This window comes from Gobio gobio, assembly GCF_949357685.1.
Source record: "Gobio gobio genome assembly, chromosome: 19".
Classification (NCBI taxonomy): Eukaryota; Metazoa; Chordata; class Actinopteri; order Cypriniformes; family Gobionidae; genus Gobio; species Gobio gobio.
Window position 1 is genome coordinate 12,720,826 of NC_137112.1, and position 576,716 is coordinate 13,297,541.

At 41.2% G+C, this 576,716-nt stretch overlaps 6 protein-coding genes and 1 long non-coding RNA gene across 11 annotated transcripts in view; 5 read left to right on the forward strand and 2 right to left on the reverse strand.

Moving 5' to 3' along the window:
• Window positions 1-10,389: 10,389 nt before the first annotated feature.
• On the forward strand, window positions 10,390-318,362 carry lrp1aa (low density lipoprotein receptor-related protein 1Aa). 4 transcript variants are annotated; one of them, XM_079844459.1, is made up of 89 exons: window positions 10,390-10,828; window positions 51,771-51,893; window positions 88,485-88,622; window positions 101,234-101,353; window positions 104,219-104,347; window positions 104,501-104,761; window positions 143,620-143,782; window positions 143,929-144,151; window positions 145,212-145,401; window positions 145,537-145,680; window positions 146,128-146,364; window positions 146,448-146,628; window positions 147,570-147,792; window positions 147,951-148,140; window positions 148,257-148,382; window positions 152,743-152,883; window positions 152,972-153,097; window positions 157,527-157,643; window positions 158,595-158,675; window positions 160,943-161,110; window positions 162,877-163,059; window positions 163,779-163,976; window positions 168,179-168,424; window positions 169,839-170,036; window positions 172,749-172,956; window positions 173,989-174,153; window positions 176,702-176,946; window positions 179,494-179,625; window positions 181,364-181,591; window positions 185,238-185,412; window positions 202,017-202,111; window positions 203,532-203,681; window positions 203,762-203,902; window positions 205,839-205,964; window positions 207,787-207,918; window positions 210,594-210,728; window positions 210,819-210,948; window positions 211,032-211,158; window positions 214,846-214,997; window positions 215,212-215,336; window positions 216,997-217,371; window positions 225,572-225,761; window positions 225,923-226,127; window positions 231,365-231,557; window positions 236,159-236,284; window positions 238,627-238,755; window positions 238,844-238,963; window positions 241,340-241,453; window positions 241,736-241,885; window positions 244,753-244,875; window positions 245,274-245,390; window positions 247,433-247,561; window positions 247,654-247,776; window positions 257,873-258,013; window positions 258,336-258,526; window positions 259,906-260,089; window positions 261,967-262,052; window positions 262,141-262,260; window positions 262,354-262,541; window positions 264,043-264,248; window positions 264,392-264,580; window positions 267,416-267,564; window positions 267,689-267,782; window positions 267,865-267,981; window positions 269,418-269,537; window positions 271,368-271,490; window positions 271,650-271,775; window positions 276,896-277,012; window positions 278,241-278,347; window positions 278,446-278,578; window positions 279,534-279,656; window positions 281,352-281,474; window positions 283,914-284,051; window positions 284,163-284,294; window positions 287,711-287,830; window positions 288,745-289,016; window positions 290,971-291,149; window positions 291,282-291,388; window positions 291,478-291,597; window positions 295,529-295,705; window positions 295,871-296,011; window positions 301,210-301,380; window positions 302,252-302,413; window positions 304,150-304,333; window positions 305,199-305,297; window positions 307,740-307,810; window positions 307,981-308,074; window positions 313,966-314,110; window positions 316,899-318,362. In XM_079844459.1, exons 1-89 carry the CDS (start codon window positions 10,735-10,737, stop codon window positions 317,037-317,039), a joined length of 13,650 nt encoding a protein of 4,549 aa, XP_079700585.1. In that variant the 5' UTR covers window positions 10,390-10,734; the 3' UTR covers window positions 317,040-318,362. The 4 variants fall into 4 exon arrangements, with proteins under 4 accessions (XP_079700585.1, XP_079700586.1, XP_079700587.1 ...); XM_079844460.1 differs by having other exon boundaries at window positions 258,339-258,526; XM_079844461.1 differs by having other exon boundaries at window positions 172,752-172,956.
• A 5,273-nt stretch (window positions 318,363-323,635) lies between these two features.
• LOC307143158 (uncharacterized protein) lies at window positions 323,636-348,573 on the forward strand. Its single transcript, XM_079844467.1, has 7 exons — window positions 323,636-323,723; window positions 325,162-325,329; window positions 325,452-325,490; window positions 335,599-335,667; window positions 340,239-342,234; window positions 343,070-343,138; window positions 346,753-348,573. Exons 2-7 carry the CDS (start codon window positions 325,297-325,299, stop codon window positions 346,974-346,976), a joined length of 2,430 nt encoding a protein of 809 aa, XP_079700593.1. The 5' UTR covers window positions 323,636-323,723; window positions 325,162-325,296; the 3' UTR covers window positions 346,977-348,573.
• A 9,551-nt stretch (window positions 348,574-358,124) lies between these two features.
• On the forward strand, window positions 358,125-455,032 carry rbms2a (RNA binding motif, single stranded interacting protein 2a). The gene is made up of 14 exons (XM_079844473.1): window positions 358,125-358,402; window positions 395,909-396,069; window positions 429,358-429,416; window positions 429,526-429,617; window positions 438,783-438,940; window positions 440,964-441,043; window positions 441,158-441,267; window positions 441,378-441,421; window positions 441,557-441,650; window positions 444,414-444,464; window positions 444,566-444,676; window positions 445,403-445,480; window positions 445,571-445,658; window positions 452,972-455,032. Exons 1-13 carry the CDS (start codon window positions 358,331-358,333, stop codon window positions 445,649-445,651), a joined length of 1,191 nt encoding a protein of 396 aa, XP_079700599.1. The 5' UTR covers window positions 358,125-358,330; the 3' UTR covers window positions 445,652-445,658; window positions 452,972-455,032.
• A 10,042-nt stretch (window positions 455,033-465,074) lies between these two features.
• faim2b (Fas apoptotic inhibitory molecule 2b) lies at window positions 465,075-481,210 on the reverse strand. Of its 2 annotated transcripts, XR_013818573.1 has the most exons (13): window positions 481,042-481,210; window positions 479,890-479,953; window positions 479,738-479,814; window positions 479,583-479,647; window positions 477,044-477,097; window positions 476,915-476,965; window positions 476,756-476,795; window positions 471,348-471,385; window positions 471,148-471,235; window positions 470,322-470,417; window positions 468,924-468,977; window positions 468,319-468,804; window positions 465,075-465,714 (listed from the first exon to the last, which is right to left on the reverse strand). XR_013818573.1 is itself a non-coding variant. In XM_079844514.1 (12 exons), the coding sequence occupies exons 1-12, from the start codon at window positions 481,054-481,056 to the stop codon at window positions 468,655-468,657; spliced, it is 792 nt and encodes a 263-aa protein (XP_079700640.1). In that variant the 5' UTR covers window positions 481,057-481,210; the 3' UTR covers window positions 467,002-468,654. The 2 variants fall into 2 exon arrangements, 1 of the variants encoding a protein (XP_079700640.1); XM_079844514.1 differs by lacking the exon at window positions 465,075-465,714 and having other exon boundaries at window positions 467,002-468,804.
• On the forward strand, window positions 465,974-468,045 carry LOC307143187. The gene is made up of 5 exons (XR_013818574.1): window positions 465,974-466,227; window positions 466,846-466,912; window positions 467,015-467,075; window positions 467,164-467,258; window positions 467,441-468,045. It is a non-coding gene; the product is annotated as an uncharacterized lncRNA (long non-coding RNA).
• A 13,035-nt stretch (window positions 481,211-494,245) lies between the features above and the next one.
• Window positions 494,246-505,681, reverse strand: nr1d4b (nuclear receptor subfamily 1, group D, member 4b). Its single transcript, XM_079844785.1, has 8 exons — window positions 505,134-505,681; window positions 500,158-500,484; window positions 499,979-500,067; window positions 499,702-499,846; window positions 497,021-497,586; window positions 496,737-496,922; window positions 495,620-495,830; window positions 494,246-495,364 (listed from the first exon to the last, which is right to left on the reverse strand). Exons 1-8 carry the CDS (start codon window positions 505,147-505,149, stop codon window positions 495,168-495,170), a joined length of 1,737 nt encoding a protein of 578 aa, XP_079700911.1. The 5' UTR covers window positions 505,150-505,681; the 3' UTR covers window positions 494,246-495,167.
• Window positions 505,682-567,291: 61,610 nt separating this feature from the next.
• The window catches only part of rargb (retinoic acid receptor, gamma b), a 100,116-nt gene continuing 90,691 nt past the window's right edge, over window positions 567,292-576,716 (forward strand). Inside the window, exon 1 of the mRNA XM_079844471.1 lies at window positions 567,292-567,464. The gene's annotated coding sequence lies outside the window, so the exon portion shown is untranslated. The remainder of the gene's footprint in view (window positions 567,465-576,716) is intronic.

The window sequence follows — 576,716 nt, forward strand, 5'->3', positions numbered from 1 at the left end:
ACAGGGCTGACGGAGACGGATGTCCCGGGTGGAGAGCCAGACCTTTTGCCCTGGTTGATACCTCGGAGTCGCAGATCTTCTAGCGTCGGCCTGACTCTTGTGTCTCAGAACAGCCCTTTGGAGATGAACATGAGCTGAGTCCCAGACCCTCTCGCTCTCCTGGAACCAATGATGGACTGCTGGAACATCTGAAGGCTCACCTGACCAGGGAAACAGGGGCGGCTGGAAGCCGAGTATGCACTGAAACGGCGTGAGACCAGTAGTAGACTGTTGAAGGGAATTCTGTGCATACTCGGCCCAGGGTAGATACCTGCTCCAGCAGTCTTGATGGTCATGGCAGTAGGATCGAAGATACCGTCCGACCTCTTGTATCTTCCGCTCAGTCTGGCCATTGGACTGGGGATGGTATCCTGACGTCAAGCTGACTGTGACTCCCAGAAGGTTGAAGAAGGCTCTCCATACCCTGGATATAAACTGAGGTCCGCGATCGGAGACGATATCTTCTGGTAACCCAAAGTGACGAAAGACTTGGTTAAATAATGCTTCTGCCGTTTCGAAGGCAGTGGGTAGACCTGGCATAGGGATGAGTTTACAGGCCTTCGAGAAACGGTCAACAACCACCAGAATACATGTTTGAGATTGAGAAGAAGGGAGATCGGTAACAAAGTCTATCCCCAGATGGGACCACGGCCTGGTTGGAATAGGCAAGGGTACTAATTTACCTTCTGGGAGCCGACGAGGGACCTTGGCCATGGCACAGACTGAGCAGCCCTTAACGTACTGGGACACATCCTGGCTCATACTGGGCCACCAGTACCGACGTTGAAGGAGCGAGAGGGTCTGTTGACTGCCTGGGTGTCCAGAGCCCAGCGAAGTATGGACCGAGTCCATGAGGGACGGACGTAGACGCGTGGGAACATAAGTCCGTCCCACTGGCCCTCCCGGCGGAGCAGGTTCGGTTCGGGTGGCGTCGGCTATATGGTCATCTATACCCCACTGGATGGGACTAACAATCAAGGCTGGAGGGAGGACAGGTTCTGGTTCTGGAGTGAAGGTTTCGGGTTGATGTATACGAGATAGTGAATCAGCCTTGACATTTTTGTCCCCTGGACGGTATGTTACCTTGAAGTTGAATCTTGTAAAGAAAAGGGACCAGCGAGCTTGACGAGTGTTGAGTCTTTTGGCCTCTCGAAGGTATTCCAGATTTCGGTGGTCTGTGATGACTATAAAGGGATGTTTCGCTCCCTCCAGCCAGTGTCTCCATTCCTCCAGAGCTAGCTTGATAGCCAGCAGTTCCCTGTTGCCGATATCATAATTCTGCTCCGCCGGGGACATCTTCTTGGAGAAGAAGGCACATGGATGGAGTCGAGGAGGCTTCCCCTGCTGTTGAGAGAGGATCGCTCCTACCCCAGTGTTGGACGCATCCACTTCGACGGTGAAAGGAAGATCTGGATTGGGATGCACAAGGGTAGGAGCGGAACTGAATGATTGCTTCAACACATCAAACGCTTGGGTGGCTTCAGAGGTCCAGGACAGAGACTTGGCCCCTTTTTTCAGGAGTGAGGTGATAGGAGCACTGATTTGACTGTAACCTTGAATGAATCTACGGTAGAAGTTTGCGAAGCCCAGGAATCGTTGCAGCTCTTTGATGGTGATGGGTAATGGCCAGTTGGCAACGGCATCCACCTTCCTCTGGTCCATGGTGACTCCCTGAGGAGTGATCACATACCCTAGGAAGTGGAGGGTTTCTTGATGGAACTCACATTTCTCAAGTTTTAGATACAGCTGATGATCCCGAAGACGTTGGAGAACTGACTTGACATGATGGCGGTGCTCAGACAGGCTGGTAGAATATATAAGGACATCATCGATGTAGATTATAACGAACTGGTTCAGATAATCTTTAAATATCTCATTCATAAACCCCTGGAAGACCGCTGGAGCATTGGACAGCCCGAAGGGCATGACGCGGTACTCATAGTGGCCTGCAGGAGTGATGAATCCGGTCTTCCACTCATCTCCCTTTCTAATTCTAATTAAATTATAGGCACTACGGAGATCAAGTTTAGTGAATACCTTTGCACCACGAAGCTGTTCCAAGGCGGCTGGGACCAGAGGAAGAGGATACCTATACTTGACGGTGGAATTATTGAGGGTCCGGTAATCTATACAGGGGCGCAAGCCTCCGTCCTTCTTACCGACGAAAAAGAAGCTTGAAGCAGCAGGGGAAGTAGAAGGTCGGATGTATCCTTGGTGAAGTGCCTCCTCGATGTACTCCTCCATGGCCTTCTGTTCTGGGATGGACAGTGGGTAGATTTTACCACGCGGTAGGACCGCCCCAGGCAGTAGGTCAATCGCACAGTCCCATGGCCGATGTGGTGGAAGTTTCGTGGCCAGCTGCTTATCGAAGACATCCTGGAACGCCCGGTAACTGTGAGGAATCTCATGATGGTCGTTAATAGCTGGGCTTTCAATGGAGGTGGTACACATGGAAATCTTTTGGACGGGTAATGAGTGATGGTGAGACACCCTTTTAACCTGAGATAAACAGCGTGAAAAGCAGTTACTTCCCCATTGACGAACCTCTCCCGTAGACCAGTTGATATCTGGAGAATGAAGTTCCAACCACGGGCGTCCCAGGATGATATCTGCCGTAGAACCCTCCAACACCAGAAAAGACAATTCCTCTTGATGAAGACAACCAACTTTCATTGTTACAGAGGGGCTGCGGTGACATATCCTCCCACGACCGAGCGGTCTGCCGAGGATGGAATGCACTTGAAGAGACTGCGGGATGGATTCATGGTGGACTTGTAGCTTTTGAAGAGTGGAACGGGAGATAAAGTTACCAGCGGACCCAGAGTCGATTAGCGCTTGTGCTGGAAGAGAGTGCTGACGATGTGAGATCTGAACAGTAGTGTATTTCAGTTGAGAAATGGGTGATGGAAGATGTACTGTACTCACCGCTGGTCGTGGGGGACGAACTGGACAAGAGACTAGCAGGTGGCCAGCGGATCCACAGTATAGACACAGGTTGTTAGAGATACGTCTCTGGCGTTCAACTGCTGATAAATGTGCAGAACTGAGGTCCATGGGTTCTGGTGTTAGAGGGTTGACTGTGGTGGAAGGACGAGGAGGAGGCAGTGCAGGTTGAGCGAGCAGACAGGCAGTGCGGCGTTGGTCCACTCTGATGGAACGCTGAATGAGACTTTCCAAACCAATGGCATCATCATGAATGGTGAGTTGTAACCGGATCTCATGATCTAACCCTTGCCGGTAGGCGGTGATTAAAGCCGGCTCATTCCATCCACTAGAGGCTGCTAGGGTTCGAAACTGAAGGGCATATGAAGAAACAGATGACTTGCCTTGTCGTAGATGAAATAATTGATCATGAACTGATAAAGCATTAGCGACTGGAGAAAATACAACCCGGAAGTGACTAATAAAGTTGTTCAGGGTCTCAGTCACAGCTCCTTTCGCTTCCCAAAGCGATTGTGCCCAAAGCAATGCTCTTCCAGTGAGAAGGGAAATGAAGAAAGCTACCTTAGATCTCTCGGAGGCGAATTGTGATGCGTTCATCTCCATGAACAGCTCGCACTGCAGGAGAAATCCGCTGCACTCCCCCTCCTCGCCAGAGAAGGGCGCTGGCCGGGCCATGGGACTGACAGAGGCAGACGAAGAAGAATTGATGGCGGGTGATGAAGTGACAGGTGAGGATCCAGTGGTGAAGATCGGCGTGGAAGCTTCTCCGTCGCCGTGACCAGATGGTTCGTGCATGTTTGGTCAGGTCTTCTGTCAGGGTTGCTGAATGACACAAACAGGTAAGTTGAAAGGATATTTATTTAACACAAACATATAATGGTCACGGCAGACATGAAGAAGTGATGAGATAAACTGGAGCGGTAACTGATGAAGTGTTCTGAATGAGTCTCTTATCTGATGCAGGATGGAAGTCGGGATGGTGAAAGTTCAAGGCTGGTGATCTGAAGAAGGCAGGCTGGTTGAGGAAGGATCGTCGGATGAAGGAACACAGGTAAGTCTTCTGAAGGTAAGGATCGAGTGAGTGACACTGCATGAAAAGTGGGATTTTCGACCTCGTAAACGCCTGTATACTCCTGGAAATCTCCCTAATTTTCGGCAGTTTTCGACAATTTAGAGGCAGCGAACGTCGCGTTCGTCTGTGCCACAAATTGTCGTAAATGAACCATGACGTAGGTGGAGAGCCCCCGCTGAGAGAGCCCGCGGAGGTGCGACACCTCTAATTTGCATATGAATAGCAGCGAAACCAGAGAGTCAACGGCCAGACTTGAAATTACTCACTCACTATTGGCTGAAGCCACTACATTTAAAAAAGAAAAATCCCTCGTGATTGGTTGGCAGATCACTGCAAACCAATCATTATTGGCCCCCCTGGCTCATTATAAATGTAAACCCCAATAATAATAATAAATATATAATTTATGTTGTAATAATTTGTTTTATATTAATGTTATTGTGCTATGAAGTATTCATACCATCAAGGAATATATGGGAAAATTATACGGACCGTGCCGTTTATTCAAACAAGGGGCTTCATTTATAAGCATACAGCTGTTCATTCAAAGAAAGGGCTTCATTTATAAAACACAGCGGTTTACTCAAAGAAAGAGCTTTATTGTTAAACACACAACTATGTACAGTGCAGCAGTAATGTCTCGTAATGTAAAGTTCGTCGAGCTCCAGGCTGCGAGAGGGCGGTGGCCGCACAATCCATCCAGACACCCCATCAACAAAGCCGTCTTCCTCGTCAAACATGAGTTCAATGGTCGCGCACTTCCAAATGTCCACCTCATCCAGCACACTCTCGCTTCCAGCAACTGTAATACAATCCATAAAGACAATAAGCAACCTGAAAAATACTCACATTGACAAAAAACGGATCTAATATAATAAATCTTACCCTTTTTCTTCTTGATCGACTCCGAGCTAAACTCTTCGCAGTTTCCGCCTGCTATGTAAGTTCAGGTTGTTTGTATCTGAAGCTCCGGCGTGTCGATTCATAATACGTCTTACAGGCAGCTGGAAAACAATTACATGAAACTGGTATTAATAAAAACAGTCACGGTAAAATTAAACAAGGAATGAGAAACACATTAGAAGTTACTTACACACAATTTCGTCATGATCAGCGGTTAAATCTGGACTCGCGGAAATCGCTCCAAGCAGATAAGAGCTCACGGCTTCGTTATGAGGCGAGGATAGTCTGTGTAAACAAAATGTGCAGTTTTAAGCTCGGATCTATTAACGCATCCATTTCCTTATACAGCTGAATAAAAGCATATTCTTTAAATCGTAACGTTACATTACCCATGCTGTGGTTCATAACGCCTGCAGTTTGCCTCAGAGTTGTGAAGACGAAGACAGCCTCCTGAAAATGAGTCCAAAAAGTTCGTCGCGTCCATGCAGAGATTGAGTTGAAGACGGTGTCCTGTCATTGTTGATCACGAAAAAGGAAAGCAGCAAAAAACATTTAAAAAATAGTTTAAAGCTCGTCTTCTACGCGTCATGGCCATGACCTCGACCTCGCACCTCATTGGACTAGGGCTCTGATATGGAACGCGCCCGGGGCCAAATCTCTTTATACGAAACGCGTGACTTATGATCGTTTCAACCTTCAACACGCCCTGTTTTCCGCTTCACGCACAGTTTTAACATGTTAAGAAGACACATTTGAACGTGTTTCTTAACGCGCACATTCTGTACATGTCGAAGTGTAATATTTTTTTTTTTAAAGCAGACTTACCTTTATATATAGCCTAGGCTACATACATATTAATATAAGATATTAATTAATTGCTTAACTGACTACTGTGCTAGAGTAAAGTAGCCTAATGTTACAATGTATATTAAGTAAATGCTTAATATTATACAATTATTATAATTTATCTATATGGGTTATTGTTTGTTTTTTAAAGTTAGGCTATATATAATTTCTAAAAGTATAGGCTAATTTACACAGCACATATTTATAACTGAAAACACACACAACTTTATTCACTTTCACATAATAATGTTTTTTGTAATTTGGTATTTAGTTTGTTGTATAGTTTGTTTATACTGTTCTGTCTCTGTTTTGTTTCCAGGAACATCTGATGAGTGCTATAATAAAATGACTTCATTATATTTAAAATATGTTTTGATATTCATTTTATTTATATTATTAATATTTTATTTACCCATAAACGTGTCTTTAGGAAGCCATAAGTTATAGAGACAAGAATAACTTTTGCCATTTAAATGCCACATTCATTTACTGAGGACCCATACAGCCAATGATCATGTGTGAAAACACATACATAAATTGATCACTTAGAAATCAAAACTAAGGTTTGAGAAAGAAAGAATATGCATACAACAAAATATATTGTTTCATAGCAGCTTCAGTAACAAGTTCAAAACAAATTCTGCTGTAAACCGGCTCTAACAAGCCAATATAGTGTCAATATTCAGCTCAAGTGACTTCAGTGTTGATTCAGTTCAGTTGATTTCAGTTCAACTGTAAATTCCTCAGTTGTGCATTGTGTGTAGTTAGATATATGCAAAAACAACATTGTTGGAAATAGTTAAAATAGTTTTGCACAAAGTGTTGCTTTTGCAAGCGATGTCTGATGTTTTGCATGTTGTGTGTTTTGTGTGTAGAGTTACAAGAAATGGAGCCATATTTTCAGAAATTGTGTGTAAGCAATTAGATAAAACTGTAAATGAATCCAGTTTATTTTAGTTCAGGACTCATAGTCCAGGTGTTAGTAATCTGTGCTTAATCTTTGTTCCAGGCAACAATTTTTTAACTCGCGATTTACTAGATTAGGCCTACTCTTGGCATAATTTAAACCCTGTCCAGGAAACCACCTCTTGAAAATCTGCATTGATAATTCATAAAATGTGGTGTGAGCTCAATTTAAATGACAATTACAGAAAAACACAATCTGACTCAACTATAAACACACAAACTTGTACTTTTCACATTTATGATTAATAGCCATTAAAAAAATCATTCACAGTGCAGGGTGGAAAAATTAATTTTGGTATGTAAATTGTATGCTTTACTTGATTTATTTGTGTGCTTTGGTTCATTGTCTTGTTGCATCACATAACCTCTCTAAAGGTTGAAGACATGAACTGCTGTCCTGTATTTTTTTTTTTTTTTTACATAACATTGGTTATTGCTAATGACATACAGAGTAATTAATCTACACTGTAAGCCCGGACAAGTTGAATCTACTTAAAAAATTGGAGCAAACTGGTTGCCCTAAAAATTTAGTAATGTGAACTAAAACGAGTACATTTAACTTAAATTTAAGTTAACATTTTAACTTAAACTTTAAACTTGTTTTAGTTAAAAAAATTCAGAACCTAGATAAAACTCCCCCTGCTGCTACTCTGATTTGCATTTGTGTAGCTCACAGCATGTTCATTTACATGATAAAGCCTCCCCTAGAATTAAGGGGAGGGGGGTCATGGGGGGACAACTGCCAAGCAAGGCCCACGTCAATTTCCGACAATTTACGGCAGTTTTCGGTGTTGCCTGCAAATTGCCGTGCACAGTCGTAAACCTGAAGTTTCACGGCAATCTACAGTGTCACATACTGACGAAAATCCCACTTTTCATGCAGTGTGAGTCAGTATGGCGATGTAGTATCGACGAGACCTGACAATGACTGTAGGAACTGAAGGTGCTTATAACAGGAAGTGTAGTGATGGGGAATTAGGGACAGGTGATGAACACAGGTGCGATGAATCAGAACTCGGGTGAAGCGGAGCGGATGGGCGGAGTGTAGAGGTCTGACGCTGATGCATCTGTGACAATTTGATTGTGTTCATTACTTGCTCTGCAGTAAATCACTTAGCAATTTCAGGTTTTGCAGATTATAATTATTATTGTTTCGTTTTCTGTCTGAGGTAACTATGAGTGAAACATCACTTCATCATTGTGTATCAGACATTGCCATCTTGTGGAACAAAGCTGAATTGCACTTATTTCGTCATTATAGATTCATTTATTTTTGTGCAGAAAAAAGTACACTCTTACACATCTCGGGGTGTTAGCGACCCTACACTAGCCTAGAAATCTAGATGCACCCTAGCGGCAGAAAATCTAATTTGCCGTGAGTGTAGTATAGCAACTCTCGGTAGACCTGCGAGCTGGAAAAACCAAACTCTGGTCAGACCAATCACATTGTGTATAAAGTCAGTGGGCAGGCTTAACATAATGATGGCACGTCACGGCAGAATTGCGGCGGTTCCGCGTGCTGCTCGTAAACAAAGAAGCTGGCGAACGGCGGTCTTTCGAATCGGCTTTGGCCGCAACTCTGGAAGACTTTGAGTTAAGCTTTTCATTGAGAAAAGAACGGCACTGAAGTCATTCTTAAGAAAGGAAGATGTGTTCAGAGTTTTGCCGACCAGATACGGCGAAAGTTTAATCCATCAACTAGCTCTGCTTCACGTTGCTCTCTGGTTGATTGTAGCGCTATCCAATTGCGTGCAGAGGGAATTTGAAAGACAACCGTTTGTCCCGCCCCTCGGATTGAGCCCTGTCAATGGTGAGTTCCCAGACCCAACATCTTTTTGTGGGTCTGGCTTGTCAGGCTAACCCTATACAATTTTTTACAAAAAACGAATGGAAAAACAGGCATTCTTTTATCATTTTTTTCTTCTTGTTACATTGTTTATAATGAATTGATTGAGGGATACTAAGAAGGTTGATTTCTAACTTTTAAAAAAATAACGAGGAGGGGGGTAGTGAATGATGTGGATCGCTAAAGACCCAAGGTATGCATTTAAGGGTTAAATATGTTACTATGTTTCTCGTTGGGAAGCTTATATGGAAGCATTAAGGATTGTAAATGCCCTGAATTAGTCCGTCTTTGCAACCTTTTGTTAGAAAAAACTCTTTAGAAAAATGGAAAAGGGAGGCCTACTGGTGGTTTTCTGTCTGTTTACAGACATTTCGTTTTACCCTAAAACACAATGCAATGTGTAGACTAATTCAAAATACGAGTAAAACACCTGTGGAAAAATCTAAACCTAGAATTATTTATAACACAGTACATTAAGCCCAATGTCTCTGTCCTCAGTAGCCTATCCAGAATTTTGTTTTCTTGACCATCTGTTAGTGTGTTAGACTGAAAGTTGTTCTTTTCTTGCGCAGTTGGTCACAGTGAGATTCTTGGATAAACTCATTTAGTTACACAACAGGATTTGAGCTGAGCTCTGACTGCACGGTAAGCAGTTCTGCCCTCTTGGAGAAAATGAATAATTGTTGCGAATGCTGCCAGCTAAGTGTTTCCTTTTTTGTTATAAGTATTTTCTATTTGTGAGCGTTGAGCAGAATAAAGGCTGATTCTCAACCCATGCACATGTTTATTCCTGTGTTTATTTGTGTCTAACTTTTAGTTTAGATGTTTCTAAACTCCCCCACACATCCTGGGGAAACAAGCAGCTCAGATATGCCTCACATTTTGTTTCACACTGTTGTCTATGTGCTATTAATTATTCTTTAAATCCTCAAAACACTGATCAGAACAGGAACTAAACAGTAAGTGAGAATGAACTGTATAGTAAGAGGATGCTAGAGTCCTGCTTCTGTGTTTTGCAATGTACATGTTCCTAATTTAACTAAATACTATCCCCAGTTCAATATAAACATCACAGGTCGTTTGTATTTCCACATTAGATGTAATGACGTCGTTAAAACACTCAAAGTAGTCAGTTTCGCAATAACTTCTAATTCTTCTAATGCATTGTAGGTGTCGTATTTCTCGGGTCGACTACGTTGCTGATTGGTTGATACACTTTGCCGACATCACATCAGCCAATCACGAAGCTCCGCGCTTCTCCATCGATTAACACGGAGATGGAGCTCTCCTCCTGACGTCACACAGCAGCCAGCGGGGCTCATGTTGGGAAGTCCGACTCGTTCACGCGAATCGGTTCTTTTGAACAGTTTATTTCATTTGACCAGTTCATCGGTTCTATTACGTCCCGTGACATTTTACACGCTGTATACACGTTGACAAACATCTATTTATTCATTTCAAGCTTCAATAATTATGTCACTTATCAGTTATTGGCTTATTTTGTGCCAGACTTATTACTGTTATTGTATCACAGAAGCTCAGACATACAGGCCTACACATTAAATGCAATACATACACAACATAAATATCTGGGCAACACGAATATGTACATATATACATAGACTATATATAGCGTATACTATAAATATAATATTGATGAATACAATATTTCCCTATACAGTCAAACTCAGTCGACTCGCAACTCGCGGTTCACGCACAAGTGATCCGGTTCACGAGTCGAACATCACTAGTTCAGGATTGGACCACACATTTCGCCCAATCTGTGTTACCAGCAGCAACAGAGCGAATCGGGCTCACATTCAGAGGTGTCATTGGCACAGAGCGGAGCGCTGGCTGTCATCCTCAACAAAGGAATGGTTTGAACGCACTGTCTCCGTGTTGATGCCGTGTATCAGACATATATCATCCATAGGTTTTGCCATGCATTCAAGGAATACGTGAATCGTGCGTGCCAGAAGAAGCCTTTTGCGCCAGTGTGCGCATTTGGAGAGGCGCATCAGCCGTGATCAGACTGCAGTTCTGCTGGATCATCGGACCTTGCTTTTGCATTTTATTTGCTCTTTTGTTTCTGGATTTTTTTTTCTTTCTGTGAAATATAATGTTGCGCATCGCAGCTGGCAGGCTGCTTGTCGGATTGTTCTTTTTGGGGTTTTTACACAGTTTGGAGGTGGTGCCAGCAAGGGCAATAGATGGTGAGTGCATGAGGATGGCTTGGCTTTTCATTTGGTACATGTATCATCACACAACACCCACAATTCAGCAACTGTTGCCATGCATTTATCCATCAAATCATGCGTTGATGCACAGTTAATTGCTATGTAAGCCGAATGCAAAATGTCTAAACGCAGAAATAAAGGAACGGTTATGTGTGAGGTCTAATAATGCATTAGATAACGGTTTACCTTGAAGTAGCAACTCACGCATCACATAACCAGCTCAGGAGTGCAGATACATTGATAATCTGTGGATGAACCATCACAGCGCACATGCCCAGAATACAACATGACACAGGCAACTTTTCCACATCAGCTCTGCGTGTTGCACCAAACAACATGCATGTTACTGACAGTTATGCGAATAGGATATTTTGTTGAGGGGAATGAAGTAGATTGCTTGTTTAGTTGTGTTATGTTGAATCAGAACAGCTCTTATGAGTAGGCTGTGTGCATCTGCAGTCCAGAAGGCCCTTTCCATCACTAACCTATAGATGGATTTGGAAAGGAAGGAGTGCTGATCTTGGAATGAAATGCATGATGTGCACCTTCACTGAAAGCTTTGCAGTCTGTCTTTTGCACATTATTGTTTACATGTATGCAGTCTGTAATGAAGCTCAAAAGTTGAAGTGCTTTGAGTGGACAAATGAGCTTCAAACTCTAAGCTTTGTGATCTGGATATGAACCATGAATTGTATCACACTGTCATCTTGTCAAGGTTTACATTCAGCGCTGTACAGATTCTGGTCTGAAGTCAACATACTGTATTGTATAATGTGCGTGTGTGTGCGCAGTAAATGCAACAAGCCATCTACTAAGTAAACTGCTTTGAGTGCAAGTACATCCTAACTCTGGAAACAACTACACACTTGTTTACTTAGCTCTGCAAATGAGGACGTAGCACAGACTCTTTGTTTTTATATAAAGCTCCTGATAATTACGACAGACTATCCATGAAACAAAAGGAATACTTTACTCTTTTTCACAATTTAGAAAAATAACACAGTTAATGAATTCTTTTGACATTGAGGACTAGTGTTGTCAAAGTACTGACTTGGTTCCAAGTACTGAAATGTTAAAAATGTGACGATATCAGCGTTTCCCCCTAGCATTCTGAGCGCCGTTGAACAGATTCTTAAACACCTCTAAATGGCCATCGTGTTCACAAGCTCAACATATATGTCTGTGATTGGCTACAATGATCAATGCTACAAAAACATGTTGTAAATAGACATATTTGACGCTCTTCACCGAGCACTTACACAGACACACACGGGAGCGTTTGAAAGCAGGTGTCCATCAGCGTATATACGTTATACAAACGTTCCCATGTCTGCTCTGTGAAGAGTGCCGATCATTGTAGCCAATCACAGACATATATGTTGAGTGTGTGAAGACGATGGCCAATCAGAGGTGTTTAAGAATCGACTGCTCTAATGCTGCATTCACATGGGGCGTCGGCATCAACACGTCTCACTTACTTTGAATGGGTGACGTGTTGTCATGCATTGCCGAACTGAATTGTGGGTTCCGTTGCGTCACGTCACTGGCATTGCTTGCGGCAAGCTCCAACGCTGGCGTCAACGCATATCGCCTATGCAAGTGTAACGGAGGCCAGCTAGTAGTTGCTGTGCGAGTAAATCTCACTCCTTTGATCTCAAGAGATGCTCTAGGGACTGACGCTAGAGGTTGCAGCCTTTAGCCTCCTTGTTAGAGTGTCCGACTCTCATGCTGGCGGACCCGGGTTCGAGTCCCGCTTGAAGCGGGCGGTTTGAACAGGAGGAGTTACATTGGTGCCGTGACCCGGATGGGAGTGAGGTTTAGGGGGGTGAGTGTAACGGAGGTCAGCTAGTAGTTGCTGTGCGAATAAACCTCACTACTCTGATCTCAAGAGATGCTCTAGCGACTGATGTTAGAGGTTGCAGCCTTTAGCCTCCTTGTTAGAGCGTCCGACTCTCATGCTGGTGGACTCGGGTTCGAGTCCCGCTTGGAGCGGGCGATTTGAACAGGAGGGGTTACACAAAAACCCTAGTGCATCCGCTAACCAATTGCGTTCATGCAACACCGGAAAAGTATTGAAAGTATTGAGTACTGATTGGCTGTTGTCACTGACGGTTGCGTCAGCACTAGGGATGGCTCGATACTACATTTTTGGCTTCGGTACGGTACCACAATCTAATACCGAAGTACCGATATTAAATCGATACCATACAGGGTCTGAATTTTGGCGCGGGTATTGCACATAATTTTACTCACTCGCGCAAGTTTGGGGTTTTATGAAGCGGGAAATTGTTTATTCTTAAATTAATCAACAAAGATGAATCACATCAAATCAGGCATTTGTTAACTATTTTGTAAGAAGTAATTTCAGCAATACTGCGCGTCTCCCTTCTCTAGCTCTCAAAATTAGCAAATTGCTTCAGGCTTTAAAAGACATCATACCTACACTAAAGCAATCTGCGCGCTCAGATTCAACACTTTCACTGTCGTTTCGGGAGCTGACGGAAATCACTTGCCCACGTCTTTTTAAACCTTGCCAATTTGAACATGCAAGCGATTTTATGGAATTTCATAATACATGGTATGGGAGCTCTTTGAGAGTTTTCTTTGTGCTCATACCGACAACAAACACACAAGCCTAAAGCTTGCGCATTCCAAATTAAGTTGTTTTTCCTTAGTCAAATACACACAAAATTATGTCAAAAATGTCCATCTTTAGTAAGTAGTCACATAAACACAGTTGGTTATGTCTTTCGCAAATGAAAATAGTGCAATAGTATGCATGCAAATATTATGAAATCTAAACATCACTGGTTGAAACGAACGCTGGAGATTGCATGATATTTAAACAATACGATCTTATGTGTGTTGACGAGTGTTAAAAGAAAATAAATGTCTAACTTAATTAGATCGTTTGAATTATGCTCTCACCTGTCGATCTCTTAATGTCTTATACAAGACAGGAATGGCAAGTGACAGATGCTTGGTAAGGTTTGATTGTTGACAGTTTTATAAGCAAAGTACTTCCAAATTTCACGTCTAATCCTCTCTTTAATAATTAGTTTTGGGCGTGTTTCAACTGCTGTATTCATTTTGTTCCTCTATGGCGCCACATTTGCTGGTTTCACGTCAGTTTGGGTAGTGCACTGCCATCTAGCGGTGAACTTCGGAACAGCAGCATATACCGAAATGAGCAAAATCATGATATTGTACCGTTTTAAATAAAATATATACCGGTATTTTCCCAGTACCGGTATACCGCGAATCCCTAGTCAGCACCAGCTTCAGACACGCCCTCTGCGTTGACGCCGACGCCTAAACAGTCTAAACAGCGTTTAAAATGCTAGAGGAAAAATGCTGGTATCGTCACATTTTTTGAATTTCAGTACTGACTTGGTATCCTCAATACAAAATTATTATTGAGGATATACCAAGGGCGGTAAGGCGAATCAAACTGTAAATGCAGGACTGAATGTAATTGTTGCCATTTATCAAGTGATATAATAATGTATCAATACTGCTTAGCTAAAAAAGTTGAAACTGTTAAAGCATGAAATAATAGCCTGGCGTGGCCATACTCAATTCTAGTCAGAATATGAGTCTGGTACCGCTCCATTGAGCTTTGATTATGGGGCGTGTTTCAACCGAGCAAGGAAAGACCTCAATTGGATAGACCCACAACCAATCAGAGCAACGGAGCGACGCGTAACGTTAGTTGTCAAATGTCAACAGAACTCAACTGCACTGTGTTACCAAGTCCGTGTTTTTCTCCATGTCCGCGGGTTGAAGCGACCCCAATTATGTGATTATATAAACCCAGGAATGCGAATTTTAGCAGGCAACCTTGCCAAAATAACATATTTTGCCAACCAAACGCCATTTTTTTCTGGAGAACCCCCCGGAAAGTTATTGTTTTGGGCTATAGTTTTGAGTAGCAATTGTGCGCGACATTGCAAAAACACTTGGAAACCCTGTCTGCACGCACGCTGGATTAAGTAACGTTACAAGAAAAAGATGCGTGTAAACGATCTTTGCCAGTAATAAAATAATTTAAGGATACACAGAGTACTTACCAACACGATCATCGTTTCTGAGAGAAATAGTAAAGGTGAACGCATATACGAACAAGTTCTCCGTTTAGGATGAGAGCAAATTCAACCCAAGAGCCTTCGATGACGTGGATGATTACGTTACTGTTGATCATCTGTCCATCATCGTCTAAAGCCCGCCCTGACAATTTCATTGGTCCGAACAGTTTCTGTTCGGGCATAATTCCTCCTCTATGGAGCGAGTCCAGACCGAATTGCCCGAGCAAAAAAAATTGTGGGCGGGGCTAAATTCGGCTGGCATCCAGGCTAATGAAATAAGGTAATAAACCACGAATCAGTGGATTTGAGTTTGATGTGGGTATATTGTCAGAAATAAAATAATAATTAAAATGTGCCATTTATATTAATGCGATTCAGAAATGAATACTAATGTTGTCCACCAGAGACTATGAAAATTGTTCAATAAATTGACTTGTAGTAAAAATAGAAAATCAATTAATTATAGCTTCACAAAGTTTAATAAAGCCCAATATAATACGATTGCAAAAACTGTGATCTCCAAAATACTTATAGACCATTCATTTTTTTAAATCTTATTTTAAAGATGCAGTCCGTAACTACTAACTTTTTGCACTCTAGTGGTTAATAAACAGAACTGCATGAATCTTGTGGAAGAACATTGCAGCCGGAACTACTTCTCTCTGTTTATGTCTATGGTGAGTCACGCAGGGACTGTGCTCCTCCGCAGCACTTCCTACCAGATCGGTCTGAAATAGTCCCAATATAAACACTTATTATAAGTGTACCATAATGATTCAGGGTAAGACAAAAACACAGTTTGGGAAATGGATTCATGTTGTAAAAGTTACGGACAGTAGTTTTATATTTTAATGATATTGACAACATATTTGTCAAGTAGCAGATATGACTGAATTTATGTCCAAGAAGAGACACTATATTATTTGTCTATTTTAATATAGTACATATAATAATACTTCCATAAAGAGACACTTATTTTATTTGAAAAGAGACATGTCCATTGTGCTTGGACCCCGATGATCGCCTGAAGGTAAACTGCATTGTTTCATTAACCTTCTGTGTCGTTTCCCACAATGCTTTGGTGACAGGACTTTGAAATAGCAAACAGGGAGAACAATAAAAGGCATGACTAACATCGCATCCAGCTTGCAAACTCCATCCAAGCTCCATGATACTTATTTATTTCTTCATTTGAACGCCTTGTGAAAGGATTTTTTGGATAAAACGGATTTTAAATTTATCTCGGACGAGATATTGCGCCCACTTGAAAGTCGAGAATGGTCCAATCACACAAGGCCAAAATATATAAAAACAATATTGATTCGCTAAAATCAAAAGTGGGAGGGTCTGAGGACAATCTGAAACAAGCCAATTAGAGCGCAGCCCACATACGTAAAAAAAAAAAAATACATGCCTAATAGTTCCACTCCACTTTTAGACACGTGCACTCACAAACTTCCCTAAGCACTTACCCCATTTTGAAGTGGGCGAGAGAAGTTTATATGGATAGACCATCGTCCCTTCGATTTTGACCGAGGGAGCGAGTCTACTCCGATGTACAATTCAAGCAGCTCTGTATCCCAAAATTCAACTTGATTGTGACATCACAGCAGATCATGCTTAACTGTATGATATATTATTTATGTTGAGAATTAAGCACATAATAGTGTATAATATATTAATTATGTTGAGATTTTATCGCATAACACTTGTAAATACCTAATGTTCACAGTCAAAGTTTATACAATTTACTTTTTTTTTTCGTTTGTGTAATTTTATTTTTCTCCAACATCCTATGTCTATAGGATTTAACATATTTTCTCAAACAACTTATATGCATATAGAATGGCACATAAAACAAATTCATAAGTAAAAAAGTTTAAATAATAAATCAGTGGTGAATTCCAAGTTATTAAGGGTGTTCCATTTAAACCTTATGCTCGAGTTCCGCCAGTAGTGGGCACTCGTGCAACGTAAGCAATGACGCACATCCGAGTGAACGAGAAGGAGGGAAGTTAGCGAGGGAAGGGCATAACAATTTGGACTGGAACGCAACCATAGACACCCATTCGAATAATGTTATTTCGTAATTATTTTGCGATTTATATTTAAAGGGATAGTTCACCCAAAAATGAAAATTAGCCCATAATTTAATCACCCTCATGTCATCCTAGGTGTATATGAAATTCTTCTTTCAGACGAATAAAATCTTATATATCAGAGTTATATTACAAAAGTCCAGGCTAATCCAAGCATTAGAATTGGATTCATAGTTGCTCTGTTTTTGAAGTCCATAAAAAGTGCATCTGTCCTTCAAATAACGTGCTCCACACGGCTCCGGGTGTTAATAAGGCCTTCTGAAGCGAATCGACGCGTTTGTGATAGAAACACATAATTGTTTATTTCCCACCGACTGCGAGAGTGTGGGCGGGCTTTTGATATCACGGCTCTACTTCCTGGAAGGTAGTGAAGACATGTCGTCCATATTTTTTTACGGTCTATGGTTGAAGTAGCCTTCTTCTCTGGCTAACTTGAGGGGGCGGTGCCCCAGCGCCCCCTATTCATTGCCACTCAAGTATCTTCACACACATACTAACCTAAATACATTCTTATCTGCTTGGTTACATTGCCTTGTGATAGTTTTATTTCCCTGTTTCTCACAGACTGCAGTGTGCAGTTCAAATCGCTATGATAATAACACATCATTTTCTCACAATGGCTTTTACCGCAGTATAGAATATGCATTCTCAGGGAGCTGAAAGACTTCATGTTCAGTTCTGTCGCTGGCTGAGCTCATCAATGGTGTTAATTAAGGGGCCCCTAACAGAGAACTGCACAGAAGGTCGCTGTTTTCTCCTGGGTCTTTTGAGGTGACACACACTGTCGTCTCCCTCTTAAAGCAACCTCTTTATATAAAACAAGGAATTAAAATCCCATTTTGTTTTTGCCAGAATATGGTCCTACATAAAGCATGCCCTGAGATGACATGATGATGATCAATTGTCACCATGCTTGGTCATAAGTGTTAATTTCCCCATGTGTCAAAATCTGTCAACAGCCTTAGATAATAAACAGATAATATATTTTGAAAGAATTTTGAGTGCAAACATTTGGCATTTGGGTGAAGTTGGACTGTGTAATGTTAAAATACTATATCCCAGTTTAACTATAAGAAAGTCCTCTGAAAAGTGAAACACTGTGACTCTGTAAGACTGTCTAAACATCCTGAACAGCTCAACACCAACATTGGCTCAACCATGAGTTTGGGCCAGGACCATCTGTTTGAGTCTCAGCAGATGGGGGACTTTTTGAAAATAGTTTTTGCAGATACATTTGGTGATGTTAGTGGTGCAGAAATTGCACATCATTTGGTGATTTCAGCAATTTAGTGTACAGCACTGTTGCTCTTATTAAAATAGTTTCATATATATTTTGCCATTATACAGGCCATCCAGCCATATACTCTCAGGGAAAATGGCATTGGTCCACCAGAACTGCTCATTTTACCTGACCAATGTGACTTTATAGTGGTTGTTTTGATTGTAATTGAGATGCAAAACTGACAGTTCTGTCATCATGTAAAGACTGTTCACACGGACGATAACTATAATGACAACCACACTAATGGAGGATAACTTTATGTTTAGTATGCGAGCTCTGCAGTTTTGTCGTCTGCCGCTTTAAATGCTCAAGCCTTTAAAAGTCGGATAGATTCTGATTGGTTGTTATACCCATACCCCCCCCGTGGTGGAAATCAAGGGCCCTATTTTAACGATGTGAGCACATGGTCTGAAGCTCATGGCGCTGGTGCACTTAAGGCGTGTCCGAATCCACTTTTGCTAGTTCAAAGACTGAAAAAACTGTCGGCGCGCCTGGCCCAAAAAGGGTTGTCCCTAGTCTCTTAATGAGTCATGAGTGTGTTTTGGGTATAACATGCAATAAACCAATCAGAGTCTCATCTCCCATTCCCTTTAAAAGCCAGTTGCGCTCGCACCATGGTTGATTCGCTATTATTTCTTTGCAGAAAGACTGAACGCTTCTCCAGAGAAGAATCCTTTTATTTTTAATATTTTAAAATGTGTGTGTGCTGCTGCGCGTACCTGTGTGTGTAATAAGCAGAGTGTACGCACGATGTGCACGCGCCTATAGGCACATATTACTAACACACCCTTTAAATAACACAAAAAATACTGCGCCATTGACTTGCGAGCAGGTTTTTGTTGGTCAATGGCGCAGTCATTTCAGTCCCTCAAAATAGCAACGCGCCAACAATGCGCCTGAACACACCTGGTTTTCAGACCAGCACGCCCATGGGAGAACAGATGGGCGCGAGTGCAATTACTATTTAAAAAACATGGCGCTGGACGTGAAAATGATAACTGCGTCTGACTGAAACTAGCAAAAAACACTCTCTGTGTTTGCAACTGGGTGTATGATAGGGCCCCAAGTTTTTAATGTTGTTTATATTCCTATGTGGTGTTTTTATTATGCTTTAAGACTCACCATGTGTAAATTCATAAGTCAACACCATTGCTGAGTAATCACAGTTGTTCTCTGAGTCACAAATATGTTGCAGCCAATCCTATGACACGGGGGGGGGGGGGGGCGGAGATTTAGCATATCATTAACTGTGCTACGAAGCAGGGGATTCTCAAGTATATTTATTCTGTTGATATGAAAACTCAGGTACATTTAGCAATATAGCGGGGTAATTATGTTTATGATGTATATTATGATGTGAATATGAACAATATGCCTTTCTACACTGACGTTCCGCATTTCTAAGGATGCTGATTTTTAGAAGGCAAACTGAAACGGTGAACGGGAACATGGTTTGTGTAACATTAGCAACACATTATTAGCTGTTTGCTAACGTAATCAAGCAATTTTAAAAGGCTAATCATATTAATTACCGTTATGTGTCCGACGTTGTAAAGAGCGATAAACGCATGACCATTTTAGACGGGCCTGTATTCATTCTTCCACTTCTTCTTCTGAATCAGTTTCTGGTTCAATCATATATGGCTGAATTAAGCCAGCATTTCCACTTGCCATTGTGCAGCGTTTACTACAGTAAAGTGGGCGAGTAGATCTCTGAGCTCGTACGAGTGAGTGGAGGCAGGGATCATTTGCATATTCATGGGTCCTCGTATACTAAATGAAGCAAGGGTGTAGAGTTACATTCAAGCAATTTTAAGGCGTGAAGAAATTGTTTTCATAGGAAAAAACTTTAAATATGTCATTTTGGTGATCAAAGATGAGTTTTAAGGGATAAAATGATTTACCACAGGGGGACTTTAATGTTTTTTATTGTTTATCAGCTGGAAAAAAAACACTCTGAAAGTGATTCCAATGATATCGTTCTTTTGTGTCATAATCATTATAGTTGTGTTGTAGATTCTGCTATGCTTTGAAACGTTATCTTCTTGGTGTGAACTGGCCTTTACTCACCCTCACCCTTGTATGGCTTTTTGTATTACAATTACAATGAATGGCGACTAAATCCTGAAAAGTGGTCCATACGACCCATGTGCTGTATTCCAAATCTTCTGAAGCCAAACGATAGCTTTGTGTGAGAAACCGACCAAGTGAGTAGATAAAGACACAATTTTACTGTTGTGCTTGGGTTGAACAAGCTTCTTCTCGAGTCCATTCAGCCAGTATTGTGTGCAACCAATGTCTTTATATTCCCTGACAGGTAACCTACCCCCTGAGGGTTTGACATTTCAAGAGTTTGAACTGATGGGAAACTCTTAAGGAGAGCTGAAGAGATATGAGACACGTACTGTATAGCACAGGGAAGACAGCGAGAGAGAGAGGAGGAAATAAACAGTGTGTTCCCCACCCCCAACCTCACGTCTCCTTCACTCAACTGTGAAACACATCTGGATAGGGAAAGGTCATTTGTTTGGAAGTATGCATGAGGAGAGGGTGGGAATGAGGGTGGATATTCTCTCAAACACTCTTTACACATTGATCCCGCTTTGTTTTGAACAAGATGTTTGGTGGAAAAACTTGTGTCAGCTTTCCCAGACATTTGAAATATCAACGACAGAAAGGAAGTAACATGGATTGAAGAGGGGTGTATTTTAGGAAGTTAGCCTAATATAAGATGACAGGAGAAAGACTGAGCTGCTCTTCCCCCTCTTTTATCCATCCGCCCCCTTGGCTATGTGGATAATGTTGCATGATGTGCTTGTGCTTTAATGATCTTAACTAGGTAATTTGTTTCACTTTGTGATTAGGGTGCGTTGTTTGTTCTAACGGTTTAAAGCTTGCCCAAAAATGGAAAATCTGTCATCACTTACTCAATTTGCATGACTGTTTTTCTTCCGCAGAAACTTAAAAGGAGAAATTTTGAAGAATGCTCAGTTTGATCTTTTTCGTACAACAACAACAACAACATTAGCAGTGACCAGGGGCTGTGAATCTCCAAAAAGGACAAAAAGCACTATAAAATTATGAGAAAAAAATATGGGTTCCCATATACACTCACCTAAAGGATTATTAGGAACACCATACTAATACTGTGTTTGACCCCCTTTCGCCTTCAGAACTGCCTTAATTCTGCATTGATTCAACAACGTGCTGAAAGCATTCTTTAAAAATTTTGGCCCATATTGATAGGATAGCATCTTGCAGTTGATGGAGATTTGTGGGATGCACATCCAGGGCACAAAGCTCCTGTTCCACCACATCCCAAAGATGCTCTATTGGGTTGAGATCTGGTGACTGTGGGGGCCATTTTAGTACAGCGAACTCATTGTCATGTTCAAGAAACCAATTTGAAATGATTCGAGCTTTGTGACATGGTGCATTATCCTGCTGGAAGTGGCCATCAGAGGATGGGTACATGGTGGTCATAAAGGGATGGCCATGGTCAGAAACAATGCTCATGTAGGCTGTGGCATTTAAACGATGCCCAATTGGCACTAAGGGGCCTAAAGTGTGCCAAGAAAACATCCCCCACACCATTACACCACCACCACCAGCCTGCACATTGGTAATAAGGCATGATGGACTCTACCATCTGAATGTCTCAACAGAAATCGAGACTCATCAGACCAAGGAACATTTTTCCAGTCTTCAACTGTCCAATTTTGGTGAGCTTGTGCAAATTGTAGCCTCTTTTTCCTATTTGTAGTGGAGATGAGTGGTACCCGATGGGGTCTTCTGCTGTTGTAGCCCATCCGCCTCAAGGTTGTGCGTGTTATGGCTTCACAAATGCTTTGCTGCATACCTCGGTTGTAACGAGTGGTTATTTCAGTCAAAGTTGCTCTTCTCTCAGCTTGAATCAGTCATACTGGATGTTTTTCCCTTTTCACACCATTCTTTGTAAACCCTAGAAATGGTTGTGCGTGAAAATCTCAGTAACTGAGCAGATTGTGAAATATTCAGACCAGCCCGTCTGGCACCAACAACCATGCCACGCTCAAAATTGCTTAAATCACCTTTCTTTCCCATTCTGACATTCAGTTTGGAGTTCAGGAGATTGTCTTGACCAGGACCACACCCCTAAATGCATTGAAGCAACTGCCATGCGATTGGTTGATTAGATAATTGCATTAATGAGAAATTGAACAGGTGTTCCTAATAATCCTTTAGGTGAGTGTACATGTTCATAAACGCTACTGCGGAGGGTGAGAAATGCAGAAACATTCTTCAAAATATCTTCTTTTGTGTTCCTCTTACAAAAGGAAGTCATAGTGATAGGCAGTGTTTGGGGTAACGCATTACAAGTAACTTGTTATGTAATCAGATTACTTTTTTCAAGTAACTAGTAAAGTAACGCATTACTTTTAAATTTACAACAAAATATCTGTTACTTTTTCACATAAGTAACGCAAGTTACTTTGTTTTCCCTTTTATTGACTGACAGCTCTCTTGTCCTCATGTTAAGTGAAATTGTGAGTAAATACAGAGACATTGTGAGTAAATATGATGGTTATTGTAGTTCTAGACTAAATGTGAGCATGCATTTACTCATCTCACTTGCACAAAAAAACATCCAGTATTCAGAATACTACGCAAACCTCAAATAATTAAATATGAAAAAAAAAAAATAATAATTTTTTTAATGCATTTAATCTCACTTTATTGAACAATGTACTTGCTTCTGACTTTCGATGATTCAGTTAAACCATAAGCAAAAGTTTCTTTAGATTTTTTTGTTTTTATTGGTGAGGTGTGATGGCAGCGCAGTTCAAAGGTTTGTTTGAGCGGCGCCCTCTTCTATCCACGCGTGATTTCGCATTTCACGCTTTGTTATTTTTATTTTGACGTGAAAGGGTCTTTACATTTGCCCAAAAATAAAACTTTTTTTATATATATATAAAAAAACAAGCCCAGCCCAGGGGAGCAACATAACATATTACTTTTCTTAAAAAGTAACTAAGTAATGCAATTAGTTACTTTTTAATGAAGTAACGCAATATTGTAATGCATTACTTTTCAAAGTAACTTTCCCCAATAGCGGAGGACGATCCTCCCAAAATGTTATATCTGAATCACAATCTTCCCAATTTTACTACTGGACTGGAACAAGCCATTTACTTTTCTGTTTGCACCATTTAAAACACAGTATTGCATTAAACAATGAGTTGTCAAAAGACCCTGAGTTAAACGTTAAAACACAGCATAGTCTTCACTATATTAATTAAATATACATTGATTCTTATTAAAACTATTAAAGTTATTCAGTCAAGAGCAGTGAATGACTTAGTATTTGTCTTTTGTTTAACATTAATTAGGGATGCACATAGACTGTAAAAAAATATGGACGTAGTGTCCACTGTAGTGTACACCTATCGGTTTCCGAAAATGGGCAAAGAGGCGGGATGTGGGTGGAGCTGAGGTGCCTGGTTGCTGAAACCACTCCCGCCTACCTCGACCGTAGCGGCAATCCACCTGTCACTCAGAACTTTAAGGCTTAATATTATTTAAATGGATGAGCACTCCACCCCCTTCACAGTTGTTATTAAGGGCCAAATTAGCTGTATAGACCAAAACCACCAAAACTGAGACACTTCAGATGCGCACTGTTCAACATGATGGTTATGAATTGCTTGAAATATGATTGGAATAGCTTCAAAAAAGGAAAATCCAGTTAAGTGCAACATGTGCTGCGCAAGTCTGTCATATAGGCTACATAAAATTATAATGGGGACATTAAAATTGTGTGCTTGTGTGCTTGGGACAGGGCTTTTAATTGTGAGACTTTTGTTTTTGTAATCAGGATTTAGATTTTGCAATCAGGGTTATATCCAAATTTGGATTTAGATTTATCGGCTAATATATCGGTTATCAGCTTTCAAATATAAAGAGTTATGCGAGACTCTGTCTCTGTGAGACTTCAGTGTAAACACCCACTGCTGTGATTGGCTGCTGTGAGACTTCAGCGTAAACGCCCACTGCTGTGATTGGCTGCTGTGAGACTTCAGTGTAAACGCCCACTGCTGTGATTGGCTGCTGTGAGACTTCAGTGGAAACGCCCACTGCTGTGATTGGCTGCTGTGAGACTTCAGTGTAAACACCCACTGCTGTGATTGGCTGCTGTGAGACTTCAGTGTAAACACCCACTGCTGTGATTGGCTGCTGTGAGACTTCAGTGTAAAAACCCACTGCTGTGAATGGCTGCTGTGAGACTTCAGCGTAAACGCCCACTGCTGGGATTGGCTGCTGTGAGACTTCAGTGTAAACACCATAGACTGTAAAAAAATATGGATGTAGTGTCCGTGACGTCCCCCATAGGATTCTGATGAGCCGTTCTGAAGCGCAAAGTATGGACGAGATGGCCGTTGCCATCTTGGCAGCGCGTCAGCGCGTGTCACTCCCAGATAACAGAATATGGGCAAAAAGGTGGGACGTGGGTGGAGCTGAGGTGACGCGATGACTAACAGACAGCAGATAAATGGCTATCCACCTGTCACTCGAAGTGGCCACGCCCTTAATTATGCAGAACTTTAATGCTTTATATAATGTAAACAAATGAGTTATAAAAAAAAATTCACTCCATTCCATACTTTGCGCTTCAGAACGGCTCATCAGAATCCTATGGGTGACGTCACGGACACTACGTCCATATTTTTTTACAGTCTATGGTGTAAACGCCCACTGCTGTGATTGGCTGACATCTTAGCATACGAAATATCTAAGTATTACATATGGAACTCTCTCCAAAATATTTAGCACGTTTTTACTATTATAGCTCTCAAGGTTAACTAATCCTGAAAAGTGTTGATTATAGCATTATATTTAGATCTAGGGCATTATATTCAGATCGTGGCATGAAAGGTTGCAGTGATGATTGCCGATGACTGACATGTAGAGCGCATGAATGTAGTGATCTCATCATTGCAACCCGATTTCTGCACATTAACGAATGCTTTCATCATAACTAACAGTGCAAACACAATGTAAATATAAGATATGTTGATTATAACGGGAGTTTTGCCGCAAGCCCAGAACTCAGTCACTGATAAACTCACGCTGTTGGATTGACAGCTCCATCGATCGCAAAGGGAGCGTTCTTTGATTGCTTTCTATCTATAATTTCACAGTTTAAATAACAGATTATTTTCATTTTACTTAGAGAAACAAAGTTGAGCGTTTAGTCACTGGTTTGATTTACTGACAAATAGACAAAGAGCTTCTGACTGTACATGAATCATTACATATCAGAAATCACTGGTCACAGATCAGGCATTAGAATTAACACGGTTACTTGTGGCATTACTGTCGAGTCCATATCATAAAAGTTTGTTTGCAAAGCCTGATTTACCAAAGAATCCACAGCGAAATATGCGGAATACAAATAAATAATGCTCAATTGAGACATTCACATTGTTGAAAATAAATAAAATAAGCACATTCCTGGCATTAGGATCCTTTGGAAGGTAATGTTATTTTTAGTCTGTTTGTCTTTCCTCGTCATCTCACTAACACACTAGTGGGCGGGGCCAAAGTTGTGATGATGAAGTGGGCATTGATCTTCTTTTGCAGAGTCGGTCTTCCACCTGTCAATTATAGGCATTATTCCACAATGAGTTGTTCTCTGGGCTTGGTAACAATAAAAGCTGTTTTTGGACTAACAAGGAAGTTTTCAGTTCTGAAAATTACAGGATATTCTTATATTATTATGTAGGGCTGGGCGATAAAATGATAACGATATGTATCGCGATAGACAAATGCATTCGATAAAACGTTTGATAATTTTTTTTCTTCGTCGGAAGAAACCAGAGGTTGCGTAGCAAGTTTGGTTGCATGAACAAAGGCACTCGGTCTGGTAACCAAGCAACGTAGGGAGTGACAGGCTAACAGCCAATCAGGTAACTGTATCAGGTTTGGTTGCACCATATAATTCGCTGCGTCCCAATTCGCATACTATTTGACTAAATAGTATTCTGATAAAGAATTAGTATGTCCCAAATCGTAGTATGTTGAAAAGAGTATTCCAAAAATTCCCGGATGGTTTACTATTTCCGGTCAGAATTCCAAGTGCAGATCGATGCGCACTCTAACGGCTGATATTCCCCACAACCCATTGCGAGATGGACGAGGATTCGATTAGAACTACATACGCGGATAAAAAGTGTTAAAAAACTACAAACATGACAGTTATGCGAGTCTGACAGAGAGGGTTAGATAAAGGAGTTTGAGTGAGCAATTATCAGTATTTAACCTGGCGAAAATATATTTATTCAATATTATCCACATTATATTTCATCTGCAGCAGCATTGATGACTTTTGTAATGATACGTTTGGCCATTAACTTTTAAATGCATCATTATATTTAAACTGCAAACACATGAGGGGAGTCTCTGCATTAAAGACCCACAAATGGCAGATCAACGTGAGACTACACTTCTCTCCGATACGGTAGGAAATTAAATTGAATGTGGAGGATTTGTGATGATGATTGACAGGGCAGCTTAAACGGTGACAGGATGCATGTTACTAAGCAACAGAGTCTGTTAAAGATGACGAAGTAGTATGTTTCAAAGCTTGCCTACTCTTCTGCTACACAGTCAAAAGTATGTACTTTTTCTTCACAAAAAGAGTACATACTTTTAGGTCGCAGTATAAGTAGGCGAATTGGGACGCACCCATTGTCTCATGTTGGATTCATTCTTCAGTAAACAGAACTGGCGTGGAGTGATAAGTGGAAAATGAGTGCCGCAGCGAGCGAGGAAATTGTTGATAAAACAGGAAAACAAGTCAGCTAGCCAGTATGGCAGTTTTTTGGATTTTATAAGTCTGACCGTAGTCAGACCAATGTTGTCTGCTAACTATGCAAGACAGTCTTGTTTATACTTTCGTTTAGCTCCGCAGGGCGAGCCTCCGCTGACAGCGCGCGCGCGCCTCATTCGTTTGGGGAGGCGTTTATACTTGACGAGCTCGCCGTTGTGCTATTCTTGACTTTGGCTGAATCCCTCAATCACTATTCCCTACTTTAGTCCACAATACAGTTCACTTGAAGGAGTGAATGAAAACAAGTGAGCGAATTTGGACAGCCGCTGTGTGTACATCAACTGTACACTCGTTATTGCGGTGCAAATTGGAATAGAATGCGTGCACTCAATAACATCCACTATCGTTTTGGACACCACTACAAATGGCTGTCCCCTCAAATAGTGCCCTATTTAAGGGCATAGGGGGCGATTTCGGATTTAGCCTTTGAAACTACATGGAGAGGTAATGTTACTCTGCATTAGTGCCTTATGACAAAGCATCTAAACGGTAACAGTTACAAAGAAATAATGGAGGCACTGCATCTTAATGTTAAGAGATAATTGTTAAGTGTTCATTGATATTTTAGACTTTGTAACTGAGGGGATTATATTCAGAGGAAGGTTATGTTTAAAGGTCCCATGGCATGGCATTTTTCTATTATTTTATAATGTTTCCTGAGCTGTACTTATATTGTTAGTATGACTTTTACATCATAAAATGTCATAATTTAGAAATAAAAGGCATTTTTTCTATACTGCTGTTTGCCCTGTGGCTGAATGCCCTGCTTCAAGAGGCGTGTCTGCTGTGAGACTTCAGTAAAAACACCCACTGATGTGATTGGCTGACATCTTTGCATTTTATATGAGCGGAGGGGGCGTGGTTTATCGAGGCACGAGCAGGCACGAGTCTGCCAGGGAGACGGATGGACCTGAGTTCACTTCACATCAGTTCTCAGCATGTCTGAACTGTTTTAGTTACAGCATATACTTTAGGTTATTAGTCTATTTCTAGTCGGAGGGACTGTCACTCATGTCAGAAAGTTAGTAACTTTAGTAAATTATGGATCAGCGCTGACTGGAGACGCGAACCGTTTAGAACGATTCAGTCCGATTTGGTGAACTGATTCGGTTCACTAAAAAGAACTGGTTCAAAAGAAAGATCGTTCGCGAACCGGACATCACTATCAGAGACTGAGCTCAGCGATTGCTAACAAAGTTATTTATAGTAACTACTGAGTTATGAGAGCGCTGTCAGTCAGCGCGAGTTTATTGTGCTTGTATCTGAGAGTTCTGAATAAACAGTCACACCGAGTCCGTCTCTTCATCATTGTTCTACCAACTTTGTAACACATGCAAAGTACCATTACAGCTGTCGAGATGAACGAGTTAAAAGTAAGTGTTGATAATAGCATTATTTTTAAAATAAAATAAAAGCGTCAGTGACGCGCGTTGAGTACACAGCGCAAACAAAGACACAACAGCAGTAATCGGATGTAATCCAGTTTATTGTGGGGCTAGGCTGGCTAGCCCGGATATGCTCAAGCTTACCCCCCTTCTGCTTAATCTCACGCCGCGTTTGGTGCCTCCGCTGTGGGCCAGATGCAGTACTGTGGGTCGGGGATGTTGAAGGCCGAGCTTCGGCGTGTGTGAGGTTTATCTCTGCTGATGTTGAGCAGAAACTCATGACTGTATGCACATTTTAGAACCGATAGACGCGACGAGGACGTACAAAAACACTGACTCACAAGATATAAAACACGAAAACACCGTTCTGTCTGGAGAGAGAGAAGCCGCATTGTGTGCACGAATAATAAATAATTAGCTACACATCAGAAATCACTGATCATAGATCAGAAGGAACTGAAAAAAGACTTCTGTTTTCATTTGTACATCCAAACACTGAGAAACTGCCAGCGTTCACTCGTTCACAAGCAATGATGCAATGATCTCTCGACGAGCGTTTGCATGGGCGTGCCAGATTCTCTGGGCGGAGGAAAGGGAGGAAACCGTGCCTGCTTGGACGTCAAACCAGGAGACTTCAGGATTGGCTAGTCTGGCCTGTCATTTTCTCAAAGGCAGAGAAAGACAGCCACAACTCGGTTTTACACCGATCAACATTTCTATCCACTTGGGGACAATATTCAGGCTAGGGGAACTCATATTAATGTTGAAAAACCTCATAAAATGAAAATTTCATGCCATGGGACCTTTAAAATAAAAATGTTTAAAGGTCCCATGGCATGGCATTTTTCTATTATTTTATAATGTTTCCTGAGGTGTACTTATATTGTTAGTATGATTTTTACATCATAAAATGTCATAATTTAGAAATAAAAAGCATTTTTTTCTATACTGCTGTTTGCCCTGTGGCTGAATGCCCTGCTTCAAGAGGCGTGTCTGCTGTGAGACTTTGGTAAAAACGCCCACTGTTGTGATTGGCTGATATCTTTGCATTTTAAATGAGCGGAGGGGGCGTGGTTTAACGAGGTCTACGAGGCACGAGCAGGCACGAGCTGCTGCCAGAGAGATGGATGGACCGGAGTTCACTTCACATCGGTTCTGTCAGTCTCAGTTCAGTGAACTGTTTTAGTTACAGCATATACTTCAGGTTATTAGTCTATTTCTAGTCGGAGGGACTGTCACTCATGTCAGAAAGTTAGTAACTTTAGTAAATTATGGATCAGCGCTGACTGGAGACGCGAACCGTTTAGAACGATTCAGTCCGATTTGGTGAACTGATTCGGTTCACTAAAAAGAACCGGTTCAAAAGAAAGATCGTTCGCGAACCGGACATCACTAATGTACCAGAGACTGAGCTCAGCGATTGCTAACTAAGTTATTTATAGTAACTACTGAGTTATGAGAGCGCTGTCAGTCAGCGCGAGTTTATTGTGTTTGTATTTGAGAGTTCTGAATAAACACGAGTCCCAGTCACGCCGAGTCCGTCTTCATCATTATTACCAACTTTGTAACACATGCAAAGTACCATTACAGCTGTCGAGATGAACGAGTTATGAGTAAGTGTTGATAATACCATTATTTTTAGATATGTTCCTATCATATGGAAAACGTCAGTGACGCGCATTGAGTACACAGCGCAAACAAAGACAACAGCAGTAATCGAATGTAATCCAGTTTATTGAGGGAATAGCTGGCTAGCCTAGCCCAGATCCCCTCACGATTACCCCCCTTCTGCTTAATCTGGCGCCGCGTTTGGTGCCTCCGCTGTGGGCCAGATGCAGTACTGGGGGTCGGGAATGTTGGAGGCCGACTGGCCAGTGCAGCCCGAGCCTCGGCGTGTGTGAGGTTTATCTCTAAAGATGTTACTCTGCTGATGTTGAGCAGAAACGACTGTATGCACATTGTAGAACAGATAGACGCGACGAGGACGTACAAAAACACTGACTCACAAGATAGAAAACACGAAAACACCGCTCTGTCGGGAGAGAGAGAAGCCGCAGCGTATGCACGAATAATAAATAATTAGCTACACATAAGAAATCACTGATCACAGATCAGAAGGAACTGAAAAAAGACTGTTTTCATTTGTACATCCAAACACTGAGAAACTGCCAGTGTTCACTCGTTCACAAGTAACGTTAATGATCTCGAGCGTTTGCATGGGCGTGCCAGATTCTCTGGGTGGAGGAAAGGGAGGTAACCGTTCCTGCTTGGACGTCAAACCAGGAGACTTCAGGAGTGGCTCGTCTGGCCTGTCATTTTCTCAAAGGCAGAGAAAGACAGCCAGAACTCGGGTTTACACCGATCAACATTTCTATCCACTTGGGGACAATATTCAGGCTAGGGGAACTCATATTAATGTTGAAATACCTCATAAAATGAAAATTTCATGCCATGGGACCTTTAAATGTAAAATATTTTTCTCCTGGTCCTTTTTTTAAATAGGTCATAAAAATATCAATAATTATCGATATCCACTGATATGAAACACTTTTATCGTGATACAGTTTTCAGCCATATCGCCCACCCCTATTATGATGATCTCTTATATGTCAAAAGCTCAAGGAAAGTTTGATTTCTCAGTTCATGACCCCTTTAACATTATTACAAGGACATAAAAGATCACAATCTCTGCGATTCGCTTGAAAAGTAGATGGCTGTGGACGTCTTCAAGATCTATCACGATATAAAATCGTGATGAACTTTCATTTTTGGGTGAACTATCCTGCTGAAAATGCCTAAGCTGGTCTCCTAGCTTTGGCCAAGCCAGTGTTTAGCTGCCTTTTGTCTCCCTGTCGGTCCAGTTGAAAAGTGCCCAAAATCTTTTTAAACCAGCCAACAGACCAGCCCGATTAGCCTGGGAGACCAACTAAGAGCAGCAAACCAGTTGAATCTGGTTTAAGATGTTTTTATTCATTAAAAAATGAGGCACTCTGTACTTGAGAAGTTCTGTGATGACCATCTCAGCCCATAGACATTGTTTGCCATCTTTAATGTGTTAGTGAGGGTGAAGACTGTTTTACCAGTGTTCATGACAACAGAGCTGTTCTTGGAGCTCGCAGGGCTGGAAACATTGAGCTCACAGGGCCATAGCTGTCACATTACTCAGACGCTCGCCCGGCCGCCAGCAGGCTCAGATGGAGGAAAACAGCACTGGAGGAAGAGCTGAGGGAACTTTCCTGCAGTGAGACGTAAAGAATTTGAGAATTGAATTTGTTGGTGCAGGGACAGTGCGTTTACATGCACGCGTTCTTAACCTGATTATGCATACGCTGACAATGCATGTGGTCATGTAAATGCGTTAACCCGGAGTAATGTCAAAAACGACTTAATCATAAATCAATTGACGCAGCTAGATTTTTGCACATTATGGCATGTTTAGAGCACCTTAAAGGGATAGTTCACCCAAAAATGAAAATATGTTTTTAATTTACTCCCCCTCAGGCCATCAAAGATGTATTGGGCCTTTTTTTCTTCAGTAGAACAGTAAAGAAGACTTTTGATTGAAACCGTGGTCCTTGATGATTCATATAATGCAAGTCAATGGCTTTGAGAGTCCAAAAACATATGTAGTATTCAGGCAAAACGAAATTATGAAAAGGTCTTATGAAGCGAAACAAACAACCGGTCTGTGCAAGAAACTGAGCATTATTTAAAACATTATGACCTGTAATCCACAGCCTCGGCAGACGGTCCTGAGCGTGACAGCTGACATTTTGGAATTCTCTTGGAGTTTTAATGCTTTATTTAACATCAGAATCAGAAATAGCTTTATTGCCAAGTATGTTTACCATTTGGACCATTTGCCAGTTGTAAAATTATCACAACTGACATAACATAGGCTATTACTCAAGAGTCAGGTACACAAATGATTACATTTTGAAATCGCTAACTGAGTCTAACCAACCTGATTTTATTAAAGGAGGGGGGTTGAAACACTCGGTTTCAGTTAATCTCATGTCAATCTTGAGTACCTACAGAGTAGTATTGCATCCTTAATATCTCTGAAAAGTCTTTAGTTTTATTATATTTATAAAAGAAAGATAGGCTGTACCGAGTCTTTCCGGAAAAAACAGAGCAGCTGGAGGCGTATCGTGCGGGCGGAGCTAAAGAATGACGAGTGCGGTAGCTATTGCGTTGAGAGCGTCTGGAAGCTGACATCCTTAAACTTGGAAAAAACGTTATCCTAATTAAACCATTGAGATCAACCAGATTTAGCCATACATATATGATCCAGAATCAGATCCAGAGGCTGAAATTGAACAGGAGCAGCAGCAACGACGACTACAGCAGGACGTCTCAATGGTTTGTACTGTAACTTATATACTTGCTTAGCGGCTTGTCGAGTTTTACAACATTTGTTTGTTTACTCGTGGTTTATGAGGACATGATTTGGTTTATGGACTATTGTATGCGATTTAATGTTAGCAGTAGCAAACAGAACGGTTTTGCACGTCAGACTAGTGCATGTTTACATAGAAAAACAATGGAATAGTAGCGCATTTGAATGAACGTGTCACAAAGACATTTGAAGCAGTTTTACTCACCGCCTGCTTCCAACACACGACCGTGAACCTTAATAACTGGGACAGCTCCATCTTTCAGCATTAGACGAGCTACAAATCCGGAGTTGAACTGTACCTTGTTTATAAACTATTGTTGGCGAAATTCAGGGAACAAACAAAAACACTTGCACAACTCTGTTGCTACTCCGGAAAAACAAACTCTATCCACTGTCCCGTGAATGCTGGGTTCTTTGTGAAGCTGTGCAGGGTTGTCTTGCCCTGACAACCAAAAACACACTTCTTTGGTGACATTGTTGATTTCCTGAAGTCCTGTGACTGCAGCGCAGCCGATGACTTCCCTAAAGCCGAGCACAGCGCGCTTCAACTCTTTCGCTGTCGTTTCGGGACAGCTGACAGAAATCACTTGCCCACATCTTTTTAAACCTTTTTAAAGCATTTCGTAATACATGGGATGGGAGCTCTTTAAGAGAGTTTTCTTTGCGCTCATACCAATAACAAACACACAAGCCTAAAGAGCTTGCGCATTCCAAATTAAGTTGTTTTTCCTTAGTCAAATACACACAAAATTATGTCAAAAATATCCATCTTTAGTGAGTAGTCACATAAACACAGTTGGTTATGTCTTTCGCGAATGTAAATAGAGCAATAGTATGCGTACACATATTATGAAATCTAAACGTCACTGGTAGAAATCGAACGCTGGAGATTTTGTTATATTTAAACGATACGATCTTATGTATGTGCGTTGAGCAATGTTAAAAGAAAATAAATGTCTAAATTATATTGTTTGAAATATGCACTCACCTGTCGATCTCTTAATGTCTTGTACAAGTCAGGATGGGCAAGTGAGCGATGCTTGGCAAGGTTTCATGGTTCTTCATCAAATTAATTCCAAATTTCACGTCTACTCTCTTTATTAATTCGTTGAGTGAGATTCAACTACTGTATTCATTTTGTTCTATGTTGCCACATTTGCTGGTTTCACGTCAGTTTGGGTAGTGCACTGCCACCTAGCGGTGAACTTAGGAACAGCAGCATAAACTGAAATGAGCAAAATCATGATATTGTATCGTTTTAAATAAAATATATACCGGTACCAGTATACCGCGCATCCCTACTAGGAAAACTTCGACAGATGTTTGTACCGGCTCATTCGTTCTTTTTTGTCGGACGTGCTACTTCGGCTTTTGCGTTTTGCGTTTTGCGTCATCAACCCGGAACTGAAGTTCGATTCAGTTCGATTAATGAACCGGCTCAACCGGTCACTTGCTGAGAACTGGCTCAAAAGAACGATTCGTTCAAGAACCGAACATCACTGTGTATTTGACCACTTTTGACTACTCTTATGGATTGTCCTAAATAAATGCTGTACTTGGATCGCTCAGAGCAGTGAATGACAGCAGGCATTGCACAGGACGCTTTCTCGCATTTTGAAGAGTTCAGTGCAGAGCATAACAACTTGCTTTCCCAGGATATTTGTTTGCATGTAAGCTAGGACAACAGGTTAATTCTGGTTTATTTGAGTTATCAGTCAGTGTATTGGTGTGCATGTAAATGTGCTCGGTGAAAGAAAAGTTTTCCTTTGGAAATGGCTTAAAACAGTGGAGGTGAGGGTAGAGGAAATGCAACTTTCTGGAGACGAGACACAAGCCTTCTGTTGGGTCGTGGTAGGGGGTATTGATTCCTCAAAGTACCTCTGATTGGAAAGAGCAAACACTCCGTAGTTGCTTTGGTAACATCTGGTTTACAGATGCTAGTTGTTCTTACCCTGTTGATTGTGGTGGATCTCTTTGTGGAAGGCATTCATTTTTCAACTAATTGAATGTTAAGTTGAAAAAATGCATCTTTGATTTCTTCAGAATGTTTGAAATGATCTCACAGTGGAGATATCCATTACAATTGCATTAGGATTCTGTCTCTACCTGAAGTTCAATGCTTAAATAAGTTGCATTTTCCATGAAATCTTGATAATTAAAATGTATGCCATTAAGCTAAAATAACTTCCAGTACAGAAACTGCCAGTGAATAGTTGTCATGCTTGACTAGACTATAATGTGAGTTTGAGACAGCCTGGATATATAGTATCACACTGCTCAAAATAAGTCTCAGATTCTACAGTGTTTATACGGTGGATATTAAATTATGTAAACTTTTGTAAAGCTTCAAAACGGAAAATCCTGGCCTGTTATGAACGCACAATTCCCTTTTCCAAAATAGTAAATTATACATGATAGACCCGCTCTGATGCAAGAGACGTGAACAGATCAATACAAACCGCCTACCTAAGGAATCTGTCACGACTCATGCACTTTCGAATGATTAACTTTATAAAAGAGTTCTCCATGTGGCGACATGTGTGATTATATAATGAACAAATTCTCAAATTCTTCTCTATATGAGTGTCAGTGTTTCTGAACTCCGTGAAACGCCTCATTGTAGTCTTGAGTTTTCTTCCGGGAACCAACACGTCACAGTTAGTTAGACCCTGTCCCAAATGACACCCTAAACCCTTGCAGTCTTCTTACGAGTCCGCACTTTCATGACGTAACTCCGCTTTGACTGTGGGGAAGAAGTCTGCTGCAGAGTTCACATCAGTGCGGGCTCTGCAAAAGTGCGCAACGAGGGCGTATATCGACTGCAAAGATCTAAAATGACAAATGGGACACCCTATGGTCTCGTGGACTTAACAGACACGCGCACGTGTAGCAATAAGAGCACATTGTGCTTTTCAGAAGGAGGGGCTTCATAGAGACAGGACTTGTCAGAAATGTCAGTTCTGCATCACAAACTCTTCCATTCTGTTGCTCGTTATCTATCTGCTTTAGAATGCGAGAAAGCGTCCTGTGCAAGGCCTGATGTCATTCAGTGTGGTTTGGCATGATGGGTTTCTTGTAGTACCAGCTGGTTCTGCGCTGACTTTAGACTCTTAAAAGGTGGTTCTCCAGTGGTAGGAAAATCAGGTCATCAATAAACTTTTTGTTTATATAAAATCAATTGTACTGAATGAATGCATTACATTTAGCCTGGCTCCGCCCTCCTACGTACTTCCGCTCAATTTTCATTTTCCTTCAGTACTACGTCTGGGACTGCGGTGTATGCTTAGGTTTTCCCCCGTACAATTTTTTACCGGTGTTCTGTCGATTTGCCTACCTTGTCAGATTTTGCTACCTTCCATTAAAACTGTAGGTAGCACGATTTGACAGCAAAAAATGCTGCCTATCAGATTGTGCTACCAGCATCATATTCATCTGATTTGAGGCTTTATTAATATCCATACCTACTCCTACCCTGAACCTACCCTTAAAACTATGTAAATATTTTAAATAAATAAATATTAAATATGGATGTAAAATGCTACCTATCAGATTGTGCTACCAGAATCATATTAATGTGATTTGCTTTATTAATATCCATTAATATCCATACCTACCCCTATCCCTACCATAAACCTACCCTTAAAATGTAAATATAACAAATAAAAATATTGATGTGGGCATGCGCAGTAAGCCTTGGTAGGACAATCTGACGGGTAGGATGAAATGTCAGGACACCGTCCGTCTCCCACCACCCGCGAGAAAAACCCAGGCTGAATTATCGACTGCTTTTGACAAACACCAAGGTCGTGTGGTAATGTAATTGCTGTCCGAATCCACATCTCTGAGTTTTCAAGAATATATCACTTCAAAACTCACTGTTTATATCCTTTATAGACCCTTTCAGAGCACTGTACGGTTGCGTGAGCTGTAATTTGCATTTCTAGACTTGTATTTCTTTAAATACTGGCAAGTGTTTACAAGAGCAAAATATTTCATCACCGCTCAAAAAATAAAAGAAGAAAAGCACGTAAACATTTGAATTGGGCTGTTATTCACGGCAGTATTTATTCTTATCATACCAAGCATATGACATTTTATTGACAGCATACAATCATGTTATGATTGCACGAGATATGCACCACGAGAGCAGCGCGTTCCGATCACAAAACTCTCCTCTCCACCATGAATAAATAACAATCCGAATTTTATTACTGACACTGAGGTGGTGTGCACAGTTAATGTGAGAATCAAAGGCGAACGGCGCGTGACATACGTCACGACCAAACGTTAGTGATTGGTTAGGCAGATCCAGAGTGACTCTTGGCAGATCCAATAGTTTTAAACTTCAACAGAGTGCCCGCCTTCAAGGAAGTAAACGCTTGTCAATGGAGAGTGGCCAGACTCTATGTACAAATGAAATGTACGAGAGTCTGGTAAAACCAGGCTACATTACATTTACATACAGATAAAAAAATTAAATAACATCATAGGAATACTTACAACATTTCCCAACCCAGAGTCAAAGTTAACAAGCCGTGAAATAGAAAGCTGTTCAGCAGGAAATGCAGCAAAATCTTGACGTAAAGACACCTGCATGTCATTTACAGTCGGTAATCTTCTGTCCCCTTTATGGACTGTATTTATTAAACATTAAAAATAAGAATCCATATTAGTATATGTAACAGCAGATTTCATGGTGTTCAATAAAAGTTAAGCTCTATCAACAGCATTAAAGGGATAGTTCACCCAAAAATGGAAATTACCCCATGATTTACAGAGTTATATAAAAAAAAGTCCTGGCTCTTCCAAGCTTTATAATGGCAGTGACTTGTTGGTTCATTTTTGAAGTCCATAAAAGTGCATCTTTCCATCATAAAACTGCTCCACACGGCTCCGGGGGGTTAATAACAGCCTTCTGAAGCGAATTGGTGCGTTTGTATAAGATGTATCCATATTTAAAACTTTATAGACTAAAAATAACTAGCTTCTGGTGGTCAGTGGTACGCAAGTTGATTTACAGCCAGGACTTATTTAATATAACTGAAAGAAGAATGTAATATACACCTGATGACTTGAGGGTGAGTTAATCATGAGGTAATTTTCATTTTTGGGTGAACTATCTCTTTAAGCATAAACTGGTCCACTGAAAGTTTTGATTTTTGGTACTGCACATATATTAATTCGGTAACACTTTACAATAAGGTTGTATTAGTTAACATTAGTTAATGCATTAGTTAACATGAACTAACCATGAACAACACCTCTGTTCAGCATTAGTTAATCTTTTTTAACGTTAGTTAACAGCTGTTCATGGTTTGTTAATGTTAGTTCACAGTGCATTAACTGATGTTAACAAGATTTTAATAATGCATTAGTAAACGTTGAAATTAACATGAACAAAAATAAATAAATGCTTTATAAGTGCAGTTCATTATTAGTTCATGTTAACTAATGTAGTTAACTAATGTTAACTAACGAAACTTATTGTGAAGTGTTACCATTAATTCTTCCATACAATTTTTGGTGTCTGAATATTCTGGCTGAAGTTTGCTCCACGTAAACAGTAAATTTCTGATATGCTTGCACATATAATTCAAAATGTTATCATGACAATGAAGTTCAAAGAGTGCTTGTAATGGTCAGTAAGTGATTTTATCAAACTTGCCATATGTTGAAAAACTATATTTTGAATTTGGCTCATAACACTGTGTATTTAATATGTATAATGTGCTCTTAAATGGCTTTAAAAAAATGTTTCTTCTTCAGAGAAACATTTTAGACATTAAAAAAGCCATGTGCAATGAACATGAGAGCGACAATCTAGAAGCATCTAATCTAATGATCCTTTGCAAACTTAATGCCCTAATAAAAAGCACATTAAATTAAATGTTAAATTTAATACTGCCATTGTGAATATATCATGACTATTCAATCGCCCAGCACTAAGGGACAGAGCTAAATAAAGAAGAAGTTTTCCAAAAGGCCAAACCATTCTCTTGATGATGTGTCTGCAATAATATATTTACTACCTGCTTTTATCAGTCTTAAAGGAACACTCCACTTTTTTGAAAATAGGCTCATTTTCCAACTCCCCTAGAGTTAAACAGTTGAGTTTTACAGTTTTCGAATCCATTCTGCTGATCTCCGGGTTTGGCGGTAGCTCTTTTAGCATAGCTTAGCATAGATCATTGAATCTGATTAGACCGTTAGCATCTTGCTCAAAAAAATTACCAAATAATTTCGATATTTTTCCTCCATTTGACTCTTCTGTAGTTACATTGTGTACTAAGACCGATATCGCGATATGGTCGATATGGCTAGGAACTATACTCTCATTTCTGCATAATAATCAAGGAACTTTGTGCCATACCATGGGTGCAGCGGCGCAATGATATTACGCAGCGACTGAAAATGAAGTGAAGTGAAATGTGGCCAAGTATGGTGACCCATACTTGGAATTTGTGCTCTGCATTTAACCCATCCAAGTGCACACACACCCAGAGCAGTGGGCAGCCATATTGCTGTGGCACCCGGGGAGCAGTTGGGGGTTCGGTGCCTTGCTCAAGGGTCTCACGTCAGTCGTGGTATTGAGGGTGGAGGAGAGCACTGGTTATTTACTCCACCTACTGACAATTTTTTTTCTGACAACAACGATTGGGCCAGGACTGCCCCTAAAATAAGCTAACTTTCTTCAACATAACCAATGTGACAACCTGCTTGTGCAGGAAGCATGCTGGGGACTATTTTCAGGCGCTGCGTAATATCATTTTGCCTGCTGCAGCCATGGTATGGCAGCAAATGATTACGCAGGAATGAGAGAATAGTTCCTAGCCATATCGGTCTAGAAAAAACGCAACTTTTCATTTTCCGTCGGTCTTAGTACACGATGTAACTACAGAAGTCAAGTTTTAAATAGGAAAAACAATATAAAGTATTTGGTCATTTTTTAGAGCGAGATGCTAACGGTCTAATCAGATTCAATGATCTATGCTAAGCTATGCTAAAAGTGCTACCGCCAGACCCGGAGATCGGCTGAATGGATTCGAAAACGGTAAAACTAAACTTTTTAACTCTATGGGAGTTGAAAAATGATCTATTTTCAAAAAAAGGTGGAGTGTTCCTTGAAATAAAAATACTTATGCCAAATTCTACAGAAATTGAATAGATTAAAATAGTGTTCTTTTAGATTTAAACTGACAAATTTGCATGTATCTTAATTTCTAGCAAAGATAATGTCAATATCAAATGCCGCCCACAATTACTGTTAAGAATCAATGGGGATTTTTCTTCAAGAGAAGATTATTTGCACCTTCTGGCATGAACCGTCTTCAACAGTGAAGAACTGTTTGCTTTCCACACCTACTCAGGCCGCCGGAAGACATTATTGCTATTTTATTTTGCCACAGAGTTGCAGCCCAGTGGATCTGATGTGTGTGCACGTACTTGCAATTCAATTGAGTTATTGTTTTGTGTTTTATAGCTTTCCTGTAGCTCAAACAGTAGAGCATGGCGCTAGCAACGCCAAGGTCATGGGTTCGATTCCCAGGGAAAGCAAGGATTGACAAAATGTAAAATGTGTACCTTGAATGCAATTTAAGTCGCTTTGGATAAAAGCGTCTGCCAAATGCATAAAAATGTAAAAAAAAATGTAATAACATTAAAAATGAACATATATCAGCCGATACCTATATGGTGGCGGTATAAGCAAAACCTTATCTGATAATATAGGCAACAACTATTAAGGTAGGATTTGTCAGTAATGTTTTAAGGTTCAATATTTATAGGTTCAATATTAAAAGTTTTAATGTAGAGTCAATTATGGTGACATAATCAAACTTGTGTTTATGTATTGTACACATACTAGGGCTGCAGCTATCGATTATTTTAGTAATCGAGTATTCTACAAATCATTCCATCGATTAATCGAGTAATCGGACAAGAAGTACTTTTTCTTTATTAAAGAGCAATACTAAATATACAAGAGAAAATAAGACAGGTATCTTAAAATGAACTATTTTTTTGTTTCCTGTTTAGAAAAAAAATTAGGGGTGCACCGATCCGATATTAGGATCGGATATCGGCCGCGATACTGACAAAATAGCTGGATCGGGGATCGGAAAAATTAACAGATCCACAAGCCGATCTAGGTGTTTTTTTTCGTCGCAGCAGAACCTACGTCATTCGTCAGCTTCACGTGTGTCGCATGCTAGAAGGGAGCGAGCCAGAGATTCGGCTGTGTGGAGGAGATATTTCACGCTTGCCACGCCAACTAGTTCGTCGCTGTTTCGAGGGTATTACTGCAAAGTAAGGGTCTTTCCTGCATTGACATTTTTTTGACGGCCAAAGCCTAATTTGATGAGTTATTGTGATTTACGAGTGATGTAGAACAGATGCTGCGCTTGTGACTGAGTGACAGAGAGAACGATCTGAGAGCTCCTCCCCCGCGCGCGCTCTCTGGGTCTTCAAAATAATCAGTGTTCGCTCTCATATTTCACATATTAATCCAAATCAAAAGCTCGGAAGACCAAAACCATGTTGCACGTGACACATTCGGACAATTTTGTCCTTGAATTATCACTGGGTGTGAATTGCGCTCAAAAAACATTGACTCTTCTCTGACCAGCTGACATAAAGCATACTTTCAATAAGCGGGAGACAAATAATATCCAGTTATGAAGTGTTTTCTGTGTGTTGACATCTTTCGCGATGTTCTAACTGACGGGATTCGCACACAACGCGTCTGCTAATGTCCGATTCGTGACCTAATGACTCCTTTGAACCGAATCATTTTAACGACTGGCCAGAACAACTGATCTGTCCAACACTGAACTCATGAACTCAGTTTATTAATTTACTCAGAACGCAACTGAAATGAGAACACAAGTGTGCTTACCCATTTTAGCAAGAGTGGGTAGTAAGAATTATTTTTAATTATCAACAGTATTTCATCTTACTTCTGTTGACAATGTGTAGTAAATTAAATAGGCCTAGCCTACAATCATTTAATCTGGAGTGAGGTGAAACCAGAACAAAGTTGTTATTAGCTAGCTGAAAATTTTTATTAAATTGCATATGGTAGAAAATTAGACTATTTGTTAATTTGTAATGCTACTTTATAATATTGATATGATTATATACCAAAACAATTATCTCTAGTGTAAAAAATGTTTGGTAACTGTCAGATTACTATTGTATGTTTGACCAATACACTGTTTTTTGTTTCCACTGCTACATTTTATTTATTTAAAGAAGTTTGATTACATTCTATTTTAGATTTGAATGCACAATTGTTTTTTAAATAAATAAGAATTCAACACCTTACATACATCTGTTATTTTGTCTTAGTTATGTTTAGTTAGTAAAGTCTGGTGCCTTTAGTCTCTTCAAGGAAGGTATAAGGTGGAAGATATACAGTTTATTATTAATTCAACAATATATCGGATCGGTATCGGGTATCGACAGATACACAAAGCCCAGGCATCGGTATCGGTATCGGGACTGAAAAAGTCGGATCGGTGCACCCCTAAAAAAAATTATGTTGTATTGCTGAAATTGCATACATTAATATCTGTGAAAACTAAACCAGTTTAGTGCATTCAATTGCCATATTATATTCCAAATGCAAATACAAATATATAAATAAAAAAATCATAAAAATATAAAAATCCATTTCAAATTACTTTAAAAAGGTAAACATAGTACAACCTAAAATTAAACCTACAACCTATAAATCAAAATCAAATCAAATCAAATCAAAATAATCGTAATATACATAATAAAAATGCATAAACATTGCATTTATGTTGTGCAACTTAACTTTCAAGTTTCAGCTTCAGCTCAGGCATGACATAAGCCTTTACTGTCTTCTGAAGGCTTTGTGGCTGCTTTTGTAAGAAGCAAAAAATATTGGACAGGAAGGTTACTTGGAATAAGAACAAGAGTAGAGATGGGCATACTAGAGATGCGCAGATCAGCTCTAACATCACCGCAAACGCTATTAAAAACAAATCATCCACCCGCACCATATGATTTTCTCTGATTTAGAAATCCGCAACCGATCGCCATGTTACAATTATTCAAACTCTCAGTGTTAAGCGCGATTCTATAGTAACATATTAGCTACACTGAAGTGGTTTGCTTTAAAAAAATCTTCTTTGGTCGACCACCTATACAGAGTAATTGCTGGAAGTGGAACGTGAGCAAAAGAGAGATGTGTGTTTGTATTTAATTCAGATAAAGTAGCCTAGCCTAAATCGCACATCTACATTTTGAGCTAATCATTCATCATAGTAACACAGCTTGTTTTATTAAGTAAGGAGCTATAAATATGATTAAAGTGTGAGATTTAAATTACGCAAATCATTGAAAGCACACAGCTCTGAAAGCAGGAGCGCAGTTTTTTTTTTCAAGTTACTCTAGGAATCATTTCAGCTCTATATATAACTAAAACAAGGAGTTCTTAAAGTGCCCCTATTATGCTTTTTGGGAGATTACCTTTCATGTAGTGTGTAATAGAGCTGTTTCTGACTGTAAAAGATTCAAAGATCAAAGTGCAGATAAATGGAGATTTTGTCTCCTAAAAGAAAGAAGCAATTCTGAACTGAAACAAGTCGTCAGTAATTGCATTCTCACTTCCTGCTGAACCTTATGTAGGTTTGTAACAGATTTGCATAGTGCCAGTCTATGGTCTTCATTGGCTGAACGTCTACTTTGCCCTTCAAACGCTGTAGTTGTAGCTGAGACTGGAAGAGTTTGGTTGGTGTTGTTCATGGGGAGAAGTCGCTGTTTTCTAATGAGCGTTTGGTTTCTGACACGAGCGACCAGTCACAACAGACTGGGCCATCTGACCAATCAGAGCAGAGCAGGCTCTTGGAAAGGCGGGGTTTAGAGAGACGAATCCCTGATCGAACCGTTTCAGACACAGTGAGAAAAGAGCTGATGCTGCAGTGGATATTATGAGAAAATACTATGAGAAGTGTTTTTTGATGTAAACCTATTGTAGGAGACTCCAAAACAAAATGACTGCATAATCGGGGCAGAAAAAGACTCATAGCAAGTAAAACCGGAAAAGTTGCAATCAGCTTTGTCAAGCAAACATTCTTTTTCTAATTAAAAACATTTATGTGAATGTCTATGAATTGCAGGCCTTTTTACTTCCTAATTTAATTTGGATAGGAATTCTGCGTCCTGTTTGCTCCCTTCAGGAATGAAACTGTAATTTAAAAGACATTCTCAGTTCTGAATGGCACACAATCCTGATTGATCGTGTGACATCCCCCCGCCCTGCGCTCCTCGAGTCTCCAACACTCCATTTGTTCTCTTCATACATTATTATTCGCTCCATTATTGTTCTTTTCTTTGGCTCAGATCTAATTTTCTATATTCGTAATGTAATTACAGTCGCATACCGTCTGCAAACTACAGCCTATTACTCACAGTATTATTCACTGTTCACCTACTGTAGAGACTCCAGATGAGCCAAACATTGCTCATCTTCAAGAATAATTCAGTGTTTCTTCTGTGATGAATGTCTTTGATTGTCTTTTATGAGGTTACTTTAATTTAGCTTAATTCTCTTTATTTTTCAGCAGTAGTTAGAGCATGTCTGTATTTGTATGTACTCTTTGCTTGCTTTCTACATTGCTTCATTAACCTCAAAATACTGCGACGTGCCAGCCCAATATTATGAGAAAAAAATAACTTTATATTTTGCATAAATTGTGCATTTTGGATTTTAGAAATGGTCTTGGTTTTAAATCACTTTTACATTTACTTTTATTAAAATCAATGTTTACCTAGTTAAAAATACTTGACGGTTATATACAATTTTTTTTTAATGTATTCATTTATATTTATTCATTTTATTCAATGTTTAACTTTTCACACAGTTACATGAAATAGGTAGGCTACACATTTAAAATGTGTTCAATAGCAACTCGGAACACATTTGAAATCAAAATCAAAACCATGAAAGTTGTGACATTATTTTCATGACAGTTAAAGGTGCACTATGTAACATTTTTTTCAGTAAAATATCCAAAAACCACTAGGCCAGTGTTATATATTTTGTTCAGTTGAGTACTTTCAATATCCCAAATGTTTCCAAATGTTTGTAAATCGTGAGAAAATTGCTAATTTAAACAAGAAACCGGGATGTGTGAGGAAGTCGCCTGTCAATTGCGTCATATCTGCGTTACCCTCGGTTTCCGTTTTTATTTTGCGGAAACGCTAGAGTAACGTCATAACTTCATTTTTAACACACTCAGATGTATCTAATATGATAAACAAAGCTGCGTTACCTCATACTCATGACCGGCGACTGTGGCATAATAAAAGTCCCGCCGGCGACTATGCCATAAGAACAGTCCCGCTGCTTGCGAGGCTGCTCCTGCTCTGCTTCATACTACAGTAACGTTAATAATCGCATCCATGAACATGATTTCTGCACGAGTCCTATCCCGATTCTTTTCCATTGGCTGTGAGGTGAAGACCACATGTCCCAAGATTCTGCGCTCAAACGTGGCGTCATCAAACTACGCCTTTGTTTTGAATAGGCGACCTCTAGTGGACGGAAAAGTTACATAGTGCAGCATTAAGGAAGAAAAAAATAGTTGAATCATTCAGTTTTTATATAATTTTTTTAATAAATTTAAGGTATCACAACAAATGCTACATAAACATTGTTTATTCATAAATGATTACATTGAAATATCATTGTCCTCCTTTGAATTTTATAGTTAAATGTATAGATAAATGAACCCAAACTTTTAGTTTGTTTTTCAGTTGGAAAAAAATTAAAGTTTTTGAGGAAAACATTCCAGGATTTTTCTTCATATAGTGGACTTCAATAGGGTCCAACTGGATGAAGGTCCACAATGGAGTTTCAGTGCAGCTTCAAAGAGCTCGGCACAATCCCAGACTAGGAATAAGGGTCTTATCTAGCCAAACGTTCGGTCATTTTCTAAGAAATATAAACATTCATATACTTTTTAACCAAGTAAGGCTCGTCTTGCATTAATACATAAAGTCGTGGACGCCCATTGCAAAGCTAGTGCTAGATGAGCATTTGTGATAAAAAAAGTATATAAACTACAAATCCTTTTGCTAGATAAGACCCTTATTCCTCAGCTGGGATCGTGGCGAGCTCTTTGAAGCTGCATTGAAACTGCAATTTGGACCTTCAACATGTTGGACTTCACTACATGGAGAAAAATCCTGGAATGTTTTCCTCAAAAACCTTAATTTATTTTCGACTGAAGACTGACTGAACATAAACATCTTGGATGACATGGGGTTGAGTAAATTATCAGGAAATTTTCATTCGAAAGTGAACTAATCCTTTAAGTTCTGTTCACACCAAGAACGATAACTATAAGCGTCCTCGACGACGCACAATCGTTCCGCTTATTATTTGCTCATGCTGCATTTTTGCCGTCTGCCGCTTTAAATGCTCGAGCTATTCAAAGCAGGATGAATTCTGATTGGCTGTCAATGTTTCTATCGGTCATCAGCTGGAAAAAAAAACATGATTACAACGATATTGTTGCTCTGTGTCATTATCATTATAGTTGTGCTATTCATTATAGTTTTGTGTGTACAGGCCTTTATAGTGTTATATTAACATTTGAACTATGTAAGAATATTCTAATGCTATATTTAAAAGAGATTTAAAGATAAACCAGTGTTGACAACTTTCACCTTTTTTGTTGAAGCTTTATTTAACCTCATTATTGAGTCAGACTCGCTACAGATGTGTCTAAGTGAAGTGTGGCAGATAACCTCCTAACCACTTCCTCTTCCTGGCCGGCAGTCGGACGGCTGCTGCTGGTTATAGTCTCTGATTTATGAAGCCATGTAAATGCTCCCGTTTATTCCACTGCCATAACAGCTGCAGTTGACTTCAGCAGTGCATATGCAGACTCCTCTAGGGCCGTAGTGTGCGGATCCAAGTAACGCAGTTATAGTATGGGCAAAGAATCTTAGAATCACTGAGGTAAAGTTAGCCAGATGAAAGAAAGAATTAACAGTAAATCTATTGATGGTGTTAAAAGAGCCGAGAGTCAGAACTGTGATAATAATAATAGTAAAATAGAATTTCAAGATGTTCTTTCATCGTTTATACTGTATGTCTTAATAGTAGTCTTTAGTTTTGCGATAGTATATGTGAATATGTCTGCACTTTTTCCTCACTGCAGAAAGCCACATAAAGACACCCTTCATGTCTTTGCAGCCCAGGAATGCTCTGAAATAACCACTGGTCAAACTTATTTAAGAAAATATATACAGTATAAAGAATAAATAAACACTGTGCCAGTGGTCACAGAATCACTGTTACCTCAGTGATTCCAACATTCTAGAATCTGTTGAAAAATGTTTGGATTCATTTTTATTTCCTGCCACCAACATTTGTGAATGTTAAAACTGTTGCACCGAGACTTGGGTGAAGATCCAAATGCAGCTTTATTGGGCAATCCAGAAGCATATCCATGTAACAGGCAATTGGTCAAAACACTGTGCAGATAATTCAGACAATAAACACCAGGGCTGAAAACACAGGGGATACCAGGACTAAAAATTGCAATGTAATCCCGTGCGAATCGGCCATGTCTGTAATATGTAAAGTAAAAATTCCCCCGCAAATTACCTACCATATAAACACTGAGGTCCTGTGATAATATTAGTCCCATGCGAATCGGCATCTCTGTGATTTGGCCGGGATTAGGCGGATCGTATATAATTTTTGCAAGGTTTTTGTTTCCTGTGCGCATTTTTATCTTTATCTTTCACGAAGAATGGAGCTAGGCTGCATAAAATGCGCACCGTTATGAATTCCGTGCGGCCGCGCGGATTATACTTTCACTTTAGAATGAGCACCAATTTGGGAGTAAATTGCTTGAATGCTGTGTTTGATATTATTCTTAATGAAAAACACAAAAACAGAAAAGGACAATGACAAACTTGCTTAAATGGGCGCTTTTACATTTAGGTTTTGAATCTTCTGCCGTATATTGTTATTATTGCTCAGATCAGTTTTTAATTGTAGTGCCTGTTCTCTAACTGAACTAAATTATTTTTATTACTATAAAACAATCAAAATGATATCATACGACTGTTTATAATTTCATACAGCTATATCTATAACGAAAAAACATTTACAAGTCTTGACATTATATCCGGGAGATAAGTCAGTAAATTTGAGTAAAATCACAGGCTTGCTTATCCCGTGCGAATGCGCCACGCAAAATTCAGATGTGGGGGAGTAATTTCTAAATCACACGAGGTCCCCAGATAATACTAATCCAGTGCGAATAGGGCTAAACACTGAACATACAAGACTTCACAAAGAATGCCTGAAAACACAGAGCTTATAAAGGCAGAGTTTAACAAGATAATGAGACACAGGTGGAAGTGAACAAACAATAATGAATCCCGGCTATGGGTTATGGGAATTGGAAGTTCATGGTGGGAAAGCAAGGGCGTCGGGACGAGTGCCCCTCTGGTGGAGATCATAGGCACCATGACTGGTGGATGTGACAAAAACATGTCAGAATGTTAGTTCATTTGTAATTCGGAGGCAAATTTCAAAGAAACAGTCGGAGGCTCCTTCCCCCCAGAGAGAAAAAAACCCCCAGACAAAAACATTACTATATCTCTGTTATATTTACAATGTGATCTTATATTTCGCTCTTAATAGTCTATTTATAAACACATTTTATCTCTTTAACCAGAACTATTGTTACAATCACAACCCTAAGCATTCAATCTTCGTCCTTCAGTCCCTCAAAATGAAAAGATACTAAAACTGCCAGTAGGTGGCTGCAAATCATTGTCTTAATGAGTGAGTCATTGAATCATTGAGTCAAATGATTGGTTCAAAACAGCTGATTCATTCAGGGACAAAGCCAGTGACTCTGTGTGCGTCTCAATCAGCTCCATAGGGCCCCGATAACACAGAACGCGTTTTTCAGGTTCGAAAACGCGAGGCGCGGCACACCGCACTGCCTTTTTTGGTTGCCGTTTTTCATTTAGAAAATAGCAGTGCAGTTTTTTTTATGTTGCTAGGAAACCCCCGAATCAGCTGTCCTGTCAGTCTAATCAAGGTAACGGTCGCCACAACGGAAGACCCGCCTCTCCATTCATTTGATCGGACAATAGAAAAAAAACGCGATTTCGCTCCGAGTTGATTTTTTTTAAACTTCATGCGCTCAGAGCGCTCCTTCTAAAACGCGAGGCGCAGCAGGCGGTTAGGGCGCCTAAGCAGCGTGCATAACGCTCTCTGCCATCAGAAATATATTCAAAAGATACGCCTCTCACTGCAAAAATGCTTTCTGTGTGATCGGGGCCTAGCTCAGTAGTCAGGGCACTGATCAGGACATAAGTCAAAGGGCTAACTCCCTGATCAGTGCCCTGACTACTGAGCTAGGGAGCTGATTGAGACGCACCCACAAGGTGCGTTCCATTTGACCTAAATGGATTGCGAAGTGGACTTCACAGGGTATTCCGCCATCTTAAGTGAGATTCCAATCCAAAGGGAGTGAAAATGTTGAATTTGAAGGGTACTGCGAAGGGCGTAGAGAAGAAGGAAACATCGATACATCACTTCACTGGAAGTGGAGAGTGAAAATCACCCAAGTGTCTCTGCGCGTCGCATCACCAGTCTGAACTAACGATGGAGCAGAGCCGTTGGAAGAGTATGGAGGAGTTTACGTATGTATTTGAATATTCATAATTATTATACAAACTACAGTATTCATGAATGGTTATGGCAATAACTGTTACATTCACATTTTATATTTGATGAATATGTAAACAAATTAAAAGTGTTGAGAAGCAGCTGAGGGCTGTCATTTTTTATATTTGACTTTATTTACCTCAGGAATGTTTACTGTGCAGCTGCGCGTGGGAAAGAAATCACATGAGATGAGACCGCTACAAATACCATTGATAAAGAATACATAAATACATAGTTATCCAAATCAAAATGTATTTTCATATTGAATGACAGGTGCAGCTTCAAATTTTTTCACAGTCAATTAAATATACAGGTATTTGTAAACTAATAAAACTAATAGACAATGTTTTGATTATATTTTTTTAGATACATACTGTGTGTTTTGTAAATGTTTATGCTTATTATATGGTTTAAAATTTGAAGCCTGTTCTAATGCGAGCCCCGAGAAACATAGCAAAGGCCGCTACTGATCATCAGACATTTGAACCATTTGCATAATATTCCCCATTTTCAAACTACAGTGGACTAGTTTGGAATATTGCCTAAAGGATTTATCCGTGCACATTTTTTTTTTAATTCATGTGCCTCGTAATATTTAATAAAAATAACTTGCAGCGACATCTTTTCTCTGATTATGTGTTTACTGGCACGAGGGCAGGGAAACGTGGAAGCAAGTGTTGTGGGGGAAGTTGTAGTTGATAGTCAGCTCTGAATTTTTTAGTGTGTGTGTCTAGAGGTGCGTTGCAGATAGCAGACTTGAGGCTTTTCGAGAGCTTTTGAGAAGGTGGTCTGGAATGAATTCGCACTTGATTCCAAATAGTCAACCAATGAAAAGCGGTCACATTTTTTGCACCTTCTTCAGCCAAACCAGAACAAGATGTCCTTTGATGGCCTCTAGACTCATTGCATCACTGGCACTGGTGTGGGAACACTGACCTGGATGTGCCGAGACATGCTGGTCTGACTCGAAACGCGTACAGTCAGGAGAGAGAGCGGGAAAGAGCTCAACCCTTTTCCAATGCCCTGGCTCCGGGAAATACTTTTACCATTGGTTTTCTCCATTAGGCATTTCAAACATTTCTTCATTAACAATTACTAAACCTTGAACCAAACCAACTCTGAGATGAATCATTATTTTACAATATATTGCAAAGATACACAACTGGGTGCTTGACATCTTTAATGTCAGTCTGGGTTTTCTAGAAATCTTAACTCAGGAATGTGGAGAAAATTCTCAAGCTTGCAGTTTGCTCAGTCTTCTGTCATGTTGCTGTGCACTTAAAGTAAACTGATTGCAGACTAAGTGCATTCTCCTCCCTGACTGTACTTATGAGAGCCGATTCTTGACATGTCAACAAATAATGTCTCATTTTTGCCTGGATTTGTATGGGGACTAGAAGAAAAAGGTCAATTGATTTGTTTTGTGTCAATTTGAAATCAGTTGTAAAATGCAAAATGGCTCTACGCTACCATTCAAGAAGATATTTTGAAGAATGCCGGTTAACCAAACAGTGGATGGGCCCCGTTGGCTTTCATAGTATGAAAAAAAAACACTGTTTGGTTAAACGACAATTCTTCAAAACATCTTCTTTTGTGTTCAGCAGAAGAAAGAAATTCATACAGGTTCGGTACAACTTGAATTTGAACTTGAATATCAATTTTTTGCCTGAAGTATCCCTTTAAGCATTCAACAGAATAAGAAAATTCAGAATAAGATAATCAGACTTTTATTATTTATTTGTTTATTTTGAACTGTATGGCACCAGAATGGAGCAGGAGTCAGACATTGGCCTTGTAGAGGAAATAGCCAGGCTGGGGAAAAACAGTCTGGCGGGCAGATAGGCTTGGCTCTGTGATAATTTTGTTTTGAAATAGACATCAGCAACTAGCGGTACACTGTCAAACACTGTCCAGACCACAAACATTCATACAGGCTATCTGTTTTCAGTAGATTTTGGACACACGTGTGTCACATATGCCTTTTCCCCCCTGACAAGTAATAATTTACCAGTGCTAATCGCTGAATGCATTGTTAACGTTATTTGTTTTGGCTCTTCTTTTTTGTAGCTCCAAAAACCTGCAGCCCCAAGCAGTTTGTTTGCAGGGATCAGGTGACGTGTATCTCCAAAGGATGGCGGTGTGACGGGGAGAAGGACTGCCCGGACGGATCGGACGAGGCCCCAGATGTCTGTATGTATCTCTGTTTCTCTGCCACCAGCTACGCCATGGTTTCCAATGGGTGCTCTGGTTTTTCATACAATCCAAAGACACTAAATTGTGCTATCCATTCAAGCTTTTGCCCTGCCACTCCGACATAAGATCTGTCATAAAACACAGGGCAAAATATGACATATATGTATGACTTACAGTTTTGTTGAAGGATATGAAATAGTTTCTGAGAAAATATTGAATAATATTTGGTGTAAAAAGCCCACGTGGTACTGTGGCCGTGGGAAAATGTGGCCTTTTATACTTAACTGTTTTTTTTTTCTTATCATAGAAATATGGTGATTTGAGATGAAGATTTGAATGAAATCTAAAAGCTGCGAGTCCCAGCACAGGCTGTGCGCAGCTGTTACGTGTTTCTGATAGGACGTATCACTGTTTGGCTTCTCGCAGTGGTCATTCTGTTTCCCAGATGACTTTGACCTGAAGCACATGTTCTTTCGCTCTGCTTGTTTAGTCTGATCAGTTCCAATGACATTGACTTCATGTGGCCTTGCTTATATCTGTTTATGGTGAGCTTTTATGAGGACACAGCGAGTATCTGTTTTCCTATTTTCTACATTCGGTGCAATGCAACACACCTAGATCACCATTATAATCAGCAAAACTGACATCAGTTGACAAACAACATCTTATTATCTACGTACCCACTTCAACTAGTTTTTTTTGCCCCAATCTGACAGAAATACAAGGGATTATTCCGACATATATAATATGTTTGAATTGGCTGTTTTTTAGTATATTATATAAATGAAATAGTTTGCATAAGCACGATTCTAAACACAGTTAGGCTGTGAAAGCGACTAGTGAGTAGATGTTAGGCGTGATGATGTTTAATGTTCTCAACAACCTCTATAGCCCCATTTAAACACGTATTCTACATTTTCAAGACAACTAAAAGGGGGTTTTACTGATTAATTAATAGCGTAATTTCCACTGAAATTGGGAGACAGGGCTGGACATATAGAACAGCCCTCCCCTTTTTTAAAATAGCCAATAGCGTTTAGTTTATATCACAGCTCAGAGCCATGAGCTTGGTAAAGCCGCAGTGTTCTCCTAATCTCTAACCGTTTCTCATCATAATCTCCTCCATATCTCTTTAATACAGCATTATGAGCAGAATTCAAAAGGGTCGGATACATTTTCTGGTCTCGTGTCTCTGGACCGACTCGATCACATGATCTGCTCTGTGCTCTCGTGTCTCTGGACCGACTCGATCACATGATCTGCTCTGTGCTATCGTGTCTCTGGACCGACTCGATCACATGATCTGCTCTGTGCTCTCGTGTCTCTGGACCGACTCGATCACATGATCTGCTCTGTGCTCTCGTGTCTCTGGACCGACTCGATCACATGATCTGCTCTGTGCTCTCGTGTCTCTGGACCGACTCGATCACATGATCTGCCCTGTGGTTTCGTGTCTCTGGACCGACTCGATCACATGATCCGCTCTATGCTCTCGCGTATCTGGACCGACTCAATCACATGATCCGCTCTGTGCTCTCGTGTCTCTGGACCGAATCGATCACATGATCTGCTCTGTGCTCTCGTGTCTCTGGACCGACTTGATCACATGATCCGCTCTGTGGTTTCGTGTATCTGGACCGACTCAATCACATGATCTGCTCTGTGCTCTCGTGTCTCTGGACCGACTCGATCACATGATCTGCTCTGTGCTCTCGTGTCTCTGGACCGACTCGATCACATGATCTGCTCTGTGCTCTCGTGTCTCTAGACCGACTCGATCACATGATCTGCCCTGTGGTTTCGTGTCTCTGGACCGACTCGATCACATGATCCGCCCTGTGCTTTCGTGTCTCTGGACCGACTCGATCACATGATCCGCTCTATGCTCTCGCGTATCTGGACCGACTCAATCACATGATCCGCTCTGTGCTCTCGTGTCTCTGGACCGAATCGATCACATGATCTGCTCTGTGCTCTCGTGTCTCTGGACCGACTTGATCACATGATCCGCTCTGTGGTTTCGTGTATCTGGACCGACTCAATCACATGATCTGCTCTGTGCTCTCGTGTCTCTGGACCGACTCGATCACATGATCTGCTCTGTGCTCTCGTGTCTCTGGACCGACTCGATCACATGATCTGCTCTGTGCTCTCGTGTCTCTAGACCGACTCGATCACATGATCTGCCCTGTGGTTTCGTGTCTCTGGACCGACTCGATCACATGATCCGCCCTGTGCTTTCGTGTCTCTGGACCGACTCGATCACATGATCCGCTCTATGCTCTCGCGTATCTGGACCGACTCAATCACATGATCCGCTCTGTGCTCTCGTGTCTCTGGACCAACTCGATCACATGATCTGCTCTGTGCTCTCGTGTCTCTGGACCGACTCGATCACATGATCTGCTCTGTGCTCTCGTGTCTCTGGACCGACTCGATCACATGATCCGCCCTGTGGTTTCGTGTCTCTGGACCGACTCGATCACATGATCCGCTCTATGCTCTCGCGTATCTGGACCGACTCAATCACATGATCTGCTCTGTGCTCTCATGTCTCTGGACCGACTCGATCACATGATCCGCCCTGTGCTCTCGCGTATCTGGACCGACTCGATCACATGATCCGCTCTGTGCTTTCATGTCTCTGGACCGACTCGATCACATGATCAGTTCTGTGCCTTCGTGTATCTGGACCGACTCGATCACATGATCCGCTCTGTGCTCTCGTGTCTCTGGACCGTCTCGATCACATGATCCGCTCTGTGCTATCGTGTCTCTGGACCGACTCGATCACATGATCCGCTCTGTGCTATCGTGTCTCTGGACCGACTCGATCACATGATCCGCTCTGTGCTCTCGTGTCTCTGGACCGACTCGATCACATGATCTGCTCTTTGCTTTCGTGTCTCTGGACCGACTCGATCACATGATCCGCTCTGTGCTATCGTGTCTCTGGACCGACTCGATCACATGATCCGCTCTGTGCTTTCGTGTCTCTGGACCGACTCGATCACATGATCCGCTCTGTGCTCTCGTGTCTCTGGACCGACTCGATCACATGATCTGCTCTTTGCTTTCGTGTCTCTGGACCGACTTGATCACATGATCTGCTCTGTGCTCTCGTGTCTCTGGACCGACTCGATCACATGATCTGCTCTTTGCTGTCGTGTCTCTGGACCGACTCGATCACATGATCCGCTCTGTGCTATCGTGTCTCTGGACCGACTTGATCACATGATCCGCTCTGTGCTCTTGTGTCTCTGGACCGACTCGATCACATGATCCGCTCTGTGGTCTCGTGTCTCTGGACCGACTTGATCACATGATCCGCTCTTTGATTTCGTGTGTCTGGACCGACTCGATCACATGATCCGCTCTTTGATTTCGTGTCTCTGGACCGACTTGATCACATGATCTGCTCTGTGCTTTCGTGTCTCAGGACTGACTCGATCACATGATCCGCTCTGTGCTTTCTTGTCTCTGGACCGACTCGATCACATGATCCGCTCTGTGCTTTCTTGTCTCTGGACCGACTCGATCACATGATCCGCTCTGTGCTTTCGTGTCTCTGGACCGACTCGATCACATGATCCGCTCTGTGCTTTCGTGTCTCTGGACCGACTCGATCACATGATCCGCTCTGTGCTTTCGTGTCTCAGGACTGACTCGATCACATGATCCGCTCTGTGCTCTCGTGTCTCTGGACCGACTCGATCACATGATCTGCTCTGTGCTTTCGTTTATCTGGACCGACTTGATTACATGATCCGCTCTGTGCTATCGTGTGTCTGGACCGACTCGATCACATGATCTGCTCTGTGCTTTCGTGTATCTGGACCGACTCAATCACATGATCCGCCCTGTGCTTTCGTGTCTCAGGACCGACTCGATCACATGATCTGCTCTGTGCTTTCGTGTATCTGGACCGACTCGATCACATGATCTGCTCTGTGCTTTCGTGTATCTGGACCGACTCAATCACATGATCCGCCCTGTGCTTTCGTGTCTCAGGACCGACTCGATCACATGATCCGCTCTGTGCTTTCGTGTATCTGGACCGACTTGATCACATGATCTGCTCTGTGCTCTTGTGTCTCTGGACCGACTTGATCACATGATCCGCTCTGTGCTCTCGTGTCTCTGGACCGACTTGATCACATGATCCGCTCTGTGCTCTCGTGTCTCTGGACCGACTTGATCACATGATCCGCTCTGTGCTTTCGTGTCTCAGGACTGACTCGATCACATAATCCACTCTGTGCTATTGTGTCTCTTGACCGGAGCTGCGACGGTTCACGTGACACTAACGTGAAACTAGACCTCATTCGCCCCAATGGGAAGCATATTTACACTGTTTAAATTGTTCCCTATTCCCAATATAGTGCCATACACCCTGTAGAAAATAGTAAATGTGTGAACATGTGACCGATTTCAACTACAGTTTCAGCGTCTGTTTATAGTGTAGGGGTCGGGGCTTCAGATTAAAGAGAGCATTTGATTGGACAGAAAATCTGATGAGAAGCTGAAGTGCAGAGTGATGTTGGCGGAAGTGAGAGACTGTAAGTTCTGAATGTTTATATCTTCTAAATACGAATTGTGTCATTGTTTTGGAGCACGCTAGCTTGTAGATAACAGTAAGGCTAACAGTAAGGCTATATTCATACTAAAAGCCAAAAAACTTCAAATTTTGATTTCATGGGGACTTTAATGTCAGAATAAAACGTGAAAATATCTTGAACTTGTGTTCTGCGCAGGATGGATTTTCAATCCCACAAGATGTTTTGCCGCTCCTGCCCGAAATATGTTATAACTTTCACATTTTGTCCCGTCCCTGCCCGCGAAAGCCCATAGGAAGTCTACATGGATTTTTCAGTCTGGTTTGGATATATGTCTTGTTCCAGTGTCTATAGGCTATTTTTTCCAATTTCCACACACACGACGCTTCATATCTCCAGTGACAGACTTCTGTGTGCTGCTGTTATTTATTTTGTGGGAGCCCACGAGTCATTTCTTCATTTTGGTGCTCAGTATCTTCCCTCGCGCATCAATTTAAAACTTGTCCCACACCGCACACTGTTGCAAACGGGGATGGCAGAACTCTATCACAAACCTTATTTTAGGCCTTTAACCGAATGATGGAACCAGAAGTGCTAAAATGCAACTGGTTTCCGGGTTTTGGCATGCTAAAATTCCTGCAGCTCTCTATAGTGCTCTCACACAACTATTGACACCTAGCATTAGAATGCGAGAAAGTGAAGATCAATTTAACAACAGCTTCTAATCTCAGGTTGGGGTGAAAGTTTTCGACTCGTGGTGTGTGTGAAGTACGCGAGTGTGAAGTATCTTTCCATTCGCACCCTTTCTGGCAGGGCCGCCTAATAGAAACGCGCTAAGCAAATAGTGTTCTGTCAGTTTATCATGAGGCGAGTGGGGGAAGGGGAGCAATGTAATTAGAATTAACTTGCTACTTTAAATCTGGCCCTGGAAAACAATGGCGCGGTTCATGAAGCAGCTTTAGTACTTAAGGAATGTTTGTACTCCTTCGTCACAACCAATTACATGCTTTGAAATAATTTATCTTTTTCTAAAGAGCTGGCGTGGCTTTCAGAAGTGTTGGGTAAGAGGCAGTACGCAGAGGCTGAATCCACTCCATAAGAGGAGGAGAGGCAGAGCTGCCTTCAGTCTGGAAGTCATTAAAACCCCGTCCAGAGGAATGGAGGAAAACGGCTGTTTTTTCATGACCTGCTTTTCTCGGCGCAAACTTCTCTCTCGCTTTCTCTCTGTCAACACATAGACAACTGACACCCTAGTCTTCGGCATTCTCTATTTTAGCTGCGCTACAGGCTTTTGACGCCCCTTTACGCTCTTTGCATTAAAATTAGACAGTCTTTTCTTAATACTTTGTGAGTCGATGTGACGGCTTACTCCCTGCTTTAGTAAAATGTTCCACTGATCTCAAAAGAATGCTGTCATCATTAGCTCAAACCAGTAGGATTTCCGTTCTTCCATTTAACACAAAAGATGTTTTAAAGAATCTCTGAGACGCTCTTTTCCATACACTGAACATTTGATGACCTGGCTGGTTACTGTCAAGCTATAAGCACAAAAAACATGATTAAAATACCATAAAAGTAGTGCATTCAACTTTTGCACTGTATTCCAAGTCTTTTGAAGCCACACGAGTAGCCGAGTTTTAGATTTTTAGTTGACTGGAAGTATTGCCCTTCGCCCATAGTTCTCAAATCTGATTCATAAATGTATGAATTCTAATCCCATTCTTAATCCATAGGGTTTAATATGGAGTCAGCCCACCCTTTTCAGCTAAAACAACTTCAACTCTTCTAGGAAGGCTTTCCACAAGTTTTAGTTTTGTTTATGGGAATTTTTAACCCTTCTTCTGGAAGTGCATTTGTGAGGTCAGGCGAGAAGGCCTGGCTCGCAGTTTCCGCTGTAATTCATCCCAAAGGTGTTCTATCGGGTTGTGGTCAGGACTCTGTGCAGGCCAGTCAAGGTTCTCCACTCCAAACTCACTCATCCATGTCTTTATGGACCTTGCTTTGTGCACTGGTGCACAGTCATGTTGGAACAGGAAGGGGTCATCCCCGAACTGTTCCCACAACATTGGGAGCATGAAATTGTCCAAAATGTCTTGGTATGCTGAAGCATTAAGAGTTCCTTTCACTGGAACTAAGGGGCCAAGCCCAACCCCTGAAAACAACCCCCACACATAATCCCCCCTCCACCAAACTTTACACTTGGCACAATGCAGTCAGGCAAGTACCGTTCTCCTGGCAACCGCCAAACCCAGACTCCTCCATCAGATTGCCAGACAGAGAAACGTGATTGGTCACTCCAGAGAACACGTCTCCACTGCTCTAGAGTCTTGTGGCGGCGTACTTTACACCACTGCATCCAGCGCTTTGCATTGCACTTGGTGATGTAAGGCTTGGATGAGCTGCTCGGGCATGTAAACTCATTCCATGAAGCTCTCTACGCACTGTTCTGTTTCTGAAGGCCACACAAAGTTTGGAGATCAGTAGCTATTGACTCTGCAGAAAGTTGTAGACTTCTGCGCTCTGTATGCCTCAGCATGCGCTGACCCCGCTCTGTGATTTTACGTGACCGACCACTTCGTGGCTGAGTTGCTGTTGTTCCCAATTGCTTCCACTTTGTAATAATCCCACTAACAGTTGAGCGTGGAATATTTAGTAGTGAGGAAATTTCACGAATGGATTTATTGCACAGGTGGCAACCTATCATCGTACCACGCTTGAGTTCACTGAGCTCCTGAGAGCGACCCATTCTTTCACAAATGTTTGTAGAAGCATCTGCATGCCTAATGCTTGACTTTATTCACCTGTGTCCATGGAAGTAATTGGAACACCTAAATTCAATGATTTGAAGGGGTGTCCCAATACTTTTGGCAATATAGTGTATTACTTAATCTATAAATGTTCATTAGTTGCTGATGCAGTAATCATTAATACATAGTTTAGTTCTTCATGAGTCATACATTAACTCGTGATTATCTGTGCATTAGTTAAACATTATTTAATAAATATTAGTGCACCCGTATTGTAAATTGTTACCGAAAAGTTTAATGAATGTTAAAGGTTCTTCATGGAACAATAGATGCCGATAAAGAACCTTTATTTTCCAGAGTGTTGGTGTCATTAATGTCACACAGAGGCAACGTCTTCATGGCATGCACAACATTTGGTGCATTTTATACTTTCTCATGCTTTCATTATTAGGAAAATGCAGCTCAGACATTCTTTGAATTTTGTGTTCTTGTTTAGAATAACACGTGAGTAGATGATGACAGATTTTAAATCACCCATATCATGCTTAAGTGGGATGTGTGGGGAAACGTGCTCTGTTTGTGGATTCCTCAGTGCAGATGTGTCAGATCATTGAAGATCTGCCCCATGAAAGAGGTTTATTTATTTACGTGGCTGGATTTCACTGTGTCTTTTGTGAAAGTGGCCATGGCTAGCAGTGAAGTCTGTCGCTGTGCCCACTGCAGCTGCTGTGGCTTTCCTCTGCGGACGCTACTACACAATAGACAGCTTTGTACCAGCTTCAATGAGATGAGAACAGTGATATGCCTTTAAGAAGAAAATAATTATCAGTCTTTTATCATCACATGTCAAAGGTGTGCATACTAAAACATGCAATTTGTTTGTTTGGTCTGGAAATATCTTTCCTGGGTAACACTTTATTTTACAGTGTCCTTGTTACATATGTTACATGTACTTATCATAGTAATAACATAACATGTAACTAACCCTAAACCAAATCCCAATCCATAATAATCCTATAGTAAGTACATGTAGTTAATTCATATTACTCAGTACTTAAATGTAAAATTACACTTTAACACAGACACCTTAAAATAAAGTGTAACCCTTTCTTGTATCTACTGCATTGATAAAAATGATTATGTAGTGAAGTAAATACTACAGAAAAAATTTAATAAAAAACAAAGTAAATTCTATATTAGTACTCAATTCAAGCTTGTATAAATTAAAGCATAAATATCAACGTTTCTGATACTGGTGTTCCCATCATGCACTGGGGCTTGAATAATTAACAAGATTTTCCAGCTTTATTTACATTGTTTTATCATTGCTTTTGTTGTTAGGTTTAGTAACTTGCCCTTTTGTGATATTTGGAGTTCATTTTCTACTCAAACCTACACATTAATACTCAAAAACTATCCATTGAATATTACGGTCACTGTGTATTGTGTACCAAGTATTGAGGTCTCTGTGTTCAGGTGCCGCATTATTACTATTAAGTAGAAATGGTGTCTACACAATATCTACTGTGTTATTTACTTAGATGTTTCACTTTAAAAGCGTGGTTTAATTCAGTGTTATATTGTTTGAGTAAGAACATTCAAGTTAAGTGTACAATTCCAAGTAGAAATTACTCAACCTTTTACTGGCCAAGTTAATATGATTTTCTTTGTTAATGTTACTTAACTTAGTTTCATGTGTGAAATTTACTTTAAAAATATGCGTGCAACATTTTGACAAAGAAAAATTATGTACATTTTACTTGTTTTTTTCAATGTGGCGAAGCCATCTTAATTTAGATCACTCAAAAGTATGTTAGTTTTGCCAATTTCCTAAAAGCAGAAAGATATACAATAGGGCTCGGTCATATATTGAGTATTTATCTAAAATATTACATATTGATGAACTAAAATCATGAATATCATGATTATCTTAATTAACTTTTAGTTTGGCCAGGTACTGAAGACTGTGCTGGTAGACCAATTTCTCATTCTGAGGTTTATATTTGTCAGTATAAACTTCTGTAATGTGCTTAAATGGAACATCAGTCCTTCTTGGGCGAACAAAAGGGCTCCATATTGTAAACTGACATTCCAACAGCATTTAATTAAATTATATAAAATTAAGAATTATAAGAAAACACTGACCTCTATATCTATAACTATACCTCTCTTCACCCCAGAGCTGCAGTCTATGTAGCACGTGTGTGTAAAAGTCATTTAGATCTGTCTCACGTTGAGAGGGTTGAAGGTCTGAGCTCTGATCTCACTGCAGAGCTTTGACCTGCTGGGCTGAGATGAGACGAGTCTGTTGTTTAACATCTGGCAGCTGGAAAAATGAACCGAGCATACAATATCAACTGTTTATTTTTAGAGGTTCAATTCTAGAAAATACTTAAACATTTATTCTCCTACTTGGTTAGCTGACTCATTCAAGAGTTTATATATGTGCTATTTAAATGCAGAATGAGTGAGCACACACAGCTTCAGCTGTAGTCTTTGTAAGAGGTGGCAAACCTGCTTCAAATCCACAATGCCTACATTTACATTTACATTTATGCATTTAGCAGACGCTTTTATCCAAAGCGACTTACAACTGAGGAGTACAGGAAGCGATCCATCATGAGGAGAGAGCAAAACACAGAAAGAGCCTGAAGCACTACGTTTTGGACATCGCACAGATCATCACACACTTGGGCAGGGAAGAAGTAGAGGAAAATAGAAGGAAAATAAGGACTTTTTAAAAAAAATTTTTTTAGATAAGGTTAAGTGCTCACAGAAGAGGTGAGTTTTCAGCTGTCGTTTGAATGCTGTCAGTGATTCTGCAATTTGGATGGAGGTGGGAAGATCGTTCCACCAACAGGGAACGGTGAATGTGAATGTTCTGGAGAGGGATTTTCTGCCTCTCTGTGATGGTACCACAAGCCGTTGCTCCTTAGCTGAGCGAAGGCTTCTGGTGGGGGTGTAGACTTGTAGGAGCGAGTCAAAGTATGCAGAAGCTGAGCTCGTGGTGGATCTGTAGGTGAGCGTAAGCGCCTTGAACTTGATGCGAGCAGCGAGTGGTAGCCAGTGCAGAGAGATGAAGAGTGGTGTGACGTGGGCCCTTTTGAGTTCGTTGAAGATAAGACGTGCTGCTGCATTCTGGATCATTTGGAGCGTTTTGATCGCACATGATGGAAGTCCAGCCAGAAGTGCATTGCAGTAGTCAAGCCTAGAAATGACCAGGGCCTGGACAAGAAGCTGGGTTGCATGTTCTGTTAGAAAAGGTCTGATCTTCCTGATGTTGTGGAGCGCAAACCTGTATGAGCGAGCAGCCTTTGAAATGTGGACAGCTGGTCGTCAAAGATTACGCCAAGGTTTCTGACCGACCCTGAAGGGGTGGTCCGAAATGAACCTAGCTGGATGGCGAAGTCATGTTGTATTGTCGGATTGGCTGGGAAGACGAGCAGTTCAGTCTTTGCCAGGTTGAGCTGCAGGTGATGTTTTTTCATCCATGCGGAGATGTCCGCCAGACAGCTGGAGATTCGTGCAGGTACTGTGGGGTCGTCTGGCTGGAATGAAAGGTAGAGCTGAGTGTCATCAGCATAGCAGTGGTATGAGAGTCCATGTGCCTGTATGATGGGTCCCAATTATGTAGTTTAAATGGAGAAGAGGAGAGGTCCAAGCACTGAGCCCTGAGGAACCCCTGTGGTCAGTTGATGTGCTTTGGATACCTCCCCTCTCCAGGCAATGTTGAAAGACCTACCTGTGATGTAGGACTCAAACCAGTGGAGTGGAATCCCTGTGATGCCCAGTGATGAAAGGGTGGACAGAAGAATCTGATGATTGACCGTGTCAAAGGCAGCAGATAGATCGAGGAGGACAAGAACTGATGATTTGGAATCAACTTTTGCAATCCGCAGGGCTTCAGTGACCGACAGTAATGCAGTCTCTGTGGAGTGGCCCCTTTTGAAACCTGATTGGTTGATGTCCAACTGATTATTCTGTGAGAAGGAAGGATGAAACCTGATTGAAAACAACTCGTTCAAGTGTTTTTGCTACGAATGGTAGGAGAGAGACAGGTCTGTAGTTATCTATTAGTGACGAGTTTAATGTGGGTTTCTTAAGCAGTGGAGTTATCCGAGCCTGCTTGAATATGGCCTAATTAAACAGGTGGATTATTTTTTTCCACAGATATGTGTTATTGTTCACCTCTAGGTTTAAATCTTGCAAGACCTGATCATTTACAGATACTGTAGCGTTTGTTCTAAGATGCAGGCTCACAACATGAGGAATTAAACTTTTTTTCTTTCTAAACTTTATTTTCAAAACTCAAAAAGAGTTTTACTCTAAGGGCCCTATTTTAACTATCTGAGCACATGGTCTAAAGCGCACAGCGCAAGTGCACTTAGGGCATGTCCGAATCCACTTTTGCTAGTTTAACAACGGAAAAAAATGGTCGGCGCGCCCGGCGCATGGTCTAAAAGGTTTCTCCCTATTCTCTTAATGAGTCATGGGTGTGTTTTGGGCGTAACGTGCAATAAACCAATCAAAGTCTCGTCTCCCATTCCCTTTAAAAGCCAGTTGCCCTCACGCCATGGCGGATACGCTATTTACATGGCAGAATTTGCGAGCTGAAAAGACTGAATGTTTCTCCCAGAGAGAATTTATTTTTAATATTTAAAAATGTTTGTGTGCTGCTGCGCATCCCTGTGTGTAATAAGCAGAGTGTATGTGTTTAGTGCACCGTTTATAGGCATATATTACTAACGCGCCCTTTAAATAACACAAAAAATACTGCGCTTTCAGTTCCTCAAAATAGCAACACGCCAACAATGCGCCTGAACACACCTGGTTTTCAGACCAGCACGCCCATGGGTGAACCGATGGGCGCGAGTGCATTTGCTATTAACTGCGTTGGGCTGAGTACACGTACAGCGCGTACTAAACACCCATTACCTCCATCGCAAGGATGACTTGAGCAGGACGTTTCTCAGTGATACGCTACTCGGTTAGGGTTAGACATTATGAGATGTTGTAACTGTAATTCCTCACCATCAGGAACAAGTGTACGTCCATAAACAAACCCATGTGTGTATTTATAATTTATTGCGGTTCACATGAGGGAACTATCAATAACAGTGCATAGGTTAGGGCGGTGCTCATGCGGGTACTATATCAAAACCAGCGCATACGTTAGCCCAGCACTAATGTGAAGGACTGATGTAACATTAAAGTTTGCTAAACAAATCTTGCTCCATCCTTTATCTTTACTCAAAGTAGTAAGAACAACTGACAATTAATAGACTCGGTTTTAGGTAATAGTGGCCCAGATATGATGAGCAGAAGTATTTCATTGAGACAGTAATAACGTGAGTTAGCCGGTTAGCTAGAGACCTACACAATAAAAAATGCAAAACTACATATTTTGAACACTCGGTAGACAATATACATCAAAAATTAATAATACTCACAGGTTGTGATTCTGAGGAGCAAGCTGGTCCAAATAAACTGAGTACTGACCCATCTTTCAAGAGCAATCGATTTTGCAAATCCCACGTTGAACTCTGAGATTTGAGAAGCAGTCGTCAGTAAAATTGTGTTTGAAGGCAGGACAAGTTGTTCAAGGGCGGACAATGTACAACAAAGGCAGGCATTATGTGAATATCTTTTCTAGTGATGTAAAACCGTCAAACAGTGGGATTCAGAAAAAAAACCTGACTCCTTGAGGCAGTTCAGAGTCGATTCTTTCTTTTGGGAGACAATAATTTTCGACTTTAGAACTTTGCGGAACATTTGCATTCACAAACAGCTGTATTACACACTGCATGAAAGGGAATATTCGAAAAACTATAATCTGTATTTTGAACTAAGCACACACACCTCCACAAGCCATGTGACATCTTGAGGTGTACACCAAGGCTCGGTTCTGGGTCCTTTATTACTTTTTTATTATGTACTTTTAATTCCATTAGCTGATGTAATTCTCATCAGATCTTCTCAAATCAGTTATTACCCTGCTGGACGGCACAGAGAACATAAATTTGTGGTTGAACTACAACATTATACAACCTAATTAATATTGAGTATTCTCAGAGAAACGTCTATTATACCTTATTTAGCGTCCTTGTCTCTGAAGCCCAAAAATCACATCAAGAATGTGGGAATCGTATTTGACAGCAACTTCTGTTTTAATAAACTCTATTAGCAATGTTTATAAAACAGCATATTATCATCTCTGAAGTATGCAACATTCTCTCCCCAACTGAAAGCGAAAAACTCATTCACACATTTTATACAAGACTGCTGCAGAAGTGTTTTGGCTTGCTTATCAAAGAGTTCAGCGCAGCTGCAAGAATGCTGACTCGTACTCGACTGAGGTATCCCATTAAATCAGTGGCTACATGTCACGCAGAATTGATTTCAAGATCCCTTATTGACTTTTAAATGTCTTTATGGTGTCATTCTGATGTACAATAGCAATATCATTTCTAAATACGTAATACTCCAGTTAGACGTACCTAAAACATAGCTTTTGTGAATCTTTGGTGAATAGCTTTAGACATTCTGGTAAAACTCTCAATTTGCACTTTTTTGGTCTATTTATTTTCACTCTTTGTTCAGATGATCATACATAGTATTTTGTATTATTATTGATTTTCAAATTAGGAATCATATTTAATTATGTGTCTGGGAAAAGGGTGACATAATAAAATCTATACATAAGGCAAAGTAGCAAAAATTAATTATTGTTTCAATATACGTCAACCCTTGCCGTAGATGAAAGAAAGTGTGTTATATCACCCTATAGCATGTATGTATTCACATTGTGCCTTCATAATTTACCTGATGTGCCATCAATCTTCATATCCTGAATAAGATATTGTACATAAAAAATGCTTACATTTAGTCCACAAGACAAAAAAATATTACTATTTATTAAAATGACCCTTTTCAAAAGTTGTTGAATACTGTGTGTTGTTCCCTGGATGATCCACGGCTGTTTTTGTGTTTTGTAATGGTTGTTCTTGAGTACCTTGTTTGTCCTCAGCAGTTAAACTGCCCAATGTTCTTCATAAAAATCCCCAAAATTCTCCAGTTTTCCAGCATCTTTTGCATATTTGAACCCTTGTCAGGAGTAACTGTATGATTTTGAGATCCATCTTTTCACACCGAGGACGATTGAGGGACTCAAAAACAACTATTAACCTGTTAAACTGCAACCCCACTTTGGGGCTCACAGCTGAAAACGACCTACCTGAATTAAAACAATTATAGCTCCTGAGAACAGTGTGCTACAGGCACAATTAAGGTATCTTTGGAAAGAAGACACTTGGGACTCTACTAAAAAGCAATCAGAGTTGATAATTCTCAAACAGATAAAAAATTATAATAGTTGAAATGCCTCAAAAATTATTTGCACTACACAGAATGTTGTATTATTTCATGTAAAAATATATGAAAATAGACCTGGAGGAATCCAGTTCAGTTATGGATTGAAAGCCACACGACTTATCAGTTTATATTTCAAGTTTGAGGAAGATATAATGAAAAATGTGGTTCCTGCAAGCTTTTTTCCAAGACTATGTCTGTTCCATTTCTCCCTCCGCCTGCTTGAGGCACATCCCCAGAAATGACATCTCCCAACTAAAACAATTGCAGTTGCTAAACAATTTGCACTACATGCACAATTTAGACATCTTTAAAAAGAAGACACTTTACAGTTTATTACCCAAACATTAAAGTAGAAAAAAACTTAGAAAGACAAACAGTTATAGAAGTTGAAGTGTCTTGAAGATGATTTGTGCTACAATGAACACTTTATTATTTGATGTAAAAATATATGAAAATAAGCCTGGATGAATCCAGTTAGTTAATGAATTGAAAGGCAAAAGTCTCATCAGTTTATATTTAAAATTTGACGAAGATATCATGAAAAATGGGGTTCCTGCATGCTTTTTTCTAAGAATATGTCCAGGTGCCAAGAAACCTACAGGAGACTTGATAACCTAATGTTATGAAGTGTACTGCAAGCTGTTTTAGCCATCATATATGATGCTTGAATGCTTTTTCAACTATAAAATAATAGGCAGAACCATAAGACTTTGTATTAGTGATTTATTTGTACAACAGAACTTATAAAAATATAATAAAAATGAAATATTAATAAAAAAGAGCTAAACTTCTTTGCAACTGAAAATACAACAAGTAATATAAGTATAATAACTATAAATATAACTAGTAATATAAATAACAATATAATATAAATATATAGCTATAAAAACACACACAATTTGCAAATGTAAAAAAAAAAAACATTTACTGGCCTTTTACTGGCGGATTCAGGTCTACAACAGCAAGTGCAGATCTTGAAGAATCTGAAAGCTTTCTTCTCTTTTCTGCTGGTTGGCTGGTGCTTGGATGCCATAGCTCATCTGAAGACTCAACCTGATGCCTGTAGAATGGCAAGGAAAGGAAAGAGAATTAGCACTGCATGTCCTATTTCTGTATAGTTTGCCCATTCAATCAACAATCACACTGTCATCATTCACTCTAATTACAGGCCATCCCATGAACAATGAAACTGATGGGCAGTCGGTTAGACAGCATTCATATTGACGGCGGCCCATACATTCTCACACAGCCCAAGCATCAATCTAACGGCCGGCTATACAGTGAGCATTCATATTGACGGCGGCCCATACATTCTCACACAGTCCTACAATCAATCTAACGGCCGGCTATACAGTGAGCATTCATATTGACGGCGGCCCATACATTCTCACACAGTCCTACAATCAATCTAACGGCCGGCTATACAGTGAGCATTCATATTGACGGCGGCCCATACATTCTCACACAGTCCTACAATCAATCTAACGGCCGGCTATACAGTGAGCATTCATATTGACGGCGGCCCATACATTCACACACAGTCCTACAATCAATATAATGGCCGGTGATACAGTGAGCATTCAACAATCACACAGATGGTCGGCCGTCCAGAACTTTTCTTTTTTCGTCAATTCGTTTTTTGTAGCATAGGGGAAAAAATGCATTTTATATATTATATATATATATATATATTTTTTTTTTCTGTGTGTGCTAGAAAAAATGCTAAATATCAGTATATATATAATCTATACTGGTATATTGTAATTTTTCTAGCACACAGGAAAAACATAAAATAAATACAGTCTCAATATATATATATATATATATATATATATATATATATATATATATATATATATATATATATATATATATATATATATATATATATATATATATATATATATATATATATATATATATATATAAACAATTACATGTGTTATATATATATGTTTTATTTACACACACATGGGGAAAAATTATTTATACTTTTTCCCCATGTGTGCTAGGAAAAATGCAAAATATCAGCATATGTATAATGCATACTGGTATATTGCATTTTTTCTAGCACACAGAAACAATAAAATAAATACATTCTCACACACATTCTCAATATACATAAACAACTACACATCAACTCACCGGTGTGTTATTGGATCAACTTCTCTGTCAACAAGCACCGTCATCGCTGTCTTGACTCTCCTCATTGGTTTTCCACACCGCTGCTTCGAGTGAGCTCAGATAAAGCATCTTCAGCACAATACAAACTTCTTTTGACGATCCATTGGATAATAAATTCCGTCCAGTTAGTAAGATTAGCAAACAGTTACTACAAAGAGACCGTCTGTACTAGCCCGTTAGCTTTAGCTGTCAGATGACGGGGAGGGGGGTGTGTGTGTGTGTGTGTGTGTCACAGTCACACAGACTTGTCTCAGCCTCTCGTGGGAGAGCGCGCCACATTCAAATGAATAAATATTCACGCCCATGTGACAAATACACACATGAGAGGTCTCGTTGGAATCGTGTGTTCATTGGCTACATTTTCTGTCAGTCATGACGATTCAATGCTTTTATTGGCTCCAGATAAACAGACAATATCATTGGATGAGCACATCATGACATCAGCCAAAACGAGTGCAATGGTTGGATATTTTTGACTATATCGCGGCTATCTTTGCATGTTTTTGAGTGGGGTTAGTTGTAGAATGTTCGTAACATTCTAAGCTTTAAACCCATGCCACTTTATGCTACCGGGAGACTGTTTTTGGTGCATTATTTTATTGCATAACAGTCTAGTATGATACTCCGCTCCGCAGAAATGCGATGTAAACAAAGGATTAACCATCAATATTACACCATTATCGTTTCGTTGGATTAAAAATGCTCTATGGGATGTTATTCAGTGGACCCTCACCTTTCCATTCATTCTGGAATTGTTTGCAGTGGATGCGTGTGTGGCTCGTAATTAGGACACAAAAGGTATGTGCTCTGTTTTTATTTATAAAATCGTTGATGTGTATTGCTTACATTGATGCAAAAATACAGCCGTTATAAGCTTTTCACTGAAAAACAGTGGTCTGTCCTCAATGCTTGAGGTTTAGACCTTTAGAATGATATATAGTTTGTCAAGATTAATGATGTTTTTTTACGTTAAATCTATTAACAAACATTACACTCGTGCTAAAAATAGCGCTTCAACCCGTGCACGCGCTCATGAACTTTAAGGAGTTAAAAAAGGTTAAAACATTCACTGATGCTTTAGAAGGAAACACGACGCATTACACCATGCCCTAACTACATGCGACACGATAAGATTCCAGCGACAAGCAATTTGCCTATCCACACCAGACACGACTACGAGATGCGACAAATCAATCAAAAACCACAGCCAATCAGAACAGGACTTTTGAACAGGATGATGTCCAAATTTTTCTTATATTGTTTAAATATCAATTTTTCATGTAGCACTGCCCTTCAGAAGCAACAGAAGATAAGAATGAAGTACAATTTACCTTGATCTTCAATTTCAAAAAGTTTTCACCCCCCTGGCTCTTAATGCATCGTGTTTCCTTCTAAACGTTCCTTTCTAACCTTTTTTAATAGTTGTGTTTGAGTCCCTCAGTCGTCCTCAGTGTGAAAAGATGGATCTCAAAATCATACAGTCACTCCTGACAAGGGTTCAAAAATGCAAAAAATGCTGGAAATCTGAAGAATTTTGGGGATTTTTCGGAAGAACATTGGGCAGTTTAACTGCTCAGGACAAACAAGGGACTCAAGAACAACCATCACAAAACAAAACAACAAAGCCATGAATCATCCAGGGAACAACACACAGTATTACAACACACATTTGGCCAGATTGTGCAAGATGGCGCCGCCGTGCTCGGTCGCCGTTCAGGTCGCTCCGCTAAGACTTTGCTTTTATTTATTATTCTACTCTCTTTTACTCTCTATTTTTTCCAACGGATCATCTGCTTTGATCTGTTACGACAGCAAAACACTTCTGGAAATTGGTTACCGCTACACTGACCTGTTTCAGGACACTTTCTCCAATCTTCCATCTGAGATTCGCCGGGACGCCGAGTTGAACAATGGCCACTCAGAGTCGACGGCGAAGATTCAAAAAACACCGCGGGAAACGCGCTGGGATCCGCAACAGACTGAGAAAAAGAGCATTCAGTCCTCCTCTCCCGAGCATTTTGCTCGCAAATGTCCAATCCTTGGAGAATAAGATGGACGATCTTAGAGCCAGGATAAGTTTTCAACGGGACATGAGAGACTGCAACATCTATTGTCTGTCCGAAACATGGCTCACGCCAGCGGTCCCGGATACAGCCGTGACGCCGTCCGAGAACTTCTCTGTTTTTCGGATGGACAGAACAGCCGAGGCCGGGAAATCTAAAGGCGGTGGAGTGTGTTTCATGATAAACAAGAAATGGTGCGATCCTAGGAACATCTCCATTCTTTCGCGATCCTGCTCGCCTCACTTGGAACATTTAACTATCATTTGCCGGCCTTTCTACCTACCGAGGGAGTTTTCCTCGGTCATCACCACTGCCGTTTATATTCCACCACAAGCAGACACGGGGCTGGCTTTATCTGCCCTCCATGATGTGACCAGCGGCTTCATAAACAAACACCCCGACGCTGCTTTCATCGTCGCGGGTGATTTTAACAAAGCAAACCTAAAGAAAGTATTGCCAAACTTTCACCAGCATGTCTCCTGTCCCACACGAGGAGCAAACACACTGGATCATTGCTACTCTCCGTTTAAGAACGCCTACAAAGCTCGTTCACAGCCAGCTTTTGGCAAATCGGACCATGCCGCCATTTTCCTCACACCGGAATATAAACAAAGGCTCGTTCAAGAGCCCCCGGTGAGGAGGGAAGTCAAACGCTGGTCATCCCATTCAGAGATCACGCTACAGGCAGCTCTTGATGACGTCGACTGGGACATGTTCCGCGCGAGTTCTGAAGACGTCAGCGAGTTCACAGAAGTGGCGCTCTGCTTTATTAACACACTGACAGAGCAAGCCACACAAACATTAACTATAACGTCCTTCCCTAATCAGAAACCGTGGGTGGACAGTTCAATTCGCACTGCAGTAAACTCGCGCACCACCGCTTACAATGCCGGTCTCCTAACGGGGGATATGAGGGAGTACAAAGCTTCATGTTACGCCCTCCGGCGCGCCGTTAAAGCCGCAAAACTCCGCTATAAAGACAGAGTGGAATCTCATTTCCAACTCAACGACTCCCGGCGGATGTGGCAGGGACTGAGATCCATCTGTGCTTTTGGAACTAAATCCTCTGCAGAGGTGAGAGCTGATCCGTTACTGGTGAACGAGTTAAACTCTTTCTACGCTCGCTTTGATGGTAATCGCGGCAGCGCGACTCCGGCGAGTGACGCGTCAGAGAGAGTCCCTCAGAGCAGCAACGGTCACGTGATCTCTGTCTCGGAGGACGAGGTTCGGAGGGCACTCAAACGTGTGGATGTCAGGAAAGCTGCTGGGCCGGATGGTATTTCAGGTCGTGTTCTGCGGTCCTGTGCTGATCAGCTCGCAGGGCTCTTTACATCCATATTTAACGAGTCCCTTGCTACATCTGTTGTCCCCACCTCCTTCAAACGATCCTCCATCATCCCTGTACCTAAGATCAGTAAACCCTCTTGCTTAAATGACTATCGTCCAGTGGCTCTCACATCTTTAGTCATGAAGGTCTTTGAGAGACTCATTAAAAACAACATTTGCTCCTCCATTCCTGACACTTTGGACCCTCTTCAGTTTGCCTATCGTCCCAATAGATCGACTGAAGATGCCATTTCTCACGTCCTTCACTCCTGCCTCACTCACATCGACAGCAAAAGTGGGAACTATGTCAGGTTGCTATTTATTGACTATAGCTCAGCCTTTAACACCATAGTTCCCATTAAGCTAACACACAAACTCCTGGATCTAGGCCTGAATTCTTCTCTCTGCCTCTGGATTGAAGATTTCCTCACTGGCAGACCCCAGGCGGTGAGAGTAGGCCAGTTCACCTCCACCTCCATCACCCTGAGTGTTGGAGCTCCACAGGGCTGTGTGCTGAGTCCCCTGCTCTACTCTCTCTACACCCATGACTGTTTGTCCACACACAGCTCCACCTCGATCATCAAGTTTGCTGATGATACTGTTGTCCTGGGTCTCATCTCCAACAACAATGAGACGGCATACTTGGACGAAGTGGAGCAACTGACATCATGGTGCCAGGACAACTGTCTCTCTCTGAATGTTAACAAGACCAAAGAACTGATTGTGGACTTCAGGAAGAGACAGCATCGGTCATACTCCCCTCTCATGATCAGCGGGACACCGGTAGAGAGAGTGAGCAGCTTCAAATACCTGGGTGTGAACATCTCCGAGGATCTGACCTGGACTACACACATCCAGACACAGGTGAAAAAAGCCAGGCAAAGACTGTACCACCTGCGCCAGCTGAGGAAATTCAGGGTTTCACCAGCCATCCTGAAAACTTTCTATCGAGGGGCGATAGAAAGTGTCCTGACTCAGTGCATCACAGCGTGGTACGGGAACAGCACCAGTCACGACTGCAAAGCCCTGCAAAGAGTGGTGCGCTTATCCGAGCGCATCTCAGGCTCAGCTCTCCCATCTCTGCAGGACATCTACACCAAACGCTGCAGAGGTAGAGCTACCAAAATCATCAGAGACATTAATCACCCTGCAAACTCTCACTTCACCCTGCTGCCATCTGGTAAGCGCTTCCGTAGCCTGATGGCAAAGACTGAAAGACTCAGGAGGAGTTTCTTCCCCCAGGCCATCAGACTCCTGAACTCAGTCACGTGACTTCACTTCACCCCCGCACACGCATAAACATACGGTTTTTTAACATTAACATCCACATACTGCAATTGCACTGCACTTTACTTTCCTATTGTTACTGCGTAACAACCTGTAATAAACCTAGCACATTATACTTCTTTATATATACATATATATATATTTTATGTTAACCACTTATTTTTAAGTCTACAGTTTATCTCACTTATCATATCCACATATTTTTTATATTTTTATTTATCTTATTTCCTATTTTTATCTTTTACTTGATTTATTTATAATTCTACTTATGTTAATACTTTTTATTCTAATTTTATTCTATTTCTATTTTAATTTCTTGTAACTGTTATTTGCACTGTCCATGGAGCGGACCTGTTTACATTTCACTGCCAGTTGTATATTGTGTATATAACTGTGTATGTGACAAATAAAACTCTTGAATCTTGAATTAAGTATTAATCAATGGTTCATACATTTTTGAATGGGGTCATTTGAATAAATTCAGCTATTTTTTAGGGAAAATGTCTTATTCAGGACAGTAGTAAATAAAAAATAACATGCATTTTGTATAATCTCTCATTTTGTTTAAATTATTCACTTTTCACAGATTCTGCAAGCGGTTCACATACTTTTTCTTGCAACAGTATGTTATATAGAATGGTATTTCAAAACAGACAAGGTTGTCTGAGGTGCATTCTGGGTTGTTAATGGCTTTGAGTGTCACGTCCTTGATCTCAAGAGAGATAAATAATCAAAATAAAGATCCATTCTGCTGGAAACTCTATGAGACCCATCAAAACAGACTCCTTCACTGAATGAGTTTCAGATTTATCCAGGGGTAAGAAGAATTTCAGAAGTAGCATGCCAGTTCACACTCTTCAAACACTCAGCAATGGTGGGATGTGGATGGTTTGCGTGATGTTGTGAGGCCTCGAGAGTTCACATCCGGTCCTCATTCATCATGTGCAATGAGTTCTTGTTATGGATCATTAATCTCAGCTGGAAAGCGCGGACATCTAAGGAGGGATTGAAGAGAAACAATTGCTAGAGAAACACATGTCTTTTGTTTGAATATTAGTTTGGCATGCCCAGAACACAAGCAACGAGCTCTGTTGTGCACCATAATTGTGTCGTTTGTGTTCTATAGGATGCGCAACTGCAACTGTGTTTATTTTGTCATCGCTTATGGAACCTAAATCAAATGTGCTCTTCTGACATCAGTTACAAATGCTTCATGCCTGTATTGAAAATTGTTTTTGGCCAAATAACTGCTGATGATTCGTCTTGTGTGTGGAAACCTTCTCATGTTATGTTTGGGCTGCTTTGTAGTTAATGAACAATTAAGGAGAGTAGTAAGACATGCATTGATCTTCTACATGCATGAATGCACCAGTGACCTGGAATGGCCCATTACTGTACTATTATATGCATGAGTTATAAGAAATGTCTGACATGCACAATTTGAGTTGTAGATTTCACTGATATGAGCCTCGGAGGCCAATATAACAGATGTTGTGATATAAGCAAAAATACATACATTTAGCTTAAAAATGCATCATTACTACTGCTCATACCTAAAGTTATTGAATATAAAGAAAGTAAGTAAATACATTTTATTTATATAGCACATTTAAACATAGCAGAACTATCCAAAGTGCTGAACAGAGTAATTATAAAATGAAATATAAATATAAAATATAAAATAGAATAAAAACAAAGTGAAGCTAGACCAAACAAACAGTCGGACAGAAATATAGTAATATTAAAATGCCAGAGAAAATAGATACGTTTTCAGTTTTGATTTAAAAATATTAATGGAAGGTGCAAGGCGAATGTCCAGGGCAGTTGGTTCCAAAGACGGGGGGCGGCAACAGAAAAAAGCTCTATCTCCCTTAGTTTTAAGACGAGAGCGAGGGATGGATAAAAGAGCCCTGTCAGAGGAGTTTGGAAATGACCCGCAGTTGATAAAAACTATTCTTAACAACAGAATTAATTTGTTTGGTTAAACATAATTCTGAATCCAAGATAACACCAAGGTTCCTAACCTGGAAGGAAACTGACGGGAAATGATTTCCCAACTCCTTAATAACACAACTCTTTAATTTTGGCGGACCAAAAACAATTGTTTCAGTTTTGTCATTATTAAGTTGAAGAAAATTATTTGATAACCATTCTTTAATGTCCCTGATACATTCCAACAAAGGTTGAATGGAATCTCTAGCTTTCAATGGCAGGTAAAGCTGTGTATCATCAGCGTAAAAATGAAATAAAACATTGTGCTTCTTAATAATATCCCCCAGAGGACGCATGTATAAATTAAAAAGAAGTGGACCCAAAATAGTTCCCTGAGGTACTCCACTAATAATAGGGGCAGAAGATGAAGAAAACTTACTCTACGGAAAAAGACCTATATAAACATAATACTCTAAGTATTAAAGGATTAGTTCACTTTAAAATGAAAATGTCCTGATCATTTACTCACCCCCATGACATCCAAGATGTCCGTGTCTTTGTTTCTTCAGTCGAAAAGAAATGACATTTTTGAGGAAAACATTTCAGGATTTTCTCCACATAATGGTCTTCAATGGCAACCGGTTGAAGGTCCAAATCAATGCAGTTTCAAAGGAAGGGCTTCAGAGGCTCTGCACGATCCCAGCCGAGGAATAGGGTCTTATCTAGCCAAACCATTGGTCATTTTGAAGAAAGAATAAACATTTATAACCTCATCTTGCTCATCCTGCTCTGCGGAACGCTACGGATTGCGCAATGACGTTGGAAAGGTCGCACTAGACGTAGACGGAAATACTGGCCCAAGCAAACGTGCCAAAACTAATACAAACGCCTTTACTAAAAAAACCTCCAACTTCAAAATCATCCGACATCGTTGTTTTACCCTTTTTTGCCAAAGGATGTTTGTATTAGTCTTCGCACGAGCGCATTGTAAACACAGGGGCGGTACTTCCGCCTACGTCTAGCCTGACCTTTCCGACGTGATTACACAATCCGGAATGGGTCGCAGAGCTGTACAAGATGAGCAATTTAGGTTAAGAAGTATCAAAATTTTTTAGAAAATGACTGATGGTTTGGCTAGATAAGACCCTATTCCTTGTCTGGGATCGTGCAGAGTCTCTAAAGCCCTTCCTTTGAAACTGCATTGATTTGGACCTTCAACCGTTGGTTGCCATTGAAGTCCATTATGTGGAGAAAAATCCTGGAATGTTTTCCTCAAAAAACGTAATTTCTTTCCACTGAAGAAAGAAAAACATGAACATCTTGGATGAGTAAATTATCAGGACATTTTAATTTTGAAGTGAACTCATCCTTTAAATTTTGATGTGTATCATCAATTTGTGGCTTGTTGAGAAGTGTTATTGTCAGACATGCATTTCTGACCTGGCAGATGAAAACAATTCCACTTGCATTGGAGCAGAGACTTGAGCCATATCTATATGGTAGTTTTTGCACACATTTTGTACTCTAACAGTGTGTATTACATTTAAAGAATGAATATTTTGCCAGATCTGTGGCTGCTACCCCGATAAGAATCAGCTTTGAATCTCTCAAATACTGGTGTTATCAGAAATATAATATTGTGACATAAGGGCAATGGTGCATCACACTATAGTTCATACGGGTCCATAAAGGTTGATTGAAGATAAACTAATTACTGGCACAAGTCACAAGCCATTGCATATTATAATTCTGTATATTACATTGAAACACTCCTGGCCCTGTGAAATAAGAATTTTTATCATATGTTTCGTGATTCATTATTTGGACGGCCAATTGTTGAGAAACTGTTGCACAACAATGCAATATATATATTTAGTAATTGCTGCTTTTTCACTATTTAAGAAAGTAGTAGACAGTACACATTGGGCAGTATGCAGGAAGTAGCTAGTATTGTGAATACAGCCGGTGTATTGTATGTCTGGCGGCTGTATGGTTTGTTTTCCAGTCAGAGATTTATTATATGGTTGACCGGTGCTGGGTTTGGGTGAACCACAGAGTGCAGAATAGAAACTACTCTAAATATGACTAAAAAAACTTCAGTGATAAACTCATTCACATTTGCTTTCACAGATTTTTGTTAGGTTTTATTTTAACTGTTTTTTTTTTAACCTCTTAAACTCCAAGGATTCTGATGAGGGTCTACTTTCTGGAGATATGCATCACATTGGCATTTTTTTTACACAAGGTAACAAATTTACACTAAATTACTCTGGGATCATTTCCGCCTTGATTTGGTCGACCCAAAATGAAAAGCTTCCCATACCCACATACAGTGGTCTAAATACACAATTTTGGCGTCATTTTACATGAAACCCTTTGAAGTTACACAAAACACTGCTAAAAGTGATACACATTTAAGTATATGTGATACACATTTAATAAATATGACAAAAGTTTTTGTCATATTTTATTACCATTTTCTAAACTATAGGTGTCTGAATACATTTTGGTTTGACTGTACATGCAGGTTTTTTCTTCTTTTATACAATATAATAAAACACATGTGACAATCCGGATATTTAAATACTCCTGTTATTAGAACACAATTCAGTTCAGTTAAAATCTGTCTTCACTAAATAGTTGACCCTTGCCCTAAATTGTAATACCTGGATTTTCCTCAAATGGAACTTCAAGCATCTGTTATCTATAAATAAGAGATATAATCTAGCATGTGAAAACTATACTGCACTAGCTTTCCACCTTCTGTCTATATATTTCAAAATCTCACTCTTTGCCTCATTTGTCTGAGCGGCGTGTGGTCTTGTCGCAAAGGCCCCAGGTCACATTCCCCATGTGATGTTTCTTATTCCAGAGTTTTCCATGTGGCTGAGGTTTTTTTTGACTGAGCGTTTCCCCTTCGACGTGCGTTTCCACCTCAAGATCCGCTGGAACGCCACATGTGATCATAATATTACAATAGGCTTATGGTCTCAGCACACGACTGTGCAAGGTGTCCACAATCCTGCACACTTACCGGACCCCTGGGACAGCAACAAAGCCAAAGGCTTTTGATTTCTAATGCTGGAGTTTTTAAGGTTTTTAATTTCTTCAAAATAGTTTGTAATATTATTCAAAGTTTCTTGCTCTAAATGACTTTTTTGTGAACCTTTGCACTGCTCTCTGACTGTTTTTGCTAAAGTATATATAAGATAATCATCTAAAGTTAAAGCACAGTAGTGAGTGTGTGAGGTGAATAAAATGTGTTTTGCTTCATGTATAAATTAAATTATGAATAATGAGGGTATGGAGATGCTTTCTGTGTGCTGTACTGTACATGAGTTTTGCAAGATATGTTTTCACTGGATTTGGTGGGGAAAAAATTCTATAGATTTCCAGGCCTGAGTGATCATGGAAATGAACAGAATCTTTAAAAAGTAACAGAAAAGCAATGGAATACAAAATTCTTTGAGTTATTCTCTGATCTAAAGGTTCTCATTGCTAGAAATTGCTTTGTGAGTGAGAGAGATGTAAAATATATATTTTCAATTTATTTTAATTTTAAAAACACTGCTTAAACTGTTTGAAAAGTCAAAAATATTGTGATGTCATAACCACAACAGTTTCAGAACAGGTCGTTTTTACAATTTACAAGTTTCAGAATGGTCTACATGTACAGTAGTGGCCATAAGTGATGTCCGGCCTTGGAATTGATATCTTCACTCTTTATTCAAATATTATTAAGAATATGTTAAAGATTTGGTAAGCATATTATTACGTAGTTGTGCTTTATTTGTGGAACATAATTTTTGGCCAGGATGTCATACAAAGAAACTATGAACTATGAAAACCAACAAAATATCAATAAGTGAAAATGTCAAAATTAACAAATCAAACGTCACTAATGAGTTTCCCAGATGCTTCCCAAATATTTCATTGTTCAGCCCTAAACTCATTGGTTGATTCAGAAGTTGACATGTTGGACTGCTCAAACAAACAGAGCAACATTAAAGGGTAACTTCAGTGATTTAGCATTAGGCTTTGTATCAGTAGAAACCCTGTAGAATATTCAAATTTTGGTACTTTCCCCCCTCATATCCCCCTGAGACGAGAGAATTATGCATTTTATTTCTGGAAAAAGTCCTCCGATGACGCAAATATCGTCATTTTGCGTCATCTGAGGATCTTTTGGCCAGAGGCTAAAGACCACAGCCACTAGATGGAGCTGTTCCGCATGTTTTCAACCCGCCTATAGGGGAGAGATCTCACGCACAGAATGTAAGACACAGACGGCCGTACGGACATTCATAACGGAGCAATGCAGAGCAAAGTGAGTGTTTCAATTTTTCAATGAATTCCTGTGATAGTTTAGCTTCCATATGCGATCTGAAAACGTGCCAGACTGGTGCTTAACGTTACCTCAGCTCTGCTCAGCTCTTCGTGATGAATGAAATCTGACTCTTGCTGCGTTTGTGTCGTGACTTTCGTTCGGCTCACTCACCCCTGTATTGAAAAGACACGTTCAGTTTTTAACTGTAGTGTTTATTCTCTAACTGAACAAAATTATTGTATTACTATGAAGATCGAAACGACGGTGTACGGAGTGGCCTCGTAGGGAAGCAAAGCAGTGCATTCTGGGAGTTGTTGTCTTTCATCCACATGAGACAAAAATACATTTTCTGTCTTTTCTCAGTCTAGAAGGCACCAAATAAAAAAAATAATTTTCTACTACATTAATGACCCAGTTTAAGTACACATTCAACTTCCCAGCGCTGAAGTACCCCATTAAAGATGTTAACCTACCATTATACCCTATAAGTTTTGCGACGCCTGCTTTACATGTACATGAACTTTAATGACATCCCATTCTTAATCCGTAGGGTTTAATATGGAGTTGGTCCACCCTTTGCAGCTATAACAGCTTCAACTCTTCTGGGAAGGCTTTCCACAGGGTTTAGGAGTGTGTTTATGGGAATGTTTGACCATTCTTCTTGAAGCGCATTTGTGAGGTCAGGCACAGATGTTGGACGAGAAGGCCTGGCTCGCAGTCTCCGCTCTAATTCATCCCAAAGGTGTTCTATCGTGTTGAGGTCAGGCCAGTCAAGTTCCTCCACACCAAACTCACTCATCCATGTCTTTATGGACCTTGCTTTGTGCACTGGTGCGCAGGCATGTTGGAACAGGAAGGGGGCATCCTCAAACTGTTCCCACAAAGTTGGGAGCATGAAATTGTCCAAAATGTCTTGGTATGCTGAAGCATTAAGAGTTCCTTTCGCTGGAACTAAGGGGCCAAACCCAACCCATGAAAAACAACCACATAATCTCACACTTGGCACAATGCAGTCAGGCAAGTACAGTTCTCCTGGCAACCGCCAAACCCAGACTCGTCCATCAGATTGCCAGACAGAGAAGCGTGATTGGTCACTCCAGAGAACACGTCTCCACTGCTCTAGAGTCCAGTGGTGGCGTGCTTTACACCACTGCATCCCACGCTTTGCATTGCACTTGCTGATGTAAGGCTTGGATGAGCTGCTCGGCCATGGAAACCAATTCCGTTATGCTCTCTACACACTGTTCCCTTTCGTTCTGTCACTACGACGTAACGTTAGTGACTAACGAATGGGGGTTTCGCTTAGAAGCCTATCAACTTCGAGTTTAGAGAAAACGCCCAATGGCGTGCCAATGCCATGGGGCATGCGGAATTTGCATACGTAACTCCGCCTCACCGCGTGAGTATATAAGGAAGTACGTGGCAATATCGCATTATGTTTCTGCTTTCGGAGCCAAGAGTACCTCTTCACTCCTACAGCCTTCTGAGACTTGTCAGCTTCTTCGAGACGAGCAGCTTTCCAGTCGGTGTTGGTGTGACGGCGCGTTCCAGTGATCGCATACTTTCTGCCTGCTGATCTGCGCAGTGGTCTGTTTGACAGCTGGTGTGTGTTTCCCTGGGCGCTTCGGCATCGACTGCAAAGTTTCCTCTCACAAAAGAGCTTGCACGTGACACGTCCTTTTCAGGATGTTTCGTCCGTGCACTTCTGGGTGCGGTAGATCTCTTCTGCCTTTCGACGGGCACGAGCGCTGCGTGACGTGTTTGGGCTTTCAGCACGCTCAGGCAGCGCTCGTGGATGACTCATGTTCTCTCTGCGGGAACATGGCCATCTCGGTGCTACGATCGAGACTCCGTGAACTCCGTGCTGATGCCGGAGCGAGAGTCCCCTCTGTCACCCCCCAATCTGCGGTCTCCCCCGGAGGCGGCACTTTGGCTGGTGGCCAGGGTGATCTGAGGGTGACGGTGTGGAACAAAGCTCCGACGCTAGTTCCTCGGCCCACACCCCCCTCTCATGCACCTGACCCGGCTAGTGCTCAGACGTCTACATCGGGGCCAGCTCCTGCTGTCCCGACTGTGGCGTTTGGCGCGGCGGAGGACGAAGAGATGTCTATCGCCGCATCACAAGGTGGGCTGGAGTCATCTGAGGATGATGATTTGGCTGTGCTGCCACCCTCGGTTGCGCCAGCATTGCCTGAGTCGGACCCAGAATTGACAGCCATGCTGTCTCAGGCCGCCGCAGCGCTTGGGTTGGAGTGGAACCCTCCGCCTCAGCCTGAGCGTTCGCGGTTGGACGATTGGTTTTTGGGGGCGGCTCCTCCATTACCTTTCTTCCCAGAGGTGCATGAAGAGATCGCGCGTTCCTGGAAGTCCCCGTTGTCTTCCCGCGAACGCTTGGCGAACTCTTCCGCCTTCACCTCCCTCGATGGAGCCGCGGCTCATGGGTACACTGGGGTCCCCCCAGTCGAACGTTCTGTTGCGATGCAACTGTGTCCTCAGAGCGCTTCGTCCTGGCGTGGTGACCCAAAGCACCCCTCCAAGGCCTGTATGTTTTCGTCATCCCTGGTGGCGAAGTCCTATAGAGCTGCGGGGCAGGCCGCTGCTTCTTTGCATCCCATGGCAACTCTTCAGGCTTACCAAGCCAAGTTGCTGTGTAATATGCACGAGGGGGGGGGGCTGACCCAGGGGGGCCGACACCTATGGCTCACCCTGGCCGATATGCGTGACGCTGAGCGAACCCGTTTCCTCAACGCCCCCATATCCCAGGATGGGCTATTCGGCGGGGCGGTCGAGAGATTCGCCCAACAGTTCTCGGCCGCTCAGAAGCAGACTGAGGCTATAAAACACATACTGCCCCGGCGGTCAGCTGCTGCCTCCACCCCACCGCCCGCACAGTTGCCTCAGCTTGCTTGCCGCCGGGGGCGCCCTCCTGCGGCTCCCTCTACCTCTGCGCCAACCAAGCGCAGAGGCAGCCGCAGGAAGGCGTCCCAGTCCGCTCCAGCCCCACAGCCCGCGAAAAAACGCCAGGCTAAGCGGCGCTCCTGATGCGGACGGCTCAGGGATGGGCAGTTCTTTCCAGGAGACGGCAGCAGGGCCGCTCCTTCCCCCGGTGGAGGGCCGGGGGAGAATTTTTTGTTCAGCTGCTGGCCCCTGGGTCAGCAGCACCCTAATGTGGTTAAAGAAAGAACTGACAACCCCATCCCTGAGCCCCCAGAGATCGGTGACGGCAGTGCGCGCCACCCTCGGGTCTCGCCACTCTCGTCCCTCTCTGTCGCCAGCCCCCTGGCAGAGCAGACCCCAGTGGAACGTGCGTCCTTCCCTGGTCTCCTCTGTCAGGGCGCAGCCGTTAACCGTGCCCCGACCCCGGGACGCCCAACAGCCTCCCCTGTCCGGGCCGGTAACGCTGCCTCGCTGCCCCACCCTGGGTACGTCTGCCGTCCGTATGACCCCGTTGGTGCAGTCTCTGGAAGCGTGGCTTCAGCTTCCGGGGCTGTCCCGCTGGGTTGCGCGGACCGTCAGGCTCGGCTACGCGATTCAGTTCGCGCAGGCTCCTCCCCGTTACAGGGTAGTCCGCTATACCATGACCGGGGCCCATGCCCCCGTCATGCGTGCGGAGATTGCCACTCTACTGGCGAAGGGTGCGATCGAGCCTGTCCCTCTGGCCGAAATTAAGTCGGGGTTCTACAGCCCCTACTTCATTGTACCCAAGAAAACCGGTGGGTTACGACCAATCCTGGACCTTCGCATCTTGAACCGATCCCTTCACCGGCTTCCGTTCAAGATGTTGACTGCGAAACGCCTTTTCGAATGCGTTCGTCCTCACGATTGGTTTGCAGCGATCGACCTGAAGGACGCCTACTTCCATGTCTCCATCCTTCCTCGACACAGACCGTTCCTACGGTTTGCTTTCGAGGGACGGGCATATCAGTACGCGGTTCTCCCATTCGGGCTATCTTTGTCCCCTTGCGTCTTCACGAAGATTGCCGAGGCAGCCCTTGCGCCCCTTCGGCAGCACGGGGTCCGCATCCTGAACTACCTCGACGACTGGCTCATACTGGGCCACTCTCGAGAGCAGGTTTGCGGACACAGAGATCTGGTTCTCCACCACTTAGCCCGTCTGGGCCTTCGGGTCAACTGGGAAAAGAGCAAACTTTGCCCCGTGCAGAGGATCTCTTTTCTCGGTATGGAGATCGACTCGGTCGCCATGTGCGCGCAGCTTACGAGCGAGCGCGCGCAGTCTCTGCTGACTTGCCTCCGTCAAATCGAGAGCAAGAGTGCGATTCCACTGAAACTATTTCAGAGGCTCCTGGGGCATATGGCATCTGCAGCCGCGGTAACGCCGCTCGGATTGCTTCATATGAGACTGCTTCAGCACTGGCTTCGCGATCGAGTCCCGAGATGGGCATGGCTGTCTGGCACGCTCCGATCCAAGTGACTCGGGCCTGCTTACAGACGCTCACCCCGTGGTCGAACCTCAGTTTTCTACGGGCCGGTGTGCCCTTAGAACGAGTTTCCAGGCATGTTGTCGTATCGACGGATGCCTCTGCCACGGGCTGGGGTGCCATGTGCAATGGACAAGCAGCCGCGGGCTCCTGGACAGGACCCCAGCGCCTCCTGCATGTCAATTGCCTCGAGTTGCTGGCAGTACGGTTCGCCCTGCACCGCTTCCGAGCGCTGCTGAAGGGTCAACATGTGCTTGTCCGGTCAGACAACACGGCCGTAGTAGCGTACATCAACCACCAGGGGGGTCTACGCTCCCGCCGTATGTCTCAACTCGCCCGCCATCTCATCCTATGGAGTCAGAAGCGCCTGAGGTCCCTTCGTGCTGTCCATATTCCGGGAGTCCTGAACCACGCAGCCGACGAGCTCTCGCGGTTTCAGCCTCTCCCGGGAGGGCACGAGGGCACGCTCGGCATGGATGCACTGGCGCACAGCTGGCCGCGGGGCCTACGCAAATATGCGTTCCCCCCAGTGAGCCTACTTGCACAGCTCCTGTGCAAGATCAGGGAGGACAAGGAGCAGGTCCTTTTGGTCGCCCCGTACTGGCACGGCCGGACCTGGTTCCCCGAACTCATACTCCTTGCGACAGCCCCTCCCTGGCCTATTCCTCTGAGACCGGACCTCCTTACTCAGAGACGGGGCACCCTATGGCACCCGCGTCCCAACCTCTGGAGCCTCCACGTGTGGCTCCTAGACGGGACGCGGCAGGTTTGAGTGGCCTGCCACCTACGGTGGTCGCCACCATCACTTCCGCTAGGGCAGAGTCCACTGGGCATGCCTATGCGTTGAAGTGGAACCTCTTCGTCACCTGGTGCTCTTCCCGCCAAGAAAACCCCTGGAAATGCCCGATCGGGTCCGTGCTTGAGTTTCTCCAAGAGGGGCTGGAGCGAAGGCTGTCTCCCTCCACCCTCAAAGTATATATGGCCGCAATATCTGCCCACCACAATCTCTTGGGGAACAAGAAGGTAAGTCAGCATGACCTGGTCATCAGGTTCCTGAGGGGAGCGAGGAGACTGAATCCTCCTCGCTCTCCTCTCGTACCCTCTTGGGACCTCGCAGTAGTGTTAAGTGCTCTGCAGAGGCCTCCCTTTGAGCCTTTGCGGTCGGTTGATATTAAGTTCCTGTCTATGAAGACGGCTCTGCTGACCGCATTGGCCTCAGTTAAGAGGGTCGGGGACCTGCAGGCATTTTCGGTTGATGAAGCGTGCCTGGAGTTCGGGCCGGCTAACTCTCACGTGATCCTGAGACCCCGGCCTGGATATGTGCCCAAGGTTCCCACCACTCCGTTTAAGGACCAGGTGGTGAACCTGCAAGCGCTGCCTTTGGAGGAGGCAGACCCCAGGAGGCAGACCCAGCCTTGGCATTGCTCTGTCCAGACCCTCATGTCCGGCCAGGTGCCCCATGTGCATGGTTCCCCTCCAGCGACCCCCACATGTGTATTTCACCGTAAGTCTCCGCAGTGAGCGGGTTTCTTCCCTTGGTGTGTCCCCGCCACCCCTAGGGTTAAAAATCCACCTTCGGCTGGTACCCTAGAGATCTTCCATATGCCGCCCTTAGCGGGTCATATGTGTCTCTTAAGTCCTCCCCACGGGTAGGCATCTTGGCATTCCCTCACTGGGATATGCTTCCCAGTGTACCTTGGTATTCCTGTGTTAAGTGGTAGTCCTTCGTCCGTACTAGTCTTACGACAGGGTACTCACACTTACGCAGGGCGCTGGAAGACAGCTGAGTGGCGGGATTATATTGGGACCCCCATTCGTTAGTCACTAACGTTACGTCGTAGTGACTGAACGAAAGGGAACGTCTCGGTTACGGCTGTAAACCTCGTTCCCTGAGGAGGGAACGGAGACGTAACGTCCCGTTGCCACATCAGCTGTGCTACCTGGAACGCAGGAGTTCAGTCTTGGCTCCTCAAGCAGGTAACATAATGCGATATTGCCACGTACTTCCTTATATACTCACACGGTGAGGCGGAGTTACGTATGCAAATTCCGCATGCCCCATGGCATTGGCACGCCATTGGGCGTTTTCTCTAAACTCGAAGTTGATAGGCTTCTAAGCGAAACCCCCATTCGTTAGTCACTAACGTTACGTCTCCGTTCCCTCCTCAGGGAACGAGGGTTACATCCGTAACCGAGACGTTCTTGAGCTAATCTGAAGGCCATGTGAAGTTTGGAGGTCTGTAGCTATTGACTCTGCAGAAAGTTGGCGACTTCTGCGCTCTGTGCACCTCAGCATGCGCTGACCCCGCTCTGTAGTTTTACGTGGCCTACCACTTTGCTGTTGTTGCTTCCACTTTGTTATAATACCAGTTGACCGTGGAATATTTAGTAGTGAGGAAATTTCACGAATGGACTTATTGCACAGGTGGCAACCTATCACGCTTGAATTCACTGAGCTCCTGAGAGCGCCCCATTCTTTCACAAATGTTTGTAGAAGCATCTGCATGCCTAGGTGCTTGATTTTATACACCTGTGGCCATGGAAGTGATTGGAACACCTGAATTCAATGATTTGGAGGGGCGTCCCAATACTTTTGGCAATATAGTGTAGTTGACTGAAACTGGGATATGAGAATGTATTTTAACAGCCAAAAAAACATACACGTCAGCTCCCACACACTTTGATAGAAACCCTGTGTCATAACGTAATAAAGCAGTGACTTGATGCTGCTCCGCTGATGTGTGTTTATACTGGCGCTGTATTGATGATCTCATCAGTAAACTAGACGTTCAGGGAACATTTATTGTTTCAAACTCTGCTGTGTTGCGTAACCTTTCAGCAAAAACACGTTTGCTCATTTCTGGTCAATAATTTGGAGACTTTTGGTCTTTTTTCACTCTACGCCCAGTGTTCTGTCCACTCCAGAGCGGATGAGAGCTCAGACACACAAACACAGCTCATCCAGTGACTCAAAGACAAACACATGACTGCACACTTATGGACACAGTCATAATAAAACCATAAACTGGGAGTCAAAACCAATTGTGTATGAAAACAAGAAACAAAATCACCACAGAATGATGCATATGTTACATGAGTTGAAAAAAAGTTATTTTTTAGAATTTTCCATGGACCACAGTTTCAAAATACCAAATGCCATGTGTCACCACAGTAAATTGTTGTATTCTTTAAAAATATTTTGCCTACACTGTGAACATGTGAATTCTTGTTCAAGGGCTGCTATATGGCAGGGCCATAACCACCATAGACAATAAGAGGGACACACCCCACCCCCACAAAAAAAAAATAGTAATAGCCAAATTGTTGTAATAGTAATATCTCACAATTCTGACTTTATATCTCACAATTTGACTATATATCACACAATTCTGACTTTATATCACACAATTCTGACTTTATATCTCACAATTCTGACTTTATATCTCACAATTTGATTTTATAACTCACAATTCTGACTTTGTATCTCACAATTCTGACTTTATATCTCACAATTTGATTATATATCACACAATTCTGACTTTATATCTCACAATTCTGACTTTGTATCTCACAATTCTGACTTTATATCTCACAATTCTGACTTTATATCGCACAATTCTGACTTTGTATCTCACAATTCTGACTTTATATCTCACAATTCTGACTTTATATCGCACAATTCTGACTTTATATCACACAATTCTGACTTTATGTCTCACAATTCTGACTTTATATTGCACAATTCTGACTTTATATCACACAATTCTGGCTTTATATCACACAATTCTGACTTTGTATCTCACAATTCTGACTTTATATCTCACAATTCTGACTTTATATCGCACAATTCTGACTTTATATCACACAATTCTGACTTTATGTCTCACAATTCTGACTTTATATCACACAATTCTGACTTTATCTCACAATTCTGACTTTGTATCTCTCTAGTCTGACTTTATATCACACAATTCTGACTTTATGACTCGCAATTCTGACTTTATATCTCACAATTCTGACTTTATATCTCACAATTCTGACTATATCACACAATTCTGACTTCATGTAGTTGACTTTCAATTCTGACAACTACAATTAGACCTAAAACTTATTTTACCATTCTTATATCTTTTTCTTTATTCCCATAAATCCTTGTAATTGAATTCCTTTAAAGAAAAAGACAAATTTCCTTCCCCCAAAACAAACTTTAATCCCGCCAATGTTCAAGACATGGTTACAGCCTTGCTATATGGTACAAAATGCTGTGTCTATCATTTCATATTACATGGAGATTTTGAAAGCACTGTAGGTTGTTGTGTCATCGTCTTAATGCTTTTGTCATCTGCTCTCTCTCAGGTCCTCATAACCGTGTGTCGCGGTGTCCTCCCAATGAACATCAGTGTCTGGGTTCAGACCTGTGTGTTCACATGAGCAAACTGTGTAACGGCATCCCAGACTGCACTGATGGAGGAGACGAGGGGGCGCACTGCAGAGGTAACAACTACATGACTTACAAACATCGCTCACTTATATATTGCTATATAGTTCTGGTTATCACAGATCAATATTACCATTATAAATTTAGTAATATAAAGTCTTTCCATAGAAATTAAGCTTGACACAAAAAAAAGTTGTATTGAATTGCATACAATATTGAGGCTTTCAGTGGATATATTTTGAATGCAAGTGTATTTTATCTTGTGGCCCTGACAGATTATTCACTTAAAGGTTTAGTTCACCTATTTACTCACCCTCGTGTTTTTCCAAACCCATTACATCTTTGGAATGGTTATTAAAGTATTTTCAATATTCTCAATTTTTTCCATCCATTGAGCCCACACAACCACAACTTTGACCTTCATAAAAAGATTGTAGAAGAAATGCAAATGAATCGAGCGGGTTAATCTAAATCGTCTGAAGAGATATGATAACTTTATGAAGAACAGATTGAATTTAGGCTTTTACTCACATATAAACTTTTATCAACGCACAGCACATCATATACTGTACGACAAACAGCAGCTCAAATGTGCTTGCAAAATTGTCAAAAGCTTGGACTTTCAATGAATAGACAAAAATTATGTTGCTGTGCCCCAATTCACCTTCTTATACTATGCCCTAAAAGTATGTACTCTTTTTGTGAAGAAATGGTACATACATTTGAGTGTGTAGCAGAAGAGTTTTGGGACATACTACAGCATCATAATTGTGTCTTAACCCTCTGGGGTACTTCATTTAGGGGTCACACTCAGGACTTTCGGGTCAAAAATGACCCGGAGGGCGGGATTAAGATAAAACATTTTTGAGTAAAATCTAATGCAATGTTCAGGTTTGACTGTATTATAAAGTAAAACTGGCACTTCAAATTACCATTAAATATATAATAACAGATTCTCAAAGACTATTTTTGTCAAGTTTTTTGTTTGTTTGTTTGGTTTAAATGGTAATTTGAAGGGCCAGTTTTACTTTATAATACAGTCAAACCTGAACATTCCGTTAGAAAGAGAACAAATGGAAAGCATTTTGTTACCCATTGTTTTATTTGACTCATTGATTTTATTTCACATATTTTCACATTTCTCTGTTACAGTTTCACCAGTCTCATATTTCCCTATGTGTGTTTGTGTGTTTGAGTGTGTCTATTTTGCAACCTTGATGGCTTACAGTCTCATGCTTGCATTGCTGTTCACTTTATTACATTGATGAATAATTGCTTTTATTTCACACATTTCCCAAAATTAGCTTTCGGAATGACACGCGTTCATTTGTGTGTGCGTGTGTTTTTGTGTATAAGTGTGTGTGTGTGTGTGTGTGTGTGTGTGTGTGTGTGTTTTTTTGTCTGTTTTGCACTATTGATATATATATATATATATATATATATATATATATATATATATATATATATATATATATATATATATATATATATATATATATATATATAATATATATATTTATTTATTTTTTTTTTTTTTTTTTTATTCTTTGTTCCTTGTAATCTAAAATCAGAGTAACTTCCCCTCCCTCTTGCAGCTCATCTCTACACTCTACATTGCCCTACATTTGTTCTTGTTTCAGAAGCGTATATATATGTTTTAGAGATTCACCCCTTCACTGTTTGAGTCCTTTTTTTCTGCATCCTGGCTGATTTGTAGATTGTATGCACAAAAAAACTCTGTATTTTCATATTTTTGCCAATTTCCCATTCCTTTGCCTATGGGGGTCATTTTTGAACCCAAGGTCCTGAGTGTGACTTTGGGTGTTCATATACCAAGTACCAATAAAGTCACCAAGTTTCGGACCATTCCGATGAAGCTACGATTTTTTTTTAAATTATAAAACGCTTTGGGTCATTTTTGACCCGAAGTACCCCAGAGGGTTAAACAGACAACTCTGTTACAAATGTCAATCACCTTTTCACAGTTAACGTCCTCGTATACACACTTTATTCCTACTGTATTGGAGGAAAAGAAAAAGCACGTTGATCTGCCAGATGTAGGTGTTTCATGCAGAGAGCGGTCCTCTTATTTTTGCATAATGATGAATTTAAAGTCGGCATGAAACAGAAATTGTGATAGTCTTTTCTTCCCTATTGTGCCGTATACCCGAGTGAAACGCTTCTGAAACAAGAACAAATGTAGGGCGATGTAGAGTGTAGAGATGAGCTGCAAGAGGGAGGGGAAGTTACTCTGATTTTAGATTATAAGGAACAAAGAATAAAAAAAAAAAAAAAAAAAAAAAAAAATATATATATATATATATATATATATATATATATATATATATATATATATATATATATATATATATATATATATATATATATATATATATATATATATATATATATATATATATATGTATATGTGTGTGTGCATGGATAAATCATTTATAATAAATACTGCAATTTTCCATAAAAAACTAGAAATGCCCATTTTGATTTCATGGTGACTTTTAGTTATTGGCCAAAAGTATCTTTATAAAAGTTCACAATGTTGTTGCAGATTAAATAAATACTTTTTATCATGCTCAATATTGATCATTAATCACTCAAGCTCCTTTATCTAAACCTCTCAGTCTCACACATGAATCTGCACTTTGAATTTCCACCAGACAAATACAAACAAAATACAGTGATGCTTGAAAGTTTGTGAGTCCTTAAGAATTTCTACATAAATCTGATCTACAAAGTTATCAGTTCTTTCTACCAATAGATAGAAGGAATTCAATTAAAAATAATACACAAATATGTGTATATTTTCTCTTATTTATCTCCCAAAATAATGCAGGAGTAAACATAATTTCTGGAGAAATATGTGAACCTCCAGGATTCTCTGCTCATTAAAAAACATAATTGGATTCAGGCGTTTCAGCTGTTTTCATGGTATAAATCTGGTGTGAGTTTAGCAGCTCTGCCCTACAGAAATAACATAAACCTGGATCATCTCTATCAAAATCTGGACCTCATCACGCCTGGTTTTGGAAACTGCCATGCCTTATAAAAAGTTATGGAAGTATTTGTGAAGAGATTGATATCCATCAGGTAGATAATGTACAAAGAGAAGAAATTCAACACTTCTGTTCCTCTAGCAAGGAGTGACCAGGCAGCAAAAATCACTCCATATGCACAACAACTAATATTCCAGGAGGTCACAAAGAACCGCGGGGTAACAAGGATCTAAAGACTTCTCTTGCACTGACTAAGATTCATATCCATGAGGCTATCAAACAAACACTGAACAAGAATGATGTGCACAGCAGGGATATGGCAGCAAGGAGGAAGACACTTCTGTCCAAGAAGAACACTGCTGTATATAAAGATTGCCAAAAACCACATTGGAAAATTGTATTTCTTAATAGATGAGTCCAAAGTTTCTTATTTAAACCAAAAGTTTGGTTTAAATAAGAAACATTCAATTTGGTAAAAACCGTTCATGTGTTCAATAATAGCAACCGCCTGTAAAGTAGGGTCATGGCTTACGGTTGTAGTCAAGACCACCTAAACCCAGACCAAAACAGCGTGTGCCGAGACCAAGACTGTGTGGGGTTGAGAACAAGACCAAGGCAGCGTGAGACCAAGTCAAGACCAAGACCAGACCAGCACTCCTTAAATTCATCTAAAAGATTCATATCTACTGCCTGAGAAATGTCTTTTATTTAATGAATAAATACAATTAGAATAGAAAGACACTATAGCGCCGTTACCAATCAAATCACTGACAATAAAATTCATGGCACAGAAGTTGCATCTGAATTGGTACAGTTACACCTGCATAAATAATGTTCTGATTAATTTAACATTAAAACATCAACATTATTGAACAGTCACAGAATCATTTATTCAATGCATTTATTAATTTATCATTTATTCAAATTTTGCTATGGAAGAAAAAATGGCCCAACATTCTTCCAAACTGTGTCATAGAGAGCCGCTGTCCTGCAGAGTTTAGCTCCAACCCTACTAAGCCACCATAGTATAAAACTCATGACTACCAGCATGCATTGCAGCATTTAGCATGTAACCATTGTTGAGATTCATATGCTGATTCTTGATGTATGTGTGTGTCTAAACTCCCAAAAATGTATTTACAAATCAAAATTCAGAATGTCTGATCAGTGGCAAGAAAGTATCGTTGTTGAATATTATCTATTAACATTACATAACCAGTTTTAGTCAGTAATGAGTTAAGTCAAACATTTTTCTTTATGATGATGAAAACTATATAACCTGATCATTTTGGCTAAATAATGTTTTTGGCTTCCTTTGCAACAAATTATGTGCGTTGTTAACACTGTTACAAAAAACACAACCTGACATAAAAAGTCAAGAGTCAAACTGCCCAACTAAATGAAACACTGATCACTATAATGGTGACCAAACAATAAAACCAACATATAAACCTCTTTTAATTCTCAATAAGAACTTCTATAGACATCTTTCAGGATTGGAGCCACACTCTACAGGATAGTGGCTCTAAGTAGAGAAAAACAATTGTATAATTGTACCCTAAGAACCAATTGTGTACCTTTTAAAGGTACAGGTATACATTTTGTTCCCCAAGGAATAAAATTGTACCCTCACAGTAAAAAAAAAAATTCCTGAGAGAGCAGGCGGGAATTTACCACCCTCCAAACAAGTCATGAAATGCATTTTAAGATCTTTATATTATGTTTAATATAAAATATAAAACTTTTATAATATAAAATATAAAACTTTTATATTACGTTTTTTTGCACAAAAAAGTTCAAATATATGTAAATATTAGATTTTCCATCCTCCTTTCACTCTCTGTCAACTCTACGTAAACTCTACGTAAACTCTGTAAACTCTACGTTTCTAGGCGAGTTACTTCTTCCATAAACGTAAGTAAGCGCCCACTGTTGTGGTTAATAAACTTAATCCACAACTACATAAATATATAAGTATTGCATAAACTACACTGTATTTATTCAACTTGACTATGCTTTCTTTACACAATATATTAATATTCAACTCAAGAAAACATGAATCCGTGTATACTGATTTGATTAGCAGCACTCAATGACACACTTGGTCTCTTAAAAGCGTTAAACCAGGGGTCTTAAACTCAACTTACCTGGGGGTCGCTGGAGATAGACTCTGGGTCAGGCTGGGCCGCATCAAGTAGCTATTACACAAAAAAAAGTGTTTCAAGTATTAAAAAAAAAAATAGGAGCACAACTGATCCAATCTTCTCAATCTTTATTATTAACAGTTCTTCAACATGAATGTTTCTTCTGAACATGAACTGTTCCTCTGAATTTTAAGATTCCTTTCTGAACATGAACGGTTCTTCATGAACTGTCCTTCTGAACATGAACGGTTCTTCAGAACATAGGCTTCTCTTGCCTACTCTATTTTTTTAAATATAGTCTATATAAATTAAATCATGATGTAATAATAAAATAATGAATGATTTTGATTTTATTTAAAATAATAGACTCATTCAAAGCATGGCCGTAACCAGGTCAAACAGAACAGTGAACACAATTCTAGGTCTAATTCTATTTGGGAAATAATCTTTTTGGGACTATTTGCAAACAATATTTGCATTCATTTGCGTCAAATATATTATTAGTCCTGAGATTCTTCGCATGAGTGAATAAATACATAGATCCGCTGTTTACATTTGAATTCCCTAGTGGTCTGGTAGTAGAACTTTTGTAAACCGTGTCAAAGGTTCTGTGTTCTAATCCGCTCTCATATCGTTTTTTTTTTCTTCTTCATTAAAATCAAAGATGTTCATCAATGATTATATATTAAGAGCATGGACATGTTTATGTGCATTTTGTTTTGGGATTTCACCAGAAAGAATAGAGTCTCTCTCCGCAACGGCATTAAGCGATAGATTGACACGCTCATCTGTGTGTGAAGACTGTGCACGATCCAAAAGAGAACGTAAACCCCGCCTACTTTGATTGGCCATCTCAATTATTTTGACATTGACGAGCGCTGTTAGACCACTTTCGTTTCAACTGTCTGATCAGCCTCACATTCTGTTCCTGTCAATCACGCAGTGTCAACCAGTTATACTGCATGAGGGAGGGCCGAGCTCACACACACACACACACACACACACACACACACACACACACACACACACACACACACACACACACACACACACACACACACACACACACACACACACACACAAACACAAAGTGAGACAGCTTGCATTTCTGAAAATAAAAGCGTGGCAAGCAAGGCACACGCACCGACTCAGCAAAAAGGTGCGTTTCAGAACAACGCGCGGGCCGCACTAAACTTTGATGTCAAGTAGGGGGCCACAAAATATCATCCCTGCGAGTTTGAGACCCATGCGATAAGCTTTTTTTTAAGAGAATCATTGTATGATTCACTCATCTGGTTTGTTCAAAAACACTATATGTTGATGCACAATGTTAATTCTTAAAGGGACAGTTCACCCACAAATTAAATGTTGTCATCTTTTACTCACCCTCATGTTGTTCCAAACCTGTATGAATTTCTTTCTTGTGCTGAACAGAAAAAAATGTCAGTAACCAAACAGTTGATGAGCCCCATTGACTTCCATAGTATGGGAGTCAGCGGGACATTTGACATATGTGGTTGACCGTATTCTTCAAAATACACTGATCAGGCATATGGCTGTTTTGGCAGCAAAAGGGTGACCAACACAAAACTAGGTCATAATGTTATGCCTGATCAGTGCATCTTCTTTTGTGTTCAGCAGAAGAAAGAAACTCATACAAGTTGGGAACAACTTGACAGAATTTTCATTTTTGGGTGAACTATCCTTTTAATCCTGCTTTGAATTTGTTTGGAATTATTTTGTTGTAGATCATAAATACATTAATGAATTGGCAATACTGTATCTGAAATGTACGTTACTCAATATTAACTTACTTTGAAAAAAAAAAAAAGAACAATATCACATTCGCAACATCAGCAACATGGACAGAAACATGGCTGCAACATCAGCACCCCTAAATACAAACGTTTTTTATGTAGGTTTTAAAAGACTTGGGTGAAGATGTGTTCTCGATGTAGGTCAAATAGTGTATACAAGGAAAGGAAAATTCTTTATGGGTTCTGATATGGGCTTTTTAAATGCAGTTAGCCTTCGATCTATTTTAACTTCACCCCATTTGCACACACTCACACACACACACACACTCTCTTTAGTCATGAATCCAGTGAGGTGACACAAACCCGTCTGGACATGAACACACAGGCGAGGTGATAGAGGACGAGAGGCCAGAACATAACACCCTACTGAAACCTGGAGTGATACAGACAGAAACTAAAAATACATATTCTAGGTTAATTACAATTGTAGGGTTAGATCACTCAATTAAATATTACTGCCATTTACAAGCAAATGACACTGGTGTCTTTTTACTGTTCACTAAAATCGTGTGACTTCAGAAATCTTGGAATATAAGACCACTGTATGGACCACATTTATTGTACAGTTTTTTTATATTTAGGTTGGCAGTAAAAATGACTCTTCAATAGCATGGAAAAGAGCAGCTACAATAAAGTGATATGAGTATGATTTTTTAAAAATATGTCTTTAAAACCCTACTTTTAAACAAATATGATGTTAAAAATTCATTAAAAACATTTTATTTTTTTATGTAACACATTTTACCACAGTCTACTCCAAGTTCCTGACTCTTCACACTGATGTGTCCAGCTTTACCAGAGGGATTGCTTCAGTTTTTATTAATGCTTGTTTATAGCGACTACATCCCTATACTCTCTCATCTCACACGTGTGTCTGAAAAGATACAAGGGCACTGGCTGAAATATCATTAAATAAAGATTCACACTTAAAAATTCATGGTGTTTCGTGAGTGTGCATTGATGAGAGAAGATTGCAGAGGGACTAGTGGTTTTATGCTGTGTACTGAATGCACACATGACCTGAATCATCATCATCATCGCAGAATGCTGTTTGTCCTGTGCGAATAAACATATTTCTGTCTGACGTCACTCACATACTGCCAAAAGTTTTGGGACACCCCTCCAAATCATTGAACTTCCATGGCAAAAGGTGCATAAAATCAAGCACTAGGCATGCAGACGCTTCTACATACATTTGTAAAAGAATGGGTCGCTCTCAGGAGCTCAGTGGATTCAAGCGTGGTACCGTGATAGGTTGCCACCTGTGCAATAAGTCCATTTGTGAAATTTCCTCACTACTAAATATTCCACGCTCAACTGTTAGTGGGATTATAACAAAGTGGAAGCAATTGGGAACAACAACAACTCAGCCACGAAGTGGTAGGCCACGTAAAATCACAGAGCGGGGTCAGCGCATGCTGAGGCACACAGAGCGCAGAAGTTGCCAAATTTCTGCAGAGTCAATAGCTACTGATCTCCAAACTTCGTGTGGCCTTCAGATTAGCTCAAGAACAGTGCGTAGAGAGCTTCAAGGAATGGGTTTCCATGGCCGAGCAGCTTATCCAAGCCTTACATCACCAAGTGCAATGCAAAGCGTGGGATGCAGTGATGTAAAGCACGCCGCCACTGGACTCTAGAGCAGTGGAGACGTGTTCTCTGGAGTGACCAATCACGCTTCTCTGTCTGGAAATCCAATGGACGAGTCTGGGTTTGGCGCTTGCCAGGAGAACAGTACTTGCCTGACTGCATTGTGCCAAGTGTAAAGTTTGGTGGAGGGGGGCTATGGTGTAGGGTTGGGATTGGTCCCTTAGTTCCAGTGAAAGGAACTCTTAATGCTTCAGCATACCAAGACATTTTGGACAATTTCATGCTCCCAACTAGTGGTAACACTTTGTGGATGGCCACTTTCTGTTCAAACATGACTGCGCACCAGTGCACAAAGCAAGGTCCAAAAAGACATGGATGAGCGAGTTTGGTGTGGAGGAACTTGACTGGCCTGACCTTAACCCGATAGAACACCTTTGGGATGAATTAGATCGGAGACTGTGATCCAGGCCTTCTCGTCTAACATCAGTGCCTGACCTCACAAATGTGCTTCTAGAAGAATGGTCGAAAATTCCCATAAACATACTCCTAAACCTTGTGGAAAGCCTTCCTAAAAGAGTTGAAGCTGTTTTAGCTGCAAAGGGTGGACCAACTCCATATTAAACCCTATCGATGAAGAATGGGATGTCATTAAAGTTCATGTGCATGTTAAAGGCAGGCGTCCCAAAACATTTGGCAATATAGTGTATGTACATTTCTCAGGAGCGTGACAGTAGCTTGGCTGTTTTTAAAGTTCCCAACAACTGCAAACTCTGAAATGCATTTTTACAACCCAATCGCATTAGATTGTTAATGTTGTTCCCTCATTATGAGTGGCTTTTAGCTTTGTAAACTGCGGTTGCATAGTAGCTTCTCAACGCTGTTCAATGACAAAAGCAGTCATTTCAAACCGCTTCCCTTATTGCAATGCATTTTCTCCAAATTTTGAATTGCTCATTCATCAAATTCATGACTTGGAAACATTCTGTTAGCTCTGCAGGGCTTCATGTATGAGGACATATGTCACTTTAGATACTCGATGCAGAGTCAGTCATTGAAACTGAAGACTATCCGATCTGACCTTATATCTTGAGGAACGATGAAACAGTCAACAGTTCACTGGTCAGCAGCAGGTGCATTAATCAAGAAAACTAGAGCAGACATTACCGACTCAGAGCTTGATGTTTTGAAGCCAACAAGGCACAGTATGTCACAGACAAATACAGCATACAGTAATAATCATTCTTCACATGATAGTTTCATAAAGTGAAACACAGTGTGACAGGATTTGTGAAAATAAATATTTGGTTGACCTTTATGCATTTGGCATATACTTTTATCCAAGATGGAAATGGATTCAAGATATACAGTTCTGAATATTCACTAGGAATCAAAATTATGGCATTGCTATTGCTGTTTGAGCAACAAGAAAATTTTTCATTTTTAGTGCCCTATTGAAAAAAACCCAGCATGTTCTGGTTAGGTATGTTTGGAAGCATGGTAGCTGGTTTATGCTGGTCCTTAGTTGGTCCTGAGCTGCTTTAAGCTGTTCCCGAGCTAGTTTCTTAGGACCAGCACATGACTAGCTTAAATCAGTTCATGACCAGCTATGGACCAGCTCAAACCAGCTGGCATGCTTCTAAAACATACCTAACCAGCATATGCTTGTTTTTTCAGCACAGTGTTTATAACAATATCGGGAGAACAGCTGATATAATACCTATATAAATATATGATTTAATAGTTTAATAATAGCAAATTAGATAATTGCTTAATAGAATGGAGATTTACTGTACACAACATTGGTGTCACCCAATATATGTACAAGAAAGGTGAAATGGACTGATTTAACTTTATTTTGAGATGTAGGCCTAATTTTTGTGAAAAGTGTTAGGCTCTGTCAGTTGTAACCCATCAGAGTACTTGTTACATATACACACTTTACCATATTGCGGTGAAATGTTAAGCTAAGGCAAAATCCGTGTCAAATTTTTCCTCAATCCTCTTAAGGATTAGCAACGAAGAACTTGCACATGCTCAACTTTGTATGCTTACATTCATCCACACACATATACAGTACCTACATGCAAATCAAAACACAAACACGTATACTTTCTGATCTGATCGTATACCGACACTGTCCCAAAACCTAGCGAGCTGTCTTGCTGCCTACTGCTCAGACAGTCTTCTAATGCAGCATCCCAACTGAAATGGAACCTAATAAGTGACTGTTCTGAAATGTTGTTCATCTTTGTGCTGTGCAAATAGAGCACTAGATTGGTCACATTTACATTACATTTACATTTATGCATTTGGCAGACGCTTTTATCCAAAGCGACTTACATTGCATACAAGGTACACATTTTACATTTGGTCAGTTCTTGCTTTCCCTGGGAATCGAACCCATGACCTTGGCGTTGCTAGCGCCCTGCTCTACTGTTTGAGCTACAGGAAAGCTGGTCACAACTTGCTGTTGTTTTCAACAGAGTTTAGCATTAGCATTTTGCTAAGCTAATGGTGAAATATTGTTCTCTGAACGGCTAATAGTTTCAGGTAAAAATCATTCCATGAACGATGTATAAATAATTTTTTTGTGCTAACTTTTTGTGAACATAATTAAAGACCTGATAACTCTGAATGAATGTTAACGTTACTGGAAGAACACAACATTCCCTGTTAGCTGGGAAGGCTGTCTACATAAAGAGCTGTTGTTAGCATATTAGCATAGTTGCTGCGAGTTGTTGAAGCAGGTCATAGGTATCTTTGGTCATGTCCTGCAGAGTTTAGCTCCAACCCAAATCAAACACACCTAAACAAGCGAATCAATGTCTTCAGGATTACTAGAAAGCTACAGGCAGGTGAGTTTGATCAGGGTTGGAGCAAAACTCTGCAGGACAGCCGCACTCCAGGACCAAAGTTGTCCATCCCTGATCTAGAGGCTCATTTGTTTCTGACTGTGTGCTCATATTTGTGGCGTCCCATGAGCTCCAGGACAGGTGTGTGTGTGTGTTTTTTGTGTGTGTGTGTGTGTGTGTGTGTGTGTGTGTTAACATCACTCCTGTTTAACGTCTGCTGAGGTACCAGGTGCTGTTATATTATTTTAGTCACTCTGTGTTTTTTTAAAAATCAGTTAAATGCCATTGCATGGAAAATAGCAGCCCAGGTTCAATGGAAAAACGTACCTGTGGCAACATTTCTGCAAAATGATATTACGTTTCAGGGCAGTTAAAGTGAAATGTCCAGTGTTCAGTTTTATCTGACAGAGATGAACGTGATTCTGTCAACGTTTTATTATGTTGTTTTTTTGTACGTATCACTGCAGTTCTGACTTGAAATGTCCGGTGAGTGGCGCTAAAAGGTTAAAGGGTTAGTTCACCCAAACATGAAAATTCAAAAGTCATTAATTCCTCACCCTCATGTGGTTTCAAACCCATACGACCTTCGTTCATTTTCAGAACACAAATTAAGATATTTTTGATGAAATCCCTCCATAGACAGCAAATGAATTAACACTTTCAAGGTCCAGAAAGGCAGTAAAAACAGCGTTAAAATAGTCCATGTGACTCCAGTGCTTTGTTATGAAGCGACAAGAATACTTTTTGTGTGCAAAAACAAACTAAAATAGCGACGTTATATCATCTGCTATACATCTTGGATTGACATTTGATTGAGCTTCGAGCAATGCTGTGGCTCAGTTTAGTTTGCTTTAAAGATCCAAGTTCACTTGACCAGGGTCAGATAAATGCATTTGAGATTGTTTTCATATATAGCAAGTTTTTGTATATTTTGAACTCTATGAAAGTGTCCTTTTGTGAAATACTGTATATTAGATGTTAGCTGGATTCTAGTGCCTAAAGCCTTACTTGTACTACATTTTAATTCTGGTATGTGATGAAGTTATGTTACTATATAGCTTGTGATATTTCATTTAGTATATGCTGTCATATTATACCGGTACATGTAATTTGCTTTTAGACTAGTTTTTTTTGCTGTTTTGAACTTTGCAGTCTTCATGAAATCTCTTTTAGCCAGCAGTGTGAGTGGTCAGTATGGTGATCATAGATTGCGTTGTTGTTTGACCTCTGTTTGTCCTCTGCTCTGATCTCTGTAGAACTGGCGCTCAACTGTACTCTCACTGGTTGCCAGGACAACTGTGCTGTCACACACACCGGCTCCATGTGCTACTGCAAGAGCGGCTATGAGATCAGCCAAGACGGAAAGACCTGTAAAGGTCGGTTGCATGTGCACACACACTCACACCGACAAAAACATTCCTTGCACATATAGAGAATGGATAATTATTTAAATGTTATTGGCAAAACCCTTTTTTTATAATTTTTTTTTTATAAACAGCATTCACACTAACTAGAATTATAGAATTTTTAATCAGGTATCATGTAAGGAAAAATTTACTGACAGCTATTTGTCACAAAGTATTTCTTAAGATATTTAATTGTTTATTTTAAGATACTGACAGTCTGGCTGTACAATAATATATTGTATATATTTAACATACAGTCCATCCGGAAAGTAATCACAACGCTTTACTTTTTCCTAATTTGCTATGTTGTTATCCTCCTCAAAATTTCACAAACAATACCCCATAATGACAACGTGAAAGAAGTTTGTTTGAAATTTGTTCATTTTCAATTTATTAAAAAGAAAAAATGGAAAAAATCACCTGTATATAAGTATTCATAGCTTTTGCCATGACACTCAAAATTGAGCTCAAGTGCATCCTGTTTCCAATAATTATTTTTGAGATGTTGAACATAGAGTCCACCTGTGGTAAATTCAGCCATGAACTCCAAAGAATTGTCTGTAGACCTACGAGACAGGATTGTATCGAGGCACAGATCTGGAGAAGGGTACCGAAAAATTTCTGCAGCATTGAAGGTCCCAATGAGCACAGTGGCCTCCATCAACTGTAAATGGAAGAAGTTTGGAACCAACAGGACTCTTTCTAGAGCTGGCCCGTCCGGCCAAACTGAGCGATCGGGGGAGAAGGGCCTTAGTCAGGGAGGTGACCAAGAACCCGATGGTCACTCTGACAAAGCTCTGCGTTTCTTTATGGAGGTAGGAGAACCTTCCAGAAGAACAACCATCTCTGCAGCACTCCACCAATCAGGCCTGTTAGGTAGAGTGTCCAGATGGCACATGACAGCTTGCCTGGAGTTTGCAAAAGCCACCTGAAGGACTCTCAGACCATAAATTAAATTCTGTTCTGTTCACTAAATTCTCTGGTCTGATTAAACAAAGATTGAACTCTTTGGCCTGAATGGCAAGCGTCATGTCTGGAGGAAACCAGGCACCGCTCATCGCTTGGCCAATACCATCCCTACAGTGAAGCATGGTGGTGGCAGCATCATGCTGTGGGGATGTTTTTCAGCGGCAGGAACTAGGAGACTTGTCAGGATCGAGGGAAATATGAATGCAGTATTGTACAGAGACATCCTTAATGAAAACCTGCTTTAGAGCATTCTGGACCTCAGACTGGGGCAAAGGTTCATCTTCCAACAGGACAACGACCCTAATCACACAGCCAAGATAACAAAGCAGTGGCTACGGGAGAACTCTGTGAATGTCCTTGAGTGTCCCAGCCAGAGGCCAGACTCTGGAGAGATCTGAAAATGGCTGTGAAGGAGGACACTCCCTATCCAACCTTATGGAGCTTGAGAGGTTCTGCAAAAAAGAATGGGAGAAAAAAAGAATGGGAGAAACTGCCCAAAAATAGGTGTGCCAAGCTTGTAGCATCATACTCAAAAAGACTTGAGGCTGTAATTGGTGCCAAAGGTGCTTTAACAATGTATTGCGCAAAGGCTGTGAATAAGGCTGTGATTTTTGTCATGTTTTATTTTTTAATAAATTTGCAAAGATTTTAAACAAACTTCTTCAACATTGTCATTATAGGGTATTGTTTGTAGAATTTTGAGGAAAATAATGAATTTAATCCATTTTGGAATAAGGCTGTAACAACAAAATGTGGAAAAAGTGAAGCGCTGTGAATACTTTCCAGATGCACTGGAATTACATAAATGTACAATTATTGTATTATTTATTATGAACTAATCTGAGCAAATTTCGTCATGCCACACTGTTTCAGGACATGGTGTGACATATCATTTTCCTCGTTTGCTTACACTCCATAAAAGGTTTAATTTGTTGATTTAACTACATTAGTTGACATGAACTAATAATAACAATACTTCTACTGCATGTATTGCCCACTTTGTTTGTCAGTATTTTTGTCTAATTTTTTCAGTAAAAATGACCAAATATCTTTTAAACACGATTTACTGGAATGAAAAAAATTACTTTTTATTAGCATGTAATTAGCATTTTTAGCCCATTGGCAAGTTTAACTTGTAATACTTGTACTACATTGTAAATCTAGTACTGTATGTATAAAAGCTTGTTTCCGCCACATAATTAAAAAAAACTATAAAAAAGTTAATTGTGGCTTTTTATCTCACAATTCTTGGGGGAAAAAGTCAGAATTGTGGGATATAATCTCACAATTGCAAGACCAAGATATAAGTCTCAATTCTGAGAAAAGTCAGTTCACAATTCCGACAGGTTTTCCTCAATTGCGAGATTACTGGACTTTATTTCTATGAAATGTGACTTTACATCTCGCAATTCTGAGGCAAAACATGTAAACTCTCAATTGTGAGAAGAAAAGTCAGAATTGTGAGATTTAAGTCATAAGCGGAAATAAGCTTCCATAAGTAGGCTATGGGATAAAGTTCTAGTAAAAAACAAAACGTATGAGATTTCCTATAGCATATGCTTTCATTTGTATTGATTAATATTTGTTTTTGTTGTTTCTCAATTCAGACTTTTTTCCCCCTCACAATTGTGTATACATCTCTGTATTGCAAGTTTGCTAGACTTCATAACATGCAATTCTTACAAATCTGAATTGTGAAATAAAAAGTCTATAAAAATAAAGAAACAAGGCAGAAACAAGCTTCCATAATTATATGAGACAGATATTATCTTAAATAATTTTGTTTCTCTTAAAGTCATGCTTAGATATTTGACTGTAAAACAAGACAAAACCCTGCTGTTGTGTCTATTGTGTGTGTGTGTTCAGATTTTGATGAGTGTACGGTGTACGGCACCTGCAGTCAGACGTGCACAAACACAGACGGCTCGTACACCTGCTCCTGTGTGGAAGGTTATCTAGTCCAACCAGACAATCGCTCCTGCAAGGCCAAGAACGGTAAGACAAACACAACAGTCCAAGATTAGATAAAATAAGGCTTCTCCATTTCCGTTCCCCTCACATGCATGTATCCGACTCAGTTTAATTCATTATTATTGGCTGAACTGTTATCATATTTGAGATGAAACGGATGTCTTCCTGTTGTTGCAGTGCCTGTGGATCGTCTCCCCGTGTTAGTGATTGCCAACTCTCAGAACATCCAGATCACGTCTCTAAGCGGCTCCAGCAGCCCGTCGCTTTACATTACCACAAAACAGACCACAGCCATGGACTTCCTGTACGCGCAGGAAACGGTGTGCTGGATCAATGTGGGCGACTCCCCCACGGGCACACATCTGAAGTGCGCTAAGATAACGGGACTCAAGAGCTTCACAGATGAGAGAGCCATCAACATCTCCCTCAGCTTACACCGTAAGTCACTCGGACGTCATTTCACATTGCAAATCACTTTTCTCACTTAGGGTTATTTTCAAGATTTTAAAATTGAGGACGTTCATGCAAATTAAAGGGCATATTGCAGGTAAAAAAAAATCTAAATGAATATATAATATGAAAAGGTACATAAGAGCACAAATTTTGTAGATAAAGAGGCCGTTTCGTTGGCCGCTTGTAAAAAACGCTTTTTCTTTCAACGTCGCGTCAGATTACGTCACGAGAGGGAGTCGCTTGCCGAGCTCTGCGTTGGCTCAGTGCAGAAAAGGTTGGCATTCAGTTGGAGTCTGTGTATTTTCGGTAGATTTTCTATTCCAATGTATCATTGTCATGGTAAATTATTGTGTCCAGCCTGTCAGGACATCGAGTCCACAGGTTTCCTATATTTAAAAAATTTAATTATGTGCTGGTAATATAAATATTTTATTCATGCCGTATGTACATTCAAGTTCACTCAAATACATAGCTACTCATAACGGCATACATCCTCACAGTCTCACAGTATCGGTGAATCGACACAAACTAAACCCACTAAACAGAATTATTGAATAAAGGATAACATGAAACACATACAATAACGCTATACTGTCTGTGGTCCAGTCGTCGGGATGACGGTCACGGATCCGTCAGAGATTCCGCTTGTAGAAACACTACACACTGGCTGCGTGGCATATCCGTTTTTATTCCGGCTCTCATGTTAACAGGTTAGAGCTTGTAAACTGCCTGCGTTACACGCTCGTCTCATAACACAAATGCAGCTTATTGAAATGAAAATCACTCTTACCATTTTCTCGAAAACCGTATGGCTACTAAACTGCAACATGGGATCTATTTACATAATCCATCCATCAAAGTTTAGGCTAATCCAGGTTTTTATGCAGAAAAAGGATTGCATCAACTGTGGATGGCTTCAAGTTTGTCCTCTGCTCGATGGTCCTGCCAGCAGCACTGAAGTTGCGCTGCCAGCCACATGTAGCCTAATATGCAATATGCACACACTTGTTGCACGCTGGTTGCGTGTTGTCACAGCTACATAAACAAATTATTTCCGCACACAGGAACACGGCTGTTAGGGTAATATATATTTTTTTATTTTAATCACAAAAACAAACCTTTGCATCAAGTTAAACAGGCCCATTGGCTACCTACATAATAAGCTGTTTTAAATTTCAAATGTTCAATGCCTTATCGCGCTGACGTGACGGAGCCCGACCCGAACCCGAACATAGTTTCTAAATATCTGTCCGAACCCGGCCCGGCCCATATCCATCCTCTAATATGGATGATAGTGCTGTTATAAAGACCACCTTATCCGAGACCAAGTCGAGACCAAGACTAATGTGTGTTGAGACCAAGACAAGACCAAGGCAGGACGAGACCAAGTCAAGACCAAGACCAGACCAGGACTCCTTAAATTCATAGAGATCCACATTACCACCTGAGAAAATGACTTATAACTTATAATAAATGACTTATAATAAATATAATTAGAATAAGACACTATATAGAGCTGTTACCAATCAAATTAAATCATTAACAACAAAATTCATCTGTGCGCTACAGAGGTGATACAGAAGATGCATCTGAATTGGTAAATTACAAATGCATAAATAATGTTAAGGATAATATTTAAAAAAAATGTATTGAATGTTTGTTAAAGGTCCCATGGCATGGCATTTTTCTATTATTTTATAATGTTTCCTGAGGTGTACTTATATTGTTAGTATGATTTTTACATCATAAAATGTCATAATTTAGAAATAAAAGGCATTTTGTCTATACTGCTGTTTGCCCTGTGGCTGACTGCCCTGTTTCAAGAGGCGTGTCTGCTGTGAGACTTCAGTAAAAACTCCCACTGTTGTGATTGGCTGACATCTTTGCATTTGAAATGAGCGGAGGGGGCGTGATTTAACGAGGTCTACGACGCACAAGCTGCTGCCAGAGAGACGGATGGACCTGAGTTCACTTCTCATCAGTTCTCTCAGCATGTCTCAGTTCAGGGTGAACTGTTGTAGTTACTAGAATATACTTCAGGTTATTAGTTTATTTCTAGTCGGAGGGGCTGTCACTCATGTCAGCAAGTTAGTAACTTTAGTAAATTATGGATCAGCGCTGACTCGAGACGCGAACCACGATTCAGTCCGATTTGGTGAACTGGTTCGGTTCACTAAAAAGAACCGATTCAAAAGAATGATTCGTTCGCGAACCGGACATCACGGAGACGGAGCGATTGCTAACAAAGTTATTTATAGTAACTACTGAGTTGTGAGAGCGCTGTCTGTCAGCGCGAGTTTATTGTGTTTGTATCTGAGAGTTCTGAATAAACACGAGTCCCAGTCACGCCGAGTCCGTCTTCATCATTATTCTACCAACTTTGTAACACATGCAATGTACCATTACAGCGAGATGAACGAGTTAGTAAGTTTGATTAAAGCATTATTTCTAGATATGTTCCAATCATATGAAAAGCGTCAGTGACGCGCATTGAGTAACTTACACAGCGCAAACAAAGACACAACAGCAGTAATCGAATGTAATCCAGTTTATTGTGGGGAAAGTTGGCTAGCCTAGCCGGATACCCTCACGCTTACCCCCCTTCTGCTTAATCTCACGCCGCGTTTGGTGCCTCCGCTGTGGGCCAGATGCAGTACTGGGGGTCGGGGATGTTGAAGGCCGAGCTTCGGCGTGCGTGAGGTTTATCTCTAAAGATGTGGCTCTGCCGATGTTGAGCAGAAACTCCAGACTGTATGCACATTTAAGAACAGATAGACGCGACGAAGACGTACAAAAACACTGACTCACAAGATAGAAAACACGAAAACACCGTTCTGTCGGGAGAGAGAGAAGCCGCAGTGTGTGCACGAATAATAAATAATTAGCTACACATAAGAAATCCCTGATCACAGATCAGAAGGAACTGAAAAAAGACTTCTGTTTTCATTTGTACATCCAAACACTGAGAAACTGCCAGCATTCACTCGTTCACAAGTAATGATCTCTCGAGCGCTTGCATGGGCGTGCCAGATTCTCTGGGTGGAGGAAAGGGAGGTAACCGTTCCTGCTTGGACGTCAAACCAGGAGACTTCAGGAGTGGCTCGTCTGGCCTGTCATTTTCTCAAAGGCAGAGAAAGACAGCCAGAACTCGGGTTTACACCGATCAACATTTCTATCCACTTGGGGACAATATTCAGGCTAGGGGAACTCATATTAATGTTGAAATACCTCATAAAATGAAAATGTCATGCCATGGGACCTTTAACGCAATATCATGTTTGCAGTCATGCTCAAATTTGTGAAAATAGCTCTCTTGCTCTTGTGGTATTGGTTAATTATATCCCGTTATAAATTCAGATCTCACACAAGAACTTTTTGCAACAATATCTTGAATTTTGTGAGCATTTGTATTCATTTTTGGTGACATTTTTGACACAATACCTAATTAATTTCTGTAATCGGCACAATAAATAAATCAAATTAGAAATAAGTTATTGATTGCATCTGAAACAGTAAGTTTTACATCCAATCACATGAATGATGTTGATGAATAAATCAGACAATGCACCTGCAATTTAGTAATATCCCAGCAGTTATGGTCTTGACCGGTCTTGAAACAAAATAAGACAGAGACAAGACAAGACCGAGTTCAAATGTGGTCGAGACCGATACAAGACCAAGACCGTCAAAAATTGGTCTTAAGACCGTTCTTGGGTCTCGAGTACCAAAACACTAATGGATGGACTCACTTTTTTGGGCTTCAAATTTTGGGCTGCCACTCACTGCCATTATAAAGCTTGGAAGAGCCAGGAAATGTTTTAATATAACTCAGATTGTATTGGTCTAAAAGAAGAATGTCATATACACCTAGGATGACTTGAGAGTCAGTAAATCATGGGGTAATTTACATTTTTGGGTGACCTATCCCTTTAAAAGAGAGATTTCTGTCCTTCCAATGAAAGTTAATTCTAACAAACCTTTCAAGTGCCAAAAAGTTCATAAAGATGTCGTAATAAATATATAATAAACATAATAAATTCACATATAAACATTGATCAATGCACATACTATACATAGAGAACATCAAATATGGTAAATGAAAGCTCAAACGTGCTTGATTGACACACCAGAACCGATGATATTTGATATTGCACGTCATGACCATATTTGATGTTCCACTTGATTCATATGGACTACTTTTAAATGCTTTTATATACTTTTTTGAGGCTTGAAAGTTTTGGTCGAATGGACTGGATCGGGTTTGGAAATACATGGGGGTGAGGAAATAATGACAGAATGTTCAAGTTGTTATTCACTGATGATCTTTCCCTCTGCCGTAGCTCTCAAATCTCATTAACGTACACAGATATTCCAATCAGCGCAAGGACATTTGCAATTATATTTAGGCAGCAACATATCGTTATACTAAATTGCAACAATATATATCGTGTATAATGACATCTGTTTTTTTGAAAATTACTGTGTGAGTTTACAGAATTTTGGTGTCAGTATTACATTAAACTGCTATATATAATGTTGAATATAATGAATAATAATGCAATGGGGGAACATTTATGGTCCTGATAATGCCAAATGTCTTATGTTGAAAAAAAAGTGACCTGCATTATTTTCAATATATTTAGTCTGTGACAGAGTGCAAGCATATTCATCTAAAATATTTCTGTGTTTTGAGCTTCAGAATCATGAATGCTTTTATTCTGGCATCACCATTGTCCTGTGCATTGTGTTACCAGCACCAAGTCCAAGCCTGTTTTTTTCCACCCCAATGTATTACCAAAATTTGCATTTTACAGTACAGTACATATTTTGTTAACCTTAGAGTATTGCAATAATAATGTATTGTGAGTTCAGTATCGGGATATCGAATAATGTGCCTATAGCTGCATATTACTAACACGTCCTTTAAATAACACAAAAAGTACTGCGTTTTCAGTTCCTCAAAACAGCAATGCGCCAACAATGCTCCTGAACAGCACGCCCATGGGTGAAAAGATGCATTTGCTATTTAAGCAACGTGGCGCTGGACGTGAAAATGAAAACTGCGTCGGGCTAAAACTAGCCTGCCGTCACATTGTGCTGAGTGTATGATAGGGCCCTTAGTGTAAATAGACACTCCTTTATGTTTATTCATTCAGCAGATGCTTTTATCCGAAGTGATTTACAATTGAGAAACATCACAAGCATTACGTTTATTTATGAGACAAATGCGAGAAACAATTAATTTTCTGTCTTATATTCCCATCCTTGCATAGCATTGTAAAATAGTTGAGTATAATTTTGTTTAAATAGGTAACTGCTGAACTTATTATATTTACCAGGGTTGTAACCACAGTAGACATTAGAGGACCTCCATATTCCCATAATATTTCTGTTATTGGTCAACACAAGTGTCACGTGCAGGATATGAGGACCCAAAAGCAGAAGGTGATTTGACAAAGTTTTAATTCAGTTCAGGGCAGAATTACTCAGGAAGCTACAAGGCATATAAATCCAACAGAAAGTTCATCAAACGTAAGGAACAGAGCCGCCCGGTCAGGAACGGCTATGGGAAACCCTCGGCGGCAGAGAGATAGGCTGGGTTCGAAGAGAGCAAGGAATGCCAAGCCGTAAACCACTCACGTAGCTGGAGACTTCGAATAGAGCAGATACGAGGTGATAACAAATCAGTCAGGAATGAACATGCACCGGACGGGACTAAGACGGGACAGTGATAGACAAATAGGTACGTAACATTAAGGCAATAATCCGACGAAGAACAAGAGAAAGGAAGGACAAGAAATAGAGAAGCCAATCAGAGAAAGTGGGCAACAGATGAGAACGATAGAGATAATGAACAAGACTGTGAGTACGAAAGAAATGAGGTGATGAGAGACAGCTGAAAACGATTGAGTAAATGAATGCTAATGTGTGTGCGTAACAGAATGTAATAATGAGTGTGACCAGAAGAGGGAGAAAAGAGAAAAGAAAGAAAGGAAAGAGCCAGGATCATGACAGTACCCTCTCCTCAAGAAGCGCCTCCTGGCGCAACAGAGGAGGACTGACGGGAGCGGTAGAAGTCCTCGATCAGCGAGCGGTCCAGGACGTCCCGGGACGGAATCCAACTCCTCTCCTCCGGACCGTATCCCTCCCAATCGACCAGGAATTGATGACCACGACCCCGAGGGCGAACATCGAGAAGTCTACGAACCCTATAGGTGGGGGCGCCCTCAACACGAACCGGAGAAGAAAGCGAACGAGGAGGAATACGGGTAACGGGCTTAATACATGACCCGTGAAAGACAGGATGAATGCGTCGGAGATTGGCAGACAATTTGAGTCTGACAGAGACAGGACTGAGGATCTTAAGGACCCGAAATGGTCCAATAAATTTAGGTGCCAGTTTACGCGAAGTGGACTGAAGAGGTAGGTTAAGGGTGGACAACCAAACCCTCTGCCCAACAGAATACCGAGGACTCTTAACTCGACGCCTATTAGCGGCGCGCTGTGTATGAGAACGAGACTTGCAAAGGGAAGACCTGACCGCTCTCCAAGTACGCTTAGCACGTCGAATAAAGACCTCAACAGACGGCATCCTAGCGTCCGTCTCTTGTGAGGGAAAAAGCGGAGGTTGGTAACCAAGGCAACACTGAAAAGGTGATAAACCCGTCGCAGAGGATGGGGCGGAATTATGCGCGTACTCTGCCCAGGGAAGCTGTTCTGACCAGGAAGCCGGATTGCGAAAAGCTAGACTACGAAGGATGCGCCCGACTATTTGATTGGCTCGTTCGGCCTGGCCATTGGTTTGAGGATGAAAACCGGAGGAGAGACTAGCCGAAGCCCCAATGAGACGACAAAACTCCTTCCAAAACAAAGAAGAGAATTGGGGACCTCTATCGGACACGATATCGGAGGGAAGACCATGAATCTTAAAAATCTTGTCGACGACTACTTGTGCGGTCTCTCTAGCGGACGGAAGCTTTGGTAAGGGGACAAAGTGAGCAGCTTTGGAAAAACGGTCCACGACAGTGAGTATCACGGTGTTCCCCTCAGAGGCAGGAAGACCCGTGATAAAATCCATGGCGATGTGCGACCATGGGCGAGACGGTAACGGAAGAGGACGCAGCAATCCCGCCGGAGGTGCATTACCAGACTTAGTCTGAGCGCAGACAGCACACGAAGCGACGTAACGCCGTATGTCGCGTTCACGAGAGGGCCACCAGAACCTCTGGCGGATGGCAGCGACGGTGCCCCTAACACCAGGATGAGCGAATAATTTAGAAGAGTGACCCCATTGAAGAACCGCGAGACGAGTAGATGGAGGAACGTACAGAAGACCTCTTGGACAGAGACGAGGAGTAATGGCATGAGCCAAAGATCGCTTAACCAAACGCTCTATTCCCCAGACAGCTGCGCCCACCACCATACCCTGAGGAAGAATCTCCTCGTTAGTAGGAACAACCTCTGGAGAATCGAACTGTCGCGAGAGAGCATCTGGCTTAAGGTTCTTAGAACCAGGACGGTAGGAGATGGAGAAATCAAAACGTGTAAAGAAAAGTGCCCACCGAGCCTGACGGGCATTGAGTCTCTTAGCAGAATGAATGTATTCCAAATTTCTATGATCAGTCCAGACAATGAACGGAATCGAAGCACCCTCAAGCCAGTGACGCCACTCACCGAGAGCGAGACGGATAGCCAATAATTCGCGGTTACCCACATCATAATTGCTTTCGGCGGGAGAGAGACGATGTGAAAAGTAAGCGCAAGGGTGAACCTTATCGTCAGAGGATGAGCGCTGGGAAAGAACGGCCCCCACGCCCACCTCTGACGCATCGACCTCTACTATGAATTGTCTGGAGACGTCTGGAGTTCTTAAAATAGGCGCCGTCGTAAAAAGGGATTTGAGGCGATCGAAAGCAATCTGAGCCACATCAGTCCAGGAGAAACGGACCTTGACGGATGTGAGCGCCGAAAGAGGAGCGGCGATCTGACTAAAATTGCGGATAAACCGACGGTAAAAATTAGCAAAACCCAAAAAACGTTGAAGGGCGACACGCGAGTCGGGTACCGGCCAATCGGTGACAGCACGAACCTTGGAAGGGTCCATGCTAACCCCCTCCGAGGAAATAACAGAACCGAGAAAAGAAATAGACTGAGCGTGGAAAGTGCACTTCTCTGCTTTAACAAACAATCGATTCTCTAGGAGACGTTGAAGAACTTGACGAACATGCTGAGTATGTACTTGGAGAGAGGGAGAGAAAATCAAAATATCGTCGAGATAAACAAAAACAAAAATGTTCAGCATGTCTCTAAGAACGTCGTTAATTAACGCCTGGAACACGGCAGGGGCGTTAACCAACCCGAACGGAAGAACGCGATATTCGAAATGCCCTAGCGGAGTATTAAACGCTGTCTTCCACTCGTCCCCCTCCCTTATGCGTACAAGGTGGTAAGCATTGCGGAGATCTAACTTAGAAAAAATCTTGGCCCCCTGCAGGATCTCGAAGGCAGATGACATCAGCGGCAAGGGATAGCGATTCTTGACCGTGATGTCATTCAAGCCTCGATAATCAATGCAGGGACGCAATGAACCATCCTTCTTTTTAACAAAGAAAAAACCCGCACCGGCAGGGGAGGAGGAAGGTACAATGGTACCGGCGTTAAGCGAATCAGATAAAAATCTCTCAAGTGCTTCGCGCTCGGGGGCGGACAGAGAATAAAGTCTCCCACGAGGGGGAGTGGTACCGGGAAGAAGGTCGATACTACAGTCATAAGGTCGATGCGGAGGAAGAGAAGTGGCCCTGGAACGACTGAAAACCGCCCGAAGATCATGGTACTCCTCCGGGACCCCAGACAAATCACCCGGCTCCTCCTGGAAAACAGAAATAGAAGAGACAGGAGAAACAGCAGACGACAAACAGTTAACATGACAAGACAAATTCCAAGAAAGAATGGAATCTCTGGACCAGTCAATCTGAGGGTTATGCTTTACTAACCAGGGATGTCCTAAAACAACAGGGTAATAAGGAGAATGGAAAACAAGAAAAGAAATTGTCTCTTGATGATTGCCTGATATGGTGAGACTCACCGGAACTGTGGCAAAGCGCACTCTAGAGATGATACTACCATCAAGAGCGTGTACAGGGGTGGAGTCTTTAAGTTCAATGAGGGGAATCCCCTGTTCACGAGCCCAAGTCTCATCAACAAAACTTCCCTCGGCTCCCGAATCGATCAACACCGGGCAGGAAACGGAATCTCCCAACCAGCGGATGAGAGCGGAGAAGGTAGTGCGTGTGCGTGGCGGAGGGTCTAAAGTAGAAGCGCTCACCAGTAACCCTCTCTCTACGGGTGAGCTCTGGCTTTTACCGGGCAGGTGGCGACTCGATGAGATGCAGACCCACAGTACATACATAGGCGTCCCAAGATGCGGCGCTGGCGCTCAGCAGCAGAGATTCGCAGACCACCCAGGCGAATGGCAGAGTCAATAAGAGGATCCAGTCGAGTCGGTAGTCCATGAGCAAGGATCTCGTCCTTAATCTCGCCATTAAGCCCCTCGAGAAAACGAGCTACCAGGGCTGACTCGTTCCAGTCACAGGAGGCAGATAAGGTGCGGAATTCAATTGAGAAATCGGCTGCTGAACCTCTCCCCTGGCGAAGCGTGGACAGGAGCCGGGAAGCCTCTGCTCCGAACACGGAGCGGTCAAAGACCCGCAGCATCTCTTCCTTGAAGCTGATATAACGACTAAGGCAGTTGGCCTCAGAATTCCATACTGCTGTTCCCCACTCCCGGGCGCGGCCAGTCAGCAGTGAGATGACAAAGGCGATGCGAGAGCCCTCGGACGCGTACGAGGAAGGCTGCAGAGAAAAGACCACCTCACATTGGGTCAAAAATGATCGGCATTCCCTTGGCTCACCGGAATAACACGACGGGTTGTTGACTCTGGGCTCTGGAACACCCTGACCACTGGAAGAAGAAAACTCAACACGGAGGTGATGAAGCTGTTGCGCAATCTCGGTCATGCGAGCTGCAAGGGAATCCATGGTCTCACGAGCAGCAGCCAGCTCCTCCTCATGACGGCCCAGAAAAGCTCCCTGAAGTCTGAGCGCTGCTTGAAGATGACTCTCCTTCGCTGGGTCCATTCCTCTTGGTCGGATTATTCTGTCACGTGCAGGATATGAGGACCCAAAAGCAGAAGGTGATTTGACAAAGTTTTAATTCAGTTCAGGGCAGAATTACTCAGGAAGCTACAAGGCATATAAATCCAACAGAAAGTTCATCAAACGTAAGGAACAGAGCCGCCCGGTCAGGAACGGCTATGGGAAACCCTCGGCGGCAGAGAGATAGGCTGGGTTCGAAGAGAGCAAGGAATGCCAAGCCGTAAACCACTCACGTAGCTGGAGACTTCGAATAGAGCAGATACGAGGTGATAACAAATCAGTCAGGAATGAACATGCACCGGACGGGACTAAGACGGGACAGTGATAGACAAATAGGTACGTAACATTAAGGCAATAATCCGACGAAGAACAAGAGAAAGGAAGGACAAGAAATAGAGAAGCCAATCAGAGAAAGTGGGCAACAGATGAGAACGATAGAGATAATGAACAAGACTGTGAGTACGAAAGAAATGAGGTGATGAGAGACAGCTGAAAACGATTGAGTAAATGAATGCTAATGTGTGTGCGTAACAGAATGTAATAATGAGTGTGACCAGAAGAGGGAGAAAAGAGAAAAGAAAGAAAGGAAAGAGCCAGGATCATGACAACAAGGGCTTTTCAAAGATTCTTTAACCCTAAAGCCCACTGTGTTCTATTTGATTTGTGTCATATTTGAATTTCTAAGGCCTCTAAATGATCAACATGATCAAAATGATCAAAATGTCCACCTTCTGGTCATGGTCTGTGTGTATTTTTGATATGAAGATTAAGATTACCTTAATTTTATCAAAGGGGTGATGAACTGAGAAATCAACTTTCCCTTGAGCTTTTGATATATAAAAGGTCATGGTAATATAAGAATATCCTGTAAGTTTCAGAGCTGAAAACTTCCTTGTTAGTCAAAGAAAAGCTTTTATAGACACCAGGCCCAGAAAACGATAGCGAGCGAGTGAGTGTGTGTGTCCGCGAGAATGTGTGTGTGTGTGTGTGTGATTTAATCATTGTGTTTGTTTGATATTTTTCGAGAAGACTCCAAAGCTCAGAATGCAAACTAAAACTTTAATAAAGCTTCTTAGAAACCAAAACAGGCAATGCAGGGAAACACTCCACCATAACACAACAGAGACTAGACAAAGACTGAAGGTGAGAGTGCAACTTAAGTAGTGAACAGAAACGAGATAAATAACAAGACACAGCTGGGACAAATTAACTAATGAGGGTAATCATGGAAACACAGAAATGGCGGCAAAAAGAACAAAGGAACATGTGACAAATCAAAACACAAGCAAAACGGACTAAACATGTGACAGTACTGTTATGCTGCATTCACACCAAACGCAAATAGAGTGTCGAAATCGCGTCTACCGCATCTAGTTGGACGGTTGAACATTTTGAATCCATTCGCGCGTCCACAGCGAATTGGACGCGCGTATAAATTGAGCGTTTGAAGCGAAATAAACGCGCGTTCAAGGCGCTCCAGGAGAAATATGTCATAGAACACCACTATGCCTCTATTCATTTTCATTAAAAATATATATTAAACATTAATAGCCACACAAATATGGTCTAGGCAACTCCTACATTATCTTCACTGCATGTATATTTTTTTTAAATAGGCGCTCTCTTTATAAATAAACCACAGATTTGAGCTTTAAACAACTATACATTCTCACCTGAAAAAGTCTTAAAACTACATTTTGTGACACAATAGTAGTATTTTTAAATTATACAGGGTTTCACTTTACCACATGACAGCAGCAAGCATTCGTTAATGCGGCGCAAATTGACGTCAAAGTTCAGACTCGGGCGCAGTGCGAAACACGTCTATTGCGCCGCAGGACCTCCAGACGCGTGTCAACGGCGCCTTTCCATTGACTTAACATTGAAATCACTCGCTCCTGATGCTCTATTCGCGTTTGGTGTGAACGCAGCATTATAAAGATCTCCTTTAGGTTTCATTTAGGTTTTTGGCCACATAAATATGAGCATCTGCACCAAATGGGCATCTGAATAAAACTGAAGTGTTTTTTTCCTTCATATTCTCACTATAACATAGTATATGAACCATAAAAGCCAAATATGATACTTAATAAAAATTCACATGCAACCTTTTTAAAAAAAAATATATATATTTTGTCTAAGGGTTCAATCAACTGTACCATTTAAAAATTTGTGAATATCATCTCATATGTTCGGCTTTACAGGGTTAACGTCTCGGTTACATATGGTAACCCTCGTTCCCTGAAGGAGGGAACGGAGACGTACGTCGGTAATACCGACGAATTGGGATCACTTCAGAGAGCCCCTATCAGCTTCGAGAACTTAAGAACAGGCCAATGAACAATTGGCGTGCGAGATTTGCATCTCGCGCTCCGCCCCACGCCGCGGGTATAAACAGGAAGCGAGAGCATCGCACTGACGTTTTTCACTGAGGAGCCGAACCAGTGACTCGGCCATGCAGTGATGGAAGGAACTGTGGCGACGGGACGTACGTCTCCGTTCCCTCCTTCAGGGAACGAGGGTTACCATACGTAACCGAGACGTTCCCTTTCAGTCAGTCACTACGACGTACGTCGGTAATACCGACGAATTGGGATCCCTATGGAAAGCGCCACAGTTACTACCACTACCAGCGCCCAGCGAGAGCCCCTCAGACCCCGTTCTGAAGCGGGCGGGGAGATTCACGCCAGGAGAGTCATACTGCTGTTCCGCAAGACCCATTCAGCAGACTGATTGGATAACGCTGGGAAAGCGTGCCCGAAGGACGCTGCGGGAGCCACATCATGCCCAGAGGGAGTTACCATGTGGAAAGAAACGTATGGGCTGGCCGTGGGCAGCTCAACATACGAAAGTCCCAGGGGTGGCCCCGGCCTAATGCAGGCGGGGGACGACACCGTACTGAGACGGCAGAGGAACTCTGCCAAGGGAAAGACACGAGCTCGCCGCAGGGAGCTGTACCGTGGAAAATACACGTATGGGACCGCCGTAGGGGTCACGACATACGGAACCCAATCTGACACAAGTTCCACCAATGCATACGAGTGCCAGACCTGGCGTCGGACGCTCCGCAACATCCGACTGCCGAGGGGTGCGGAGGACTCAACAGGGTTCGCCAATCCTGGGGAACTCGACTGGAGAAAATAAGCGCACGTATCCGTTCTAGGTGAAGGGAATGGCGCAGCAAGCCGACACTAGAACGGGCACTTCAGTGAAGCTGACTATGGGAAGCGAGCACACGAGAAGCCACCGGCTCTACACGTAGGCTATAAAACCTAGCGAACGTGTTAGGTGTCGCCCAGCCCGCAGCTCTACAAATGTCTGTCAGCGAGGCGCCACGAGCCAGCGCCCAGGAAGAAGCTACACCCCTGGTGGAGTGAGATCTAACCCCGAGCGGGCAGGGCACGTCTTGGAATTCATACGCCAAGACGATGGCATCCACTATCCAGTGGGCCATCCTCTGCTTGGAGACAGCCTTTCCCTTCTGCTGTCCTCCGTAACAGACGAAGAGCTGCTCTGAGGTCCTAAAGCTTTACGTTCTGTCAACATAGACGCGCAGAGCGCGAACTGGACAGAGAAAAGCCAGGGCTGGGTCTGCCTCCTCCGAAGGCAGCGCTTGCAGGCTCACCACTTGGTCCCGGAAGGGAGTAGTGGGAACCTTGGGCACGTATCCAGGCCGGGGTCTCAGGGTCACCTGAGAATCACCCGGCCCGAATTCCAGGCACGATTCGTCGACCGAAAATGCCTGCAGGTCCCCTACCCTCTTAACTGAGGCCAATGCAATCAGGAGGATTGTCTTTAGAGACAAGATCTTAAGCTCTACTGACTGTAAAGGCTCGAAGGGCGCCCTCTGCAGTGCGGTCAGCACCAGAGTCAAGTCCCAAGAGGGTATAGAGGAGGGGCGAGGAGGATTTAGTCTCCTCGCTCCCCTCAGGAACCTGACGATCAGATCATGCTTGCCTAAGGACTCACCATTAATGAGGTCTTGGCTTGCGGCGATAGCGGCAACATATACCTTGAGGGTGGAGGGAGACAGCCTTCGCTCCAACCCGTCTTGAAGGAAAGATAGCACAGATCCGATCGAACACTTCCGGGGGTCTTCTCGGCGAGAAGAGCACCAGTCGACGAACAGGTTCCACTTCAACGCATATAGCCGTCTCGTAGAGGGGGCTCTGGCGGAAGCGATGGTGTCGACTACCGCTTGCGGTAGGTCACCTAGAACCTCCGCGTCCCGTCCAGGGACCAGACATGGAGTTTACAGAGGTCTGGACGCGGGTGCCATAGGGTGCCCCGTCTCTGAGACAGGAGGTCCTGCCTCAGAGGAATGGGCCAAGGAGGTGCTGTTGCGAGGAGCACTAGTTCCGGGAACGACATGGGAGTGGTCCGTGCAGGGGTGTGGGTCTGACACACGACCTGCATCCGCTGAGGGGACGGGCGAGCGTGGGGAGGCACATTGTGTGCGTCCGCACAACCGACGCCCCCTGTTGGCGAGGAGAGAGGTGTCTGAGGGGTACGAGGCATGGTAGCGTCGCATACCGCCAGACGCGCTCTCTTGGCACCCAGAGATGTTGGAAACTGCTCTTTTATTGAAAATTTGGGTGCCACTGGCACTGAGGCCAGTGGCGGAACAGACATACAAATAGTGTTCCCCCGGCCCTCCACCGGGGGAAGGAGTGGTGCTGCAGCCATCTCCCGAAGAGCAGTTTCCTCCATCTCTGGGCGGCCCGTCTCAGGGTCTCTTCCGACGACGCTTGCCACCTGGCTTGGCAGCGGCCTGAGCGGGCTGGACGTTCTTCCCGCGACCGGCTCCACGCCCACGGCCGGTGGAAGGCTGCTGCTGGGCTGGGGCGGGAGCGGGGGCGGCCGCAGGAGGACGTCCTCGGCGACGGGCAGGCGGAGGTGCTGCAGCCGGCGGCTGGGTGGAGGCAGCAGCGGGCCGCCGGTGCAGGATATGTTTTATGGCCTCCGTCTGCTTCTGGGCGGCCGAGAATTGCTGGGTGAAATTCTCGACCGCGTCGCCGAACAACCCGGCCGACGATATGGGGGAGTCCAGGAACCGGTTCTTGTCAGTCTCCCTCATGTCAGCCAGGTTGAGCCAGAGATGCCGTTCCTGGACCACTAAGGTGGACATCGCCTGACCCACGGAACGGGCGGTATCTTTCGTCGCCCGGTGGGCGAGGTCCTCTGGGTCAGACCTACCCTCGTGCATGTCCATGAGGGCCTGGGCCTGGTGCACCTGGAGCAACGCCATGGCATGCAAGGCAGACGCGGCCTGTCCGCAGGACCTGTAGGCCTTCGCAGTCAGACTGGACGAAAGTCTACAGGCTTTGGACGGGAGACGAGGATCACCACGCCACTCGGAGGCGGTCGCCGGATGCAGCTGCATCGCGACGGCGCGTTCGACCAGCGGGATCCTCTCGTAACCCTTGGCCTGTCCACCGTCAAGGGTAGTGAGGAGGGAGGAGCCTCCAGGTCTGTTTCTGGCACTGAAGGGTGTCGTCCACGACCTGGAAAGCTCCTCATGCACCTCCGGGAAGAATGGCACTGGGGCGGGACGCTGAGAACCAGCGCGACCCCCCCCCAGGAACCAATCATCCAACCTAGAAGGTTCGGGACGTGGTGGAGGGTTCCACACAAGCCCGACCTTTTCGGCGGCCCGGGAAAGCATAGCCGTCAACTCGGGGTCCGACTCAACCGTTGCCACTCTCCCAGAGGGAGGCAGTACAGCTGAGTCCTCATCCTCCGAGGACTGGAACTCCCCCTCCGATGCTGCGATCGACATCTGCTCGTCCGCGGGCGCTCCGAAAGAGATGACTGGGCGCCCGTGGGCGGGACCAGCGATCTCTTCCGGTGGCACCACCGGCAGCGGTGCTTGTGAGGGTTCAGGGACCTGCGTAGGGACACTAGGCGGGTTTGTCCTGAACGTTATCCTCAGATCACCCCGGTCATCCGTCGAAGTAGGTCTATCCTGGTTAGGGATAGCTCTAGATCGAGGTATGGGGAGGGGGACTCCGCCTTCCCGGAGGTAGGTGAGTCTAGATCTAAGCACCGCAATAGTCATGTTCCCGCAGTGAGAACACGAGCTATTCACAAACGCTGCCTCAGCGTGCTCTAAGCCCAGGCACATGATGCAGTGAGTGTGGCCGTCAGCGGGCGAGAGGGAACGACCGCATCCAGAAACGCACGGGTGGAATGACATCTTGAGAAAGACGCAGTCACACCCGTGTTGCTCTTTTTGTGAGGAAACGCTCTTTTAGAGAGTGCTGAAGCACCCAGGGAAACCGCGGCAACACACAGGGGATAGTGCAGCCTGTGTTTGCACTCAAAAAATGGAACGCCCACCGAAACCAACAGGTTGCTGTGATAACAGCAGTTGTTCCTCTTTTGCAGGTTGAGTTCGCGGTCCCGCTGGAGAGTGCCGTCACACCAACACAACGATCCTCTTCGTTCTCTGATAGTCGCTGAATTTAATCAGGAAAGCAGTCTGTACTTCAAACGCCGGTTCTTTTAGAGAGTGCTGAAGCACCCAGGGAAACCGCGGCAACACACAGGGGATAGTGCAGCCTGTGTTTGCACTCAAAAAATGGAACGCCCACCGAAACCAACAGGTTGCTGTGATAACAGCAGTTGTTCCTCTTTTGCAGCTTGAGTTTGCGGTCCCGCTGGAGAGTGCCGTCACACCAACACAACGATCCTCTTCGTTCTCTGATAGTCGCTGAATTTAATCAGGAAAGCAGTCTGTACTTCAAACGCCGGTTCGGCTCCGAAGTGAATGACGTCAGTGCGATGCTCTCGCTTCCTGTTTATACCCGCGGCGCGGGGCGGAGCGCGAGATGCAAATCTCGCACGCCAATTGTTCATTGGCCTGTTCTTAAATTCTCGAAGCTGATAGGGGCTCTCTGAAGTGATCCCAATTCGTCTGTATTACCGACGTACGTCGTAGTGACCGACTGAAAGGGAACTGTTCGCCCAGTATCAGGTTATAGTACCATTTATCTTTACTAACCCTACATTTATGAACAGAGATGTTCATTACTGATCATCTCAGGAAGCTAAATATTTCATATTTTCCTTTTGTGCCTTCTCATAGTGTCGTTTTTTTGCACGTGCTGTTTGGATTCACTCTACAGTGATCTACTTTCCATGGGTGTTAATAGTACAATAAATGCATCATCGACATGCGTGGTGCAGTACTGCTTCAGCACATTTAGCGGCTGTCTAATCTGGATGTCATGTGGTTAATGAACACGCAGAATTGGCACAACTGTTTAGTTAATTCACCTTTGTGAGATGATGAAAAGTGAACTGAATGAAATTCTGGGGAAAAGATTAAAACGATTTTTAGAGGGAAGTGAACAAAACAAGTTTCAGTATTGTTTGGGAAATGACCAGAAACTAGGATTGACAGATTTTGCAAGGATTTACAACATCAGAAAGAGAGAAGCTGTTTCTCAAACCATATTGACAGCCTTTTAAACACTTTTTTGAGACGTTAAAGAGTATATGACATAGTAGATATATGAGTGGTAATGACTTTGAACCATTGTAATATAAAAACATACCGTAAGTTTTACAACTCAAAGCGATCAAAGAATGCAAGCAGCTCATGAAAAGCCAGTGTGAATTCTAAGGCAGCATTTCCTGATTCTTCCTGCAATCCCAGAATGCATTGCAACTTGCTCAGTGAAAAAATAAATCCATCTGTATAGAAGTACAGTCAAACCAAAATGTATTCAGACACCTTCAACATTTTCTCACATTATCACAGTTTATTCCTATAGTTTAGAAAATGGTACTAAAATATAACAAGAACTCAGAGTTAAACTGTGTCAGATCAAATTCCTCTTGATAATGTCAGATAACTTTGATAGAAAGGGATGTAATGGATTGCAATCAACCAATCAGCTGTCAGCTGTTACATTCAAGATACCAATTTAGGTCAATCAATGACCAAGCAGTGCTTCATTTTGTTTAGTCTGTGGTGTCAAAGGTCGCATTAGCAATTAAAGAAAAAACACTTCAGCAAAACATGGTCAGATCAAAGTGTCAGGATATTTTTGGTTCCAAAACAACAAAAAATCATTCTTTTACTCGTATTGTTTCTGTTTTGGTCCCTGCTTTCATGGTCATCTTTTATAGTTGGATCACTAGTTTAGACAGGAAATGTCTGTGTTAACCTGGAGTGCATATTTTGGGTCTTACAACAACGCTGGCACCCAGTAACCGTCCAGATGGACGTACTCTACGCAAGAATGCAGACATGAACGAGTGTTTGTGTTCACATACTTTGGTAGAGTGTGTTTCGGGCCTATCTTTGGGTTTAAGTGCTAGTTAGTTCGAATGCTGCAGTGACTTCCAGGTTCTTGGCAGTTTTAACATGTTTCTCAGACACACACTCACAGGTCACAGGTCACAGGGTTGACAGCGGGACTATGCCCTCACTAGGAAGCGATAAAGAGATCATTGGCTTCCTGTTGCCAGTTAAAGATAAAGCTCCCTGCCGCGTGTGTGAGGAAGAAAAACTAAAGGGAGAATAATAATGAAGAGATGAATACGGCAATCTCAAATAATGATCTTGAAATCTACTTGGAGGTCTCGAGGTAAACGCTTTTCTTTTAGAAAGAAGGAGTAATTGAATAACTTGAAATTGTATTTTTATTGCAGATTATTGCACCGTTTTCCATATCATTTTTTAAGGATATCTTTTCAAATGACATTCCTTTCCAGAGAGCTCATAAACCTGAAGCATTTCTGTAGAAATACTGTCTTGAACCCGGGTTCAGGTCTCTTTTAGCTGGCGGTCTCGGTCTCACAGGAAATGTGTTTGCCGTGATTCATGACCTCAGCGTGACATGCAGATGAGGCGACCAGATGTTTTCCACTCTTCTTCTTTTCTTCTCTTTTATTTTTAACGCAGTGAAGGGTAGTGCCGTATTCTCTTTTTATTTCAACAAACAGAAAGATACTATTGTAAAGTTCATGGAAATAGATGTTTTAATGCACGAAGAACGTTTACCTCAGGGCCGTAATTTAGAAATGGCCAAATTGTCCCCCCCCTCCTATATTTGATATTTTTGATGCTGTTCTGCTGTCCTCCATTACACACCGCTCCGTTTGTTGCTAGGATGACAAAAGTAAAATGTTACTTTTTAGATTGGTCTGCCTCAGCGGTCTAACAGCACTCATCACTGTCAGAATGAGTGAGATGGCCAATCAAATCAAAGAAGGCGGGGCTTAACTGTTAGTTCGAATTCCAACTTTAGTTATAGTAATGAAAGAGTGCATTGTAAGATGTAAGTAGCTAACCATTTAATATCTGACAACTGTTTTAAGATAAAATAGTTCAGTGACCAACAGTAATATCAAGTGATGCAAACTACTTGACATTTTTTAAGAAATTTCAGCTTTTTGAATTCAAATATGACATTATTTATGCAAATAGTAACTCAATTTGACTTGACAAGAAACGTTTAGCATTTTTCTATAGTAGGAAGATGAAAATAAGAGTGAATGTGTGCATATTAAAAAATATATATTATTTGCAAATCATTTACTTCATAACTACAATAGAACTGGAACTCCTTTTTCTTTATTTCCTTAAATCCATTTTAATCCTTTAATAATTTAATTCCTAAGACCAATACCCAGTTGCACTGGAACTGTGGTGTGATTTGCATAAATGTGAAAGCAACTTGGACTCGGGTACGTTTCGATATTAAAGTAACCTGCGAATGTGTTTTAGCCGATGGCGAGGTCACTAATTCAACAAAACCTACATACCCTATTGTGGTAAAAATCCATGCACTCCTTTTTTTAATCCCCATAAATCATAAGCAATTTCTCAGAATAAGCCATTTGCAGTTTCTATGCAATGTGATGTCACATTGCACAGGCCCCGCCCACGACTGCTGATGGACTCTATTCGCTTAGACCCCGTCCTCAGAGAGCTGTACACAGTCCGCCATGTTTATCTCCTCACCAGAGCATTAAACAGCAACATTCAAGAAAGAAATGTATTATTATTAAAGCTACTAAAGTTATTCAGTCAAGAGCAGTGAGTGATTTTCCCTTTTTTTTCTGATTCATATAAACAGCATATTTAGTAAAAGGTACTGTACATTACGCTGCTGTCACTTTAATACACAGATCTAATATACACATATGATTTCTTTCCCTGCTGTTTATGTTCACAGACACAACCGACTGTGTTTATGTGAACTTTGTGTGTTTTTGACAAAAGGTTGTGTGTATTTGACAGTTTAAGCACAATAAAATGTGAAAGAGAACTTTGTTTAATACTCACCGGACGCTCCGTCTGACATCAGCTTTCTGTATGCGGGCTTCAGGTGTGTGCGCTCAGAAAACCGTATATCATATACAGTATTTAGACTGACATGGCTTTAAAACGCCAGCAGATAATAAACTTTCATGATGATGAAGAACTACAAATGTCATGTGAGCACAGTGTTGTGCAAGTCACTTCCAAACTGTAATACATTATAGATAACTTGTTACTGTTATTTAAAAGTAATTATTTTCCTCACAGTATTACTGTCTCGGAATTGTAATGCGTTACATTACTCCTGTATTACTTTTGAGTTACTTTCACCAAAATAACTACAGAAGTAGAACTTAACATTCTAAAATGGCAAAATGGACTACTACATAGCATTTTACATCCAGTAGAAGGCGATATGATGTAGCATAATGACTGTGGGCTATCCAGGCTACTAACAATATAGCATACACTCTAAAAAAGGTTCTATATGGCACCAAAAATGGCTCTTCGTCGTAATCATAGAGGAACCACTCTAGGTGCTATATAGCACCATATCTTAACATGTTCTGTATATGGTAGCGGTGCTATATAGCATCTTAAAGGTCCCGTTTTTCGTGTTTTTTTGAAGCTTTGATTGTGTTTACAGTGTGCAATATAACATGTGTTCATGTTTCGTGTAAAAAAACACAGTATTTTTCACACAATTTACTTATCTGTATACTGCTGTTTTCACTGTCCTCAAAACGGCTTGAAAGATTTCCCTGTTCTATGAAGTCCCTCCTTCAGAAACACGTAACGAGTTCTGATTGTGCCAGCGGTTCCCGTGTTGTGATTCGAAAGCAGCTTAGGGCATGCAGAGCGCACGTTACCGGAAAGGTCACGCCTCTCACCATAACGGGGATGCATGCGCTCAATGATCTCTAAGTACAGCGTCCCTGGGAAAGCCAAACAAAGGTGACTTGACTCCGGGATGAAAATAACAGCGTCTCGACGACATGGCGACAAACAAGCTATACAAACGCAACCGAACGCAACACTTCCTCTTATCCACGCGGGAGCAACAAGACCACGCCCCCTTTTTCGCGTACTCTTGTGGGCGGAGGTTAGTCGACAAACTGCTCTACTGACGTAATTAAAGCAGGATGTACAGAGTTGTAGTCCCAACCAGCCGTTCGCTGTAGGCTTTGAAAGGGAACTTCTGTTAAATAAAATATCTCGCTTGGCATTGAACTTTGAGCTTTATAATTTTACAGGTATTATATATGCTCTAACAGCAACATTACACACTAACTAAAGTTTAAAAAATGGGATCACGAAGAACAGGACCTTTAAGCCCTATTCGGACGGGATTAGTTTAACATGGGGAGGTGGGGGTAAAGTAATTTTACCTCAGGACGTCTTTAATGTTAATGGCCAAATCGCACGGGATAAGACATCTCAGTAAAACTAGCAGAAGTGGAAGGGGTAACTCGCTTTACGCACCACAGTAACCTCCTTGTCGTATGACGATGCTTCTTATTATCACGTGAGAAAACACGCCAACAAGAAAAGCGCGAAACTGGAGCAGGGAGGAAACGCTGTGTTTAATCTCGGAATATTAAAAAAATCTTAAATAACATTTTTATATTATATGAATATTAAAAAATATTCTAATGTAATGCTAAAAGAAGTGTTGTGCCTCTAATAGATGCTTTCAATCTTCTTTTTGGTTTAAATGGTGTGCGGAAAATACAGGAGGTTTGCCACAGAGTTGTCCCACCACCTACAACGCAACCGAGTGCTGTTTGAAGCGGCTCCATGCTTGCCAACCGCGCCAAAAACTACTTTTAAACAGTAAATGATGGAATTTTACCGTACATTTTTACAGCGGGTCTATTCGAACGGGATTAGTATTACCCGAGGTCATTTTTCCGGACCTTTTTACAGAAGGTAAAAGTCTCTGTAATCTTTACTGACATTGTCCGTAATGATTACCGAGATGGCACATTCGGACGGGACTAAAATCACAGAGAACCTCTGGTAATAATTACTTTACCCCCACCTCCCCATGTTAAACTAATCCCGTCCGAATAGGGCTTTAGTCAAAGAACCGGTGAAGAACCTCTGAAGAACCGCTGAAGAACCACTGAAGCACCAAAATTGGTGCCAAATAGCACTTAAAAAGGTTCCCCTATGATTACGGGCCAAGAACCATTTTTGGTGCCATATAGAATCTTAGAGTGTATAATTGCTGGGTACCCATGCCTTCTCAAAAAAACTAGATGAGAAAATAATCGATATTGCAAAAAACAAACAAAAAACAATGTACATATTACAAAATGTGACATTAAAACATATTAGCTTGTGTCCCAAATGACGCTTTATACACTATGCACTTATACACTATGTACTTATACACTATGTACTCAACCGTGTAGTGTATGAACTTTACATGGTTATTTTGTCATTCAACATCGGAATCTGGTTGTGCCTCCCCTTCCACTATGTAATTAAAACTGCAACAGTTGAGTGCATGAAGTGTCCAAGATTCCACACTTCGTTTTTTTCCGTTAATTTAGTGCATCATCCGGGTTTTTAAAGTGCACTTTTTCTTTTTGGAATTTTCAGTGTGAACACACTACTTACACTATTTATACTTAAAAATGTTATAGAATAATGCATAAGTATGCGAATTTGGACGCACCTATAGAAGTAAAAATTTCCAATTGTCCAACAGCGACACCTGCAGGTGAAGTTACAGTGGGAGGCGCGCTTCCTCGCTCCCCATTGTCTTACAGTTTTTCTCAGTCGCTTTGGTACATTTCTCGAATCTTCCTCGACATTTGCAAAACATTAAGTCCATTTCTCAAAACAATTCGTACAAATAGCAAAACACCATGGATTACCTGCAAAAGCCAGTCTCTTGCTCAAAATCTTTAGTTCATCTCTCAAAAGTAAATATCTGTGTCAATGAACATGTCAGTGCCATCAGAATGACAAGTCCTTGTGTCATTGTGTATGAATAAGACAGTCAAATTGCTTAGTCATGTTGTCAATATAACTGTACTCTGGAGGGATGTTCTGATGTAAATATGGCTAAAATTTTGATGACAATTATTGTAAATTGTAGGTTACACCTTAGTGTATGTGGGAGTTTGAATGCAAGAGACTGGACAAGATTCACATTTATGCTTTTACTGTTTGAATTGTAATTTGTTGACAGACCATGTCATTGTGATACAGAAAGGAAAAGAGAGCACTGCATAGCACAAAGAGAAAAAAAAACAAAAGTAGAAATGTGAACGTCTAATGGAAATGTATAGAAATATGCTTGACATTTTATGACAACTTGTTCAACCATTTTGCATTTAAAGACTTATGCTATGAACTAATGCCTAAATGTTGTGTGGGGCGAGAACATTCAACAGAGACCCATTATAATACATTTTGATCAACATGACATAAGCAACTGATAATGTAGGAAACAGCAGAGAATTTTACATAATCATTTGCATGGATGCACACAAGCATTTGCAACTTGTTCAAAGAAATGAGAAACTGCTTTTTTGATGTGCACAAGTGACACAATGATGTGAAGATTGAACAGGTAGCTTTGAGAATTTCAATTCTGATCTGAGAAATGTACCAAAGCGACTGAGAAAAACTGTAAAACAGAACCCCTAATGCGTGCGGTGACTGAGTTTTGTGTGGGGTAATTGAAATGAATGGGGAAAAGTTATGTGAGAGGAGGCAATGGCTCCATGATTGGACTGTTCCAACTAAGACTGGTCCAGAGTTTAGGCACTAAATAGGAAAAGGATCTACCGCCAGCAGTTGATTTTGATATTCTAGGCATTATCAACTGGCCAGAATTTTGAGACCGCAATAGACGTGATGGAGTACAATGCGTTAAGAGCTCACTCGAGTACTAGGGATCTAAATAATTTAGTGCTTTGTAAGTAGTAAGCAAGATTTAAAAATGTATACGATCTTATCTCTGACAAACTCGAAGTAATGCGCATACGTCCATCTCGCAAATGTACAGTCTTCTTCTGCCATCTTCACCCATTAGCCGCTTTTCCACTGACCAGCGTGAGCACAGAGGCTTTTGTAATAAAGAGATTATAATCAAAGCCAAACAAATGTTTTTGTTTTGTTTTGTTGTTTTGGCAGAGTATCTGATGCACAAGCTGTACAGGCCCGCCCTCTTCTTGGTCCCCTTTAAAAGAAGTGTACTGATTTCGGGGAAAGTGACGTGTTGTTCCACTGAAAGGAGTTTTGTTTTTGACAGGGCTTTTGGCCATCTGAATCACTTAAACACACATGCTCATATATGTGGCCTGAATCTGCTAGGATGGATTGAGTTGAGTCAGTGAGATGCATAGACACTCCCCATTGAACAACATCTGTTTGGACTGCACTCTTCCAGAAGCCATTATCCATATGTCCATATGTGTCTGTGTTTATGTGTGTGTTTTATGAGTGGTTTGTGTAGGTTGCTGGGGTTTGCTGCAGCATATTTATATTCTGTTTTGTGGAACATTTTCCAGACATTGTGGTTGACATGAGGCGCGACCCAACCCCCCATCCGTCTGTGGCTCTGGAGCTTCATCATGAAAACATAGACATGTTCAGGTGGAGATGTGATGCTTAAACCACCTCTGTTTGCGATCTTTACATCATCACTATGTTATCTCTTAAAGAAATGTGTGTGTCTCTTAGTATCTTGAAAAATGTGGACTTAAATGTCATGTACATGTTCATCAGACAGCAAGAGTGTTACTGAGTTGCGACATTCCAGTAAAGTCATTTCTTGCACGTTCATTTGGTGCGTCTCAAAATAATAAATAGCGGAAAGACTGGATGTGCGATGAAGTAATGTGGGTTAAAGCAGAAGGGAGCGGCTCTGTGACATACAGTCTGCATGGTACTGAAGTTTCCGGAAAGCCTCTTAAACGGTCATGTGCTCGAATCGGCTCACGCTCAACCGCGTCCGCCACACATTTCTGGCTCCGCCAACATTCAGGGCATTGTTTTGTTTTTAATCTCTCTTCATCAAACCCTCATCCTTTTTCTCTGGCAATCTGCGCTTTGCTTGACCTATCTTGACAGAACTTCAAATCTGTGATTATTGATTGACTTATCTCTTTCTTTATTGGGTTTTATCTCTTTGATTTTAATGTGAACCGTTTGAATGGTGTCAGTAAGTCTTGCACTCTTTTTTGGCCCAAATGAGCTCTGAGGACCACATTTTATTCGTAATTTGGACACTATAAGGCTTTTGGAGTGTCACATCAGACTTCTGTTCATTATGTTGGTGTCTTTCTATTGCAATTGAAAGGAATTCAGCCTAACTTGCAGAGGTTAACTGCTATTAATGCTTTTATTTATGCTAATCATAGTATAATGCATTTTAATTGCTTCTTGTCTTCAGAGAAATTGCCTTCAGTGAGTGACTAATGGGCTTTGGGAAGACATAGGGACATTATATGTGTAAAAAAGGAAGCTAACAACACTTGACATTTTTTTTACTTCTCCTCCTAAGGTATTACCAACCTGCTAGGTGAACAGCCACCAGCTATTTCATATTTTTAGGCATTTTTTGCCTTTAGTTTTGTTAAGACAGAAACAAAAGGGGATCGAATTGGGACAGGATCTCAAACTCTGTTTACAGTGATTATACAATAGCGAAGGGCTGTTGTTTGGCACAGCTTTTATAAAACTGTTACTACATATACCTTGCAAGGTGCATAAATAAGACAAAAAATATATATTTTATTGATAACAAATTCATAATTATTCTGCCAAGCATTGTATTATTTACAATAGGCCAGAGGGTGGAATCAAATTTAGACCAAGGAACTTGTCAAAAAGATTGAGAACCGCTTGTCTAGTGCATTTTTACATATAATTAAACAAAAAAAAATAGCAGTTAAGTAGAACACAAAAACATGTTTTTTGAAGTGTGCTATTAGTATACTTCTTTTAAACTAAAAAGTCTTGCAGTCTACAAATTATTTTTTATGTACTTCTCCGAAATATACTTTATGCACTTCTCCGAAATATACTTAAGATTGCACTTAGGTATACTTGACTTATATTGGCAGAGAGGTCTAAGTACATTTGGCCTATACATGTACATGAAGATATGTAGGGGAGAGGGGGCCACAACCTGACGCTTTTTGACTTTCTCAGTTTGTGTAAATCCACTTGGGGTTCAGAGTATTTATTTTATTATTTTAATGTCCAGTACAATTATGCGGTTTTGTTTCATTAATACAGTGTATACTTTTTTCTTGATTTACCCCAAAATGATAGAAGTGAAGTGTGACAACATGCCCCATATGTGGGGCACATTGTAACATGTGAGGGGCACATTGTAACATGACCAAATGACAGCTTAAAATGTTATCTGGGATAATAAAAAAATATCAAGAAAAACTAAAATATTTTGTCAATAAAACACAATTATTAACTTTTATAAAATGTTTGAGTTTGACAACAAACACACCTCAAAACACAGCTATACGGCATAGCTTTTCCGAACATTGACTCAGTCTTTATTCACCCTTTCATAAATTCATAAAAGTATAGAATACAATATCATAGTTCTAATAGGGGCTCGTTGTAACACACCCCACCTGCGCAACTGGGATTTAAACCGTGGCTTGTGTCTTCTGCTGGTTAGATCAGCATTAAAGAACTATCTCAACTGTTAAATAACAGATACAGTATAAGATTACAATAATATCAGATTTGTCTTATTTTAAATAAACACAAAAAACAGAGATGGAAAAATGAACTTGTGTAAGAAATGTACTTTTGCTATGGTTAAATAAATGTTCAGTGATATCTTCCAAAGATTTTTTAATTGTGACGCATTTTTTTCTCTAAATAATGTTGATATGGCAGCTAGTAAATACACTTCAGTCAGGCCCACTTAAGTAAAAAAAAACATAGACTTTTTATTGGCATATTTTGCAAAAAATGCACATTTGGCGATATGGCTCTGTTCTAAATTCCCCATCCTTTTCATGAGCTCCATGAAAAGCCAAGAAAGGGAACAGCAGCAGATTCTGGGGACAACCTCCCATTTTTTAAACTGAGAGGGCAGCGAAATCCCCCATCTAGAACAGAGTATGCGTCAATGACAACAGAATGACACTGATTAAGTTAAACACAGTTTAAGGAGGAGCTGGGGAGGAGGTGGGTTGCAAAGCAGCGTGCAGCAGAAGCAGCCAAGCTGGCAGACTGAACTGAAGCTGCTCTTAAGTAAGGCGCCCTGTTTGAGAGTTGCCAATTGAGTGCTTAGGTGAGATGGGCAGGGTTGGAATGTTTCCAATCTGCTGATAGTGGAGCTTGACTACATGGCCTGCCTGAACTAACGCAGAATGCTTGATTTAAGTTTCGTCATCCTGGCATGCGTGGAAAGCTTTAAACCATGTGTGTTACAACTAACACACATGGTTGTGCCCCGCTCTCCCTTATATTGCTGAGCTAATTATTGATATAACGAACGTTTAAGTCATTATCTTTACTGCTTCTAAATACATGTGGTTAATGAAAACACTCTGTTGAGTCATTTACAGTTACTGTATGAATAGAAACAATATTATAGGCTATAACAACATAATTACATAACCACAGTGAATAACTGTACATGGTGAAGTTATATGCGAATGCCTTACAAAGCATTTCAGAAGAACGGTTTTGATATTTGTAATACATGTGTTGAGGTGTCTCGTCCGTCAGCTGATCCGATATTCGCTACTATAATGAAGATGAACGTAACTTTTAATATACTGGGGAGATTCCAGACCATAAACAAATATCCATTTAATTGGTAAGGACGTTTGCGTTGTAAGAATGTACAGAGAGACTTCAGATGTAGAAACACTGACTCGTTAGGTAATGTTTTCTCATTAAAATCAGAAGATTTCCTATTAATTCAATAGAATGTGAGGGAATTGTTGGGAATACCAATATGGAGTAGCGGTGGCTTCCCTTTTTATGACGTCATGAGCAATCCAGTCATTTATATAGATCAGCAGCCATGACCAAGACAAGCAACAGAACATTTTGTCAGTCGTTTGGGTTCTGTTTCTGTCATGCTGGGTAGTCCCGCCCACAGTGAAATCTCATTGGTGTAACGGTGCTTGCCCGTAATGTTAATAAGTCCAGTTGGGCGCCAGACAGTTTACATAAACTGACAAAAAAGGTTTAATTTTCCCTTGACAAAAAGCAGCACAATAAACGTCATAACACAATTTTTGGATCATTTAAGGCTGTTTTACTCTTTCAAAAATAAAATAGATCCATATCGTAAATAAATCCCAACAATAATAATAATAATAATAATAATTCAAGCACTCAATGTCCACAAAAACTTTAACCCTCAAAAAATTAGAAAAGAAATAAACTCGTTACAAGGTGATTAATTTCTCTCGTGCGTCTTTTCGCACGGCCAGCAACTCAGTAATAGGGTGATAGGCCCTTTAAAACCAACATAAATAGTCCAAAAATAGTCCACAATATAAGTAAATAAATAATGAGAATGAAATTAAATCGAACAATATGTTTGGTGTCCAGAAAAAGAATAATAATAGTTTGAAGGGACCGTGTGGAGTAGAAAGAAAAAAGGCAGGAATTAATGTCACGTCTGTGAGGGCGCGGGGAAGATTAGTTTATCCTTTTACCTTATCCTGTTTCGTTGGTCGGATAATTTGGAAGTTTCGTAGAAAGCAGGAGTTAATACTTGCAGGTTCACCCCGTTATTCCTCGATTCCTTTTTAGGCTGAAGCTTTGAAGTGATGACGGCGTCCCTGTTACAGCTCGCTCAGCGCCCTTACTTTGAATCCGTTCGACCATCCGCCTCGGCTGTTCCACAGCGCAGATTATCAGTCTTTAACCCCTCAAAAGTAATCCCGGGAATACCTTCACGACACGCTGATAAACTGACTCCTCACTTTCCTCCTTTACTTTTCCACGCTCTGCTTCCAACAACTTCCCCACCAGGCTCTCACTTCCGTTTTCCTCCTTCCTCTTTTCTGCTTTTCACTTTTCCCAACGAAATCAGCAAAACCACACCTCTTTTCGTTTCCGCCTTTAAACTTTCATTTGCACAAATTTTTATAACTTTTATGAAGTTGGAAAGATAGTTATTTGAACAGTCTGACTATTAGTTATTTTTGTTTCTTTTGAGCAGCGAACTGCTACATCCTCCCCCCATTGGAAAGTCAACCCCTGGTTGGTCTACTCCTGAAATCCTAAGAATTCCTCTTCATCTGACGAGTCCTGAAATATTTCCAGAATTTTTTGTTTTTCTCGTCTTTCCACCTCCTTAGCTGTTGGATAACATGGTTTCAGGTTACAAACATGTATAGTTCTACCATATTCCCCAGTGCTTTCCAAGACAACTTGATAGTTTACTGGCCCCAGCTGACGGATGATCCGGTAAGGTCCCTTCCATTTCTTACCAAGTTTAGCGGTAAAGTAATGCGGGGCACTTGATCTGGGAAAATTTCTTATCCACACCCTGTCTTGAAACTGGTAAGTCACTTCTCTTCTGTTTTTATTGTAGTTTCTTAATTGCCTGAAACATGCTTTTTTTTAACTGGCCTCTGCTTTAGCGCGAAGCTGATTGAGTCTGTCAATAGTTTCATAAAGTGGGGTATCTGGCAGCACAGGGATTGATAACTGAAGGATTCGATCCATTGGACTCTGGAGCTTCCTGCCTATTTGAAGTTCGGCCGGCGTCAGTCCTGTAGTTTCCTGTACTGCAGTGTTCAATGCGAATCTGAACTCAGGAAGGTAAGTATCCCACTTTTTATGATTGTCTTCAACGTATGCTGCAATCATACACTTTAAAGTACGATTAACCCGCTCAGTCATGTTTGTTTGGGGATGATACGCTGTAGTAAGTTTTGGGCTCATTTTCCATTGTTCACACAGCTCCTGGAAAAGGGACGATACAAACTGGGAACCTCGATCCGATAGAATGTAAGTTGGAACTCCCCATCTTGTGAGAATTTCAGGTCTAAAGATACGGGTAACAGCGGAAGCGGTTGCGGTTCTCATGGGGAAAATCTCCACCCAACGTGTATAGTAGTCTACTACTACCATGATGTATTCATGTTGTTGCGAACTGCGTGGAAACGGCCCCATAAGGTCTACTCCCAGTAGCTCATTTGGTTGGTTCACAATAGTCTGTTGCAGTTTCCCCGAGGGTTTTTTATTGTCACTTTTTAGGACTTGGCACTTCTCGCAGCATTTAATGAAGTGTTTTACTTCAGACCACATCTTAGGCCAGAATGCAACGTCATGAAGCCTTTTGTACGTTTTGAAGATGCCTAAATGACCAGACAGGGGATTCTCATGATAAGCTTTCAATATTTGGGATTTTAGCGAAGAAGGAACATAAATTCGGTAATGCGTTTGGTGATCATCAGCCTGGGTTTTCCTATACACTTTGTCTTCCAGGACTATATATTTTTCCATCATGATGGGATCAGATTTTGCTAAAGCACGGAAGACCTTTTCAATTTCAGGATCTTGGTGCTGCTCTACCCACACACATTCAGCAGTAAAAGGAAGGTCCTCTACTTTATCCTTGGTAGAAAACAAATTACATTCCCCAGTGGAAGGTATTCGGGAGAGAGCATCTGGCACCACATTGAGTTTGCCCTTCCTGAATTCTACAACAAAATCGAACTTTTGCAATCTTAAAGCCCATCTCAGTAGACGGCTTGTGGTTTTGTTAGAAGTTAGAACCCACTGTAAGGCAGAATGATCGGTGACTACTGTGAATATTTTTGGTTCCAGATAGTACTGCCATTTTTCTAGGGCCCATACCACCGCAAGGCACTCCTTTTCTGTTGCGGAATAGTTCACTTCAGACTTAGTCAATGTCCTGCTCGCGTATGCTATGACTTGTTCAGAGTCTGCTTTTAATTTTTGTGTAAGGACCGCACCAAGACCAGTTTCACTTGCGTCTGTATATACCGTGAATGGAAGATCTGGCTTGGGATGTCCTAAAACTGGAGAAGAGGTCAGATATGATTTTAATTGATCAAAGGCCTGTTGACACTCAGGTGACCAGATGAAAGGCTGTCCTTTTTTTTCAGATTGTTCAAAGGTACAGAAACTTTTGAGGAGTCAGGAACAAACGTGTGGTACCATCCAGACATTCCTAGAAATCTTTGAACCTCCTTGAGGTTCTTTGGTACAGGATACTGCTGAATGGAACGTACCTTCTCAGGATCTGCCGCAATGCCGTTGGTATTGACAATGTGCCCCAAAAATTTTATCTCCTCGCGACAGAAGGTGCTTTTCTTCAAATTAATAGTTAGTCCTGCTTGATGTAGTTTGCCAAACACCATCTGGAGGTCTGAAAAATGCTGAGTCACAGAGGGAGAATAAATTATTATGTCATCCAAGTAGACCAGGCAACACTGTCCCCGTGAGTCTCCCAGGACCAACTCCATTAACCTCTGGAATGTAGATGGTGCATTTTTAAGTCCAAAAGGCATTACATTAAAGTGATAAAGGCCTGAGGAAGTGGTGAAGGCAGTCATGAACTTACTTTCAGGGGCCATCTCCACTTGCCAGTATCCGCTATTTTAGTCAATAGTGGAAAAAATGGTTGACCCAGAAAGGGACTCAAGAATCTCTGTAATGGATGGAAGAGGGTAGGCATCACTTTCTGTGAGTGAATTGAGTTTCCTGTAATCCACACAAAACCTTTGGCCCCCATCTTTTTTAGGTACTAGCAAGACTGGGGAGGACCACCCAGAACGCGAAGGTTCGATGATACCTGCTGATAACATCTCTTCGAGCTGCTCTTTCACTATGGTCTGTTTTACAGAAGACATGCGATAAGGTTTTTGTTTTATAGGAATTTGGGCAGAGGTATATATGTGATGCTGTAAAACCTTGGTTCTACCAACTTCATGGGTACACACCTTGGGATTTGTCCGTAGGATGTCACACAGTTGTTGTTTTTCGGATGCCTGTAGGTTTGCAGAAGACACCGCCTTATCTATATAATCTTGAACCTCAAGGTGATTCTCCTGCTGGAACCCCGGGGGAGGAACTGAACTGATAAGGCCCAGATGGTGTTTTGTTTTACCCCCATCTTTGCTGTTCCTTACTGCCTGGCTTTTCGGTCCAGACACTGAGGCACTACCAGGTTGGAAAGGGTAAGTAATTAAAGGAGCATGTTTAAATCCATACACTTGGTCAACAACATTTATTTGTAGCTGGCTATGATAAATAAAATCAAGTCCCAATACAATTCCATAAGCCAAAGCCTTAGAAGGAAGCACAGCCACGGAAGAATTTACCACATTCCCATTTATTTCGATGTCTAAAGCGGCCCAGCCCAGAGGTGTCTCTGCTTCCCCATTGGCAAGATATAAGGGCCCATGGCACCAAGGTTTAAGATTTTGTTTTGAGCCATTTAACTCAGACCAAAGATTCTCATGCAACAACGTATAGCTAGCTCCTGTGTCTAGGATAGCTTTGCCATACCAATGTTTAATGTGTATGGGTACAACTAGCTGTTGTGGAATGTATGCTGGATTCAGAGGGGAAGACATAATTGAGCAAGAGTCCTTACGCTGGAAAGTATCACCCTTAAAGGACTGCTTAGAGGTCACAGCTGATGCAGTGGAATTATTAGGGTATCCACTAGTTTTGGACCTTGCTGATTTTTGTTTGTTATATTGACTGTTCATTTGAGTAAAGGTCTGAGAATTGTACTGAGGACATGACCCAGGGGAATGTGTGCCTCTGCAACGCCAACACAATGGGGTTTTATCTTCCTGAGGAATGTTGGGAGAATGCAACCCTTTCTGTATGGGACCTGCTCTCCTACCATGGAGATTATGCTCATACGCCACTTGTAATTCATGGTCCTTTTCCATCTGGTGACCCAAACGTACAAGTTCATCCACATCCTCCACTCTTCCACGGAGCTGACTGGCCAAATATGGTTTTATATGTTTCAAAATGAACTTAACAATGTCCTTTTCAGTGAGGGCTGGGTTCCATCTTGTACAAAGAGCTCGGTATGAATATGCAAAGTCTCGGATGGATTCATGTTCACCCTGTTTTTTAGTTCTGACACGCTCTGCAAGCTCGTCTTCATAGTCTTCAGCAAGAAAAGCGGATAAAAAAAGAAGCTTTGAACTCAGACCAAGATGCAACTTTGGAACGTGTTGTTTCCCACCAATCTCGAGCGGTGCCATGAAATACAGTACGAAAAGTAGCCAACAGATCAGTGTCAGACAAAGGGTGCAAAGCAAGGAAATCTTGACATTTCGATAAGTATAGTAGTGGATCAGGATCATCTCCCGACCTCCCATAGGTAGGAAAGATTAATTTAATATGATCAGTTTTGGGAACCGCTGTAAGAGCAGGAGCAGACATCAAAGGTGGAGTCTCTGATAGAGGTGGAAAAAACTGGAGTTGATTCTCTTTCTTCGTCTTTCCTTTTACCAGAATGAACCTCAGAGATTGTATCAAGTTTTTCACTTATTTCATTCACTTTTGTAGACAAACTCTTTAACGGTGAGGGGAATTCTGAAATACGGCTTACCATGTCCGTGTGTTTTTCGTGCACAGCTTTCTGGATATCTTTCACGTCCCGCTGCACTTCAACTTGCAACTGATCCACCATGAACCCAAGGTCAGCCACCAGAGAAACTTTCATTTTGTCTACTTCCTCTGACACTACAGTTTTGATTGCTTTCATTATTGTATCCATCTCACTGTCATCTTTGTCCTTTTTTGAAGTCACTACCTTATGTAGATTTCGTAAACTTTGCTCTGTATTTTCAGCTAGCTTGTTTATCTTAGACTCTACATGAAACCTACTTCTTTGTACTTGCTTACTTAAATCATTTAAAACTTTATCCTGTTTACCCAGATCCTGGTACAGCTTATTCAGGTTGCCCTGGACTTGCTCAGTAAGTTGACCCCATCCTCTACCAGGGGTAGGCAGCATCATAGGAAGTTCACATTGAATCTCTGAATCGAACTGAGACTTCCTCACGGACGGGAAATGCACCAGGAGGTTCATTTTGGGTTTCTAAAAGAGGGGATAAGGAAGCAGGGGTTGCCATGTCCATGTCTGCAGTTTGCACAAAGAGAGAAGGAGAGTGGTCACTGAGATTTTGGGTATGCATGTTCACATTATCCCTAGCATGAAGAAGAGGGACATGTAAAGGCGTGGATACGTCTGGAGGGGACATCAAAGGATATGAAAACGAATAGTGAGTAGACATGATAAATACAATGATAAAGCAACAATACTTCACAATTACCACAATGTCCCAGGACACATGTATCATCAATAAATTCCATTAACATTCAAGTCTGGGTTTCAAAATAAAACATTACATGTTAATTTTTTCTTTTAATCAATTTCAGTCCCTCAGTGCAATGCCGTGTCCTTTCCCAATAGTTCAGTTAAAGTTCTTAAGTTCATTAATTGTCCCAATCAAGCAAATCGTGAATTAGAGTTCAACCTTCTGAAAGTTCGTAGTCGGGCCCCTCGTTGGGCGCCACTCTGTAACGGTGCTTGCCTGTAATGTTAGTAAGTCCAGTTGGGCGCCAGACAGTTTACATAAACTGACAAAAAAGGTTTAATTTTCCCTTGACAAAAAGCAGCACAATAAACGTCATAACACGATTTTTGGATCATTTAAGGCTGTTTTACTCTTTCAAAAATAAAATAGATCCATATCGTAAATAAATCCCAACAATAATAATAATAATAATTCAAGCACTCAATGTCCACAAAAACTTTAACCCTCAAAAAATTAGAAAAGAAATAAACTCGTTACAAGGTGATTAATTTCTCTTGTGCGTCTTTTCGCACGGCCAGCAACTGAGTAATAGGGTGATAGGCCCTTTAAAACCAACATAAATAGTCCAAAAATAGTCCACAATATAAGTAAATAAATAATGAGAACGAAATTAAATCGAACAATATGTTTGGTGTCCACAAAAAAGAATAATAATAGTTTGAAGGGACCGTGTGGAGTAGAAAGAAAAAAGGCAGGAATTAATGTCACGTCTGTGAGGGCGCGGGGAAGATTAGTTTATCCTTTTACCTTATCCTGTTTCGTTGGTCGGATAATTTGGAAGTTTCGTAGAAAGCAGGAGTTAATACTTGCAGGTTCACCCCGTTATTCCTCGATTCCTTTTTAGGCTGAAGCTTTGAAGTGATGACGGCATCCCTGTTACAGCTCGCTCAGCGCCCTTACTTTGAATCCGTTCGACCATCCGCCTCGGCTGTTCCACACCGCAGATTATCAGTCTTTAACCCCTCAAAAGTAATCCCGGGAATACCTTCACGACACGCTGATAAACTGACTCCTCACTTTCCTCCTTTACTTTTCCACGCTCTGCTTCCAACAACTTCCCCACCAGGCTCTCACTTCCGTTTTCCTCCTTCCTCTTTTCTGCTTTTCACTTTTCCCAACGAAATCAGCAAAACCACACCTCTTTTCGTTTCCGCCTTTAAACTTTCGTTTGCACGAATTTTTATAACTTTTATGAAGTTGGAAAGATAGTTATTTGAACAGTCTGACTATTAGTTATTTTTGTTTCTTTTGAGCAGTGAACTGCTACATTGGTCCAAAATCCCACTCCAAACATCAAATAGGTTCTGAGTTCTGACTGTCTGTGTTTGTCACACAGCATTTTTGCTTTCAGTGTGGACAGAAATATTACATACTCCATAGCTGTAAACCTGGCTGGTTTCATAGCGCAAGACGGCAGACCACTTCCAGAGCTCATTTCTGAAATGTTAAGGTTGTTTGAGCTTTAAACAAGCTCCACTGTTAATAAATAGTGACCTTTGTTTGTTAGGCTCAATGTATTTTCATATTAAGCTGTCTCAGGAAATGAGAGCCATAAGAGCATTTGTTTTCCTTCAATGTAGAGGGAGACTGTGTCACAAATGGATTTTTTTACCCTCATTCCACTGAGACCTGCAATTTTACCAAGAAATACAATGAGGCTGAAGCCAGGTTCCTCAGCCCACTGTCTCTGTGGTTTTTCTTTGTGGCGTTCCTCTATTCTCGCATTGTTCAGACGGCAGCTGCTCTAAGACCCATTCGTCTTCCTCAACCGTCATTTGTACACTTGCTCTTTTCTCCAATCTTTGGTGTTTTTGATCTGTGTTTTTAATCACTAGCTTTCAATCCGGGCAGCTGGAAAAGTTTAGGCAGGACTCGGCTCTTAAATAAACAACACCTTTGGGGATACAGCCCTTGATTCCGGTAAACGTCTGGCCCTTGTACAATGGCCAACTTTCCTTTGTAGAAACAAGAGAGGCCAACACTGTCTCTGTCTCCTCCCCTGAGCCTTCTATCTCTCCATCTGTCTGGATTTTCCTGCATCTCCTGTACAATTTTGCCCAACAGTCACGGTTTCTATGCCTTCCTGTGCCACGTTTCTACAGCTACTCAATGTTCAAATGTGCAACGTCCCATTAAAAGTATGATTTGGTAAGACCTTGAAAATCTGGATGTCTGGAGTTAAAGGAGGAGCAGTTCAGATACGTTGAGATGTTTGACATTTTAAGGTCAGAATGAAGCGTATTGAAGAGGTGGGGGGCTGCAAAGGAGCAATAATCCACAGTTAGCCACAGCGATCGCAGCTGTTAAAACAACTTTTTTTGGAAATTGTGTAACATGCGCACATGCCTTCGGATAGTCCCCTGACTCAGCTGTTTCTTAGAGAAAGAGCGTCATTGTAGAAGTGAAAAAGAGAAACATGGATGTGAGACCACTGTATTATTATTAGCACTGTTTTAAAATAGAGTCAAAAGTCATCTAACCACAAACCTGCATGGTTTGGTACGTGGACAGTCAGCGCCAGTCAGGCACCATGTTTATTTGCATATAAATGAATGCATGCTTACCATTCTTTTATATTTACTTTCTTAATAAATGCCCCCTCATCAAGATTTGGTTGAGGGTAGAGTGTGAGTCAAGACCGAATTCACATGCTTCTGATGTTATAACAAGACCAAAGGCATCAAAATATGGTTTTGGTGTTCAAGTCTGAGTCCAAGACTATATTATCATGGTCTTTGTCTTGGACTTGGCAATGTGTCATACACCCGGCGCAATGCGATGCTAGTTCCAGCCCGATGCAGTTATCATTTTCATGTCCCTGCGATGCGTTGTTTAAATTGCAAATTCACTCGCGCCCTCAAAACTCTTGCTGGTCTGAAAACTAGGTGTGTTCAGGAGCATTGTTGGCGCATTGCTATTTTGAGGAACTGAAAACGACTGCGCCATTGACCAACAAAAACCCGGTCTAAAGTCAATAGCGCAGCATTTTTTGTGTTATTTAAAGGGCGTGTTAGTAATATGCGCCTAGAGGCGGGTCCAGAACATGTGTACAACCTGCTTATTACACACACAGGGCACACAACATTTTTAATATTAAAAATAAAAGGATTCCTCTCTGGAGAAGCGTTCAGTCTTTCCACTCGCAAAACACACCCATGACTCATTAAGAGACTAGGGACAACCCTTTTGGACCATGAGCCTGGCATGTCGATCGTTTTTTTCCGTTGTTAAAGGAACACTCCACTTTTTTTGAAAATAGGCTCATCTTACAAGTCCCCTAGAGTTAAATAGTTGAGTTTTACCGTTTTTGAATCCATTAAGCCGATCTTTGTATCTGGCGGTAGCACTTTTAGCATAGCTTAGCATACATCATTGATTCTGATCAGTCCATTAGCATCTCATTCAAAAAATGACCAAAGACACTTTCAATATTTTTCCTATTCAAAACTTGACTCTTCTACAGTTACATCGTGTGCTAAGACCAACTGAAAATTAAAAGTTGCGATTTTCTACACCTATATGGCTAGGAACTACTTTCTCATTCCTGCGTAATAGTCATGGATCTTCGCGGCCGTGCCATGGCCAGAAAATCGCAACTTTTCATTTTCAGTTTGTCTTAGCACACAATGTAACTGTAGAAGAGTCAAGTTTTAAATAGGAAAAATATTGAAAGTGTCTTTGGTCATTTTTTTTATGAGATGCTAATGGACTCAATGGAATGGAATCAATGATGTATGCTAGGCTATGCTAAAAGTGCTACCGCCAGATACAAAGATCGGCTGAATGGATTCAAAAACAGTAAAACTCAACTATTTAACTCTAGGGGAGTTGTAAAATGAGCCTATTTTCAAAAAAAGTGGAGTGTTCCTTTAAACTAGTAAAAGTGGATTCGGACACGCCCTAAGTGCACCTGAATGCATTTAAAATGTTCTTGATTGAATGCAATCGTGAATGATTTCAGTTTGTTCTGCAATGTAAAACTTATATGGACTTAACTGCGTAATAAATGAATAGTACGGGGCACATTCTGTTCTACATTTCTTTCCATCCTCTGTTCTTTACAGATGTAGAGCAGATGGCGATAGACTGGCTTACAGGAAACTTCTACTTTGTTGATGACGTGGATGATCGAATCTTTGTATGTGATAAAGACGGAACCACATGTGTGACACTGTTGGATCAAGAACTCTACAACCCTAAAGGCATCGCTCTGGATCCAACCAATGGGTATGAACATTGTCGAGCTCACACTTCCTCCATGTACAAAACTAGATAGCTGAACATTTTGCAGTTACTTTTAAATGGTCAAATGAGGTGTAAGAGTACTCATGTATAATGATTACTCTCTCCTTTCTCACCATTACCTTCAACAGAAAGGTTTTCTTCACCGACTACGGGCAGATCCCAAAGGTGGAACGCTGCGACATGGATGGGCAGAACCGAACAAAGTTGGTGGACAGTAAAATTGTCTTCCCACATGGTATCACCCTGGACTTGGTCAACAGGTTGGTCTACTGGGCTGATGCTTATCTGGACTACATCGAGGTCGTGGACTATGAGGGCAAAAACAGACACACCATCATTCAAGGACTGTTGGTAAGGAGCAAATACCAAAGTCAAAACTCAAGTCAAATCAAGGTTTATTTATAAAGCCATCCATCCATTCATCTATCCATTGTAACATCCATCTGTTTATCCATCCATCCATCCATCCACCCTAATGTCCATTGGTCCATCCATCCATTCATCTATCCTTCCATCCATCCATCCATTCACCATAACATTGATCTGTTTATTCATCCATGTTGATCTGTTTATCCATTCACCCATCCATTCTAATATTCATCCATCCATCCATCCAGCCATGCTAATGTCCATTGGTCCACACATCCATTGTAACGTCCATCTGTTTATCCATCATCTATCTATAAATCCATCCATCCATCCATCGTAACTTCCATCTGTCCATCCATCCACCATCTTAACTTCCATCCACCCTAATGTTCATTGGTCCATCCATTCATTGTAATGTCCATCCATCCATCCTTATGTCCATTGTTCCATCCATCCACCGTAACGCTGATCTGTTTATCCATTCACCCATCCATTCTAATATTCATCGATCCATCCATCGATCCATCATAAAATCCATTTGTCAATCCATCCATCCATCGTAACATCAATCCGTTAGCCACACATCCTTCCATCATAACTTCCATCTGTCCATCCATCCACCCCAATGTCCATTGGTCCATCATTCCATGCATCCATTGTAATGTCCATATGTTTATCCATTAATCCATCCATCTATTTTCCCTTTCAGCAGCTGTATTGAACCTAACATTGATCCCATTGCATTGTGAGAGTGACTAATAGTGGCTAGAATTATTTACTGTGATTAATGCTTTAGTAGATGGGAGAGACTGTGGTGTTTCATTAGTGCTACTGAGTTATTTTATTAAATCTGTTTCTGTAAATATATTAGCCTGATTTTTTTCTCTCTGCTTGAGTTATGGATAACATTTAGCTGCTCAGCCCAAGGCTAATCGGTGTGTTTATGTGCGTATCTTGCTCACTCAAGCTAACAGAGCAAGCACAACTTCCCAAATAATGGAACTAATTGAATAATAATTGAATTCTTTTTTTTCCCTCTCAGATAGAGCATCTTTATGGGCTCACAGTCTTTGAGAACTATCTATATGCCACAAACTCAGACAATGCCAACATGCAGCCTAAGACCAGTGTGATCCGCGTCAATCGATTCAACAGTTCAGATTATCAAGTGGTCACCCGTGTGGACAAGGGAGGAGCTCTACATGTTTACCACCAGAGACGCCAGCCCCCAGGTATTAAACTCTTTCTCATCTATTGCTCAGCTGTAAAGATTGAACCTGTATCATATATAACGGTTTAAAATGCAACCCCTGCTACACCACAGTCAAGCTCCAGCTCAGTCTAACTCTCCTGTTATTCTTCTTCAGTGCGGAGTCACGCCTGTGAGCCGGATAAGTTTGGGAAAGCTGGAGGTTGTTCAGACATCTGTTTGCTGGGCAACAGCCACAAGAGTCGGACGTGTCGCTGTCGGTCTGGCTTTAGCCTGGGCAACGATGGAAAATCATGCAAAAGTGAGTGACATCACAGCCAGTCAGATTCTACTTCATCTGTCAATTCTTCAAATCATTGACTTACAGTAGTTTTGCCTAGTTAAAATGAAAAGAAATTGATTGGCTCAGCTTCATTGAGCATTTGTTATTTCAAGCTCTCACACTTTTTCCCCCCAACAGTCTTAGTGATGTCTATGCATATTATCTAGACTGGAGGTTTGACCCACACTTTAGCTGAATCACTCAAAAAGATGAAGGTCTTGACCATTTAACCCAATATTGATTTCAAGCTGTTTTCTTTGAATATGCAATGAACTGTTAGTAGTATTGATTTGTGAACTGTGAGTGACCTCTGAACACATGACCTTGAAAAAGACAAGAGGAGGAGATTGGAATTGATTGTAAGAAACATGTTTGTACCGTCATCTCACTTTTCTCTATATTCAATCCCTGCTGTCTAATCCCCAGAGCCTGAGCATGAGTTATTCCTGGTTTATGGGAAGGGTCGTCCGGGTGTTATCCGTGGTATGGACATCAACCCTAAAGTTCAGGATGAATACATGATCCCCATCGAGAACCTGATGAACCCTCGAGCTCTGGACTTCCATGCACAGAGCAACTTCATCTACTTCGCTGATGCCACCAGCTATCTGATTGGCCGACAGAAGATCGATGGCACGGAAAGAGACATCATCCTTAAAGAAGGTGCTCAAAATGTTCATATTTATTTCCAATTCATCTTATTGCCGGTGTGTATTCTTCATGTGTATCCCTGTATGGTTTTCCAGGTATTCACACTGTTGAAGGAATCGCTGTGGACTGGATGGCCAATAATCTCTACTGGACAGATGATGGTCCCAAGAAGACCATTAGTGTTGCTCGGCTCGAGAAAGCTTCTCAGACCAAGAAGACTCTCATTGAGGGCAAGATGACCCATCCTCGAGCGATTGTGGTGGACCCTCGGAACGGGTGAGCTCTAGATTGAGTAGTATAGCAGTTGTTGGGTTATTTGTAGGTTAATAAATTAATGTCATTTTTTAATAAATTTAATTGGCCAAAATTGGAACAATTGGTACACTTTTGCATACTGCAGTTTTTTTTTTTTTTTTGAAAGACATCTCTTCCGCTTACCAAGGCTGCATATATTTGATAAAAAAACAGAAATACTTTCAAATATTATTACAATTTAAAATAACTGTTTTCTAAAATGCTGTAGCAAAGCTGTATTTTCAACATCATTACTCCAGTTTTCAGTGTCACATGATCCTTCAGTTTTAAGCAATTATTATTGGTGCTCATTAATAAATTATTTTCAAGATTCTTTGAAAGTTCAAAAGAACAGCATTTATTTGAAACATTATACATGTATTTAATGTCACTTTGATCAAATGAATGTGTCCTTGCAGAGTATTCATTATTTATTTAAAAAAAAATAATACTTACCTAAACTTTTGAATAGTAGTGTGTAATATGTGACCATTTAATAAGGCCAAGTGTAATAAAAATCACAGATCACAGGTTCCAAAAAAAATTAAGCAGCAAAAACGTTATTCAGCATTGATGATAGTAATAAGAAATGTTTCTTGAGCATCAAATCAGGATATTACAATGATTTCTGAATGAAGTAATGATGCTGAAAATTTAGTTTTGATCACAGGAATGAATTACATTTAAAAATATTTTCACATAGAATATAGTTGTTTGAAATTGTAATAATTTTTCACAGTATTGCGGTATTCCAAACTTTTGACTGGTAGTCTACAACCTCAAGAGGCTTGCTCAAAAAAAAACGCAGCAACAGCAATATGACAAAATACACTATTACTCAATAGATAAATCAATTTAGAAAAGAGGAGTAGATACATTTTTAGTCGGAACTATGCATTTTGAAAATGTTTTACCTCTTTAAGCTGGATGTACTGGACTGACTGGGAGGAGGACCCAAAGGAGAGCAAGCGAGGGAAGATTGAGAGGGCCTGGATGGACGGAACCAACCGGAACGTTCTGCTGACCTCTAAGACGGTTTTGTGGCCCAACGGCCTGAGTCTGGACATCCCTCAGGGCATCCTGTACTGGGTGGATGCTTATTACGACCGAATCGAGATGGTCTATCTCAACACCACTGCACGCAAGGTGCTGTCACACCACTGATCTAATAGATATGACGTTCACATATACACACACGTTTTTGCATTTAAGAACGGAAAACAAGAGATAACAGCTGCAAACACTAGAACAGACGATTTAGTTGCCAGTTGTCGATCATGTAACATCATATTCTTTCTGCTTAGACGGTTTATGACGGACAGGAACTGAACCATGCCTTCGGCCTGTGCCACTACAAAAACTTCCTGTTCTGGAATGAGTACCGCAGCGGCAGCATCTATAAACTGGACCAAAACACCAAAACGGTTACTTTGCTACGCAACGAACGGCCACCCATCTTTGAGATCCGCATGTATGATGCCCAACAGCAGCTAGGTAATTATAAAATGTTTTTTGCCCTGGTTTTTGTGTAAAACATTCCAGTATGAAATCCAGAATGGTTTGGTTATGGAATGTTCACCAGATGTCATTTTTACGTGTGTTAATCACAGGAAGTAATGCGTGTAGAGCGAATAACGGTGGCTGTAGTAGTCTGTGTTTAGCCACTCCCACTGGAAGGTCATGTGCCTGTGCTGAGGACCAATTACTGGACCCCACAGACAACATCAGCTGTAAAGGTAAGGCAAGCGTACACTACATACATATTTACAAACTAAATAATAATGCATTAATACAAATTAATTGTCGAAAACCAGTCATTACAGGGTTAGTTCGCCGAAAAATGAAAACAATCCCATAATTTACTCACTCTCAAGCCATCCTAGGTGTATATGACTTTCTTCATTCATTCACAATCGGAGTTATATTAAATAATATCCTGGCTCTTCCAAGCTTTATAATGGGAGTGAATGGTACCTGAGATTTTGAAGCCCAAAAAAATTGCATCCATCTCTCATAAAAGTAATGCATACGACTCCAGGGGGTTAATAAAGGCCTTCTGAAGCGCAGCCATGCATTTTTGTAAGAAAAATATCCATATTTATAAGTTTTTATACTATAATCACTTCCGTTACGTCCGTACACGAGTCTAGCTCCAGGGGATGAGTGACCTCTAACCCAACGCACTAAGTATTGACGTACATGGAAGTGCAGAGGATAGAGCAAAACAAAACACCGGTCACGAATGAGAAGTCTAAAACAAGAGTTTTTAAAGAAAAATGTGGGAGGAGCTTGTGTTTGAACCGCGAGAGGCGTCGACTCTCACCTGAGCTTACGCTACTCCTACATCCTACGGCATACGTCAGGTCCGAGGTCACTCCTCCCCCCAAAACTAGACTCGCGTACGGCCATTACGAGAAGCCAGTGATTATAGTTTATAAAGTTATAAATATGGATATTTTTCTTTCAATGTTGTTATTATCATGTGACCTGCCAGGGTCAGTTGCATCGCTTCACTGCCATTCACAAATCCTCTCCCGTGGCCTCATGGGTTAGTAAATTGTAAATCGTATGCACTCTTCAGAATCTCGCCACAAGTGGTAGGTTATAGGTACTTTTTGCAGAGTCTCGCGTAGCCAGACCTTTATGTAGCGTTCACACCGGACGCAAATTCATTCGCACGTGAAATTCGCTTCATTCGCGTGTGAAATTCACTTCACAACAGACGCAAATTTGCGTCATGGGAGGGGCTTCTGCCAGTCTGGTTGAGAAATGGCTGACATGGGCTGTTTACACGTTTTTTTTGTTAAAATCTACTGTTAATGTGTGACAAAACATAGTTTTAAGACTTTTCAGGCGATAATGTAGTTGTTTAAAGCTCAAATCTGTGATTTATTTATAAAAAGAGTGCCTATTTGAACATTTTATCTGCCGTTTTCTGAGTTGTGAGCTCCAGTGGATCAGTGGCGCTCCGCGCTCGTTAACCCCGGCGAGAGCAGCCTTTCCTCGGCTAGTCCTTCTGCCGTCTGCCGCTGGATCTGATGTCTCTGTGGTGTCTCGAGTTATAATTCGTCTTGTGTATATGTAACGGGCTATCTTTGGTCTCATGGATCTATAATTTGTTCCCTGGCAAATCGTTTAGGCTTAGGGCAAAGTGAAGTTTCATTACTTTTTTATTTTTAGGCTATAACTTTACGTTACAGTTGTAGCCGACTAGCACTGACTTTGAATCAGTTTGACTGAATTGTTTGCTTTATTTCATGTATAGCTTATTATACCTATATTTTACTTATACTTTTGTATTATTGATCATACATAAACTTGCATTTAACAAAAAGAGACTGGGTTGTGTTTAATGTCATTTAATGTTATCACAGTGATAATCATATTGTCTGAACCAGATATTAATTTACAGATTTTTTCCTCAATGTTGTCACTACTAGAGCAAGCTCCTGATTGGTTAACGCGGCGTGAATATCTGCCAAAGTTCACACGTCAAACGCTCAATTCGCTCAATTTGCGCCGTGTCATTTTGCGCGAATCGCGGCATTCGCGCCGCCTCGTTCACGCGAATCGCACCGCAGAATGTCTATTCGCGTCTTTGCATTGACTTAAGATATAAATCACTCGCGCAAATCGCATAATTCGCGTCCGGTGTGAAAACGCACCATTAGACTGACGGCAGAAGGTCTGGACTCGCAGCTTTCATTGGTCAAGGACCACCCAAGTCCTTTCATGTTTCACTGACATGTAAAGCAACCAATCACAGTTCGTTTTGCTCTGCGTAATGTTTAGGGGCATAAAAATGTAAAGTTGATGTCCCTGCAATAACAGACCGGCGTGCATCTTTAGATTATTCATTCAAGAACGTTGTTCACGTTTACTGCAACAATCGAGCGGCGAACTTCACATACTTTTGAAAATCCAGCGTTTAGTTGATCCTGGTAAGCGCTCATTGTCACAGTTGTAAACATGACAGCGTTCTTCTTCCATGAGGGAGTTTGGTGTCACAGCATTTGTTTCCAGGCAGACCGTTAAAGAAAGCAACACACACGTCTCCTGGACACAGGGACCACAGATGCAAATTAGCTATTTAGCTAACTCTGGCACAACATTTGTGTTGTGCATGGTCCCTGTTAAATAAATAAATAAACTAAACAATAAACATCCTGTAGAATTCAACCAATCAGATGACGACTTCGAAACTCCTGAAGTGTTTCCCAAAGCGTACCTTCCATAGGGGCAGCCATTGCTAACCAAGCCATCACCTGCTGTTAGCATCCCATTGACTCCCATTCATTTTGGCGTCACTTTGACAGCGAATAACTTTACATCTGAGGAGTTTAAAGACTCCATTTGACCATTGTTTATTTCTAAACAAACATGACAATGTATAAAAGGCTCCATTACCTTGTATCTTACACTATCGCCCCGTAGAAGCCGTTTTTGTAAAAAATAGGCTAACGATTGCGTCATAACCAAGCAACTCTGTTGCATAGTAGAGAAATTACCGTATAGACAGGAGGAGAAGCTCGCAGGAAATCTTTTACTGTCTATGAGGCAGTCAGGGGGACGTGGAGGCATAAAGTCCGATAAAGTCAAGCGAGAAGCATGGGGAGAAGCCCATAGAGAGCCAAAAGCAACAGGACAAAATATTTCAACAACGTGATTCAGTCTAACAACTGTCAGACTGGTTGCTCACGTCACATCTACGTCGTCAAGCTCAGTCTGAGGCTGCGCAGTATGCTCAGCCATCAGGAAGTGAGTGCTTCTAATTGACTTCACTTTTCCCCGTCGAAGCCTATGGGGTCGCTGTGTCCATTTCTTTTACTGTCTATGGTGTTTCCAGATAAGTGTGCCATATGCATCAGACTTTCAGCCAGCGGTCCGTGGGAGTAACGCCTGAGGCTTATGCTGCCTTCACGTGCTCTCAGAATTATCGTAAATACGAGTTTCCTAGGAAAAAATTCCACATGAACGCCCTCACATTTTGAAACTTGAATGCAATGAGCTCGTAATCACGACTTCAGAAGTCGGAATGACCAAATTTCCGATAGCACGTGAAGGCAGCATTAGACTACTTTTTGCCTACTCTTTAGCCACTGAACCATTGTCTTTGTTTTATGACGGGTGGCAAACCAGCGTTAAGGTTCAACACCGCCACCTACTGTATTGGAGTATTAACCAGACAGTTACTGGCACTGGATTATTTAGGATGTTGTTATAAGTGTAGTATTAACAAACATAGTTTGTCCATCAGAAGGTTAATTACTGCTGAAGAAATAACATGAAACTTCCATTCAGAGTGACCCAGGCTGCCAAATAAAGCAGGGTAAGAGTTCATTCAGTCCTGAGAGAAAACAACGCAAGAAAAGCCTTGCTGAGCAGAAGCAAATCTGTTTGTGCCAGCTGCTCGATCATACTGTCAGATAATGCACCATGTCTAGGCTTTAATCTGTGACTGACTGTTGATACAATCGGCTGAATTGAACATCAAGCGGTTTGGTTTTTGGGTCTGAATGTTTGAAACAGAAACCCCTCAGATGTTTTCTTTCACAGACGTTCAGCAGACTTATGCCGCGTTCCAGGCAACCCGTAACCCGTGTTTTTCCAACCTTCTACCCGTGAAAGTGGACTGAAACGGCAGTCAAACCTGTGACTTCCCACCCGTGAACTCGTAGTAGATCAATGTACTCCCAGTTACGAGTTTTGACGTCACATAGCCTGCGAAGCAACAATGGCAGCCCCCTACGGATGCAGTGTTTATGAAACAAATATACAAATAACGTAAAATAAAAGGTATAACAGCTTTTCTTGCCGTGTGCGCTGTTTTTCTCCTCCGTTTCCCTCAAACAAGCAAGGAGTAAGCACCTTTGGCAATAGAAATGATTGTAAATGAGCATACACCTCGCAAGGTCCGCCATGCTTTGTTTACATCTAACTACCACACAATTCCTTGCGCTCAGGCAGTTTGGCGTGACTTTGCCTGGAACACTACAAAGTCGTGAGTCGTGGTTTGAAGTTGTAATTTACGGGCTCAAAAACCTGCCTGGAACGCAGCATAATTTACATTGTGTGTGTGTGTGTGTTTCGTCACAGCGAACCCGTCGTACATTCCTCCTCCGCAGTGCCAGCCGGGAGAGTTCGCCTGTAAGAATAACCGCTGTATTCAAGACCGCTGGAAATGCGACGGAGATAATGACTGTCTGGACAACAGCGACGAGACCGCTGAACTGTGCCGTAAGAACACACTCACGTCTTGCTTTTAACAAGCTCTTTGCATGAAGCTACCACACACATGCAGCTGGTGTTGTTTGTCCATCTGTAGATCAGCACACATGCCCTGCGGATCGCTTCAAGTGTCAGAATAACCGCTGTATCCCCATGCGTTGGCTGTGTGATGGAGACAACGACTGCGGCAACGACGAAGACGAATCTAACACTACATGCTCAGGTACACACACACACACACACACACACACACACACACACACACTCATACAGAGTCAAGGTCTGTTTGCATTTAATCTGAATTTGCAGCACTATGACATTCTTCACACTTAGCCCAAAGATTCACTCTGTAAAGACTATGTTTTAAGAGTGTAGGTTGGCAAATTTGATGTTAACTGAGTGTTTCTAAGGTGTGTTTTGCCCTGTGGACATGTAGCAATTAAGCTCTTTTAAAACACACTTCCATTACTTTATTTAATTTTTCGATTAGCATTCCGTGGTCAAAATGATGGACAGATTAAGAAACATACAATGTGATCTATGAATGAAAAAAGTCCAACTTATCCATCATTGCTTTTATTTAGTGGTAGTTGTTTCTCCTTTCTTTGTTTTAGCTGTTTATTTGTTAGATTCTCTGTTGTCAATGGTGAATCTAGATCTAGGGACACCTGGTGTAAGATGCGTTTTGGTCGATAGGATCTCAATTTGACCAGGGAAACACATTCCCGTTTACACCAGGTGTTTTAATCCGTCTCTTTTGTCCACTTTCATCCACTTCTGTCCTGATTTCTTCGAGGGGATGGTCTATGGGCGGGTAAATGTATGGGCTTATTCAGATCTTTTCAATCTAATGGATGAAATAAGCTCACGCAATTTACATATGAACACGACCGGAGACAACAGAAAAACACGGAGAGCAGCTGCTTTCTTTTCTGCTCTGACAGCCACAAGACCAGGCCAAACACTGTGAGTGTGTGTTAGAAATCAGGAATGGTGAGAGAACATTGTGATTGGTATGTTTTTCATCTTCAAACCAAACTTGGTTCTTTAGCTGATGAAGTTGAAATCCCGTCTGACTAGCGTGCTTCTCATAAGTATGCGTTAGGTCGGTAGACGGTCTTTTGTGGCTGTTCGAACACATTTGACCCATAGACTGTAAAAAAAAATATGGACGTGGTGTCCGTGACGTCACCCATAGAATTCTGAAGAGATTCTTGATTTGATCGCATGAGCGTTTACACTACAAAAGCAATCCAGTCGAATGTGTTTTCCACTACCTCTGGAAGTGGTTGAAAGTGGACAAGCTCAAAATGTGTTAGACCCAGTTTACACCTGTATTTAGAGTCGTCCACTTGTGATCCGATCAACCAACATGCTTCTTAATACCAGGTGTAATTAGGGCCTATGATGAAGGCATGGTAAAAAAAAAAAATCCAAATCAGTTTAATGTGTTCTTCATTTTTTTTTTACAAAAATAACCACTGGTAAATAAAAGTACCCAAGTGAAAAATAGATAGGCCAAAAGTCCGGCCTATGATGTGTCCTAACTCCAATAAAAGTGCAAAATCTTTAAAGGGGTGGTTGATTTTCCCTTTTTACAAGATGTAAACTAAGTCTCTAATGTCTTCAGAGTGTGTATGTGAAGTTTTAGCTCAAAATACCCCACAGATAATTTTTTATAGCATGTTAAAATTGTCACTTTTTGAGGGTGAGCAAAACATGCCGTTTTTGTGTGTCCCTTTAAATGCAAATGAGCTGCTTATCAGGGGGCGGAGCTTCAAGAACTCCACTTAGCAGCTCTGATTACCTCATGCAGACAAGCAATGAAACTGTTCAGCCTTTTATGTTCAAACCAGAGTCAGACAATGATGGAGAGACTCAAGAAGAAATGACAACATTTAGAATGAGACGGGATGTTTCTGAATGGTTAGTTGATGAATTTATGTGGCTGGTGTGGAGTTAACTATCTTCGAGTCATTGATTAGCATATTCTGTCACGTATTATGTCACTTATTGTGTAGTAGGCTAGCTGGAGCCAATTACCTCCAGTCTTTGTGCCAAGCTAGGCTAGCGGTGGTGCGTCAGACAGAGTTATGGCACGCACGGAGATGAGAATGATATGTATGGATCTAACTCTGGGAGATATGGTGAATAAGCTAAAGTCCCAAAAAGTTGGTGTGTTCCTTGTAACCAGCAGCCATATCACCCTGCAGCCCAAGACTGGTTTCCCACTGAAGCTAAGCAGGGCTGAGCCTGGTTAGTACCTGGATGGGAGACCAACTGGGAAAATCAGGTAGCTGCTGGTAGATGTGTTAGTGAGGCCAGCAGGGGGTGCTCACCCTGTGGTCTGTGTGGGTCCTAACGCCCCAGTATAGTGATGGGGACACTATACTGTAACAAGCACTGTCCTTCGGATGAGACGTTAAACCGAGGACCTGACTCTATGTGGTCATTAGAAATCCCAGGATGTCCTTCGATAAAGAGTAGGGGTGTAACCCCGGCATCCTGGCCAAATTTGCCCATTGGCCCTCTCCATCATGGCCTCCTAATCATCCCCATATACAGATTGGCTGCATCACTCTGTCTCCTCTCCACCAACCAGCTGGTGTGTGGTGGGCGTTCTGGCGCAATATGGCTGCCGTCGCATCATCCAGGTGGATGCTGCACATTGGTGGTGGTTGAGGAGATTCCCTCCTTCTATATGTAAAGCACTTTGAGTGCCTAGAAAAGTGCTATATAAATGTAACAAATTATTATTAATTATTATTTAAAGCGAGTGTGACTGTGAGCGTGTCAGATAAGTCTTTTTTGAAGGGCACCATGCAGCCAATGAGTCTCACCTTGACAGTAAAGTACAATCCAAGAAGATTGTTGAATAAAGTGGAGGGAGTTTGTCAAATGACCAATCTGTAGGATTTGTGAGATACACAAGTGTAATAAAATGGATTTGTTAACCAAAAGATAGAAAAGAGTAACTAACAACTTCTAAATGAATACAATGAATGTATAAGGAAGTGATTGAGTTGAATGTTACTATGGCAGTTTCACATTCTCTTATGGACTGTTGTTTATCTGAACTGATAATGTGAAGAAACTTATTCTGAATTCAACAAATAAACGGATAGATTTTTTTTGTTATTAACTGAAATTAGCTATATAACATCTAAAGCAAATGAGAAAATCATATATTGACAACAATACACTCCACTGTTATATTTGCGTTTGAAAGTTCACTTTAGCCGATTCACATAAAAAGCTAAATTCAGATAAAATATAGGCAATAACACTCTGAGTGCAGAGATAAAAACGGTTAATTATGATTATTATTATTTAAAATGTTCATGAATTGTCTCTTCTACAACTTGAGGGTTTCATGAAAGGATTTGTTTTTGTGCTGACATATTTCCTACAGAAATCATAAAAGGTTTGCATTTCCTTCATGTGGTAGAATCATAAGATCCTACTTCCCACTTCTAAATTTATAATTATGACTGTGTATGTTTAAGTGCTCTGTTGTCAGAGACAGTAGGATACAAGTGTTTTTTGTCCAATGAATGTTCTTTTGCAATATGGCACAAATGATTACAGATATCCAAGTACTGTGCATTAAACAGGTACATTGATCAGGCATAACATTATGACCTAATTATTCCTAATATTGTGTTGATCCCCCTTTTGCTGCCAAAATGGCATGGACTCCACTAGACCCCTGAAGGTGTGCTGTGGTATCTGGAACCAAGATGTTAGCAGCAGATCCTTTAAGTCCTTTAAGTTGTGAGGTGGGGCCTCAATGGATCTGACTTGTTTGTTCAGCACATCCCACAGATGCTCGATTGGATTGAGATCTGGGGAATTTGGAGGCCAAGTCAACACCTCAAAACTCGTTGTTGTGCTCCTCAAACCATTCCTGAACCAACAAACTGCGATGCACTGTGTATTCTGACACCTTTCTATCAGAACCAGTATTAACCAGTATTAACAGCCTTAATATGCCCTAATGATAGACACAGGTACATGTCTGGTTATTGTCCAGATTGTCTAAAATAAAATAAAATGTTCTTTAAAAGTACTTGAAAGTCCTTGAATCTGGTGTTCATGAAAGAGTGGGAAGGGAACCCTGAATTCAGTTTACATTTCCAAACATTCATTTTGTCTTTAATTGTAATAGTCCAGTGATATTTTTGCATTCACAGTCCAACAACAGACGGTCCAAACAGAGATGTGATCTCACTGTGATTAAGTTTGTCTGGGATTGCATGAAGCAATGGAAAAAACTGACACCATGTCCGCCATATTGAAAAGGTCAAGATCCTCCATAATACAAATAGAGCAAAAGGCAGCAAGATTCCCTTCCAAGAATTCCAACCTGGTGGACACTATAAAAATAAATAAACCCTTATTATTGCACAATACGTATGACTCCACTTATAAAACATCAGTTTTTCATAACAAACTCCATATTAAGTGCTCTGCAAAATTAATACATGTTGAAGATGAACTGTTTCCACAGAAAAGCAGGTGGGGAATGGATTCCGAGAAGGACTGTAAATTTTGTACCTTTAAGAGTAAACTGGCTTACAGATGACCTGAAGACCATAATAATATATAATAATAACTATATGTAACAGTTCAGTTTTGCTTCTCTGTTGCAGCTCGGACGTGTCCTCCGAATCAGTACTCGTGTGCCAGTGGTCGCTGTATTCCCATCTCCTGGACATGTGACCTGGATGATGACTGCGGGGATCGCTCCGATGAGCCTGCGTCCTGCGGTAGAGGATGTTGCCAGCTTATTAAAATGAATGAATTCAGCCATTAATATGCATGCGATACTTTTAGAAAAACTAGTTCAGTGCTAGTTTGATCAGTTTCAACTTTGAAGGAAATGTTTTAGGACATTTTACAGGTTACATTTTGTAAATGTTTTAGACATTTAGGGCCCTATTTTAACGATGTGAGCACATGGTCTGAAGCTCATGGCGCAGTTGCACTTAGGGTGTGTCCGAATCCACTTTTGCTAGTTTAACGACGGGGAAAAACGGTCGCCGTGCCAGGCGAATGGTCCAAAAGGGTTGTACCTAGTCTCTTATTGAGTCATGGGTGTGTTTTGGGTGTAATGTGCTATAAACCAATCAGGTTAATTTTTAATATTTAAAAAAAAGTGTGTGCTGCTGCGCGTCCCTGTGTGTGTAGTAAGCAGAGTGTACGCACGTTGTGCACCCGTCTATAGGCGCATATTACTAACACACACTTTAACCCTCTGGGGCTCTTCGGTCATTTCTGACCCAAATGTTTTAAAATAAAAAATGTAAAAAATCATAGCTTCATCGAAATGGTTCGAAACTTGGTGACTTTATTGGTACTTGGTATTTGAACACCCCAAAAAATTGGGGACAGGATTTGAAAAGTCTAAGTGGTCGTAAAAAAAAGTGTCACACTCAGGACCTTCGGGTCACAATTGAATTCAAAGCTTTATTATATCACTATAGAATGTCTTTGTGTAAAACCTTTTTTTTTAAAATTATATTATATTCAGTGCGATGTGATACGACCACTTTAAAAACATTGAACTATGTAAAGCATATGCTGAAAAGTCATATATTCATATTTACATATAATCGGTTGAAACTTAAATGTTGCATTTAACTATTGATTATATGAGTTGAGTTTTGTTCATTTTCTATGTTATTATTGATGGTTTATGATGACGTTTGTGTCGTCAGCATACCCAACCTGTTTCCCGCTCAGTCAGTTCACCTGTAATAACGGACGCTGTATCAACATCAACTGGCGCTGTGATAACGGTGAGCTGCTGAAGTGTTTTTCTTCTCTGTTCTTTTTGTGTCCCTTGCACTTTTTCCCTCATTTGTCTTTGTTGATCATTTCATGTGTCTTTTGTGTAACGTCATGTCCTCTTCTTTTGACCATTTGCCCCTCCCCCTGTGTCACATGGGCTGTGTGTTGCAGAAAAGGATTGTGGGGACAGCTCTGATGAGTTCAATTGTCCGAACCCGACCGGTTAGTGCATAGATCAACATGCACCATAAAAAAATACTTGTGTTATAACATTATAATGACGTCTCAACAGGATTTCAGGAAATACCTGTAAAGCTGTTGAAAGGTCTAAAATATCTGCAGCAATTATTTCTAAAATATTGCCCCAAAATGATAAAATCAAAGCCCCTGCCCATCTCACTTTAACTAACATCACTATTAACATCCATAAGAAGAGATTTAGCAAATATTAACCAGTGTTCATTCCTAGTGGTGCATGTGTGATCTATGCAGTTTCTGTGATGTTTATTATTCATTTTCTATTGTTACAAAATTGTGTAAAATGTGTGTCTAAAGACAAGCTGCCACATTTACCATGTCATATTAATGTGTAATACTCATATTTCTGCCTAAATGTCATTTGTTTGTATATTTGTATTACAAATGAATTCTATTAAATCATAGCCTATAGCTCACATGGACATGGATATTCCATGTTGGCCCAGTATATCTAAGAAAAATGTTTCCCTGCTGCTTTAATATTGGTAAAGTAGTAAAGGGAGCTTATAACTTCTTTAAAGTGATTGAAATTTAGCTTTTAGTTTCAGTCAAAAGTTTGGACACACCTGTTCTTTCTTTACCGTTAATAATAGTCATCAACTAGCAATCAAAAACAATGTACTGTACTGTAATGTACTGTAAAACAATGCAAATTATAGTATGGAAATTTTGAAGAATGTTTTATTTTATTTTTCAAACTAAATGAAAATTAAAAATGTTAGCAACTATAGGTCAAATTAATCAAGTTTACATTTTTTATTTAATTTAATTTAACGAAAATGTTTTTTTTTTATGGTTTTAGCTAACGATAATAACCTTGACAATGTACACTATATTGACAAACGTTTTGGGACGCCTGCCTTTACATGCACATGAACTTTAATGACATCCCATTCTTAATCCGTAGTGTTTCATGTGGAGTTGGCCCACCCTTTGCAGCTACAACAGCTTCAACTCTTCTGGGAAGGCTTTCCACAAGGTTTAGGAGTGTGTTTATGGGAATTTTTGACCATTCTTCTAGAAGCGCAGGTCAGGCACTGATGTTGGACGAGAAGGCCTGGCGTGCAGTCTCCGCTCTAATTTTTTATGGACCTTGCTTTGTGCACTGGTGCACAGTCGTGTAGGAACAGGAAGGGGTCATCCCCAAACTGTTCCCACAAAGTTGGGAGCATGAAATTGTCCAAAATGTCTTGGTATACTGAAGCATTAAGAGTTCCTTTCACTGGAACTGAGGGGCCAAGACCAACCCCTGAAAAACAACCCACACACCATAATCCCCCCTACACCAAACTTTACACTCGGCACAATGCAGTCAGGCAAGTACCGTTCTCCTGGTAACCGCAAAACCCAGCTGCTCGGCCATAGAAACCCATTCCATGAAGCTCTCTATGCACTGTTCTTGAGCTAATCTGAAGGCCACACGAAGTTTGGAGGTCAGTAGCAGCAGAAAGTTGGTGACTTCTGCGCACTGTGTGCCTCAGCATGCGCTGACCCGCTCTGTGATTTTACATGGCCTACCACTTTGTGGCTGAGTTGCTGTTGTTCCCAATTGCTTCCACTTTGTTATAATACCACTAACAGTTGACCGTGGAATATTTAGTAGTGAGGAAATTTCACGAATGGACTTATTGCACAGGTGGCAACCTATCACGGTACCACACTTGAATTCACTGAGCTCCTGAGAGCGACCCATTCTTTCACAAATGTTTGTAGAAGCGTCTGCATGCCTAGGTGCTTGATTTTATACACCTATGGCCATAGAAGTGATTTGAACACCTGAATTCAATAGTTTGGAGGGGTGTCCCAATACTTTTGCCAATATAGTGTATATTTGTCTGCAAAACACATTTCATGGAAAATCCTTTATATCAACGGGTTTTGTTCTGATTGTAAGAAACATCGATTTATTCAAGTGTGTCCAATTCTTTGACTGGTGGTGAACTTTAAAATGTGGCTTACTTTATACATTATATTTTAGAGTATCATAGCATACATTTGACAATTTAACCTCTTCCAGACAATGACTGCGGTGATAACAGTGATGAAGCCGGCTGTAGCCATTCATGCTCCAGCGCTCAGTTTAAATGTAACAGTGGTCGCTGTATACCCGACTACTGGACCTGCGACGGAGATAACGACTGTGGTGACTACAGTGACGAGACCCACGCCAACTGCACTAACCAGGGTGAGTTTGTGACACTAATGCTTAGTTCCACATCACGCCTACCTAGGCAGCAAACTTATGCTGCCTTCTACGAAACCAGTTTGGACTAATTCTGAGGCAGCATTAATGTCTTTAAGTGGGAATACATAATAATATGAAAGCACTTGGATGTCTTAGCAGTGCCTGCTTTTGATTCAACTGTCAGGAAGTGAAAGATACACCAAGCCACTAGCACATTGTTTAGCAAAGGCCATCTCTTGTACAGGCACAAAGGAAATACACTAGTGAGAGAAGTCACAGAGACCAATGGTGACTAAAAGAGCGGGTGAGTTCATTAACCTAATGGTTTACGGGTTAACCAAAGCTCACCATAACCAAATAGAGCTCTACATAACTCATGGATCCAAAGTCAAATCACTCAAATTCTTTTCAATAGCAGTGTCAAAATTCCTCAATTATGAAACAAATTTGTGTCACAGAAAGAAATGAAAGAAGCCATTACTCCGAAAGAACCACGTGGAGGCACATCTTGAGCTAATTAATAAGGAATCCTTGTGTTTATATACACCACTGGCATTTTTGCCCAAATATAGACTTGTCTCTCTCTCCTGGGGATAAACGTGTTTGCCAGTGGCTAGAGTCAGATATGAGGCACATTACAGGGTGATGATGGATTTAAAAAGGATTATTACAAACAAATCCCAACAAAAATACACCACAATAACAGTTTTATCCGCCTTTGGAAAGCTAACAATGTTTACCTTTGTTAATTTAGCAGATTTTTTTATCCAAAATGACGAATATAACAGCATAAAGAGACAGTAACATGAAATTCTATATTGTTAGAAGTTTCAAAGCAGCTTCACAGTAATAAACAGGAAAATAAGTGAATGCAATAACATAATGCAGACTTCAACAAATATGAGACAAATTCTAATTCTGCTGTAGGGCAGCTCTACAAAGACAATAGTGTCCTTATTCAGATCAATTCAGTCCAATATTGATTCAATTCAGTGCAATAACTGAAAATTCATCAATTATTAAACAAGTTCAGTTTTGAAGCAGCTCTACAGAAGACAATAGTGTCATCATCCAGATCAACTCAGTCCAAGTTTTGTTCTCATCCGATAATATCAGTGTAGTCAAAAGCTAGTCAGTGGTAATAGCCTTTTAGGTAGCGCACCAACATATAGCACAGTTGTGCTTTGGCCATTCTGAGTTCGAGTCCCGGCTCATGGACATTTCCCGATCCCGTCACCCCCCCCCCCCCCCTCTCCAAATTCGCTTCCTGTCAACTAACTGTCCTGTCATAAAGGCAAGAACACCAAAAATAAATCTTAAAAAATTGAAAGTGAAAAGCTAAGACAGAGATGTAGGCGTGACACAGAAACGTATTAATAGAATGTCCTACTATTTCACTGTTGTTTATCATTTTACCAAAGTTCCTAGCTTACTTTTTGATGTTGCAAAAGTGTTGAATTGAGCTCTGCCTTCACAAATTTGGAGATGGAAGAGGTAGAGCTGCTTGTCATGGGTGTAGTATTAATAGGACAATCAGAAATTGAAAAGAGGAGGGGGCCAAGTACCGAACCCTGAGGTACACCCTCAGTTTTTGATGGAACTTTAACACTTCTCCCCTCCAGGATAAGCTGCCATATCTAAGATATTTTACAGAGTGTAAACTCTTAACAAGTAGTTTGAAACTGATGAAATTATAGATTGTCCACAAATGTTTTCTCCCAAATAAAAATAGACATTGCTATACACTCTTTTGTTCCTCTCGACAGCAACCCGTCCTCCCGGTGGCTGTCACACAGATGAGTTCCAGTGTCGTGTGGATGGGCTATGTATTCCCCTCCGCTGGAGGTGTGATGGAGACACTGACTGCATGGATCTGAGCGATGAGAAGAACTGCGAGGGTGTAACGCACATGTGTGATCCAGCAGTGAAGTTTGGCTGCAGGGACTCTGGTAATGATGCAGAACATATTTAGTGATCCATGAGCAGACAGTACGTTTACGAGCAAATGGGTCATAATCATCACAGACTGAAAAATGCAAAGTAACACAAGTTGAGGCAATAATGAAACTCTCATAAACGCCCTCTCTCACTTTCAAATAGTCTAAGAGAGGTATACAGTTCATATTAGTGAAAAGATTTGTTCAGATGTATTGTTTCAATCAATACAATCGACCATATCATTTGAGTCATCACTCAAAATTGCTTCCAGAGGTTAATTTTCCATGTCTTTATGTAGCGAAATATTTATTTAGTTGAATATTTGTTCCCACTTTATATTAAGTGTCTTTAACTACCATGTATTTATGTTAAAAAATGTTAGGTACAATGTACTTGTTTCATATTGTATTACAGAACACTTGTGCTGCTATTGAGGTGTGATATGGGTATGGTTAGGGACATGTTTGATGATATGGGATTAAGTGTGTGTAAAGGGGTAGGATCAAGATTGTTATATGTATATGTAAACACAGAAATTGATTATGTACTCATGTAATTACATGCAGGATACATGCAAATAAGTGCATAGCATCAAATGATTATTTTATGTTAATGCACTTAATATAAAGTGGGTCCAAGAAAAGGTCATCCTCCATTCATGTGGTCACAAGTAAATTCAATGTAGTTTTCCTCAGTTAACAAGAATGTATCCTGTGTGTTTTTTGTGTAGCGCGGTGTATCAGTAAGGCTTGGGTGTGTGATGGTGACAGTGACTGTGAAGATAACTCAGATGAAGATAACTGTGAGGCGCTGGTGTGTAAACTCTCCCATCACGTGTGTGCTAATGACACCAGCATTTGTCTGCCCGCCGAGAAACTCTGTGATGGCAAAGACGACTGTCCTGACGGCTCCGACGAGAAACTCTGTGGTAAGACATCAGATGATGTTCACTGAGTGCAGACTGGCTTCATGCTGTTTGGAAACTGACACTAGCAGAACACTGATGGAAATGCTCAAAATGAAAAAACAAAACAAATGCATCTGGAGCACAACTCCTTATTTAGGCTGTCATTTAAATATGTATATGTATTAATGCTGTCAATCGATTAAGAATAACTAACTAGTCACACATTTTTTCTGTAATTAATCACGATTAAAAACATCGGAGTTTTAAATATTTTTACATTGTAATAATTTCACAGTTACTCTCCAAATTAATGTAGAAACAACTTAAAGATAGTATATTTTAAATATTTGTTGTCATGGCATATTTTTATGAATGAAGGCCAGTATCACTGATACTAATACTGATATCTCTATGAAAACATTAATAATAGACATTCAACATTGCAGTATAATTGAAAGATATATCAATTTCAACATTTATTAGGCTTTAAAAAAATAACAACTTTTAATTTAAGTGAACTTAAAACAATCCTTACATAAACCCAATATAATAAATGTCATATTTACCTGTGGCCTTCTGTCTAACAGGTAGGTAATATACAGAAATTGAATAAAGTAATCAAACAGTCTGCACTGCATAAATAATACATTAAATATAGATTAATCCTGATTAAAGCAACACTTTTCTGTTCCCTTTGTTATTTGATTTGACAGACATCATTAGTGGCTGCTGTCACTTTAAGATCTGCCGCTGCCAAACATGAAGCAGCTCTGATGTTCTGTCACGCGCATCTCATTTTCTCACAACTCTTTAAGTTCATTTAAGACGTTATTTAACTCATTTAAGACTGCTCTTGTGAAGATACTTTACAAAACAGGCATTTTTGCATAATTATGTGTGTTATTGATTGTTCAAGCGAGAAAGAGAACTCGATACTGGTGCATCGTGTGTGTGTGTCAGGACCATAGACGGTAAACAAATATGGACGTAGTGTCTGTGACGTCACCCGTAGGTTTCTGAAGAGCATTTTTGAAGCCTAAAGTGGGCGGAGCCAGCTTTCGAAATCCCGGATAACTGAAAATGGGCAAAGAGATGGGATGTGGGTGGAGCTGAGGTAACGTGATGGCTTAGCCTGACAAGCCAAACCCACATCAAGATGTTGGGTCTGGGAACTCACCATTGGCAGGGCTCAATCCGAGGGGCGGGATAAACGGTTGTCTTTCAGATTCCCTCTGCACGCAATAGGATAGCGCTACAACCAACCAGAGCAACGAAGAAGGTGAAGCGGAGCTAGTTGATAGGTTAAACTTTTGCCGTATCCGGTTGGCAAAACTCCTAACACATCTTCCTTTCTTAAGAATGACTTTTGTGCCGTTCTTTGTTCTATTCTCAAAGAAAAGCTTAATTCCAAGTCTTCCAGAGTCACGGCCAAAGCCAATTTGAAAGACCGCTGTTCGGCAGCTTCTTTGTTTTCAAGTAGCACGCGGAACCGCCACAACTCTGCCGTCATTATGTTAAGCCCGCCAACCGACTCTATACACGATGTGATTGGCCTGACTAGAGTTTGGTTTTTCCAGCTCGCAAGCCAATGGAGAGTTGCTAGACGCCCTGGCTGCAAATTATATTTGCTGCCGCTAGGGTGCGTCTATATTTCTAGGCTAGTGATGGCTAACAGACAGCAGACAAACGACAATCCACCTGTCACTCAAGTGGCCACGCCCTTAATTATGCTGAACTTTAAGGCTTAATATAATTTAAACGGATGTGTTATATAAAAATTCACCCCTCACAGTTGTCATGAAGGGCAAAATTAGCTGTATAGACCAAAACCACAATTGTACCAGGCTGTAAACATGTTTTTTATCCCCACTGAAAAATTGGTCATTTTAACCCCCTGGTCCTCTTTGTTTAGGGGTCACACTTGGCTTGTTCATGGTCAAAAGTGACCTAAGCCTTAAAATGTAACTTTTCCCTCCCAGGAAAACTAATGTAATATATTTTTGTTCAATAATATTTTTTTGAATTTTGAGGGTTTTTATGATATTATGCAACATTTATACATTTTTATTAGCTTTTTTTCCTCATTGAAAATAATAATATATATTTTTAATTATTATTTTTCAATTAAACTAGTATTCCATGTTAAAATAGAGACATGGTATTTAAAATATATATTTTTTGAAGGTAGATTAGTGCCATCTGGTGGGAGATAAAAAAAAAAAACTTATGTTACCACTAGATTCCTATATAGTTCTATATAAAGTGGCTTATAAATTCTCTAGTGTTTTTAGACATAAATACTTAATTTTATTAAGTTGTGGTTTTGGATTTATACTTTCTCAAAGACTACTTTTTGTCAAGGTTTAGATTTTTTTTGTTTGAAATGTTGATTTCAAGTGTCAGTTTTTGCATTAATGTTACTACATTCAAACCTTAACAGAGAGGAGAATATTATGTTACACATAACATCAAAATTCAATAAAAATGTAACTAAAATGAACAGGTATGTTTTATCACAGCTTAATAAATCTGTGTCTGTTCTGATTTGAACCTCTTATTTGAGTCTTTTGGTACAATTTTACCATATTGTTACTGCCACGGCAGTTAATTTTATGTGCGTATAATATTGTGGTTTGTGTGTCTGTGTCTTAGTGTGTTTACATGATTGTCTGAGTGCGTCTGTCTCTGTTTTGCACTCTTGATGTTTTAGAGTGTAACCTCTTCCTTGCTGTTAGTTTTTTACTCAGTGGCGACTTTTCACAAAAGCCTTGGGTATGACATGATTCCTTCTCTGGCCATACAACAACAACATTCCCAAATCATCAAGTAATATCTAAACAAAAATCAGCCATACTACAATAATGGACGGAGTCCACGGACATGCACAGCACAGACTTAACAACAGTACAAAATCAATGCAAGTTCTGAAACAGCCCTATGAGCCTACAACGTGTCCTAAACACGTGAGAAAATGTATCTTTTCCATGTTTTTTTGTAGCCTATACTAACCAGCCGCAACGGCGATTCGTGACCATTCTATTTTACAAAGTTTTTTATTTATGCGGCATTGCGGCTGGATAGACATAGCCTACTGAAAACAACAATGAATATATTGTGCATTGTTGCTTTCAGTAGGCTATGTCTATAAAGGTCACAAAAAATTATATTTATATTTATATGCATCTGAAGCTAATTCACCTCAGATCTTGAAAATAAATTAAGAGGAATGAACAATGTTCAAACTGTCAACTCAAGGTGAACAAACAAGTGTATTCTATGATAAAAAAGATGGTTTCAGTGACTCATTATGTATTTTTATTTATGCTAAAATATATTTAGGAATTTCATTTCTAAAAAGCATTTGCATGAATAAGAGTATGATCATAATGAAAACTCTAGCCAAAGGATGACAGAAAAAAATTTGACAGCACTAATATATATGTATTGCATATAAAACATTTCAAAAACTAACATTAACAAAGGTTTATAAATGCTATAAGAATATGTTGTTCATTGTTAGTTCATGATAATTAATGCATTAACTAATGCTATCAAATGAGACCTTACTGTAAAATGTTACCCTAATGAATTTAATAACAGCAAATATACCATTAATAAGGTTCTATTGCCAAAAGTTCCTAGCTTATTTCTTGATGTTGCAAAAGTGTTGAATTACTATCTAGCTAGGAAGACAAGGAGCTCTGCCTTCACAAATTTGGAGATGGAAGTGTCGTTCAAGGTAGAGCTGCTTGTCATGGGTGTAGCATTAGTAGGACCATCAGTTTGCCTGGATATTGAAAAAAGGAAGGGGCCACGTACCGAACCCTGAGGTACACCCTCAGTTTTTGATGGAACTTTGACACTGTGTAACCTCTTAACAAGAGTTAATGAAACTGATGAAACTATAGATTGTTCACTAACATTAACAAAGGTTTATAAAAGCTGTAAGAATATACAGTATTGCTCATTGTTATTTGCTTACATTAGTTAATGCAATAATTAACATGAACTGAGACCTGTACATCATCACTGAAACTATAACAGCAAAGCAAAGACATTAAATCTCTATTTCTTTATTTTGTGTAATTATATGCATTAAAATTTTAACGTGAAGGCTTTTAAATGCCTTCAGTCTATATTGAATACATCATTACTGATGTAATGTAACGATCCCATATTGTGTTTTCTTCTTCTGTCCCCTATTTAACGGTCTCTCGGTTTAGATCTGTGTTCTCTGGACAATGGTGGCTGCAGTCATAACTGCACAGTGGCCCCGGGTGAGGGCATTCTGTGCTCGTGCCCGCTGGGAATGGAACTGGGCACTGACAACAAGACGTGTCAGATCCAGGGCTTCTGTGCCAAACACCTGAAGTGCAGCCAGCGCTGTGAACAGGACAAGTTCAATGTGAAGTGCTCGTGTTATGATGGCTGGGCCCTTGAACCCGACATGGAGAGCTGCAGGAGCACAGGTGAGATCCAAATCCTAGTGAGCTACATACATAAAAAATAAAAAATAGGCCTAAATTGAAAAGTTTTTTGAATAGCATATAAAATATGATATATACATGAAACATTTAAGACTTATAACTGAATGTGCTTTAAATAACCAGGTTTATATATTAATATTATTTATTTGTTTAATCTAATCTGAAAGTGAATATAGCTTGTTCCACAGCTAGCCATCATTCTACCTGAATACATTTTAATTGTTTTCACAATTAACAGATTGATGATTGTAAACAATTTGAATAAATGTATTTTGTGTCATGAAGTGTCCTTTCTTGTTTTGTGTTTTGTTGTGTTGTCATGTTTTGTTTTGTTTTGCCCTGTTTTGTTTTGTTCTTTGTTTTGTCCTGTCCTGTCTTGTCCAGTTTTGTTTTGTTCTGTTCTGTTCTGTTCTGGTCTGTTTTGTTCATTGTTTTGTTGTCTTGTTTTGTTCATTGTTTTGTTCTTTGTTTTGTTTTGTCCTGTCCTGTCCTGTTTTGTTTTGTTCTTTGTTTTGTTCTTTGTTTTATTCATTGTTTTTGTTCTTTGTTTTGTCCTGTCCTGTTTTGTTTTGTTCTTTGTTTTATTCATTGTTTTTGTACTTTGTTTTGTCCTGTCTTATTTTGTTCTTTGTTTTGTTGTTTTGTTTTGTTCATTGTTTTGCTCTTTGTTTTGTTCTTTGTTTTGTTCTTTGTTTTGTCCTGTTTTGTTTTGTTATGTCCTGTCTTATTTTGTTCTTTGTTTTGTTGTTTTGTTTTGTTGTCTTGTTTTGTTTTGTTTTGTTTTGTTGTCTTGTTTTGTTCATTGTTTTGCTCTTTAACCTAAAAGAGCACACCTTAAAGTTTTCCACAAACAGATGGAAAGAATCGGTAAAGGCCTGTAAAAAAAAAACTAGAACACAAATGAAAACTGTTGTGGTTCTCAGTGTTTGGCAAAAGATGACCGTTATGTGCACTAGACGAAAACTTCTATAAAGTCATTGCAACTTTTTTTTCCTTCAAAGACTAAAAATGTTAGTTTCAGTTTAAGAGTCGGTGTGTGACAGAAAGCATGCTGAAAATGATTGGGAAACTGTTTGGCAGGATAATTGGTGGTTTATTTTTGTAATGAAAGAATGCAATTGCGAGAAGGGGGAGAAGATTTATTGTGACAGGAAGTGGCATAGCAGCCCACTCAGCCAATCAAATGATGAATTATGTATTGCGGGACGCATTTCACATTCCTTTGAGAAATAAAAATCATTTAGATAAACAGAGGAAATGTCACACATGTATGTGATTGCCAATCTCACATAATTTTACAGACATATTAAAAAATGTCAGAGCATTTTCCCAGTTCAATACCTTAGGGAATCATGAGTTTTATGGCATTCCTTCAGTGAGTTCATTGTTTTTCCAGATCCATTTAAACCTTTCATCATCTTCTCCAACCGTCATGAGATCAGACGGATTGATCTTCACAAAGGAGAGTTCAGCGTGTTAGTGCCAGGCCTGAGGAACACCATTGCTCTCGACTTCCACCTCAACGAGAGCTCGCTCTATTGGACTGATGTTGTTGAGGACAAAATTTACCGTGGGAAGCTGTCAGAGAATGGTGGTAAGTTAACTATTGCTCATTTTTAACTAGTTACAAAAATGCATAACAATGCAGTACAGTGCATATATGCAATGAATACACCTCTTCTCTTCTACTTTCCTTGTGTGTTGTAGTGAATTAGTTCAGAGGGGAAATATTAATAATTATTCATAAGGATATTTTTCATGGCCACAGAAAAATAATTCTTCCTTGGTATTTACAGCGCTTCGAGCGCATAACAAGATAGATCATTTAAGTGACAATTTGCTTGCAGGCAGGGAGTCAGAACCAAACATATATTGTGCACACATTTTATTAACTAAATCACGGACAAGACTAAACTAACATAAAACATACATGCACATCACACTTACATGGTAAGAGGGAAACTGAGAGAATGAACAATCGGGTCAGAACAAAGGAATGAAACTATGGAAACACCTGAGAGAACCATCATTGACTACAAGATCCTTTGTCTGAACAAAGGGGTTTACAGTTTTACTAACTACACAGTGATTTGTATTTCGTACGTTACTTGCATTTAGCCTGAGCTGTATAAGAGTGTCCAAGGTAAAATTGCAGGAGAAAGTCTTGATAGTTCGGTCTGATGGTGTTGAAGTGGCAATTGATTTCTACTGCGTTGACTGAAGAAGAAACGATGAGCTTGCATGGTTATTTCAACTCCGTCGAGGTTGAGGAAGTTGCACATCGCTTGATGTGTGTGTAGGCCTTATCAGCCTGGCCTGAGAGCCAGCCAAAAGTTTGTGCCCATTTATACACTTAATGCAACAAACACACACTGCCTCCTACGAGGAAGTAACATACACGAAAGTGTAAGTCGTAAAACGAGCATTAATTTGATAGGAGACACGACATATATGAGGTTTCATGAACTAGTAGTTTGCTCATAAGATATGCATAAAGCAAAATACCATACCAGAGACCCTTTACAAAACAGTTATAATCGTACACACAATGTCCTGGAGTGCATGTTCATTTATAGAACAGTTTTTCTATAAATTAATGAAGGAAAGTCTGTTTTAAGGCATTGGGTCTCTCTTTTCTTTCAAGCCATAAACAAAGTCTTATCTGATGGTAGCCCTGGTAACGGAGACCTTTCCTGCTCTCTGCTACTAAGCATAAAGCATTCAAAGCATATTTGTTAAATGTAGCAAGCAATTATGTGTCTGATTTGTCGTTTCAGTGTTTATGCTCACTCAGCTACAACTACAGCGTTTGAGGGGCAAAGTAGACGTTGTTCAGCCAATTAAGGCCAGACACTGGCATTATGCAAATCTGTTACAAACCTACGTAGATTCAGCAGGAAGTGAGACTGGAATTACTGACGCCTCGTTTCAGTTCAGAATCGCTTCTTACTTTTGGGAGACAAAAACTCCATTTATCTGCACTTTGATCTTTGAAACTTTGCAGAGCTTTTACATTCATAAATGGCTCTATTACACACTACATGAAAGACGATATCTGGAAAAAGTATAATGGGTCACTTTCTGGATAATGGGATACTTTGTAGGTATCATTTTATTATTATGTCTTATAAATAAATATTTTAACAAAATTGCTCAACTGCTTATATTTGAAAAACATTTGTCTGCCAATTAAGCCACTTTATTAAGTAATGTAGTACAATCAACATCACTCTCCGTGATTGTTTTATGGTTGGTTACACACCATACTTCACCTTGATTTGGTGGACAAAAGTTTATTATTAATCATAATATGAATAATAGAATTTATAAAACAATATTTCATAATGTTAAACAGTGAAGCAGTTTTAGGTAACACTTTACAATAAGATTTCATTAGTTAACATTAGTTAATTAATTTAGTTATCATGAACTAAGAATTAACTGCACTTCCACATCGTTTATTAATCTTAATAAATTAATTTCAACATTTACTAATACATTATTAAAATCAAACGTTGTATTTGTTAACATTAGTCAATGCACTTTGAACTAACATGACCTAACTGTATTTTTATTAAAGGGTTAGTTCACCCAAAAATGAAAATTACCCCTAAGGTGTATATGACATTCTTCTTTCAGACGAACACAATCAGAGTTATATTAAATAATATCCTGGCTAATCCAAGCTTTATAATGGCAGTGAATGACAGCCCAAAAAGGCTAGATATTTTACTTTATAACATGTTAATATGGATATTTTTCTTACACAAATAATTGCTTCACTTCAGAAGGCCTTTATTAACCCCCGGAGCCGTGTGGAGTACGTTTATGATGGATAGATGCATTTTTTGGGCTTCAAAATTTGGACTGCCATTCACTGCCATTATAAAGCTTGGATTAGCCAGGATATTATTTAATTTAAATCCAATTGTGTTCGTCTGAAAGAAGAAAGTCATACACCTAGGAGGGCTTGAGGGTGAGTAAATGGGATAATTTTCATTTGTGGGTGAACTATCCTGTCCTGTCTAATGTTAACATCTAATGTTAAGAAATGAGACCAAAAATACTGATACAGGTTTGTTTTTTTGTTTTTTTACAATCCCAAAACGTTTAAACCACCTAGGTATACTTTACTTAATGCCCCACAACAATATATATCGTTTAATTAAGACAAACACAAAAAAGTGTCATGCCACTGACTATAATATGGACCTTTTGCAATTAACCAATAGTTAGGTAAAAACTATTTTCCCATACATATATTGTCTTTGTTCCTCCCACTTTCCTCCATTTTTATTTCACACAGCAGCACTGACCAGTTTTGACGTGGTGATCCAGTATGGATTAGCTACTCCTGAGGGTCTGGCAGTAGACTGGATCGCTGGAAACATCTACTGGGTGGAGAGTAATCTAGATCAGATCGAGGTTGCCAAACTGGACGGTACGATGCGCACCACTCTACTAGCTGGAGATGTGGAGCATCCGCGAGCCATCGCTCTGGACCCCAGAGAGGGGTAAGCAATCCATCATTACCACTTCTGAAACTTGTGTTGATCCCCATGTGCCTCGTAAGCAGAGTATTATAGTATTTAATAATATTTAAAAAGACAAAACATAAGCTAAAACAGCTAAAAAATAAAGATATAAGCTGGCGTTGTGTTTTTTTTGTTCTTTAACTGTCATTTTTATTTATGAATCAGGATTCTGTAAGGGATAATCTGTGCCTCCTGTTTGTTTGTGTATTTAAGCTCTGTGTTTCTTTCAGTTCATTGTCCGTTCTCATGACAGTATATTAGTTGTTCTGTTCAGGTTTTGAGTCCAGTGTTTTGAGTTTACTGCCAGTGCATAGGTCCAGCTTTGCTCATCTTTACTTCAACACCGACAGATTCTTGGAAAACATGAATATATGAGAGGATTTTAAAAAGTGCTGAAAAGTTATGAAAAACAATCTTTAAAAAATAGCTATTTGTGAGTAAATAAAAATAATAATAGTAGTAGTAGTAATAAACTATAATCATGACTTACTAAAAAAAATTTATAAATTCTTTTAAAGAAAAAGCGTAACACAAAAGAACATTCAGTTATTGGTATGGAGCTTCTGTAAAAATGCTATTTGTTTATTTTAATGAATTTATAATGATTTTTTTGCGTGTTCCCGGGGGAGGGTTTATGTAAATTTTAGGGTTTGTGACATCAACCAGTGAAAAAAGCTTGTTGTAGTCCCTACCAGCCGTTTGTTGTCATATCATAAATCATAACCACCCCTTTAATACAGAAGTCCCAGAATTACCTTCAAATATTGTCTTGAGAATGGGGTGCCTTGAAGTGAGAATCACTGCTTTAAAGGAATGGGTTACCCAAAGAATAAAAAAAAAAAATTAGACTCAACTTTATGTTGTTCCAAGTAAAATTTTCGAAGAATGTCCACGCTGCTCTTTTGCATACAGTAAAAGCGATCTCCATACAGAATGCTTTTTGTTTTTGAGACTAGGTGAACTTTAGTAAGCAGCATGGAAAAAGCCCTCATCTGTGCTCTGATTCTGTAGAATCCTATTCTGGACAGACTGGGATGCCAGCATGCCCAGGATAGAGGCTGCGTCCATGAGTGGACATGGCAGACGCACCATCCATAAGGAGACGGGCAGTGGAGGATGGCCCAACGGACTGACTGTGGACTACCTGGAGCGCCGCATTCTGTGGATAGATGCCAGGTAATGTTTAATGTGATACACTTTACCCATGTACTCTCTCAGAAAAAAAATATTGTCACTGGGGCAGTATCCTTTAAAGGACACCTTTGCATCTTATCTAGCCCTAAAAGGTGTATAAAATGGCTCATTTTCACAGAGCGGTGCAGTCCGGTTCAGTACGGTACAGTGCTATTCGGGACCATAAACCCTGATAAGGCTTGCGTAAAAAAAAAAAAAAAAAAAAAGAGTGTTTGAACCTGTTAAACAGCCAGAATTTGGCTGCGGATAAAAAAAAAAGAAAAAAAAAAATTAAGGCTTGCATTTCCATCGCCAACAATACCCTTATGATAGGCATGGTGTAGTGATCGACGTCATTATCGCGCAAAGAAGAAAGCGACACAGTAAACAAAAATGGACGACATACAGCAGATCTTGTTCTTGCTTCTCGGCATGTGGCTGTTGTCACAAGAAGACACACTTTGTTTGAGCCAAGGCTGCAGACTGCAAGGAAAAACACAGCCAAAAAAGCACGGCAAGTGACAATTCTCTGTCAACCAATCAACATTCTACAGGGAGTTTTAGCTCCACCCTTTAATACCGAACTGCTGTGCTAGGTACCCCAACGGAAGGGTGCCAAAAAAGTGGTATGGTACGGTTTGGAATTAGGGTACCATTCACAACTTCTGACAATATAAACTTCAAAAATTGCGTACGTAATGAACTCTACTGAAACGCCATTAGTAGTAATATGTACCCTTAAGGTACTAGTATGAACTTTTTAGGGGTAAATAAGCTACAAAGATGTCCTTTTAAGGGTACTACCCTGTTTTGCAATTTTTTTCTGAGACTCTAGGCATGCTCCTGGATCAATGGAAGTTGGTCCTAGAACAAACTATTCAGAGCCCTGACCCTTTCCCAATCCCTAACCCAAGGGTGTCAAATCCTGCTCCTGGAAGGAACTGTCTTGCAGAGTTTAGCTCTAACACACCTTCCTCAAAGTTTTTAGAAGACCTTGATAAGCTGGTTTAGCTGTGTTTAATGAGGTCTAAACCTAAACTCTGCTAGATAGTGGCCCTCCAAGCAGTGTCCTGACCCTATCCCAATCCCTAACCCAGGGGTGTCCAAAGAGTTTAGCTCCAACCTACCCTAATGCCTGCTACAGAGGGCTTTTTCCTGCAATCCTATAAGATCATTACAAATCACACTGTACGACGTGGATCTAATAAACTTTGGTACGACATGTATGTAGACTCTACAATGATGACACCTGTTGAATCGTAGGCTACGACGCAAAATAGTATAAAGGAATAAAATCAGCATACGCTAGTGGTAAACAAATAGATCAAGATGAATCCCACTTTGGCAACTGACCTATCGATAAGCCCCTCCCCTCGAACGCAGATGAGCCAATGGCAGTTGAGTTTCAGTTGCACGGGGACCGGAACTTGGACTTCTTTAGATTTCAGTGCCATAGAGAAACATTGGAAGATCCGAAGCTCTCATCGGTTTGATGGTGTTTATGCTACATAAATGGTTAAACGATGTGCCTGGGGTACTGTTACACTGATTCCAGGTGTCCTGAGAGGATTTTCTGTTTGTCATAATCTCATTAAGTTACAATTAAGGTTAGTGAATCCATGCTAACGTACAACCCTAAATAGCTAACTGTTCTCACTACATGTACAGTGTAGATCAAAAACATAAACAAAGGTCTACATTTCCTCTTCATAAATTGCTTAAATGTAAATTAATTTAAAGGGGTAGTTCACCCCAAAATTAAAATTCTATCATTTACTCACCCTCAAGTTGTTCCAAACCTGCATGAGTTTCTTTGTTCTGCTGAACACAAAAGAAGATATTTTGAAGAATGTTTGTAACCAAGCAGATAGAGCAACCATTGACTACCATAGTAGGGAAAAAAATACTATGGTAGTCAATGGTTGCTCTCTCTGCTTTGTTACAATCATTCTTCAAAATATCTTCTTTTGTGAACAGTGTTGATCCTGGATATTGTCATCTGCGATCGTGACGACCATAACATGAGGCTTCTCCCACTTGCATTATGATCTGTAAACCCCTGCTTCCAAATTAATCTTGTTACCCACCATATTTATTTAAAAATCTTTTATATATCCCGCCATGGCATATTGAAGTCCCACTTGAATACTCCTCGACGAGAGGTGGTCCTTCTGTGTCCAAAATTGATCAAAAACACCTTTGGTTTGGGACAAGATTTGGGACAAGGTTTTCACACTGACAGCTGTAATTGTAAGACAGTTAGTAACTGCGATTGTTTGTCCGAGTTAGCAACAGTGACTAACAATGTGTACTGGGCATTACACACTTTCCTGGAAGTCTCTAGTGATCCCGACAACCACACTGGTTCTGGTGTGTTTCAAGTCTTTTGGAATGAGCCCTAACAGGAGCAGATTTGGACACCCTTGCCCTAACCATTGACAATGAAATTTCATAAATTTGGTGACTAAAGTCTATCCAATATCATAGAATTTGTGCTTCCTATCAGAAATGAATGACCATAGAAATGGTTTATTTTTGACTTATGTCTCAGATCGGATGCAATCTATTCAGCCAAGTATGACGGGTCTGGACTGATCGAGGTGCTCAGGGGACACGAGTATCTCTCGCATCCGTTTGCTGTGACGATGTACGGCGGAGAGGTTTACTGGACAGACTGGCGCACAAACACGCTGGCCAAAGCCAACAAATGGACAGGAAACAATGTCACTGTGGTTCAGAGAACAAACACGCAACCTTTCGATCTGCAGGTATACCACCCATCTAGACAACCGCAAGGTAATCTTCAAACTTTATTTCAAAGTTACTCTGATGTCAATATTACTAATTCTTGTTTCAAAGCAGTGGTATATATCAAAGTACAATGGAGTAATAATCTAATTCCATCAATATAACTTTTTCTAAAGAGTTGATTTGAAATGCTTGAATCTAATGGATTCCAAAACTAGATTTTTTTCCCCTTAAACCAGTCAAATGTAAATCATGTCATGTCATGTCAATCACATTATTGTTATTTTTTTCTCAGCTCTGAGTTGAATACATGACGTCAAATTCATTGACAGGCGACTGCATGGTTGAGTTGACCAATGAAATGGCTGTAGGATGGGGTTTGCATTTAACTGGTTTGGGGGAACCACAGAGGAACGATATTGTTGTAATCACTTTTGAAGTGATTTTCTTTCCCCCAGCTGATGAACGACATTGGCTATGTTCACATGCAACCAAATAATCCTCTAGTAATCGGATTGATGGCTCAATCGGTTTGGAAGGGGTGGTTTATTCATTTTCTAATCCAATCGAGAGAATATGTAACCACTTGGTCGGATTGAAAACTGAAAATGGAAAGGACTGCGCATGTGAAATGGCTTAGAAATGGCATATGACGTGCAGAACGAGCTGCAGTTGTTTTTAAATATAATGATTTAAATATATGACTCGTTATCTCCTAATCAGGACCCGAAATAGATAAATATTAAAGGAACACGCCAACTTTTTTGGACTTTAGCTTATTCACCGCATCCCCCAGAGATAAGGCCATACATACCATTCTCATCTCCGTGCGTGCCATAACTCTGTCTGACGCACCCACCGCTAGCCTAGCTTAGCACAAAGACTGGAGGTAAATGGCTCCAGCTAGGCTACTGCTCAATAAGTGACAAAATAACGCCAACATTTTCCTATTTACATGTTGTGATGTGTATAGTTACATAGTGTACTAAGACCGGCGCTTTCAGGCGCTGCGTAATATCATTGCGCTGCTGCACCCATGGTATAGCAGCAAAGTTCCTTGATTATTACGCAGGAATGAGAGTATAGTTCCGAGCCATATCGGTTTAGAAAATCATAACTTTTCATTTCCCGTCGGTCTTAGTACACAACTATACACACATCACATGTAAATAGGAAAATGTTGCCGTTATTTTGTCACTTATTGAGCAGTAGGCTAGCTGGAGCCATATACCTCCAGTCTTTGTGCTAAGCTAGGCTAGCGTGGGTGCGTCAGACAGAGTTATGGCACGCACAGAGATGAGAATGGTATGTATGGACTTATCTAACTCTGGGGGATATGGTGAATAGGCCAAAGTCCCCAAAAATCGGCATGTTCCTTTAACTCTGCGCTTTAAAACAAAGAAAAGAAGCAATGTAGGAGAATAGTATGCTCAAACAGCGGGAAACTCTATATTTGTGCAGTGTGCGCATGTCAAAAATCAATTCTGATTTGAAGCTTTTGACATATTAACGCACACATGAACCCGATCAATTTATTTAGCGTTCATGTAAATACTACGGTCAGATTTACCCATCAGAATGAATTTGTTCTGATTGAAACAAAAGGTGTGCATGTAAACATAGCCATTGGCAGCCAACCAGAATCCACTTAAAAGACTTTAAAAAGCATTTAAAGCGACAGGTGACAAAAATGCAGCACATGCTTATTATAAACAGAATGATATTGTCTGTTGGTGTAGATACTGATATACTTATCATTATAGATATTGTTATAGTTATTGTTCTTGGTGTGATCGAGCCTTTAGACCAACAGAATTCCCCCAAATGTTGTCCCAATTAGTCAAACACAGTTCACTTAACATATTTAAGTGTCCTATAAAAATATTACATTTTACTAATTGAAAATCTGTGGGTGCCTTGATGATTTTTTTTGCTAAATGAGTGAATTAGTGTTCATTCTCTAATTCACTCATTTAGCCAATAAATTCATCAAGGCAACTACAAAATTTAAAAAAAAAAACATCAACAATAAAACCAACTGGACAATTTAAATCTGAATGCATAAAGTTGCATTGAGAGTCCATTGCATTGAAATTCAACATGGAGAGTCCTTTTGAGCTTTTAATAACGGCTTGTTGTCTGGACATCACCGATCATTTCATAAGTTTTCTTGCCGAGTTTTAATTGTTTGATTAGTTATTGAGTAAACTTTAAGACTGCGGGTCAAATTGAAGGAGGGGACAGTCGGCTTGATAGACACACATGTTGATGGTGTTTGGCGCCTAATAATGCAGCTTGTGAGTAAACTTGTCATGATAGTTTAGCTCACTTGCTTCATCTTATAGAGGCAGACATCTGTTTATTCATGTCTGACGGGAGCAGACAGAGGGGATGAATTGGTTTAGACATGCTTTCAGAAGTTCCTCTGTCTGTTTTAAACCTTTAACCTCTGTCTTACTTTTCATCATACTATCAAAATACCCCTATACACATACCAAGTAAACGCAGATTCCGATAATCACAAAATAGTCAAACGTTGGTCAGCACAATTAATTCACCTCCTGTTTATTTTGATCTGTCTTCTCTCTCTCCTAGCACCGAACCCGTGTGCTGCTAACGGTGGTTTGGGTCCATGTTCTCACCTGTGCTTGATCAACTATAATCAGACGTTCTCCTGCGCCTGTCCTCACCTCATGAGACTGAGTGAAGATAACCACACTTGCTACGGTACGAACTAGAGCTCGAGCCAACAACACAACGGACCTGAATCATTCACAACCTGACAGAGTCTCATCATGTATTCTTTAATGGGCTTAATAGGCTTGTTGTTAATGTTACCTGAAATTATAACTATTAAAAACTGTGTTTGTTTGTCAAGACCCACTGAAGTGCCTTGAAACATGCAGCATTATTCAATGTGTGGATGTAATTTCCACTGAAACAGGAAGACAGGACGAAACATATCAAACAGCTCCTCCCCTTTTTTAAAATAGCCAGTAGTGTTTTGTTTATATCACAGCTCGTCCAGAGCCGTTGAGCTAGGTAAAGCCGCAGTTTACTCCTAATCTCTAACTGTTTCTCCTCCTGATCTCCTGAATTCAAACATTTTCTGGTCTGTGCCGACTCGATCACATGATCCGCTCTGTGCTTTTGTGTCTCAGGACCGCCTCGATCACATGATCCGCTCTGTGCTATCGTGTCTCTGGACCGACTCGATCACATGATCCGCTCTGTGCTGTCGTGTCTCTGGACCGGAGCTGAGGCGGTTTGCGTGACACTAATGTGAAACCAGACTTAATTCGCCCCAATAGAAAGCATTGTTCCCTATCCCCTATATAGTGCACTATGTGCCTTTCACCCTGTAGAAAATAGTACATGTGTGAACAAGTGACCGATTTCAGCCACAGCTTCATATTCATATATTCATACTCCTAATTATAGTGTAGGGGGCGGGGCTTCATATTCTAGAGAGCATTTGATTGGACAGGAAATCTGATGAGAAGCTGAAGTGCAGAGTGATGTCATCAAAATCACTGATCCATATTGGCGGAAGTGAGAGACTAAATTTTGAACGCTTATATCGTTTTTGAAAATTTTGATTTCATGGGGACTTTAAAGTAAAGCTAAAATAAAATAAAGTACAACTATTAGATTAAATACTGAAACTTATATTAAAATGAAAACTGAAATATAAAATTTTTAATGAATTAAAATGATTAATAAATACTATAATAGTATATAAATAATGCTAAAAAAACGCTGAAAATGAGGATCTGAGGGATATAATTACCGTTTATTCAATAGATTTTTGTCCACTGGATTTTTGTTTTGGATATTCTTTCTACCATAGAGTGTAAAAAAAGATACTGGTTACACTTTATTTTGATGGTCCCATTTAGGAACCGGATTTATTAAACAGGGCAAATTAGCATAAGAGAGCAATCCCATAAAAGCGCCGATGGGAGTGGAAAGTACAGCTTGTGAGCTACTGATGTTAATTCAAATAACTTGCTTGCTATATTTCGATTCTTTAAATCTATTTTATACCATAGGTTAACTTTATATGGTTTAAAGTGCTTTTTGTGATCACCATTCGCTTTCATTATATAGTATGTAGAAGAGAAAGATAATAATATAATACATTTCAATTCATTTTTATAAATCATAATATTTGTTTAAATAGTGACATATTGACTTCTATGATACGTAAAATAAAGACAGTCATATGGGTTTGGAACAACATGACGGCGAGGTAATGATGACGGAATTGTAATTTTGGTGAAATATTACTTTAAATACAGTATGTTTTAAGCAGAAAAGGTACTGGCAATTTTTTTCCGTTAATGGATCGTCGCAAATTCATTTCCTTGGAGGATTTTTTTTTTCCTGTGACCTTTTTTACTGCTTTTACTGCCTGTCTCCTTTTTGGCTCTAGTCAGGACGGGTGTCTCTGTCTCTTTTCCAGAGTCGCGTCAGTTCCTGCTGTACGCCCGTCAGATTGAGATAAGAGGAGTGGACATCTATAATCCATACTACAACTACATCATCTCCTTCACCGTCCCTGACATCGACAACGTCACGGTTGTGGATTACGACGCTCTGGAGAAGCGTATCTATTGGTCGGATGTTCGGACTCAGACCATCAAAAGGGCCTTCATCAACGGCACAGGAATAGAGACAGTGGTGTCTGCAGGTACAGCATTCATCAGTTTGATTGGAATAAAAGCAGATGCACATGTACAGTTCTGGACAGTGTACAAGATACTTAACACTTAAAGGGTAACTAAACCCTAAAACAACTTTTTTGTTAATGATCTGCAAGACTGGGGCTTTATTAGTGCTTTTCATTGATTTGAGTAAATTTTGACATTTGGGTATAAAGTGTTTTCATTCTACAATATATGGTGTAAAAATGTCTTGAAGGTTGAAAGGTGGCTACTGCAGTTGAATTTCCTGTTGGATGTTGTAGGTCATTGTGACGTATGTTGGTTCTTCCAATGGATTTTTGGAAGAAATGTTTTCTCGCTTTGATCACATGAGAACGGCTTCCCTCCAGAATGAACTCTCATGATACATGAAGTAGAATCATTATGAATGAAACTTACTTGTCACTTGCTATCAACATTCTAATGAAGAAAATACGGTTAAATAATGCAGTTGTCAGGACACGTCGGGTGTTTCTTGCTATATTTTTGCCGCTTGTCGTGTGTACAGATACTTTTCATACATGAGACGCGCTTTCAAACCCTGACACGCAAGTGGTTGCCATGGTAACGAACAACAACACCGTAACGTGCTGGTGTATATAGGCTAATTTTTATTTGAGGAAATCTGTTTATAATAGGCTATTAGGTTTGAACTTATTGGTCCTGCGCTGCTTATTGATTCAGTTCATTTGAATGAAAATACATCGCATGGATCTGATCTATTTTTAGTGGCATTCGGTATAAGGATTTGACTGTTCATTGATTAGGTCAGTTCTCTTGCGCTGCTGCTTTGCTAGCATCGTCGGCATCAGAAGTTAACGCAGTTTGAGCCAACGGCTCGAATTGATAAGGCTCTGGCCCTGTGTCTACAGACAATTCACCCTCCTCCACTTCAGGTGAAGGTGGGGGAGAATGACCGCTCTGTTGCAAAGCTACTGGCGTCACTCCAGCCATTCTCCATCTTTGCGAGTCGGACAGCTGTCAATCAATCCGTCACTGCGGGTCTCAGGTGCACATCCCCCGCTCAGCCCCACCCTCAGTTCGTCCCCTCTGTCTCCGCTGGGATCTGCCCACTTTTCCAGCATTTTTCAAATATTGCAAGTGGGTGGAGTTAGCAGTCCCGCTGCTGGCCGTCTTGGTGCCCTAAGCGTAATTACTTTATTATGCCCGTGATGGCAGTGTTTGATACTTTGTAGAGCTGAGGTGGGGTTATTTTAAATATACTACCTTTCGAAAGGTTTGGGGTCGGTAAGATTTACGAAATGAATACTTTTATTGCATTACATTGATCAAAAGTGCCATAATGTTACAAAAGATGTCTATTCCAAAAAATGTCTGTTCTTTTGAACTTTTTATTCATCAAAGAATCCTGAAAGAAATCCACAAAAAATGAGCACAGGGCTTCAGACTGCGACTAAAACGGTCGCTATTGCGACCAAAAAAATTAATTGCGAGTGATATTTTACTCGCTTTTGAATATTATTATTATTAAATATTATAAAATCACTAGGTTTAAAGCTACACTATGTAACTTTTCCGTCCACTAGAGGTCGCCACGTTTGAGCACAGAATCTTGGGACTTGTGGTCTTCACCTCACAGCCGGTGGAAAAGAATCCGGATAGGACTCGGGCAGAAATCATGTTCATGGATGCGATTATTAACATTACTGTAGTCTGAAGCATAGCAGGACCGAGTGTTGTGGAGCTGAGCAAGGCCGCAGGAGCGATTGAAGAGCGGGACTGTTATTATGGTATAGTCGCCGGCGGGACTTATACTATGACGTGGTCGCCGGCGCCACTTCCTCTTTTCCAGTCATGAGTATGAGGTAACGCAACTCTGTTTATCGTATTAGATATATCTGAGTGTGTTGAAAAGGAAGTTATGACATTCGCTCAGCGACTGCTATGACACTTGTTCACACTGCAGTGAGAGTAAAACGTTTCTGCTAAATAAAACCGAGGGTAACGCAGATATGACGCAATCGACAGGCGACTCCCTCAAACGCATAGCTCACACGTCCCGGTTCCTTGGTTAATATAGCAATTTCTTACGATTTACAAATAGTTGGAAACATTTGGGAACTGAACAAAATATATAACACTGGCCTAGTGTTTTTGGATATTTTACTGCAAAAATCTTACATAGTTCACCTTTAAAAATAAATTGTGTCAAGGCGGAGTATCAAGTACTCACAAAAGTCTCATGAAAAACAACAACTTTTCTTGCGAATGGATTACACTGAAAGAATCAGCGCTCTCCCTTCATAAATCACTGAAGCTGTCTGTCAGTGCAGAGCAAGCTCTGATTTCAGCACACTTTAATGAATATAACTAAAGTGCACAATAAATCTTTAATTTACAGTGAGTTGGCGCTTTTTTTCACACGAAAGTGTCAAAACTGATGGTTTTTGCTGTGGAGAAACACTGAGGGATGAATCTTTTTTATGTCGTCTTACGTTTGAATAACTGAATTAATGCTAGGCCTGACTATTTAGGTGACTGTATTCTGATTATGAACTAAGTATTACACTATTGATGCTGTTAAAGCTACCTCAGGACATTGAAGATACCGACACTCCAACAAGTGACATTTGACCGGATGTTTTCCAGCTGGCTTATATCATTGCGGAAGTTCTTAAGAACGTTCCGTGTATGACCCTGTCCCAAATGGCACACTTCATGTGCACTTTTGGTCTTGTGGACTTACAATGGTCGCTGCGTGCGCGTGTCGGTTAAGTCCACGAGACCGCAGGGTGTCCCATTTGTGCTCGCGAGCGCCCCTTTGAGGTCGATATGCGCCCTCGATGCGCACTTCTGCCGAGCCCACACTGGTGCGGGTCACGCAGCAGACTTCTTCCCGGCAGTCAAAGCGGTATTACGTTGTGAAAGTGCGGACTCAGAGGAAGACCATGAGGGTTTAGGGTGCCATTTGGGACAGGGCCTATATCATGTAACGTTAATAGTCTAGGTCAAAAACAATAAACGAAGGTCTACAACGAAAATGGAAGATTAGAATAACAGTTCACTGTCTATGCTGTCATCATTGACTTTTGTGGAACACTAAAGAAAGATATTTTTATAAAAGTCTCAGTGTTTTTTGTCCATACAATGAAAGCCAGTGTCGTTTTGGACCCCAATGAATTTCGTGATATGGACACAGACAGTGATATCTTCTTTTGTGTTCTGCAGAAGAAAGAAAGTCAGACAGGTTTGGAATGACATAAGGGTGAGTAAATGATGACAGGAATTCATTTCTGGCTGAACTACCCTATCCTGAGTTCACACAAGGCTTTGGAATATCAGGATGCTGTTGTTGTTTAAATCTTGTTATTGTGTGTATGAGAATCATGGTCATTGTTTACAGTGCAGAACTGCTGTCGTGTTTACAGTCGAGCGTTTTCTGGAGAGTGCTGTTTAAGTAAAATTAGCACAGCCCTCAAAACCAAATTACAGACATGTTGGGTTTTATGATGAAATAATGACTCACACTTTACCATCCGTGTTTCTCTTCATCCAGATGTTTATCCCTGTGGAAATGCACTGAATGCCAATGTTTAGATTTCTGTGTCTGTCATCTGATTATATTGATTCAAACAATTAATATCTGGAAATGTTTATTTTGTGTGTGATCAGATATTCCCAACGCACATGGGCTGGCGGTTGACTGGGTTTCACGCAATCTCTTCTGGACCAGCTATGACGGCAATAAGAAACAGATCAACGTGGCCAGACTGGATGGCTCCTTCAAGAATGCTGTTATTCAGGGACTGGACAAGCCCCATTGCCTCGTTCTGCATCCTATACTGGGGTGAGCACACTCGTGCAACAAACAGTTGAGACATTTACACATGCTACCCTGCCCTCCTCCACGTTTTACTTCCTAAAGGCAGAAAAATAGATGCACAACAGGATGCAACCACATGTTTTCTCATTCGACATCATGATATAGAGTAAAGGCTTTAGGATATTTTCCATTTGCACTAGGATTTTTTTTTTTCATGAAAAAGAACAAAATACATATAATTTGCAGCAAAAACATGAAGAGACAACATACCAACTTTGTTATAAGAGGCTTTTTATGCAAGTTTTTAAAAGTAGCCCATATCAGACATTAGCTATGTTTTGTGCATGTTGTGCTATCGCATAAAAAAATGCTTTATTGTGATGCTCCCCAACAGACATTCTACTGACTACAAGTAACTTCAACTGCAAATACATGTCAACTTATTCTACTAACCAGTCTACTAATAATCTACTAACACTCTAATGAGAGTTAGTAGACATATACAGTGGGGAGAACAAGTATTTGATTCACTGCCGATTTTGCAGGTTTGCCCACTTACAAAGCATGTAGAAGTCTGTAATTTTTATCATAGGTACTCTTCAACTGTGAATGACGGAATCTAAAACAAAAGTCCAGAAAATCACATTGTATGATTTTTAAGTAATTCATTTGCATTTTATTGCATGACATAAGTATTTGCTACATCAGAAAAGCAGAACTTAATATTTGGTACAGAAACCTTTGTTTGCAATTACAGAGATCATACGTTTCCTGTAGTTCTTGACCAGGTTTGCACACACTGCAGCAGGGATTTTGGCCCACTCCTCCATAATACCTTCTCCAGATCCTTCAGGTTTCGGGGCTGTCGCTGGGCAATACGGACTTTCAGCTTCCTCCAAAGATTCTCTATTGGGTTCAGGTCTGGAGACTGGCTAGGCCACTCCAGGACTTTGAGATCCTTCTTACAGAGCCACTCCTTAGTTGCCCTGGCTGTTTGTTTCAGGTCGTTGTCATGCTGGACCCATCTTCAATGCTCTTACTGAGGGAAGGAGGTTGTTGGCCAAGCTCTCACGATACATGGCCCCATCCATCCTCCCCTCAATACGGTGCAGTCGTCCTGTCCCCTTTGGAGAAAATCATCCCCAAAGAATGATGTTACCACCTCCATGCTTCACTTTTGGGATGGTGTTCTTGGGGTTGTACTCATCCTTCTTCTTCCTCCAAACATGGCGAGTGGAGTTTAGACCAAAAAGTCTCATCAGACCACATCACCTTCTCCCATTCCTTCTCTGGATCCTCCAGATGGTCATTGGCAAACTTCAGACGGGCCTGGACATGCGCTGGCTTGAGCAGGGGGATCTTGCGTGCACTGCAGGATTTTAATCCATGACGGCTTAGTGTGTTACTAATGGTTTTCTTTGAGACTGTGGTCCCAGCTCTCTTCAGGTCATTGACCAGGTCCTGCCGTGTAGTTCAGGGCTGATCCCTCACCTTCCTCATGATCATTGATGCCCCACGAGGTGAGATCTTGGATGGTGCCCCAGACCGAGGGAGATTGACCGTCATCTTGAACTTCTTACATTTTCTAATAATTGCGGCAAAAGTTGTTGCCTTCTCACCAAGCTGCTTGCCTATTGTCCTGTAGGCCATCACAGCCTTGTGCAGGTCTACAATTTTATCCCTGATGTCCTTACACAGCTCGCTGTTCTTGGCCATTGTGGAGAGGTTGGAGTCTGTTTGATTGAGTGTGTGGACAGGTGTCTTTTATACAGGTAACAAGTTCAGACAGGTGCAGTTAATACAGGTAATGAGTGGAGAACATGAGGGCTTCTTAAAGAAAAACGTCTCGGGTTATGACTATAACCCTTGTTCCCCGAGAAGGGAACGAGACACTGCGTCATCGTGATGACACTTCGGGGAACGCCCCTCGCGTAAAGCGTCTGAAGAAACTGTAGAATCAGCCCAATCCGATTGGTGTTGCGTGATGACGTAGTATGTGACGGCATACCCGGAAGATACAAAGAGACGTCTGAACGTAACAGAGATAGCGTTCTTTGCGATGAAGCGAGCGCTCTGATGATTGGGTGGACACGAGACGCAGTGTCTTGTTCCCTTCTCGGGGAACAAGGGTTATAGTCATAACCCGAGACGTTCCCCTTCGAGGGAACTCGAACTGCGTCATCGTGATGACACTTCGGGGAACGAGTACCAACTATCCCGTACCAATCATACCCACCCCAGTGTGAAGCTGGAAACCAGGCACAACTAGGGGGCGAGCACTCTCGCGCCAGGCATCTCAGGGAGATGCAGACTATAAAAACGAATGAAGGTGTGAGGGGTGGCCCACCCCGCCGCCTCGCAGATCTCCTGCATAGAGGCTCCAGAAAGGAGGGCCACAGAGGAGGCCATGCTCCTAGTAGAATGGGCCCTCACGGCTAAAGGTGAAGGCAAGTTGCGCACCTGATAAGCCATGGCTATAGCCTGGACAATCCAATTACTGATCGTCTGCTTGGACGCAGGCAGCCCCTTCTTGGGTGAGCCAAAACACACCAACAACTGGTCTGACCTTCTCCACTGAGCAGACTTCTCCAAATAGATCCTCAATGCCCGCACGGGGCAGAGGAGGTGAAGTCGGCTCTCTTCCGCCGTCACGTGAGGTGGAGGATGGAATGCCTGGAGAACCACTGACCTTGCCCTGTTGGATAGCACCTTGGGCACGTAGCCCTGGCTGGGATGCAAGATGGCTTTAACCATGCCAGGGGCAAACCCCAGGCAAGTCGGCGTGACCGCCAAGGCCTGGAGGTCCCCCACTCTCCTCAGAGAAGTGATGGCAAGGAGAAAAGCCACCTTGAAGGTCAGTATTCTCGCCTCAGCCGACTCCAGCGGCTCAAAGGAGGCCTCAGCCAACCCCTCGAGCACCACTGCCAGGTCCCAGGTTGGGACCCTGGAATGAGCCGCAGGCCTCATCCTCCGAGCCCCACGGAGGAATCGTACAACCAGATGGTGCCTTCCCAATGTCCCATCACCTAAAGGTGCGTGGAAAGCCCCAATGGCAGCCACATACACCTTAAGTGTGGACGGGGAAAGACCGGCGGAGAAGCGGTCTTGAAGGAACTCCAGCACTGAAGCCACCGGGCAGTTAACTGGGTTCACCTCCCGCTCTCTACACCAAGTGGAAAATACAGTGGGGCCGGATGAGTGAGGCAGAACCACAGCGGGCAGTGGGACGTCTCTTGAGACGCGAATAGATCCACTTCCACCGGGCCCAACCGCTCGCACATAGCCTCCACCACCTCGGGGTGGAGTCGCCATTCCCCGGGCCTCAGCCCCTGCCTCGACAGGATGTCTGCTCCCTGATTTTGGTCCCCGGGGATGTACATCGCCCTGAGGGATGATAACTTCCCCTGGGACCACAGAAGGACCTGATGCGCCAGTCTGCAAAGAGGGCGCGACCTCAGGCCCCCCTGGTGGTTTAGATACGATACTGCCGACATGTTGTCGGATCGTATCAGGACATGGTGGCCGCGGAGGTCCGGGAGAAAGCTCCTCAGAGCCTTGTAGACCGCCAGCATTTCCAGGCAATTGATATGCCAGGAAGAATGCCAGGTCCCCCACAGACCCCTGGAAAAGCGGCCTTCCATGACCGCGCCCCAACCAGTGAGGGAAGCGTCTGTTGAAACGGACTTCCGGCAACACGATGCTCCCAACACTGGCCCTTGGGACAGGAACCAAGGTTTCTTCCACATGACGAGGGAACGAAGGCATCTGCGCGTTACCCTGATCATACGGAAAGGATTCCCCCTGGGGGAAAACCCCTTGGTTCTCAGCCACCACTGGAGGGGTCTCATGTAGAGCAGACCGAACTGAATTACGTTGGCTGCCGCTGCCATGAGACCCAGCAGTCTCTGAAACACAGTGCTTCACAGTGAGGCTGCGGCCCAGTTTCACTCTCGAGACCATCGCCAGTATGGACTCCACGCGTGCGGGGGACAGCCGTGCCCGCATCAGCGTCGAATCCCATACAACCCCCAGGAACGTAGTCCTCTGGGAGGGCGTCAACACGCTCTTCTTCGTGTTGAGTCTGAGACCCAAGCACCTTATGTGGGCTAGAACGACATCTCGATGTCGAACCGCCATATCGTACGACTGAGCCAAAATCAGCCAGTCGTCGATATAATTGAGTATACGGATGCCCTGGAGTCTCAACGGAGCCAGTGCTGCATCCATACACTTCGTGAAGGTGCGAGGGGAGAGAGCTAGGCAGAAAGGAAAAACCCGATACTGGTACGCTTCGCCCCCGAAAGCGAACCGCAGGAACTTCCTGTGAGCTGGAAGGATGGAGATATGGAAGTATGCGTCCTTCAGATCTATCGTGACGAACCAGTCCTCGAACTGGATCTGAGTCACGATGGCTGGAATTGTGAGCATCCTGAACCTGTATCTCCTCAGAGACCGGTTTAGATGGCTGAGATCTAGAATTGGACGCAACCCCCCATCCTTCTTGGGAACTATGAAGTACCGGCTGTAGAACCCGGACTCCCTGTCTGGTGGAGGAATACGTTCTATAGCCTCCTTGACCAGCAGAGAGCGTACTTCTTGCTCCATCACCCGCACCTGCTCGGGACCGACCACAGTCCGAACCACCCCGTTGAATTTCGTGGGGAGGGAAACCGAACTGCAGTCTGTAACCCCGTTCCACAGTACGCAGGGCCCACGCAGATATACCCGGAAGGCATGACCATGTGCCGAGATAATCTACTAAGGGAGCTAGCCTCTCGAGGCCAGCCTCGGGTGTTAATCGAGCCTCTTCCCCAACTCCCTGAAGCGGCTGACCGGCAGGGTGCCGTCGGGGAAGAGGTCCGCAGGGCGCACGCGACTGCTGAGCTGTCGCAAGTCCTAATGGAGGCGACTGGTTCAGTGCGCGCGCGCAGGGAATCGATGCGGCCCGAAGCGTCTTGGACGGCGGGAGCACAGCAACGATTCCCCGAGAGTCCCAGAGTGGGAACGACCTTGATCGCTCCACCCTGTGGGGGACGACTCTCAGTGGTCCTGCCGAAGCTAGGACCGCTTGGGAGCCTTCTTAGCCTGGATGACGTCCCTCAGGTCGCTCTTAGGCTGAGAAGGCTTCCTGCGAGAGCGCCGCCTCCTTTGCCAAGCTCCCTCAGGAGGGGCGCGGGAGGCGACACTCTGCCTCTGCACATCGCGGTGCGATGAGCTGGATGAGGGTCCGGGCTGCCCACCCGGGCCTACTCTAACTGCAGAGCCCGAGCGGCGAGGGAAGAACTTCTGGAAGGCGCCTGAAACCTCTCGACGACAGTATCCACTGCCCCGCCGAAGAGGCCAGAAGGCGAGATCGGGGCATCAAGGAGAAAATGTTTCTCCCTCTCCTTGATTCCCGACAGCGTCAGCCAGAGATGCCTCTCAACGCATACCATTCCAGCCATAGAGCAGCCCACAGCGCGAGCCGTCTCTTTGGAAATGCGGAGAGACAAATCCGTTGCCTTCCTGAGCTCAGTGACGTCATCCGGAGATGGTCCCTCGCCCTCATCCAGCTCTTTGAGGAGGTCGGCTTGGTATGCCTGCAGGACCGCCATGGTGTGCAGACAACCAGCAGCACGACCTGCCGCACTAAAAGCCCTGCCGACTAACTTGGACGTGTCGCGGCAAGGTTTAGTGGGCAGCGACGGAGCCTTCAGTGATGCAGCGGCCCCGGGTGAGAGGTGGCCCGCAAGCGCCTCTTCAACCTGTGGCAACGCTGCATAACCCAACTCAGCCGTCCCCAGCACATTAGCAAAATCAAGCACTGGGGGATCAGATAAACGTGCTGAGAAAGGTTTTCCCCACGATCTACACAACTCGTTATGCAGATCGGCGAAAAAAGGAAGGCCCCGCTGTGGAGGTTGAACTCGACGCCTGAAAAACCGTTCATCCAGCTTAGATGGCGGCTGGATGTCCACTATTTCTTGTGGCCAATCTAAACTCAGCTTGGCCACAGCGTGGGTGTTAAAAAGGCCCATTGGGACTTGTATTTTGAAAGTTGTGTCTGAGAGACTTGCTCTGGCAATCAGCCAATGTCAGAGCGCACTGTCTGAGCAGCAGACACTTTGCTCCGCCCATCTCCAGCAGGTGGCATTGATTAATGTTAGTGAATAGCTCAGCATGGCATGAGTGTTTCAAACAGACTCTGTGCTTGCTTCACCTTTGATGTGTGCGTATATAGTATGAAACCACACACATAGACAAACATATGGAACCAGCAATGTGCTGGAAATAAAGAGCAAAGAAATTGAACCCCTATTGCTTCTTCATGTCTCTAACCGGACATCAGTGGTGAACTAGTCCCCAACTGGCAACCCCAAACTGATTGAAATTAACAGTTTACTATATGGTCCTTCGAGCCGGAGCCAGAGTTTTCCACAGTTATGGAGAAGCAACCATCAGCTGAAGTCCTTGAGCGGCCCAGGAGACAATCATCTCTTCCAGCACACTTGCAGGATTATGACTTGACTGGTTATAACCTACCTGAACCCTTAACACCACCCAGCTATTCCCGAAATTCACCTTGTGCTCCATCAGCCGAAGAGGATGCCAGCATGGAGACCCCACAGGCAGCAGCATATCATGGTGATTATCACAGTCCACAACGATGGTTTACCACAGATCGGTGGGACCAGCATGTGGAAGCACTACGTGAGGAAAATGCTGATTTAAGGAAACTCCATAGTGACCTGATTACCACAGTTCAGCAGCTGAAGGAGGAAAGAGATGATTTCAAGCAGGTCAACAGTAAGTTCACGTCACAGATGTCTCAACTACAAGCAGAGGTAAAACAGTTGTTAAGTTGGCAAACTCAGCAGCCACAACTCCCTCAAAGATTAACTTCACTTCCTGTACCCGGTCCATCAAAGACCCTAGACCGCCCTAAACCAGTACCAGCCCCACGGAGGCCAAAAGTAACGGGCCCGGGGTCGAATCCAAGCGATGCACAAGCCTCTCATGATACATCACAATGTAGTAGCTCAGTGGAAAGTTGGGGAAGCTCTGAGGATTCAAGCAGTCAAGAAAGTATTTTCTCTTCTGTCGATGATGGCATGAGAAACCTGCACCTGAGCTCAACCAGGCAACAAAAGGTTAACCCCGGTCCACCAACTGGAAGAACGATTAGTAGGAGGCAGGATGGGGGACATGAAGCCAACATGGTTCCGAGAAGTCATGTCCGATCTCCGCCTCAACAATCTTCCTCCAGAAAACAGCATAAGCTATCATCTAAGAGTAGGAGAAGGCACCACCACTCTCCAAGTTCATTGGTTGACCAAGAAAGAGTATATCGTGGACCTACTCCTACGATTCCCGACCTGATTCACCCAAACCCCAGAGAGTTTGCAAGGCTTAAGATTGCTTTGGAAAACATTCTGCCAGCTGATACCACAGAGCGCTTCAAATTCCATATTCTGCTAGAACATCTGAAGCTTGAGGAAGCACAGCTAATTGCTGAATCATACAGCAGTTCACGTCATCCTTATACCCACACCATGGATGCCCTCAATAAGCAGTATGGCCAGCCACATCAATTGGCGTTACAGCGCATAGTGGAATTGATGGAGGGACCGAGCATCAACACTGGAGACATCAAAACTTTCCGGATGTTTGCTCTGAGGGTGAGATCCTTGGTGGGAATGTTGCGACAATTAGGTAAGCCTGGCAAAGTGGAATTAAGATGTGGATCTCATGTGTCCAGACTACTGAGTAAATTGCCACATGATCTGCGAAGCAGTTTCAGAAGATTCATCTATCCCTTGAATGTGAAGATTCCTAACCTCCTTGACTTCTCAGACTGGTTAGAATATGAAATCCAAGTGCAAGAAGATTCCACAAGATATACAAGCCGCTCCGGTAGAGGGTACTCAACCAGATCATCTTGGGACCCACCAAGGAAGGTAAACCCATTCCACAAAGGGACCGAAGTCCTACTCAGCACTGAGAAATACCCTTCTGCACCTCCATCACCTGTCACAGTTAAGACCACAATGGCAAATCCTTACTGTCCTTACTGTGATAACAACAAACACTCTTTGAATAACTGCGCCAATTTCTCTCAACTCTCCAAATCTCAGAGGCAAAATTGGATAAAGGGGCACAACAGATGCTGGCGCTGTGGACGGGGCCATAGATCATCAGAGTGTAACCTCAAGATGCGCTGCAAATCATGTAATGGCCGCCACTTGCTTGTTCTTCATGAGGTTAATGTAAGGAACAAGGACAAAGTAGTGGAAGGAGAGGATTCATCTGCAAACCCTATCATGGGGGAGGCCGCCAACGATGTATTATTCATTGACAAGCCCCTAGGAAGTCAGAAGGTACTGTTGAAAATGTGTAAAGTCATTCTGAGAAATGGAGATCGATCCATAAATGCTTATGCCATTCTTGATGATGGCTCAGAAAGGAGCATCTTGTTGCACGCTGCAGCTAACCAGCTGAAATTGAAAGGGAAGCCAGAGGACCTGCCCCTGCGCACAGTCAGGCAAGAGTTAAAGGTCCTGCATGGGGCGGCTGTTTCCTTCAACCTTTCACCAGCCTGTCAACCAAACAAGGTATATCCAATCAGTGGAGCTTTCACTGCATCAGAGCTGGGGCTTGGAGTACATTGTCATCCTGTTAAGGCTCTACGGGAAAGGTACCGTCACCTTAAAGGACTTCCCCTCCGAAACATTGAAGCAGCTCATCCAGTTTTGCTCATTGGATCAGACTGCCCTCATTTAATTACCCCAGTTGAACCGGTTCGCTTGGGACCACCAGGTGGTCCTGCTGCAATTAGAACTCTCCTTGGATGGACTTTACAAGGACCAGTTCAAGCTTTGCAACATCGCTTCACAGAGCAGCAATGTCTGTTCACAAGTTTGTCACCTTCTGCTACTTTGCATGAACAAGTCGAAAGACTCTGGCAAATGGATGTCCTTCCATGGAGGGATGCGAAGACGAGTACTCGATCAGTACAAGACCAGCAGTCACTAAAATTGCTGGAACAAAAAACGATCAGAGTTGAAGTCGATGGGATTCAGCGATATGCTACCCCACTGCTCAGAGTTAAAAATATGCCCCCTCTTCATGCACCTAAAGCAGCAGTAATGCCTCATCTTAGAAGCCTAGAGCGTCGCCTCAGTAAGTCTGTTGATCAAGCAGCTATCTACCAGGCTGAAATTAAACGACTGGAGCAGGCGGGTTACATTGCTGAACTACAGTCAGGAGCAGAAGACACTCCAGTGAGTTGGTATATCCCACACCATATGGTTGAACATAACGGGAAACATAGGGTGGTTTTCAATTGTTCATTCCAGTTCCAAGGAAACAATCTTAATGAACTGCTACTTCCAGGACCTACTCTGACTTCCTCGTTACTGGCTGTGCTACTAAGATTCAGAGAACATTCAATCGCCATCAGCAGCGACATTAAAGGAATGTTCCACCAGATAAGACTCCTTCCCGAAGATCGACCCCTTCTCCGTTTCTTATGGAGAGATCAAGAAAGAGAAGTGCAGCCCAGAGTCTATGAATGGCAAGTCCTTCCCTTTGGGACCACTAGTAGTCCATGTTGCGCTGTCTTTGCTTTGCAAAAGAATGTCCTGGACAACAGTCAGCCTGGTGAAAAGGTACATGATGCTGTACACAAGGCATTTTATGTCGACAACAACCTGCAAAGTCTGCCCTCTGTAGATGAAGCAAGGCACATGGTAGACCAGTTGCAGAGTGTCTTGGCAAAAGGAGGATTCGAACTTAGGCAATGGGCCAGTAATGCACCTTCCACCATCAGTCACTTACCAGTGGCATCCAGGTCTGACAGTGCTGAGCAATGGATCGCCATGGGTAATGTTTCAAATCATGAATCAGTGCTTGGACTCCAGTGGAACTGTCAAAATGATACCTTGTCATATAAGCTCCGTGCTATAGAGTGCCATAAAGTTACGATGCGTAACATCTATAAAGTGATCGCCAGCCAATATGATCCTCTTGGGTACATCATCCCATACATCACACGTGCCAAGGTAATAGTGCAGCGACTATGGGACAAAAAGAGAGATTGGGATGATCCCATGTTACCTGAGGATTTAGTGAATGCTTGGAACAGATGGGCAGAGGAGCTCGGTAATCTACAAACGATAGTTTTATCCAGATGCTATTGCAGTGCACCAAAGGATGATGTATCCAGCCAACGAGATATCCATATCTTCTGTGACGCGTCAGAGTCAGCTTATGGGTCGGTCGCTTATCTTCGAACAGAAGACCAGCAGGGAGAAGTGGAAGTCACATTCATTGTGGCCAGATCAAGAGTGGCTCCCAAAAAACGTCTGTCAATCCCTCGTCTAGAACTATCCGCAGCCCTAACAGGTGCCCAGTTGGCCAGGATCCTGCAGAATGAACTGACTTTGCCCATTCGACAAGTTTTCCTTTGGACTGATTCCACCACAGTTTTAACTTGGATTAAATCAGAATCCTGTCGTTTCAAGGTTTTCGTTGGTACACGAGTTACTGAGATTCAGGAGCTTACCAGCCACTGTGAATGGCGCTATGTGGACTCCGATAGTAACCCGGCAGATGATATCACCAGAGGTAAAAGGCTGGCAGAACTAGGGCCACAAAGTCGATGGAATACAGGGCCACCATTCATTCATCTCTCACCTGACCAGTGGCCGGTTACACCCACATCCTCTCTTATTGACAGTGATGAACTAAGAAACTCTACATTCTGTGGTCTGATGAATACTGCACGTCGCTTGTCCATACCAGATCCAAGCAAGTTTCTGACCTTTCAAGAGTTACTGACAGCCACTGCAGAATCTCTCAAGGAAAATGGGGCCAATCTCTCAGCTGAAGACTTTCGACGGGCTGAAATAGCTATCTTTCAGCAAGCTCAATGGGAAAGCTTTCCCTCCGATGTGACACAGCTGACAGCGGGAAAACAACTGCATAACCACAGTCGACTCCTTAGCCTCGCTCCTGAACTTGACTCTGCAAATCAACTCCTTAAGATAGGAGGGCGCCTTCGTCGTTGTGAAGAGATTGAGCCTGAGTTTATGCATCCTATTGTGCTTGACCCCCATCATCCTGTCACTTCGCTTCTCATTAAGGACTATGATGCAAAGCTGCTTCACCCAGGACCTGAGAGAGTACTAGCGGAAATGCGTAGAAAATACTGGATCCTTCGGGGTAGGGAAGCAATCCGACGTTATCAACGCAAAGATTGTCCAGAATGTCAGAAATTTCGTAAAAATCCACAGATACCCAGAATGGCCGATCTGCCTCCAGCCAGGCTACGTCTATTCAAACCGGCCTTTTATTCTACTGGCATTGACTGTTTTGGGCCATACTTGGTAAAGATTGGGCGCAGAAGTGAAAAGCGATGGGGTATTCTGTTCAAGTGCATGACTACACGTGCAGTGTACATTGACCTCCTGCCTAGACTTGATACAGACTCCTTCCTTATGGCCCTCAGGCGTTTTATAGCCCGACGTGGGAGACCTATGGAAATTTTATCTGATCAGGGTACCAATTTTAAAGGAGGGGAAAGGGAGCTGCAACAGACATTTGCTGAACTAGTTCCAGAGCTTCGGGAACAGCTTGCCAGCCAGCAGATTATCTTCCGCTTCAACCCACCTCATGCCCCACATTTTGGTGGGTGCTGGGAAAGGGAGATCCGGTCCCTGAAACAAGCTCTACAGGTCACTCTGGGAACTCAGCCGATACCAGAGGAAACTCTTCTCACTACACTCATTGAGATTGAAGGGATCTTAAATTCTAAACCCCTAGGGTATATCTCCTCTAATGCCTCTGATCCAGATCCTATCACTCCTAATTCGCTCCTTATGGGGCGGCCTGATTCGTCCCTTCCTCAAGTGATATACCCTCAAAGTGAACTATTGAGTCGACGTAGGTGGCGTCATAGCCAAGTCCTAGCAGATCACTTTTGGAAGCGGTTTATCAAGTTTTATTTGCCTGGTCTTCAGACTCGTAGCAAGTGGCAGGTAGAGTCACCCGATATAAAGGTGGGAACTACAGTTATGATTGTGGACCCTCAATTCACCAGGGCCCTGTGGCCCATTGGGCAGATCTCTCAAGTATTCCCTGGGGTGGATAACAGAATCAGGACTGTTGAAGTGAGAATTAAGGACAAGTTTTATGTGCGACCTGTGGCTAAGGTGATACAGCTACCTGAGATTCCAGACTAAAATTGGACTTTGACCTTTTTATAATGGGCAGATTTCCTCAGTCTTTAGAAATCTGGGGGCGGCTGTTAAAAAGGCCCATTGGGACTTGTATTTTGAAAGTTGTGTCTGAGAGACTTGCTCTGGCAATCAGCCAATGTCAGAGCGCACTGTCTGAGCAGCAGACACTTTGCTCCGCCCATCTCCAGCAGGTGGCATTGATTAATGTTAGTGAATAGCTCAGCATGGCATGAGTGTTTCAAACAGACTCTGTGCTTGCTTCACCTTTGATGTGTGCGTATATAGTATGAAACCACACACATAGACAAACATATGGAACCAGCAATGTGCTGGAAATAAAGAGCAAAGAAATTGAACCCCTATTGCTTCTTCATGTCTCTAACCGGACATCAGTGGTGAACTAGTCCCCAACTGGCAACCCCAAACTGATTGAAATTAACAGTTTACTATAGTGGGTTAAAACCTCCACCAGCTCCTCCATAGCGGGCGTATGGGGTGGCGAAAGCCCCATATCGTCCACATCGATCCTCAAAGCGTCTGACTCCTCAGAGTCAGACAGCCTGAGAACCGGATCCTCCGCCTCGCGGGAAGAAGCCGCATCGCGGGCTTCCACACGAGGCGGGAGGATATCAGGATCGTCAGAGGAGGATAGGGAAGATGCCTCAGCAGTCCCATATCCTCTTGATAAATCCCGCTGTGAGCCCCACGATCTACGGTGCCGCGCTGCCTCAACAGACGCAGGCCCAGAACCGCGGGGCTCACGAGGCTGACCGGTCTCCTCGAAGACGGCCAGCCGCGAGCGCAGCACCCTCAGCGGCAGCAGTTCACAATCACCACAGGCCGCCCTGCACGCCGAGACACTGCACACAAAGCTGATGTGTGTCCGTGCCCGTAATGTAACGCGGACACGGGTGCACACACAGCCTAAAACGCTCGCTCGCCATAATACACTTCTTGTTTCACACAACACCTTCATACTGAACAAACAGAGCGCTCACGCTGAAGAGCAAAAACGCTATCTCTGTTACGTTCAGACGTCTCTTTGTATCTTCCGGGTATGCCGTCACATACTACGTCATCACGCAACACCAATCGGATTGGGCTGCTTCTACAGTTTCTTCAGACGCTTTACGCGAGGGGCGTTCCCCGAAGTGTCATCACGATGACGCAGTTCGAGTTCCCTCGAAGGGGAACTAACAGGTCTGTGAGAGCCGGAATTCTTACTGGTTGGTAGGTGATCAAATACTTATGTCATGCAATAAAATGCTAAGTAATTATTAAAAAATCATACAATGTGATTTTCTGGATTTTTGTTTTAGATTCAGTCACTCACAGTTGAAGTGTACCTATGATAAAAATGACCAGACCAGGGCTAACATGCTTTGTAAGTAGGAAAACCTGCAAAATCGGCAGTGTATCAAATACTTGTTCTCCCCACTGTAGGTGCAACATTACTTATAGTCAACAGAATGTGTTAAAGGAACCATCCAAATTAAGTGAAACCAAAACACTGGATGGAAGAGCCAAAATGTGCATACATTCTGAAAATGCACATAAAAAACGTATGCGCTCAATTGAGCCAGATACATTTTTTCATCTGATAAAAAAACATGCACGTAAACTAAGGTGAAAACACATTTGCCGATCTGAAATCTGAAATACTGTTTGCTCTGAAATGCCTGAGCAAAGTCTGTCGTCTGAGTTGTTCCCTCCCAGAACTGACAGCGTTTGCCAACCAGCAGCATCTGCCTCAGAAAGCAAGAATGTTTGCAAATGTTTTATACAATAATACAATTTTGCGCACAAGTTAAATTCACAACTTTGGATGGAATCACCGCTATTGATCTGTGCATTTACATGCAAAAAAAAAAAAAACCTTTCATGTTGATCTTGGTTGAACAATCATTAAAGTCGTAATGAAGGCTTGATTTTGTCCGTGGGGAATTGATTGGATGACTGTGGTTTGCTATTGGTGGATCTCATGTGAGTGACAGGTTGCCCCGCCCCTCGTCATCAGAGAAGAGATGAACTGCAAGAGGGAGGGGAAGTCTGATTCAAGATTACGAGATATAATAATGATGTACATAGATAAATCGTTTATAATAAATACTGCAATATTCCATAAAAAAAATATGGTTTCATTATCGTCTTCCATGCTGGTGGAAATGAAGCGCATAATAAAATAAAATAATGGAGTGTGTTAGTGCATGGAAGTGAACGAGAACCATTCGCTCATTTAAAAGATTCATTCAAAATGATTTTTTCACTGATTCATTCACACCAGTACAGTACATTCACTTTGAAACCCAGAGTAAATAATTAAATAAAGATAAATCATGCGCTGGCTTGACTAAATAATCCAGACAAAGATGCTTGACACAGATGAACAATGAAATAACATTTAAAGGCACAATATGTAAGATTATTGGATTAAAATATACAAAAACCACTAGAGCAATGTTATATATTTTGTTGACCTGTGTACTTACATTATCCCAAATATTTCCAATAATGTTTAAATCCAGAGAAATAAGGACCGTGTGTCGCCTATTAATGACATCATAACCGCGTTACCCTCGATTTCCGGTTTTATTTTGTAGAAACCATGGAAACACTAAATACACTTTAATATATGATGTGTTTTTTTTAGACGGGTGAGCAACTGTTTGGATCATTCATGGACAGAAAACTAATCATTGTTATACTGCTCATCACGTTTAGTCTCATTGTTTAAATCTGTTTTTTCTTGATTTACCGCAAGTACCATGTTTTACCATGCCCAATATCGCTCTAGCTCACTGCAGTGTGCAACAAGTGTATCATAGTAGCTGCTGCGCGAGTAGCATTACAATATATCTTTCTTACACACTCAAATGTATCTAATATGATAAAACAGCGCTACCCCAAATACGCATGAGCGGAAGAAGCAGAAGCGTCGACTGTAGCAGAATAAAAGCTCCACTGCTCTCGAGCCGTGCGTCGCTCTTCTCTCGTTATCAATTGCTCCAGCACCTAGTTCAGCCTCACCCTGCTTCATACTACAGTAACGTTAAACAATCTTTAATACATTAGCTCATCCATGAATATGCTTTCTACCCGAGTCCCGTTGGATTATTTTCCACCGACTGAGGTGATGACCGCAACTCCCATGATTCAGCGAAATCAAGGCGTGTTTTGTGCTTTGTTTTGAATAAGCACTCTATAGGGGTAAAAATAACAACTGTGCCTTTAATAAACACCTGGAACTATACATAGAAAAAACAGCATGAAACTACAACACAAGACAAAGAACAAAAGACAGCTGAAGGTTTATATATACAGTGGCAATGTGGGATATCGATTCATCAGGTCAGCGTTTTGAATTGGAATTCTATGAAATATCATTGTATTACCTGGTCTCCCCTGTTTATTGTCGCAGTTATTTTCAATACAGCGAACACCCATGATTGTAAACTATCTAGTAATTGCTGACTCTATTACTCCAACTTTGAGCGAACTCTCTGCTCCTCACCGCGGGGCTTCTCAGGTGCTGCGAGCAAATCACTCCGCAGAAGTAGAGCAGTGCTGCGCCTCTTGAGAATATAGTCCCCAGTATGTATACGTTTATAAGATGGCTGTGTCTCATGTAACCTTGTTATTTGTACACATTGTGACTACACACATCACAACATGTAAATAGGAAAATGTTGGCGTTATTTTGTCACTTATTGAGCAGTAGGCTAGCTGGAGCCATATACCTCCAGTCTTTGTGCTAAGCTAGGCTAGCGGTGGGTGCGGCAGACAGAGTTATTGCACGCACGGAGATGAGAATGGTATGTATGGACTTATTGGGGAATACAGTTAATAAGCCAAAGTCCCAAAAAGTTGCCGTGTTCCTTTAATAAAACTCCTCGATCATGAACTCTGTTAATGTACTCCTATATCATGCGTCAGACAGAGTTATGGCACGTACGGAGATGAGAATGGTATGTATGGACTTATCTAACTCTGGCGAATACAGTTAATAAGCCAAAGTCCCAAAAAGTTGCCGTGTTCCTTTAAGAGACCCAAACTGAGCAAAAATATGCAATTTGGTGCAGAAGCTATTTATATTGACAAAAATTTAGAAGAAATTCTGATGTTTGTAATATAAATAGATCTTTAGCAGACTATTTGTATAAAATTCATATAAATATCAGTCGTCACTCTATATCTGCCAATAGTATGTCTTAGTAAGATGATATTTTAATGCTTAGTTTTATGATCAAAGCTCTGTAGTTTTATAACACAATACAATTCAATACAATGATGATTGAGAGATGAACAAATAAACCTTCTTCAAAAGCCTGATGATCATATTTATACTAACATTTGAAATATATGAATATTTAAGTTATTCTTTTCTCTTTTCTTGAAATGTTTCATTTCCAGAAAGCTGTACTGGACTGATGGCGATAACATCAGCATGGCCAACACTGACGGCACAAACCGTACGGTGATCTTCACCAATCAGAAAGCTCCAGTGGGTGAGTGTCAGCTGAGACAGAAGAGACTTTACTGAAGGTTTTTTCCCCCCTATGGTGTTCATACAGGCTCAAAAAGCTTGTAACATGATTGTGCTGTCTTGTAGAACCACATTAGGACTAATTCAACAGATACATTACCTTCAGGGGATGGCATGTGAATCACCCACCATATTGTAATTTCCTTTGTGTCCTTCTGAGCTAACAAGAACAATTTGCCGGTGTGAGAGAATCAGGGAGCTCAGTCTGCTGTTTGTAGAACCATCTTGTCTTACATTTTTTGATCATGTTCTTGCACTTTTTTAGTGTTTATTTTCAGTCTTTATTAAATAAAACAGTGAGATGAAAGGAAGCAATGTTAGTAGAAAGGGAAACAGGACCTCGAGCCGGGACTCGACCTCAGGTTGGCTCAAGACTATTACGCCATATGTCAGAGCAACATCCACCGGACTATGGCTCCGACATGTGCCGAATTCGGTGTTCAACGGAGTGGTCCAAGACCCTAGGACTTTTATCGCACTTGAACCACGAATACACACAAAAAAATTTACTGGATTCAAGGAGTTTTGTGGTTGAAATTTAAAAAAGTAACAAATCCTACCCTTGCGGGTCAATTTGACCCCCTTAGGAATAAAAGGAATGCGGGGAATGCTTCAGTATACACAGAAAAACCTAAAAATGCTCAAAATTCAAACAAAATGCTAAAACTTTTCCAAAAAATTATTTTATAATGTCTACATCTGAATGCATACTGAAGAAAAACTGACTTTAGGACCCAGCGGAACAGCTCATTTGCTCCATATGAAGAGTTCAGATCACCAGATCAAGCTCAATTTAAGATTGAACATTGGTCTGGGGAGTCTGCTTTGTATTTTCTACTGCACAAGAGGCGTGATAAACAAGCATAATTCAAATGACTCTGTATGCAATTGGATAGTCCTTCAACCAATCAGACCACAAGAGGTGTGATAAACGAGCATAATTCAAATGACTCTGTCTGCAATTGGATAGTCCTTCAACCAATCAGACCACAAGAGGCGTGATCAATGGGCAAGGACCCATCGCTTCTCTATCCGTCATCGTGTTAAAGCCAGGAGGATAAACCAGTCTGTGATTGGTTCCCGCAAAAGTGTAATGAATGTACAGGTCTTTATACACTACTGAATATATTTGATTGCATTTCTGTCAATAGTTCCTCATAAATTCTACACACTGCACCTTTAAGTTGATTCTAGATTTAATCATACATTTGCATGCAGTTTTAGATGTGAATATGTTTAAAGGCATGGTTAGTAAATGAGACGCTATGTGTCTGATGACCTTCTTCATGATAACTTGTTCTGTATATACCCGTAAAAGCACTCATTAGTTGCTCTGGAGCGGTTCTGAAAGCTTTGAGCGTTATCTGCGTTCTGTGCTGCAGGTCTGTCCATAGACTATGACACGGAGCAGCTGTACTGGATCAGCTCAGGAAACGGCACCATTAACCGTTGCAAGCTGGACGGGTCAGAACTGGAGGTGTTAGACGCGGTCAAAGGCAAACTCAACAAAGCCTCTGCGCTGGCTATCATGGGTAAATACAGCACTGCACTGCAGGATCTGTTCCTTTCTTGTCTTTTTCTGAAGAATAATGACATGATTGATGTTGTGTAGGTGATAAGCTGTGGTGGGCGGATCAGGGCACGGATCAGATCGGCACGGTTGATAAGCGTGATGGAGGAGACTGGAAGGTCTTGAGAAACAGCACATCTCCCATGATGCACATGAAGATCTACAATGAGACCGTGCAGACAGGTTAAAAAATCTTTTGCATGCAGTTTATAAGGAAACATTAAGTGACACCCAAAAAATAGAGTGCAATTGTCATGTTCCGGACGTAAAAACATAAAACAAAAAAGTAATTTTTTTAAAAAAATAATCCTAAAAAACTGAATTTCTGGTGAAAAACTACACTATATTGTCAAAAGTATTAGACACCCCTCCAAATCATTGAATTCAGGTGTTCCAATCACTTCCATGGCCACAGGTGTATAAAATCAAGCACTAGGCATGCAGACGCTTCTACAAACATTTGTGAAAGAATGGGTTGCTCTCAGGAACTCAGTGAATTCAAGCGTGGCACCGTGATAGGTTGCCACCTATGCAAAGTCCAGTTGTGAAATTTCCTTACTACTAAATATTCCACGGTAAAATGTTAGTGGTTTTATTACAAACTGGAAGCAATTGGGAACAACAGCAACTCAGCTTGTAAATTCAGAGAGCGGGGTCAGCGCATGCTGAGGCGCTCAGAGCACAGAACTTTCTGCAGAGTGCAGAATGCCAATGCCTGACTGCATTGTGCCAACTGTAAAGTTCGGTGAAGGGGGGTTATGGTTTATAGGGTTGTTTTTCAGGGGTTGGGCTTGTCCCCTTAGTTCAAGTGAAAGGAACTCTTAATGTTTCAGCATACCAAGACTTTTTGGACAATTTCATGCTCCCAACTTTGTGGGAACAGTTTGGGGATGACCTCTTCCTGTTCCAACATGACTGCATACCAGTGCACAAAGCAAGGTCCATAAAAACATGGATGAGCGAGTTTGGTGTGGAGGAACTTGACTGGCCTGTCATGTAAAGGCAGGCGTCCCAAAACTTTTAACAATGTAGTGTACATTACCTATTATGCTGTACAGAAGATTCCACCAATCAGAGAGTTGTGGTGAGCAAATTGTGCCAAAAGAGCTATTTAGCGCCGACCCACTTCCATGAAGCGCCAGCAACTGACGTAATTGAGTCAGTCTTGCAATGCTGGCAAAATACTATGTACGTAAAGGATAATCCATGGCTAGATGTGCATTAAACGATTTTAATGCACGACGTGGAGTGTATTCAAATGGTTTAATATACAGCTAGCCGTGGATTATCCCGCATATACCGTGCGGCATTGACAAGTTAAAGGTGTTATTGAAGTTTGTAGCATTCTGTCCATTTTAAATCAGACACAGATATAAAATAGTGCGTTAAGATCACATTTATTTGAATCAATGAATTACAGCATTTATTGGTATTGAATATTGAGAGATGCGCGTGTGAATTACCTGTGTCTATCCGCGTGAGCTGATTTACTTCAAAAACAGTGACATTAGGAATATGTAGCGATTCAGTAGCGAAGCTATTTTATTTATAAAAGTCGTGCGGCACCATTGATAAGTATTTGTATCTATGTATCATTTTGCAATAAATTTAAAATGTATTGTTTCTATTAATATAATCAACAATTTTATAATTTTTATTTTGATATTATATCATTGGCAATGCTACATGGAATTGTGGTTCTTTCCCTCATTTAAGCCATTAAGTTGTGATTCACCTCATTGCTACTTGTTTAGATTCACAGCTTAATATTTTAACAAAGACTTTAAAAAAAATCCCTATGGGAATAAAAGAATGGGGAAAAAATGAATCCGGAACAAACACTAATGCACTCTATTGAAATTTCCTGGCCAGTTTATTGTGTCAGTATGGCTTTTATGAATAAGGAGCAATCTACAATGAGACTTATTAGCATAGAAAAAAAGAGTGTTTGTGCTGAAAAGAATGTCCTTACCTTCATTTAAATACTGAAACGGTATCAGTGCAGATAACATCTGCGTAAACTGGATTGTGGGTGCTTTTTGAATAGATGCAGGCTTTTGTACTGAAATCGGCCCAATGGTGAATTGAGTTTTACTGTATGTCTGTGTTGTATCATCAGGTTCGAACATGTGCAGTAACAACAATGGTGACTGCTCTCAGCTGTGTCTGCCCACGTCTCCCTCCAGCCGTTCCTGCATGTGCACCGCAGGATACAGCCTGAGGAGCGGACAGCAGTCCTGTGAGGGTACGAATCAAACACACACACACACACACACACACACACACACACACACACACACACACACAGGTTTGTTTTGCTATCTAAGTGAGGACATTCCATACGCATAATGGTTTTTATACTGTACCTACCCATCACAGGAAACATTCTGCATTTTTACATTTTTATAAAACATTGTTTAGTATGTTTTTAAAGCTATTTTAAATATATGAACATATGAAATGTCCTCATATTTCATGTTTACGTCGTAATACCGGTGTAATACCTGTGTTATTATACAAATGTGTGTCCTCATAAATCTCAAACACACACACACACACACACACACACACACACACACACACACACACACACACACACACACACACACACACACACACACACACACACACACACACACACACACACACACACACACACACACACACACACCTGACATTCAAACTCTCAATTATGTGTGACTTCCTTTTGTGGAAAACGGCATGGAGGTACAATAGACCACAGTGTTTGCATATCCTTCAGAGAACATCTGGAAATACCAGAAGAAACATACATTTTATCATGAGAATATTCAAAGCTGTTTCCTTAGAAGGAACTAAGCCACTTTTGGCCTTATTGCAGACTTTTGGAAAATGAACTTCCTACTAACAGTATATATACATAATTCACAGGAGAATTCTGACATTATGAATCATTTTAACTTCAATTTCCTCAGCTTTTTTCATAACATTTTGTGGCAAAGCTAGCATTTTATAGCACTATAAACAATTAATACATACAATGATACTTTGTCAAAATGACTCGAAAAACACCTCTAAATTTTATCGAACTTATTTTCATAAAATAAATGGTTTGCTTGTTTACTTAGCATCAGTGACAATAAAAAGTATTCAAAAATAATTCAAATAGTTATTATGGATTTTTATACACTACCCTACCCCCAAAAAATTGGGTTCAGTAAAAATAAATTAATGTTTATATTCAGCAAAGAAGTTGTTGAAAAGTAAGAGTAAATATATTTATAATGTTACAAAAGCTTTTTATTTTAAATGAATGCTACTTTCTATTTCCTGAAAAAATGTATCACGTTTTCCACAAAAATATTAAGAATATTATGATTGATAGTTATCATAAATGTTTCTTGAGCATCAAATCAGCATATTAGAATGATTTCTGAAGGATCATGTGACACTGAAGACTGGAGTAATGATGCTGAATTCAGATTTGATCACAGGAATAAATTAAATTTGAACATATATATTCACTTAGACAGTTATTTAAATTGTAATAATATGTTACAATATTACTGTTTGTGCTGTATTTTTGATCAAATAAATGCAGTCTTCTTTCAAAAACATAAAAAAAATCGTATCGACCCCAAACTTTTGAACACCTGTGAATATTAGGATTAGTGTTGGAGAGAAAAACAAGTGTAAAACAACTAAATCTAAACATAAAGGAATTTGAAACGAAGCAAAAAATAAATAAAGGTATTGTAAAGAACATAAAATCCCTTAAAGGGTTAATTCACCCAAAAATGACAATTCTGTCATTAATTCCTTACCCTAAAACAATAAGACCTTTGTTTATATTCAGAACACAAATTAAGATATTTTTAATGAAATCCGAGAGCTCTCTGACTCCTCCATAGACAGCAATTTAATAAACTTTCAAGGTCCAGAAAGGCAGTAAAGACATCACTAAAATAGTCCATGTGACTCCAGTGGTTCAACCTTAATGGGGGTGAACTAACATTTTAATAACTACAAACGTGTAGAGATTAAAGTGTCTGTAGTTGAAGTGTGCTGATTTGTTGTGTTGATTTCAGGTGTGGGTTCATTCCTGCTGTACTCCGTTCATGAGGGCATTAGAGGAATCCCACTGGACCCTGCAGACAAGTCCGATGCCCTTGTACCGGTTTCAGGCACATCACTCGCCGTCGGGATTGATCTTCATGCCGGTGAGTCTCAACACTCCTAACTTATGTTTTCAGATATACACTCAATGGTCACATTATTAGGTCCACTAGTACCGGGTATCCATTTGCCTTCAGATCTGCTTTTCAATTCTTTGTGGCAGAGATTCAGCAAGGTGCTGGAAACATTCCTCAGAGATTTTGGTCCATTTTGTCATGATAGCATCACGCAGTTACTGCAGATTTGTCGTCTGCACATCCATGATGTGAATCTCCCGCTCAAGCTCATCCCAATGCTGCTCTATTGGATTGGGATCTGGTGACTGTGGAGGCCGTTTGAGTTTAGGGAACTCGTTGTAATGTTCAAGAAACCAGTTTGAGATGATTTGAGCTTTGTGACATGGTGCGTTATCCTGCTGAAAGTAGCCATCAAAAGGTGAGTAGGGAAGAGCAGGGCACAACCTAACGCTGGGTTATTTGTAAAAAACACTTGGTTTAACACTTTCCACACATGCCAGGATGACAAAACTTAGTGTATTTACTAGTTGCCATATCAACACTATAGAGAAAAAACTTTGGAAGATATCACTGAACATTTATTTAACCATAGCAAAAGTAAATTTCTTACTTGCGTTAATTTTTCATCTCTAAAATAAGACAAATCTGATATTATTGTAATCTTATATCTGTTATTTAACAGTTGAGATGGTTCTTTAATGCTGATCTAACCAGCAGAAGACACGAGCCGGGGGTTAAATCCCAGTTGCTCAGGTGGGGCATGTTGTCACACTGAGTTACAATTAGCTCCTATTAGAAATATGCTATTATATTCTATACTTTTATGAATTCTATTGAGAAACCATGAGAAAAGGGTGAATAAACACTTCCATTCTTTTGGGGTAAATCAAGAAAAAAGTATACACTGTATTAATGAAACAAAACCACATAATTGTACTGGACATGTGTGCAATTAATGTGGAGGAAAAAAAAAATACTCTGAACCCCAAGTGGATTTATACAAACTGAGAACGTCAAAAAGCATTAGGTTGTGTCCCCCTCTCCCCTACACTGTGGTCATAAAGGGATGGACATGGTCAGCAACAATACTCAGGTCGGCTGTGGTATTCAAACAATGTTCAATTGGTACTAAGAGGCACAAAGTGTGCCAAGAAAATACCCATTGTACATTACACCTGCATCATGAACCATTGATACACAGCAGGACGGATCTATGCTTTCATGCTGTTTACGCCAAATTCTGACCCTCCCATCTGAATGTCGCAGCAGAAAGCGAGACTCAACATTTTTCCAATCTTCTATTGTCCAGTTTTGGTGAGCCCATGTGAATTGCAGCCTCAGTTTGCTGTTCTCAGCTGACAGGAGCGTCACCGGTGTGTCTTCTACTGCTGTAGCTCGTCTGCTTCAAGGTTGGACGTGTTGTGCGTTCAGAGATGAGTGCTGAGACGAGTGCTTATTTGAGTTACTGTTGCCTTTCTATCAACTGGAACCAGTCTGGCCATTCTCTTCTGACCTCTGGCATCAACCAGGCATTTTTGCTCCCTGGACATTTTCTCTTTTTCTGACCATTCTCTGTAAACAATAGAGATGGTTGTGCATGCAAATCCCAGTAGATTAGCAGTTTCCAGGCAGGCACTAACAACCATGCCACATTTCAAAGTCACTTAAATCACCTTTCTTCCTCATTCTGATGCTCTTCAGCAGATCGTCTTCACCATGTCTAAATGCCTAAATGTATTGAGTTGCTGCCATGTGATTGTCTGATATTTGATATTAGTGTTAACAGGCAGATGAACAGGCGTACCAAATAAAGTGACTGGTGTGTGTGTTTATGTGTATATATATATATATATATATATATATATATATATATATATATATATATATATATATATATATATATATATATATATATATATATATATATATATATATATATATATATATATATATATATATATATATTCGAGCTGTCAAGCAATTTAATTTTATACATCTGAAAGCTGAATAAATAAGCTTTCCATTGATGTATGGCTTGTTAGGATAAGACAATATTTGAAAATCTGGACTCTGAGGGTGCAAAAAAATCGAAATATTGAGAAAATCGCCTTTAAAGTTGTCTAAATGAAGTCCTTAGCAATGCATGTTACTAATACTACTACTATTTTTTTATATATATTTACGGTAGGAAATTTACTAAATATCTTCAAGGAACATGATCTTTACTTAATATCCTAATGATTTTTGGCATAAAAGAAAAATCGATAATTTTGATGTATACATTTTATTGTTTTATTGTTTATTTGATTGTTAGACTTATGACTGGTTTTGTGCTCCAGGGTCACATATTATAAAATATTCTAAAATCCCCTTTGTTAAGCATAAAAAAAGCCATTAAGGTCAACATGAAACAAAAGTCGCAATAGTCTTTTCTTCCCTATTGTGAAGTATATCCGAGTGAAATGGCTTCTGGAACAATACCAAATGTACTAGGGCTTGATTTCGTCCTTGGGGAATTGATTGGATGGTTGTGGTTTGCTATTGGTGGATAATTAATTTGTAATAAATGCTGGTATATTCCATTACAAGAATTTTCAATTCTGATTTTTATAATGACTTTAAATGGAGAACTGTCAACTGTCCTGTAACTGTATTTAATCTATACTGTAATTCATATGTATTTTCTTTCTCTTGTCATGTAGATAATGACACGATCTACTGGGTTGACATGGGTTTGAGCACCATTAGCAGAGCTAAGAGAGATCAGACGTGGAGAGAGGACGTCATCACTAATGGCATCGGGCGCGTGGAGGGCATTGCTGTCGACTGGATCGCCGGTGTGCCTTTGACACTTTCACATGCATTCAGAGCATTATTACAATACTGATCCAAAAACAAAACTTGTTCCTGTCTGCTGTGTGCTGTAGGAAACATCTATTGGACCGACCAGGGCTTTGATGTGATTGAGGTGGCCAGATTAAATGGCTCGTTTCGATATGTGGTCATCTCCCAAGGACTGGACAAACCTCGGGCCATTACTGTACATCCTGCGAAAGGGTGAGATCTGCGTAACCCTGACTTCCTGTCTTTTATTGTGAGTTTCTGCTGCATGAATGAAGCATTGCTGGTTGTATTTGCAGGTATCTGTTTTGGACGGAGTGGGGTCAGTATCCACGCATAGAAAGATCTCGCCTGGACGGAACTAATCGAGCCGTGCTGGTGAACGTCAGCATCAGCTGGCCCAACGGCATTTCCATTGACTATCAGGTGCATATGGCACATTTATGTCTGAACACAGTTGTTTTGAACTAAGCACTAGGGGGTGTAACGATTCACTTCTTTCATCGATTACAAATCCTGTAAATGCATAGTCAAAATGCAAACAAAAATTAAGTTCAGCAACATCACATGAGCGATAAAGGCGATAGCGACAAGTTTCTACCGGTCTACCAGTACAGTTATGGTCAGAATTATTGGCACCCCTGGTAAATATGATCAAAGATGGCTGTGAAAATAAATCTGCATTTTTTTATCCATTTCATCTTTTTTTTGCAAAAAATTTTTTTTTGCACAAATCTAACCTTTCATTTAAGTAAAAGAATTGAAAGTGGGGGGGAAATCACACTATGAAATAAATGCTTTTCTCCAAAACACATTGGCCACAATTATTGGCACCCCTAGAATTTTTATGAGTAAAATATCTCTCAAGTATATTCCCATTAATATTAAAAATGTTTAGCACACCAGGGTGACTAGGAACATTAAATTGTTCAGCCATGATTTATACATGAGGACAAATATGAGGAAACACAAAGGTCAAATTCCCTTAATCATTCATTACAATAGTAAAACCAAAGTAATATAGTTCTGATGTGCAGCAAAATATTGTTGAGCTTCACAAAATAGAAAGTGGCTGTTGGAAAGTAGCTAAAGCATTGAAAATCCCCATTTCCATCATCAGGGTAATAATTAAGAAGTTCCAATCAACTATGTTACAAATTTGCCTGGAAGAGGATGTGTGTCTATATTGTCTTAATGCACGGCGAGGAGGAGAGTTTGAGTGGACAAAGGGTGCTTTCACACCTGCCTCATTTAGTTCGGTTGAATCGTACTAGAGTTCGTTTTACCCTTTGGTGCGGTTCGTTTGGTCGGGTGTGAAAGCAGCAATCGCACTCGGGTGCGCACCAAAAGCGGACCAAACAAACTCTGGAGCGGTTTGTTTGTGGTGAGAACGTGATCCGACCTCGAACAGACCCAACTGCAAAAAGTACTGATCATTTTTGGACTAAACCAGCTGCCGTAGTCAGCTGCACTGTGCATTATGGGATAAGTAGTAGTGAGTAGTGAGGAGGTGCGGAGCCTCATAGAAATTTAGTCTGATGACCATATTAGGTCCCAACTTTCGAAAACTCACAAGAACAGCGTGATCTTCTCATTGATCTTCTCATCCGCGTTTCATTATAAAAATGTATTGTTTGCATATTGTGGTGTATACAAACAATGTAATAGATTATTGACAGGGACAAAACCAGCCCACGCAGTGAATCCTCCTCACTCATCCAGAAACAAACTCCAACATATTCAGTTGTCGGACACGACTGGAACTTCAGACGGGGCCTGGTTCTGTTGTCAGATGAAACAAAAAAAGTGCTTTTTGTCAGGACCACTATCGTCAAAGATGATTGATCGACTATTAGCATACAGTTTGGATTGGAGGTGTGGTTCTGTTCTGGGCAAGAACTCCCTGTGCATCCATGAAGCCTAGCATGGATAAGAGCAGGAAGAGCAGCAACCCCCCTTAGGGTAAACAGAACAGAACCAACATAATGTATTGCAGATATCGATTATATCAATAAAATATTAAATGTTCAAAATAATTTGGGAATTTAGTCTGAGTTTATACACTCACCTAAAGGATTATTAGGAACACCTGTTCAATTTCTCATTAATGCAATTATCTAATCAACCAATCACATGGCAGTTGCTTCAATGCATTTAGGGGTGTGGTCCTGGTCAAGACAATCTCCTGAACTCCAAACTGAATGTCAGAATGGGAAAGAAAGGTGATTTAAGCAATTTTGAGTGTGGCATGGTTGTTGGTGCCAAACGGGCCGGTCTGAGTATTTCACAATCTGCTCAGTTACTGGGATTTTCATGCACAACCATTTCTAGGGTTTACAAAGAATGGTGTGAAAAGGGAAAAATATCCAGTATGCGGCAGTCCTGTGGGCGAAAATGCCTTGTTGATGCTAGAGGTCAGAGGAGAATGGGCCAACTGATTCAAGCTGATAGAAGAGCAACTTTGACTGAAATAACCACTCGTTACAACAGAGGTATGCAGCAAAGCATTTGTGAAGCCACAACATGCACAACCTTGAGGCGGATGGGCTACAACAGCAGAAGACCCCACCGGGTACCACTCATCTCCACTACAAATAGGAAAAAGAGGCTACAATTTGCACGAGCTCACTAAAATTGGACAGTTGAAGACTGGAAAAATATTGCCTGGTCTGATGAGTCTCGATTTCTGTTGAGACATTCAGATGGTAGAGTCAGAATTTGGTGTAAACAGAATGAGAACATGGATCCATCATGCCTTGTTACCACTGTGCAGGCTGGTGGTGGTGGTGTAATGGTGTGGGGGATGTTTTCTTGGCACACTTTAGGCCCTTAGTGCCAATTGGGCATTGTTTAAATGCCACGGCCTACCTGAGCATTGTTTCTGACCATGTCCATCCCTTTATGACCACCATGTACCCATCCTCTGATGGCTACTTCCAGCAGGATAATGCACCATGTCACAAATCTAGAAATCATTTCAAATTGGTTTCTTGAACATGACAATGAGTTCACTGTACTAAAATGGCCCCCACAGTCACCAGATCTCAACCCAATAGAGCATCTTTGGGATGTGGTGGAACGGGAGCTTCGTGCACTGGATGTGCATCCCACAAATCTCCATCAACTGCAAGATGCTATCCTATCAATATGGGCCAACATTTCTAAAGAATGCTTTCAGCACCTTGTTGAATCAATGCCACGTAGAATTAAGGCAGTTCTGAAGGTGAAAGGGGGTCAAACACAGTATTAGTATGGTGTTCCTAATAATCCTTTAGGTGAGTGTATATGTACGTATACTGTGATAGATGTTGTATTCCTATAGGTAGACGTGATCAGCTGACAGTCTATATCCTGACTGGATAAAAAGTCCCCCATGCCGCTGGATCTTTAATGTTGTGGGCCTATTTTTTTGCTGGGGGTCCTGGACATCTTGTTCAGATACATGGTATCATTGATTCTAGGAAATACAAACAGATAATAAATCGAAACCTGACGGCCTCTGCTAGAAATCTCATAATGGGCCGTGGATGGATCTTTCTATCAGGACAATGATCCAAAAAAAGCATCAAAATCAACACAATAATGTGTCATTGAGAACAAAATGAAGCTTCTGCCATGACTATCCCAGTTCCCTGACCTGAACCCTATAGAAAATGAGTGATGAACTGAAGAAAAGAGCTGGGAATCTGAAGGATCTAGAGAGATTCTGTGTGGAGGAATTATCTCTGATCTCCAAACTCACCAGGCATTATAGAAGAAGACTCAGAGGTGTTATCTTGGCAAAAAAGAGGTTGCACAAAGTATTTAATAATATAACGATGATAATTAAATTTACCCTATTTAAAGAATGAAAGATTAAAACAATGCAGATTTATTATTTATATATACACTATTTTCTCACTTTGTCCACCATCTTGAGTGGATTTTTTTATTTCACTTTTCTGCAAAGCATGCAGTGCTGACTTAATTTTCTCTTCCTTTATTCTGGGATTGTCTTATGTATGATAGAGAAGTCTGCCTTTAAATTAGACCAAAGTAACTTCCTAACAATAACACAATAACACGGACTGTACATGCAGTAAAAGTGCTGATCATTATCCATGTGTCCTATAGGATGATATGCTGTACTGGTGTGACGCACGTACGGATAAGATCGAGCGGATTAACTTGGAGACGGGGGAGAACAGAGAGGTGGTGTTGTCCAGCAACAACATGGACATGTTCTCTGTATCTGTGTTTGAGAGCTACATATACTGGAGTGACCGGTCAGTGCACCATATCTGTACACTTTAACCCATTAATTCCTCTTCACGTAAATCATCTTCCTCTCCACTTTTATTTTTTTTTACATAGAACCAACATGAAAATGTATCTACAAGATTAAACATTGAATTTTTAATATAAATATTTTATTTTTCAACCCTATTTAAAGAGCTTTTGAACTTTGTCCTAGCAGATCAGTATTTTTTCTTTCTTTAGGACTCATGCAAATGGTTCGATAAAGCGCGGCAGTAAAGACAATGCAACAGATTCAGTGAGTCTGAGGACAGGCATCGGCGTACAACTCAAAGACATCAAGGTTTTTAACAGAGCACGACAGCAAGGTGGGTGTTATATGACTTGGTTGTGACAGAAATGTGCTGTAACCAGAGTTTGACAGGAGCACCTGCCAACTGGCCAAATGTGTGTGTATTTCAGCAGTGGCCTGTAACCCAGTCACTCCTACAAGCCACTTTGGCGAGTTGATTTTATATATAATATATTCATTTTTCAATTGTAGTATTTTAAAAAGGTATCTGATAATAAACTAAGCGCAATGTACTGTTGTCAAAAAAGTTTTTTTCAAAACATATCGATAGTGAAATATCGGAAACGCTTCCAATACTCATTTTCCGCAGAATAGACACATACCAGCTGCGCTTTCTCTCTTTTTCATCTCTCTCCGACAGCGAGTGACACACAAACCCGCCTCCACTGACTCACTCGCTTAATTTACTCCGGATGAATATTGTTGGTGTTACAGGGCTTGAATTTCACCGGGGGATTGTGTGTATTGTGTATAATTGTACTCATTCCCACAGATTTTGTGTTTGTGCGCACATAAAGCCGCCTCTCAGCACTAAATTGAGTTATTGTTCGCTGCTTTTTGCTTATTACAGTCAAATACACACAAAATGCCGGTCACAGTCAGGTCTGTTTTAAGTGAACGTAAACTTTTGAGAAAGAAAAGGCATGTGTAACAGTATAATGGATTCATGTGTCAGGTCTTAAAGTGACAGCAGCCTAATATTCCTGCTGCCAAATTATGAGATAATATTAAAGGGATCCCATGGTGTCAAGACTTGTATATGGCGTAATATAACATAAATGTTGTCTCTTACTGAAATATGTTGTAGAAAACCCATGAAAGATCCAAGTTATTTTAAAAACCCTTTATATATTTGGACAATGGGCTGCGCCATTTTGTTTGCGTTCTAGGTTGATAACGTAGAATGGTTGCACTCTGCAATCCACTGGCGCTACCCGTAGCTATTTTTACCACAACACAACTCGAAAAATTTGTCAGAGTTAAATAAAACCAATTAATTGCTTTGTGATTGCATTTAAAACACACTCAAACACATGTGCACACAAACTCACACTCATAAGGTGGTCATCTTAACACCATGGGATCCCTTTAAACATATCTATATGGCTGTTTTTCCCCATGGTATCGATGGTAAAATTGTGGCCAGTGAAAATGCTGAGTGCCTAGTAACTTAGGTAACTTAAGTAAACCACTAGTGACAGTGGCTGATGAGCAAAAGTTAATGTCAAGCCCTGGCTGTAACACAATATAAATTAGCATGTACAGAACCATTTGGAATGTGGATGTTATTATTAATTTTATGGCTGCATTGCTGCATTCTTGATTCTGATTGGTTAATGCATGTTCCATGCACTCAGTTCCACTTTTAAAGGTTTAAAAGTAACGGCGGCTTTGGCGTTTTCGTTGCACATATAAATTCTTTTATGTAATTTTGATGTAAGGGTCAAAGACAAGGTCATGGAAAAAGATATTGACCTATCTAGTACTTTATTCAAAAATACATGTAAAAAAAATGCAATTCATTCATATATATACGTTTTTATAAGACATTTTTATCTTGAAATTAACATAATTTGCCACTAAAAAGTACATCTTAAAATAATAACAAGATGAACAAGATTCAGATTTCTTTAGTTGCAGCATTTCTTAATTGTTTCAAACAAATCTCTTCGCAGGAACTAATGTCTGCAAGAACAACAACGGCGGCTGCCAACAACTCTGTCTTTACCGCGGTAACGGACAGCGAACGTGTGCTTGCGCTCACGGAATGCTAGCCGAGGACGGTCAGAGTTGCCGTGACTATGACGGATACCTGCTGTATTCAGAACGTACCATACTAAAGAGTGTGCACTTATCAGACGAAAACAACCTCAACGCACCCATCAAACCGTTTGAAGACCCTGACCACATGAAAAACGTCATCGCGTTGACGTTCGATTACCGCGGAGGAGGCGGAAAAGGAGCCAATCGGATCTTCTACAGCGACATCCACTTTGGGAATATTCAACAGATCAATGACGACGGGTCAGATCGGAAGACGGTGGTTGAGAGTAAGTTTCAAATAATCTACTTTAAAGAGGCCTTTTACAAAGTCTCGATTTAGTTTTTGGGCTCTACTAGAATAGGTTTGCATTGCATGCTCTGTTTAGTTCCTGTGTGTTGTGATTGGTCACGCGCTTTGAATGTTTGTGGGAAATGTCCCGCCCCTTACCATAACCACTAGTTTCAACACACGACTAACTAACTCAACCAGGCCCCGCCCCTTTATTCTGCGTATGAATTTGAGTATGACGTGTTGGTTCCCGGAAGAAAACTCAAGACTTCAATGGAGGCGTTTCAGGGAGTTTCAGGGGAATACTGCTGTGCCCAAAACAAGTCCATGTGCTGTATGTGCAAAGGTGGTTAGATCACAGCGCCTTCTCGTTCAACTCTCCATTAGCAGCTCACAGCTGGAGAGAAAACAAGTCAAACCCTGAATCACCGCTCTAGCCGGCAGACAAACAATCAAACCGGACAGGGAAAGACTGAAGTCACAGAGAGCACAATAAACTCATTCTTTCATAAGTCTTTTGGCTTTCACGGCTAGAGAATTGATCAAAGAAAGATGTGTGTATTTGTTTATTCTTCTGTTGCCACAAACACCATATGAAGGAAGGATAATTATGATAATTGCAAACTCTTGACCAAAATGCCTCCTGAAAGAATGTTGGCTTCCTTTTGCTGAAGTGGAAAAGTTTGTCTGTCTGAAACTACAATCAAAACCAGATTCACTCTACATGCTTTAGCTTTATTTACTCTTATTTTAGGTAGAGATGTGGGTTTTAAACAATAGCGTTTGAGTTTTATAGATTCCTTTGTAGAGTCTAGCCCTCTATAAGTATATTTAGGGGGCAAGCACCAAAGGTGTAATAATAAACAATAATACCTATTGTAATCACTGGCATTCTTCTTCTTCTTCCGTTTCTTCTTCCGCTCTGTTAGTGTATGGTAGCCCATAGATCTGCTTGCAGGAAAGTTATGAAATTTGGCAAACAGACAGAGGACAGTCCAAACATTTGGAGTCTCTAACTCAATCTGTCTAGCGCCACCACCAGTCCAAAATTGCACTTATGTTTGTGCTAATAACTTTTGAACCATAAGGGCTAGAAACAAAATTATTCGAAAATGATTCGATCTGCTCTGATTGCTCTGTTTTTCACAAAAATTGAACCAGATCATCTTCAGACCATGGTGACAAAAAATTATGCAATTCAAGTCGATTCATAAAACCGCTCTTGAATAACTTGTGAACGAATTCAACGAAAGTGCCCGCTAAAATAAATGTGAGGCTATATCTCTGCAATGCTTTAGCGTATTCTGACCAAACTTTGTTTGTGTTATGACAACCATAACCTGAGGCTACCTGCAACATTTCGGCGCAGTGCCACCTAGTGGTCCGGAGATAAAAAATATGTTTTTTTGCTTATACCTTCTTAAAGGGGGGTGAAATGCTGTGCGCACCCGTAGACCAGAGCGAGAGAGCGAAAGATGTACACCCATCAAAGCGTTTTTGGTTGTCAAGGCAAGACAACCCTGTACAGCTTCCCAAAGAACCCAGCGTTAATGGGACAGTGGATAGAGTTTGTTTTTCCGGAGCAGCAACGGAGTTGTACAAGTGTTTTGTTTGTTCCCTGCATTTCGGCTGCATTTTATAAGCAAGGCCCAGTTCGACGCCGGATTTGTAGCTCGTCTAATGCTGAAAGATGGAGCAGTTCCAGCGATTAAGGTTCACGGTGACTTGTGTTTTGGAAGCAGGCGGTGAGTAAAACTGCTTTAAATGTCTTTTTGTTGTTAGCTATCGACTCGTTCATTCAAATGCGCTACTATTCCATTGTTTTTCTATGTAAACACGCACTAGTCTGACGTGCAAACCCGTTACACTTGCTACTGCTAACAATAAATCCCATATAATAGTCTATGAACCAAATTAAATCCTCATAAACCATGAGTAAACACACAAATGTTGTAAAACTTGCGCATGACAAGCCGCTAAGCAAGTAACATTATATAAATTACAGGTACAGTACAGACCATTGAGACGTCCTGCTGTAGTCGTCGTTGCTGCTGCTCCTGTTCAATTTCAGCCTCTGGATCTGATTCTGGATCATATATGTATGGCTAAATCTGATTGATCTCCATGGTTTATTTAGGGTAATGTTTTTTTCCACGTTTAAGGATGTCACAGCTCTCAGACACTCTCAACGCAATAGCTGCGCACGCTCGTGATTCTTTAGCTCCGCCCACACGATACGCCTCCAGCTGCTCGTTTTTTATGAACGCATTGACGTATCGTTACAAAAATTTGGTATGTGTCTTCGGCACCATGCCCTGACAGTTTCGGGGTAGCACCAACTTATGGTCAAAAGTTATAATAAAATGTCCAAAAATGCTTATAACTTTTGTTTAAATTAGACTATTATAATGAATCTGGTCTTAAAGGCCCACTGTCGTGCTTTGAAACATGCTGCATTATTCAATGTGAATTCCCGTGAAACAGGAAGACAGGGCGGGACATATCAAGCAGCTCCTCCCCCTTTTTAAAACAGCCAATAGTGTTTCATTTATATCACAGTTTGACTAGTGCCTTTCAGCTCAGTAAAGCTGCAGTTTCCTCCTAATCTCGAACCGTTTCTCATCATGATCTCCTCCATATCGCTTTTAAATACAGCATTTCGTGCAGAATTCAAATGGGTCCGATATGTTTTGTTGTCTGCGCTGACTCGCGCATGTGATCCGCTCTGAGCTCTCATGTCTCTGGACCGGAGCAGACTGTCTGTGTGCGCTGCCACGGTGCGCGTGAAACTAACATGAAACCAGACTTCATTCGCCTCAACTGATAGCATATTCACACTGTCTGAATTGTTCCCTATCCCCTATATAGGGCACTATGTGCCATTCACCATTTAGAAAATAGTACATGTGTGAGCAAGTGACTGATTTCAGCCGCAGCTTCAGCATCTATTTAAGGGGCAGGACTTCAGATTCTAGAGAGCATTTGATTGGACAGAAGATGTGATAAGATGCTGAAGTCCGCAGTGATGTCATTAAAATCCATGATCCATTTTAGCGGAAGTGAGAGACTGTATTTTTGTGAATGCTTATATCTCCTCAATGTGAATTTTGTCATTGTTTTGGAACACACCAGCTTATTCATAACCTTAAGGCTAACTTATTCATACTAAAAGCAAAAAAAAGTACATTTTAATTTCAGGGGGCTTTTAATAGATTCTTTGGGTCATGACGAGAACATAGATACCAATTTTGCCATATTTGGCTGAACTTCCTCCTGTCCACCATTTTGTTTTTCTTTTAAAACCTTTTCTAACTCTTTCTAGACCGTTTGTCCGATTTCCGCCAAAATCGAATCGCATCATCTTCAGACCATGCCAAAAAAAAGTTATGGATTTCGTGTCGATAGACGAAACTTTGAGGCATGGTGCCAAAATGACCCTTGAGTATCTGTATCTCTGCAATGCTTTGACTTATTGACACAAAATTTTGCATGTTATTGTCACCTCACTCTGACCACACCACATCAATTTTTTCACAGCGCCACCTATTGATCTAAACTGATAAACTTTTAAATAATTTTACCAATGACTATATATTTTTTTTTTTTCAGCCATTTTGCCTAAAACCATCTTAAAATGTTTTTTATTGATAATGGTTGCACTTGGTCTGATGCTGCCAGCCATGTTGGCATGACTTGTCTTGTTCTTTGTGCTTGGCCCCAATAAATGCTGCTTGCAGCTATATTATCCATTTGATTTTACTTTTTTTGTGGCAAAATTAAACTTAAAGTATAAATTTAAATGTTAAATTTAAAGTATATCAAGGACCCTAAAATGTAGTCATAGCATTTATTTACTAGTTATTTCCAGTCAATTGAATAAAAGACTCAATGTTACCATTAGCTAACTGGATAGACACCAAAACAATTACAAATTTATAAAAAACAAACAAAAAAAACAATAGCATCAGACAAATCCTTTACTACATATTTATATTTTTCTCTAAAGGTGGGATATTTGTATAGTAACATAGGGATGCTTTAGTTATGTAGTAGTCAAAATTTCATTGAAAAGGATAAAGTACCAAATTAATCTGGGCTTAAATATCAGCTAGGAATGTTGTATGTCAAATATTGTAACATGGTTACATTTATATAGAAAAACTATTTCATTTCATCAGCATGATCAGAGGTCTTCTTTTTTGCATTCATGTACTTTGATGCATTTATAATATTTTTATTTAAATTATTGATTTTTTTTTAAGTGCTAAATGCTTTTTTCATACCATGTGGTTTTCATTACACTGGCTAAGAATCGGTTATGTAATTAAAGCCAGGAGTAAATCTGGCATTAAAAACACATGTCAGTTCTTGAATCCTACACTCTGTCTTTGAACCGTCTATGGTAATGAATGAACAAACAAACAATTAAACATTTGCTTTCAAACCCCCCACACCCCACCCCCACCCCCCACAGTTATGTCCGGATATAATTGAATCATGACTAACACGCATATGTTGATATTACTTGTAAACATGTTGATAATTTGGTAAGTAACGTTATGAATACACCCTTTCTGTAATAACACACTAAAACACACACAATGAAGAACTAAATAATTCATGGCATTCTGTTGCAGTAGTGTCTTCGTTATTATTTCAAGAGATCAGGGGCCTCATTTATCAGCGGTGCGTACGCACAGATCTGTGCGTAGTGAGTGCGTAAGAACAGTTTCACGCAAAGTGTGGGATTTACCAACTTGTACTAATACGTAGTAATGTGTGTAAATGTAAGCACACCTCTGAGCATGCTTACGCAGATAACCTAGCGGTAGAATATCAATACTACACATAAAAAGCATTTAAGAGTGTCACAGTATGCATTAAGCTATCCACATATGTCCTGTATTTCCTTTAATTATAAAACACTAAATTTACATATACTGTATATGTTATTGGTTCATTCGTGATCAGACTCGGACTTGTAACGCCAGCTCGCAAAGTCCTGGGGCTATGTGCACGTGCGTGCGCGCGCGTGTGTGTGTGTACGGTTCACGGTTATATCCACTGATGATCGGGCCGACCAAACAATACAGAAATAACATTCCAGTCAATCGCCGGTTTTTGTGTTTGTTTGATAAAGATATTGTTCGAGACCTGTGAGCGTTTCCCCAGACGCTTTCAAAACAATCCCCACATGTACTGAGGGAGCTGAAGCTCATTAAATATGCAAATCTTATCAATCCTAGCTGTGGGCGTTTACTTCCAAGTCTTCAGTGCGGCACGGCCATCAAAACCAACCGTTTTTCAGAGAGCCTCAAAACCAAGGCAGAAAATAGCATATTTCTTATTCATTATGATGTTTTTGAATGTAAAAACCATGCGAACGTCATAAGTTGACCTCAGACAACAGTATAAAATTTTTTAAAAAGCCAGTTCATGACACCTTTAAATATCGGGCAAAATATTGGGAAAACGATACATCGGTCAATCTCTATTCTAAAGGGCCCCAAAACTGGCTCAGACCCCCTAGGGTTTAGAGCCATGCACGGGCCTCAAATCTAGGCCCTAGCACGGCCCGTGTCCGACAGCTTATCAAAATTCTCGGCCCGAATCCGACTGGAGCCCGTGTTTTTTATTTTGTTATTTTTTTTATTATTACACATTGTTGCAGCCATTAAAATAGTTCAGTTTTGTTTTTAAAGCTACACTGTGTGATATTTTCCCCCCTCTAGCGGTGAAAAGGTATATGACCATCCAGTGAATTTTTGTTTCTGTTCCTCTCAATTCCGATTTCGTTTTAACTTTTACGGTGGCCGTTTTAGTCCAAGATTAACATGGCTTCCAGTTCGACCTCGTCCACATTCGACACGGTGCCATCGAGTGTTAAAACGCAAAAGGCGAAGCATGAATTTACGGGTATGTCCCTCTTATGTGGCGTTCACACCAGACGCAATTCGCGCGAATAATTTGCGCTAATCGCACGAAGGTGGACGCTTGAACATTTTGAGTTTTCTCGCTTCATTCGCGTGTGACATTCACTGCACAACAGACGCAAATTCGCGTCATGGGAGGGGCTTCTGCCAGCCGGCTCGTCTCGTTGAGAAATGGCTGACATGGGCTGTGTTTACATGTCTTTTTTTGTTAAAATCTACTGTTAATGTGTGACAAAACATAGTTTTAAGACTTTTTCAGTCTATAATGTAGTTGTTTAAAGCTCAAATCTGTGGTTTATTTATATAAAGAGTGCCTATTTGAACATTTTATCTGCCGTTTTCTGAGTTGTGAGCTCCAGCGGATCAGCGGCGGTCAGTGCTTGTCAACGTCGGCGAGGGCAAAATTTCCTTGGCCAGTCCTTCTGCCGTCTGCCGCTGGCTCTGATGTCTCTGTGGTGTGTCTCGCGCTATAATTCGTCTTGTAACAGCCGATCTTTAGTCTCATGGATCTATAATTTGTTCCCTGGCAAATTGTTTAGGCTGAGGGCAAAGTGAAGTTTCATAACTTTTTTATTTTTAGGCTATAACTGTACGTTACAGTTGTAACGTTAGCCTACTAGCACTGACTTTGAATGTTTGACTGAATTGTTTGCTTTATTTAATGTGTAGCTTATTATACCTTTTACTTATACTTTTGTATCATTGATCATTCATAAACTTGCATTTAACAAAAAGAGACTGGGTTGTGTTTCATGTAATTTAATGTTATCACAGTGATAATCATATTGTCTGAACCAGATATTAATATACAGATTTTCTCCTCATTGTTGACACTACTAGAGCAAGCTCCTGATTGGTTAACGTGGCGCGAAATATCCGCCAAAGTTCAGATTTTTTAACTTGAGTGATTTGCGAGTTTCCCACGATTCGCGCGAATCGCGCGTTCAAAACGCTCAGTTCGCATCATTCGCGCCGCCTCATTCGCGCGAATCGCGCCGCAGAATGGCATTTCGCATCTCTGCATTGACTTAACATGTAAATCACTCGCGCGAATCGCGTCCGGTGTTAACGCACCATTAGGCTAATATACTTTCAAGATGGAGGGGCAACATAGCGACCGGCATTCGAACCCCTCACCCGTATGTATTTTCAATGGCATATTATAAACTTACGAGAATACTTTATTACTTGAAAGAAGTAAATGTACATTAATGAGCACATATATTTTTGAAAGAACTAAGTGTTTTTAGCTAAGAATAAACTAAAAAAGTTACACAGTGTAGCTTTAATGTCAAAGTAGTTATATTTCGTTTCGTTTCTTTATTAAGTTAATTTAGAAAAATGTTTGAAGCATTTTTTTGGTTTGTTAAATTAAAGTTTTTGTTTTTTAAAGTGACGACCAAGAGGCCGACAGTGAGTTAACCACATGTTTGATCAATTTAGCCTCTGCGTGTTGCATAGCACCGTACTCTAAACACTGCGAGCCAGTCTTGACAGTCGTGGTGTCATTGTCATGTTGTTTCCACCAGCGCAGCACATCATTGTTTCTTTTAATTAATGAATGTCTAAAATATAAAACAAAGGAAAAGGCTAAAAAAGGCCCGAAGCCCGGCTCGCTTTTGAGGTATGACGTGAAAATTGTCCTGAAGCCCGGTCCTAGGGGCTTAAAAAAGTCGGGGCCCGTCAGGCTCAGGCAGAAATGTAGGACTCTACTAGGGTTAAAGACACTCTAGACACTTTATTTCCACTTTTCAAATATTTTCTTCATTTTTATTGAAAATAAATGCCTTTCCGATCTGATATGTGATGGGAAAAAGGAGTAGAGCGAGTTCGGGTTGATTTGCGTCAACTTTCTGCCACGTGCCTTACCCCTACACTATTGCTGCTGTTGATAATCCAATCATCCGTAATTTTGTCTGGCCCAATCAGACGTCAGTGGGCGGAGTTAGTGTAAATAGCCTCTGCCAACAAGGTGGGTTAAGTGTAAACAGACACTCTGTACACAATATAAAATGCACTGGTGTGCTAGACTGTTGATTTAAAAATCTATTTGTCCTAGAATTCGAATTGAATCGAATTTTGGAATTTTTATTAAAAAAAAAAAATCAGTTGAACTATATTTAAAGTTTAAGGGAATCCAATGCTAAAAAGTTTTTTTACTACAATAAATGCATGTTTGTTATCTAAATATTGAGAAAAATGTTGTCTATTTTTTTCTACATTAACATAGCGGCTAAAATGTTTTAAAATGTTTTCTGTCTGCAGACGTTGGCTCAGTGGAAGGCTTGGCGTATCATAGAGCATTGGACACTTTATACTGGACCAGTTACACCACGTCCACCATCACCCGACACACTGTAGACCAGAGCCGCTGGGGAGCTTTCGAACGGGACATCGTAGTTACCATGTCAGGAGATGACCACCCGCGGGCATTCGTCCTGGATGAATGTCAGAAGTGAGATTTTTCTGTTCAATTTTCAACATTCAAAACAGTGTAGCAACAATATTCACAGTCATTAACTGTGGAAGGGACGTCATGTTGCATTCAGGATGGCATTAGTAAGTCATGAAGATGATATTGCACTCAATGTTTGTCATTCCTCTGCTGTTCACCAGCTTGATGTTTTGGACCAACTGGAACGAGCAGTCTCCCAGTATCATGCGTGCTCAGCTGTCTGGTGCCAATGTCCTTGTGATCATCGGCAGTGACATTCGCACTCCTAATGGACTCGCCATCGACCATCGTGCAGAGAAGCTCTATTTCTCTGATGCTACGCTTGATAAGATTGAGCGTTGCGAGTATGACGGTACCCACCGTTATGTAAGTTGGAACTTGCACCCATTAGTGTCCAATTTTGTTTAACTCACATCATTACTCAAAGCAAAATAGGGTTTCCACGGGTCTTATAAAGTCTTAATTTGACCATCTACAATTTAAGGCCTTAAATTGGAGTAGAAAGTCTTAAATTAGATATCATGGCTTTTAATTAAATGATTTCTGTGATGTGGAAAACGGGTACGGAATTGCAGAATCCATTCATAAAAATGGAATTTACTGTATAATGTGGAATGTCACAGGATTTGTAAACTTTTGGATGAATAAATCAGTGCACTTAAAGGGATATTTCACCCTAAAAAGTGATGTATTTGTTGTTAAATTTCACGATTTAAATTAATTAGACATGCTTTTTGACTAATAAAATGTAATTTAACCATTAAAACGGAGTAAAGCTAAAAAAAAAAGTATAAATAAAATGGATTTAATAGGGCCTTAAATTAGATTCTATGTACTGCTAAAAAAAAACAAAAAAAACATCAAGATACATTTACTTGACATGCAAAATGGTGAAATTTAGTCTTGTTTTCTGATAAATTGAACAAAATTAAGTGAGTTTGTGCTTAAAACAAGAACAAGTATCTGTTATTGGGTATGAAAATACTTTTTCATTTGAATTAAGTAGATTTTTCTGAACCCATTGCCAGATAGAGTAGAGCTATTCAAACTTTTTAAGCTTTTTTTTTTATTTTTATTTATTTATTATTAATTAAAAAGTAATGGAGATCTGTTGGAATTTGTATTTTCAAACTTTGAAGTGCCACTAATATAACTCATTGTGTGCTTCCTAGACATTTACATTTAGAGAAGATATTGGCGTGTTATGTTCCCTTCCATTTCCTTCAAATTTCTTTAATTGGTCTTAAAATGGTCTTAAATTTACATTAAAACCTGCAGAAACTCTGCAAGACATGACTGGAAAAACACTGACTGGTTTCGTGCTATTTGGCTTCTCATAACGTGTTGTTTCAGACTAGTAGGAAGAAAACATCCAAAATACACTTTTAAGTTACCGTATTTGATTGTAGTTTATCTGTTAGCATCTGTAGATTTCAATTGCAATACATATCCTTAAAGACCATGAGTTTTGAGGCAGAAATCATCAAACCTTACAGTTTTATTCCTAACTATATTCTGAAGGGTTTTACTCTGGGGAAAACTTGTAATACATGTTTAATGTAATAATGTAATAATACATGAACTGGGAAAGTATGGTGATATCGAATAGTTATCTGCTGCGACAGTTCTTTGAAAATAACTGACCTCGATATTGCCTATTTCAGATTTATGAATTCAATTGATTAGACATGCTTTTTGATTATTAAAATTAATTAAAATCCAGAAAAATATAAATTGAGAAAAATTATAACATTTTACGATAAGATGTTATTAGCAATAAAAATACTTCTGCAATTATTAATCTTAGTTGATGTAAATTCCCAGATTTAATAATAAATTTTTCGGACCCACTTTATATTAGGGGGCCTTAACTACTATGTACTTACATTTTAATTAATAATTTGATACAATGTGTACATGCATGTTTTTACATTGTACTTACATTTATTAAATATCTGCATGGAATTACATATGTAATTAATTTCTGTAGTTACATTTATAATTACACTGTTGACCCTTCCCTTACACCTAACCCTATCGTTAAACTTACCCATACCACCACACCTGTCCCTAAATTTACCCTTAAACTTACTCATACCATCACACCTGTCCCTAGCTTTACCCTTAAACTGACCCATACCACCACACCTTTTCCTAACTTTACCATTAAAATTATCCACACCACCACACCTGTTCCTAACTTTACCCTTAAACTGACCCATACCACCACACCTGTCCCTAACTTTACCCTTAAACTTACCCATACCACCACACCTGTCCCTAACTTTACCCTTAAACTGACCCATACCACCACACCTGTTCCTAGCTTTACCCTTAAACTTACCCATAACACCACACCTATCCCTAACTTTACCCTTAAACTGACCCATACCACCACACCTGTTCCTAGCTTTACCCTTAAACTTACCCATACCACCACACCTGTCCCTAACTTTACCCCTAAACTTACCCATACCACCACACCTGTCCCTAACTTTACCCTTAAACTGACCCATACCACCACACCTGTCCTTAACTTTACCCTTAAACTTACCCATACCACCACACCTGTCCCTAGCTTTACCCTTAAACTGACCCATACCACCACACCTGTCCCTAGCTTTACCCTTAAACTTACCCATACCACCACACCTGTCCCTAACTTTACCCTTAAACTGACCCATACCACCACACCTGTTCCTAGCTTTACCCTTAAACTGACCCGTACCACCACACCTTGTCCCTAACTTTACCCTTAAACTTACCCATACCACCACACCTGTCCCTAACTTTACCCTTAAACTGACCCATACCACCACACATGTCCCTAACTTTACCCTTAAACTTACCCATACCACCACACCTGTCCCTAACTTTACCCTTAAACTTACCCATACCACCACACCTGTCCCTAACTTTACCCTTAAACTGACCCATACCACCACACCTGTTCCTAGCTTTACCCTTAAACTGACCCATACCACCACACCTTTTCCTAACTTTACCATTAAAATTACCCACACCACCACACCTGTTCCTAACTTTACCCTTAAACTGACCCATACCACCACACCTGTCCCTAACTTTACCCTTAAACTTACCCATACCACCACACCTGTCCCTAACTTTACCCTTAAACTGACCCATACCACCACACCTGTTCCTAGCTTTACCCTTAAACTTACCCATAACACCACACCTATCCCTAACTTTACCCTTAAACTGACCCATACCACCACACCTGTTCCTAGCTTTACCCTTAAACTTACCCATACCACCACACCTGTCCCTAACTTTACCCCTAAACTTACCCATACCACCACACCTGTCCCTAACTTTACCCTTAAACTGACCCATACCACCACACCTGTCCTTAACTTTACCCTTAAACTTACCCATACCACCACACCTGTCCCTAACTTTACCCTTAAACTTACCCATACCACTACACCTGTCCCTAACTTTACCCTTAAACTTACCCATGCCACCACACCTGTCCCTAGCTTAACCCTTAAACTTACCCATACCACCACACCTGTCCCTAACTTTACCCTTAAACTGACCCATACCACCACACCTGTTCCTAGCTTTACCCTTAAACTGACCCGTACCACCACACCTTGTCCCTAACTTTACCCTTAAACTTACCCATACCACCACACCTGTCCCTAACTTTACCCTTAAACTGACCCATACCACCACACCTGTCCCTAACTTTACCCTTAAACTTACCCATACCACCACACCTGTCCCTAACTTTACCCTTAAACTTACCCATACCACCACACCTGTCCCTAACTTTACCCTTAAACTGACCCATACCACCACACCTGTTCCTAGCTTTACCCTTAAACTGACCCGTACCACCACACCTTGTCCCTAACTTTACCCTTAAACTTACCCATACCACCACACCTGTCCCTAACTTTACCCTTAAACTGACCCATACCACCACACCTGTTCCTAGCTTTACCCTTAAACTTACCCATACCACCACACCTGTTCCTAGCTTTACCCTTAAACTTACCCATACCACCACACCTGTCCCTAACTTTACCCTTAAACTTACCCATACCACCACACCTGTCCCTAACTTTACCCTTAAACTTACCCATACCACCACACCTGTCCCTAGCTTTACCCTTAAACTTACCCATACCACCACACCTATCCCTAACTTTACCCTTAAACTGACCCATACCACCACACCTGTTCCTAGCTTTACCCTTAAACTTACCCATACCACCACACCTGTCCCTAGCTTTACCCTTAAACTTACCCATACCACCACACCTATCCCTAACTTTACCCTTAAACTGACCCATACCACCACACCTGTTCCTAGCTTTACCCTTAAACTTACCCATACCACCACACCTATCCCTAACTTTACCCTTAAACTTACCCATACCACCACACCTGTCCCTAACTTTACCCTTAAACTGACCCATACCACCACACCTGTTCCTAGCTTTACCCTTAAACTGACCCGTACCACCACACCTTGTCCCTAACTTTACCCTTAAACTTACCCATACCACCACACCTGTCCCTAACTTTACCCTTAAACTGACCCATACCACCACACCTGTTCCTAGCTTTACCCTTAAACTTACCCATACCACCACACCTGTTCCTAGCTTTACCCTTAAACTTACCCATACCACCACACCTGTCCCTAACTTTACCCTTAAACTTACCCATACCACCACACCTGTCCCTAACTTTACCCTTAAACTTACCCATACCACCACACCTGTCCCTAGCTTTACCCTTAAACTTACCCATACCACCACACCTATCCCTAACTTTACCCTTAAACTGACCCATACCACCACACCTGTTCCTAGCTTTACCCTTAAACTTACCCATACCACCACACCTATCCCTAACTTTACCCTTAAACTTACCCATACCACCCCACCTATCCCTAACTTTACCCTTAAACTTACCCATACCACCACACCTGTCCCTAACTCTACCCTTAAACTTACCCTTACCACCACACCTGTCCCTAACTTTACCCTTAAACATACCCATACCACCACACCTGTCCCTAACTTTACCCTTAAACTTACCCACACCACCACACCTGTCCCTAACTTTACCCTTAAACTTACCCATACCACCACACCCCTCCCTAACTTTAACCTTAAACTTACCCATACCACCACACCTGTCCCTAACTTTACCCTTAAACTTACCCACACCACCACACCTGTCCCTAACTTTACCCTGAAACTTACCCATACCACCACACCTGTCCCTAACTTTACCCTTAAACTTACCCATGCCACCACACCTGTCCCTAACTTTACCCTTAAACTTACCCATACCACCTGTCCCTAACTTTACCCGTATCCCACCTCAATATCAGCCAAAGTGTTTTGCAATACAATATGAACACAATAAGTGCATTGTACTTATATTTTTATGGAAGTAATATACCTAATATAAAGTGGGACCCATTATTCAAATCAAAAGTTTCTCTAAGTATCTGTTGATATTATTTAATGGACCTGAGCTGACATGAAAAAAATAGCAAAATGGAAAACGTTAAAAATTTCTGAGTGGCTTCTCTATATGTGTTTTGACTCCTGTAGGTGGTTCTGAAGAATGAGCCAGTGCATCCCTTCGGTTTGGCCGTGTACGGTGACCACATCTTCTGGACGGACTGGGTGCGCAGAGCTGTCCTCAGAGCCGACAAATATGTTGGTGGAGACATGAAGGTGTTAAGAGCTGATATCCCGCAACAGCCCATGGGGATCGTCGCTGTGGCCAACGACACAAATAGCTGTGAGTGAACGAGCGTAATGGCAGCGCGGTCAAGAGCGCTTTAAATTAACTGTGTGAGAGAGCGATTGCCTTACAGTGTCCTGTCATCTCGACCGCGTAATTATGTGCCAAAAGTAATCTGCAATCGCCACAGAACCGAGAAGAACTCTATAACGCTCGGGAATGACACCATCACACACAATCAATATCTTTCATCATGCTTCTCTGAGTGTGATAGAAGCAATTCTCAAGCACTCAAACCTCCAAAGACAACATTTCTGAAGACCCCTATTTACTGTCCTCCAAACCAAAACGTTAAAAAATAGCAGATAATGATAGATTTTGAAAAAAGAAGTAAAAGTAAAACAGATTTACATATTAAAAGTATTAAGCGGACCTGTCCTAATAAATAACAGTGTGAACTACAGCAGTATTTTAGGGTTAGCCAATCATAACAGAGGTTGTTTACATACAGAGGTCTTAAAGGTACAGTAGTGAGAACCTCCCATTTAACTGAGTCACAGAGTGGATATAAAATGGCCAGGAAAAACAAAATTATTAGAAACATTGATTTCAATGAATTCCTTAATTACGAGTTGTGCGCCCTTTAGCCAATTAGATTCTTTCATCAAGTAGCAAAATATTCGTTAGCATAATCTACAAATAGTAGGACTTTAATAGTAGGACGCTTGTGCATGCCTATGCAAAGACATTTGTCTTTTTCAGTGTCTTTTTTTTTGTGTGTATTGTTGGAATTTCACTATTTCACCCTCATTTCCTTTGATAAATCTATTTTACACTAGTGACACACAATAGTACCTCATTTTTAATCCCAGAGCCATTTAACTATAAAATGATGCAGTCTTTGTTAATTGGCTTTCATTCTGTTGGCAAGGCTTCAGAATTAAAATTTGTACTATTTTTTTACCAGATGGTGCCATTTTTTTCAGATATGGCCTATAAAGCAAATACTCGCTTTATTCCTGTTTTATGCTTCTGCATATTATAGAGCCAATCGGATAAATTATGCAGCTATAATTGTATGGGTGTGTTGGCGTGGATGTCAGAGTGGGGCTTGTATGTGTGTGATAAAAAAAATTTTTTTTGTGCGTGTAATATTTAAATGAGAGAAAATCACAAATCCAAGCACTGTGTGAACCAGCGGAGCTTTGCTGGCATCCAATGGCAAAAATAATGCTTGTTGCGCCAAAACAAAATCTTACTGAAAGCGAATTTTTTTAAATATCAACCTCAAATTTGGAACTGTAACGTAGACTGACTCGGTTGGCTGTGTGAATCGATATGCGATGCTTTATTAAACAAAGTAGTGAAAACAAAAGGATGCTCAGAGCAAGTAGCGTGGTCAACAGACAATAATAGGGTCAATAGCAGCAGTAGCAGGCCTGATAGTTAACAAGTTCAAATCCGGAATCCTAAAGTCGTGGTCAAAAACAGGCAGAGAATCATACACGTGGCATAGACAAACAGAGAGTAGAAACGCTCGGTAGAGACAGGGTAAACTGGCAATACTTCGCAACATGATGAACAAACAGCATGGCTTATAACAGGTATGAACAGGAAGTGATGCAAGAGGAAAGGGCAGTATTCAATATTCAGGAGATGGCTCCCTCTGGCGGTTGGAGGAATGGATGGCAGATGTTACAGGAACACAGCTTATTTAGATTCATGGCTTTGATTTTCTAGCAGTTTTAGAGTTAAACAGGTTTCATACAATATATATTGTATATAAAATAATGTTCATAAATAATTTTCATAAACTTAAACCCCTATAACTTTTTTTTATCTACCAAGTGTCTTTAAAATGAGACCAAACTGAAGTCTGTGCTCCCAAGCTTAAAATTGTTATGACATTTTTGTCTTCTAAGGACCTCAAAGTAACTTTTTTTAAATTGACGCACAAGAGTTAAAAAAGGCATGTGATAGTTTATGAGCACCTGGAAGAAAATATACAGTTAACACTGTTAACACTTTATAATAACTCTCAGTAACATTTAAAAACATTATTACGTTACACTACCGCTCAAAGTTCTTTTAAAGAAATTGATCATTTTATGCAGCAAGGATTCATTAAATTGACCATAAGTGACAGTAAAGACACGTACTATAATGTTACACATAAATTCTGTTCTTTTAAACTTTCTATTCATCAAATAATCTTATAAAATAAAACGGTAACACCTTTTCATTAGTTAACATTAGTTAATGGATTAACTAACATGAACTAACCATGAGCAATACATTTGTTGCTGTATTTGTTCATCTTTGTTAACGTTAGTTCATAAAAATACAGCTGTTTATGGTTTGTTCATGTAACTTCACAGTGCATTAACTAATGTTAGCAAGATTTTAATTATGTATTTGTAAATGTTGAAATTAACAAAGATAAATAAATGCTTTATAAGTGCAGTTCATTTTTAGTTAATATTAACTGATGTAGTTAACTAATGTTAACTTATGAAACCTTATTGTAAAGTGTTACCAATAAAACAAATATGTAGCAGCACATCTGTTTTCAACATTGATAATAATCTTAAATGTTTCTTGAGGAGCAAATCATCACATTAGAATGATTTCTGAAGGATCATGTGACACTGAAGACTGGAGTAATGATGCTGAAAATTCAGCTTTGATCACAGAAATAAATTACATTTTAACTAGGGGTGTTTAACGATACACTCGTGTCACGATACGATATAAATTGCGATGCTGAACTCGTGATACATATTCTATCGCGAGTTCAGAATCGCAATTTATATCGTTATATCGTGATATTTTATACCAAAATAGAGTTTTTTAACTTTTTTATTTTTATGAAAATATTATTATTATTATTATTGTATTATTATCAGGGCCCACAAATATTCCCCCATTGCATTATTATACATTCTATTCAACATTATATATATGCGTTTAATGTAGTAATGTCACTGAAACTCCGTAAACTTTAATTTTTTTCTAACGCATTCCTCGTGCTTTCAGTGCTGGGAGCATTCTCTCCCGATGCTCGCTATGTCCCACCTCTCCCGCTATTAATGCACTATACATATAAGAATAAACCATCTAAAATGCTTTGAATAATCATACTACTAAAACCAAATGTGATCTGGTGATTTAAATGATGTTTGCGCTTTGAGGAGTGTGCGCTTCAGATGATCAATGCAATCCGTCACAGTTCTAATCACAAGAATAAAGCGTGTCAAAATGACCACTAAAACTGTAAATGTTTAGCTCATCCAAAAATGTTAATTCTGCATTTACTCACTCTCATGTTGTTTTCGCTGTCACGCAATCATTTGAACGTCCGCGTTTACTACAGTATGCACGTCGTTGTGAATCTGTTCATCATATAAAGCCATTGTGTCTCTTCAGAAGACTTGGATTTGGATTAGACACTCGATTAGTTATTTTTACGATTCCCTTATGACAACTTTTGGATCTTTTAAGTTTGAGGGGAATGGACTTTAAATGGAGGGACAGAAATCTCTCAGGTTTTATAAAGAATATCTTCATTTGTGTTTGGAAGTTAAAAGAAACGACATGAGGGTGAGTAGATGACAGAATTTACATTTTTGGGTGATTTATACCTTATAAATACAGTAAGTTGAGCCTTGGATAAAACAACTCTATATCGCAAATCAAATCGTTTACATCAACGATACATATCGTCACATTTTTAAATTGCGATATATCGATTAACAATATATCGTTACACCCACACATAGAAAACATATATTTTAAATTATAGTACAATTTCACAATATTACTGTTTTACTGTATTTTTGTTCAAATAAATGCAGCCTTGATGAACAAATTTTCTTCTTTCTTACAATATTGCCGACCCCAAATCTTTGAACGGGAGTGTATATAATGCACAACAGATCATTAGTTAAAGGGTTAGTTCACCCTAAAATGAAGTGTCTGTCATGAATACGTAAGACTTTCGTTAATCTTCAGAACACAAATTAAGATCTTTTTTAATAAAAGCCTAAATTAATCTGTTCATCATATAAATCGAACAAGAAAATTTGGACTAAACCACTCGATTCATATGGATTAGTTTCACGGTCTCTTTATGAACTAAGTGGTAGTTGTGTAGCTGTCATTGGAGGAACAGAAATCTCTCAGATTTCATCAAAAATATCTTCATTTGTGTTCTGAAGATGAACGAAGGTCTTACACGCTATGTAAATATCCCTTTAAAATACATACAAATTCTTTAATGTATTTATTAAATATAAATCCCATCTGCACACCTCTGAGAACTGAGTGTTTATATCTGTGTGCGGTGAATAGGAAGCAGTTTTTTGTAAATATGTGTGCAGATGGGTAGTGAATTTTAAATGGGTTATTTGTATCTGTTTGTGTGTTTCATGAAGGGGTGCATAATGAGTGCACATAATGCCTCTTGTGACCTCTCTGGATGGTAAATTCATGTGTGTGTGTGTGTGTGTGTGTGTGTGTGTGTGTGTGTGTGTGTGTGTGTGTGTGTGTGTGTGTGTGTGTGTGTGTGTGTGTGTGTGTGTGTGTGTGTGTGTGTGTGTGTGTGTGTGTGTGTGTGTGTGTGTGTGTGTGTGTGTGTGTGTGTGTGTGTGTGTGTGCAGGTGAGTTCTCGCCCTGCCGGGTGAATAATGGTGGCTGTCAGGATCTGTGCCTGCTCTCATCAGATGGACGGGTCAACTGTAGCTGCCGCGGAGAGAGGAAACTGCTGGAGGACAACACCTGCATCGGTGAGATACCGCCAGCCAATCACAGACTCCATACATCAAATGTCTGCATATGCAAGTTTTGTCATTAAAACACAGCGTTTATAGTTAACTGATTATATAGAGGTGAAAACAGTCATGCAGAGCCAGGCCTGCTCAAAAGCAAGTAAATTAGGAAGATCATTTGATATGTCATTCCAAACCCATAAGACTTCTGGGTAACGCTTTATATTAACTGCGTGCTATGAATCATTAGTTAAGCATTAGTAAATAGTTAATTCATAATTTATAAAGCATTAATAGACATTAATAATCAGTTTATAAATACAGCTATAAATGCTTTATTCTTGATTCATAAGCATATCTATAATGTGTTTAATAATTTTGATAAATGTATCATTTCTAAATTAAGTATTACATTATTTACAAAGCAGTTATTTAGGAGTCGTCAGGTATGTGGACGTCATGCAACAGTCGAGTCAGATTGCATAAAGTCTGATTTCTGTAACCTACTAGTATATCTGTTCTATTTTTGCAAAGATGTTGTTGAATTTTCTTATATTGTAATAAAACAGCCATTTAACAAATATATCAATATAATTAACCATTCAAAATTATATATTACGGCAAAGTGGCAACTTTACACATACATACCGTTATGAAACATTTAGTAGTTGTCAGTTTAACTCTTTCTGTGAGCTCATCTAACGTGAGGACGGTTTATGCCTCGTAAGAGATTTAAAGGCTCAGTTTTCTTCTGTTCTCTAATGTTTGAAAGTTAGTAATGAGTTAGTTTTGACTGCAAAATATTTTACATTATTATTGTTTTATACAAAAAAAATTTGTATATACACAAATAGTCCTCACTTTAGATGAGCTCCCAAAAAAGTTAACTGACAACTACTAAATGTTTTATAACTAACGACAATAATCATGAATTACAGTAGGAATAATGTTAATAAAGCATTGATTAATAAGTCTAAACAACAAGATGTATACATGTACATTTAAATAGTTTATTAATAATTTACTTACACTTTCTAAATGATCTTATGAACCACTGACGACTCCTAAATAACTGCTTTGTAAATTATAAAAGTAATGCTTAATTTAGAAATGATAAATTACTCTAAGGATCCTGATCAGAGTCGGGAATGACGTCATCAATTTAAAATTTCTGTGGAGGAGCTCTTACCTCATACGTGGTACTTTTTGAAAGCTTAGAATGTCTATTTTCTGGAGATATGCATCACTTTGGCTAAATTACTCTGGGACCATTTCCGCCTGGATTTGGCCTAGCCAAATTGAAAAGCTTCCCATACCCACATACAGTGGTCTAAGTACACAATTTTGATGTCATTTTACAGGAAACCCTGTTTCCAGCATATGTCAGCAAACACTGGAATAAATATTTTTGTAACACTGGGATATTGCATTTATACCACTGTATCTGGGGAGACTTGTATATTGGAGAGATTTGGGTAGGTCGGAAATTACATTAAAAAAGGTAATATTCCTCGCTTGAGATCTATTTGAATAAATCTTGCATACAACATGATACAGACAAGATCATTTTTCCAATGTTTGCTGACATATGCTGGAAACAGCCAAAAAGGTCTGCCTCTTCTTTGGGGGGTTTATTACAGCTCAGCCAACATATACTTAAATTGTTATCACTTTTAGCAGTGTTTTATGTAACTTCAAAAGGGTTTCCTGTAAAATAACACCAAAATTGTGTATTTAGACCACTGTATGTGGGTATGGGAAGCTTTTCATTTTGCGTAGGCTAAATCCTGACAGAAATCCCCATAAATGGTCCCAGAGCTAAGGAGGTTAAATAAAGTAAGAACATACAATTATTAAACACAATTTTTATTATAAAGTGTTACTGACTTCTGTTAATCTTCGAAACACAAATATTTTCAATGAAACCTGAGAGATGTATATCTCTATTGATAGTTCATCCCATCAAAGCTTTCAAGCTTGAAAAAAGTTCATAACGAGATTGCAAAAAATAATCCATGTGAATCAAGTCTTTGTAAGAGATACAATTACTTCATTTGATAAACAGATTTAATATAGGCTTGTGTTTGCATATAACCAGTGATCAGCACATACATGAGTGCATGATACACATCAAATATGGTAAACGGAATCTCAAACGTTGCTCAAGAACCAATGAAATGTATCGATTGTTCAAAACCCTCCCACACCACCAACTATATTCTAGATACTGTATAAACAAAGTTGTGATTATCATGCTTTATTGTATTATATTAAATGTTAATATTATATTGTATTACATGTTTGAAGGAATATATAGTGTTGTGTACTGTGTTGAATAGTTGTCATCTTGTGTCGTTCAGCTCAGAACACGTCATGCAGCAGTATGGATGACTTTGAGTGTGGGAATGGAGACTGCATCAAATACACATTCACCTGTGACGGCATGGCCCACTGCAAAGACAAGTCAGATGAGAAGCAGTCCTACTGCAGTGAGTGTGTGTTTGTGTGTGTTGGTATGAATGTTCACGGCGGTTGTGAAGTCCATGTGTCGCTCTAACAGCCTGTGTTTGTCTTCAGCTAACCGTGTGTGTAAGAAGGGCTATAAGCGCTGTGTGAACGGACGCTGTGTCGGCCACAGTTCTTGGTGTAATGGCCGGGATGATTGCGGTGATAACTCTGATGAACTCTTCTGTAATGGTAAGACCACTTGTTCATGTATACTATATATCTGGATCTCCCCATATGCATGAGATTCTCTCCGTCCATCTCTACACTGGCAGTTAAAAGTTTGGAATAATTAGGATTTTTAATGTTTTTGAAAGAAAACATTAAAACTTCTGCTCACCAAGGCTACATTTATTTGATCAAAAATACAGTAAAATTGTGAAATATTATTACAATTTAAAATATCTGATTTCTATGTGGCTATATAGTAAAGTGTCATTTATTCCTGTGATCAAAGCTGAGTTTTCAGCATCATTACTCCAGTCTTCAGTGTCACATGACCCTTCAGAAATATATGAAATATATGATGATTTGCTGCTCAAGAAATATTTCTGATTATTATCCATGTTGAAAACTGTTTTTGCTGCTGTGGAAGCCATTTAAAATGTTGGAGTAAGTAAGATTTACTGTCAAAAGTGACAGTAAAAACATTGACACTGTTACAAAAGATGCTGTTCTTTTGAGCTTTTTATTCATCAACAAATCCTGAAAAATAAAACGTATCACAGTTAACTAAAAAATATGAAGTGGCAAAAACTTTTGCCAACATTGATAATAATCTTTATTAATAATTGAGCATCAATTTAATTTATAATAATTGAGCATCAAATCAGCATATTAGAATGACTTTTGAACAATTGTCAAATCCAGCCTAAAACTTTTTAAATTAGGTTTTGCAATTTTGTTCCCCCTTTATTACAGCTCTGATGTTTTTGTGTTTTGAATTGTAAAGCCTTGTGGTTCAACTGATGCCGGTGTTACTTAAACGGTGTTAAAGTAAGAAATAATTAATTGATTGATTGAGTAATGATTGACAATTAGTGATGAACACCTGCTGTTTACAAGTTGAAGGGATTCACCATTATGTTGGTCAGTGTTTGCTTTAGTTTTAGTTTGACCCTTGATTTTTTTATATTAGATTGTGTCTGGCTGCTGTAACTAAGTTATTGCAGCCAGACAAAGCAAGAGAAAAGTTATCCAGGTGTTGTTGGTTATGTTTTGACGTAAATATAATCAGAGATTGGGCTGCGAATGGTCTTAGTTAACTACATGATGATTATGTCACTATCAAAACGCAACCACACCTGAATACATTTTCTCTGTGCTGTCTTTGAAACAAAAAATGTGTTTTATATGCTCACAGTTAAAGCAGCCATGAAAATAATGTTTTAAAAGTCAAAGTCAAAAGCTCAACTAAAGCAAACACTGATCCTTCAGTTAATCTACTTGTTAACAGCAGGTGTTCATCACTAATGGCCACTCATCACTCAATAACTCTAATAATGACACACGTTAGTTTAACACAGAAAGAATAAAACGCATACTGTAGTTACTTTTGCCCATTCATCTTAGAATTTTTGATCTTCATCATTGTCTTTTGTGTATCAGAATAATCCATTGTGTCATCGCGGCTCCATGTTTAGAGCACTAGAGTATATGAAATATGTCCATAAAAACTTTAAACACGCTCCGGTCTGTATCTGATCTATATGATCCACCAGGCGAGCATTGTTAAACTCATTGTGGTCTGTGTTACACACAGAAACCGCTCTCATGCGCGTGTCGCGTGTTATTTGAATTCTCCACTGTAATATGATCTCATGTGTAATACAGCGCAGTGATTGGGTCAAAAGAGCGCATTCTCATGAATAAATGCAGAAGACCGGCTGACGTAGAATCATGTCCGCAGCCAGTCACACACTCCAAAGGCACGCTTCTACCTCACATTCGTGACGTGGTAATTGGTCATTTTAAGTGTGCTTTTAGTGTTTTCAACAATATGCAGCCTGTACATATCTGTTCACATCTCAAAAAATGTGTTTTGAGGTTTCATGACCCTTTAAACCTGCTGTAAAAATAGAATGAAAAATGAAAAGACAACACTTAATTGGTGAAATGTCATATTTTGCCCCCAAGTCAAAGGAAATCACTAGGAATCATTAGAAATGAGAATTTATAATGACTCTTTTTTTTTTTTTTTTTTACTTTTGGTCAGTTTCATTGTCACTGGCCTGTGATGTCTGCATAGTTCTTTGACCATGACCAGATAAATGATTAGCAACGTGCAATATTTGTCATAATATTTATCAATCAATCAATCAATCAATCATTGCATTTCAGTTATTATTTGGGAAATATAATAAAAATCACCATTGAGACAACAAAAAATTAAAACATCATACATCGGCACATATGGCAGTTGGGAAGAAAATGTGCTAAAAGGAGGGAAATGTTCTAAATTGTCATGAAATAGGACCATTTCAATCTTTTTTTTATGTATAAATCTTTTTTTTGCATGTTTTCCACTTTTATGACTAGATTTTTTTGTGTGTGTGTGTTGTACGGTAGCAACCCTGTGCACGGCGGATCAGTTTCAGTGCAGAGACGGATCGTGTGTGTCAAACTCCAGCCGCTGTAATCAGGTGCTGGACTGTGAGGACGCCAGCGATGAAATGAACTGCTGTAAGTTCCTCAAGGGTTTGGCAGCAAACATTTATTCACATTCAGCATTTCAGACTTGGATTATTATCTAACTGTATCTGTGACGTGCTGTAGATTACAACACACAATCACTTAAAAAAGCACACATATTTACAGGAATGCACTTGGGCTACGCAGTGCAATAAACTGCAGTTAAACTTTTGTACAAGTTTATCCATAACCAAAATAAACATCAGCAAGCCTGAAATTTGCACATACTCTTCATTGATTTCTAAAGCCTATGTCTTATGTCTGGTTTTCCAGTGGCTTCTGATTGTTCCAGTTATTTCCGCCTGGGTGTGAAAGGCGTCACCTATCAGCGGTGTGAGTTCACCACTCTGTGTTACGCTCCATCATGGGTCTGTGACGGAGCTAATGACTGTGGAGACTATTCAGATGAGAGGAACTGCCCAGGTAATTCAGATGTGTGCAGCCTTTTAAAGTGTCTGTCCTGTTCATTTTTTCATGTCGTTTCCATTTTAAAGGTCCCGTTTTTCGTGTTTTTTTGAAGCTTTGATTGTGTTTACAGTGTGCAATATAACATGTGTTCATGTTTCATGTGTAAAAAAACACAGTATTTTTCACACAATTTACTTATCTGTATACTGCTGTTTTCACTGTCCTCAAAACGGCCTGAGAATTTCCCCGTTCTATGAAGTCCCTCCTTCAGAAATACGTAACGAGTTCTGATTGTGCCAGCGATTCCCGTGTTGTGATTCGACAGCAGCTTAGCTCACGTTGCCCGGAAAGGTCACGCCTCTTACCATAACGGGGAGATGAACGCGCTCAAACTACAGCCCCTGAAGGCCAAACAAAGGTGATTTGACTCTGGGATGAAAATAACAGCGTCTGAACGACATGGCGACAAACGCAACCGAACCGAACCGAACCGAACACGACACTTCCTCTTCTCCACGAGGGAAAAACAAGACCACGCCCCCTTTTTCGCGTATTCTTGTGGGCGGAGGTTAGTCGACAAACTGTTCTACTGACGTAATTAAAGCAGGATGTACATGGATGTAGTCCAAACCGGCCGTTCGCTGTAGGCTTTGAAAGGGAACTTCTGTCAAATAAAATATCTCGCTTGGCATTCCCTTACGAAAGGAAAATATATTTACCAATATATTACTTGAAATATATTATAATATATTGTTAATATATTGATGGTACATATATACAATATATGTAATATATTGCAGTATATTGCAAAATATACAAATGATTGCCGCTTTCAATATATTGCAATATATTGGAAAATATAAATATTAAATCCAATATATGGGAATATATCGCCTTATGTATTACATGATATTTTCCAATATACTGCAATATATTTTTGTTTCGTAAGGGTTGAACTTTGAGCTTTATAATTTTACAGGTATTATTTATGCTCTAACAGCAACATTACACACTAACTAAAGTTTGAAAAATGGGATCACGAAGAACAGGACCTTTAAGCTATGAAATTAAAATCTTAATAAGAAATGTTTGAGTTTTTATTCAAATCTCTAAAGCTTGATGGCAGACTTGAACACAGTTTAAAGTCCCCAATATACTCATGGCAAATTTATTTTTTGAGCCTGTGACTTAAATAATTTAAACACGGTTACAAAAAAGCACACACCGAGGCGTTGCGGCTAACAAGCCTTCATCAGGAATCACAATCTTTTTAAAGGTTCCATGGCATGGATTTTTTTTATTATTTTATAATGTTTCCTGAGGTGTACTTATATGGTTAGTATGGTTTTTACATAAAAAAAATTCTTAATTTAGAAATAAAAAGCATTTTTCTATACTGATGTTTGCCCTCTGGCTTGAATGCTCTGTTTCAAGGGGCGTGTCTGCTGTGAGACTTCAGTGAAAACGCCCACTGTTGTGATTGGCTGACATCTTTGCATTTGAAATGAGTATTAGATTATGTGGCGGAGGGGGCGTGGTTTAGTGAGATCTGCTGCAAGCGCTGCCAGAGAGAGAGAGACAGGCTGCATGTGGACCAAAGAGACAGAGCTGGATAAAGATTGCTGAGAAAGTTTTATTGTACCGAGTTGTTGAGAGCGCAAGTTTATTTTGTTTGTATCTGAGAGTTCTGAATAAACACCAGTTCCAGTCACGCGACCTGTTGTCTTCCTCCTTATTCTACGAACTTTGTAACATGTGGAACCCCTCTAAACTATGTTTTTTTACCATCACAGCCGTCGAGATGAACGAATCGTCAAAGTGTGGATTATAGCATTATTTTATGATCTATTTCCATCACATGAAAAGCTGCAGTGATGAGCATTGAGTACACATGCAGTCTTGTTGTTCGCGTGAATGCAGTGATCTCGTCATTGCAGCGCGTTTTCTCTCACAAAGTGTTTTCACCACAACTAACAGCCAACACGACATCGACATGAATACAGTAAGAGCTTTGTGCAGCATAATTGTGTAATTCATGATAACGGCAGTTTGAACAAGTGTGCAGATACACTCGCGACGTGTGATTGACAGATTCGAACATTATAAAGAGTGTTCTTTTAATACTAATAATCTAGTGTAATGATTTAAATAACAGATTTGTTTCATGCTACTAACAGAAACGATGTGAAGTTGATCGTTTGGTCACTGGATTGATTCACTGATGCATAAACAACAGTATTAAACGATTTCGAAAGAAGGTCTGCGTGAACTTGAATGATTAGCTACACATCAGAAATCACTGATCACAGATCAGGCATTAATGAACACTTTTACTCACTGTTTGTGGCGGTGCCGTCGAATCCATATGGTAAAAGTCTGTTTGTAAAGCCTGTGCTGACATTGCCAATTCTCCTAATTCTCTGGGCGGGCAAAGCAGAGGAAGGGGAGGTAACCTTTCCTTGTATGACGACATAACAGGGAAGATTCCAGATCGGCTCGTCTGAGCTCTCATTTTCTCAAAGGCAGAGAAAGACAGCCAGAACTCGGTTTACACCTATCAAAATTTCTAGCCACTTTGGGACCATATACAGGCTAGGGGAACTCATATTAATGTTAAAAAACCTCATAAAATTAAAATGTCATGCCATGGGACCTTTAAATTATTTAAGCCGTGAGTAAATAAAGGCTTTTTAGATCTCTTAATCATGAGTGCCTTGGCTTCATGTGTTTTTCATGGAATAAATGTATCCAAAAAGCACCAGGAGAAGAAGATTATATACCCAACTCTCTTATTTATGAATGCAAGGAAGTTAATTTTGGCCCTATTTTGTTCAAAATGACGTCACAACCTCTTAACTCACTTGTTGCTTTTTACTCATCAGATAAGAAAAAGAGAAAGTGTCCATCAAACTTCTTCGCTTGTCCCAATGGTCGCTGTATCCCCATGAGCTGGACCTGCGACAAGGAGAATGACTGCGACAGCGGAGCTGATGAGGCGTACTGCGGTGAGCTGCACCCACGTTCGCTTCTCTGCCACCCTGGCGACTTTCCATTGACATTTACTGTGCTTATACCAAGCTAATAAACACTACCCCACCTCACTGTACAATAACTCTTTCCCCTCCAGTGTTTTTTAAAGAAGTTGCCAGCATTTTTGATCATGTTCACAAAACTTTCACTGTCCCCAGAATATACACCGTTCATTTATAATAAATATATTACATATATATATATATTTTTTTTTTTCAATTTTGAATTTATGGTGACTTTAAGAACATATAAAGACACTTTCAGATCTGTCCAGTTCATGTGAGGTCAGTTTGACAGAATCTTTTGAATATACTCTGTCTATGAAGAATCTTTTGAATAATTCACTAAAGGATGGTTTAATGATTCTACTCAGATAAGTTCTGCACAGCGACGCAGTTTGAGTGCGGGAATCATCGCTGTATTTCCAGCAGCTGGGTGTGTGATGGAGCGGACGACTGTGGAGATGGAACAGATGAGGACAGCAGATGCAGTGAGTGCTGATCCTTAAAAACAGCATGAAATGAGACTTTAAAGTGCATGACTGACAAATCACAGAAAATAAAACTTTTATTAAAGTGCCTCTGTTATGCTATTTTAAAGGTTCCTAATTTTGTTCCTAACTGAACATTTGCAAAGACCCGCCCCCTTTAGTTACTCTTGCTATGTCCGACAAGCCATGGCACTCCCACCTCACACATTATGTTCTCGCGCAGTGAAAAACACATCCTTCGGATGAGAGATTAAACCGAGGTCCTGACTCTCTGTGCTCATTCAAAATCCCAGGATGTCCTTCGATAAAGAGTAGGGGTGTAACCCCGGCATCCTGGCCAAATTTGCCCATTGGCCCTCTCCATCATGGCCTCCTAATCATCCCCATATACAGATTGGCTGCATCACTCTGTCTCCTCTCCACCAATCAGCTGGTGTGTGGTGGGCGTTCTGGCGCAATATGGCTGCCATCGCATCATTCAGGTGGATGCTGCACATTGGTGTTGGTCGAGGAGCCCCCCCCCCCCCCCCCCCCTTCATGTAAAACACTTTGAGTACCCAGAAAAGCGCTATATAAATGTAAATATTAATAATTATTATTATTATCACGGAGAGAAAAGAGGATACTGACAATGTGCCGACAGACAGGACAGAGCAGGTTACTTTTAATATGAAACAAAGTCAAATTGTGGCATTTTTAAAAAGAAATTTAAACAATAAATACCGTTTTGTGGCTCTTTAATGTGTCTTGACAGATGTAGGACTCTGTATAAGGGAAAGAGGTCTATTTAGCTCAAATTAATTTCTAGGGAGTCACTTATTTTACGCCATTTTACGTCCAACGTTCATTTGAATGGGCTATAACTATCAACTCTGCAGCGGATATTAATATCCACACAATAGTGAAACACTACAATAGCCAAGTAACATAAATCAGCAGTTTAAGACATTAAATTCGTTAGCACATAACATAAGAACACTTATCTTTAAATACAAACACAACTTTATTGATTACTCTTACGCATAAAACTAATATCTAACACAAACACATGCACACACACATTCACACGCATTGCAGAAAGGCAGAAAGTGAGGAACAAATGAGTTCAAAGAGAGTAAAATTATGAAATCCCAAGTTTCTAGCAATATATGCATTTATAACACATGACCGGAACAAACCATTAATCGTTCATTTAACCGTCATATCATTTCTTAAGCAGGGTTATTCAATTTGATATCAATGCACCAGTTCAGTTAGAGTCTGGAGGTTACTTGCGTTTGTGTCTCGTATCGTCTTTGAAAGGGGATTCCCTTTTCCTTGGTCCTGGCTGCAGAGTGGTTTCCCAGGTTCTTTGATTCACTGACGGTCTTGTCGTGTCTTTGATCGACGTCTTGGGAAGCCAATCACGTGGCGTGTGGGTGGATGGATGGAAAGTCTCGTGGATGTTGTTTGAAGTTGAAGCGCGCTCTGCTGTAGGTTCATCGAGCGAAACTTTGCAGCAAAACTTAACTTAGAACATGAGACTCAACGGAATGAAGATGGCCCAGTCTGTTGTTATTGGTTGACCATGTCAGAAACCAAACGCTCATTATCATATCTGAATCTCAGCTCTGGATCTTCCTCAGATCTTGACACACAGAGATACGAACAGTAACGATGTTGTGGGTTTTACCGTCTCAATCAAAGTGGATTTGCTTTGGCAGCAGAAAACAGCGACTTCTTCACATGAACAACACCAACCAAACTCTTCCAGTCTCAGCTACAACTACAGCGTTTGAGGAGCAAAGTCAACGTTGTTCAGCCAATCAAGACCGTAGACTGGCATAATGCAAATCTGTTACAAACCTACGTAGATTCAGCAGGAAGTGAGAATAGAAATAATGACGACTCGTTTCAGTTCAGAATCGATTCTTTCTTTTAGGAAACATGAAAGGGAATATCTGAAAAAAAACTTAATAGGGGCACTTTAACATAATAAATGACATTTAATTATTTTTGAAATTGTTTTACATGTCTTTAAATCATGTGTATTTTTGACTCAGAGAATAAAACGTGCAGTGCGGACGCGTTCCAGTGTCCCGACTCACACAAGTGTGTCCCGCAGCGCTGGGTGTGTGACGGCGACAGAGACTGTCCGGACGGAGCCGACGAGAGTGTGAAGGCCGGCTGTGGTGAGTGGTCAAATACACCACTTGCTTTTGTCTGTGCAAATCACTCCTGCTAACCATTCTTGTGTCTATTATTGTTTATTTTTCTCGTTTAGTGTTCAATAACACATGTAAGGTTGGAGAGTTCATGTGCCAGAACAGACAGTGTATCCCCAAACACTTCGTGTGTGACCACGACAACGACTGCGGCGACGGATCTGACGAATCTCAGGAGTGCGGTACGTTCATGATTATTTCAAACAAGATAATTATGAGATGATTATCTTATAATTACCAAACAATGACATGAATAACGGCAAATCAATCATAAGATGTCACGATACTTGACTCTCACTTGAATTAAATCAATGCTTTAGTTAAACGAAGCAAAAATTAGCACAAAAAGTATTAGATATATCTGTTTTCATTTGTTCAGAGCATGTATATACATATTTGAAATTGAAGGTGTACTATGTAAAATTTTTGCAGTAAAATATCCAAAAACCACAAGGCCAGTGTTATATATTTTGTTCAGTTGAGTACTTTCAATATCCCAAATGTTTCCAACTATTTGTAAATCGTGAGAAAATTTCTAGTTTAAACAAGGAACCGGGACGTGTGAGGAAGTCGCCTGCTAATTGAGTCATATCTGCGTTACCCCTGGTTTCCGGTTTTATTTTGCAGAAACGCTTTACTCTTACTGCAGTGTGCAACGAGTGTCATAGCAGCCGCCGAGCGAACGCACAGAGTAACGTCATAACTTCATTTTCAACACACTCAGATGTATCTAATATGATAAACAGATCTGCGTTACCTGCAAAGCGGAAGTTGGCGACTGTGGCATAATAAAAGTCCCGCCGGCGACTATGCCATAATAAGGCTCCAGCGGCCTTGTTCAGCTCCCACAACACTCTGTCCTGCTCTGCTTCATACTACGTTAATAATCTCTTCAATGATCATGATTCCTATCCCGATTCTTTTCCACCGGCTGTGAGGTGAAGACTACATGTCCCAAGATTCTGTGCTCAAACGTGGCGTCATCAAACTACGCCTTTGTTTTGAATAGGCGACCTCTAGTGGACAGAAAAGTTACATAGTGCAGCTTTAAATGGGTTGTATTTTTAAAACATTGCAATGTTACTATACAGTGCATATCGCTTAAAGGTGTGCTCACACTAGACATTCATATGGAAATGAATGCAGGAGAGGGGAAGTGCAAGCACATGTGAAGAAATATCATTCAAGCCCTAGACCGTGACATCATATCCTCTTGGCAGGGTTATTATCGGTAACTAAACTAAAATTAAAACCATAGAAAATGTTTTTGCTTGCAATAAAATAAACAGTAACACTTTATTTTTCAGTGTCCTTGTTACATGTTATATATACTTAACATAGTTATAGTAAAGTATGCATAATTAACCTTCAACCTAACCTATAAAAAATATCTGTACTTACTATAGGGTTAGGTTAGGGTTGGTTTAGTTGCATGTAATTATGCACTGTAATTACTATAGTAACTACATGTAACGTGTAACAAGGACACTGTAAAATAAAGTGTTACCAAAGTATTTTATTTCAGCTTGTTGCTAAAGCAACATTCTCATTTTCGTTTAGTTTATACATGCAGAAAATATATAAATAAAACCAAATTCAAAATAGGGTAATGCATTATTATTTAAAGTCCATTATAGAGATAGACATCCTACTAACTATAGGTAACTTTGCAACTACATGTAAACTAACTCTCATTAGAGTATTAGTAGACTGTTAGGTTAGGGTTAATGGAAAATTTCCATACAATTGCCAGAGTACCTTCTGTGTGAGCGCAAACACGTCCCGGGATCGATCCCGGAATAGGGACTTAGTAACATTGCCGGGACCAGTCCCTGAACGCACCCTGTGTGAACAAAAGGCAGGATCAATGCCGTAAAGGGCTGTGCCATAGTAATAACACTGAAGATGAGATTGTTCGCCAGCTTAGTGGAACGGTGCGTGATGCACTAGTTTATGACCATTCAGGAAAAAGATGCAGAGAGAGAGAGAGAGAGAAATCGCAGATCATAAGCAAACTTAATACGCTGTACAGTCTATGTCACGTGTCTTTACGGGATCCTTACAGCATGTGTGAATGCACACACAGATTCCGGAAAATCACTGAACCAAAATCAAATGATCCCGGGACAAATCCCAGGACACATTGACATAGTTACTTATAGTCAGTAAAATGTCAGCATCTAAATAAAGTGTTAGTTAAAAAATGATGAATAAATGCCCAAATGATCAAATAAAACAAGGTTTATTAAATAAATCAAAAGCAGGCAATACACAGAACGAGCAAACAACACGAAACAGTGTGCCATGCACAAACAATATCAGGCAATGAGCGAGAGGATGTGAGGAACTTAAGCTGGGCATACACTGTGCGATTCTGACTCGTGCAACTCTTTTTTTTGGATCTGGGCGATTTTCAGCTTTATCGTGCGTCGTTTGTCGTGAGGTGTTCGTGCAGTGTACAGAGGGAAACGAGACGCAAAAAACCTCTCCCAATCGGCAATCGGATGGTCGGATGAATTTCTGGCATGTCACAAATTCAGGTCGCCCCTCGTGAGGTTATCGCACAGCTGAAGCAGAGCTACGAACTGATCGCCCTATTTGTCATCACTGCGCCTGTGCGAAAGCAGAAGTTGAACCATTTAATCTTTAATGCAGCAAGAAAGAAAAAACGAAAAGAGGAAGATCTTTAAGTTCTGTAGGCAGTTATCAAACAGCAGCAATTTTGCAAACTGTTGCATGCCTCCAGTTCGTGTTGGAAAATGGATAATCTAAGACTTTCAAACTACCGTGTAGCCTATCGAGTGCCTCTTTTATTGATTTAGCTACTTGAACATTAATTTACTTGTTTTTCTTTCACAAATTATATTATTTACTATTATTTAATATTTACTTAATCTTATTATCATGGGAAATGTGAACCGTTGTCTATCATTTGACACAAAATGTCAAGGGGCAATATAGATTTTTTATTTTTTTTCCATTTTAAATCATGAAGGGCGAGTCAGTGGATATCACGCAAAAACGCAATGTGCGCGAGAGTCGGTGAAGTCTCAAACCTAGTCAATTATTCACTACAGAAAGTCAAAGTAAAATCTGACAAGCTTTCGGCGCATATTCTCACAGAGACAAGAGATAAATCTGCTTTAACATATGCTGATAACGTATAGCTTATAACTGTCTGAATTTATATTCTTAATATTTCTCCTGTGGCTGATATTGTGAAAAAAATTTGAAGAGAAGTATAGGCCCATTTCGTTTTAAACAAGATGTTTTTTAAATAAAGCTGCTCTTACTTTCTGATGATAATAATACTGATATTATTGCAGTGTTCTGACATATTATAGACTGATAATCATTTTAATTATAGGCCTATAATTCCTTGTTTAATCGGCTTTAAAATTAATTAAAATGTATTCAAATAATGAGGAGTAAGCTAATCTATCTATTCTTTTATTATGCAGCGTGTCGGTTACGCATTGATGCGTTATGAAATTAACATGGGGGCAAATTAAATGTAATATCAATTTAATAATAAAAGTAGGCTTACCCTAATAATAATAATAATTTATATACATAAATTGTAAATGCTAAATCCTCTTGATATCGATAGCTGATGCATTTGATAAGCTATCTCTCTATTAAAGCCTGCATGGTCTATCGTCGCACTAGGCACGGGGGTTTTATCGCGCATATTTCACTCGTACAGTGTGAGCAGACAAGTCGTGTTTGACGATCGGACCGCACAGTGTGAGCACATAAGTGTGAGCTTTGGCTTTACATCGCATCGCACAGAAATCGCACAGTGTATACCTACAATGTTATATACACAATTGTGATGAACATAATGACTGACAGCTGTGATGATAAATGCGTGTCCATGGAAACTGATGAGTGGCGGGAAACTTGAACAAAAGAAACAGGAAACGAAACTAACTTAACATAATTGTGACAGTTATCAGATATTAAAAAGATAGTTCACCCAAAAATTCTGTCATTAATTCCTCACCCTCATGTCGTTCCAAACCCGCAAGACCTTCGTTCATCTTCAGAACACAAATGAAGATATTTTTGCACTGTTTTTACAACGTCAACAGCTTAAGAGACTGACACTGGCTAGAACGAAATTGTTGAATAATATAGTCGTTATTTTTGTTTGTTTTTGCACACAAAACTGCTCGGGTTATGTATATAACCCTTGTTCCCTGAGAAGGGGAACGAGCACTGCATCGGGACGACGCTTTGGGGATGCTCCCTTAGCATCAGCGAATCTGAAACCAGAATGCCAACTAGGCTAATCCGATTGGCGTGCGTGATGACGTCATCGTGACCGTATACCTGGAAGTATAAAAGGGTTGCTGGAGCGTAATGGCGGTAGTAATTGCTCTGAAGCATGCGCTCCAGGCGCGCCGAGGTGTGGCGTCGGGATGCAGTGCTCGTTCCCCTTCTCAGGGAACAAGGGTTATATACATAACCCGAGCAGTTCCCTTTCGAGGGAACTCGCACTGCATCGGGACGACGCTTTGGGAAACGAGTACCCACTAGGCCACACCGAAGGGTAGCGCCTGCCCTAGTGTGAAGCCGGAAACCGGGCACAGCTAGGACTGGAGCACCCTAGCACCAGGCGTCGTAGGGAGATCCAGGCTATAGAACCTGATAAAAGTGTGTGGGGTAGCCCACCCGGCCGCCTCGCAGATATCCTGCAAGGGGACCCCAGAAAGAAGGGCCACCGAAGAGGCCATGCCTCTGGTGAAATGAGCCCTCACGGCCACAGGTGAAGGCAAACTGCGCACCTGGTAGGCCATGGTAATCGCCTGGACAATCCAGTTACTGATTGTCTGAGTAGACGCAGGCAATCCCTTCTTAGGTGAGCCAAAACACCCCAACAGTTGTTGTGATCTCCTCCACTGTGCAGACTTCGCCAAATAAACTCTGAGCGCCCTAACCGGGCAGAGTAGGTGAAGTCTCCCCTCTTCCGCCGTCACATGAGGCGGAGGATGAAATGCCTGCAGGACCAATGACCTGACCACCCTTGATGGCACCTTAGGCACGTAGCCCGGCCTAGGGTGTAAGATGGCCTTTACTCCTCCCGGGACAAACTCCAGGCAGGTCGGCGTTACCGCCAAGGCCTGGAGATCTCCCACTCTCCTGAGAGAGGTAATGGCAAGGAGAAAAGCCACCTTAAGAGTCAGATCCTTTGGTCCAGCCGACTCCAATGGTTCGAAGGGGGCCTCAGCCATCCTTCGAGAACCACTGCCAGGTCCCAGGTTGGAACTCTGGTCCGAGCCGCAGGCCTCATCCTCCGAGCCCCACGGAGGAATTGTACAACCAGCTGGTACCTACCCAGAGGCCCATCACCCAGAGGAGTGTGGAAAGCCGAAATGGCAGCCACGTACACCTTGAATGTGGACGGGGTAAGCCCTGCAGAAAAACGATCTTGGAGGAACTCCAGCACTGAAGCCACTGGGCAGTTAACTGGGTCCACCTCACGTTCTCTGCACCAAGTGGAAAATACATTCCACTTGAGGCTGTACAGTCTCCTCGTAGACGGAGCCCTGGAGCTGAGTAAGGTCTCTATCACGTCTGCCGATAGGCCAGCCTCTATGAACCTGGTCCCCTCAGGGGCCAGACCCACAGGTTCCAAATCTCCGGGCGGGGGTAAAATATCGTACCCGCCGCCTGAGATAGGAGATCCCTCCTCAGAGGAATCTCCCACGGCTGACCTGCTAGCAGAGCTATGATATCCGAGAACCAAACTCGAGTCGGCCAACGGGGTGCTACCAGAAGTAGACTGACCCCCTGTCGACGGACCCTTTCCAGGACTCCCGGGAGCAGAGCAATCGGGGGAAATGCGTACAGACGCAGCCTCGGCCACGTCTGCACCATGGCATCCAGCCCCAGCGGAGCTGGATGCGTGAGGGAAAACCACAGTGGACAGTGGGACGTCTCTCGAGACGCAAACAGATCCACTTCCACTGGGCCGAACCTCTTGCATATGGCCTCCACCACCTCTGGGTGGAGTCGCCACTCCCCGGGCCTCAGCCCCTGCCTCAGCAGGATGTCTGCTCCCTGATTTTGGACCCCCGGGACATACATTGCCCTGATGGACAACAGTTTCCCTTGGGACCACAGGAGGATGTGATGCGCCAGTCTGCAAAGAGGGCGCAACCTCAAACCCCCCTGCCGTGCCCCAACCAGTGAGGGAGGCGTCTGTTGAAACGGATTTCCGGCAACAGGACGCTCCCAACACTGGCCCTTGGGACAGAAACCAAGGTTTCTTCCATATGACTAGGGAACGAAGGCCACTGCGCGTTACCCTGATCATACAGAATGGATTTCCCCTCAAGGAAAGCCACCTGGTTTACTTCCATATCAGGACATGGTGGCCGCGGAGGTCCGGGAAAAAGCTCCTCAGAGCTTTGTAGACCGCCAGCATTTCCAGGCAGTAGATGTGCCAGGAGAAATGCCTGGTCTCCCACAGACCTCTCGCACAGCGGCCGCCATGACCACGTCCCAGCCAGTGAGGGAGGCGTCTGTTGAAACGGATTCCCGGCAACAGAACGCTCCCAACACTGGCCCTTGGGACAGAAACCAAGGTTTCTTCCATATGACTAGGGAACGAAGGCCACTGCGCGTTACCCTGATCATACAGAATGGATTTCCCCTCAAGGAAAGCCACCTGGTTTACTTCCCATAACCACGTCCCAGCCAGTGAGGGAGGCGTCTGTTGAAACGGATTCCCGGCAACAGAACGCTCCCAACACTGGCCCCTGGGACAGAAACCAAGGTTTCTTCCATATGACTAGGGAACGAAGGCATCTGTGCGTTACCCTGATCATACAGAATGGTTTTCCCCCAGAGGAAAACCCCTTGATTCCCAGCTACCACTGTAAGGGTCTCATGCAGCAGGCCAAGAGATATTCTGTTGGACGCCGCCGCAATGAGCCCCAGCAGACCTTAAACTGCTTCACAGTGATGCTGTGGCTTAGCTTCATTTTAGAGACCAGGCCGCCTGGAAGAACCCGATATTGGTACGCTTTGCCCCAAAAAGCGAACCTCAGGAACTTCCTGTGACACAGAAGGATGGATACAGGGAAGTATGCGTCCTCTTCAGACCCATCGTGACAGACCAGTCCTCAGACTGGATCTGAATCACAATGGAGGAAATGCTAAGCATCTTGAATCTGAATCTCCTCAGAGAACGATTCAAGTACCTCCGGTCTAAAGTTGGATGCAACTCGCCATCCCTCTTAGGAACTATGAAGTACTGGCTGTAGAACCCGGACTCCCTGTCTGGCGGAGGAGCACATTCTGTGGCCTCCTTACCAACAGGGAGTGAACTTCCTGTTCCATTACCCGAACCTGCCCAGGGACCACTGCCGTCCAGACCACCCCACTGAACTTCAGGGGAAGGTAACCGGACTGCAGTCTGTATGCCCCTTCCTACAGTCGCAGGCCCCAAGCTGATATATTCGGAGGCATAACCATGCGCCGAGATAATCTGCTAAGGGAACCAGCCTCTCGAGGCCGGTCTCGGGTGTCAACCGAGCCTCCTCCCCGACCCCCTGAAGCGGCTTACCGGCAGGGCGAAATCGAGGAAGATTTTCGGTGTGCGTACGCGTTTGCTGGACCACCGCAAGTCTTGCTAGAGGCGGCTGGTGCAGCACGCGTGCACGGGGAAACGATGTGGCCCGAAGCGTACTAGACGGCGGGAACACAGCATCGATTCCCGAAAACTCCACAGGGGAGGCGACCTCGATCGCTCCTACCCGGGAGAGGGGGCTGGCCAGCAGGGGGCCTCATCTAAGGGAGCAGCTCAACAGGGCCACAACCCTAGAGCGGACACTGCGATTAGCAATTGCCTGAAACTGATGTGTCCCGCAGGCCACAAGGCGGCGAGAACGACATCAACTTCAGGAGGGCTCCATCTTAGATGAATATCCAGTTCACAAGTTAAACACGCTTGGGTGACAGAATTAAAGTATCCAACTTATCAAAGTCGGATAACATGACACTCAATTCCTCGGAATTAAATGCCATCATAATCACCAAACCCGTGCAACCTGATCTGAATAATAGGCTGAATAAAAAATATATCTAACTCCTCAAAGTCAGATAATATTTTAATTTAATTCCTCAGAATTAAATGCAGCCACAATAAGGTGAAACATAGTCTGAATGATAGGCTGAATATCTAACTCCTCAAAGTTAGATTATATTTAATTTTAATTCCTTAGAATTAAATGTAGCCGTATTTAATCAGACGACACTGTTTTATTTGTATTTATACGGACTCATAGACCCCGCGTTGCCTCAGCAACGTGGTTCAAGCCGTCATAATACAATTGGCTTTCATCCCTCGAGAAAAAAGCCAAACAGTGTCACACAATACAGTGAAACATGGTCTGAAATGACTGAATATCTAACTCCTCAGAGTCAGATAATATCTCATTTAAATCCTCAGACTTAAATGCAGCCATATCAGACAAATACTGATTTATTTTACTATACGGACTCGTCCGTTAAGCCAACCAGTATCTCATGCACACCGATCGCGTGTGTTCACATTAATTGCAGACCCATAACCTGCGCGCTGCCTTTTTTTTCTTTTTTTCCAGCAATCGCGTGGATGGAATCTTGCATATTTAAGAAGTGCTTATGACTTTGACTGCCTCGATGCTGAGTACGTCTAATTCCTCAGAATCAGACCTCTCACACATCGCGTCCTCCGCCCCGGGGGAAGAAGCCGCAGCGCGGGCTTCCACACGGGGAAGGAGAACATCTGAACTGTCAGATAAAGACTGGGAAGATGCCTCAGCAGTCCCAGTCCCGCTGACAGTCCATCCGTGAGCCCCATGACCAGCCTCGCCGCACCGCCTCGGCGGATGCGGGACCGATCCACGGGGCTCACGCCGAGAGCGGAGCACTCTGAACGTCAGCTTTCATAATGCTCACAAGCGGCTCCCTCGAGAGCCGCTCGAGCATGCTGAACGCCCAGGCAGTGCACACACAGCAGGTGTGTATCCGAGCCCGACATGTAGCGAGGGCAAGGATGCACACACTGCTTGAACTCTCTCACTTTTTCACACTTCATTTCAATCACACACTTTCACTGACATACAACAGTAAATAGACAGACAGTTTGACAGATAGCGCTTGCTGAAGAGCAATAACTACCGCCATTACGCTCCAGCAACCCTTTTATACTTCCGGGTATGCCGTCACGATGACGTCATCACGCACGCCAATCGGATTGGCCTAGTTGGCATTCTGGTTTCAGATTCGCTGATGCTAAGGGAGCATCCCCAAAGCGTCGTCCCGATGCAGTGCGAGTTCCCTCGAAAGGGAAAGTCGCTTCTCGTTGCTTAAAATTAAGGTTGAACCACTGAGTCACATGGACTATTTTAACATTGTTTTTACTGCCTTTCTGGACCTTTTAAGTGTAAATTAAAGGATAACTCCGGTGAAAAATTAACCTAGGGGTAATTAACACATGGTTACCGAGTAGATCGTTCTCTGGGATGCGTTTTCATGAAAATCGAATGTAAAGAGTTTTATCTCTAAAAACAGATTAGCTTATAACGCTAGTATATGGGGCATAGAATAAGTCAAATTAAATCGCTAGTTAATACCACTAACAAGGCTCAAAATAGCCTCACACTAACACCGTAGCATAATGAGGGTCCCTACATGCAAACCGAAGCATTGAGAACTTTGTAAGTGTACAAACAGTTTAATAAGAAGATACTTTATAAAGACAGTACATTACACGTCTACAGACAGGAGCCATCTTGGAAAACAGTCTCGACGAGTCGAGCCACGAACGCTGGTCAAGACTGTTTTCCAAGATGGCTCCTGGCCAGAAAGCTCTCAGATTTCATCAAAAATATCTTCATTTGTGTTCTGAAGATGAACGAAGGTCTTACGGGTTTGGAACGACATGAAGGTGAGGAATTAATGACAGCATTTTCATTTTTTGGGTGAACTATTCCTAAGCAGACAATCTACTAATACTCTAATGGCTGTTAGTCTTAGTTGTAGTTATAGAATGTCTAAAGTGTTACCCAAAATATTAACACAAATTATAATAGTATATCAATGATAGTAAAACAACACTGGTTGCGGGTCCGAAGTTAACAATGTTAGAGAGAGAGAATAAAACATCAGCAAAACTATTTTAATATTTTAGGTATTTATCCCATTTCTACAGAAATCATGTTTTAATACATTTGACTTCACTGTATTATTTGAGATCTCATCAGTCTGCATTCGTCTCTGTAGAGTATCCTGCCTGTAAGGCCAATGAGTTCCGCTGTGACAACGGCCGCTGCCTGATCCAGAAGTCCTGGGAGTGTGACGGAGAGTTTGACTGCCATGATCACTCAGACGAAGCTCCCAAAAACCCTCACTGTGACGGCTCTGGTATGAACTAAATGCTAATCCAGCTGGATATCTGTGTCCTTGTTCTAAATGACAAAGCCCGCAAACTACCCAACAGTCTATGTGGCGTCATGCCACCTAAGTGTGAATGAGGACTGACCAAGCCGAGAGATCGGGCCAAACCGGTCCTGAGTCAAAGAATAATGCCGGCACACTAATAAAATGTCAAAATACCTAAATAAATTGGGTATTTTTGGATAGGCTTTGGAAAACATGTCTTAATGGTTACAGTAGAAACCTCTCATGTGCTGGACCAGCCCAATCTGCACATGCATTTAACGATTCTTTCTTTTTTTCCTTCAAGTAGAAAAGAAATGTAATGACACGGCATATGCCTGTGGGAATGGTAAATGCATCAGTGAGATGCTACTGTGCAATCGCAACGATGACTGCGGCGACGGAACGGATGAGCTGAACTGCTTCATTAATGAATGTCTGAACAGTAAACTGAGCGGCTGCTCTCAGCTGTGTGAGGACCTGAAGATCGGATTCAAGGTAAAGATCATGCTTATGGCAGTTTATGATTTTTAGAAAATAAACTACCTTAAGGCAAGACACCCCAGGTGAACAGAGTAATAAAATTAACCGATATCACCATAATTCCTCAGTTTATTGGTCACAGTGAAATGTTATGTTTAAATATGCAAATAAGGAATAATCTAATTAAATGTGCATTAATTTGAATTTGGTCCAAAATTCTTGTTTAATTTTGATGACAGATTTTTAAGAATAAAATTTGATAAATCAGGTGAATGATATATGAACAAACCCTTATGTAAAAACCTTCAGAATATACACCACATTGCCACAAGTATTGGGACGCCCCTCCAAATCACTGAATTCAGGTGTTCCAATCACTTCCATGGCCACAGGTGTATAAAAATCAAGCCCTTAGGCATGCAGACGCTTCTACAAACATTTGTGAAAGATTGGGTCGCTCTCAGGAGCTCAGTGAATTCAAGCGTGGCACCGTGATAGGTTGCCACCTGTGCAAGTCCATTCATGAAATTTCCTCACTACTAAATATTCTACGGTCAACTGTTAGTGGTATTATAACAAAGTGGAAGCAATTGGGAACAACAGCAGCTCAGCCACGAAGTGGTAGGCCACGTAAAATCACAGAGTGGGGTCAGCCAATGCTGAGGCGCACAGTGTGCAGAAGTCGCCAACTTTCTGCAGAGTCAATAGCTACAGACCTCCAAACTTCGTGTGGCCTTCAGATTAACTGAAGAACAGTGCGTAGAGAGCTTCAAGGAATGGGTTTCCATGGCCGAGCAGCTCATCCAAGCCTTACATCACCAAGTGCAATGCAAAGCGTCGGATGCAGTGATGTAAAGCACGCCACCACTGGACTCTAGAGCAGTGGAGACGTGTTCTCTGGAGTGACCATTCAACGCTTCTCTATCTGGCAATCCCATGGACGAGTCTGAGTTTGGCGGTTGCCAGGAGAACAGTACTTGCCTGACTGCATTGTGCCAAGAGTAAAGTTTGGTTGAGGGGGGATTATGGTGTGGGGGTTGTTTCTCAGGGGTTGGGCTTGGCCCCTTAGTTCCAGTGAAAGGAACTCTTAATGCTTCAGCATACCAAGACAATTTTGGACAATTTCAAGCTCCCAACTTTGTGGGAACAGTTTGGGGATGACCCCTTCCTGTTCCAACATGACTGTGCACCTGTGCACAAAGCAAGGTCCATATAAGGAACTTGACTGGCTTTGGGATGAATTAGAGCCGAGACTGCGAGCCAGGCCTTCTCGTCCAACATCAGTGCCTGACCTCACAAATGTGCTTCTAGAAGAATTGTCAAAAATTCCCTTTTTATTTACTCTACACTGGCACAATCCGATACTTACTTTTCTTATGCGTTTCTCTCTCCAGTGCAGATGCCACCCTGGCTTTAGACTGAAGGATGATGGGAAGACCTGTGTAGATGTGGACGAGTGCACCACCACGTATCCCTGCACACAGCACTGCATCAACACATACGGCAGCTTCCGCTGTGTGTGTGTGGACGGCTTCCAGCTCAGCCCCTCTGACCCTACCATCTGCAAGTCCACCTCTGGTATGATTCACTGTCACTGTCGGTTGCAATAAAGATGAGATGAGAAGGATCTAATCACAGGCACTAATAGTTTATTCAACTTTAAAGGGGACCTATTATGCCCCTTTTACAAGATGTTATATAAGTCTCTGGTGTCTCCAGAATGTGTCTGTGAAGGTTCAACTCAAACTACCCCACACCCCACAGATCATTTATTATAAGATGTTGTAAATGGCCATTTTTGAGTGAAAACAAAAACAAGCTGTTTTCGTGCATGTATCTTTAAGCGCAAATGAGCTCCTGCTCTCCGCCCACCTTTCCAGAAGAGGGCGGAGCCTGTACAGCTCACGTATCAGATACTCCAAAAAACGAAAACATCTGTTTGGTTTTGATTATCATCTCTATCGCGTTCATGCTTACGTGACATTGCAGTTCTTCATCCTGAAAGTTTATTATCTGCATGCGTTTTAAAGCCATATCAGTCTAAATATATGATATATGGTTTTCTGAGCGCACACACCGGAAGTACGCGTACAGAAAGCTGGATGTCAGACGGAGCGTCCCGTGAAGTTTCTTTCACGTCTTATTGCGCTTAAACCGTCAAATAACACACAAGGTTATGTCAAAAACACAAAGTTCACATAAACACAGTCGGTTATGTCTATGTATATTAGATCTGTGTATTAAAGTGACAGCAGCGTAATATACAGTACATACTGCTATAGATGCTAATATGAATCAAACAACCAAAGAAAAACAGAAAATCACTCACTGCTCTTGACTGAATAACTTAAGTAGCTTTAATAAGAATACATTTATTTCTTGAATGCTGCTGTTAAATGATCTGGTGAGGAGATAAACATGGCGTACTGTGGGAGGAGCTAAGCTAATAGGGCAGAATCCGTCACGATTCGTGGGCGGGGCCTGTTACAGTGTGACGTCATATTGGAACACATTCCTGAATGGCTCATTTCGAGACACTGCTTCAGATTTATGGGGAAAATAACAAACAGAGAGGATGGATTTTTACCACAATAGGGTCGTTGAAAAGTGAATTTTGCATAATAGGTCCCCTTTAACACTAAATAAAACACTCAAGGCAAAACGACAATAGAACAACTGGTAATGTGATGTGACCAGACCATGAACCAAACAAACACAGGGGGTTTAAATATCATGGCATTCTAATCAACGGTATTGAACAAAATCATGATCAAATCAAAGAGAAACTATGGGAACACATACAAACACAGGAAACCGAACTAAAACACCCACCCAAAACAGACACAGATAATCCCTTACATTTGTGAGGTTCTAGACTTGGATCCCACATCGCGGTCCTAAGTGCTTATGTCTTAGTTGTGCTCGCCATAATTCACACAAGACAGGCATTGTGGATATTATAGTGGTGTCATCTCCTTGAAAGGGAACGTCTCAGGTTACGACTGTAACCATGGGTCCTTGAAAAGGGAACAAGATGCTGCCATACTTCCTGCATGCCTGTGATCGACTTGCTTCGGCCAGTCAGAAGCTGCCATTGTTTGGTCCAGGTGCTTATTGTAGAGCTTCCTGGTGCTCATATAGAGTTACGTTGTGACGTCCCACCACATCATTGGACTGATTACACACGTGTCAAGACCCAATCAGGCAGAAACATTCCCATAGCATTGCTATCTCTGATGCAGCGTGAGTTCCCTTTAAAGGGAACTACAGATGCCTAATAAAATACACACTTAAATGTGTATTTTTTGATGTTTTCTTTCCACAAGTGTTAAAGAAGACAAGTTATGAAATCAAAATAGCCTAAAATCTCAACACTTGCAAGTTTATTCATGCCTGCAGTCATGGGAGTTTCTTTTTTTACTTGAATATGTTTTCATTTTCATTTCACTGTATAGACGAGGAGCCGTTCCTCATCTTTGCCAACCGTTATTACTTGAGAAAGCTCAACTTGGACGGCTCAAACTACACACTCATAAAGCAGGTATGATTTGACACTAGCACTAGTCTTTCAAACTCTATACTGTAACATTTCATTCCAGTTGTTCCTCATGAATGCTCTTCATTTCCAGGGTCTGAACAATGCTGTTGCGTTAGACTTCGACTACAGGCAGCAGATGATCTATTGGACAGATGTCACGACTCAAGGCAGCATGATACGACGCATGCACATCAACGGCAGCAACGTTCAGGTGGTTTGAGTGAAGCTGCATCTTAATTCAACCGTTCTGTGATGTCAGCCAAGCGTTGGTTAAAACTAGACTTTCGTTTGGTTTCTTTGGCAGGTTCTCCATCGCACATCTCTCAGCAACCCTGATGGTCTGGCTGTTGATTGGGTCGCTGGTAACCTGTACTGGTGTGATAAGGGACGGGACACTATTGAGGTGTCGAAGCTGGACGGAGCATACAGGACTGTTCTGGTCAACACAGGACTGAGGGAACCCAGAGCCGTGGCTGTGGACGTCCGCAATGGGTAAACAGTGAAAATGCCCCTTTTATGTAATTATGTAGATAAATGGAGTTTTTGTCTCCTAAAAGAAAGAAGTGATCCTGAACTGAAACGAATTGTCAGTAATTCCAGTCTCACTTCCTGCTGAACCTACGTTGGTTTGTAACAGATTTGCATAATCCCATCTCTGGTCTTGATTGGCTGAACAACGTCTACTTTGCCCCTCAAGCGCTGTAGTTGTAGCTGAGACTGGAAGAGTTTGGTTGGTGTTGTTCATGTGGAGAAGACGCTGTTTTCTGCTGCCAAAGCAAATCCACTTTGATGAGATTAAGACGGTAAAATCCACGCCCATCGTTACTGTTCGTATCACTGTGTGTCAAGAGCTGAGGAAGATCTGGAGCTGAAATTCAGATATGACAATGAGCGTTTGGTTTCTGACACGATCGACCAATCACAACAGACTGGCCCATGTGATCAATCAGAGCAGAGCAGGCTCTCGGAAAGGCGGGGTTTAGAGAGACCAAATCCCTGATTGAACTGTTTCAGACACTTTGAGAAAAGAGCTGGGGCGTTGAAAAAAGGCATTGAAATGTGCTTAAGCAAATTTCCACACACTGGGATTTATAAAAAATAAACTATGTACACATATACGTAAATATATGTGTACCGTATGGATCATGTGTTTAGTCTTTTACTGGAGTAAGGAAAGCTCTCATTAACGGAGTTAAGCATTGAATTTCATGAATTCATTATCCAGAAGTGACAATTTTTTTATATTAATTTAAATATAAATATTTGCTCTGCACTACTTTTTTCCTGTGGCATGCTGTGTTTTAATGTTTTAACTATCGAGGATTGCTTGGCGCTTGTGTTCTAAATAGCAGAACTTGTGTTCTGAGAAAACATTTCTGTGCAAATAATGATCAATGATGCACACTTACTCCGTCTAAGCAGATGGTTTAGTAACATAGACGGTATAATGACAGACACTAGGGGTGTAACGGTACCCTCATGTCACGATTCGATACATATCACGATACTGAACTCACGATACAATATTATTGCGAAGGACAGGACAATGGTGACACCATAAAAATATTCATGATTCTGAAGCTGAAAATACAGAATTATTTTATCTAATCATGTGGGAATATGCATGGAAATGATATGCAGATGACGTTATTCATGGTAAAACTAGGCGTTGTAAGCCCGGGTTTTGCGCAGTTTCTGTTGTACGCATGGTTTTATAAATCTGAAAACTTTAAGGATGAAATGTACGATAAGTTTTATACATGATGCACCTGATGCTGCATATTATGAGAAAATCAAAGTGTTTTTGAGCTTGGACGCATGTAAACCTATTGGAGGAGGCTTCAAAACAAAGTCAGGAACCTGTAAAATAGCATAAAAGGGGCACTTTAACTCTTTTCTTTTTCCGTTATTTTGTTCTCCGCTTCCTATGTCTGCTAATATTCCCTAAAGGTTCATGAACTTGTGTCTTGACAATTATGTTTTTCTTTGTCAGGTACCTGTACTGGTCTGACTGGGGTGATAATCCTCATATCGGCCGCATTGGGATGGACGGCACCAACAGAAGTGTGATCATACAGGACAAGATAACCTGGCCCAACGGTCTCACGCTAGACTTCATCAATGATCGTATCTACTGGGCAGACGCCAGAGAGGACTACATTGAGTTTGCCAGCTTAGACGGATCCATTAGGCACACTGGTGAGGAAAAAACATACGCCATTTGCTAAAGAGTCTGCCGGTTAAACCATTTTTGGTATTCAAGTAGGCTAAATATTTTTGTGTAAGGTTGTTGTGTGTTTATTATGTTTGTGTAGTGAATAATCCTCATGTTTGTGCTGCAGTTTTGAGTCAGGACATCCCGCACATATTCGCCATGACAATTTTTGAAGAGTACATCTACTGGACAGACTGGGAGACCAAGTCTATCAACAGAGCTCACAAAACACAGGGAACCAACAAGACCATGCTGATCAGCACCCTACACAGACCCATGGACATCCACATCTACCACCCCTACAGACAACCAGAGGGTCAGGACACCCATATACACACACACACACACACACTCATCTCATCCAAATCACAGCAGCAAAAAGTGAAGTCAGTGAAAAGAAATCAAATTGATTGTTTGCACCATTTGGTTGGTGTATTTTCTTATGCAACTACAGTAAGATGCTTTAAATGCTTATTGGAACCATCTGCTACAGTAGCCACGCCCCAAACTCTGTTTGCTACAGTAGCCATTCTCCAAACTCTCAGCCTGCTACTGAAGCCACGCCCCAACCTTTCAGCCAGTTACAGTAGCCACGCCCCAAACTGCCAGCCTGCTACAGTAGCCACGCCCCAAACTCTCCACCTGCTATAGTAGCCAAGCCCCAAACTGCCAGCCTGCTACAGTAGCCACACCCCAAACTCTCCACCTGCTACAGTAGCCACACCCCAAACTCTCCACCTTCTCCACCTGCTACAGTAGCCACGCCCCAAACTCTCCACCTGCTACAGTAGCCACGCCCCAAACTGCCAGCCTGCTACAGTAGCCACACCCCAAACTCTCCACCTGCTACAGTAGCCACACCCCAAACTCTCCACCTTCTCCACCTGCTACAGTAGCCACGCCCCAAACTCTCCACCTGCTACAGTAGCCACGCCCCAAACTCTCAGCCAGTTACAGTAGCCACACCCCAAACTCTCCACCTGCTACAGTAGCCATGCCCCAAACTCTCCACCTGCTACAGTAGCCACACCCCAAACTCTCCACCTGCTACAGTAGCCACACCCCAAACTCTCCACCTGCTACAGTAGCCACACCCCAAACTCTCAGCCAGTTACAGTAGCCACGGCCCAAACTCTCCACCTGCTACAGTAGCCACGCCCCAAACTCTCAGCCAGTTAGAGTAACGACGCCCCAAACTGCCAGCCTGCTACAGTAGCCATGCCCCAAACTCTCCACCTGTTACAGTAGCCACGCCCCAAACTCTCCACCTGCTACAGTAGCCACGCCCCAAACTCTCCACCTGTTACAGTAGCCATGCCCCAAACTCTCCACCTGTTACAGTAGCCACGCCCCAAACTCTCCACCTGCTACAGTAGCCACGCCCCAAACTCTCAGCCTGCTACAGTAGCCACGCCCCAAACTCTCCACCTGCTACAGTAGCCACGCCCCAAACTCTCCACCTGCTACAGTAGCCACGCCCCCAAACTCTCCACCTGCTACAGTAGCCATGTCCCAAACTCTCCACTTGCTACAGTAGCCACACCCCAAACTCTCCACCTGGTACAGTAGCCACACCCCAAACTCTCAGCCTGCTACATTAGCCACACCCCAAACTCTCCGCCTGCTACAGTAGCCACACCCCAAACTCTCCACCTGCTATAGTAGCCACACCCCAAACTCTCCACCTGCTACAGTAGCCATGTCCCAAACTCTCCACCTGGTACAGTAGCCACACCCCAAACTCTCAGCCTGCTACATTAGCCACACCCCAAACTCTCCGCCTGCTACAGTAGCCACGCCCCAAACTCTCCACCTGCTACAGTAGCCATGTCCCAAACTCTCCGCCTGGTACAGTAGCCACACCCCAAACTCTCAGCCTGCTACATTAGCCACACCCCAAACTCTCCACCTGCTACAGTAGCCACGCCCCAAACTCTCCACCTGCTACAGTAGCCACGCCCCCAAACTCTCCACCTGCTACAGTAGCCATGTCCCAAACTCTCCACCTGCTACAGTAGCCACACCCCAAACTCTCCACCTGGTACAGTAGCCACACCCCAAACTCTCAGCCTGCTACATTAGCCACACCCCAAACTCTCCGCCTGCTACAGTAGCCACACCCCAAACTCTCAGCCTGCTACAGTAGCCACACCCCAAACTCTCCACCTGCTACAGTAGCCACACCCCAAACTCTCCACCTGTTACAGTAGCCACACCCCAAACTCTCCACCTGCTACAGTAGCCATGTCCCAAACTCTCCACCTGGTACAGTAGCCACACCCCAAACTCTCAGCCTGCTACATTAGCCACACCCCAAACTCTCCGCCTGCTACAGTAGCCTCATCCCAAACTCTCAGCCTGCTACACTAGCCACGCCCCAAACTCTCCACCTGCTACAGTAGCCACGCCCCCAAACTCTCCACCTGCTACAGTAGCCATGTCCCAAACTCTCCACCTGCTACAGTAGCCACACCCCAAACTCTCAGCCTGCTACATTAGCCACACCCCAAACTCTCCACCTGCTACAGTAGCCACACCCCAAACTCTCAGCCTGCTACATTAGCCACACCCCAAACTCTCCACCTGCTACAGTAGCCACACCCCAAACTCTCCACCTGCTACAGTAGCCATGTCCCAAACTCTCCACCTGCTACATTAGCCACACCCCAAACTCTCAGCCTGCTACATTAGCCACACCCCAAACTCTCCACCTGGTACAGTAGCCACACCCCAAACTCTCAGCCTGCTACATTAGCCACACCCCAAACTCTCCGCCTGCTACAGTAGCCTCATCCCAAACTCTCAGCCTGCTACAGTAGCCACGCCCCAAACTCTCAGCCTGCTACAGTAGCCACGCCCCAAACTCTCAGCCTGCTACAGTAGCCACGCCCCAGATTCCCCACCTGCTACAGTAGCCACGCCGCAAACTCTCAGCCTGCTACAGTAGCCACGCCCCACACCCCAAACTCCCACTATTGGTTGAGCTGGTGTCTGTTATGCTAAATATTTACACTTTTGGAGCAGATAAACTCATGAATAGCATACTAATAGTTCTCAGTAAACAATAAACTGGGTTAAGAGAATGTATTTTTTTTTTAAAAAAATTAATCTTCTATCGCCTGTAAAATGTTGTGTTCTCTTTCCATTGTAGTCACGAATCACCCATGTCAGACAGACAACGGCGGCTGCAGTAACTTGTGTCTGCTGTCTCCGGGTGGTGGTTATAAATGTGCCTGTCCAAATAACTTCTACCTGGCTGCTGATGGGAAACAGTGCATGTCTAATTGCACCGCCAGCCAGGTGAGGGCATGACACTTAACCCAGATCATGAGATTCGCTAAACCCAGTCTAAGACAGAATAACAAATACCATTTCTCAGAAACATGGACCTCAGTACCAAATGTACCTAAACATCTCTCCTCAGTTTGTCTGCAAGAATGACAAGTGCATCCCGTTCTGGTGGAAGTGTGACACTGAGGACGACTGTGGCGACCGATCCGACGAGCCTGCCGACTGCCGTGAGTGATGTGGATTTTAGGAGATACATTTGCACAGCCAAACCCATGATAACAGATGTGTAATAATTATTTCTTTCAACAGCTGAGTTTAAATGCAGACCGGGTCAGTTCCAGTGTGGCACTGGTATCTGTACTAACCCAGCGTACATCTGTGATGGAGACAATGACTGCCAGGATAACTCTGATGAGGCCAACTGCGGTATGTTTATGTACATTTTTTAAGTATCTTTTTTGTGAATATTTTTATTTTGGCAAATTTTCACTTTTACTTCACTACATCCAAAAGCAAATATCAAATGTCAACAAGTCGACAACTCATTCATCACTGATTCAATGATTCGGTCAGAGTGAGTCTACAGTTTGCAATTCAAAAGAACCTGATGAATCAGTTCACAAATCATGCTGATTAATTTGTCACAGACTGATCTGGTTGCCGCTGTCCTTGAGTCAACAACTCACTGATTCAATGATTCGGTCAGAGCGAGTCCACAGTTTACAATTCAAAAGAACCTGATGAATCAGTTCGCAAATCACGCTGATTAACTTGTCACGGACTGATCTGGTTGCTGCTGTCCTTGAGTCAACAACTCACTGATTCAATGATTCGGCCAGAGCGAGTCTACAGTTTACAATTCAAAAGAACCTGATGAATCAGTTCGCAAATCGCACTGAACAATTAATTTGTCAATCGGACTGATTCAATTGCCGCTGTTCTTGAGTCAACAACTCACTGATTCAATGATTCGTTCAGAGTGAGTCTACAGTATACAATTCAAATGAACCTGATGAATCAGTTTTTGCAAATCGCACTGAACAATTAATTTATCAATCAGACTGATTCAATTGCCGCCGCTGTTCTTGATTCAACAGCTCATTGATTCAATGATTCAGTCAGAGTGAGTATAGAGTTTACAATTCAAATGAATTTGATGAATCAGTTCGCAAATAGCGCTAAACAATTAATTTGTCAATCGAACTGATCCAGTTGGTGCTGTTCTTGATTCAACAACTCACTGATTCAATGATTCGGTCAGAGCGAGTCTACAGTATACAATTCAAATGAACCTGATGAATCAGTTTGCAAATCGCACTGAACAATTAATTTGTCAATCGGACTGATTCAGTTGCCGCTGTTCTTGATTCAACAGGTCACTGATTCAATTATTCAGTCAGAGTGAGTATAGAGTTTACGATTCAAATGAACCTGATGAATCAGTTCGCAAATCGCGCTTAACCATTAATTTGTCAATCGGACTGATCCAGTTGTCGCTGTTCTCGATTGAACAACTCACTGATTCAATGATATACAAATTTGTGACAAACAATATTAATACATATAATTGTGCTAGAGTGAATTTGACAAAAGAGATGATTATTCAGATTATTGGATTAGTGGAAGTATTCATTGCAAACAAGAGTCTGTTATCATATTGCTTTTGCTGCTGTTTTATAAAGGCTTGACTTTGCCTAAGAACATTATCTGTGGTAAGGTTACTGTAAGGCATTGCCACTCGAGACTTATTGCTTTCATTGGTATTGAGTTCACTTTTCACAGCTTTAGGCTGAACATATGACTGTACCTGTAGGTCAATAACCATGTCGATGTTATAAGTATGTGTTATTTGTGTTTTGCAGATATCCACGTGTGTTTGCCCAGTCAGTTTAAATGCACCAATCCCAGTCGCTGTATTCCAGGAATATTCCGTTGTAACGGCCAGGACAACTGTGGAGAAGGAGAGGATGAGAAAGACTGCCGTGAGTTTCTTTAAGAAAATGATAAAAATACTGCAGCTAAAAGAACAATAGGCATATAAAGTCTTTTGTGCTTTAATAATCGCATAAGGCCATGTCGTGATTTTTATTTTAATGTGATTCATTGTATAGCCACACATTATCAGGGTTGAGGTAAGGGATGAGACAAAGACTCAATCACAGGAGAAATGGGCTTTTTATTAATAATAAAATAAAACAAAAAGTACCCCGAGGGTGAAACAAGACTTGGACTTGAACTAGACACAAGGAGCAGGGAAACATGAAGCACATACGATGGGTAAAAAACGACAACGATCCAGCATAGAACTGCAAGCAGTGTTGCCAACTCTCGTGAGTCAAATAAGCAACCGCAGCTTCAAAAACAAGTCCAAAACAAGCCCTATATTATTTATTATCATCAATATAATTTATGATCAATTATTTTTTATCAATAAATGAGCCTGCAACATATTAAACTGAAACCTCTCGGAGTTTGAAAAGTAAAAACAGATGTGATTTGCACACACTGCAAACCGTGAAAAAGATAAGCCCTGCATCTCAATGTGCATATACTCTCTGCCCTAAATAGTATTGAAAATGACTGTCACATACTATTTAGGCATTGTTTGTAAAAATATATACGTCTATTTACGTCTACTAACTATCATTTTGTGCATTTATAACGTCACATGCCTAAACGTTGAAAGCTGTTTTTCTTCAATGAGGGGGAGAAGGAGGCGGGATGTATGAGGACGAATTACTACAGCACTTGTATCGTTGCACTGATTGGCTATTAGCTGTGAGAAGACAGTGTCAGTCAATGTATTGGATAAAACAGCGACCATAAATGTAAAGAAACAAAGCAACCACATTCTTTAAAATAAGCCCAAAAAAACGCAACTTGTGATTTTTTTTTTTTACATGACTTGCCAATAAAAAGAAGCCCAAAGTCGTATGTTATACGCGGACTTGACAACTATGACTGCAAACACAAGGAGAATAAACAGGGAAACAAACAAGGGAGGACAGGTGGGGCAAATGAACCAATAATCAGATAACAAGATGGGCAGGGTTAGACAATGGACAGGAGAGTACATGGCACAAGGAAACACATGACAAGCCATGTGCTCACACCAAACATGACAAACAAGCACATGGCCAGCAAAGTCAAATTACAAGCCCTGTACTCAAATTTACACAGAGACAAGACAAATACAGGAGTGTCAGGGCTCTGTCACAAAAACAAGAATAAACTAGTGACAGAACCCTGACACACACATACACACACACACACACACACACACACACTCACACACACATACATCACAGACACCACTGGAAGATGAATATCTGAGGCATTTCTAAAATGTTCTCTATCAAATATTAGAAGAATAATATTCAGCTGATGTTTTCACAACATTTATGATTTAGAATGTATGTGAATTTGATGTTATAAAGTACTGTTGAAACTTTAGGGTCAGTATGATTTTGTATTATTATTATTTATTAAAAGAAATGAATACTTTTATTCAGCATTAAATTGGTCAAAAGTGACAGTGAAGTCATTTATGTTACAAAATATTTCTATATTTAAATGCTGTTCTTTTGAGCTTTCTATTCATGGAAGAATCCAGAAAATAAAACTGTATCACGGTTTCCACACAAATATGAAGCAGCACAACTGCTTTCAACGTTGATGATTTCTGAAGGATCATGTGACACTGAAAAGTAATGATGCTGAACAGTTTTTCAGTGTATTTTAGTTGGTTTGGTCATGGCTTCACCATGCACAGGTGAGAGAATGTGAAGTATAACATGTTTATTTGTGTGTAGCGGAGGTGACGTGCGCACCGAACCAGTTCCAGTGTACCATAACCAAGCGCTGTATCCCGCGTGTGTGGGTGTGCGACCGTGATAACGACTGCGTCGATGGATCCGACGAACCCGCCAACTGCAGTAAGGGGACTCTCATCATATACAGTATCCATTTTTCCCATTATACTTTTCCAAGACTATTGATAGACAGAAGCAGGCATGTTTATAATCACAAAATAGCATCAGTCGGTCAGTATTATATCAATATTAGCGTCACCTCTTTCTGTTATTTCTCTGTAGCTCAGATGACGTGTGGTGTGGATGAATTCCGCTGTAAAGACTCCGGCCGATGCATCCCAGCGCGCTGGAAATGTGACGGAGAGGACGACTGCGGCGACTCCTCAGATGAGCCCAAAGAGGAGTGCGGTGCGTCTATAAGACTAGCAAATGTCATTAAACCGTAGTAGTTTTATTCATTAAAAATTCAGTGTATTAGTAAGATGTATAGTTGTTTTGGTCAAATTTAAAATATAACAAGTTTTAAAGGGATAGTTCACCCAAAAATGAAAATGAAACCCCATGATTTGGTGTATATGGCTTTATAATGGGAGTAAACGGGAGCCTAAAATTTGAAGCCCAAAAAAGTGCATCCATCCATTATAAAAGTAATCCACACAGACTGCCTTCCGTATTCAACTTATAAAAAACGCATAACTGGCACGACGATGACGTCGGACGTAGCGCAAGCGTTTTTAAATGCGAAAGGCATTACGCTGGCTTGCGGTGGCAGCGAAGGAGCAGTGCGTATGGAGAGCGGGAGCAGCGGCTTGTGTATTGCAAATACAGACGAATATTGTCCATTGTGTCACCTTTCCCGGTGTTCTCCCCCGACCCCTGTCTGTCTCGTGCTTTGATTTATGAGGGGCAGCATATCTGCTGCAAATGCGACCGTGTCCCCCTCTGTCCAAAACACATATGCATATAATATGCTGTATATAGGCCTAGGCATAGATATGTATATATATCTAGTATGTATATAGGCATGGGCGTCAGTTTGGTTTGAAATGTGCTGGGGACAGAGACGCATTCAGAAGTGCATTTTCAGAAGTGCTGGGTACATTTTTTTTTTCTCTTTCGCGCAGGTCATGTTTTGAAAGACTATGTCCTGCAGCTTACTAATGTAAATAAATAAAAATGTCAGATGAGAGTCATATTGCGGGTCTTATAGCCTATCTTACTCATGCCGACGAAAGCGCCCCGCGAATTCTTTAATATTTTTCATTTTTGCAATTTTTTTTACCACTTCATTATCAGAGTCCCACTGGAGCCCGTGTTTTTTTTATCCTCCCTATTAGTGCTGGGCGGTATACCGGTTCATACCGAATACCGGTATTTATTTATTTTATGATATGAATTTTGATGATACCGCAATACCGGTATATGCCGCTTAAACAACGTTCGGAACGCGGCGCAGCGGGGGACGCATTTCATTGATGCACTGTAGTAAGAGCAGTCAGAGCACAGTTGAGATCGCATTACAGCACAGCCTATGGCTGTATCCTATACTCATGTTATCACTTTATTTGAAGGAGTGAATGAAAACGTGCGTGAAGTTGTGTGTACATCGGCTGTACACTCGTTATTGCGGTGCAATGGGATAGAATGAGTGCACTCAATAACGTCCACTAGGGTTTTGGACACCACTACAAAGCGCTGTGCCCTCCAAATAATGCTATATTTGAGGTTATGGGAGCGGTGTCGGATTCAGCCCTTGATTATAGTTGAGAATTCAAACTACACGCGGCGCGCGAGAGAGAGCGGTTTCTGCACGGAGCGCTGCGATGAGTTTAACAACGCTCACCACATGGATCATAACACTGATATAGACCGGAGCGAGCACGTTTACATTTTTTTATGGACATATTTTTTAATAAACTCTAGTGCTCTAGACATGAACCAGAAGCGTGTATGCGCGCATATTTCATCACGTCTTATTAAAATGAAATGTGCACTGATTACACTGATACCGTATGTCTGATCACCAACGCGCTGACACGATGGATTATTCAAAAGACAATGATGTAAGTTAATAAATAAACTGAGAATTCAAAGAAGAATGAGCCAAAAAGTAACTGCTTTATTCTTTCTGTGTTAAACTGATGTGTGTCATTCGTTCAGAGAGTGCTCTTAAATGTATTGCTAATATCCGCGTTTCTCCTCGTTTTGGCAGTTTGTTGTTATATAGGGTTCTATTTTTAAAATGCTTAAGGTGCCCAACTCAACTTTTAATATTCAGGTGTCTGTAAGTATGATTCTGAGCGTGTTGCAGGTCTGTGTTTTATTGGTTGTTGTCTCCACAGCATCATTTTGTAAACCTGTAGACCTATTAACTCTAGTGTGGAATTTTTCTACAATATTCACTCGTCATGACAGTAAAACAGGGTATTCTAGTCAATCTCCTTCAGTATTTCCTCTTTAATCAGTAGAAAATGTGATTAACACCTTGTCATACATAGGGGAAAAAATACCGTCATATACCGTGAAACCGATATAATTTAGAAAAATACCGTGATATAAATTTTTAGTCATACCGCCCAGCACTACTCCCTATTACACATTAGTTACAGCCATTAAAATAGTTCAGTTTTGTTTTTAATGTCAAAGTAGATATATTTCGTTTTGTTTCTTTATTAAGTTAATTTAGAAAAATGTTTAAAGCATTTAATGTTTGTTAATCTAAAGTTTTTGCTTTTTAAAGTGACGACCAAGCGGCCAGCGGCCAGTGAGTTAACCCAACACTTTAGCCTCTGAAATCAACACTTGACTTGACTTGCTTATTAAATCCATAAAAAACACTTAAAGCATCGTTTAAACGTTTAGCCTATTATCACCACCATCACAGTAAAAAGGCATTTTTGACAAGATGAGGCAGGCAGATCGCAACGGCGCGCGCAAACAAAACGGGCTACACAATCGAAACAAATAATTAAAAATAAAAAACATGCTGGTTGTCGTACCTTAGGCTACACCTCTCCGCGAAATGAATATATATCCGATCTTCAATTCCCGTGCTATATGCACATTTAACGGAGTTCATGTCAACGAAATCAACCGATATGAGTATTTTATTCATCAGCTCTTTTCAACATCAAAGACCGCATTATGAGAACGAGCGACCTAAACACTGGTAAGAGCCTTTAGTCTCATTAATTTTAATTAAGATGATTGTGCTTTTGAGCATCTAAAACTTAGCTTATTTTCAGTTTCACTTGTGGCAGTTTGCGTGTTGGCTTGCTTTACTCATTTGCGGCGATGCGTGTTGCATAGCGCCGTCCTATAGCCTAAAAAAGCCCGAAGCCCGGCCCGCGTCTGAGGTAGGCTATGACTGGAAAATTGGCCCGAAGCCCGGCCCTAGGGCGTAAAAAAGTCGGGTCCCGTCGGGCTCGGGCAGAAATGTAGGGCTCTTCTTTGAGTAAGGCTGAAAGCGTCTTTCTTTTTAATACATTTCTTGAATGTCTCAATTACAGTAGGCCTAGCCTATAGATAATTATGATATTTGTGGCTGCACCGGGGTCCGTCATTAGGCTACGCTAAATCATGAGCGGTCCATGGCACCTGCTACCCATGGCTGTTAAGAACTGTATAGGCTACATCAATCCATTACAACAATTTCGTGTTATGGGCACTGCCACTGATACAGGCAGCGGAAGAGCCTATTTTACGGAGCTTGCTTCTGCTTTTCAAACGTTTTTACAACAAAAGATGTCGTTAAAACGACATAAGATCTCGTTATTATGAGAAAAGATGTAGGCTAGTTAAAACGACATAAGATATCGTTATTACGACACAATTGAGTGGAAAAAATAATATGTGTGTGTCAGCAATGCTTCACCGCAAAATTGAACTCGAGGTTTAAAAAAAAAAAAAAAAGTGGTGGGTACAAAAGGACTCATGACGAAATCTGGTGGGTACGCGTCCCCCCCGTCCCCCCCGAAATCGACGCCTATGTATATAGGTAGTTTACATGATTAAAGTAACCTTAAAGTTAAGATAAGCTTCTAGTTTTAATAATTTAAAGGGGCATTTGAAGTTTGGGCAAAAACTTCTGGCAGTGTTGTGTCTTGGTGTATTTTATTTAATTTTTTTCTCAGCGCCGGATGTCATATGGTGATTGTAAAACACACGGAACACTTCACTACATGATTTCATGGTGAATTTTTTATTTTTCATTTTAATCAGGTCAATTTTGATCAGAACAATGCACTGTGGGTTTAATTCAGCGTGAGCAACGATCCGAAAGGCACTGCTGCTTCTGCTCTGCTCCTGCTCCTCCGATTGTGTTCATCTGAAAGAAGAATGTCATACACCTCGGACAGGGGTGTCCAAAATTAATTGAGTTTTTGCTTGAAACAAACTAAATTATTTGCCAATGGGTTAGAAAAATAATCTTGTTTCTGTTTGGGACAGAGACAAGATTCCAAACAGATATATTTGCCGTTAGCAGATATATTTGCTTGTTTTAACCAAAAACTCTCTTCAATTTCATTTTATTTTCCAGAAAATAAGAAAAAATATCTAATGCCATTTAACTTATCTAGTAAATGCATCTTGATTTAAGAATACTAGAAACAAGACAAAAATACTAAATGAGAGATTCGCAGTTCGTACCGGAGACCTCTGCGCTGAACTCGAACACTTCTCACGGGCTGTTTAGTGGGCGGGCGCTGGATCGAGACACTCAGCAGGTAAACACGTTTTATTCAGAGTCAGAGCTCATGAGTTGCGCACATAGACAGTAAAAGAAATGTTGCGCAGAGCACAAGTGCCGCTGTTTCCCTGGCCTAAAAGTACTGCCACCTTGCGTTGACATCGTGAAACTGCACGATTTGTAAATTATCCGTGGCGGGCCACATATAATATATTTTAATAGACAAGCTGCGGGCCGTTTGAAATTCATCCCCGGGCCGCATTTGGCCAGCGGGCCGGACTTTGGACACCCCTGACCTAGGATGACTTCAGGATGAGTAAATCATGGGGTAATTTTCAATTTTGGGTGAACTAACCTTTTAAATATGATTAAAACTCATAGTAGTTTTCTTAGTTGAATTCAAAATTGAATTTAAAATTATTTTGGGCAAATTTAAAATTAAGCATTTTAAAAGTTTGGAATGTGATTAAAACAATATTTTTTGTTAATTAAATATTTTTTGGTTGATTAAAACTCAGTTTTATTTGTCAAATTCAGTTTATAATTTGTGTTTGAAGTTATTGTGGTCAATTTTAACATTTTAAAAAATTTTAGTTTTAAATGTGATTAAAACTCATAGTTTTATTAGTTAAATTCAGTTTATAATTTATTTTTTAATTATTTTTGTCAAATTTAAAATAGTAAAAACTAATTTTTGAATGTAATAAAAAAATAGTTTTATGCATTAACAATTATTTTGGTCAAATCTAATTTTTTGTCATTGTACATTTAAAGTGACTCACATTTAGTTAATATTAGACCATTTTTTACAGCATTCATTTTGTGATTATATATGCAGATGAGAGGACGTGTGAGCCGTATCAGTTCCGCTGTAAAAACAATCGCTGTGTTCCCGGCCGCTGGCAGTGTGACTATGACAATGATTGCGGGGACAACTCGGACGAGGACAAGTGTGGTAGGTTTCCACCGGCCACTGATGCGTGTGAACGTCAGGCACACGCCCAGAGACACGCTTCATGTTACATGACAGCAGGAACAGAACGCACCTCTCGGTTCTCCCTCAAATTCACACTGGTCGTTGTCATTCTCATTTATTTGTTCATGAGCACATTGTTAATGAACAAGGGGGCTTTTTTTTTTTCGTGCATGTTTCCGTTTCGTCCAGTCATTCACGTGTCTACATCTTGTGTTTATTCTTCATTTCACACTGCCACATTGATGTGGGTTAGAGGTAGGTTTCCATTTTCAAATGTCCTTCAGTCCTGGAACGTCTCCTTCAGTGGCTGATCGCTGGTGACAGGGAGGCTTGCATGTTCCTTTGTGTTTTACTAAATGTTAATATGCATGAAAAACCAAAGCTATCTATCGTTTTGGACTGTGATGTCCATGTGTTTGAAACTAAGTCAATGACAATACATTACTGAGCCTTTTCCAGTCTTAGCAGTGAGCCACTCTCAAACCCATTCCTGCAGTTTTTGAGCAGTTATGATTTGAATTTAATGTTTTGTTCCCCGCTGCTCCCAAACACCCAAACCTCCATCTGTCCCTGTGTCTCCGGTCATATCACCTACAATCCCCTGCTTCTACAGCCGAGTTGATGTGAAAATCCGCCATGTCCAGGCCATATTTGTAATGGCAATGAAGCACATTTCCCACCCTAAACTTCTCATTGTAATTTTTCCAGACCTTTAAGTTTGTTTGTAGTTACTAATAGTGGCGATCCTCATTCTCAGATTATTATTACTGTGATTTACTGATACATTTTAACTTAAAGGGGCCATGAACTGCATTGTTTTATTGTTTTATGATGCGTCCTGTGGTGCACTTCTAGTATGATTTTTATGCTCTCCCTGCTCTTATCCATGCTAGGCTGCATGAATGCACAGGGAGTTCTTGCCCAGAACAGAACCATACCGCCAATGCAAATGATGTGCTAACTTTCAATCATCTTTGATGAGAGTGGTCCTGATGGAAATGTGCTTTATTGTTATTAAATTATTGGAAAATAATTTTACCCCGACAACAGGCTTCATTTACTTAAATATCATTTATTATTTCTTTCGTTTGATTATGTAGTGAAATGTGACCTGGACATGTTTCATGTGATTCACCCTACTGTATACTAAAATATAACCAGATATGATAGAATAATGCTGTCCTTTTGTGTGGTGTGTGTGTGTCAGTGCCCAGGCAGTGCTCTGAGAGTGAGTTCTCCTGCACCAGCGGCCGCTGTATTGCTGGCAGATGGAAGTGTGATGGAGATCATGACTGCGCTGACGGATCTGATGAGGTACTTCAAAAACCATTCAGTGCAGGAAAACTTTCGTAAATGATGACCCTCATGAATAGCAAACACTCATTGCAGGATGTATTGTGTGTGTTTTGCAGCACGGCTGTGATGTGAAGTGTGATAATGACCAGTTTCAGTGTAAGAACGGTCACTGTATCCCGTTCCGCTGGAGGTGTGACGCTGATGCCGACTGCATGGATGGCAGTGACGAGGAGAACTGCGACACTGGAGGTTAAACACACACATGCAAAAACATGTTCAAGACCTTAAACTGAAACTCCCTCAATATTATGTTGCTTCCAACCTTTTGAAGAATCTTCTCACAGCTCTTTTCCATGTAATGACAATTTATTGTACCCATGTTTGTCAAGGTCCATCAAATAAGTCCATACAATTTGTGCACTATATTACATCTCCTAAAGCTTTGTGTAAGGAACAGAGCAAAAGGCTATTATTTGCTCAAATTCCTTGTATTTAGTCCACATTCTTGTACAGAATCAGTTGCCTGAACTGGTTCAAAAAAGTTCAACTTGAAATGTGCTGCGCAAGTTGTATGGAATACGTTTATCATTTTTTTTGGAAAGAGCAGCAAAACTTTATACAGATTTGAAAAGTTGTGAGAGCAAGTAAATAATGACAGAATTGTTCTTTATGGATGAACTGTTCCTTTAAACAACAGCATTACCCATAAATCAGTGCCTGCAGTATTAATTAGATGGATCAGACTGTCTGGAGAGAGTTTTAGTATTCAAGGAGGCTTTTCTGAAGATGCTCTGCCAAGCGTTTTATACACACACACACACACACACACACTTGATAATTGCTGTGTGGATGTGCTGGAATGAATACAGATGAGTTACTCTGAGTGTTTGTGTGTCTTTGGTCCTGGTATTCCCTACGTTATAGGGACCAAATGCCCCAACATATATTGTAAAATTTTGTACATTTTGACCTTGTGGGGATATTTTTTTGGTCCCCATGAGAAAACAAGCTTATAAATCATACAGAATGATCTTTAAAATATCTCTAAAATAGCAGAACATTTTCTGTGATGTGTAGGTTTAGGGGTAGGGGTATATAATATACAGTTTGTACGGTATAAAAATCATTACTGTCCCCATAAAACATGGAAACCTAACGTGTGTGTGTGTGTGTGTGTGTGTGTGTGTGTGTGTGTGTGTTTTAGTGGGTCGATTCTGCCCCCTGGATGAGTTTCAGTGTAATAACACTCTGTGTAAGCCGCTGGGCTGGATGTGTGACGGCGAGGACGACTGCGGAGACAACACAGACGAGAACCCAGACGTGTGCAGTGAGTAGTAGCACTTTATTTCCCCTCAGACTCTCTCTGGTATACTTCCCTGTGATACAAGCAAAAACAATTGGGCTGGACAATATGACCCAAGTCTTACATTGCGTATCATATTAAAAGTACTTTTGGGGGGAAATTAAAGCAGAGTTGGTTTATATATGAAATCCCCATCTACTAATGCCTATTTTTGTATAATTCAGTGAATTAATCACTTTACAAATCAAAGATATTTGGCGACGTTTGATTATTTCCTCTTTTTATTTGGAACTTGAGGGACGCAAAGTAAACAAATCTCAGATAATGGGCCGTTCACACCAAGAATGAAAACTATAACGAAAAAGATAATGATTTAGTTTTAAAAATCATTCTAAATGTATAGAAACGCTTAGAATAAACTAATATATACAATATGTATCACTATAGTTATCTTTATATTTATTGTTCTTGGTGTGAACAGACATTGGGCCCTATTTTAACGACTGCAACAATATATGGTGTGTTTGAGTTTTTCAAGCCTATAAAGTATATTATAATGCAGTGCTAATCGACATAGACTTCATCACTGTATAGAATACTATAAAATAATTAAAGGAACACGCCTACTTTTTGGGACTTAGCTTATTCACCGTATCCCCCAGAGTTAGAGAAGTCCATACATACCATTCTCATCTCCGTGCGTGCCATAACTCTGTCTGACGCACCCACCCCTAGCCTAGCTTAGCACAAAGACTGGAGGTAAACGGCTCCATCTAGCCTACTGCTCAATAAGTGACAAAATAACGCCAACATTTTCCTATTTGCATGTTGTGATGTGTATAGTTACATTGTGTACTAAAACCGACGGAAAATTAAAAGTTGCGATTTTCTAGACCGATATGGCTAGGAACTATACTCTCCTTTGTAGTAATCAAGGAACTTTGCTACCGTACCATGGGTGCAGCAGCGCAATGATATTATGCAGCACCTGAAAATAGGCTAACTTCTGTCAACATAACCAACGTGACAACTTGCTTGCACAGAGAGCGTGCTGGGGATTATTTTCAGGCGTTGCGTAATATCATTGCGCCACTGCACCCATGGTACAGTACAAAGTTCCTTGATTATTATGCAGGAATGAGAGAATAGTTCAGGCTAGCTGGAGCCATTTACCTCCAGTCTTTGTGCTAAGCTAGGCTAAAGGTGGGTGCGTCAGACAGAGTTATGGCACGCACGGAGATGAGAATGGTATGTATGGACTTATCTAACTTCGGCGGGATACGGTGAATAAGCTAAAGTACCAAAAAGTCGGCGTGTTCCTTTAATGATCTGCCTCATTCTGTGATAAGAAGCCACATCAGCTCACAAAACCTTTACCAAGTTTCGTACCATTTTGATTATATATTAACTTTTTTTTTTTTTTTTGGTCAAAAAACGAATACTTTTTTTAAAAAACTGGATGTTTTAAACATTCAGAGAACATTCAGAAATAAAATGTTCATAACTTAATGGGAATCTTAGCTTAACTTTCTTTTTTTAGCTGGTATGACACAGAACAGGCATATCATCTGTATACAGTGTGAATACTGCAACCTTTTAATATGTGCATGAGAAAACTTCACACATGTAATGCAGACGTGTGAAACAGGCCATGCTTATTTACAATGATCTGACTCTTCTCATCAAGAAAGATCACTGTGTTTTTACTCTGTGTTTCAGAGAGATTCCAATGTCCTCCCACCAGACAGTTCAGATGCCATAATGACAGAGTGTGTCTGCCAGTGTCGAAACAATGTGACGGTGTTGACAACTGCGGAGACAACAGTGATGAACTCAACTGCCGTGAGTAATTAGAAAATGTCATGCTTTTTTTTTGTGGTTTTTTTTCATTACATCATTATCATCATGAGCTTAACTCTTATGTGTTTCAGTGTCATTCTGTGCCATTTCTTGCTGAAAATGTCTATATATATATATATATATATATATATATATATATATATATATATATATATATATATATATATATATATATATATATATATATATATATATATATATATATATATATATATGTGTGTATGTATTTATTGCAATGAAATCTATTTTCTCACCTCACACCCAAAATACCAGGGCCATAATGGACAATGAGGGATCCCTTCCCCTAAATATGTGGTTACAGTTTTGCCAATAGTTACACTATATTGCCAAACGTATTAAGACACCACTGCAAGTCATTGAATTCAGGGGTTCCAAACACTTCCATGGCCACAGGTGTATAAAATCAAGCCCCTAGACATGCAGACGCTTCTACAAACATTTGTGAAATAATGGGTCGCTCTCAGGAGTTCAGTGGTTGTTTTTCAGGGGTTGGGATTGGCCCCTTAGTTCCAGTGAAAGGAACTCTTAATGCTTCAGCATACCAAGACATTTTGGACAATTTCATGCTCCCAACTTTGTGGGAACAGTTTGGGGATGACCCCTTCCTGTTCCTACATGACTGTGCGCCAGTGCACAAAGCAAGGTCCATAAAGACATGGATGAGTGAGTTTGGTGTGGAGGAACTTGACTGGCCTGACCTCAACCCGATAGAACACCTTTGGGATGAATTAGAGCGGAGACTGCGAGCCAGGCTTTCTCGTCCAACATCAGTGCCTGACCTCACAAATGCGCTTCTAGAAGAATGGTCAAAAATGTACATTTATATTTAGTCATTTAGCAGAGGCTTTTATCCAAAGCGACTTACAAATGAGTGCAATAGAAGCAACTAGGACAGTCAAGGGCAACAATATGCAAGTGCTGTAACAAGTCTCAAATAATCTAGAACAGAACACATAGGTTCTTTTTTAAATAGACAAACAAAAAATTAATAGAGTGATAAGTGCTATTCTTGCTAGGTCAGGTTCTGCTGGAAAAGATGTGTTTTTAGATGTTTCTTGAAAATGGCTACAGACTCGGCTGCTCGAATTGAGATTCCACCAAGTGGGAACGGTCCAGGAAAAGGTTTCATGCCTCTTTGGGATGGCACCACAAGGCGCTGTTCATTTACAGGACGTAAGCTCCTGGAGGGTGTGTAAGTTTGAACAAGCGAGTTTAGGTATATTGGTGCAGAGCCAGTGGTTGCTTTGTAGGCGAGCACCAGTGTCTTGAATTTGATGCGAGCGGCTATTGGTAGCCAGTGCAGACTGATGAAGAGAGGCGTGACGTGTGCTCTCTTTGGCTCACTAAAGACCAACCTCGCCGCTGCATTCTGGATCAGTTGCAAGGGTTTGATAGTGCATGCCGGAAGGCCCGCTATAAGAGCATTACAGTAGTCCAGTCTGGAGAGAACAAGAGCTTGCAAGAGCAGGAGTTGTGTGGCCTACTCTGATAGGAAGGGTCTAATCTTCCTAATGTTGTATAGTGCAAATCTGCAGGACCGGGTTGTTGCAGTAATGTGGTCAGTGAATTTTAGCTGATCATTAATCACAACTCCAAGGTTCCTGGCTGTCCTGGACGAAGTTATGGTTGATGATCCTAGCTGAATGGAGAGATTGTGGTGAAGTGCTGGGTTGGCTGGGACCACAAGCAGTTCTGTCTTTGCAAGGTTGAGTTGCAGGTGATGTTCCTTCATCCAGGCAAAAATTCCCATAAACACACTCCTGAACCTTTGTGAAAGCCTTCCCAGAAAAGTTGAAGCTCATAACCCATGGAATTCATCTTTTAAAGTATGTTTTGTACAATTAAACCCTTTTACATGATATGCTTTGGGGTTGAGTGTTACAGAATTTAAGATCAGTGCAATATGTCTTGCACCACACCACATACTTGACAGTGAATGTCTTTCATGTTTTTCAACTTTATGCCAAGGAAAAAAAAAGATTCCATAACAGAGTTGAAATATTGAGATTGATAAGGCCAACATAAGTGCAAACAATGAAATTAAAAGACTGTACGAGAAATGCTTGATGATTCAGTAGGGCGAAATGTCAACAGGGTTCAACAGAAAGTGAGTTTTTTTAAATGCATAATGACAATGAAAGCATGATATTTTAATTTCAATAAAAGCTCAATTTAGGTGCATCTTTTATAACCCATTTAAATGTATTGGGGACAAAACTGAATGATAATGTGATGAAATTAATGTTTTTCTTCAGCTTTACACTTTAGAAAGATTTAGATGTATCAAATTATGTCAGTAGGAAGCCATGAGGACACAAATGATGCAATTTCCAGAGAAGAAGGCAGTTAGCCATGTTAGTAAAGCTCTACTGAAGTGAATTTGTCTCTGTTTCCTGTCAGAAACTCCAGCGCCTGCGGTCTGTGGAAAGGGTGAGTTTACATGCAGCAGCGGAAAGTGTATAAGTATTAACCAGCGCTGCAATTTCTTCAATGACTGTGAGGACTATGGCTCTGATGAGATCAACTGCAATAAGAGAGGTGAGTTTATTTGTTTGTGTGTGTGTCAGTTTTTTTTTGTCTTGTAGACTAAAAGAACTAAAAGATTAAGGTTCCTTGAGTGTTTATCTGTGTTGCTGTGTCTCTGAACAGATTCGGGTCTGAATGAATGCCGTCACAACCGCAGTATGTGTGGAGATGAAGGTCATTGTGTGGTGAACGGAACCGACTCGTTCTGCTCCTGCAGACCCGGCTTCCAGAAAACACACCTGCAAACCTGCACAGGTACCGGTACAGCACACGGTCACACACAGTGAAAATGGGGGTGAACAAAACCACTGATTTTTATTTGTTAAACCTTGATGTTCCCATGGGTTAAACCACACTCTTCCATAGCTAATAAAACTTCAAAACGTTATGTTCTTTTAAAGGGGAGCTATTAAATCTTGGGTATCTCCAAAATCTGACATTTAAGCTCAAAATGCCCAACAGATCATTTATTATACAGTGTTCAGTGTTTCCCACAGATTAGAAACCAATTTGTGGTGGTGGTGGGTGGGGGCATGGGGCGGGTGGAGGGGATGGGTTCAGTGATTGCCACAAATATCGATTTCGATCTTGATTCAGTATCAATTCATATTTATATAGCCTACTGTACATATAAGGAGAAATAAGTTTAACTATTTTAAACTTTTCTTAAATAATATTTGCTCACATTCAAATAATATTCACTTTTGTGTGCTTATATAAGTATTATTCAAAATATTAGGATGTAAGTTATTAACTTTTTAAAATTTCACATTTAAAGAAATCTAGTGTTTGATCATGTATAAATATTTATTCAAATGCAAAACCTAAAAATTAGTAAGAAGATATGATCTGCAATACTTTGAGCAACTAGATACATATTATTTATTAGTACTGTATATTTATTAAAGAGCCATACAGGCCTCTTTGCATTGGAATTCTCTATTTTAACCTTAATTACTACACTAATTGTAATATAGATAATACAAAATATTTGAAGTGGTCATTAATGGACCACAATTATTGCACAAATAGTAGGCCTATTTAGTACCAAAAGATATCCTCAAAATATTCAATAAATATTATTAAACTAAAATATAGAACATATAGGCTATTTAATTGAAAAATAGTTAAGGTGTATGGTCACATTTGACCTACAATGAGTATGATGTGAACAATTAGTAAGGAATGAGGGCTAAATACAAGAAAAACATTGACATTAATGTAACAATTTTGGGTCTATCATCACTCTCCATAATAAAATGATCCTGTAAATGTGGTTGACGTAAAAATCAATGCACACTATGCTGTACTGTACCAAAACCTGCTGCAAACACCTGTACAGTGAAACTGTTGTGTATCCGCGGCTTAAGCCATTCAAATGTATTGACAGGGCGGGTTTGTTTATAACTATTGAGCGCTCCGTGAACCACGTGACCGCGCGCGCGCCGGGAGATGAGAGCAGGTCGCAACTCTGTTTTTCAATGCCTCTGGCTTTAACTGTTACACATTAGCGCCAAAACGCTATTTATTGTTTGCATTTCGTATTACATTTTAAAAGCTTAGACTTTAATATCAAAAGCAGGTTTGAGAAAGAGAAAGAGAGAGAGAGAGAGAGAGAGAGAGAGCGAGAGAGACGCATGAGTGACAGAGAGAGATGGAGGGAGAGCGGGGGAAGGAAATGAACAAACACGCTGCGTGTTTTAAATAGCGTTAAAAAGTTAATGAATAACGACACGCAATATGTGGCGGCCGGTGTTGATTCTGTGGCGCACCGCCACAAATTAGCCTATGTGTGGGAAACACTGGTGTTGTAAATGCCCGTTTTTGAGTGGAAGGAAAAACAAGCTGATTTCGTTCATGTGTCTTTAAATGCAAATGAGCTGCTGCTCCCCGCCCACCTTTCCAGAAGAGGGCGGAGCCTGTACAGCACATGCATCAGATACTCTGCCAAAAACATCTGTTTGGTTTTTTCAAAGGCTTACCTGTCTAAACTTCTGACACACACTCGAAGCACGCGCCCAAAGCTGGATGTCAGACGGCGCGTCCCGTGAATTTTAAAGTTCTCTTTCACGTCTTATTGCGCTTAAACTGTAAAATACACACAAAGTTCACATAAACACAGTGGGTTATGTCTGTGAACGTAAACAGCAGGGAAAGAAATAGAATGTGTGTATTAGATCTGTGTATTAAAGTGACAGCAGCGTAATATACAGTACTTACTGCTGTAGATGCTAATATGAATCAAACAACAAAAGAAAAACAGAAAATCACTCACTGCTCTTGACTGAATAACTTTAGTAGCTTTAATAAGAATACATTTCTTTCTTGAATGCTGCTCTGGTGAGGAGATAAACATGGCGGACTGTGGGAGGAGCTAAGCTAATAGGGCGGTCGTGGGCGGGGCCTGTTACAGTGTGACCTCACATTTGATCAGATTCCTGAAAGGCTCATTTCGAGACACTGTTTCAGATTTACGGGGAAAATAACAAACGGGGTGGATGGGTTTTTGCCACAATAGCTTGTTTGCAGTGACGTGGTTCTGAGGACGCGCAAAATTCAGATGGAGGGCAGGAAGTGAAAAACAGAATGGACGAGATGGAGTAAAGTCCGTACTATGCTGGTTTAGAAAGCTATATACAGAAAATTACAACATATGTTGGACGTTATCCTCATGTTATGAAAAGGAGCACTTTTTCTACCGAGTTTGAAGACTTGCCTGCCATCTTGACGGTAGATGTAGAGAATGTGAAGCTGCTATCACGCCGTGTTGAGTTCTGGTCTGGTTTGTTTATATCACGCTGCATTTCTGTTAGTGAGTTTAGGGTAGTATTTAGATTTTCTGTCATAATTGTGAAAAATGTCATCATTGTAGGTCATACATGATGCATCGAGAATTGCCAAAGGAACTCACGTCGTTCGTGTAATACACTTTTCCTCCTTTTCTACGTTTTAAAAAAGGGTGATGGTAAGATGGCAGAAAATCGCTTCCTGCCCTCCATCTGCATTTCGTGCCACAGCTGTGATGTCACGTGCAAACAACCTATAGAGTGGTTCACACTGCAAACATATGTTCAAAAACAATATAAAAGGAAATTTTGCATAATAGATTCCCTTTTGATTGCTAAAATCGGATTAAAACTTTCAGCCCAGGTAATGTTTTAAGAATGTTTCGTTAATGTTCCCATTAAGTTATGTAAACGTTATTTCGGAATGTTCGCTGAACATTTAAAAAAAAAGGTTTTCTTGGTTTTTAAACATTCCATTTTAGCATTCTGCAAACATTATGGGAACGTTACTTTTGAATGCTCTCTGAACATTCTCAAACAAGTAATAACATTTTAAAAAATCGTATACGAATGTCCAACTAAACATTTCAGAATTACATTTAATTCCAACTAAACATTTAAAAATTACATTTAATATTAATAAAACCACAATTATGACAACAAAAATAGAACACAGCTTTAATTAATCATCTAAAAATGAAAGAATTTGTATTCTTGCATTAATTACAAACCTTCTCCTGCGACGCCAAACCATACCAGCAGCTTCAAACCAGAATGAATGCATCGTATTATCATTTAGACGAGACAAATGAGAAATTCCCTTTATATATCTAATGTTTTTGTGTAATTGGTGTTCTCATAAAATGACGCCTTCTCTCTCAACAGATGTGAACGAGTGCAAGCGATTCGGGATCTGCTCTCACATCTGTAACAACACCAAAGGCTCCCACAAATGCAGCTGCTCCAAGAACTTCATCAGAGTCAACGACACCTGCAAGGCTGACAGTACGTTTCAAACTAATACTGCAGTCAAGACGAGACCAATGTATTTCACAACACACACGGTTTCAGAGCAGTTTCACAGTTTACATTCTGCAACAATATAAACATTCAAGCAGTTGAGATTTGCTTTAAAGTATATAGTGCTTTACCTGAGAACAATGTATTTATTCAGATAACGTTGGATGTACTACATCTATATAGAAAGTTGTGTGATAATAGTTTGCTTATTATGACAATTTAAACAATCATGTAGCCAAGATTTGCTGTATAGTATATATTTCTTTATGTAGTGTACTGTACTGGATGGATAATATAGTTTACATTTTGAGATGGTATAAACATTCATGCTAGTATTTTTCACCTTACAGCGTTGTATGTATTTAGATAAAGATACTTCTATATAGAGCTGTGATAATATAGTTTACATTTTGCGTCAGTATAGATGAATCATACAGTATTTTCCATGAACACAAACAATGCTGTCTTTTCAGTCTTTTCTGTGTCTCAAGCATGAAATTCAATTTCAATTCAATTCACATTTATTTGTATTGCGCTTTTCACAATACATATCGTTTCAAAGCTGCTTCACAGAAAATGCATGCGTCTACATTACAATTTAAAGTGATTTGTCCACGTTATGCAAGCACAGATTAGCAAACAATGTATTATTAATCAATATAATGATTAAATTAAGGCACAGAAATAAGTGAATTAAGAATACATGTTGTTAATGATTAGGGTATATAGAAATGAGCATGGAAATAAGAGCAGAAGAATTTTCTGTGTAAATAATTTGCATTGATGCAACATTCAAAGAGAAATTGAATCTAATCATTTCAAATCAAATGTGTTTAATTGCTGTTATTTGATTTCGGTATATGTCGTTGTGCTGTGACGCCCATTGTCTGTCTTTCTAGGCAGTGACAAACAAGCTCTGTACGTGGCAGATGATAATGAAATTCGAAGTTTGTATCCTGGGATGCAAAATTGGATATATGAACAGGCCTTCCAAGGAGATGCCAACGTACGAATCGACGCCATGGACCTGCACATCAAATCCAAACGGATCTTCTGGACCAACTGGCACACCGGCAGGATCTCATCTTTCGAGCAGCCGTCTGCTGGACCCGCCTCGCCAAACTCAAACCGCAACCGCAGACAAACGGACTCCAGAGTCACTGATCTAGAGGTCAGTGTGACCACGCGTGACATGACAATACCTCAGTCCATGTCCAGCCTCAGTTTCCTGTCAGTACTGATATATAACATCATCTTAACTCTCTATCTTCATATCAGGGTTATTATAGCTCACTAAAGCTTAAAAAACACTTCTTTTTTTAAAATAAAATGATAATAATAATTCAGCTAGATGCCAAGGCAACATTTTCTCATTTACATTTTGTTTAAGTAGATGTACTAAAATTAAACTAAAAATAAATTTAATTAAAAACTACATATATAAATTGTATTATAAATAAGTATTTATTCGTTTAAACATATATATAAATATATATACATACAGGGTTTGACATTAACTTTTTTGCTCACCAGCCACTGTGGCTAGTGGTTTTTCAAAGTTACTAGCCACTCAGCATTTTCACTGGCCACAATTTTGCTGTTTGTAGATTACATTTTATATGATTAAAGTTGACTTTGGCATGCTTAAATGACTTGATTTTGAGTCATTTTACTTGATTTAGAAGATTTAAAACCCTTTGAAACTTTCAAATGCAGAGTGACCACCCAAATCAAGACTACATTGTATATCAGCTGGTATGTGCAGGTGGGCAAGGGGTGGGCAATATGAGCATAGGCTAATATGAGAAATTTAATATGACATGAGTTATTTTTGTTAGGCTATATAAAAGAACAAAGAAGTGAATTAGCAAATTACAAAAACAATAGTAAATTTAAACAAATATTTTTTCAGATACAGTAGGTTTATTTAATATGTAAACATTTATTTAACATCTGTAGTTGTTTAATTAACATTAACGACAGACAGGTATTTCATTGGGCTGCTGAATGCATGGACGTAATATTCTGACACATATCCTGTTATTACCCACCTGTTTACGTACTCTTAAGCCATAACCGACTGTGTTCATGCGAGATACTCCACACGATGGACATTTTGACATCTGTGTGCGCGTGTATTTGACTATTCAGGCGCAAGGAGAACTGATCGTGCGTGCGACAGAGAGAGAGAGATTCCGCCTATTCCACTTTCACCAAATGCAAGTTAATCGATAAAGAATTGTAATTGAATTGTAATTTTGTGATACGACGGTCTTGGCATTTCATTTGGCTGTAGGCTGAAATTATATTCAACCCGCCAAAGTGGCTAGTGGGAGTGGCTGCCTTACCCGCCACAGCTGAAATCTACCCGCATTTGGCGGGCTGGCGGGTGTTAATGTCAACCCCTGTATACATATATATGTATATACACCAATCAAGCATAACATTATGACCTGAAGTGAATAACACTGATTATCTCTTCATCACGACACCTGTTAGTGGGTGGGATATATAAGGCAGCAAGTGAAGATTTTGCCCTCAAAGTTAATGTGTTAGAAGCAGGAAAAATGGGCAAGCGTAAGGATTTGAGTTAGTCTGAGAAGGGCCAAATTGTGATGGCTAGACGACTGGGTCAGAGCATCTCCAAAACTGCAGCTCTTGTGGGGTGTTCCCGGTCTGCAGTGGTCAGTATTTATTAAAAGTGCTCCAAGGAAGGAACAATGGTGAACCGGCAACAGGGTCATGGGCGGCCGAGGCTCATTGATGCACGTGGGGAGCGAAGGCTGGCCCGTGTGGTCCGATCAAACAGAACTACTGTAGCTCAAATTGTCCTAGAAGTTGATGCTGTTTCTGATAGAAAGGTGTCAGAATACACAGTGCATCACAGTTTGTTGCGTATGGGGCTGCATAGCCGCAGATAGTCAGAGTGCCCATGCTGACCCCTGTCCACCGCGAACAAAGCGCCAACAGTGGGCACGTGATTATCAGAGCTGGACCACGGAGCAATGGAAGAAGGTGGCCTGATCTGATGAATCACGTTTTCTTTAACATCACGTGGATGTAAGGAATTTGTTTTGGCAGCAAAATGGGGACCAACACGATATGATATCTTTGGTTTACTGTAGATCCCTGGTCTAAAGATGCCTCGTGGGATCGCTGTGGATTGGGTGGCCAACAACATCTACTGGACGGACTCCGGTCGGGACGTCATCGAGGTGGCACAGATGAACGGGCGCAATCGTAAGACCCTCATCTCAGGCATGATTGACGAACCCTATGCCATCGTGGTGGACCCGCAGAGAGGGTGAGAAGAGATGGACTACTGTCTTAAACACAAATCAATGCATTCTTTTGTGGTATTTACTAAATATACAGTTCATAATTAGTGTTAACACGTGTTTGGCCTTTAAATTATGTTAACAATTGATTTTCAAAGCACCATGTACTGGGCCGATTGGGGAAACCACCCTAAGATTGAGACGGCCGCTATGGACGGGACCATGAGAGAGACGCTGGTGCATGAAAACATCCAGTGGCCCACAGGTCAGTCATCATGTGAATCAAACTCCACACACACCATTTTAAGTACCTGTAACACCCGTAACATGAATTCTGTTGTGTCTGTTTGCCAGGTCTAGCTGTGGATTACTTCAATGAGCGTCTGTACTGGGCTGATGCTAAACTCTCGGTTATTGGGAGCGTCAGACTGAATGGAACCGATCCGGTCATAGCTGTCTCCAGCCTTAAAAACAGTTGAGTCATTCACGTCAACAGTTAGGGCCCTATTTTAACGATCTGAGCACATGGTCTGAAGCGCACGGCGCAGGAGCACTTAGGGCGTGTCCGAATCCACTTTTGCTAGTTTATCAACGGAAAAAATTGTTGGCACGCCAGGCTCATGGTCCACAAAGGTTGTACGTCTCTTAATGAGTTATGGGTGTGTTTTGGGCGTAACGTGCAATAAACTAATCAGAGTCTCATCTCCCATTCCCTTTAAAAGCCCTCCCATTCCCTTTATGGTTGCGCTTGCACCATGGTGGATTCACTATTTACATGGTGGAATTTGCAGGCAGAAAGACTGAACGTTTCTCCAGAGAGGAATCCTTTTATTTAATATTTAAAAATGTTTGTGTGCTGCTGCGCATCCCTGCGTGTGTAATAAGCAGAGTGTACGCGTGATGTTAACCCGCCTATAGGCGCATATTACTGACACACCCTTTAAATCACACAAAACATACTGCGCTATTGACTTACGAGCAGGCTTATTTCATGTAAACAGGATTAGATTGCATCTTTTTGAGTGGCGTTGATACTTTTTATCACTGATATTTTATAACAAGAGTTCCTTACTGAACCAGGGGCAATAGTAATTTTAAATAAAAACAATAATAATATAAAAATGTATTTGAAAATAATATTATAATGTTGTGTATAATACTATAGACACAGCCACTTGATTAAGATATTTATTTGTGATGGAATAATTAGTTTATAATTGTATTGGAGGTTTACACGCATGTTGTACACTTAATCTGAGCCGTGCATTAATTTGAGTGATGACTGATATTATGGGAGTGGCTTGATGCAGCACAGGAGATGCAGAAAACTTAATCTTGACCCTTACAAAAATGTTATAAAAATTAAATTACAACATTTAAATAAAAATATAAAGGGTGTACAAATACTACAAAATCGTGAATATAAATAATTGGGAATCCTCATCAAAACAGTGCACATTTCATTTATCTATTATAACTTTTATGTAGGTTTGGTCGTTTCCAGAAATTCGTGTTTTTTCTTTTTTAAATGTGTCAAGTTTTTTATTTCTTATCATATGTCATTACTTTGCTGTCTTGCCGCCAGCCAATCACTGCATTGCTGATCGTGGTTTCGAGTATCAATGTATCTGCCCTCTTTAGGGAACACAAGAATGCGCAGTAATCTTAGATAACTAAATCCAGATATTTTAATCCAATCCACAAATTGGATTAACCAGTTATCACGATTAGAGACCAGTTATCACGATTAAAAGATCCTGGATCTGTCAAATCATCTCAGATGTGTTAAGCGAGCTACGAAGAACGGACCCCAGTTTTTTGTTGGTCTATGGTGCAGTCGTTTTCAGTTCCTCAAAATAGCCACACGCCAACAATGCTCCTGAACACACCTGGTTTTCAGACCAGACGCCCATGGGGTAAACAGATGGGCTTGAGTGCATTTGCTATTTAAACAACGTGGCGATGGATGTGAAAATGATAACTGTGTCGGGCTGAAACCTGAAAAAAACACTTGTGTCGTGCCTGGCGTCACAGTGCGCCAGGTGTATGATAGGGCCAATTATGTCACATCTCTGTGACATGTACAGTCAAACCAAAAATGATTCAGACACTTGATCATGTTTTGCTAAAGTGTTTTTTCTTGAATTGCTAATGCGACCTTTTACAGCACAGACTGAACAAAATGAAGCACTGCTTGGTCATTGGTTGACCTAAATTGGTATTATCTAATTGTGTACTTAAAGCTGTAGTCTACGATGTTGAAAATCAGTCGAGAAAGCCTGAATTTTTAAAAAACTCATCCCGCCCCTCCACACGCACACCCCTCCCCTCTGTGCGTCACTCCAACAACAACGTCACTCAGTCAAGCAGGAGTAAACATCGGAACAGAGATGTACCATGTGCTTAGTCGCTTCAATCTAATGACCGCGCTAATGACACATCATATGTAAAGTTGACTTTCGACACTTGAACTTAGTTGCTTCATCAACAATTCAATGTCACCATTGTCGTAACAAAATAGCTCAGAGGCACACGTTTGAGTTCACGCCCACGCAAGATTAGCAACACATGCAATGTTCTATCGGCTCGAACAGAAAACCGCTAACGTTAGGACTATTGAAACAGTCAAGCACTTCAAGAAATATAATTACTTTGACCCGTGATAGGCGATGCTAAACGGCTAACATTCCAATGCCGACCGGCAGCATGAACATGTTGTCAGACTGATAAAAAGCTATTTATGTAATACACCACACCATAAAAGTATAAATAAATGCATACCTGCTCAACAAAAAGTCAGCGTCGGTTTTAAGTCCAAGGTTTCTCTGAAGCTTCCTCAAACGGGCAATGGTGGACCCTATATTGATTCGGCTTTGAGTCCGGCGTTCTTCACTTTTTTTTTAAATCTCTGCTCTTTCCTCAATTGACTTTCTCTTTCTTCCAACCTTGATTGTTGGGGCGAGCAGGGGCCGCTTTCTGATGTCTGTTTGTTGGTTTTTCTCCATTGCTGAGTTGACGCTGCCTACTTGCCCGCAAAATTTCATGTCGCAGGAGGGGGCGGGGTGGGGTGCGGTCGGGGGGAAACGTGAGTGGAGCAGGGATTGGATGAGAGCAGTTAACCAATGTAAGCTGTCCGGCCGGACAGCTTACATTGGTCAATTTCTCTGCGGGTGTACACCCAATAGAGTGAATAGATTTTTTTCATTCTTTTTTCTCTTCATATTGTTAGGATTGTACTGTAGAACCATAACCAGCATCTAAACGAGGTTATTAATAATGAACAATCTTTGAAATCGTAGACCATAGCTTTAAATGTAACAGCTGACTGCTGATTGGTTGATTTTAATCCATTACATCCCTTTCTATCAAAGCTATCTGACATTATCAAGATTAATTTGTTCTGACACAGTTTAACTTTGAGTTCTTGTCATATTTTATTACCATTTTCTAAAGTTTGACTGTATGTACATTCACATTAGTGGTGTCCAGTTTGCGAACGAATCATTCTTTTGAAATGATTGAATCCGTTTGCGGCTCAAGTCAGCACAGATCAAGTTACTCAATCAAACTCACTTTCAGATGTGCCTGACAGTCACTCCATCTCGAAATGAGCCAATATCCATAAGAATATGATCCTATTATGCAGGCTTTTACAATTAATTCATTCAATCCAGTTAGTCCAACAGTCCACTGAACTGAGAACAGTCTTTCTCGGGTTTCATAATGGAGCATGTATGTTTGTGTTCACACTTTGCATGTTTTGATTCGATTAATACGAGCTCTGGTGCGATTGCTCTGTTAGTGCGGTGTGAACGCTGCCACCTGGTGCGCACCAAACAAGCGGAGCAAGACCACTGAAAAGATGAGTCTCTGTCCGCTTCCAAACAAATTCTAGAGTGGTTCGAATTAAATATGAACGCATCACGGACCAAAGACATGTAAACGAACCAAAAAAGGACAGAATGCTCACACACATCGGGTTTTTCTCGTCATAGCCGCAAGTTTGCCCATCACAGTTTGGTACAGGCATCAGAACCGTGTCTCCTCGCAGCAGATCTTCATTTGTGTGTGTGACGGAGGGATTCCTGCCTCTGTTTTGACTCCTTTACACATTTTATAAGCTCTTCACAAGTTCTCAGCTGGTCAAAATACGACGACAACAACGAGCGCATTTAGCCCAGCGCACAGCATTGTTTTGGATGATCGGTAACTTCAGTCTCAAAATAGGCAATGCCGGCGGATCAGGTTGTGAACATATCCCAATGCCTTTAGGTTCGGTATCTTTTGGTTCAGTGATAAAAATGCCAGTCTGAAAGCTAATTGGACCAGGACTAAATGCTTAAATGCCAAGCGAACCGAACTACACGTGTGAACTAAGTGTGTTTCTCTCTCCGCACAAACACAGATTTGCACCACCCTTTCAGCATCGACATCTTTGAGGATTTCATATATGGTGTGACCTACCAAAACAACTTTGTCTTCCGCGTCAACAAGTTTGGCAAGAGTTCAGTGGAGCATCTGACCACAGGAATAAACCACGCGACAGATCTGGTCCTGTACCACCCGTACAAACAGCCAGAGAGTAAGTCTGTCAAACAACGGATTCTTACAAATGCAACCAGTCTCACAGCTTATTTTGAGTGGATTTGTTCCTTGATTGATGGATATTATTGGACATATGTATTTAAGGTCAGTTAAATCATTCAAAATAAATGTATCATGTAAACATTGCTGTTTTGAATTTTAGTGACCAACCCATGTGACAGGAAGAAGTGCGAGTGGTTGTGTCTGCTCAGCCCCAGCGGCCCGGTCTGCACGTGTCCCAATGGCAGAGTACTGGACAATGGCACCTGTGTGGAGGTGCCGACCCCGACACTGTCCCCTGTCTGTGAGTACAGTACAGCTGTGGCCTTGCAAAACAATTGAAAGGGGAAATGGATGCAGCAATTTCATGTGGTATTCTTTGAACGGTCACGTCTAATGGCATAGTCAGTGTGAGGCTATGATGCTCTATGACTGGCACAATATGTCTAATCTTTATTTCTATAGCATGTTATACAGTACAGATTGTTTCAAAGCAGCTTCACAGTAATTAACAGGAAAATAACAAAATCAATGGTGCAAAATTAATCAAATATAGGACAAAAGTGTCATTATTCAGCTCAAGTCAGTTCAATGTTGACACAGTCGCAATTCGTAGGCACATTTCAAAGAAACATTCGGAGGCTCCAGCCCCCAGAGGGAAAAAAAGACATTATATGCAATTATCTCCGTTATATTTACAATGTTATCTTATATTTCGCTCTTAACACTAGAAGTCCCAGGGAGCAGACATTTGGCTTTTCTACCTATAAAACCCGCAGGACAGCCGATGGGCTGGAAGGCTTTAGGCTAATATCCTTAATCAGCTGTGAACAGTTGCTTTTGTTATGTAAACAAGGTGGGGCCATGCTGAGCCACTTCAAGGAAACTTGTGTTTCACTTTGCCATCTTAAGCCCTATTCGGACGGGATTAGTTTAACATGGGGAGGTGGGGGTAAAGTAATTATTACCAGAGGTTCTCTGTGATTTTAGTCCCGTCCGAATGTGCCATCTCGGTAATCATTACGGACAATGTCAGTAAAGATTACGGAGACTTTTACCTTCTGTAAAAAGGTCCGGAAAAATGACCTTGGGTAAAACTAATCCCGTTCGAATAGACCCGGTGTAAAAATGTACGGTAAAATTCCATCATTTCCTGTTTAAAAGTAGTTTTGGCGCGTTTTGCAAGCATGGAAGCGCTTGAAGAAGCACTCGGTTTCGTTGTAGGTGGTGGGACCAGTCCCGCCGCTGGCCGCTTTGATGCCCTAAGCGCGATCACTTTATGATGCCCACAGTGGCGGCGTTCGCGAATTTTGCAGCCGCGGGAGGGTCGAGAGAGCATTTTCTTGTGGTGCTCCCCGGAGCACTTGGTGCCCTACGCGCAGCGCGTGATGCGCGTGGTGGTAGCGGCGTCACTGGGTGGGACAACTCTGTGGCAAACCTCCAGTATTTTCCGCATACAATTTAAAGCAACAATAAGATCGAAAGCACTTTTTAGAGGCACAACACTTCTTTTAGCTTTAGGTAAGTGTCTATTAACAATACAATCCAAACAGAATCGTTAGACTGGACCTAAATGTTTATGTTTATATATATATATATATATATATATATATATATATATATATATATATATATATATATATATACACACACACACACACACATATTGTGTGTTTGCTCACGTGAAAACAGGAAGCAACTCACATGACGACAAGGAGGTTACGTTGGTGCGTAAAGCGAGTTACCCCTCCCAATTCTGCTAGTTTTACTGAGATGTCTTATCCCGTGCGAATTGGCCATTAATATTACAGACGTCCTGAGGTAAAATTACTTTACCCCCACCTCCCCATGTTAAACTAATCCCGTCCGAATAGGGCTTTAGGGAGAAATCAACACACATGTTTTTTTTTTTCCTTTGTTGCTGAGATTTATTGATAAAAACAGTACAAAATAAAATTAATTAAAAAAAACAACCATTTGTACACATATTTACAAATAATATTAAAAAGTGAGTGAGTACATTCCAGCAATCACTCACAATCCTGGCACTGCCATGGTATCTCCCGTCTGCATTTACCACATGTGTATCTGTAGCAGTGAACACATCGCTCAATGGCATGATTGTTCTTGCATTGGTGTTTGGTGTTCCGGCTAAGAAGTTTATGCGCAAGTGACAGCGATGTGAAGAAATTGTCCGTGGTAACATTTCTGCCCTTGTCTAGGAATGGTTCCATCAGCCTCATTACTACATTTTCAGACAGTCTCTCTCCACTGGGACGACTAGGGTCCTTGCCAAGATATGGGAGGACATTACAAATGTACTTGGATTTTAGGTCGCAAGCCACCCAAAACTTGATCCCAAACTTGTCAGGTTTAGTTGCAATATACTGCAAGAAACAGCAGCAAGTCTTTGACAGGAAAAGCTGTTCATCAACGCTGATATGTAGACCAGGGTTGTAGGACGTGATGCAATTGGTGACAAATGATCCCCACACACTGGAAATTGCAGCAAACTTATCAGTCTTTGCTCGATCACTCCGGGTGGACCTGTCATCAAAGCGTAGGTGTCGCATGATGTCTTGGAAGCGGTTTCGCGGCATTGTTCCAATGATATGTGGGTTTCCCAGGTTTGCTGACCAGCAGTCACGTAGTGATGGAACCTTGGTAAGCCCCCGGAAGATGACAATTGCAATAAATGCCATTAGTTCAGGGAGGGCCATGAACCAATGAACATGCTCCGTTTCCTGTGCATGTTGAATAGTCCATTCTTGAATGCTATGAAGCATATCAAGAGTGATGAAACACAGGAAGCTCTGAAGGCGACTCGAGATACTTTTCCTGGCCTTAGCCGTTGGCTCTCCATCTGCAGCGTACGCTTTGATTGGGGTGAAAGGGAGACACGTCCCCACCTGTTCTTCACGCCACACTGTGCCATCTTTCGCTGTCTCTGTCAGGTCAGTCATAAATATTCCAAAGAAATATATTAAATTAAAGCTGCTAGCAGCGATGAAAGGGCCCTCGCACATGCACCGCCACCCGGTGGCCTCAGGAAAACAGTGAATAGTGGGCGACATGCATTTAAGCGGGTCAATATAGGAGAAATATGGCAAACTCACTTCAATGTGCCACACTTCCTTCTGCCAGCAGGTCGCGCTTCGACTATAACTGAATATTGCCATGTAGAGTCTTCAGGTCAGGACTATTATCAAACGTGAAGTTTGAGGCAGATCGGACATTGTATACCTGAGTTACAACAACTTCCTGTTTAATGGCGTAAATCACATACAGTAGCACTTATCCACGTGTTGCAAGATTTATTGTGTTACTAGCATGATTGGGATTTCATGGCATATTTAAAAGTGTTTCTGGGAATGAATTATAGTATAAAGCATGCCATTTCCTGTTGCCAGCAGGTGGCGCTATGACTAACTGAATATTGGCATGTAGATGTGCTTAGGTCAGGACTCTTATCAAACATGTGAAGTTTGGGGCAGTTCGGACATTGTATGCCTGACTTACAACAGCTTCCTGTGTCATGGCGAAACATTAGACTTTGTCAGGCCGCCACGGACACGCCCTTCAGGGAAACTTCAAGATCTTCACAATATAACATCACCAAGGCCTTTAGATTAGACTGACCAAATATGATGTTGATCTGATTAAATCTCAATGAGGAGTTAATCACAGCGTAAAACATGCCATTTCCTGTTGCCCACAGGTGGCGCTATGACTGTCTCTGAATATTGGCATGTTGATGTCTTTAGGCAAGGACTCTAATAAAACATGTGAAGTTTGGGGCAGATCAGACATTGTATGTCCGAGTTACAACAATGTCCTGTTTTATGGCGAAACAACTCAATTTCTGAGGCCGCCACGGACACGCCCTTCAGTGAAAACTCAAGATCTTCGCAATTTAACGTTGCAAAGGCCTTTAGATTAGACTGACCAAATATGATGTTGATCTGATTAATAGTCTATTCATAAACACATTCTATCTCTTTAACCAGAACTATTGTTACAATCACAACCCAAAACAAAAACAGCATTCAATATTTGTCCTTCAGTCCCTCCGCTAAAATGAAATGGTAATAAAACATCATTGTCTTAACGAGTGAGTCATTGAATCATTGAGTCAAACAATTAGTTCAAAACAGCTGATTCACTCAGGAACAAAGCCAGTGACTTTAGAACGATTCCTTCAAAACCTCACCCAAAAAGCTCTTAGATTTCATCAAAAATATCTTAATTTGTGTTCCGAAGGTAAACAAAAGTCTTACGGGTTTGGAACGACATGAGAGTGAGTAATTCATGACAGAATTTTCATTCTTGGGTGAACTATCCCTTTAATTCAGTAGTAACAAAACTGAAACTGAGACGTGCAATGGCTCTACTGTTTGGAAATATTTCAAATGTAAGTCGCCTAATAGCCTATTAACTAATTGTTTATTGAATTGTGTAAAATCAATATCACATTGGCAAATGTGCTGATATCTTGAAAAACTTTTGCTGGTGGGATATTGCTTATAAATATTAAAATTAAGAACATATACTGAGACTTTTTTGCACCATATCTTGTTTTTTGGAAGCATTTTATTCATTTTTGCCCCAAACCCCCCTTAATGTCTGACCCTAGTGTGTGTGTGCGCTGCGGGGCTCTTTTTCGAGTGTAAGCGGAGGCCGGTTCTGTTGCAAGGCCCGTTTCAAGAAACGAAACATATCAAAGGCCACTACTGATTGTGGTTCAATAATTGTAAAGTTCATAAAATCCAGTTTTAGCAGCTCTACAGAAGATGATAGTGTCGTTATTCATCTCGAGTGTGTGTAATAAGCAGAGTGTACACACGTTGTGCACCGTCTATAGGCTCATATTACTAACACACCCTTTAAATAACATAAAAAATACTGCGCTATTGACTTTAGACCAGGTTTTTGTTGGTCAATGGCGTGAAAAATGATAACTGTGTCGGGCTGAAACTAGCAAAAAAACTTGCATTGCACCGGGTGCATGATAGGGCCCATTGTCTGTCAATGACAAATCCACTATTTAATATACAGAGGGTGCAAAACTGCCTCCCTATACTATATTGCAGGCTAATACTGAAGAGTTATTCCACCAAAATTATCCAGATTTATTGTAATTTTGCTATATTGTTGCATGTTATTCCAAATAAAGAAGATGTTTTGGAAATGTTTTGGAAAATTATAACTCGTCTTCTGAAACTACTTTTCCACTGACGTTACTCTGTCCACGTGGTTTATTGGATTATGTTAACTTTAATTAAGGGTGTAATTGCTTTTAAAGGCATTGTTTTAGCAAACTAATTTCGTTCTGACTTAATTCTGGTATGTGATGCCCACTTTTCACCATCAAAAGAAATTACTTAAAATTTAGTCCCATTGTACATTTTATTCTGGTCCAGTTTTACTCAATTTAAGGAAATAAAATGCATTGTTGACTTAAAAGAGTTAATTTGTTTGATCTGTTTCTTCATCGTCCCTCAGCTCCGAGTGGCACCTGCAGTCTGCTGTGTCTCAATGGCGGTACTTGTGTCCTGAATGCCAGAAAACAGCCGAAGTGCCGCTGTCAGCCCAACTATGGAGGAGATAGATGTGAGCTAAACCAGTGTAGAGACTACTGCAAGAACGGAGGAACCTGCACCGCATCACCCACAGGTACGAGACCACAAAAACCCCTGTTATGATTTTTGGTATATAATCTTTCATATAGGGTGTAATAGAACTGTTTATGAATGTAAAAGGTCTGCAAAGTTTCAGAGATCAAAGTGCAGAGTTTTTAGTTCCAGTAATTCCAGTCTAATTTCCTGCTGAATCGTATGTAGGTTTGTCACAGATTTTCTCAGTGCCCATCTCTGGTCTTCATTGGCTGCTGTGAACAACGTTTACTTTGCCCTTCAAGCGCTGTAGTTGTAGCTGAGACTGGAAGAGTTTGGTTGGTGTTGATCATGTGGAGAAGACGCTGTTTTCTGCTGCCAAATCAAATCCACTTTGATGAGATTGAGACGGCAAAACTGACGCCATCGTTGCTGTTCGTATCACTGTGTGTCAAGAGCTGAGGAAGATCCGGAGCTGAAATTCAGATATGCTAATGAGCGTTTGGTTTCTGACACGGTCGACCAATCACAACAGACTGGGCCATCTGACCAATCAGAGTAGAGCAGACTCTCGGAAAGGCGGTGTTAAGAGAGGACAAATCCTTGATCAAACCGTTTCAGAGAAAAAAAGCTGATGCTGCAGTGGATATTATGAGAAAATCAAAGTGTTTTTTGACCTTGGATGCATGTAAACCTATTTTAGGAGACAGCAAAACAACATTAGGAACCTTTAAAATAGCATAATAGGGGCACTTAAAATATCTTCTCACATGTGTGATCATACAGTACACCGCATTCTGTAGAGACCTGGAGATATTGCTCACCCATCTCAGGTTAAATTGCATGGCTGGCTCACCACAATATATGATTAAAAGGTATATCATTGTGATATTTTTTAAAAAACAAAACTACCTTGTCTGTCATGTTTTCAGGAGCTCCGACTTGCCGTTGTCTGGCAGGCTTCACAGGACCCAACTGTAACCAGCGCACATGTGAGAACTACTGTAAGAACGGAGGAAACTGCACAGTTAACCGTGGAAACCAGCCCACCTGCAGCTGCGTGGCAGACTTCCTGGGAGACCAGTGCCAATATCGTAAGAACTACAGCCGCAGCGACTGGATGTGGAAATTAAATGAGTTTTCATGAGAAATCGAGATGTGTTTGGGTCACACTTCAGACTATTAATAGTTAGCTAGGTAGTTGTTAAGTTTAGGTATTGGGTAGGATTAAGGGATGTAGAATATGATAATGCAGAATAAGGTAGTACTAATAAACAACCAATATCCTAGTAATATATTTGCTAATAAGCAACTAGTTCATAGTGAGAATTAGACCCTAAACAAAGGTGTTACCCACGTTTGTCTCATATTATACTGCCTCAAAATATTAACTGATCACAAGTGATCAAGCCCTTTACATCTGGCTTTAACGTAAATCTCAAATGCATCTTGTTCATAGTTATTATAGTCAAGTAGCTATTTTAAATTAATTTTGCCATGTTTGACATGATCTGTATTTCAGGTGCTTTCTTCTAAATCTGTCACTGTATACGGCAAACTGAAGATGTTTTTGAAGACTGCGTTTGTTTAGGCTTTTCCAAACATTTCCATTGGACAGATGATTAATTTTAAACACACACACACTTTAAAAAAAAGTCTGTTAAAATGGACCCAATGTACTGGGGATTTTCTGTACACTCTTAAAACTAAAGGTTCTTTATTGGCATTGATGGTTTCATGAAGAACCTTTAACATCCATGGAAACTTTCCATTCCACAGAAGGTTCTTTAAAAATTCTTCACTTGTTACATTTATATAGCGCTTTATTAGGCATTCAAAGCTCTTTACATAGAAGGGGGGAATCTCCTCAACCATCAACAATGTGCAGCATCCACCTGGATGATGCGACGGCAGCCATATTGCGCCAGAATGCCCACCACACACCAGCTGATTGGTGGAGAGATAAAGCCAACCGTATATATATATATATGGGGATGATTAGGAGGCCATGATGGACAGGGGCAGATGGGCAAATGCCGGGGCTACACCCCTACTCTTTATCGAAGGACATCCTGGGATTTTTAATGACCACTGAGAGTCAGAACCTCGGTTTAACGTGACGGTGCTTGTTACAGTATAGTGTCCCCATCACTATACTGGGGTGTTAGGGCCCACACAGACCAGAGGGTGAGCACCCCCTGCTGGCCTCACTAACACCTCTACCAACAGCAACCTAGTTTTCCCAGTTGGTCTCCCATCCAGGTACTGACTAGGCTCAGCCCTGCTTAGCTTCAGTGGGAAACCAGTCTTGAGCTACAGGGTGATATGGCTGCTGGAAGAAAAACATGTTCTTTTAAGAGCTGTTCACTGAAAGGTTCATTGTTCTTCTCTGGCGTCACTGTGAAAACCCCTTTTGGTGTGTATTGGTTTTTCACAGGTGTTTTGCCCCTATTTTGACTCATTGAATTGTGGTTTAGGGTTAAGAGAAATGTCCGTAAACTTAAGGGATAATGTCCTGTCAGAAAATGACCAGTACCTTTTTCATTTTTTTCTACTGGTTTTTGGTGCACTTTATTTTAAGGTGTCCTTGTTATAGTGTAATTACACATTTAGGTACTGAGTAATAGAGTTAGGGTTGTGGGGTTTGGTTTAGGCTTAGTTGCATGGAATAAAGCGTTACTGATTTTATTCTTACAGTGCACATTGGTTAATTGACAGGTGAATACACTGTGGGATCGATGCATTAGTCTGAAGGAGATCCTCAAGTCATAATGAAGAGATTAATATAGTTGAAGTGGGATATTAAACAGTGTTCTCTACCCCTAACTAGGGACGTGTGATGGATTCTGTGATCATGGAGGGACATGCATGCAGTCCAGTGATGGGTCAAGACAATGCCGTTGCCCTCCACGCTTCATTGGAAACAACTGTGAAGTGGACAAATGTCACTATTGCCGTGAGGGCAAGTGTATTCCCACCAACATCTACCAGCCTCATGGAGACGTTACATGCAGGTACACAATCTCAAACTTTAGTATATGTATACAATTAGAACCTCCAAATGTTGGGGCTACATAGCATTAAAACTGGCCCTATACTTTCTTTCAGTTGACTCATTCGACATTTCACTAGAAATACAGTACCTTTTTGTGTGGCCATTCATAAAGCCTTTTATATTCACACCGCCCATGTAATGCATTGCACTTCACTCGTTTTTATATCATTGGACAGATTTGATGCTCAGAAAAACTAGTTACCGCTGGAACAAAATTATTTGCAAATAGTCCCAAAATGATTATTTCCCAGCTACTACTAGACCTAGATTTTTGTTCACTGTTCATTTTATTATGCTTTATAAAAATTACAAAATTGCCCAATGTTCAAGACATGGTTACGGCCTTGATGCACTGTGTATTCTGACACCTTTCTATCAGAACCAGTATTAACTTCTTGAGCAATTTGAGCTACAGTAGTTCTGTTTGATCGGACCACACGGGCCAGCCTTCACTTCCCACGTGCATCAATGAGCCTTGGCCGCCCATGACCCTGTCACCGGTTCACCACTGTTCCTTCTTTGGACCACTTTTGATAGATACTGACCACTACACCCCACAAGAGCTGTAGTTTTGAAGATGCTCTGACCCAGTTGTCAAGCCCTCACAATTTGGTCCTTGTCAAACTCGCTTAAATCCTTACGTTTGCCCATTTTACCTGCTTCCAACACATCAACTTTGAGGACAAAATGTTCACTTGCTGCCTAATATATCCCACCCACTAACAGGTGCCGTGACGAAGAGATAATCAGTGTTATTCATTTCACCTGGTCATAATGTTATGATCACCTGATCGGTGTAATGTGTTGTTCTGTATGTGATGTAGGTGTTCCAGTGGCAAAATCCAGCCAAGCTGTTATACGTGTGAAGGATACTGTGCTAATGGCCAGTGCTCTCTCAGCGCCATAAACCTCCCGCAGTGCAAGTAAGCAGTGTTCCCTTTCAGACGGTCACATTCTGTGTCACGTCGATGTACAGATGTATTGTGATATCCCAATACATCGGTACGTCAATATGACGTCTCCGTTCCCTCCTTCAGGGAGACATTATTTTATATATATATATATATATATATATATATATATATATATATATATATATATATATATATATATATATATATAATATATATATAGAGTGAGAGTCAAATGTGATGATTTCCATTTGCCATGAATTAAGCACTACTTTATGCGTCCACAGGGTTCCCACGCTTTTTGAAAGTTCTTGAATTTCAGACACATGGATTCAAGGCCTGGAAAGTATTTGAAACAAACATAGGTCCTTGAAAGTGCTTGAATTAAACATGAACTTAATTTTGTTAGAGTAGCATGGTGCTATTACAAAAATTGGCCTTCATGCACTGCCAAAGCCAGAACAAAACAGCATTACGGGAGGAAGCTATTTCAATATATTTCTGCTGTTCTATAAGCGCCATCTACTGTCAAAAGCCCTATTCGGACGGTAATTGTTTCTCTTGGGGTCGTAAGGTGTTTTCATAATTTACAGGGGCTAGTCTGTGATTTTATTGCCGTCTGAACCCAGAATGTCAGTGTTTTTCTCTCACCACTCGTGTAAAAATCCCCGGCCGAATGACCTACTGTTTTAGACAAACACCAAGGTCGTGTGGTCATTTAATTGCCGTCTGAATCCACATCTCTGAGTTTTCAAGGATATATCACTTCAAAATGTACTGTTTATATCCTTTTTGGCCACTGCAGGCCACCGTACGGCTGCGCTTTGCTGTAATTTGGATGCATTTTAAAGATCTAGCCTTTTATTACTGAAATGCTGGCAAGTATTTACAAGAGCGATATATTTCATCACTGCTCAAAAAAAAAGAAGAAAAGCATGTAAACATTTGAAATGGGCTGTTATTACGGCAGGAATTATATATATTAAATATAATATATGCAGGTCTTAAAAGCCTTCAAATTGATTTTTAAAAAGGTACATGTACAGGTGATTTAATAAATAATAATTGCCTAACAATTAACATGTCCATATCTTTTCATTTAATTGGAAAATTCATGTATACAACATTATCTCTATATTTTGATGTTTTAATTAAGTAATGATTTATAAAAAAGAAAACTAAAACGAGTGTGAAATAAATGTTAAAAGCAGGAATAAGAGCTGCAAACGGCATCTCTCGTTAGAACTCGCTCGCTCTTGTACATCAGCCTCTTTCCTCATTGGATTTTATAAAATTGGAAATTTTTCCTCATTGGAAATTGTATTTTAGTTGTCAGTATATGCCTTAGCGTTACTGCATTAATGATAGACACAGGTACAGTAGGTATTTGATATATTGGCAGTAACACACCCACCTTGATCATATTTATTGTGCTTATTTAAAATTAAAGGTGCTTTAAAAAGTCCTTGAATCTGGTGTTCATGAAAGTGGGAACCTTGGTCCAAAAATGCCTATTTACACTAAATGCAAATAGCCCGTCTTGTTGGCAGAGACTATTTACACTACCTCCACCCACTAATCACTAAAAAATCCCATCTGTGGGATCTTTGGCGTGGAGAGTAAGCCAGTTGGCATTCGTTTTTGATGTAACCGAGTCTTTTTCCGAATTCATTCTTCTCCCTTTTCCATGCATACATCGGCTCAGAGAGGCATTTATTTTAAACTAAAAATTAAGAAAATATTTGAAAAGTGGAAATCAAGTGCCTAACTGGTATTTAATATTGGTTGGATTGGAAGTGTAGGTGACAAGTAATGTCCCAATAAAGCGGCATCCATTTATGATTTTAATAAACATATACAGTCAAACCAAAAATAATTCAGACACCAGATATATACTTTTTTCTAGTGTGTGCAGGACACTATACCCAGAAATTCTTCACACAATAAAATTGATAAAAATTTGGGAGCAAAATGTTTTGATGAAGTGTTTTTTCTTTAATTGCTAATGCGACCTTTTACACCACAGACTGAAGAAAATGAAGCACTGCTTGGTCATTGCTTGACCTAAATTGGTATTATCTAATTGTGTACTTGAATTTAACAGCTGATTGGTTGATTGCAATCCATTACATCCCTTTCTATCAACGTTATCTGACATTGTCAAGATGAATTTGAGTTCTTGTCATATTTTATTACCATTTTCATATAGCGAATAAACTGTGATAATGTGAGAAAATGCTGAAGAAGTCTGAATAAATTTTGGTTTGACTGTACACTGAAAATGTTACTGTATACTGTTTTTTAATGTACTACAATACAATAAGGTGCAAATAGTATTTGACACTATTAAGCATTAATAGCATCTAACAACCATGTACACTTAGTACAAAGTAAATTCTGCTATTTGCAAATACATATAACAATGTAAATGTTCAATTTCTCTGCCTCATGTAGGTGTTCTCTTGGATGGGAGGGTCATCGCTGTGAGAATCCTGCCCCCAATGGAAATAATGAATCCAGTGGCCGTAAGTCCATTTTTTAATTCGACAGCTAGTACTTGTGTTAGGCCAATAGGTAGCAATACTGGTGAGGGTTTTATTAAATATTTCGATTTTTGATGTTTGTGTAATTTAAAATTCCCCCAAATCTCGATAATACTTAATATTAATAACATAATAATGTGTATTTCTTTTAGGAACAGCTTCAATAGTTATTCCATTGATTTTACTGATACTGCTGGTGTTGCTGATTGGAGGAGCAGTATTATGGTACAGAAAGCGAATGAGAGGGTGAGTATATTATAGCGAACTGCTTTTTCAAAAGATTTTCACCTCTCTAAAGTGTCATACTGTTTAGAATTTGAAATATAAGAAACTTCCCATCCCAAAAACACCTCTTTTCTCTCCTTCTTTCTTGGTAAACCGCATCTGCTCTTTTCCGTAGGCTTGGCAAATCCCACTCCAAACGACCGCGGTAACGGTCTTTGTCCATTATGTCTTTATTTTGTCTCTCTGCCATTCTGTCCATCTTTCTTGCTGGTTTGGAGAATTGTGGTGTTCTTGTTGTCTTCATGGTCTCACCCGATCTCTTTCTGTCAAACCACCTGACTAAACCTCGCAAGTGGTTTGTCCCTTGTTCAGAGGAGAAGGTGGTAATCTGTTACCGAGAATAAAGAAATAGATAAATTGTGTTAGACTGTGAGAACCAATCGTACTGTTTTCAACAGTCATAACCGTCCCGCTGTGATACAGTACAGTATGTTTCTCTAAGATTGGTTCTCTGCATTAGTCGAAACAGATCTGTTGAACATGTGCCATGTTCAAAACCCAGTGTTTATCAAGATAACGTGGGCGTTAAATGAGAAAATATCTTATCACAGCTTTGCATTTTAATATTTTTTACTAGGGCTGGGCAGTAAGACCCTAATCTTATGTCGTAATTGTTTTTGCTTAAAGGATTAGTTCACTTAAAAATGAAAATGTTGTGATATTTGACTCACCCCCATCTCATCCAAGGTGTTTGTGTCTTTCTTTCTTCGGTCGAAAAGAAATTAAGTTTTTTAAGGATAACATACATTTTTTCTCCACATAATGGTCTTCAATGGCAACCAAAATGTTGAAGGTCCAAATCAATGCAGTTTCAAAGGAAGGGCTTCAGAGGCTCTGCACGATCCCAGCCGAGGAATAGGGTCTTATCTAGCCAAACCATCTGTCATTTTCAAAGAAAATGTAAAATGTATATACTTTTTAACCTAAATTGTTCATCTTGCGCTGCTTACGCGCACACAAAATATATTCCAGCATTGCAAACTTTTATCGCAGCCTGTTCATTTTCAACATAAAATAATCAACCTAACATATAAAAAGTTACACAGCTCAGTTTAAATAGTCGAGTAGTAGAACTACAATTTGTGCCATTCAGCGTGAGAAGGGTTTTGTTGAAATGAGCTTTCTCCGCTGTGGTGTTTCCAAGCACATTTTTGCACATTAGAAGAGGATAATTTTTTTCCATCAATATTGGGACGTGAGAGAAGTACAAAGACTATAAATAAATAATGGTTTAGCATCGAAATATATTGCGTATATGGAAACATTTGGATTCGAATGAGAAATTTAGGCTACGTGAGCCCAACGCTGGTTACTTTCAGTTTCTCATTAAATTATTTCGTTTTGGTTTTATAGTTATATCCTACTTATATTTTTTAATTCTTGATCTGTTCTGAATGCCGTTAAATTCAAAGGATTTGTTGTGGAGTGAGGGGAACTAAAGTAACCTATAGTTATGTTTGTAGTGTTTATAATGTTTGTAGTACATTATAAAATGTTGCTTTATTTACCGGTATTAATTCTGAATGCAATCAAATGCGACTTACACGTGATTTACCAGTTTTTTCTCTCTCAAACACACACATATATATCCATCCATCCATCATCTTCCACTTATCCGGGGCTGGTTCGCGGGGGCAACAGTCTAAGCAGAGATTTCCCTCTCCCTAGCAACTTCCTCCAGCTCTTCCGGGGGAACCCCAAAGCGTTCCCTGGCCAGCCGGGAGACATAATCCCTCCAGCTAGGTCTTCCCCGGGGTCTCCTCCTGGTGGGACGTGCCGGAACACCTCCCTGGGAAGGCGTCTAGGAGGCATCCGAAATAGATGCCCGAGCCACCTCAGCTGGCTCCTCTCGATGTGGAGGAGCAACGGCTCTACTCTGAGCTCCTCCCGAGTCATCCGTCCATCCTCCCGAGTCCATCCGTCCATCCTCCTGAGTCGATATCTCTAAGGGAGTGCCCAGCCACCCTGCGGAGAAAGCTCATTTCGGCCGCCGGTATCCGGGATATGGTCCTTTCGGTCATGACCCACAGCTCATGACCATAGGTGAGAGTAGGAACGTAGATCGACGGGTAAATCGAGAGCTTCGCCTTACAGCTCAGCTCCTTCTTTACCACGACAGACCGGTACATCGACTGCATTACTGCAGAAGCTGCACCGATCCGTCTGTCAATCTCCCGTTCCATCCTTCCCTCACTCGTGAACAAGACCCCAAGATACCTGAACTCCCCACTTGAGGCAGGAACTCTCCACCAACCTGAAGTGGGCAATCCACCCTTTTCCGACTGAGAACCATGGCCTCGGACTTGGAGGTGCTGATTCTCATCCCAGCCGCTTCACACTCGGCTGCAAACTGTCCCAGTGCACGCTGAAGGTCCTGGTCTGAGGAGGCCAACACGACAACATCATCGGCAAAAAGCAGCGACGAAATGAACCGGTGACAAAGGGCAGCCCTGCCGGAGTCCAACATGCACCGGGAACAAGTCTGACTTTATGCCGGCAATGCGGACCAAGCTCCCAGAGCACCCTCCACAGGACGCCACGAGGAACACAATCGAATGCCTTCTCCAAATCCACAAAACGCATGTGGATTGGTTGGGCAAACTCCCATGAACCCTCCAGCACCCTGGAAAGGGTATAGAGCTGGTCCAGTGTTCCACGACTGGGACGAAAACCATACTGTTTCTCCTGAATCCGAGGTTCCACTATCGGCCGAATTCTCCTCTCCAGTTCCCTGTAGTTGGAACACACTCTCCGATCTTCCTTGAAAAGAGAGCATGAGCATACATTTCTGAGCATAATTATATATATATATATATATATATATATATATATATATATATATATATATATATATATATATATATATATATATATTTTATATATATATATATATATATATATATATATATATTAGTGCTGGGCAAATTAACACTTTAACACAGGCGATTCATTTTTTCAGCTTAACGCATTAAAAATATTTAACGCAAATAACGCAGCATCCGTTTTTATATCCATTTTTGCCTAGCGTTACATGATCACGCTCCTATTCATGTAAATGCTTCCAAGTGCGACAAGACACAAGAGAACGCGCTGTATGTCAATGTCCTGTCTGTGTGTGTGTGTGTGCGTGTGTGTGTGTGTGTGTGTGTGTGTGTCAGTGTCCTGTCTGTGTGGCTGCGTCTCATGTCAGCTAATTGAGGGACACTCTGACACACGCACAGACAGAATCGCGTCAGTCTCCTGCTCACATCGAGTTCTCTTTTGCTCTTGAACAAACAATAACAACAACACAGAGAGTCTTAAATTAGTTAAATAACATCTTAAATGAACTTAAAGAGTTGTGAGGAAATAAGATGTGCGGGACAGCGCATCAGATCCGCGTCATGTTTGTCAGCGGCCGTTCTTAAAGTGACAGTAGCACTGATGATGCCTGTCATTAATGTTCATCAAAGAACAACGGGAACAGAGAAAATTGTAGCTTTAAATGATGATTAATCTATATTTCATTTATTATGTATGCAGTTAAGAGAGGTGTTTGATAACTATTACATTTCTGTATATGTCTAACAGGGAAGGCTACAGGTAAAAATAACATTTATTATAAAGGGTTGATGTAAAGATTGTTTTAAGTTAACTTAAATTAAAAGTAGTTTTTTTTAAAGCTTAATAAATGTTGAGATTGGTAGCTTTCAGTTATACTGTAATGTAACGTCATTAATGTTTCATAGTGACATTAGTATCAGTGATACTGGCCTTCATTCATAAAAACATGACAATACAACACATATTTAAAATATGCTGTCTAAAATACAGAAAAAAATGCGATTAATTAGTTAATTTATTTAATCGATTCCCAGCACTAATATATATATATATATATATATATATATATATATATATATATATATATATATATATATATATATATATATATATATACAGATAGCTATATTTGTAGTGTATTTTGAAGCATGCTGCAAACGATTAATTGGTTAAAATCAAATATTTAAAATATAAAGCTATCAAATTAGTGCATAATCCACTTTGCTTTGCGAACGCATCAAGGATCAAAAGCAGATGTGTGGAAAAGTGATGAGCTGAATTTTTGCGCCATCTAGTGGTTTAATGGAGAATACAGTCAAATGGCCCATTGTATATAAGTATTCTTATGCTTGGCTTGACTTGTTTGAATGTAAATGGTTGTAGGCCTATATATGGGTCGCGACAACAAAAAACAAAAAAAACAGGGTCGCTCTTAAAAAAGTTTGAAAACCACCTAGCTAGACGTAGGCGGAAGTACCGCCCCAAGCGAACATGCAAGGACTAATACAAATTGCTCTTTACTAAAAAACACTCCATCTTTAACTTCAAAATCGTCCGACATCGTTGTTTGACATTTTTTTTGCTAAAGGACGTTTGTATTAGTCCGCTTTGTAAACACGGCGTGGTACATCTGTCTACGTCTAGTGTGATCTTTCTGACGTGATTGCTGGCGAGTCGCAGAGCAGCGCAAGATGTACAATTTAGGTTAAAAAGTATATACATTTTTATTTTTATTTTCGAAAATGACAGATGGTTTGTCTAGATAAGACCCTATTCCTCGTCTGGGATCGTGCAGAGCCTCTGAAGCCTTTGAATTGATTTGATCTGGACCTTCAACATTTTGGTTGCCGTTGAAGTCTATGATGTGGAGAAAAATCCTGGAATGTTTTCCTCCAAAAACGTAATTTCTTTTCCACTGAAGAAAGAAAGACATGAACATCTCGGATGAGATGGGAGTGAGTAAAATATCACTCACATTTTCATTTTGAAGTGAACTAAACCTTTAAAATGCTAAGGGGGGAAAGCACGGTTTATAATTTTTTTTATTTTAACATTTAATTTACATAACCTTGGTTATTAAACAACGTGGTAATGCCTAAATGCCTTATTGTATAATGCAGTGAATTTATTATTCACACTTAACACTCACACATCTACTTTTCAGTTGAATAATTTCTCATTTTATTGCAACTTGATGGATGCAAATTAATAGATCTGATTACTCATATATATTATTCATACATAACAAATGAGCCATGCCAGATGGTTTAGCTGGCACTATTGAGCTGAATAATGACACTATAGTGTCCTCTGTAGAGTCTTTTTATAGTTAAATAGAAATTGTAATTATCACTGAAATGACTGATTTCTGATTGAAGAATTTTGCGACATTGATGCTGTTTTTCCTGTTTATCACTGTAAAGCAGCTTTCAAGTAATCTGTATTGTATCAAACGTTATATAAATGCACTTGGCTTGACAGTGTATAACACTTTAGTTTCAAAGAAAAAAAAATATTTGACTAAATTCTTATTGAAAGAACCTCATTCAAAGTTGTTTTGAATTAGATATATATCGATAAACACACACATCTGTTGAATTTCATTGAACTATATCAGTCCAGCAAGTTGATATAGTTAACCCGCTTTGCATTGTATGTAACAAAAACAAATGAAAATGTATTTACTGCTGTATATAAGGTATAGAGCAGACTCTATCTCTAGCGGCTGACTCCATTGCATGCTATACACTGTCATACAGCCCAACCCTTTTTTATAGATACATTATACTTATACCTTAAAAAATAATAATAATTCACTGTGCTGCTTGACTTAAAATGTGATCACAAGCAAAAAAGATCAAAATTGTACAGATAAACAGTTAATGTTGGTAAGCGCTGGGTTTATGATGGTGTTGTAGGTTGTTAGTGGCATCCCTCTGTGTTGTGACCGTATTTCTGCTTTGTACAGTGTAATACTGACCTCACAGCCTCATTTTCTGTGACTTAAACTGTATATTGTATATCTGCAGAGCCAAAGGCTTTCAACATCAGAGAATGACAAATGGCGCAATGAATGTTGAGATCGGGAACCCAGCCTATAAAATATATGAAGGAGAGCAAGATGACGACGTTGGAGAACTGCTGGATGCTGACTTCACACTGGATCCCGACAAAGTAAGATTTTCATGCTTTATTGCACCGCTCTATTAAAGTAATTTTGTCTTGTTATCCGGTTCAAATATCAAAACATTCTTAAATCAAGATGTACTTGAGAAGCAAAATGACTTAAGAAAGATATTAATTCATAAAGAAATAAATATCTGCCAGTGGAGTCAGAAAAAAAAATATATATATATATTTTGCAGTGCATGAGCAAATAAAAAGTTCTGTCTTGGAACTGTAGATGGCACAGACTGATAGGTCCTTAAAGGTGCACTATGTAACTTTTCCGTCCGCTAGAGGTCGCCTATTCAAAACAAAGGCGTAGCTTGATGGCGCCAGGTTTGAGCGCAGAATCTTGGGACATGAAGAAACAGGATATGAAGCAGAGCGGGACCGAGGGTGTGGGTGCGTCAGACAGAGTTATGACACCCACAGAGATGAGAATGTTATGTATGGAATTATCTAACTCTGGGGAATACGGTGAATAAGCTAAATTCCTAAAAATTTGGCGTGTTTAAATTCATCTTTGTATCAATGTCACAGAATGTGACGTTTTCTTGTACTATAGTACGGTGATGACTCATCAGTGTCTCATAATTATTCATGAGTCTGCGTGTCCTTATCCTATGAGAAGAGGCCTCGCTTAATTATTCATGAGACTGCGTGTCCTTATCCTATGAGAAGACGACTCACTTAATTATTCATGAGTCTGTCTGTCCTTATCCTATGAGAAGATGCCTCGCTTAACACAGCAGCACGAGTTGATTGACAGGCGCTTCAAAGAGTGAGATCGCATTCAGTAAGAGAGATGCATTAATGGATCAAAAACGAGTGTTTGTTTTTGTTTTGTAAGAGTTTCTGTCGCATAAGCTCTCTTCAGTAGATCCTGAGTCTTCGAAACAAACGCGATTCATCCACACTGTGAGTGTAACCGCTCTTTACGGCCCATTAACCGATCAAAGGCTCATAAAACTGTGTAGTCAGTCTCCACTCCACAGCTTAACCACGCCCACTTTTATAGCATTTTTCAAAACTGTGGTGAGAACTGACGGCTGCTGAAACAGGGGGTTTCATGACCCTTTAAGTTCACTGTCCAATGGGCTTTGTGTCAGGAGCACTTAAGAATGCCTTAAAATGCTGTCTATGTAGGTAGCTCATAGACGTACATCCTGTAGCAGATCTAGGCAGGTGGAGCTGGGGGAGGTGGAGGGTTTCAGAGCACTAGCCTACAGCGAACACTAAACCAGACTATTTACATTTTGAGCAAGCACTCTCATTGGCTGCAGACTGAGCACTAGTGTTGTCAAAAGTACTGACCGCGATACCAAGTCGGTACTGAAATGTAAAAAATGTGATGCTTTGAGCGGAATCGTAAACACCTCCTTGGCCATTGTGCTCACGCGCTCATCAAATATGTCTGTGATTGGCTACAATGACCAGGGCTTCAAAAACATGTTGTAAATATACACTCACCTAAAGAATTATTAGGAACACCATACTAATACTGTGTTTGACCCCCTTTCGCCTTCAGAACTGCCTTAATTCTACGTGGCATTGATTCAACAAGGTGCTGAAAGCATTCTTTAGAAATGTTGGCCCATATTGATAGGATAGCATCTTGCAGTTGATGGAGATTTGTTGGATGCACATCCAGGGCACAAAGCTCCCGTTCCACCACATCCCAAAGATGCTCTATTGGGTTGAGATCTGGTGACTGTGGGGGCCATTTTAATACAGTCAACTCATTGTCATGTTCAAGAAACCAATTTGAAATGATTCGAGCTTTGTGACATGGTGCATTATCCTGCTGGAAGTGGCCATCAGAGGATGGGTACATGGTGGTCATAAAGGGATAGACATGGTCAGAAACAATGCTCAGGTAGGCCGTGGCATTTAAACGATGCCAAGAAAACATCCCCCACACCATTACAGAACCACCACCAGCCTGCACAGTGGTAACAAGGCATGATGGATCCATGTTCTCATTCTGTTTACGCCAAATTCTGACTCTACCATCTGAATGTCTCAACAGAAATCGAGACTCATCAGACCAGGCAACATTTTTCCAGTCTTCAACTGTCCAATTTTGGTGAGCTCGTGCAAATTGTAGCCTCTTTTTCCTATTTGTAGTGGAGATGAGTGGTACCTGGTGGGGTCTTCTGCTGTTGTAGCCCATCCGCCTCAAGGTTGTGCGTGTTGTGGCTTCACAAATGCTTTGCTGCATACCTCTGTTGTAACGAGTGGTTATTTCAGTCAAAGTTGCTCTTCTATCAGCTTGAATCAGTCGGCCCATTCTCCTCTGACCTCTAGCATCAACAAGGCATTTTCGCCCACAGGACTGCCGCATACTGGATATTTTTCCCTTTTCACACCATTCTTTGTAAACCCTAGAAATGGTTGTGCGTGAAAATCCCAGTAACTGAGCAGATTGTGAAATATTCAGACCAGCCCGTCTGGCACCAACAACCATTTCGAGCTTTCAAAACACTTTCAAACGCTCCCGAGCGTTGATCATTGTAGCCAATCACAGACACATCCGATGAGCGCATGAGCACAATGGCCAGTAAGAGGCGTTTATGATTCCAGCTCAATAGCGCTCAAAGTGTCACATTTTTTAAATTTCAGTACCAACTTGGTATCGCGGTCTGTGCTTTTGACAACACTACTGAGCACATGCCAATCAGATTTTGCCACGTGGCAATAATGTGACTGTAAAGTACCTGAGCCTGCGCCCTCTAGAGTTTCATGACTGAGCTAGATATGTATAATCCCATATATTTCCAACTTGTGTCTTTTGTAGCCGACCAACTTCACGAATCCCGTGTATGCTACTCTGTACATGGGAGCGCACAACAGCCGCAATTCCCTGGCCAGCACAGATGAGAAGAAGGAGCTGCTGTCACGGGGCGACGAGGAGCCGCTGGTGGACCCGCTGGCTTAGACCGGTCATCAGTCTGGTCCATACATGGAAAATACCATTTGCCTTTTTGAGAAAAAGAAAAAGAAGAAGAAGAAAAAAAACATGAAGAAAATCAATGATTAAGTGTTAACACTGTATAAAATGTACAAAAATGAAGGACTACTTTTGTATGTGATTGCAGTATTATATTTTGTTCTTTTACAATTCTTCTGGTCACAACAAAACATCACAGGAACAAGATACATTTTCTAAAAAAAAAAAGAAAAGACGCAGTTTTTGGTTTCAATTTTTAGGTCACCTCCCTTTTACCTTAATAGCCACTACCTCTGTGCAATATGGAGTCAAAAAGAAAAAGAGATTGGAACAATGACATTTTTTTATTTTTGTATGAGATGTATAGAGAAAAATGTTGTTCCATCGGTAATGCCAACTGTTTGTTGTATGTTTGACTGTGTGGAGAGGCCAACTTTGACATGGAACCAGTGTTTGCTTTAAACTTACTACAATATCAAGCAGATGTTATCAACTTTATGTGCCAGTTTTACTACTCCCATTGTAGGTTCATAATTATAATTATTTATAAGGATAATCTCGTGCACAGATCCAAACCATTGCAATATTAGCTACTTGTGCTTATGACAAACTTTTACAGAACCGATTTTTTAAGTGAGAATGTCAGTGTTGTAGATTTGGACACACTCGACGGAAATGTTTCTCATGATCTTTTGATGGAACGGCTTCTGCTTAACTGCTTGAAATTAGTTTTATAGACAACAATAAAGTGTGCCTATGTATGAATCTCTTTTACGAACTAAACATCTTTGTTCAAACGTTAAAAAAATTAAACGAGATGGGTGAGTTGGAACACGGATAGTGAAGGAAAAGCAGCGCACGTGGAATCTGCACAACATAAAAGATTTAACTTTTTTTGGTCACTATATAATTGACACATTTTAGATTGATAGTAAAGAATGAGTAGGTGTGTGTCCTAACTTTTGACTGGTAGGCTACTGTATTTATTTTCAGATGAATGAAGTGTGGGTCACTGAAAGAGAAAGCTGCTTACGAGTAAATCCCAAAACAATCGAAGGCACGAAGGTTTGTGCGTTGGTTGTTGTGACGCGTATTTTGAGCACCTTTAAACTTAAAGAGGGTTTATGACAGAAGAAAGTGAATTTTTACATTTGTTTATAGCCTACTTGTTTTTAGAGTTCTAATCTTGACACACTTTCATCTCATCTTTTGTAATCTGCCTCTGAAATATACCATCTATCATGTTGCTTATACTTTTAAAATGTATGCCTTTTTTCTCAGTAAATCCATATTTTCCTGCTCAGCTGTTGCTGACATGCTGCTTTTGTCAGAATACTTATCAGCCATATTGTAAAACATCTTCCAAAAATACAACAGCAAAGTGTAATGCCAGATCTTCTTAAGCTGATCTCGTGTTGAGAGAAACGCATGGAAAGTTGAAGTTTTATTATATTTTTTTCTGGTCTGCTTTCAGCTCAGGACAGTAAAATGACGGTGCATGTTCCTGCGACCATCAGCGTTGTCGTTTCCTGACTCGTTTTCCTCCAAAGTAATTTATCACATGACATTTACAAGATGCGTGATTGTATCCAGAACTCAGTGCCTGAGAGAAAGCCTGGCAGGTGGCGTATTTTGAGAAGAGATGAAAGTAAAATGTTATTTTAGATTTATTTGGTAGATATGGGAGCTGTATGAATGGAAATGGCCAACTGGGGCTATTGTCAATATGGACGCCGAGTGAAAGACAGACCCATTTATTCACATTCATTTATACTCAGTTGACACTCACTAGTACTTTATAATGTCACAGGTGTTCTTTTGTTTTCCATGTCCATGGCCTTGCAAGATTTCGCTGCTTTGGTGGATCGAGTTAAGGTTAATCAGCTGCACAAGAATGCTGGGTTGGGGTAAATTAGTCTTCTCTTAGGCCCCGTCCACACGAAGCCAGAGCTTTTCCTATCCGATCTTTTTTTTTTTTCCTGGTTTCAAGAAATATCTGCGTACACACGAGATCAATGAAAACGACTAGTATACATGCCAGATCAGTATGTGGCACTGTAATTCTGCCACAAATACACTAAAAAAATAGAAGAGTTGTGGCTAGAAGGGGTACAGCAATGGTAGGAAGTGAGGAAAAATCTCACAATAAAATAACAATAAATAAATGTGCTACTTCAGATGTGTTTTATCAACGCCTAAACCTACCCTTACAATAATGCAAATACAGTAATTAAATGACGCAATATTGATGTGTGCATGCCCAGTGCTCCCTTTCAAGTGTTTCCCACGCGGGATGTGGTGTGATGACATCACCGTTTCACAAAATATACGGATTGGCTGTACACACAAAAACGCAAGGGTGTCTTTTTCAGATTTATCCACTCTAGGACCCAGTTTCAAAAAATAGCGGATTCATGCTCCCAAAACGCCGGATCCGTGTGGACGAAATGCTGATACGGTACAAAATTTTCACGTATGGACGGGGCCTGATATTTGAATATTATTGTCAATGACTGGTGTAATAGACAATGAGATATACTATATTGGCAAAAGAATTGGGACTACCCTCCAAATCATTGAATTCAGTTGTTCCAATCACTTCCATGGCCACAGGAAGTGACAAACATTTGTGAAAGAATGGGTCGCTCTCAGGAGCTCAGTGAATTCAAGCGTGGTACCGTGATAGGTTGCCACCTGTGCAATAAGTCCATTAATGAAATTTCCTCACTACTTAATAATCCACAGCCAACTGTTTGTGGTATTATAACAAAGTGGAAGCAATTGAACAACAGCCACAAAGTGGTAGACCACGTAAAATCACAGTGGGGTCAGCACATGCTGAGGTGCACAGAGCGCAGAAGTCGCCAACTTTCAAGTCAATAGCTACAGACCTCCAAACTCAAAAACAGTGAGTAGAGAGCTTCATGGAATGGGTTTCCATGGCCAAGGAGCTGCATCCAAGCCTGGCAATCCGATGGACGGGTGTGGGTTTCGTGGTTGCCAGGAGAACGGTACTTGCCTAACTGCAATGTGCCAAGTTTGGTGGAGGGGGGATAATGGTGTATGGTTGTTTTTCGGGGGTTGGGCTTTGCCCCTTCGTTCCAGTGAAAGGAACTCTTAATGCTTTTGGATAATTTCATGCTCCCAACTTTGTGGGAACAGTTTGAGAATGCCCCCTTCCTGTTCCAACATGACTGTGCACGAGAGCACAAAGCAAGGTCCATAAAGACATGGAAGAGCGAGTTTGGTAAGGAGGAACTTGACTGGCCTGCACAGAGTCCTGACCTCAACCCGATAGAACACCTTTGGGATGAATTAGAGCGGAGACTGCGAGCCAGGCCTTCTCGTCTAACATCAATGTCTGACCTCACAAATGTGCTTCTAGAAGAATGGTCAAAAATTCCCATAAACACACTCCTAAACCTTGTGGAAAGCCTTCCCAGAAGAGTTGAAGCTGTTATAGTTGCAAAGGGTGGGCCAACTCCATATTAAACCCTACGGATTAAGAATGGGATGTCATTAAAGTTCATGTGCATATAAAGGCAGGCGTCCCAAAACTTTCTGCAATGTAGTGTACCCTGTTAACTGGAAGTGTCCCAATAGAGTGGTGCAGGTATAACATCACTTTGTAGGCCAAAACACGGAAGCGAGTTAGCATTTTAACACTTCCGGTTCCATCGTCCCGAAGTAAATGTTTTTTTTTTTTATGGGATTTTGGTTAAAAGACTGTGGTGGACACAAGCTCAAGACACTTTCACGTTTTATTCTACGACATAAAATACATCAGTATTACCTCACTCGTGATTTTTTGAAGCTGTTTTGTGTCATGAAAAAGGTGGTTGGTAAAAAGTGGCTAAATGGGACTAGAGAGGCAGTCTGGGTCATTAAACTTCATCAGCCGAACAGGTAAACACAGTCCGCTTTTACAGCCACTGGACTGATGAAACCTGCAATGATTATTAAAGCATGGATTTGATGTAATCTACATATGCCGTTAGGGGTATAATAGCTTTGCAGTTACAGTAATATTTAAACCTATAACGTTTTATATAACGTTTAAACCTTGGGTCCTGCCATCCATGTGGATGTTACATTGACACGTACCACCTACCTAATCATTGTTAACACTGCTAACATCTTGGTGCCAGATACCACAGCACACCTTCAGGGGTCTAGTGGAGTTCATATCTTGACAGGTCAAGGCTCTTTTGGCAGCAAAAGGGGGACCAACACAATATTAGGAAGGTCATAATGTTATGCCTGATCTTAGTGCAAATAGCCGCTGCCTTCAGATAATGACACCACAACCAATAAAAGCATGCTGATATTTTTTTAATCTAAATAGAATGATAAAATTGGTGTGGAAAGCACGTAACAGCCCGCACTGTCTTCAAATAATCCAGCGCTGAATAGCGGACTGTGGGAGTAGGCTAGTCGTCAGTTCCGAATGAGTGAGAGAAGCGGTTAAACACAAACGAAAAAGAGGCGAGGGAGGCATCTATTAAACCCCTGAGGAGGACAGGAGGAGAGAGGCAGCCCCTGGAGAGTTGCGGAAAAAAGGTATACAGTTTGTGTGCGTGTGTGTGTGTGTGAGAGAGAGAGCGAGAGGACAACCTGCATGAAACATAGTATTATCATCATTATAAAAAAAAAAACTCAAGCGGCTTTATTTTCAATTTGATATCAGATACAGTCAAGTTGACCAATGCTGTTTGCTTCCTTTTTTATCACTAGAAGAAGAGAAAATAGGGGGAAAGGAGGAGAGAGGCAACACAAACAAATAGAGGCAGCCCCAAGAGAGCAGAGGAGAAGAGAACCAAAAGAACATCTGGAGACAGGAAAAGAGGAGAGAGAAAGACAGATAGAGAGAAAGAGAGCACTATCTATTTTACTATCTACTAACTATTTTCCCTGTCAATTCTTTGCGGACCCCAGTTTGAAAACCCATGGTCTAGGATACCAAGACCATGTGTAGACTGTTTGTTTAAACCCCAAATTATTTTTGCTAATTAATCTTAATATAAACAATTATTGCTTATGATAAGTTTGTAGAACGAAACTAAAATTAATTGTGAAAGTACTACAGGGTTGCTGAATTCACAACTTAACCAACATAGATACAGAAAGAGGTTATCCAAACACATTTTAAAGACTGAATGTAAAAAGCATACAAATATTGTTTAGTTGTTGGCTCATTTATTTGGCAAATCATTGGCTTGTAAATCCTTATATCAATCATAAAACACAACACAATGTGTAAAATCTTTGTATATTGATGAACAATTATATTCTAAGTTTAACTTCTAAGTTCTAACCGCTGTGAGGACGCACTATTTTCAGTGGCGCTTTAACACAGAACAGGAAACTCATAAATATTCGTGTTTACTCCGCCCAGTGACCGTCTAGTCATGGGAGAAACAAAGCTTTTCGAAACTTTGAATCAATTGAACCAATTGCTTCCAAATGATTCACTGGTTCGAATCGCTCGAAACGTCACACGCTGGTGTCCCCTGCTGGTCAGAACAGTGTATATGCAGCCAAAACATGCACACCTTTCACAAACCAATTGAAAGTGTATTGAAAATTATATTAAATCATCTAATCTTATTAAATATGAATTGTATTTATAATACTATTTTAATCTATTGTAGGGCTTGTTTTTGTTTGTTTTATGGAGAGCTTGTTTAACCAGACCAATAAAAGACTACTAACAACAACTACAAGTATTACATTATTATTATTATCATTATTATTATTATAAAATATTCACAATGTAATAATTTTCTCAAAATGTAATAACATCTTGAATTCATAATATAATAAAAAAATTTACATTATGAGAATATTATTACATCACTCACCAAAAACATGTCACATTTTCATTATTGTAATAACTTTTTCAACTTTAAAATATTAGTATTCCTTTACAGTTCATTTTTAAAATCCAAAGCCATTTTAAACTACTTGCGAAATGCAAAATTTAAATATTCATGCAATAATATAACAGCATCTTTTTAAAAATCTAAAGCCAGATAAATAAAATCAGAACGTTTGCACATTTAAACTACTACTACTATTAGAACATGACTGGATTTTAGAAAAAGCTTGGATTTAGATTTTTAAAATGTACTGTAAAGGAATTATTATCATACATAATAATAATTGCATGAATATTTAAATGTTGCATTTCGCATGTAGTGTAAGACTGAATTTAGATTTTTTTTAAATGTACTGTAAGGGCTAATATTTTTCGTTTTAAAAGCTATTACAAAACTAAAAATGACAAGTTTATGGTGAGTTTATAATGTAATCAATTTCTCATAATGTAAAAATTATTACATTATGAGCTCAAGATTTTATTTTGAGAAAATGATTGTTATGTGCAGTTTTTACAGTATGTGCTTATTGTTATTACACTACGAGTAGCTACAGCAGCTCGTCCATTTTATTAAACAAATTAAATGTCTACAAGTAAAAAATAAATAAATAAATGATTCACCTAGCGGCGAACCACTGGAATATCGAAATATTTATGACGCAACGAAGCATCGTTTACTGAAATCACGTGACACGCGCTCCGAATCACTAGTTCAAAACAAATGATTCGCAGAGGATTCGAAGCTTCACGTAGAGGTGTTTCGAAAGCGACCATCACGGATTGCACGTTTAAATGTAAGTACTGTGTTTTAACATACTCAAATAGCTAGCGATACAAATGTTAAAAAGCCAAACGTCTTTGTAAAAAAAACTAAAAATGTCGTTAAAACAATCCGCTAAGTTAGCTGAGCACGTTTGCTCGGCTGCATTTGTCCGGTGGTGTGGGGCAAAACTGTACTATGCTATAGCATTTAGATGTGTTTTCTGGCTGGGGGAGCAGACTGCTCAATTTATTAAACTGAGGGGTTAAACCTCTTTTCACCGGGGCCAAAAATTCGGCCCGTGTGGCTTGGAGGTAAGGCAACGACCCGTTAAATCTCTATTAACAATCTTGTCCTGAAGGTTAACGTTACAGTTAAATTAGCCCTCACCATATACAAAGACCACAGCAATAAGACAACTGTAGCAACTCATCATGTAATAACTGCACATAATGTAATATTTATTACATTATTATTGTAATAAAATGTTCATCATGTAATAATTATTCTCAAAATGTAATAAAATATTGAGCTCATATGTAAAAAATAAAATACATTGTGAGAAATTATATTAAAAACTCACCAAAAGCATATTTTCATTTTTGTAATAGATTTTAAAACATTTAAAAAAAAAATTAGTATTCCCTTATCGTACATTTAAAAAAAAAGTCTTGAACTACCTGGAAAATGCAGCATATTTACATATTTATGCTATAATTATTAATAAACAAAGCATTGGTATTCCTTTACAGTAAATTTTAAACATCTAAATCCAGTCTTAACCTGCCTAGAAAATCCACCAGATTACTACTAGTAGTAGTTTAAAGGTGCAAAAGTTCTGATTTTATTTATTTATCTGGATTGAGATTTTTTTTTAAATTAGATTCAACTTTATTGTCATTATACCGCAGCACTGTAAATGTACTGTAAACGAAGGTCAATGCTTTATGTTTAATAAACATATAATAATATTAATTACACAAATATTTAAATGTTTCACAGATAGTTTAAGACTGGATTTAGATTTTTTTTTAAAAGTACTGTAAGGGAATACATATATTTTTTTGTTTTAAAAGCTATTACAATAATGCAAATATAACATGTTTTGGTGAAAAGATTAGATTATGAACATTTTATTATAATAATAATGTTATTACAATGTTATTACATTGAGTTGCTACAACAACAACAACTAATAGATAGATAGATAGATAGATAGATAGATAGATAGATAGATAGATAGATAGATAGATAGAAACGAATAGATAGAAAGATACTGTTTCATTTGTGCTTTTGTAGTGCTGTCATGCAAGCTTTGGTCATGTTTTAACCACATTTGGGCATCCATATCTATGATTTTTGTGTCTGTCCTGCCGTGTCATTTTGTCTAATCTTCCTAAGTTTGCATCCCTGTGTTAATATGCTTCACAAGTGTTTCATTTCTCTCTTGTTTTTACTTTGTGTGTGAATAGCTGCGTCCCGATTCGAAGGCTGCATCCCTTTGATGGTCGAACCGAGCGTTGATAAATGAGACGGTCAAACATACGGAGGATTTCATATTTGTAAATGTTAATGATTCAAGCAAGTCCTTCGATTTAAAGGCTCAGATGGACGTGCACAATAGGAAACCTCGCCAGCAGGTACATTGTGCCCAACAAGGCATCCAATACAAATATCATACAGTTTATGTGGAATATACAGCCCAGTAAAAACAACTATTTGAATTTTGTCAAAAGAAACTTTTTCTTTTTTTTCTTAAAAGATGGATGATGCTACTGGTACAAACAACTCTCCTCACCAGGTACATTCATGTTCATCACACAATATTTAATTCTACAGTTTATTTTGATGTATGTAATGTGAATTAGTACACCAAACAGTTTAAAGTAGTGCTGGGCGGTATGACCAAAAATGTATATCACGGTATTTTTCAAAATGATATCTGTTTCACGGTATATGACGGTATTTTTTTCCTCTATGCATGACCGGTGTTAACCACATTTTCTACTTATTGAGAGAGGAAATACTGCAGTAGATTGACTAGAAGGCCCTGTTTTACTGTCATGACGAGTGAATTTTGTAGAAAAATTCCACACTAGAGTTAATACAGGTTTACAAAGCCCCACAAAATGATGCTGTGCGGAGACAACCAATAAAACACAGACCTGAAAAACGCTCATTACAGACACATGAATATTAAAATATGACCATGGAGATAGAACACAAACGAGGGAGAAACGCGGAAGCACATTTAAACTGTCTAAGGATATTTTCAGTACGTTTAAGAGCACTGCAGTCGCTGAACAAATGACACACGTCAGTTTAACACAGAAAGAATAAAGCAGTTACGTTTTTGCCCATTCTTCTTTGAATTGTCAGTCTATTTATTAACTTACATGGTCTTCTGAGCAGCAGAATAACCCATTGTATCATCGCGGTCGTGATCAGACGTACAGTTCAGTGTCCTTTGCATAACGTTACATTTCATTTGAAGAAGACGTGATGAAATATGTGCGCATTCACACTGCTGGTTTATGTCAAATTGGTCCTTAAAAAATGTAAACGCGCTCGCTCCGGTCTATATGTGCTATAATATGATCCATGTGGAGAATGTTAATCTAAACACGGCACTCTGCGCAGAAACCTTGCACGCGCCGCGTGTTGTTTGAATTCAAGGGCTGAATCCGAAATCGCCCCCTATATCCTTAAATAGGGCATTATTTGAGGGGACAGCCATCTGTAGTGGTGAACAAAACCATAGTGGACGTTATTGAGTGAACTCATTCTATCCCACATTGCACCGCAATAACGAGTGTACAGCTGATGCACACACAGCGGCTGTCTGAATTCACTCACTCGTTTTCATTCACTCTTCCAAGTTAACAATATAAGTGGATAAAGTAGGGAATAATAGTGAATGAGGCTTTAGGGGGTGATTTTGGACTTACCATAGGCTGTGATGCAATCTCAGCTGTGCTCTCACTACAGTTCAACAATAAAACGGGACCCCTCGAACAGTGACGCGCTGTGCCGCGTTCTGAACGTTGTTTAAGCAACACATAGGCCTACTGGTATTGCGGTATCATCAAAATTCATATCATAACAAAAATAAATACCGGTATTCGGTATGAACCGGTATACCGCCCAGCACTAGTTTAAAGCCACCGTTTTGCTGAGCCTTTATTCTGCCGCAGTCGCCTCTTCCACTTCTTCTGCTGTTTTCTGTCCATGAATGATCCAAACAGTCAATTGGAATAAATTGGCCAAATTCGATAAATATTTTATTTGAGCTGATTTAAACCTTTTTCGGCAACACTGTATAATGAGTATAGTGTAACAAAGTACTTACAAATCATTTGCAAACTATTAGTTTATAGTTAAAGGGTTAGTTCACCCAAAAATGAAAATTCTGTCATTAATTACTTACCCTCATGTCGTTCGACACCCGTAAGACCTCCGTTCATCTTCAGAACACAAATGAAGATATTTTAGTAGAAATCTGATGGCTCTGAAAGGCCTCCATTGGCACAATGCACTTTACACTCTCAAGACCCTTAAAAGGTACTAAAGACGTCGTTACAAAGTCCATCTCACTACAGTGGTTCTACAATAACTTTATGGAGTGACAGAATAGTTTTTGTGCGCAAAAAAACCCTAAATAACGACTTATATAGTGATGCCGATTTCAAAACACAGCATCATGAAGCTTCGAAGCGTTATGAATCAGTGAGTCGAATCATGATTCGGATCGCGTGTCAAACCGCCAAACTGCTGAAATATGGCGATCCAAACTGCTGAATCGACTCACTGATTCATAAAGCTTCGAAGCTTCATGATGCCGTGTTTTGAAATCGTCATCACTATATAAGTCATTATTTAGGGTTTTTTTGCGCACAAAAACTATTCTCGTCATTCCATAAAGTTATTGTAGAACCACTGTAGTGAGATGGACTTTGTAACGACGTCTTTAGTACCTTTTAAGGGTCTTGAGAGTGAACCGTGCATTGTGCCAATGGAGGCCTTTCAGAGCCATCAGTTTTAAACTAAAATATCTTCATTTGTGTTCTGAAGATGAACGGAGGTCTTACGGGTGTCGAACGACATGAGGGTAAGTAATTAATGACAGAATTTTCATTTTTGGGTGAACTAACCCTTTAATTAACAGTTAATGAACTGTAGTTAATACATTAAAATACTATACATGAATAGTGAGTTCATCATTGATTGTCACTGTAATTAAGAAATGATTATTGTTTAACGAACTCATATGTAAAGAGTTAGATAATGCTTTAAAAACATATTAACAGTAAATAGTTCTCACTTTAGATTAGGTCATGGAAAACGTGAAAATTACATTAAATGCTTTAAACAAACCTTTATTAGACTTTAATTGCACTCATATTCAGTGTTTTATTTTTAAATGTTCACAAATACATTAATCACACACACACTCTTGAATATGTGGTTTACAGGGAATCTCCATAGGCATAATGGTTTTTATACTAACCCTACCCATAAACCTACCCATCACACACACACACTAACCCTACCCTGCATTTTTACATTTACAAAAAAAAACTAATTCTGTATGATTTACGAGCTTGTTTCCTCATGGGGACCTCAATTTAGGTCACCATGGTGACATGAGTCCCCATGAGTCTGTGTGCATTCAGGTTGAAGTCCCCAGCGGCATAGAAAAACATGAACACACTCTCTCTCTCTCTCTCTCTCTCTCTCTCTATCTCTCTCTCTCATACACACACACATGATCTGGTTCACTATCTTTGTGGGGACTCTCCATAGACGTAATGGTTTTTATACTGTGCAAACTGTATATTCTCTCCTCTTACACTAACCCTACTCCTAAACCTACCCATAAAAAAAGACATCATGTATGATTTATAAGCTTGTTTCCTCATAAGGGACCTCAATTTAGGTCTCCATGAGGTTATGTGCATTCAGGCTGAAGTCCCCAGTGGGATAGAAAAACATGAACACACACACACAGACATGCGCACACACACACACACACACACATGTTGGGTTTTCATGTTTTATGGGGACATTCCATAGGCGTAATGGTTTTTATACCGTACATACCGTATATTCTATCCCCCTACACTGCCCCGGCCCCTAAACCTATCCATTACAGGAGACATTCTGCATTTTTACATTTTAAAAAAACATCACTTAGCAGGGCTCCAGACTAACTTTTTTCACTAGGAGCACAGTGGCCCCCAACTGAAAATTTTAGGGGCACAACCAGAAATTTTAGGGGCGCACACCGTAAATCAACATGCTAACCAAATCTACTAATTTCCACTGTTTTACTAATAGGGATCGGTATCGTTAAGGTTTTAATGGTATTACTACTCTTACCGATACTGCTTATCGTTCCGGTACTTGAACAGTATTCTTACCGGTTCTTTTTATTATACTTTATATATTTTTTTAATAAAAAAAAAAAAACATAATTAAGAACATAATTAACATGGCTTTATAATCTGAAAAGTAAAATATCTATAGCAAAAGAAACCGCAAAGTTTGAACAAAAATATAAAACATCTATTTGTAAATGGACCAGTGTGCCGGCATTCGGAGGGTCTGCTAACATTAATATTACTTAGAAAGAACAAACCTACAAAGAAATCTAATAAAGCAATGCAATGTAAAATAACACTGCATAGTTTTCACTGTATAAATTGATAGATTAATGCTTATAAAAGCTAAAGTTATTCATTCAAGAGATGTGGATATTATCTTTTTGCCTTTTGTTCGTTTTGAATTAATGGCTCAATCGTCAGCAGGTTTATTAGATGCTGCCCCTTTAAGACCGATCAATGTAGAACTAATAGCCTAATATCAAATTCTCCTATTTCTCCAAACTATTTACGCCCATTTAAGATATAAACTGTTAAAATAACTACTCTCCAATCCGGTCATTTTGACACCGGCTATTTGTTGTTTATTTGATGGTTTAGACGCGCACACGAAGCCTACAATATAATGTGCAAATCGGTCAATTTCGCAGCACACACACATAAACCGCCTTGAAGTTGGAAACAGCGTCTCTTGCGCGTATTATTGTGCATTTAATAGCTCTTTATTATCAAACACGTCCCGCAGTTTAGCAACAGTAGAGACTGCAGTTTACAACAATCACTGAATCTGACGTTTAGTTTAGGTTTAGGGAGAAATGACAGCGCAGGGCTGTGAAGGGAAGGATGAGCTCGACGGAACACGGCTATAGGAATAGTTTTACCTCATATCATCTTTTTATAATTATTGAAAGCCAAAATCGAAAATAAAATTAGATTAATATCACAGCACATCCCTAAAGGTTAAGAAGACTAAACTTTTGTGTAGTTCTCTTGGCCATCGTCACTCATTAAAGCTGACGGTGGTGTTGTGTTCGCTGGAGCTCCACGTGACAGTGCTCACTCGCTTTCTCTCTCTTCTGGATTGCGAATGGCAAAAATACATCAGGAACAAATGGTTTAATATTATCTCATATAGAAACGGCTGGCAAAGATAGAATTTGCCAGACATAACGTCTATCAATTATAATTAGTAAGTGTATTTTCTTAATTTCTCCAGTACCGACAGCAGGCAAATTTACTGGTCGCACATGTGCGACTGGATGTAAAATTCAGTCGCACACTCTCAAATTTTAGTCGCAAAATGCGACCATTTAGTCGCACTCTGGAGCCCTGCTTAGTCTGATTTATAAGATGTTTTCCTCATGGGGACCTAAAAATGTCCCCACAAGGACGAGGATTTTGGATATTGCCATCTTTGTGGGGACATTTTGTCCCCATAACGTAGGGATTACCAGTCCACACACACGCACACACACAGGCTTGTTTTGCTATCTAAGTGAGGACATACCATAGGCGTAATGGTATTTAAACTGTACAAACTGTACATTCTATCCCCCTACACTACCTCTAGCCCTAAACCTACCCATCACAGGAACATTCTGCATTTTTACATTTTTAATAAAACATTGTTCAGTATGTTTTTAACGCTATTTTAAATTAGACTGGGTAAACCCAGCCTGATCTGCCGGCGATTTGATTTCGCCTGCAACTCAGTCTGGATACCTGTACATTCATTTCTACTGCTTCTATTACACTTTTGCGGGAACCAATCATAGACTGGTTTATCCACCTGGCGCGCTATTGGAGGGTTTGACACGATGACGGATAGAGAAGCGATGGGTCGTTGCCCGTTGATCATGCCTCTTGTGGTCTGATTGGTTGAAGGACTATCCAATTGCATACAGAGTCATTAGAATTATGCTTGTTTATCACACCTCTTGTGGTCTGATTGGTTGAAGGACTATCCAATTGCGTATAGATTCATTTAATTTATGCTCGTTTATCATGCCTCGTGTGCAGTAGAAAATATATAGCAGACTCCCCAGACCAATGTTCAATCTTAAATTATGATTTTCGAATCTGAAATGTCCTCATATTTCATGTTAACGTCGTAATACCAGTGTCATTATACAAATTTGTGTCCTCATAAATCACAAAAACAAACATACACAGACACACACACACACACATACTACACTCTCTCTCAATCTCTCTCTCACACACACACACACTCAGTTTTTTTTGCTATCTAAGTGAGGACATTGCATGTTTACGTCGTAATACCAGTGTAATACCTGTGTCATTATACAAATTTGTGTCCTCATAAATCACAAAAAATCCACACACACACACACACACACACACACACACACACACACACACACACACACACACACACACACACACACACACACACACACACACACACACACACATTGTATATTGTCTCCCCTTACACTAGCCCTACCCCTAAGAAAACCTAAAAACCTTCTGCATTTTTACATTTACAAAAAAACTCATTCTGTATGATTTATAAGCTTGTTTCCTCATGGGGACCTCAATTTATGTCCCCACGGTGACACAAGTCTCCATGAGTCAGTGTGCATTCAAGTTGAAGTCCCCAGAGGGATAGAAAAACATGCGCGCACACAAGCACACACACACACACACACTCTTGAATATGTGGTTTTACGGGGACTCTCCATAGGCATAGTCGTGTTTATACTGTATCCCCCTACACTAACCCTACCCCTAAACACACCCATCCATTAATAAAAATAAAATATATTTTTTAAGCCATTGTGCCAAATTTGTGTCCTCATAAACCATAAACCACATATACCTGTACACACACATTAGGTTTCCATGTTTTATAGGGACTTTCCATAGAAATAGTTCAGTTTTATACTGTACAAACTGTCTATTCTATCCCTTAAACCTCACCGATGTATTTTAACGTCGTAATCTTATGAGTATTTGTATGTAATTCATAATGACAGCATTATTTATTCATTTATTTATTTTTAAGTGATTATGTTTAACTTCATGAAGCAGTGTTTTGAAATCGGCCATCACTATATAAGGCTGCGTTCACACTGCAGGCTGAAACGACCCAATTCCGATTTTTTTGCCCTTATGCGACCTGTATCTGATATTTTCATGACAGTCTGAACGACACGGATCCGATCTTTTCAAATGCGACCCAGGCCACTTGGGTATGTGGTCCAAATCCGATACATATCCGATCTTTTGAAATGCGTCTTCAGTCTGAACTGCCAGGTCACATGTATCTGACCCGCACGTCGTTGATACGCGACAAACGTCATCATTGTAACTCCCGTTCCTTACTCCAGTCCAGTAGGCTTGCTACGATAGTCGGTGTTGCCGGTGTTACCGGTGTCCAGACTCCACACCGGTTACATCACTTGCCCACCGTGGCACCGCCCACCGTCTTTTTGATTTTTTTTTTATAGTAATAAAATAATTTAGTTCAGTTAGAGAACAGACAGTACAAATAAAAACTGAACGTGTCTGCTTAATAAAGCAGGATCCGACCGTGAGTCTCGGCAGCGGCAGGAGTCATTCATCAGATTTAAGAGTGAGGAGCTGACTGAGATGATCGCGGAAGATTTGGTTTCAAAGCGAAACGTAAAAGCGCCTATTTAAGGGAGTTTGTCATTTGTTTTGTTGTTGTGTTTTTCATTAAAAATAATAGGCTAATGAACCCACAATTCAAGCAACCCGCAGCCGAATTGGCGCTAATTAAAAACCGAAAGTAAAATGTGCACGGCCGCACAGAGCGCGCATTGTTTACTTTCGCCTGGCTCCGCAGTGCGAGCCTCCGCGCTACGCTGCTGCGCGGATTTATTTTTGCCGCGTGCACCCTCGCGCTCGTGCGGGCGCGTCGAGTATAAACGAGGCTTTACGGACGAACTAACAGTGTGCATTCATGGCGTGCATCTCAATCATAGACTGATCAATGCTTGATCAGTGCCCTGACTACTGAACTAGGGAACTGATTGAGACGCACCCATGGCCTCACAGAGTGCGCATTTACAGACGAGCGGTCAGTCACGGTGTGTGCGCATTGGCGCGTTTTCAGTTCAGAGCGGTCGTGTTCATGTTACTTTCGGTTAGATAGAATTAGTGATTTAAAAGCCTCCGCCGGTGATACCGGTATTACCGGTGTTGTCACACATCAATTAACCGGTGGGAAAATTTCCTCACCGTCACATCCCTACAGTCCAGTGGTGGCGGTAATGCACAAGAAATAGTTGCTAACCGCCAATAAAAGAAGAAGTACGCACCTGTTGCTAGCCAATACACTCCAACTCCAACGCGTTTCTGCACTGTTATGGGCCGCCGCAGACGTGTCTCTTCCCGTGACAAAGTTAGTTGAAGGTGCTCACAAACATAATTGAAGGTGGATCTGATCATTCTGAAGTTACTGACGAATTCGGTATCAGTAAAGCCACTCACATCAGTATCCCACCACTCCTGGCTGCGACTCCGCACACACACGTTTCTCTGTACCGACGTTGCGACCACTGCTCCACAAAACGCCATGGCCAAAAACCTTGCTCTCCTCCTCTTTTTTAATTTTCTTCTTAACATGAGAAGGTTGTAATGGTGCTGGCTCCGTTGCGAAAATAACTTTAATAAAGCTAAACGAACTCCAATGCTGACACCCATATTTGGCTACTTCCGTAAACAACAAGTGACGTCGTTGACCGTTGAGTACTCTTCTGCGCATGCGGGTCACTTCTGGGTCATTTCACGTTCACACAGGAGATCACAAAAGGTCGCATTTAATTGGAAATGTGAACGGCCTTGCAAAAAAATCGCATTTTTTCAAAAAATCGGAATTGAGCATTAAGCCCAAGTCGTTATTTAGTTTTTTTTGGCGCACCAAAAATATTCTCGTCACTTTATAATATTAATATTGAACCACTGTTCTCACATGAACTGAATTAATTATGTTTTTAGTTTAACTCTCTAGAGTTAATTTTTCTAGCTGACTAACGAGTTTATGGACACTGGATATGGCTTTTCTGAGGTAAATGGTTACATGACATCGTTTACAAGCTGTTTTATTGACACTATGGTTGAAACACTGATTGAGTGATTCCATGTGACATGATACAGATTTCAGTAAGTTGTACTGTTGAATCTTTTAACACACTTTCAGATGCTCATTCATGTTTATTTCGCGCTGTAACTGGTATTAAGGCGGAAGAGAAGATCAGTTCATGTCTTCTCGAGCTGAGCTGTGCCAGAGCGTTCTCACGGCACAGCACCAAAACAGTATTTATGTTTTATTTGGTAATAAAATGGACGTAATTTGAAATCTGAGACTTTGTTTTATATCAATAGTAACAACGCACAAATGGGGCTGTAGCGATACACTAATCTCACGATACGATACACGATATTCAGCTCACGATACGATATATATCACGATATTCAGCCAACAATACGATTCAATATAATTCGATACACTTACATCATTTTCTGAAAGATTTAAAGGGGACAGCGCCCTGCGCTTAAATTAACATGGAAGCGACTGAACGCAGCTGCTATGGTGAGCTATTTTTAGAACAGACCCGCGGGCAACTCGTGTGGTCCTTGCGGGCGACTCATGTTGTTGACCCCTGAGTCTAAGTCGTCGCTTTCCTTCTTCGTTTTAAACCCAAAGTGCTCCCACACATCTGCTTTTAAGCATGAAGGTGCTGGATTTATATTCGCCGCCATGTTCTTGAATCTCCTCGCTCTGACTCCGTAAACAAGAAGATGTAGACGTCGGCGTCTGTGTAAAGTTAGTAGTGCGGGTAACTTGCCCTACAGCGACACTAGCAGCTGGCTGACCAAATCGCTCTTCCTGCAACGCAAATGGGGGTAAACACGGGTATTTGAATGGGACTCATGTATCGATACTCGCGGCTTAAAAATCGATACTTTCTTGGGAGAAAAAATATCGATTTATATCGCAGAATCGATAAAATTGCTCAGCCCTACGCACAAAGATTATTGCGATTTATTGGATGGGAGACACGCTACAATGTCCCGTTTATTCATCAACTGAAAACAGGATGACTAATCGATTCTTGGTATTAAGAATCAATATTGGTTCGTAAAAATGAGAATCGATTAAAATCAATATTTTTTTACCCTGCCCTAGTAAATACCCTAGAGCCAATGCTAGCCAATTGCGTTCATGCAATACTGGATAAGTAATATGATTGGCTTTTGCCACTATGACGGTCACGTCAGCACCAGCTTCAGAAACGCCCTCTGTCAAGTGCTGTGTGAATGCAGCGTCAAGAATTGGACGAAACCGATCCCCACAAAGAACTATTACATAAAACCCCAGTGAAGTCTGTTTTATTTCAATGTGTGTGCAAGCAGAGATTGACAGGTTGGATGGGCAAGAAAAGGTTTAAGATGAAGTCGTTTTTTTTGTGTCGTTTTTCGATTTGAAATACTATATTAATGCAAAATGTTGTTTATACTTTTGATTTTTGTTTACAGATTGTGTCACAGTTCCGAAATGAAAATGAGATTTTTGTACCAAGACTGAGATGGACTGGAAATAGCATGGTAAGTTCTCAAGTCACAGCAAGAAACTCAAAAATGCTTGTGCTTAGAGCTGCAAGTAGCATTTATTCTCATTATCAGTTACTCAGTAAATTGTATTATTAAGTGATAAATAATTTGGACTATAACATATCAGCGAACCATCAAATTTGCTTCACCTTTAGTTTAAGCCCAAAATGATGTTATCAGATGTAGAGATGCATCGATCGACCGGCCAGGGGCTGGAATCAGCCGTTTTTGTGCCTGATTGGCCCGGACCGGTGACCGCAACAAACCAGCTGCCTCTCACTCGCTCGTCTCATTCGCTCTGGTTTCATAGTGCTTGTATTGCACAGGGTTTTACTAATTCCTGCAGGTTTCGCAATGAAAAGCGTGTGCAACACTCGCTATGTTTACATGCACAACTTTTGTTTCAATTGGACTGAATCCATTCCGATTGATGAATCTGAATGTAGTGTTTACATGAACGCTAAACACAGTGATTGGGTTGATTTGCGCGTTTGTGTCCCAAGCTTCAAATCAGAATTGATTTTATGACATGCGCACTTGGCACGAATACAAAACATTTTCCAGCTCTTTTCTCCTACATTGCTTCTTTATTTGTTTTAAACAACAGACTTAATATTTATCCATTTCTGGTCATAATTTGGAGACATTGGGCCTCATTCATGAAACACAAGCAGAACAAATTTGTGTCTAAATCGTTCGTAAAGCCGCTCTGACGTAAATTTTCAGATTCCCGAAAATGTTCGTATTTTCAAAATGTTAGTTGGTATGAAATAAATTTATATCTGCTCCCTACCACGTGTAAATGGTGCGTAAAACAAAACGTTCTATGTTCTAATTTAGGCAAACTTACGACATTGCATTTTGATGCACTATGTTCCATAATAATATTTCAGAAGTTGATTTGCCCCGTCTTTTTTTTTTTTTTTTACTGTTCAACTTTGGGTAGGCAGTAGGGGTGTAACAGTACACGTATTCGTTCCGAATGCAATCTTTAACAGTTAACAGTTGCAGAATATAATCTTTAACAGTTAAGCTCGGACACTTCAGTTAAGCACACTTCAATCCTAGTTCCCACACGAACATATTAAGTATTCAGTCTATTTCATCACGAAATTCAAACGATAAATGCCGTTGTGATGCTCTTTATTGTGGCGTGACTGATCACTGTATAGGCACGGCATCAGTTCAAGAGGCCCGTGAACGCGATCATCTGTGAACGCGATCGATCATCTCGTCATAAAGAATAAACATGAATGAACATCTGAAGGTATGTTGAGGATACATAACAACTTACAGTCATGTATCATATGTGGTGTAAAAGCTCAATCAGTGTTTCAACGGCGGAAAGACCTCAATATAACTGCTTGTAAACTAAACAATGTCATGTAGCATCACATTTTCCTCAGGCAGTCATTCAGTGTCCACATAATTATATTCACTAGAGAAATGAACTCTTTCACTAAACATATGCTCTATATTAGCCTATATATTAATTATATTCTACTTAACCGTTAGTTATGTCTCGATTAGCCCAATTCATGTATGTTTAAATAAACCTGTCATGAAAATTATATAAATGATTATATTTCAACAACGAATTGGAGAATAAAAATATTTTATAATTCGATTTAGAAGTTATTGCAAAAACTGCCTTAGTTTACATGTTTGCACACAAGTTTACATGTTTGCACACAATGTGTTATTTGAGTGTTGATTATTATACCTAAAAATAAATAACAACTGAATTTAAGCTAATAGTTTGGGCTCTGTTGTTAACCTTTAATATTAATGTGCAAGTAAGGGCTCCCTGTATAGTTTACAGCAATATTTTCAACAAACTTTTAGTTATAATAGAATTCATTTAAGGACAGACACTTTTTTTTCTCCAGTAAACCACTGTTTAATAAAAATAAATAAAAATTACATTTTTTGTAAAACTGCTGTACCGAACCGTGACTTCAAAACTGAGGTTCGTACCGAACCGTCAGTTTTGTGTACCGTTACACCCCTAGTAGGCAGTCCTCGTCACTGTCACTTTTTACCTGGCCGTCCAATCACAGTGGAGGAGGGGTGGGACAAAAACTACACCGAGCAATCATCCCACTTGGACACTGACTGAACAACAATAATGGAGAAGTTAATACTGCTTTTTACTGCATTTTTTATGTTCAGTAATATTCTTCAAAATGAGATACCAGTAACACATTACTGCCATGGATATTCTGTATCATAGCAACCAAAGTATCTCAGCTGGAAAAACGCTGCCCTTGCAAAGCGATTTCAAGTGTCGCCAGCTGGCCGTTTTCAGAAGAGCACCAGGGGGTTTTTTTCACGATAATTGAATATTTATTGCTAGGCATATGGTCAATTAGTCTCTTTAGCATTTATGCAAAATACTGGAGCCAAACCTGAGAAAGAATTCTAGAAGATTCCACAGCGTTCCTGGACACGTCATTGGCAGTTGTAACTCATGGGCGGGGATTATGCTAATTATGAATGAGCGTGCACGCACGTCCTATTTACGAATTTTTGGAATTCATTAATATGCTCACGTTTAACTACCGAATCCGTGGTACACGAAGCATTTGTGAATCTGGAGGAGAGTTTTCGTAAAGGTCCATTTTATGCGCAAATTACTCCGAATTTGCTCTCATATTTACGAAAGTTTCATGAATGAGGCCCATTGAGCATATGAACCGTTTTGCTATGCTGCTTATATTTATCACGCAGTAAAAATGCCCCTCCGCACCCAAAACCAGTCGTCTGTGGATGAGAATCAGAAACAAGGACTGGTGGGAATTAGGGATGCAGCGATTAACCGATTTCTCGATTAACCACGCTTAAAAACATCATGGTTAATTAAACGTAAAGGCTATGCTACACCAAGTGTTTCTTTTGCACGGAACTTTTGCAACTTGCACAAAACGAAAACATAGTTACACCAGTTTAAAGTGCCGTGCTTATCAGAGTCACTGAGGCTACTACTGTACACACTGGATTAAAGGGTTAGTTCACCAAAAAATGAAAATTCTGTCATTAATTACTCACCCTCATGTCGTTCGACACCCGTAAGACCTCCGTTCATATTCGGATCACAAATGAAGATATTTTTGTTGAAAGCTGATGGCTGAGAAAGGCTTCAGATAGGCCTCCATTGGCATTCAGTACATTAATACTCCCAAGACCCATAAAAGGCACTTAAAACGTTGTTACAAAGTCCATCTCACCACAGTGGCTCTACAATAATTTTACGATGCGACGACAATAGTTTTTGTGCGCAAAAAAAAATCAAATAACACCTTTATCCAGCTTGTTATTGTCTTCCGTGTGTGCCTCCACGACGCATGCGCTAGAATATGACGCAGATCCGGTGCTCGGACACATGACCCAGAAGGGATTTGTTTACAAGCAGAGGAAGACGCGCGTATCTAAGCTGTTGGATTCTACATTGATCGTGCTTTAGGTCTCAGCGTAGTTCTCAAAATGGGGCTTAAGTGTGCATTTCATGGATTCCCGAACGCTGGCGCTACGTCATATTCTCGCGCATGCGTCGTGGAGGCACACACGGAAGACAATAACAAGCTGGATAAAGGTGTTATTTTGATTTTTTTTGCGCACAAAAACTATTGTCGTCGCATCGTAAAATTATTGTAGAGCCACTGTGGTGAGATGGACTTTGTAACGACATTTTAAGTGCCTTTTATGGGTCTTGGGAGTATTAATGTACTGAATGCCAATGGAGGCCTATCTGAAGCCTTTCTCAGCCATCAGCTTTCAACAAAAATATCTTAATTTGTGTTCCGAATATGAACGGAGGTCTTACGGGTGTCGAACGACATGAGGGTGAGTAATTAATGACAGAATTTTCATTTTTGGGTGAACTAACCCTTTAACTGTGACTGAGGGACCAAACAGCCAAGCTTTATTTCCACCAAAGAAACGCCTGAAGTCGGCAGTCTATAGCTGAGCGTGAGGTTTTGTTTTAAAACGACCGTTATTTTAGAACTTATTATTTCCATGCCGACGTGCCATTCAGTCACAATACAGATAAGTATCGTGTTTATTCGTTTTTCCTTTTTTTATTCAAAATCTTTACAAACTTGTTAACTATATCATGAATTGTGATGTGAAAGTGAATGTGTTTTGTCAGTTAAACCCGTTTATAATGATCATGTTAGTTGATATTTACGCACATTGAGTTTGCAATTCAGAGGATCTGTTTTCATCACGTAAATTCATCAGTATTCCCCGAAATTCATAGAAGTGGCCAGTGAACATGGGAGAAGAACAAACTTTGTTTCATGCACAATGTGTATCCGAAATGAATAAAACATGTATTCAAATTATAATCGAAAGCATTATTATTGCAGCTTCCATAGACATCAGTGTATGGAATTTAAATTTAACAAACTATACATGTCTTTTTTATATAGGCTAGTAGTTCATTGAAATGTCTATTTAAATCTCTGAAACCTCAAATAAACATTATGTGATTGAATTGTGATATATGAATAGTGATGAAAAGCACTGTATGTTTTACTTTTTTTTCTCTTTTTTCTTTTTAGATGAAAGACATGGATCTTCAAGATTCTTATGATCTCTATGATTCTACGTCAGATAGTTCAGATTCCTACATTTCCGATATCTTTTCTGAGACCGACAGTGATGATAACCTTGTACCAGACCAGACTAAACTTCAGCTTCTTGATGAAATGGATGTCGATGAATCCGGCTCAGCGAGTTCCCCCGTCTGTGAGACAACGTCAGACAAAATGACCTTTGATAAAGACAGTCTTACATCTGAAGCATCTGGAACAGCAGAAGCAGAACCCAGCTCAAGTCAGAACACAAAAGAAGGCATAGTTGTCAGTGCATACCAAAAAAGAGGTGGCAGTAGAGTGTACAACAAGAGACATTACTGCTTGTATTGTCGTAAGCCTTACGCTAAGATGGCAAGGCATCTAGAATGTTCACATAAAAAGAAATCTGATGTGGCTAAAGCTCTAAGCTTTCCAAAGGGTTCCAAGGAAAGAAGAAAACTGCTAGATTATATTCGCAACAGAGGAAACTATGCTCACAATTCAGCTGTTGTGAAATCAGGAAAGGGGGAACTAGTGCCCTTTAAACGGCCACCTAAAGAAGCGCAGGGAGATGATTTCATGCACTGCGTGTACTGTCAAGGGCTTTTTATAAGAAAGGTCCTGTGGCGACATATGCGTTCTTGTAGACTCAAACCTCGATCGGTCGCCCCCAAACCAGGAAAATACCGTGTTCAGTCTTTGTGTAGATACACAGGGCCTGTGCCTTCCAACATGTCTAAACAACTGTGGGGAGTAATCACTACCATGACTCCTGACCCAATCACAGATATAATAAAGAATGACAAAGTAATTATTGATTTTGGACAGCACTTGTTAAACAAAGGTGGGATATCAGCCAAGAATAAACAGTGTGTGCGAGAGAAGATGCGAGAGTTGGGAAGGCTGCTTGAGAATGCCAGGAGAGTCACCACCTTAAAGACAATGAAAGATTGTGTGAATCCAAAGAAGTACATGGAGACTGTCAAAGCTGTCAAGTACACATGTGGGTATGACATTGAATCTGACAAGTTCTTGATTCCAACACTTGCCACCAAGCTTGGGAATTCCCTGGTTAAAGTGAACAAAGTCTTAAAAGCTCAGGGTTTGCTCTCAAACAACAAAGAGCTTGTGAAGAATGCCAGTGAGTTTCAAGACCTCCATGAGGAGAAGTGGAACGAGATGATCTCGGCTACGGCACTGAGGAACATTAGGGAAGCAAAGAGTAATGTGCCCACTCTCTTGCCCTTTACTGAAGATGTTCAAAAAATGCATGCACATCTCAGTCAAGTGCAAGATAAGTGGTCCAGTTCACTCTCTGAAGGTCCCTCGCCTAAAGCCTGGACGGAGCTGGCGAAGTTGTGTCTAGCCCAGGTGATTCTCTTCAACCGGCGCAGGGAAGGAGAGGTGGCGAGCATGCCTTTGTCTGCGTTTTTATCAAGAGACACTTTTGATCCGCATGTGGATGTGAGCTGGGCGCTCTCCGAAGTGGAAAAGGTACTCTGCAGAAACTTCTCGATGATTGTCACCAGGGGAACGCATGGTTGGCCAGTTCCAATTCTTCTGACTCCAAAAATGTTGTGTGCCTTAGAACTCCTTGTTCAGCAGAGAGAGGCTTGTGGCGTTGTGAAAGACAATGGATATTTGTTTGCAAAACCAGAAGGCATGACCCATTTCCAAGCGTCAGACTGCCTCCGTGGCTTCGCCAAGGCGTGCGGTGCAAAGTTTCCCAAGTCACTGACATCGACCAGACTGCGAAAGCATGCCGCAACCCTTTCAACAGTGCTGAACATGACAGACACGGAGATGGAGCAGCTTGCCAACTTTCTTGGACACTACTTAATAATCCACCGTGAGTTCTATCGACTCCCTGAGAAGACCCTGCAACTTGCCAAGATCAGCAAAGTTCTAATGGCTCTCGAGCAAGGAAGATTAGCTGAGTTCCATGGCAAGAACTGGGATGAAATTGGGATCGATCCTGATGGTGGGTTAATTTATTTGACTTTTTTGTTCGTTTTTCTGTGTTCACCATTTACTCCTTTCTGCTTAATCTCATTAGCCAGGTTTCCATCCAAGGATTTTTTTGCGAAAAAAGCTTTAGCGCATCAAAATGTTTACCGATATAGTTGATGGAAATGCCAATTATCCTTTTTTGCAAATGGCGACAATATCTTTCTGTTTAACTTTACCATATAAATTCTGTCGATACTTCAAATGTTGCGAAAAACACTTTTTGACGAGAAAAAGGGCTTTAACGCAAATAAATGTGGTGTTACATGACAGAATTAGCCTATAGCGCCCACGCTCGTGCCGTTGCTCCCGTTAAAGCAAGGTTTCTGCATGTTCAATACATTAAAGATTGTTACTATGTGACCAAACATTTTACCGTACCAATCTTTTTTATAGATCCTAAATTTTGCACACAGGACAAATAAGCTGCCCTGTGTCCAAACCCATGGGCTTCATCACATAAAGGCCGTTCATCAGTCCTGTCAGACCAGCTGTCCCACTTCACCGTGATCTTAAGATTAATATTTCATAATGTATTAACAGGCCTATTATTCGTGAAAATAGTATGCAGTAAACTGGTGTATTTCAATTGTCTCATCACTCTCTGCATTTTACAAATATTTGGGACAATGCGTTTTTTTAGGGATGACGTCATTATGCACACCATTGGTAAAAGGCCAATTGAATGGAAACAGACTGGAGACAGCAAATTTCGCAATCTTTTTTTAACGCATATTCACTTTGTCAATATCAAAAGAGTGGATGGAAACTTGGCTATTGTTAAGCTGTACTTTGTGTGAACTCCACAGAAAAAGTTCTGAACTGTGATGAGGATGACGGGCTCATACAGGAGGGACACACTTCAGCTACTGTTTATGGTTTGTATTACTCAACTTCAAGTAGCTTTACTGTCATTTAAAAAAATGACTATTGCTATGTCTTTTATAATTCTTTAAAAATGCTAGATGGTATGATAACCAGATGGATTTATGTAATTATGTTGGGAAATTAATGAATGAAAAGTGAACCCACAAACAGTGATCAGACTTAAGAATTTCCCTTTGAAGACAACACAGTGTGTGCTTATAGCAAATGATCATTTCAGTCCAAGGGACAGAATGTAGAATCAGTGTTTTATAGGTAGAAGGAAAATAATTTAACTTGCACTATAGATGATGACATAAATAATGTAGGGCTGGACCAGAATATTTGAATATTCGTTTGGTGGATTGGTATTCGATTTTCAATTTTGGTAGGATGGACTGTTGAATAGGAACCCAACCTCGTTATACTTAATAAAAAGATTTGCTTCTTAGCTTAAGTGTTCCTTACAACTGGAGTATATTCTTTATCTAGAGCGCACAACTGCACAAGCTTATATGGAAGAAGCCCATGCCTGAACTTGCAGTTTGGGTTAAGCTGCGTTGGTTTGACATTGTGGAAAATAGAATAATAGAATCAAAATGTATTAGCCTTTTTAGTTGTTAGGGATGTTATGTGAGAATTTTCCCTCACCGTCTTATTTTCGGTTTAGAATTAGCGGCAATTCGGGTGCGGGTTGCTTGAATGGTGGGTTTATAAGCCTAATATTCTATACACAACAACAAAACAGTACAATGACAAACTCATTTAAATAGGCGTTTTTACATTTCGCTTTTAAACCAAATCTCCCGCGATCATCTTGTCATTCAGCTCCTCGCTCCCGTGATGAATGAGATCAGACTCCTGCTGCTGGTCTGTGCTGCTAATCTCTTTCGGCTTATGCTGTATTGGGCAGACACTTTCAGTTTTTATTTGTTGTGTCGCTCTCTAACTGAAATAAATTATTTTATTACTATTTAAAAAATCGAAATGACGGTGGGGGGGCGGTGCCGCGTTGGGCAAGTGATGTAACCGTTATACCTGAACACCAGTAACACCGACTATCGCAGCAAGCCTATTACCCGTTATTATCAATCTAAATCAGGGGTCTTCAACTAAAATTACTTGAGGTCCAGTATATGAACCCTCCTCACCTTCCGAGGTCTGGACAATTATATACCTAAAAACAATAATTTATGTTTATTGCCAGACTAAAGAAATTAGTGTAGAATATAATATGTTCTCATATGGACAAAACATGTCTGTTCATATTGTTAAAGCGAACATAGGTATTTTGTTTCCCATTTTGTTGCTGTTCTGTTATGTCCTTTAAGTTGCTTTGGTACAAAATATCTTAATTCAACCAGTAACCATGTCTGACAAAAATATTACCGGCTAAAATGCCTAAAATATGACTAAATATGACTAAAAATGCCTTTATCTCTAAATCTGCACTGAAAATACATTAATTTCAACATTACTAGCAACTAAAGTGCTTTTTCCCTGCTGAACTGAGATCCCCCTGGTTAAAAAAAAAAAAAATCAGAGTCTCTCTGAACACTGCTATTTTCTGTGCTTCAAATTGCACTGGTAAAATATCATTAGCAATATCATTCAGAAACACAAACAGTGCCACCAGTGTTGGAAAAATTAAAAAGTGCAAGAAACATTTTATTTAATGTTTCCACTTTTGACAACCGCAACAGAATCAGAGCAAATGAGACACACAGGCCTCGTACAGGATGCAGGAAGAATAAATGCGATTTTTTTCCCCCCACCCATTCATCTTGGAAAACTCAGTTTTCAGCGTCAACTTTCCTAATTTTTGAAAATGCCATTGTTTTTGCATGCCGCTTTCTGCTCTCAGTCTCTTCGTCACTGCATGCGTGACTGCACGTCTGAACGTAGCAACAGTGAGCATAGTAAAGTTAACTGTCGTTGCAACCCGTGGTGACATAGGACCCAAACGGTTCTACTGAGCTGAATTTTTTTTTAATGGCATTTGATATTTATTTATTTCATTACGACAAAAGGCTTCGCGGTCCGGAGTCCGCTAGTTGGCGACCCCGGATCTAAATTAATCTACTGCGAAATATTGGAGCTTGTTACTGGTACCCCTTTTCCACCAAGGCAGTGCTGGTGCTAGTTCGGAGCCAGAGCCTAGTTTCAAATCGGTTCTTTGTCTTTCCATACCCAAAGCACCAGCTCTGAACCAGGAAATGTGGTTTAAGTAGCACCAAAACATTGCTGGTCTAGAAGTAAGAACCGCTTGCGTCAGGGGCAGACTAACACAAACTTTTGACCGCCATTTTTGAAATAGCAGCTAATTGAGCTAATAGCTGCTCGATTGTAATCTCCGTCTATACATAAGCCCTGCCCGCGTGAGGCCAGCCGCTTCTCGAGATTCCTACCTTTATTCGAGAGAAGAATATGTTCAGCCCCCTCCCTCCGAAGGTTTGAATATTCTGTGTTGATTACCACCGAAGCTTCGAAGCTCAAAAAATGGTATTCGGACCAGCCCTAAAATAGTGATATAGGATTCAGAACTCAGATACCCCTTTTCCACCTAGGCAGTGCTAGAGCTAGATCGGAGCCAGAGCCAAGTTTCAAATCGGTTCTTTGTGTTTCCACACCCAAAGCCCCAGCTCCGAGCCAGGAAAAGTGGTTCTTAAGTAGCACCAAAACATTGCTGGGCTAGAACAGGGCTAGAAGTAAGAAACGATTACGTCAGTCGCTGGGGGCGGGGTCAACAAGACCAACACAAACTTGAGATCCGCCATTGTTGAAATAGCAGCTAATGGAGCTAACAGCTGCTGCTCGTTTGTAATCTCCGTCTATACAAATTACGACGAACTGCATGAATGCGTTGGATTCGCTGTGTTTCCGTTGTGTTTTGCTGCCGATGTAGGATCGTAAAGCCATGTGAATCAATAGTAAGGCAACGTTTGCTTTGTTGATGGAAGGCTTGTTCGCAGCGGTGCTGTGCAGAAACCGATCGGCGTATGACAACGAGTCCAGCGAGAGCACACAACACCTTATGCTTTTGATTCACTCATGCGTTTTTTTTTATATATCATACGTGGATCGGTCTGCGCAGCGCCGATGCATCTCGAACAAGCCTGTTGTGTGCTTGTTTCCCGCTGCCCAGGGTTGCCAGGTTTTCACAACAAAACCCGCCCAATTGCTACTCAAAACAAGCCCAATCGCGTTTCAGGGGGGCTTCCCCGGTAAAAATCACATTTGGGGGTAAAATATGTGTTTTTTTGGCATGGTTGCCTACTAAAATTTGCATTCCCGGGGCTAAATATCACATAATTGATCGCTTCAACACGCGGACATGAAAAAACAGCCCGCGGCAAAACCGCAGACTTGGAAACACTGCCGCTGTCAGGCTAGCGTTGCTGAGAAAGATGAGACGTATACAGTGACGTAAGACCTGGCTCTGTTGTGCCTCTCTGCATGTGGAAAAGCAAACGGTTCTTAGAAGGCTCCTCAGTCGAACCAACTATAAACTGGGACTAGCTCTGGCTCTGAACTAGCTCTAGCACTGCCTTGGTGGAAAAGGGGTAAGAGAGTTTGTAATTCCAGCACACACTATTCTTTATCCTTTTTTTTTTTTTACCACTTTCAGGTAAAACCACACAGAGGAAAAAACCCTGGCAGCAGACAGAGGTGCAGGCGGTGCAAAGGCACATGATGCATTTCATCACATCTTGTACTGTACCAGCAAAGAGTGACTGCGAGAAGTGTTTAAAGGCTGAACCAGAAGCTCTAAAGAACCGGGACTGGAAGAACCTGAAATTCTTCATATATAACCGCATTACAGCTTATAAAAAGAATTTGCAGTGCAAATAATATGAAGATTGCCAACTCTGGCAGTATGGCAGTTTTTGTATACATTAACCTTTTTCATGTTCCAAGTTGTTCCAGAAATACCTACTGTGCTTCTAAAGAGGTCAAAGCTCCAGCCAAACTTGTAGGATATTGAACAACGTTATTGTTCGACCAGTCCTTTTCATCTTGTGGCCTTCATCAGTCATCATGAACATACCGCATTTCAAATAAGGTACGTGTGAGGCAAAAAACAACCGATTGTTTACGCACATATTGTAATAACATTTTTCAATCTCCTACAAGTTTTGACCTCGAGTTTTTGTTTATATTCTAATGTCTCAACCTGAATTTTTTTATACTTTTTAGTTTGTTTTAAGGGTTCATTCGACGTCATTTGTTGAGTTTGTTCAAAGTTAAATTCAGCTATTTAAATGTGAATTGATGTTTTGAGGTTCAATTACTAGTTAGTAGTAGATTTATTATCATGGTAGTAAGTACCAGGTGAACTAGTAGCAGATGGTTGGTTTTGGTTAAAAACTATCAAAGAATGGTTCAAATTAAGGAAAGGATAGTTTGAAGTGGAAAGGTTTAAAGGTTAGACCTGTTGGTTTGGTATGGGTTTGACTATATCCAGACAGTAATTTACTACTCTTTCAAATCTTTGTATATAATAGAGAATAGAGGACTTTTTTACTGCTTCATTCACTTCAATCACACTGATATTCCTATCAAATATAGTATCAGTCAATCAAACCAAAAATTCTGTGTTGTGAAGATGACTACAGTCACTCGCCCACACTAGGTTTCACAGACGAGGCTTAACCTAGTCCCAGACTACAATGCATGTTTGAGCTGTTTTAACTGAAAGCACCTTGCACTGCCATATCTTAAATTAAGTCAGTGCCATTGTTTTGTCTCAAGATGCACACCAGTAATGTTTTTCTAAGGCATGTTAATAAATATTACGTAGATGTCCTAATTGAACTAAGGCCTGATCCTGGCTTAATCTAAGCCCTGTCTGTGAAACCAGGTATATATGTGTTCTATGCAAGAGTGACACTTGGCATCACTAGCACCATTTGCAGGCCTCACTACATCATTATCTACAGTATGAACAACTAATCTGATGTTTTGTACTACTACTGTATCATTAATTACACTTAGTTGTAGATTAAACCCTGTTTAAGGTCAAATGAACAAATTAAATCTGAGTATTTACTTAATATAAATTCATATCATTTGTTATTAGTGATATACTTATTATTGTTGCAAGGTCACACAAATCAAATGGGAAATTGTGCTATTAATGCAAATCAGATTAGACATGTTCACATGATTTCTCAGAAGTCTCCATTTAGCATGGTCAAGTCATTAATCATCAATTCACATATCTGAATTTGTGTATTAGCTAACAAAGCTATGGTTAGTATCCCTATTTTTTCAGATCTCTAGAACCATTAGAAAGGAAGGTCCTCACCGGTGAGGATCATAATGTTGGTCCCCATACAACAGGGGTGTGTGCGGTGATGTCTCCATCACCCATTTCGGTTAACAAAAAATTTGGAAGAAAAATGGCTAAACATAAAAACTAATACAGCCATATTATCTTTGCAAGCACAGATTGTTTTTAATTCAATCAATATTTATTTTTTCATTTGTATTGCCAAAAGAATTGGGATCCTCCAAATCATTGAATTCAGGTGTTCCAATCACTTCCATTGGGCACCTAGGCATGCAGACGCACGCTTCTACAAACATTTGTGAAAGAATGGGTCGCTCTCAGGAGCTCAGTGAATTCAAGCGTGGCACCGTGATTCTCTGCAGTGACCAATCACGCTTCTCTGTCTGGCAATCCGATGGACGAGTCTGGGTTTGGCGCAGTGATGGAGTACTCGAGTCCAGGACTCGAGTCCTTATTCTCTGGACTCGTGACTCGACTTGGACTCGCGGACTTATGACTCATACTTGGACTCGAGTCTCGAGGATATATAAAATCGGACTTGAGCATTCATCAAATGAATTACGTTGTTTCTGACTAAATAGGTTATAAAAATTTGATATAAGATGACTAAACAAAATGACTAAACTCAATGCTCAATGACTAAACAAAACATATTCCATAAAAGTAAAAACTGTAACAACTTGCGTGAGCTTATTTCATCCAGATCGAAATATATGAAAAAGCCCATAGACCAGGGGTCTCCAAACTCGGTCCTGGAGGGCCGCTGTCCTGCACAGTTTAGCTCCAACTCCAATTAAACACGCCTGAACCAGCTAATCAGTGTCTAACTAGGGCCTTGTTAGACACTAATTAGCTGGTTCAGGTGTGTTTATTTGGGGTTGGAGCTAAACTGTGCAGGACAGCGGCCCTCCAGGACCGAGTTTGGAGACCCCGGCCATAGACCCTCCCCTCAAATAAATCAGGACAGAAGTGGTTGAAAGTGGACAAAAGAGACAGATTAAAAAGCCCGGTGTAAACAGGAATGTGCCTTCCTGTTCTACTTGTGATCTGATCGACCAAAACGCATCTGAATACCAGGTGTAAACAGGGCCTGTCAGTCATCCAGATAATTCAGCATGCAAACTGAGAGAACCGCATCCACGCATTCCGTAAGTGTGTGACATGCATACCAGATTGTAAATTAATACGCTGTACCTTAAGGCCTGTACACACCGGGACGAATATCGCGCACGCTTATCGCCAGCGTTTCTCGTGAAGTTTTTCGGCGCGCCTTGAGTGTTCACACCCAAGCGATTTTCACTGCCGATGCGCCAAGTGAACGTGCACATTCAGTAGATAACGCTCCCGGTACACAAGGTGGTGCTGCGGCACTTTACACTTCTGACACTCGCTTGTCACACAGAAGAAGAAGAGAGACAGTATTTACGTGCTTGCCAAAACCACAGATATATTATGTCTATGGCCAAAACCATTCACACACTTTTTGCTAACTGGCAAGCAGCATTAGCAGCTCATCTTCTTCTTTGTCTACTTACTACTTCTTCGTCGTATCAATGTGTGCTCGGCAAGACCGTTTTGTGCTTGAGCGCCACCAAATCGTGTTTTACTGTCACTTCAGCAGCTCCAGGCACGTGAACAAAAGCGCTGATCTCATTGGTCGGACAGTTTTTAACGCGCTGCGTCAAAATAAAAAAACTAACCCGAGGAGCTTTTTTTTTAAATTACGCTTTTACGCCTGCTGTTTGCGCGCCGGTGTGCACACTCACATTTGCGCCCTTTGTTTAGTCACGAGGCGTTAAACGTCGGCGATAAATGCGCGCGAAAATCGTCTCGGTGTGAACAGGCCTTTAGACTCTGAATATGGAAGTAGGCATTCTTTAGGTCCACTGAGGTAAACTAGTCCCCCGGCCAAAAATGTGCGAGGAATTGTTTCAGTGAGGTCATTTTAAATAATGTGGTCTCAGGTCTAAGAAGGGGCAGAGACCGCCTTATTTTTTCAACGAGAGACACCGGCTCCACTGCGAGGAGGTCGTGAGTTCCCACGCACTCATTTTGAGCTTGCTCAGCAGACATTATAGCATCATTAACTCTGAAAAACCATGTACTTGCTCAAAAATAGATTTTGGATCATTTTTAAACCCAAAAAGTTATGGACTGCAGCTTTAAAGAAAAAAATATAAGACAGACACAGATAAAACTCGCTAATCCTGTAGTGACAAACGCTAGGGGGAGGAACACACAACCTCAATTTTGATTTTCAACATTGAACTCAAGATGTCACCCTGTACTCATTCTACCACGTTTTTGCAAATACATTCAGCAACTGCAAAACCTCATTGAGGCATAGCCTTAAAATGAGTCGATAGTCTCTATTGGTTCAGGTTTCCGCAAAAAATACACACTGCACAAAAACTGTCAAATGCCAATCACAGGCAATATAATCAGGAGGTGTGCAGAACTTTATTAAATATATAACCTTACCATGTTTTCCTTTTTTATTTGTTTTTTGTTAAAATGAGTGCTGATGAGTCCGGGCAAAGGATTATGGGTAATGTAGTCCTTGATGGAGTGACTGTCCGAGGTGGAGTGCCCTCTGGTGGTAATCAGGGGTACTCTCACTGGTGAATTGTGACCGCTTTGGAGCACAGATTTAAAGGGCCAAGAATTGAATATAATTTACAGTGCATCTGGAAAGTATTCACAGCTCTTCACTTGCCCCGATGCTCTCCATCCGACCTGATGGAGCTTGAGTGGTCCTGCAAAGAAGGATGGGAGAAGCTTCCCAAAAATAGGTGTGCCAAGCTTTTAGTATCATACTCAAAAAGACTTGAAGCTGTAATTGGTGCCAAAGGTGCTTCAACAAGTATTGAGCAAAGGCGGTGAATACTTATGATTTTTACTTTACTTTATTAAAAATCAATCCTTTTACTTGTACTTAATTACATTTTTTAAGAAAAAAAAGTTCTTTTTACTCCTTACAATGTTATTTACAGTCAAACAGTACTTCTTTTTTGGAGATCACTTCATTCTATTTTCCCTTGCTATCACCAAACCAATTGAATTGCGCTGATGCCCAGTTTAATTGAAATGTTTAATTGAAATGTATTTATTCTGCCAATGAGATTCATTTTCACATTCCATGAAATTGGTCAGACATGTTAATTGGTGCTTTGGAAGTGACGTCATGTCGCATCAATTGCCACAATGCAGCACCTTGACCTGGGCTGCGTTTCCCAAAACCATCGTAAGCCTAAGTTGATCGTAGAGACCATTGTTGGATATTGTTCTACGATCAACTTAAGCTTACGATGGTTTTGGGAAACGCAGCTCTGGAAATTAGAGTGAGAGGCTTTTCCGCACTGCACGATAGCTTTTCAGCCCCAAAAGACGTTTGACACTCACAATTTTGAAAATCAGCTTCTGCTTAAAGGGATAGTTCACCCAAAAATGAAAATGTGATGTTTATCTGCTTACATGTAGGTGTCTTAAGCACCTTGGTGTTTCTTCAGTAGAACACAAATGAAGATTTTTAACTCCAACCGTTGCAGTCTATCAGTCGTATAATGCATATGTGAATGGTACATGACTACTATGAGAGTAAAAAAAACCTGCACGGACAAATCCATATTAAACTCCGCAGCTCGTGACAACACATTGATGTCCTAAGACATGAAACGATCGGTTTGTGCGAGAAACCGAACAGTATTTATATATACTTATAATTCAACTTTGGTTCACAAGGTGTTTATATACTGGGGTGTTAGGACCCATACAGACCACAGAGTGAGCGACCCCTGCTGGCCTCACTAACACATCTACCAGCAGACACCTGGTTTTCCCAGGAGGTCTCCCATCCGGGTACTGACCATGCTCAGCCCTGCTTAGCTTCAGTGGGAAACAAGTCTTGGGCAAAAGGGTGATATGGCTGCTGGCAAATGATCAGACAGAGTGCCGGAAGTGATCTCTCGCACGTATCTCTATGCCAGATTGTGTACATTGACCTCACTTACCGGAAGTGATGGCACGCTGAACGGGTGTCGGACATAGAACGTATTCGAGGTAAAAAATGTACAAATACTGTTCGGTTTCTCGCACAAACCGATCGTTTCGTGTCTTAGGACATCAATGTGTCGTCACGAGCTGCGTGATTTGTCTGTGCATGTTTTTTTGTACTCATAGATTTTGTTTCCATTCACATGCATTATACGAATGACAGACTGCAACTGTTGGAGTTAAAAATCTTAATTTGTGTTCTATTAAAGAAAAAAAGACACCTACATCTTGGATGCCCTGGAGATAAGCAGATAAACATCAAATTTCCATTTTTGGGTGAACGATCCCTTTAAGTTAAATCCAAGGTTTTACAACTCTAAAAACATGAACCACATACAAGGTTTTATCCTGCTTTAGAACTGTTTGAATTTAATGGTATTTAATTATCAAACTGTAAGACTACTACCTAATGCCAGTATGCAACATGCTACTCAGAGATTAAAAGCTCAAAAAAGAATCTCTAGATACTTTTACTTTTATTTGAGTAAAAATTTCATTCAGTAATTGTACTTTCACTTGAGTAACATTTTTGAGTACTTTTTACACCTCTGATCGCGCGTCACTCCCGGATAATAGAAAATGGGCAAAAGGCGGGACGAGGGCGGAGCTGAAGTGACGCGATGGCTAACAGACAGCAGATAAATGGCTATCCACCTGTCACTCGAAGTGGTTTTTTATTAAAAAATTCACCCCCCTCACAGTTGTCATGAAGGGCAAAATTAGCCGTATAGACCAAAACCGCAATTTGTACCAGTGCTGGGTTGGCTGAGACCACAAACAGTCCTTCATCCAGCCAGAAATGTCTGTCAGGCAGGCTGAGATGTGAGCAGCAACAGTCGGATCACCCGGCTGGAGTGAGAGGTAGAGTTGTGTCATCAGCATAGCAGGCCATGACGGAGACAGATCCAAGTGATGACATGTAGATGAGAAAAGAAGCGCTCCCAGCACTGAGCCCTGAGGAACCCCAGATGTTGTGACACCTGTCCAAAACACCCTGAAGGACCTACAGGTAAGACTTGAACCACTGGAGTCTGGTTCCTGAGATACCCTTTGGGTCTGTCAAGAGGGTTGACAGCAGGATCTGGTGGTTAACTGTGTTAAAACTGTCAAAAGAATCCAGTTTTTCATGTATTACAAATTTCATATTTAATAAAAAGTAACATTTCAAATTCAGCTGTTGCTCTCAGGCAACATTGTACCATCGCGGAACACAAGTATTACCAAAGAAAACGCCAGGAAAAACACCACAAATAATTTTTTACTCATTGAAATCATATAGCGTACCATAGAGAGTTAAAAAGTAACTAAGTAACTTAGCTACTTTTAACACAATATTGTAATGCATTACAATATACATTTTCAAAGTAACTTTCCCCAACACTGTCCATGACAATAACAAATAATTAAAATATAACCATTAGAAAAAGCAGGAAAAAATGATGACTTTGGACACCAAATGTACCTGCAATTATAGAATCACCCTTGTGTTTATGCTTTTTTGCAGGTTGTCCTTATAAGGCATAACTTGGGCATAAAATGAATGTGAAGTTGGAAGGATTTACTTTAAAATCTGGCAAGGGTTATTTCATTGAAGTCTAGCTTATTTGTATAGCACGTTTCTTACACACTGGTAATTTAAAGTGCTTTTCATAAAAACGAGTAAGACTAAGACATAAAAGTTGAATAAAAATGGATTAAGATGGATACAAAAAATTAAGTTTTTCTTTAGATAAATTATTCACCACAGAAAGGCTTTATACAATGGCAAATAGCATCCTGGGACCCAGGAATAGACTTTTTTCCTCTGTAGTGACATCATATTTTAGTGAATTTCTCTGAGAACACACACGTCACAGTTTTATGTCTGGGTGTCATGTAAAGAGTACATTCAGGGCCTTTCAGAGATACCAAATGTTTGGAGGTTTCACCAGGACAACAACTTTTTGGTCTTTAAAAACGACTGAATGATCACATTTATGGAAATATGACCCAATATCATTTAAATCAGACTCATTTTCAAATTGTTTATCATAAATCAACATCTCAAGAAAATGTTATGGGGTTTCTAATCAAAATATGACTTTCTGTTACGAAACAGGGCATTGATTTCATACATGTCAACTGTAGAGGACACCAGGACTTAAAGCATGTTTATCAGGCATTCTGGGAGACAACACAAGTGAATAGGGAAAGAAATTACACATCAATATTCCTTAGATATTATTATCTAAGATAATAGTGTAATAAGATATATATTATTATTGTTACTCCATTATTGCACTTCTTTTTTTCATTACATGTTGCCCGAAGAACACATTAATAAGCAAATTAGATCCAGATACATTGTATTGAATGGGACTAGCCATTTATGGGCATTTTACCCACATATCGCATCAAGTAAAATGGTATATCAATTCATAACATAGTTGAGAAACATCTTTATACAAAACTGGGTTAAAAAAAATCCTGAAACCTAAAAATTGATTGGTGAATAAAAATAAAATCCCATTGTTTTTGCATGTCATTTCATGCCTATTTATAAGTCCTGGTGTTCACTACACTGGTCATAATATAACATATGAATACAATTTTCATCCCCTTTGTTTCTCATGCTCTAAAGTCTAAACAATGTAATGACATACTAAATTCATAATTCATAGTAACTGCATGCTATGAATCATTAGTTAAGCATTAGTAAATAGTTAACTCATCATTTATAAAGCATTTATAGACATTAATAAGCAGTTTATAAATACAGCTATAAATGCTTTATTCTTTATATTGTATTTTCATACTTTATTAATTATTTACAAACCAGTTATTTAGGACTCGTCGTCCGCGGTTCATCATTTAGAAAGTGTAAGTAAATGATTAATAAACTATTTAAATGCACATTTATACATCTTATTATTAGACTTATTACTAAATGCTTTATTAACATGTATTCCTACTGTAACTCATGAGTAATTCAGGTAGTTATGAAACATTAGTTGTCAGTTTAACTCTTTCTGTGAGCTCATCTAAAGTGAGGACGGTTTATGCCTCGTAAGAGATTTAAAGGCTCAGTTTTCTTCTGTTCTCGAACGTTTGAAATTTAGTACGGTAGTTTTCACTCTGAAATATTTTACTATATTATTATTGTTTTATACAAATTGTATTTTGGCAGTCCTGTAATCCAGTGTTGGCACTGGTAAATATTTATTCAGCAATGTTTACACTTTACAGAAATGTATTTTTATGTCAGATTGCAGAGGCTTAGTTTAATTTTACTGCATTTTACTGGCGGTGTACAGGAATTTTTATTTTCCATTTTAAATCAAGTTACAAGTTGTACAGTTTACAAGTTGTATCACTCTGTTGTATTTAAATAATTTTTTCTGTTTGGAAGAGAACTGAGCCTTTAATTCTCCTTTGTAAAAGCTGCACCAGGCATAGTAGTACTCATGAGCTCAAAAAAAGAGTTAAAGGCACAATATGTACGTTTTCGCCACCAGAGGGCGCATTTTCAAAACAAAGGTGAATCTTGATGACGCTCTGAAGGTGAGCGGAACGATGAGAGATGTCGTTTTCACCATCCAGATTAGGCATGTGCCGGTATCAAATTTTCATGTTGCGATTAATTGCTGAAGCTTTTATCACGGTATACGGTATTATCACGATATTTAAAAAAAAGTTGCAAAAAAAATGTTGTCATACTATAACAGGTTTAAAAAAATTCTTATTACAAAAGAACCAAACATTTAAATACAATAAAGCAATACACAAAAATGTATAAAGTAAACAAATATTTGAAACAGATTAAAGTGCTAAAGAATTATAAAGAACAATAGGTAACACTTTACAATAATGTCTCGCCAGTTAATGCATTAACATTAACACAGAGCGAATATCTACATTTTTACAGAAGTTTTTCTTCTTTGATAATGTTAGTTTAAAAAAGCAACTGTTAGTGTAAGCTCAGGTCCATTAAATAATACAGTTACAACTTTTGATTTTAATAATGTGTTATTAAATGCTGAAATGTACATTTAACTAAGATTAATACATGCTTTAGAAGTATTTTTCATTGTCAGTTTGTTAATGAATGAACTAATGTTAAATAATGGAGCCATATTTTAAAGTGTGTGATTGAACAACAGTCAGAACATATTCAAACAATATCTAGGGCATGTAATTTAAAACTTAAAAAAAAAAATTAAGTTTGAAAATGACTTTAAGTCTTTAAGTATTAGGTTATGTGATGACGAGCACCGGATTGTGGTTACTGGGGAAACGGCTGTATTTCTGCTGTTCCGTCAGCGCCCTCTGCTGTCTGAAAGTGAATGTGCACTTCAGTGCGTCTTCACGCGTTCCGCCATGTGCTCGGCTCATGAACGGTCTGTTTACATCAGTGCGCGTTCCTCTTTGACGCGTTGTTCATTTTAAACGGTTGATGGGTAAAGTATTCTTAAAATACATTCTAAAAATCTGAATAATTCGTAATAAATAATTATTCACGGTATTTTGAAGTGCCCACGATAACAATATAGTGCATGTTCATTATTGCGGTATATCGTATTACCGTTTACCGGCACATGTCTAATCCAGATATGTATGGATTTTTACAGATCATGTTCACGGATGATGTAATGAATTAGTTTTTGTATTACCTGTACGTTTGATCACAGTATTTATGTCAATGCGTTAATGCTGCGCAGTTTTACAGGCTTAAAATAATCGTACTAAAAGTACATTTGAAAGAACCCACAGTATTTGCAAGTAATGGCTAAATATTTTTGTGCACCACATACTGTATTTATTTCACTGCCATAGACTTGATAAAAAAGTGTTACTTAAATACAAAAAAGTGCAATATAACTGTAGGCCTATGTGTAATTTCATCAGCATAACCCACACAGAATTATGTACAGTAAATATTTCCTTACCTGTCATGTGAGAGCGGAGTCTCTGTCAAGTCCAAGTTTGTCGCGAAGCTCTCTCCATCTTGAAAACACCACGCCGATATTGATCCTTGTTTTATTTCTCCGTTTGTCACAAAGCCTGCTTGCCACCACTTCGGCCTGTAATATATTACATAATTAATAGGTGACAATGACAAGGGATGTCATAATTTAAAATCTTAATTATAATTTAAGCCATAATTTAAAATATGATTGGGATAATGTAAGTACACAACTGCGCGAGATATACACTGTGCAAGTGGTTTTTGGATATTTTATTACAAAAATCGTACATATTGTGCCTTTAACTGAAAACTAGGACTAAATGCTTTACAAATACCTGAATTAATCATGAATTACAGTAGGAATAATGTTAATAAAGCATTTATTAATGAGTCTAAATAATAAGATATAAATGTACAATGTTTGTTAATCATTTACTTACACATTCTAAATGATCTTATGAACCACTGACAACTCCTAAATAACTGCTTTGTAAATAATGTAATATTTAATTTAGCAATGGATCATTAATAAAGTATGAAAATACAATTATTAAACACATTATATATATGCTTATAAATAAATAAAGAATTAAGTATACATTATGTCTGTTAATGCTTTGTAAATGATGAATTAACTATTTACTAATGCTTAACCAATGATTCCTAGTATGCAGTTATTATAAAGTGTTACCCTCAGGGGGATACAGATGCACTTTGTCACATTTCCTACAGCGTTTGCAGGGTTGTGTGTGCTATGGTGGTTGTGGCTGTGGCGCTAGGACCCGGGCGGGGTTACAGAGGCGCAGCAGCGGCAGCAGCAGCGGCTTCAGTCCTGGCGACGGCGGGACTCGATCCCGCCTGAACTTCCTCTCACTGACGTCAGCCTCACCGCTCCGGACACCGCGCTGAGAAAAAATGCTGCTCTCCGTACCGCCAAGGACGGGAATCAACCCCTACAACGGATACAACAGCAGAAACAGCAAAAAGGTAACGCACACGGACTTTTCTGTGTATTTGACTGCTGCTTTCCAAAGGCAGTGGCTTTCTATGCCCAAATGTGAGCTGCAGTGTCCTTGACAAATCAACTTCAGCTTTCTGTGGGATCATTGTCTCTCGAGCTGGATACAGACGGCTCGGGGTCTGCTTGGTTTTCTTGGGAATAGCGGCTTTCATAAGTTTCTGGTAATAATAGCTACATTCGTCAACGTTCAAGTCGTTATAAAACATTAATACACACATCGAAGTTTCAGCACCATCGAACTTTGGAAGTCAATTAATGAAAAATGACAGCGAATAAAGGATAGAAAAAGGAAGATAGTGATAGATATGAAGCATTCAAAGGTGACAAATCGACATGTTCTGTATCGTATCAAAAGAGGGATGCGGATGCTTTGATGTTTCTGTTTGCAAGTTTTCAGCGGTGGGAAAACACAACGCCCCACCCCTCGAAAAACCCACCGTGACGCGCTCGACTGTTGCGTTGTAGAGTAATAAACTGGGGGAAAAAGTTTCAGTTCAGCGAACTCAGAACTCTGTTTACGCCTCTTGTGACCGTCCATGTTTGTTAAAGGACCAAAGTAACCTCGACGAGCAACAAAGCTAGATCGCTATCAGCGACGCAAGCCTTCAAGCCCGCGACGCAGCATACCGTATTGGTTACATTTATATTAAACGAAGCGCGCGTTCGTGTTGTTTATTATGTGAGCGTCGCTTAGTAGCTGTAGATGGGGTTAAATAGTTACATAATTCAGGATGTGAATGTTCCATTGTTTCCCTGAACTTAAGAGTTGGACTTATCAAATGCGACATTTTCTGAATGTCACACATAATACAATCAATGATATCCATGTGACCCTGGACCAGTCATAAGGGTCATTAAAAAAAAAAAAAAAAGGAGATGTATACATCTGAAAGCTGAATAAATAAGCTTCTCATTGATGTGTGGCTTGTTAGGATAGGACCATATTTGGCTGAGATACAACTATTTGAAAATCTGAGGGTGCAAAATAACCTATAAATTGAGTTGTCCAAATGAAGTCAATGCATATTACTACTAATAATACATTTTTATATATATTTACGGTAGGATATTTACAAAATATCTTCATGGAACATCTTTACTTATTATCCTAATGATTTATGGCATAAAAGAGAAATTGATAATTTTGACCCATACCATGTATTATTGGCCATTTCCACAAATATATCCGTGAGACTTACGACTGGTTTTGTGCTCCAGGGTCACATATATAACGTATGAACAACAGTTATATGTAGGCTATTGAGGTGGCATCATGTAGGCAGATAGAAATTATAATTTAATATCTGAACCTATAATTGGGGATGTTAATTTATAATAAATTAAATAATTAGTAGCTTTAAAAATGCTTTACACCAAGAGTTTTACATTACATTTGGCAGCAGCTTTAATCCAAACATGTGTAGCATTTTGGCTATTCATTTTTATGTGTCTGGGAGTCAAACCCATGACATTGGTGTAGAACGCCTGCGACATGATTGATTTCAGAAACGGTTTGATGAGAGCCGTGCAAGTGTCTGGAATGTTTGCAGTCACAAGCGCTTGACAGTCACTGCTAATCGGTGTATGGCTCATGACACAGTGACAGCGAATGTGTGTCGCTCATAGTCACACCCATTACACAACGTCACAGATAAAGACTCGGGAAACTGATTGTAATTTGAAAAATGAAAGTGAAATTAAATTCTGCTTGCTTTGTCCGTGAAACAAAACTTACAGTCTCTCACTTCTGCCAATATGGATCAATGATTTTGATGACATCACTGCACTTCAGCTTCTCATCAGATTTTCTGTCCAATCAAATGCTCTCTAGAATCTGAAGCCCCGCCCCCTATATTATAAACAGACGCTGAAGCTGCGGCTGAAATCGTTCACTTCAGAGTTTAGCTCCAACCCTATCAAACTCACCTACCTGTGATTTTCTAATGAACCTGAAGACATTGATTAGCATGTTCAGGTGTGTTTGATTAGGGTTGGAGCTAAACTCTGCAGCGCATTGGCCCTCCAGGGCAAGATTTGAATAACCCTGATGTAGGGTATAGGGAACGATTCAGACAGTGCACTATATAGGGAATAGGGAATGATTCAGACTGCGCTATATAGGGGATAGGGAGCGATCAGACAGTGCACTATATAGGGAATAGGGAACGATTCAGACATTGCACTATATAGGGAATAGGGAACGATTCAGACTGCACTATATAGGGGATAAGGAACGATTCAGACAGTGCACTATATAAAGGATAGGGAGCGATCCAGACAGTGCACTATATAGGAAATAGGGAACGATTCAGACAGTGCACTATATAGGGGATTGGGAACGATCAGACAGTGCACTATATAGGGGATAGGGAACGATCCAGACAGTGCACTATATAAAGGATAGGGAGCGATCCAGACAGTGCACTATATAGGGAATAGGGAATGATTCACACAGTGCACTATATAGGGGATAGGGAACGATTCAGACAGTGCACTATAGATTAGATTCAACTTTATTGTCATTACACAAGTACAAGTACAAGGCAACGAAATGCAGTTTAGGTCTAACCAGAAGTGCAATAGCAGCAAGTGCAGGATATACAACGTTTGCATAAGTGCAGGACATGGATATGGATATGTACTGAATATATATATAAATATATCTATAAATAGAGAGATGGTTATTACTATAAACAGAATTTACAGGTGAATATGTACAGTGAATAATATACAGATGGTTATTACTATAAACAGAATTTACAGGTGGATATGTACTATGAATATAATATAATATACAGATGGCTATTACTATAAACAGAATTTTACAGATAGAGGTATACAATGATATGTTAGGCTAAAATGAGGAATATGGCAGTGGATTAAGGTAGTGCAATAAATTATGGACAGAAGCTATCCGAAAAAAAGTGTAAAAGTGCAGTGGAAGTGATTGCATATTACAGTTAGAAGTACGGTGCAAAATACAAATGTAAACAGCAGGTACAGTAAATAACAGTCGGCAGTGCAAATGAGCATAATCCAGTTAAGGTATGGTAGTGCAAAATGCATAAGTAAACAGTTGTTACTGTAAAAAACAGTCGGTAGTGCAAATAACAAATAAGTGAAGGCGGATGTGAGGTAGGAGAGTATGCAGTATATGAGGGAAGTGGATCAGCGGGGGTTTGAGTTCAGTAAAGAGACAGCTCTGGGGAAAAAAATGTTCTTTAGTCTGCTGGTCCTGGTCCGGTGGATCCTGAAACGCCTGCCGGAGGGCAGGAGAGAAAACAGTCTGTGGGCTGGGTGAGAGGAGTCCTTGAGGATGCTGCGAGCTCGATGCAGACAGCGTTTCCTCTGGATGTGTTCGATGGCAGGTAGTGGAGTCCCTGTGATGCGCTGGGCAGTTTTCACCACCCGCTGTAGTGCCTTGCGCTCCGCAACAGAGCAGCTCCCATACCATACTGCCACACAGTTGGTCAGGATGCTTTCTATTGCGCAGCGATAGAAGTTCACCTGGATAGCCGAGGAGAGCTGATTCTTCCTCAGTGTCCTCAGGAAGAAGAGGCGCTGGTGAGCCTTCTTGACCAGGCTGGAGGTGTTGGTCGTCCACGACATGTCCGCCGAGATGTGGATCCCCAGGAACTTGAAACTGGAGACACGTTCAACAGCCATTCCATTGATGTGGATGGTGTCGTGTGTGCCTCTTGACTCCTTCCTGAAGTCCACGATGAGCTCCTTCGTTTTGGTGGTGTTGAGGAGCAGGTTATTTTCAGTGCACCATGTGGCCAGGTGCTGGATCTCCTCCCTATAGGCAGTCTCATCGTTGTTGCTGATGAGACCAATCACCGTTGTGTCGTCCGCAAACTTGACGATGGAATTAGATCCATACACAGGCTTGCAGTCGGCGGTGAAGAGGGAGTAGAGAAACGGGCTTAGCACACAGCCCTGTGGTACACCAGTGTTAAGAGTGATGGATGTGGAGCAGGTGAATCCTGAACGAACATTCTGGGGTCTGTCAGTTAGGAAGTCCAAAATCCAGTTACACATTGAGGTATTGATGCCCAGGTCTCCAAGTTTGGCTATTAACTTGGTTGGGATGACAGTGTTGAATGCTGAGCTGAAGTCAACATACAGCATGCGTGCGTAAATGTTTTTATTGTCCAGGTGAGTGAGCACAGAGTGCAGTGCCATGGAAATGGCATCCTCTGTGCTCCTATTGCTGCGGTAGGCAAACTGGTGTGAGTCCAATGTGGATGGTAGAGAGTCTTTTAGGTGTTCCAGGACCAGCCGCTCAAAGCACTTCATGACGATGGGTGTGAGTGCTACAGGGCGGTAGTCATTAGGGCACCTCGGGTTAGAGTGTTTTGGCACTGGCACAATGGAAGTGCGTTTAAAGCATGAAGGTACAGCTGCTTGGGCAAGAGACAGGTTGAAAATGTCTGTAAAAACCTCAGCGAGCTGCTCCGCACATGCCCTGAGAACACGACCAGGGATGTTGTCTGGTCCAGCAGCCTTGTGCGCGCTGATCCGGCTCAGTGCCTTGCAGACATCTGTGGTGGAGAGTGTGATAGGTGGGTCAGCTGAGGGTTTGAGCTTGGTGGCAGTTTCTCTGTTGTCTCTTTCAAAGCGAGCATAAAAGTAATTTAGCTCGTTCAGGAAGTTGACATCAGTGGCTGCGGGGGTGGAGTGGGGGGGTTTGTAGTCACTGATGGCCTGAATGCCCTGCCACATGCGTCGGGGGTCAGAGTTGGAAAAGTGACCCTCTATCTTTAGCTTGTAGCAGTGCTTGGCCTGTTTGATGCCCCTCTTCAGGTTTGCCCTGGACGTACTGCAGGCTTGTGCATCTCCTGATCTGAAGGCAGTATTGCGTGACTTCAGCAGGAGTCGCACTTCCCTGTTCATCCATGGCTTCTGATTTGGGTATGTGGTGATCTGTTTCTGGGTTGTAACACTGTCAATGGTGGTATTGATATGATCCAATACAGAGGAGGTGTAGGAGTCAATGTCCGTGTGAGCGCCACTGGTGGCTTGAGAAGCAAACACACTCCAGTCTGTGTGTAGAAACCTTTTCTGGAGTGTGGAATCAACCCCCGCAGGCCACACCTTGATGGTCTTCACTGATGGCTTCACACGGTTGATGAGGGGTGCATATTTGGGGATGAGGAACAAAGAAAGGTGATCTGACTGTCCCAGGTGGGGGAGGGGTGTCACAACGTAAGCGCCAGCCATGTTTGTGTAAACATGGTCAAAGGTTTTGTTTCCTCTGGTGTGGCAGGAAACATGCTGGTGAAACTTGGGTAGCACTGACTTTAAGTTTGAATGATTAAAGTCACCTGCAACAATAATAGGGGATAGGGAGTGATTCAGACAGTGCACTATATAGGGGATAGGGAGCGATCAGACAGTGCACTATATAAAGGATAGTGAATGATTCAGACAGTGCACTATATAGGGATAGGGAACGATTCAGACAGTGCACTATAGGGGATAGGGAATGATCAGACAGTGCACTATATAGGGGATATGGAATGATCAGACAGTGCACTATATAGGGGATAGGGAGCGATCAGACAGTGCACTATATAAAGATAGAGAACGATGCAGACAGTGCACTATATAGGGGATAGGGAGGGATTCAGACAGTGCACTATATAGGGGATAGGGAGCGATCAGACAGTGCACTATATAGGGGATAGGGAGGGATTCAGACAGTGCACTATATAGGGGATAGGGAGCGATCAGACAGTGCACTATATAAAGGATAGGGAACGATTCAGACAGTGCACTATATAGGGAATAGGGAATGATTCAGACTGCGCTATATAGGGGATAGGGAGCGATCAGACAGTGCACTATATAAAGGATAGGGAACGATTCAGACAGTGCACTATATAGGGATAGGGAACGATTCAGACAGTGCACTATAGGGGATAGGGAACGATCAGACAGTGCACTATATAGGGATAGGGAAGAGTTTCAGACAGTGCACTATATAGGGTATAGGTAAATTACTTCAGCTCATTGCTGCACGTTTCAAGGCATTTCAGTTGGTCTTTAAGCTTTATTAACTCTTTCCCCGCCAGATAAGCCATCACCAGCATTTTCAAAAAGCTGAGAAAATCGCCTTTTGTCAAAGACTGATTCAGAACGATGATCAAAACACAGATGGAGTCAATCGAGTCCATCAAAGCTTCACAGTCCTGTAGCTCGTCCTGGGTCGACATTTCATTCAGTAACATTAGGCAGTTTGGATTTATATGCTGTTTAATGTTGATGATTGCGTTATTTTACATATGCAATTGCTTGTTTCTGCTTCTTCTTTGTCTGTGTTTTGATCAGGAGATTCTGTACTCTTTTAGAAGATGTGTAATAGCGCCCCTCACCGTATAACTGTGAAAACAGGGAAAGCCGGAAAATTTTGTGAATGCCGGGAAAGTCATTCAAATTTCAGTTTAGCCATGTTTACACCACAACATGATACACCGCACAGTGTTTTTTGTTTGTGGCGTGTGGCCATTGGATGACACAATGTGGGCGTGTCTAACGACACAACAAAGTTTATCTTTATGCAAATGATCAGCAATTTTCAGCAGCAACTACCAATGGTAGTGTAGATATTGAAACATGTCGACATGAATGATAGAATAATCTCATCTATCACAATTCTCCAAATAGAATTAAACTTGTTATATTCCGTCAGGTTTCTCACTGCACACAAGAGTGCCAGCTGTCTGACTTAAGAAATGGCACGACATTAGTTTGCTTTGCAATTGGCAATCCCACCCTCTGTAGCAGCTCATCAAACTTTGTCCAGAAGAACCGGAGGCAGACCTCATGCCACATGCCCTGCACCAGCCGCTGGTGTTCCTCACACTGACTGCGAGCCTCGGTGGTCTCGTGGACCCATATAACCTTTACAGTACTCGCGGCGCAGATAGAGTATGCCTTGTTTCTCATTGATCTTTTATGTTATGCATTGTATGCGTTGAATGGTTGAATGCCATGAACTAAATGATTCGTTTTGAATGTAACTGTTGTGAACTTTTAAATGTAAAGCGCTCAGGTTACATTAAAGCCCATCATTCTTCATTTGGCATGTGCGTGAGGGGATTTATACGAACCCTTTTCACATTTTCAGGTTTGGAACGTGGAAGTTAACTAGCAGGATAAATAGAGGTACATGTGAGACCGAAGCAAATATTATTTTTGCATTCCCACTTGCTCAAACAACAAAATAAGAAAATTCACTATTGCATTTCCATGACTTTCCAAAAGAGAGAGAGAGAGAGAAAAAAACACACACACATATATATATATATTTACATATAAATTAGATTTTTTTTTTTTTGTGTTGTAAATAAAATTTATTCTGAAGCAATATTCTCACCAGTGTTCAATCAGCGTTGACATATTTAAATCTGCATATTTGTGATATTTTTACCTTTTATAAAGGGCATTTTCCCCCTAATCTTATTAAATACAGGCTATGCTTCAGCTTTCCTTTTATATTCTTAAATTTTATCAATAAATGAAATGAGAAGAAAACACATAGCGCATACTATGGGGCTGTTACCAATGAAATTAAATAATTTACACTGAAAAATTACAACTGCATTAAATAATGTTCTGAGATTGTTTTAAATATTTTTTGAATATACGAATAGGAAAAGTTGGAAAGAATGTTTAAACATGAAACTAAAACGCCAGTAGGTGGCGGCAGGTGACCGTCTGAATGAGTGAGTCATTGAGTCGATTCGTTCAAACAGCTGATTAATTCAAGATGGAGGCAGTCGTTTACGAATAGGTCATTGAATCTTTGTCAAGTCAAGTCAAGTCAACTTTATTTATATAGCGCTTTTAACAATGCAGATTGTTTCAAAGGAGCTTTACAGTGTTAAACAGGAAAATAATGCAGCATAATTTTATTAATTTTATACAACAGTAATTAGATCAGTAATTTAGTTTATATGGTTAATTTAGTTTAATAATTAGATTTATTTCGATATTTAGTTGAAAAATGTAGAAAATGTTGTGTCCCCAACTGAGTTTACTTCCTCTTTGATCGATTCATTCAAAATGCTGAATCATTCACTAACACGCTGCTGCGGTGACGCGTTCTGCTGTGATCTTTGTTTGGAACTATTTTCGCTGCTGAAAAAGAACAAAAACACTCAATATTGCATCTAAAATGTAAGTGACTTAATGTTAATAATTGTTTATGGAACTGTCATACAGGGCCGTGCAGAGAGTTCTTCAGGGGCAGGGGCTCAAATGTAAAAAAGGGGCAATATGTAAATATATATATATATATATATATATATATATATATATATATATATATATATATATATATATATATATATATATATATATATATATATATATATATATATATATATATATATATATATCCTTATGCTCATCAAGCCTGCATTTATTTAATCAAAAATACAGAAAAAAACAGTAGCCTAATATTGTGAGATTTTATTACATTATGTTCTTTTTAACTTTTTATTAATCAAAGAATCTTGAAAATAGTATCACAGTTTCAATCATTGACATTAAATCCTCATATTAGAATGATTTCTGAATGATCATGTGACACTGAAGAGTGGAGTAATGATGCTGAAAATACAGCTGTGATCACAGGAATAAATTATATTTTAAATTATTTTAAAATAGAAAAACATTATTTTAATAATATTTCACAATATTGCTGTTTTTTATCAAATAAATGCAGGCTTGATGAACATAAGAGACTTTCATAATGCTGCATAATATTCAAAAATGGTAATATAATAAAGTCCTTTCACGTATCTTCACGTAATAGGCCTGTATGCCGGTGGCACTTGGTTTTTGTTAACTTTGATAGTTTCATGAAATGGTAAATGGTGTATCAATATACATAAATACAAGTGAATTTAACACTTACCATTAATGCGACGTTTGCTGCTGCTGCTGCTGTGGTTTTGTGCAGGGATTTGTTTGTTGTCTGTTAAAATTCATTTAGTTCAAACGTTAGTTCGTCTGTCCATGTAATTTTCAACCGATTTATGAATAAGAACAGAAAATTACTGCTCCACTTCACATCGCCCAATGGAATTTGAACTTGCTTTGCCAGATCACGATTGGTTGGTGTATATACATGACAAACGGGCAGTGGTGAATTGTGTAATACTTTAAAATTTATAATATATAGATTTGTAATTAAATCAACACATTAGCTCTGATTATGGATGAAAAAAAATATTGGTTTACTTTTTTTCCCGTAAGGCCACACACTCTCTGAAAGGACCATATTTGGCTCGAGAGCCGCTTCCGAAAAGAGGAAAATCAGCTGTCAATCAAAACGCACGCGATCCATAGCAACGCGTTATGGCAACGCCTCAACAGAAATTGTCCGACTTTTGAGCCGTTCGTTACTATTGTATACATTGTCATGTTATAATAATCACATTTATTTAGTTTTGTTGACCACGATATTATCATTGATATTTGTCTGAGAGGGGCACTTTTGATTCATTTTGAAAAAGGGCAGGGGCTCGAGCACCCAAAGCCCCCCCCTCTGCACGTGCCTGCTGTCATATGAAATCAGTGTCATTTTCAGTCGTGATGTTATTCAGGAAAACAGCACTCTTGGTAATGTGACGTTGCAACTGTATCATATGTTATAAATATAAATAAACATTTTTACGGCAGTGTGTTAACTGACTTTCTCTGTGTGAGCTGCACATTTGTTAGTGGCTGCGCAGCGCAACGTTATTACCGTCAGTTGTTTATACATTATATATTATTATCCACTATCGATCGCCACTTACACTGATGAATGCAGAATCATTCTTGCATTTTGGTGATTCCCTAGTTATTTTTTGTTAATGACGTTTTATCAGGCTACTTGTCCGGTCGGGCAAGTAAAATTCTCTTTCACTTGACCCTTCAAAAAATCCACTTGTCTAGGGCAAGCGTTAATTTCGAGCCCTGTATATATATATATAGTTCTTATCAATATCATCCCGGTTACGTATGTAACCCTTGTTCCCTGAAGGAAGGAGACACTACGTCCCCCATTCTGTTAGTCACTGATGTAACTGGGAGTGACTGACTGATAGGGAACAGCCAGTTTCATCACCATATTACTACAATTCTGTCTTTTTAAAGGCAACAGCAGTGTTTCGCTCTGAGCTTTAGAGCAGAAACACGCTCAAATAACTCGAGAACTGAACATTGTCTTCAAATAATACTAGTAACAAGCATTTGCTGTTAACCTAATTGCTTTCATTGTTTCTGTCTTTGTTGTATTTGAAACAAATGGGTTCAGCTTATTAGGGCTACTTTTCCTACTGCTTAATAACCTTACAAACATGTTCAGAATTTGACACTTTTGTTATATTCAGATATACATTTTCAAACTGGTAAACACAGTGACATAAATATAGCCTATGTTAAACATTATTTGATGATTTTATGGAACCTTTAAATAGGTTTCTCACCATAGCTATATTCCTGAGGAACATTTCACAACACTATGGCTAAAGTGAACTTAGCGGTGAGAACGTTACTCCCATGACTAGCTGAAAAACATTTGGCCGTATCCCAGAGTTCATGCACAGGTTAAGTGCACATATGGAGAATTCCAGACATATCTCAACCATCTCTCTTTGCTCTGTCTTTCTGACCCGATCTCTCGTTCCTGTACCTGTGCCATAAGAGTAAACAAAAGAGAGAACACAAAATAAACACTAGCCGAGGGATGAGAAAGGCTCTTTGTGAGTGGGAGGCGATTATAGAACCAGATGGCTGAAGGTTTTGAATTACCATGACGTTACTCAAAACTACATTTCCCAGAAATCCTAATTCTACTGGGTCTCTCTCTGTGCTAATGAATTCTTGAATGGTGGCAGGTTTCCGAGCGATTTGTTTTCCGTGTTTTTTTTTTTTTTTTGCAAGAAAACTGCACACTGATGCATTTCGGCCCTCAGCCTTCCTCAGAATGTGTCAGCTGATTTAAAATTTTAAGAAATGTTGCAGTTGCTGTGAAATTTCTTTATCTACACCACGTCTATTTAAATTGTGAACACTACAACAAATGTAAAAACATGCTAAATATGTACTGTAGTCTTTCACAAACACATACTGTTTAAGTTTGCTGCAAAATATTGCGTAATGTAGTTTAACTGAGCAAATATGCTGCCTTAAATTACCCCAATCATTTGTTTCCCTTAAAACTGATCTTTGATCACTAAAATTGCATATTTAAACATTTTTCCTGTGGGGAAAAAATTCTTCATGAGTTAAAATAGCTTGAATGTAACCCCAGCTCGGATTACCTGATCCACTCGCTCAATTTTACTGTAGTAAACGCTGCATGATGGCAAGTGGAAATGCTGGTTTAATTCAGCCATATATGATGGAACCAGAAACTGATTCAGAAGAAGAAGAGGAAGAGTGAATTACAAGATGTATCAGAATGGTAATACGTTTTATGTATCACTCTCTACAACGTCAGACACATAACGGTCATTAATATTAGCCTTTTGTTTGACTATGTTATCAGACTAATAGTGTGTTGCTAATGTTACACAAACCATGTTCCCGTCCCAGTCTGCCTTCAGTATCAGTCAGTATCCTTAGAAACGCTCTCAGAACGTCAGTGGAGAAAGGCATATTCATGATAAGATCGTAATATACATCATATGCACAATTCAGCCGCTATATTGCTAAATCTACCCGATTTTTCATATCAACAGGAAAATATACCAGGATAACCTGCTTCTCTTGAGACTCCCCTGATTTCTTTGAATTAAAAAAGGACAAAATGTTTATTGTAAGTTTTAAATATAAAAAAAATTGAATTATACCTTTATCATTCATGTTAATTCATAGTGCATTAACTAATGTAAGAGACAATTTTGAAATGTTAAAATGTATTAGTAAATGTTGAAATTAACAATGAACAATACATTTATGAGATCCAAACAGTCATGCTTAAAGATGGCCATATTTAAATATCTACACAAAGGCCATAGCATTGAAATCAGACACATATGTATATTAAATGTATACTTTCACACGTTATTTGCTTCTATTTTAGAACACTTGATGATTATGTAATAATCCACTCATCTCCACTACAAATAGGAAAAAGAGGCTACAATTTGCACAAGCTCACCAAAATTGGACAGTTGAAGAGTGGAAAAATGTTGCCTGGTCTGATGAGTCTCGATTTCTGTTGAGACTTTCAGATGGTAGAGTCAGAATTTGGCGTAAACAGAATGAGAACATGGATCCATCATGCCTTGTTACCACTGTGCAGGCTGGTGGTGGTTCTGTAATGGTGTGGGGGATGTTTTCTTGGCATACTTTAGGCCCCTTAGTGCCAATTGGGCATCGTTTAAATGCCACAGCCTACCTGAGCATTGTTTCTGACCATGTCTATCCCTTTATGACCACCATGTTCCCATCCTCTGATGGCTACTACCAGCAGGATAATGCACCATGTCACAAATCTCGAATCATTTCAAATTGGTTTCTTGAACATGAAAATGAGTTCACTGTACTAAAATGGCCCCCACAGTCACCAGATCTCAACCCAATAGAGCATCTTTGGGATGTGGTGGAACGGGAGCTTCGTGCCCTGGATGTGCATCCCACAAATCTCCATCAACTGCAAGATGCTATCCTATCAATATGGGCCAACATTTCTAAAGAATGAGTTCAGCACCTTGTTGAATCAATGGCATGTAGAATTAAGGCAGTTCTGAAGGCGAAAGGGGGTAAAACACAGTATTAGTATGGTGTTCCTAATAATCCTTTAGGTGAGTGTATATTGCTCATTGTTCCTTCATATTAAGTAATGTTAACAGTTGAGACGGTATTGTAAAGTGTTACCGAAAATGTATTAAGACATTTTTGGAAGGGCTGAAAATGTAGACAAAGGGAAGTTAAGAGACGCTTGCTGGGCAGAACTAGGTTAATGTAACACATCATCAGGTTTCCTCGTCTGAACGCTGTTTTACGTTACACACGGTAATGGAGACGCGAGACAGACAGCGAGAGTGAGGCGCTGGAGTCTGATGTCACTCTGCAGCTGGAGGAATGTGGCGTAGCATGTGAGAACGAACGAGTGTGTGTTATGAGATGAGAGGATGCCCTGGCCTGTCCTACCGTCTCTGCTTTAGCCGCAGTCATACACAACAGACCTGAGACTCGTGCAAACTAGCTGCAGAATTAATAGCAATGCAAGGCATACATTGTCTGTAAACTGTAGCAATTAAGTTGCTTAAATTAAACGGTTGATCATTGTCATTTTTGTACTTTGCAGTGAATGAACTACAGTGCAACATTAACATTATTTAAATACAGAATAATATGTGCAATAGCCTATATATGTTTTATTTAAAAAAAAAAGAAATATATCATTGTTTCAGTGTTCAATTCTTGAAGTGTGTGTTGACATTTTCACTGTTTAAATATGCTATTTTGGTGACGACAACTGGCTGAGGAGTAATGATTTTAAAATGAAGAGATTAATAAATCAATCCTTGGTATTTTAAAGCAATATTCTTGCTCTATCTGGATTTCATGAGAATTTTCTCACAAAGATAGATGCAGTAGAACAATAAAACTGTTGATAAAAAAACATGATAAATGAAAATATTTAAGAATCTCAATGATAATCCATAAAGATAAAAAGGAGCAGAGCATTAACTTACAAAAATAGCATATACATTCTTACAGAAATATAAAACAAAGAACAAGAAATACTTTAAATACATTTCTGTATGAAATTAAACTAATGAAATGTGTACAAGTAAGGCTGCACGATATTGGAAAAAAACTGGCACTGCGATATTTTGGGCCCTATCATACTCCCGGCGCAAAGTGACGCCAGGCGTGACACAAGTGTTTTTTTGCTAGTTTCAGCCTGACGCAGTTATCATTTTCATGTCCAGCTCCACGTTGTTTAAATAGCAAATGCACTGACGCATCTGTTCACTCATGGGCGTCTGGTCTGAAAACCAGGTGTGTTCAGGAGCATTGTTGGAGCGTTGCTATTTTAAGGAACTGAAAACGACTGCACCATTGACCAACAAAAACCCGGTCTTAAGTCAATAGCGCAGTATTTTTGGTGTTATTTAAAGGGTGTGTTAGTAATATGCGCCTATAGGTGAATCTGCCATGGCGTGAGCGCAACTGGCTTTTAAAGGGAATGGGAGATGATACTCTGATTGGTTTATTGCATGTTAAGCCCAAAACACACCCATGACTCATTAAGAGAAAAGGTACAACCCTTTTGGACCATGCGCTAGGCGCGCAGACCGTTTTTCCCGTCGATAAGATAGCAAAAGGGGATTTGGACACTCAGACCATGTGCTCGGAAAAATCATTAAAATAGGGCCCTTTGTTTTTTATTGTAATGAGAGGGGGGAATTTATACGAGAATTATCTGAATCTGCATAGAAATAGTAAACAAATAATTAAACAAATAGTAAATGGCATTGATCACATTACTTTATCACGTTACTATACTTTGTAGTGACTATCGGATTTTCTTACTTCCATGACCATGAAGTTTTGTTAATTCTTTTTTCCTTTCCATGTGCACTGTGAACAATAGGCTTTTGTTTTCAAAATACTAAGCAATTATTTACAATTATATCTGCGCCAAATGTATTTTTTGCCTCTAGTTCAATCATAGGTGACTGAAATCATACAATTTACTTGCCATTGGCTAATTAAAGACACTTTTTAGTCGCCTAGTGTGAAATTTGGTCACATATGCGAGTGATTTGCTCGCATTGTAGAGGGTTCCATAAGTTTAGTCAATTGTCTGTCTGCTTACAATTTTTAAAGGTGGTTTTATTAATAAAGTGCACAACGAAGATCTCAAACAAAGAAAGTCTTTAATCCAATAATCCACAACGGAATACATAGGGAGCAAAGACCAGACAGAAGTCAGGGATTAAGCAGTGTATCGCTACTTCCGGTCTCATCGCAACAAAATCAAAACTAAAGTCTGAATCCTCTCGCCGGTGTTACTGCAGCGATCCGGCTGCTCTAATTCTACACAACGACACCCTTACCTCCAGATTTCACCATTTCCTGACACTAAAAGAATAGAGGAAAGCTGAAACGGTTGGATGAAGGGCCTTCTTTTAAAATAATACGCTGCAGTGCGTTCGTGAGGACGTTTACATCTCATATCTCCAGCCTGCTGAAACGTTCCCTTCCAAATGAGCATTCTGAAAAATAAATACATGTACTTCCCAACATTAACAGTGTTTTTCTCTTACTGATCATATTCCATACCTGGTGAATTTGCATTTGACTGATAAACACCCTTACGAAAAATAACCATGGTTTTATTATTGCAAAAATATAGTAACCAAGTTTTTTTGTGGATTTATTACCATTTGTATTACCAAAGTTTTACTACAAATTCCATGGTTAAACTACAGTAATCATGCTTTTTTTGTAGTAAAATGGTTCATTTTTGTGAGAGCATGATTAAAATTAAAAAGATGAATGAATGCGCGGTAACTGCCTCAAAGGAATTTAATGACATTTAATTAATCTTAAACAGTAATGCGTTGTCAATGCAACTGTTTTGAATATTAATTAAGAATTTTGGCATAAATGTGTGAATTACATACAGTGCACACTGCAGCGTCACAGTCACTATTTAGACGAGTGTGGTGAAATAATCAAGTATGTTTACGAGCCTCGGCTTATATTGGATTAAAAAACTACAAATTCCTTTGAGTTTGGAAAATCCTGTACACAGTAGGGGTGACCCCGAATAGTCGAAGATTCGATGCATCGATATGCGGAGCCTGATTCGACCACCGATCTCACAGTCGAATCTTCGCGGGTGTTATGAAATGAGGATCATACCATTTTGGCAATATGGGGGTGCGTAATGTCTAATTTCACACAGAACTACTGGTTCCCTTTCAGTCGGTCACGTTCGACGTACGTCGGAACTGACCGACGAATTGGGATCTGATCTCAGAGACCAATCTACTTCGAGTGTATTAAAAACGAGCCAATGGAGATTGGCATGCGATCCACGCATTCCACGCACCGCCCCGCAGCGCGGGTATAAATAAGGAAGTGGAATGCTTGATCATTGCTTTCTACTTCGGAGCCGAACAGTGAATGTTTCCTGTTTCTACGAAGAGTGTTTTGACGAGTCTCGTGAGAGGATCTGCTTCCAGTGCGGGTGTGACAGTGCGTCAGCGAGTGCCGCTTCAGACGGAGATCAGCTGTTGGTTCGCTGGGCGTTTCCTATTTCTGAGTGCACACACAGGCTTGCACCTTTGTACTGTGTGGTGCCGCGGTCATCTCCCTGAGTGCTTCAGCACGTTAAAAGAGCAGTTTCCTTTCTAAAAGAGCAACACGGTTTGACCCTGCGTCTTTTTCAAGATGTCATTCAAACCGTGTGTTTCTGGATGCGGTCGATATCTGTCCCCAGCTGACGGTCACGTTCGTTGTCTCACGTGTTTGGGCGTTCAGCACGCTGAGGCTGCGTTCGTGAATGACTCATGTTCCCATTGCGGGAACATGACCATCGCAGTTTTACGGTCCAGACTCCATTACCTCGAAAGAGGCGGAGCACCATTGCGCATCCCCCGATCTAGTGGTCCTCCCGCTGCAAAGCAGAGGGCTGCTACTTTGGCTGATGGCCTTGGTGGGGACCTGAGGGTTACTGTGAGGGCTTCCCCGACGGGTCAAACGGCTCCTCGGGCCCCTCCCCCCTCCGCTGCGCCGGTGGAGCTTCCAGAAGAGCGCGCTGGCCTCCCCCGGGAGGTCCCAGGCGTTTCTTTTGGGGCTCCGGCTGAGGACATGCTGTCGATTGCAGCATCGGGGGACGAGCTAATGGGCTCTGAGGATGAAGATTCGGCTGCGCTGCCCCCTTCGGGTGTGACAGCGTTGCCCGAGTCCGACCCAGAGCTTACGGCTATGCTTTCCCGGGCCGCCGCGAGTGTCGGGCTCGAGTGGAACCCTCCACCGTGTCCCGAACCCTCGCGGTTGGACGATTGGTTTCTCGGGACGGCCCGTGCTGGTTCTCAGCGCCCCGCCCCGGTTCCTTTCTTCCCGGAAGTGCATCAGGAGATCACGAAATCGTGGGTAGCGCCTTACAACGCTCGCTCACGGTCTACTGACTCCTCCGTCCTCACTACTCTCGATGGTGGTGCGGCTAAGGGCTACGTGGGAATCCCCTCAGTCGAGCGGTCTGTGGCGATGCAACTGTGTCCCAAGACCGCTGCGGACTGGCGGGGTGCCCCGCGTCTCCCCTCCCGGGCGTGTAAGTTCTCGTCCGGTCTCACGGGCAGGGCTTACACCACCTGCGGGGAAGCCGCATCATCTCTGCATGCTATGGCGCTCCTGCAGGTCCACCAGGCCAAGGCGCTAAAGCAATTGCACGAGGGTAGTTCCGACCAGGGTGTTATGCAGGAACTGCGTGCGGCGACTGACCTCGCTCTCCGGGCGACGAAAGTCACTGCACGCTCCCTGGGTCGGGCGATGTCCACACTAGTGGTCCAGGAACGCCACCTGTGGCTGAACCTGGCAGACATGCGTGATTCCGACAAGGTCCGGTTTCTCAACGCCCCTGTCTGTCAGGCCGGCCTCTTCGGCGACGCCATCGAGAGCTTCGCCCAGCAGTTCTCGGTGGCCCAGAAGCAGACGGAGGCCATCAAAAACATCCTGCCCCGACGACCCGCTGCTGCCTCCACCCAGTCGTCGTCGGCAGCACCTCCGCCTGCTCGTCGCCGAGGGCGTCCCCCTGCGTCCGCCTCCGCCCCTGCGAAACCCAAGCAGCAGCCTCCACCGGGAAAGCAGGGTGCCGGACGTAAGGGAGGCGCCCAACCCGCTCAGGGCTCCGCTAAACCAGCCGGCAAGCGCAAGGGGAAGCGGCCCTGAGACGGGCAGCCCAGGGAAGACGGGAGCTGCTCTGAGGGAGATGATGTCCGCATCCTTCTCCCACCCCCCGGAGGAGGACCGGGGGGCCCCGACTGGTGTTACATCTCTGCCGCTGGCTCTCCGGAGTCCAGCGGCACCCACATTCTCAAAAAAGAGCAGTTTCTATTTTCCCTGGGCCCCAAGAGGGCCAGGTTGGCAGTGCGCGACGCCCCCGGGCCTTGCCACTCCTTTCCTCCCCTCTCCCCCTCGCCAGGGGGCAGCAGTGTGGGCACCGAGAACGCCCCCGGGCCTTCTCACCCACACTCTGCCCCACCCTGGAATATTCGGACAACACTCCGGGCCGCCTCCGGGCCTCCCGAGTCGGGTCTGTCTATTCCACTTCGCTGCCCCACCCCGGGTACGTCTGTGGTGCCGTTGGTCCCGCTTGTACGGTCTCTGGGGGCTTGGCTTCAGCTCCCCAGGCCGTCTCGCTGGCTCATCCGTACCATCAGACTCGGCTACGCGATTCAGTTCGCTCGCCGGCCTCCCAAGTACAGGGGCATCCTCTTCACCTCCGTGCGGAGCAGCGATGCCCAGGTCTTGCGGTCAGAGATCGATGTCCTGCTGGCGAAGGACGCGATCGAGCCGGTTCCTCCAGCCGATATGAAGGCGGGGTTCTACAGCCCCTACTTCATTGTACCCAAGAAAGGGGGTGGGTTACGGCCAATCTTGGACCTGCGTATCCTGAATCGGGCCCTGCACAAGCTCCCGTTCCGGATGCTAACGCAGAAACGCATTTTCGAATGCATCCGTCCCCAAGATTGGTTTGCAGTGATCGACCTGAAGGACGCGTACTTTCATGTCTCTATCCTTCCTCGACACAGACCGTTCCTACGTTTTGCGTTCGAGGGGAAGGCATATCAGTACAAAGTCTTGCCCTTCGGGCTGTCCCTGTCGCCTCGCGTCTTCACGAAAGTTGCAGAGGCAGCCATTGTTCCGCTCAGAGAACGCGGCGTTCGCGTCCTCAACTATCTCGACGACTGGCTTATACTCGCCCAGTCTCGGGAACAGTTGTGCGAACACAGGGACATGGTGCTCAGTCACCTCAGCCTGTTGGGCCTTCGGGTCAACCGAGAGAAGAGCAAACTCTGTCCCACGCAGAGGATCTCTTATCTCGGTATGGAGCTGGATTCGGTCAGCCAGACTGCGCGCCTCACGGAAGAGCGGGTCCGGTCGGTGTTGAACTGCTTGAATTCGTTCAAGAACAGGACGGCGGTCCCACTGAAATTTTTTCAGAGGCTCCTGGGGCATATGGCATCTGCAGCCGCGGTAACGCCGCTCGGATTGCTTCATATGAGACCGCTTCAACACTGGCTCCATGACCGAGTCCCGAGGTGGGCGTGGCAGAGCGGCCAGTACCGGGTCCCAGTGACTCCTTACTGCCGCCAAACTTTCAGCCCATGGTCCGACGCTTCGTTTCTCCGGGCCGGAGTGCCCTTAGAACAAGTGTCCAGGCATGCTGTGCTCTTCACGGATGCCTCCTCCACGGGCTGGGGGGCCACGTACAACGGGCATGCAGTTTCAGGTCTGTGGACGGGACCTCAATTGCATTGGCATATCAATTGCCTCGAGTTGTTAGCGGTACACTTGGCACTGCGCCGCCTCAAGGGGCCGCTACGTGGCAAGCATGTACTGGTCCGTACGGACAGCACTGCGGCCGTTGCGTACATCAACCGTCAGGGTGGTCTACGCTCCCGTTGCATGTTCCAACTCGCCCGCCACCTCCTCCTTTGGAGTCAGAAGCATCTGAGGTCGCTTCGTGCCATTCACATCCCAGGTGCGCTGAACCAGACAGCCGACGAGCTCTCTCGCCAGTCGACACCTCCGGGGGAGTGGCGACTCCATCCCCAGGCGGTCCAGCTGATATGGGACCTCTTCGGAGCCGCACAGGTAGACCTGTTTGCCTCTCCGGACTCGACCCATTGCCAGTGGTACTATTCCCTGACCGGGGGCACCCTCGGCACGGATGCACTGGCGCACAGCTGGCCCCGGGACCTGCGCAAATATGCGTTTCCCCCAGTGAGCCTTCTTGCACAGACCCTGTGCAAGGTCAGGGAGGACGAGGAGCAGGTCTTGTTAGTTGCGCCCTACTGGCCCAACCGGACCTGGTTCCCAGAACTAACTCTCCTCGCGACAGCCCCTCCTTAGCCGATCCCCCTGAGGAGGGACCTTCTTTCTCAGGGACGGGGCACTCTATGGCACCCGCGTCCAGACCTCTGGAAACTCCATGTCTGGTCCCTGGACGGGACGCGGAGGTTCTAGGTGGTCTACCACAGGCAGTGGTAGACACCATCTCTTCTGCTAGAGCCCCCTCTACGAGGCGCCTCTACACTTTGAAGTGGAACCTGTTCGTTGAATGGTGTTCTTCCCACCGGGAAGACCCCCGAAGGTGTTCGATTAGTGTCGTGCTTTCTTTCCTGCAAGATGGGCTGGAGCGAAGGCTGTCTCCCTCCACCCTCAAAGTGTACGTCGCAGCAATAGCGGCGTATCACGACGCAGTCGAAGGTAAGTCCGTAGGAAAGCACGACTTAATCGTCAGGTTCCTCAGAGGTGCGAGGAGGCTAAATCCTCCTCGTCCAAACTCGTTACCCTCTTGGGACTTAGCTCTAGTGCTCAGAGCACTTCAAAGCCCTCCCTTTGAGCCTTTGCAGTCTGTGGAGCTTAAAATCCTGTCAATGAAGACAGTGCTTCTGACGGCATTGGCCTCCATCAAGAGGGTAGGGGACCTGCATGCACTTTCGGTCAACGAATCGTGCCTAGAATTCAGGCCGGCCAACTCTCACGTTGTCCTGAGACCCCGGCCTGGATACGTGCCCAAGGTTCCTACCACTCCCTTCCGGGACCAGGTAGTGAACCTGCAAGCGCTGCCTTCGGAGGAGGCAGACCCAGCCCAGGCTTTGTTATGTCCCGTCCGCGCTCTCCGCGCTTACGTCGACCGGACTCAAAGCTTTCGGACCTCAGAGCAACTCTTCGTCTGTTACGGAGGCCAGCAGAAGGGAAAGGCTGTCTCCAAGCAGAGGTTGGCCCACTGGATAGTGGATGCTATCGTCTTGGCTTACCAGTCCCAAGACGTGCCTTGCCCGTTCGGGTTGCGAGCACACTCAACAAGGAGTGTTGCTTCTTCCTGGGCGCTGGCTCAAGGCGCCTCGCTGACAGATATATGTAGAGCTGCGGGCTGGGCGACACCTAACACGTTCGCTAGATTCTATAGCCTCCGTGTAGAGCCGGTATCTTCCCGCATCCTCGCCCCCAGTGGCCAGTAGCGCTAAGTGCCCGTTCTAAGTGTCGGCTTGCAACGCCACTCCCGCCCTCTGGGCCGGATACGTGCGTCTATTTTTCTCCAGTTGTGTTCCCCGGAAACGGCTAACCCTGTCGAGCTCCTCCGTCACCCCTGCGGTGCCAGACGTTGCGGCCGTCTGACGCCAGGCCTGCACCCGTATGCTTGTGAAACGTGTGTGTAGGCTGGGTTCCATATGTAGCGGTCCCCTCACGGCTACCCCATATGTGTATTCTTCCACGGTACCAGCTACCCTACTCGGCTAGCCCCGTGTCTTTCCCTTGACAGAGCCCGCTCTGTCGTCTCTGGGCGTGTTCTTTCCCCCCTGGGACCAGGCTGGAACCACCCCAGAGACTGCCATATGTTGCACTACCCTGCCAGGTTAGTCCTTATGTGTATTCTGCCACCTAGCCTTCTACTGAAGGACGTGGCTCCGCAGCGTACCATCTCCCGAGACGGGCACGCTTTCCCAGCGTTATCCAATAGTCACACTGAGTGGGTCTTGCAGAAACAGCAGTGACTGACCTCCCTGCTTGGAGCCCTGACTTCCGTACCATCTAAGACGGTCCAGTGCGCTCAAGCAGGACGCTGGAAGGGCCAGCGCCCTGGCGTTTTGGTAGGGATCCCAATTCGTCGGTCAGTTCCGACGTACGTCGAACGTGACCGACTGAAAGGGAACGTCTCGGTTACGTATGTAACCCTCGTTCCCTGAAGGAGGGAACGGAGACGTACGTCCCGTCGCCAGGTGCTGTGCTTCCGCTAGGGGGCCGAGTCACTAGTTCGGCTCCTCAGCAGAAAAAAGCAATGATCAAGCATTCCACTTCCTTATTTATACCCGCGCTGCGGGGCGGTGCGTGGAATGCGTGGATCGCATGCCAATCTCCATTGGCTCGTTTTTAATACACTCGAAGTAGATTGGTCTCTGAGATCAGATCCCAATTCGTCGGTCAGTTCCGACGTACGTCTCCGTTCCCTCCTTCAGGGAACGAGGGTTACATACGTAACCGAGACGTTTTGTACGGTTATATTAAGTTATATACAGCCTTTAATTATGATAATGCTGTAAAAAAAAAAAAAGTGAAAAGAAAGAAGCGTTCAATAAATATTTTTAACGTGTGTGTGAATAAATCTAACCACCCCTGTGACAGATTTAAGTTTCACTTTCCCTGATCCGTGACAGACGAGGCGCATCTTGGCGGCAGGGATTACTTAATGTCTGGAATAAGAAACTCTAAAGTGTGGAAGATGTACTTTTAAATAGTAAAAGATGATCCAAAAAAAGTAAAATGCAAGTTGTGCCAACAGCCCATGTCCATGCCCATAGCACTCATCAACAACAAACATGGCTTTCCACTTAAAACGGGCAAGTTTAAGAGCGCACTGCAGCCGGCCAACGTTAACAAGTTGGTTTTCCCCGCACACAATTCGAAAAGACTCAAACGCACACAAGCAGAGTGAAATAATGGATTTTTTTCGATCGGGTAGGGTACAAGTGTTTTCAAAAATTTCAGCCGTTTCTAATTTTAATTTGCTGTGGACATGTCTAGCTAAAAAAACTGCCAGTTTAGCGTTTATTGTGGTTTCAGCAGTTAAAAAGAGAAATTTCACAATTCTGGCTAAACTTTCGTTGTTTTAATAATTTATTTTTATTTTATTTATTGGTCACTCAGAGTTACTTAATTTAACTGTGGCTTGTGTTTTTTTATATATGAAGAGTTCAGATGCTCAAGATGCACTGAGTGAATGCTCTCCGCATATAGTATACGTTCATAAAATACTTTCACTTCAAACCCACTAAATCCCAGCCTCAGCCCATTCAGAAGTACCGGTACTTGGGTAGAAACCTATACATAGAAACCTGTCAAAAATGCTTATTTTAAAGAAAGATGTCAGACGGACTTTGAGGCTTTTGCATCTGAAGTCTTCATATGTTCCCCTGCACTTTGGCATTTTGCACACATTTATTATGCTCCCTGTGACTTGATTTCGTTTTTATCTATTTTTTTATTATTAGTAATGTAGCCTATATTCTGTTCTAATTTAATTCTGTAAATTAATGCTTTTTATTGTTTTTCGTTGTCTCGATGTTGCGCTGCAGCTGCACTGAAAGCATGCTGGCACAGCAATTTTGCCGATTTAATTTAATTTCGCAAAATGTGAAATGCAAATCCTGTCTGCAGTCAGTGTGTTCTTTTCCTCTCTAGGCAGGTATTTTGTTTAGATTTATTTATCAAAATGTTTGTTTATATATTTGTGTGATGTTCTATATTATTTTTTAAAATGTTATGAGAAAACGTTTTACGAATGTTTATCCACCACATTACCTTTTATTTAAACCTAAATAAGAAAGCCATTGTCAGTTCGTCTGTCAGTTGGCAGGCAGTTTTGGTCGCTTTATTAAAAGTTTTTGCTGTGTGGAGTGTGTAAAATAAAATAAAAATAGTTTTACCCTCCTGCTGACTGTCTTGCCCCTCCCAGTCCCAACGCATTCACACACACTAGATGATTATTGGTCGACTATAGAAAGATTCGACAATTCTGATTCGAATGTGTAAATCATTAGTCGGGGTCACCCCTAGTACACAGTAATTATCAGTTTATATCTTCTCCTGTCACTGAAAATGTCCTGATTTTGAAATCATCCTCCGGATGCGTATTCTAAGAGGCGTTTGTTCAACTAGGTGCAACAGCACATTGAAAATATTCATAACCTGAATAATTGACACTCTGCTTTGACACACACTTCCGTTATTCAATTCTGCTGTGTTAAAGGTCTATACACATGCAGGGAGAGATCATTGACAGAACAGGCACAGGTGTGGGGTTGATTAGCAACCAAGGAAACTAACTAGGGACACAGAACACAGGCAAATGAGCACAGGAAACAGTGAAAACGAAACCAAAACAGAACATACACATTTACAGCAATATGCTTCTGCTGTTTGTGTATGAGGTGTGTTGTTCACTTGCAAATAGTTATTGGAAGTGAAGGAAAGTCATGCTTTTTTTAGGAACATCCCAAAAATCCTTGGAATGTAATTGAGCTCAGGGGCCCAAAGGACACACACACACATACACACACACACACACACATGTAGAGAACAAACAGGCAGGAAAAGAAAAGGAGGTGAATTCTGCGAGATGTTTAAAGAACAGGCTTAAACCGGGACACTGGCTTCATGGATATCCGGAGTCTTAATTAAGACCAGAGGAGCCAATAAAACGCTCCGTGTGAAGCACAAGTTTCTGTTTCAGCCCTCATTGTGTAGGGCTAGACTGTGACATGGGATTTGAGTTCCTTTCTGAGCCATCAGATCGGAAATGTGTTTCCTCTTCTCACACCTAAAATGGAGTTACGTGAACAGTAAACAAAATAAGAAAAGAAAGGCTAAATTAAGAGAACGGGGGCTAGATTCCCTGAAATCTGCTTAAGAGGAAGTTTGTAGAAGTGCAGTTAAGTCTTGTCCATTATTTTTCTTCTGACAAGATTTGGTGTTTTTTATTTGTACGGTGATCGACCATCAACACCTCAAAAGTCATCTTTTCTCAAAAGTCAAATACAAGTGTGTATTTTTATTGGAATTATACTATTTCATCCTCATTTCCGAATAAATCTGTTTTACACTAGTAACACACAATAGTTCCTCTCAGGACCTTAAGGACAAAAATGTCCCCATTGAAACCCATTGCCATTTTTAATTAATTAATTAATTTAACTATAACATGATGCAGTCTTTGTTAATAGGCTTTCATTCTGTTTCTTTTTTTACCAGATTTTGCCTTTTTCTCAGGTTTGGCCTATTGAGCAAAATGCTTGCCTTTTTCATGTTTTATGCTTGCTTATCATAGAACCAATTCACAAATTATGCAGATATAATTGTGTGGGTGTGTCAGAAGCTGCACCTGTTAGTGGGTGGGATATATTAGACAGCATGTTGATGTGTTAGAAGCGGGAAAAATGGGCAAGCGTAAGGATTTGCGTGAGTTTGACAAGGGCCAAATTGTGATGGCTAGATGACTGAGCTAGAGCATCTCCAAACCTGCAACTCTTGTGGCAACATGACATCATGACTTTGCGTAAACATACACGCCACTTTCTAAAGCCAAATGGCTTGTTATCTCTATGCATTTTAAGCTATCTGCGTGTATGTCTACGCCGTGTGATTCCGCGTGTATGTCTACGCCGTGTGATTCCGCGTGAATGTCTACGCCGAAACGAACCATTATGTGTGTGTGTGTCCCCACTATGTAAATGGATTTATAAACATACTAAATGTTTTTTTGAAAATGTAAAAATGCAGAATGTTTCTTGTGATGGGTAGGTTTAGGGGCAGTGTGTGTGTGTGTGTGATGGGCAGGTTTAGGGGTAGGGGCAGTGTAGGGGGATAGAATGAAACGGCGTTATAAACACGCTAAAAACCGATTATGCGTCTTGATAGCACGCCAAAATGGCATACGAATTGGCGTGTCATACATACGCCATTTCATGAGATCAGTCTGCTTGTGGGGTGTTCCTGGTCTGCAGTGGTCAGTATCTATCAAAAGTGCTCCAAGGAAGGAACAGTGGTGAAGCGGCGACAGGGTCATGGGCGGCCAAGGCTCGTTGATGCACGTGGGGAGTGAAGGCTGGCCCGTGTGGTCCGATCAAACAGAACTACTGTAGCTCAAATTGCTCAAGAAGTTAATGCTGGTTCTGAAAGAAAGGTGTTAGAATACACAGTGCATCACAGTTTGTTGCGTATGGGGCAGTATAGCCGCAGACCAGTCAGGGTGTGATGCTTTGGGTAATGTTCTGTGGGGAAATCTTGGGTCCTGCCATCCATGTGGATGTTACTTTGACACGTACCTCCTACCTAAGCATTGTTGCAGACCATGTACAACCTTTCATGGAAACGGTATTCCCTGGTGGCTGTGGCTCTTTCAGCAGGATAATGCGCCCTGCCACAAAGAAAACATGGTTCAGGAATGGTTTGAGGAGCACGACAGTGTGTTTGAGGTGTTGACTTTGCCTCCAGATTCCCCAGATCTCAATCCAATCGAGCATCCATAGGATGTGCTGAACAAACAAGTCCGATCCATGGAGGCCCCACCTCACAACTTACTGGACTTAAAGGATCTGCTGCTTAAACATCTTGGTGCCAGATACCACAGCACACCTTCAGGGGTCTAATGGAGTCCATGCCTCGACGGGTCAGGGCTGTTTTGGCAGCAAAAGTGGGACCCACACAATATTATGTGTTATATAATGTTATCCATGATTTGGGTATATTTAGTCATTCACTGATATACTTTGCCCTGACACATGGCTTTAGTTCCATCAGCAGTTTCAGAGGAAATTCATAGTTTTTATTTTATGACTTTATTTTATTCATAGTTTTTTATTTAATTTTAATGAAATATTATGTATATTATGCAATGATGAATTGTGCACAACAGTAACCATGCAGGTTTTTGTTTTGTTTAGCAGGTGAAGAAAACTTTTGATTGTGAAAACCGTGGGAACTGGTATGACAGTAACCAAAGAAACCACAGCGAGTTTACTTCAGGTGAACATCAGAGCGTCACTGGGTTTTAGAGGACATTGCACATGCATGTTCTTTGAAAGAGGATCCAGTGGCCATGAAAGCACAGATTGTGTGGGGGGAAAAAAACTTCTTGCTGCACAATCTTGGTTAAAACAACCAGATTTAAAAGGCACAATATGTAAGATAATTGGATTAAAATATCCAAAAGCCGCTAGAACAATGTTATATATTTTGTTGACCTGTGTTCTTACATTATCCCAAATGTTTCCAAGAATGTTTAAATTCAGAAAAATAAGCAATTTTAACCAGTGTTATGGACCGTGTCTGTGCGTCGCCTATCGATGACATCATACCCGCGTTACCCTTGATTTACGATTTTATTTTGTAGAAACCATGGAAACACCAGAGACGCTTTAATATATGATGTGTTTTATTAGACAGGTGAGCAATGTTTGGATCATTCATGGACAGAAAACATCATTGTTATACAACTCAGCACAGTTAGTCTTATTGTTTAAAGGGGTCATGATCTGGCTTTTAAAAAAAATGTATACTGTTGTCTGAGGTCAACGTCTTACGTTTGCGTGGTTTTTACATTCAAAAACATCATAATGAATAAGTAATAGGCTACTTTCTACTCTGGTTTTGAGCCTCTCTCATGGAACGCTCGGTTTTTATGGGCGTGCCGCACTGAAGATTTGGAAGTAAACCCCCACTGCTATGATTGGATAACAGTTTTGCATAATAATTAGTTTCGGCTTTCCCATCAGTACATGTGGGGAATTGTTTTAAAAACTTTCAATGTGGAGAAACGGCAACCGGAATCCGCCCACAGGGCTCGCAAAATGTCTTTATCAAACAAACACAATTATTTCTCTCTCATCCACCTGCGATTAATATGAATGTTATTTTTTTATTACTTGGGCCGCCCTATAGGTGGATATTACCGCGAACAAGGTATCACTAACACAAGCCAAGTACGTGCATCAGCAAAACTTCACTGCAGACAAATCAGCATGTTCAAAGCTTCCGCAACATAATCAGTAGATATCAAACGATCTCTAACAATGCAATACTATCACATATAAAAAACATGTTTTACTCACATAAGTGTTGCACCATTCCTGTCGGAGCCAATATAGAAGGCACAGCATTGTGTTTTAATCTCAATATGTCTGCAGATCCAGTCTCGACCTGTGTCTCGTTTACAGGTGAAAAGTGAACAAACGTGAAATGTCTTATCCACGTGAGCTGGAACTTCATTAAAAATAAAGTTCAACCACTCATTCCTAATATTAGAATCCGAAGGAAGCTTATGCAGGGACTGTGTTCTTCCACAACAGGCACAGCGCAATATCTTGCTATCATAGGCATGTTTATTGCTCGGAAGTGTGATCCATTTAGCTCCACGAGTCGGTGGGCAGGGTTTCTCTGGACCGACTCGATCACATGATCCACTCTGTGCTATCGTGTCACTGGACCGACTCGATCACATGATCCACTCTGTGCTATCGTGTCACTGGACCGACTCGATCACATGATCCACTCTGTGCTCTCGTGTTTCTGGACCGACTCGATCACATGATCCGCTCTGTGCTCTCGTGTTTCTGGACCGACTCGATCACATGATCCGCTCTGTGCTGTCGTGTCTCTGGACCGGAGCTGCGGCGGTTCACGTGACACTAACGTGAAACCAGACTTTATTCACTACAATGGAAAGCATATTTACACTGTCTGAATCGTTCCCTATCCCCTATATAATGCACTTTGTGCCATTCACATAGAAAATAATAAATGTATGAACAAGTGACTGATTTCAGCCGCAGCTTCAGCGTCTCTTTATAGTCTAGGGGGTGGGACTTCAGATTCTAGTGAGCATTTGATTGGACAGAAAATCTAATGAGAAGCAGGGTGAGGTTGGCGGAAGTGAGAGACTGTAAATTTCGAATGCTTATATCTTCTAAACGTGAATGTTGTCATTGTTTTGGAGCACGCTAGCTTATAGATAACAGTAAGGCTTTCATTTTGATCTCATAGGGACTAGGGCTGTCATTTATGAGAAAAATCTAATTCAAACGGATATCAAATATCAAGCAATATATTCGAATATATTTGAATATCTACGAGCGCCGCCCCCAACAACAAAAAAAAAAAACGACAACAACACCGTAACGGAGATTCAATCACAAATGTATTAACAGTCTGACAGTCATGAACAGGACTCAGGCCATAGCCTGTCTGGAAAAACAAATGGTTAACTTAATGTTTGAAACAGCAGGTTATCAACTTAATTGATATGAATTGCCACTATGCACACTGCATAGCCAATCACAACATAAGGCTACATGGGAAAAAACAGTATCAGAACCGGCACAAACATTAACGTGACAACTTAAACAGCAGCAGGAGTACGGCCTATAGCCTAGCCTAATTCATTTATTTATATTGTTTGCTAGAAACATTAATCTATCAACTTGATCTGGATCAAGTGCGGCTCTCTTTTTATTGACAATGTTCCCCGCGGTGGAGAACACTTGTTCAGAGCGCACAGATGTGCCTGGCACACACAGGTATTTGCGCGTCAATGTTGAGAGAAGTGGTTATCTTTAACGGTTACTTTACCATCTATAGTGTAGAACCCAAAATGTTTCCAGACACTACTTTTAAGATGGGTTGGGGTCGTAATTGTCCGCTCAGGCTGGCCGTTCTGAGAGTTATCTTCCATTTTCAAAACAGACTGGCTATTACTCGCTTGATTTGGTCATGGGCCTACGCTACAATACGTTTAGAGCGCCCTCTATTGGATGAGATGGCAAACAATAAAAAACAAACGGTCTAATCATAGACTGTAAAATATGCACTACATGGCACTTTAAAAACCGGATAGTTTATTTATAGTTCGATTACGGATATTTCCTGTGCATATTCGAATATTGAATAAAAAGTGAACTTTAGTTATATTCTTTGCTTACAGAACTCAGGTGCCATAGCAAATAGAGGACACATAAAGTCACATTCATACGCATGCACATATTTTACATCTTACCATGCTTCCCGTGTATACTTAATGATAACAATATGATGACGCACTTCTGAGAGTGTTACCTTTCCATTTAAGACTCCCTACAGGTCTTAAATTTAGCTTAATGAAACCTGCAGGCACCTTGTAATTGAACTGGCTCGTATGACTATGGCTTTCTCTGATCTTTAGGTTCTAACTGTTGGCAAGGCCACACTAAAAGTACTTTGAAGCCGTTCCCCGTGTATAATTATTGTAGTATTTGTTCATTGATCTGTGTTTTTTGGCATCTGCTGTGTTCTCTGTGAGTCATTGTGGATGTTGGAGACGTCGTGGTGCGAGTTGGTTACTTTGATTCAAATAATGGATTTGAACCGCTCTAAAATTGCGCAAGTATTCATCACCCTTGAAGTATTTTTAATGAATCAACAGACAGGGATCACGTTGAGCTTTTGAGCCAGTGCGGGGTTCTCTTGAAACTTTTAAAGCGCAAGCAAGACGGGCTCACAAAAGCAGAAAGGCTCATAATTAGCAGGACTGAAGCGGGTCCCCACAGGGCCCTCGAGCGCTTGATTTGTGCTGGTGGATCCGTAAACTAGCAGGCTGTGATCTATAACCTCTCTCGCGGTGTGCGCAGTCAGATGTCTGCTGCCGGCTGTAATTGGACGCTTTATCCTTCTCTGAACCCCGTCAAGAGCAAATAAGGCAGCCAGAGAGTTTCCCAGAGTGATAATACACAGGGAGTGTTACGCGTCACATGGTAAAGCTGCGAGAGATGTTCAATTTGCTTAATGTGGTGTTCTTTGTCTACTGTTTTCATGCAATCTTCCTGGAAATGTCTTTTGCTTTCAGAGGAAAAGTACATTCATTTCTTTTGTGGTGCAGAATGGCTCATTGAGTTTTAATGATTCCCACAAGACACTCAGACAAACCAGCCAAAGAGAGATAAGTGAAACACGACTTCTCTTATATGAGTGTATTTGTGTCATTTGATTTTGCATCAAGCCTGTAGTTGAATCTCTATAAAGATATGTTTGCGTATTAACGCGCAAACTTCGGTCTATTTGCCGTTTAATGTCATATCGCAATTGTATTAGTGTGCAACTCTTCTTTTGATTTATTACATTTGGAAGTCAAAGAGTGTTCAAATACTGTGGTTTCAGTGATCTGATCACAATATGTTTGGAACCTCTTTTCCACCTGGATCTAGTGCTGACCCGAGCCGTTGAAAAACAGCATTGCGACATGTGGTCACGTGGTTCACGGAGCTCTCAAAAGTTCCAAACAACTCGCCGCTGTCAATCTCTTTGAATGTTTTTAAGCAGGAGAGAGTACAATTCCTGGCACCTGCCCCAAGAGCCAATTGTGATTTTGTGCTAAAAACAAAATTACAATTTTGAGAAAATGTACATTTTAGAATGAATATTTTCTCATTTTATTTGTCTCATCTTATTATTTTAGTGGGTAGAATGAGTAAGCTGTTTGTTGTTGTTAGAATGACAAATGTTTTAAGTTACATTTTTAGGCTGCTCTGCCTCAGAAATCTAACAGCATGCTAGATTACGTTATCATGGTCTGAAGCTGAAAAAAAGTGTTTAAAATTGTTAAGACGGCTCTATAGACCATTTAATAAAGTTCATATAATTATTAATAATATTAATAATATAGGTCATACAAATCTAAAGTTTAGGTTACAGCTGCATCTGTCTCTGAGGGGAAATGAGCAGTGATTTGATGTTTTTGATGGATTTGATGTTATTGAACTCTGAAACCATCTTTGCTTGGTTTGAATGATCTGAATACATGCGTTCTCGGCCTTGTCAAACCGCGACTGCATGTTCAATATGTTAAAGATTGTTACTATGTGACCAAACATTTTACTGTACCAATCTTTTTTATGGATCGTAAAATTTTGCATCCAGGACAAATGAGCTAGCCTGGCTCCGCCCTCCTGCGTACTTTCTCTCAATTTTCATTTTCCTTCAGTACTCCGTCTGGGACTGCGGTATATTCTTAGGTTTTCTCCGAATACATTTTTACCGGTCCAATCAGCGAACAGAGGGAGTGGCTGAGAACGATGACGTTGATGTCGTGCGCTAGTTTGAGTTGTAGTTCAGTAATGGTGGCGGAGAAAGATGCGAGCGAAGCCATTCATTCCGTTGTGGCACCGCTGCCGAATATCCAGAAGTTAAAGCCTTTCCAGCTCGCTCCGTTAGTGGTGAAGGAGTTGGCTGAAGCCCTATTCGGACGGTAATTGTTTCTCGTGGGGTCGGATGGCATTGTCATCATTTACAGGGGCTAGTCAGTGATTTTATTGCCGTCCGTCTCCCACCACCCGCGTAAAAATCCCCGGCCGAATGACCTATTGTTTTAGACAAACTCCAAAGTCGTGTGGTAATTGAATTGCTGTCCGAATCCACATCTCTGAGTTTTCAAGAATATATAATTTCAAAATTCACTGTTTATATCCTTTTTGACGACTGCAGAGCACCGTGCGTTTGCGCTTCGCTGTAATTTGGATACATTTCTACACTTGTATTTCTTTAAATGCTGACAAGTGTTTACAAGAGCAATATATTTCATCACCACTCAAAAAATAAAAAGAAGAAAAGCATGTAAACATTTGAATTGGGCCGTTATTCGGCAGCATTTATTCTTATCATTCCAAGCATATGACATTTTATTTACAGCAATCATGTTACGGAACACGTGAGCAGCGCGTTCCCGATCACAAAACTCTCCTCTCCATTGTAAATAAATCACAATCCGAATGACCACGACCAAACGTTAGTGATTGGTTATGGCAGATCCTGAGTGGCTCTTGGTAGATCCAATAGTTTTAAACTTCAACAGAGCACCCGCCTTCAAGGAAGTAAACGCTTGTCAATGGAGAGTGGCCAGACTCTCTGTACAAATGAAATGTGCGAGAGTCTGGTAACACCAGGCTACAAATGAGCTGACCTGAGTCCACTCCAAACCCATGGGCTTCGTCATATAAAGGCCGCTCATCGGCCTTGTCAGATCTGCTGTTCCACTTCACCGTGATCTTATGATTAATATTTTATAATTTATTAATAGGCATAATGGCCTATTATTCCTGAAAATAGTAAGCAGTAAACTGGTGAATTTCACCCTCTGTATTTTACAAATATTTGGGGCGCGAAAGATACGATAGAATTTGTGATATACACGAAAATGTGTATGGAAACGACTCGAGGACAGATTTTTTTTAGCAACACAAACATAACTTATGCCACAATGCAGTTTTTTTTTAGGGATGACGTCATTACACACACTTTTATCTGTAAAAAAAAGCCAATTGGATGGAAAAAGGCTGGAGACAGCAAATTTTGCTATCTTTTTTAACGCATATTCACTTTGTTGATAACAAAACGAAACTTGGCTTGTGACAGCTTTATTTCCGTGTCCCCTGCTTTCCCATGATTAATGCCTGAGACATGGACGCTTTAAACCTTAGACCAAGATGAACTACACATTTGCTGTTCTTCACATTTCAGTGCTGGTTTTCTTTTGGCAGGCATCTGAAAGTTGCTTAATGTTATTATTGGATGGAATAAACCAAAGGTTAAGTCAACAAACTCATGGAGCAGAGGGGAAGGGAAACCATGGGATGTTGCAACATGCAGGATTGTGATTGTGTGTTTGGGTGAACCGGCTCATCCTTCACATTAACCAGTGCAGGTTAGTGTAAGGACACAGCTGTTAATGTGTAATGATCACAGTCACTGTGTAGAGCTAATTCGATTCAATGATGATTAATTTGGATATATCTGGTACAGTACATGTCAACTTTTCTCAAAGAAAAAATCTCTCACAACTAATGCTGGAACCCTGTCTCTTGGTACATTACTGTAATATTAAAGCATTTTCTTGTGGTGCCCCCCTCAGCACTTGGTACCCTACCCGATGCGCGTGATGCGCGTAGTGGGAGCACTGTATGTAGGCTACTGTAATATGTCAAAAACATCGGTAACACTTTATAATATCTACACACTTTTGAGCATTAGTTAAGCATTAGTAAATAGTTACGTCATCATTTATAAAACATTAATAGACATTAATAAGCAGTTTATTAATACAGCTATAAATGTGTTATTCTTGATAAATAAGCATATTTATAATGTGTTTAATAATACTTTATTAATACTTTATTAATGATTAATTTGTCATTTCTAAATTAAGGATTACATTATTTACAAACCAGTTATTTAAGAGTTGTCATTGGTTCATAAGATCATTTAGAAAGTGTAAGTAAAGAATTAATAAATCTAAATGTACGTTTATACATCTTGACATTATTTAGACATATATAAAAAGTTATTCATTGTGTTAATAAATGCTTTATTAACACATATTCCTACTGTAATTCATGAGTAATTCAGGTAGTTATAAAACATTTAGTAGTTGTCAGTTAACTCTTTTTGTGAGCTCATCTAAAGTGAGGGCTAGGTATGCCTCGTAAAGCTTTTACAAAAGGGGATATAAAGGCTCCGTTATCGTCAAAAAGGAACCAAACTGAAAAAGGAAACAAACACAACACAGAGTGATACAGAACATAGATATATTTATTTCAAAAAGCAAAAAATGAAACTGTACAACTGTACACTTGATATAACATGGAAAATAAACCTCTGCAATGTCATAGAAAAACCTCCAGAAAACATCAAATGAAACTAAGCCTCTGTAATCTGATATAAAAACACATTTCTGTAAAGTGTAAACATTGCAAGAATAAAAATGTACCAGTAGATTACAGGAGTGCCAAAATACAAAAAATTATGTGTATAAAACAATAATAATATAATAACATATTTTGCAGTGTCAAAACTACCTCAGAACTAACTTTAAAACATTAGAGAACCGCAGAGCAGAAGATAACTGAGCCTTTATATCCCCTTTGTAAAAGCTTTACAAGGCATACGTAGCCCTCACTTTAGTAACGTAACTGACAACTACTAAATGTTTTATAACTACCTGAATTACTCATGAATTACTGTAGGAATATATGTTAATAAAGCATTTATTAACACACTGAGTAACTATTACTATATGTCTAAATACGTATAAAGTATGAAAATACAATTATTAAACATTATAGATATGCTTAGAAATCACATAAGCATTTATTAACACACTGAGTAACTATTGCTATATGCCTAAATAATAATATGTACAAACGTACATTTAGATAGTGTATTAATTCTTTAATTACACTTTTTAAATGATCTTAGGAACCACTGACAACTCTTAAATAACTGGTTTGTAAATAATGTAATTCTTAATTTAGAAATTATAAATTAATCATAAATAAAGTATGAAAATACAATTATTAAACTTTTGAAAGGTCTCACAGAGTTGAAAACAACAAGCGTAATTATTTTGGGCTTTGACTAAAATTGAGCGAGTTTTTGTACCCATATGTAAATAATATACGGATGCAACATTTATGTCACTTTTTCACTTATAACCTTATGAAATATGGTCAGATGTATATGGTCAGAAATATGTTGGTAAATCCAACATAATCCCTTGCGTCGATCACAAGATATTCCTCACGGAGGAACAATAATTTTAAAATAGCCTTCCTGGTGTCAAGGGCTAAACAAAATGTCTACCTTGGTTCCAAATGCGTTAACTTTTGATTACTTTATGCTATCATCACAAAATGTGATCCAGATGCAATGCATATTTAGGGTAACTTAACCAAAAAAGAATAGTCCTCCTACCTTATTTCCTGAGTTATTGCATGTCAAATAAGAAAGATATGTACAATTGTAATATAAAAAAAAACATTATCAGTTTCTCAGTATGAGAATGTCCAAATGTGAGTTTTTTTCTTTCTAAAAATGTCAAAAGTTTTCTTGCAAGCGGTACCCACCTTTTGACTCTCCTTGCTATAGTTTTGTAGTTATGAGTCTTTATTTTTGTATGTCATTCAGAAAAACAACCCTAAAAATGTCTTCAGGGCTTAAAGGGTTTAAGGGGTCATGAACTGGCTTTTTAATTTTTTTTATACTGTTGTCTGAGGTCAACTTATGACATTTGCGTGGTTTTTACATTCAAAAATATTATAATGAATAAGTAATAGGCTATTTTGTACCCTGGTTTTGAGGCTCTCTCAAGACACGTTCGGTTTCAATGGGCGTGCCGCACTGAAGACTTGGAAGTAAACGGCCACGGCTAGGATTGGATAAGATTTGTATATTTAATGAGCTTCAGCTCCCCTCAGTACATGTGGGAATTGTATTAAAAGCATGTGGAGAAATGCTCACAGGGCTCGCAAAATGCCTTTATCAAACAAACACGATTTATCTCTCATCCTGTCATCCACCCGCGATTGATTGGAATTTTATTTTTTTATACAGAAGCAGATGTACATATTTATCTGTTGAGGCGGCGTTTCTGCGTTCTATGACGTCAATAGTCAACATATTCTGAAATCGACCGTTTTCTGGGTCTGGTGTCAATAAAAGCTTTTCTTTGACCAACAAGGAAGTTTTCAGCTCCGAAACTTACAGGATATTCTTATATCACGACAAACTTTCATGTATCAAAGGCTCAAGGGAAAGTTGATTTCTCAATTCATCACCGCTTTAAAGCTACACTGTGTGATATTTTCCCCCATCTAGCGGTTAAAAGGTATATGACCATCCAGTGAATATTAGTTTCTCTTCCTCTCAATTCCGATTTCGTTTTAACTCCTACGATGGCCGATTTAGTCCAAGATTAATATGGCTTCCAGTTCGACCTCGTCCACATTCGACACGGTGCCATCGAGTGTTAAAACGCGAAAGGCGAAGCTTGAATTTACGGGTATGTCCCTCTTTGGCTAATGTACCTTCAAGATGGAGGGGCAACATGGCGACCTGCATTCGAACCCCTTACCCGTATGTATTTTCAATGGCATATTATAAACTTACGAGAATAATGTATATTTACTTCTTTCAAGTAATAAAGTAATGAGCACATATATTTTTGAAAGAACTAAGTGTTTTTAGCTAAGAATAAACTAAAAAAGTTACACAGTGTAGCTTTAAGAATCAATATCAGTTCATCAAAATGAGAATCTATTAAAATTGAGAAATCAGCATTTCTATCCCAGCCCTTCTAAAAATAACTATCACAGATTTCATTCAACACAATATATTTTACTTCTGTATTTACAAGTCAGACAAAGGCCATTTTTTTCTTTTTTTTATGGGTTGTCTATAGTATTTGACAGGAAATAATTTGGAAATAGGGAATTGGATTAGGACATGGACTTGGGACACAGGCCATACGTGAATTTGTGTTCTTGCAACTTGCTGAAGAAGCCATTTCTCACATACTCCTCATACATTTGACTTTTGATATACTACAAATATCGCTGGTGTTGTAGTCAAAAAAAAGAAAAGAAAAAAAGGTTGACTATGTTGGAACTCTTTTAGGATAATGTAATTTTTATTTCATTTTATAGTTTTGGCTTTCAGTTTTAATACATTTTAATGGTGCTTTAAGTCGATTTATTTACATTTTAAAAATGCTGGTACCTTTTCGACCGCAAATTGACTTTATATTCTAATTAACAATTTTTTTGTCTTTGTTATAGTTTGGTTAAATATTAATAACATTGATTTAACTGTACTTATATTGGTTTGTATAAGTATACATATATATTTTCTTATTTCAACAGCAAGCCTATGTGTCCTCCAGCCACCAGATGGCACTGTCCAGTCCCAACAGTAGCAGCGCAAGTAGTGTGGGAGGCGGGGAACAGCTGAGCAAAACGAACCTTTACATCCGTGGACTCCATCCTGGGACCACTGACCAAGACCTGGTCAAGCTCTGCCAACCGTAAGTCTCGCTGTTCTACGTACGCAAGCTAGCTTCATTGTGCTCGTATTTGTGAGGAGTGTTTCGAAAGTCTGATATAATTGAACCAAATTCTTCAATTGATTCATTCTTATGAAGCACTCAAAACACCAAGGGTCCTATTTTAACGATCTAAGCACATGGTCTGAAGCGCACAGCGCAAGTGCACTTAGGGCATGTCCGAATCCACTGGGAAAAATGGTCGGCGCGCCAGGCGCATGGTCCAAAAGGGTTGTCCCTATTCTCTTAATGAGTCATGGGTGTGTTTTTAGGCTTAACGTGCAATAAACCAATCAGAGTCTCATCTCCCATTCCCTTTAAAAGCCAGTTGCGCTCGCGCCATGGCGGATTCGCTATTTACATGGAGAAATTTGCAAACAGAAAGACTGAACGCTTCTCCAGAGATATTGTATAAAAACACATTTAATATTTAAAATGTGTGTGTGCTGCTGGTGTGTAATAAGCAGAATGTACGCACGTTGTGCACCGCTCATAGGTGCATATTACTAACACACCCTTTAAATAACACAAAAAATACTGCGCTATTGACTTTAGACCAGCCTGTGTCCGATATCGCCCCCTATACCCTAAAATAGCAGGGCACAAAAAAAATGGCACTATTTGAGGGGACAGCTGTTTGTAGTGGTGTCCGAAACCATAGTGGATGTTATCGTGTGCACTCATTCAATTCCCATTCATTCACTGCAATAACGAGTGTACAACTGATGTATGCTCAAAAGCTAGAGAATACCCATAATGCACTGTGAGAGTCGCACATCGAATTAATTCCTGCGTCTGACCACAAGATGGCACCCGCAGCTTTTCCAAACCGCTTTTCCAATGTAGCTACAGCCTATATACAGGTATAAATTCCTTTTATTTATTATTAAATTGTATAACTGTATTTTATACATGCTAGTTTCCATGAGAGTTCAAGATAAATCTTTTTTTATTTTCTGGAGCTGCAAGTTTGCTACGTTTCACCTTCAATTAAATAGCAAGCACAAACTATGCAAATACGGCAGCCCTTCATTTACCCTTTAGCTTTTAAATAAAAAAGTATGCTTAGTGTGATGTTGCAGTTGCTGCAAAGCAGCATGAAAGCAATGAAAAACATTTTAATATGCACAAACTTGATGAGATTTAAAAGGCATAAACCTGAACTTGTTGACATGTTCCATATGTAATTTTAACAAGGACACTGTAGAGGGGAAATAGAGCATGACTTTACATTATTCAGAGGGGACCTTGTCTTCTCACTTCAGGAGAAGTTCATACACCACTGCTTTGAAGCTCCTTTAAGCACTCTTCTCTCTTTCAGGACTTCTTAGATTGTGGTAGACATGTATGTGATTGTTGTTTAATCTTGATGAGATCCCTTTAAGTTGGATGTTTCTTTCATCTGTAAACTTCTGCTTGTTAATGTGCTTACAGTGTAGAGATCTCAAGATCAGATCTAACTTTGAGTATGTTTTGTTGAACAAATTACAGTAGGCTTTGAGGTTGAGGTTTGAACTCAAGCCATTTGTGGTTCAAAAGAGGAAACATGAGGGTAAATTCAGGAGCCATAAATCAAATAGGAGTGGCATAAAGGAAATACTTCGCTTTCTTGTGATGAAGCCCAAGAGCTTTATTTTAAAATGTTACGTCAAGCAACTTTACAAAGATTTTCGGCTTATTTCAGTATATGTACTGTATATATACCAGTTAGTTGTGGTTCTCAAATCTGATTGGCTTAGAGCCTTTTCCAACCATGCAATATTCTACTAATATACCTGTCCGTCGGCAGGCCGGTGATACATTTTGGTAGCCCGTCTGAAAAACACATAGCCTCGGGACGTTGGGCTTTGCGAGCCCTGGCCTATACAGACTACCGGCACATCCGGGAACTTAACTGTTAATTTCGTCAACGCCACTTTTTAGAGAAAAATAAACTAGACTTCCTATAGACTTCAATACAAAATATTGGCACAAAATAACATTTGTACACAGCCAGCAGGCTTGAATAACTTAAGAAATCACTCAGATTAAACATGTCAAGTAATTATATGTTCAGCCTGCCCTCCAAGACTCCAACTTAATTTGGTCAATTTAAAAACATGTCCCTTCATTCTCCCAGCGTCAAATTGGCATATCAAGTGAATGATTTTACTTTGTTTTTGCTAGTAAACATCTTTAAATGTATATATTATGTCTTTCTGTCCAGCCATACAACCAGCCTGACTTAGCTTACGATAGCATCATCTGTACTTCATGATTCAGAAACAAAGTTAAATCATTCACTGTAGGGTTGTGCCGATGGACGGTGATGACTGCCGACATAACGATGGAGCGCCACCATCATGATGCAACGCCCCCCATTGCGAGTCTTGTTGTGAGTGCGACACACACTAATCCTGTTCTACAGTTAAACTAAACACTTTGCAGGGATTGCTCTGTAAATTAATTTGAGAATATAACTAATGCATATATGCTATTTTAAATACTGTTGTCTATGCCAGATATACCCTACATTTTGAAATAATAAACGAGGCTCAAACATCCATTTCATAAGCATGTGTGTTTATTTCAGCACTTCCGTCAGTGAAACAACACACCACAGCCTGTAAAACATTTAAACAATTATCAGTAAATAATGGTAACCTAAAGAATATAAGAACATTTATAAAATATTAGTTTTAAAAAATTCATTTCCCCTCAAAGATGCGTCATATACCGCTCTGCGCGAGATGAAACACGAGCTGGATAGACACCTTCTCAAATATCTTCGTCTTCATGTGTTCTCCTGATGTTGCAAAGCAACACGTGTTGTAAAAGTTCTGAAGAGTGAATTTTATCTTCCACAGGGTCAAGACATTTAAGCAATGTTTGATTATTCACTGCCAGAGAAAACGAAAGTAAAATGGCCTGTGTGTGTGTGTGTGTGTGTGATATGCGCTATTCAAATAAACTTGACGCGCCTTACCAAGTCTAATAACAAGCACAAACTGTGTTAAATAAAATTAAGTAAAAAGGTAGCCTATTCGTCCTACAGTGTTTTTCTACTTTCACACAGTAAAGGACGTGAATGGGTATAATAGACTTAATTATAAACAAACGAAAGGATGAAACGTTTATAATTCCCTGCGAAAATGGGTGCGACGCGAGTGAAGATTTGAGAAAAGAAACGAGATGTCCATGTGGGATAAAATGGACTAACGTTAGGCCTATTGTTAAAATTCACGGAAATCGCAAAACAGAATAAAAAAGCTGACTAATCTTAAATTGGGCTCAGCCTACCTCTCTCATTCGGCATGAATCCATTCATGGCTGCGAATTTATTTCCTTTGTAAACAAAGCTTTGTGCTTCACTCCTGTGGTATTATTAACGTAAAAAAGCATTAACATACAACACATTGGGTTAGTAACAAAATTATAGTTTTGAAGTAGAAAATAGTATTTATGTAAAGAGATATATTAAAATAAAAAGTTTGCAACTCTTCTTAAGTGGAAAGAAGCTACTTTTTTCCCTCACGTGCATCCTAGCGCGGATGAGTAATTATTTGGGTTAGTAAAATAACGAAATTATATAGTTTTGAAGTAGAAAATAGTATTTATGTAAAGAGATAGTAAAATACAGATATAATAAATTATATATTTATATTAATAAAAAAAACGACTATATCATCGTCCATCACAATGTTTTACTGTAAACATGTCAACTGCCAATTTAGGAGACATCGCCCAACCCTAATTCACTGGCGTACCTGAGGACTCGATGAGGTACGAGTAAATGTCCTCTGGCCACTCGGTGGGGTTGTTACACCAATTTGACGGTGGGAGAATGAAGGGACATGTTTTTAAATGGACCAAATTAAGAGTGTGGATGTATCTTTCACACTCTATGGCAGGCAGGGTGGACATATAATTCCATGACATGTTTAATATTGGGGATTTCTTAAGTTATTCAAGCCTGCCAGCTGTGTACGGACGTTGTTTTGTGCCGCTATTTTGTATAGAAGTCTTTGGGAGTCTAGTTTATTTTCCCCTAAAAGTGGGCAAGAATCTGTTCAGAGACATTCTATGACGTTGTGCCAGATGTGCATATACATGTCTGATCCCGAATCGCAGCTCATTGAACCAACAACACCTCAAATAAAGGATTCTCCAGCCTGTGACAGCATGCTAAGTTGTGTTCAGTTATGTTTTGCTTCATTCATTCTTGTAATCTCATCCTGTCTGCAAATCCAGTCTCTTGTTTACAAACGAATCCGTGGTGAAATGAAGGCACATACGCACAATATCTTCCCCACGTGAGCTGGATATTCATTAAAAATAAAGTTCATCCATGCATTCATAATATTGGAATCCGAATGAAGCTTAGGCAGCATGCTTATTGCTTGGAAGTTCGATCCGGTTTAGCTCCATGTAGGCCTGTTATTTATCTATAACATGTCAGGCACAAATTGGTGGGCGGGGCTACAGAATCAGGCATTCGTCTTCTTCGGTTAAGGCGATGTTTCACCACACTCTGACGTCACAGGGAGGCACATTCCCAGATCAAGCGTTTGATGAGCCAGCTGTCAATAAAAGCTTTTCTTTGACTAACAAAGAAGTTTTCAGTTCTGAAACTTACAGGATATTCTTATATCACCACGACCTTTTATATATCAAAAGCTCAAGGGAAAGTTGATTTCTCAATTCATGACCCCTTTAATGGTGAAATTACATTTTAGTAATCAAAAAGCATGCCTAATTAATTGAAATCAGGAAACTTCTACCATTTAAATTTTTTATTCGAATAGGACATGGCATCTCAGGGAACGAGGGTTACATATACGTAACCGAGATGCTTTTATAACTGGATTCATGATTCCATCCATGTTTTCCGCATAGTGAAACTCATAGGGCCCTAGTAGTTCTGCACAAAAGAGTTGTTGTTTCTTATTTATTTACGCACTTGTGCCATCAAACTGTTGTATAAATGCAATCTCACATTCCTACTCGTGTGTGTGTGTGTGTATATATACAGTATATATATATATATATATATATATATATATATATATATATATATATATATATATATATATATATATATATATATATATATATATATATATATATATATATATATATATATATATATATATATAATTGGTTCAGATTTTCCTTTTCATAGTAGATTGGTGAGGTTTTATGTAGTGTAAGCTGACAGCATACATCTTCTCATAAGAAGCTTTGCATGTTAATAGTTTCGCTAAACTTGATTGTTTGTGCTTTGAATACGAGCAGTGTACCCTATCACTCTTCAGTAAATTGTGCCGCAGTATACCATTATTTTACAGATTTCAAGAGGCTGGGAACTGGTTTTGCTTCTGCAAGTCAAGACCAATCTTGTTTAGACCCTATCATTAATGTTTAAACAGACACATTCTTCAGTTCAGTTCAGATGTGGGACAGCGGCAAGAGAGAGGTGCTGACGCTTTGCTTCTGTTAGAGATGAACTGGAAAAAGCAGTGCGACGCTGCTTTGAAACACTTCTGAGAAACAAAAAATTACACCTTACACTAATGCTGATTTTCCACAAACATCAGCACAGCCATATTTAGGCTGTGGAAAAATCCAGGCATCAGTTTCTAGGAACGCAGTGCTATATTTTGGACACATTTGACTGAATTTGTTTCTCATTATCTTAAAAGTGACTTGTGTCTAAATGATTGAAATTGTTTTATAGATAAATACACTGGAAGTCTAACACATATATATCAACTCCTTCAATGCTATTGAAAAAGGCATCCCAGGATGCACATTATGAAGGGGATTGAGAGAATGAACAGAGTTTGCAAAGCTTTTTGACAGGTATGCAGATCTGGTACAGTAGTAGAGATGCACGATTGCAATATTCTTAGCCGGTTCCGATTTCCAATTTTTTTTTTGTAAGTGTGAGTTGCCGATTACGATGTTCTTTCAAAAAACTATAATTGACAGCATACAAACAAAAATACTTTTCTGAAATGCTAAATATTATTTTAATTAAAAAACAAGTAAAAAAGACAGTAATGAAATAAGAACAAATACATTTCAAACAACAGCTGGACAGTCTTATAATTAATTAAATAGATACAGTTTAATGCTTTCAATTAGTTACAAAAGTTATTCAGTCAAGGGCAGAGAGTGATTTTCTTTAACTGAATTCTCACCGAGACGGGCATTTTGACATCTTGTTGTATGTATTTGACTGTTTAAAGACACTCATTTTGGTACTTGCGACTCTCAAGCTGTTTGAGAATTTAAATCCGTTTTATTTTTTCCCAAATTCCGTTTTATTTCTTTCCAAATTCCATTTTTGTCCATTTGAATTTTTCTGGATAAAATTTTACTGATTCAATAAAATTGATTAATAAAATGAATTAATAAAAAATAACTTAATTCATTAGTTTGTTTACAATAATAGGGCCCTATGAAATTCTGTGTTGTGTATTTTAGAGTTTTTCTGGTAATCAAATGAAGGCATAAAATATAAATGTTTTAATCAAGTGAAATTTAAATAAACCCTTTAATTTTTCCGCAAACAAAGTGCTGCACAACAGGGGTTTATTGTTAAAATTAAAATATGGAAGAAAAATTGTGCGACTATTCCTTTAAAAATTAAGTTTTAATAATTATTGTATTTTTGTTGTTATTAGTATTATTATTATTAGTAATACATTTAGACATGCATTATACTGTACAATAGTAATACAATAGTAATATATTTCTATAAGTTAAACTTTTATTTTTTACGGGTTGTCGTGAAGACCTTTGAGTTTCTGTGTGTATATGACATGGGCGTCTTGAGCAAAGAAAATGTGGGTGGGTCCTACTCCAGAAAATTTTTACTGGAGTAGATGCTATCTACATTAAGGGCAAATAGTACACATTGTTTACGTTGCGCCAGAGAAAATGACAGAAGACACCAAATGTTCTACAGTGTCGATAATGTAGGGGTAAGACATATGGCAGAAAGTTTTGACGCAAATCGACCAGGTTTCGAGTTTTGCCAAACTCGCTCTACTCCCTTTTCCCATCCCATATCAGACCGGAAAGGTAAATAAAGTATCTAACGTGTGTTTAATAATAAAGTGTTTGGTCAGAGGTAGGTGAACAGACATGCGCCGCATTAGAGACAGTAAAAGTGAGTGGGTCCAATATCATTGGTCTTAAAAAGTGGGTCTAATCCCACACTCATACAATGGTTCCGACTCCCATGATATATGATAATAGTTTTCTCAAATTAAACTGTAAAATGCTCATGAAGAGACACTCAGAGCAGCTCTGGAGATGAAGTTAATGTAGTAACACCGCGTGTGTCACGCGTACTTCAGTGTGTGTGTGGGAAATGAAACCGCGCCTGCGCCATTCATTTATTAATTCGTTCATTAACACAGAAGATGTAGGATTCATATTCATATAGTCTTCTTGCAGTTTAATATTCACAGACACTAGTCCATATCTCAATATAATTTAAGTTTACTGACCTACTTTTGATTTATTTATTCAAAATTTGACAATTCCGCGTCATACAGTAAATTCCGTTTTCATGACTGGATTCCGTCTGTGTTTTCCACTTCTGTACATCAGTGGTGCGCACGCTTTTGTAGTGAGCGTGGGACCTGTAGGCATTAGTAAAATTATGCGCAATACAAGCACTATTTAAACGGAGCGAATGAGAAGAGGCATGTGTGTGTCACTTGGCCATTGGAGAGAACAGTGAGAATGTGCCACTGACGTTATTGCCTGTGCCTCTGGAAACAAAACAGACCGGCTCGGAATCGGTAAGACGTGAGACTGATGCGGAAAATCGACCGATTCCGATTCCTGGCCGGTCGATCGGTGCATCTCTAGTTTGTAGTAAAAGCAAATTCATTGACATTATTTGTTATACATAAAGCAAGTCGGTTTTGCTTTCTATTTCACTGCTGTAGTCTCTTCTGTCTGTTCCTGATCCATCCAGTTTTCCCCCCGCTGGGAGACAGAGGGGGGAAAAGAGGGGACTTTACGGTAATTTCACGATGATGTAATATGTGTAGAAGCTCTCAGTTTATGGCCTCACATGCTGTCTAGCCAACAGTTATATGACGGATCTTTTCCTGCTGTATGAAGGATGTAACTTGACCAGACTAAAACAAAACTGCGTTTATGATTTGCTTTGGTGTGTAGTTGGATGAATGTGTGCGTCATGTACTTCTGTCACAGCTTAATATGCAGAGACAACTAAATAAGCCATTCATAAGTTAAACACTGTGGCTCTGTAGTGCCTCAAACACTCTTTTTGTGCGAGCAGTCCAACATATCAACCTGATGAATAATAATTTGTGCATTTTCTTCTTTTAGCTACGGCAGGACAGATAAACTCTTTAATTGGTTGAGTGGGGACGGTTGAAACATTGCTTATTCTGAGCTAGTGATGATACTCATACTATGCTCATATAGCCCCTCTACCTTTCTGGAAGAAAGAAGCCACATGTGACCATTCCTTCTGCAAAGTTTTTGTCATACTGTCTAAACTGTTTGCGCGAAGCATTATAAAGTTATATCCTTTTAATCAGTGTTTTCTTAGCTTATAAAAGACATAGCTACCATGTGTCAAGGCTATTGTGTCAAGCTAACATAGCAAGTTTTATTATGCTGTTGCAACTGTCCCTTATGACAGCATTAATGTAAGCTATATAACCAGTATTGTGTAAGTTACTCTAAAAAGTAATGAATTATTAACTACTAATTACATCTTTCAATAGCCAGCAGGTATATCCTCTTTTTAAGTAAATATAAGACTAGGCCACAAGTGAATTAACCGAAACATAGTTGTTACTACCTTTAAGTCTTTATACAGTTAATTAAACTTAGTGAAGACCATGTCTGTGTACAAATAAAATAAAGAAATTGCAATATGATGTTAAAGGAATGATTTTTATTACATTTTAATGAATGTTGCAACCGTCCCCTCTTATGGGGTCAGTTGCAACATTTGACTGTGTCTATTCAAGTAGAAATTGTATATTATCATATGTACACATGTTACAGCAGCGTGGGTGGGTAGCTGACAGATTTGGGTTTAATGTATTCAAATTTTGGCTTTCCAATAAAAACAGTCTCTGAGAAACTGAAGAAAATGCAAAAAGTGTTGCACCCATCCTTGCATCCCCACTATCCCCCATAATATCTCTCATCTAAAATGATCAGAATGATTCTTTTAATGTTATGCTGTTAATGCATCTGCCAGTATCCAAACTCGATGCCCCTTTCTGCCGTCCCGGTTTCCTTTCCGTGACGTTTGTGGGGCATGTCACATAAATTAATGGAAACTCAATGGAAAGGTATGAAATCCGTTGGATTGTTTCCCAAATTCTTTTTTTTTTTTTTCAAATTCAGGTTTTTTTTTCGTAATTTTTTTTTTTTGACTCCATTTTAATGGTTAAATAAAATTTTAGTAATCAAAAAATATGTCTAATTAATTGAAATCATGAAAACCCAATTTAACATTTTTATTATACGTTTAACAAAAATGACATGTTTAGGGCCCTAGGATATTTAGTTTTCTTCTCAAATTCTCAAAAAATAGAATTTTAATAATCAGAAATCATGTCTAATTGGTTAAATTTATGAAAGCAACAATTTTAATATATATATATATATATAATATCTTTTTTTCTCCATTAAATGTTTTTTTTTCTTCTTTTTTTCTAGAAATTAAGTGTAGTGTATTTAAAATTTTCTGGCAATCAAATGAAGGCATAAAACATTAATTCATCTTTTAGTTATATGAAATTAAACAGACTTTTTTTTTGTCAGGGGCTGCACATCAGAGCAGAACAATTGATTATTCCTTAAAAAATAAAGTTTTAATAATAATGTATTATTAGTAGTATTATTATGACATTGAAACATAGCTAAATTAACTTTGTTAAACCAAACTTTTATTTTGATGGGTTGCGATAAAGACCTTTGAGTCTGGTAATTTTATTGTTTTTAAGATATACTTAATATTTTTGCTAATATTCTTTCAAAATATTTGAGAATGTGGAAATGAATGCTCATCAGTTGCAAGAAATACAATTATTACTCATTCCATATAAATATTCTTCATATTTAACAATACTTGAGATATGGGCACAATTAACAATCACAGACAAAGAGAAGGAATATGAGTTCCCTTTCAGTCGGTCACGTTCGACGTACGTCGGAACTGACCGACGAATTGGGATCTGTTTTCAGAGACCGACCTACTTCGAGTAATTAAAAACGAGCCAATAAACATTGGCATGCGATCACGCATTCCACGCACCGCCCCGCGTTGCGGGTATAAATAAGGAAGTGGAAGTGCCGCATACCGTTTTTCAACTTCGGAGCCGAGCATTGCAGTAATCTGTGTGTTCCTACGAAGAGTTTTTTTTCTACAAACGAGTCGAGAGAAGATCTTTACCTGCTTCCAGTGTTCCAGTGTTGGTGTGACGGTGCCCTGCAGCGGTGGTCGCGACCAGGAAGAAAAGGACGAACAGCTGTTCTCACGGCTTGCTGGCCTTTTTTTTCTCTGAGTGCTCACAGCGGGCTTGCACCTTTGATCTGCTGTGAGCCGAGGCCATTTCCCCTGCGTGCCTCGGCACTGACGGAGCGGTTTTCTCTCTCTCTCTCTCACTAAAAGAGCAACAAGGTTTGACTCTGCGTCTTTTTCAAGATGTCATTCAAACCGTGTGTTTCTGGATGCCGTCGGTTTCTGTCCCCAGTTGACGGACACGATCGTTGTCTCTCGTGTTTGGGCGTTCAGCACGCAGAGGCGGCTTTCGTGGATGACTCATGTTCGCACTGCGCGAACATGACCATCGCAGTGCTACGGTCTAGGCTCCAATACCTCAAACGGGGTGGAGTCCCATTGCGCATCCCCCGATCTAGTGGTCCTCCCGCTGCAAAGCAGAGGGCTGCTACTTTGGCTGATGCCTTTGGTGGAGATCTGAGGGTGACGGTCAGGGCACCCCCGCCCAGTCAACAGGCTGCTCGGGCCCCTCCCCCCTCCGCTGCGCCGGCGCAGTTCCCGGAAGATCGCGGTGGTCCTTCCCATAGGGGGGCCGCCCGTTTCTTTCGGGGCTCCTGCTGAGGACATGTTATCGATAGCTGCATCGGGGGACGAGCTAATGGACTCTGGAGATGAGGATTTGGCTGCGTTGCCCCCTTCGGGTGTGGCACCGTTGCCCGAGTCTGATCCAGAGCTCACGGCTATGCTTTCCCGGGCCGCCGCGAGTGTCGGGCTCGAGTGGAACCCTCCACCGTGTCCCGAACCCTCACGGCTGGACGATTGGTATCTCGGGACGGCCCGTGCTGGTTCTCAGCGCCCCGCCCTAGTGCCTTTCTTTCCGGAAGTGCATCAGGAGCTCACGAAGTCGTGGACGGCGCCCTACAGCGCTCGTTCACGATCAGCGAGTTCCTCCGTCCTCACTACCCTCAATGGAGGCACGGCTAAGGGTTACGTGGAGGTCCCTCCAGTGGAACGGTCGGTTGCGATGCAACTGTGTCCTAAGACCGGCTCCGACTGGCGGGGCCATCCGCGTCTCCCCTCCCGGGCGTGTAGGTTCTCGTTCAGCCTAACGGGCAAGACCTACACAGCCTGTGGAGAAGCCGCGTCTTCTCTGCATGCCATGGCGCTCCTGCAGGTCTACCAGGCCAAAGCGCTCAAGGAATTGCACGAGGGTAGTTCCGACCCAGGGGTTATGCAGGAACTGCGTACCGCAACGGACCTCGCCCTCCGGGCGACAAAAGTTGCCGCACGCACCCTGGGTCGGGCGATGTCCACTCTGGTGGTCCAGGAACACCACCTATGGCTGAACCTGGCAGATATGCGTGAGACCGACAAAGTGCGGTTCCTCAACGCCCCTGTCTGTCAGGCCGGCCTCTTCGGCGACGCCATCGAGAGTTTCGCCCAGCAGTTCTCGGTGGCACAGAAGCAGACGGAGGCCATCAAGAACATCCTGCCCCGGCTGCTGCCTCCACCCAGTCGCCCCTGCTAAACCCAAGCAGCAGCCTTCACCATCGGGGAAGAAGGGTGCCGGCCGTAAGGGTGCCGCCCAACCCGTGTCGGGGCCTGCTAAGTCGTCAGGCAAGCGCAAGAGCAAGCGGCCCTGACACGGGGAGCCCAGGGAGAAGAGGAGCTGGTGGTGGTGTCCGCACTCACCCCCCCCCCCCGGACCGTGGGGGAATGTCCAGACTGATACACACAACATCCTGCCAGCGGTACCCACATTCTCAATAAAAGAGCAGTTTCCTCCCTCCCTGAGCTCCGAGAGGGACAGGTTGGCAGTGCGTGACGCCCCCGGGCCTTGCCACTCCTTTCCTTCCCTCTCACCCCTCGCCAGGGGGCAGCAGAGTGGGCACCGAGGACGCCCCCGGGCCTTCTCACCCACTCTCTGCCCCACCTGGAGTATTCAGACAACACTCCGGGCCGCCTCCGGGCCTCCCGAGTCGGGTCTGAATACTCCACCTCGCTGCCTCACCCCGGGTACGTCTGTGGTGCCGTTGATCCCGCTTGTTCGGTCTCTGGGGGCCTGGCTAGGTCTCCCCAGGCCGTCTCGCTGGCTCATCCGTACCATCAGACTCGGCTATGCGATTCAATTCGCACGCCGGCCTCCCAAGTACAGGGGCATCCTCTTCGCCTCCGTGCGGAGCAGCGATGCCCATGTCTTGCGGTCCGAGATCGATGTCCTGCTGGCGAAGGGCGCGGTCGAGCCGGTTCCTCCTGCCGATATGACGTCGGGGTTCTACAGCCCCTACTTCATTGTACCCAAGAAAGGGGGTGGGTTAAGGCCAATCTTGGACCTGCGCATTCTGAATCGGGCCCTGCGCAAGCTTCCGTTCAAAATGTTAGCGCAGAAACGCATTTTTCAATGCATCCGTCCCCAAGATTGGTTTGCAGCGATCGACCTGAAGGACGCGTACTTTCATGTCTCTATCCTTCCTCGACACAGACCGTTCCTGCGCTTTGCGTTCGAGGGGAGGGCATATCAGTACAAAGTCTTGCCCTTCGGGCTGTCCCTCTCGCCTCGCGTCTTCACGAAGGTCGTTGAGGCAGCCATTGTTCCGCTCAGAGAACGCGGCGTTCGCTTACTCAACTATCTCGACGACTGGCTCATACTCGCCCAGTCTCGGGAGCAGTTGTGCGAACACAGGGACATGGTGCTCAGTCACCTCAGCCTGTTGGAACTTCGGGTCAACCGAGAGAAGAGCAAACTCTGATAAGAGGATCTCTTATCTCGGTATGGAGCTGGATTCGGTCAGCCGGACAGCGCGCCGCACTCCAGAGCGCGTCCGGTCAGTGTTGAACTGCTTGAATACGTTCAAAGGCAGGACAGCGGTCCCACTGAAATTATTTCAGAGGCTCCTGGGGCATATGGCATCTGCAGCCGCGGTAATGCCGCTCGGATTGCTTCATATGAGACCGCTTCAACGCTGGTTGCGCGACCGAGTCCCGAGATGGGCGTGGCAGAGCGGTCAGTACCGGGTCCTAGTGACTCCTTACTGTCGCCAAACCTTCAGTCGTGGTCAGACCCCTCGTTTCTCCGGGCCGGAGTGTCCCTAGAACAGGTGTCGAGGCATGCTGTGGTCTTCACGGATGCCTCATCCACGGGCTGGGGGGCCACGTACAACGGGCACGCAGTTTCGGGTCTGTGGACGGGGCCCCAACTGCGTTGGCATATCAATTGCCTAGAGTTACTGGCGGTACGTCTTGCCCTGGCCCGGTTCAAGAAACCGCTTCGGGGCAAGCACGTACTGGTCAGTTCGGACAGCACTGCGGCCGTTGCGTACATTAACCGTCAGGGTGGTCTACGCTCCCGTTGCATGCTCCGGCTCGCCCGCCATCTCCTCCTGTGGAGTCAGAAGTTTGTGAGGTCACTTCGTGCCATTCACATCCCAGGTGCGCTGAACCAGACAGCCGACGAGCTCTCTCGCCAGTCGACACCTCCGGGCGAATGGCGACTCCACCCCTGGAGCGTCCAGCTGATATGGGACCACTTCGGAGTTGCACAGGTAGACCTGTTCGCTTCTCCGGACTCGACCCATTGCCAGTGGTACTACTCCCTGACCGGAGGTACCTTAGGCATAGATGCACTGGCGCACAGCTGGCCCCGGGACCTACGCAAGTATGCGTTCCCCCCAGTGAGCCTTCTCGCACAGACACTGTGCAAGGTCAGGGAGGACGAGGAGCAGGTCTTGTTAGTTGCGCCCTACTGGCCCAACCGGACCTGGTTCCCAGAACTCACACTCCTCACGACAGCCCCTCCCTGGCCGATCCCCCTGAGGAAGGACCTGCTTTCTCAGGGGCGGGGCACTCTATGGCACCCGCGTCCAGACCTCTGGAATCTCCATGTCTGGTCCCTGGACTGGTAGACACCATCGCTTCAGCTAGAGCCCCCTCTACGAGGCGCCCCTACTCTCTGAAGTGGAACCTGTTCGTCGAGTGGTGCTCTTCCCGCCGGGAAGACCCCCGAAAGTGTTCGATTAACGTTGTGCTTTCCTTCCTGCAGGATGGGTTGGATCGAAGGCTGTCTCCCTCCACCCTCAAAGTGTACGTCGCAGCAACAGCGGCGTATCACGATGCAGTAGATGGTAAATCCTTAGGTAAGCACGACTTAATCGTCAGGTTCCTCAGAGGTGCGAGGAGACTAAATCCTCCTCGTTCTACCTCGATACTCTCATGGGACTTAGCCCTGGTGCTCAGAGCACTTCAGGGTCCCCCATTTGAGCCTTTGCAGTCTGTTGAGCTAAAAATCCTGTCCATGAAGACAGTTCTCCTGATTGCATTGGCTTCAATCAAGAGGGTAGGGGACCTGCATGCACTCTCGGTCGACGAATCGTGCCTAGAATTCGGGCCGGCCAACTCTCACATTGTCCTGAGACCCCGGCCTGGATACGTGCCCAAGGTTCCTACCACTCCCTTTCGGGACCAGGTGGTGAACCTGCAAGCGCTGCCTTCGGAGGAGGCAGACCCAGCCCTAGCTTTGTTATGTCCCGTCCGCGCTCTTCGCGCTTACGTTGACCGGACTCAGAGCTTCAGATCCTCACAGCAGCTCTTCATCTGTTACGGAGGCCAGCAGAAGGGAAAGGCTGTCTCCAAGCAGAGGTTGGCCCACTGGATAGTGGATGCCATTGTCTTGGCTTACCAGTCCCAAGACGTACCTTGCCCGTTCGGGTTGCGAGCACACTCAACAAGGAGTGTTGCTTCTTCCTGGGCGTTGGCTCAAGGCGCCTCGCTGACAGATATATGTAGAGCTGCGGGCTGGTCGACACCTAACACGTTCGCTAGATTTTATAGCCTTCGTGTAGAGCCGGTATCTTCCCGCATTCTCGCCCCCAGTTGCCAGCAGCGCTAAATGTCGTTCTAAGTGTCGGCTTGCATACGCCACTCCCGCCCTTTGGGCCGGATACGTGCATCTATTTTGCTCCAGTCGTGTTCCCCGAAATTCGGCTAACCCTGTGAGTTCCTCCGTCACCCCTTCGGTGTCAGACGTGGCGGCCGTCTGATGCCAGGCCTGCACCCGTATGCTTGTGGAACGTGTGTGTAGGCTGGGTTCCATATGTTGCGGTCCCCTCAAGGCTACCCCATATGTGTATTTCCACGGTACCAGCTACCCTACTCGGCTAGCCCCGTGTCTTTCCCTCGACAGAGCTTCCTCTGTCGTCTCTGGCTGTGTTCTTCCCCCCTGGAACCAGGTTGGGTCCACTCCAGAGACTGCCATTTGTTGCACTACCATGTTAGGTTAGTCCTTATGTGTATTCCACCTCTCCTTCCATTGAAGGATGTGGTCCGCAGCGTACCATCTCCCGAGACGGGCACGCTTTCCCAGCGTTATCCAATAGTCACACTGAGTGGGTCTTGCAGGAACAGCAGTGACTGTCCTTCCCTGCCCGGAGCCCTGACTCCCACTCTAACATAGGAGTGGTCCAGCGAGCTCAGGCAGGACGCTGGAAGGGCCAGCCTCCTGGCGTGTTGGTAGGGATCCCAATTCGTCGGTCAGTTCCGACGTACGTCGAACGTGACCGACTGAAAGGGAACGTCTCGGTTACGTATGTAACCCTCGTTCCCTGAAGGAGGGAACGGAGACGTACGTCCCGTCGCCAGGTGCTGTGCTTCAGCTGAAGGCCCGAGCCACTTATCTCGGCTCCTCAGTTGAAATCGGTATGCGGCACTTCCACTTCATAATTTATACCCGCAACGCGTGGCGGTGCGTGGAATGCGTGATCGCATGCCAATGTTTATTGGCTCGTTTTTAATTACTCGAAGTAGGTCGGTCTCTGAAAACAGATCCCAATTCGTCGGTCAGTTCAGACGTACGTCTCCGTTCCCTCCTTCAGGGAACGAGGGTTACATACGTAACCGAGACATTTTCAATGCATTGAACTATATAAGGAGAGAGTAAATGTAAAAATGAAGTGTTTTTTTGTACAGGTTTAATATGAAGACAGGTGTTTAATGTTCTCTTCTGTTGGGATTTATAGGGATTTCTTTCATGTTGAGGTTACGATTGTGGTGAAGAGTGTGTGGTTCAGTCGAGATGCTGCTTTATTTAAAAAGCATTACATTTACGCATTTGGCAGACACTTTTATCCAAAGCAACTTACAGTGCACTTATTACAGGGACAATCCCCCTGGAGCAACGTGGAGTAATGTGCCTTGCTCAAGGACACACTGGTGGTGACCGCTGGGATCGAACCAGTAACCTTCTGCATATCAGTTAAGTGGTTTAACCCACTGGACCACCACCATTAACAACGATAGTCTCTTTGCTAGTTGTTCGTTATTACCTGCAAAATATGTGTTCTGTTTTGACGTTCCCTTAGGCGTCATCCACCATGGTAGCGTGTCAAAGCATTTTGGAGTATAAATATGCAGCTATATTGCACGTAGGTGATTTTGATTTGATATTTTGCACACTTAAAACTGATCGTAGTGTTTATATATTTGTAAGACTGGCGAATCTATAGAACAATGGCAAGGAAAACTAACTTTACCGCACTCCGAGTGCCCCCTAGTGGTTGGGAGCATTTCCATTGTGTTGTGGCTTGATTTTGTTGTTTTGTTGCTTTGTGTTGTCCACTACTGGGCCACCATACATTTAGGCTCATTAGAAAACATACCCGTGGGAACATTTTTGCAAAACGAAAATACGTAGCATCATGCACGTTTCGTGACAGTTTCAAAGTGAATTGTCCAGTGAGTGACGCTAAAAGCGTTTTCAGCTTTTTCCAAAACAGATAAACATGAATAGGGTAAGTTTTTATCACTTTGGTTTTGTACGTATCACCGCAGTTCCGATTTGAAAAATATCCGATGAGTGGTGCTAAAAGCTTGCTCCATTACGTTTTAAAATAACGTTCTACCAACAGTACACATAAACCTACCCGAAAGTGTTAATAAAAGCAAATGTGACATAAAAACACATTCATATTTGTTCCATTTTTAGCTTGTTTTCATTTTTGTTCTCTAGTCTTTGAGCTCTTTTATGCTTCACTGAATTCTTACCCAAGCTCTCCAGATCCCAAGTACAATTCTGTACCAGCTGAGCTACAGAGGAAGCTTGTTACAACAGAAAAGCGAAACATATGGATCTGGTTAAGCGGTGCAAAGTCCAAAATGTATTTGTTTACAATCATGCACTATGGTAAAAAGTGTTTTGATATCATAACATTATATTGTGCAACGAGATGTGAAAACAAGCCTTTATTAATCGAAAAGGATTAAAAGTGCTTGCTGTTTTACTGCCTCTAGTGTTCACTTCTGTTGGAAACTGCAGTAATGTACGTATTGGTCTGTATTTTGCATAAATGTTCCCACAGGTACATTTTTCCAATGAGCCTGTGTTGCATTTAGTCATTTACTCATCCTGTTTTTATTAAAGGGGTGATGAATTGAGAAATCAACTTTTCCTTGAGCTTTTGATATATAAAAGGGCACGGAAATATAAGAATATCCTGTAAGTTTCAGAGCTAAAAACTTCCTTGTTAGTCAAAGAAAAGCTTTTATAGACACCAGGCCCAGCAAATGATCGATCTCAGAATGTGCAGGCTATTACGTAAGAGTGTAGTGAAGCACCACCTCAACAGAAGAAGAACAACGCCTGATTCTGTAGCCCCGCCCTCCGACTCGTGCCACTAACATGACAGCTAAGAGCAGCATAGAGCTAAACAGCATCGAATTTCTAAGCAGTAAACATACCACATACGTTTTTCGGATTCCAATATTATGAATTCAAAGATGAACTTTATTTTTAATAATTATCCATTGCACGTATGCTCATTTAAACACGGATTTGTTTGTAAACGAGACTGGATTTGCAGAGAGGATGAGATTACATGAACGAATGAAGCAACACACTTATGTGAGTAAAAACATTTTTTTATATGCGCTAGTATTGCATTGTTACAGATAGTATTGACTATGTGTACTTCTCTGACTGAAGCACGCTGATGTTTTTGGTTCATTATTTGTGGTGTTCTTGGTTCATTACGTTGTTGATGTGCGTTGTTCACTCTCTTGACTTAATATTTGAAGGGCGCCCACACCCGTGTGTGTGTGTGTACGGTTCGCCGTTATATTCATCGATCGGGCGGGCCAAGTAAGGTTAATAAAAGAAAAACATTCCAACCAATCGTGGGTGGATGAGAGATGAAACATTGTGTTTGTTTGATAAAGACATTTTGCGAGCCCTGGCTGTGGGCTGGGAGATTCATTCCGGTTGCCACAATCTGTCACTGACACGGGGAGCAGAAGCTCATTAAAGCTGCAGTAGGGAGTTTTTAGAAAGCATCTACTTAGCTTGAAAATTTGAACAAGCACAACTCACAGGTCACTCCCCCTTGCTCTCTGCTGCGCGACAGTCCTCCCTCCACAGCTCCTCCCCCATCACAACGGAGCCTGCCGCGAACGCGGCTAACTAGGCTAGTAGAACATAGCAGGGCCACCGATGACGGCGGAAAAACAGTTATGGCAAATTCACTGGTACGGACGAAACATCAACAATATGATTTACATTGACAATGGCCTGCCCATACTTTGACTACAAACTTGGTCCTCAAAACATTACGTATTTTGCAATACATGTAATGTAACTATATGATGTTGCACTATTTCTATAAGTAATAAATAGCCAGTAAGATAATATAACGGTAACTAACGTTACAGTATGTAAGTAATTATTCTATCGATATGTAATGCTAAATAAGGTTTGCTAGTACATTATTTCAGCCACATGACAAGCCAGTGAATTAGTAGGTTTCATTAGTTGCTTTGCACAGTGCGTGACATTTTATCTGTATGTTTATGAGGCTAGAGTTTTGACACTGAGTCAATGGGCTCCGACGAGGAATTCACACCCACAGCGACTTCGAGGAGTCAACGGGCGGGGAGAAGAGGAAGCCGTGGTGTGCGCGGAGCATCAGGCAGGGGACGTGGGAGACGGGGCAGTTCTTAACAAATGAAACAAATCAAGCAGGGATACTTACTTGTCAAGCAGAAATGTGGACTCTCTGCATCGGTTTTGAATCCTTTCAGGACATGTAGCTCCCTCTACCTCGGAAAAGCCGCTCCAATATTTACCCTCGTTTTATTTCGGGCTCTATCTAATTCTTTCTTTTTGTCTTTTTTATCATCGTCATCTGTCTTTTTCCGTTTACCCGTCTTTATTTTATGAGCAGGTGTCACTCGAGGAATTGGCCGTTTGGATTGTTTGTCCGCCATAAGCAAAGCTGCAGCACACCGGTAATCTTGAATTTGAACGCCTGTACGCGATGTGCATGAGAGGGGTGTGATCAGCGCGCACACGAGCTTGATTGACACTGCCAAGACACTCCTCCTGGCTCTGATTGGTTGTTTCTTACCGGGAGCGGTGTATTTCAAATTCTGCAAATGGCAATAGGACCACTGGGAGGAGCCAGAGGAGCTTGATTTTTTTCACAGATTATCTGTCTCATATTCTACTGTCAGGACATAATGACAGGTTTAACAAATATGTAAAAAAATAAATTTTTACAAAAGTTACCTACTGCAGCTTTAAATATGCAAAACTTATCCTAGCTGTGGGCGTTTACTTCCAAGTCTTCTGTGCGGCCATCAAAACAACCGTGTCCAGAAAATAGCCTATTACTTATTCATTATGATGTTTTTGAATGTAAAAACCACGCGAACATCATAAGTTGACCTCAGACAACAGTATAAAAAAATAAAAAAGCCTGTTCATGACCCCTTTAATAAGATATTCTAATATGGATCTAGATTACTGCAGTGTGCAACAAGTCTTTCATACCAGCCACCTAATGAATGCACAGAGTAATGTTAAAACATAACTTTCATCACTCTCAGATTTATTTAGTATGATTGTTTTAACCATGTAAAACAGCGCCGTGTTAGCATACATACACAGTGTTGTCACGTAATTCCACTGACAAGGTGAGTTGTTGTGCAGTTTAATCAAAAATATCAAAACATAAAACAAAGACTTGGCGATAATCAAAACAAAGACTTGACATGGCAAACATAAACCTCACCTATACAGCAGTTAACAACATCAATAACAGACAAGGACACACGGCAAACATGAGGGCTTAAATACACTGAGACTAATGACAAGACAAGTGACACCTGTGAACAGTGCTTAAACAATGAACCAATGACATGACACAACACATGAGGGCATGGGAATCACATGACAAAACCAGGAAGTGCATGACAAGACAGTGAACACACACTAAAACATAACCAAGAACAAGATAAACTTAAACCATGAACAATGAACAATGAACATGAACCAACACCAAAACACCCTGTGACAAGTGTAAAGAGAGGAAACGGCGACTGCAGCATAAGCGGAATAAAATCTCAGAGACAGTGTTTCACGCAGGTCTCTCTCATTAGCATTCGCTTCCAAGGGCTCTCGCGCGTCCTGCTTCACATCAACATAACTTTAATAAAACGTTAATACATTCGCTCATTCATGAACATGATTTCTGCCCGAGTCCGTTGGATTCCTTTCCATCGGCTGTGGAGGTGAAGTGAAAAGACTACAACTCCCATGAGATCACGCACGTCATCAAGCTCCGCCTTTGTTTTGAATAAGCGCCATCTAGCGGCGAAACTTACATTATGTGCCTTTAATATTGGTTTTTAAATTGATTTCCTCAACTGATTTGAGTTAACTTACACTCTTAAAAATAAAGGCTCTTTATTGGCATTGATGGTTCTCATCAACCTTTAACATCCATGGAAAATGTACATTAATGTAAGGTTCTTTATAGTGGAAAAAATATTTTTTTTAAATGTTCTTCACACTAAGAAGGAAATTGTTCTTTTAGGACATGTTCACGGGATGGTTCAAGGAACCAAAAATGGTTCTTCTACAGCATTGCTGCCGAAATCCCAGTTTTGTAACCCAGTTTTACTTGTGTTTACTTAATTCATAAGGTAATCATTCCAGTGATTTCACAGCTTTAACATTTACTCAAAATCTTTAAATGAAAAATTCTTCACCAAAATGAGTTCATTTGAGTTTTTAGAGTAAATTAAACATTAATTCTGTTGTCAGAGTTTGACTGAGAAGCAGGTCTGTAATTAATTAAAACTTTGTGTTAACGTTCAGATGCAGATTATTTATTAACTCTTTCCCCTCCAGCGATAAAAAAAAAAAGAAAAGAAAAAGTTGCCAGCCATAGCCAGTGTTTTGGATCATTTTCACAAAACTTTCATGGCCCCCAGAATATTTTGCAATATATAAACAACAACAAAACTAAAGAGCCTCTGCTGTTAAACAAAAAAGCTGCATTCCTTTTTATCAGCCCTTGAATTTTGGTAAGTTTAATTTTTTTTAAAAGCAACATAAAAAAAAAGAAAGCTGAGAAAGGCATGTTTTTGTCAAAGACTACAACGTTCATAAGCAATGCTTTTATCGTTTTTTTCTCCATTTTTGCCTGTGTTTTGATCAGGAGATTCTGTACTCTTTCAGAAGATGTGTCATAGCGCCACCTACCATATAACAGTGGAAAGATTCTGTCAAATGGCGGGGAAAGAGTTAAAGGAAATGTGTTCTATTCACTCTTAACTCTTTCCCCGCCAGCATTTTTTATCATTTTCACAAAAATATCATGGCCCCCCTGAATATTTTGTTGAATATCTGAACATGCAATATATCAAAAGAAAGAACAGAGCCTCTGCTTTTAAACAAATTAACCCGTTTTATTCTAGTCTCATGCATTCTTTTTTCATCAACACTTGAATGTAGGTAAGTTTAATAAAAAAGCAACATTTTGAGCAAAAAGCTGAGTGCATGGTCTGAAGCTCATGCCGTAGGTGCACTTATGGCATGTCCGAATCCACTTTTGCTAGTTTAACAATGGGAAAAAAACGGTCAGCTCGCCCGGCGCATGGTCCAAAAGGGTTGTCCCTAGTCTCTTAATGAGTCATGGGTGTGTTTTGGGCGTAACGTGCTATAAACCAATCAGAGTCTCATCTCCCATTCCCTTTAAAAGCCAGTTGCGCTTGCACCATGGCGGATTCACTATTTACATGCGAGTGGAATGATGGAACGCTTTTCCAGAGAGGAATCCTTCACCCTTTCATATTTTAAATGTGTGTGTGCTGCTGCCCGTCCCTGTGTGTGTAATAAGCAGAGTGTACGGGCGTTGTGCACCCGCCTATATGCTCATATTACTAACACGCCCTTTAAATAACACATAATACTGCGCTATTGACTTTAGACCAGGTTTGTGTTGGTCAATGGCGCAGTCGTTTTCAGTTCCTCTAAATAGCAACGCACCAACAATGCTCCTGAACACACCTTGTTTTCAGACCAGATGCCCATGGGCGAACAGATGGACGTGAGTGCATTTTCTATATAAACAACGTGGTGTTGGATGTGAAAATGATAACTGCGTCGGGCTGAAACTAGCAAAAACAACGTGACTGGCATCGCATTGCGCCAGGTGTATGATAGGGCCCGTCATCCAGATCAGATTCAGAAAGATGATCAGAACACAGATGGAGTAGATCGGGTGCATCCTCACCCCCAAAGCTCTCGTCCTGGGTTGACATTTCATTCAATAACATTAGGCAGTTTTTGATTTATATAACAAGCTACATTGAGTTAGAGGAACTTAATAATTTGTAGCATAAACACAAATGTTTAAGTTGATTAATCAAAAAAATGTGGTCGCTCCAACTACCAAAGTTGTAGCCTTGAACCAATTAATCTGATCTATTTCTGTTCAAATCAACAGCTATCACAGCACATCATTACATAGAGTGAATCATAACATAACTTATTTAACATGTATATTTAATGAACAGGTAAGATATTACTTGTCACTGGCATTAGCGCAGTCATTGCTTATAGAGTCAATATAGTGTTTACCTTCATGTATCTTCTCTTCAGCACAATAACCACAAAAACTTCAACATTACAGTAACATAACAGCATTAAACACTAACAGGTTCACTAAAAACAAATAAATTAACACTTAATTTCAACATTTATTCTCCTTATCTAGTCCTATCAAAAGCATGCTGGGAACTAGAAATCCGCCTCCTAATTTCCAAAGTTATCAAGACAATTTCATTAAAAAAAAAAATTAAATTTTTTTTTAAGCCAATTTACACAGAAATTATAGTTTACATTACAGGTGATATTAAGGCATATTACTAATAATAGATTTGTATATATTTACGGTAGGAAATTTACTAAATATCTTCATGGAACATGATCTTTAATTAATATCCTAATGAAACACAAATATACCTGTGCGACTTATGACTGGTTTTGTGGTCCAGGGTCACATATATAATGTTTGCAACTTAAAAGTTTTAATTAAAGCAATTAATTAGAATTTTTAACTTGCAACCCTGCAATTATTTAAATTGTGGTAACAGGTCCCCTGAATTACGTTTTAGCTGTTTATTGTTGATGATCTTGTTATTTTAAATATGCATCTGCTTACATATGAGATTGCTTGTTTCTACTTCTTCTTCTACTGTGTTTCGATCAGGAGATTCTGTACTCTTTCAGAAGATGCATAATAGTGCCCCACGATGGCGCAAGCCAGAAAATTCCATCAAATGGCAGGGAAAGAGTTAAAAATAAAGGGTCCAAAAGAGTGTTTTCACAGTGATCCCATAGTAGAACCATCTTTGGTTCCCTAAAGAACCTTGCAGTGATTATAAAAATCATTTTTCCACTATAAAGAACCTTTTGTGCAATGGAAAGTTTTTATGGATATTAAAGGTTCCTCATGGAGCCATCAATGCCAATAATGAGCCTTTATTTTGAAGAGCAGGTACTAGACTGAAGTAAAGTGATGGCAGAGTGAGAGAGGTGAGGAAGTGTCAGCAGTGGAAATTCTTAAAGGGGAAACAAATACCAGAGCATGTGAAGGAAAGGACAGCATCAGCGCTAACTGGGTCATGGTTAAACGGTGGCGCGCGCACGCACGCACGCACAACACAACACGGATGTCTCAGTGTAAAAGTAAGATAGGTGTTTAACTGATGACCTTTGAACTGTTCAACATGGGTGTTTGTCTCACGGTCTACAACATTAGTCACTTCCTCTTTTTTGTTCTTCTGACTGATGTTGTTTTTTTCCCTTTTTCCCTTTACCCTCTCAGTTATCATATTCTCACACTGATAATGTGATATGCATTTCGTTCTGTCATTAATTTGTTCAGAAAATGACGTCAACCGAAATGGTGATGACTCCATGTTATCTCACCACTTTAAAGAAAATAGCAATTTTTTATTAAAGAAAACAGTTCACCCAACATTAATAATATGTGACCCTGGACCACAAAACCAGTCATAAGTCGCACAGGTATATTTGTGGCAATAGCCAACAATACGTTGTATGGGTCAAAATGATCCATTTTTCTTTTTTGCCAAAATTCACTCAGATATAAAGAAAATATCATGTTCCATGAAGATATTTTGTAAATTTCCTACTGTAAATATATATAAAAAAATTATAAGCAGTAGTAACATGCATTGCTAAGGACTTAATTTGGACAATTTTAAAGGCGATTTTCTCAATATTTAGATTTTTTTGCACCCTCATGTAACTTTTATGTTTGCTAGAGGTCGCCTATTCAAAACAAAGGCGTAGCTTGATGACGCCCAGTTTGAGCACAGAATCTTGGGACGTGGTCTTCACCTCACAGCCGGTTTAAAAGAATCGGGATAGCAGAAATCCTGTTCAGGGATGCGATTATTATCGTTACTGTAGTATGAAGCAGAGCAGGACCGGTTCCTTGGTTAAAATAGCAATTTTCTCACGATTTACAAATAGTTGGAAACATTATGGATTATGGGAGGCACTTCCGGTTTGTAGAAGTTACACTCAAAAAACTCATACAAATAATTTCAAATCGTATGGTTGCGCTACAAATAATCCTTTTGACTGAATGAGCAGAACTCTTGTTATTTTAATGTGATGCGGTATAACAAGAATACCTATAGCAAGAGCTATATTTCAAGCGCTGCATTCTTTCTCCTGAGTGTTTGCTTATTTTCCTTTGTATTCCACTATACCAATATGAAAAAGGACAACATATACTGTGCATTTGTGGTCTGTTCTCCCGATTTAATTTACGATATATCCCATGAATTATTCACTGGATGCACTGAGAATCTCTTGTTTTTCCTCATGTCTTTTTCCAGGTTTGTTTTCACACGGATGCCTTAAAATGTCATCGTCTCTCTTTTCACTTCTGATCTCTATTAGCAGTGTTTACTGGGATGTTTTGAAATATTATCTCTCAATGTTCTCTCAATGAACATTTTTGATTAAGGCAGCGTATGTTACATAACTGTATATTACTACAATGATATTTAACACATCCGCAATATTGCTGTGGAAATAAGTCAGCTTCACTGGTAATTCATGGTTAGTGGTATTAATGCTTTTACACTTTTTAATTTACTTTTAATGTTTGAAGTGTGAGTGGAATAATGTATTCTCATTGTACACAGTTTTTGAAAATGCTTATTATTGCGCTCATAGAGCGAACCTTTCACTGATTGTTTACAGTTTAACAGAAGTTACACCCATCATTCGCACAAAGCATCATGGCATGGCATAGGGGAAAGGTGGATGCAGTAATAATCGTATTTCCCGAACCAAAAATATTATAAGAAAATGTATAACACACAGTAGATTGACTTTGACATCGAAGGAGAGCATTTAGCGAGATGTTTAATACCTGATTAATCAAAGAAATAATCAACAAATGAATGATCTGTTAGTTCCAGTGCTAGAGAAAAATGTCATTGGCTACTTTGACTAGTATTAAACCCATAGCAGATTTGATGCGGTGTAAGTAACTCATGATAGACATGGTCGCAGTTGTAGCAGTCAAGCGGTGTTAATAATGCTTCTACTCAATGTAGAAAGTTGTGCTTCATTTAGTCATTCCGTAGTAGCTTTGCCAACAACACTCCACTGTGCCAGCTGGCTGAACGATAGACTTCCCACATGTCAGTGTGATCGGAAAAGAGTCAGAGACAGACAGGAATGTCTGTGCGTATTGCCAGAGGTGCTGGAGAGTTATCTCTGATGTCTGAACAAGGATTAGAATGAGTTTATGACCAACGGTTAAAGAAATGTTACCAATAAGTGAAAGACATTATGCATTGTTTTTCTATGCATGGTTTTCCTTTGCATTGTTTCATCATGCATTGTTTTTCTTTGTTTAATAAATATTTTATTTATTTATTTAATTTTCACTACCAGTTTCGACAATAGTTTTTTTTAATTCAATTCAATTCAAGTATATTAAAAAATTATATTAAATTTTTTTGTAAATTTTTAAATGAAAATGTATTTATCTGTTTTCAAAGTTTGGACAGTTCTCTGGGAAAAAATGTATTTCCTCTATATCTGTTTTTTTTTCACTATCTGCTTCAACCAATTAAATTACATTTAAAATTCAAAATTATATTAAGTTACATTTTAAATTAGATACATTTTTAAAGTAAATCAAATATATATTTAAAGTAAAATATGTTTATTTATTTATTTATTTTCACTACCAGTTTGAACAGTACTTCCCATATAGAGATTTCCCATATATGCTGTTTTTTCCACTAAATATATTCCATTAAATCCATTAAATAAAATAAAATAAACTATATTATTATTAAAACTATAGTTTAACTATTTAAAAATAGGTCTTGGCACAGTTTATATTTATCTATGTATAATCTTTTTGATCAAACGTCTTTTAAGATATTGAGAAACGTCTCAGGTTATGACTGTAAACCTAGTTCCCTGAGAAGGGAACGAGACACTGCATCAATGACACTTTGGGAACGCCCCATGCGTGATTACGTATGAAGCATGTGTGTCTACTAGTCCAATAGCGGGAGTGAACGTCATAGGTCGTGACATCACGACCAGGAAAGGATAAAGCACTCCCGGAAACAACCGGCATTAGCTTCAACTAGCAGAAGCAAATTGATCACAGGAATGCAGGAAGTATGGCAGGGCGACGTAGTGTCTTGCTCCCTTCTCAGGAAACTAGGGTTACAGTTGTAAACTGAGACGTTCCCTTTCGAGGGAACTCGCTCTGCGTTGATGCTTTGGGAACGAGAATGCCCAAACGCCATGCTTACAAATGCCTTTCTGTGTGAAACTGAAGCACAACTAAGACATTCGCACCTGAGAACCTGGTGTAGCTTCCAGGTTCAAGTTGTAAAACCTCACAAATGTGAGCGGAGAGGACCAACCTGCCACATCACAAACCTTGTTTAGGGAAACACCCAACAATAATGCCTTGGAGGCCGTCATACTCCTAGTAGAATGGCCTCTGACAGCCAAAGGTGAAGGCTGACCACAAACTTCATAAGCGGATTTTCTCCACAGGGCAGCTCTGTGGACAGAAGTATCCAGTGCCCTAATCTCTGAAAAGCTGAGGGTAGAAAGCTTACAACACTTGGTACATTGGTTAGCACCTTAGGAACATAGCTGGTTTAGGGTAAAGTAAAGCCTTGACCATCCTGGTGCAAACTCCAGGCATGTAGGAGATACCGACAAGGCCTGTAGATCTCCCACTCTTTTTTGAGAAGTTATAGCTTGAAGGATCACTGTCTTAAGGGTAAGAAACTTCTCTAAAGCAGTCTCAAGAGGCTTGAAGGGAGACACAGATAAACCCTCTAGCACAATAGCCAGGTCCCAGGCCGGAACCCTGGTACGAGTTGCAGGCCTCAACCTCAAAGTGCCTCAAAGGAAATTAGTTACTAGAGGGTTTCTCCCCACATATACATGTATAAATCTTTAATGTGGAGGGGGATAGCCCAGATTCAAAACGATCTTGAAGAAACTCTAGTACCCAACAGGGCAGTAAACCGGATCCCACTGTCGCACACTGCACCAGGAAGTGAAAACTCTCCACTTCAAGATCTATGAGTTGGCCCCCTCAGAGGCCAAACCCACAGTTTCCATATCTCTGGGAGAGGGTGAAAGATTGTGCCCTCCGCCTAAGACAGAAAGTCCCTCCTGACTGGAATCTCCAACGGAGAGCCTTCAAGGAGGGATATCATATCCGAAAACCATACTTTGCTCAGCCAGTACGGTGCTACTAGCAGTAGACTTATCCCATCCCGGCGGACCTTCTCCAGAACTCCTGGGAACAGAGCAAATGGAGGAAACGCATACAGACACACGTCTGTACCAAAGCATCCAGCCCCAGAGGAGCTGGATGTGTGAGGGAGAACCAAAGTGGACAGTGCATTGACGCAAACAGATCCACTTGGTTGTAAACCTCCCATATTAGCTTCACCATCTCAGGGCCTCAGCCCCTGCCTCAACAGGATATCTGCTCCCATGTTTTGGTAACCTGGGATATACACTGCCCTCAGGGAGAGTAGTTTCCCTAGAGACCACAGGAGAAACTGGTGAGCCAGTTTGCATAGTGGATGTGAACACAGAAACCCCTGGTGATTTATGTAAGAGACCGCTGATGTGTTGTCTGTGCGGACAAGCACATGATGGCCTCTTAGGTCTGGGAGGAAGTGCTTCAAAGTCATGAAGACCGCCATCATCTCCAGGCAGTTTATGTGCCACGAAAGATGAGAACTTCTCCACAGACCCTGAGCTAAGCGGCCTTATATCACCGCTCCCAAACCAGTGAGAGAAGCATCGGTTGTGAGCATCATGCGATGACAAAGAGCTCCTAACACTGGGCCTCTGGACAAGAACCAGACACCGCAGCGTGATCTTTATCATACGAAGTGGATTCCCTTTCGAGGAAAATCCCTTGGTCTTGAGCCACTACTGCAGGGGTCTCATGTACAGCAGGCCAAAAGGTATCACGTTGGCCGCTGCTGCCACCAGACCCAACATTCTCTGAAAGTGCTTCACAGTAAATGACTGGCCTAGCTTTAATCTGTTTACAGCTGTGAGGATAGCAGCAATATGAGCAGGCGAGAGAATGGCTGAATCAATCCCTGAATCCCATATCACGCCTAGAAAGTTAGTTCTCTAAGCTGGAGAAAGCACTCTCTTTTTGGCATTCAGCCTCAACCCCAGTTTTCACATGTGGTGCGAGAACAACATCTCAATGTCAAACCGCCATCTGCTCTGACTGCGCTAAAATAAGCCAATCGTCTATGTAGTTCAGTATGTGTATGCCTTGAAGCCTGAGTGGAACCAGCGCTGCATCTACACATTTCGTGAACGTACGGGGTGATTAAAGCTAGAAAGAAGGGAAGAACCCGATACTGGTACGCTTCACTCCCGAAAGCAAACCTTAGGAACTTCCTGTGTTGTGGATGGATGTAGACATGGACGTATGCATCCTTTAGATCTATCGTGACAAACCAGTCCTCGGATCTGATTTGTGTCACAATTTGTCTCAACGTCAGCATTTTGAATTTGAGCTTCTTGACGAGCGATTTAGATGACACAAATGTAATATGGGATGCAACCCCCTCATCCTTTTTTGGAATAATTAAGTAACGGCTGTAAAAGCTTGACTCTGTCGGGTGAAGGAACCCTTTCTATAGCTTTTTACTTCTTTCTCCATCACCAGAGCCTGCTTGGGATATACTAACGTGAGTAAAACCCCGTTGAATCGAGGTTTGAGCCATAAATGATTTTCTCGAACTGCCTCAGGCCCCAACCCCTCGCCGTAATCCAGGTCCCTCAGCAGGTCGGCCTGAAATGCCTGTAGTAACAACATGGTGTGCAGACACGCACCAGCCTGACCTGCCGCCATATTTGTTTTACCCACTAGCGCAGATGTTGTTTTTATGGGCTTAGTGGGCAGCATCAGGACCTTCAGGGACGATGCTGAGCTAGGGGACAGATAGTTTGCAAGCGTCTGTTCAACCTTAGGCATCGGCCCATAACCATATTATTTCAACCCCCTGATGTCTGAATACACGTGACCTTGGGGGCTGAAAAGATGGGACGAATATTGTTTATCCCGCAATCTCCATAACTCGTTATGGGGAAAAAGGCCACGTGGTAGAGGTGCAGCACTTGATGATAAAAATCGTTCATCCAGCTTGCTTTTCGGACGAGTGCCCTGCTTCTCGGCTGGCCATTCAATGCTTAAATTTGACACAGCCCGAGTTATCACCTCCACCAACTCCTCATAGGCAGGAGGGAGAGGTGGTGAATCCTCTTCACCCACTTTGATGCTCAGCACATCCACCTCCTCAGAGATAGACAGCGTGAAACACCGGGCTCTCTCCCTGGGCGGAAGATGCCACATCGTGGGCTTCCGATCCCTGAGAGAGAGCCCTGGATCCCCCGGGTAAAGGTAGAGAAAAGGCGTCTCTAACCCCTCCGAGAGATCTATTTGTGAACCCCATGATTGCAGCTTCTCAAAGGCTGACAGAGCATTGTCCGCTCCCAGACACAGAATACACAAATCGTGTGTATCCCCACCCATAATAAAACGAGGGCAGAGAGAAACACACGACTTGAATGCTTGCTTATTCGCCATAATACTGATATAGTGAACTCACTATATGGGACAATACAACAGTAATTAAGACAAGCAGTTTGACACAGAACGCTTGCTTAGGCACAGAAGCTAATGCCGGTTGTTTCCGGGAGTACTTTATCCTTTCCAGGTCGTGACGTCACCCGCCTGTTATGTTCACTCACACTGTACTAGTAGACACACGTGCTTCAGATGCAATCACGCAAGGGCGTTCTCAAAGCGTCATTGACAAAGCACGAGTTCCCTCAAAAAGGAACTTCAGTTGTGGTAGTGTAAATTACATTAATATTTAAATAGGTGTGTAATACATGGGCATATTTAAATAAGTATAAGTAAGCATAATTCTGGTAGTTACACACAAACATTAGTGTGAATGTGGAGTGAATCCAGAGAGAGAGAGAGAGAGCTGAGAAACTGAAGCAGGAGACAGGACTGGAGTTAGGTTACACCAGTCGTCTGCTCTCCCTGAAGCTCACGACTAATGAGGGAGAAACATGCGTGCTCCTAATCTAATACATTATTTATGTCCTGATAATATAGAATGTTGTGTGTGTGTGTGTGTGTAACATTGACACATAAAAATACTGTCACTATACTGTATTTAGTTTTTGTTTATTGCATTTAAAGATTTTTATTAATAAATGAGAAATTTAAATATTGATTGTTTAACTTCAAATATTATTTGGACAATTACAAATTACATATTTTAAAACTTACTTGTTACATGAACTAAAAACTGGAGATTTATATAAATTGTACAAATAATATTTAACTTAAATAAAAATAAATGTAATTAAAAATCAATTATAAAATTTATTAAATTTATAACGGTTAATAACCATATCAGCATAATACTTAAAATAGACACTTTTTCTCATATAAACATGAACTTAATATAATGTGATTCAAAAATGTGATGTGTAATTCACCCTGTATAAAATTTGAACATTGAAATATTGACGAAATTAGGTCAATTTTTTAAACATAATGTTCAGCAAACTTACTTGAGTTTACTTGAGACAGACAGGCAGACAGACAGACAGACAAGCAGACAGACAGGCAGATAGACAGAAAAACAGGAAGGTGTGGTGGAGGAAAGCCCAGAACAGATAGTTTCTTCAGACAGACAGACAAGCTGGCACACAGACAAACAGCCGGGTCAGGCAGGCAGACAGACAGGCAGGCAGGCAGACAGACAGACAGGCAGACAGACAAGCAGGCAGACAGACAGGCTGGCAGACAGGCAGATAGACAAGCAGACAGGTAGACAGACAGACAGACAGACAGGCAGGCAGGCAGACAGGCAGATAGACAAGCAGGCAGAGAGGCAGGCAGACAGACAGAGAGGCAGACAGACAGGCAGGCAGACAGACAGACAGGAAGGTGTGGTGGAGGAAAGCCCAGAACAAATAGTTTTTGTCCCCAGGGCGACGTCTCAACCTGTAAACAAAACCGCACCATTGAGGTCGATTACAGTGCAGAGATCTTTCACACAGGACAGGAGGCTGTGGGCATGGCCAACTATACATGCGTAAATGCTGCACAAATGTGTCATGTTAGATTAATTTTTGTTTAACTGTATTTGTGTAAGCTATGACACCCACTGTCTTTATTTGGATGCTCTCAAAGCGTGATGCAACTATGGGTAAAAAAAACAGTGTTCATGGCAAATGTGTTGGTTATAAAAATGGAGAAATATTTTTGGTGTCGAATTGAAAAGTCGTAAAATCAGGAATAATTCCAGGCCAGCATTAATGATTGGAGACAGCATGCTGAGACCCACCAACAGGAATAGACGTGATTTAACTAGAATACTGAATAATATGAACAATCGTCTATGGGCTGGAAATATTCCTTTATTTGAACAGCTTCAATTTGATGCATCATAATGTAAGTGCATGAAATAAATGAAACATTATTGTTTAATACAACACGTTTCCCCCCCAGATCCCCCAAAATAGCCTTTAGTCATCATTTAAAAAACACTTCTAATTCTAATGCTCTTTAATGTCATCTGCAGTTTGTATTTTATTCTTGTATTTATTTATTATAAAAGGTGGTCAGACTCAAGAGTACTGGGCAGTATGGCTTGCGCACTTCCCTTTAAATCACACATTTTTGTATCTGTTTCACAATACACAAGTAATGATTGAGGTTGGTGTCTTTAGTAAGTATCTGTGAATGAATAAATGCCTATTTGATCAAAAATACAGTAAAAACTGAATTATGTATGTAGATGGTGCTGAGTCACATTTGACATGGTCTTTGTCTTGATGTTTTAAGGTATGGAAAGATTGTGTCCACCAAAGCTATTCTGGACAAAACTACCAACAAGTGCAAGGGTGAGTGCAGATCAAGATATGTTCTTGAGAAAACCACACCTCCTTTCTCAATGTTTCATTGACAATGAAATGAAATAAAACGATTGACTTTTTGTATGTATATATGTAGGTTATGGCTTTGTGGATTTCGACAGTCCTGCAGCAGCGCAGAAGGCCGTGACGGCGCTCAAGGCCAGTGGGGTTCAAGCTCAGATGGCCAAGGTAGGCTATTACAGAAATACCTTATGAACATTCAGCACATAAACCATTGAATCGCACATAACAATCTGAATAAACCTGCTTTGACACTTACACTTTAGTGAGGAGGTCATCTGTGTTTATTCTGGGAATTCCAGCTCTCTTGCTTAGAACTGTTGTTCCCACTCCATGCTTGTAATAAAACTGAATACAGTTTGATTGACACCGCAGCGCTTCACTTTAAGCCGCAGTCACACTACACTTTTCGTTCCATTGAACTGCATTCAAACGCAAGCTCATGCGGAGAAGTTTGGGAATTTTTTGCTGCATTCCAAAGTTCAAGTTCGGTGACTCCGACTTGCGAATTCGTGTCATGTGAAGACGTGTGACCAATATCACGGCATGACCTCTTAGCTGAATTAAGAGTGCAAACTTTTTGAAAGAAAGTGGAGTACATTGTATATTTTTTACATTTTGGATTTATTATTATTTGTTATATTTGTTAAAAAACTTGGTAATAATTAACAATTTTCGGGGTGCACTTACTCAAAGTACTGAGTAATATTAACTACTTCAGCTCTGCAGCATATTTAGATTTTTTTAGAGAATAAGGCATATCTGACTTTAAAAGAGCGCCCTACCCACATACATTGGAGTAAGTTGATAAAAATGGTCTCATTTTACACAAAACACTGTGAAAACAGTAACACAGTGGTGGAATATTGCATATATTATATTGTATTTATTCACAATTTTATGATAAACATATATAAAAAGTCATATTTTGATTTATTTTTTAATTAATTTGTTATTTGAAAATCTATAATTTTTAATCTGTTTGGTATTCTTCCCTTCAGAAAGTTTCTAGAAAGATTCCACTAGGTGTCAGTAAACAGGGGAAAAAATAATTTTCTTTATATCTCCTTCCAAAAAAAAGTTATTGAGATTAATCTGTGCAAACTATCTAATAACTCCTACTCATCTCCATTGATTTTCCATAGCCGCTAGGAAATCGAAAAGAAGGCTCCGCCTCCTCAAATTTGTAAAGGGAGATCTCGGGCTCAGATTGGTCTAGAAGCATGATCGACATGTCTATAGAAAGCTGAGATACTCAGCTTTTTTGACGTTTGACGCAATACGTGATGACGTCATCAAAAATTGCGGCTAACAAAGACGATCAAAACTAAGGATAATAAGAGTATTTGTCTGCATCACATGTTTTGATCTGGACATCGGTGACATATTACAGTGTCATTTGACCATGCATGCTCACAGACATGTGAAAATGGTCTCATTTTGAAGAAAACAACCTAAGGAACAAGCTGATATAGCTTTTGAGGCTATTAGATCCACAACACGTTATTGATCCGAACAGGAATATGACTCATGTGTTTGCTTGTTCAAAGGAGTCATTTCCATCTTCGTGATTCTTTTGATAATAACGTTACTGTAAAGTGTTGGATCGGTGAAATAAACCGATCACTGCACAGTGATATTCTTGATGTTAAGAGCTTTCATTTGATATATGACTTGTCTATTTTTGGTGAGATTGTGTGATATAAATATGAAATTTAATATTATTCATAGGATTTTCTCAAGGGGGGATCATTGCGGGGGGTCAAATTCAGACCGTATTATCTTTTTCTATGTAACATAAATGCAAAAGTCATTGGGTTATCAAGAAAGCTGAGGTTCTAATCTTTCAAACGATACCATATATGTCTAGTTTTGTGCTGTACAACTTATAGATTTTTCCAAATGATTATGATGATGCAATATTGGACCCACGGGTGGGTCGGTGAGGGGGTGCAGAGCTGAAGGAATTTAACATGGTTTAGAGTTCGTTTCAGGGTTAGTACCTAGTTATTACCACTTATTATCATTATTATAGTAAATATACCATTCAAAAATTTGGTCAGTAAGTTTTTTTTTTCTTCAGAAATGATGCATTAATTTGATCAAACATGACATTTATAAAGTTACAAAAGCTTTCTATTTTAATTAAAGGCTGTTCATTTGAACCTTCTATTCATCAAATAATCCCAAATGTCGTGGTTTCCACACGAATATGAAGCCATACAACTGTTTCCAACATGGATTTTTCAGAAATGCTTCTTGAGCAGCAAATCATCATGATTTCTGTAGGATCATGTGACACTGAAGACTGGAGTAATGATGCTGAAAATTCAGCTTTGATCACAGGAATAAATTACATTTTAACATATCACATATAAATAATATGTAATAAATGAAATAAAATAATACCCCAAACATTTGACCAGTAGTGTACATGCAGAGCAGGACTGTAAAATAAAGTGCTGCCCTGTAAGTAAACTGTACAGACACATTTACACACCCGCATCATAAACCTGTCGCTGCTGCGACACGCACGCGCACACACACACACACACACACACACACACACACACACACACACACACACACACACACACACACACTCACTCACTCACTCACTCACTCACTCACTCACTCATACTCACACACACACTCACACACACTCACTGACACACACTCTCACACACAAACACACACACACACTCACTCACACATACACACTCACTCACACATACTCACTCACACTCACTCACTCACTCACAGATACTCACTCACACACACATACTCACTCACACACACATACTCACTACTCACTCACACTCACTCACTCACTCAGACACACACACATGCTGATGTGAAATTATCTTAAAGGGGCTATATGCAACTTTTTCCCCAAAATAAACGTAACAATAGCCTTTTTATTTTACCATTTATGACTCAAACATCTCCTGATGAGCATACTGACACCTTGTCCGCTCACAGTGAGTGCACCTATAAGCCTGTATCCTATTTTTCCTATTTTCTGGCGGGTCGTCTTTTCCCGCGCTGTCTGCGGATGTGACGTCACCACCGCTGCGAGAGCGAGCAGAAAATGAGAGCAGTTCTGTTTTTTGGCCACAGGTGTCAGTCGCGAGTTTAAATTTCTGAAAAACGCATATAGCCCCTTTAATTCCCAATAAGATTTATTGACACATTTGACTAGATAAAGATATGTTTATGTCTCTTGGCTTTCTGAATCATTTCTCTGGCACATTCTCTGGCATTGTTTGCCATTTTGCTGCTGTGTGTGTGTTTGTGTGTGTGTGTGTGTGTGTGTGTGTGTGTGTGTTAATGGCTCTGTTGTAATTAGACATGTGCCGGTAAACGGTAATACGATATACCGCAATAATGAACATGCACAATATTGTTATCGTGGGCACTTCAAAATACCGTGAATAATTATTTATTACGAATTATTCAGATTTTTAGAATGCATTTTAAGAATACTTTACCCATCAACCGTTTAAAATGAACAACACGTCAAAGAGAAGAGCACTGATGTAAACAAACCCAACGTGCATGAACGGACTGAGCACATGGCGGAGCGAGTGACGCTGAAGTGCACGTTCACTCTCTTACAGCAGAGGCGCTGACAGCAGAAATGCAGCAGTTTCCCCGGTAACCCTCATAAACAAAATGATACCGTGAAAAGACGTGAGGCTATTCATTTTCAAACTTAAACATTTTATATTTTAATCTTGACTAAATTACATGCCATAGATATTGTTTGAATATATTCTGACTGTTGTTCAGTCACACTTTACAATAAGGCTCCATTATTTAACATTAGTTCATTCATTAATAAACTGACAATGAAAAATACTTCTAAAGCATGTATTAATCTTAGTTAAATGTACATTTCAGCATTTAACAACACATTGTTAAAATCAAAAGTTGTAACTGTATTATTTAATGGAGCTGAGCTAACACTAACTAACAGTTGCTTTTTTTAAACTAACATTATCAAAGAAGAATAATAACTGTAAAAATGTAGCTATTCATTCTTTGTTAATGTTAATGCATTAACTGGTGAGACATTATTGTAAATGTGTTACCTATTGTTCTTTATAATACTTTTGCACTTAATCTGTTTTAAATATTTGTTTACTTTATACATTTTTGGCATTGCTTTATTGTATTTAAATTTTTGGTTCTTTTGTTATAAGAAAGTTATTAAACCTGTTATAGTATGACAACACTTTTTTTGCAACTTATTTCAATATCGTGATAATACCGTATACCGTGATAAAAGCTTCAGCAATTAATCGCAACATGAAAATGTGATACCGGCACATGCCTAGTTGTAATATTCTAAAGTTGATCCCTCTGTGTCTCCCAGACTCTCTTTTGTATGACACACAGGGAGTGTGTGCAGGTCAGGCAGAAACACACACTTTAAACACACACATGCACACTGATACATGCTAGTTATACATTCATGATGAACCTACGAAACTTTACATTTAAAAAACAAACCGATCCATGTCTCTGCTACATCCATGTTTTATTGCTGAATGCTGACTCGTCAATACAACATTCCAGTCATGCTAGAATTAAAGTCAGCATGAAACAGAAGTTGCCCTAGCCGTTTCTTCCTTATTGTGCGGTATATCAGAGTGAAACGGCGGGGGCGGGGCTTGATTTTGTCTGTGGGGAACCGATTGGATGGTTGTAGGTTGCTATTAGTGGATCTCATGTGAGTGACAGGTGGCCCTGCCCTCCTCATCAGAGAAGAGATGAGATGTTGAAAACTGCTGAAAACCCTGTCGTCACAATCTCCTACAGTCCGTCTGTCGTCTGATTGATAGTTTACACTCTTTTATCAGGTAAAAGGCCTTTAGTAGTATTGCAGAAATCCCACCCTGCAAAAACGAATTTCCGGGAGATGGCATTATTATGCTATATTAAATTAGATTATTAAATTAATTTGGGTAAGCAGGTTACAGTGGTAGTAGTAGGCTATTTGTGCGCTGTAAGTGATATAGAGTGACAAAATAAGAGGGAATGGTCTTCCAAAATCCAAACGCAATTGGTCGATCGGTTTATCGATAACGCACCTTAATAGCAGGTGGAAACAGGGCTTCTCTCTCACACGCTCATTTTCCGGGATATTGTATATAATTTGCGGGCGCCAGGGAGACGCTATCAGTAAGCGGGAGACTCCCGGGACGTCTGGGAGAGTTGGGATGTCTGGTATAGTTGTAAAAACATCCACTATCAAGTTGTGATTCACGTGTCTTTTTGCTGTGAATCTTTACTGATTTTCATAAGTAAAGGTAAGAATAACTTTGATATTGTTAGTAGTATTTCAAGACAAACACTTACTGGACTGAAGTGGCTTAGGTTTACTTGATTATCCATAAATCATGTTCAAATGTGAGTTTCAAATATGATCATCAGGCTTTTGAGGAAGGTTTATTTGTTCATCCCATAGACAAACAGTAACACAAATAAATACATACTTAAAATGTTGCCAAAAATTATAGAGACTGCACATTTTGTTAAATATTTTCTAAGTACAAATTCAGTGAAGTGCCTCAGGGACGTGACAAAGTGCTTAGTGTACAATAAAAATAGGACATTTTATGATAAGAATTATTTAAATGCAATAAATATTTTTATTCATTATAATGGACATACCAAAGTATTGTGAAAAGCTTTTAACATTTTATTTTGGTAAACCACCACTTTAAAAAGTCTGGGGGACTAAAATATTACCGAATGCCAGAAATGACCCTGATGCTCTGATCTTGCTTTGAGCTCCATATTCTCACTATATCATACTATATGAGCCATAAAAGCCCTCAAATATGACACTTAATAAAAAACATAGAAAAAAATGTCTAAAGGTTGATTTAACGGTTCCGTAAAAAAATATGTTTCTGGCTATTATTTAATATGTTACTGGGTTAACTTTTTAACTGATTGAATAATGCATAAAGAAAAAGATCTGTGCACACAATGACTTCAAGTAGAAGGTCATGTTGAGGGCATTGCATTGTGGGATATACAGTATTATATGCAGTGTGTTCTTTTTGGCAAGTAGTAGCAGCAGTAAGTCATTGTCTTGGTATGCGTACAGTAACCGTTCACAGAAATAGGAAGAGTAGTGTGCTAGCATAGCCAGTGAACTTGCTTAATGTTGTTTAAATGAAGAATTGTGTCATGAATATTGGTTTATTTCAGTCTTGAAGAAAGCTTCTGATGTGTTTAGAGAGCGTGTCATGGAAACAGGAAGGAGATCTTTTTCTCCAGGGAAAGATGAGACAGGCAGAGCTGCAGCAGTCTTTCTGTTTCTCTTCACTCTTTTACTGTAGCATTTTTTTAGGCCACTTCATCAGCCTCTGGGTTGTGTGGTGCTTTCTCTGATGTAAAGCCCGAAGTATACTATATTTTTTGCACAGTTGTACGCATAGCCTTTCAAAGTATACTCCACTTGACGTCTAGGCACACACAGGCCGTCGACACATGACAACAACTTGCTCTCTGTCAGAATGTTTGGTCACAAGTTATAACCAAGTGGCAACCTCCTGCGGTCTCTCACTTGAATCTAATACAGAAGTGACTGAAACTGCAATTCAGCGACTGGCCACTAGAGACAGGCTCCAAAAGGGAGTCAAACCCCATGTTAAAATGCCCAACTTTACAGCAGAAAAAAACATGTTTACAGCCTGGTAAAAAAAAAAAGTGGTTTTGGTCTATTTAACTAATTTTGCTCTTTATGACAACTGTGAGGGGGGTGAATTTTTTTACAACTCATCTGTTTAGATTATATTTAAGGTGAACTATGTAAGATTTTTGCAGTAAAATATCCAAAAACCACTAGGCCAGTGTTATATATTTTTTTCAGTTGAGTACTTAGAATATCCCAAATATTTCCAACTATTTGTAAATCGTGAGAAATTGCTATTTTAACCAAGGAACCGGGACGTGTGAGCCATGCGTTTGAGGGAGTCGCCTGTCGATTGCGTCATATCTACGTTACCCTCGGTTTTATTTAGCAGAAACGCTGTATTCTCACTGCAGTGTGAAGTGTCATAGCAGCCGCCAAGCGAACGTCATAACTTCCTTTTCAATACACTCAGATATATCTAATACGATAAACAGAGCTGCGTTACCTCATACTCATGACTGGAAAAGAGGAAGTGTCGACAGTGTCATAATAAAAGTCCTGCCGGCGACTGTGTCATAATAACAGTCCCGCTCTTCAATCGCTCCTGCGGCCTTGCTCAGCTCCACAACACTCGGTCCTGCTCTGCTTCATACTACAGTAATGTTAATAATCTCATCCATGAACATGATTTCTGCCCGAGTCCTATCCTGATTCTTTTCCACCGGCTGTGAGGTGAAGACCACAAGTCCCAAGATTCTGCACTAAAACGTGGCGTCATCAAACTACGCCTTTGTTTTGAACAGGCGACCTCTAGTGGACGGAAAAGTTACATAGTGTAGGTTTAAGCCTTAAAGTTCAGCATAATTAAGGGCGTGGCCACTTGAGTGAGAGGTGGGTTGCCACTATGGTCAAGCCAGGTGGGTGTACCTCAGCTACGCCCACGTCCCGCCTCTACCCATTTTCAGTTATCCAGGAGTGACGCGTAGTGACGTGCTGCCAAGATGGTGACGGCCGGTGTCCTGACATTTCATCCTACCCATCAGATTGTCCTACCAGGGCTTACTGCGCATATCGATATTTAATATGTATTTTTTTATAGAAATGTACTGATATTTATTATTTCGTAGATACTATTACATTTCATTTATTTTATTATTTGTTTTTATTTTAATAATAGAAATGTAGTGTTTTTTAGTAATTTATAGGTACGATTATATTTATTTGTTTGTTTTACATGGGAAAAAAATTATTTAAATAGCTAAAATGTACATTTTCATTTAGTTGAATGTACTTAAAGTAAATAAAAAAGAATAAAAAGTTAATCTAATAAATGTCTTTGTAAACATTGGATATATTCTGACTTATTTATGAAAGTAAAATTAGTGTTTTCCTGCAGAAAGCATAGTTTAAGGGTAGGTTTAGGGTAGGTATAGATATTAATAAAGCCTCAAATCACATGAATATATTGTTTATAGCACAATCTGATAGGTAGTTGTCGATTTGTGCTACTTACTATTTTCATGGGATGTAGCAAAATCTGACACGGTAGGACACATTGACACCGACTCTCCCCACTTTAGGCTTCAAAAATGCTCTTCAGTAACCTACAGGTAACATCACGGACACTACGTCCATATTTTTTTACTGTCTATGGTTATAATCCATATACACATCTTTAAAACCTTTTAGGCTATAATACAAATGCAGGTACTTTCTAATCTCCTTGCACAATCTCTCATCCATGTATTTCCCTCTGTTCTGTTTATTCAGTTTTTTCTTTGACCAAGTTGTGAATAAATGGCCCAGAAGCACCGTTGCCACCTTGTGGACGAACAAATTAGTGCAAATAAAACATTTTGAATGTGCACGTGCGACCTACAGAGTAGAAAAAGTGAAGTATACTTTGGGCATTTATTCAGCATATGTGCCTTAAAGTTCTCTCTCTGCATGACAAAAAGTGTGAGAAAATTGATTGCATTTGAGTCAAGATAACAGATGATAACACTGTAGCTGATAGCTAACATACAAAATGCTATCTTGGCTGGGAGGGCAGGGGCACACGCTAGTTATGGAATAATTCTGTGACTGAATGGAAAATTTAATTTTTAAAATGGATATAATTTAACCAAAGTACCTAGATGAACAATGATTTTGACTCATCAGCTGTTTAAACCATTTCAAATCATAATTTAAGTCCCATTTAAAGGGTTAATTCAATCAAAAGTCAAAATGATCCCATAATTTACTCCCCCTCAAGCCATCCTAGGTGTATATGACTTTCTTCTTTCAGCCAAACACAATCAGAGTTATATGAAAAAATATCCTGGCTCTTCCAAGCTTTATAATGGGAGTGAATGGTAACAGATTTTGAAGACCAAAAAAGCACATCCATCCATCATAAAAGTAATCCACACGGCTCCAGGGGGTTAATAAAAGCCTTCTGAAGCGAAGCCATGCGTTTGTGTAAGAAACATATCCATATGTATAACTTTATATAGGCTACTTTAATCACTGTCTTCTGGTAACAGCCGTACGTGAGTATAGTTCTGGCGGAAGAGTGACCTCTGACCCCACATTGTTTTGCCCTCCAGGCCGTTCCTATAAGGGTATGATGTCACGTGAAAATATGAATTGAATGACTGATTAGTACACTCAGATTTAATGCATGCATTTATTTCCAGCAACAGGAACAGGATCCTACCAACCTGTACATCTCTAACCTGCCCGTGTCCATGGACGAGCAGGAGCTGGAGGCCATGCTCAAATCCTTCGGCCAGGTCATTTCCACACGGATCCTGCGGGACGCGAACGGAACCAGCAGAGGCGTTGGCTTTGCAAGGTACTCTATCTATCTATCTATCTATCTATCTATCTATCTATCTATCTATCTATCTATCTATCTATCTATCTATCTATCTATCTATCTATCTATCTATCTATCTATCTATCTGTCTGTCTGTCTGTCTGTCTGTCTGTCTGTCTGTCTGTCTGTCTGTCTGTCTGTCTGTCTGTCTGTCTGTCTGTCTGTCTGTCTGTCTGTCTGTCCATCCATCCATTTAATCCCAATCCATCCATCCATTTAATTACAATCCATCTAATTTCAATCCATCCATCCAATTCCAATCCATCCAATCCCAAACCATTCATCCATCCATCTAATTTCAATCCATCCATCCAATTCCAATCCCAATCCATCCATCCAATTCCAATCCATCCAATCCCAATTTCAATCCATCCATCCATCCATCCATCCATTCATCTAATTCCAATCCATCTAATTTCAATCCATCCATCCAATTTCCATCCATCCCTCCAAGTCCAATCCCAATCCATCCATCCATCCAATTCAAATCTATCCAATTCCTATCCATCCAATCCCAATTCCAATCCATCCATCCATCCATCATCCATCTAATTCCAATCCATCTAATTCCAATCCATCCATCCATCCACCTAATTCCAATCCATCTAATTTCAATCCATCCATCCAATTTCAATCCATCCATCCAATTCCAATCCATCCACTTCCAATCCATCCAATTCCAATCCCAATCCATCTATCCAATTCCAATCTATCTAATTCCAATCCTGATCCCAACCCCAATCCATCCATCCATCCAATTCAAATCTATCCAATTCCTATCCATCCAATCCCAATTCCAATCCATCCATCCATCCATCATCCATCTAATTCCAATCCATCTAATTCCAATCCATCCATCCATCCACCTAATTCCAATCCATCTAATTTCAATCCATCCATCCAATTTCAATCCATCCATCCAATTCCAATCCATCCACTTCCAATCCATCCAATTCCAATCCCAATCCATCTATCCAATTCCAATCTATCTAATTCCAATCCTGATCCCAACCCCAATCCATCCATCCATCCAATTCCAATCCATCCATATTCCAATCCATCTATCTAATTCCAATCCATCCGATTTCAATCCATCCATCCAATTCCAATCCACCCATCCATCCATCTAATTCCAATCCATCAATCTATCTAATTCCTATCCATCCATCCAATTCCAATCCATCCATCCATCCAATTCCAATGCATCCATCCATCTAATTCCAATCAATCCATCTATCTATCTAATTCCAATCCATCCAGCCGATTCCAATCCATCCATCTGATCCCAAACAATCCATCCGGCCATCCATATTCCAATCCATCCAATTCCAATCCATCCATCCATAGTCCAATCCATCTATCTAATTCCAATCCATCCGATTCCAATCCATCCATCCGATTCCAATCCATCCATCCAATTCCAATCCACCCATCCATTCATCCATCCATTCATCTAATTCCAATCCATCCAATTCCAATCCATCCATCCATCCAATTCCAATCCATCCATCCATCCATCCATCCATCCATCCAATTCCAATCCATCCATCCATCCATCCATCCATCCAATTCCAATCCATCCATCTATCTATCTATCTATCTATCTATCTATCTATCTATCTATCTATCTATCTATCTATCTATCTATCTATCTATCTAATTCCAATCCATTCATCCAGTTCCAATCGATCCATCCATCTAATTCCAATCCATCCATCCGATTCCAATCCATCTATCCAATTCCGATCCATCCATCCAATTCCAATCCATCTATCCATCCACCTAATTCAAATCCATCTGTCCATCCATCTATTCATCCAATTCCAATCCACCCATCCAATTCCAATTCATTCATCCATCCATCCATCCATCCATCCTGCCTTTACCATCTTTTTTATATGAAATATATATGTTCAAACATAAATATAAAGCTGACAAATTAATTTCACAACTTTTTATTTTATCAATGTATTTGTTTATTCATGTCTTTGTATAACAGGATGGAGTCCACAGAGAAGTGTGAAGCCATCATTCAGCATTTTAATGGAAAATATATCAAAACCCCACCAGGAGTGCCGGGTAGACAATATATATTTTATTTGTTTTATATACATTTGATTTATTTTATAGACATTCAAATTAAAGATATTTTAAAACTAATATTTTGGTTACTGGTCGCTTCCAACACTGTAGTACCAACAGAACCATTGTTATGCAAGTTTGCTGACGGAGGACAAAAGAAGCGACAGAATCAGGCAAAGTACCTACAGAACGGTCGACCCTGGCATAGAGACGGGGATACGGTATGAGCTAGTATTTATATATGTATTGGTATTTATATTTACATATGTGAGTGTTCATACAGACCCTGTGCATTTGATGTAAAGTTAATCATTGTCCTTTCCACGTTCAGGGAGGAATGACGCTCACATACGACCCAACAGCCTTACAGAACGGGTACAGACACTCAATGCATCTACTATTTTATGTGTTTATTAAAAAACATGTATATTTGCCTATATATAATCACAATATTAACTGCATTTTAACTTAACGTTTAACTTATGTGCTAATGTTTTTTGTTATTTTCAGGTTTTATTCTTCTCCGTACAGCATTGCTCCAAACAGAATGATCGCTCAGTCCTCTCTGTCTCCATACATGCCCTCACAAGTACCGTCCTACCAGGTGAGCATCATTAAAGAGGACCCATTGTGCTTTTGTCCATGTTCGTCTGTCTTTAGTGTGTAATGTTGCTGTTTGAGCATGAAAAAGTCCCTCCAGCGGGATTTCTTCTCTATATCAGTGTCATTGTTTCTGAACTCCCTGAAACGCCTCCATTGTAGTCTTGAGTTTTCTTCCGGGAACCAACAATATTCCTCATTTAAATCATTAATGCGCAGAATAAAGGGGCAGGGCTTGGTTGAGTTAGTAGTGTGTTGAAACTGGCGATTATTGTAAGGGGCGCTTGACCAATCACAACACACTGAGCACATTGTGCTTCTTTATAGAGACTGGAACTAAACAGAGTGTTCTCTGTTCTCTGTACACATACTCACACACATATTATAAAAGAAACAAGTTTTTTTGTGCAATATTAATCTAAACACATTAAAGGGTTAGTTCACCCAAAAATGAAAATTCTGTCATAATTACTTACCCTCATGTCGTTCGACACCCGTAAGACCTTTGTTCATCTTAGGAACACAAATTAAGATATTTTTGTTGAAATACGATGGTTCAGAAAGGCCTCTATTGGCAGCAATGACATATCCTCTCTCAAGACCCATAAAAGGTACTAAAGACGTTGTTACAAAGTCCATCTCACTACAGTGGTTCTACAATAATTTTATGAAGCGACGAGAAGAGTTTTTGTGCGCAAAAAAAAATCGAAATAACGACTTTATTCAACAAGTTCTTGTCTTCCGCCTGGGCCTTTGACGTAACTTGACGAAGCACCACGACGCATGCGCGAGAATATGTCGTAGAGTCGGCGTTCTGACACATGACCCGGAAGCGAGGAGCTTTGTTTACAAGCAGAGGAAGACGCATCTAAGCTGTTGAATTCTACATTGATCGTGCTTTAGGTCTTGGTGTAGTGCTCAAAATGGGGCTAAAGTGTGCATTTCCTGGATGCTCGAACAGTCGGCTCTACGTGATATTCTTGCGCATGCGTCGTGGTGCTTTGTGAGTTCACGTCAAAGGCCCAGGCGGAAGACAAGAACTTGTTGAATAAAGTCGTTATTTAGATTTTTTTTTGGCACAAAAACTATTATCGTCGCTTCATACAATTATTGTAGAACCACTGTAGTGAGATGGACTTTGTAACAACGTCTTTAGTACCTTTTATGGGTCTTGAGAGAGGAAATGTCATTGCTGCCAATGGAGGCCTTTCTGAGCCATCGGATTTCATCTAAAAAATCTTCATGTGTGTTCCGAAGATGAACGGAGGTCTTGTGGGTGTCGAACGACATGAGGGTAAGTAATTAACGACAGAATTTTCATTTTTGGGTGAACTAACCCTTTAACACATTTATAAGGTCAGAGCAAAATGGTTTACTGATAATGTGACATCTTTTGTTACCTTGCTCTTTCACTCAATGGTCTGAGCAGACCTTCTTTTCTGTTTTTTTATTAGCATACTTTTGGTCAATCCAGATTACATGTTTTCTTTTTGTTGAGGTACTGAGCTCAGGCTGAGCGTGTGCCAAAGCCGACAGCAGTCAGATGGAAACTCGCAGTGACTCAGCATGTGTTGAGTGGGAATATCAGACTGCAGTGACTCAGCTGAGCTGGGGCTTGTGGGAATTCTGACACCTTATTGAGTGCTAATGGATCGACAGGCAAAAGCAAATACTATTCGCTGAGATCCTGTAGGTCTGACATGTGTCCTCAAAGTGCACTGAATGGCCTACTTTAAGTTTAAACTTTTAGAAATGTGAATGTTGATGATTTAAGTTTTTGGCTGGGCTATTCCTTTAAGTATTTAATGTCCTCAATAGTTCTCTGACCATTGACATAACTCTGCTACAATGTTACGTACCTGCAGACTGTTTCATGATTTTCATGATTTTTTATGAAAAATCAATAATATTGTGAAATATATTTTTACAATTTAACAGAACTGGTTTCTATGTGAATATATGATAATATATATATATATATATATATATATATATATATATATATATATATATATATATATATATATATAATAATATATATATATAAATATATATATAAACCATGAAACACTATCATTACAAAATTTGGGAAAGTATGGAAAAAAAAGGGGAAAAAATTAAATATCTGTTTCAAATAAATGCTGTTTATCGAACTTTATATTCATCAAAGAATCCTGAAAAACAAGTTTCTCACGATTTCAAAAAGATTACCTTTCAAAATTGATAATAATACTAAGAACCATTAATTATAATTGAGAACCAATAATAATTGATAGTAACAGCAGCAAGTGTGTAGAATGATTTCTGAAGGATCATGTGACACTGAAGACTGGAGTAATGATGCTGGAAATTCAGCTTTAATCAATAATAAATAACATTTTAACATAATATTCACATAGAATAGTGAAAATATTTAACAATATTACTGTATTTCTGAACAAATAAATGTAGGCTTGGTAAGCAGAAGAGACATTTCTTTCAAAAGCATTAAAATTCTTAAATTAGATGCAAACCCCTTCCGCATTCTCCAGTCACTGTCATGAACAGGACCATCTGGCATTAAATGAGCAGCATATGGATCCAGATGCACTTTGGGATTGCTAGTTAATATTGGCTGGTATGGTGCATTTGAATTCAGGTCCAATATTTGGCTGGTGCCTGTAGTGTGATTATGTGAAGCTGAAGTGAAGAGAGGAAGTATTTCAGGAGCGGGGAGTTTGCATGGGACAGGAGAAATTATATGCATCATGTTTGTGTGGATCCACAGGTGCACAGCCCGTCCTGGATGCATCATCAGTCGTACCTCATGCAGCCCACTGTGAGTGCTGACTTATGTCTGACTGTAGCTTTACTGCATGTATCCATATGAATCTTCCCTTGTTGATTTTCTGGGTTTATAACATCTCTCTCTGTCCGTAGGGGGCGGTTCTGACTCAAGCTATGGATCACCCGATGTCCATTCAGCCCACGTCTATGATGGGACCCCTGACCCAGCAGCTCGGTCACCTGTCGCTCGGCAGCGCTGGCACGGTTGGCGCTTTCACCATTAATAGTTCCTCAATAGGAGTTTGTCTTTGATGTAGAACCAAATTACAAATTATGCTTTTTCGGATATTTAATTTAGTGTGTAATAGAGCTGTTTGTGACTGTAAAAGATCTGAAAAGTTTCAAAGTTCAAAGTGCAGATTAATGGAGATTTTCTCCTAAAAGAAAGAAGCGATTCTGAACTGAAACGAGTTGTCCGTAATTCCAGTCTCACTTTCTGGTTCCTGCTGAATATACGTTGGTTTGTAACAGATTTGCATAATGCCAGTCTCTGGTCTTGATTGGCTGAACAATGTCTACTTTGCCCCACAAACGCTGTAGTTGTAGCTGAGACTGGAAGAGTTTGGTTGGTGTTGTTCATGTGGAGAGGTCCAGAGCTGAAATTCATATATGATAATGATCGTTTGGTTTCTGACATGAGCGACCAATCACAATAGACTGGCCTATCTGACCAATCAGAGCAGAGTAGGCTCTTGGAAAGGCGGGGTTTAGAGAGACCGAATCCTTGATCAAACCGTTTCAGACACTGTGAGAAAAGAGCTGATGCTGCAGTGGATACTATGAGAAATAAAGTGTTTTTACCATGGATGCATGTAAACCTGTTGTAGGAGACGGCAAAATAACATTAGGAACCTTTAAAATAGCATAATAGGGGCACTTTAAAATACAAGGGAAAGTTTTAACCGTTGATTTTATTTATGTTGTCTGCAGTATATTCCAAACACAGCTATGCAAGGGACTTACATCCCTCAGTACACCCCAGTGCCTCCCTCTAGTGTTACATTAGAGGTAAGAAAACCACTCATCATCACACGCTGCTTTCAGTGCTGAACATGTGCATTGTTTAGAATTGATTCATTCTCATTCTTTGTGTTGTAGGAAAACAGTGGACAACAGCAGCAGGTTTCCATGGAGACGCCTTCGGAACACACTAATTATTCCTATCAGCACAGCAAATGAAGCTAAGGTAATAAAACACATCGAAGATGGGAAACGTTCAGTGTGCTGTCTATCAAATGGCAGGTTTGGCACTGCTGCATTTCTGAACTTTAGATTTTTATGTTGGCTTGATTTTATTGAGTATTTAACTATCTTTTATCACTAGCAAAGCTAAGCAACTAGCCTAGGACACGATAACAACATGTTGAAACATGCTAGCAAGAAACATTCAAACACCATGATAAATCATTCTAGTATTGAGTATTGCAGGTCATAACTGCTTACTTATTTTACATGATCAAACACTAGATTTTTTAAATGTGAAATTTAAGAAAGCTGATAACTTACATCCTTATATTTTTTAATGATTCTTGTATAAGCACACGTGAATACGAATTAATGCACGCAAATACTGAATTTAACCCAAGAACGGTTTAAAATAGCTCTAAAAAAAGACAAACTGCATTCAACAAAATATATTTTTGTGTAGGCTATACAAATGAACTGTCTGATACAAGTTTTTATTAATGATGACTGTATTTAATTGATTACTGTACAAAATCAATTAAAATGCTATCAATGTGTTAAATCATGTTAGCAACATACCTGTAATATGTTAGAACATGCTAACAACTTAAAATGTGTTAGAAATATGTTAAAAACATGATAAAACGTCTCGGTTACGTATGGTAACCCTCGTTCCCTGAAGGAGGGAACGGAGACGTACGTCGGACGTACCGACGAATTGGGATCACTTCTGGGAGCCCCTATCAGCTTCGAGCTATCTAGAACCGGCCAATGAACAATTGGCGTGCGAGATTTGCATCTCGCGCTCCGCCCCGCGCCGCGGGTATAAACAGGAAGCGAGAGCGAATGCACGCTGTTTTTCACTGAGGAGCCAAACGTAGTGGCTCGACCTGCAGTGATGGTACAGCAACTGTGGCGACGGGACGTACGTCTCCGTTCCCTCCTTCAGGGAACGAGGGTTACCATACGTAACCGAGACGTTCCCATTCAGTCGGTCACGTTCGACGTACGTCGGACGTACCGACGAATTGGGATCCCCTATGGAAAACGGCATAGTTACTACCACTTCCAGCGCCCAGCGATGAGCCCCACAGACCCCGATCTGATGCGGGCGGGTAGGTTCACGCAGGGAGAATCAAAGCTGCTGTTCCGCAAGACCCATTCAGCTGACTGTATTGGATAACGCTGGGAAAGCGTGCCTGTGAAGGCAGCTGCGGAAGCCACATCATGCCCAGAGGGAGTAACATGTGGAGAATACACGTATGGGCTGGCCGTGGGCAGCACAACATACGGAAGTCCCAGGGGTGGCCCCGGCCAATTAGGAGGGAGACAACACGTACCTGGGACGGCAGAGGGAACTCTGCCGAGGGAAAGACACGGGCTCGCCGTAGGGAGCCGAACCGTGGAAGAATACACATATGGGACCGCCGTGGGGGTCACTACATACGGAACCCAGCCTAACACAAGTTCCACCAATGCATACGAGTGTTAGACCTGGCGTCGAACGCTCCGCCACGTCCAACTGCCGCGGGTTGCGGAGGACTCAACAGGGTTCGTCGTTCCGGGGAACTCGACTGGAGCAGAATAAGCGCACGCATCCGTCTACCATAGGGGAGGGAATGGCGCAGCAAGCCGACACTAGAACGGGTACTTCGTTGTTACTGACTATGGGAAGTGAGCACACAGGAAGACACCGGCTCTACACGGAGGCTATAGAATCTAGCGAACGTGTTAGGTGTCGCCCAGCCCGCAGCTCTACAAATATCTGTCAGCGAGGCGCCACGAGCCAGCGCCCAGGAAGAGGCAACACCCCTAGTGGAGTGGGCTCTTAACCCGAGCGGGCAGGGCACGTCTTGGGACTGATAAGCCAAGACGATGGCATCCACTATCCAGTGGGCCATCCTCTGCTTGGAGATAGCCTTTCCCTTCTGCTGTCCTCCGTAACAGACGAAGAGCTGCTCTGAGGTCCTGAAGCTTTGCGTTCTGTCCACGTAAGTCCGGAGAGCACGGACGGGACAGAGAAAAGCTAGGGCTGGGTCTGCCTCCTCCGAAGGCAGCGCTTGCAGGCTCACCACTTGGTCCCGGAAGGGAGTAGTGGGAACCTTGGGCACATATCCAGGCCGGGGTCTCATGATCACATGAGAGTTACCGGGCCCGAATTCCAGGCACGATTCGTCGACCGAAAATGCCTGCAGGTCCCCTACCCTCTTGATGGAGGACACGCAGTCAGGAGTATTGTCTTTAACGACAGAACTTTCAACTCAGCTGACTGCAGAGGCTCAAAAGGTTCTCTCTGTAGTGCAGTTAGCACCAGAGTTAAGTCCCAAGAGGGTATGGAGGGAGGACGAGGCGGATTTAATCTCCTCGCTCCCCTAAGGAACCTGACGATCAGATCGTGCTTACCTAGAGATTTTGCATCTACGAGCTCATGATTAGCGGTCTAATCAAACAGGTCTACCTGTGCGGCCCCGAAACGACTCCAGATTAGCTGGACCGCCTGGGGATGGAGTCGCCATTCTCCCGGAAGTACCTGCTGACGTGACAGCTCGTCGGCCGCACGATTGAGCAGGCCCGGAATGTGAACGGCACGAAGCGACCTCAGATGCTTCTGACTCCATAAGAGGAGATGGCGGGCGAGTTGCGACATGCGACGGGAGCGTAGACCACCCTGTTTGTTGATGTACGCTACGGCCGCAGTGTTGTCCGTCCGGACCAGAACGTGCTTGCCTCTGAGCGGCACTTTGAAGCGGCTGAGAGCAAGACGAACTGTTAACAACTCGAGGCAATTGATATGCCATTGCAGTTGAGGCCCCGTCCACAGACCCGAAACTGCAAGCCCGTTGTACGTGGCACCCCAACCCGTGGATGAGGCATCCGTGGAGACAACGGAGTGCCTGGACACTTGTTCTAGGGGAACTCCCGCCCGGAGAAACAGAGGGTCCGACCACGGGCCGAAGGTTTGGCGGCACCTCGGAGTCACTTGGACGCGGAGGGAACCGCTTTGCCACGCCCATCTCGGGACTCGATCGTGTAGCCAGCGTTGAAGCGGTCTCATATGAAGCAATCCGAGCGGCGTTACTGCGGCTGCGGATGCCATATGCCCCAGGAGCCTCTGAAAATGTTTCAGTGGAACCGCTGTCCTGCCTTTGAACGAATTCAGGCAGTTCAACACTGACTGGACGCGCTCCTCGGTGAGGCGCGCAGTCATGGCGACCGAGTCTATCTCCATACCGAGAAAAGAGATCCTCTGCGTGGGGCAGAGTTTGCTCTTCTCCCAGTTGACCCGTAGTCCCAACTGGCTGAGGTGACTGAGCACCTTGTCCCTGTGTTCGCACAACTGCTCTCGCGACTGGGCAAGAATCAGCCAGTCGTCGAGGTAGTTGAGGATGCGAACACCATGCTCTCTCATGGGAGCAATGGCCGCCTCCGCAACCTTCGTAAAGACGCGGGACGACAGGGACAGGCCGAAGGGTAAGACGCGGTACTGATATGCCCGTCCCTCGAACGCGAAGCGCAGAAAGGGCCGGTGTCGAGGGAGAATCGAGACATGAAAGTATGTGTCCTTCAGGTCAATCGCTGCAAACCAATCTCGGGGACGGATGCACCTGAAGATGCGCTTCTGCGTTAACATCGTGAACGGCAGCCTGTGAAGGGACCGGTTCAGGAATCGCAGGTCCAAGATCGGTCGTAACCCGCCGCCTTTCTTGGGTACAATGAAGTACGGGCTGTAGAACCCGGACCTCATATCGGCTTGAGGGACCGGCTCTATCGCGTCCTTCGCCAGTAGGACAGCGATCTCCGCCCTGAGCACGGGGGCGTTCACCTCCACTACAGTCGTGAAGTGAACGCCCCTGAACTTGGGGGGACGCCGGGCGAACTGAATCGCATAGCCGAGTCTGATGGTACGGATGAGCCACAGAGACGGGCTGGGAAGTGCTAGCCAGGCTCCCAGACTCCGAGCAAGGGGGACCATCGGCACCACAGACGTACCCGCAGCGGGGCGGAACGCAGGGATCCGGCTCGGACGGCATGGGAGCGGCCCGTAGCGGGATCTGAGTGTGCTGTGCAACACTTACCTGCATCCGCGGAGGGGACGTGCGAGTGTGGGGAGGCCGCTTGTGTGCGTCCCGACAGCCGGCGTCCCCTGCTGGCGAAGGGAGAGGTACTTGAGGGTGGCGAGGCATGGAAGCGTCGACCACCGCCAAGCGCGCTCTCTTGGCACCCAGAGATATTGGAAACTGCTCTTTTATTGATGTTTTTGGTGAACAGAAAAACAAAAGATTTTCCCCCGGCCCTCCTCCGGGGGAAGGAGTGGTGCTGCAGCCATCTCCCTCAGAGCAGTCTCCTCCATCTCTGGGCGGCCCGTCTCAGGGTCGCTTGCGACGACGCTTGCCACCTGGCTTGGCAGCGGCCTGAGCGGGCTGGACATCCTTCCCACGGCCGGCCCCACGCCGTCGGCTGGTGGAAGGCTGCTGCGGTGCCTTGGCGGGGGCGGAGGCGGCGGCGGGTGGATGTCCTCGGCGACGAGTAGTCGGAGGCGCTGCCGCCGGCGGCGGGGTGGAGGCAGCAGCGGGCCGCCGGGGCAGGATGTGCTTGATCGCCTCCGTCTGCTTCTGGGCGGCCGAGAACTGTTGGGCGAAGCTCTCGACCGCGTCGCCGAATAACCCAGCTGATGAGATGGGGGAGTCCAGGAACCGATATTTATCGGTCTCCCTCATGTCAGCCAGGTTAAGCCAGAGATGCCGCTCCTGGACCACAAGTGTGGACATCGCCTGACCGATGGCACGGGCGGTGACTTTCGTCGCCCAGAGGGCGAGGTCCGTCGCCGTCCGGAGCTCCCGGAGGAGCTCTGGGTCAGGCCTACCCTCGTGCATGTCAAGGAGTGCCTGGGCCTGGTGGACCTGAAGCAACGCCATGCCATGCAAGGCGGACGCAGCCTGCCCGCAGGCCTTGTAAGCCTTCCCGGTCAGACCGGAAGAGAACTTACAGGCCCGGGACGGGAGACGTGGGTCACCGCGCCAGTTAGAGGCGGTCGCCGGACACCGTTGCATCGCGACGGCGCGCTCCACTGGCGGGATCCCCACGTAACCCTTGGTTGGCCCGCCGTCGAGGGTTAGGAGTCACTTGGCCGGTTTCTGGCAGAAAAAGGTGCCGTCCACGACCTCGTGAGCTCCTCATGCACCTCCGGGAAGAAAGGTGTCGGGGCGGGACGCTGAGAACCAGCGCGACCCACCCCGAGGAACCAATCGTCCAACCTAGAGGGTTCGGGACACGTTGGAGGGTTCCACTCGAGCCCAACCCTTTCGGCGGCCCGGGCAAGCATAGCAGCCATCTCAGGGTCCGGGGCAGCCGTTGCCACTCTCCCAGAGGGAGGCAGTACAGCTGACCCTTCATCCTCTGAGGACTGAAACTCCCCCTCCGATGCAGCGATCGACATCTGTTCGTCCGCTGGAGCTCCAAAAGTCACCACTGGTCTCCCGTGGGAGGGTCCAGCGGGTTCTCTTGGAGGCTCTACCGGCTGCGGAGCTGAGGGATTAGGGGCCTGCGGAGGGTCGCTCGGCGGGTTTGCCCTAAACGTAATCCTCAGATCACCCTGGCCATCCAAAGAAGCAGGTCCGCCCGGGTTAGGGGCAGCCCTGGTTCGTGGGATGGGTAAGGGGACTCCCCCAGCCCGGAGGTAGGAGAGTCTCGATCTTAGCTCCGAGATAGTCATGTTCCCGCAGTGGGAACATGAACTATCCACAAACGCCGCCTCAGCGTGCTGTGTGCCCAAACACGTGAGACAGCGATTGTGACCGTCAGCAGGGGACAGGGAACGACCGCATCCAGAAACGCACGGGTGGTAAGACATCCTGAAAAGGACGGCACGTCACCCGTGAACTCTTTTGTGAGGAAACGCTCTGTGCTGAAGCACTCAGGGGGAAACGCGACAGCGCACGGGATTGTGTGCAGCCCGTGCCTGTACTCAAACAGGGAAAACGCCCAACCAGACCAACAGAAATTTGTTGCTGTGAAAACAGCAGTTTTCTCTGTACCACAGAGGCAGCAGATGAGTCTTCCGCGATCCCGCTGGAATGTGCCGTCTCTCCAACACGCGTTTCTCCTCTTCTCCGGTTCCTTCAAACTCGTTGTCTTTGCTGATAGCAGCGAACTCAATATTGAGTGGTCTTCGATTGCCGTTTGGCTCCGAAGTGAATGACAGCGTGCATTCGCTCTCGCTTCCTGTTTATACCCGCGGCGCGGGGCGGAGCGCGAGATGCAAATCTCGCACGCCAATTGTTCATTGGCTGGTTCTAGATAGCTCGAAGCTGATAGGGGCTCCCAGAAGTGATCCCAATTGGTTGGTACATCCGACGTACGTCAAACGTGACCGACTGAATGGGAACAACAGTGTTAAAACATCTTAGCAATGAGTTAAAATATGTTAGCTACTTTCCTAAACATTTAAGCAGTGTGTTAAATCAAGCTAGCAAACATACTAAAACCTGTTAGCAAATTTGCTGATTAATGCTAGAAACATGCTAGCATTGTTTTAAATCATGTCAACAACATGTAAAATATTCTAGCAATGTGCTAATGCATACTAGAAACATGTCAACAATGTGCTAAATCAACCTAGCAACATGTTATAGCATGTTAGCAATGTGCTGATTAATGTTAGAAACATTAAAACATCACAATAAATCATTCATTGTTAGCGCCAATGCTAACAATGTTCTAATTTATGCTAGCAATGTGACAAATCATGCTAGCAATGTATTAAATCATGTTAATAACATGTTAAAACAACATACAAAAATGATAACATAAATCATGCTAGAACATACTAGCAATGTGTTAAATCATGTTAGCAACAGCCTACTTGTAATTTGTTAGAACATGCTAACAGCTTGGTAAAACATGTTAGAAATATGTTAAAAACGTGCTAAAACATAATAATGTGTTAAAACATGTTAGCAATGAGTTAAAACATTATAACTATTTGCTAAAACTTTTTAGCATTGTGTTAGAACATGTTAACATCATTGTATTTACTTTGAGTAAAATCTTCGACCTTCAAGCTTTTCTGTTACTTCAAACAAGGCTTTGTCAAGATAACTTGCTAGTCATCAAACTTTACTCATCTACTTTTAGGTTGTTGCCATACTTTTTAGGCCATTATCACTGAACATGTTGGAAAACAAAACAAAAGTCAAAGAGAAAAGTTTAACAATTTAATTTGGTCTTTTTATCCCCCCAAAAAATACAGTTTTTACAAGGCACTACATATAATTCTCTCTCTCTCTCTCTCTCTATCTCTCTCTCTCTCCTCAGGTGCTATACAGTGCTGTGGATAATGGCGATCTCTCGCAGAGATTTGCGGATTTCCACAGACCAAGAGTAGCAGAGTGGATACGGATCACAAAAGGAGCGTGTATCTAGAACAGAGACAAAAAGGACGTCACTCATCTTTTGTTCAGCTCCTCTCTCTTCAGGTGTCACTCAGCCAACGGTGGGAGACTGTGCAAAAGAGCTATCAATCCATCTATTTTGATAACAAAAGAGAAAAAGCATAAAAAACTACGATCATTTAGAAAAGGCTAAGGAAAACACAATGTGTTCTTTTATGCACGCAATGGCAAATTCTTATTTTTAAGAACTAATTCTTTATTATGGGAGGATGAAAAAAGAGAAAGTAAAAACGTGTCTTTTTAAAAAAAAATTGAAACTTTTTATTTTTTAGTTTGTTCTTTTTTGTTTTCCTTCAGTCAGCAGCAGTAAGATATTTTTGTACAGATCAAGATGCAAACAGTAGATTTTATTTGCCCTATTTTTGAGGTTGTTGTGTGATGTTCTGGTGAAGAAACCATTTAAAGCCACTTCTTCATGTCGTACCATTTTAAGAAACATTCAAAGAAATAGTGATAAAATCACTCTAATTCCATCATCACTTCTCCCAAAGCAGCAGACAATCATTAAATTATTATTTATTTAAAAAAAATGTCTTTTTTGGTACATACCATGGCAATATCGATTTGTCAAGTTCATATGAACTATTAGATGCAGAATTAGGTAGAATATCTGATATTGTTATATTCAGCCGTTTAAGCTTTTTTAAAATTAGTAATGGAAATGAATCAGATTTTTGTAGAAAGGTGTTTTATGAGGGGCATTTTAAATCTAATGATTACCTGTGAAACAGTTTGTGCCTAACGTTACAGTGTTCAGGATCAAATCATTTTTTATTTAAAATATGAACATGTAAAAAAGTATAATTAATCATTTTACAATTAAGCTTCTTTCTCCTCCCTTGATACTTCAGCTAAAATGAGAGATTTCGCATTTTATGGTGTATGTAATGCCACCAAATATTTCAGGTTTCCAAAAGCGTTGGAAATATGCGTTATAATGTACATAGTGTTTCATAAATATGACTTTCATTGGCTTAAAGTTCCGAGGTCTAGAGGAAGTGACATTAAGTGGTTTGTTAGTATCAAACATATTTCAAGTGGTGATAACATATTGGCTTGATGAAGCTTCTCAATATGGGACTGACATAAATCAGCAATCTTTCTTCAGATATGGAATCAAACCCACCTGTCATTTTGCTAGACTTGAAGGAAAGGTTTTTTTTACTGGCATGAATCTATTTAACACATGCAGTAGGACAAAATAACAACGACAGGGGAAGAAATAAACCTGTAAGGTTTATTGTAATGCCGTTATAATCAGTATTTTGGTCTTGTTTTCAAGTAACAAACCTAAACATATTGAAATACGACTCAGTCATGTGTTATATATGCTGCGGCTGCCAACATGGCAGACATCTTGGACTTGTGTAGTGATGGGCGAAACACAACTTCATGAAGCTTCAAAACCTTCAAGAATCATTTGTTTCGAACTAGTGATTCGGAGCATGTATCAAACTCCCAAAGTCAGTAAACGAGGCTTTGTTACGTCACAACTGTCTAGAAATGTTTCTAAATTTCTATGGTTAGACATTTAAACATAAAGGGCCCTATCATACACCCGGCACAATGCGACGGCAGGCACTACGCAAGTGTTTTTTGCTAGTATCATCCCGACGTAATTATCATGTTCACGTCCAGCTCCACGTTGTTTAAATAGCAAATACACTCGCGTCCATCTGTTCGCACATGGGCGTCTGGTCTGAAAGCCAGGTGTGTTCAGGAGCATTGTTGGCGCGTTGCTATTTTGAGGAACTGAAAACGACTGCACCATTGACCAACAAAAACCTGGTCTAAAGTCAATAGCACAGTTTTTTTGTGTGTTATTTGTTGGGTGTGTTAGTAATATGAGCATATAGGCGGGTGCACAATGCACGTACACTCTGCTTATTACACACACAGCAGCACACACACATTTTAAAATATGAAAAATTAAAGGATTAAAATGTAAAAGATTATTATTGTGTGCTTAAATATGAAAATGCCTACATGTCATAATGGATAGTCATGGCATGTATCAGAATTAGCATACTTATTTGAAGTAATGAAGAGCAAGCAGGCGTCATTGGACGAGCAGATCTGTTTCCTCTCTGGAGAAGCGTTCAGTTTTTCTGTTTGCAAATTCCTCCATGTAAATAGCGAATCCGCCATGGTGCGACCGCAACTGGCTTTTAAAGGGAATGGGAGATGAGACTCTGATTGGTTTATTGCATGTTACACCCAAAACACACCCATGACTCATTAAGAGACTAGGGACAACCCTTTTGGTTAAAATAGGGCCAAGAGTTGTAGTCAATAGTCGCTTATTATTGGTTTGATTAAAGTTCTTAAGTTATTAAACAAGCCCCTACAATTTAATAAAATAGCACGTTATAAAGGCACTTCATATTTAATGGTATTCAATGATTTGTTGATTGCATTTAATAGATTATACTTTCAATTAAACATTTGCAATTGGTTAGTAAAGGTTTTAATGCATGTTTTTGCTACTGTTCTGAGCAGGGATCACCAGCGATTGGAAACAGTGACTTTTTTGTGGAGCAATTGGTTCAGTTGATTCGAAGTTTAGAAACTTTTTGTTTCTCCCATCACTAGTCATGTGATCTCAAAATGTTAGCCTCCTAAGTCAACATACTTGCTGTATAAGAAAAACAGCTGAATATTTCTTTGCGTTTATTACTATGACAAATGTGTGTGTGTGTTTGTGTGTATATATATATATATATATATATATATATATATATATATATATATATATATATATATATATATATATATATATATATATATATATATATATATATATATATATATATATATATAAAACCAGGACTTGATATTAACTTTTTTGCTCACCAGCCACTAGTGGTTTTCAAAGTTACTAGCCATTTTCACACATTTTGACATTGATACCATGGAGAAAAACTTCCCTATAGATATTTTTTATATTATCTCATAATTGTCTCATAATTGACCGCTGCCACTTTAAGACCTGACGCACGGATCCATTATACTGTTACAAATGCATTTTCTTTCTCAACTCTTTACATTCACTTAAAACAGAACTGACTGTGTCCGGCATTTTGACATTATTTTGTGTATATTTGACTGCAATAAGCAGCAAACAAGGACTCATATTAGTGCTTTATGTGCACGCACTTTGGGTGCAAGCACAAATTCTGCAGGAATGAGTAAAATTATATGCAATACGCACAATCCCCCGGTGAAATTCAAGCGCTGTAACAGCAACAATATTCATCCGGAGCAAATGAAACGAGTAAGTGTGTGGAGGCGGGTTTGTGTGTCACTCGCTTTCGGAGAGAGAGATGAGAAATAGAGAAAGCGCAGCTGATTTTGTGTATCTATTCTGTGGGGAATGAATATTGGAAGCGTTTCAGATATTTCAGTGTCGGCATGTAGCGAAAAATCTATATTTTTCACAACCCTAGATTAGTTTATTATTTCAGATTGAAAATAAGCAATTGAAAAATGTATATATGTGACCCTGGACCACAAAACCAGTCATAAGGTCTAAATAAATAATCTTTCCATTGACGTATCAGCGTTTTTTCCAGAATGGCTATACAGCTGAATAAAATTATGCTGCATTATTTTCCTGTTTAAAACTGTAAAGCTGCTTTGAAACAATCTACATTGTTAAAAGCGCTATATAAATAAATTTGACTTGACTTGACTTGACGTATGGTTTGTTAGGACAGGACAATATTTGGCCGAGATACAATTATTTGAAAATCTGGAATCTGAGGGTGCTAAATATGAGAAAATCAGCTTTAAAGTTGTATAAAAAAAGTCCTTAGCAATGCATATTTCTAATAGTAATAATACATTTTCGATAAATTTAAGGTAGGAAATTTACAAAATATCTTCATGGAACATGATCTTTATTTAATATCCTAATGATTTTTGGCATAAGAGAAAAATCAATCATTTTAACCCATTTAATGTATTGTTGGCTATTGCCACAAATATACCCGTGAGACTTGCGACCGGTTTGTAGTGCAGGGTCACATTTTATATATAAAATTCAACCCGCCAAAGTGGCTTGTAGGAGTGACTGCTGAAATACACACACATTTGGCCGGGTTAGTGGGTGTTAATGTCAAGCTCTGATTATAACAACATTGGTAAGAAAAATACACATGCTTCCAGATATGTTCTCGGAAAGCAATCTTACTCTTGTACACAATTCTGCCTCTCACGGAAATGTATTTTGTTTGTAGGCCGTTTGGATATTTTAATTGGAAAACAAGACCCAAATTCTGATCAATAAACGCATGTTTTGCGGTGAGTGGCCTCATCAGGTCGTGTGTTATCATGGCTTTGGTTTTTTGTAGAAATACCTTGGATATGGTGCTGGGATTATACATGACACGTACAGCAGGAACAACTACGATTAGGATCCAGAAGGACAGAAGCAGTTGTTCAGCGAGCGCAGTCGCTTTCTTCCTTCATGCTGCTGTTTTTAACTTCCAAGTGAGATTAGCTGTAGTGTTCGGGTGGAGCTTTACTTGTTTAGATGATGGGAATTCCTCTCATAATTATTATTTTTTTGTTAATTTTTTGGAGTTTGTGTTCGTGTGCAAATGAAAAACATTTTTCTTGAGTTGCTTTCATGTTCTTCGTGTCTTTCTCTGTGCAGTTTGTTGTTGTTGTACTTGAAATTTGCTGTCCTGGTCAATCATGATGCACTTCTAAAAGAGTTTGAATATCCGAAATGAAAGCTTTGATGTCATTGATAATCTAAAAAGAGTGTATATTTACTCATGGTTACACATGAGTTGTTTTTGTACCTTTTTTGTGTCTCGCTCTTCTATAGGATATAAACACAAGGGCTTATATCACACTAAAGGGCTCATGATGCAGCTGTTACTTCCTTCCTCTTGGTGCATTTTACATTTTATGAATGTAAAGCCATGACCTTGATCTGAAAACTATTAAATGGTTTTCGTTAAGAGACTCTTTTCCATACAGATATCTAGTAGCTTCTAGGATAGTTTGAAATGATATTCAAAGAACGTTGTTACTGAAATTCACGCGATTGGCAGTCATTGAAATCGTCAAGATTCATTCCTGCTACCAAAGATATGAATGCGACCAAGAAGCAACATGCCTATACCATTTAAAAACAATAGTTTCTTACTAAAAAATAAATATTTCAAAAGCCCTAAACCCATATGAACGATCAAGGAGCTGATGAGATTTGAAATAGCTCGAGTTACGGCAAGGGTCAAGTGTTTTTCACTTTTTCTTTTTCCTTTTCTTTGATTTCTCACCCTTTGTCCACTTTGTCAATGTGATTTTATTGTTGATGCTTTAACGCTATATGTTCCGTACTAAATATATTTCTCAAATGATACCATGCAGTTCACCTCATGAAGGAAAACAGGATTTATTTTTGGTTATCAAACTTGATAAATCACATCCATTACAAATACAAAACATGAAACACGGTTTTGAAACTTTGAAATGATAACAATTCAGATTCATAACATATCGAAATTCTTATATCTTTTTTAGCAACTGGGATGATACTGAATTAGTTCCCAGTTCAGTTTCATTTCATATTTTCAACGAATAGCTGCTAATTTTTTGAACAGCTCATTTCATAGTTTCAAAATGTATTGCTGCTAACATGGGGTGTTCAAGCTGTTCACCAGATAAAGCCATAAACAACAGAACCATTAACAGTTCTTCGTCATTCAAAGAGTTTGTACAATGTGCCTCAACAAATGAGCGTTCAGTTTAGTTGTATTGGGTCTAGATTTGTAGAAACAGCTGGTTATATTCGTAAAAACGCAATGGTTATGATGTCGATGTGATTATTCAACAAATGGCTTGTCTCTTGAACAGCTTTTTAAAACGTATATCTTTATTTATACAGTAACACATTTTGTACAGATAGCTGAAGAAAGTGGTTTGTTTGCATGTTAACCAGAGTTTCTAGCCGGTAAATTGTCTTCCTGTGCCACAGTTTCTGATATTCTGTTACTGTTTTTGTTTTGTTTTTTGATGAAAAAAACTAAAAAGTATATTCTGTTTTTTTTTTTTTTTTAAAGATCTTCTGAATTTCTTTTTTTTAATAAAATCTTGTTTGTATTTTGTTGGGTTTTTTATTTATTCATAGAATTTTCCCTAATAACATCAACTGCAGTTTTTTAAAATTATTCATCATATACTTTTTTAATTGCACTTTATAATTATATTTATAAATATAGCTGCAAGCAGCAATTAAGGGGCCAGGCTCAAATAAGGTCATGCCAACATGGCTCTGTCTGAGCATCAGACCAACTGCAACAATGAGCAATTAAAATAAGGTGACCAGATTTCTGAAATGGAAACCGGGGACATTTCCTATTTGAGTAGTCAAAATATCACAAAAAAATTTAATTTGTTATCATCTATTAATTAAAAAACGGGGACAATATATTTTTGAATGGTTTTTTTTTTTGTCGTTGTTGTTGTTGAAAATGAACCATGGTTTTATTATAGTAAAAGTGTAGTAACCATGTTTTTTTGACTAATTGATTACCATTTTTTTAACCACAGTTTTACCACAAATACCATGGTTAAACTACGGTTAGAGTATAGGCTAGTAAAGCGTCTCGGTTATGTATGGTAACCCTCGTTCCCTGAAGTAGGGAACGGAGACGTACGTCGAACGTGACCGACTGAAAGGGAACCATGGTTTATTTGTGGTTACCATGGTTTAACTATAATAACCATGGTTTTTTGGTTTTATTTGTAGTAAAATCATGGTTAATTTTCTTAAGGGTGGGATCCCTATATTATTAACATTAATAATTATTCTGAATTAGTTTGATTATTACGATTTTTGGTCTGATTTTAATCACTTTACCTGCAAAAAAAAACAAAAAAACAAACGTTAAAAGTAGGACTGTCAAAAGATTAATCGCGATTAATCACATCCAAAATAAAAGTTTGTGTTTACATAATATATGTGTGTGTACTCTGTTAATTATTATTTATATATAAATACACACACATTCATGTATATATTTAAGAATTATTTGCATGTATATACTGTATATACATTTATATAATCTATAATATATATAAATATAATATATTTAAATATAATATAGTTTTATATATAAAAAAATTATATTTTAATATATTTTTTCTTAAATATATACATGCTTGTGTGTGTATTTATATATAAATAATAATTAACAGAGTACACACACATATATTATGTAAACACAAACTTTTATTTTGGATGCGATTAATCGCGATTAATCTTTTGACAGCCCTAGTTAAAAGTTAATAGTAACCACTGTAAATCACAAGCCGTTATTTTATACAAAAAAACAGTATTATAAAATGACTTAACAAAAATAAAACAACATAAATATGATATGATGAATAAAATTATGTAACAACTATAATTGTATTTACTACTTTAATTTAACTTATACAGTATAAACTAGTGAAAAATACTTTTTTTTTTACTTCAAATGTTTTGTTTGTGCTTGAAAATAACTCTTACTAATTACTCTATATTTTAATTGGTCTTGTTATTTTTCATTTTAGGCTTATTTTAAGCATGTGTTTAAGTATGTGTATTCTGCACATGTATTTGTTGCAAGTGTAATTGTTTAGGTTTTTTATAGGTTCAGATGTGTGGTAATCACTGCGTTGTGATTGCGGAACTTTTGGGGACAAAACAATCCCGCACCCTGTTGAGGCCTGTTATAAAGCGCATTCAAACAGTATTACTTTAATTTAATATGAATAGTTAGTATGTTACTACCTTGAAAGCGATAACGAAGGATTCTTTTGATATTTTACGATAATGGCGCTCTGCTCTCGGTTACGTTCTTCATGAAGTAGTAGCGGCGCGCGCGACCAAGTAGAGTCAGCGTATCTCACAGCGCCATCTGCTGGTACACATAATCACTACACGATTGCTCCTATAACCAGAAGGCTGCTGTATGTTGGGCTTTTTTGCAATATGTTTTGAACGAACTGTAAAACGTGGACATTTCCGGGGACAGCTCCAGTCGGGGACAGAACACCAAAAACGGGACTGTCCCCGGAAAACGGGGACGTCTGGTCACCCTAAATTAAAAGCATATTAAGATTTTAGGCAATAAGTCAAAGCATTGCAGAGATAAAGCCTCAAGAGTCATTTTGGCATCTTGCCATTCAAATGTGTTGCTGCACTATACGAAAGCGGTTTTGTCTAGAAACACGAAATCCTTAACTTTTTGACTTGGAGGATTAAATCTATTAAATTGAATTGCAATAGGCTAATTTATTCAAAAGTTGTTAGCATTTTTAGAAATTTCATTAGAACTTTTGACCACAAGGTGGCCGAAACCTTTTGAGTAGCTTCAGTGCTTTGTGCCGAAGACAAATACTGTGTTTCGCCAGTTACGCCAATGCATTTGAACAACATAGCATTTTACGTCAAAATTCAAAATGGCCGATATGGGAAAATGTATGATCGTTCAGCTCTGCATTTTTGGTCAAACCGATCAGAAGTTATAAGCAAACAGAGACATTTTTCATATCTCCTGACCATTAGGTGGCACTGTGGCGAAACTGTGCAGGTAGCCTCAGGTCATGGTTGTAATAACACACACCAAGTTTGGTCAGAATACACTAAAGAGTTGCAGAGATACAGCCTCACGTTAATTTTAGCGGCACTTTGTCGAATTCATTCGCGCTTTATTTGAGAACGGTTAGATGAATCAACTTGAATTCCATAACTTTTTGGCAGCATGGTCTGAAGATGATCTGGTAAAAAAAATTCTGAAAATCTGAGCAACGGCCTATGGGTGTATGAAAAATGACAGTAGAATTTTCATGCAACCGAATCAAGGAATCAGAATTTTGTTTCTAGCCCTTACTGTTCAAAAGTTATCATAAACATAAGTGAAACTTTGAACAGTTGGTGGCGCTAGAGGGATTGAGTTAGAGACTCCAAATTTGCTATGGTGAGAGTCAGTGGCGGCTGGTGATAATTATTTTTTTTTGGGGGGAGGGGCTTTTTTTTCCGGGGCCAGACAATTTCTCAATGACTCTCTGATAAAAGTCAGTCATCTCAGTAGTGTCATGACGTTTGCATTCTTCAGTCTGATATTTGAGGTCTCTTACCCCTGTTGTTGTCCACCAAACTTCAGTACCAACACTTTGAAATAAAAGACAGGGAAAGCAATAAAGGGCATTGCTAACAACACATCCAGCCAGCCACCTAACTTACGTTTCTCATAACAAGCGCGTGGAGCTCCGAGTGCAGCTGCGTCCTGTCACTGGCCTGCTGCTGGATTTGTAAATCGCGTTGGTCCGGTTCGGGATCTTCCAACGAACGCCTTGTGAAAGAATTTGATTTAACTGCTGCCATCTCTATGAAACTGATCATCCTAACAAGGTTTTGGCGTAGTCGGAGTGACTGTGTCGCCCGCGCACTTTCGCTTTAGTGGCCAAGAACGGAAAGTTGAATGACAGGTGACGAGAACCAATCAGATTGGATAAAATAACACGCATCCAATTCCGGAGGAGGATCTTTAAGAACCAATTAGAGACCAGCTTCAGGTCACATGCTGCCCGTATATTTTTAGACTCAGACATCCATTTGTCCGGCGTCCCTCACGCATGAAACCGCATGAAACATATTAAAGAACATATAAAATAGTTAACCCATCAAAGCCAGTTTTTATTAAATGCTGAGGCTCTTACTTACAGCCAGCACATCGTATGAGTAAACTATTTTATTTTTATTTCACTTTTATATAATTTTTGTATACATGTATATTTCTGGAATTTTGATGGGGGCGGCACCCCAGCGCCCTCTATTGACCAGCCGCCACTGGTGAGAGTTCAGACAATCCTCAATCTTTTTGCTTTCCCGCAAGCGATTCTATGGGTAAGTGGAAGAATAATAAGGACATTAACGATTACAATAGATGCCTACACACCTTCGGTGCTTGGCCCCTAATAACGTTGCCACTTCTAAATTCAACAATTCAGTCGTTCAAATAATTTTGTCTCATGGAAGCAAATCCTTACTATTCATACTGTTCATAACCTGCACTTGTTAGCATAAAGACCTATATCTACCTGATTAAACCAAAAAAAGTTCCCTTTCGAAGTGGAACTTCAACACTTGTGTCATGGAGTTGACCATCAGCTTGATCGGATGTGTAAATGAACACCAATAATCATTGGCAGGTGGACTGCATAACATTCATTCAAAAACTGATTAAAGGGTTACTTCAGTGATTTAGCATTAAGCTTTGTATTTAAACTGGGTCATTTATGAAGTAGAAATGTGAAATTATTTTTGAATTTGGTGCCTTCTAGACTGAGAAAAGACAGAAAATGTATTTTTGTCTCATGTGGATGAAAGACAACAACTCCCAGAATGCACTTGCTTCGCTGCCCTACGAGGCCACTCCGTACACCGTCGTTTTGATCTTCATAGTAATACAAACATTTAGTTCAGTTAGAGAATAAACATTACAGTTAAAAACTGAACGTATCTTTTCAATAAAGTGTGAGTGAGCTGAACGAAAATCACGGCACAGACGCAGCAGGAGTCAGATTTCATTCCTCACGGAGAGCTGAGCAGAGCTGAGGTAACGTTAAGCACCAGTCTGGCACGTTTTCAGATCGCGGAAGCTAAACTATCACAGGAATTCATTGAAAAGTTGAAACACTCACTTTGCTCTGCATTGCTCCGTTATGAATGTCCGTGCGGCCGTCTGTGTCTTACATTGTGTGCGTGAGATCTCTCCCCTATGGGCGGGTTGAAAACATGCGGAACAGCTCCATCTAGTGGCTGTAGTCTTTAGCCTCTGGCCAAAAAATCCTCAGATGACGCAAAATGACGATATTTGCGTCATCGGAGGACTTTTTCCAGAAATAAAATGCATAATTCTCCCGTCTCAGGAGGATATGAGGGGGGAAAGTACCATAATTTGAATATTCTACCGGGTTTTTACTGATACAAAGCCTAATGCTAAATCACTGAAGTTACCCTTTACGATTGCGTGGGTGTTTGAATTAAGATCGCAGTCTTTTAACGATTAATTGTGCAGCTTTACTATGGCGTCCTCCTGAGGGAGGATTGCAACCATTGCCAAATTGGCACAGGAATGGAGCACTGATGGCGTTAGCATCAACTCCATGATGCAGCGTCTCGTTGCCCTTCCCAGGGAACCGTGTTGCATACACAACTGTTTGCTGTGGTATCTGGCACCAAGATGTTAGCAGCAGATTCTTTAAGTCCTGCAAGTTGCGGGGTGGTTCCTCCATGGATCGGACTTGTTTGTTCAGCACATCCCACTGATGCTCGATTGGATTGAGATCTGGGGAATTTGGAGGCCAATCAACACCTCAAACTCATTGTTGTGCTCCTCAAACCATTCCTGAACCATTTTTGCTTTGTGGCAGGAGCATTATCCTGCTGAAAGAGGCCACAGCCACCAGCAATTTGAGCTACACTAGCTCGTCTGTTTGATCGGACCACACGGGCCAGCCTTCACTCCCCACGTGCATCAATGAGCCTTGGCCGCCCATGACCCTGTCGCCGGTTCACCACTGTTCCTTCCTTGAAGCACTTTTGATAGATACTGACCACTGCAGACCGGGAACACCCCACAAGAGCTGCAGTTTTGAAGATGCTCTGACCCAGTCGTCTAGTCATCACAATTTGGCCCTTGTCAAACTCGCTCAAATCCTTATGCTTGCCCATTTTTCCTGCTTCTAACACATCAACTTTGAGGACAAAATGTTCACTTGCTGCCTAATATATCCTACCCACTAACAGGTGCTGTGATGAAGAGATAATCAGTGTTATTCACTTCACATGTCATAATGTTATGCCTGATCGGTGTATATACAGCATGTCGTTTTAAAAACTAATTTCAAGCATTAAGGCAAAAACACTTAAAGATCATGAAACATAATAAACATAAATTATTGTGTTCATGCACATTTATATTTTCCACTGTTTGAAATCCAAACACCTCCACCACTCATGGTTTGGTCAGTTAATGTCCATTTATTTATTTTTCTTTAGAATTATTATCAATCTGTGAATGCATTGCTATTAAACATTCTTCATAATGTTCATTCTTCTTCTTTTCTTTATTCTTTCAAGCCGTCTCAAACCCATTAGCAACCTAACAAGATCACTTGCCATTTACTTCAAAAGCTTTAATCGAGAAACTTAAGTTAGCATTAGCTCAAAAATAAATAATTATATCATGCATATACACATTTCTGTGCACTAATTTTTCATAGACTAAAATATAAAGTGCTTAATGCAGACATAACTAGATTTATATCAAGCAGAAGTGCTGTAGAACATTGAATGGGTATCCAAACATGATGAACTGTCAAATACAGAACAACCTTTACAAAGTTACAGAAATACAATGCATAATGAAAAATGACAGATTGTGATAATCAAAATTTGATATGACATTTTCAAATTATATTCAGTCATTTTAACTGTTTGTTGACACGCTTCATGACATGTATAAAAAAACTGATTGAACATTATTGGTATGAAAATAACAGAGCTTAATATAAACTCGATATTTGAACTAGCTGAACCAACTACACTCTTAGAAGGAATGTGTAGAAAAATTACACAAATAATGTGTAACACTCCAATTTACACATTTTGTGTCAATATTAACTCAAAATGTGTAGAAAAAAATAACCTCTATTACACATATCAATGTGTAGTTTAAAATTAACACAACTTGGGAATTTACTCACAGCATTTAACACAATATGTGTAGACAGATTGCTAACACACTTCATGTGTCATTTTTATATGCGACCGTTATTTAAATGAGCTAACTGAACCAATAGGGACTAGGGGGGACTTTGACTGAATAGAATCCAGTCAGCCAGCCCATAATCTGTTAAGGACAGCGACCATTACGTTTTTCCTTCTATATTGTTGAAAATAAGATATTTATCATCATATCACTTCATTGAGTTAATCGGCTGATTACCCGTCGCGTCAAAACTGCTTCTGAACGTGAAAACGCTTCGGTTACCAGCGAGGGAGGATGTGATTCGCGCCGAATCGCGGCGGTGACTGCTAGCAAGATTCTTAAGGTAAGCTCTACCTGCAATCATATTTTTACTCATATTAATTACAAAAACAATATTTTCTGCTGCTGTTATTTTAATACTGGTTTGAAAGCGCCGTCACGACGAAGTTTTGCGGGCAATAAACGTCCATTGTCAGCAGTGTATGTTATTAGCTGAAGCTAAACCAAGCAAACTCGTCACGTTGACCAATATAAAGCTTCTATGTTGGTCAACGCAGCGAATTTGCGTGGAAAACCTGATTCAAACTTCATGTTTTCCATTTTCACATGAAATTCCCGATACTGAAGATACCTTTAATGGATTTTGCACGTAAAATGTTGCCAAGCAATGGTAACGTCAGGTGTGACCGCGCCTTTAGACTGTGGATTGTAAGTTCAGTTAATGTTAGCCGATTTACACGAAATGTTACCTGTAATGGCGTATTAAAATAATGTACTTGGTTATGTCTAAAATAGTTGTAGTGGATTTGAAAGTTTGCTGAATGATTAGCAATAGTTATAAGTGCTTTGGTGCTAACTTAACTGGTGGGGTGCAGGGCCAGGCTAGGTAGGATGAGAAAATTTGCTAACTTATCAAATAAGTGACTTTTGCATTATGTCTAACATTATATTTATTACACAGCAAATATGAACCAATCAGAAGATGGAGCATTTTCTATGTTCAGTCTCACCAGATTGGATTTATTCAGGTAAGCATTGCAGTAAAAGTCACTAAATCATTCATTCATACCAAATCAAGCATTCCAAACAACTTTAGTTTTTATTTTTGTATTATTTTGATCTTTTATTAGGTCGAACAGTCCCTCCTGGCCAGGAAGATGCCTAATATCATTCCAGCATATCAGCGCACAGGTGGGTTAAGTTAACTACTGATGGGAAGAAAAAGATCATCACATGGTGATTTCTTGCATGTGTCTTACTGTGTATTTGTCTCAAACAGATATCCCTTCACTCCTGACAAGCTGGAATTGCCTAAAACCTTGATTGCATTCTTGGCGTCTATGCATCACAGCATTTTTGGAGAAATAAGTATATGTAAGTATTAAAATTTGAGTCTGGCATAATTAAGTTTGCAGTTCAGCTGAAGTGTTTGAATATGCTGACAAAAGGTTGTTACTTACAAATATATATTCCAAATTATATTATGTTGTTGGAGATTAAAAACAATTTGACACTCATGTGTAACTTTTTCCTCTCTCTCTTTCCTGCTTCTATAGTGTTGGAACCGCTATCTGAGAAGGCATGGGCACATTTATGTTTGTGGACACGCATGCATCCTGGGAACGTTCTGATGTCAGTCAAGTTCTGAACAGGAACCAATCTTTGGGGAAGTTAATTTATCCCCAAAGGTGGACAAGAACATTGTGTTGGCTTTTTACAGACTATTTAATTTTTATGATCACTTTTACTTCTATGCTGTGGAAAAGATTTACATAGTACAGACATTGATAATCAGAAATTATATTAGATTAGAATGATTTCTGAAGGACCATGCGTCACTGAAGACTGGAGTAATGATGCTAAAGATTCAGCTTTGATCACTGGAAAAAATTACACTTTACTATATATATTCATATAGAAAACGGTTATTTTAAATTGTAATATTTCAAAATATTGCTTTTATATTCCAAATTAATTCTTTGGTGAGACATTAAAATGCTTAATGTGTCATGTTACCTAATGAGATTGTGTAAAAACTGTTTTGTCCTGTGTTGGACATGTCCTTTTTGACTGCTTAATTCTAATGTTATATTCTGCATTGAATTTAACTGCTGATATTTCATTATAATATATATTTTTACAATAAAATTAACAACAAGTGACTTGAGATTCATTATTTTCAAATTCTAACATTTTGTGTAGGATTTTAGGTACCTTTTTTAGTGTAGCCAAGGATAGCACAAAATATGATAGTTACACAAGTTTACACATCTTTGTGTTCAAATTTTCTGACACATTTACTGTGTTAAACTCATTAACACAGTGCTTGAGTTAACATTAACACAAAACTAGTGGTCCTGGAGCTCACCCACAGATGTGTTAAAATTTAACACGGGTTGTGTCATTTTTAACACATCCTTTCTAAGAGTGTAGCTGAGTGAAAACTCTTAATAACACAGGAGTAACATTTTCTTATGTGCCACAAGAAAAAGGCTTTTTTTCTTCATTTTTGGTGGCCAAGATTCAAGCCCATATTTAATGTATTTTTTTTTTTCATCTACATTTGTATTATTAATTAATTTTCTTTATTAAATGTTTTAGATTTTGACCTTTGAATAAGTTAACGCACAAAACATATTTGCATTACCTGAGATTTTTTTTTACAGCAATGATTTTCCTTAGACCTAAAAATACATAAAAGGCCACTTACAGTGAGGTTGCAGAACATTAATAGTGTACATGACGGAGAATATTACTACACAACCGTGGCTCATTCTCGACCGTCACCGAACAACTGCAGCAGGAACGTAAACATGTACACAATATCCAGGTAGAGACTTAGAGTTGCAAAGATATATTCTTCAGGACTCAGTGCGTATTGCTTGTTCCCCATCAGCAGCTGCGTATCAAAGGCTAGAAACTGAGAGAGATGAGAAAGAGACAGAGACTCGGGTCAGTCGACATTATATCACCTTAATCACATAATAAATACTCATCACTTAAAACCATAATCCTTTCTTAAACTAATCTGCTTCTCACCATGGTAAACACAACAGCTCCTACAGTAGCATAGACCGCATGTAACCAGGGGACCTGTGAAAAGAGAATGCAGTTAGAAAGCGACTAGAATCTAGGACTGATAATGGTTTTGTACAGAGTGGGACAGGTATTATTATCCGGAATCTAAAAATACAGTCCTGAACAATAGCCGCGTTTCCACCGCGGGAACTTTCCCCAGAAACTAGCGAGTTTGGGGTGGTACTCGGTGTGTTTCAACCGCAGGAACCAGGGTCTAAATGAAGTTCCGGGTAAAGATTTCCCCCTCAAAGCAGCCCTGTTCGTGAGGTAATACTTTTTCAATGTTCAGGAGCTTTCGGGGGTGCTCAACATGCTGATTGGTTGAGCTCACACAGCATTTTATTTCAACTTAAAAGTCTGTTGCGGTAAGCGCGGTAAGAGTGGTTTGCTATTCAAATAAACAACGGAGTTTAAAAAATACGACCGATGGACCGACGACGAGGTTCAGGCTTTATTAAGTTCATTTGCGAATGACGAAATCCAGTGGGCTCTGGAAAGTCGCGCGCAGTCCTACGTCACCGGACTAATCTTCACAGTACTTTAGACAGCTATGGAAACGCAGACAGCAGCTGGTCTGAGGGAAAAAGATTTCCTGGGACAAATTGTTCCGGGTAATTTCAGTGGAAGCGGGGCTAATGTTAACACATTTCAAGTAAGGTGCATTATGTAATCAGATTACTTTTTTGATGTAATCCCTAGAGTTAAACAGTTGAGTTTTACTGTTTTCTAATTCATTCAGCCGATACCTGGCGGTAGCACTTTTAGCATAGCTAAAAAAAAATGACCAAAGAGTTTCAATATTTTTCCTATTTAAAACTTGACTCGACTAAAATGAAAAATTGACAAATGAAAAGTTGTGATTTTCTAGGCCAATATGTCTAGGAATTATACTCTCATTCCTGCGTAATAATCAAGAAACTTTACAGCTTAGCATAGATCATTGAATCTGATTAGACTGTTAGCCTCTCGCTCAAAAAACTTTGTGCCGCACCATGGGTGCAGCGGCGCAATGATATTATGCAGCGCCTTATTTTCCATTATTCAAAACATATCATTTTAGCTGAAGTATTTGTGTCTTTTGCCCTGTGTGTCTGTGGGGTAAAAGCCCCCCTCACCACCACATACATTTATACGATTTTTAAACAAAACAACCCACTTTTATGATTTATTTTAACATAAAATCTGTTGCTCCATCAATGTTCAATACAAACATATATTTTTCTTCAATCATACACGATGGGCGTACTGAAAAGCACTTTTTTCTTAAGGTGTGCCTTTAGCCCCATTGTACCCTACTCAACTGAGTGGAAAGAGGTTTACAGGTGCTAATATAGCTTACTCTTATTTTTTGATACTTACATAGCCAAAGGGAACCACAAATCCTATGACGATAGCACAGAAAAACATGACCATACACAGAATGAAGAGAAGACCTTGGTATGAGGTGATGTCAATCTATGGAGACAAAAAAAATAACACTTTAGAATTATAATATTACTTAATTTTGCATGTATAAATGATTGTACTTATTGTACTTTAAAGCTAGCCTAGAAATCTAGACGCACCCTAGCGGCAGAAAATTTATTTTGCCGCGAGTGTAGTCTAGCAACTCTCGATAGACCTGAGAGCTGGAAAAACCAAACTCTGGTCAGGCCAATCACAGCGTGTGTAGAGTCGGTGGGCGGGCTTAACATAATGACGGCACGTCACGGCAGAGTTGCGGCGGTTCCGCGTGCTACTCGTAAACAAAGAAGCTGACGAACAGCGGTCTTTTGAATCGGTTTTGGCCGCAACTCTGGAAGACTTGGGGTTAAGCTTTTCTTTGAGAAAAGAACAAAGAACCGCACTGAAGTCCTTCTTATGAAAAGAAGATATGTTCAAAGTTTTGCCGACCGGATACAGCGAAAGTCTATCAACTAACGTTAGCTCGGCTTCACCTTGTTCTTTGCTCTGGTTGGTTGTGGCGCTCATGGCGCTATCCAATTGCGTGCAGAGGGAATTTGAAAGACAACCGTTTATCCCGCCCCTCGGATTGAGCCCTGCCAATGGTGAGTTTCCAGACCCAACATCTTGATGTGGGTCTGGCTTGTCAGGCTACTTTAAAGCCATATTGCTTTCAATGTTCTCTAAAAAGTTAAATTTAGTAGTATTAATAACTGGAATAATTCTCTCATCAGTTGCTCACCTTGCTCTGAAAGCTGAAGATGGTGACACACAGACACACTACGCCAGTGATGCCAATGCACAGAATCACAGATTTGGTGTTGTAGAAACTGTCGGAAGTTGGAAAAATTACCATTATGGTCAGTAGATATTAAACATATCTTGTGAAATTTGTCAAATCAAGTTTGCAAACATGCAAACACGTAACAGACATGTCATTACCTGGAGATAAAACCCAACATGGAAGCCATGCTCAGAGTCTTTGTTTGCACAATGATCACAAAAGCATGCCATGACAGAGATAAAAGGGGGAAGAAAATAATCACAGAATGTTTAAAAATCTATTTATATTTTTTAAATTATATTAAAGGGTTAGTTCACCCAAAAATGAAAACAATGTAATTTATTAATCACCCTCATGCCGTTCCACACACTTAAGACCTCAGTTCATCTTCGGAACACAAATTAAGATATTTCGGTTGAAATCCGATGGCTCAGTGAGGCCTGCACAGCCAGCAATGACATTTCCTCTCACAAGAATATTTTGGTGCGCCAAAAAAAATAAAATAATGACTTATATAGTGATAACCGATTTCAAAACACTGCTTCATGAAGCTTCAGAGCATTATGAATCAGTGTGTTGAATCATGATTCGGATCGCGTGTCAAACCATAGATATTCATAATAGAGTGCCGAAGTTATGACATCACTTTGTTGGCCAAAACGCGGAAGTGAGTTAGCATTTTAGCACTTCCGGTTCCCTCGCCCTAAAGTCTATGGTTTTTTTTAATGGGTTTTTGCTAAATCACCTGAAATAAGGTCTGTGGTTAACAAAGCCTCTAAATATTTTCACGTTTTGATCTATGACATAAAACACATTAGTTAAAACCTGCTTGTGATTTTTTAAAACTTTATTGTGTCTTAAAAACGATGGTTGCTAACAAGTTGCTAAAAGGGACTACATCCTTTGGCGGGGACTTTAGACGTCATTGTGACAAACAGGAAATCTCTCACTAGCCAGCGTTTCAGCCTCACTTATGAAGAACTTATGTGGCGTGAATAAATCGCGCTATTCACGCGAAGTTGGCACAACAGACGTGAATTTCGCTTAATGGGAGGGGCTTCTGCCAGCCGGCTCGTCTCGTTGAGAAATGGCTGACATGGGCTGTGTTTACACGTCTTTTTTTGTTAAAATCTACTGTTAATGTGTGACAAAACTTAGTTTTAAGACTTTTTCAGGCGATAATGTAGTTATTTAAAGCTCAAATATGTGGTTTATTTATAAGAAGAGTGCCTATTTGAACATTTTATCTGGCGTTTTCGGAGTTGTGAGCTCCAGTGGATCAGGCGCACTAGTCCTCGGCTAGACCTTCTGCCGTCTGCCGCTGGCTCTGATGTCTCTGTGGCGTCTCCAGCTATAATTCATCTTTCAATATAATATAATATAATTTGTTCCCTGGCAAATCGTTTAGGCTGAGGGCAAAGTGAAGTTGCTTTACTTTTTTATTTTAGGCTATAACTTTACGTTAGCGTTGTAGCCAACTAGCACTGACTTTGAATGTTTGACTGAATTGTTTGCTTTATTTCATGTGTAGCTTATTATACCTTTTACTTATACTTTTGTATTATTGATCATACATAAACTTGCATTTAACAAAAAGAGACTGGGTTGTGTTTCATGTCATTTAATGTTATCACAGTGATAATCATATTTTCTGAAAAAACATTAACAAAAGATAAATCTCAGAGAGGCACGCATAAACAAAATTAGTTTCTAACATTTTTGGAAAAAACGAATGGGCAATATTTCTCATGAAAAAGTGGATAAGTGTTCATACACAGCGCAGATCATAATGAGCGAGCGTGTTTTTTAAATAAAGTTTGAGGAAGCTTGATGATGACGTTGATCCGCGACTATGGTGTGCTGTAGTCCGTTTATAGTCTACCGTTAGCATTTTATATCTGACGGCTTTATTTAGGCTTCAAAATTTATACATTTTGGATTAACTTGTAAAGATTATCTTGATAGACAAAACGTGTAAGGGTCATAACTCTTTGTTGAACACAGATCTTATTTTTTGCGATTTTCCAAAAGTCTATGGGGAAAATGCATGGCTTTTCGATCGAGGGAACCCATGCGCAGAGGTGGACAGTAACTAAGTACATTTACTTGAGTACTGTACTTAAGTACACTTTTTGAGTATCTGTACTTTACTGGAGTATTATTTTTTAGGGATACTTTTACTTTAACTTCACTACATTTGAAAGACAAGTATCATACTTTTTACTCCACTACATTTCTATCAAAGTCCTCGAAGTCGAAAGTCGTTTCTGTAGCGGCTTTGAAAGTAAGTGGATGATTTTTTTCTTCTTTAAAAAGGTTTTTATTTATTTATGTAGGGTCATGTGAAGTTTCCTAACAATTTTTTGAACACTGATCAGTTTATAGCAAAATGGAAAAAGACGGTTCCTTGGCACAGTGTGTGCACCATGGCCATACTAAAAGTGTGTTTCAGTTTTCTCAAAAGATTAAAGATTAGTTTAGTTGGCATATACTTGACACATGTCTCATAAAATGTAAAAAAAATGTAAATGTCTGGGAGAAAGAGAAGAGTAAACAGTTGGGAGAATATCGGATGCAGTATCAGAGTATAGGGTCCATGCATTCTGCCTTAAAGTGACAGCAGCTTTGTAAAGAGCGTTGTTACTTTTATACAAGTATTGAAATTAGTTTAAGGTATGCTAGCATGTCGGATGAAGCATCACTGACTGGCTTAAACCACCATGATGGCAGAGTGCATTTATACAACAATGCAACTAATAAAATAATGCATTGACATACAAAAGGAAATGTACTTTTGATACTTAAGTACTTTTAAAAACAAATACTTCTGTACTTTTACTTAAGTAAAAATCTGTTTTTAGAACTTTCACTTGTAACGGAGTAATATTTGACCAGTAGTACTTTTACTTTTACTCAAGTAATAGAGTTGTGTACTTTGTCCACCTCTGCCCATGCGCCGCTAACTTCCGGGTTGGCCTACAAAGTGACGTCATAACTTCGGCACTCTATGAAGGCTAGATGTCTTGTGCGCGCTGCTGGCGGCTGCTGGCCAATGGAGGTCGACATCTGCACCTGGCGGCCATCTTGTCACAGGCAGTTCGCTCTCTCATAACATTGTTTTCATGGTGCTTGCACTTTTTAAATAACCATAACTTGCTCAATTTTCTACCAATTTTCAAACTGTTTGGTTTGTTATAAATGTCAGAGATGTAGTTATGACACTGCATACTTATGAAAAATTATTCATAATTTGTTCAAGCATCCATAAGTATAGCCACGTTAATAACATTTGTACGAAACCAAACCATTTGTGTCAAGATTTCAGTGAGATAAGAGTATTTGTGTTCAGATCACTCGCCTTACATCAGGTACAACAGAGCCCTGCCTGTGACAAGATGGCCGCCGGTGATGACGTTAGAGACTCCGCCATAAGACATCCTTTATTATGGATATCTACCTGCGTCCCAATTCGCATATATCCGTACTAAATAGTATTTGAAAAAAAAAATTTGTATGTCCCAAATCGTAGTATGTTGAAAAGAGTATTCCAAAGATTCCCGGATGGTCTACTATTTCCGGTCAGAATTCGAAGTGCAGATCGATGCGCACTCTAATGGCTGATATTGCCCACAACCCATTGCGAGAACTACAAAGGCGGATAAAAAGTGTTAAAAAACTACAAACATGACGGTTACGCGAGTCTGACGGTTTAGTAGAGAGGATTAGATAAAGGGGCTTGAGTGAGCAATTATCAGTATTTAACCTGACGAAAATATATTTATTCAATGTTAGCCACATTATATTTCACCTGCAGCAGCATTGTGAACTTTTGTAATGATACATTTGGCCATTAACTTTGCCAACACATGAGAGGAGTCTCTGCATTAAAGACCCACGAATGGCAGACCAACGTGCTACTATATTTCTCTCCGATACGGTAGGAAATTAAATTGAATGTGGAGGATTTGAACTGTGACGATGATTGACAGGGCAGTTTAAACGGTGACGGGACTCACGTAACTAAGCGACAGAGTCCGTTAAAGATGACGAAGTAGTATGTCCCAAAGCTTGCATACTTTTCTGTTACACACTCAAAAGTATGTACTTTTTCTTCACAAAAAGAGTACATACTTTTAGGACGTAGTATAAGTAGGCGAATTGGGACGCAGCATATGTGTAAAACCGCCATACTGCTGAAATCACGTGACTGGCGCTCCGAACCGCTGATTCGATACACTGATTCATAACGCTCTGAGGCTTCATGAAGCAGTGTTTTGAAATCGGCCATCACTATATATGTAAGTAGTTATTTCGTTTTTTTACCACACCAAAATATTCTCGTTGCTTTATAATATAAAAATTTAACCTCTGTACTCACATTAACTGATTTAAATATGTTTTTAGTACATTAATGGATCTTGAGAGAGGAAATGTCATTACTGGCTATGCAGGCCTCACTGAACCATCGGATTTCAACAAAAATATCTTCATTTGTGTTCCGAAGATGAACGGAGGTCTTGAGTGTGTTGAATGGCATGAGGGTGAGTAATAAATTACATTATTTTCGTTTTTGGGTGAACTAACCCTAATGCAGTGTAATGCAAAATGTTTTTTTAGTAATGCAATGAAATGCATAGCCTACTATGATTTCTGGGCTACTGTAGATATTGGTTTCTAACACAAAAGGTAAACCTGTACTTTACACTATTAAAAATAAAGGATACAAAAGGAAGTTTTCATAGTAGTGACATAGAACAGGGGTTTTCAAACTTTATGATGCCAAGCAAGGACCCACAAATATAACCTTTATGAGGGATCCCCTTCCTAAAAATCCATCTGTTTTTATGTAAGAAAAAACATTTAAACTGTTAGATTAATAGTAAGTGTGACATTATAAATACAACTAATGTTTCCCAACTTAAATTGGCGATACTTAATGTTGGATGTATAAACCTGAAGAAGAAAATTTTCAATTAAAAATTATTTGTATAAGCAACTTTCACAATTAATGTAAGCAGCATATGTACTGCGTTAGGAATACTGCCTTACAACCCCACCCCAGTAGTGAGCAAGATAAAGGGGACTATAGTGAGGAAAAACTCACTAAAGATACAAAGCAAACATATACAATTCTAGAAAGTATGTATACGGCATGAAAGGAGAGAAACATTTAGAAATGAAATAGTTAGAGTAGACTTTATCCATTTTTGCTTTGTCTTTTTATTCTCTGAAATTTTCTGGGGACCCCCTAGAACCTTCTGGAGGACCCCAGTTTGAAAACCCCTGCCATAGAAGACTCTTCAAAGAACCTTCAGCGATCAGTTCCTCAAATAACCTCTTTTTTTTTTCTTAGTGTGAAGCACATTTGAATAATCTAAAGAAACATTTGTGCATTTGAAAGGTTCCATGGGTGTTAAATGTTCTGCATGGAACCATCAATGGCAATAAAGCAGCTTTATTTTGAAGAGTGTACTTGGGGTAAAGGATTGTTTTATTTTAGCATGTTTTAAAAAAAATTTTTTAAGTCAAAGTGGGTGACATTTTTTATTTTTAAGCTGATACTCACAAAGACTGTAAGTAGAATAAGATTCCATGGAAACTGCCTCCTGTAATACAGAGATGAAAAAAAATACATTGCAATATATATTATCATATATGTATATATTTCTGATTTAGCAATGAGTGTAAAAGCACAGCTACCACTGATCAAGTTTCATTAACTGACCTCAAATCACCACAGCAAGCCAATGAGATATATGTGAAAAGAAACAGAAGACTGCAAAACACAAAAATAGCTTAAGTTAAACATCACTTAAATAAATGGGAACATTTTAATTCCTGATATATTACGTACTTGGACATGGAGTATAGAATAGGATGCGTTTGAATGTACATCCTCACTGGAGCGCTGAGTAAAGCAGAGGAAAGCATTTAGGAATCAATACGAATTATAATACGCTTACACATAACTGATATAACTTACACTGTTCAAAGGTTTGGGGTCAGTAAGATTTTTTAAATAGTTTTTCCAATAAGTCTTGTTTGCTTAATATTGTGAAATATTATTGCAATTTAAAATATCCTGTGATCAAAGCTAAAATTTTCAGCATCATCACTCCAGTCTTTGATCCTGGATCCTTGAAATGATCCTTCAGAAATCATTCTAATATGATAATTTGCTGCTCTTCTTATTCCCTTACAAAAAAATAAGTTTATTAAAAAAAATAAGAAAGTATATTCTACTTTCCTCTGAAATATACCTAAAATTAAACTTAAGTATACTTGATTTAAATTGACAGAAAAGACTTTGGCCTATACTTAAATTCTAGATTACGAATGAAAAAGATTTCCCTGACTGTTCCCCGAGTACAGTTAAAAGTATATTTCAAGCATACAAAATCAATATCTAAATAGGAACATAGTAGTATACTAAGTGCAAGAAATAAATGGTAAACTACTTACACAATACTGCCACTTTTGGGACACCTGCCTTTACATGCACATGAACTTTAATGACATCCCATTCTTAATCCATAGGGTTTATTATGGAGTTGGCCCACCCTCAACTCTTCTGGGAAGGCTTTCCACAAGCTTTAGTGTGTTTATGGGAATTTTTGACCATTCTTCTAGAAGCGCATTTGTGAGGCACTGATGTTGGACGAGAAGGCCTGGCTCGCAGTCTCCGCTCTAATTGACCTATCGGTAAGCCCCGCCCCCCTTAGTTACTGTTGCTAACTCGGACAAACAACCGGAGTTGCTATATCTTACAATGTACAGCTGTCAGTGTGAAAACCTTACCCCAAGATGTTTTTGGACACAGATTGTAGCGTATATCCCGTCCGAATGATGGCCAAACTTAACTGATGGTTTATCAATAAATGCAAGTTTATTCCATTTATTCACTCCAAAAAATCATCGTAAGAGCTGAACAAACAAAGCATAAAGTGCGCATTAACGTCTCATTCACAAACTCTCTCTCTCCTTTGCATTGCCATTAACATACACAGCAAATTACACAAAAGCACTCAAACAACTAACAGTAAACAAACATATACAGACCGTATGCCTTTTCGAGGGTGCAGTTAATAAGTGGTAAACTTTGTATCTGCAAAACAACTCCGATAAACTGCGTGCAAGCTCTTCCTTTCGTTACCCAGAGACTATAATACCCATCAAAATAGGAGTCCTCCTTAGTAGGACAGATAATGTAGAGCTTAAACATATCTAAAATGAAATTAATTTACATATAACCAGTTTAATTTGGAGAGCCACTGAATTGTAGACCTTCATGTTTTTGACCTACAGTGTTACATGATGTGAGATCAGTTGGTAGGTTTGTATGTTAGCAGGGACTTTAATCGCAACTTAACGAGAGTATGACAAACAGAAAATCCTCTCAGGATCCCTGGAATCAGTGTTACAGTACCTCAGGCACGACGTTTTAGCATTTTTGGAGCATAAACACCATCAAACCGATGAGAGCTTCGGATTTTCCAATGCATCTCTATGGCGCTGAGACCTAAAGATGTCCGAGTTCCGGTCCCAGCGCAACTGATACTCAACTGCTATAGGCTCATCTGCGTATGAGGGGAGGGGCTTACCGATAGGTCAATTCATCCCAAAGGTGTTCTATCGGGTTGAAGTCAGGACTTTGTGCAAGTTCCTCCACACCAAACTGGCTCATCCATGTCTTTATGGACCTTGCTTTGTGCACTGGTGTGCATTCATGTTGGAACTGGAGGGGGTCATCCCCAAACTTTTCCCACAAAGTTGGGAGCATGAAATTGTCCAAAATGTCTTGGTATGCTGAAGCATTAAGAGTTCCTTTCACTGGAACTAAGGGGCCAAGCCCAACCCCAACCCCCGAAAAACAACCCCACACCAAAATCCCCCCTCCACAAAACTTTACACTTGGCACAATGCAGTCAGGCAAGTACTTGGCAAGTATGCAGTCAGTGCCACACGAAGTTTGGAGGTCTGTATCTTAACTCTTAACTCTGCAGAAAGTTGGTGACTTCTGCACACTGTGCACCTCAGCATGCGCTGACCCCACTCTGTGATTTTATGTGGCCCACCACCTCGTGTAGCTTCCACTTTGTTATAATATCACTAACAGTTGCACTTTACTTAAATCGTATTTTTTGTAAGGGTTCTCAGTGTTGTCAACAGTTGTGCTGCTTCATGTTTTTGTGGAAACAAATAAAATCTTTTGTAACATTATGAATGTCTTTAATATCATTTTTGATCAGTTTAATGCGTCTTTGCTGAATAATAGTATTAATATTCTGACAGTAATACTAAATCTTCTGTCCCCAAACTTTTGAACGGTAGTGTAACTGATGCAGTAACGTCCCTATCATAGATCAGTAATATATCCTGAATCAGAGACTCACTGGAATGTGAAGAGGGCGATGACTGCGACGGTTGAGAAGAGCTGGAGCATCAGAATGGAATAAACCTGCAAGAAATGACAAGAGACATGTTTATTACAGGCATTTTGATTTGACAGTCCTCTATACATATTTTAGTTAAATATTTAAATTGCTACCTTCCGTATGAAGATTCGTCTAATAAATGTGTCATCCCAGGAAAAAGTTCCTTCACCATAGTAGTAACCAGGGCATCCTGCAAAAGAATTAAAGAAATAAACAAGAGCAGAAAATGAATATTTGTCAGAAGGCAGAAGGCCTGTAAAAGTACCTGCGTTGGCCTCATCGTAGCTTGGCGGTATGTTTCCTTCCACAGTTTGGACTGTTGGGGCAACCTGTCAAAACAAAGATTTATGGCATGTGATATAGAGGCTCATAACATGCTGCCAAATAATAATCATTGATCATAATCATTTAACTCACTTTGAGAATGGCTGAAAAATACTCTGAGCAAACTGTAATCTTTGATTAGAATATTATTTATAAACTCATAGATAAGATCCAATCCAGTTTAGAGATGAACAGACATTTGCAAATTAAACCATGAAATAAAAGGACATATGTCTTATGAAAAAGATCAGATTGTGTATGAATGCAAGATGCAATATAGTCAGTTTAATTTCTAATATGCTTTAGTAGAATAAACCTGTTCATGTTTTTATGTCTCTGTAAAGACAGAAGCTTGATCTATAAATAGTCAGAAGAATAATCTCCTTATGGAAATATGCCAGTAAAGCATACAGTGTGCTGAGCTAGTACACACATTTAATCAGTTTTAAGCCAGTCAGTCAATTACACGTGAAGCCATTATTTGATATATTAATTATCTCGCAGAATTACACACTTTCAGTTTACAGGGTTTACTGACTCCTGATTTATTTTATTTTCTATTGTTCTGTTCTATTCTATTATAACAATCTGTTTGGTTCTATTCTATACTATTGTTCCAATCTATTCTATTGTTATGTTCTATTTTATTTTATACTATTCGGTTTTAATATTATTATTGTTTTATTCTATTAATCTAAAAATTGTTGGGTTGTTTGGGTCAAATATAGACATAGAAATGTATTGGTTTATTTTTTTAAATTAAATTTTTAACCCCACAGTTGGGTTTGTCCATATTTGACCCAAACATGGGTTAAAACAACCCAGCATTTGTATTCAGTTCCATTCTATTGTTCTGATCTGTTTTATTCTATTATATTCCACTTTTCTGATTCTGATCACTTTTCTATTCTATTCTCTCTAAAAAGTGCTGGGTTGTTTGGGTCAAATATGGACAAACCCAACCATTGGTTTAAACACTTTTTTAAACACAACTGTTGGGTTTGTTCATATTTGACCCAAACATGGGTTGAAACAACCCAACATTTTTAGATTTCTATTTCATTCTAGAGTATTTGATAAAATCATACCTTACCTTTTTCTGTGTCATTTTCTGTGATGTTTTTTTTTTCCAGCGCAGTGTTGCGAGCAGATGATACGCTGTGGTTCTCAGGAGAAATGTCGATCACAGTGGAAGAAAGCGTGGCAGCGTTACGTCAGTCAGTCTGTGCTTCATTTGTGTCTCTGCGGTGAAGACTTATAGTGTCTATTCAGGCTAATCCCATCAGCCCCTCCCTCCAACAGGGCTTTAGTTCATTCTAGCAATGTCTCAGGATGGCATGATGGGAACAAGCGGGAAAATACCACCTTGGCTTTCTCTTAATCTATGACCCAACAGTTGTGCTATATTTATGTTATGTATGTAGGGCAAACCCGAAAGGAGAAAGATGATGCTTCATAAGTACATGTGAAGATGTCTTAATTATATTACCTGTATTTGAGAGGAAAATGTTGTGTGGGGTTTGTTATGAACACATATACATTTACACCGATCAGACATAACATTATGACCACCTTCCTAATATTGTGCTTTTGCAGCCAAAACAGCTCTGACCCATCGAGGCATGGACTCCACTAGACCCCTGAAGGTGTGCTGTGGTGTTTGGCACCAAGATGTTTGGGCAGCAGATCCTTTATGTCCTGTAAGTTGCGAGGTGGGGCATCCATGGATTTGGAGGCCAAGTCAACACCTCAAACTCGTTGTGCTCCTCAAACTGTTCCTGAAGCATTTTTGCTTTGTGACAGAGCGCATTATCCTGCTGAAAGAGGCCACAGCCACCAGGGAATACCGTTTCCATGAAAGGGTGTACATGGTCTGCAACAATGCTTAGGTAGGTGGTACGTGTCAAAGTAACATCTACATGGATGGCAGGACACAAGGTTTCCCAGCAGAACATTGCCCAAAGCAATGGTGCCATGTGTTCCCAAGATAAGCGAAAAACACGCACACGGCCATCCATGTGATGTAAAAAAAACCATCAAAATATATTTTGATAGATACTGACCACTGCAGACCGGGAACACCCCACAAGAGCTGCAGTTTTAGAGATGCTCTGACCCAGTCGTCTAGCCATCACAATTTGTCCCTTGTCAAATCCTTACGCTTGTCCATTTTTCCTGCTTCTAACACATCAACTTTAAGGACAAAATGTTCACTTGCTGCCTAATATATCCCACCCACTAACAGGTGCCGTGATGAAGAGATAATCAGTGTTATTCACTTCATGATATTATTATTATATCATAATGTTATGCCTGATCGGAGTAAGTACAGTATACCAAAAGTCCTGCTAGAGTTTCATATAAGGTACAATCAAATAAAAAACAACCACACCAATACATTGCAAAAAAAGTATTGTTTTTCTGACTCCGTTGACAGATATTTGCTCTTATTTTAAAGGGTTAGTTCACCCAAAAATGAAAAGTCTGTCTTTAATTACCTTTGTTCATCTTTGGAACACAAATGAAAATATTTTAGTTGAAATCCGATGGCTCAGAAAGGCCTCCATTGGCACAATGCACTTTACACTCTCAAGACCCATAAAACGTTGTTACAAAGTCCATCTCACTACAGTGGTTGTACAATAATTTTATGAAGCGACGAGAATAGTTTTTGTGCGCAAAAAAAAAAATCATGAAGCACCATGACGCATGCGCGAGAATATCACGTAAGGCCGACTGTTCGGGCATCCAGGAAATGCACACTTTAGCCCCATTTTGACCACTACACCAAGCCCTAAAGCACGATCAATGTAGAATTCAACAGCTTAGATACGGTGCGTCTTCCTCTGCTTGTAAACAAAGCTCCTCGCTTCCGGGTCATGTGTCAGAATGCTGGCTCTACATTATATTCTCACGCATGCGTCGTGGTGCTTCGTGAGTTCACGTCAAAGGCCCAGACGGAAGGCAGAAACTTGTTGAATAAAGTCGTTATTTTGATTTTTTTTTTGCACAAAAACTCTTCTCGTCGCTTCATAAAATTATTGTAGAACCACTGTAGTGAGATGGACTTTGTAACGACGTCTTTAGTACCTTTTATGGGTCTTGAGAGTGTAAATTTCATTGCTGCCAATGGAGGCCTTTCTGAGCCATCGGATTTCAACAAAAATATCTTTACGGTGTCGAACAACATGAGGGTATGTAATGACAGAATTTACATTTTTGGGTGAACTAACCCTTTAAGCATAAACTTTCTTAGTTTTCACTGAGGAATAAAATCATTTTTTGTTGTGTACCGACACTAACAGAGCTCTAGCATTATTATTGGTGTGTTATATGGGTTATTCCATAAATGTATTCTATTTATACATTATAAAAAATACCTTTATTAAATACATATTTCATTTAAAAAAGAGTTGATTGTAATAGGATTGACATATAACTTTGGATAACAATTTGAAGTGTTTAAAAATAAAATACCCTAACAATATTAAAGAGATAGAAATTAATTTATTTGTTCTGCTGGACCCAAAAGAAGATATTTTGAAGAATATGGTTAAGCAAACATTCATAATTTGGAATAAAAGCACTATGGCAGTCAATGGAGTCCATCAACTGTTTGGTTATGGTTACCGACATTCTTCATATATCTTCTTTTGTGTTCAGCCGAAGAAAGAAACTCATACAGGTTTGGAACAACATGAGGGCGAGTAAATTATGACAGAATTTTCATTTTTGGGTGAACTGTCGCTTTAAATAAAAAATATATAAATACTAATTTCTTTCAACCAAAATGGAAATATTTGCTAATAAAGTAAAGAGATAAAAATAAATAAATTGCATAATAATAGATAAAATGGCATGGGGTTTGATGCATAAAAAATGCCTCTAATTATGCATTGTCATTAATTCACAGGTAACTTCATTGTTCACAAATGTTCTCAAGGAACACAAAAGGCTTGGCGCAATCTTATATTAAATATGATGCATATAGTAATGTAGCATGATTGTACATTATACATTATGTTTTCATGAGGGATAGGCCTATGCCGTATATGGGGCAAGTTGTCACCTTAAAATAAAGGCAAAGTGCGACATGTAATTTACCATCATAAATTCAATGTAATCTAACAATAATTAGATTTAGTTGTTTCATTAAATGTTTTGTGATTCATATTGTTGATATACAGCTTAAAAGCAATTAGGAAATATGTGATCATATGTGAATGATAAGCACATCAACAATGTTGTTGTGTATCAACAAAAATGTCTCAGGTTGTCATCTTTTGAAACGGTGACTTCATGGCTTTTTTAAAGCTGCTTTTGTAATGACTGAAATCGCGTTAAGATTGTTAAAGGTTTAAGGGTTTATTTCTGGAAGCCTGGTTGTCAGTGGACCAAACTATAGCTCGATGAGTGTTTATTTATATGTGCTAGAGCAGGGGTGTCCAATCCTGCTCCTGGTGAGCCACTGTCCTGCAATGTTCAGCTCCAAACCCTATTAAACACACCTGAAGCAGCTCTTACTAAGCATATTAGAAACTTCAAGGATAGCTGGAGCTAAACTCTGCAGGACTGTGTTTGGATACCCCCGTCAAGAGAAAGATCTCACTCAGTCAGTTTTGCAGGGTTTAATTATATGTTTGAAAGTCATGTCATCTAAGCTAACATTCTAGTTTTCTCAGTAGAGGGCGCTCTTCCCTTTGTTATGGCCTGGTTTCTGTCCAATAGTCATAACTTTTCTTGTAATAACGTACAAGAGTCCCCGTAACATGGTTCGACTAGCGCAGGTTTTTTCCTTTTTTCCCTCCCTCTGTTCACACATTTTCGGTTGAAACAGGAAGTTGGGGTGGGATATGCCGGAGCTATGATTTTTGTCCTGTTTTCCTTTAAAAGAAAGATTGTAAGCTGCAAATATGTGTAATGATGATAATAATAATGGTAATAATACTATAAAATAATAATATTTTATAGTTTGCAACAATAGCAATAAATTGTCACTAGCAAAAACAGTCCTCAACGGCCCATGTACATTTTTTTGAACACACACTCTAAAAAAAACACTGGGTTTGGGCTGGATAATATCTGCGTTCTCTACATATAACATATAATTATGTTTCTTAGTTTTTTTCTAATCAGTAATGTACATTAGGGTTGTATGTTACATTTAATGTTATATAAAGTTTTTTTTTTTAATTTCATGTTGATGCAGTTTAGTGTTTGTGTGAAGGACACTGCATCTTCTACATATTAATGTCGTCCTCCTAAAAGCTTTGATTCATTACGTGACTCTCATTGCCACTGTGATTGATGGTTGTCAGTATATATGACAAATATTAGTATTTCAATAGGTTGGTGATTTAACATTATTTCAGTTAATTAAAAAAATAATAATTACTGTACATTTAGGTAGGTATGTCTCGCTCCTTCCCTTACAGGATGCCATGGGTGTGTGTTTCTGGCACCTGCATAGTATCGGTTTTCCATCTTTTACAAAAGAAAAATAAGACAAAGACAAAAAGTTTAAGTCCCTTCGTGGTGGACTGGCTAATTCGAAATGTCTACAACTTAAGTAATTTCATGTAACAAATGCTAGTATTTTTTATGTTCTTTCTTAGTAGTTCTTTCTTATTAATGTTTTAAATTATATATTTTAAATGTGCAGTTAGATTAATGTTCAGGACACTTTGCTTTATAATAAAATGTATTTTGGAGTTAATCTTCATGCATATTTATACATACAATGTCCTGGGGACAGAAATGTTACCCGGGGGAATGGCTCTTCATTTAAATGTAGTATGGCACAGTAACCTCAAGATGGCGCACTTACTGTATATAATGCCATATCAAACATTACTGGTTGGATGTACAATATTTACTTATTTGTGTATGGTTGTTCGAATCTGGACTAATCTATTCATTCATATATATTCATACATGTTTGATATAGGCTATATTTTACATATTTAATGTACTTATATATTTATATCTTTTTATATATTTTCTGCTTTTCTTTCCTAAGGATCATGTGGCACCCGAAAGATGGGAAGAGGAAGGAGGGAGCAAATAATAATGTTAATATTTTAACATGGCATGCCAGTTTTACAACACATGTGCTGCACAGTTCGCTTTCGTTCAGACACTCCGAGTAACGTCAGTGACTGATGATTGGGGGTTTCGCTTAGAAGCCTATCATCTTCGAGATGTAACAAAGCGCCCAATGGCAATGAAATGCCATGGGCATGCCGAATTTGCATAGCGTAACTCTGCCCCACCTTGTGGGTATATAAGGAAGTACGCTGGCAATGTCGCATTATGTTTCTGCTTTGGAGCCAAGAGCATCTCTAAACTCCTGCAAGACTGAATTCGGAAGTTCTCTCTTCAGTTCTTCGAGACGAGCGGTTCTCCAGAGTGTTGGTGTGACGGCTCGTTCCAGCGATCTCACATTGCCTGCCTGCTGATCTGCGCAGTGATCTGCAACAGCTGTGTGTGTTTTCCCTGGGCGCTTCGACACTCTGCAGAGCTTTCCTCTCACAAAAAAGAGCTTGTGTGTGGCACGTCTTTTTAAAGATGGTATGCCCGTGCACTTCCGGGTGCGATCGATCTCCGTTGCCGTCTGATGGGCACAATCACTGCTTGACGTGTTTGGGCTTCAGCACTTTCGGGCAGTGTTTGTGGATGTGCCATTTTCCCACTGTGGGAATGAGAGAGATGGTACTTTGGCTGGTGGCCAGGGTGACCTAAGGGCTGTGCGGTGGTATAAAGAACCCTGACTTCCTTGGGCCATACCCCCCTCTCGCACACCGCTACCCGCGAGTGGTTGGACTGAAGCAGCGGGACCGTCTGTTGACGCCCCGTTCATTTCGTTCACACTCCATATAGCAGCGAGATGTCGATTGTGGCATCTCAAGATGGGCTAGAGTCCTTTGGGATGACGATTCGGCTGTGCTCCGCCAGCACTGCTCGGGTCCGACCTAGAGTTGACAGCCATGTTATCTCGGGCAGCCACGAGCCTCGGGCTGGTGTGGAACTTCCGCCCTGTCACGAGCACTCGCGGTTGGGCGATTGGTTTTTGGGGGTGGCACCTGACAGCTGTCGGGCCCCACCCCCAATGTCTCTTTGTTCCCGAGGTGCATGAGGAGCTCACGCGGCCCTGGAAGTCCCCGTGTCTTCCCATGACCGTTTGGTGGCCTCCTCTGCCTTCTCTGCCCTCGATGGGGCCGCGGCCAAGGGTACACTGTGGTCCCCCCCACTGTTGAACGCTCTGTTGCACACTACGGTGTCCACAGAGTGCTTCGAAGTGGCGTGGCTATCCTAAGCACCCTCCCAAAGCCTGTGGGCTTGTGTACTTCGGTGGCAAAGTCCTGCAGAGCTATGTGGCAGGCTGCTGCCCCTTTGCACATGCACGAGGGTAGAGCCGACCCAGGGCTCTTTATTGAGCTGTGTGCCACTTCTGACCCCGCCCTCCGGGCGATAAAGGAGACAACATGCTCCCTGGGTCGGGCGATGTCCACAGCTGTGGTCCGGGAGAGACACCTGGCCTTACCTGGTCGATGGGGGAAAGGCTGAGCGGGCCCGCCTCCTCAACTCTACCATATCCCAGGCTGGCCTCTTCGGTGGCGTGGTTGAGGTCTGCGGCCAACAGTTCTCGGCCGCCGAGAAGAAGACTGAGGCCATTAAACACATACTGCCCCGGCGGCCAGCTGCTGCCAACCAGCCGCCGGCTCAGTCGTCTCAGCCTGCTCGCCGCTGATGGTGCCCTCCCCCCTCCCGCCCGGCCCCAGCAGCAGCCTTCACCTGGGCTGCGCCATGGAGGTGGTCTCAGGATGACACCCAGTCCGCTCCAGCCCCGCAGCCTGCCAAACACCAGGCACGGTAACTCTCTTGACGCGGACAACTCAGAGATGGGTTCGGGGAGTCTGCTCATCACGGTGGGTGGCAATGCCCCTATCATGTGTGTGGAAGTCGTCACCCTACTGGCGAGGTTGCGGGCGAGGTCATCCCTCCAGCCGAGATGAGGTCCGGCTTTGCAGCCCTGACTTTGTTGTACCTAGCAGAAGCGATGGGTCAAGGCCAGTCCTGGACCTGCACATCTTGAATCGAACCCTTCTCAGGATTCCTCCAAGATGTTCGCAGCCAACACGTCTCTGATGCATTCGTCTCCGACTGGTCTGCAGCGTTGACCTGAAGGACCCGTACTCTCAGTTCTCTGCTTTCCCCGACCCAGACCATCCCCACGGTCTGCCTTTGGGCAGCGGGCACTCCAGTACGTGGCTCTCCCATCCAGGTTGCCCTGTCACTTCGCGGCTTCACTGAGGCCGTCGAGGCAGCCCCTGCGCCACATAGGCGCACGGGGTTCGCATCCCGAACTATCCAGTTTTTCCAGGGGATGGTAGCAGGGCCTCTCCTTCCCCCGGTGGAGGGATGGGGGAAATCCTTTCCGCTGCTGGCCCCGGGCGTCAGGAAATAACTCATGTCCCCATCTCTGAGCCCCCAGAGACCACGGATGGCAGTGTGCGCAGCCCAAGGGCCTCGCCACTCTCGTTACGCTCTGGCGCCAGCCCCACATCAGATGAGACCCCCACCCCCCCACGGTCTCCTCTGTCAGGGCGCGGAATTCGACCTGTCACTTCGCGGCTTCACTGAGGCCGTCGAGGCAGCCCATGCATGTAGGCGCATGGGGTTCACATCCCGAGCTATCTCGATTACTGGTTCATTTGCTCACTCTCAAGACCAGGCTTGCGAACACAGGGTCCTAGTGCTTCAGCACCTCATCCGTTTGGGCCTTCAGGTCACCTGGGAAAAGAGCAAACTCTCCCCTGGGTAGAGGATCTCTTTTCTCGGCTCGATAGCTATCTACGCGCAGTGCGAGCGCTTGCACTGTCGATGCTGACTCCACAGCCATGGTCACACCATTCAGACTGCTTCATATGAGACCGCTTCAGCACTTGCTTCGCGATCGAGTCCTGAGGTGGGCATGGCAGACAGGCACGCTCCGGGTCCCAGCGACTCGGGCCTGCCTACAGACTCTCACCCCGTGGTCGAACCTCAGGTTTCTACGGGCCGGTGTTTCCTTAGAACGAGTTTCCAGGCATATTGTTGTGTCAACAGATGCCTCTGCCACGGGCTGGGGTGCCATGTGCAATGGACATGCTGCCGCGGGCTCCTGGACAGGACCCCAGCGCCTCCTGCATGTCTATTGCCTCAAGTTGCTAGCGGTATGGTTCGCCCTGCACCACTTCTGAGCGTTGCTCAAGGGTCAACACGTTCTAGTCCGCTCAGACAACACAGCCACAGTAGCGTACATCAACCATCAAGACGGTCTACGCTCTCGCCAGATGTCGCAACTCGCCCGCTACCTCCTCATATAGGGTTAGAAGCATCTGAGGTTGCGTCGTGCCATTCACGTCACGGGAGATCTGAACTCTGCAGCCGACGAGCTCTCTTGGCTTCACCCACTTCAAGGGGAATGGAGACTCCATCCCCAGACAGTCCAGCTGATTTGGGAACAGTTTGGCAACGTGCAGGTAGACCTGTTTGCCTCCCACAACTCTTCCCATTGCCGCCTGTTTTACTCCCTGACCGAGGAAACCCTTGGACGGACACACTGGTGCACATCTGGCCACAGGGCCTACGAAAGTATGCGTTTCCCCCAGTGAGCCTTCTTGCACAGACACTGTGTAAGATCAGGGAGGACAAGGAGCAGGTCCTTTTGGTCGCCTCGTATTGGCCCGGCTGAACCTGCTCCTCATGCTCCTTGCAACAGCCCCTCCCTGGTCGATTCCTCTGAGGAAGGATCTCCTTTCTCAGGGACGGGGCACCCTTTGGCACCCGTGGCCGTGTCCCGATCTTTAGAACCTCCACGTGTGGCTCCTGTATGGGATGTGGCAGGTTTGAGTACCCTATGACCTCAGGTGGTGGCTACCATCGCTTCCGCTAGGGCCTTGTCTACCCGACACGCCTATGAGTTGAAGTGGAACCTCTTCGTCACATGGTGTTCTTCTCACCGAGAAGACCCCCGGACTTGCCCGATCGGGTCTGTGCTCTTGTTTCTACAAGAGGGGTTGGAACGAAGGCTGTCTCCTTCCACCCTGAAAGTCTATGTGGCCGCTATCTCAGCCTACCACAACCTTGTAGAGACAAAAACGGTAAGTCAGCACGATCTGATCACCAGGTTCCTGAGGGGGGCGAGGAGACTAAATCCACCTTGCTCTCCCCTCGTACCCTCTTGGGATCTCTCAGTGGTTTTATTTGCCCTGCAGAGAGCCCCCTTCGAGCCCCTGCGATCAGTTGATCTTAAGTTCCTATCAATGAAGACAGTGCTTCTGAGCGCACTGGCCTCCGTTAAGAGGGTAGGGGATCTGCAGGCATTTTTGGTTGACGAAGCATGCCTGGAATTCGGGCCGGCCGACCGACTCTCACGTCATCCTGAGACCCCGGCCTGTATATGTGCCCAAGGTTCCCACCACTCCATTCAGGGACCAGGTGGTGAACCTGCAAGCGCTGCCTATGGAGGAGGCAGACCCAGCCTTGTCACTGCTCTGTCCAGTATGCGCCCTACGTGCTAACGTGGACAGGATGCAGTGTTTCAGGACCTTAGACCAGCTCTTTGTCTGTTATGATGGGACGCTGAAGAGAAGAGCTCTCTCCAAACTAAGGTTGTCTCACTGGATAGTGAACGCTATTGTTTTGGCTTACCAGATGCAGGGACGTCCATGCCCCCTAGGGGTGAGGGCACACTCCACTAGAAGTGTGGCCTCCTCCTGGGCTCTAGGGCATGGCGCCTCGCTAACAGACATCTCCAGAGCTGCAGGCTGGGCGACACCCAGCACATTTGCCAGGTTCTATAACCTCCGAGTGGAGCCAGTGTCCTCTCATGTACTCGCCTCAAGCAGTGGCTGGTAGCTGGACAGGCTCAGGTGTCTTCGCTTGCTCGCCATTCCACTCCACCGACTGGATACGTGCGATATTCTCCTCAGGTGAGCTTCCCCTGAAGCCCTGAGGTCAGCCCTCGTGTCCGGCTAGGTGCCCCATGTGCATTGTTCCCCCGCTGGGCGACCCCCACATGTGTGTTTCCACTGTAAGTCTCTCTGAGCATTTGTCTTCCCTTGGCAAGCTTGCCACCCCTGGGGGTAAAGTTTTCCACCTTTGGCTGGTTTCCCCTGAGTTCTTCTGTATGCAGCCCCTCTACGGGCCATATGTGTGTCTCTAAGTCCTGCCTACAGGCAGGCCCTTGGTGCATGTTTCCACGTGGAATATGCTTCCTAGTGTACCTTGGTATACCTGTGATTAGTTGGAGTCCTTCGTCCGTACTGGTATTCCTGTGATAAGTCCAAATGCAACCAAATGCAGAAACGCGCTGCAAAGGTTCACAACTCAACCAAATACAGAAACAGGCTGCAAAAGTTCACAACACAACCAAATACAGAAATACGCTGCAAACGTTCACAACACAACCAAATACAGAAACGCAGTGCAAAAGTTCACAACACAACCAAATACAGAAACACGCTGCAAACGTTCACAACACAACCAAATACAGAAACGCAGTGCAAAAGATATTCTCCTCAGGTGAGCTTCCCCTGAAGCCCTGAGGTCAGCCCTCGTGTCCGGCTAGGTGCCCCATGTGCATTGTTCCCCCGCTGGGCGACCCCCACATGTGTGTTTCCACTGTAAGTCTCTCTGAGCATTTGTCTTCCCTTGGCAAGCTTGCCACCCCTGGGGGTAAAGTTTTCCACCTTTGGCTGGTTTCCCCTGAGTTCTTCTGTATGCAGTCCCTCTACGGGCCATATGTGTGTCTCTAAGTCCTGCCTACAGGCAGGCCCTTGGTGCATGTTTCCACGTGGAATATGCTTCCCAGTGTACCTTGGTATACCTGTGATTAGTTGGAGTCCTTCGTCCGTACTGGTATTCCTGTGATAAGTCCAAATGCAACCAAATGCAGAAACGCGCTGCAAAGGTTCACAACTCAACCAAATACAGAAACAGGCTGCAAAAGTTCACAACACAACCAAATACAGAAATACGCTGCAAACGTTCACAACACAACCAAATACAGAAACGCAGTGCAAAAGTTCACAACACAACCAAATACAGAAACACGCTGCAAACGTTCACAACACAACCAAATACAGAAACGCAGTGCAAAAGTTCACAACACAACCAAATACAGAAACGCACTGCAAAAGTTCACAACTCAACCAAATACAGAAACATGCTGCAAAAGTTCACAACACAACCAAATACAGAAACACGCTGCAAAAGTTCACAAAACAACCAATTACAGAAACGCGCTGCAAAAGTTCAAAACTCAACCAAATACAGAAACGCGCTGCAAAAGTTCACAACACAACCAAATGCAGAAACACGCTGCAAAAGTTCACAACTCAACCAAATACAGAAACGCGCTGCAAAAGTTCACAACTCAACCAAATACAGAAATGCGCTGTTTACTTCACTACATTCCAAAGCATAATATCATACTTTTTATTGCACTTCATTTAATAAATTAGAGGCTTTTTTTTACTTTTAGTACTTAATTAGATTAAAAATGTAATACTTTATTATTTGTACTCAAGTAAAACTTTGAATTACTTTTACTTGAGTAAAAGTAGGAAAGTACTACATTTTTAAGGAAGTATTAAATGATATTCAATATGAAATGTAGTGCAGTAAAAAGTACAATATTATGTTTTGGAATGTTGTGAAATAAAAGTTTTCCAAAGAAGAATGCATCGTGTTTCTGTATTTGGTTGTGTTGTGAACTTTTGCAGTGTGTTTCTGTATTTGGTTGTGTTGTGAACTTTTGCAGCACTATTCTGTATTTAGTTGAGTTGTGAACTTTTGTAGCGCGTTTCTGTATTTGGTTGTGTTGTGAACTTTTATAGCGCGTTTCTGTATTTGGTTGTGTTGTGAGTATTTGCAGCGCATTTCTGTATTTGGTTGTGTTGTGAACTTTTGCAGTGTGTTTCTGTATTTGGTTTTGTTGTGAACTTTTGTAGCGCGTTTCTGTATTTGTTTGTATTGTGAGTATTTGCAGCGCGTTTCTGTATTTGGTTGTGCTGTGAACTTTTGCTGTGTGTTTCTGTATTTGGTTGTTGTGAACTTTTGCAGCGTGTTTCTGTATTTGGTTGTTGTGAACTTTTGCAGCGTGTTTCTGTATTTGGTTGTGTTGTGAACTTTTGCAGCGTGTTTCTGTATTTGGTTGTGCTGTGAGTATTTGCAGTGTGTTTCTGTATTTGATTGCATTGTGAGAATGTGCAGCGTTATTCTGCATTTGATTGTGTTGTGAGTATTTCCAGCGTGTTTCTGTATTTGGTTGTGTTGTGAGTATTTCCAGCGTGTTTCTGTATTTGGTTGTGTTGTGAGTATTTGCAGCACGTTTCTGCATTTGGTGTTGTTGTGAACGTTTGATGCGCGTTTCTGTATTTGGTTGTGTTGTGAACGTTTGCAGCTCATTTCTGTATTTGGTTTGTATTGTGAGTATTTGCAGCGTGTTTCTGTATTTGGTTGAGTTGTGAACTTTTGCAGCACGTTTCTGTATTTGGTTGTGTTGTGAGTATTTGCAGAGTGTTTCTGTATTTGATTGCGTTGTGAGTATTTGCAGCGCATTTCTGTATTTGGTTGTGTTGTGAGTATTTGCAGCGCGATTCTGTATTTGGCTGTGTTGTGAACGTTTGCAGCGCGATTCTGTATTTGGCTGTGTTGTGAACGTTTGCTGCGTGTTCCTGTATTTGGTTGTGTTGTGAACGTTTTCTGTGTGTTCCTGTATTTGGTTGTGTTGTGAACGTTTGCAGTGCGTTTCTGTATTTGGTTGTGTTGTGAGTATTTGCAGCGCGATTCTATATTTGGCTGTGTTGTGAACGTTTGCAGTGCGTCTTTGCATTTGGTTGTGTTGTGTAAAACTGACGAAGAGGTTTTCTTAATTTTCTGGTGTTTCTTTCTATTTGCATGTGTTTTCTTCAGTTGCAGCGCGTTGAGCTCTCTCGACCACCGTATCGTATTTGTGTAACCTTTCATTTACAGCCAACATTAAATATTCTAGACCGATTATTCTGTGCTGTGTGTGTAATGTATGAAATGAAACAGATTCCATTTGGAACCCTGGGGCCATTATTTAAATGAAGGTGAAAATCCTGGCATAGAATCACATACATCAGCTCATGCTGGTTCCATTGCCTGTTGCTAGGATACCATTGTGCACCATCAGCATTCCATGTGCAGTGCTCAGTATACTATATATAGGCTATATATATATATATATATATATATGTGCATGCATACAAAATACTCAGCTTTGCAAAAATTGAAAGGTAATCTTTTAATATCACATTATCTTGCCATCTCTAGTAAAAGATAAACATAATACATTTACCAAATATACATTTAAATGCACGTGAAACAAACGACTTTGAGTAGAAATGTCAGTCCACTTTGCTGAAAACCCATCCTCTCGAATACAAAATAAACCATATCCATGCAGTGCTGTTGTAAATTACATTGGCTTAGCGGTTTAAATAGAAGATGAGCAGTCCTTTCTTCATGAAACAACCTGGTATTTTCATGATATTTCCACACGAGAATACAGTACATACTACAGTCTTATACAGTTATGAGAAACTATCATATATTTCAATTATAATACATGTTTTTTTACACAAAGTTTTGACTGCCTGTGCCTGACATGAGCAATAAACGATATTTATAAAGGTCCACAAAGAGATATAAGAATGTGTTAGAGGAAGTTATTGAATTGTGCCATTGAATTATGAGCTAGCATCTGAAAGGTTGTACAATGTGTTGAACAATATGATGAATGCAAATGCATAGCATCTGGAGTGAGAAAAATATTTATAATGTCCCAAAACTTCATACTGACACTGTGAGTCCAGATTAATTCTGGTTATAAAAGCCATCCCCTCATAATCTCGTCAATTGTCCGTTGTGGAAAGAAAAATCCATTCCCTCTTCTTGAATTTCTTGAAAACTCTCTTGAAAAAAGTCCAAATGTCCAGCATCTGCTCCTTTCTTTAAAATAATTCTTACGTTGCATTGGAAAAGTTTGACGTGGTGAAGCAAGTCTGAGGTGTCTGTGTAAGTCAGATGTTCATCCTGAATTATGCATGGCTTATTTGTACAAGAAGAGCACCCTGAATCTCTGTTTTGACCCCTTGTTATCACCGTGTAGACCTGAGTAGGTCTGGCGATTGTCTCTTTCTGTTCTTAGGGGTCGATGTGGAAGGCGAGGAGTTTCTCGGAGTGCTGGTTGTTGAGGGTACGGAGGTCAGGCAGACGCAGCAGGAGTTTGGGGAAGAGCGAGCTGTCCTCTGGCCTCCGGCGAGTGATGAGAGCGCGAAGAGCGCTGATCAAATCCTCCTGGAGCTGCTCGACGGCGCCCACATCTGATATACCGGAGCGATCTGATACACAGCAAAATAATCATGAGAAACTGGAATATTGGTTTTGTGTACAAACTTAAAGTGGTAGTTCACCCGAAAATGAAAATTATCCCTTAATTTACTCCCCCTCAAGTCAACCTAGGTGTATATGACTTTCTTTAAGACAAACACAATCAGAGTTATATTAAAAAATGTCTATCTATAATGACTATCTCACTAGTATTGACACACTTCAAGCACTGCTTGCGTGTGATAATTATTAGGAATCCAAGGTACCTGCAGAAACCAGCACAACAGCCATGAAGAGGCCCATCTCATCGGCCTCCAGACCCATGTTCCCTAGCTTCTCACTGAACTCAAACATGGCGTCGAGAAGGCCGCCCATGCCAAGTACTCGCAGGGTGTTCAACGGGTAGGTTTGGCCATTTAGGAATGTTACAGTCCGTTCCTTGGCGTCAAACAGCGAGCAGAACCTCACCATTAGAACCTGCAATGAAGAAAAATTATATTAAATAAACTGTTCAAGTTTGGACTGTGTAAAGTGCATCACAATAACTCTCGAAGAATTTATTCATTGTGATACAAGTCCTGCACGCATTAAGCTTTCAGACATTAGTTACTGAGTGTTGAAAACAAATCTGTAAATATATTAGTATAGAGCCTTGCACAGTCTGTAAATAGTTGTTCGTAACACCATGTGATTGAAACTGTTAGGGATGTCAGATTGAGATTCATGATCGAATTGTTCAGTTGAGTCAAATCTTTTTAATGAATCAATTAAACCAGTTCACAAAACCAGTATGAACCAAATCAATTCTTGGGTCGTGATCTTGAGTCAACAATATTTTGGTTCTAAATAACGGTGTTCTACAAGCTAAAAGAAACTGAACTCTTAGTTCATCCTTGTTAATAAAACGCAATCAAAATCTAATAAAGAGCAATATGTTCCTAAATAGACAAATTTATTTTAGGGGATGTATGACAGATTGTCAAGGGACCACATGATGACGCAGGTGGGTCGTGAAATAAAGGAAATTTAGTTTGTTAAACTGATTCTTTGAAATTGTTTGTTTGAAGTAACTGATTTGCCGAAATGACCCTGCTGAAAAATCCAGCATTGCTGGTCACCAGTATAAATTATGTTTTGCATGCTGGGACCAACATGGGATGCTGGTTGCTGGTCCCCAATCATGGGAAGCGGATGATGGTCCACCAGCTAGACCAGCACTAAACTAGCTTGGACCAAAATGGCATTCATGCTGGATTGTTCAGCAGGCAAGTCAGATTTCCCACTACTAGAATCTGTGATTGGGCTCATGAAGGAAAGCAGTTACGACCAGGCCAAGACAGTCTTATTGGAACTTATCTGGGGACAGACATTGGCGTTTCTCACCTGAAAGGTTCCTGCCTTCAGCAGCATGACCTGATCATGTTGACTCAGTGCCTGAAACCCTGGAATGCTCTTGGCAAATTCAACCACTTCTTTAACAGCTGGAGTAAAGCACTGGGAGAAACTCTCCCAGACCTGTTGACTGGAGTGACTGGCTGGGGAGACGGGGCATGCATTGAGAGGACATGCCTAGAGAAATACAGAAAGAGAAAAAATTCTCATTAATTTCCAAAAATTGTAAACTTAAGATGTTGTTTTGCAGTGTGCAACAAATCATAAAAACCTACCAGAACTTTAGCACCAGGACTCAGTCTCCAAGGACAAGACGTCTGAGTGGAATAACTGTTGTGCTTGGATGGATAGCTTTGAGAAGGTGTAGTTCCCTGGTTGGGACTTGATGATTGTGGGAAGTTATAGTGATTGTTGTCCATAACCTGGATTGTTGGTTTGTTCTCGTGGTTGGCGAACGGGCATCTGGATTGGGTGAGGCAGCTTGTTGTGGAATGGACAGGATGTTCTTGAGGTGAGACGCTTGGCTGAGGATGAGACTGGGTGTATCCGGACTCTTGTATTGGATTATGACGGAATGAAGAAGGACTGTTGTTATTGATGTTGTTGTCCTCGTCAATCTTCACTAACAACTTCTCTCCGTTCACAAAGATGTTGCGATAAGCTTGCGAGATAGCACCAATGGCCTCTTCTGATTGGCCATCTTCAGGGCTGGTAGGGTTCTCGGTGGGTGTAGTACAGTTGATGTCCATGGATGCCGATTCATTAAGGCTGTTCATGTAACTCTGCATTTCGTCCAGTAGGCGTTGTTTCTCGCGCTTCGGAATGCGTCCAAATCGCACAGCTAGGAGAAACGGGGGAATAAATGTCACTATGTATAATCGAATCACACAAAGTTGTACAATGCAAAGGTTTACATTGTTTTACAACTGTACAATAATGCGGTACGAGAGGCTGTGCTGTATTGTGAATATAGTCGTGGATAAAGAGGATTGTTTGGCCTAAAGTGCACTGGAAGAGCTTTATTCACAATAGCAAATTTTTGATTGCCTTATTGATTTATCCTTATTTTGCACCATAGAAGAAAGGTGCAATCCATTTTCTAATAGGCATGAAACAAGATTACATCACTCTAATCTTTCATATCAGATTATGACTGGTCCGCAAAGCTTCTTTCTGTTCTACTTCCCCCTCCTCTTTCTCATCCACCTCCCAATTATTCATAGATCATACAACTGTATGATACACCTCCCCCATCCTTCAGTCTCTCTCTCTCTCTCTGTGTCTCTATCCCATTGGGAAGTGGGTCAGTGAGTCACCCGAAGCAGGGGTGATGTCATTGAGGGAATGAGTGATGGAGTAAATGACAGCAGGTGAAATAGATACAGTCATGGGTTGAAGGGTTAGCAGGTTATGGGTGAAAAGGGCAGAGAGGAGAAGGCGTTAGAATAGTTAAGTGGTGCAACGTTGTAGGGCAGAAGAACATGATATGATGATAAACTGGAACGATAAGGAGCACCTAGTGTTGAGCAATGTGGTGCCGTCAGCAAGCAAGGCTAGGTTGAAACTGCCAACACAAGCACTAATGCAAAACCAGATCTTTAGGTCTGTAATATAACAAAGGTTTTCGTGTGTCTAAAGGTGTCATATAACACCCTCACGTGAAGGCGTTGGCCAGTGTTAAAGGAGAAGTCAAGGTTTAGCAAGCAAAATACAGTATTAGTTATGTTTTGTGCATTTACGAGAATTGCAGCATTACAATACCCTGGCAAGTTAAATCCATAAAGGTTCTTTGAATTTGAAAGTTTCTGAATATATAATGGAAATCCAGTGTAATTACAGTGCGAGTGGCAACAAGGGAGGAAAACAAGGTCAAGTACGTCATGTGACGTTGAAATATGATGGTGCATACTGTATCACTTTACTTTTCTGCTTTTTAGGTCACCTAAATATGTACACTAGCCCCAGAAAATGTGATTTATTATCAGCCCAGTTTATAAAGCTCCCCAGAGACAACAGTGTCCTGTATGGGCAAAGTGTGCTAGAGGACAAATCGAAAAGATATTTTTGTACATTTATGCATCACATTCGATTGAAATAAATGCTCTTAGCTTCTGGTTTACATCGACAAAGCACTGTATTAAATCCCAGCTAGTTTAGATCTTAATTAATCCTGCGATACAGCAAACGAAGACCTGGAAACGCATTCAACTGCAGTGTACTAGGAGTTCGGGCCATTTGTGTCCCCAATTCCCCAAATTAACCTGATTTGCTGCAGTTTTTACAGTGAGCGATGACTTGTGGGATTTCGGCGTGCCCGCACTAATAAATCAGCGGTGAAAGGAAGCTGTCAGCCATGGGTGCAAACATTACAGAACAGATGGTGGTTGCTGGGTTGAAGAAATAGAAAGGAGAATTGAAAGCAGGTTTTAAATGTGCTGTAAAGATGCGGCCACTTTTGGAGCAAAAGGGTCAATTGGCCATTGTCAATAGCTTCCAGCTTTCTGTTGGTAAACGAATCACATTTTGCGTAAAACAAACTTGAACCCGGTGCAAAATCTACATGGGAAACGTTTTGCCTTTTCTCGAAACTCCAGATCACACAGATTCTAATTGAAATCACTGGATTAGCAAGGTGATATTTAGAATTGCTATGCAATTGCCAATGGACAAATTTGCTAGGATGTTGTGTGTGGTTGTTAGATGGGTTCATACTGGACTAAGACCCACCAGTCTATATTCTGGTCTCCAGATAAGTGTGAAATTGCTTAGAAAAGTGCAATAACTAGGGTCTACTGGGAGGTTGCTTGGACATTGCTAGGTGGTTGTTTACTCAACCAACAACATTCCTAACACTAAGTATGTGTATTAATACTGATGTTTCCCTCAGCAAACACTGCAAATAATAGAGTCAAACCTAGAATAAGAATGTTTATAACTGTATGTTTAAAGCTCTTACCATCTCTGGACATGCCGACAGAGAGGCACTTCTTAAAGCGACAGTGCTGACAGCGATTGCGGTTCATCCTCATGATCAGACAGTTTTCATTCTTCACACACATCTTATAATTGATGTTCTGCTGGATACTGCGGCGGAAGAAACCCTGAGGGTAAAACAAGATCAGATTGAATGTGTATGAGTAAAGCATCAGGCACATGAACTGAATAGTGACAGAGGTCACATCAGTTATGCATTTTGAGAGTATTTTATGAGTGAGCAGTCAGCGTGTCCTTACCTTGCATCCCTCACATGCATGGACACCATAGTGAAATCCTGATGCAATATCCCCACATACTTTGCAAAGCAACACCATACCTCCGGTTTCTAGTAACAAAGAAATGAAACAAGTTAACAGTGGTCAGTGGACACAGAATCTATGACAATAATATCAAAAATCACTCCAATAATACTCACTGGTGAAGGTACCCGTGAACCCAATGGGTCGCCTGCCAACCATTGGATGAGAGTAGGAGCTTTGCCCTGATGACGTTACGGTCGGGGTAACAGAGTTGACAGAGGTAGCACTGCTTACTTCTGGAAATTGGAAAACCAGTTTGCCCCCTGCAGAATTGCCATGGCTTCCAGCGGAATATTTTTTAAGGGCACCAAGCTCAGTGAAGGAGACCTCCTCTGGGGACGAGGGTTGAGAGGATGGAGACTGGGTCTGGTACCCACTGGATGGGCTTCCTGGACTGGGGCTGGCACTTCCTGTTGAGCCTGCATAGTGGATAACTCCTTCACCTAAGAGAGAAAGAGAGGGGGAATATTTCATGAGGGGTAAGTTGGACTTGTTATTATGCATCTAGTTCAGTCATGAAACTCTAGATGGTGCAGGTTGATAGGTCCTTAATGCAATATGCCAACCATCACATTGTTCACTACATGGCTCTACAAGTTGATTGGACAAATATATGGTACGAATAGTCTGGTTTAGTGTCAACAGCCCTCGAACTTCCCCAGCTCCACCTGCCTAGATCTGCTACGGGTAATTTCATGTGTGGTATATCATGGCTACGTGCTCACAGCAGCGTGTCTGTGGCTGTATTTGCAATAGCAATTCTCTGTACTTGCTCTGCAGCAGCATCAATAACAGTCTGCCAAGACCATATGCACTAACAACATGCATTAACATATAAATTAGCATATCACACTATCCTGATGTTAAATATCTAAATCAGCAGAATGAAAAGCCTTTCATTTTTAGCTTTCTACATATGCCCTGCACTCTACACAGCTGTTTATTAAACATTGTGACTAATTTCATCCCATAAGAATGTATGTCAGATTAACATTTTGCATGCTTAAATTCATTCAGCAGAATTCAGCAAATTTGTCATCTAGCTGAGGCTTTAATGCAATGTGGCTAAAAGTAGCCAGTTTCATCATAACCTGACGCTCTTTTAAACGATGAACGAGCAATATTTTAGTTACATCCACATTGAATCAGTTAAATGTCTGCTATGAATGGTTTCAGAGGGGGTGTGGATTTGGTCTTATTCAGATTTTTTTTTTTTTTTTTTTGTCCAGAGCATTAGAATGTTCAAAAAGCTGCCATGCCACTGATTTCTCTGAAAACTTGGGAGATGTCTCACATGTTTGAACCCTCCACTATTTTCAGTCTGGCTAGCTCATCCTTCATCCTGAATCACATGTTTCAAACCGCGCCATGAGAAGGCTCAGACATGTGAGAAATGTGCCAGGATGAGCCAGACTGACTCACGTGTATCGTTAGGGAATCGGATTTATTTCAGCGAGTCGGTTCACTTCAGTTATTCGATCCGTTCGTCTTTCCACAGCGTTCCCAGTATTGCATGCTGGTTTTCACAATTTCAGTGTTAGTTACTCAATCTGATAGTATGATTGCGTTTTACGTTTAATTGTTTTTTTGTTTTTTATGCAATTTGCATCTTGTAGTTTAATGTTGCCACCTTAAAAAGTGTTTTCCTTACGCGTGTTTTTCCTGCGTAAAAATTCGCGATGTCTCCATCGTGTATTGCAAAGTTCTCTTACGAACTGCTGCTACTAACCTTCCCGTGTCCGAATCATTAAAAAGAACCGACTCAAAAGAACTATTTGTTTTCGAATCAGAAACACGGAACTAACAACTCTCACACCCCCACCTCACGCGCTGCGCGCTCCTCTGACGCCGCGCCCGGGAGCGCGCTCCAGAGCTGCCAGCCACCTGACCGCCGACTCACATGCTCTCCTGACACAGTGAACGCCCCGAAAATACAAGCCTCTTTCCGCAGTCCCGTGTCTAAAACAGCCGCAGTGAGAAAAAAAGCCACACACTCTGCCAGCCTGCTGCTCACGTTTGAAGAGGGCTTAAAAACAGTAACCAAGGCCATATTTATACGCCCGTGTTTGTAATACTTGAGTCACCGGCAACTAGAGTCCATGCATGAACGTGCACGGTCACGTTTGCTCGACATACGAGCTTGTTTTGTTTAGTTTCAAACGCAACTCATTTCACCTCTTCTCACTTGTTTATAAAACGTGCCGCCTCACAAACTGCATGGAATATAGAGATTAGGCTACGAGAACCCTTCCCAATATTTCATCCGAGTTTAACTCGGTTTCCACGACCACGGAACATATGCCACATCAAACACTTTCCTGTCGTCGAATGTGTCTCGCAAGAAAGAATGAAGAAATGAATGGGTTACTGATTTTCAGTTATGGTCTGAATTTTTGAAACCTGCTGTTCGGGAAAACAAACATCCTATTCAACAGAAATAATCATGACGTTCTGAACACTGACAAGACAGGAGTTTTATATGTTAGGTAGATCGCTTCGTGACTTTAATAGGTTTTAATAACATTAGGCTATAAGGTACATCATATTATTCTATTGTATAGTAGCTATGCTGTATTATATTGCATATTGTGGTGTATAATAGTAACAATTGACAATGTGATATATAATTTTGTATCACCTGTAATGTGATACAAATAAAAGTGAATCCTATACTTCCTCTCTGTTGGGATATTATTTGAAAGTTCACTTTGTCCATCCATGTGCATTAAATACAATGTGACATCAGTGAATTCCATGGGTTACAGTGTACAGGTGTATCAATGTGTAGTTGAACATTTCTTATCTGTGCATTATGTTAATGTTCTAAAGGCAGTGTTGAACGGTTTTCAGAAGGACTGAACTATATTTTAAACCAGCCAAATGGACATAAACCCCCGTTTTCACAGACAATGCTCAAGTCCTAGACTAAAATGCAAGTTTGAGCAATTTCAGTGCCATTGTTTTGTCTCAAGATGCACACCGGTAATGTTTTTCTCACGTTTATAAAAGCTACTTAAATGCCCTAATTGCCCGAAGGCCTAATCCTGGCTTAATCTAAGCCCTGTCTGTGAAACCAGGCCTATGTAAATGATATTTTCGCTGATTTTGTAGGTGAGCTTTACATTCAGCGGCACAGTTAGGAGGCTTTGATTTCTTGCCTTTCTTGTTTGAAGGTTTGTTTAGAGAGCTGGATGCCCTCAGACATGTACTGCTGAAAAGTAGGTCAATATTACCACAGTATATCTTCTTGGAGAAAATGCACATGTAAATGAAAACTCAAGTGTGCTAAAAATGATTCATTCAGGTTTTTTCCTTTTCATTTTTGACATCAGGTATAATCAATGTGCATAATCTGAATTAAGGAACCCTACCAGATGTTGTACTGGGGCAAAGTGCGTGTGTTCAAATGTGCATGCGAGTTGCATATTTGAGCTTTCTCCTTTTATCTTTTTGTCGGTGTCTACATAGGCCTTAAAAGCACAACGCATCTGCTGTCACATAAGGGTGTGCTTGTTATAATAAGCATATGCGTTGAATAGAGATCACGCAGGCAGAGAAGAAAGAACTGAGCTCGAATGTGTGCCTGTTTGACTTTGACCCAGTGACCAGCCTCCCTCCCTTCAGAGGCCGGATGAGATACGGGCTGCCGGAACAAAAACACAAGCAAGGAGGGGGCATGTGTGCCTGGGAAATCACGCGTGGCACGTGGAGTTCAGAGTTGATCCTCGTGACAGTGAAAGTGAAAGTCTGTCTGACTAAATACCACTACGATGACATGCAAAACGTGCAGCTGGCAAACCGAGGGCTTTCAAAGAAATTGCAGGGGAAAAAGCTTACTGGATAGGACATTGATAATACGGTTATGTGTTTCGAGAGATGTTGACATTAACACCTAGCATGCTAATAACTGCTAGACTGCAAAATTGTTTTTTGTAATAATAATATACAAGAAATGGGACAGTTTTGCCACTATACTGTTAAAGTTCCCATGTTAAGTGTCCTTATTTTAGCAGTAGCCATTTTAATCAGTGTTTTAGAATCACACCACGCAGGATATGTTAAATTCTGTCTTACTAATAAATATCCAAGATTTTTAAATGACTTTATAATACATGACTTCAGATTAGCCCTATAAGAAAGACCATCACACCACGCTGGATATGTTCAATTCTGTCTTACTAATAAATATCCAAGATTGTTTTTTATATGACTTTATAATACATGACTTCAGATTAGCCCTATAAGAAAGGCCATGTGATGCCAGTAAACAAAACTCTGGTTTACTGCCTGAAGTGCTGGGTTTCCTTTCTTGATAAATGATCGTTTTCCTCTCACATGTGCACGGCCGGTTATTGACATCCAGCACGTGTTTGAGTGAATGTAAAGGAGGAGCGCGTATAGATAATGACTATCGTGACCGGCGCACGAGCGTGACTTGGTTAATGATTCACAGAATGAACACGTTACCTGGTCGAAAGGGAAACACCTTGACAGTAGTCAAGTTTGGGGTTTTACCCACGTATGCTATATTACAAACAAAACACCTAGAATCTCCCCGGATAGCCCAGATAGCTTTGGGGTTTTTTTCAACAACAAGTCCTTTGTTGGAAGGAGGGCACTCTGTGAAACAACACACGGTTGATGTATGAGGATGATGTGTCATGATGTATACACAGTCTATTGGGAGAGCGCGCGAGCAGCTGCACGTGAGTTTGTTTACGCGCAACTCGAGACCGGAAACATTTGACAAAACATCACGCAGGCACGCGATAGAGAATGTATTTCACATAAAAACTGCAGCGCGAAGATGCTACAACTAACACCATAATGTCATTGTAAAATGAAAAAGATGTTAAATAAATAAGCTACAGTCCTAAACGTGAGCGTGTGTTAAGTGCACTAAATTACCAAATGTCACTTACAGTTCAACATTGGCTAAGATAACTCCACTAAAATATATATGGTGAACTCAGGTTGAGTGGGACACTTCCAAGTCATCTCAATTTTGTCCCAAATCACATTAAAATCTACATTAATGTAAAAAAAAAAACCTGCATTAGCTAATATTCAATATAATATTGCTTTAACTCACCTGGACTGCCGTCCATGGTGTCTGCTCCTGATGCTGATGAAGGAAATTCAGGTAAAATATTCAGCGTGTCTCAAATTCCGTCCACACAGGTGAGAACTTTAAGAATTCTGTTTGGAGAGGTCTCGAAAAAGAAGAAGTCGGATGTCCTTCAGGTGCGCAGGGTCCTCACTTTGTGAGAGCTGTCCTGGAAGACTGTATCGTGTTCATTACAGGAACGCTTTCCTTCAAGAACAAGCAGAGCTAGTGACCTGGCATCAAAGGAAGAGATGTGCATCTAGTTTGAGACGCGCACAAGCATCACACACCAAACACGTTTTCAGGTGTCTTAGAAATGTGACCGAGCTTTCCCCCAACTAGTTTCCCCCCTCCTTTCTATGCCCTTTAAATTGTTTGTGGAATTGTGTGCCAAGGACTGTGACGCCCTCTGTCCTTCCCAGTCACGCTGCTGTAGTAACTGCTGTTCTTCTGCCTCCTCCTCTCTGTTGTTCACAGTGACTGCGCGTGGACTCGCTTGACATTGGAATGCCTGGTGCATGCGCGCGCTGCATGTGAGCGCTGCCCTACTGACACACATTTTATGCAAATGTGATGAGAGGGGGAGGAGAGGCACGGGGGAAGCACATGCAGAGGAGGAGGAGCGCACCGTGACTGCTGTTTGTTTCCCTCCAGAGCTTTCTATCCTCTCCACATACGCGCTACTGATAGGCTTGGAGCCACCGAGGGCTTGCCCGAATGAACATCGCATCAAACGGCCTGAACGCAGTTCGGAAAGGCATCATGTGGGTCTCACGTTTTTAGCCTGCATCACGCTGGCTTGGATGTAGGTCAAGTGCCTAAATTAGCAACTGGTATTTTGATAAAATGATTGTTCGGTCATTGATCGGTTTATAAACACTGATACGATATGGAACAGTATTACTGAAGAAATGTTCATCCTAAAACCCAGGAAAACAACGTATTTTGAATTTAGTCATCAATTGTCATTACAGTGTTAGAGCATAAGAAACAAATGGATTTTTTTTGTTGTTGAAAAATGATGTTTAGTTCATATGTTATGCTATTTCCTCGTAAGTAGACACCGGGACTCAGTTGTTTAAAAAAATAAAATTACATGAAATGACGTATAGGCAAAAACAATGAGATTTTTTTTGGCAGCAGCTATTTGCACTAAGTGTAAATAGCAACTACATTCTATTTACACTAAGTGAAAATAATATATCTTCTTAGCGATAGATGATATTTACACTAAGTGCTAATAGCTATGGGTCAATGACAAATAAGAAAAATATTTTTTTAAGATAAACAAATCATAACTTTTAGCAAAAGAGTTTTAAAATGCATTTTTATGTCCAAAAATGGTATATTGTTTATTCATATTGGTTTTACAGCTTTTAAGACAGCATTAATTCATTATTAAACAAAATTTCTGATTTTACCACCCAGAAAATATCAGGTGGTGCGACCATATATTCATTTAAAATAATATACATATACAATATACATATGAATAATTGTAAAATGCATATCACATGGTAAATTTCCTTTCCCTTTTCTATGTATTGCTTTTTTAGTCCAATTCATATAAACAAATTTCTATGTGTTCAGAACACAAATTTTCCATAAGGAGTTTTTTATTTTATTTTAATTATTATTATTATTTGTATACATTATATAATGGTTTAAATTTATATTTCTTACTTCATTTTGCAATTGCAGTGGGAATTGATACTTTTAAATGTAAATTTGCTGGTCGCGCCACCTCACATTTTAGGTCTTTGAAACACCACAACTCAAAAAGTCAATTGAATTTCCAAAAAATTAAAAGAGTATCTTATAAAGGAAATATTGTAGATCATTTTGATATGTTTTTTTTTATTTTTATTTTTTTTTAGGAAAATTATGAATTCGAACACAAAAAATTCATGTCATGTCATTGACCCAGATACTATTTACTAAGTGAATTAGCATACTAAAGTGAAAATAGTGATACAGTGAGGAAAATAATTGATTTAATGATTTCTCCATGATTTCTAAGTGGGAGAACTTGCAAAATAGCAGGGTGTTCAAATACTTATTTTCCTCACTGTATATCCTATTTACACCATATAAAAGTAGCAGCTCTTTGCAATATGTGTAAATAGTAAGTAATTTATTTTGACAGGTACATACTATTTGCACCTCAGTATTGTTGTACATTAACAGGATGCAATAATAACATAGAGTGTAAATTATTATATTTATTAAAGCTGCTGTCCATACAAATTTTTGTGTTCAAGATTTACAAAAAATTATATAATGAGAATGTACAACATGAATCCATTTTCCAAACCGTGTTTTTGTCTTACCCTGCGTCATTATGGTACACTTATAAGTGTTTATATTGGGACTATTTCAGACCGCTGCGGAGGAGCACAGTCCCTGTGTGACTTGCCATAGACATAAACAGAGAAGTAGCTCCGGCTGCAATGTTCTTCCGCAAGACACATGCAGTTCTGTTTATTAACCGCTAGAGTGCACAAAGTTATGGACTGCAGCTTTAAAATTATTAAATGGATGCCGCCTTAATGGGACAATAAAAGCCCTACCTACACCTAACCCTAACCAAAAAAAATATTTTATTATTATTAAACATTTCGTTAGGCAATTTATTTCCACATTTAGAACATTTTCTTAATTTTTATTGAAAGTAAATGCCTTTCCGATGTGATTTGTGGTGAGAAAAGAGATAAGAGCGAGCTCTGTGAAAGGCGGATTCGAACCCAGGTCAATCGCGTCAAAACCAAGATCCTTTAGCCATACTGTCACGGTTCACCAGTGAGAGTGCCCCTGATTACCACCTGAGGGCACTCCATCCCAGACTATCATTCAATCAAAGACTACATTACCCATAATCCTTTGCCCGGACTCATCACCACTCATTGTTTACACCTGTGTCTCATTACCCCGTTTATCTCACCCTATAAGCCTGGTTATCTCAGTCATTCTTTGCGAAGTCTTGTTTGTTGTAATACTGCATTTCTGAGCATTTTCCCTGGTTTCTTGTCTCTTTGTTTTTGATTACTTGCCTGTTCCTTGGATTACCCTTTTGCCTGTCTCTCCTGTCTTGATTTCCTGTTTGGACTGCTTGCATGTGTATGAACTTTTGCCAGTTTCTTGACTACGATTGTGGATTATCCTTTAATAAAGCTGCGTTTGGATTCTCAGCCTTGGTGTCTCAGTGCAGTAACGTTACAGAAGACAATCGCCACAATGAATCCAGCAGCAAGAATCCTGTATCTCAGTCAAGGAGATCGTTTTATCGAGGATTATGTGCAAGACTTTATTGAACTGGCACATCTCTCCACGATGGACACGGTATGTCTGATGATATTTTTTTCGAGGAGGCCTTGCCAAGCCACTCAGTTCCTATATGCCACTGCACAATCCTAATTGGACTCTGGAATTTTATAACAATCTGGCACTGCAACTGTGTGGTTCTGCATTCACTGTGGGTCGCAGAGGAGGAAAACTGCACTCCGCAGTACCCGCCAGTCCAGAGTCTCCTCCTATCACAGTCACCGTCCAGCGACATCTCCAGTCAACGTCCAGGGCCCAGTGACTTCCCCTGTCTCCGTCCAGAGCCCAGTGACATCCCCTGTTTTCGGACCAGCACCACATCCTCTAGTACCACTGTTTGAAGAATTCATCTTCCAGAATCTGGCAGTACGTTTTGGGAGTTCATTTTTAGTCCATCTCTGCAAAACGGACTTCAGGATGGACTAAAATGAACTCCCAAAACGTACTGCCAGATTCTGGAAGATGAATTCTTCAAACAGTGGTACTAGAGGATGTGGTGCTGGTCCTTCAAGAGTCACTCTCAACCTATCTGTCCATAAAGCCTATAAAAAACCTTCTTCATGTATTTTACAACACTTCAGCTTGTGATTCTTATCTAGTGGGGGTCATTTTTTAGGATTCTTTACCTAACTGAAGTCTCTGAGATCCTGACACCTTGCACTTCTGGAGACTCCAGGTAGGTTGCAGCTTTGGAAAATGGTGGCGCTGGAGACTAAAGGGTTCCTGATGGTTTCACCCTTAATTCTTCACCTTAATTCTTAATTCTTTTGCAGTTAACAGGTGTCTTTTCTTCACCACCTGTTTTTGTCAGATCCTGCTGACCCAACGAGCATTTCACTGTCCAATGGTCATGCCCTAACTGCAATGTCTAGTATTGCATTAGTATTGCATCCTTCTCATGGGCATTTAATACTTTTTGACTTTTCAGTCTGAGTTAAATCTCTTTTTTGGCTCAATTTATCTGTAAAAGAAAACATGCCTAATAATTCTGCACACCTGAATATAAGGTGATTTTCATTTCCAGCCTTCATGAACAATTATGTATCACTTATACATTATTAAATACTAAATCAATAGTAGTTATTAGGATTACTGTGGTTTGGAATTGGTCAAATGTGCCTGGAATAAAAATATGATCAGAAAATCAACGTGCCTAATAATTCTGCACTCCCTGTATATAAACACTCACTCCCTTCACAACAGTGTCTGGTCTCGTCATACGTACCTGGACTCCTATCCTATGTCTGATTCCTCGTCTTCAGTCCCTCGTTCCTTGTGTACTCCATTTCCTGCAATCGACAATATCCATTATCCACAGCTAAGTGACTGTTCTGAAGTGCTTGATCTGATATGCCTATATTCCTAAGTTCAGCCTGTGTTCGTGTCTCTGTCAATAAACATCATTTTGAGTTCACCTCATCCTCTGTCTCTGTCCATAACCTGACACCCAAACACCCTGAGTGTGACTTTTTTTCACACTAACTTACAATTAGATTTTACAATTTGTTTGTATTGTTGTGTTTTCTCGTGTTCGATCTATCAGTGTCCGTGGAGGCGTAAAGAGAAGCACACAACAAAGAGGATCTGTCTCAGGAACTTTACTTAACTTATTAAGTAACACTTATAATGGGGGGGGGGGGGGGGGGGTGCTCTTTCCCAGCGCTGATGGGTTTATTTTCAACCATCTGCACGGAAGTCTGCGAGTATACTGATGCTAAACGTAAACAAGCAGTGAACTAATCCCCACGTAATGACGTAGCCACATCTGATTGGCTAATACAGAACACATTTTATATACAGGTAAAATAACTGTAACAAACAATGTATTTACTTAACTAACACTATAACACCCCTCTCCTTCATTTTTAGCTCTGCAGAGTCCATTCTGCGCCACTGAGGGTGAACAGTTAACATTTTGTTGTCTTCATATTTTTTTTTTCAGTCCATATAACGACTTGGGGCTCGACCAAGTCGCCCTCTTTTTGTCTTCGTTCCCTCTTTTCCACAGGGATTAAGATCACAGTTAGAGTCCATTTCAAGAAGGGTCGGAGGCTCTTCGGACACAGGGTTGTCAGAGAGTGAAGGGTTTTGCGCTTCTGACTCTGTGGCTACAGGTACTTGAGCAGTTATTGGAACCAGCGTGCCTTCCTTGGTGCAGGTGTATTTGTGCCACAGACGCTGCATCCAGGCTGGTATGTGGTCACTTAGATAGGGTTGTTAGCAATCATGATGCAGTACTTTCTCACTCCGCCTGTCCCTGACTCGATTGAGCTCTGGTCCAAGGCATGCTGTGACAATGAATGGCCCTTGCCACGGGGCTTGTAGTTTTGGACTGTAGCCCTTTCTCCTTCTACTGACCCTGACTAAAACAAGATCACATACTTGATAGGACTTCTCTCTGGCTCGTAAGTCATAGACCTTCTTCTGCCGAGTCTAAGCCGAGTGTAAATTATTGCGTGCCATTTGATGAGCCTGCTGCAGGTTAGCTTGCAGTTCCTGGACAAACTCAGATGCACCTGTAGCTTCCCTGGTAACCTCAGCTGTCCTTAGCCAGATGTCATGTGGCTGGAAAACTTCTCGCCCCAGCATCAGCTGATTTGATGTGAAGCCTGTCATTGAATGCAAAGTGGTCCTGTATGCCACAGGGAGTAAGGGAAGATGTTCATCCCAATTCCGCTGACTTTGGACCACGTAACACTGTATCATCAGCAAGAGGGTTCTATTGAATCTTTCCACTTGCCCGTTCAAAGCTGGATGATATGGTGTGGTCCGGGTCTTGGTTACTTGTAACCGGCGACAAACTTCCGTGAACAGCGAACTCTCAAAGTTCCGTCCTTGGTCAGTGTGAATCTCAAGGGGAGCCCCGAAGTGTGAGATAAAGTCAAATACTTTAATCAGGCTTGGAGAACCTCATTCTTTAGGGAAACAGTAACAAGTAAGCACAGAGTTATCATACCTTCAGTGACATCATCCCAACGGTAATAAAAGATCCCATCTCCCATCTCCATTTGAGACCAACACAGTCAATACTTGCGAACCGCAGGGCTCTGCATCATGACCTCTTCTTTAGCAGGCAAAGAAACATCAGACATCCATTTATGGAGAACTGAAAGGTCTGGGTCAGCTAACTGTTCTTCCTTGAGACGTTCGAGGCCCAGGGGCTGCAGCCAGTTTGAGGAAGGACCTGAGTTGTCATCATCAACTTCATTAACATGACTGGGAGTGTAAGTGCAACTACCCTAATTCTGACAGTTAAGAGAGTGTGTGCGCCTTACTGCCAAGGGGATAACATCATCAACATCTTCCCCGAATCTTGCCCATTGATGGTGGAGCTTCCGGCAGAAGGGACAGCCCTTGCATGGCAAGCTATCTAGCTCTCTTCCTACTTGATAACAGTCACAAGTTTCCTCATTCAGAGTCTTTTGGGATAGAATGTCAGCATTGGAATGGTGTGTACCTGGCCTATACTTGATGACAAAATTGTACTGGCTGAGTTGTTCAAGCCACCTAGCCAGTTGGCCTTCTGGTCGCTTAAACCTGTATAGCCACATCACCTGCTGTGATCCATCCTGAGTATGAAGTTAGACCCCAGCAAATAGTGGCGGAATTGTCTTGTGAATCTGACAACTGCTAGGAGTTCCTTATGTGTGACACAGTACCTCTGGTGAGCTGGTGTGAGGAGACAGCTGGCAAATGAGATAACTTTCTCTTCACCCCACTTTAACTGAGAAAGGACTGCTCCAATGGATGCATCGGTGTCCAGGACAAACTGTCCCGATGGGACTAACTGTCCTAACTGGGAAACCCAAGATGGGTGCAGTTGTGAGACTCCTTTTAAGGTATTCAAAGGCCTTTTGCTGCTTTTCTTCAGGAGAAGGGAGTCCTTTTCTTGAGTAGCATTGTCAAGGGTGTAGTGATTTCAGAAAACTTGGCAACAAACCCCCTGTAATAGTTGCAGAGACACAGGAAAGACTGGAGTTCCTGGATGCTGGTTGGGGTCTTCCAGTCCTTAACGTCATTAATGAGGGCTGGATTGGTCTTAATTCCTTCGCCGCTCACAACGTGACCAAAAACAGGACTTCATCTCTTAGCAGCTGGCATTTTGAGGGCTTCAGCTTCAGTCCATACTCCTGCTACCTCTGAAAAACCTTTGCAAGGTGCTCAATACACTGTTCCACATCTTCACAAAAGATGATTATGTCATCCAGGTATATCAGCAAAGTGTCCCACTGCAACCCTCGTAGAACCAGCTCATTGGCCCTCTGGAATGTGCTGGGTGCGTTACACAATCCAAATGGCATTCTGGTGTACTCATACAGTCCATACATCACTACAAAAGCAGTCTTGGATCTATCTTTTTCATTCATATCAGATTCATTTCAATCTGTCAATATCTTGACTGTAGGTCAAGTGTCAAGAATGTCCACCCAGAACATACAGGCATCACAAATAGGCACAATGCAAACTCCACTCCAACACTTTTGTGCCAATTTTGAATTCCACTTTCGCCTGTTGGTGACATCTCCCTTCCCGTTTCTGCATTTTGGAGACACATTTTTTAGTCCAGAAGGTGATTTAGCAGGTAATTTGCTGTACGTCTCTTCTGACATGATTGTAGCCTCAGCACTTGTATCTATAACTGTATTAACTGGTATGCCGTCAACAGTCAGCAAAAGCATTAAAGGTGCCCTAGAATGAGTTGAAACAATATTTTAAATTGTTCTCTGATATCTACATAAAGGATATGTGACTTATTTAAGGGCAAACATTGTCCAGATACGGTTTTACAGGTCCATTTACAACCCCAGAAATTGTCCCTAGAATGAAATGGTCTGTTTTTGCCTTATTTGGAAGGGTCGTGAATATTAATGTGGAGTTCTGCTCTGATTGGCTGCACTGCGCGGCTAATTTCAGTTGCTTTAGTGACAGAAACACATCTCTACTGTCCGTCATGAAAATGGAGAGATTATGCATCCAACCTCATATGTTTGATCCTGTTTCTGATGAAGATGCAGATTTTGATGAACAACTAATTGTTTTGAGATTGGAAATGGACGCTTCTGAGTGGTAAGTTTAGTCTTTATTTTCAGTAAGACCTGCAAAACATAACGTCAGTATTTTAACTTCAGCCTATACAATACAAGCTGAAATTCAATCCCTGAAAATATTGATACTTGCCATCCTTGTATCGATACAATATCCCCACACAAAATATTGCAATACTATGCTGTATCGATTCCCTCCACCCCACTAGCGTAGCTATGGGTGGGCCTGGGTGGGCTTAGGCCCACCAAGATTGATATTAATATATTATTATTTTTTTAATAATACTATTTTCTAGCGTTTAACAATTCTTTAATGATTATTTTAAATGTGATTATTTGTCATGCATTAGAACTCTATTCTAATATTAATAAAAATAATTATGCTAATTCGTCTCTTCAGGTACGTCACACCAGTGGTAATGTTGTGTTCTTTTTCGCGCCAATATCTGGATTCGATTCCAACTAGCAGCGCCCTTTTTTGTTATTAAAAAAATGTCTAAACTGCCATTTATGCAAGTGTGCAGATCGCATCTGGAGCTACATCCACCGCATGAACATGGGAAAGAGAGATTTGAGACGCTAACCGGGTCTTCTTGGTCACTGTGCGTTAGCTCCAGTTGCCCAGCAACAGAAGAAAGAGGAGGCGCACAAGCCTGTGGGGTGAACGCGAGAGCAGTGGTTACTCCAACCCGTCCAGTACCAGAATCTCAACAGTGGGCCAGGTGACTCATTCAAAATGCAACAATTACATTTGTATGTACAGGATTAAGACATAATTTCTCTTCAACATATACACAATCATTTTCCCACCTGGTTTATTTCATTTCAGCACTGAGGGACCAAGGTGGACCTCTTTAGTCCGGGTGGAGATAACCAAAAACATTCAACTGATCACCCACTTCTTCATGGATTTAATCAACGTACACTTCAGACATGTGTTTTATCTGACTCCATTTTATCATAATCTTGAATTTAGGTTAGAATGCCAATTGGTTATTTGGTCATTTATATTTAATAGCTAATCACACATTTAATTATTCTGTTTAACCCTTTGTTGAAATTATACCCATTCATAATCTACTAGAGATGGTTAATAATTCCAGAATAAATCAGAATAGATCAAAATGTAACAATTTATTAACAGTCAGGTAAATATATAATGGCAATTACATAATCAGTTCAAAGATAATCCATACATAACATCAAATACTCTGAAGTAAAGAGTTAAAGATGCATACCTACCTGACTTCTGCTGAATCTAGTAGGCGCTCAGCATTACGGGCCAAACTTTTTACTATCGCGCCCTGAACCTTTTGTCACACCTCCTTATATGCTCAGACAGAAGCTGTATTGACAAAAGGTTGAAGCCACACCCACCATAATAAGACACATTTCTCTAATTCTTAAAACCTTTATTATCTTCTTGTTTACTTCTGTTGTGATGAGATCTTTGCACCAGTCGAACTGAGACATTTCAAACGATATCAAACACGTATAATACTGTATGGTAAGAATTGACATTAAACCATTTAGATTTTGGGTGAATTTTAGGTATTCTCAGCATGAGAGGGAGTAGAAGTTTGGGGGAGCGGGGGTCAGCAGAGAAAGATGTAGTTTGGATGGTACTGAGGTGAGACTTGTGTCTCGAATGGTGTGTAAGAAACAGTTCAGATGTCAATTTCCAGAAAAGGTAATTTGTCTTCTCGGGGAGTACTTGTTCTCAATGCAGACACTCTGGCACGCCAGCTTCCCACAGTCTTACAGTTTCCAACTCTACATGGCTACAGTAATATGTGAGCAACATGTACATAAAAGTTTGTAGTTTTGAGAAAATAATGTTTATGCATATTTTTGGAAAATTTTTAAATGTTAAATCATTGAAATAAAGCCATCTAACACACTTTAAACATTTGTTCACAAGGCTTTTCAGAACTGGATGTTGTTGCCTAGAGTTATTTCTTCAAAACAATGTGAAAACCATTTTGATCACTCATTCATACAAAACAATATAGTCATTTAACTTTTGTTAGACACTTATTGTCAGAATGGCTGTATGCGGGGAGGGTGTGGATCATCATGGATAATGCAGTGATTCACACCTGAGGCATCAACGACTCCTTCCCTGAATATCAATGAGGAATGTGACAGAGGGAACTATAATGAATGTGAGGAGACTTAATGATTGAATGTGTTGTTTGTAGCTTATTCACAAAGTCACATTTAATTTAAAAGAAGTAATCTGACTATACATTTTCTTTACATAAAGACTTTAGACCTACAGTACCGTTCAAAAGTTTTAGATCTGTATGTTAAAAAAGTATCTTCTGCTCACCAAGGCTGTTATTTGATCCAAAATAGTAAAAACAGTAATATTGTGAAATATTTTTACAATTTAAAATAAATGTTTTCTATGTGAATACATGGTAAAGTGTAATTTATACTTGTGATGCTGAATTTTCAGCATCATTACTCCAGTCTTCAGTGTCACACGATCCTTCAGAAATCATTCTAAAATGATGATTTGATATATATGCTCAACAAACATTTCTTATTATTATGAATGTTGAAAACAGTTGTGTAATTTTTTTCAAGATTCTTTGATAAATCAAAGATTTAACCCAGAGGGTTTTTTGTTTTAACCCCCCCCCCCCAAAAAAAAAACAAACAAAAACAAAACAGCAACAAAATAAGTAAACTCTTACTGAGCCCAAACTTTTTAATGGTAGTGTATAATGTTACAATAGATTTCTATTTCAGATAAATGCTGTTGTTTTGAACTTTCTATTTATCAAAGAATCCTGAAATAAATTGTTTGTAACTGTTTTCAACATTCATAATAATAAGAAATATTTCTTTAGCATATATATCAAATCATCATATTAGATTGATTTCTGAAGGATCGTGTGAAAATGAAGACTGGAATAAATTGCATGTTAAAAATGTATCCAGATAGAAAACTGTATTATAAAAATACTTTACAGTATTACGGTTTTTGCTGTATTTTCAATCAAATAAATGCAGCCTTGTTAAGCAGAAGACATTTTTTTTGAAAACTTTTGAACGGTGTATACTTGGATTTACACATATACTTGGACAAACAACACAGAGCAGTGGTAAAATAAAATAAAACAATACAGTGCAAAAGAGATATTCAGAGCAAAAGTGCAAACAAGGACAGTGTAAGATGAACGGAAACTAATTAGTCAACCCTACTTTTTTTTCATGCTGTGTTTAATATTATAGAGCATAAAAATATCCCCATGTCGTACGTATCTTTATTTAGCATTGAAAGGTTGCTACCCATTTCATATTTCAACATGTTTCCGTTGATTTCACACATTTTAGTCTGGCAATAGTTCAACTAGTAGCCTACAATGTCAAGTTTATGCATCAATAACGCTAATATAAGTGAGAAGAAATGTTTTACCTTAAAAATTCTATATATGCATGTATAATGTAGATGTGTTCCTAAAAATATATGCATATATGGAGAATCACAACTGCGCCCGCGTGATCTGCCTGCACTGCAGTGCAGTCGTCGAGATGGATCCTGAGGAGTTGAAGAAAATAATAGCTAGTGGAGATTGTAAAGTTGTCGACGATACGTCATCAAAAATCAAGTCCAGTGTGTGGGAGATGTGTGGGAGAAATTTGGAGTTCCCATTCAGTCGGTCACGTTCGACGTACGTCGGACGTACCGACGAATTGGGATCACTTCTGGGAGCCCCTATCAGCTATCTAGAACCGGCCAATGAACAATTGGCGTGCGAGATTTGCATCTCGCGCTCCGCCCCGCGCCGCGGGTATAAACAGGAAGCGAGAGCGAATGCACGCTGTCATTCACTTCGGAGCCACACGGCATGAAGACGACTCTCAACACATTGTTTGAGTTTATCGCTGCTATCAGCAAGAGTATTTACTTACCGGAGAATCCAGAGGAAACGAGTGTTGGAGAAACGGCACACTTCAGCGGGACCCGCGCTGACTCATCGGCTGCCTCTGCAAACAGAGAAAAACTGCTGTTTTCACAGCAACGAGCAATTGTTGGTCTGGTTGGGCGTTTTTCCTGTTTTGAGTACAGGCACGGGCTGCACAACAATCCCGTGCACTGTCGCGTTTCCCCCTGAGTGCTTCAGCACAGAGCGTTTCCTCACAAAAGAGTTCACGGGTGACGTGCCGTCCTTTTCAGGATGTCTTACCACCCGTGCGTTTCTGGATGCGGTCGTTCCCTGTCCCCTGCTGACGGTCACAATCGCTGTTTCACGTGTTTGGGCACACAGCACGCTGAGGCGGCGTTTGTGGATAGTTCGTGTTCCCACTGCGGGAACATGACTATCTCGGAGCTAAGATCGAGACTCTCCTACCTCCGGGCTGGGGGAGTCCCCTTACCCATCCCACGAACCAGGGCTGCCCCTAACCCGGGCGGACCTGCTTCTTTGGATGGCCAGGGTGATCTGAGGATTACGTTTAGGGCAAACCCGCCGAGCGACCCTCCGCAGGCCCCTAATCCCTCAGCTCCGCAGCCGGTAGAGCCTCCGAGAGAACCCGCTGGACCCTCCCACGGGAGACCAGTGGTGACTTTTGGAGCTCCAGCAGACGAACAGATGTCGATCGCTGCATCGGAGGGGGAGTTTCAGTCCTCGGAGGATGAAGGGTCAGCTGTTCTGCCTCCCTCTGGGAGAGTGGCAACGGCTGCCCCGGACCCTGAGATGGCTGCTATGCTTGCCCGGGCCGCCGAAAGGGTTGGGCTCGAGTGGAACCCTCCACCGTGTCCCGAACCCTCTAGGTTGGACGATTGGTTCCTCGGGGTGGGTCGCGCTGGTTCTCAGCTTCCCGCCCCGACACCTTTCTTCCCGGAGGTGCATGAGGAGCTCACGAGGTCGTGGACGGCACCTTTTTCTGCCAGAAACCGGCCGAGTGACTCCTCCCCCCTCACTACTCTCGACGGCGGGCCAGCCAAGGGTTACGTGGGGATCCCGCCAGTGGAGCGCGCCGTCGCGATGCAACTGTGTCCGGCGACCGCCTCTAACTGGCGCGGTGACCCACGTCTCCCGTCCCGGGCCTGTAAGTTCTCTTCCAGTCTGACTGGGAAGGCTTACAAGGCCTGCGGGCAGGCTGCGTCCGCCTTGCATGGCATGGCGCTGCTTCAGGTCCACCAGGCCCAAGCGCTCCTTGACATGCACGAGGGTAGGCCTGACCCAGAGCTCCTCCGGGAGCTCCGGACGGCGACGGACCTCGCCCTCCGGGCGACGAAAGTCACCGCCCGTTCCATTGGTCAGGCGATGTCCACGCTTGTGGTCCAGGAGCGTCATCTCTGGCTTAACCTGGCTGACATGAGGGAGACCGATAAATATCGGTTCCTGGACTCCCCCATCTCGTCAGCTGGGTTATTCGGCGACGCGGTCGAGAGCTTCGCCCAACAGTTCTCGGCCGCCCAGAAGCAGACGGAGGCGATCAAGCACATCCTGCCCCGGCGGCCCGCTGCTGCCTCCACCCCGCCGGCGGCAGCGCCTCCGACTACTCGTCGCCGAGGACGTCCACCCGCCGCCGCCTCCGCCCCCGCCAAGGCACCGCAGCAGCCTTCCACCAGCCGACGGCGTGGGGCCGGCCGTGGGAAGGATGTCCAGCCCGCTCAGGCCGCTGCCAAGCCAGGTGGCAAGCGCCGTCGCAAGCGACCCTGAGACGGGCCGCCCAGAGATGGAGGAAACTGCTCTGAGGGAGATGGCTGCAGAACCACTCCTTCCCCCGGAGGAGGGCCGGGGGAAAATCTTTTGTTTGTCTGTTCCGCCGCTGGTCCAGTGCCAGCGGCACCCAAAACATCAATAAAAGAGCAGTTTCCAATATCTCTGGGTGCCAAGAGAGCGCGCTTGGCGGTGGTCGACGCTCCCATGCCTCGCCACCCTCAAGTACCTCTCCCTTCGCCAGCAGGGGACGCCGGCTGTCGGGACGCACACAAGTGGCCTCCCCACACTCGCACGTCCCCTCCGCGGATGCAGGTAAGTGTTGCACAGCACACTCAGATCCCGCTTCGGGCCGCTCCCATGCCGTCCGAGCCGGATCCCTGCGTTCCGCCTCGCTGCCCCGCTGCGGGTACGTCTGTGGTGCCGATGGTCCCCCTTGCTCGGAGTCTGGAAGCCTGGCTAGCGCTTCCCAGGCCGTCTCGGTGGCTCATCCGTACCATCAGACTCGGCTATGCGATTCAGTTCGCCCGGCGTCCCCCCAAGTTCAGGGGCGTTCACTTCACGACTGTAGTGGAGGCGAACGCCCCCGTGCTCAGGGCGGAAATCGCTGTCCTACTGGCGAAGGACGCGATAGAGCCGGTCCCTCAAGCCGATATGAGGTCCGGGTTCTACAGCCCGTACTTCATTGTACCCAAGAAAGGCGGCGGGTTACGACCGATCTTGGACCTGCGATTCCTGAACCGGTCCCTTCACAGGCTGCCGTTCACGATGTTAACGCAGAAGCGCATCTTCAGGTGCATCCGTCCCCGAGATTGGTTTGCAGCGATCGACCTGAAGGACGCGTACTTTCATGTCTCGATTCTCCCTCGACACCGGCCCTTTCTGCGCTTCGCGTTCGAGGGACGGGCATATCAGTACCGCGTCTTACCCTTCGGCCTGTCCCTGTCGCCCCGCGTCTTTACGAAGGTTGCGGAGGCGGCCATTGCTCCCATGAGAGAGCATGGCGTTCGCATCCTCAACTACCTCGACGACTGGCTGATTCTTGCCCAGTCGCGAGAGCAGTTGTGCGAACACAGGGACAAGGTGCTCAGTCACCTCAGCCAGTTGGGACTTCGGGTCAACTGGGAGAAGAGCAAACTCTGCCCCACGCAGAGGATCTCTTTTCTCGGTATGGAGATAGACTCGGTCGCCATGACTGCGCGCCTCACCGAGGAGCGCGTCCAGTCGGTGTTGAACTGCCTGAATTCGTTCAGAGGCAGGACAGCGGTTCCACTGAAACATTTTCAGAGGCTCCTGGGGCATATGGCATCCGCAGCCGCAGTAACGCCGCTCGGATTGCTTCATATGAGAACGCTTCAACACTGGCTACACGATCGAGTCCCGAGATGGGCGTGGCACAGCGGTTCCCTCCGCGTCCAAGTGACTCCGAGGTGCCGCCAAACCTTCGGCCCGTGGTCGGACCCTCTGTTTCTCCGGGCGGGAGTTCCCCTAGAACAAGTGTCCAGGCACTCCGTTGTCTCCACGGATGCCTCATCCACGAGTTGGGGTGCCACGTACAACGGGCTTGCAGTTTCGGGTCTGTGGACGGGGCCTCAACTGCAATGGCATATCAATTGCCTCGAGTTGTTAGCAGTTCGTCTTGCACTCAGCCGCTTCAAAGTGCCGCTCAGAGGCAAGCACGTTCTGGTCCGGACGGACAACACTGCGGCCGTAGCGTACATCAACAAACAGGGTGGTCTACGCTCCCGTCGCATGTCGCAACTTGCCCGCCATCTCCTCTTATGGAGTCAGAAGCATCTGAGGTCGCTTCGTGCCGTTCACATTCCGGGCCTGCTCAATCGTGCGGCCGACGAGCTGTCACGTCAGCAGGTACTTCCGGGAGAATGGCGACTCCATCCCCAGGCGGTCCAGCTAATCTGGAGTCGTTTCGGGGCCGCACAGGTAGACCTGTTTGCCTCCCCAGAGACGACCCACTGTCAGTGGTTTTATTCCTTGACCGAGGGGACCCTCGGGTCGGATGCCCTGGCCCACAGCTGGCCCCGGGAAGAACGCAAGTATGCGTTTCCCCCAGTGAGCCTTCTTGCGCAGACACTGTGCAAAGTCAGGGAGGACGAGGAGCAGGTCCTGTTGGTCGCTCCGTATTGGCCCAACCGGATTTGGTTCCCGGAACTAGTGCTCCTTGCGACAGCACCTCCCTGGCCCATTCCTCTGAGACAGGACCTCCTGACTCAGAGACGGGGCACCCTATGGCACCCGCGTCCGGACCTCTGGAAACTCCATGTTTGGTCCCTGGACAGGACGCGGAGGTTCTAGGTGACCTACCGCAAGCGGTAGTTGACACCATTACTTCCGCTAGAGCCCCCTCTACGAGGCGCCTCTATGCGTTGAAGTGGAACCTGTTCGTCGACTGGTGCTCTTCTCGCCGAGAAGACCCCCGAAGATGTTCGGTCGCATCTGTGCTTACCTTTCTACAGGAGGGGTTGGAGCGAAGGCTGTCTCCCTCCACCCTCAAAGTCTATGTCGCCGCTATCGCCGCTAATCATGAGCTCGTAGATGCAAAATCTCTAGGTAAGCACGATCTGATCGTCAGGTTCCTTAGGGGAGCGAGGAGATTAAATCCACCTCGTCCTCCCTCCATACCCTCTTGGGACTTAACTCTGGTGCTAACTGCGCTACAGAGAGAACCTTTTGAGCCTCTGCAGTCAGCTGAGTTGAAAGTTCTGTCGTTAAAGACAATACTCCTGACTGCGTTGGCCTCCATCAAGAGGGTAGGGGACCTGCAGGCATTTTCGGTCGACGAATCGTGCCTGGAATTCGGGCCCGGTAACTCTCATGTGATCATGAGACCCCGGCCTGGATATGTGCCCAAGGTTCCCACTACTCCCTTCCGGGACCAAGTGGTGAGCCTGCAAGCGCTGCCTTCGGAGGAGGCAGACCCAGCCCTAGCTTTTCTCTGTCCCGTCCGTGCTCTCCGGACTTACGTGGATAGAACGCAAAGCTTCAGGACCTCAGAGCAGCTCTTCGTCTGTTACGGAGGACAGCAGAAGGGAAAGGCTGTCTCCAAGCAGAGGATGGCCCACTGGATAGTGGATGCCACAGTCTTGGCTTATCAGTCCCAAGACGTGCCCTGCCCGCTCGGGTTAAGAGCCCACTCCACTAGGGGTGTTGCCTCTTCCTGGGCGCTGGCTCGTGGCGCCTCGCTGACAGATATTTGTAGAGCTGCGGGCTGGGCGACACCTAACACGTTCGCTAGAGTCTATAGCCTCCGTGTAGAGCCGGTGTCTTCCTGTGTGCTCACTTCCCATAGTCAGTAACACCGAAGTACCCGTTCTAGTGTCGGCTTGCTGCGCCATTCCCTCCCCTATGGTACGGATGCGTGCGCTTATTCTGCTCCAGTCGAGTTCCCCGGAACGGCGAACCCTGTTGAGTCCTCCGCAACCCGCGGCAGTCGGACGTGGCGGAGCGTTCGACGCCAGGTCTAACACTCGTATGCATTGGTGGAACTTGTGTTAGGCTGGGTTCCGTATGTAGTGACCCCCACGGCGGTCCCATATGTGTATTCTTCCACGGTACGGCTCCCTACGGTGAGCCCGTGTCTTTCCCTCGGCAGAGCTCCTCTGCCGTCTCAGGTACGTGTTGTCTCCCTCCTAATTGGCCGGGGCCACCCCTGAGACTTCCGTATGTTGTGCTGCCCACGGCCAGCCCATACGTGTATTCTCCACATGTTAACTCCCTCTGGGCATGATGTGGCTTCCGCAGCTGCCTTCACAGGCACGCTTTCCCAGCGTTATCCAATACAGTCAGCTGAGTGGGTCTTGCGGAACAGCAGCTTTGACTCTCCCTGCGTGAACCTACCCGCCCGCATCAGATCGGGGTCTGTGGGGCTCATCGCTGGGCGCTGGAAGTGGTAGTAACTATGGCGTTTTCCATAGGGGATCCCAATTCGTCGGTACGTCCGACGTAAGTCGAACGTGACCGACTGAATGGGAACGTCTCGGTTACGTATGGTAACCCTCGTTCCCTGAAGGAGGGAACGGAGACGTACGTCCCGTCGCCACAGTTGCTGTACCATCACTGCAGGTCGAGCCACTACGTGTGGCTCCTCAGTGAAAAACAGCGTGCATTCGCTCTCGCTTCCTGTTTATACCCGCGGTGCGGGGCGGAGCGTGAGATGCAAATCTCGCACGCCAATTGTTCATTGGCCGGTTCTAGATAGCTCGAAGCTGATAGGGGCTCCCAGAAGTGATCCCAATTCGTCGGTACGTCCGACGTACGTCTCCGTTCCCTCCTTCAGGGAACGAGGGTTACCATACGTAACCGAGACGTTATCTCAGAAGAAGAAAAAAATTTTGTGAAAGGCTTTGCTGCATGCAAAACCTGCCTTAAAGTTTTCCTATCGGATAGCCATAAATGTGGGACTAAATCGCAGAGGAAGCACATAGATAACTGTGGTAACAAACCAAGCACAGTTCTATCCAACAGTATTTTTCAAAAGGGGACAACTAAAGGTGCCTCGTAGAGATGATAAGGACACATAACCATGGTCTTCATGATGTAGATCGGGTCGGGTGCGGATGTGAATTAGTGCTGCTGTCGGAAAACGGGTCGGATGCGGTTTTAGGCACTGCGGATACAGGCGGTGCGGATTTGCAAAACCGTGCTTCAAAATGAAAATTTCCAGATAATTTACTCACCCCCATGCCATCCAATGTCTTTCTTTCTTCAGTCGAAAAGAAATTACGTTTTTTGAGGAAAACTTTTCAGGATTTTTCCCCACACAATGTACTTCAATGGCAACCAAAATGTTGAAGGTCCAAATCAATGCAGTTTTAAAACGCTTCAAAGGGCTTCAAAGGCTCTGTACAAGCATTTAAAAAAAAATCCTACAATCCTAAAAGTTACATAAAATGTACAAGTTAAATTACACACACACACACACACACACACACACACACACACACACACACACACACACACACACACACACACACACACACACACACACACACACACACGCACACACACACACACACACATATATATATATATATATATGCTGGTAGCAAACATTCAAGCAAAGTGAGTACATGCAATAGTGTTTCTTTTGCCAGAGTCATAGCCAAGGCAAATAAGGCTGCATTGCTTCCACGTATTGGCATCATTAAAGGAGGAGGAGTAAGAGCAGATGATTAAGAGGAAAAAGGAGCAACTGCAGCTGAAAGCAATGCTAGCAAAATCCAATGCTAAACTTGCAGTTTTTTGACTTAATGTAAGTAGCCAAGTCTATTACTTGTTATTCACTGCAATGCCCAAACACTCGTTAATATGCTCACAATTGTAGATTTATTTTACCGTGACTGGTCTTAATTTTAGGTAAGTAAGAATCCTAATAAACAGTCAATAAATCCACAGTTCCTGTCCTGGTACACATTTCCACTTTCAAAGCATGGCATAGCAAAAAAAAACAATGTGCATCTTCACTCCAGCAACACCTGTTACCTTAAGGAAGGTTCCCAGCTTATTCTGTACCCAAGAGTGACCTCTACTGGACACACACTTACATGACACAGTTTAAAATGAAGACAAAATGGCTCTTACAGGGTGTGCATGTGTGTTAGGTCTCAACCCTTTCCCCTTCATATGAGCGTTCATTTGGGAAATTCTAGAAAAAAGCTGTCTGTTGCGGTTAAACCTGTGTGTGAGTACCGGTGAACAGGAGATTTAGGCAGACGATCGATGATCAACGGAGGATGGCAGACAAAAGACAGATCGGGATGGACAGGTAAATTCTCAGGTGAGTGAAAGGGTAGAGTCTGTGGAGCTTGTCGTAGACGAGACCAGACACTGAAGTGGAGGGATGGGTGGCAGATAAAGGATGAGTTGATGAGGGTGTGCAGGTCCAGGTGATTAGGACTGGTTACTTTGAACGAGTGGGCGGAATGTGGTAATCTGGTGCTGATGGCTGGATTGATGGTGTTGTTGAATTCATGACTGTACCCCCTCCTCCATGGCTGGAAGCTGCGACGACGGGGACGACCTTGAGGATGTTCGTGGTGGAACTGGGTCAGAAGTGATGGGTCGAGTACATCATCTCGAGCGACCCAGGAACGTTCCTCTGGGCCGTACCCCTCCCAGTCAATCAGGTACTCGAGTCAGTTTCCCCGTTGCCATGAGTCGAGGATGGACCGGACCTGGTGGAAGATTTCCTCGTCAGTGACTTGTGGAGGAGGAGGTACATCATTATCGCCAGATCCTGTTTGCGGAGACAACAAAGGTTCAGTTTAATTTTTAAAGAGGGAGATGCAAGGTCCATCCGTTAGCCCAAAAACGTAATCCAACGGCTTGGTTAAAGGAATTCTGTGTAAGCCTTTTCAGCATTTCTGGTAAATTCACTTAATTTATTGATATCTAATTTTAATTCTGACTCCATGAATTATTTGATCTGACTCTAATTTTATGTGACTTCTTTAAATTAGTTATGTTAGTAACTTAAAAGTGCACTATGTAACATTTTTTCAGTAAAATATCCAAAAACCACCAGGCCAGTGTTATATTTTGTTCAGTTGAGTACTTTCAATATCCCAAATGTTACCCTCAGTTTCCAGTTTTATTTTGCAGAAATGCTTTACTCTTACTGCAGTGTGCAACAAGTGTCATAGCAGCCGTCGAGTGAACGCACAGAGTAACGCCATAACATCTTTTTCAACACACTCAGATGTATCTAATATGATAAACAGAGCTGCGTTACCTCATACTCATGACCGGAAAAGCAGAAGTGGTGCCAGCGACTGTGGCATAATAAAAGTCCCGCCAGAGACTATGCCATAATAACAGTCCCACTGCTTGCGAGGCATGTGTTCCGCTCTTCTTATTAACAATCGCTCCAGCGGCCTTGCTCAGCTCCACAACACTCGGTCCTACTCTGCTTCATACTACAGTTACTACAATAATCGCATCCATGAACATGATTTCTGCCCGAGTCCTATCCCGATTCTTTTCCACCGGCTGTGAGGTGAAGACCTTTGGCCTTTGTTTTGAATAGGCGACCTCTAGTGGACGGAAAAGTTACATAGTGCAGCTTTAACAGCTGAACATAAGATTAGTTGTGATTTAATTTAGATCGTTGATTTTTCTTAGTATCACTTATTTTCAAATATTCGTTCCACCATGGGACCCGGAGTCGCACAGAGACTTATTGCTCGTGAAATTACATTAGCTCACAGAGACAAATTAGCCAGTTCTGTTATTACAGAGGATTACAGAGTGAACTATTTTACCTTTAAGTGAGTAGCACATGCTTACTCATAACAAGAAGTGTCATTTTAGTAATAGTCATGAAATCTGCAACTCACTAATAACAGTGACAGTCAGAAATCAGATTTTCCCTCATGCTATGCACCATGCTCCAGTCATGGGGTCCTCGGTTTGATCTGCCCCGACAGGAAGATTTGCGGAAACTCCTACTTATTCTGCATGCGTCACTACTAGAATAATGATTTCAGAAAGATACAGGCCCATCCACACAAAGCCAGAGCTTTCCCTATCCAATCTTTTTTCCCCTCGTTTCAAGAAATAACCGCGTGCACACGAGAGCACTGAAACCGACTCAAAACAATGTAGTATACATGCCAGGCCAGTATGTGGCGCTGTAATTCTGCCACAGATATACACTAAAAAATGGACTTGAAGAGTTGTGGCTTGAAGGGGTACAACAATGGTAGGAAGTGAGGCAAAATCCCACAATAAAATAACAATAAATAAATTTGCTACTTACCAGATTGTGTTTTATTAATGCCTACACCTACCCCAACCCTAAACCTACCCTTACAATAATGCAAATACAGTAATTAAATGACGCAATATTGATGTGCGCATACCCAGTGCCCGTAGTTGTATTCCCTTCTAGTCCTCCCGTGCGGGACGTGGTGTGATGATGTTGCGCAATCATAAATTGATAGATTGAATATTGCACTCCAGTAATAAGAGCCTTGAAAGACCATAGATTTATAGTTAACTATAGTGTTAAAATGTTAGTCTCATAGAATGCCAGCAGGAGGCGGTAATGTTGCATGGAGTGGTTATGACCATAGACCGTAAAAAAATATGGACGACGCGACTTCATTGACTTCCGCTGACCAGAGTTGAAGCTTTCGTAGGCCCGCGAACGGCGCTGACATCTTGGGAACGAGTCTGCGGGTTTATGAGCTATACTGGGACCAACCACCGGGGGCGAACGAGGCGCGGAGGCTTCAGTTTCTGAGAGGAGTGCTGCAGGCTTGGTTATGACCATAGACAGTAGAAGAAATGGACACAGCGACCCCATAGGCTTCGACGGGGAAAAGTGAAGTCAGTTAGAAGCACTCACTTCCTGATGGCTGAGCATACTGCGCAGGCTCAGACTGAGCTTGACGATGTAGATGTGACTTGAGCAACCAGTCTGACAGTTGTAAGTCTTCTAGTAGTTGTGCTAAGTGAAATGTGAATCACCAAATCTTGCAGAAACGGAGAGCGTGAGCAGGAGCAACTTTTGGTAAGTATTCTGATTAATTAGTTTGTCATTTGGCATAGTTTTTATTTATTTTAATAAATTGCCTCATAGACAGTAAAAGATTGCCTGCGAGCTTCTCCTCCTGTCTATACGATAATTTCTCTACTGTGCGCTGGTTATCGGTTATGATGTAACCGTTAGGAAATTTATTAAAAAAAAAACGGCTTCTACGTGGCGATAGTGTAAGATACAAGGTAATGGAGCGTTTTATACATTGTCGTGTTTCTTTAGAAATAAACAATGGACAAATGGAGTCTTTAAACGCCTCAGATGTAAAGTTATTCGCTGTCAAAGTGACGCCAAAATGAATGGGAGTCAATGGAATGCGCTCTCACTTGAGTCTCGCGTGAGTTTGAAAGCGATACTTCCTCTTGAGTTATACTGTGTGGTGTTTTGCGCTGCAACTGAAACTCCTAATTTTCTGTTTTACAGGTAAGCTGGTGTGAAACTTGTGTATGAATGCTTCTGATGTTATTGTGTACGTTCCTGAAGTGTTTACATAGAGTGTGAAGCGTGTATGTGTTCTTTTAATCGTGCTATGTGTTGATTTAAGTTTGAATGTGTGTTTAAATGTTCATGATAACACAAATGTTGTTTAAAGAGACTAGAACAGAGATATTGTTACAATGATTTCACGCTGAAATAAGGATATTTGCATGTTAAAAAGCAAAGTTTGACACTGAGTTTGAAAGCAGATTTCCTCGTGAGTTATACTGTGTGGTGGCTAATTTCAGTTTTACAGAATAAATTCACTTTAAATGTGCAACCACCCTGTGTGATTTTTTAACTGCACACTGGGAAGTGTTACAATGACATCACCGTTTCACAAAATATATGTATTGGCTGTACACACGAAAACGCAAGGGTGTCGTTTTCAGATTTTTCCACTCTGGGACCCGGTTTCAAAAGATATTGGATTCATGCTCCCAAAATGCTGGATCCGTGTGGACAAAACACTGATACGGTACAATTTTTTTACGTATACAGCTAAACGCGTCTCCGTGTGGACGGGGCCACAGAATAAATCAAGATTAACATTTATTTGGCCAGACAGAAATTCAATAAAAATAATTAAACACGAATCCATGGTACACAACTTTCAGGATAAAAAATATAAAATACAATTACAAAGTAATATGAAAATAATTTCAAGAGTTTTAAAGGGAAAAAACATATTTTTCGCTTTAAAGGGTTGGTTGATTATGATTTCATTTTTTTAACTTTAGTTAGTGTATAATGTTGCTGTTCGAGCATAAACAACATCTGCAAAGTTACGATGCTCAAAATTCAAAGCAAAGGGAGATTAAAGAAATCGCTTTTGAAGGACTACAACAAACGGCTGGTAGGGACTACGAGTTTCTTCCCGGGTTAGTGACATCACAAACTGTAACATTTACATAAACCCCGCCCCCAGGAACACACAACAAAAGGGGTGAGATTATCATGACAGAATATGCTAATCAATGACTTGAAGATAGTTAACTCCACATCAACCACATAAATTCATCAACGAACCATTCAGAAACGTCCTGTCTCATTCTACATGTTGTCACTTCTTCTCGAGTCTCTCCATCATTTTCCAACTCCGGTTTGAACATAAAAGGCTGAGCAGTTTCATTGCCTGTCTGCATGAGGTAATCAGAGCTGCTAATGCAAGCTCTTCAAGCTCCGCCCCGTGAGCAGCAGCTCATTTGCATTTAAAGACACACAAAAACGGCAAATTTTTTTGCTCATCCTCAAAAAGTGACAATTTTAACATGCTATAAAAAATATCTGTGGGGTATTTTGAGCGAAAACTTCACATACACACTTTGGGATATCAGACTCGGGATATCAGAGAGTATATATAAATGTTGGCGTCAGCATATGCAAACTGAGCCATGTTTAAGTCCCGATCTTTTATACTCCAAGTATTAGGACATGATTGGTTAGGTCTGATTGTAATAAGTGATGTAACCTTGAATCTTCCTGGCAGAACTTACGCTAGAGCTTCATTTCTTTATAATTGGTCATAGTTGCCTATTAGTTCTTATTGATGCCATTATTGATTAAGGAACTATCTTAGTCCTAAATTTGATATTACCTACTGATTAGCTCAGCTTGTTTCCATATTAGTTATTGGTAGTAGCTGAAGTGTTTATAGCTTACTTCTCATTAGTCCTCCTGCTTTAGGTTGTGTTACAAACATGGTTTAATACTTTCCACACATGCCAGGAAGACGAAACTTAATGTATTTACTAGTTGCCATATCCACTATGGCAACTAGTAAATATCAAACATATCAAAAATAGCAAAAATAGCACCAAAATTACAAAATCTTTGGAAGATATCACTGAACATTTATTTAACCATAGCAAAAGTAAATTTCTTACTTAAGTTTATTTTGCATCTCTGTTTTTTTTTGTTTATTTAAAATAAGACAAATCTATTATTTTAATCTTATATCTGTTATTTAACAGTTGATATAGTTCTTTAATGCTGATCTAAACAGCAGAAGACACGAGCCGCGGTTTAAATCCCAGTTGTGCAAATGGGGTGCATTGTAAGACTGTTACAATGAGCCCCTATTAGAACTATGCTATTATATTCTATACTTTTACGAATTCTTTTGAGAAACCATGAGAAAAGGGTGAATAATGACTGAGAGTCAATGTTCAGAAATTATTCATTATCATTATGTTTTTAACTATGCTGTATAGCTGTATTTAGCGATGTGTTTGTTGTCAAGCTCAAAAATCTGTAGGCCTATATTTTTAATGATTAAAATTTTTAATTATTTTATTTTAAAAAGTTAATTATATTTTATTGAAAAAATATTTTAGTTTGCCCCACCACATGTTACAAAGTACCCCACCTATGGGGCATGTTGTCACATTTCACATGCATTCTTTCGGGGTAAATCAAGAAAAAAGTATACACTGTATTAATTAAACGAAACCACATAATTGTACTAGACATGTGTGGAGTTAATGTGAAAAAAAATAAACAGTCAAAAAGCGTTAGGTTGTGTCCCGCTCTCCCCTACTTATTAATCATGACCATTATTCTAAAGTGTTACCGAAGGTTTTTTCTCTGTTATTGTCACATGCTGGTTGCAGAGACGAAGAGAAACAGGACCTAATCGCAGCAGTTTTCAAGTTATTTGAACAAAACTCAGGGTACTCAGGATACCAAACAGGGGTCCGTTCTTCGTACCCCGCTGACTCAGTTAGTTGGATTCGATTGTTGACGATTTGGCATGATCTTGGGTTGTTTGGTTCTTCGACACTCATTCTGGACTTGCTGTCAAAGCAACAGGTCCGTAAGCTTAAACCTGCTCGGGAGCAGCTTATTTCATGTAAACAGGATTAGATTGCATCTTGAGGTGATACTTAAAATCTGTCCCAGCCACTGCTACTTTATTACAAGAGTTAATTACTGAACCAGGGGCAATACTAATTTTAAATAATAATAATAGTATAAAAATGTATTTGAAAATAATATTATAATGTTGTGTAAAAGGTGAATAATGAGAGATTTATTTGTGATGGAATAATTACTTTATAATTTAATCTGAGCCATGCATTAATTTCAGTGGTGATGGATATTATGGGAGTGGCTTGATGTGGCACACTGTAAAAAATGATTGTGATTTTAACGGTATTTTACTGTAAAAATGCTACGGTGAAAAACAGTTAATTGGTTAACAGAAAGTATCCGTACTATATACGGTGAATAACTGTAATAGATCTAACCTTACATTTCATTTCACTTTACAGTAAAATACCGTTAAATTTACAGTTTTTGGAAGTGAAAAAGAACAAGTCATGTAATTTTCAGTGAAAAACCCGTAAATTGACATTCCCAGAATTCCCAGCGTGACACTTCGCATTTGATGTATTTTCATTGCAATAACTATGTTTCTTCTTTGTTTTTTCTAATCAGTTATGTACATTAGGGTTTTATGTTATATCTGATGTTGTTAAATTAATGTTTATTGCATTTTTTAAATTTAAGTTTTACCATGATAGTGTTTAGTGTTTGTGTGAATGACACTGAGCACCTTCTATATATTAGTATTGTCCTCTTAAAAGCTGCTTGTGATTAGCTTTTAATTCATCATATGATTCTCATCACCACTGTGATTGGTGGTTGTCCGTATATATCAAAGATACATAACAGATATTAGTATTTCAATAGGTTGGTAATTTAACATTATTTCAGTCTTTGAAATATGTGTTTTTTTACTGTAAATTGTTTACAGTGTAAAAATAAGCATTACAATATAAACCTTTGAATTATATGGTTTTGAACTGTAAAAGAAAACATTTTTAAACCGTAATTATTACATTATAAACCTTTAAATTATATGGTGCTGTCCCTAAAAACCTAAAACGTTACTGCCGTATTTTTTACGGTAAAGTTCTGGCAACCACAGCTGCCGTTTTTTTACCGTAAATTTTATGGGATTTTTTTTTTACAGTGCACAGGAGATGCAGATAACTTGGTCTTGACCCTTAAGAAACTTTAATTAATGCTGTCACGTAACAAATCTGCTTCAAAATCTGCTTCTGCTGGTTTGGTCGTTTGGCTGTTTCCTTATAAAGGTCCAGAAATGCGTAGGTTTTTTTTGTGTGTAATTTGTCAAGTTTTTTGCCAGGTGGCTTTTTAAATTAGGCATGATGTCATTACGTTGCTTGATGCAATCGCTGCATTACTGATCGTGGTTTCGAGTATCGATGCATCTGCCCTCTTCAGTGAACACAAGAACGCGCAGTAATCTTAGATAACTTAATCCAGATATTTTAATCCAACACTAAAATTCGTTTGAAGAACCAAATTAGCCAGAGATCAGTTATCACGATTAAAAGATATGGGATTTGTCAAATCATCTCAGATGTATTAAGCGAGGTACAAAGAACTGACCCCAAAACATACATAAAAAACAACAGTAGGCCTATTGGATAACTGAACGGAACCAAACACAGGGCTTAAATACACAGAGCATACAAAAGAGCTAATGAGGTAATTAAAGGAAAACAGGTGAACAGGATTAATCGATACACACTGTGAAACTAGGTTCAACTAAATCAACACAGAACCTAACCATGACATTATCGAGGATTTGGAGATGTGTTTGCATTCACTGTATGTAGCTACTATTTTAATGTTATTATTTTAATTAGCCTATTGTTTTTAAATAATTATTTGCAAAGAACTTGCAGTTGTGCTCATATGAACCACAAGATGGCGCTCTTACTCAATAAAAGATTTTAGTTAATGAGTTGGAATTTGAATCGAAATGCATTAGAACGACAGAAATAGAATTTAAAGAAACAACACAGGTGACATGTTGGCACATGAGCTGTTCATCCACAAAAAGAAGCTTAATTTAAAATGAAACATAAATTTAATACAATCTGTCTGTCTGTTGTAAAGTCTATGAAAGCCTAAATGCTTTTTTCTTTTTCTTTTTTTTGAACAAAGTAGGCCTATTGCCAAACCAATATCTAAAGTTTGTCTTGACAATCTTTCCTTTTCTAGTCAACTAATCAAATCTGCATTTTGTTTGTCACCTCAATTCAAGTCAACCTACCACAATTAAAATGGTATTTAAAAAACATTCTGTCGCACTGGATATTTGTAGACATGTCAATAACATTAAAATCATACAAATATAATATTAGTATAATAAATTATATATTATAAATATATTATTAATTTCTAAGCTAAACACTATCAGAGATTTGTTTTAAAACATTTAAACCCATTTTAATGAGCATTCTGTGTGCTATTATTATAATCTTGCATATAATCTGTTTCTATGCGCACTCGATCCATTAGTAACTCTGGAAGAAGCAGTTGGTTTCACTGGGTCAGTTTCTATGGTTACTAACATAGTACCCTGCCAATTAACCTGATTTTTGGAACCTTAAACTGAGGTTAACACTATTTGCAAAATATAATTTCACTGTACTAGGGATGAAAAGACGAGCAAGTAAACACGGCGTTTAAAACTGCCTCCTTGCCTTACCCTGACTCAAATTGGTTAAGATTTTGAGCTCTCGAGTCGGATTACGCGGGAAATGTCGAATTATCTGCGAGTAACTTGCAGTTGTACACCTCAACCGCTAGAGGGCCGAAACTTCCGTACTTCATCGTCAACAGTTAAACTGCTTTCACCTTAAGATTTTTAGGGCCCAAGCCCTGAAAGGGCGCAGAGCCCTATTGTTCTTCCTCAGATTATTCTTTGTTTTTTTTTTTTTTTTTTTTTTTTTTTTTTTTTTCGACTTCTCGGGTACTTTTGGGGCACTTAACATGCTCGAAAACTCTTGAAACTTCGCACAGGCGTCGGAATGCGCGGCCATCAGAGCCGGGCTGAAGCTGGTACCCGGGCGTGGCAGGGGGGCTCGACAGCGCCCCCTAAAGTGGGGTCTGAAAACTTGGTCCATATATCAAACACACTTGCACGTACATGTATGAAACTCGGTACACATATAGACCTCATCGGGCCAAACAACTTTCGTGCTCATAGTTATGCGTCAGCCCAACAGGAAGTGAGCTATAATCGGTTGTTCGGAAAACCCATGCTCTGGAATTTAATATACTCCTCCGAGGCCATTGTTTCGATCATCGCCAAACTCGGTCAGCATGAAGAGAACATATCCAGGATGCTAAATTGCGAGCGGATTTTTGATATCTCAAATGGTGTGGCCGTGGCGAAGCAACGAATTTATGGCGAGAAAAGGGAAACAGGAAGTGTGTTATAACTTGTGCAAACATTGACTGATTTGGATGAAACTTCAGCTGTGTGTTTGTTGTAAGAGGCCGATCACATGGATATGACTTTTGTGAGTCAAAGTTATAGCGCCACCAACTGGCAGCAGGAAGTGTGTCACTTTCAAAAATGCTTTGAATCACCATCTTATTTTCACCCCATTTACTTCAAACTTCATCAGTATAATGTGAAAACATGAGAGATAGAGACGTATGAAATGGATTCCTGAAATTTCAAATACTGTTGCCATGGCAACGTGTCAAAGTTTAATAATCTTTTGGCTGTTCTGAGGCTCTTAGCATGCTTGAAATTGCTTGAAACTGCTTGAAACTCAACACACACATCAGAGATGTCAGTCAGTACACATGGACAAAGCCTCAGAAACGGGCGGGGATGAGGGGCTCTCTAGCGCCACCTTTTGACAAAAGTGAAGGGCTTCGTTTCATCTACAATCACCAAACTCAGTATATATATTGACCTCATCGAGCCGGACAACTTTCTAATTTACAGTCATTAGCTCCGACCAACAGGAAGTCAGATATTTTGGTTTGAAGGTACATTTTTGGTTAAATCGGGGTCTGAGTTTTTACGTTCTCCTCGTAGGCGTTTTATTCAATCTCCACCAAACTCGGTCAACATGAAACAAAGATACTGAAGATGCTAAAATGTGAACGGATATTGGATATCTCAAACGGTGTTTCCATGGCGAGGGATTAAATAAGGACAAAAAAGGGGAACAGAAATTCTCTGTCTGCTGCTCTCCCCTCAATGAACACAAGATGGCAGCATTGTATTAGTTTTGAAGCAGGATAAAAAAAAAACTTGTTTCTCTCTCTCTCTCTCTCTCTCTCTCTCTCTCTCTCTTGTTTGTGATTTATGAGGACACAAATTTGTATAATGACATGGGTATTACACTGGTATTACAACGTGTATGTGTGTGTGTTTAAAAACATACTAAAACAATGTTTTATTAAAATGTAACCAAATAGCTTTAAAATAATCATACTATTTTTCAGATCAATATATTTATTTTATTTAATATATTTCTTCTGAATATTTATTCTCTGTCTGCCCTCCCCTCACTAAAGGGTGGCAGTGTTGTGTTATTTTTTAAACTCTCTTTCTGTGTGTGTGTGTGTGTGTGTGTGTGTGTGTGTGTGTGTGTGTGTGTGTGTGTGTGTGTGTGTGTGTGTGTGTGTGTGTGTGTGTGTGTGTGTGTGTGTGTGTGTGTGTGCAGGCCCGTCGCGACAAGGCAGGCAAACCAAGCAATTGCTTGGGGCCTCGAGCTGGCCTGGGGCCCCAAGACAGCGACAGGTTAAGAATAAAATGAAACGACAAACTGTGTGAGCGCCCCATTGATAGTCAATGCAGTCAAGTGCAATGACACTGTTATCGGGATCCCCCTTAAGGGGCCCCTCTCAGAAGTCGCTGACAGCAGCCAGCCAACCACGCGATCTCTGCTGCGGCAAAATACAAAATCTTCGGATTTTAAGCGGAATTTTATGCTTCAGGAAGCCAGAAAAGAAAATAGAGAAAGGAAGAGGAGGATAAGAAAAAACAAGATAGTGGTATGTGATAAATTACACTGGATAAAATAGCTCTACTTGTCTTGTACAAAAAAAGTGTAAGTTTGCAGCAGGTAGGCTAGCAAAAATATGTTTATGTTAGCTATCGTTACCTGCCTGACGGCAAATGCTGCTTGTAACGAACAGTTAGTGCAACTTTTTTTTCGAAAAGACGGAATGACATGAGATTGCTATAGCTTTGTAATAGGTTTTGATGAAAGTGGCATAGCATGCTCTACTAACTATTATTTATGCTATGCATAAATAACCTGGAATAGCATGCTATATTAACAATTATTATAAACATTATTTAACCAGAAAGAGGCAGAGGAACATGATTTTTTTCATAGCTTATCTTAATGTGCTAGTGTCGGGATATATACGGTAGTGACAGTTTATGCAAATATGACATTATTTTTATGAGTTACCAATAGATCTTGAACAATTACTTTATTCTGTGGCAATTTTTACACTGTTACATTTTGAAGTACAGTATCAGGACAACCCACATGTTTGACTGGTACTGTTTACATGTTTTACTGGTACTGCCCACGTTTTACTGGTACTGTTTATTAACTATTTAACAAGGTATTATAGTCATCGGTTGCAACTTTATAATAACCATCCAGATAATGTTTATAGACAGTTTACAAAACAACTAGTAACCCTTAAGTATTCCCAAAGTGTTAGGAATATCTGGTCCGTCTATCTATGTAAAAGTAATGTTTATAGATGTTTAAAAAATGGTTACTTAAAGGTTTAAAAAAAAAATTAATGATACAGTGGTGTTTTTTGCAAATGTTTTCAAATTTTATGCACAGTATATGCAACAACAGTATTTGCACTGTAAACCTTTTTATTAATATAAAGTGTAGGTGAACTTAAACTGTATGGCTATGCTGGTATGCGTGTGTGTGTGTGTGTGTGTGTGTGTGTGTGTGTGTGTGTGTGTGTGTGTGTCAGTGTCCTATCTGTGTGGATGCGTCTCATGTCAGCTAATCAAGGGACACTGACACACACACACACACACACACACACACACACACACACACACACACTCGACGCATAGATAGACTCGCGTCAGTTTCCTGCTCACATCGAGTTCTCTTTTGCTCTTGAACAAACAATAACACAGAGGATTGTGAGTATTCTCATATTCGAGTCTTAAATTAGTTAAATAACGTCTTAAATGAACTTAAAGAGTTGTGAGGAAATGAGATGCGCGGGACCGCGCGTGAGATCCACGGCTGTTCTTAAAGTGACAGGAGCACTGATGATGCCTGTCATTAATGTTCATCAAAGAACAACGGGAACAGAGAAAATTGTAGCTTTAATGATGATTCATCTATATTTCTTTTATTATTTATGCAGTTAAGGAAGGTTTGATAACTATTACATTTCTGTATAACAGGGAAGGCCATGGGTAAATATAACATTTATTATTTTGGTGATTTAGGTAAAATGGTTTAAAAAAAACACAGCAGAACCACAGCGCATCTGATATGACTGGCATAACGCTGGCGAAGTTAGGGACCGTCTGCAAAGTTACATACAACATTGAAACGTGTATAACGTTACCAAACTTCACTAGCATTTAAAGAGAATGACAGTCATAAAACTGACTGTAAAGTGTTCATCTAGGTGTCAGGTATGATGCACACATTTTGATATTTAATAAAATAAACTGTCAAATCATATGGAAATATGGATATGCATTATTTCACTTGGATACTGTTTGGGCTCTAACACAAAATATGCTTGATTTAAATGCATCGTAGCTGAACACTGATGAGAATATTTATTGAGAATATATTTACAGAGATAATATTAGAGATTATATTTACGACAAATTATTATTATTTATGCGTTATGCGTTGCTATTGACGACGGCCATTAAGTAAAGAAATCCCACAGAATCTAGCTTAAAAAAGTGCTTAGAGCTGCTTTAGTTATTTGTTGTTTGTTTAATTTCAAATATAAAACTTGTTGAAATGTTTTAAGTGTGTGCATCTGTTCTTTTTGAACACTTTCATCTTGTTTGAACAAAACCGTGATAATATTGATAACCGTGATAATTTGGGTCACTATAATCGTGATGTTAAATTTCCATACCGTTTCATCCCTACTTTAGTGTGAATAAGTAAAAAAGAACTACAAACACCTTGAATTAAATACTGGCCTTCTGGACTTACAAAATTTTGAGCAGGAAAATATAACTTTTATTTATTTTATCCTATGATATTAAAATTAATCTAGATTTAAATTACATCATGGGTGTGGCTTGTGGTGATAGTGGCACCAGTTGCTGCGGTAAATGTGGCATATTCGAGCGATTCTAAAATATTCTCCTGTTTAAATGCATATTGCCTGCCGTGCACAGTTAAGCTGATGCCACCGGCGTGGCGGTGCCACCGGCTTGGGCCCGTCATCGCTGCTCGCAGCTTTAATTTTTGTTTTGTTTTTGATAATGATGCTAGTTATGTGCAGAATTCAACATAAATGTAAATACACACGTTACAATATGTCTGCATGTGTTGAGGTGAAACTGTATACAGAAAGGAAGAGGGAATTAAACAAGGAAGGATCCAGAGAAGAAAAAGGGTTTTTGTCAGGACATGTTGTGGTGGGCATGTTGGTAATTACAGAGTGAGTGTGGTGTTTGGAAACTCAGCATACAGCTCTGCCAACACACACTTGCAAAATATCTTGAGCCTGGAGCATTCAACGCCCTAATTCATCCCGACACTCTTATAAACACAAGCATATGTGCACTCACACACACATGAAATCAGCATTATTGGCAAATCACTTTTAGTCAATGTATATGCAAGCACACTACAGATTTGAACTGCCCAAAAGTTGATGAATAAATTCCAAAAACAGCTTGTATGCGATTAAAGGAAAATTAGCATTTTTAAAAGTGTTCATGTAATACTTCTGCTCTTTTATTTTTATGGTTTGATCTGGAAACATCATAAACAAAAGGTTGGAGTCTGTGGTTACGGTCAGTTGCTCTGGTGTATGATGGCTCACGATTGCTCTACTTGCTTTCAGTAGCATCTGTGAACTGAAAGCTTTATCTGATGAAATGCCCACAATTCAAATTCATTCAAAGTGCTGTCATGAAACTGCAGATGGTGTAGACTGATAGGTCATTAACTGAATCTGCTTGTAATCACATCATTCTCTATAAGACACAGCTGATTGGTTCCTGCTGTATCAGTAGCCAATGAACTCGCTGCTCAATCCTCAGATACTGGTCAGCATTTTCTGTAGCAGTTTGCAGCACGCTTTCAGAAACCCTCAACCTTCCCCAGCTCCACTTGTATAGATCTGCTACGGGTCATTCATGTATGCTATATTGTACAGCAACAGCATGTCTTACTTGCTCGCAGCAGCATGTTGTGTATGTATTGGCAGTAGTAATTGTCGTACTTGCTCTGAAGCAGCAGCAATAACTAACAGCAGCAGCAATAATAGCAGCAACAGTAGCAATAACAGCAGCAGCAATAACCAAGAGCAGCAGCAATATCCAACAGCAGCAGCAGCGACTAATAGCAGCAGCAAAAGCCAACAACAGCAGCAGCAACAACAACTAATGGCAGGAGCAATAACCAGCAGCAGCAGCAGCAATAATAGCAGCAGCAACAATAAGGGTGCTGATCCACTTGTCCGTGCAACACTTCTGTCGCGCCGCACTCCACTTTATTCCAATGGGTGACGTCAAGCGACTTCAACGCGCCCGCAAAGCATTCCGGGAAGGCGGCGCTGCATCTGAACAAATGCCGCGCGTCAAAAATAGCTGGCCGAAGCTCAACTTTATGCAAATGAATTCGTTGAACGCAACGCGCCTATCCAATAGAAGTAGAGCACATGGAGACGGAGGGAAGTCTCTCGCCGGTCCTTTGCTTTTCATTCCCCGCTGGCTCAAACGCACACCCATAGCGGTAAACTTGAGGAACGCCCATCAACATACACATGAGGGGAAGCGTCACAACACCACGCTTCAGTCGTGCCGCGAAAGTGGATCAGTTAGGTAACAGCAGCTACAGCAATAACACCACCAGCACAGCAATAACCAACAGTAGCAGCAAGTAGCATCAACAGCAGCAGCAATAACAGCTGCAGCAGCAGAAACAACCAGCAGCTGCAACAATAACAGCAGCAACAACAATAACCACAGCAACAGCAATAACAGCAGAGGCAGCAGCAGCAATAACAGCAGCAATACCACCACCACCAGCAGCAGCAGCAATAACCAACAGTAGCAGCAGCAATAACAGCAGCAGTAACAATAACAGCAGCAGCAGCAGCATCAATAACAACAGCAGCAGCAGCAATGAAAGAAGAGGCAGCAGCAATAACCAACAGTAGCAGCAGCAGCAGCAATAACAGCAGAGGCAGCAGCAGCAATAACAGCAGCAGTAACAATAACAACAGCAGCAGCAATAACAACAGTAGCAGCAGCAATAACCAACAGTAGCAGCAGCAATAACAGCAGAGGCAGCAGCAGCAATAACAACAGCAACAGCAATAGCAATAACCGCAGCAACAGCAATAACAGCAGCAGCAACAAGAACAGCAGCAGCAGCAGCAGCAATAACACCACCAGCACAGCAATTACCAACAGTAGCAGCAATAACAGTAGCATCAATACCAGCAGCAATAACAGCAGCAGCAGCAGAAACAACCAGCAGCTGCAACAATAACAGCAGCAACAACAATAACCGCAGCAGCAGTAATAACAGTAGCAATATCACCACCACCAGCAGCAGCAATAACCAACAGTAGCAGCAGTAATAACAGCTGCAGTAACAACAACAGCAGCAGCATCAATAACAGCAGAGGCAGCAGAAATAACAACAGTAGCAGCAGCAGCAATAACAGCAGAGACAGCAGCAGCAATAACAGCAGCAGTAACAATAACAGCAGCAACATCAATAACAACAGCAGCAGCAATAACAGCAGAAGCAGCAGCAGCAATAACAGCAGAAGCAGCAGCAACAATAACCAACAGTAGCAGCAGCAGCAATAACAGCAGAGGCAGCAGCAGCAATAACAACAGCAGCAGCAATAACCACCAGTAGCAGCAGCAATAACAGCAGCAGTAACGATACAGATCCACTTTTGCGGCTCGACTGAAGCGTGGTGTTGTGACGCTTCCCCTCATGTGTGTGTTGTTGGGCGTTCCTCAAGTTTACCGCTATGGGCGTGCTTTTGAGCCAGCGGGGAATTAAAACAAAGGACTAGCGAGAGACTTCCCTCCGTCTCCATGTGCTCTACTTCGATTGGGTAGTGCTACTTAATTTAAAGATGGGCTTCGGCCAGCTTTTTTAACGCACTGCATTTGTTCAATTGCAGCGCCGCCTTCCTGGAATGCTTAGTGGGCGCGTTAAAGTTGCTTGACGTCACCCATAGGAATAAAGTGGAGTGCGGCGCGACAGAAGTGTTGCACGGAAAAGCAGCAGCAGCAACAATAACAGTAGCAGCAGCAATAACAACAACAGCAGCAGTAGCAGCAGCAACAACAACAACAGCAATTGCAGCAGCAATAGCAGCAGCTGCAGCAATAACAGCAATACCAGCAGCAATAACAGCAGCAGCAACAATAACACCGGCAGCAATAACAGCAGCAGCAGCAGCAATAACAGCAGCAGCAGCAACAATAACAGCAGCAGCAACAATAACAGCAGCAACAGTAATAACCAGCAGCGGCAACAATAACAGCAGCAGCAAAAATTACAGTAGCAGCACCAGCAGCAATACGAAAAGCAGCAACAATAACAGCAGCAGCAATAACAGCGGCTCAGAAGCAGCAGCAATAACAACAGCAGCAAAAACAGCAGCAATAACAACAATAGCAGCAGCAATAACAGCAGCATCAATAACAGCAATAGCAGCAGCAATAACAACAACAGCAGCAGCAATAACAGCAGCAGCAGCAATAACAGCAGCAGAAATAAAAGCAGCAAAACCAGCAGCAATAACAGCAATAGCAGCATCAATAACAGCAATAGCAGCAGCAATAACAGCAATAGCAGCAGCAATAATAGCAATAGCAGCAGCAATAACAGCAATAGCAGCAGAATAACAGCAGAAGCAATAACAGCAGCAGCAATAAAAGCAGCAACAGCAATAATAGCAGCAGCAGAAGCAATACAGCAGCGGCAACAATAACAACAGCAGCAACAATAACAGCAGCAGCAATAAAAGCAGCAACAGCAATAGCAGCAGCAGCAACAATAACAACCACAGCAATAACAGCAGCAGCAGCAGCAGTAACAATAACAGCAGCATCAACAATAACAGCAGCAGCAGCAATAACAGCAAAAGCAGCAGCAGCAACAATAACCAACAGTAGCAGCAGCAATAACAGCAGAGGCAGCAGCAGCAATAACAACAGCAGCAGCAATAACCAACAGTAGCAGCAGCAATAACAGCAGCAGTAACGATACAGATCCACTTTTGCGGCTCGACTGAAGCGTGGTGTTGTGACGCTTCCCCTCATGTGTGTGTTGTTGGGCGTTCCTCAAGTTTACCGCTATGGGCGTGCTTTTGAGCCAGCGGGGAATTAAAATAAAGGACTAGCGAGAGACTTCCCTCCGTCTCCATGTGCTCTACTTCGATTGGGTAGTGCTACTTAATTTAAAGATGGGCTTCGGCCAGCTTTTTTAACGCACTGCATTTGTTCAATTGCAGCGCCGCCTTCCTGGAATGCTTGGAGTTGCTTGACGTCACCCATAGGAATAAAGTGGAGTGTGGCGCGACAGAAGTGTTGCACGGAAAAGCAGCAGCAGCAACAATAACAGTAGCAGCAGCAATAACAACAACAGCAGCAGTAGCAGCAGCAACAACAATAACAGCAATTGCAGCAGCAATAGCAGCAGCTGCAGCAATAACAGCAATACCAGCAGCAATAACAGCAGCAGCAACAATAACACCGGCAGCAATAACAGCAGCAGCAGCAATAACAGCAGCAGCAGCAACAATAACAGCAGCAGCAACAATAACAGCAGCAACAGCAATAACCAGCAGCGGCAACAATAACAGCAGCAGCAAAAATTACAGTAGCAGCACCAGCAGCAATACGAAAAGCAGCAACAATAACAGCAGCAGCAATAACAGCGGCTCAGAAGCAGCAGCAATAACAACCACAGCAATAACAGCAGCAGCAGCAGCAGTAACAATAACAGCAGCATCAACAATAACAGCAGCAGCAGCAATAACAGCAAAAGCAGCAGCAGAAATAAAAGCAGCAAAAGCAGCAGCAATGACAGCAATAGCAGCATCAATAACAGCAATAGCAGCAGCAATAACAACAGCAGCAGCAGCAGCAGCAATAACAGCAATAGCAGCAGCAATAACAGCAGCATCAATAACAGCAATAGCAGCAGCAATAATAGCAATAGCAGCAGCAATAACAGCAATAGCAGCAGAATAACAGCAGCAGCAACAATAACAGCAGAAGCAATAACAGCAGCAGCAATAAAAGCAGCAACAGCAATAATAGCAGCAGAAGCAATACAGCAGCGGCAACAATAACAACAACAGAAGCAACAATAACAGTAGCAGCAATAAAAGCAGCAACAGCAATAGTAGCAGCAGCAGCAGCAGCAATAACAACCGCAATAATAACAGCAGCAGCAGCAGCAGCAGCAGTAACAATAACAGCAGCAGCAACAATAACAGCAACAGCAGCAGCAGCAATAACAGCAGCAGAAATAAAAGCAGCAAAACCAGCATCAATAACAGCAATAGCAGCAGCAATAACAACAGCAGCAGCAGCAATAACAGCAACAGCAGCAGCAGCAATAACAGCAATAGCAGCAGCAATAACAGCAGCATCAATAACAGCAATAGCAGCAGCAATAATAGCAATAGCAGCAGCAATAACAGCAATAGCAGCAGAATAACAGCAGCAGCAACAATAACAGCAGAAGCAATAACAGCAGCAGCAATAAAAGCAGCAACAGCAATAATAGCAGCAGAAGCAATACAGCAGCGGCAACAATAACAACAGCTGCAACAATAACAGCAGCAACAATAACAGCAGCAGCAATAAAAGCAGCAACATCAATAGCAGCAGCAGCATCAGCAGCAGCAATAACAACCGCAGCAATAACAGCAGCAGCAGCAGTAACAATAACAGCAGCAACAATAACAGCAGCATCAATATTTTTTTAAGAGCTAAAAGAGTTCTGTATGATCATCTCCTTATTTATGTATTTACCGGTAAAGCCATTCTGGTAACTTTACCGGGATTACTTTGTGAAAGGGGCTTAGACACAGTTTTCTTCTTAATTAATTCTGTATATAAATTTATATATAATTCTAATGATGATTCAAATAATTTTGCCTCAGAAATAACTTTAAATAAAACAATAAAAACAACAACAATAAAAAACAAATAAAATTGTTTTGGATCAGAAGGCCTGAGGCAGTGGTTAATGGACTAATGGATTAGAGGACAGCGTCTCTCTAGTGGTGATTTTAAACATGCTCCTGGCAGAAACAGCAGAAATTGTACAATTGTTTCCATATGTGCATCAAACTGCTTTTCCATTATTCAAACTCCTCCTTGTCCTTTTTTGCTCTCTCTCTCTCTCTCTCTCTCTCTCTCTCTCTCTCTCTCTCTCTCTCTCTCTCTCTCTCTCTCTCTCTTCTAATAATTTAGAGTTTTTAAAACTTTTATGATGTCTGTCTTAATCAGAACAACCTGGCACATTTTGGCATGGCTACAAACTTATGGTAATTCAATCATTGTGAGAGAGACAGAGAAAGAGAAAAAGTTACACAGAGAGAGAGAGGACGAGAAAAAAGAGCAGAGTAAAAACAGAAAGACTGTGGTAACCATCTTTCTCTCGACTGTGAGGCTACTCGGGCAAAAATAGATGTTCCATTACAGATGGAGGAGTGGAAAGTAGTAGAGGCTTAGGTGAGGGAAAATGGCAAGAAAGAAGAATGACTGCAAAGCAGACGGGAATCTGACAGTAATGGTAGTTGACAGACGTGAGTTCATGGCAGGTTTGTGGTGACATCACTGGCTAATTTGAGAAAGTTTTTGTCTCACCAAACGCATGTAGTTACACATGTACATGTAATACCCATGCTGAACTGTAAACTAGATTTAGGCCCTACTTTTTCTGATAAAAATTACCCAGGCTCTGGGGAACACAACAACTACCCAAACACTGGGTTGTTACATCTGACCCAGGCTCTGGGTAACACAAAAACTACCCAAACACTGGGTTGTTACATCAGACCCAGGCTCTGGGGAACACAAAAACTATCCAAACACTGGTTTGTTACGTCTGATCCAGGAGCTGGGTAACACAAAAACTATCCAAACACTGGGTTATTACGTCTTACCCTGGAGCTGGGTAACACAAAAACTATCCAACTGGGTTGTTAGGTTTGATCCAGGAGCTGGGTAACACAAAAACTACCCAAACACTGGGTTGTTACATCTGATCCAGGAGCTGGGTAACACAAAAACTATCCAAACACTGGGTGTTACTTCTGACCCAGGAGCTGGGTAACACAAAAACTACCCAAACACTGGGTTGTTACGTCTGATCCAGGAGCTGGGTAACACAAAAACTACCCAAACACTGGGTTGTTACGTCTGATCCAGGAGCTGGGTAACACAAAAACTATCCAAACACTGGGTGTTACGTCTGACCCAGGAGCTGGGTAACACAACAACTACCCAAACACTGGTTTGTTACATCCTCTCTCGTCCTTCACTGTTGTTTCTCCTCCTTTTATGTGTCCGAGCCTCTCCGTGAGACACGAGACCGGTGCGGCGAACAGTTGGCACTCATTATCACTCACGCCACCGGCCTCACCTCATTCTCACGGTCCCTCTGCCTCGCTGCTTGCCACACACAAAAACTACCCAAAAACGTCTCGGGTAATGACTATAACCCATGTTCCCCGAGAAGGGAACGAGACACTGCGTCGTCGTGACGACACATTTGGGGAATGCCCCCAGCGTAACGCGTCTGAAGAATGAATGAAATTAGTCCAATCCTGATTGGTGTTGCGTCATGACGTAGTATGTGACGGCATACCTGGAAGATACAAAGGGACGTCGGCACATAACACAGATAGCGTTCTGTGATGAAGCGAGCGCTCTGTCTGATTGGTGTGGCCACGAGACGCAGTGTCTCGTTCCTTTCTCGGGGAACATTGGTTATAGTCATAACCTGAGACGTTCCCCTTCGAGGGAACTCGAACTGCGTCGTCGTGACGACACATTTGGGGAACAAGTGCCCACTATGCCACACCAATCACTCCCTACCTAGTGTGAAGCTGGAGCCCAGGCACACTTAGGAGGCGAGCACTCTAGTGCCAGGCGTCGCAGGGAGGTGCAGACTATAGTACCTTATGAAGGTGTGCGGAGTGGCCCACCCAGCTGCCATAGAGAGTCCAGAAAGGAGGCCATGCCCCTGGTGGAATGAGCCCTCACGGATATCGGTGAAGGCAAATTGCGCACCTGATAAGCCGTGGCTATAGCCTGGACAATCCAGTTACTGATTGTCTGTTTTGAAGCAGGCAGCACTTTCCTGGGTGAACCAAAACACACCAACAATTGGTCTGACTTCCTCCACTGTGCAGACTTCTCCAAATAGATCCTCAATGCCCGAACCGGGCAGAGGAGGTGAAGTCTGCCCTCTTCTGCCGTCACGTGAGGTGGAGGTTGGAAGGCCTGCAGAACCACTGACCGTGCCACATTAGATGGCACCTTGGGCACATAGCCTGGGCTAGGATGCAAGATGGCCTTAACTCCGCCCGGGGCAAACTCCAAGCAAGTTGGCGTAATCGCCAAGGCCTGGAGGTCACCCACTCTCCTCAGAGAGGTGATGGCAAGGAGAAAGGCCACATTGAAGGTCAGGTTCCTTGCCTCGGCTGACTCCAGTGGCTCAAAGGGGGCCTCAGCCAGCCCTTCAAGCACCACTGCCAGGTCCCGGGTTGGGACTCTGGAATGAGCCGCAGGCCTCATCCTCCGAGCCCCATGGACGAACCGTACAACCAGATGGTGCTTCCCCAGCGGCCCATCACCTACAGGTGAGTGGAAAGCCCCAATGGCAGCCACGCACACCTTAAGTAAGACCGGCGGAGAAACGATCTTGGAGGAACTCCAGCACTGAAGCCACTGGGCAGTTAACTGGGTCCACCTCACGCTCTCTACACCAAGTGGAAAAAACATTCCACTTCAGGCTGTACAGTCTCCTGATGGAAGGAGCCCTGGAGCTGAATAAGGTCTCCATGACACCTGCTGACAGGCCCTCTCCTAGGTACTGGGCCCCCTCATGGGCCAGACCCAGAGGTTCCACAGCTCTGGCCAGGGGTAAAATATTGTGTGGTAAAATACTGAGACAGCAGATCCCTCCTCAGAGGGACCTGCCATGGGAGGCTGTCCAGCAGGTCGATGATGTCGGAGAACCCTGGTCGGCCACCGGGGTGCTACTAGGAGAAGGCTGACGTTTTCCCGGCGGACCCGCTCCAGAACTCCCGGCAGCAGAGCAATCGGGGGAAATGAGTACAGACGCAGCCTCGGCCACGTCTGAGCCATGGCATCCAGCCCTAGCGGAGCCGGATGGCTGAGGGAGAACCACAGTGGGCAGTGGGACGTCTCTCGAGACGCAAAGAGATTCACTTCCACCGGGCCAAACCTCTCGCACATGGCCTCCATTACCTCTGGGTGGAGTCGCCACTCCACGGGCCTCAGCCCCTGCCTCGACAGGATGTCTGCTCCCAGGTTTTGGTCCCTGGGGATGTACATCGCCCTGAGGGACGACAGTTTCCCCTGGGACCACAGGAGGACCTGGTGTGCCAGTCTGCATAGAGGGCGCGACTTCAGACCCCCTGATGATTCAGATACGATACTACGGCCGTATTGTCGGATCGTAGCAGGACATGGTGGCCGCGGAGGTCCGGGAAAAAGCTACTCAGAGATTTGTAGACCACCAGCATCTCCAGGCAGTTGATGTGCCAGGAGGAATGCCGGGTCTCCCACAGACCTCTGGCAAAGCGGCCAGAGAGGGAGGCATCTGTTGAAATGGTTTTCCAGCAACAGGATGCTCCCAACACTGGCCCCTGGGACAGGAACCAAGGTTTCTTCCACATGACGAGGGAACGAAGGCATCTGCGCGTTACCCTGATCATACGGAAAGGATTTCCCCTGGGGGAAAACCCCTTGGACCTCAGCCACCACTGGAGGGATCTCATGTGGAGCAGGCCGAACGGTATCACGTTGGACGCTGCTGCCATGAGACCCAGCAGTCTCTGGAACTGCTTCACAGTGAGGCTGCGGCCCAGCTTCACTTTGGAGGCCATTGCCAGTATGGACTGCCATATCACGCGACTGGGCCAGAATGAGCCAGTCGTCGATATAATTGAGTATGCGGCTGCTCTGGAGTCTCAGCGGAGCCAGCGCTGCATCCATGCACTTCGTAAAGGTGCGAGGGGAAAGAGCCAGGCCGAAGGGAAGAACCCGATATTGGTACGCTTCGCCCCCAAAAGTGAACCTCAGGAACTTCCTGTGAAATGGAAGGATGGAGATATGGAAGTATGCGTCCTTTAGATCTATCGTGACGAACTTGTCCTCGAACTGGATCTGACTCACGATGGCTGGAATTGTGAGCATCTTGAACCTGTATCTCCTCAGAGACCGGTTCAGATACCTGAGGTCTATTATCGGATGCAACCCTCCATCCTTCTTGGGAACTATGAAGTACCGGCTGTAGAACCCGGACTCCCTGTCTGGCGGAGGAATGCGTTATATAGCCTCCTTGACCAACAGAGAGTGTACTTCCTGTTCCATAACCCGCACCTGCTCGGGGCCGACTACAGTCCAGACCACCCCGTTGAACTTCGGGGGAGGGGAACGGAACTGCTATAGATAATCTGCTAAGGGAACCAGCCTCTCGAGGCCGGTCTCGGGTGTCAACTGAGCCTCCTCCCCGACCCCCTGAAACGGCTGACCGGCAGGGCAAAAACGAGGAAGATTTTCGGTGTGCGTACACGTTTGCTGGACCGCAGCAGGTGTTACTAGAGGCAGCTGGAGCAGCGCATGTGCGCGGGGAATCAATGCGGCCCGAAGCGTACTGGACGGCGGGAGCGCAGCATCAATTCCCCGAAAGCTCAGGGGAGAAAATGACCTGTGGGGGACAGCTCTAAGCGGCCCTACACCAGCAGCTAGGACCACTTGGAAGCCTTCTTGGCCTGAATGACGTCCATCAGGTCGCCCTTCGGCTGAGAAGGTTTCTTGCTAGAGAGCCGTCTCCTTTGCCAAGCTCCCTCGAGAGGGGCGCAGGAGGCGACGCTCTGCTTCTGCACCTCACGGTGCGATAAGCTGGATAACGGTCCAGGCTGCCCACTTGAGGCAGCCTTCGTCGAGGAGCCAGAGCGGTGAGGGATGAACCGCTGGAATGCAGCCGTCTGCTTCTTTGCCTCCTGAAACCTCTCGACGAAGGTATCCACCGTGCCGCCGAAGAGGCCAGAAGGCGAAATCGGGGCATCAAGGAGAAAGTGTTTCTCCCTCTCCCTGATCCCCGACAGGTTGAGCCAGAGATGTCTCTCAACGCACACCAAACCAGTCATGAAGCGGCCGATGGCGCGGGCTGTCTCCTTGGTTATGCGGAGAGACAAGTTGGTCGCCTTCCGGAGTTCGGTGATATCCTCCGAGGAGGGTCCCTCTCCCTCATCCAGCTCCTTGAGGAGGTCGGCTTGGTATGCCTGGATGTGTCGCGGAAAGGCTTAGTGGGCAGCGTCGGGGCCTTCAGCGATGCGGCGGCCCCGGGTGAGAGGTGGCTCGCCAGCGCCTCTTCAACCCGCGGCAACGCCGCATAACCCGACTCAGCCGCCCCCAGCACATTGGCAAAATCAAGCACTGGGGGATTAGATAAACGGGCTGAGAAGGGTCTTTTCCATGACTTACACAACTCATTGTGTAAGTCAGGGAAGAAGGAAGGCCCCTTCGTGGAGGATGAACCCGACGCCTGAAAAAACTTTCATCCAGCTTAGAAGGCGGCTAGATGTCAACTCTTTCTTGTGGCCAATCTAAACTCAGCTTGGCCACAGCGTGGGTTAAAACCTCCACCAGCTCCTCCAGAGCGGGTGTGTGTTGTGGCGAAAGCTCCACATCACCCGCCTTGACACCCATAGCTTCTGACTCCTCAGAGTCAGATAGCCTGAGCATCGGATTCTCCGCCTCGCGCCGAGGCACTGCACACAAAGCTGATGCGTGTCCGTGCCCGTAATGAAGCGTGGACACGGAGGCACACATCGCCTGAATTGCTCGCTTGCAAAAGTAGAGAAATGCTTGTGAAAACAACGTTGGTAGACAAACCACACCAAATACGACTCACAAACACAGAGCGCTAACGCTGAAGAGCAGAAAGCTATCTGTGTTGTGTGCCGATGTCCCTTTGTATCTTCCGGGGATGCCGTCACATACTACGTCATGACGCAACACCAATCAGGATTGGACTTATTCTACATGTTCTTCAGACGCGTTACGCTGGGGGCGTTCCCCAAATGTGTCGTCACGACGACGCAGTTCGAGTTCCCTCGAAGGGGAACTGGGTTGTTACATCTGACCCAGGATCTGGGTAACACAAAAACTACCCAAACACTGAGAAAATTACCAAAAAAAATTACCCAAAAGGCTCAAACCAGGATTTTGGTAGAAAAAAAGAACCCAAGATGTTTTTTTTTTTTGTGTTTTGAGACATGCTGTAATTTAACAGTGTATCTCGTGACAGTTTGCAGACTCTGCTGTGTGCGTTCATGTGTTTTGAAGGAGGCGTGGCTTTGTGGATGCTCTGAAGGGAGGGCGGGATCTTATACTTTCAAAGCTAACTATTGCTAGCCTCTCCAAAGCCAAACACCAAAGAACTAGCGGCATCGAAAGCCAACTGTATTGTCGCCTCTTGTCGGCTGTGCCAAAAAGCTGCGCTTGAACATGCCAAAAGGACTAAAGGCGACTGTCAGCTAGCATGTGCATTCTGCTCCTGCGTATAAGTAAATATTTGTATATATCAGCAGATATTAATAGTCTATTTTCATCATTCAAATAGAGAAAACTAGAACTGCAGATATACAAACCGTAAAAAAAGCAGCGCTTGCTTAGCATTTTGATTATCAATCATGCTGATCACTTTCTTCATTCCAGTCGGCTCATGTTATTATGAAAATATTCATGCAATCGAATGCTCAGGTAAGATGACGTAAAATTATCACAGCCTTCTGTCTGTGCTGTTATGACTTTTCATCACTTTGGCTTTTTTTCTCGTGCACTGACTCATTTGCTAAGCTGAGCAGCCAATCAGGGTTCTCTTTCTCACCGACAGCCCGATGCCGATTCAACATGCTGAATCTGCCCCAAAAAACCAGACGGTGTCCGACTAGAGCCAAAGGTGCGGAACAAACCAGAAAAAACTAAGCCGACAGTTCCCAACGGCCGACCGTCGGCTTGGTGTCCTGACCTAACGGAGACCCGCTTGCTGTCAGAATGAGCCTTTATGCAAAATGGAAATACTCACGTGAATTTCTAACATTTAGAGATAAGGATACAACCCTAAGATGTCGGCCTAGGTTATGTAGGCTACGCTGCATTCGTTCAGTAAACATGCATGCCGAACCGAAAGAATACATGCACCGGTCACCCCTAACGCTTATATGAGTGCATGGGACTGTGTGTGAGCACATGGCCTTGTGTCAACATGCATGAAGTAATTAACGGGTTTGTGTGTGTTTCCATGGCAGTGGAAATGTACAAATGACTTCACATTTGGGCGTCTGCACAATGAATGTGCTCTTTCATTGGTTAGGATGTGAGCTTAACTTTATAACCCACAAACTAAAATCTCTCTCTCTCTCTCTCTCTCTCTCTCTCTCTCTCTCTCTCTCTCTCTCTCTCTCTCTCTCTCTCTCTCTCTCTCTCTCTCTCTCTCTCTCTCTCTCTCTCTCTCTCTCTCTCTTTCACCAATTCTATCTCATTTTCTCCTCTTGTTCTTGCCAGGTCCATTTAAACGCAGCACAGTGTGCTCTTTGTGTGTTTGCCCCTGACTGTGCATGGTTTAGGACTTTTGAGAACGACACACGTTTACATTCTGCTTAACGTCTTTGTCTATGTCTGCTTGTGTGTTGTTGTCGGTGTGTTGATGCATATGCCAACACACACACACACACACACACACACACACACACACACACACACACACACACACACACACACACACACACACACACACACACACACACACACACACACACACACACACACACACACACATGCACACACAGAACTTCACATGACATCAATCTGTGTGGACTGTGTAGTGATCTCATTACAGACAACTTGCTGTTGATTAAAGCCTACTGTGTCTCACACACACACACACACACACACACACACACACACACACACACACACACACACACACACACACACACACACACACACACACACACACACACACACACACACACACACACACACACACACACACACACACACTTCTCTTTTCTCTTTTCCTCCTTCAGCCTGAGGCTCACTCCATTCTGCGGTTTCTCCTCCGCTCGCTTCCAAACGGGGCCCCATTTTATGTCCTCTAAAAACTCACTCAACCGTACTTTCCTTTTTTCTGTTATTTTCTTTTTTACTGATCTGTATAGATCGGTTGTATTCTTTACTTCCATATTTATGGCACAAGAATACTTGTTATTTGTGCTGATGTGTCCAGGAAAGCTTCTGTCATGCCCAATTAATTCACTCTTCAAACTAGAAGGTAAATACAGTGGTCCAAATGTCTGAGACAACTTTGAAAAAACAGAGATTTTTAAAAATCTAAACCTAGAAATAAACAGAAACGTTTTTTAAAGGTAACACACATAAAATGTTATAATGTAAAATAAAGAAATATTTATGATTTATTGACACGAAATGAGTGTTTGACATGTCTATACTCCTTCTAAAACGAATTCTAGTATAACTAATTAAGTAATATGCATGTAGATTTGAAGATCATATATTGTTTCAAAGACAACATGGAACTGTACTTTTAAAATTAATTTGTAAGACATGAAAAAAAATCCATTCACAGTAAATTAAATATATATGTTCCCTTTTATAGACATTATGTGCATATGTACATTAAAATCATGGTGATTAATAATTGTTCATTAACACATAATTTTTTAAACGGGTGGTTATGTTTTGACTTTTTTAACTTTAGTGAGTGTGTAATGTTGCTGTTTGAGCATAAACAACATCTTCAAAGTTACGACACAGACAGTTCAAAGCAAAGGGAGATATTTTCTTTTACAGAAATCGCTTTTTAAGGACTACAACAAACGGCTGGTAGGGACTACAAGGAGCTTCTTCACTGGTTAGTGACTACAAGGAGCTTCTTCACTGGTTAGTGACATCACTAACCCTAAAATTTACACAAACCCCGCCCCTAGGAACACGCAACAGCGGCCATGTTGAGAAGAGGAAGAGTTGTAGTAGTCGCGGTCATTTGAGATTCTGCTCAAGCTGTCGCATCTGTCTTTTCACATTTATTGCAATAGGGCCCTATAAAGGGGAAGACCAAGGAACCCCGGGGAAGACCAAGGACACGCTGGAGGGACTATGTCTCCCGGCTGGCCTTGGAACGCCTCGGTGTCCCCCCGGAAGAGCTAGAAGAAGTGTCTAGGGAGAGGGAAGTCTGGGCATCTCTGCTTAGACTGCTGCCCCCGCGACCCGGCCCCGGATAAGCGGAAGAAGATGGATGGATGGATGGATGGATGGGCCCTATAAAATCAGTTTTATTTTGTGCTAATTTCGTTTTTTCCGTTTTAATTTTGGCTAATTCCTTTTTTTCCATTAAATTTTTTTGGGAATTCATTTTTTTTACTCTCAACTGTTATTTTAGTCGTAAAAAGAGTGTGCTTTTAATGTTAATATAATAGAACATAAAACATAAAATAGGAATGACCTTAAATTTATTGAGGTAACAAACATAACATTTACTCAGTACTTTTCAGGACAAACACTGCACTCTAAGTACTTCAAGTCACAACAAACTATTAGTGCTGTGAATTGATAAAAAAACTAATGAATCACATTTTTTCTGTTATTAATCATGATTAATTGCAATTAAAAAAGTAGTTTTTAATATTTTGATATTGTAATAATTTCAGTTACTCTCAAAATTAATGAAGAAACAGTTTAAAGACAGCATATTTTAAATATGTGTTGTAATGGCATCTTTTTATGAATGAAGGCCATGTATCACTGATACTGATGTCTCTATGAAACATTAATGACATTACATTACAGTATAACTGAAAGCTACCAATTTCAAAGTTTATTAGGCTTTAAAAAATAACTTTTAATTTAATTGAACTTAAAACAATCTTTACACAAACCCATTATAATAAATGTTATATTTACCCATGGCCTTCCCTGTTAGACATAGTCTACACAGAAATTGAATAAAGTTATCAACACTTTTCTTAACTGCATAAATAATAAGTTAAATATATATTAATCATCATTAAAGCTACATTTTTCTCTGTTCCGGTTGTTCTGTGATGAACATTAATCACAGACATTATCAGTGCTACTGTCACTTTAAGATCTACCGCTTCCGAACATGACGCGGATTAGACGCGTTGTCCCGCGCATCTCATTTTCTCTCAATTTCATTTAAGACATTATTTTCCATACAGTACATTAAAGTGCATTAAAAACAAGGCAAAATACAGCAAGTACGAAACACAAATGCAATAACGTCATAAATGCAAGATGACAAAGTTATAACCATAATGAAACTAAACTATACCTATTCTATCTTCATGCAGCAAATATTCTCTGGCTCTGAAGGATCTTACAACAGTTCCCACACGAGCGATCAGATAATTCATCAACTAACCATTCAGAAACGTCCTGTCTCATTCTACATGTTGTCACTTTTTCTTGAGTCTCTCCATCATTGTCCGACTCCGGTTTGAACATAAAAGGCTTGACAGTTTCTGCCATTTTAAGTGCATGTCTGCGTGAGGTAATTGGAGCTGCTAATATGAGTTCTTGAAGCTCCGCCCTCTTCCTTAAAGGGGGCGGGAAGCAGCAGCTCATTTGAATTTATAGGGACACACACAAAAACGGCTCAAAAAGTGACAATTTTTACATGCTATAAAAAATTATCTGTGGGGTATTTTGAGCCAAAACTTCAAATACACACACTGGGGACATTAGAGACTTATTTTACATCTTGTAAAAAGGGGCATTATAGGACACCAGTATGAAAAAAATGTAGAAGCGCGATTGCTAGTAGTTTACGACTTCTTCACAAAATTTCCTCTTTCATTGGCAAGAAACCAAATCTAAGATCGCACACATTTACGCACAATGCTCCCTGTTTCTCTGCACACTTCTTTGACACAACACTAACAGGGCTGACCTCTAATACTGCTGCCCTAACCTTTCAAACACTGCATACACACTTACATAGTTAAAAATGATTTCATTTTCATTGGTCACTCACATCTGTTTCCTTTGCCCTGCTCTAATCGGCCATAAAAGCGATTTGCACATGCAAATCATAGCTACCCTTTTAGATAATGCAAATTTGAGGGAAAAGAACAAACACTGTTTCTAATCTGTTCTTTTATTTTATTATTTTTCTCTCACTATTCTTTTTTTAAAGGTCCTGTTCTTCGTGATCCCATTTTTCAAACTTTAGTTAGTGTGTAATGTTGCTGTTAGAGCATAAATAATACCTGTAAAATTATAAAGCTCAAAGTTCAATGCCAAGCGAGATATTTTATTTAACAGAAGTTCCCTTTCAAAGCCTACAGCGAACGGCCGGTTTGGACTACATCCTGGTACATCCTGCTTTAATTACGTCAGTAGAACAGTTTGTTGACTAACCTCCGCTCACAAGAATACGCGAAAAAGGGGGCGTGGTCTTGTTGCTCCCTCGTGGAGAAGAGGAAGTGTTGCGTTCGGTTCAGTTTGGTTGCGTTTGTCGCCATGTCGTTCAGACGCTGTTATTTTCATCCCGGAGTCAAATCACCTTTGTTTGGCCTTCAGGGGCTGTAGTTTGAGCGCGTTCATCTCCCCGTTATGGTGAGAGGCGTGACCTTTCCGGGCAACGTGCCCTAAGCTGCTGTCGAATCACAACACGGGAACCGCTGGCACAATCAGAACTCGTTACGTATTTCTGAAGGAGGGTCTTCATAGAACAGGGAAATCTTTCAAGCCGTTTTGAGGACAGTGAAAACAGCGGTATACAGATAAGTAAATTGTGTGAAAAATACTGTGTTTTTTTACACATGAAACATGAACACGTTATATTGCACACTTTAAACACAATCAAAGCTTCAAAAAACACGAAAAACGGGACCTTTAATGCTTTCACTGCATTCAAGTCACTCTTACACACTTTTCAGTTTTATATAAAGCTACTGTATAGGCATCTTCTTTATCCATGGTTTATGTGATTATAAGGCATGATTTAGTAGGTCATCCTAGACCAGTAGTTCTTAAATCCGGTCCAGGCGACCCATCACTCTGAATATTTTGTTTAGCCTTGTTTAGACTAGGTCAGTCCAAATCTGAATTGTGCAATTGGAATCCAATCATATTTAGCAAGTTTGAACAGAAAGTATATGACATGAAATACAATATCTCCAAATCTATTTCAAGTTCCATATATGTGGTTTGAAATCCTTTCCAGATTTCTGGAAATCCATTTCAGTCTGACCGCTCTAATCGGATTTTGCTTAGATTTTTTGTCTATCACTATCACTCATGCCATGTAAATGCTGAAATCATTGCAAACAGAAGGTTGTGTTGTTGTGTAGTGCAGTTTGAGTGGAAAATTCGGCTTGGTCTACATGTCTCTTTGAATTTTGAGACCGTAATAAAGCCAGCCTCCTACGTTTCTGCTGCTGCCTCATATGACAGAGCTACACATTTGAACTGTGTTGCAAACCCCGCCATGTGGCTGATGTGGTTCTTTTGGCGTAGGTCTGCCAACACAGTGTCCTTGCCATAGAAACCATAGCTGATATTCCAGAAACAGAAGATCTGAACAAAGTGTGAACAGTCAATCATTTAGACCAGATTCCAATCTGATTCACAAATATTTGGACTGACAGTGTGAATGTAGCCTGCCTTTCTTATCTGACACACTCCTAACGAGCTGATGAGGGGTATAACCAAGACTACAAGTACAACCCCCCATGCCCCAATTTTATACCATGTGGAATTATTATCCCCCCTTCATGGGAACTCGAGCTGCGTCACCACTTTGGGAATGCCCCTGCGTGATTGCGTCGTGAAGCACGTATGTCATCAGTCCAATAGAGAGACGGAACGTCATAGACGGGTGACGTCATCGGCCGGAAAGTATAAAGCATCCCCGGAAACACACGCCCACAGCTTCTGTTGTCTTCAGCAAGCGCTCTGTGTCATTGTCAAATATTGTCAGCTCTGTGTTTTGTGTCTGAGTTCAGACTGTCTTGTTTTCTACAAAAAGCACACACACTGATTTATTGAGAGAGAATGGCGAGTGAACAGCATTTCGTTGGATGTGTTCCTCCCTGCTCACGTTACATCATGAGCGGGGATGTTTGCGTGGGTGAACAGCACGCGCAGTCGGCGCTCGAGGGTGCCGGCTGCGAGCATTGTGAGGCTTTGCCTTTGCGTGTGCTGCGATCCTGCCGGGCGCTCTTTGAGGAGGGCGTCCCGGTTCGCGCTCCCCACGGCTCGGGTCCCGCTGTGGCTGAGGCTCAGTGGCGGCTTGAGACGTGGGGTTCGCAAATGGATCTGTCGGGTGGGTTTGAGACGGGTCCCGCCCTATCTCAGCCTTCTCCTGTCAGATCCGCGGCTGCTTCTTTGAGTTCGGGAGCCCGCGGTGCGGTTTCTCCCGCCCAGGTGGCAGCCTTGGTGCTGCAGCTGTCATCCTCCGAGGAGGTTGATGTCTGCAGTATCGAGCCGGAGATTGAAGATTCGCCACTTCAATCCCCCGCGAGTGAGGAGCTTGCAGATGTTTTGAGCAGAGCGGTGGCTAAATTACATATAGATTGGCCAGCGCAGGATGTTAATGCCTGCCCGCTCTGCTCAGCCTCCGCGGTGGAGCCTTCCGTTCTTCACGGATCTCCACAACGAGGTGTTGAGATTGTGGAGGCGGCCCATGTCAGCAAGAGTTTTCAGTACCCATACATCAGTGTACAGTAACATCGGGGGGCTGAAAAGACATGGGAATGGTTCGGTGCCAAGGGTGGAAGAGACGCTCGTGAGCCATCTCTCTCCCGAATCAGCATCAACCATTAAGGCTCCGTCGCTGCCCACTAAACCGCTCAGAGTGACATCAGCGTTAGTGGGCAAATCATACTCTGAAGCAGGTCAGGCCGCCGCATGTCTGCATACTATGGCTATAATGCAGGCATACCAGGCTGATCTGCTGAGAGACCTGGGGGAAAGCGCTGAGATCGGAGCTTATGTCATCAGCGAGCTTCGATCCTCGGCAGATTTAGCCCTCCGTGCCACCAAGGAGACGGCCAGATGTATTGGCCGTTCTATGGCAGCCCTGGTGGTCACGGAGAGACATCTTTGGCTAAATCTGACCGAGATCAAAGAAAAAGATAAGAGTTTTCTGCTTGATGCGCCGGTGTCTCCCGAGGGTTTGTTCGGTGATCCGTTACTACGGTTACTGACAGATTCCAGGAGGCAAAGAAACAATCTGCGGCGCTCAAGCAGTTTCTCCCTCACAAACCCCAGGCTCTGTCTGCTGCTGTGAGAGAGCAGCAGGCACCGAGTGCAAGCTCCTCCCATCGAGCGCAGCAAAAGCAGAGCGTCACCACCCGCGCACCCCCTCAGAAAGGGTGGGCGGCGCTCTCAGGCGCAGCCTTCCAAGGGCAAGACTGATCTGAGGACAGTCATTGTCTCGCGGAAGGCTGCATCGAAGAAGCCCTGACACCTGTGGGCTCAGGGCTGTGAGGGTGATCCCTTCTGGAGGCGGACGGTGCTTACCTCATCTCACGGTACCCATCAGCCTTCAGTACACTTACAGGGTCATTCCACCAACCCCGCCCGAGTGCCGGGGCGTGGAGGGCCATCGTGAGTCATCCGAGGATGGCCCGCCCCCTCCGAGGAGGGAGGTGGCGCTGTCGGGCCAGTTGTTCCCTGCCGGTTCGCCGTTTCAGGGCGCTGCGCTCGCGGTGCAGAGTACATCAGAGGCCAGCCTCGAGAGGCTGGTACCCTTAGTAGATTTTGTGTCAGAGTGGGAGAATCTTCCAAATATATCTCGTTGGGTCCTGCGGTTCTTAAAAATTGGGTACGCCATTCAATTCAGATGTCGTCCTCCCAGTTTCAACAGGGTTCTACCCACAGTGGTGGGCCCCGAGCAGGCTATGGTTATGTCTCAAGAAGTACAGACTCTGCTGCAAAAGGGGGCGATAGAGAGGGTTCCCCCCAGACAGGGAGTCAGGCTTTTACAGCCTGTACTTCATAGTTCCAGAGAAGGATGGAGGGCTGCGCCTTATCTTAGATCTGCGCGTCTTGAACCGGGCCGTAGCAAAGCTCAAGTTCAAGATGCTCACACTCAAACAGATCGTGTCTCAGATCAGGTCCGAGGACTAGTTTGTCACGATAGATCTCAAAGATGCGTATTTCCACGTCTCCATCCTTCCGCAGCACAGGAAGTTCCTGAGATTCGCTTTCAAGGGAGAAGCGTATCAGTATCGGGTCTAGCTCTTTCACCCCGCACGTTCACGAAGTGTGTGGATGCTGCGTTAGTCCCCTTGCGTATGCAGGGGATTCGCATTCTCAATTACATCGACGACTGGCTGATCCTAGCACAGTCAGCTCGTCTCAACATTGACATGTTGTGCTCGCGCACATGAGGAGGCTGGGGCTGAGGCTCAACTCCAAGAAGAGCGTTCTTTCTCCAGTACAGAGAATAACGTATCTAGGCGTGAGTTGGGATTCGATCCGCTCGGCCATGAGAGGGGTGACTGGCCGGGCCAGTATGGTTCTCGGACATTGTGTCTCTCCTCGACGGCTCTCCCCTGGAGATTCCGCTCAGGGAGGACCTTCTCTCTCAGGCGGGCGGTGTCTTCGTACACTCTCGCCCAGAGTTGTGGAAGCTGTGGGCTTGGCCTCTGAGGGGGCCCAGCTTATAAGCTCTGGTCTCTCAGCTGAGGTTGTGGAGACCATTCTACACTCTAGAGCTCCCTCCACGAGGAAACTGTATGCTCTTAAGTGGAGACTCTTCACCGTTTGGTGTAGAGAGCGCCTGTGTGATCCAGTTAACTGCCCTGCGAGTGCGGTGCTGGAGTTCTTGCAGGAGAGATTCTCCGCTGGGTTAGCTCCCTCCACACTGAAGGTGTATGTGGCGGCCTTAGCGGCTTACCACACTCCTTTGGGTGGTGTTTCTTTGGGGCGACACCCGATAGTGACTCGTTTCCTCCATGGAACCTTGAGGTTAAGACCTGTTGTGCGCACCAGGGTGCCAGCCTGGGACTTGGCCATTGTGCTTCAAGGCCTTTCCGAGGCTCCCTTTGAGCCGCTTGAGGAAGTTTCGGAGAAGTTTCTGACTCTTAAGACTATCTTTCTGCTTGCTATTTCTTCTTTGAAAAGAATTGGAGATTTACAAGCCCTTTCGGTGGCACCCTCGTGCTTGGAATTTGCTCCCGGTATGGCCAGGGCCTTCCTGTCTCCTAGGCCGGGTTATGTTCCGAAGGTTCTCACTAATCCTGTGAGACCTATTGTACTTCAGGCTTTCTGTCCTCCGCCCTTCGTGACGTCAGACCAGGAAAGATTTAATCTGCTTTGCCCTGTTCGTGCATTAGATACTTATGTCCACAGAGCTGACCTGTGGAGGAGATCTGAACAGTTGTTTGTGTGTTACGGGTCACCCTCGAGAGGGGGACCCGTTTCTAAGCAGAGAATGAGCAAGTGGGTGGTTGTGGCCATTTCACTTGCTTATCTGGCACCATATTTTTTAAGCAGATTTTTTCCTGTAAGTCCTGTAAGTTGCGATGTGGGGCCTCCATGGATCGGACTTGTTTTTTCAGCATATCCCACAGATGCTCGATTGGATTGAGATCTGGGGGATTTGGAGGCCAAGTCAACACCTCAAACTCGTTGTTGTGCTCCTCAAACCATTCCTGAACCATTTTTGCTTTGTGGCAGGGCGCATTATCCTGCAGAAAGAGGCCACAGCCACCAGGGAATACCGTTTCCATGAAAGGGTGTACATGGTCTGCAACAATGCTTAGGTGGGTGGTATGTGTCAAAGTAACATCCAAATGGATGGCAGGACTCAAGGTTTCCCAGCAGAACATTGCCCAAAGCATCACACTGCCTCCGCCGGCTTGCCTTCTTCCCATAGTGCATCCTGATGCCATGTTTTCCCCAGGTAAGCGACGCACACGCACCCGGCCATCCACGTGATGTAAAAGAAAATGTGATTCATCAGACCAGGCTACCTTCTTCTATTGGTCCGTGGTGCAGTTCTGATGCTCACGTGCCCACTGTTGGCACTTTCGGCGGTGGACAGGGGTCAGCATGGCCACCCTGACTGGTCTGTGGCCCATATGTTACAAACTATGATGCACTGTGTATTCTGACACCTTTCTATCAGAACCAGCATTAACTTTAACACAATTTGAGCTACAGTAGCTCGTCTGTTTGATCGGACCACACTGGCCAGACATCGCTCCTCACATGCATCAATGAGCCTTGTCCGCCCATGACCCTGTCGCCGGTTCACCACTGTTCCTTCCTTGGACCACTTTTGATAGATACTGACCACTGCAGACCAGGAACACCCCACAAGAGCTGCAGTTTTGGAGATGCTCTGACCCAGTCGTCCAGCCATCATGATTTGGCCCTCGTCAAACTCGCTCAAATCCTTGCGCTTAGCACTAAGGTTCTCATCCGAAACACGCAACTATCTACGCAGCATGACTGAAACTCGCTTTGACGCCGATGATAAACCCATTTGAATGCTATAGAAAATGTACTACCATTAAACGCAATGCAGAAATCAATCATTTAAACAACCACACAATCTAACCCTAACACTAACACACACACGAATTTTGCACATTTTATTGTAATAGGTTTGTACAGTAGTTTCTTGGCTGCTATTTTTCATAGAATGTGCTATAGATTGTTTCTAAAAACCATATTCAATGGTCTATAAGCATGGCTTAATGGTCTCAGCTGAACTCTGTTTGCATCATTGAATCATTATTTTCCTGTTTATCCCTAAGCTGCTTTGAAACGATCTGTATTGTATAAAGCACTATATAAAAGAGGTGATTTGACTGTAATTATAGCTTGCCACAAATGCCACAATAACTATGGTACATTTCCATAAGGGCAAGTACAAAGTAGAATCAAGAGCTTTAAAGTCTGGTCCTTCATGAATTATATGGACTAAGCAAGTTTTCTCTGTGTGAAAAATGTGTTCTGTTCTAATGATTAAGGATATTAGGAAAAACCTGATATCCAAAAAGATTACATAAATCATTAGGAGCCAGATGAAATGAAAACAATATCTGTTTAGAGTAGAAAATGAGCATTTTCATTAGAAGAACATTTTACACTTCATGTGGCATTTCTGTCAAACTGAAAAGGTCCAGATGCTTAAATCTTATAAAATACATCATACCTGTGTATCCTTTTCCAACAAGGAATTGTGTTAATTAAAGGTATAGTTCACCCAAAAATGAAAATTAGACCATGATTTACTCACCCTCAAGTCATCCTAGGTGTATATGACATTCTTCTTTCATAAAATCGGAATTATATTAAAAATGTCCTGGATCTTCCCAGCTTTATAATGGCAGTGAATTATTGGGTCATTTTTGAAGTCCATAAAAGTGCATCTATCCATCAAATAACTGCGCCACACGGCTCCCTGGGGTTAATAAAGGCCTTCTGAAGGCAGCTTTATTAGCTTCCAGGCAGTCAGCGGTACGCAAGTCGACTTTACGGAGAAAGAGTAACCCCTGGCGCGATGTACAGGAGCATCGCAAGCTTTGACGCCTCTCGCGGATAGGGCTGGCCAATAAACTTAAGCCCCTCTTCTTTTATATCAAAATCCTCCGCCATTTCTCTTTAAAAATTCTCGTTTTAGACTCTAATTCATGACCGGTGTTTTGTTTTGCGCTATCCTGCGCTTCTGTGTTCGTCAATACGCATGCATCAAGGGTCAAGGGTTACTCTTTCGCCGTAACTTGTTACTCTTCCACTTGCGTACCGCTGACCGCCGGAAGCTAGTCTTTTTGTCTATAAAGTTTAAAAAATGTATATTTTCTTACAAAAATACACCACTTCGCTTCACAAGGCCTTTTTTAACCCCCCTGAGCCGTGTGGAGCAGTTATATAACGGACAAATGCACTTTTATGGACTTCAAAAATGACCCAACAATTCACTGCCATTATAAAGCTGGGAAGAGCCAGGACATTTTTAATACAACCGAGGGTAAATCATGGGCTAATTTTCATTTTTGGGTGAACAATCCCTTTAAGGATTAATTGTTGCAGTAATGTAATTGCATGTTACAAGCAAAAAACAAACAAAACAAAAAATAAATTTGCAATGTTTAAACTAGTGCTGTCAAAGAGCATTAATATTTAACGTAATTAACACAGCATCCGTTTTTTTTCTGGCATCCTTTGGCTAGCGTAGCTTTAATAAGGATTAATCTATATTTAATGTATTATTTATGCAGTGCAGACTGCTTGATAACTGTATTTATTTTCTGTATATTTCCTACCTGTTCCTACCAGGTAAATATGACATTTATTATATTGGGTTTTTTAATGAAGATTGTTTTAGGTTCACTTAAATTAAAAGTAATTTTTTTAAAAAGCCTAATAAATGTTGAAATGGATTACTTTCATTTACACTGTAATGTTAAATATCTATAATACATTTTTATAGAGACATCAGTAGCTTTATTAGTATCAGTGATACTGGTCTTCATTCATAAAAAAAATATGCCATTACAGCAAATATTTAAAATATACTGTCTTTAAGTTGTTTCTACATTAATTTGGAGAGCAACTATGAAATTATTACAATATAAAAATATTAAAAAGCGATTAATTACAGAAAAATGTGTGATTAATTCTTTAATCTTTAACATTAATCTTTAATATTTAAGTTTTTTTAATCGATTGACAACACTAAACCAAATCTATGCCATCTTTGAGAGCTAACTGCCCTAGATAAAATCCAATCCAATACTACATGCTGAATAACAATAAACCTGATCCAAAGCAGCCTTCTGAAGACCAGAAATCAAGAGAAGAGTCCTCCAGAGAGAATAGAAATCAAAGGTCAGTCTTTTGAAGAGACATCTTTGGAGGCATGTGTTTATATGAGTGATAATGACATAAAGGTAACATTTATGTGTGTGTTTGTGCGTGTGTGATTGCATGTTAAATACCCTTCATTGCAGGTTTAGGACACTTGATTTTTTTTAATGAAACATCTGTGAAATGCAACAGCAAGAATTAAAGAAACAGTTCACCCCAAATCTTTTATTCTCCTTCATTCTATTCCAAAAGAATATGACGACACTAAAGGAGAAAATCTGAAGAATTGTTCTGCTGTCTCTTTTCCATGCATATTTGACGTTCAAGATTAAAAAAATATGCAGAACGCCATAAAAGTAACATAAAAATGGTCCTTACAACTGTGCTATATTCTCTGAAGACATGTAATAGTTTGTGTAAGAAATAGACCGCAACTTAAGTCTGTGAATGGATCAACTAATTAATTGAAAGACATGACTCAAAAGAAGAATTTGTTCAGTCTTTTTTTACAAAAAACATAAAAGAACAAAATCTCCATTAAACGATTAGTTCACTTCAAAATGAAAATGTCCTGATAATTTCCTCACCCCCATCTCATCCAAGATATTCATGTCTTTCTTTCTTCAGTCGAAAAAAAATTACATTTTTTGAGGAAAACATTCCAGGATTTTTCTCCACATAATGGACTTCAATGGCAAACAAAATGTTGAAGGTCCAAACAATGCAGTTTCAAAGGAAGGGCTTTAGAGGCTCTGCACGATCCCAGATGAGGAATAGGGTCTTATCTAGCCAATCCATTGGTCATTTTCCAAAACAACAAATGTATATACTTTTTAACCTAAATTGCTTATCTTGCTCTGCTCTGCTCTGCGCCAGTGATTATGTAATCACGTCGTAAAGGTCACGCTAGATGTAGGCAGAAGTACCGCCCCCGTGTTTACAAAGCGCACATGCAAAGACTAACACAAACATCCTTTAGCAAAAAAAGGTACAACAACGATGTCAGACGAAGTTGAAGGTGGAGCGTTTTTTGGTAAAGGGTGTTTGTATTAGTCCTCGCACGTTCGCTTGGGGCGGTACTTCCGCCTACGTCTAGTGTGACATTTATGACGTGATTACATAATCCATGGTGTGTCGCAGAGCAGTGCAAGATGGGCAATTTAGGTTAAAAAGTATATACATTTTTTTTTTTTTAAATGACAGATGGTTTCGCCAGATAAGACGCTATTCCTCGTCTAGGATTGTGAAGAAGCGCTTCCTTTGAAACTGCATTGATTTGGACCTTCAACATTTTGGTTGCCATTGAAGTCCATTATGTGGAGAAAAAACCTGGAAAGTTTTCCTCAAAAAACTTAATTTCTTTTCAACTGAAGAAAGAAAGACATGAACATCTTGGATGAGATGGGGGTGAGTAAAATATATTTTCATTTTGAAGTGAACTAATACTTTAAAACCCAAAGGAGACATAAAGCGACCACTATAGCCACGTTTCCACCGCAGGAACTTTCCCCAGGAACTAGAAACTTTGTGGTGGTACTTGGTTTGTTTCGACCGCAGGAACCAGGGTCTAAATGAAGTTCCGGGTAAATATTTCCCCCTCCAAACGGCCCTGCTCACGAGGTAGTACTTTTTCAAAGTTCAGGAACTTTCGGGGGTGGGACTTGGGCGCTGAACATGCTGATTGGTTGAGCTCATGCAGCATTTTATTTCAACCGGCATTTTTAAGTCTTGCGAGGTTCGTTCTGCTTTCAGTAAATATCAGTCGTGCCCTTTCTGTCTGATGGCGCGCGTTCATCTCAGCCATTGCACAGTCAATGTCCGTAATAGCTGATAATAACATACGTTGTCTTATTTTATATCTAGCTTTCAGAAAACGCTTTAGTATCCATGCTCGTCTCTTTTCTGCCGTTTTGTTAATTACATCTTTAGTAAACCAATACATAACTAGCAAAAACAGCGCTGCTTGCATCTCCTCTATACTTGTTATTGTTGCAGACAGTATCGCACAAAAATGATTACTGTCCGTCGCTGACTGGGAGGAACAGTCGCGCGCAGTCCAACGTCTATGGGGACTACGTCTTCATGGTACTTTAAACCGCAGTGGAAACGCAGACATTAGCAGGTCTGGGGGGAAAAAGTTCCTGTAAAACAAGTTCCTGGTACAAATTGTTCGGGTAATTTCGGTGGAAACGGGGCTATTGATGGTTCCATGAAGAACCTGAAAACTTTAATTCAACAAAAGGTTCTTTAGATTTTTAAAATGTTCTTGACACTGATAAACACATTTTTGGAACCTTTATTTTTTTTAAAGATAATTCTTAAAATGTAAAATAATGTCAAAATCTTTCTGGATATAGAATAGCTGTGTTGTGAACAAGAATAGTATGAAAAAGAAAATATATATATCTTAAGAAAGACAATAGTCAAAAGAGACCATGATGGCATGAGAGGGGGGAAATAATTAGAGGGAAGAGAAAAGCAGAGCAAGCAGTTTGAGGAGATGGAAGGATAATGGGATGTAGAAACTGACACCCAGAAGAAGGCTGGGCTGGAGGGGGGTGGAGAGATGCTATAGGGGGAGACGTATAGACGGATAGAGCAGAACCAGTGGAGGGGCAGAGAGAGGGAAACTTAAGCTTTCTGGCCCTGATTTTCCATCCCTAAAGGCATTCTGTGGTTTCTAAAAAAAGCCCTGTATATTTGAAGTATTGCGTCACGTGACCAGGGCTGTATTTATGAATCAAAGAGTATCGGGATTTCTGAGGGAAAGACCGAGAGAGAGAAAGAGGGCAATACTTTACCATATGCAAGACAAAAACTGTTGGACATGGCAGAGAAAGTTTGATTGAAAGAGGGAGGGCAAGAATGCCAGAGAGCGAATGACGAGGTAGAGTGAGTGAGTGAGTGAGTGAGTGGTGGAGGGGGGGAGCGAAAGAGAAAAGGCGGAATGCAACAGACTCCTTTATTCACACAGAGAGACACATCTGACTTACACAAGTCAACTGAGCTGCTCTCGTTCGCTCAGTTCAACCCTTCAGACCTCCAGGATCACCATCTCAGGTAAGCCTGACCTCCTCCAAGCTTCAACAGACGACAGGAACATACATTTTAGAAGAGTTTTCTTTTAATTCACAGCGTTTCCCCCAGCGTACAGCTCTACTCATAAAAGCGAAAGAGACAGTGAATGAGAAAGACATGTTAGAGCAAGAATAAATGTGTTGTACAGGTAATTCCTTCATACTGATTTGTGTGTAATAGTTTGGAATCTTCTGTTGATGAGTTTAGGACAAGATTAGAGCTATTGAAAGAGAAAGCACAAAAAAAAAACAATGTCAATGAATTTGTCTCGGTTTGCGAGTCTGCGTGGCAGATGTGCCATAAGTGTCACTCAACTGCATGTGACCTCTCAATGAGGTAAGCTGGCGGTCGTCTTCTTATCAAGATCATCAAGTACAGGCAGAGAGGAAATCAACAGAAACGGCTTCAACCTGCTGCTAGGAAATGACAGACTACTGAAGTTCTCAGAATTTCACCGATACACCAAAGATGTTTTTCGCTGTCCAAAAGCATTCTGTAGAATACAACAATTCAAGCATTATTTTAAGGACAGGAATATCACCAAGAGTGTCGCGTTTTATGCCACGGAGATAAAATTGTGTGTTTGAGGTGACTTGTTCACATGGTGTATCAAGATGTGGACAGAAAAGAAATCTGCAGACATGAAGACGTCGGTTGTGTTGGTAAAGCTACATCAGTCATCAGGTGATTTATGCTTTATCAAAGCAAGCGCTGTTTCTCTTTTAATTTTGTCAAGTGGTTGCTTAACCTTTACACACACTTACTATATCCACTACACAACAATAGGCTTTGTTTCGATTTGACGCAATATTCCAGATCACATGCAAAGACGGTTACACTTTAGTTGGTAACAGTGTCCTTATTACATATGTTACACAGTGTCCAATTACATGCAACTAACCCTAAACCAAACCCTAATCGGTCACACAATATTTTAAGGTGTCTTTGTTACAATGTAATTATACAATTAAGTACTGAGTAATATAAATAACTACATGTACTTACTATAGGGTTAAGATTAGGGCTTGGTTAAAGTTAGTTGCATGTAATTATGCGTAATTTATAGTTATTACTATGTAACTACATGTAACATATGTAACAATGAGTAAAATAAAGTGTTAACCCCTCATCTTAACCCTAACCCTATAGTAAGTACATAATTATTATTATTCAGTATACTCAAAGGTATGATTACACTGTAACACGGACACCTTAAAATTAAGTGTGACCCACTTTATTTTACAGTGTCCTAGTTACATATGTTACATATCCTTACCATAGTATTAACGGTAAAGTATGCATAATTACATGCAAATAACCCTCAACCAAACCCTAACCCTATAGTAAGTACATGTAGTTAATCAATATCACTCAGTAATTAAATATATAATTGCACTGCAAAGACACCTTAAAATAAAGTGTTACCCCCTTTATTTTAAGGTGTCCTTGTTACGGTCTAATTATACAATTAAGTACTAATTAATAATAATTAACTACATATACTTACTATATAATTAGGGTTAGAGTTAGTTACATGTAACGGCATAGTTGTACATGTAAAATAAAGTTTTACCTACGGTGGTTGTTGTAAGAAAAAAAAATGTCTTTCTTCCTTGGCTTCCTTTGATGGCCTTTTAAACAATTCAGTCGCAGTGATGAGGGTTGTTATATTTTGATGAATAGATTCATTAATATTACATGTGGACAGATTGTCAATAACGTTGTTGAAGGTTATGTAAACACCTTAAACAGGGTAATTATCCAAATGCAATCGAAATATTAATATCGGCTGTTTAGAAAATCGTGAATGATAAAATGTGTGTGTTGGGATTGCTGTTGCTCCCTTACTGGAAATATGTCGTGTGTTTGTACAGGGAGGTCAGGAAAGAGCTACTCTATACCTGTTCATTCAGATGGAAAGATCAGAATTGAGATCAATTTTAAATCTCTATTAGTTGCTCTGGACAACAAAGAGATAAAAGGAGGCCGAAGAGAAGAGACCTACAGTCTTCTCAGATTTGCCAAAACAACCATGTCTGCAATCTAATGTCAGAGATCTCAATATGAACTCAAATGTTTCTCATCAAATTCTTCCGAGACCAATTTTTTGGAGCTATGCTATCTACAGCTATTGTGGCAAGGTTGATCAAACATTCTTCTAGTAACGTTATTAAAACATTTGTTCAAAGTTATGGTCTTTAATAACAATTTAGCACAAAAACATGGAATGTTTTTACCTGAAAGGTTCAGTTGGATGTTTGTCTAATGTTTGTTCAGATAAAAATTCAAAAGTAACGTTCACATAATGTTTGTAAAATTATAAAATGGAATGTTCCCTTTACGTTTGTATAACCCCCCAAAAAAACAAAAAAAAAACATAAAAAAAATAGGACGTTTTGACTTCAGAGAACATTCAGAAATAAATAATGTTTTCGTAACTTAACGGGAACGTTAGCACAACGTTCTTATAAAATATTTTTCTTAGCAAGGTGCTCTCTAAACTCTTACCGGATTTCACGAATTGTCTTGTTTGCATCTATTTTTATTTCTTAAGGGGTTTAAGGAGACAATAATGATACATAATTGCGATCTCCATTAAGTCTCCCAAGTTTTCACATCTGAGCAGTGAAATTTTCCCCTGGCTCTTAACAATTAAGATGGCAATTAGATCCAATGGCAGTCAGGTTTGCAGCCTCATTGGACATGTGCGTTATTCTTTAGTTCTTTTGAAAATTATCCATGTACTAGTGCTCTAAAATTCCCAGAAAAAAACACTAATCTGAAGAAACCGTGCTTTTAGGATACATTTTATTTTTAAGAGTGCGGACCAAACAATGTCTTATCATGTACCACCCACATATTTAATGATCTCCAAAGCACAGACTTGTTCTTGTCACGGCCTGCTGCCATGTGTGCTGCCTTAACTTCAACTATGTTGGCTTTGGTGGGTTTTTGTCAGCATTTATTTGGCTAACACACTTTCAGAAGTTGTGTGAGGGACTCTCCAGATATGTATATATTTAGACCTGCTCAAAAACAACTTTTACTAAACAAAACCACAGCACCACCGTTGTATTTACATACATATAAAATCAGGTATGTGCATGCCACGTGTGTCTGTGGTTTATGCACACTGAAAAGATTCAAGTAAAATAGTGGAATATATCATCAAGACTTTACCATAGTTACACTAAAACTGTATGAGCCACCACCACACATGGAAAACTTAGCACATTTACTTAAAGATTTAACTTTACAGTATAGTAACAATAATTGTAGTAAGTATGATATTAATATGGACACTATGGTCAATTAGTTGTAGTAGTCTGTGTGTGTGCACCTGGTTTATGAAAACTCGTCCAGGCTTACACGTACGACAAATCCAACAGTGATTCTAACTAACACTTTTTGTAAAAATCTAGTAAACTGTACTATTCACATACTATTCCTTGTTTACTCAGAAAACCCTAGTTAAGATTAATTGATTGGTTTGAGTGCCATTTTGTCAAGCAAAAACCAAAACAAAACAAAAAAAACACACCATTATGGTGATCAGTGTTCACTTTGGAATATTCATATTATTATAACTGTTCCTATTGATGCAGCGATGCAACAAGAAATCACAGTTATTTGGGTTTGAAAGGAAGAGAAGAAATAAATAGGTTGCTTTTAAAAGTTGACCTAGCGTCTGACTGAATTATTAACTATAGTGATTTAGTCAGAAATTAAGATCACCTTTTAAAATTAACCTATGTTATATTCCCTTTATGTTGTAAAATGATCGTTTACAATTTTATTGCTAACACTTACGTCATAAACACCTCTGAAACTTTTAATCGGGTTGATATAATTCTTCTATATTTGTAACAAAATCTGGCAGTTGACCATGCTTGAGTCACACACAGACTTCAAAACACAACAATGGTAACAACAATGGTAGCTATACTAAGTCATGAGTAAATCTAAAGTAAAAGATCAAGTACCCTCTACAGTTCTTTTTTAGTTAGGCTACTAGAACTCTTGTGTAAGTGAACTATACTAACTAAGCATTTGGTTTGCATGCTTTTTAAAGTCTAACTAGTTAGATTTTACAGTGTGATTTACATTAAAAGTCATGTCCGGAAACCCTCATTATCATGGTTGAGCTGACTTTAAATGTGTACATAAATAAACACCATCAGCAATGCATCATGTTCGATTGTTCGCTGTAAGTGATTTATAAACACACCTAGTTTGTACACTGAACATTTCTTCTAAACATTGAGCACAATAATTAGAGCGTAAGTGTGTGTATTTCATAGATCATCGGTCAATCTGTCAGCTCAATGTCTTCTTGAGCTCTGCTCGTCTCACCTGTCAGGCTGGCGTTGTTGGTCTAGTCTGGCCGCACTTTATCAGTTCACTTAAACACATTGCAGTGTTTGTGTGATTGACAGAGGGAGACTCTGTATTTAACTGCACCTCCCGCAGTTTCTCATTGTTCTCAGCTTTTTGTGAATGACAGTTCCTTCAGGCAGAGAACACTGTCTGTGTCTCTACTTCTCACTGTCTCTGCTTGTCCGTCAACAGGCACACGCATATAATTACACTAACCTTCCCATAAGCACAAACCCTAACCCTGCACTCTTAAAAATAAAGGTTCTTAATTGGCATTTATAGTTCCATGAAGAACCTTTAACGTGCATGGAAACTTTTCAGCGCACAAAAGGTTCTTTATAGTGGAAAAGAGATCTTCAGGTTATTAAAACTGAGAAATAAATAAGAACTGTTGACTGAAAGGTTCTTTGGCATCACTGTGAAAACCCCTTTATTTTTAGGAGTGTAGCCTAAGAAGAAAGAATTTAATCTTTTTAGAATAATAAAAAGCTAATTTATGTATGACATAAATTATGATGATTTTTGTGCAGACATTTTTTTTCTCTACACAGCACATCCTGTACCACCTGATATAGGAAACTGAGCAGGTAATACAATAGTGAAGTTCACTTCAGCTGGCATAATTCATGGATACGACATACATAATTCATGCAGAAGTTGTGTAGAAGTGTTCTCCATATGCGCTGGCTGGCTGTACTGGGCCGGTGTTAATATGTTACGGCTGCCACATCCGCAGTGCGTTTTGGATTGATTATTTGTGAGAGAGATGGTGAGAAATAGAGAAAAGGAAACATACAACAGTTGGTGGAGATGCCAGAAAGAACAAAGAACGTGACTCGAACCATTTGGAATTTTCAAAACTGTTTACATGCGGCTTATTAGAGAAATATGTTGGGTTAAGACTTAACAGATGACATGCCTAGGAGTTCAAAACTGTCCTGACATTCTTTTTTATTTTAAGTAGAATTAAGTATTTCTATAGTTTATATTTTATGTTTATATTAAAGGGGACCTACAATGCAAAATTCCCTTTTATAAGGTGTTTGAACACAGATGTGTGTCCACAGTGTGTGTAAACAACCAGCCTAGTGGTAAAAATCCATCCAATACTTTTTTATAATCCCCATCAATCATTATCAATCTATAATGAGATGTTTGATATTTCCCCCGCCCATGACTGTTGATGATTGGCCCTTTTAGCATAGAAACGCCCCTGAGTGAGAAGCACAGAAACCTCATTTATGTTTACTCGCTGTATTAGCGCTAGAGTGTGCGCCAAAAACATTACTAATGTTCTATTGTGGAGCCTCATCAGTTAATTTTTGAATGAAATGTGCCGAAGAATGTTGGTAAAATATTATACATTTGCGCATATTATTTTACGTATGACTGCTGAACCAACGAGGGCCAGTACAACGCTGGATTTGCCAAAAAGTTGTTTCTGATGGATGGGTCAAAACCAATGCTTCATGCTCTAACTTCATATCCAGAATAAGTAAGAAAGGCACTTCATATTTTGTTAATGTTTGCAAATGTCCTTTCTGAATGAGCTTTCTAGAATGCTGTACGGCTAATATGGCTAAAGTTAGCATAGTATCTGACTGTATTCACAGAGACTAGAGCTGTGTCATTAGTTTTATCCTGAAATCGCTCACCGTCTATGTAATTCATAAACACACATTTATTATGCATTGTATAGTCGGGTGACAGACTTTTTTACATCCCCACACAAGCACCTATACAACAATTTATAGATTAACATGACGATACATGCTAGTCGATGAGTTGAATCCACGTAACTCCACAACAACTAACGTTACATAAATGATCCACTAACCATTCAGAAACGTCCATGTGCGTCTAAAAGTGTTAACCTCTTCCTGAGTCTCTCAACTTGGTCCAGCTCCGGTTCAAACATGGCACTCCACAACTGGTTACTTCTGACATTTTGGCTGAGGGAGATTCGCCTGTTTTGTTGTTGACGGAGTATCTGAAGCTCGGGTAAAGGATCCGCCCTCTTCTGGAAGGGGGTCGGGGAGCAGTAGCTCATTTGCATTTAAAGGGACACGCACAGAAACTGCACGTTTTTGCTCACACCCAAATAGGGGCAAATTTGACAATAATAAATGGTCTGGGGGGTATTTAGAGCTGAAACTTCACAGACACATTCTGGGGACACCAGATATTTATATTACATCTTGTGAAAAGGGAAATAATATGTCCCTTTAATGCTGTCAAGTTGATTAATCATGATTAATTGCATCCAACATTTTAAGTTTCTAAGTGTGTGTGTGTGTGTATGTATGTGTATATATAGTACATATATTATATATTTACAAAATTTTAAGGTAAGACGCGATTAATCAATTTGACAGCACCAATTTATATTATTTACAAGTTAAAATTTTAATACATTTTATGATTATTTAGTACAATTTTCATGAGTTGAGCACTTCTAAAACAGTTTTAAATAAAAGAGCATGAGCTTAATACGTCTAACTCAAACATAATCCACACAGTAGTAGACAAAGATGTAATTTAGCCCACTATGAGTTGAGTGTGTGTTAGTACCTGGCCACAATCTCAATTAGACGTGACCTCTGACCCACACTCGTTGCCTCAGGCACTAAAAGGTGATACAGCCGTGACCTTTCCACTCCTCGGGTCAGCCAACAGAATCTGCTCAATATAATGGCACCATTGTGTGCTTCATATTCAAAGCAGTTGTTTTCTGTGTCAGCACTTGCTATAATACCAACAATTTATGAATGAAAAATGATAATTCAAAGACCTGGTTTTGGATTAAATAATTTCCAAATGTTTTGAGAACATTATTAACTTTCCCCGCCAGAATATTTGAAAAAAGTTGTCAGTTTTTTGATAATTTCCCAAAAGTTTAATGCTTCCCAGAATATTTTGTTGCATGAATATCTGAACATGAAGGAACAGAGCCTCTGCTTTAAAAAACAAAAAAACAAAAACTGTTTTATTCTAGCGTCATGCTTTTTTTCCCCTCAACAACTGAATGGGTCAGTTTCAACATTTTGAGCAAAAAGCTGAGAAAATCGATTTTTCAGAGACTTTTTCAGAATGATGATCAAAACACATATGGAGTCCATCAACACACCCAAAGCTTCACAGTCCTGTAGCTCGTCCTGGGTCGACATTTCATTTAGTAACATTAGGCAGTTTTGATTTATATGCTATTTAATGTTGATGATCGCTCAGGGCCGTCGCCAGAACATACAGAACACTTTTTTATGATCTATGAAACAGACATTCACAAAAACAATAACATTGCGTATTTATAACTCAAATAGTCCAAGTTCTATATTAAAACAACACAAAATATGAATTTTCTGATAAAAATTCGACACTATAAGTCCGTGGCCAGGGGAAACAAACACGCTCTGCCTAATTTCTGATTCACATTTGTGTAATTAGAACATTACCGTTCTAGAGATTAATGTTCCTGTGAGCTAAATGCTGCTGAAGAAGTTCCGTTATGAAACACGTGAATCGCCAAATCCACAGAATTACGTTTTTTTGCTCTCAATAGTAAGTTTGCTGAATTACCATGCGATTAGGGGGGCACGTTGTGTCATCTGGGGAGGCATTGCCACCCAATGCCCCTTGGCGACGGGCCTGTGATAGCGTTATTTTACATATGCATCTGCTAACGTGATATCGCTTGTTTCTGCTTCTTCTTCGCGTGTGTTTTGATTAGGAGATTCTGCAGTTTTTCAGATGTGTAATTGCGCCCCCTACAGTCTAACAGTGCTGTAAAAGCGTTTGTTCAGAACTTTGAGAGAAACTCGAGAGAACATTAGCTGAAGTTCTGAGAACTTTCCCTGTTGGCTGGGTATCAAATGCAGCAGTGTCAGGACAGAGACATACTTTTTATGTAAGAACGCTTTGATACAGTTACTTACAAATGACTGTGTTATTAAATCGCTAACTGTATAAACATGTTCATAGTTTAACTCGCATATAATGAGCTCTGTACTAGTGTCTACTAACTGTATACAATACTGAGGCCATTAAGAATATTTACGCATATTCGGACGACTTTTTACTACACAGCCAACAACATAATGATGTTCATAAATTCAAGTTATCTAGCACCAACAGTGACCGCACGCATAAAAATATTTTAGAGAGAGGAAAGTCTTGTGTTCCAATTTATTAGAAGATGGAAATTTAAGCCATTACCCGCATCTTGACGTTTTTGCTTTAAGTTTGGAGCGGTACGTGTAAAATTTAAAGCCTTAAAGACTACACATGCTGTGAATAGAGCGTAAAAACATTCATGAGCAGTCTCACACCTGCATGCATGGGCATTTAAACATGCCGCTTTTATGAAATATGTGACTCAGAGTCTCAGTTTTGACACATGCACGCTTGTGTACAATAATGGCCATCTGTATTTGGTGAGCCCATAGGCATGCATGTGAAAATCCCTGCCTTGCATATGTGTGTTAATATGTCTGTGTTTTAATGCACCACATCCTTTGGTTTGAAGTTCACAACCTCCCTCAAGGCACCTTGATTTATGGCTCATATTTCAGCAACGTAATTATTCCCTCTTAGTTCATGTTTTTCCAGACGTGTTTTGCCTTTGTGGCTGTGCATCGTTTCTTTGGGGAACTGCAGGGCTCTTGTTGGAGGTGCCAAACTCCATTCATTAGCACACATCAAAGACGAGCTCTCGAACCTGGAGCAATGTCAGCGTATGTCACACATGGCCATGACCAGGTGCTGAGCTAGACCTTTTTAAAATCCACGTTCAAAGTTGATCAAATCATTTCATTTTGAAGTTTTGTACTCAAGCAGCACTGCTCAAATCCAAAGAGAACC

Excerpts from the sequence above, each read along its gene's own strand:
- lrp1aa (XM_079844459.1), top strand. The coding sequence starts at position 10,735 with ATGTTGCGCATCGCAGCTGGCAGGCTGCTTGTCGGATTGTTCTTTTTG. Across the intron at positions 241,454-241,735 it reads CAGCGATGAAATGAACTGCT|TGGCTTCTGATTGTTCCAGT; the intron begins GTAAGTTCCTCA and ends CTGGTTTTCCAG. Across the intron at positions 281,475-283,913 it reads CAGTGATGAACTCAACTGCC|AAACTCCAGCGCCTGCGGTC; the intron begins GTGAGTAATTAG and ends GTTTCCTGTCAG.
- LOC307143158 (XM_079844467.1), top strand. The coding sequence starts at position 325,297 with ATGGACGTGCACAATAGGAAACCTCGCCAGCAG. Across the intron at positions 335,668-340,238 it reads GATGGACTGGAAATAGCATG|ATGAAAGACATGGATCTTCA; the intron begins GTAAGTTCTCAA and ends TTTTCTTTTTAG. Across the intron at positions 342,235-343,069 it reads AATTGGGATCGATCCTGATG|AAAAAGTTCTGAACTGTGAT; the intron begins GTGGGTTAATTT and ends TGAACTCCACAG.
- rbms2a (XM_079844473.1), top strand. The coding sequence starts at position 358,331 with ATGCTGCTCTCCGTACCGCCAAGGACGGGAATCAACCCCTACAACGGA. Across the intron at positions 396,070-429,357 it reads CTGGTCAAGCTCTGCCAACC|GTATGGAAAGATTGTGTCCA; the intron begins GTAAGTCTCGCT and ends TGATGTTTTAAG. Across the intron at positions 429,618-438,782 it reads TTCAAGCTCAGATGGCCAAG|CAACAGGAACAGGATCCTAC; the intron begins GTAGGCTATTAC and ends ATTTATTTCCAG.
- faim2b (XM_079844514.1), bottom strand. Across the intron at positions 476,796-476,914 it reads GCTTGCTGTGGTGATTTGAG|GAGGCAGTTTCCATGGAATC; the intron begins GTCAGTTAATGA and ends TCTGTATTACAG. Across the intron at positions 471,236-471,347 it reads ATGTTGGGTTTTATCTCCAG|TTTCTACAACACCAAATCTG; the intron begins GTAATGACATGT and ends AACTTCCGACAG.
- nr1d4b (XM_079844785.1), bottom strand. Across the intron at positions 496,923-497,020 it reads GTCCTGGTGCTAAAGTTCTG|GCATGTCCTCTCAATGCATG; the intron begins GTAGGTTTTTAT and ends GTATTTCTCTAG. Across the intron at positions 495,365-495,619 it reads TGTTGTGCTGGTTTCTGCAG|ATCGCTCCGGTATATCAGAT; the intron begins GTACCTTGGATT and ends GCTGTGTATCAG.